We start from the raw sequence: 576,716 nt of genomic DNA on the forward strand, positions 1-576,716 counted from the left end.
GGAAAGTTCACATTCCAGTCTTGTGATATCTTTGTTTTAAGTCAATTCTAAGAAACAGGAAGGTACATTCTTCTAATCTTTCCTTCTCCAGCTCCTAACATTGTAATTTACATATGATGGGTTCAGAGTAGATGTATGATGAATGAGTCATGAATAAACAGAATTAAGTTTCTCTTTTTTAAAGGTGTGTCTTTAGTTAGATTCTTCTAGCAACAGACCCTAGGAATGTGTAAATTTATTTGGATGAAGCCCCCAGGAAGTACCTGTAGCAGAGTAGGGAAGTGAGACAGAAAAACGAAGAAGGAATCTGGGTGAGTTAATTAGATTTCCACTATGAGCCACTGGGGTTCAATTCCACTGCAGAGCTCACAGTGTGAAACATACCTTAGAGTGGACCCACCCCAAGGTGTGAGGAAGCTGGTGGGGCATCAAAAGCAACTGCTCTAGGTGGACGGGAGAAATCCTCATTGGAAACATCATTTTGTTTCCCTCCAGGGGTGGATATTGGTTATGACTGAAGACTGCAGAGATAAAATTGGGGTTCAAGAGCTAAAAGTAAAAAATCATAAAAATTTCAGTAGAAACCATCTTTAAGACCCTCTTCCCTGGACACTCTAACGTTTAAATCCTTCCTCACACTATTCACTAGATAAACCCCCATGAAGTGAACTACCTGAGAAGTTTCAAGAAAAATGGTAACTGAACTCCACATGTTCTCTGTTCCTGTTTCCAGCTGCCTGGAGCCCCATACTTGTAAGCAGCCCACTCTGAGAAGGGATGTGGCCTGTTTGGTCCATGTTCTTGTATGATTTAGAACACGAGCTACTCTAGTTTTCTACAATGAGGCATTATACAAATTGTCTCTGTCTCCATTCCAGGATCAATTAGAGGCTGGAAAGAATGCAAGATTAATTTTAAAGTCCCAGAAAAGCCATTCAGATGACTTTTAAGGCTTTAAGATCTATGTTTAGAAGATCTAAGCCTCAGCTGTTTTGGAAGCAAAGAGGCTCCCACCCTGCTCTCACCCAACCCCATTGGTCTCATTAGAATTCTCCCCAACCATGGCTGTTAATACTAATTCTATAGTGACAATGAGGCATTGACATAAAATTTAACAGTTCCTCAGTTAATCATCAAAATTAGCCTATCAAGGTAAAGAGGGGAACTTCTACTGTTTCAGTTCCATGTAATTTCACATAATAAGTGAAATGCTGAAAGGGGATTTTTAATGTATTATAACCCATAGAGGACATTGAGACTACTGCATAGAAGTTTTGAAATGCCAGAGAAGGTCCTGAAAAAGAAAAGAGAAAAAAAAAAAAAAAAACCCAGCTCCAAGCAAGTCCCTTTGGATACAGTCTCCAGAGGGGATGGCATGAAGGGCATGAAGATCTGGCAAGGAAAAGTTATTTAGAGATGCTCTTTAATAACTGCTCCTTGGAGAAGAGTAAACTCCTTGCACTACCTTATGGGTTGTGATATGGTAAAAACTTAAAGTCACCAAAGCTGAAACCAAGTCTCTATTTTCAAAATATTATGACTGACTGTGAATGTAAAGAAAAGTATAGGAAATACCTGCATTTTAAGAATTATTATCATCTTCTTAAGGGACTAACTATACCTTAGTAACAATGTGCTATTGTTTATTTATCTGCAATGATGCCCAGCCCACTAGTGGGTACATAATAAGCACTCAATAAACTATTGATTAGAATAAATATTCTAAGGTGTGTTCCATGGAGCTACATAAAAAAAAAAAAATGAATCTGAAAATAATTTTCAAACTTACAAAATTTGCAAAATGAGCTAAATCTTTTTAAAAATTATTTATTGTTTTAAGTTACCATTGGCATTCAATATTATTTGATATTAGTTTCAGGTGTACAGCATAGTTATTAGACATTTATAGGATTTATGCAGTGATCCCTCCGTTAGTCTAGTACCCACCTGGCACTATACATAGTTGTTGCGACATTATTGACTATATTCTCTATGCTGTACTTTACATTCTTGTGACTATTTTGTAACTACCAATTTGTATTTCTTAATCCCTTCACTTATTTCACCCAGTTGCCCAATGGTTGTTGTTGGGGGGGGGGGGTTGAGGAGCTACATCTTTTTAAAAATTGAAATAGTCTGGAATAACTGGGAAACTGGAGTAAGAGCGACAAAATCCAGAACCATATTTGTACAGCCACTGTTAAGAGCTTCTTTCTTGTCCTGGAGGTAAACAAACAAACAAACAACAACAACAACAAAACACATTAATAAGAATAGCCTTGAATCCAGCTCCCTTGAGGAGGAAGAAAGTTGAGAGGGGCCACCCCAGATCCAACCCACCTTGCACTCATTATCATCTCACATGTTTTTCAAAAATTTTATGTCTATAAATTTCTAGAAACCCTGGGTTTATAGACACTAGAGAAATGTTGCTCAGCTAGTGCAAAAGCTAAATATAAAAGAAAAAAAAATTAAAGGGGATATCACTCATAGTTTAAATGCTCTCATTAGCAGTTTCCCACAAGATGGGGCTGTTCAGTGAACAGCTAAAACCCCTTTGATCTTAGACAATTTTTTTCACCCTGGCTGTCATGTTGGTTTTTTGTGTGTTACATTATTTTGTAAGTGACTTGTTGTAGCTGGACATTGATGGAGGCAGATAGCTGGGGGAAAGGACTCAAATGATAACACTGTCAATTCTATTAATGGACTAAAAAATAGATCTAAGGTCAAGTCAGAGATTTTGCCTTTGGCTATCTGCGGCAGACTGCATTTCTAAAGATAGCCACAATGATATCTCCCCCCAATTGCTCTTCTTGTGATGTGTCTGTGACATTGAGATAGGGGTCTATACTTTCTCCCCTTGAGCTGGAGCTTGTGATTATGGAGGAAGCAATGCTATGTGACTTCTGAGGGTAAGTTATAAAAGGTCTGACAGTGTTCTAGTGGAACTCTGGCTTAGGGTTCTGAGCTGTCATATAAACCATCTAACTGTCCTGAGGCAGCCATACTGTGAGGAAGTCAAAAATAGCCCATGCAGAGACCACATAAGAGGCTCTGAGACCACACAAATGGAGAGAGAGGTCTGACAACTGTGCCAGGCCCTTTTCTTACTGCAGCCACCTTCCACCTACAACCAGTGGAAACCTGGGCCAGAATCACCCAGCCTTGTCCTTCCTGAATTCCTGACTCTCAGAAATCATGAAAGACAATTAAATGATTGTTGTTATTTTAAGTTACTAAGTTTTGGAGTGATCGTTACCCAGCAATAGATATTCAGAATATGGTCCGTATCTGGAAAAGTTTGACAATCCCAAACTGAAGAGAACACAGTAATTAGATGAGACACTGTTTATGTTATATTATTTTCTTAGTGATAATTAGCGTAATATATTTTAGAAAACCTGAATATGTTTCATCAAGCATATGATTTTAGTTATTCTCAATTAATTAATTTCCAAAGCCCTACGTTACAAGACCATTTCAGGGATATAAACCTAATATAGCTAAACCAGGTAGACCCAACAAACCAAGTTATGATTGTGGTATGTAGGGAAGAAATTACTTTTATTCTGTCTGCCAGACATTCATGAACATGGTAACATGTTATATAATGGATTTGCAAGAGGAATTAAACCCAATTTTGATAGTCTGATCTTACAAAAAGTGAACTCAATAGAGTCTTGGTTTATGTGAGTCAGAAGAACTTGAATCACTTTGATCTGTATTATGCAAGGTAAAAGAGCAGAGCTGACATGTGGATTGAATGTTGATTTCACATTGAAAGGGGCCTTAGTGATGTCACTGATAAAAACATAGGCCTTGGGTGGAGAGGAGTTAATTTGCTGAAAGCCAAGTCCTTCAGCCCATGGATTTTCTTGGCATGAAATGCACTCCATTCAGGTAAGCTGCCACACGCTTTGAGTAGAAGGGAGTGTGTCAGTTAGCTTTGGCTACTTAACAAACCATTCCAAAACTCAGTGAATTAAAGTAATAATCATTTTTTTAGTTCATGATTATGTAGGTCAGTGGGCAGTTCTTCAGGTCTGGGTTGACTCAGTTTACATCTGTTAGATTCCCGTGTGTCTATGGTCACTTGGCAGGTTGGCTGGTGACTGGATGATCTAGGATGGCCTCACTAACTGCTTGGCAGCTGGAAGGCTATATGTCAGCTGGGTTACTTTGGTTTTTCTCCCTATGGTCTCTTATCCTGTAGCAGGCTAGCCTAGGCCAGGTAACATAAGGTCTCAAGACTCCAGGTGTAGCAAGAAGACCAAACCCGAAAGTACAAGTACCCTTCAAGCTTCTGCTAATGTCCCATTGGACAAAACCAAAACACATGTCTAATCCTAGATTTAAGGTGTGAAGTACACACTCCACCTCTTGATGAGAAGAGTGGCAAAGTGACATTGCAAAGAAGGGTACATTTAGGGAAGGGAAGAATTTTTCCAATCTGTCATAGGGCATAACATCAACTTATAGCAAAACTCTGAGAACTGCAGCTTTCATTCATTCACCAGGAGCTGCCAAGAGGACAGAAGAAGCAAACAACAATCTCTCCATCTTTTCTAGGTCTCTAATAACCTGTCATCTCCATGAAAGGGCCAGAATATTTAGTTCTGGACAGTTAGTTCTGAGACACAGAACACAATATTTTTTTAAACAAATAATGATACTGATTCAATATAACAGCTCTGAAAAGATTGTAAAAGGAGCAGTTAGGGAAAGACCCATCGGAAATAAAATTAAAAATGATATTTCAGCTATGCCACTTCCCTAGGCCCTGGGAAAAGAAATACAGAAAAAAAAAAAGTTAGTTAACTTTCTCCCATCTACTGAACACTCTAAGGAGAAACATTCTGTTCACATGTACGCTTTCAGCATCCTAGTTAATTTGTTAAGCCCAACTGGACACATAAATAGAGCCCCTTGATCATCATTAAATCTGATGAGTATGAATGGCAAACTGCAGTATCATTAGATTGGCCTGATGGGCTTGGTCAAAGGGCTGGGAAGGCTCTTAAAAAAACAGATGCCTTTAGGGTAGGCCACACTAGGGTCTGTTCATCTCTTGAAACAAACATTAGCTGCACTTACCTCTATCCATAGACTCAGACACACTCTGATCAGCTCCTTAGTGCATGCAGCAGAGAAAGACTTGGGTATACACAAGCACACATGAGCACACACACACGCACACACACACACACACACACACACACAAACACACACACATTGATCAATCAGCATGATAACTGAGGTGGAGATATAAAAGAACCCAGAAAGAGGGAAGAGAGAGTGTGTTCTAGTGTGTTCTCTCTCTGGCCACATTGACTGAAAGTGAGCCCATAAGGCACTGTCAGAGACAGTGAATGGACTTCTGAGCAGCCTGGATTTGAATCGTGATTCTACCACTTTCTAGCTGTGTGATCTGTGCAGATTAATTATCCTCACTGTAACTCAGTAACTTCATCTATTAAAACAAAACACCAGCAAAACTCATGTGGTTATTGTGAAGGTTATGTAAGTTAATATTCTTAAGGTGCTTAGATTCGTGCCTTCCCCAAAGGAAGCACTATGTAAGAGTTATTGAAGAAGTATGGCTGCCAGGGCCAGCAAGAAACTGCTAAGGAGTGGCTTTGTAACATCCTGAGCTGCTTTGGAACCCAGGTGAAAAAGTGTGGCTGTAATTGGGGATGTGATTTTCTTCCTGCTCCAACACTGAGTCTTCACCAGTGTTGGAATGTACTGGAAACTTTGGAATCATTCTTCTTCAACAGGGACCTTGCAATGAGAGTGGGAGTAAGAACAAAGGCAGGGATGGGGTATCCCCAGGCATCATCACAAAGAAGAGAAGAAAGAAAGTGATGATGATGGATCATGTGACAGCAGACAGAGACTGCTTTACGGGTACATGTGAGAGACATTTAGTGAACCACCAGAAATTCTGGGTGTGACTTGATGGTTGGTATATGGATTTATCAGGAATCTGTCTGATAAATTCACCTGTCTAGCAATTGATGCTTTCATCTGGAACCAACTGGAGTACCCATTAATTATCCTCCATTGCCTTGATCTTCCTCAGCATGGAAGCCTCAGGGTGTTCAAACATCCTCCATGGTAGGTCAGTGCTCCAAAAGCAAGCATGCCAGATAGCAAGGTGGAAGCTACATTGCTTTTATAACCTAAACTCAGATATCACTCAACATTTCTTCTGCTGCTTTCTATTCATTACTAATGAGACACAATCTTGCCCAGTTCCAAAGGAAGAGAACATAGACTGCACATTTTGATGGATGAAGTGTCAAGGTCACATTAGTAGGAAAACATATAGAATAGGAGATACTGTTACATCTAAAATGCAATCAGCAACAGGGGTTATCAAGCCAGAAGATATTTGCATTATATAGTATTTTTATTTAAGTTTAACTTTATCTGGATTAGTAAATAATCTACTTAGCCTACACAATCTATATCTTTGTATGTGGAAATATAACAAAGGAGAATCCAATATTATGCAGTCATTACGTGCTTTCTTATGGAATAGAATTAGGAACCTAGGAGTCAATGGTGTCCTTTGAAGCATAGCAATTCTGTATGGTGAAAGGTTGGCAAAACTTGTTATATTAATAAAATTGGGTTAGCAAACACAAAAGGGAATGTATTGTCAGGAAAGATGCTGAATAGCTCACAGAACTGAAAAGAAGATCTATGTGACTCAGAATCTCCAGGACAATAATTGGGCTCTCAGTCCTGCCAGCGACACTCTCTCAGCCATCTCTCATCTCTGTTTGTCACTTTCTTTTTTCTATGTTGTCTGTGTTGTTTTCTAAAATCTAGGGACCTTCTGCATGACCCTGGGGAAATGACCAACCAGTAACCACATGATAAGACAGAGCTTCTTTTTTCCAATGTCAGTGCATCAGTCCTAGGGCAAGACTCTGATTGGCTCTTCTTGGGTCACATGACCCTGCCTTGAAATTACTCTTGCTGGAGGATGAGGGCTCCTCCATCTCCAGTTGAGGTCCCCCGCTGACACCAAGTGAAAGAGAGATAAGCTATCACCCTTACCCCATCAGCCCTGGCCAAATCCCTGACCCACAAAATACTGAACAATAAAATAGTTGTTGTTTAAAGCCACTGAGTTGTGGAGTGGCTATACATCAGCAGAAAACTCATCCATCCTCTTGTTCTACTTGGACGAATTGGTCCCACAAGTTGGGAAGGTCTGCCAAAATTTGGGCAATTGGAAGGATCAGAATATGCTTTGTATCATTATTACTGGGTACAGAGCATTTCACTCAGAAGACTAAAGCCAAAACTAAATGAGTTGCTTTTCTGCAGGGCTGAGCCATGCAGAATTCAGCTGCCTTATTTGGTCCTAAAAACTTTTTCAGCAGCCCTTGTGGGGTCAGTGAGTATCCCAGCTTTCTGAGAGCCACTGGGTGCCATTTTAGCAACCCTGAATCTCTTCGATCTTCTATTAATCTTTTTACTGAGCTTGACAAATGACTGTTGACAGAAAAAATTTTTAAATATGAGATTTGATCTCCCACTGAGTATAACTCTGAAAGAGTCTCTATTGGATATCAATCGGAGCATTCAGGCTGCTAGACTAATTATTTCCTATGTTAACACCTACATTCTGAGAGCGATCAATTCTGCCCACTGGTCTCCATGGCCTGAGGAGAACTTTCCAGCAGCTTAGGCATGTTTCCTCATTATCTGGTGGTCAATAAATCATTTGCCTAGGTGCGTTTTATGGTTGCCCAATACACCAGCATAATAAAAGTTTAAAGTAGGTAATGGTCCTTTTTATTATCAGAAATTAATTACCTCATGGGGCCAAAAGATACACAAATGCAGTGTTCCCTTCCACTAAGTGGAAGGTTTTTTCAGGCAGCTTCCCACAAATACAAAAGGCAAAAACAACCACGTTGTACGATTGCTCAGTATCAATATAAATTTATTTTACTAGATTCATTTAATAACAAATAGTATCGTAATTTCCATAGCAACCATGGCATACCATTAGGACAATATTAAACATAAACTCCAAACTTGAAATGTTTCTTCTGAGCCCAGAATAGGAGGCTCTCTGTAGGGCAGGGGGAAATGTTCATACTGGGGTAAAGTTGTATTTTTGTTCCCAGTAGACCCTATAATGCTGATAAAACAGTACAATATGCTAATAAACATATGTAATAATACCAGTGTCTATGTTCAAGTAAGAGGGAATATCATACTTTGATACTGAGTGGTGGCATATTCAGTGACTTTGAAAGCTAATATTTTACTTTTAACTTTTAAACAAAATTCATCACTTAATGATTAAGTGCTTACTGCATACAAAAGTTGATCTCCTGATTTCCTCACTATTTAAAGTCCCTAACTAAGACCAGGACAGTTGGATATCCAGTCTGTGTGTGCTCCTCTAAGGCAAAGACTGGGTCTCTGTCTCTGCTCTGTTTCTACTATCTGGCATACAGCAGGCACTCAGTAAAGGCTTGCAAGTGAACAAACACTTCTTGCTGACACTGAGGCAATGATAGGATGGGAAGCTTTTCCAGAATAGGAGACCCATAAGTTGAGTCTGAAAGAATTGGTAGAGTTTAGTCAGGTAAAGAAAGATAGGAGAAGGGCATCCCAGGAAGGAGAAGGAGGCATGGACGGCAGAAACAGGAGGCCAAGGGCTTTGATGATCTTGAAGCACTATGTCTGCAATAGGCTGAGGGATGAAATGAAGCCAGGGAGGGAGACATCAGCCAGCTCATGGAGCACCATAGAGCATGGTCTTGAGTCTGTGCACCATGGGGCGTTTTGAAGGATATGAAGCAGAGAAGGGTCTTGGCCGGGATTCTGGTTTAGAGAGATTCTTCAGGCTTCTGCATGAAGATGGATGTCCAGAAGGTACAACTAGGGAGAAGAAGACACCTTAGGAGGCCAGGGGAGTTTGGGCCATCCTGACACAACTCCATTGCCACCACATGTGCATAGCACAGGCTGGCTTTGACAGTGCTTCCATCTCAATGCCCCCTGAGACTCTCTACAAGGTCAAACAAAGTAGCTGAGGACACCAGTTCTTGAGATGTCTCAAGTTCTGGACACTGTGTTTTGAGAGAGCACTTTATTCTGGAGTAGAGTGCAGCCCTCCTCGCCCCTTCCCTCTGCCCCCACTCTTTCCTATCCTCCCATTAGTGGGCACAGCCAGGATGATGGACAGGGTGGAAAAAGCAGTGAAGAGTTGCCATATCTTTCTCAGTTTCAACATTTCTGAGGACAATCGACCCTCAGGGGAAAAAGAGTCCTGGTCTTGAGCCAGCATTGGGAGGACAACTCTTAAATGGCTACATTTGCCAACAAAGAGTTTTCCAACAAAAGGGGGGAGGAGGCCACTTTATTCCCTGATGACTGCCAATAGAAACTGATCCAAAATCACAGGCATTCAGTTTCACAGTCTTTCTAAGACCAAAGCACAGCATGAACCCACTTGAGCACCAAACATTATTTTCAAGGTGCTTTCAAGAAAACTGTGGGTTTTGAAAGAGAAAAGCCCAATCCTTGTACTGTTTTGTAAACATCAGAAAATGCCTACCTAATGTGGGCTCTTTCCAGACTAGTCTGTGAAAATAGTAAAACACTTTGAAGAAATAAGAAATCAAAATTATTTAGAGTAGGTGGAAGAAATGACAGCAAGGGCTCGCCAAATCCTTTGAATCCAGATCATTGTTCTCTATGGCAAAGGGAGCTTAGTGGGTTGACCGGCTCCATCAAAAATCCAGACAAGGAAATATACTTGCTTTGCAGCAGACGGATTTAATTTGAACAGAGAGAAAAACAGGAAGGGTTGTTAGGAACTACAAACAGAAAAACCTCTTCATATTCATTCCTTCTGCAAATACACTTTGAGCACTCGCTATGTGCTAAGCATTGCTCTGTGGTAAGGGAATTTATTCATGAGTAAAACAAAGATTCCTGACCAAATGGACCTGTATTCTAGCATGAAGTCTAAGGGAGGCCAAACGAACGAGGCCCAGGGTGAGTGAGAGTTGCCATGCACCTGAGCCCAGTGTAGGGACAATGGGGCATGGGGACAGTCCAGTGTGGGGACAGTGTAGTGTCGTACAGCCCATTATGGAACAATGCAGAGTGGGTACAGTGCGTATAGTCCAATGTAGCATAATCCAGTTAGGTACAGCCCACCTTGGGGACAGTGCAGTTGGGACAGTCAGTGTGGGTACAGTACATAGAGATTATGGGCACAGCTCAGTGTGGGACATTCCAGTGTGGGTACAACGGGTACAGCCAGGTACGTTGCTGAGGAAGACATGGGTCACCTAAAGGAGAAACCAGAATGTGAATAAAGCATTTGGCTGGGCTAAAGGGCAGAGAGTGGGGGCAAACCTGGAAATGAGGTTGCAAGTCGGCACTGGGGAGGTAACTCAGAAATTCTCTGGCTGGGTCACCTGTAAGTGTGTTGCATGATCCCAGGTCAGATGGCTCAGGTTTGAATACCTGGATGTAGGTAAAAGAGATGACATGGTCTCAGAAGACAGCAATGCAAGCCTTCTACAGGTGGTCTATGGGTGAATCCATGAAACACAAAATTTCTCACTGCCTGTTGCCTAGCTGAGTCCAGCTCAGACCTGGGGTACAGCCTCATTTACTAATCAGAACCCTTTAAAAATGCGATCTCAAACCACTCACCTCTGGTATAACTCAAAATTCCAGCTCTGACTTTCCTTGGATGTTTAATAATGGATTCAACCCAGGTCCTCAGCGAGTTTGGAGGGGGTCCTATCTGAGTAGGAGTAGCTGATACACATCCCTGCTAATACACCTGTACGTAATTGGAGTAAGTCCTCCTGACACCCAAGCTTTTAAACAGATGCCTGGTTGGGGCACAGTGGATAACACAGTGGATATGCCTTGTAGTTTCTCCAGCCCCCAGCCCTCATTCCGGAAGATGGCATGATTCATAGGCTGGGCTCCCTACTTAACAGTCCCTCTGGATCAGAAACAGCAAATGTACTAGAGTGAATTCTTCTCCAACTGGCCCTGGCAGCCTGGCCACTGCTGGACTTCACAGTTGCTTGTACTGCAGGAGGACAGAGAGCTGGGTTGGTCTCTACTGGTGTCTCCACAGATGGTCAAGAAGCATCCATATTCACCCAATACCCTGGCTCAGCTCTGCAACACCCTGGTTTTGAGTCCTTGTTTCTTGATGTCAGAAGTATGTGCACAGTCCCAGATAGGTTAACAATTCTATCATCCATAACCAGCAAATGTCCTTCTACTCTTCATGCATTCCTAATAGGGACCCACGGGGTGTCATTGTTGTCTTTTCAGCTACATCCACCCAACATAAGACAACCCAAGGCATAATCCCCATGAGATGCTTAATGAAGTTTTCACAGTAATCAGGACATGCTCTCATTTGAAACACTAGGTACAATGCTAGTGGTTTTCAAATAATAGCAGGTACCAAAAGATGATATAAAGAAGCAAAAGCAAGGCACATTAGAGACCTTTTTTCCTTTACAAAGGGGTAATCAGGAGTCACAGGTGTGGTTAGAATAGCACAGTTTGTCAAACTCCTTCTATAAAGGGACACGTGGTAAATATTTTAGGCTTTATGGACTAGAAGGTCTCTGTTGAAACTGTTCTCCTGTGCCACTATCGCAGCCATTAACAACACAGAAACTACTAATGTGCTGTGTTTCTGTAAAACTTTATTGACAAAAAAAGGCAGTGGGTCACATTTGGGCTGCAAGCAGTAGTTTGATGTTGTACAAAGAGATAGAACAGGAGGAAAGAAAGGACTAAGTCTTTAGTAACAGCAATATTTAAAGGATGGTGGAGCAGAAGGGGTGAAAGCCAGATCATAGTGTGAGTCAAGATTACATATGTTGTTATGTGTATATATATACACACATACACATTATGTAGAATATATCTATACATATATGTATAGATGTGTATATGTATATGTGTATACACATATATTTCTGTGTCTGTGTGTGTGTGTTTGTATCACACATACGTTGGAGGATTCTTGTTTCTGGCAGTTTAGAAGATTGGATGTACTGAATAAGCTCCCTACTGAAAAAAGCAATTCTGAATAAAACAATGCATCTCTGACCTGAATTGGGAGTAAGGAATCCTCAGAAGAACCCAGAAAGAGAGTGAAAGGAGGAGACCTGTGTGTTTGCAGCAAACCATGAAAAACATTGTGATTTCCCTTTGTCAGCTTCATGGTGCTCTGGGGAAAGGCCCAGAAGCCTCACCCAAGTAAGGTGGGGAACCTGATAGGAGCCTCCTACTGTGTTTATTAGACACTGATCACCTTAGGTGTTCCATTACTGGAAGGATTCACATGACACAGATTATGCTCACAGAACAGCTGACAAAGAATCCAGGGCAACAGCAGGAACAGAAGGATGTACATTGAAAGGGATCTGGAGATGTAAGCCAGGGCTTCTTTGTACTCCCATGGCTGGTTTCATAGGAGAGCCTTGTCGCCAGGTCTCTAACAAGCACTGGTGTGTGCACGTGTGTGTGTATTCATGTGCATGAGCACATGTACAGTTGTGTGTGCTTGTCGGGGGACAGGTGGATGAAGCACATTGGTACATTGGTACCAGGAAACCTTATAGACGTATTCTAGTGAAATGACACATTCTAGTTATATGACCAGTCTTAACCATTGAACCCAATTCCCCTCTCCTGCTGCTACCAAACCCAGAAACTAAGTATAAATCCAAATATTGTTACTAAACAATTCTGACATGGTGCTACCTTCCGCTCTGAAACAATTCACTGATTCATGATTACAGAACACCGTTTACCATTAGTGAACATATGCCAAAGCCTTGGTCAAGGGTCAGTAGCTCAGGAGATGAGCATGTGTCATACAGCCCAGGAGAGGTGACCCCATGCTATGCACCACATACAGCTGGGATTCCTCAGTGTTAGGAATACCTCTGTGGTCCAAGAAACCTCAAGAGATAATCTGACTTACTGTGGTCCCAAGTTGGTAGTGCCTCACGTAATAGGCAAGAACAGATCCTTTACGGAGAAACTCAGTTTCAACCAGGGCCTCAAAGAACTCACATAGGTTAAGTTCCAGGGAAACTGGGCAGTTCACAGACAAGCCACCATGAGCAGGAGCAATACAGGGCAGAAACAGAATCACAAAGTCTTCAGATGCTGGATTCATCAGGCTCACAGTGTAAAATGACTATTTTCCATATGTTTAGAGAAATAAAAGAGAAACTTAGACGTATAAAAGAAGAATTGGATACTCCAAGGGATGGTTAAAATTATTCCCAAAAAAAAAATCAAATAAAACTCAAAATAATAACTATTATAATTTTAAAAAATTTTAATGAATTAAACAAAAGATTTGACATATCTGAAAATAGAGTAAATGAAGACACAATGGAATTTTCCATTATTTAGTCTAAAGGTACAAAGGAATGGACCAAGAAAGAGGTGTGGTGGGCCATCTTCAGGGAACAGCTCAGACTAACTCCAGGGATTTCTACCAGGTTGACCGAGTTTGCTAGATCTGTTCTATTGTTTGGGGTTTTAATGAGAAAACAAAAATATGACTTTTTCTGTGAAATCTCCTTATTTTTAAATGTTGAATACCAATTCAATTAAAACAAAAGGTCTGTAGGCATTGCAGCCAATTTGTAATTTTAGAGTGCTGACAACAGACAGCAAGGAAGGAGTCGAACCCTCAGTGAGGAGAGAGATAACCAATGGAGGGAAGTCATTATAGGCCAGAACAGATGTGGTCTCAAGCATGGGAATTGAGTGTAGCTGCTTTTCCTCCAAGACAGGAGAGACAGAGCTGCACATAGATGTCAGTTAAGCTTAGGATGTCCTGACCAGCTTGAGAAGTTTAACGTAAGACCCTGGTATTCTATGAACAAACTGCTCTGACCTTTAGCCATGGGCATTTGAGTCAGAGAGTTTCTGTGAAACAAAACAGAATCTTTATGTCACTGGGTCAGTAAACATACTAAGTAAATACAATGTTGGGATGCTGGATCTTAACATAGCTATGATAATATCAGAATTATCAGGAAGAATCTTGGAAACATAGCCTGCCTCTCTTGTTACCAGGCAAGCTGACAGAAATTTCCTACTGGCAAATTATCTTTAAATATTCACTAAAGACATGATGGGAATCCTGGAACAACATAAGAAAACAAATTTTCTGGCACTGATCTCTGAAGGAAGACTATCTCTAATTAAATAAGCCAAAGAACAAGAAAGTGACAAACAAGGTAAGAAAAAAGAAGTGAAAAGAATGGATAAAATACCATCCTGTTGTTTTGAAAGTCACTAAAAAGTGGCAAGGTGGATTCTGGGCCCCAGGTAAAAATGTGATGTTATTCACTGAGGTCCTCGAGACTTCTAGATGACCTGACATCACAGAGAAAGCAAACAGATCTGGTTACACATCCACTGCCACTCCACCAGCAAGGAGTGTACCTTTCAAGACACAATCAGCTTGCCACACTCTGTATATGGAGCACCCAGAATGGTGGGCAGCATATGAGAGCTCAATAAAGGCAATTTATTTTTTTAGTCTAAACCTCCCCATATCTGGGTGTTTATTTTTGTGTATGTGCCCATTGTCAGCAGCGACTGACCTCTCTTGTCTGCTATTTCAAAGAGCCAACACTGTGTGTATAAAGGCTGTATGCTGTGCCAAAGTCTTAAACTTAGGATGGGGATGAATATTTGATCAACATCTATGTAAATTTCACCCACCAACAGAATGAATATTTTCCTTTGCTTTGAAAATGCAGTTCACCTCTGTCTGTATTTGTGTTTCTACAAGTGGCAAAGCCTTCATTTAATGTTTTCCATCAACCTTTTATATTCAGCCTTCTGCCTTTTAAATTCTTTCTTGAAATAGTAATATCTCCTCCAACAGATATAGGCCTTTACAACACACACACACACACACACACACACACACACACACACTACAAAATAATTTTTTGTGCCTTTTGTCCTATATGCGAGATGCTTTCAAGAGAATTGTTAAGCTAAACAAGACCAATCTTTGCCATTGAATATTGTCTTGGTTTCAGTTTGAAACACACTTTTCCTACCAAATTATTTGGCAACTTTTTCTAAAATCCAAATACATATACTTTTTATTTTAAGTATTTAAGTAGTATTTTCTTAACACATTAAAGTATATAATAATATGGGGTCATTTTCATTTTAATCTGTCATATTAAAACAAAAAATATAGATTGCTTTTTTCCCGTTCTCTTAGAAGTTGTTACCTGTCTAGAGGGACAATAAGAATTATGTGAGGATCTTCTGAAAATGCAGGTTCTGATACAGTAAGTCTGGGGAAAAGCTAAGATTCTGTACTTCTAACAAGCTCCCACATGAGGCCCGTGCTGCTGATCCACGGACCATATCTGGAGAAGTAAAGCGACCAGAGCAGTGGTTCTCAGCCTTGGATTCACATGTGAATCCCCTGAGGAACTGTGAAAACACAGTTGCATTGTCCCACCCCACAGATTCCAATCTAATTGGCCCAGAGGGTGGTCTGGTCACCAAAAGTGTGGGAAAGCTCCCTGTGTGATTCCGAAGTGCAGTTTAGGTGGTGAATAGTGGTCCAAGGCAGGACCCAGCGGGCAGACATGCCACATCCTCCACTGTGAGCTCCTGCAGGGCAGAGTCTGTGGCTCTGACATCGCCTCTCCATGAAGACTCTGCCTAGATCATTATGGAAGAACAGCATTGTTCACAAGGTCATTGTTGTGCTTAAAATCAAACATGACCCCAGTGGGTGAATGGTCAGGCTCCCTTTACCACATACATGGAGAATTAACACATTTGGGTCAGTGGCTTCCACGGACACAATCTGAGTGGTCCAGGGTGAGAGGTTTTGGAGTCTTCTATTTTAATCCCATTTAAGCATCACATACAAAAACTCTAGGAAAAAGATGCAGTCTTCTGCATTCTCCAGGTAGGTAGACCGAGGCAAAGATAAATTAAATATTTAGATAATTAGGGGCTAGTCTAAAGCTGTGTTTCCCAAATAGAATCCGTATTCTATCTCCACCTTGTAGAAAAACATAAGCACACAAATGTGCTGGCAAAGACTTAAAGTAAGGAAGTTATGTTGTGAGGACTTCATGGACACCTTGTTATTTCTCAAAAAGCCCCAGGCTTTGGCCCAGCTAGCTGATACTGAAGATGAACATTCTGGGTTATGACGCTTCCTGGCCTAATGACCCACTGGGGTGTTCTCCCCTGCAGGGACCCACCTGTGAAGGTAGATACAGTATGATTATAAAGGTCCCAACATAATATTGAAAAAAATACAAATACAATAAAAGCCATACATTGTGAAAAGCAGATTGAATTGAGGACACAGGTAGAGTAAGAAATGCTAGATTCAGAGTGTTCCTTGGGCAAATTTAAAATGCCTCTAGGCTCTACTTCCCTGGTTTGAAACTGGTGATGGTGATACTCCTTCACTGATTAACTTTCAGAAACCTCTCTCAGGTTTACAGTTATAACTCATCATATTACCATCTGTTGGCAGCTGGAGCCTATATTCTGATGACTCTTTTTAATATATTTGATCTTCTACATGAAATGTCATCATTTTCTTCATTTATTTTTATGTCCTCTCTATGACCTCTAGGGAATTATTCATAAATGTTGCTGAAAAATGAGATGACCTTGAGGACATCAAATGAGCACGCTAGTGGCCAGATTCTACTGGGTCAGAAAGGATACAGGAGTTACAGGCATGGCAAGATTCCTACTACACACATCCCTATTCTGACATATTGATGTGTTGGTAAAACAAACACCTGAAAAAAGATTAATTAAATGAAGAGTTCAAATTCAGGGTTCATTGTGAAGGCCAAGTGTAACTAATCATCACCAGCATGTGAGTGCACGTGTGGATCACAACATTGGAGTGACTGTCAACTTGCAATCAGACTTCAGCAAATCTATTCCATGTATTTCTGAGTCTCCCAAGGAGGATCTGATATGTGTTCAAAAGTCCCAAAGGGCACTGCTGTGTCCTGCCAGGTCTCACTCCCCTCTGACATTGAGTCACTAAGTATCTGGTCTGCAATCTCGCCTACAGGGCACTAGGTTAATTGCACATTAGAGGGGTACCCAAGAAAGGCTGCTTGTATCCCAATGTGATCCAGTCTCTCTATCTAGAACCCAGGCATTCATGGGTCTCTCTAAAATTGAATTTGAGTCGCAGCCATCACATCTATTCACAATGTCCACTCTCCTCCCACATCATCTAAGACATTTCCTATAGCCCGTTTTTTATGATGAGTTTTCTTCCAGAAGACTCCAAGTAAATAAATGTCAGTTAGGCTCTCCCATCAGTTTACCAGTCATGTCCAAACCTTCTGGATTCCAGCAGTGGGCACAACTGAGACTAAAACAAAGGTCTGTAAAAGCAGAAAAAGTGTTTGGCCACAGATCCAAAGGAATAAATGAAGGAAATGCCATTTTTACTTAAGACTTTTTTTTCAAAGCCAACAAACACATGTTTAGGCTGACAAATGGTGGGGTATTTACTGCATCTGACATTTGAAATGAAGCCCCAAATTTCCAGAACAACAGGAATCTACCATGTGGTCTTGTTAAAGATGTTACTGGGATCAGAATAAACTTGCCAAATGGGAAAACCCAAATCAAATTATTATTCAGGTAAACAAATTAAAAACAAAGTCATTCCCAGATGCTTTTGACAAGGGGCAAATGGATTACTAAATCAAACATTTCATAAATAAATTAGCAAAATGCATTATGTAACACTAGCATTAATGAAACACACCAGATTGCCAAGGTTCTTAATCAAATATTTTCAATCCAGGTCCTTATATTGTGAAAGGGTTCGTTCTTACAGACAGCTCATAACACAAAGCAAGTCTCTCCAATGACGTTCCTGACATCACCAAATGTTTTTCTTTTGATCTGTCTCCAGGCCTGACATTTTTGCAAATTAAACTGGATTACATTATCCACGATGGCTTAAATTCAATTATCCAAACAACTAACCAGCCAGTCCATGACTAAATTACCCACCTGCTGCCTGAACTTTCTGGATTTGACAACATACTGGTTTCATTTCTATTTTGAAATGTAGAAGTAGACCAGGATTTCTCCCGGGAAAGAACTTAGACATTATCTTTCTTTTTAAAATAACTTTAGGGATCATGGTCAAACCTTCATTGCAAAAGATTCAACAATACTGAAGTGGTCAGAAGTAAGGGCTGAATAGTCTTCATCTCCCACTCCTCCTCTCTCCTCAATGTTCTTACACTCATCTGCTTTCTTAGCCATTTATTTGGGTTTCAATTTAATGTAATCTCAAGCAATGCCAGAATAGACATTTTTACTTTTCTGCACATCTCTGGGTCAAAAAAAAGTCAGGTTTTTATTATAAAAATACTGTCATATTTCCTTTCCATAAAACACTTCATAAGTTTACATTCCTTCTAACAGTTTATAAACACGCATTTCCCTTCACACTCATCAAACTTCATAACATACATCATTTATGTATATGTCTTTGTGAACGTTTAAGAAATGACGTGCATAGAAAATGGCCTGAGAAATGGGCAAACAGTTTCATCCCCCATCTTGAAAACGCTCCATGTCACACATCACTTCTGATGCGGCAATTTCTGTCAAATAAAAACATTACAGCGTGTCCTCATCCACCTTACTCACCAGATCTGGCACCGTGCAACTTCTGGCTCTTCCCCAAAGTCAAAATGACCATGAAAGTAAACATTTTGAATCAATTCAGAACATCGAGGCAGCTATGACAGTGCAACTAAAGACACTCATCAAAGAGCACTTCCAGAACTGCTCCAGAAAGTGGCAAGAATGATGGGATAAGTGTGTTCAAAGTGAAGGGGAGTATTTTGAGGGGGATTAATGGCAATGTGTCTTTTACTGCAATAATTTTTTTTTTAAATTTAAACATTCACTATATTTTTTATCATACCTCATATATAGATAGATATCTATACCTTTCTGTGCATACTTATGCATATATAAATGTGTGTGTGTGTGTGTATATATATATATATATATATATATATATATATATATATATATATATATATATACTGTGTTTCCCTGAAAATAAGACCTAGCCAGACAATCAGCTCTAATGCTTCTTTTGGAGCAAAAATTAATGTAAGACCCGGTCTTATTTTACTATAAGACCCGGTTTTATATAATGTAAGACCAGGTCTTATATTATTTTTTGCTCCAAAAGATGCATTAGAGCTGATTGTCTGTCTAGTTCTTATTTTTTGGGAAACATGGTATATATCTATAGCTATCTATCTAGATATAGACAGATAGATACAGATATATAGATATATAGATATCTGTGTATATACACATATATATACACGCACAGTGAAAGAAATAATCTACTTTTCTCCCAAAAAGTCAAAACTATCCTGATTATATTATCTATTCTAAATAAGTCTTTGTAGGGTACATATAAGGCATGTAAATCATTTAAGAATATAAATAGTCTCATTTGCCAGATTGCAGTACTTAGACCTGAGAATAAGTCTTTCTCTCTCAGTCTCATCAGAACAACTATAGCCATCAACCTCAGCATAGGGCAGTCCTGACCTGAAATGGACAATCATTTTGCTCTACACAAAGAGCTTATGCTCCAAGGCAACAACCTACACTACGCACTGTGCTCTAAAGGAGACTTAGGTCTTGGCTCAGATGCATCCATTTTCATTATTATTATTAATTTCAGGTGTGCAAAACAACATAATGATTGGATATTTACACCCCTCACAAAGTGATAACCCCAACAAGTCTACTTCCCATCTGACGCCATAGATAGCTATTACAATACTATTGCTTATATTCTCTATGCTTTATTTCATGTCCCATCACTATATATATATATATATGTATACACACACACACATACATACATATGTGGTGTGTGTGTGTGTGTGTATATTTGACAGTCAATATTATTTTATATTAATTTCAGGCATATAGCACAGGGTCCAGATAGCCACACAACTCTTATGAAGTGATCCCCCCATCAAGTCCAGCACTCATCCAACACCATACACTGTTTTACAACATTTTTTACTATATCCCTCATACTGCACTTCACATCCCTGTGACTATTTGTAACCACCAATTTGTGGTTTCTAACACCTTCACCTTTCTTACCAATCCTCCCAACTCCCCTCCCATCTGGCAATCATCAGTTTATTCTCTGTGTCTATGAGTCTATTACTGGTGTGTTCGTTCATTTATTCTGTACTTTAGATTCCACATATAGTGGAATCACAGGGTATTTATCTTTGTCAGTCTGACTTATTTCACTTAGCATAATATCTTCTATGTAGGTCCATCCATGTAGTTGCAAATAGTAAGATTTTATTTTTTTTATGACAGAGTAATTCTCCATTGTATAAATGTACCATAAATTATTTATTTATCCAGTCGCCTACTGAAGGGCATTTCAGCTGTTTCCATATCTTGGCTATTGTGAATAGCGCTGCAGTAAACATAGGGGTACAGATATCTTTTTTGAACGAGTGTTTGGATTTCTTTAAATGAATATGCAGGAGTGGAATTGCTGGGTCATAAGGTAGTTCTGTTTTTAATCTTTTGCTGAAACTCCATACTGTTTTCCACAGTGGCTACACCAATTTGCAATCCCACCAGCACTGCATAAGTGTTTCCTTTTCTCCACATTCTCACCAACACTTGTTGTTTGTCGATTTATTTATGATAGCCATTCTGACCTGAGAAAGGTGGTGTCTCATGACCATATAGACATGGATTTATTTCTAGGCTGTCTATTCTGTTCTAGTCATGTGTTTTTATGCCAATACCATGCTGTTTTGATTACTATGGCCCCGTAGTATAATTTGATATCAGGTAGCATAATACCTCTAGCTTTGTTCTTTCTCAGGATTGCGATGGCTATTCAGGGTCTTTTATGGTTCCATATAAATTAGTATTATTTGTTCTAGTTCTGTGAAAAATGCCATTGGTATTTCAACAAGGATTGCATTGAGTCTATATATTGCTTTGGATAGCATGGACATTTTAACTGTATTAATTCTCCTAGCCATGAGCATGGTATATGTTTACATTTATTTGTATCTTCTTTAATTTCTGTCTTCAATTTCTTATAATTTTCTGAATACAGGTCTTTTACCTTTTTAGTTAAATTTATCCCTTAATATTTTTTTTATTTTTGGGATACAATTGTAAATGGGATTGTTTTCTTAATTTCTCTTGCTGATAGTTCATTATTGGTGTATAAAAATGTAACTGATTCCTGCATTTAGTTTTGAATCCTGTTACTTCACTAAATTCATTTATCAGTTCTAATATTTTTGTGGTGGAATCTTTAAGGTTGTCTATATATAGTATCATGTCAACTAAGAATAATGACAATTTTATTTCTTCCTTTCCCATTTGGATGCCTTTTATTTATTTACTTATTTTTTTTCATGTCTGATTGCTGTGACTATAACTTCCATTACTGGATTCAATAAAAATGGTGAAAGTGGGCATCCTTGCCTTGTTCCTGATCTTAAGGAAAATGATTTTAGCCTTTCCCCATTGAATATGATATTAGCTGTGGGTTTGTCATATATGGCCTTTACTATGTTGAGATATGTTCCCTCTATTGCTACTTTCCTGGGTTTTTATCATAAATGAATGCTGGATTTTGTCAAATGCTTTCTTTGCATCTACTGATATAACCATATAATTTTTTTCTATTTTGTTTATGTGGTGTATCACATTAATCTATTTGTGGATATTGAACCAACCTTGCATACCAGGAATGAATCCCACATTGTCATGGTGTATGATCTTTTGAATATATTGCTGAAATCAGTTTGCTAATATTTTGTTGGGAATTTTTGCATATATGTTCATCAGGGATATCGGCCTATAGTTTTCTTTTTTTGTAGTGTCTTTGTCTGGTTTGGGGATCAGGATAATGGTGGCTTCATAAATGATCTTGGGAGCCTTCCTTCCTCCTGGATACTTTGGAACAGTTTGAGGATAATAGGTATTATTTTTCTTAATGTTTCACAAAATTCACCTGTGAAGTCATTTGGCCTAGGACTTTTGTTTGTTGAGAGTTTATTGACTACAGATTTGATTTTGTTGGTAATAATCGGTCTATTCAGATTTTCTGTTTCTTCTTGAATCAGCCTTGGAAGATTATATGCTTCTAGGAATTTATCCATTTGTTCCAGATTGTCCAATTTGTTGGAATATAGTTGCTCTTAGTATTATCTTTATTATTATTACTATTATTTGTATTTCTGTTTATCTGTTGTCACTTCTTCTTTTTCATTTCTGATTTTATTTATTTGGGTCCACTCTTTTTTTTCCTTCCTGATGAGTCTTGTTAAAGGCTTGTCAATTTTGTTTATCTTTAAAAACAAAAGTTCTAGGTTTTATTGATTTTTTTTGTCTCTATTTTATTTATTTCCACTCTGATCTTTATTACTTCCTTCTTGTACTCACTTTGGGCTTTGTTTGCTGTTCCTTTTCCAGTTCCCTTAGGTGTAAAGTTAGACTGTGTATTTTAGATTTTTTTTGTTTCTTGAGGTAGGCCTACATTGCTATGAATTTCCCTATGAGGAGCGCTTGCACTGTGTCCCATAGATTTGGGGTTGTTGTGTTTTCATTTTCACTTGTCTAAAGGTATCTCTTGATTTCTTCTGTGATTTCTTGTTGACTTATTCAATATTTAGTAGCTTGTTATTTAGCCTCCATGCATTTGTGTATTTTTCACTGTTTTTTCTTGTAATTGATTTCTAGTTTCATATTATTGTGTTCATAGAAAACAGTTGATATGATTCTGACCTTCTTAAATCTATTGAGACATGTTTTGCGGCCTTACATGACACATTAAATCCATCTGGTCTAGTGTGTCGTGTAAGGCTGCTGTTTCTGTGTTGACTTTCTGTCTAAAAGATCTGTCCATTGGTGTCAAGGGTGTTTAAATCAATTTCTATGATTGTGTTACTGTTGATCTCTGCCTTTATGTCAGTCAATATTTGCTTTATATATTTAGGTGCTCCTATGTTGGGTGCATAAATGTTTACTAGGGTGATGATTTATGTTGGATTGATCCCTTTATTATTACATAATGTCCTTTTTTGTCTATTTGTATAGTCTTTGTTTTAAAGTCTATTTTGTCCGTATATAAGTATTGCTGCCCCAGCTTTTTTCTCATTTCTATTTGCATGAAATATTTTTTCCATCCCTTTACTTTCAGTCTATGGGTGTCTTTCAATCTAAAGTGGGTCACTTGTAGACAGCATATGCATGGGTCTTGTTTTCTTACCCATTCAGCTACCTTATGTCTTTTTATTGTAGCATTTATTCTATTTACACTTAAAGTGATTATTGATAAGTTCATAGCTAGTGCCATTTTATTACAGTTTTGATCTTCGTTTGTTTGTTTGTTTTCTCCTTTTTTATGGTTAAAGAAATCCTTTTAACATTTCTTGTAATACTGGCTTCTTGGTAATGAACTCCTTTACCTTTTTCTTGTCTGGGAAGCTCTTTATCTCTCCTGCAATTTTCAATGATAGCTTTGTTGGGTAGAGTTGTCTTGTTTGTAGGTACTTGTTTTTTCATCACTTTGAATATTTCTTGCCATTCCCTTCTGGCCTGCAATGTTTCTGTTGAGAAATTAGCTGATAGTCTTATGGGAGCTCCCTTGTAAGTAACTAGTAACTAATAAGTTTCTCTTGCTGTTTTCAGGATTCTCTGTTTGTCTCTAGCTTTTGCCATTTTAATTATGATGTGTCTTAGTGTGGACCTGTTTAGGGAAAGCCCTTCTGTGAGGCTCTCTGTGCTTCCTGGGCTTATATGTATATTTCCTTCATCAGCTTAGGGAAGTTTTCAGTCATTATTTCTTCAAATAGATTCTCAATACCTTGCTCCCCCTGTTCTCCTTCTGGTACTGCTATGATGAGAGTGTCATTGTGCTTGATGTTGTCCCAAAGGTCCCTTAAACTATGTTCATTTTTTTAAAGTCTTTTGTGTATTTGTTGCTCCAATTGGGTGCTTTCTACTACTTTGTCTTCTAAATCATTGATTCAGTCCTCTGCTTCATCTAGACTGCTGTTGATTTCTTCTAGTATAGTCTTCATTTCAGTTATTGTATTCTTTATTTCTGACTGATTCTTTTTTATGGTTTCTAAGTCCTTCTTTATGCTTGCTATCTCTGTTGAAATTCTCACTAAGTTCCTTAAACATTCTTATAATCAGGTACTGAAACTCTTTCTCTAGAGGTTGATTGCCTCCATTTAGTTTAGTTCTATTTCTGGAAGTTTCTCCTTTTCTTTAATTTGGGATATGTTTCTTTGCTTCCTCATTCTGGATGCCTTTCTGTGTTTGCTTCTATGTATTATGTAGATATCCTATGTTTCTCAGTCTTTGCTGGGTGGTCTTATGTAGTATGTGTGGTCCAATGCATAGCCTCCCTGGTCTCCTATGTATTCCAGGGGTGTCCCTTGAGTGTGTTCTGTGTGTTTTTATGTTGTAATTGAGACTTGATTGCTTTTGGCACATCTGTGGGTGGGTTTGACTCCCAGGCTGACTGTGAGGATTTGCTATACCCACAGTGTATAAATGTTGTGTGGGGGCTGACCCCTCATAGGGGGATTTGCCCAATGTGGGCTCTTGTGCCTGTTGAGGCTAGGCTTTGGGTGTGCTGCTTGTGGGGCTTTCAGGTAATGCTCTGGTGTGGTCTGAAGCTGGCCTCTTGGTGTCTCTTAGGAGGGTCCCCTGTGCAGACCAATTGCAGCCTTGCCTGTGATTGGCCCACGGCTACCTGGTGGGAGCCACAAAACTCTATGTGATTGGCTGCTGCTTGTGCTGGACCTGTAGGTATGTGGGGCTGGCCTTTCTGTGATCCAAGGCCAGCTGCCACCAGTATCAGGCTCGTGGCAGTTTAGAAAAACCACCAGAGTCCCCTAGGCCTATTGCTACCTGCCGGCTTCCTGTAAGGCTCAGCCATTAAAAGAGTCTCCTTAGGTGCATAGGCCAAGCTAGTTGACCTGGAGTTAAGAGTACCTTTAGTGATGAAGTCCTAGTTGGGAAGGATCGAATCCCAGGGAGTCATGAGGTATGGCTGGTTGTTTTGAGAAAGCTAATGCAGATTCAGGTCTTCTGCCAGTGCCTATCCTGTGACTACTTTGCAAAGCACCTTGAGAACACCACAGCCAGTCAACACTCACCTCAGACTCACAAATCCCCAAAAGCTGGCCACGAGAGACTTTGGTGCAGGTTTTGGGTCACTATCCACCACCAAAATTCCCCTGGGCAGCTGTGGGCTGTCTGCTGCTATAAAATACTTCCATGGCCTGTGGGGTAGTACCAGCTCCCAGGCTCCAAGACTGGCTCCAGTAATGCAGCTCTTAGGCAGGTAAGGTGGAATTCCAAGAAGCAATGGGGTGAGGGAAATGGTTTTTACAAAGTTAATGTGGTTTCAGTTCTTGCACCAGTGTTGGGCCCATGACCACTTCATAAAAATGTCCTGAGAACACCACAGCCAACCACTGTTTGCCTGAGGCCCATGGGTCCCTGAGAGCTGTCTAAGATAGGCTGTGGTACAAAGTCTGGGTCACTGTCCACCACCAACAGTTCCTGGGCCACTGTGGGATGTCTGCTGCTGTAAAAGGCCTCCATGGCTTGTGAGGGTGGAGCCAGCCACTCAGCAGCCCAAAGTGCCTAGGGCAATGGAGCACCAGCTGTGTGGGGCAGGGACCCAGGGAATCACCAAGGTGGTGCGCATTCATGGATTTCACCAGACCAATGCTGTCTCAGGTTTGGCCCTTTGGAGGAGAGTTCAACATAGAAAAGATGGCTTCCTCCTATAGGTTACATGTGAGTCAGGTTCCACACGAATAATGGTTCCTCTTCCTCCAACCCTCACTCCAAAGCCACACAACTGGTGCCTCTCAAGTTGCTGCCCCTCCACCAGAGACCAGGTGAGTGTTTGCAAGTGAGCAAGTCTGTGTATGGGCTCTTTAAGAGGGCTTCGGTGTTTCCAGCAGCCTTCCATCTCACCCGGAAAGGCAGACAGAGACCTTGCTGATTTTCACTGTTGGATGTGAAAACTCCACTTCCCAGCACAGGACCTCTGGGCTGGGCAACACAGAGTGGGACTGGGATCCTTTCTTCTTCTGGGGGGACCTCCACCACCTGCTGGTGTTCAACCCCTATCTGTGGGTTTGGGTTCAGCCTGTTTCACATCTCCACCCCTCCTACCAGTTTCAATGTGGACTCTTCTTTATATCTTAGTTGCAGGGGTTCTGTTCAGCTAGACTTCAGATGATTCTTGACATTGATTATTTTATAATTTACTTGTAATTTTGGTGTGATCATGGGATGCAGTTAGGCATAGCATTCACCTATCCAGCATCTTGGACGTTTCCTCTGAGTTGCCTCCATTTTAGAATCTCTCCTAATAGCCTTTTCAAAATGGGGCCAGGGAAAAGCTTTTGGAATAGCAAAGCACATAGTGCTGTAGCTAACTGTTCACTTCCTATTAAACATTATTATCCCAAAATATGGCGTACGTTTCAATGTAGCAGAACTGCTTGGTCTTTCTGTCTGGAGATGAACCTGAAGATTTGAGCACTGTTGTCAGAAGCCTGCTGTGACTCCTGTTCTACTGTGCACACTGGGATATAAAGCCAAGTAAGATGGTATTTTTACACCAGAAATTCTTTTATCCAATATGCTAAGAAAATGACTTGTTCTAATCAACTCAGAATTTTAGAAAATTGAAATATTGTGCAGAATCATAGATGGGGCTTTCAAGTTTATCTCATCCAATGCCTTATTTCACAGAAACTAAAACTCAACAAGATGCAATGACTATCTCAACACCATGTAGCTATCAAAGCTGAGTCACCAAACTCCCAGTGGTTTCACGGCCCTCTATACTACACTGCCTTTCTTGTCACTCAGGGTTTCCTGATAGTCAAAGAATGAAATTAACAGGTTTCTGGTTAAAGATGACACGTTAATTATACTTTTTTAGATCCCCTTCCTCCCCAAACTACTCTGAAGCAACAGTAAGGAAATACGAGAAGACAACAGAAGTAAAATATTGGAATCTCAAAAGTATATGGAGCCGTGTTAATTAACTCTAAAAATCTGAATTCTTAGCCAAGGAGAACCTGAAATACATTACAGAACTCCCCCAAATTTTAGGAATTATTTGTACCAAGAACCTTTGGAATGGGGAGGTGTTGGTGTAGCACAGGAAAGGAAAATTGGTTGAGAATCTACCAAGAGGCAGTTAGAATCCAGATCTCTTCTATATGTCCATGCAGCAAAGCCACTGGCCCTCATTCACTGCAATGGAAGAATGGAAGCTGGTAAATGAGAATTATGGTTTGTATATGTTGAATAACAACGTTGACTACAGAACCAAAAGCTGATGAGTCTGACAAGATCAAGTGTCTTGTGACCATCACTAATAGTATTAATAATTGTTTTATTAAATTGTTTGTCAGGTATCAATTTTCAAATTAAATACAAGACATAAACAGTGAGGACCAGAGCTTCTCCTATAAAATCGCCAGGTCATGCCCTTTTCTGCTCATTTTGCATTAATCAAAAGGAGGTTACCTTCAGTGAACCTGATTTAATCAAAGGAGCCTTATGAAATGGTGAGCATCAGAAAGACATTCTCCTGCTGGACTGAGAGAAAGTAGACCTCCATGCTGTGAAGCCATATGGGGCCACATGGTGAAAACCTGCATCTCAACCCCAGAGCAATCTCAGGTGATAGCTAGCAAAAATGAGACCTCAATCCTATAACTATAAGGAATTAAATTCTGCCAACAACCAGTGACCTTGGAAGACAACTCTGAGCCTCAGATAAAAATCACAACCCTGGCCAACATCTTTACTTCAGCCCCCCGACCCCCTAAAAAAACCCCTGAGTAGGGGAGCCAGCCAACCCATACCCAGACTCTTGAAGAATGGAAACAGAGACATTGAATTTGTGTTGTCTTAAGTCACTAAGTTTGTGATAATTGGTTATATAGCAGTAGAAAATCAATACCTCTGGGTAGTATCAGTGGGGAAAAAATGGCCAAGAAAGAAAAGGCAGAAGTAGGCCACAGGCCAAGTACACTGCTAATTTAGCAGGAGTGAATTTTTCATCTTATATTCTCCATATTTATCCCCCCACATCTAATTGGAGAGTAAATTTCATTTCCTTTTTTCTGACTCAAATTAGAAACAGGCTTTGAAACTTACTCCTCTCAATGGAGATGGGGAAAGTCCAGACCAGGCACTCATCTCAGTAACTCCTGGGTGGGGCTGGTCTTGTTCAAAAGTGACCACAGTGAAGGCAGAGTGCTCTAGATAATATGATCCTAAAATGAAAATGGTCAAAATCAATATTTATGAGGGAAAAGCCAAAGATAGAAAGAATAAAATCTGGAGTCCTGATTATAGATACACCAAAGCCAAGACTAGAAAATAGAGACCCAAAGCAAAGGAGGCTTTGTGCCTTTTCTGGGGAAAGCCATGGCACAGTGGACACCTTGGAGGTCAGTAGGTGATTGGTGTGGGGTGTGCCAGGATACTATAAAAGTGTAGAGTTAGGAGATGCACAATTATTCTGGGCCTTCCCCAAGCACTAGCACACAGGTTTGGGAACCCTTCATTAACATCTCTGGAGAGCTTCTACAGGTCTACTTTGGAATCTGGTGTGGGAAAGTGAGCCAATAATAATCCACACACCTTGGCTAGGACTACTTGTTATGTGTAGGTAACTACCCCCCAGAAGTCACCCAACTTAAGGCAGGAAACATGCTGATGGAGGTCTCAGTGGATCTCCAATTGAGGTCTCAAATGGAATCATTGTAAAGATAATTCATGATCTTAGATATGTCTCATGTGGAAAGGCAATCTGTCCTATTATAAGAACAGTAACATAGAAGACCCAGAACAGTTTGGCACAGGCTCACCCTTTCACAGCCTACTCTAGAGTCTAAAGTTAGCAGGTACTTTAGTGAGCATCTGTCTCAATTCTCCTACACAGGTGGGAAATGTTCAAAGAGAGTGTGTGACTCTAGAAGAACCTAATACTTATCTTCAAATATCCAAACACTGCTATAGGACTAAGTGACAAAGAAAGGACTGAGTTGGAATTCCAACTCTGTGTTCATGAGTAGTGTGAGCTCAAGCAAGTCACTTCACTTCTCTGAACTTGAGTTTCCTCATCTGCAAACAATAGACATAATGGATGCACACATAGTATTGCTATGAAAATTGAACAGGGCAATCATGGAGAAACCCACAGCATAGTGCATGGCATATAACTTTCCTGTACATTTTCATGTGGGACTTAGGACTCACTGTTCTTTCCTGTCTACCCTTTGGACCCACTTCCCAGAATCTTTTTGGAAGAAACCAAAAGTGCTGAGTTTCTGAATCTGTAGTCTTAAGTCCTGAATCTTAGAACAAACCCATCACACTCTCAAGACCCAAAATAAAATATCCCTGGTGTTCCCAGTATCCCACAACAGCCTCCTGGCCTGAAATTAAAATATAAGAAAACTTGTAGCCTAGTCTGAAGAGTAGAAGCAGGGACAACCAAAGCCCAAGGCCCAGTCCAGAGCACAGTCAAAGGCAAGCTGTCTTGAAAGGATCTGCTGGCTCGATTGTGGATGCTTTAAGCATGTGAAATAGAACCTGAAAAGCCACAATAGAAACAAGACTCAGGGCAAGAAAAGTGCAACCATTAAATTTTCATGATTTCAGAGCTTGGGACATGTGTGTCCATCAGTATGGCACTTTTTATGTCAGTGAATTTATAATGAACATAGCTATTGAAAAATCAGCTCTATTCACAGCAATAACTTAGTGCCTAATGCTGGCATTTTGGAAATTGTTATCAAAACAATTTCACTATAAAAATTATAGAAACCTTTAATTAAGGAAAGAAATCTAAATGTTCTAATCGCACTACCATTTTTCAACAGGTTAAGAAAGGGTCACAGCTGTCAACTAATGCTTTGCTATCATGACACCTTGGTGAGGTCAGCTGGGTTTTTGTTTTCTGTTTTTCCAGAAAGGAACTCCATGTGAAAGCTTTGTGATTTATTTATTTCCCAGGTAGTGAGGTCTAGCTGGATTCTTGCTCATATCCCCCACTGCAGAATCATTTTCACAACATTTCAACCCCCAGCCCACCATCAAACACACACACACACACACACACACACACACACACACACACACTGAAAAGAGGAACTCCTCAAAGGGCCAACTTGTGTTTTGAAATTTGTGCTGCTTCTTTTATGTCCTCAGGTCATTGGTTCGACTTGCTACCCACTGGCTTTGCTATTTGATGACCTTCTTTTCATGTTGGCTTCTCTTAGACAACAGACTTTGGGACAAAGATTTCAGTGCAAATGGTTTATTGTGGGGTGGGGAAGGGTGATCTCAGGATGTAGTGGTGGAAGTGGGTAAAGAGACAGATAGGAAGACAACAAATTTCGGGTACTCTGATGAGCAGATTGCCACTGTGGGCAACTGTGGCTTAATCCCGCAGCTGACCTCTAGAAGTCTGTCTAAAACACATCTCACAAAAGCTACCCCTCCAATGGATGAAAGTGCTGAGGTATTTATCCACCAACTTCTTTTTATCATTGGTTCAAGTCTGCTCAGGTAAACTCCTCCATATTTTTGGCCTGTCCCACACACAGACCAAGCACACTCCTGCAGCAAGCAAAATCCCTCAGGCTTTTCAGGTGCTAGCAATGGGAAGCCACCAGCACAGTATACACAGGAATGGTGAGTGGCAAGCAATTGTGGGCAGGGCCTTGATAATATTTGCTTCATGCTGTATGTCAACATTCTCAATTCTAGACTCTCCCAGGTGGCCTTTCTACCACTTGTCTTCTCCTTCCTAACAATCAGGCCACTCAGAAATGGACCCTGGAAGCTCTCTGTAGAAGACCCTATTTGTGACCTGCCCTTGTGCACAGTCCTGACCAAGACCAACGCTGGCAAAGAAAAGAGGGGCAGATGCAGACAGGCACCCAAGGAGAGTCAGTATATGCAGTGGTTAAGAGCAGGATGTTGTGCCCCATAGCCTGCAACTGGAGTCCAGATCTCCTATTTCCCATTTCAAAGTTATTTCAACACTGGACTATGATATTTCCCATGAGCCAATTTATCAGCCAGGATTCTAAAAGACCCCCCACCTCGGCCAAAAGCAGCCCCCAAAATGTATCATATTAATAGTAGACTTGTACAAAGACTACCACAAACCCAGCAGCAGAGTCTTGGTGCTCACAGAGCCGAGACATGCAGCAAGAAAAATTGTTTGTTGGAAGAGCCTATAGACCTTGTGGGAGGGGACTGTAAGGGATAAGCTCCATCTTGGCAAACTAAAAGCAATGGCAGAGACTTGTGGATTCATTATGATCCTACAGACCACCCACCAGGGAAGGACAACCACGTGGAATTGATTGGGCATAAGCAAGGCCCAGAAGATTTTTAATTTAAAACAATTTAATTATGAAAAGAAAAGAAACAGACCCTTAAAGGAAAAAAAAATGGTGGAGTGTGCATATGAGAGATAATTGTTATGTGTGTATGTCTGTGAAAAGACACAATGAGAGAAAAGCGCAGAAATAAATAAAAAGAGGACTCAGTGGGGAGGAAAGTGAATGAGAGAAAACATAAAAGAGGGAGGAGAAGGAAGGAAATAATTTGTCAATTGAGATTTTTAGTTCCACACAACAAAAAATAATTCTGGTTGATTCAAATTTAAAATTACCTATTAGAAGAATAATTTATAAAGCAGGAGAAAAAGAAGAATTATCATATTTTGCTGTGTATGATGAATACTTTTTGCCCAAATTTGTGAGGGAAAAATAAGGATGCACATGATACATGGGTAGTACTAATTTCATATCTATGTAAATGTTTTTAAGTCTTTTATTTATACTTATAAGTTAAAAGTGTAAATCTAGAAATCAATAACGATTATCTGTGTGCAAAATAATACTATGAAATACAATAATCGGTTTTGTTGAACTTAATGACGAACTTGCAATGACGAAGAGTCCTTGGCCTTCTATGACGCATAAATATTGTAAATTTATTACTGGTAGATAAAATTTCTTGTATCTTGTAACTATTCTTGTGTTCTGTAATTATTTATTACATAAAATTTCTTGTACCATAATATGCTAAAAAATAAATGCTAAAATTCCTTTATAATACAAAAAATAAGTACTTAAATGTAAACAAATACAATTTTGAAATAAAAAAATAAAACAAAAGATTTTTTTCTCTGAAAGTTTGGTCCAAAAACGTGGGTGCTCATTATACAAGGGAGCTCATTATACATGGCAAAATACAGTCTATAAGAAGGCCTCACCATTACTCTCTCAAGATCCATCCATGTTGTCACAAATGTTCCTATATCATCTTTTCTTACCACCGAATAGTATTCCATTGTGTATATATACCACAACTTCTTTATCCATTCATCTATCGAAGGAAGTCAGACAGAAAAAGCAGAGAACCATGTGATTTCACTGATATGTGGTATATAAACCAAAAACAACAAAAGAACAAGACAAACAAATGAGAAACAGAAACTCATAGACACAGACAATAAATAGTTTAGTGGTTGCCAGAGGGTAAGGGGGGTGGAGGGTGGGGGTTGGGAGATGAGGGTAAGGGGGATCGAATATATGGTGATGGAAGGAGAACTGACTCTGGGTGATGAACACACAATGGGATTTATAGATGATGTAATACAGAATTGTACACCTGAAATCTATGTAATTTTACTAACAATTGTCACCCCAATAAATTTAATTTTATTAAATTTTTTAATTTAATAAAATTAAATTAAAAAAAAAAAAAAAAAAGAAGGCCTCAGTAGAATAGAATGAGGCAGTTCCCCAAATCCAGGCAGCAGGAGGAAATGGGTCATATCTTCAGGTGTCTGCCCTCGGTACTCACCATTTTTTATCAATATCCCCACTGAAACTCAAATTTCCAGGAGACAGAGTCTGTCCTGTTTTTTTATCACATGACCTACTTTTGATTCAGGAGTTAGGGAGGGGTCTTGATTGACAGTCTCACACAGACTACATAGAATGAAGTGGCGTCTCTGTGATGGCACTAAAACAAAGAGCAGGAGATGCCAGGCAAGAAGAAGCATCAGCTGTCCCCTACCAATAATGAATCCAAAAGGGAGGAAGGTGGTAGGGTTCAAAGAGAGTTAGGATGACCAGCTACAAACCTGGGTAAGATTAGGAAACAGAAGGGAAAAAGATGAATGGAGAGAAAAAATTAGATAGAATTCTAAGAAAATGATACAGAGAGAAGCTAGATTAAAAAAAAAAAAAAAAAAAAAAAAAGGAAGAAATTCAGCTTCTATATGAAAAGTAGGAGCCAGTCAAGCAGAAGGAAGACAAGAAAGTGATGTGGGGATGGAGATGATGACAAGGAATCAAATAGGAATCACTCATGACGTCATGGGTCTGTGACGATGTCAATACATGGATACTACTTCCTATTCCTGTGAAAAGGATGGCCAGGAAGAGAGTCCCCAGCCACTCCAAGGCGACATCCAAGAAGTGATTTGGAATCTATGATTTGGTATCCATGGTTGTCCCAGTTTTCTATTGCTATACAACAAACCAACCCAAAACTTAGTAGCTTGAAACCAATTATTATGATCTTTCATAGTTCTTTGGTTTGACTGGACTCCCTTAGTAATCTTCACATGATATGTCCCACATCATTCAGTCAAGTGTCAGATGGGGCTGCCATCATCTGAAGGCTCAACTGGGCTGGAATGTTCATTGATGCAGTCACATTACTGGCAGTTGATACTGCAGCTCAGCTTAAATACATTCCTGTAGCTAGGAGTTCCACAGCATGGCAGCTGGATTCTGAAAGGGAGGGTCTCAAGAACCAACATGCTAAGAAGCAGGAAGAAGAGGCTGTCAATCAAGTTAAGCTAAGCCTAAAATGGCACATCATCACACCTTTCCTGGTCAAAGTAGACACAGTTGAATTGCAGTGATGATCCAGTTCCATACTCTGTAAAGCTCAGACATGCCACGGGTCCCCTGGCCCTGCTTGTTGAACTCTCTCTACTTTCATAGGGCTGGGTTCCTATTTTTCTAATTCCCATATGTATTCTTTCAATAGGTCTATTACTTGAGGCTTATGGAATTCTTTAAATCCTCAAATATCTTACTGGCAAATATAATTATTACAAAATAATAATGGCCACCACTAAAGAGTGCTTATTATATACCAGACAGTCACTATTTCATAAGTCCTACAACAATTTGAAAGAATTTGCAGATGAAGAAACTGAGTGTTTAGAGAGAATTTCCAATACTAGGAAACTGGTTGGATAAATTATTCAAAGTCAAGTAAGAGTGGCTGAACTGGATTTAAAATTCAGCTTATCACATTATAAATCCCAATTCAATCTGATTCTTCAACACTGTTTTTTAGTGGCTGAGGTCGTTCCTGCAGAAGTGTGTACCATCTTCACCACCCATCAGAGCAGGACAGGGAGTTAGGTAGAGAGTCTACACTGTATCTAGTATCACAGTTTTGCTCTTGGTTACAAATTGGAAGCCACTGGCTGATTCTAGGTGGGTTCCCAAAGGCCATCATTCTGGAGAGTTTGCCTCTTAGTGAACTCTTTGAGAGAATAATAAGAGCACTGCTGTGCAGGTCAATCCTGAGGAAGTTCAGCTGTGGATTCTTAAAGAAAACTGGACAAAAGTCTACAAAGAAAGGTCATCCTGTCACTTTCTCTACAAGCCATATGGACACTCAGAAACCATCCCACATCAAAGTTCCTCTCATAGGCAATCCAAACACCTATTTACTTAATCATCCTTCTTTTTATACACACATACATACAGAGGGTGCCAAAAAATGTATACACATTTTAAGAAAGGAAAAACTATTAAAACTGTAATAGTTAATATATACCAATTACGAAAGATGAATACAAATCACATTTGAGTTCTGCAGTTATAAGAGGTGCTAAAGTGGTTACCATCAGCATAATTTTAATACAGTTTTCTTCCTTTTTAAAATGTGTATATATATTTTTGTCACCCTCTGTATATATTTTACAACCATGCCATCTGTGTTACCACAGTTATGATTCTACCAGCATTTCCATAAAAATAATAGTAAATCTTTGTTTTCTGAGATTCAGAAATTGCTTATAAAAACTGGGTGTAGGGTAAAACTCATTCCCAACAATTTCCAGCCAAGACACTAATAGATTTTGTTGGCAAGTTAAACAAATACCAATTTACTTAGAAGACTAAAAAAGTACCAAAGTTTACTATCTCAGATATGCTTCATAAAGGGAAAAAAAGACAAAACAAAAGAACTAAATCCCAGTATAAACAAAATTATAGATTTAACTTTAATTTTAATAAGTCTGTAGGCCATTCCTTTGATTAATTTAAAATGTTAAAAAGTCAGGTCAGTACTGTACAATCTACAGATGTTTCCTGATTGCATTTGCTAGAGATCTTTTGATAACAAGCCACAGAAATTGGTAATAGCTACCTTAAGCAAGAAGAAAATTCATCACAGGGTTTTGCAGGCTCACAGGATTACAGGAGGAATGGGAAGGGCTGCTTACAAAGCTGGGTTAAAATAGATGGAAGCCAGTCCAAACAGTCTTAATAGCATGAACTGCTCGGTAACACCATTTTTAGAATGAAGGCACTCTAACCCTTTCATCCTTCTCTGTATCTTTTTGGTCTATCTTCAAAATCTCAGGGAAAGCTTTGGTTAGCCAAGCCCATTATGTGTCTGCCCCTTGTTTCTACTGCTTCTGCTTCTTGGGTACCACAGTTGTGGGGAGAGCATCCAGCAGCATCATTTATAACTGGGGGGGGGGGAGAGAGAGAGAGAGAGAGAGAGAGAGAGAGAGAGAGAGAGAGAGGAAGGAGGAGGAGGAGGAGGAGGAGGATAAGAAGAAGGAGAAGAAGAGAGAGAAAGAAGCGGAAGAAGGAGGAGGAGGAGGGAGGGAGGGAAAGATAGGGGAGGGGAGAGGGATAGATGGAGGGAAAGGAAGGAAGGAAGGAAGGAAGGAAGGAAGGAAGGAAGGAAGGAAGGAAGGAAGGAAAGGAGGGAGGAGAAAGGAGAGAGGGAGAGACGGAATGAGGGAAGGAATATACCTGGGGTGCCAAAAAAATGTACACATTTTGAGAGATATTCTCTACATATTATTTTTTGAAGTTGAATTGAACTACGGTAGCAATGTGTAATATGCGTTCGCTCAAAAGATGGTATTAATCAAATGAATGCTAATGTCATTCATTGTATTACAATTTTAATACAGTTTTTTCTTTCTTAAAATGTGTGTACTTTTTTTGGCACCCTCTTTACATATAATGGGCTATTGTTTGGCCAGGAGACAAAAATCAACAACAACAAAAAAAAATAATAAAAAAGGAAAACCTACCATTTGTGACAATATGGATGGACCTCAAGGACATTATGTTAAGGGAAATAAGTCAGATAGAGAAAGATACATTCTGTATGATCTCACTTATACCAGGGGTGCCAAAAAAATGTATACAAGTGGACACTTTGGTCATCATTATCCAAGCAGTAGTTCGCTGTAATCAGAAGTCTGGACTCTGATGGTAACCACTTTGAGCGCTTCTCGTAACTGAAGAAGACAACATGACTTGTATTCATCTTTTGTTAAGGTATGTATTGGGTATTACAATTTTAATACTTTTCCCTTCTTCAAATGTGTATACAGTTTTTGGCACCCTCTGTATATAGAATCTGAAAAAAGAAAAGGAAAGAAAAGAAAATCAAGAGAACAGATTAGTGATTCCCAGAGGCTGGGGGTGAGGGGTGGGAGTGGGCGAAATGGGTGAAGGTAGTCAAACGGTGCAAAATTCCAGTAATAAGATAAGTAAATCCTGGAGATGTAATAAAAACAAAACAAACAAACAAAAAAAACCTCCTTCTGAATCTTTAAGCTAAATACAACAAATAGTATGACTGCCTCATTCCATAGATAAGAGAAGTTAAAGCCCAGAGAGGATATTCTTGGGCAGAATCACAAAACAGAGCTAACACAGGAACCTATAGCCTTAGTCTCTGGGTCTTGGCTTTGATTTCCTCTTTTCTAGGAGGCCTGGACACACCTTGGTGTGCCCCTTGACAAAGGGGTTAAAACTGGCAGTCAACACCCTTCTTGTAAATCAGGCCAGCCTCCCTGTTTTTTCAGCTTTGAGAACTGCCTTCACAGAATATTGAGTTTGGGCTTTTTCTCCTATTTTGCAAGAGACAGTCATTAAAATGGTATTGGAAATTCTGTGTTGTATTGGAACAGCTGAACATTATCTTTTCATGCCATTTTGAAATAATCTCTGTGTCTGAAAGGTCATTGGCTAAATGACATTGATTTCCAGACATTTACAGATGTACATGACAATTCCTGAAAGAGGATTTCATGGATTGAGGACCTGAGCCAATGGGATTTGAGTGGTAAATATCTCCTCTGAGCAGAGACGTTATAAGAGAAAATAAACCTAGAGGTGTACAACACTAGCAAATTTGAAATGGTGCCATGCTTCCCTGAGATGACAGCTGTTGCTGCAAATTTCTCACAGCCCATCCTTTCTCACTCTGGCCTCAGCTTAGGGGCTGACCTTTGGCTGACCCAACACCACGATGCTCATGAACTCCTGTTTGTAGTTCCTGTCTCCATGCACCCAAGGTGACTGGTGTTCCATAATAGAAACTCTAGAAACTCAAGCCAGGTTTAGCGGTCTGTGGGGGTGGGGCTGAGGTACAGATGCTGCTTTTCACTGTGAACTCTGAAAGCTCTTAGGAAGAGCAGCTGGGTTTCATTTAAATGCGTTTAACTCGAGATACTTCTGCCAGTGCTGAGGGTTCATGGTAATTTCTGATTTCAGGAAGTCAGTTGAGCCCTGGCTACCATTTCCTAGCATCAAATGCAATGCCATGAAGTCATCAATGAGTTTCTCATTGTTCAGTGCCTTTGTTCAGTGGCCTGCCATCATGGCCCACAATCAAGCACTTGAGAGCTTCAGACTAGGCTGTGTATGAGGACACAGTACACTTTCATCCCAGTGGAGGGACCACATTGAAAACCCAAACAAGGTAGCCTGCTAATCTCCCAGACCAAACGCATATGCCAAATTAGCCCAAAGAAATCTGTAGTCCAGCAGAGAAGACTCTGTGAGAGATGCCTACTGGGTGAGTTTCTATGGCTTGCTCTTTTCCTAGGCATTTAGGTAAAGATTCTAGATTCTTTCTTATGCAGTGTCAAGTTTTTGATAGGGATAAAAAGAACATTGGCTCTAGTGTCAGACCTGGACTGAAATGCCAACCATGTCGCTTCAGAGAAGCTGTCTAATCCAGTAGTTCTAAGGTCTGGTTCAGGATCCCCCGAGGGTCCTTGGGACCCTTTCAGGGCTACATAAAGTCAAAACTATTTTCATAATAATACTAAAATGTTGTCTTTTCACTCTCATTCTCTCACAAACAAGCAGAGAGACTACAAGACATGTTATCACACTGATGGCTAATAGAATGTGTTTGTATATTATTGCATTTTCAAATTTTCTGTTTAATTTAAATTGATAGAAATAACCCACATAAACAAAGGTTCTTTGAGATCCTTGGAAAGTTTTTAAGAGTGTTAGAGATCCTCTGATATAATCTCTTTGTGCCTCTGCCTCCTAATATGCCAATAGGATGTTGTGACCATTAGATTAGAGAAGTACTGGCACTGGGAGCAACACAATAAAATCTACCCCTCGCCACATCATCTGAGCACTCTGCTTTACCCTTTATGGGAGTGAGGTCTACGGCTGCTTAGAAACACTAATTGTTCCCTCTTGCTATGCCAGGACCTTGACAGTCTCAGAATGCTCCAGGGCCTTCCCCTTAGATCCAATGTCCTGCCTCAAACTGTCATGTCTGGCTGCTTTGTGTGTCATCTGTATAGATAGACTCACACAAGTCTATCTGATAGACACCATCAAACCATATCTCTGTGGGATGAAGGCAAGGTCTTCTTAAAATGAGTGGTCAATTTTTCCATTAAATGGAGGGCTCCATGGCAATACCCAGTGCTTAGAAAGGAACCGCTCAGTAGTGTCTCTAGGTCTCACTCCAGCCATGATTGTGAGGAGTGTAGGTGGATTTTGATGGCTCTTGGAAGTAGAGGAAAGATGGCTCCTAGCACCTGGAGAGAGAGACCAGGAGCCTTGCAGTAAGAACCCCAACATTGGCTGGTTTCTTCATATCTGTTAACCCCAAAATCCTCTGTATTAACTTCTCATTTGTTCTTCAAATAAATACTACTCCCTCATTTTGCATTCTGTCTTGTCTCAGATCCTGGCACTCACTTTCTCCATTAGAGGCTGACTTTGGCATCCTGTGTCAGATGAAATAGAGCAAGAAAAGTCTGGTGGCAGAAAAACCTGTCAGAGACAGTGGGGACAGAGAGGAAGTTTAAACTGAATAGATATTTCTCAAGTAAGAATATCAAGATTAATTAGATGTTGGGAGTGAAGGAAAGGGAGGAACTAGGATAACTCCAAGAATTCTGGGTTGTAATACTGACAGAAAAGAGGCCATTCATTGAGACAGAGAATAGTGAAGCTGAATTGGGAGGGCAGAAGGAAAGTACTTAGAAATTCTAGTCTACAGCTCATGCTAAAGGTCAGCCTGAAGGTCACAAAATGGCAGTTGAGTCCCACTGGGACTGGGCTATGCCTCTAAGACATTTCTGAAGCAAGCAGAGCAGGGCTTGCAGCTGAAACAATGAAGTTGGTAGAAAGACGGCAATCTCCAGAGTCCCTGTTGTTGGTTTTTGTCAAGTGTCTCTCCTGCCTGCACTTCTGGTCCCTTACTTGATTTCCCCCTTGGCCTTCATGTCTGCTTTTGTACCCCCAATCCCTGGCTCTCTTTTTCTACTCCCTAAATCATCCCTATTCTCAGACATTTCTCTCCTGAATCCACCTGGAATGCTTTCAACACCCAACTCAAAAACCCCATGGCTACTCCTGCTGTTCAGTTCAACAGACATCCTTATTATCTGCACACTCCCAAGACTAGCCCAGGGAATCCTTTAATCTTCCTGTGTGAACTCCCTTTATTAGAAACTGAGGAAGGGGTGAGATCACACAGAGAACTTTCTAGAGCAAGAAGAAAGAAGGATCCCAGAAGAACGGGAATGATAAAGCAGCTATTAGCAAACTTGAAAAACTCTCTTCTTCCATGATGAGCATTTCCAAATCCTGTTTCAAGGGAATTATCTTAATCCCAATTTGGAAAACTCATGTCATTTTGATGCATTTAGATTAGAGCCAGGTATCTTACGTTCAAAATGTTTCAGTTCATCTTAGCAAATGTTATTTCATTCAAAAGTCATATGTAAAACACAAGCAATAATAACCACAAAAAAATATCTGCAACCTGGGCAGTGGTTTATTGGTTTCTAACAATTGTTTATAAGAATAATCTCTTTGTGTGACCACACAATGGGATTTATAGATGATGTAATACAGAATTGTACACCTGAAATCTATGTAATTTTACTAACAATTGTCACCCCAATAAATTTAATTAAAAAAAAAGAATAATCTCTTATATTTTAAGCACATAGCCCGTCACTTATAGTTCACTATTGACTGAATTCACTATTCTCTAAAATTTGTTGTTTGCTAAATATTTTGCAGGAAGATGAGAAATGATACAAGTTGAGACCAAAAGTTCATTTTGTTTGGATCACTTGGAAGTTTTTGCTCTTACTAAAGATATTTGGTAGCTAAGTTTATTTCCAGGTTGTATTACAGTGTCAAAATTACAGTTTCTCTGTCAATTCTGACCTAACTGACAATTAGTAAATTCTTCAAAATGCTACTAGTTGTGAATAGTCAATTCAACTGGATGAAGAAAGTTGTACTAATCAAGATAGGCTAGACAGTGTTGCAGTGACAATCCCCAGATCTCAGAGGTTTGAAAACCAGAGGTTTATTTATGGTACACGGTCATTGCCTGTAGATAGAGGGGTTTGCTCCACATGATCTTCACTCAGAGTCCCAGGCTAATCACAGTAGAGGGAGGGAAAGGAAGAATGAAGAATCGTCACTCTTGTTCTCCTTTTTAAGTTTTTTTTAAAAAACATAGCTAACATAAAATATTATATTAGTTTCAGGTGTACACCATAGTTATTCAGCACTTATATACCTAAAGAAGTGATCACCATGAAAAGTCCTGCAAACATCTGAAACATCTGTGACAGCACACCATGCTATCACAATATTATTGACTATATTCCCTACATTACATCCCCAAAACTTATTTGTTTTAAACTTCTTATTCCCCTTCACTTTCTTCCCCCTTTTTTTATAGTTGACATTCAATATTATTTTATATCAATTTCAGGTGTACAGAATAATGTTTAGACAGTCATATAATTTACAAAGTTATCCCCCTGATTAGTCTAGTAGCCACCTAGCACTATACGTAGTTATTACCATATTATAAACTATATTTCCTATGCTTTACTTTACATCCCCATGACTATTTTGTAACTACCAATTAGTACTTCTTAATCCCTTCATTTTTTTCACCCTGCCCCCCAATACCTCTCCCATCTATCACCCCAATAAATCTAGTACCCATCTGACACGATACATAGTTACCTCAATATTATTAACTATATTCCTTTATGCTATACCTTACATCCCCATGACTACTATGTAACAACAAACTTGTACTTCTTAATTCCTTCCCTTTTATCACCCACCTCCCAACACCACTCCCAGCTGGCAACCATCAAATGTTCTATGTATCTATGACTTTGTTTATGTTTGTTTGTTTGTTTTTGTTCTTTAGATCCCACATGTAAGCCAAATCATATGGCATCTGTCTTTCTCCATATGACATACTCCACTCAACACAATACCCTCCAAGTCCATCCATGTCACCACAGATGACAAAAACCCATTCCTTTTCATGGCTGAGTAATATTCCATTTTATATAGGCATCACCTATGCTTCATCCATCAATGGACACCCAGGTTGCCTCCACATCTTGGCCATTGTAAACAATGCTGCAATGAACATATGGAAGCACACATTCCCTCAAAGTAGTGTTTTGGGTTTGTTCAGATAAATACCAAGCAGTGGAATTGCTGGGTCCTTCTTTGTCTCTTGTTATAGCCTTTATTTTAAAGTCTATTTTGTCTGGTATAAATATTGTTATGCCATCTTTTTTTTGTTGTTTGTTTGTTTCTGTTTTCATGAAATATCCTTTTCCCCATCGCTTTACTTTCAGTCTGCGTGTGTTTTTTGATCTGAAGTGAGTCATTTATAGGTAATATATGTAAGGGTCTTGATTTCTTATTCATTCAGCCACCCATTGCTTTGATTGGAGCATTTAATCCATTTACATTGAAAGTAATTAATTGTTGATAGATATGTAGTTATTTCCATTTTATTGTTCATATTTTTTATTTTTTTTCATCTTATTAAGGAAGTCACTCTAAGATTCCTTGTAATACTGGTTTGGTGGTGATGAACTCCTTTAGATTTTTCTTGTCTGGGAAGCACTTTATCTCTCCTTTAATTTTAAATGATAGCCTTGCTGGGTAGAGTAATCTTGGTTGTGGGTTCTTGCTTTCCATCACTTTGAATATTGCCAATTCCTTCTGGCCTGCAAAGTTTCTGTTGAGAAATCAGCGATAGTCTCATGGGAGCTCCCTAGTAGGTAACTAATTGCTTTTCTCTTGCTGCTTTTAAGATTCTTTCTTTGTCTTTAACCTTTGCCATTTTAATTACGATGTGTCTTGGTATGGGCCTTTTCAGGTTCATCTTGTTTGCGACTCTCTGAGCTTCCTGGACTTGTATGTCTATTTCCTTCTCCAGGTTAGGGAAGTTTTCCATCATTATTTCTTCATATAGGTTCTCAATACTTTGTTCTATCTCTTCTCCTTCTGGTACCCCTATAATGTGAATGTTGTTACTTTTGATGTTGTCCCAGAGGCCCCTTAAACTATCCTCATTTTTTTGGATTTTTTTTCTTCTGCTGTTATGATTGGGTGTTTTCTGCTCCCTTATTTTCTACATCGCTGGTTTGATTCTCTGCTTTATCTAATTTTATCTTCTGTTGGTTCCCTGTAATGTATTCTTCATTTCTGTTATTGTATTCTTTATTTATTGTATTCTGACTGGCTCTTTTTCATGTTTTCTATCTCTATTTTTATGTTTTCTATCTTTTGTTTAAGTTTTCCATGAGATCACTGAGCATCCTTATAACCAGTGTTTGGAACTCTGTGTTGGGTAGATTGCTCGTCTCCATTTTGTTTAGCTCTTTTTCTCGAACTTTGTTCTGTTCTTTTATTTGGGACATGTTTCTTTTTCTTCCCATTTTTGCTGCCTCCCTGTGTTAGCTTCTATGTATTAGGTAGGGCTGCTATGTCTCCAGGTCTTAATAGAGTGGCCTCATGTAGTAGGTATCCTGTGGGGCTCAGTGGCACAGCCTCCCTAGTCACTTGAGCCAAGTGCTCCAGCTGTTTCCCTTCTGTGGGTTGTGTGTGCCTTCCTGTGGTACTTAAGCCTTGGTTTTTGTTTGCATGTCAATGGAAGGGTTTGACTTTCAGACTAATTGGTTGTGAGGACTGGCTGTTGACTACAGTGGAGGAGGTGTTATGCAGGGGCTAACCCTACAGAGCAGGGTTCACTTTGACAGGGCTCTGGAGCCTGCCCAGTCTCTCCTTTGGGTATGCTGTCCTTGGAGGCAGCTGGGTGATGCTCTGACTCAGCTCAGTCTGAAGGTTGCTACCAAGCATGCCAGCCTTGGGGCCTCCCGAGAAGGGCCCCACCACAAACCAAGTTCAGCTGCAGCCATTGCCTGCCTGGCATCACCTGGCATGAGCCACAAAGCAATTTGCAGATGACTACCACCCGGTCTGGGCTTGGATTTATGTCTAGAGGCCAAGCTATGAATCAAGGTGGCTGTCACTAGTGCCAGGCTTAGGGCTGCTCAGCGAGAGGTGTGGATGATGCTAAAGCCAGATGCTGCTTGTTTGAGTTTTGTAAACCTTTGAGAGATTTTAGGAATGTCTGCAGCATGAAGAAAGACAGGTCATTTGTATGGAGAACCACTGGAACTGGCTTGAGTGTGTGTGAAAGTTTGGTGGGGTGGAGTCTCAAAATCACCAGGTTGGGGTAAATGAACGGTGTTAGTCATATTGATGGAGACTCAGATATGGTGACTGGCTGTGTCTGCGTGCAGTCAGGGGGAAGGGATCAACAAAGAAACAATGGCTTCTGCCAGGTCCTTTGACTAGAAGAAAACTGCCCTTCCAGCCCGCATCCTGAAGCCAGGCAACTCAGTTCCTTTCTGTATGTCCTTGTCACCTTTTAAGCTGCTGTCCCAGCACTAGAGCTCAGAGTGAATGAGTTCATCAGTGAGTAAGCCCATCAATAAGTAAGTCCATGCTTGGGCCTTTTAAGAGGAGCGCCTGGGACTCTAGCTGCCCTCTGTCTCACTGAGCCACAGTCCCTGCTGGTTTTCACAGCCAGAAATTCTGGGGACTTCTCTCCCTGGCACTGGAACTCGGGCTGGGAAGCCTGGTGTGGGGGCTGGGGCTCCTCACCCGTCCAGGGGGAAACTCCACAGCCAAGACATCCCTCCTGGATGTGGGACTAGCCCTTTCTGTGTCTCTGCCCCTCTTACCAGTCTTGAGGGTGCTTCTTCTGTATGTCTTTAGTTGTAGAGCTTCTGCTCAGCTAGAATTCAGGTGATTCTCAATTATGGTTGTTCTGTAGTTTAGTTGTAATTTTGATGTAGTCATGAGAGAAGGCAAGCACAGAGTTTACCTACTCTGCCATCTTGACCAGAACGAAGAATCATTACTCTTAATCCTAGAAGTGATACATTGTGCTCACATTGTTATAACCCACAAGTCATATGAATTGGCTTGCATTCAACAGGGCATTGAAAATAGCAAAGTAAGTATCTATGATCAAGTGTAAAATTTAACAGAACAGGGATTTTTTAACTCTAAGCTCATCAGCAAGATATTTTACATGAAGACAAAATACATAATATAATGATCCCAGAACAGAGATTGAAAGTTGGAATTATGTAATGTTAAAAACAAGATATTTGGAGAGCAAAAGACCATAATATTCATATCTTATTTTATCAATTAGAGTTAAGCACTTTAAGTGACTTGCCCAAGAGCAGTGGCCTTACTTCTAGTCTAGTAATCTTTGAAGTAGAATTCCTGTAAAGGCTGAATTTAAAAGCCACAACAGTAACAAAGGCACCACTTGCATGAGAACTTTTTTATGTTAAAAGTCATTGATTACTTCTTTATTCTATTTGTAAGGAGCTAATTGCCATTTATTCCAATGGGGATGAAATTGAATCACCACTCAGAGAACCCACATACGCTGTTGTAAACCTGGACAGATAAACAACTGCTGATTACTTTCTCCATGAGCTTATCCTTCAGTAAAGCTTCAGGGTAAACCCTGAACATATGCTTAAGCATATAATTTAAAGTCAAGTAAAGGGATTGGCAAACATTAAAGAGACCTGAGAGAGACTGATTCACCCTAAACAGATTTCTCCAATAACCATGTAATCTTTTTTTTTTTTATTTAATTTTACTAAATTTATTGGGGTTACTTGGTAGTCATTGGTCATGAGGAATACATACAAGACAATGCCTGTTCCAAGAGTGGATATTTCCTGAAAATGGGCTCCTTCTTATGGCTGTTCTGTTAAAAGTCCCATTACTATCTACATACCTTGGCCACCAATAAGAGGATTAGTGGTGCCTTTCAAAGTAAATTAGTGTTCCCTATGCATTTAATTAAAGTGGGCTTCATTGCATTATCCTTAAGAGCAAAATTATGCATAGAGAAATCCCTTATGTGCAGGCATTGACTGCAGATATGTCTCCCACTTGGGTCCTTAAAATGATCCAGTTGGCTGCCGAGTTCAGAATTTCTGGAATAACATAAAAATTCAGTGCTTTTCCTCCCGAGGACAGAAGTGTCAGCTAGCTCTTCCATGAGTGAGAAGGAAGTGGGGAGGGTCATGTCCTTGATGTGATGTAGATCTCACACTTTCTAATAAGTTTCTACTTGCAAGTCATTTTGTTAAATGTTAAAAAATATTAATGTCCTCCTTAAGTTGATAAACTTTCAAAGGGAGAAGTCTAATCAGAATGCTTCTCTGGCTCATAGATGGACTTAGGTCATTAAGTATGTTCTCACCAGACAGCAGTACCATCTCAGGATTTATTAGTGACATACATATCAAAAGAAATTATTTCATAGATGCACTGAAAATGCTGTGGTCTGTAGCTCAATTGCCATTTTATGTAGTTTATCTCACAATAGCAAGTATTTTAGCCTTGAGCCATTTTATGCCCCAAAATGCACTTACTGCCTGACTCTTTTCATAAAAACCATAAAAATGATCACAAACTTCTGTCCCAGTGATTTGTAACTGTACCTATTCATTAGAGTCACTTAGAAAACATTTTAAAAATTACATGCCTGAGCCTCAGACTCAGAAATTCTAATTTAACAAGTCTGGAGCAAGACCAGGCATAGTGTTTTTTAAAATCACCATAGGTAATTGTGCAGTCAAGGTGGGGAGTCAGGTGGAGAATCTCTGTTCTCTCCAAGTCTCTCTCTGGGGCCTGAAAAAGTGAGCCTTTCTTTCTTGCTTTTTGGGGTTCATTTCCCTAAAGAATATTTTTATTTAGACTAAAGAGAATATCTATCTCTTACATCTGATTTTACCTCTGTATATTGGCTTTCAATATGGCAATGGACAATGTGTGAAAAAAGGGAGCAGACTGACAGAACATGCAGGAGGGGAGTCCAGGCTCACCTCTTTCCTGCTGTTCATTGAGTTGTACATATACTTCAAAATAAATGACAGTGGAAGGGGAAGGCAATAGTGCAGAATGCTACTGTCCTAATGGGCCATCAGAGGAGACCATAAGTGGTTTGCGGGCTGGTGGGGGGCTAGTAGAAAGGAAAAAAAAAACTGACAATAAAGAATGATCAAGTGAAATATCTACGATTGTGGACATTGGTGACCACACCCATTGTGTGGACCAAGGGACTCTCCCAAGAGTTGTCTTGGACCAAGTGGCCAAGGGACTCTCCCAAGAGCTGTCTCTAACATTTTGCTTCTTTTTTTTTTTTTTTTTTATTAAATTTATTGGGGTGACAATTGTTAGTAAAATTACATAGATTTCAGGTGTACAATTCTGTATTACATCATCTATAAATCCCATTGTGTGTTCACCACCCAGAGTCAGTTCTCCTTCCATCACCATATATTCGATCCCCCTTACCCTCATCTCCCACCCCCACCCCCCTTACCCTCTGGCAACCACTAAACTATTGTCTGTGTCTATGAGTTTCTGTTTCTCATTTGTTTGTCTTGTTCTTTTGTTGTTTTTGGTTTATATACCACATATCAGTGAAATCACATGGTTCTCTGCTTTTTCTGTCTGACTTGTTTCGCTCAGCATTACTCTCTCAAGATCCATCCATGTTGTCACAAATGTTCCTATATCATCTTTTCTTACCGCCAAATAGTATTCCATTGTGTATATATACCACAACTTCTTTATCCATTCATCTATCGAAGGACATTTTGGTTGTTTCCATGTCTTGGCCACCGTAAACAAAGCTGCAATGAACATTGGAGCACACGTGTCTTTATCTCTAAATGTTTTCAGATTTTTTGGGTAGATACCCAGGAGAGGGATTGCTGGGTCATATGGCAATTCTATTCGTAATTCTTTGAGAAACCTCCACACTGCCTTCCATAACGGCTGCACCAGTCTGCATTCCCACCAACAGTGTATGAGGGTTCCTTTTTCTCCACAGCCTCTCCAACATTTGTTACTATTTGTCTTGTTGATGATAGCCATTCTGACTGGGGTGAGGTGATATCTCATTGTGGTTTTGATTTGCATTTCTCTGATGATTAGTGATGTTGAGCATTTTTTCATATGTCTATTTGCCATTTGTATGTCCTCTTTGGAGAAATGTCTCTTCAAGTCCTCTGCCCATTTTTCAATTGGGTTGTTTGTTTTTTTGTTGTTGAGTTGCATGAGTTCCTTGTATATTCTGGATACTAGCCCCTTATCGGAGGCACTGTTTGCAAAAATCTTCTCCCATTCAGTTGGTGGCCTCTTTATTTTGTCAATGGTTTCTTTTGCTGTGCAGAAGCTTTTAAGTTTCATATAGTCCCATTCGTTTATTTTAGCTTTTACTTCCATTGCCTTTGGAGTCAAGTTCATAAAATGCTCTTTGAACCCAAGGTCCATAAGTTTAGTACCTATGTTTTCTTCTATGCAGTTTATTGTGTCAGGTCTTATGCTTAAGTCTTTGATCCATTTTGAATTAACTTTGGTACATGGTGACAAATAGCAGTCCAGTTTCATTCTTTTGCACGTGGCTATCCAATTCTCCCAGCACCATTTATTGAAGAGGCTGTCTTTGCTCCATTGTATGTTTTTAGCTTCTTTGTCAAAAATTATCTGTCCATATTTATGTGGTTTTATTTCTGGGTTCTCAATTCTATTCCATTGGTCTATGTGTCTGTTTTTCTGCCAATACCATGCTGTTTTGATTATTGTAGCCCTGTAGTACAAGCCAAAGTCAGGAAGTGTGATACCTCCATTATTGTTCTTTTTCCTTAAGATTGCTTTGGCTATTCGGGGTCTTTTGTGGTTCCAAACAAATCTGATGATTTTTGTTCTATTTCTTTAAAATATGCCATTGGGATTTTGATGGGGATTGCATTGAATCTGTATATTGCTTTGGGTAATATGGCCATTTTAACTATGTTGATTCTTCCAATCCATGAGCACGGAATGTCTTTCCATTTCTTTGTGTCTTCTTCAATTTCTTTCAAAAATGTCTTATAGTTTTCAGCATATAGGTCTTTCACATCCTTGGTTAAGTTTATTCCTAGGTATTTTAGTGGAGAATGCAGTTCACTGGCCCATGTGGGAATCAAACCGGAAACCTTGTTGTTAAGAGCTCATGCTCTAACCAACTGAGCCATCTGGCCGCCCACCTAATACCATCTTGATGTCACTAGAAACCTCTGGAGCAGGCAAAGGAAGATACTTTCTCCCTGAGAAGAATGGGGGAAATTCAAACTCAGAAAAATTGAGTGTGTCATCCAGAACCTTAAAGTAAGTTGGGAAAGAAACAACCTGAGAAATTCAGCTTTTGCTCCTTGATATTCTGTCTTATACTGTCTCCCTCGTGGGTCATGATTCTCATTCAAGAATAATACATGAGTCACCCCTGAAACTCATTTATATATATATATATATATATATATATATATATATATATATATATATATATGTATATATATATATATATATATATATATATACATACACACATATATATACACATACATATATATACATACATATATATATGAGACAGAAAGGGAGAGAGAATTTTTCAGAAGCACTGTTTTCAACAATGATCACTGGATAATGTACTATGTAACTATTGAGAGCAACAAATCTAGAGCTCTGAGCTGTGTGGATGATGGAGGCACTGACAGATGTGCTTTTACCTACTGATTCCAGGGAGAAGCGAGCAGCCCTCGAGGTGGTAATAATAATGATTTGTTCTCTTATGAACAGGTAATAGCTCATCATTTTGCATACGTAGCATGTTCTTGCTGTATTCAATTTGCATCTCTGGTGCCTGACATAATTAGCCCTACAAATAAAAGATGTACAGTAAATGTTTTTGTTGGACTAGATCATGTATATTTGGAAATTCACAATGAGCTTTTGAAGCAGGCAGTTCAGAAATAATCATTTTTACTTTGCCAAAGTAAGAAATAATGCTTAAGGAAATGTAATGATGTTTTCAAGTCTACAGTTGGTAAGTATCCAAATCAGGGCTTATCCCCAGATCTCAATGAACTCAAAGAAGGTTCTCCTCCCCTCGCCTTGGGTTATGTGAGCATTATGTCAGCGTCTACTTACCTCTTTTCACAGCCAAGGTCAGCATTGCTACTCAATAAGTTCTTCATTTATAAGGTAACATTTGCCCCCAATAATCTGCAGTTCAAAATGCAGACACTGAAAACCTTTTGTACCCTTGTGGTCAATGGTTGCAGTGTAAGGAGTGAAAACTGTGCACCTAGTGCAAAGGTCCTCTGCACTAAATACCCATGAGTCTCGAATAAGTCTAACCTAACAAGCTTCCATTTCCTTAACTATAAAAGAAAAGGGTTAGTTAGAAGGATGTGTCACTATGTCTGCTTTGAGTTCTAACCATGTCTGACAACTTTCCTCTTGCTATTTTGTTCCTGGGTTATGCACCCCTTTAGGTGAGTCTTAAGAAACTAGAATTATATTTTATTTCCTATTCTCGTGATGAAGCAATCTAAATTCACCACCTATAAGAACTCCAGGTGAGATGCACGGCCATTATCTTCAACCACTTGCTGGATTAAACTGGAGGAGAGCAGAGAAACTCATCTGAACTCAGGGTCTGACTAACTCAGTGCTGAATCCCTTTTGGGTCTTTTAGATAAGTTCCCTTCAATACAGAAATTGTGTGGGATCAGAAGACACATTTAATATAACTTTCACTTCAGGATAAGCCAGAAAACTCAGAGTTCCCATTGACTAACAGAAACTTGTTTAAAGTTGACTGAAGAGAAAAAATAAATATCAAAGCATCACAAAAGTAAGAGAAAAAATGATGGAGAGGAATGAGAAATGGCACCAGAGAAAATGGGAAGGAAAAGGGGAAAGGGAAACAAGAAAGAAAAAGAAACTAATTAAGTTGACAAAGTGTTGGGCATGTTATCCACGTTGTTGCATTAGATTTTCACCAAAACCCTGTGAAACAGACCTCATTCACAGTTGGCCATTGAGGAGAATGAGACTCAGGGTGGTTGCAAACTTATATCCCTCCAGGGACAATTAGATAACAGACATTAATCAAGTGGTCAAGGGGAAGTTGAGGTGACAGTGAGGGTAGACGAATGTGGTGAATTAAAGAGGGCCTGCTGCACCGAAAAGGAAAAAATGTTCACACTCTTCCAAGCTAAATCAAATATGTCTGCTGGTCAAATTCAGCCATGAACTGCTAGTTTTTGACCTCTGGTAAATGAAAGCTGGTATAGAGAGGAACTGTACTTCAAACATGTATTTTGGCCACAATGCGCTGCATTTTTCATCAGCAGAGGCCATGATTAATGTTATCAAGGTTTATTTTATTTCTGTCCCTGTTCCTACCTTGTTTCCCCGAAAATAAGACCTAGATGGACAAGTAACTCTAACACGTCTTTTGGAGCAAAAATTAGTATAAGACCCGGTCTGATTTTACTATAATTTAAGACCAGGTCGTTTATAATATAATATAATATAATATAATATAATATAATATAATATAATATAATATAATATAATATAATATAATATAAATAATATAAACAATATAACATCAGGTCTAATATTAATTTTTGCTCCAAAAGATGCATTAGAGCTGTTTGTCCGGCTAGGTCTTATTTTCCGGGAAACACGGTAGTAGCCCAGCCCAGTCAGCATTTCCAAATCTTTCAAGTACTCCATCATGAACTTGCCCAGACACTCAGTAAGTGATGAGGGAGATGGATGCACAAGTATTAGTTTTAGGACCTTTCAACCCTGGGTCAATCACGGGTGGGGTAAGAAGTCCAGCATCCTTATATGGATTATCTCTCTGCCCATTTAGCTCAGTTCTAAGGGGTGCAGGGCGTAGTTGTCCTAAGAACGCCATGGCTTAAAGTGATGTTTGCCTTTCATAGCTACCATGACTCCACACCCTCAGATGACACAGCCTGAGCCCAGACCTTTACCCAGATACATTCCAACTGACTCATGACTTAGTCAAGGGCACCAGAGCCCCATGACATTCCCTCCACTGGTTCAATTTTTCAAAAATGCATATGACTCAAAAATTCATGTGACTCAGCGATATGTATTTACAGGAATGCTTTGCTTAGCTAAAAGGCAAACAAGAGCCACTTTCAGATTGTTCAAGTGACAAAATCCAACTAACAAAAGCCTATATAAGAAATTCTAAAAAGCTGAAGAAATTATGATTTTATCCTAAAATTCTAGTCACACAAGAATCTAGGAGGTCCTCCCAAATTTAGCCACAGTACTGACTATCTAGAGGTATCATTTATGCATCATTAATTTGTGATACATACACATGTGTATTTATTTTTATCTGTTTGCTTTGCTCCTTGGCAAGTCAGGGAAGAGAAGAAAAACCTTTGGGTGTCCTCTGGGGGTGAGCTCAGGGTTCTTTGTCTCAACTGCACAGCTGAGGCTCAGAGCATCCATGTTAACGCTGTGATATCTTTTTGATGATCTCTGTCTTTTGTCCTACCATGTTTCCCCGAAAATAAGACCGGGTCTTATATTAATTTTTGCTCCAAAAGAGGCATTCGGGCTTATGTTCAGGGGGTGTCATCCCGAAAAATCATGCGAGGGCTTATTTTCCAGTTAGCTCTTATTTTCAGGGAAACACAGTAGTTCTGGGTAGAATGTGAAGATTTATTTTCTTTATATGATAAATAGGATTGTTGTTACACTCCTTTGCATCCTTTCCCACATTAAAATGATCCACTCACTTTGTCATGTGACTTTGGAAAATCACGCACTATACTAGACAGAGCAGTTCCTTACCTACGTGGTGTTGGGTTTGACCCAATGATTGCTTTGGCCAATGGAATATTAGCAGATATAAAACAGGCAGAGACTTTAAATGTGCCGGTATGGTTTGGCCTGTGACTGCCATGAGCAGGCACGCCCAGGGAGCTGCCAGACCTTCAGTCTGGTCACCAGAATAAAGACACATGGATAGACCTGAACCCAAACCCGTAGGTGGAAGCAGAGCCATCTATCTGACCTGAAGTCACATAAGCAAAAAAATAAACCTCTGATGTTGTAACTGATTGACGTTTTGATGCTCGTATTATTGAAGTAATAGTGAGTAATGCACACTTCCTGTAGAAACACCATAAATCTAAATATTGTGAGGCCTCTGTTAGAGATTACAGCCAAAAGCAGTCACCACCTAGAAGGCAAGGCCAATTGGACACATGTAGAAAATGAATTTGAGTGGCCCTCAAACCAGCTGCCAAGCAACTCCCGCCTAAATGTTAACTATTTGTCTGTAAGTCTGAAGGTTACAGAGCCCACCCGAATATAAAAATTCACAGTCATGGGCCTCATATTCTGTGCTGTCATCACTGAACAAGTTGTGGAAGGCATAGCTCCTATGAGGAAATGGAGCTTTAACAATATAGCTCTTCCCTCCACCTTCTCCTGATCATGGGTACAAAACAAGAACTGGTTAGTGAACGGGCAGTTTGCTAGGGTTCAAGCGTTCACTGATATACACTGATATGTCAGCTATGTTTAATACAATATCCTGACCATGCTCTCCCCTCTTAACATAAACAAAAACTATTTGTAAATAAACTATTAACGTACAGTTACCATCATTGACTACTTACTATGTACCTAACCTTACATCACGTCCTTTGATACATTATTTCATTCAAAAATCACAGCAATTGTATAAACTAGGGAAAATCAGAATTCCTATTTTGCAAATGAGTTCATGAGGCTTAGATGGGTTAAGTAAATTGTCTGAAGTTGCCCATCTAGTTCATAAGCCAGAATTTAAATCCACATCTTTCTGAGTCCAAAGCAATCTCTGTCTCTAACATCTGCCCATCTTTTTGCCATCATTCTTCTCCCCTCTCCAATCCTAGGTAATTTCTCAGGCACCTAAAGGCAGTGCTTGAGCTCTGTCATGACTCCTAAAGTTTGTCTAACCATAGGTCCAACCACTTCTTTTGCAGGCAGAAAACAATGGCAGGATCAGGGCAGTGGTTGCCTGACCTCTAGCTTTCAAAGGAATGGAACACAAAACAGTGATCTCACTGTGATATATATATCCCACCTGCCAGCACCATGTTGACATGGAAGATAATATGGGTACAGAAGAAGTGACAAATTCACGTACAAAAAATGTGTCTTTCAGGGTAATTCCACTGCAGCAAATTCATTGACCACTGGATTCAAATTTTACCGCCCCCCCAAAAAAAATAAAATAAAACAAAACAAAATAAAATACACCTACTGAGAAATCCTGGTAAGTCAATTGCATTCTTCCCAAGAGTTGCTACTAAAAGTGTCTTGATTTTGACCAACTTTTAGTCTCATAGACAAGAAATACTCCTAAAAGGGAACAAAAGTATGGCAACAGTATGAGCTTTTCTCCAAGTTTTCCATACACTAAAGCTTCCCCTTGGAAATGGGTCTATAGGTTATATAAAGAATAGAGGCACTGGTTGTAAATCCCAGCTCAGCCATTTATTTGTGTGACCTTAGGTAAGTGAGTGACTTCATCTCACTATAAGATTCAGTTTTTCAACTTACAAACCAGAGACAATGTCTTAAGTTAGGTTTCCCAGAAGCAGATCCCAAGATGAGGATTTGTATCAAGGAAGCACTCCCAGGGGAAACTGGGAATTTAGTGGGGGAAGCAGGAGAGAAAAATGGAGGGAGACAGTAGTCTAATCTCAGGCAAAAGCCCTGCAACAGATACCTTCAGCCTCCTCTTGCAGGGCACTCTGGGCTATAAATTATGCCTCAGAGTTGGCTCTAACCAAAGGAGCTGGGGCTTTCATATTTTGCACCCGTTAGTCATTAGTTAGGGGCTGTGGGCAGGAGGATGGATGTAAATTTGGAGGCACTTTCAGCTCTGTAAGCAAGCCCCACTAACTTGAGGGAAATCCTATGAAAAACGGTCACAGGTTCTTACTGTTGGAAGCAAGATCATACCCAAGCCTGGGGGTGCACGAAGTACAGAACAGGTGAAAAGGAACCCAAAGTGACCTGGGTGGGGCATCAACATTTTTTCATCACAAATGATAATATTTCTCTTGCTGTATATATATATATATATATATATATATATATATATATATATATATATATCCTGAGATATAGAAGGCACTTGATAAATAACATGGTAGTGTTATTATTGTTATTATTATTACTATATTAATCTTTCCCATAAAATCTTCCCAAAGATGGTGTCTGGGTTTACAATCAGAGTCCCTGTATATACTACATTGTGATGCTCGTGTGCCCCATTTGCCAGCCAGGATGGTGCCTAAATGCTGATGTCACATCATTGGCTTTCTCCAGTTGGCACCATGTCCATTGCTCAGTCTCACAATCCTTTTTGAGATCTTGTCTACTTGAGTAGGAAAGCCCCACTTTCTGTCAGTGGGATGTTTGTGAGGGAGGCAGGTGGTGCAGGGCTCAGGTTTGAGTGTGGCACTCTCTCTCTCTGTAATGCCATTGGGCCTCTGACAGTACTTACCAACCCCAGATCCTCCTCTCTCATTACATAAACGCTTGGCCATTTTAAGTTTGCCTATTCGTCTTTCCCCCTCCCATACACCCCCCCCACACACACCCCAGGGCTGGGGATTTCTTGGAATGACCTGTAATCTACAAAAGGGCTTCGTTTCCCTTTGTGCCTTAGATGCTATCCTGAGAGAGCTTGTGCAGCCCTCCATCCCTAGGGAGCCTAGGACACCCACAGGAACAATGCAGCCTGTGCTTTATTTAATTAAATCTTCCTTAACAATCAGCCGTTTCCATGTGCCAGCCCTGCGGGCTCATCTATCAAAGAACCTCCCCTCTGTGACTAATCCTCTGTTTGAAAAGACTGTGCTTGGCTCCAAAGCTACCCTTTACATACATCAGCACACAGAGCTGCACCTCCTCACAATGCCAGACATCCCCTTGGCCACACTACTCCGGGCCTCATTTCGGGGCTGCCATCATCCCTGAAATTCACCTAAGAGGGGCCCCTTTTACAAGCATGGCAGCAAATATCCAATTCAATTTGCTTTCACCCAAGATTTCCCAGGAGTCAAACTGAATGAGATAATCAATGATGATTATAAGACTTGGCTTGCCTTGCTGAGCCAAAGTGTTAAAAGGAGGGAGAATTTCTGCTTCAGTGCTCACCCAAGTGAGGTGCTAATTCAGGCAGATCCATTACTTTTCTCAGGGGCTCTAAACATATGTGCTGCAATAATCATGCTGGGTAGGTAAAAGCGATCTGTCCTCCTACCTAAGACAAGAGAATTCATTTTTGCTTCTCCTCCCACCCCAAACAACAATAAAAATGTATAGAGCATCTAGAGCAAAAATAATAAGTAGACTATTTGAACCAATAATGCCGAAAAGATTTAATTTAGACAGGCTAAACTTTCTTTCTCTCAGCTAGAGACTAGTCAATGCCTTTGCTACTAATCCAGTCGAAAAAAAAAAAAGTATTACATTTCTTGTTACTACCATCTTAACCCTGAGAGGACCGTTTAATGTTTGGCTGATGGTTCTTAAAGACCACAGCACCCAGAAAAGGAAAGTGGGGGCAAATGGCTCAAGGGGGACCAAGGAAATCCTCCAGATTCCCCCAACTGCTCTATTTCTTGCCTCTGTTAGTCTTGAACAGGCTGGCTGGGGGTGCAGGATCCTTGGCTCTAAACATTTTTACAAAGACTGTGGCCTAAAGTGGAGATGTGACTATATATTAGTTATCTTAGTTATCCATTGCTGCTGTGTAACAAATTACCCCTCAAACGAGGCAGCTGGAAACAGCAAACATATAATCTAAGAGTTCCTGCAGGTCAGGTATCCAGAAGTATCTCAGCTACGTGGTTCTGCCTCGGGGTCTCTTACAAAGCTGCACTCAGGATGTCAACCGGGGCTGCTGTCCTCTCAAGGGCTGGCGTGGGGACAACCAGCCTCTGAGCTCACATGGCTATTGGTAGGAGGCCTCAGAAGATCAGCGTTCAGGCTCAGTGATGTAGGTCTTTCCACAGGGCTGCCTCACAGCCTGGCAGCTGACTTCTCCCAGAGGAAGTGACCTGAAAGAGAGAGTGAACACCCAAGATGGAAGGCAGTCTCTTTATAATCTCAGTCTCAGAAATGAGATTACATCACTTTACATATGCTCCTTGATAGAAGCACATCAGTATGTCCAGTTCCTACTCAAATGAAGAGGATTACGCAAAGGCATGAATACCAGTAAGTGGAATCATTAGAGACCGTCTTAGAGGTGACCGTGACAGAAGGGAGACATGCTCTCTTGGAGAGATCGCCTGAGCATGGGAATGGGGGTGAGGGGTATGGTCCTGTTGAGCAAACTCCAAAGGGGGTTATTTCTTTGGTTCAGAGTACTATATCTGACTCCAGGGATGGAGCAAGGGATATCTGCAAGTGCACAGAATTAGTCTGGATGCTCAAGGTCAGAATCAGAGATGGAAGCACTAAGGATGAGCATGTTGGCCTAAGTGCTGCCTGGATCCATTGCCTCACACCCACGGCAAGCAGCACACACAGGGCTGCAGGTAGGAACTGCAGAGAAGTACAAAGTTAGAGGAGAGGAGACAGAGGATGTTGACTAAGGAGGTCTGGTTGGTGATCTCCTCTCTCCTTCTATGTAAGATGGTCACAGTTGCGCCCCAATGAATCACATCTCCCTGTATCACAGCCCAGTGTATTGTTCCCCTTCCATACTGACTCTGGGCTTTGCCTATGGAACTTGCTTGGGCCAGCAGGATGTATTAAAAAAAAGAATTGTGATATAGTAAATATATCAGGTGCTCACCAAAGAAACACATTATGTAACAACTAAATTTGATATATTTTTTTTGTAACTGATCAACTCCTTTTCACTTTATAATCAGTGAGAGAGCCTGTCTAGATGTTGGGGCAGCTCTATGATTTGGGTTTGTAACACGTAACAACTGAATTCAGTATCCTAGTTTTATGCTAAGTTATTAGGATTTTCTCGATAAAAGTTATTCCCTCTGTCTCCCGAGCCCACCTATGTATCTCGTAATGACTTCTGGATCCTGAGCTCCCTATGCAGTCTGAATAAGGTGTTGCAGTCAGAACCAATCATGTACTGATGATAAAAGCCTCTGGTAGCAATAAAAGTTGTCCTTAAAAAAAATAAAATAAATTAAATTAAATTAAAAAAAAAAAAAAAAAAAAAGGATGTAAGCACTTGAGAAGAGTTATACACTGGGGCTTGCCCTCTGGGAATGCTGCCCTAAGGCAATCATGCCATGACATCTCCTCCTCTGAAGAAACAGAAATGAAAGACCACATGACATGACAGCCATCCTAGCTGAGCCCAGCCCCAGCCAACCTGCCTCTCTAGCTGATGTAGTCTCATGAGTGGTCCCAGACAAATTTGGTAGACGATTTATCCAGGCAACTCACAGAATTGTGAATGTGATAAATTGTTGTTTTAGGCCACTAAAGTGAAGCGTGATTTGTTACACAGAAATAGTTAACTGCTATACTCTCACTACCACCAGAACTGTCAGACTTACCTGGGCAGGCAATGATGGAATTTGGAACAATCTTGTGGTCTCAGAGGACCCCAAGCCAGAAAGTAGCTCCTGCCCAATGTCTTCTCTCTCTCTCTCTCTCTCTCTCTCTCTCTCTCTCCACCCCCTCTCCCTCTCTCTCTTTCTGTTATGTCACAGAAGTAGTTAATAAACATCAAATATCTGGTGGTCCTTTTATTCGCCAGAGGGCATCTGGACTCAGCTGAAACAGATGAATTTGACCACAGACAATTTTTTACTTAAAAGAGATTATCCTAACAAATCACAAACCAAAGGCCCTCTCCAAGTCAGGGCTTCTTGAGAGTCCAGGGGAAACTAGATATGGGACCACACTTTGTCCTTAAATGGCTTTCTGGGGAAAGCAGGGCATCAGTACATCTCATTGTGTGATTCCCATGGACAGAGGGCAGTGCAATGGCTGTTGTGGCTCAAGGTCACCTGCCCAGATTGCTCTCAAGGGAAATTGTTGTTCATTACTCCAGCAGGTGAACAGACTGGATCATTTGGGTAACTCAAGTGATCCAGGGATGCAGTCCTGGGATGTAGTCAAGCCATCCCTCTGTTGAGAAGTTTGTGCTATCCAAGAAATGTGGCTATCACAAATAATTCCTTATCCATATTTTGGGGGGACCAAGTCTGCCCCTTGAATTGGTATACAGAGTTAAAACTCAGAGATGTGAGGGACAGCTCTGCCACCCTGCTCTACTACCTGCTGAAATTCCCCTTGGTTGTCAAGGCCCAGCCCTGGTGTCTCCTCTGAGGAAAGGTTGTTGCTTTAATCTCACTCCCTAACGTGGTAGCACAAGAACCCCATGGCCTGCACGCTTCCCACTGCTGTACATTGTCACCACATTGCAGTAGGGTTGGCTGTGCCTCCATTTCAAGGACTCAGGTCATTCTTAGGGAAGGATTTTGCTGTGATCATCGTGATACACTTAATGTGCATCTAACACATGTTAGACATTTGGTGAATAGCTGCTGAATTCATTCATTCAGCAAATATTCATTTAATTCCTACTTTGTGCCAGGTACTTGCTCTGAGGTCCCGGCAGGGAACAAGACACAAAAAAAGCTTCAATTCCACTCAGAGGAGACAAACAATAAACAGAAAATAATAAGTAAAATATAGACTACATGAGAAGGTAATAGATGCTATGCAGAAAAAGAAAATAGAAAAAGAAAACAAGGAGTAGCAGTTTTAGTGGAAGCTGACATTTGAGCAAAGACTTGGAGGCAGAGAGGGAGTTAGCCAAGTGGATCTGGGGGCAGAGTGTTCCAGGCATAGGAAACGGCCAGTGCAATGGCCCTGAGGCAGGAGGGTGCCTGCTTCATCTGAGGAATAGCAAGGAGGCCTGAGTGGCTATAACTGTGTGAATGAAGGAACACTTTTTGGAAGATGAGATTGAACTGGTAATGGGAGTGGGTACAGCTTTTGTGGAGCAGAATAAAGATTTCAGCTTTTACTCTGTGTGAGATGGGGAATTTTTATGAGATTTTTGAGTAGAAAAATGACATGGTCTGACCTAACTGATTTAACTATACAATTCAGTGGAAAAGGGCTGTAGGAAGGTATGCGTGGAAGCAGTTAGGAGGTGATAATAATAACCCAGGTGAGAGACAATGGGGGCTGGAACAGGTGGTGAGAAATGGTCAGATTCCAGAGGTATTCAAGTAGTATCCTCTAACAGATTCGGTGTGACGTGTGAGAGAAGGTGAAGACGTGAGGAGTCATGAGGAACTCTAAGACTTGGGATCTGAGCAACTAAGAGGGAGGACTTGCTGTTGGCTGGGATGGGATGGGTCAGGGGACCTGCTTGGACCTGCTGAGTTTCTGTTAGCGGAGATGTTGGAAGCAGTGGGGTGTTCGAGTCTGGAACCCATGGAGGAGGTGTGGGCTAGAGATATGAATTTGATGGAATCAGTAAACTTAAGTGCCTTCTTTTACTCTTTTGATTTTCTCCTCCTCCACAGTCATTGGGGTGAGGGAAAGGATATTAGTGACATATTAGACTAGATGGTTATCTACAATCCTTTCTGGTGCTAACACCAGCCATTTATCTAAAAGACAATTCCACATCCCACAATGTTCACTTCTTTGGCATTCTGCCTTTGCTGGCCTCTCCATTTCTGATTTCATTTGTCAGGATCCCGCAAGACATAACTCTTTCGAACAGAGAGCTCAGGTGCAGGAGGAGAGCCAGCCTAGGGCAGTGGGTAAGCAGCCCAGCTCTTAGGGTCCCCAGTTCTGGCTGAAGAGAGGGCACAGCCAGCAAAGGGAGGTGCAATGGTCCCATTACTGGACAGCAGTGGCTGCAAAGGACAGGCATGTGGCCGTCCACCTTGCAAAAGAAGCCCGTGCTGCCCACCAGGCAGAGGCATAGATTACTTTATTCTTTCCAACACTGAGCAGGAGGTTCTTTGCAGGCTTGCTCTAGAAGCAGGGTGAGTATGTGTACTGCTTTGCCCAGGACAGCCTGGATTGGCATCTTCTTTCCAGCATAATTATTAATTGCATCCCCTTTCATTCTCAAAATCATCCCAGCTTGATTAATAAATTGCATAGTCATCCATCTTATAAACTTGCTTCTGGACATCCTTTACCAAAAAAGTCTTTCCCTGAGGACCTAAAACTTTCTGACTTTTGAGCAGTTATGAATTACTTCAATCTCCATGGGCAAACACTGGAAACACAGCAAAAGCCCTAAATTCTCTTCTCCTTGCTGGCCCCCCTTGGAGGGACAAAGACCCAAGCAACAATCTCTGCATATGATCTCTCACTCAGGAACAACTGGGGTCAGTGTAGTTTCAAGGCCTCTGGACTTACATTCTTTGAGTCCAACCCTCCTAAGAGTTTTGTAGCTGACAGTGTAAATGACTCAGTTCATCTACGCATTGGGGTGCAGAACCCCACTCTCTACATATGTATCCATTTATATAATTATTCTTCGATAACCCTTCTTTCCACTCATGCAACAAATACTTAGCAGATGCTTCCTATGCACAAAGCATATTAGGAGATACAGAAAAGATTCATACATTAATCTTACCCTTAGATTGGGACTAGCACAGAACATAAACATGCAAAATTCACAAAACTTGATTGAGAAAGTGAAATGATGAAAAAGGTCCAGCTGATCAGAAGGCAATCCGATGATAGAAAATACTCCACTTCTTCAACCAACATTTTGTGCATTGATTATTCACTCTACAAACATTTGTTGAAATGCCATTTATCCAATGCCAGCCACTTGATACTTTATCTCATTTAGCTTCATGTCCATACTTTGAGGTTGATGTTATCCTTTCAGCTTTGCAGATGGGAAGCCTGAGGCCAGGGAAATTAGATGAACTGCTGAAGTTCACATGGTTGTGGGACAAGAATTAGAACCAAGGTCTGTATTCATACTCTTTCCAGATGATGCTTCCACACAAGGCACTAATGAATCGTTTCTCTCCAGTTCTGCCAAACGTGACAGTCATTTCCTTGGAACACACAGCTGAGTCCTTGGAAAGGAGGCACACTCACTTCCTCTCTGGCTGAAGGTCAGAGCTGGAAGTAGGGTGGGGAGAGTGAGGCACTGGCCTCAGGCTCAATATTTAACGAGATGCCCAAAACCTCCATAATCAAGATAAATCATATTTTAATGCGATATTTAAAATATATCAAATTGACATACTACAGCACTTGGGCGGGGGGACTTTTTTTGTAAATAAGGTTTTATTATAGTTCATATGTCAAGATTGGCCATATCCACTGGCCCAGCATGCCTGCTTTCATTTGTGAAAAGAGACTTTCTTTGCTGTTTTAGTCTGGAGGATGGAACACTTGTCTGTTAATAAAGACCACAAGGATTGGGTCATGGACAATCACAAAGAGTGATACCAGAAGGCAGATTATTCTTTAAATCCTCCTGAGAGTGACCCTTATGTGATTTTCAGACATGAACAGGAAATAAGTAGCCAGTTCTTGGAGAGCTGGGAGAGAGTAACCAAGAGGCTGGAGGCTGGAGGACACAGATAGCTCAAGTCCCGATTCCCTGAGGGAGTAACTCGGCCATGTGGTATGCACATGCAGGAATTTGGTGCACATCTTCACCGCATTAATGTGATGGGAGCTGCAGTTATTTTTACCATATATACCTGCAACTGCCTAGACTCCACCATACACATGCAGTGACTGCAGCACCAGCACTGAGCAATTATTAATGGGAAAAGAGAGTGCTGGGGCCTCCCACAGCCATTTTTAACTGTGGACATTATTGCTCAATCTTGAGCTGCACCCGGGGACTCGTAAGAGGAAGACATAATGCTTGTTTGTGGAACTTTTATAGCTAATTGACATTTTTTCAGTGCTCCCCTGACAGCTGTAGTTACTCCTGATTGGAAGGGTCGTGGAAAGCATCAAGTTGTGCACTGTCTCCAGATGCGGCTGTATTTGTGATTTAGCACTGGGGGAAAAAAAGAATAAATAAAAAGCCATCAAAATAAACACACTCGAAAGTGATAAAGAGGAGCTGAAGTGATTGGCAAAAGCAATTATTTTGTGCAGAAATAATGCATGTTATTTTCATACTAATTGAGGATGTTTGCCTATCTGGGCTGTCAGATTTCCTCCTTTCTTGGAAACATTTTCCTCCCTTTTATATCTGTTCTTTGCTCTATAGAGAAAGGGGAACACAAAAGCAAATTTCTTCTTTCCCAGTCAATATGCCTCTTTCAATTTACAGGTTTCCAGACTCTGTCCTTGGTGCTGGCAGTAGAAGTCCATGCATTATATTCTGGCTGCTCTGGTCAGGTTCATGAGACAAACAATTAGAATCAAATTAAGAAATAAACTAATGGTAGGAGTTCCACTTTCCTCTCTGGACGAACTCATGTGGAGATTACCCAGCATGATTAGTAGCACAAGATATACCAATAGAAGTGGGGAATCATCTGACATAAATGCCAGTAAGGGTTTATAGAAACTAATGAATATATGAATGGATCCATTTACTCTAGGCTTTATTCTAATTTTCTTGATTTGAAAACAATCACTGCTTCATGTAGAAAGTTCATCTGAGAACAGTATTTTCAGAATAGAACAAGATTCCAGATGGAGGCCCCCTACACCAACCAAGTTTTCTGGATGCATGGATAAGTATCATATTTTACCTATATAGAGGTCTCCTAGCCCATATATTTTCTGATTGTAATTGAATGGCCATACTTAATAAAATGTAATCGAATGGTCATACTTAATATCCAATATCCACATATCAAAAACGTATATACACTTAAGGCATAAGGGAGTCTGTCAGGCATTTGCTCAAAACCTATGTACATTTACTTTACATACAACTCAAGTTAATTCAAAGATCAGTTTTCTAAATCAAAGCAGTAATTAAGGAGGAGGAAAGAGGTTGATAGAAGCAATCATAGTGACAGCAGACAGAAATGGTAGAGAATAACAGCCTGGCAACAATGGGAAAGATTTTTAATACAAAGTAATTAGACATGAGAACTTAGTGAGCCCAATATACCAAGTCTACTTAATACAGATGCAAGGACCCAAGGTGGTCCTGTAAAATGCCAGCCAGGGTGCTAAGGCATGTCTTCGAGACATTCAGGAAAAAGTTGTGGTCTGGAGCTCTGTTTAAGAAGCAGGGATGGATACATTTTAGAAAATATTTAATGCAAAAAGTTCATTATTATTGTTATTATTATTACTAATTGAGGACAATTAAAAGATAAACCCTCCATATCAGGAGAACCCTTTTGGTCTCACATATGAGAAACCTAATTCAAATTAGTTTAAACAACAAGGGAATGCATTAACTCCCCAAGTGAAACTTCATGGTTAATCTAGATTCAGAAACAGTGGGATCCAGATGATCAAATAATGTCATCAAGGATGTCCATTTTTTTATCTTGCTTTCTTCTTTTTCTCAATGGTTGAAGCATAAGTCCTGGGGAGGGTTCTTACTGTCCAGCTTAGGTCATGTGCCATCCCCTAACCAATCACTGTGGCCAGGGCAATGCGCTACTCTGATTGGCCAGGCCTAAGTCACATACCGAGAGAGGTTGGGAATGGGTGGGCTCAGTTCTGTTGCAGAATGTGCTGAGAGAAGAGGTAGTGGAGATACACAAAGGACAATCTGGAGGCTGATACAAGAAGGTAAGGATGTTTTGATGGTAAAAACTGATGCACTATTAGCTATCTTAAAAGCACAGTTCCACAGAATGACTCAATGTCTGAGAGTTTTAGAGTCCTGGCTTCCCTAGGAAAGAGATTCTAAAATAGAGAATTAAGGGTAGGTGTGTTGTTGCAGAGGACTCTAGGGACAGCATCAGGGAGGGAATGAGGGAAGCTGGCTTGGGCAGAGGAAGGAGTTGGGCTGTCATGAAGTTGCAACAGCAGGCTCAACCCATTCCACAAAGATCTCTAGAGCTTAGACAGCCCTTCCAAGTTAATCTGAACTGAGGCAAGGAGCCAGTCCTTTGTACTTTTCACATCAACCAATCATCGGATGGGCCTCTAGGGAAGTGTCCTAGACATGGAGGAGGAGGCTCCCTTCTCAAGTATAACACTTGGGGAAGGGACTCAGCTGAGAGCCGTCACCAGGCAACATTCCCAGCATTGAGGGAAATGGGACTCATGCTGAAGGGGAGAGCTGGAAGGGACACCAGAATGAAAAATGCCCAAGTGGGGGGCAGTGTAGTGAGGGGAATCAGAATACCACTGCTTAATGTGAGGCCAGGGGCTTCAGATTCTCTTTACCCTGGTATCAGCCACAAGTATGGCCTGAGTGCACTGATCTCAGAAAGCGTGAGCAGCAACGCAGACAGACTGAGGCCATGCAGCAGCCTGGAGCACTTTGTGCTGAAATGATGGGGAAAGGAAAGGCACTATCATTTATTGAACATCTTCTATGTGCTCATTTCATGCTAATTTCTTTCTGTCACACGGGATTCTATGAATACTGGATGATGAGAGTGAAATGTCTGTAATTAACACTATATAATTTATAAAAAGGTATGAAGATCTAAATGCTCGTTCTTTGGGCTGTTTAAAAAAAAATCCTTTCCAAATTTGGATTACAGAAACCATATTAATAGCAAACTAAAGAAGGACACACAGCTTGTGCTAAATCAGTTCAAGGACAAGAAAAACAGTTGCTCAAAAGTGAGCCCCAGGGTTAAGCAAAAGTGTCATTCTGAAAGTGTGTCAAGGGGAAATTGATTCCCCAAAAAAGGTAGGAAATTAAGCGAAAGAGTTAAAAGTGTAATTACATAATTAGTCCAATTTTTCAAGGTTTCTTTCTAAAGGAGAATCACAAAGAAATTCAGAAAATTAGGTATAACAAAGGTGGGGTGTTCTCAGACAAAGATCAATGCGATAAACATGGTAAGACACAACTAATTATGTGCAGGTTCTATGAGCGAAAAATGTGAGAAACAAGGTGTTCTCATTTGCCCTCCACTGTTTACCTTTTTATTTTTATAGGAGTTTGTAACTGAGCTGAAGAAATCCATGGATATCCTGAAATTGAATCAGAAACTATCTGTGTATCTTCACATGTGCACATGTTTACGTTTTTCTGAGGAGAAATTCTATAGATTTTGGCAGATCTTTAAAAGCAACAATAATTCCCAAAATGTTTAAGAATAAATGTTCTAGCCAAAATAGCAATTCTAGTGTGTAAATAGTTATCACAGAAAAAGATTTAGGAAATACTTATTTTCCATTTTGAATAGATTTCTCACTTTTATGGTTCAAAATTAGAAATATAGAGTATTCAGTGAAGTTTCTCTCCTTTCCCTGTCCATATCTACCTAATTTTCCTCCACATAGCAAATAATATTACAGTAGTCCCCCCTTATCCGTGGGGAATACTTTATGAGACCTCCAATGGATGCCTGAAACTGTAGATGGTACCAAACCTTATATATATACTATGTTTTCTCCTATTCATACATACCTATGATTAAGTTTAATTTATAAATTAGGCACAGTAAGAGATTAACAATAGTAAGTATAATAAAATAGAGCAATTATAACAATATACAGTAATAAAAGTAATGGGAATGTGGTCTCTCTCTCTCTCTCTCTCTCTCTCTCTCTCTCTCTCTCTCTCTCTTTTCCCCCTACCCCCCATTCTCTCTCTGATGACTGATCTGATATCCAAGGCAGCTACTAAGTGACTAATGGGCCGGGAGTGTATGCAGTGTGGATCTGCTAGACAAAAGGAGGATTCATGTCCCAAGTGGGATGAAACGGGATGGTGCGATATTGCATCACACGACTCAGAATGGTGTTTAATTTAAAACTTAAGAATTGATTATTTCTGGAATTTTTCCATTTAATAGTTTTGGATTTCAGTTGATTGAAGGTAATTAAAACCACAGATAAGGGGCTACTACTATACCAGTTATTGTGCAGTTTCCCAATAGTATTCTCTATATATTTATGTGTGTGTATTATAGGGGCAAATATACACACATATACACAATTATATATATACTATATGGGAATGGATATAAACACATATTATGTTATAATATATATTTATGTATTCATGAATGTATGGATGTGTATATGTTTTTACCCAAAGAGTAGAGTACCATAGACACTATTCTCTACTCACTTTCATTTAATATATCCCTATCTGGGCATAAGCATCTTCCTCATTATTTTCAAGGCTCTTAGCATTCCTATCCAAGGATGAACCATAATTTATTTAATTAGTCCCTTAATTATAAATATCTTGGTTATATAAACATATTTTACTATTATGACAACTGAAGTAAATAAGCTTGACCATGCATAAATTTGTACATGTACAACTATCTGGAAAATAAGTTTCTACAAATTGAATGGCTGGGCAAAATGGTAAGTGCATTTGTAATTTTGATAAGATATTGCCAAATCACCCTCCATGCTTGTATTAATTTAAACTCCCTACAGCAATATATGAGGATGCCTATTTCCTCACGTTCTTGCCAACAAGATTGTCTTAACACACTTTTTCTCTTTTCCAGGAAAATAACTGAGAAAGCTATAGCAATGAAATTTTATTCACATCTCTTATTTTGAAAAAGTAGCACTTTCTCATATAAATACTATTTGCATTTACTTGTCTCTGCACCATCTATTTATATACATTTTCCATTTTTCTATTGATTTGTAGGAAATCTTTGTATATTAAGGTAATCCTCTCTTAGTTTGAGAAGCACATCAGAATGAGGTTTAAGTAACTGTCAGAATGTTTAAAAAGAAAAAGAAGCTTAACTATAAATATGTTACAATAAAAATGGACACATACAAAAACGGGCAGAAAGAACTGGAAAGGATTAAGATAACTAGGTTAAAGGGAGGAAAAGCATGGGATTCCTTGAGTTAAAAATTGCAACTTGGAAGAAAGATAAAGAGATATCCTATAGAACAGGAACCAAGAGATGTGTGTTGTAGTTAACATATGCTAAACAGTTGCAACAAATATACCCCAAAATGCAACTAATCAAATGTAGTAGCAATTCATTTTTGCCCAGTAACTGTCTGGAGCAAGTGGTTCTTGTTAATATGGTGATTCTAGGATTCACATCCACCCCTAGGATCCGGCTCTGGTCTGTACCCACTTACTGAAAAGAAAGAATACTTAAAAACACTGTCCTTGCAATGGTTCGCATCCACTTATATTCCACTGGTAGGAAGGAGTCACAAGCCCACACTCAGCTGGGCTATAAAGAGCCTCCTGAGTGGGTAGCTACAACTTTATTACTATGGAAGTGGTGAACAAATTTTCATGGAAAGCTAGCCAGCTACACTACAACTGGTAAGAGACAAAAAGGGATAGATTTGGTACCCACACAGAACTCGGGACAAAAGGCATTAATACTGGGCAGAAGATCTTACCTGGCTTAGCAGCCAAAAATCTAACTGGTCAGGTGCTCACAACTTGCCTGCTATTTGCTGTGTCACTATTATTGCCTCAGTGTCTAAAATAGTACCTGGCACAAAGCATGTACTAAGTAAAGTCGGTTGGATAAACAATTTTACACTGAAGCAACAGAAGCAGAGGCCAGAAGGTGGGGAGGTTTACTGCCTGACTAAGTGTACCTTGCCGGGGGTGTCATGAGGCAGATCATGGAAGCTCAAAGCCCACTTGTTTTTCCAAGCCTCTCCTTAGTCTTGGCCTTTTGATCTTCTTGTTTGACTTGGGGAATTCTTAGTATTTGAACCTGAGTTCCGTATTTCCAAAGAAGCTCAAAGTAGTTTATTATCAAACCTCAAACTTTAAAGGTTTCTCTCTAAAAGTCTTGAGTTTTAATATGAGTGAGAAATAATTTTGATTATTTCTGATTATCTTGCTTGCTTTTGACTCTTCCTCCCAAATTACTGCTCCTCTTCTTGTCCCTAAGAACACAAGATTAATGAGATTGGGAAATTGTCATTTTTATTCCTTCCCTCCAAATGCTTTGTTCCCATTAAATAGCATTATAAGCTAGGATGATTTTTTAAGCAGCAATCAGGTGAAATTCAATCCATTAATAACTATTTCGGCCTGAGAACAATTGCAGACTCAGATTCCTAACATTTTTAGGACTCCACTAGCTGTAGGAGCAGACCCTAATATGACAGTGTGTTCCAATGCTAGGGCTGCCAAAGACGGCACCATTGTCTCTTGTCAGATCTGTTTCTGAAAATTTATTTTTTTTCAATTTAAAATGGTATATTTTATACAGAGGAAGTCATTTAAAGCTGTATAAAGCAAAACAAAACACGCCCAGGCATAGTTTATTGTGGCTGACTTGACATATATGGTAATTACATTAGGGTTTCTGCAGGGGGAGGAACAAACAGAGATACAATCTTTGCTTCTGTTCGCTGCTCTTCAGTTTTGGAACAGGTAAATCTCAGGGACTGCTAAGTATTGATGCTGACCAAGTGGACCTGGTGGGGACAAGCCACCAGAAAATGAGAAAAGAGAAATGGAGATTTCAAAACACATACTGAATTCCGAAGTTCGTTGGGTTTCTGATATGTATTTTCTTATTTAACTACCAAAACACACCGGGGAGGTCCTCTCCCAATTTCATAGGCAAGGAAATGAATGTACCTGGTATGGACAGCTCTGCAAAGTATAGATGCAAAACAGACATACTAATCCCTTTTCCAAATCCTTTCTACCCAACTGAATTCAGAATGTTTCAGATTTGGAAAAGGTAACATGATGAACTGACTCTAGACTATGACTCCCCATCAGGATCGGACGTGGAACATCATCATCTAACATGAATATTTCTGCAGGAAGACATAGGAATGTTCTTGTTGGGAAGGACCAATGAAGATTACCAATACGCTCATGTTGAAGGAAGCAGCAGTGTACAAATGGATTAAACATTTTCTGAGGAGAGAGAATGCTTCACTAATGAAAAGAGGTCAGAGCGGCCAGTAATGAGCAGAACTGATGAAAACATTGCAAAAATTCATCAAATTGCGAGTCAAAATTGTCGACTGACTGTGAGAAGCACAGTAGATCAAGTAAACATTGATAGAGAAACAGGAAAATCTTAACTGAAATTCTTGGCATGAGAAAGGTGTGTGCAAAAATGGTCCCTAAGGAGCTCACCAATGAATAAAAGCAAAGGAAAGTCAAAGTTTGCCAAGACCTTTTGGAGAGGCAAGACAATGTTTTGGGCTATGTTATTATTGGTGATGAAACATGGGTGTACCAATAGGACCCTGAAACAAAGTGTCAAAGTGCAAAGTCAGCCAATTCTCTAAGACCAAAAAAGTTCCGTCAGTCCAAATCAAGAGTCAAAATGGTGTTGTTAACCTTTTTTGATATCAGAGGGATTATTCATTATGAACTTGTACCAACTGGACAGTGAACCAAGTTTTCTATTTGGAAGTGCTGAAAAAGCTGCATGAAAAAAATTGGACAAAAATGACCTGAACTTTTTGCCAACAACTCATGGCTCTTGCATCACTGCAATGTACCAGCTCACAGTGCACTGTCTGTGAGGGAGTTTTTAGCCAGTAAACAAATAACTGTATTGGAACACCTTCCCTACTCACCTGATCTGGCCCCCAATGACTTCTTTCTTTATCCAAAGATAAAGGAAATATTGAAAGGAAGACATTTGGATGACATTCAGGACATCAAGAGTAATACGACGACCGCTCTGATGGCCATTCCAGTAAAAGAGTTCCAAAATTGCTTTGAAGGGTGGACTAGGCACTGGCATGGGTGCATAGCTTCCCAAAGGGGGTATTTTGAAGGTGACCATAGTGATATTCACCAATGAGGCATGGAGCACTTTTTCTCGGATGAGTTCCTGAACCTAATTGTCAGAATTTGTATATGGCAGGAAAAGAAGAGTTTGGTTCCCTTTTAAAAGGTAACACTTGGGTATTCAAAGATCCTTCAGCCATAAATAATGGCCACAGTAAATGGTCAAACTGGCTCTTGATAAAGATACACTTAAGAATAACCTCGTGTGGTATTGGGAACTCAATTATGAAAGGTCCCATGAGACATGAGACCAAAATAATGTCACTGCTGGAGACTGGGATGCCAAGGGGGATGCCTTTGCTGAGCTCCTGGAGGCGGCCACTTGGGTACCAGAGGTAAGTGGTCCAAGTCATGATGAGACCTCTAAGGCGGAAGGGGTCTATTATGAGGACCAGATAATTGGAGAGGATGTGGAGAAACTGGAACACATACGAGTATGTGCTGTTGTTGTTGGGGATGTGAAATGGTGCAGCTCATGGAAAACAGTATGGAGGTTCCTCAAGAAATTAAAAATAGAATTATCATAAAAAATGCCTTCATATTACTTCTGGTTAGGTTTTGCTACCTAATGAGACTGTATCAAACTTGGGAAAAAAGGCTTTCTGACTTCAGAGCATTCTTGGGTTTGGAATCACAAATTAGAAATTATAGACCTTATTTATTCTTTCCTATGTCATTTCCTTCCTTCCTTCCTTCCTTCCTTCCTTCCTTCCTTCCTTCCTTCCTTCCTTCCTCCCTCTCTTCTTTGCCTCTAGCCGTTAGTCCATCCCTTTCTAAATCACTGGAGTGTTCTATGAGATAATAATGTCTTATTTGTATCACTAATCACCTCATTCCCCATCCCAAACAAATAATCAACAAAAACATTTCATGATCAAATGATTTGGGGAAATTTTGGGGAAAACAAAATATTTCTTTACTGCATCAATTATTGGAACTCTCAACATTATAAAATGCCTTGTAAATTTCCAAAAAAAGGAGATGTGGTGTGTATATGACCACAGACAACCATAGTGGGCTTTTAAAGACAGTGCCCTTGTCCTAAAAGATCCATGGTCTGAGTCCCTTGTACACATGGTCCCACCTAAGACCTCTTCATCTCTAAAACTTCAGGCTAGTCCCATGTATTAGCTTGAGAAAAATTAGCTGAGACTTCTAAGGATTCCTGTTGTAATACTGAAAACTAACCTTTGATTGTGTTCAGAAAGGTCCTATATTTTAGGGATCTTTTAGTATTAATATTATAAATTTATTAATAATACATTATAAAGTAGTTCTTTATTAAAGTAAAAACTGATTTTGTCTACTTATTTTTTACATTTTATGTATCACAAATGACTCAATGATTTTAAAATACAGTAAGCCACATTTCCATAAGCAAATTATCATTAGATTTAGGGGAGATGAGATATTCTAAAATGGATTCTAGTTGAAAACACATTCAATGGTTTGGTAAATCATATGTTTAAATCAACAACACTGGGGCTTATTATCAATTCTGGGGTCCCTATCTTTGGAACAGTAGCATTATATGTGAGGAACACAGACACACACATGTTCACAACAGTCTAAGGAAACTCTTCGTGAGCATAGATAAATAAATAATCAAGAAGTGTGGAAAACAGAATGCTGTCTTGGTTTGCTTTTTAAAATTTACAAATGGCTACAAAAATAAAATATATAGCTCACCATGAAAATTCTGAAAATAGAAAAAAAGAATAAAGAATAAAATGAAATATCTGTTAATTTCACCATTTTGTATGTGTGTGTATATATAATATATACACATTTATATACACATACATATACATACACATATATATGTTTTATATGTATATATTATATATATATTTTGTGTATATAAAATTATATATTTTATAATAATATAGTTTGTTACATGTATATGGTTATTAAGTAATATTAATACAATGCATTATGTAATAGGATAAATATTATTTAATGTAATAAACTAATATTAATAATTATATGTTTTAATAATGGCATAACGATCATAATAGCAGCTACCACTAATTGGGCTCCTGGTATGAGTTCAACTTACACATACTATTAGTAAGCTATTTATTTAATTACTTCATTTAATTCTTATCATTCTCAGACAGGTACTATGATGAATCTTCGTTTTCTAGATGAGAAACCTGAGAGATCAGAAAGGTAAAGTGCCTTTCCCAAGGTACAGCCCTTGGGAAACTCAGTCTAGCCCTAGAGGCTGCATGTTCTACTGCTAGACTAGTCACACTCTCCTGTTACCTGCAGTTTTCACTTAATTTATAATATTATATTTTTATATCAATAAATATATTTTATGTCAATAAATATAAAAATTTTCTTTTTTAAAGGCTTCATTGCATTTCACTGTATGAAAAGCACCATAATTTATTAAGATTTTCCTCTATTTATAGGCATCATTTCAGTTTTGTCAGTGTTTTTATTACAGTACTACAATAAGTGTTCCTGTATATTTTTGTGCATTTGTGTGATTATTTTTATAGAATTCTAAATATATATGTTGGCTGTCTATTGCTATGTAACAAACCATCCTAAAATATAATACCTTATAACAGCAACAATTTATTATTTCTCATAATTTTGTGGGTTGGCTGGGCTCAGCTGGGCAGTTCTGCTCCATGAGGTGTTGACTGGGATACCTCATATGGCTGCAGTCTTCTGGAGGGTTGTTGGAGCTAGAACATCTAAGTTGGTATCCCTCACATATCTCATAGTTGGTATTGTCCATCAGCAGTGCCTCTCTCCAAGTGGTCTCTCCAGTAATATATACATCTCTTTACATGGTGGCTCAGGGTTCCAGGTGACAAAATGGAAACTGCCATGTCTCTTAAGGCCCAACTTCTGAAGTTATACACCTCAGTTTTGTTGAATTCTATTGGTCAAAGCAAGTCTCTAGGTAAGCCCATATATTGGTGTGAGGATGGCTGATCAAATCGCAACAGGGCGTGTGGGATGGGAGGAATTCTGACCATCTTTGCAAACAATCTATGGATTAGTCAAAGCACATGAAAATTAAAAAAGCTTTGGACAAATACTGACCCCCAGAAAGATTAGCCCAGTAACATCCCTATAGCAGAAACTCAGAATCTGTTCCTTCAGGTGTTCACTAATAGGTTAGCAGAAATCTCTTTAAACTTTTATCAATCTGATGTGTCTCAAATGATAGCCCATTACTGGTGATGACTTCATTTTAATTTTTAATTCCTAGTAAAGTTGAACATCTGCTGGTATGTTTGTTGACCACTTCAATTTCTTTTGTTGGTGTTAATTGTATGTTTATATTCTTTGCCATTGTAAAAATCATAGTTTCAAAAAGGCATTTAAAAATGGATTGTGTCACTTTTACTAACTTTTACTAATTTGAAAGAGCTCTTTCCATGTTACTAATTCTTTTTCATATATACTGTAAACATTTTTTCCAGTTTGTATTTTATATTCTTTCTAATGCAAGCACCACCTGCATCCTTTCACACCAACATCCCTGCTGCGTTCAGGCCCAGCTAGTCTAGATCTCTGTGTCCAATCTTCTCAGGAGCATCCTCCGGGCAAGTTCCTGCACTGACTGACCATCCACTCTGTGGAGTATCTAAATACTGGTTTAGGAAGCTCACTGAGGGGAATGTGCTGAGTGACTTAGGCTCACTGTGGGCTGTGTTTCTGGAGTCAAAAATTCCCACCAATAATGTTGGATATTTTTATAGTTCAGATCTTGGAAAAGGAATAGCTAGCTTAGAGCATTTCAGCAGAATTATCACAGCTAACCAAGATTTCTCATCATCCTTTGGGGAACTGAGTTAAGCTTGTTGCTGAGTCCCTGGAATGACAGTGCTCTTGTTTTCCTCCCTGCGTGAAGAGCTGTACCTGGAGACCATCAGCTTTCTCTCTCCAGCATCAGAGCCCAGCCTGAGGCACCTCAGAACAACGATTGATGGCCTTCAGAGAAGGCAGGCCTGTTAGCACTTTCCCAGGGTAGGAGCAGATTGAGCAATGGCTTAACAGGCTGGGAAGCTCTGAATTGCAATTTAAGCCTCTGTGATTGGTTTCTGATGGTGAGGCTACAGTCTCCATTTATGCAATCTAATACTAACCTAGCTGCTGCTTGAAAGTATTTTACTGATTTACTTAAAATCCCTAATCAGTTTACTTTAAGTAAGGGAGTTTCTCTTGGATAATTTGGGTGGGCTTGACTAAATCCATTGGAAAGACTTAAAAGTAGGGGTGATATTTTTGAGAGAGAAAGAGAGAAGAAATTTCACAGAGGGCAACAACTTCTGTGTATGCCTGTAAATTTCCATCCTACTCATGGTCTTCCCTTCATTAATGCTGCCCTATGGATCTTAGACTTGCTTAGCCCACAATCTTATGTATCTTCTTTGGGAGATGATCTTAACTCACTGAAACCACCCCAATGACCAGGATGCCTTAGCTAGTCCTGTACTAGGGGATTCCACGGGCTTGGGTTTCAAATTTTGTCCCTGGGTGAAGCCGTGGAGTAGTGGAGTGAAGACGAGAGAAATACGAGGAAGCAAGCTTCAGGATCTGAGCCAAACTAACATTGCTGAGGACTGAAAGGAAAGTGAAGAAAGACAGATGGACTCACTTCAGTGTTTGACTGATGGTGGGAAACATAAGAAGGAATGATGAGTATCGGGGTTGAACTATGGCTGTGGGCAGACTTGGCACTGAGGCGCTCCAGTGCAGACCTTCTCTCACCCCACATCTGTTTTGTTGTTTGTAAACCTAGACCGTCACTGCCTGAGATCCCACACAAACCTCTGTCTGAAAATCCCCTCTCTGGGCCGCTGCCAAACCATGCCCTCCTCTCCCTTCAAAATCTGATTTCATGCACCACTGTGCCATGACAGTTCCCCAGATTGGCACCATCTGGCTTTAGTTTGCCATTCCCAGACTTCCTAGAAACCCAATTGTCTCCTTTCTTCGATGTCCCACAGACGCACATGCTCATGTGTTGCATCTGGGATGTCTATAAGCTTCTGCTCTGGCCCTTTATTAGAATAAGAAATAATAACAATTTGGGAGACTAGAAGCATCTCTCCACCTTTGGAGTTTGGGGGTAGCACCTCCCATCTGTTCATGCTGGAACAAAGAAAGTCAATCAACCCACACAACTTTGCCTTTCTTCCCAAATACTAAAAAGTCCAGGGATGAGGCCAAGCACCCAATTTTAGAAGGCAGTGACCTTATGCATCACCTTTGTTTTGGTATCACAGGTAACACCCATACATTAAATCTAGTTGATCCAACCTCTGTGGACACCTACACTTTCATCCTATCCCCACAGAGACTGCCTCAGCTAAGGCTCCCATAACATGTGGTCCCCTAAATTTTCTCCCTTCTTCCACTTTTGTCCCTCCAGTCCATTTCCAAGCAGTAGCCTGAGGGATCATTTCAGGACATCAGTCATTACAATCTCCTAACCCCAGCCCAAAACACACACCAATTCAAATTATTAACCATTGACTATGCTGAACACTGAGCTAGGGGAAAACAGTAAACCAAAAATGTGGTACTGTCCTCTCGGAACTCACCACATAAGAGAGGGTCAGACAGGGAAACTGATGTTTACCAGACAGTTGTTGAATGTTCTCCATTTCCTACTGAGTTCGGGATGAAATCTAACCCTTCACTGGATTTCTAACTTGCCCTAGCAGCCTCAGCGCTCACCCCACCCTTCCATGCAGACTCACCATACTGGTCCCCCACTGGCCCCTAATGTACTGAGTCTTCCACTCCTGTACACGTGCTGCTCCACAAGCCTGGACGGCCCCTCTCTCACTTTCCTGGTGAATTACTGGTGTGCCCATGTCAATTCAGGTATGTCACATCTAGGAGTCTCCCTAAAGACTTGTAGGGTTGGGAAGAAAACCCTCTAGATCCCTTTTCCTATAAAACCCATGCTGACTAAATCTGGGCCAATGGTAGAGACACTTCATCAGATACTCATAAGGATGGAGCTAGGAAGGGAGAAGAAGAAGGAGAGGCAGAAGGACAGAAGGAAGGAGGAGAGAGAGAAGGGAGTGTGGTGGAGAGAGGGAAGAGACTCGTAGCTGGTAAGCTGGTGTGGTTGGTGAGCCATCATTCCTATCATTACTTCCACAACTTTTATTGAACACCTGCTATATGGTTAATTAACCATAGAATGGTCCCTGCCATCTGCATGCTGACAGGCTAGTGGGGGGAGACAGACTTGCAAACAAACACAGGTCCCCATCCCAATCAGGCCCTGAGGGGCCTAAGCTCACCAACTGGTTTTCAGAAACTGAAGTTTGTTTTTGTTTTTCTCCCACAAGACTGTTAGCTGCCTCTTTTATAGGCATGGTATGGAATAGCGTCATTCAGCCAACACACTTAACTGAAAAAATGACTGAATATACCAGGGGTGCCAAAAAATATATATACATGACTTGTGTTCATCTTTTGTTATTGGTATATATCGAGTATTACAATTTTAATACAGTTTTTTCCTTTCTTAAAATGTGTATATACAGGCAGAGAGTGTCCAAAAATGTATACACACTTTAAGAAAGGAAAAAACTATTAAAATTGTAATACTCAATATACAAGTTCTGACAATTAAGTTCGCAAACTTGCCACCATATGCTTACATTGGTAGAACTGTACAAACACTTGGCAAGGTTTCATAACCTTGGTATATCAGTGTCTCATGGCTGTGTTCGTGTCGACATGTGGCGGTGTTTCGCTGCGTGGCATTCATTATTGTTGGGTGTTTTTGTGTGCCATCTCCAGAATGTCTGAGGTTGAATTAGAGCAACACGCAAACATTAAATTTCTTGTTAAACTTGGCAAGACTGGAAGTGAAATCAGGGACATATTAGTCCCAGTTTATGGGGATAATGCCATGAATAAAACAGCAGTATACAAATGGATTAAACATTTTTCTGAGGGGGAGAGAATGTGTCACTGATAAAAAGAGGTCAGGGTGGCCAGTAATGAACAGAACTGACAAAAACATTCCAAAAATGTATCAAATTTTGCATGAAAATCGTCAGCTAACTGTGAGAAGCATAGCAGAGCAAGTAAATATTGATATAGAAAGTTAGGAAAATCTTAACTGAAAACCTTGACGTGAGAAAGGTGTGTGCAAAAATGGTTCCAAAAGGAACTCACTGATTAACAAAAGCAAAGGAGAGCTAAAGTTTGCCAAGACCTTTTGGAGAGGCAAGATGATGCTTAGGGCCATGTTACCACTGATGATGAAACATGAGTGTACCAATATGATCCCGAAACAAAGCATCAAAGTGCACAATGGAAATCAGCCAATTCTCCACGACCAAAAAAGGTCTGTCAGTCCAAATCAAGAGTCAAAATGATGTTGCCAACATTTTTTGATATCAGAGGGATTATTCATTATGAATTTGTACCAACTAGATAGACTGTTAACCAAGTTTACTATTTGGAAGTGTTGAAAAGGCTGTGTGAGAAAGTTAGACGACCTGAACTTTTTGCCAACAATTCATGGCTCTTGCATCACGACAATGCACCAGCTCACATGGCACTGTCTGTGAGGGAGTTTTTAGCCAGTAAACAAATAACTGTATTGGAACACCCTCCTGCTCACTTGTTCTGGCCCCCAGTGACTTCTTTCTTTACCTGAAGATAAAGGAAATATTGAAAGGAAGAATTTCGATGACACTCAGGACATCAAGGGTAATATGACAACAGCTCTGATGGCCATTCCAGAAAAAGAGTTCCAAAATGGCTTCGAAGGGTGGACTAGGTGCTGGCATCAGTGCATAGCTTCCCAAGGGGAGTACTTTGAAGGTGACCATAGTGATATTCAGCAATGAAGTACGTAGCACTTTTTCTAGGATGAGTTCGTGAACTTAATTGTCAGAACGTGTGTGTGTGTGTGTGTGTGTGTGTGACTCTTTATATACAGTAAAATTTACCCTTTACAATGTATAGCTCTATGAGTTTTAACAAACACATACAGTTGTGTAACCACCTCCACAATCAACATATGGAACAATCCTCTCACCCCCAAAACATTCCTCCTTCATGGGCTACCCTTCCCCCATCTCACCCCCAGGTACTGAAAACTACTGATATGCTTCCTTTCCCTGTGGTTTTTGCCTTTACAAGATCGTCATATAAATGGAACCATATAGTAGTTATAGTAAATAATCATTATTAAGTTATTGCTTGTCCTAATTATGTACTGTGTTTCCCCGAAAATAAGACCAGGTCTTATATTAATTTTTGCTCCAAAAGATGCATTAGGGCGTATTTTCAAGGGATGTCTTATTTTTTCATGTACAACAATCTACATTTATTCAAACACAGTCATGTCATTTTCTTCTGGAACACTGTCAGAACGTACTAAATGCATCTGTCTGGCTGAAGATCTTAACTGGGGCTTATTTTTGGAAAACACGGTAACACTTGTTTGCCACTTTCTGTTGGTGCATTTTCTTTTATCACCTCTGCATTAGACAATGATGTAACATCATCTTTAGAAAGAACAGAAAGATAGGCTTTCCTTGGACTCACAACTTATTACTGGAAATACCACATCTTGTGTGCAGTGCTTCTTGCCTAAGGGCAGGTCCTGGGAGAGCATTAGCTTTTTTATTTCTTCAGCACCAACCCCTGAGGCCTTGGCCTTGGCAGAGCTGTTCCAGCTCAGCTAGATACTTCCCCTCCCCCACCTCACTACTCTGCAGCTGCTGTGGGTGACAGAGGCAGACTGTGGCCCGCACCAAAGTATTGCCAGGACCACCAGGTTCAGGAAATGTTCCTCAAGCTGGGGCAGAGCTCTCCCTCCCTCACCCACCTCCCATGAATGGCTGAGCTGCTGCTTCCTCCCCAGGTCTGCACAGAAGAACCCAGGGACCTTAGAAGGAGCCTATGCATGTTGAGAGGCTTAAGCTGAAACATCTTCACAGGAAATATGTCTCTGCCTTTGAACTTCCCTTAGGATAGCAGGAGGCTTTAAGGAAACAGCAATTCCCTCAAGCTTTAAAAGATGCATCCCTCTGCTCACAGCTCTTTGACACTGGAGTGCAAAGACGGCTCAGCAGGCCATTCTGTGTGTTCTCTCTCAGTCCTTCTGAAACGCTGCTTCCATCTCATAGGAAAAAAAAAAAAAGGAGGGACACAACTCAGATTAGTAGTCAGTCTGAACTAGAAATTTTTGTTATGAGGGTGGGGGAGGAGGAAGAAAAACCTAAGTACTCGAAGAAATTTTCTGAATTACCTGTATCTTGTCATTCCCTCTTTCCCAAGTGGATGATGGCTAATTATAGAGATTGCTTAAAGTATGTTTTATCTATTCAGACTTCCCCTTCTGTAAAAACCTCATCTTTAAGTGAGTTCCCTTGAATTCGTAGGCATGGTTTTGGCTTGTCTCCACTGATAAGCCCTGTGACACCATATTTTTCAGATAGCAAACTGTTACAACTCATGCTCCTGGCACCTTCACAAGATGAAGCTTTCTTTGTGATCAGATGTACCCTCAACCACTTGTCATCCCCACAGTGACGAGCCGATGGTCTGTCACTGATACCAGGAAATACAATGAAAATAAATGAAGTTCTTTGAGCTTCCTGGATTGCATCCATTCCAAGACGAAGACAGGCAAACACCAGCTCAGCCGTTGTGTGCTGGCTGGAGGGGTGAGGCTTGAAAGCAAGCAAGTATTAAATGTTCATGTCACTTCTTGAAGATTTCGTTATAGTGTTTAGATAAGTTTGAGCCCCAGAGCCATAAGGGTTTTTTATGCCATCAGAGTTATTTGTCTCGATTGTAGAATCTTTGGACAGTTCTCTTCCAGAACCCCTTTCCTACGTGACTCCTCCGCTCTCTAACCCTGTCCACTCCCAGATGATTACCTATACCTCCTGGCACAGGCAATCAGCAAATGCTCGGATGGGAAGATAACCCTTGGGGTCCATGGCTTAGCAGAACTGCATCCACATTAGAAAAGTAGTCACGCAGAAGGGCCAACAAGAGCCTGGGAAAAACATGACCCACATGACACCTGTCCCATCTTTGTTCATGGAATGTGAAATGTCTTCAGGAAATAGTTATTCCCACGTTCTGTAGTTCAGAATAGCCAGGAAAACAGCTGTTTCAGGTGTCTAAAGGTCACTGCCATGGTCCAGTAGCAGGAATGTTATGCCTGAACTTGCCTCACCTGGAGATAAACAGAGAAAAGTAATTTCTCAGGTGAGTAACGGGCAGAAGGGATAAAGCTGCCTACCTTAAATGGAGAGTCCATGGGGAATAGAGGCAATTCCAATACAGATTAGTAAGGGCTCTACTGCCAGCTGCAAAAAGACCAAAAAAACCCCTGCATTTAATTTATGGCATATAAACTCTGGGTTCCCAAGCCCTTGACCATAAAGCTTACTCTCCTGTCAGAACCTCTAAAACCTCATGTATTTCTGAAGGGCCTAGCCAGACTGTAGCTTGGCCGTACATGCCACTGCAAAGTGGATCTTCCTCAATCCGTGCTTCTGCAGCATAATCCGAGTGTCCTTCGAAGAGTGTGTCCTCTCCGTGTCCATCTGTATTGTTGTCTAGCTCTTGAATGGATCCAGACTGTTTCCAAGCCTCCTAACAGCTCTGACAGCATTTGTCTACAGCTGGGTGCAACGTTATCCTGCTCGTGACCTGTGGTTTTGTTGGAAGCTTGAAGAATGTCCCACCAGGAGGTTCAACTAGTGTAATTTCTGCCCTACCACAGGCACAGGAAAGAAATGCAAGAACTGGCCTCTGTTCCAGCCACTACGGACTGTCTGGAAGTATTACTAAGTGTGTTAAAGTTGTGCCCTTTGGAGTTCATGTGGATTGTAATGCATTCCTCATCGACAGTAGACACTGCCTTACTGGTAGGTTTGCCAGAACAGATGGGACTTTCCTTCTATGCTTTGAATGCATTGCCTGGCTCTAGGATGTGACAAGAGGCTTGGCCGCTGGTGGTAGAATGGTTGTGGTTTTCTCGGAGACTAACAGGGCTCCTGCTATCTCAGTGGGTGCCCTGCACAGCTCACTGAGCTCACAGCCACATGTGTAAGGAGGTGGCACAGGGACATGGCATGGCACTTGGCAGAAGCAGCAGGAAGCCGACTTACCTGATGTTGAAAAGAAGAGTCATGTGCAGCTAGCAGGCCCTGGACAGCCCACCTCCTCTTTCCTCTGGCTTTTAACTTCAATAGATTTGTCCCTGGATGAAAGTTATTTAGGGAGACTGCCTTTGAAAGGCAGTCAAACCTCCAACAAAATTAGCTCTTGCTTCAGCACACAGGTACCCATTCTGACTCTGAGAAAGGAGGCCTTTGAGCCAGAACAGCCGAGGGACATCAGCAGTGGCAAAGAGGTTCCTGGGCCTGTCTGTTGAGATCCACAGGGCCCACTACGCAGCCAGGACCCCATCAGATGGAGCCCAGCCCATCTCCCTCTGCCTCTGTTGCACCTTCTCCTCACCTGAGATGTGGCCCAGCCCCGGTGCCTCTTGCTTTTATAAGACATTATCATTGACTGCAGCCATAGCCAATGGCAGTCTGTCCCCTATCGGTGATAGTTTTGGTGGTGGAGACCAAGGATGACCCTTTCTGCTTGTACTCAAAGAAGCTAGTTCACTAAATAGCCTAGAGAATTCATGCATGAAGAGCAATAGACCTTTTGAATGACAGTACTGAATTCCTCCAAACGGGAGCAGGCTAAAGTTTTCTGGAGGCCCTGGATTAGGGTATCAGTCTATGAGTCAGCCACCTGACCCGCTTCCCTGAACCACATTCTCAGGGTGGCTCAGAGGCTTTTGCTGCTTTTTCCAGCAAAGGGGCTTCTCTGTACAACCAAAGGATGGGTTACAGGCTGTTTGTTTAATCTTTAAAAGAAAACAATATTTTCTCTTATGGGGGTGGCTGGATAATGTTCAGGCGCAGAAGATAAAGAGGTGACCTGATGTCCAAGTGAGGCTGCAGGTCTTGGGATCCCCAGGCTTAAGGCGGACATGTGCCCCTGTGCAACTGCTGGTCCAAGTCATAAATGGAGCCCAACAAGCATGTAGCTTCATGACAGCTGTGCCTGTGTGGGGGCTCCCGGTTCGTGTTTCCAAAGCAAGGATTAGGTAGGAGCCCAGAGTGGACATGGGCTTTGGGCCTACTGGCTCCTGCAGTATGGGAGCTTGGACCGCTGAGGGTCTGGAGAGATCATGCTTCTTGATGGCAGGAGCCTCGGAAATCTCAGAACCCCAAACACAGCCCAGTACAAAGTTACAAGAGCAGAACAGTCAGACTCTAGGTGGCGCAGGATAGTACTCTTGGCCCTTATCTCGTCCTCTGGTTAATATTTAGTCAGGAAGTTGGTTTATCCCTATTATAAGGGATTTGAAAGGATGAACCCTAGTTGCCACGTGCTCTTATCTGGTAGCTGATGGGAAACCTGATCCCATTCACAAAATTCTGGCCAGCAACCTTCCAGGTACCTTTCATCTGCCTCTGTCTCCCTTTCTAACCCATCACACTCCTTGATGTTCTCTTTACGTTGTAGCTGCAATGGGCATTTCCCCTCCTGCATGTTCTTTCCTCAATCTGGGCAATCTCTCTGCCACCTCAGCACTCACTTCTCACAGCCAGTTTGCTCTGATCCTCCCTTCACCATCTCCACTGCCGGGGCAGCAGTGATGACACGACAGCAAGTGTCATTCACACCTTATGAACTTTCTGAATCTTACCTCACTATGTTCTTCCCTTTCTCAGCCCAGCCCCCAAGCAGCACAGAGCAAGAGAGGGGTCAGTGGGGTGCTAAAAGCAGGGAGAAAAATGGCTTACCCTGTGCTAGTGAGGTGGGGAGGCCCTGTATGGGGGGGGCAGGCTGGCTGGCACTGAGTTTTTGATCAGACTTGCACACGTGGGCAACACATCCACCACAGTGATCCCAGTGGACTGCAAGCTCTTCAGATGAGGAGTCACCCAGGAGGGGAGCCTGAAGGGAGCCCCATACTCTTTGGCCATAAGTTCTTTGCTAAGAAAAGCTACACGTGGGTGCTCCAAAGCTGCTGCCCTTGTATTAGAAGGCATGGAAATTCCTTTATAAATGTAAACATGACCTCCCCATCTGCTTATAAAAGATAAATAGCCAGTGTTTTAATATTACTTTGCAACCAAAGGCTTGCACTGTGAATCAACTTTTCTTGTTACATTCATTGAAATTCGGTCTTAAGACACTATACAAAAAAGTCACTTAAGAAGGCAAGCCATCCCCCTCCTTTTCCATGGCTTCTAGCTTGTTTTCAGGGGAAAAGCTGAGTTGAGAATCGACCAAAGTGCAAATACTAAAAAAGCTGTTAATCACCACGAACTGGTATTGTTGCTCACGGTGATTCTTTTCTCTGAAGATTATTCCTTGGCAGCTTTAAAAAAGCAGCAGCGGTCTTCCTCCTCCACCCCTTCTTCCCTTCCTTCCGACATGGCTGAGAAGGGAGTGGGGGCCTCAGGAATACCAGGCTGTTCTTCAGCGATAAGCTCTCAGGCACAACTTTAAGTGCTATTGAAAAGACACAAACACTTCTGCAAATATTAACTGTGCATAAGGATTTGTGACATGTTGAGGGAAATAACTGCTCTAAAGCAATGAAGATGTTTAATTATGCAGAAGGTGCCAAAAAAATGTATACACATTTTAAGAAAGGAAAAACTGTAGTAATTGTAATACTTAATATATACCATAACAAAAGATGAATACAAGTCACATTTGACTTCTGCAATTCCAAGAGGTGCTCAAAGTGGTTACCATCAGCGTCCAGACACTTCTGATTATGGAGGACTACTGTTTAAGTAATGTTGACCAAAGTGTTCACCTGTATACATTTCTTGGCACCCCCAGTATTTTTACTTCTCCCCCCACCCCACCACACCCCTTTCAACCTGCCCAGATTTAAATTGTGGAGAAAGGTTTCTCTCTTTCTGGTCACCTGCCTTAATGGTACCAAATAGCTTTGTCATGCTAACCCTATGGGGGTTTTCACATTCTGCTGATGCATTTTTCTTTATGTATTTCCAGTTTTGTACCTAGTACACTTCCCCACCTTCAAATTTTAAAGAGATGGCTTGTGCATCTTTTGCAAATACATCTACTTGTCTATCTGAATGGGGAAGATTTTGCCTTCTGAATGGAGAAGAAGTAAAACCAAATTAATGAATATCAAATTTCCACAGAAAAGTCAGTTTTTGGAGCGATGACTCTTAGGGAAAAAAAAGTCTCATCATTAAAAAGTCTCATTTTCAAGTAAAAGGTGACCAAATGAATACAGTCAAAGAAGAGATGTTTGTATTCATTTTGCAAGATAGTCACAGAAGGGAGAACCTTCTAGAAAGGTATGGGGTAACCTTAGAAGGCATGCCCGAGCTTAATGTCTGTAATTCCATAGTGAGAAGTGTACGTAAATGTTATTTGCAGGGAACAACAATGAATGCATACCCTTGGACCCCTTCAGGTCAGTCAAGTGTCTTTCTGCCCTGTCCCTCCCATCATTTAAAAATCTAACAGGGTTCTACTGGGTTCCTAAATAAAAAAGACTCCTGAAGGAAGCAGCTTGGCCAACAACAACTAACTCCCAGGTACCATTGATTAATGTGAAATATGATGCTTCAGAAATTATAGTGAGAAGTAGGTGGTTTGGCTTCATCTTGGAAATAATTCTGTACATGCAAAATTCAAAATCTAAGTATCACTTAGGCATTTTTCATTTAATGTATTATCACCAGGAAAAGCATTCTAAACAGAAGAAAAAAAAGTCAAATCTGGATCCTCTTGCTGCATGTGGAATAACAAGAGGAATACATGGGCTTAATTTGTCAAGAATGAGTCTTCTTAGATGAACGATCTTCAGTTTTCCAAAAATACAAATCACCTGTCATAATTTAACTAAAATTGAAGGAGTTGCCTTTGCCCTGAAGTTGTTTTACCTAAATTTCCCTACTCCTCTTATTTAAACAAAACAACCACAAAAACCAACCTTTCCAGTAAGAAGTCCAATCAGAACCACTCCTGCAGGAATATGAAAGGACAATAGGTGAAAAAATGTTCAACTGTGGACTAAGGACACCTCAAGGCATCATTTTACACATTTGTAAAAGAGTGTATTTAAAATCCTCTTGCCAACATGACTGGAAAGCAGATGTCACTGAATATTCTGTCATGTCAGGCTGGAATTCTTATCTGGGTTCTCTCAGAGGGACAAGCCTTGACTTGTGGTAGGCTCTGAATGGGTGATAATGAGCCACATCCCAGTACAACACTGCTCTCCATCTCTGAGAGCACACTTGAGGAAATGGTGGGGAATGCACGGGATTGTGTGCCAAGGGAGATGTGTCTGGCGGTGGGGAGGGGGGTGGAATGTTCATCTTTAAAAGTTGAACCCAGAACACCCAGGTGGCCCAGCTCTGAGGCTGGGGACTGCAGATCCACAGCTGCTACACTTTCGAGTTCACAGATGCTCTAGGCTATGAAAGCTTATGGTTGCTTCTGCCCAGATTCTGAAGCATATGCTGTCTAGACCTCTGAGTGGGTAGATTGGGACCAAATTGAGCAGAACTAGCTCTTTCTTCATACAAATGTAAATAGAAGTGACCCTGGGGACTGGTCTCCTGTTCATGAATCTTCAAAGCATCTCCACATTATGAGACAGAGAATCTTCTAGATGTTCATTCTTAGGGAGCCAGCATAACTTGGTCACTCCCTATTCACAGGCTCAAATTAATCACAGAGTTGAATGTGAAACTTTCTAATTCAAGAACCAGCAAGGTCTAGGTGGGAGCCAGGCTGAATGATACTCTAACTACTTGTGATTATAAACAAGTTTGGTGCACATATTTTACTGTGTAAGCAAGACCTTGGAGGACATGCTAAAATTACTTAAGAATTCTGTTTAATTTCCTTAGAATTGTCCAACTGACTACAAAAATATTTATAAGTTGATGGCACCTCAATCTGAATTGTCTAAAGTAGGAAGCCTTACTTTCTAACTTGATGCACTTGAAAGTAATAAAACATACACTTGCTAATTTTCTTTCACTCCTTTGAATTAGTCCAAATTAATGAAGCTTTAATTTTGTCATCCTGACTCTGTAATCTGCCTTATCTGCATTCCAAAAAGGGATTCCATTATTTATTTAGATGAGACTTTTCACTGGCTTTTCTACATTCCCTGATGTTTTATTCAGATTAAGCTATCTTTGAGTCCAATTAGAAATTTGTATTTCACATCCACACACCTGTTACAGTCCCTGTAACTGAAGAACAATCTCAACTGAAGCAGTTACTTCCTCTGCTTGTAACCATGGACTAGAATGGAACCTAGAGATCCTCCTGTGCAAAAGTTTCATTTTCAGATAAGGAGACTGAAGCTCAGAGAGGTGAAATGACTCGCTTATGTTAAAACTGGCTTTACTAAGTGCCAGCTAGCTCTTGAACTCTAAACGCAACACTAATTACTTAAGATGAGGATTGGAATCAAAGGATTTTCTGGTTCCTGCACTTCTCACAAACACATGTCTATTTATTCTTGCCAAGTTATTACTGTACTCTGTGTAATTTTAATGAAATGCTTGCTGTAAGCCAGGTCCAAAAGGGCAGGAGATAGATTATCTGGTCAGTTGAGAAAACCATTTAGTTTACTCAGCAAATGAGGGACAATCTTTAGCGCTTTGACTCCTTTTAAATAAATGACTTCTGGTTAATTATTATCTCCCAGATTTTATCCTTTAATCCTCAGGTTTAAACTCTCTAGTAGTAACTGTCCCTAAACCCATGCCAGGAATCATAACTGCAGACAAAAGCTAGTCTTTCTGTAGCAATTTTTAAAAAGTCCTCATTTTTTTTCCTGCTAAACAATGATATCTAATTAATGCAATAATAGTTTTCCCCCTTATCAGGATAATGCCATCTTTAAATATATTTTTCAGGTTGGAGAGCTCTGTAAAGCAGGTATATTCTAGAAGACTGAATGAAACTTGTTTTGTTAATCACTCGTTTGTGAATTCATCCATTGCTATCACTGCATCTTCTGCAATGCAAATGCTAAATTATACCTTACGTATTTTTCCAAACACATTAGATAAAATTTTAAACAGACCTGTAGAAATTATCATGTCACAAACTTAAAATGAACAGAGCTACAGGGTAGATTCCATAACCTCATTTAATATTGACAGCAGCTCAATTTAAATTTTGGAAAGCAAATACCTTTAATAAATTTGATGTGAATGATTATACATTTTGATAAAACTATTGTACAGGAGTACATACATATATAAATCTATAGGTAGAATTATATACATTTCAATATGTACCACATATATATTTTTTCTACTCACATTTTTCTCTTTAGTAAAACAAAGCAGTTTTACTGTACCTAGATGTGCAAGGCTACATTAAGTCCTGAGTAATTTAAGGAACCATTAATAAACTATGTAAATTCTAGTCTTTCACTTAAAGATCCAATAGCTTATACAACAAAAATGTGAACAGAATTGTTCAAAAATATGCATTCACCTATGTGCCCATTTTGTGCTTAGCATAGAAAACTCAAGAAATGCATAGTAGCCATTTACATTTGGGAAAATTTTCTTGAATATTCAAGATTAAACAAATACCTATTTGTATGGATTTATAGAAGTTTTAAGTGATGTTATCTATATCCAATTTGTCAAGCATGGAAGACTCCAGTTATGATTGGACTAAAAATCCCTTTTGCAGAATATGAAATTCTGTGTAAACATCAGTGGTTAGGTATTATATAAAAAATTTAGACTCAAACAAGAGGAAAGAGAAAAATACAATGAAATAATTTAAAATGCTTTTCTTGAGATATAGGCAGCCACGTGGAAGGAGTATAAAAAATAAGAGTATATTTTGGTGAAAGAGGAAATAAAAGTCATTTAAGGAGGGTCTGGTGAGCCACCCCTGTTGGCTCGATTCAGAGAGCCCAAGATAATCAAGCTACATCCACCTTGCCGTAGGGATCGGACTCCGCTGCACAATGAGAAGGAAGCACTGTGGGGAAAAGGCCACATTCAACCACAACGGGACAGCAACAGTTGCCCATCGGAGTCAGAGTCACCATCAGCAATCAAAGCGTCCCCGCCCCAAACTCAGGCACTCGGTATGAACTGGTGAGGTGGTCAGCAGGCTGCTCCAGCAGCAGCAGGATGAGGGCTGGCCCCTTGCCTGGGAGGCTGCGCTGCCCCGGGAGGCCCGCTTTGACGAGAAGGCACTGCATTGGTGGTTCCTCCATCACCCCCAGCTCTACCCTGTCCCGTGGCTGCTGTAGTCAAAGACTCCTTTCTTGAAGAACGGTGAAAACTCACAAATGGTGTGTTTTGAAAGAGTCAGCCCCACTTTGTTGATGTGTAGGGGAGATGTTGCAGATTGGAGCATCACGCTGAAAAAGTCCCTGAGGTATTTCTGTGGAAGAGACCAAAGTTAAAAACATGGTCAAGATATTGCTGGGTAGAGTCGAGGAGAGGAGAAGAAATCTCCAGAAACAACCTCCCATCCAGCTTGAGAGAGCTGTCACCATCATGAGAAGCAGCACTCAGGAAATCTCCTTGACTGCCTTCTCTATCATCAGACCAACTGAGGACCACAGCCATGATATCCATTATCAGATGACACATCTTGTAACAACGCAGCCTCAGGCCTATCTGCAGACAATGCCCAGGGGTTCCCAGCACAGGGGTCTGCTTTTTAGCAACAGTGTCACTTGTTAATATACTATTTTTTTTAAAGTCATGTTCCCCAACTTACTCATTAAAAAGAAAGATGATTAAAAGAGAGGAAAAAAGCCTAGCCATCTGTACAATGCTAAACATGCTGCTGACTATTTTTAGATGGGACAGTTACTGTCTGCTTTGGATCCTTCTTATAGATAAAAAAAATACTGGGGACAAAAGGGTTAGTTTCAAGTACTAATAATTACAGATCATTTTGCAAATCCTATAATCATCAATGAAAAGAAATTTCTGACTAACATTAACTGTTCTGAACCCTTGCTGTCCTCTCCCTCCCCCCCACAAACATGTTTGTCACAGCATCGTCCACCTTTTCTGGCACTGAACAGCAAAGCATGTCTGAGACTAGGATCCAAGATGCTGGGAATGAAATCAGATGTGGGTGTTGGCAGGATGTATTAAAGGAAAAGACGATACACAAAAGCAGCTAATATATTTCAGGTCAGGCAAATCTTATCCATAACAGAAAATGGGGCGGGTAGGGAGAGAGGTGGTTAAGACTAAACCTTTATTACTGTTTCAGCTTGTTTAAAAATTAATCAGTCCTGTCACAAACTTAGAATTAAACATAATTACAGACATTGAGTAACAAAAATAATTTGTCTAAGAAACTCAGCCTAGGCCTAGAGCAGTGGTTTCTAGCCAGGGGTGATTTGCCCCATAGGAGACATGCAGCAGTGTCTAGAGACATTTTTGATGGCCACTCTTGGTGGGGGGAGGGTGCGTCTAATGGGTGGAGGCCAGGGATGGGGCTAACACCCTACAACGCACAGGATGGCCCCTATGCAAGTAATTACTGGATCCAAATGTCTGTCATACCCCAGTTGAGAAACTTTGGCCAAAGGAAGTAAAATTCAGCTACCTCTATGAAATGCCAACCTGAAATTTACTTCTGAAAGAAGACACATTGCTCAAAGAAAATCTGTTAGTTACTTTCTTAACACGCTGCGTGCGGATCACGAGAATCTTCGTTTTTTTCTGAGCCATGCGTTAAGGACAGATAACGAGAATTCTCGTTTTTACTGTTGACTCTTTTTACTTTGCATATTTTATTGAATTATTTGTAGAATAATTATTTATAGAATAATTTATAGAATAATTTATTTGTAGAATCTATTATTTATAGAAAAATAATAAATGACATAGAAGCATTTACGCTTTAAACAGAAGAGTGCATTTTAAAGTAGTTTCTTTTAAAAACCTGCCGGAACAGAGGGGTATGAGGGATTTAAACCCCGCCGTACGCAACATGTTAAAAATAATAAAAAGGATTACTAACACTTAGTATTTGTATAGTAATTTACAGTTTCCAAAAATCTCCTAACGTAATATTTTATGCTTTATGGAAGTAAGTGGTGCACAAGAACTGCACATTGTTAGTCCTGACACGTGTACACCTGTGAAACCATCACCAAAGCGAGATAACAAGTATTTGCATCAACCCCAAAAGTTTCCCAAGTCACCTGATTTTACGTTACCATCATATTCTACCTAGAGTTACCTCTTTTTATTATTGTAATACCCATTTTGGGGTGAGGAACCTGTTGAGAGGTGGGCAAGGCTAGTAATCAAGAGAGGAGACTTTTGAAAACAAGTATTTTCAACTCAGAGTTTTGAGCTGGTCTCATGATAATCTCATGAAAGGTTTTTGAAATAGCAATAGGTTAAGGTAAGAAGGTGCCAAAACCAACTGCTAAAAAAAATGAAGATCTTATTCCACTAGTTACTTGCATCAGAGAGGCAAAAGGGAACCTGACTGCAGCTTTTTGGGGGAACAGGAAGCTGAGAATACCAACTTCAGAGGGACTCGGATTCCATCAAACATCGTTACTAGCAACTATTGTGACCACAACTGACCAGTTAATGCTTGCAATGAAACGCATGTGCGCAACTGTTTTTGAAAGGCCAAAAGTGAAATGATTTACAACGAGGAAGGTGAGGAGCTTGTCCACAGGTGCATGGAACTGCAACTCCTACGCAGTTTAAACGTGAGCAGAGCTGGACTCCTGCGCAGGCGTCATCTCAATGGCTCCTACGCAGTTCCTGCTTCAGGTCGCCCGCAGGCTGCATCACAGAGGCAAACTTGCCTTCCAGATGAATTCTGACAGAAGGGACGGTATTTAAATCTGGGAACAATGTTGTATCGACATTTGTCATAATTAGTTCACAAAGCAGAGACCACTTAAAGGGCCAATAAAGCCTGAAAGGTATAATGGAAAGTGAAAGTTAAGAATATAAATAAAAGAGAAAACAAAAAAAAAGTACTGGAGACAGTTCCTGCCAGGGCCCCAGCATAAAAAGAGAACAGTAAACTAGCTTCAGATAAACTAGCTTCAGGTAATGCCTTTTTTAAAAATGAACTCATCAGTATGCATCGATGAAAACTTGAAATAGAAGGATCTGATTCAACTAATTCTAAACATTAGTTTTTTCATTGCAAAACAAATCTCTGCTTCGCAGAATCGGGCAGCCTTGGCTCCCTTTACAGAGACTGCTTCCTTGCTCAAAGAAATGCTCTGACTACGAAGTGTTCTTTGCCATGACCTCAAAGTGCTCTAAAGTATATGATGTGAGGCATGAGACTGGTTGAATGTGTCCAGAGCCACATGCTTGTAATGGGCTGGGCAAATTCTTTCTGGTGAATGACAAAACAAAATGACTAGGTCTGGGGCCAGGGACAGAAGACAGAATGAAAATTTCAGAAGGTTCTCGAGGTCACAGACAGCATCTCATTCTTTCCAACCCCCATAATCCCTGGCACACTGCTAAGAGTGGGGAAAGTGTTTAGAAGAAACCCGGTTGATTGATTTTGATTGATTTAAAAATGGAAGTGTATACAGAGAACACAGCGCATGTCGTACGTGTACAGCCTAATGAATTTACAAAAAGTGAACATACCTGTGTGTGGGGACAGAGCCCCAGAAAGCAGTTTCCAGGCTCTCAGCCTCACATAGACAGGTGCTGGCTCAGGTAGTAAATGGCCATCAACTGTGATTGCATGGCCATCAGCTGTGGCTAGTTGGCCGTCAGCTGTAACCAGTGAGCCATTGGCCACTAATATAACTGCTGTGGCTACGCTAGCAGAGAGAAGAGAGAAGAATGGGGGCTAGCAAGAAGATGGTGGCTGGGCTGGCAAGCGTGGATGGCGGTTTGCGGACAGTGTGGATCCAGCCTCCAGTGAGAGTATAGTGCCGCCAGAGTTAGAATATAGTGGTATGACTCCTCTACCTATGTCTCCATGGGTGTTCCTTTTTGGCCTCACCATATCCTGCGTTCTTATGTGGGCAGCGGGACCAGAGACCCCACCGGACTCCCTGCACGACACATGGCGCAGCGAGCAGGGTCTCCCGCACGACACTGTGTGATCAGCATCTAGGTAAAAATAATACATTTCTAGCACCCAGGCAGCCCTCCTCACACTCTCACAATTCCTTCCTCAGGTGTAACTGCTATCCTGACTTCTCACACCATCCGTTAGTTCTGTCAATTTCTGAACTTCATATTAATGGAATTACACAGGATACACTCTTGTGTCTGGCTTTCACTGCTTACCACGATGTTTGTGAAATTCAATGTACACTGATGGGTATAGCTGTAGTTTGTTCGTTATCACTGCTGCATAGTATTCCATGTGCAAATATAACCACTGATTGACTTTAGGGGCATGCAACCATGAGTGATTTGGTTCTTTTGTCTGAGCTCTTCTTCAATGTAATGAAATCTACTTCCATATAATGATGTCTGGTGAGTCAAGTTTATTACTATTCTTCCAATAAAGAAAACCGTTAGGACTTCATGCTTAATCCAAAGTCAGCCAATGTACTAGAACTCTATTATATATATTTAATATATATTGCAATTACATATAAAATACATATGTACATATATACGTATTTACATTAGTAATTTTTGTTGCCTGCGCTCACAGTGTTTTCCATAGCATCTACAGCTGAAGAAAGAAAATCAAAGTTCTTCCTGTCAAAGTTGTCCCTTTATTGTTGAACAAATGACATCCAAGCCCTCCCTGGTATATGGAAAATGAGTCCATGCGCTGTGCTGCATCCCCAGAGCAGTGCACCGTATAAAAGTTAAAAAAATAAATAAATGAAGGACTTTTGGAGTTTATGTGACTTATCAGGGTTATAAGGGCAAAGTAGGAAAAGAATTTGTGAAATCCAGTATCCAACTTGTTTCTTTCACATGGTGTTTTCTCCGTTAAAAAAAAATAAAAATAAACAGCAGGCACATTTAAATGTCTGTAGCCATTAGGGGCCATAGAAAGCCTGCACCTTTGCTCACCTTGGTGGTGGTTGTCCCACCTGAGTCTTTGCTTTGTTAAACACCCTAGATTTGAGCCACAGAGAACAGCATTCACACCCCCTGGGGTTGTGCAGCATTTCAGCTCTGCTTCAGATACTTAGAGGATGAAAGTCAGATTAAAACAAATCCTCTTTCAAATAAGATTGCAAACCTGGAAATGGAGTGGAGAGCAAGAAGGAGTCTGAAAGAGGGTCTATCTGAGTGTGAGAGATAGAGGGAAAGGGAAGGGGCCAAGAGGAGAAGGGGCCACACAGAGGTGGGGGGGCTGTTAGCTGGAGGAGAGCAAGAGGGGAAGGGTTGGGATAGAGGGGAGAACCAAAGGCACCAGGGAGAGAAAGAAATAGCACAACAATGTTGAATATGAATGCCCATGAGTTACTTGTTTATCAAGTTGGCAAAAACGATTTAAGAATAAAATATATTAGACATTTACCAAGGTTATTTACTTTTTGCTACTTAGGCCCACCCTAAAGTATAAGGTGTTTTCTTATCAATACTTTCAGAAAATCAAATTTAGATGGCTATTGTTTAAGGCATATTTCAATACTGATGTCATGTACTTTGATGTCATAAAGTGCCTTTCTTCTACAGGCTGTGGGCATATTTCATTGTTGTTGTTGTTTTGTTTTTGTTTTTTTAAAGTCAAGCTATGCAGGTGTAGTGAGCAGGGGGTAGAAATAACTGGGAGAGATGGGGCCCACTGATCTCTTCCAAAGTGTCAAACTGGCATGTGCCTTTAAAAATCCCCTCAAAACAAAGGCAAAATCCTGTAGGGACCATGCATTGTCAAAGGGGAGGCCAAGAGAGACCAATGGAAGCATGAGGGACATACAGATTGTCAGAGACACCCCACACCAGGCTCTTGACCCCTTCTTTCCTAAGTGGCCCTCTTTTTCCTTTAGCTCGTACCTGCCAAGATTCCTCTGAGCATTTCCTTAGGACTGTGTGCCATGTGCACAACACCAGGCTGACGAGCTACCATCTCATTACTCTTATGGAGAGAACATTTATCAAAGGGCTTGCAATATTCTAGGCACAGTGAGACGTTTTAATGGTGTATGTCATTTAATGACCATAACAACTTTTATGAGGTAGGGACTGTGGTTATCTCCATACTCTAGATGAAGAAACTGAGGTCCAGGAGGCTTACGTAATGTTCCAAAGGTCACAGAGCATAGAAGTGGGAGTTCCAGGCCTGGCATCTGATCTTCCAACTTGAAGCTGCATCTCAATCACCAGGCTGCTGCCCACAGCATTCACCATCCCCCTGTTTCCCACTGGGCCCCCCTCTCCTGAGCACTGTTGTCTCTTACGGGGCAAGGCCATCTACATTGGACATCTCAGAGGCTTCGGCCAGATATGCTGCCTTTCCCAGGCCTGATGGTAGTTTCATGGAGGGAGACCAGGGGCCCTGGGTTCTCTGGAGTTAACATCCATACAAACATGGGGAAAATACCTCTTTCCTGTGAGTCCCAGGCAGATCTGCTCATCCTCTGACATCTCACTCAGTGAGACAGACACTGGCCAATTTTTTACTGCCCTGCCTCTGTTTGCCTTCCCAAATAACACTCAGATTCCCTTCTGAAAAAAATATACTTCCCTTCTTTAGGGATTGGTTATCTGGTTGACTTAGGGCACAGGGCTGGTGAATTTTTCCCTTTCATATTCTGGGATGGGCACTTCACAGCCAAAGACCTAATTGAGATACTGGAACCAAGTCTGCTGGAATCAAGGATCCTCTCGGGTGAGCCTCTTCCAGATTGCGTGACTGCTGCCATTGAGCATTTTCAAGAATGTAAGAAATTCAGTGAGCTCCCATTGGGGGGAAGCTTCAGGAGAGCCTTTGGTCAGCCCATTCCCAAGCCTGGGAGTTTATAAACCCATTTGCTGATGATGGCCACAGGCATTTTCTACTGTTTGCAGTCATGTGAACTGACAACCCCTGGGGCTCTGGCAGGTGGCAGGCACCAGTCAGGAATCAGAGGAAACCTTCCATCTACACCACCCCAGACCTCCTTGGGGGCTAGTCTGTGGTCAGGTCAAGGCATCTGCCCAGGGCACTCTTCTCCTAGGAAGAGCTTTCCTGAATAATGTTTCTGATGGGTCCATCCTCCACCAGCGTTAAGCTGGAAGGCTCCTGCACCAAATCCTGATCTGTACACAGGCCAATCTTTAAAATTCCAGCCCCATTTCAAAACATAACTAAACATTATTAATCTTTTGAACCAAAACACAGGCTAATATGGTCTGTTGGCTGTGTTAATGAGTTCTGAAAGGCGAAACACACTCCCTACAGCAATACAGAGTAATTCAGCCAGAATTTAGTCAATTATTTTAGAGCTTTAGCCTGGTACTTCAATCAACACACTGCATTTTTTTTTTTTTTTTTTTAGGAAAAAAATTGAAATATAATGTGTAGCTACATGCTATTTCATTCTAGACATTCTTGATGAAGGTCGTTATGTTAACGTGATTCATGTGTGACCTATAATCAATTTCAGTTTCTCCTCTGGCTGGGAAAAAAAGGTATGGAAGCTAATGGAACAACCTGGGTAAACACTAGCCTTTAGATAGCCTTTGCTGGGTTGTTCTTTTCAACTCTGGAGCTTCCAGCTGAAATGCTAGTCTGGTCATATGGACTGACCACGTGTTGTATAGTCCATCCAGGCAAAACCCTGTGAGATTAGCAGGGTGTTAAATGGTATAGCCCATCTTGCGGTCATTTCCTTTCAGGTTTGGGATTTGGAAAGAAGAAATGAGTAGTAATATCCAAGCTCAGCAAACAGTGTGGTGTGAACAAGGGAGCACGGCCAACATGTGTAGAGCTAAGCATGGGAAACAGCAGGATTTTAAGGAGCACACAGACGACCTTGAATCTGTATTTGGGTCTGCAGGCACTTTGTACAAAGCAGTTCCCAGTTCATGAACATATGATCCCTAGGACACACGGAGGAGAGGAGGAGGACAAAGGTGTATCCTTTCTTTATAGATGAGGAAACTGATATCTCAAGAAGCAGTGACTTAGCCAAGGTCAACAGACCATAAAAGGCTGACAAAATGACTGGCTCCTCATTCAGGAGGAGGTCAGAATGGCCCTATGTAATTCTCAAAGTGCAATCCTTTAAGCATGTAAATGTAAATGTAAATGTAAATACAGACCCTCTCTTTGGGGCTCAGAATTTACCTTGAATTTTAATCAGCATGCGCGTGTGTGTGTGTGTGTGTGTGTGTGTGTGTGTGTGTGTAGAAGATGTGGAAATGAGAATAGGGCCTCAGGAGCATTTGAAAGATCTTAACTTCTTATCTTTTGGCTCCCTTCCTTCTATTTTAATTAGCAGGGGGATAAAATCATGACCATTGTATGTTATTAAAAAGTAAAAAGTTTCTCTTTTAATAGTGCTCGTGACTATCGTTGCAGCCTACTGCTTACTTCATGAGCAGTATATCACTCTAGCTGTGTCATTCTAATGATTTTCCCAGTCATTTCATTGTTGTGGCACTCTCTTTATTTTTCAAAATTTTAACATAAATTGTTAATTTAAAGTTACTGAAATTATTAAAATTGAGATGTGTTTTAAAAATGTAATATGGCTTCAGCCACCTTTTCATTGTGACATATTAACAGGGAAGACAATTCAAGGCATTCCTCATCTCCAGAAGTCATTAGCCACACTGGCAGCTTAAAGACAACTATCAGTCTAATAAGACTTAGAGGTTTCATTTACCTTGTAACGCTTGAGAAATTCCTCAGCGAATGATGGGCTCTGAAGAGAGATCAGACCCGGACGGGGAAACGCTAGGATATTTCTAGACCTGAGAGAAGTCTAGTCACCAGTGGGGTCACTATTATTCACTCAGTCAAGTCTTCCTCGTTCATGCTCATAAATTATAGTCTGAACACCTCTATCTGACTATTTAGGAATCCCAAAATATGTCTCCACTGGATCAGATATGCTGGGTTCCTTTGCCAACATGCTCCAAATGTCCTCCACACGCTAATGAAATTTTGATATAAGCACCTCTTTCATCCAGCACACAGTTACTACATACCGGCTACACACAAAGCAGTGTGCCAGGTACTGGGTGCCCACTGTTGATAAACACATATGGTGCCTGCCCTGGGCATATTTGTGACCACCTCCTCCTTGTTCAGGATTGTTCTTTTTGGTGCTTTGCTCCCAGAATCTAAATCCTACTTATCTTTTAGGGACTGGGTGAGGGTTTGTTCTTTGTTGACTCCTTTCTCTTCTTACTTCATTCATACACCCCCAAAATATTTATTGAGAGCTTTCTACACGTCAGAACTGCTGGAGATTCAGGAGTGACTAAGACTCAGTTTCTGTCCTGAGCAATATACAGGCCTTTCAGGGAGATGGATAGGCAATGCAGGAATTAAAATATGGCTACAAGAAAACGGAGATGAGATGCTTTTGGAGCACACAGGAAAAAGGCAACCCACCTCGTACTGGGAGTTGGTCACATTAATCCCAAGACCTGACGGGTAAGAATTAAGGAGGTGAAGATATTGGAGGAAGATGCTAGAAAAAGCCTGTTCCAGGCGGTGGGGAAAGCATATAAGGAGCCTCGTTGTGGGGAAGCAGAGCTTGGGGCAACATTGATAGTCCAGCATGACTGGACTGCAGACCATGCACGGCCCATTCAGTGTGGGGTATACACTCCTGGAATGCATGGCTCACTGGATCAGCTCTCTGTTAGTCCTTACACTGGGGGTACTGCACTGTGCGCTGGTGATCTTTCTTCTTTTGGACGAGTAGAATCTTGCCAGGCCTTTTGGGTGGAGCCTGTTACTTGTTTTAACAACAAAAATGCACTGGAAGGTAATGCTGAGAGTGAAGAAATCAACTTGCAGGTTCCAGTACCCCAGGTGAGCCCAGTCCTTAGTGAAGGCACGACCAGAATGCAGCATATAAGTGGCCTGACCTGACACCACTTGGAAAAGATGAACTATCCAGTTGAGCCCTGCCCAATTCCAGAACCACAAAATCCATAAGCAACAAAATGGTAGCTGCTTTAAAGGCAGTAAGTTTTGGGGTAGTTTATTACACAGCGATAGATAACCAAAATACATGTGTTTGGGAATAAGGTAAGAGATGAGGGAATAAACGAAATTAGTCAAAGCAGAATAAAAAAGTTTCTTTGGTTTTTATTTGTAATTTATGACCAGCCATAAGTTGCAGACCTATTCTATTTCATGCCAACCTCTTCCAACCTTTTTAGTATTTTTAATGATTAATTATGTCTTAGCAGGTACGTTTTTTCTATCTATCCTAGGTTTTAAAGTAAATACTTGAAATAAGTAGTCATCATTTGAAATATGGCATTTATTCTTGATGTTATAGAGAATTCTGAGAGCTCCCAGTTAAAATTCATCAGAGTGAAATGTTAGTCTGTGATTACAAAATCAGAACTATTCATTACAGCTATTCAGAGAACCTTCTTTATAAGTTTAATGATATAAGCATATTGTATTGAATTATTATGGTACTGCATCAGCTGGACTCACAAATTTAATATATTCAGTCTGGTTCAAATATTCTAATAAAATTCAGCAAGCTTTACAAATTTTACAAGGGATGTGCAATTTAAAGTCCATGTGATATTTAATTTTCACAGGTTGATGTTCTAGCTCAGGGTATCAAGTAGCTTCAATGATCATGATGATGATTGCACCTGGCCAGCAAGCTTAGGAGAAACCCCACAAACAAGCCACATGACAATCCCAAATCTGCTTGGGCTGGGAAGCTGATTGAGCTTTTCTCCAGAACACAAGTCAATACAAGTCCCATCTTTTCAGCTCATGGAGGGGAAGAGAGAAATGGAGTTTATGCTACACCTGTGAGCCAGAAGAGACAACATACATCAGCAGTAATGGAGAAGACAAACAGCATCCAGACAGACTGACAGGCCCAGGTCGCAACTCCATCTGTTTGAAGCAAAATATGGGAGGACGCTATGGGAGAAGCCTACTTCCCAGGACTCACCTGGGTTCTCTGACTTTTGTTTATTGAATCTGCGTAAGAGATTGGTAACAGGCTAAATACAGGTGCTTAGCAACTCAACTTCCTCAGAATGGAAGATGGGAGTCTGGAAGAGAGCTCAGGATGCACACCTCCACTGTTTGAACCACAAGGTTGTTGTAACTCTGCACTACCATGTTTCCCCGAAAATAAGACCTACCTGGACAGTCAGCTCTAATGCGCCTTTTAGAGCAAAAATTAATGCAAGACTTGGTATATTATATTTTATATTATATTTTATATTATGTTATTATATTATATTACATTACATTGTATTATATTATACTGGGTCTTATATTAATGTTTGCTCCAAAAGATGCATTAGAGCTGATTGTCTGGCTAGGTCTTATTTTCGGGGAAACACGGTATGAGCCAGCTCCCGAGGGTACTTAATCACTCTGTAGCCAGCATGCTGGGGACAAGGGACATTATAGCAGAAGGGCTTAGAGTAAGTCCCTGAACTCCTCTGCAACCTCAGTTTCCTCATCTGATTATATTTATTTTTAAGATTAGAAGATTAAATGAGCTACTATTTGTAAAGTGCTTAGAACAGGTCCCAATTAACAGTATGTATTTATTAAGTAGTCAATATTATTATCTGCATAGCCTTCTCCTTAGGGATTTAATTCACAAATGTTAATTTTCTCCTCTTTTAGTTGTTTAAAAACACATGGGCTTAAAATGTGGACGTATTAACTTGAATGTTTTCTCCTTCAAGTAGAAGACAACAACAACCTGGAATGTTTCTTCCCCCCAAAGTCAACTCATATCAGATATTGCAGATCCTTTATTTTAACAGCTGCTTTAAAGTAAGAAAGACTTAACCTGTTTTTGAAAATGGGGAGTCACATTCAAAATAAGTCTAAAAAAATCTAACCTATACCAGGTAAATTAATTATTATCCCTCAAAAGCTCATTTTAAGATATATTTTGGATACTGAGATTCTGAGAAGTGACATCTGAAAAGAAAAAAATCTTGTTTGTTTCTAAGCTCATGATTCCTTTCTGCACTGTATAAACCTTCAAAGAGTTCCTGACATTTTGAGATAGAATGACTGCTCTCAACGACCGATTTGATTGACAGACTTTCAAATGAGAATCTTGCTGTGTTGTATCTCTTGGCTGTAATGCACTTAAACTCAAATTCAAAGAACAAGTCCTAAAAAACTTGAGAATCAAGAAGTAATTGCACATTAATTACTGGCATCCCTATTAGTAGAACCCAGAAATGGACGTGGTGCGATGCTGCAGGGACACCAAAGGCCCATCTTGCTCCTTTCACCAGCTATGCCTGTGGTTGAGCAGGACAATCCTTCCCTTTACTGAGCGGCCTAAGGTCATTTGTATATCGATGGCAAGTTTTCTTTGGCTGGCCTTGGACTGGGCCGTCAGACTAACATTCTGTCCCTGAATTCTAGGGCAAGAGGGTAAGCTCTTGAGACGCTAGGAGAAAAGACCCAGTGCCCCTTTTTGTTGTCTAGACGAGGGCTCCTCATTATCCCTGTGTGACTGTTTGCCTTGAAGATCATCCTTCTGCCCAGGGAGTCATTCCTCACTGTCCACATTCTGCCCTGTGCCCCAGGGGTCCACGGTCATGCCCTGGTGTTATAAAGACTGTGGCCCCAAGTGGTGGGCCTGTGACCCCACCCCACAGAGAGGATTAGCTGGGGATTTGGATTATCTGCACCGATGAGCCTCTTCACTGGGGACAATGACTAAAATTGACTCTGTCAAGGAAGGTGGAGGCAAGCAGAAAAGCCAGCTCAAACTTCTCTAACGTAACATCTCTAATTCTATACAAAAGGATGAGGTAGGTGTAGATTTCATACAGGAAAAGGTTTCCTTCACCAAACAGATGTTATCTATGGAATTAAGCATCAAAGCTAAAAAATATATACACTGAAAATACGCACTTCCTGCACAGTAGTTTGCTCATAAAGGACACTATCCATCAGATGACTGATGCAATGAATGGCTATTAGGTAATGTTAATAAATCATGATAAACAATGAGAAGCATGAGTTTTCTCTTCTTATGACCTTACCTAAGGTAAGGTAGCAAAATTTTGGTAGCTAAATTTCACAGGTTTATAGTATCTCCGTTCCCCTGAACAATGGAAGTTTACTAAATTACTGGAGAGAAGGCAGTCTATCAAATCTTAATGTATGCTTCAAAGCCACACTTTAGAGACTCTTAAACTGTTCTCGCCATCCCTTAAAATATGAGAAGTTGCTGCAGAAGAGAAGTGAAGAATGGTGTCCATTAGGCAGCTGATTAAACATGTGCTTCCTAGGACACTCGTGTGTGGCTGTGTTAAACACCAAATGAACCCGAAACTGTGTAAGCATCAGTCTTTCAGTTGTCAAAACTTTTAGCAACTGTGAATGTTTTGAGTCAAAAGGCTGTGACAGTAGTGCAGTAAAAGTTAAAAAGAAGTCTTGGCAAAATAATGTGGACAAAAAGACGATCTTACAGATGAAAAGGAAATCTGACTAGCTAGGGGATCTTGCAAAATGTTGTAAGGCATTTAATCTAACAAATAATAGACTAATTTGGGCTAATTTAACATTCACAGTTTCTGCCACAAGGAAACTGCCTTTCAAAGTAAGAAGTGTCAGTTTATATTGGCTGAGTTATTACTTGGATATGCCCAGATTCTTTCAAATAAGAAACTGTAAAATAAATGCAATTTTGTGAAGTGGAAGATACACACTATAAATGGAAAAGAAAAGGTGAAGCAACAGTGACATATCCCAAGAAGCATAAATACCCCAAACTATGGAGACAGTAAGAGCAGACAGAACTCTTGCTGCTCACAGCACTTATCCACAGAGCTCTGAAATAAAAGCCCTATAACCCACCAGACTCTGTTTCCAATGGCTAAGAAAAATCTGTTGAGCAAAGATGATAGCTTCATTTACCACCATTTTCAACTTTGCTTAGCAAATGCGTCTTGATTTCAATATCAGTTTCTTAATTTTACTTATATATAATATGAAACAGGTGATCTCAATTGGAAAACAGATTAGAGAAAGTCCAAATTGTTTTTGGTTGCCTGGAATGAATATCATATATGTAAATATAACTGCATTGCAGTGAATTCCTGGGAATAAAAATAAGTCTACCTGAAAATAGACGGGAGCTTTACACAGGCAAACAAGAAAGATAAAAAGTTGTACCGAATCAGAACAAACTGGTTTCTATTCATTCCCTCTCCCCATATTGTCTCAAAGGGCTGCAATATATGCTATGATTAGTTACCATTATGAAATATAAGTGATAAATACAGAAGAAAAAAGGGTTGTCAAGGGATAAAAATAACTAGCTGAATTCTAAAGTGAAGATGCGCTTACAAAGGCAACAAAGGGCGGGACAGAGGTTCACTGGCAAAGGCCACTGGGAGCACCTTTTATCTAAGAAAAGCACAATTTATTTTGGAAGCAAATCTAAATAAATGGAGTTAAGGGAACTGAAGCATTTCCAAGAAAGCTTAATTCAAATTTATAAAAGAGAAACGATGATTCCCAAATGTTGATATAAACAGCGAGCAGGGAACTTACTGGAGCTAGGACAGAGACCGTGGCTCTTAAAATACACAAATGCTCAAGAAGAATTTTGAATACATCTTTTCGGTTGTTGCAACAAAGAAAGTGTATGAAGAGGGACTATACCAACATCAATGGAAACAAATATAATTGATTATTTCAGGAAGCATGAAGCTAGGGCTTCAGGTTTAAAATAGCACTAGAAGATGCAAAAGTAATAAGTGCAGTGTTAAAATGGGGAAGAAAGAGGGAGGTGGACCACATGGTACAGTGCTTCTCAAACAATCTGTGGGGAAGGACCAATTGAAGAAAGAGAGAAGGGAGTGGGGGTAGATTCTCTCTCTCTCTCTCTCTCTCTCTCTCTCTCTCTCTCTCTCTCTCGAAAATGGAAAATAGAGGAGATAGGAAAATGAGAGGAGGACCAGACTAGGAGGTACAACAACAACAACAAAAATATTATTCCAGAAAGAAACAGCAAAAACAAAAACAAAACAAACAAAAAAAACTTAAGAGAGGAAATTATCATGAAAATCTCCCAGAAATGAAAGCTATCAGAGATAATGTGCATAAGGTAGAACTGACATTGATGGACTGCTCACCAAAGTAGAATTGTGAAAGCTCAAAACAAGGGGAACAGAGGGAAGGCCCTAAAAGCTTTTGGTAGGGGTGGAGAAGTATCATGTCACATACAGAGGATCAAGAATCAAAATGGCTTTGAACTGCTTACCACCACTGGTGTTAGAAGACAAGGGAATAAAACCTTGAAATTCTGAAAGAAAATGGTTCCCAACTATTATATTCCATGTAGCCACTGTGCATGTGAAGACATTTTCAGACATGTCTCTAGAAATTTACCTTACATACTTTCCTCAGAAAGCTACTAGAGATGTGTCCCACCAAAATGAGGAAGTAAATCAAGAAAGAAAACATGGGCCACAAGAAGCAGGGGGAACAATTCAAGAGAAAGCAAAGGATGACAGAGAAGGGAGATCAGAATAGATGTGACTCAGTCTGACCAAAAGAGGCAAGAAGTTTTCAGGAAAGAGTTCTTCAAGGAGGCTGCATTCACAAAATACCTGATGGTCTGAATCTTTTCATAAGCGATTCCTGCAACTGACCAAGCATTTGAAGTTGAATTAGTGATCAGTATGTGACAAACTAGGCAAACAAACAAGCGGCTCTCCCACAGTCCTGACACACTGCATGGGAGGCTGAGCAACTGTTCCTGCACATTTTAGGAGGGCGGTGGGCTTGGGGTGTATGTTGGGGAACCACCGTGCGCTGTGGTATGTTACTAGATAGGACCTCACATTCAAACAAAAATAAAACGGCAATATACGAATGCAGTTTCAGTTTGGAGGAAAGTACCAACAGGTACTGAAAGGGTTCTGCTGGGGAAAGGGAAATGGGGGGTATAAACAGAAAGTAGGGACTGCTTTTCAGAAAAGCCCAATGGAACTATTTGAGCATCGTCATAATGACATTTAAAAAGATGTTTAAAACCACATATACATACACAAAACAGCATTAGGCATATGCTCAATCGCTCGCCCTCCCTCTTTTCCTCCCTCTTTCTCTTCCCCTTTCTTCCCAGCCCCTCAGAAAAATGGTCAGAAAGATATACGTCCAAACCATAAGAGCAGTTACCTCTGGGCAAATGATTCCATCTGAAACCCTCTGAAAGCACAGAATTAGGTAATTGATATGGGGGTGATCCTGGACATAGAAGCAAAAGGGTGGAAGGCAAAAGAGGGAAAGGAAAAACATCAGCAGTGGGTTACCACTGTGGGCGACTGGACTCAGTTCTGCTGGGGATGCTTTGAGAAACATGTAGAATGTGCCTCCATATTGCCCCAGTAAAGTATGGGAGAGGCAGGCACATTTATCCATAGGCGTCCTCTCTCACTGAGAGTTACCTCCAGGACCTCACCTCCCTCCAACCTCTGGACTAGCCTAGTCAGGGCTTGAGGGAGCTGTCTGGGATTCGGAGAAGGCGGATGGAGGAAAGTTGAGAGACCAGGTGGGACACTGCCAGCACACACTGCAAATATCCACCAGGATAGGACCAATATTGTGGTAGGTCAAGGGGATGTGGAATAGCACATGGCATGTGTCAGCTATTGGACAGGACTGGGTTGGTGGTGTTTAAGGGGGATTCTGGCTTTAGCTGTAAAGAGGGAGCCCTGCTTAGTGGTGCCTCCTAAATACCCTTGGGGAGCCAGTCTAATGGGAGGTGTTAGTCTTTGATCTGGTTTCCTCCCAAATGTTCTTACTGTGTCTTTAGCATCCAGTTTTCTGATGAGGACTTTCTGATTCACAACAAGCTTACTCGTTATTTTCCTAAGGATAAATAAGCATTTTTAAAATACTTAAAATGTAAGTTTTATTGCAACCCTAGACGATAAGAACTCAGGTGAATGTGGCTCATGCACTGGATCTAACAGAATCCATCATCAAAAGATTCCAGGGCATTCAGAAGATAAAGAGCCACCCATAAACTCCCAACTTGCCTACAGTCTTAGCTGATATCCAATAGGCAGGACTGTGGCATCTCTACGGGAGAACGAACCAGAAGGGCTGCCAGTCCTGAGGTCACTGGGCTGAGCTACACTGCAATCATTTCAAGGAACTCCTGTGTTTTATGTTTTTACAAGGATTCTTATTTTTTTTATTCTATTATATAATAAATAACTATATATATACATATATATGTATATATAGATATAATTATATCTATATATAATGAATTGTACCTATAATTGACATCTCTATACACATCTATAACCTATACAGCTATAATCTACATCTTTGTATACCTATATAACTATATTTATAACTATACCTATAATTTTATCTATATATTACCCATAGATAATTAAATCTGTTAATATCTTATTATAGCATGCTTTATCTTATTTTATCATTAGTACTATATCACTGTATATCTTCTCCAATGAGTATTTTACAAGACTGTGACTGTATTTAAAACAATGCAATCAGGGTCTCTAAATGACAATCTGGTCACCTGACAGTGCCAGGAAGGGACGAAGGACCTTACTGGTATGCCATGCCTTTATCTTCAACCAGGATGATATGTGCATATCCTGGAGGAAAAGAAAACATAGCATGCTCTGGCAGAAATGAGCAGCTATAACTGAATAAACAGGAATTCTCATAGAAATTAGTGACACAACCATGACACTATTGTATACATGATTCCAAAACAATTTCAATGCTAACTTGGGTGTCACCGGAACTTGGTCAATCATCACATCTCAAGTAAGGATATTCTTTTTCCCTTTTAGCTGTACATTTATCTGATACTTCCCCTGGGGCCCAGGAGCTAATTAAGTGCTTCAGTTTAAAAGACCTTTCCTTCTCTCTCCTGTAATGCCACAGCATGAATGTGAGGTGTAAGGGACAGCAGAACGAGAAAATATTAAAATAATATTTGATTAAGCAGAGTAAACAATGGTCAATGGCAACTTGAAACTAACATCTGTCTCTGAACAAGACAGGCAAGCAGCCTCCAGGTACAGGCAACAGAGAAGTGAGCTCATGCTGCATGCTCCTTTTGTCTACGCCACTTGTGACATCTACTTCTACTGCAGAGACAATGAGACATTTAATAAAACAAAACAAACAGCGGTGCCTTACTAGAAGAGGAGGAACAACTATCCAGCTGTTTAACACTGCAATGTTCAGGTTCCAATTGCATTTTGCTTTTAAAAGTAACCAAAGAAATAAAAAATGTTATCTACCATCTCCATAAACAGGGCATGGAAAGCTCAGAAGTCTCTCATATTGAACTGTGCTGGGTTACCTTCACGTGACACTATTTCCAAAAATAGGAAAGAGTTGGAGAATCTCTGTTATGTATTTGTCAAGCCCCAAACACTCTGTGAATGATTGTGGGAGGTAGGGAGATGACAGATGTTACAGTTTGAATGCTAGGACTGCACATGAGGTGGCACTTGGGATTGATATTAGAATAGCAAAAGCCCAACAAATGGAAAAATTACCCCTGCAACTGTATCTGGGATGAACAGAAGTGGCTTCTGTTATGGTTAATTTTTGCCCAGACATCTGTCAAACATTATTTTGGTGTGTCTGTGAGGGTGTTGTTGAGTGAGATGAACATTTGAGTCAATAAATTGAGTAAAACAGATTGCTCTTCCTAATGTGGATGGGCCTCATCCAATCAGTTGAAGGCCTGAACAAAACAGAAGGCTGACCATCCCTCGAATAAAAGGGAACTCCTCCTGCCTGACTGCTTTGAGCTGGGACATCAGTCTTTTCCTGCCTTGGGACTTGAATGGAAATATTGGTTTCCCTTGGGTCCCAATACTGTTGTTTTCAGACTGGAACTTATACTATCAGCTCTCCTGGTTCTCAGGCTTTTGGACTTGGACTAGAACTACACATCTGCTCTCCTTGGTCCCCAGCTTACAGACATGGGAACTTCCACCATGTGAACCAATTCTTTATAACAAATCTCTTTATACACACACACACACACACACACACACACACCCTATTGGCTGTTTCTCTGGAGAACCTTGACTAACAAAGTTTCCAAATCCAAAATAAGGGTATTAAAAAAAAAAAAAGCAGCACTATTTCAGTACCATGAGTTATATGTAGAAATGCAAAATTCACAAATATATTTAATACCGTATTTCACTATCTCAAGATCATTGTCCAGGGTCTTGGGCATCCATACTAATTTCATCACCACTCCCATCTCTCATTTAATTGAGTGACAAGCCATGCTGATTCTACCTCCTGTGTCTCTCTAATCCAGCCACTTTTCTCCATCCCAACCCCATTATATCCTCCTTCAGGCCAGTCATGTCTTACCTGAAGACAGCAACAGCCTGGTCACTGCCCTTCCTGTCACCTGTCTCCCCTGCTTGCATACATTCTCTCCACAGTAGTAAAATCTCATCCCTCCACTCCTCTGCTTAAAACACTCCACTGGCTCCTGACTGTCCCTGAATCAGGTCCAAAGTCATGGAGATGACTTCAGGATCTGGCTTTTCCTTCTCTGTCTATTGCCTCACCAGTCTCATCTTTCCACAGTAGATTCAAATACATGGGTCCCATACTAGCCCTGCTGATCAGAATATACTGGAAGAGCATTTGAGAATCAGTATTTTTCAGAAAGCTTTTCAAGATAATTTCAAATATCAGCCATACAGTTTTGGGAACTACCGCTTTGGGAATCATGTCCCCTGATCTGTTTCTGCACCAACAGGATTCTGAGCTCTTGGAAGACAGGAACCATATGACTGATACATGTAAGACTGGCTCAATTCAAGCTGGGAAGTAGTCCTGAGCATGGACAATGGCTGTCACAGTCACTGGATTGCTTGAATAAAGACAACAAAGACTATGAGAAAGACCACCAGACAGCACATGCTTCCTCTGAAATGTAACAGGTTGGACAGCACAGCCTACACTTTACACACTATCCTTGCCAAAAAGAAAAAAGAAAAATCAAACCTTAACCTCCTGGAGCATTCAAGCTACTGGTTTTCAGAATATGCGGGATTAGAGGATCATAGTGAGTAACATCATGGGGATGCAATTAGCAAAACGCAAACTGTGAGAATTCAACAGATAAATGACAAACAGATGGTGGGAAAAAAATGTCACCCCAATAGACTTCAATTAAAAAAAAAACAAAAAAAGATAAACCTATAGATTATAAGGCTATTTAGATACATACAACCAGCGCTATGTATAGATATAAATTGGGTCTTGATTTAAGAACATCTACTGACAAAAATGAGAAAATTAGTGTGGTCTGAACACTGATCAAATATTTGTTTCTATTGAGAGATTAGTTAATTTGGGGGATGTGTGTATGTGTATGTGATAATACTGACATTGTGGTTATGTTTTTTAAAAAACATAATCTCTTGCTTTTTAAGAGATACATCCAAAAATATTTATGGATAAATAATATGATGTCTGGTATTTGTTTTAAAATAATTGTGTGTGTGTGTGTGTGTGTGCATGTGTGTGTGTGCGCGCGTGTGTGTGTGTGTGTGTGTGTGTGTGTGTGTGTGTGTGTAGTAGCTAGGGGTATAACTGAAACAAGACTGGTCACATGCTGATTAAATATGACAGCTAGATGATGTGGGATGGTACACTGGGGTTTATTACATTATTCTTTCTGGTTTTGTATGTAGTATCATAAGGAATAAAGTGAAAAATAAGGTATAGGTCATTGATTTTGGTATCACGGTATCTTAAAGTTCCTTTAATGTACTGAAGTATGGAAAGCTGAAGATGGTTGTATAACCCTTTGCATAGAATTCTGCTAATATGAAAAGCTCGCACTCTTTGACTCTAAGAATTCTTTTAACACCACACAGTAACCAATCCAACAGACTGGGGTAAAGGCAATTTCTCTTCTGAGCCAGAATAAGCTGCAAAGGACTGCCAAAGAAAGTCACTCTCTACGAAGGAAAACCAGGGCCATGCCCTTAAATAAAGCTGTTCTTTTTTTTTCCATGGGAAATTCTAACCATATTTTGATCCTAAAATTAATGTGTTAAAGTCCTTCTGGCTCTTCACATTAACTTGACAGAAGATTATTTCAACTTTTCTGTCTGGCAAAGAACTAAAGGGAATTTAGTTTCAGTACAATAGAAAGTTAAGAGGCAGAGGAAAGGGCAAACTATATTGAGATTTCTTAAGTGATCCTTGAAAAAATGTTTACAAATTATATTGACAGTGTAATTAAATGCAGTAATAGGTCACTTAGAACATCTTAGATGATATGTGCATGAAGGTCCTCTGAACTAAACATCACTGTGGAGAAGTCTTTGTAGTAATATATGAAAACAACAGTGGAACAGATCTTTACAACTGTTTGTCAATTATATCAGTATTCCACCTAGCTTCTAACATATTTTATGGTTATATGTGATTACAAGAGATTTCTTTCGGTTTTTCTGTTCAAATATTTTAATTTGTAAAGGTGGTCTACTGGGTGGACACCTCATTAACTTGCTGATTCTGAAAAGCACTGACTCATGTAGACAAATATCTGTCTTGAGTTTGGAATGAACAACAGAGTAAAAATGGTGCTTGGTAAAGATAAATAAAATAGTGATTTTCAAAGTTCAGAGTAACGAGTGAGCCACTCTCAATGAAACATAAATTATCATATGCTTAACAATTGAGAAAAGTTGTCTGAAAAGTGTAATTTGTTTAGAGGATGATTGCCTTCCTTTTAATAAGTTTAACCTCATACTCTCAAGGAAAATGTGTAAGACTGTCAAATCCACTCACCCACCAAATTCATCCATCCACTCTTCTTCCCTTCTTTTGTTTAGCAAAGCAATAAAGGGACAATGGAAAAATAAAGAGAATGTTGGGAGACAGAAATGAAAGAGGAATGGAGATGAGGAAAGGAAGAAGATTATAAATGCAAGATGATTGCATGGTTTAAATTCAAATGATTTTTATAGACTATTTTTAAGAGAAATGATAGGTTCACAGAAATATTGAGAGGACAGTAAAGAGACTTTCCATATATACCTCTACGCCCACATACACAGAGCCACTATTAAAAATCCCACACCAGAGTGTTTTATTTGTTATAATCAATGAACTGACACTGACACATTATCACCCAAAGTCCACAGTTTATATTGGGGATCAATCTTGGTGTTGCACATTCTATGGGCTTTGACAAATGTACAACGACATGTATCTCACAGAGTAGTTTCTAAAACTCCTCTGTGCTCCACCTATTCGTCTTACGCTCCCCCTTAGCCCTGATAACCAATGACCCTTTTACTGTCTCCACAGTTTTACCTGTTCCAGAATGTCATATAGTTGGAATCATACGATATATAGTCTTTTCAGATTGGTCTTTTTCAGCTACCAATATATATTAAGGTTCCTCCGTGTCTTTTCATTGCTTCATAGGTCATTTCTTTTCAGTGCTATCATAATATTTCACTGCCTGGATGTACCACAGTTTATACATTCACCTACTGAAGAATATCTTGGTTGCTTACAAGTTTTGGCAATTATGAATAAGCTGTTATTCATGTGTAGGTTTTTGTGTGGACCTAAGTTTTCAGCTCATTCAGGTAAATAACAAGGAATGCAACTGCTGAATCATATGGTAAAAACATGTTTAGTTTATAAGAAACTTCCAAAGGGGCTGTATCATTTTGCATTCCCATCAGAAATGAACGAGAGTTTCTGTTGTTCCATCCTCACCAGCATTTGATGTGTTGGTATTTTGGATTTTGGCCATTCTACTAGGTGTGGAGAGGTATTTCATTGTTATTTTAATTTGCAGTTCTCTAATGACATATGTTGATGAATATTCTTTTATAAGCTTATTTGTCATCTGTATATCTTCTTTGGTGAGGTATCTGTTTAGGTCTTTTGCCTATTTTTTAATTGTTTTTTTTTTCATTTTCTTGTTGAGTTTTTAAAGTTCATTTTGTATTTTGGATAAGAGTCCTTTATCAGATGTATATTTTGCAAATATATATTTTCCCCCAGACTGTGTTGGTTTTCTGATTCTCTTGGGGTTGTCTTTTGTAGAGTGGAACTTTTCAATTTTAATTAAGTCTAGCTTATCAATTATTTCTTCATGGATCATGTTTTTGATATTATTTCTAAAGGTCATCTAGATTTCCTCCTATGTTACCTTGTAAAAGTTTGATAGTTTTGTATTTTACATTTAGGTCTACGATCCATTTTGAGTTACTTTTTGTGAAGGTGTAAGACCCATGTTTAATTCTTTTTTTTTTTTTTTTTGGCATGTGGATGTCCAGTTATTCCAGCACCATTTGTTGAAAAGATTATCTTTGTTCCATTGCATTGCCTTTATTCCTTTGTTAAAGGTCCGTTGATTATATTTATGTGGGTCTATTTCTGGGTTCCCTATTCTGCTCCATTGAATTGTCCATACTTTGTCCAATAATACACTGTCTAGATTACTGTTATTGTAGTTTATAGTAAGTCTTGAAGTTGGGTAGTGTCAGTCTTCTAACTTTGTTTTTCTCCTTTAATACTGTAGTGGCTATTCTGAGTCTTTTGCCTTTTCATATACACTTTAGAATCAGTCTATCCATATCCACAGAATACGTTGCTGGGATTTTGATTGGGATTGCACTGAATCTATAGATCAAGTTGGGAAGAACCGACATCTTGACAATATTGAGTCTTTCTCTACATGAGCATGGAATAGCGCTCTCTCTCTCTCTCTCTCTCTCTTTAATTAGAGTTTTGTAGCTTTCCTCTTCTAAATCTTATACATATTTTGTTAGATTTTACTCAAGTATTTAATTTTGGGGGATGCTGCTATAAGTGGTAACATGTTTTTAATTTCAAATTCTGTTTGTTCATTACTGATATATAGGAAAGTGATTAACAATTGTATATTAACCTTGTATCTTGCAACCTTGCCATAATTACTTATGAATTCCAGTAAATTGTTTTGCCACTTATTTTGGATTTTCTACATATACAATCATGTCATCTGCAAACAAGTTAGTTTAATTTCTTCCTTCTCAATCAGTATATCTTTTATTTCCTTTTCTTCTCTTAATGCATTAATTTGGATTTTAAATGTTTAATTTCAAAAGTAAACTCTACATCATTATATGGCAACTGCCATATCATTTCTAGTGTTTGCTTATGTACCTGGCACCTATCTAAGTATTTTGTATGAATTATCTCATCAAACCCTCACAACAACTCTATGAAATGGGTACTATTACTATCCCCATTATTTAAATGAGGAAACTGATTCACTGAGAGATTAAGTAACTTGTCCAAGGTCACCCAGTCAGTAAGTAGCAGAGCAAGGATTCACGACTAACCAGGATGGCTGGGCTCTACAGTGTATGTTTTTAGCCATTATCCTGTGTCAATTGAGGATATAGTGCAGGCTCTATCTTCTATTAGGTGTTTTTCCATGCCATTCTCATTTGATCCCTTCAACAACTCTAAAAGTTAGTTCTTTTTATCCCTGTTTCACATTAGAATAATGAAGTTCAGAGGGGGTAACTTGCCCAATGGCATACTGCAAAGTGGTACAGCTAGCATCCAAACCGAAGTTTAAGCACGTGCTCTCATTAATTTTTTTTTTTCCCAGAACAAATCTGTGCTATTTGCTATTCGATACAGCGGTAATTGGTCATTCAACAAACAATTATTAAGGACCCATTAAGGGCAAGATACTGTTCTAGGCACTGAGGAAAGAGAGGTGAACAAGATAGCTGGATTACCTGTCCTTATAGAACTTACCTTTTAGTAAAATATAAAACACTTAAAAAGCAAAACAAACCAACCAACAAAAATTATCCAACCACTAAGTGCTGTAACCTAGAAACAACCTGGGCATCCTGTGGGGAATCTGGGGTAGGGCTGCTTCCACTAGGGGGCAGGCCACTCTGAGGAGAAGACATCTGAGCTGAGAGAGGTGTTGTAAGCTTGGGGGTGTCTCAGCTGACTTATATTACAATCAAGAAAGAAATGAAGATCCTGATTGCCATTTTAGAGTTTAGATTGGAAGCACAATGATGGGAATAGTTGTTTTACTTTTCGTGTATGTTGAGGCCCTGAGTTGTTAGCCATCACCCCATAGAGGATGCCATTTTGGAAAGGAGAGGAAGGAGAAAAATGGCAGAGAGTAAAACTGTTTGAGGACAGGTGCTTCCTTCCCTCCTCCAGACTCCCATCTGGGTTTGGAAGTTGTTACTCCCCTTGGAAACATCTGTTCTAATTTTGCTTTCTTGTTAAACTACTAGTAATTGCTCATGGAAACCAAAGTGGGATTTTCCCTCCAGTTGGACACTCACATTCTTTGATGTGATCATAAAATACCAACTTACATTGCTACTGTAATGACTTCTGTTGTATAAAATGATTTCTGGCAGTTTGCCTGTAGAGTTCATTCTTTCTCATACTTCCTTCTCCCCTTTCATGGCATTCCTTACTTCCAGTATACTATATATGCTTTCTCATATAATTCCAACAATTCTGAGGAGTAGATATTATTTCTGCCATTTAATAAGAAGCTGAAGTTTGGCGCGGGGAGAGGGAAGCAACTTGCTAAGACCACACGACACTGCTCTATCATAGAACTGGGTTTCAAACTGAGGTCTGACTCTAGAACCTTCTATATTGTTCCAGTCAACATCAAATTTCCCATCTCCTTCCCAATTTAGCCCCAGGATCACAGCATTTTCAGATCCTCTGACTCCACAAAGCACCAAGATGGAACAACCGAACTGCAGCTGAATCTTCTCTAATATATACAGTCACTGAACTCTCCTCAAAAATGTTTTGCTACTGACAGTGGTGATAATGGACTAATCCCTGCTACTATAAATAACCAGACAACCAGAAGGAAAAATGCATAAATGAGGAAGAAAAGGATTCTTTCTATGAGGTATTTCTTAAAATCTCTGCGCATGTTTGATAATGGTTCTACCATTACTCATTTTGTAAGATCAGCAGAGAGTAGATAGAAAGAATGTTAAATTAAGCATAGAATTGCTAGATATCTTTTAGACAGCCAAGTGAATGAGAAAAACTCAAGGATTTTTCATCTCCTGAAATTTACTTTGAAACTGAAAGGGCTCAACCTATAAAATGTCTAAATCAAACTATTCTATTGTTGGAAATTTAAGGTTTGAAAGTAACACAAAACTAAAGTAGAATGAGACACTGTTGTTTGTCAGAAAAGCTAGGCTGTCTGTCTTGCAGGCACCATAAGCCAGAAAAATGACTCCTGGCAGTGAGGGTAGTGGTGGCAAAGGCATATCAATACTGACAGCCACTACTGATACCTATATTTGGCAGATAAAGCAGTTGAGTGATTAAGACTTTATTTTGAAAACAAGTCTTCATTTATTTCATTGTTCCCTTATAAAGGATGCTACCCATAAACTCTAGGCATCCCTTTATTGTAAGAAAAAGAAAAGAAAAACAGCTGGGAACTGTCCTGGTACTCACAGCTAAGCTACAGTGTTTTCCTGTCAATCTTAAACAATTTCAAAGAATACCAACACCAGGCAAGCCTGCTCCGTGATGATGAAGAAAACAAAAAGAACAAAAACAAACAAACAAACAAAAAAACTCCATAATCATGTCTGAACATAGACAAAAACATGAACATTGCACACACCACGAATGCGATCAAATATCTTACAATTCTGGCTAATATGGGTGACAGCTACTTTTTTTTCTTAATCACAGTTTTAACCTCACTCTGTTCTTGCCTTCTAGATAAGAATTATTAAAACATACAATCACAGAATTAGCCCAGCATCCAGTCCAGTGCAAAGCCCCTCTTCTGTGCATTCTCCCCAAAATCACCTACAATAAGCTTAAATCCTGTCATAAATTCTTTATAACAACTCCTTGTTGAGATGCCCCCATGCCTCCCATGCTATGTTCTCCCTTAGTGCAGTGAGTCAATAAATCTAACATTGTTTCAAAAAACAGGTGTATTTCTGGGGGCCTTTGCTGAAAGGCATTGACATTTCTATTTTTTCACAGGCAGAAGCTCAAGGGATACATCAGGTGAAATGGGGATGTCATAGCGGGCAGTCTTGCAGTCAGTGACCTGAGAGACATGCAAAAAGAACTAATCAGCTATGAGTACTAGCTATGTACACGTGGAGGAATTGTGCTCACTGCACAATGATCCTAGGACTTTAAACACTTTCACACTGGACAATAGCTTGACCTTGATTAAATCATCAGGATGCATTTCTACTTTTCAGATTATAATTTTACAGGTTGAAAAAAAAGGTTGGTTAGAGCAAGAGATTCCTGGTATTTTCCAGGAATCACCATGAATAAGAATACTCACATAATGCTTGTGCCTTTGCCCTCAGAAATTGATTTGCAATTAGATGTGACCAACTCAGAAACTCGTATTACACTTTATGCCTGCTGGTGGTGGAGCTCTTTGTCCTTCCGTGGCTCTTAAAGCAGATGCACCGAAAGGCTCCATCACTGTCGTCATCACCACCACCATCATCACACCACTTAACACTTTTGAGTGATGTACACGATCTCACTTAATCCTCAAGTCAACTCTAGGAAGGTAGTGGTATTATTTAACCTCATTTCACATATAAGGAAACTGAAGCAGTGACAGTACATAATTGCAAAGGAGCAGTACCAGGATTCGAGACCAGGATGATCTGCTCCAAGGTCCACACTCTTAGCTACCACATTACCTTTTATCCTTCTTAATAATGCTTTCGCTCTGAGATGAAAATTGGGAGAAAGAAGTGGTCTTAGGTTGCTGCATGCTCTACTACTTTCAAGAAAATTTCCTAGAATTTCTCAAGTTCTTACTTCTAAAGATGGTTGTATTATTCTTGAAAGCTTTATAGTTTTCAAGGATTTCATTTGTTTTCATCAGTTACTCATTGAAATGATAGACTATTAAGGTGACTAGCAGAAATATTTCCAAGTAGATGATGATGTTCTCTGAAATTAGTAAACAAAAATGCTCCTCTTATCAATCAACAAAAACTAAACAAAAAACTCATTAATTTGGGGTCAATGTAGGCAGATTTTCTGATAATTCAATGAATAACTCAATGAATGTGAAGCACACGTGCAATATCATGGGAGATTAAGAATTGAATTAGATGTCAATTCTGCTGCCTTCAAGTAGTTAAAAAATATAAGAGGGAAGACTCGAGACACAAACATATCTTTGATACAAGTAAGAAAGTGACAATAGTCTTTTTTTTTTTAAGTTAATTTTCTCTTTTAATAAGAACAAGGAAATTATCAGGGGGAAAAACAAGAATTTTCTTAGAGTATTTGAGAATAAAATTATGTTGTTATTTAGTTTCAGAAAAAATACATTTTTGAGAGGAAAAAGTCTTCATACTTTAAATTACAATCTGAATTAGATTTAATCACTGTGTAAATTAGTTTCTCCATTGAAAGATAAATTTTTGTTATTAACATTTGTACTGTGTATAGCAGAGATATTGACTTTGAGGGGCAGACTGCATGTCCTAATCAGGTCAGAGTGGTCAAACATCGCCAGTGGGAGCAAGGAGACCAGCTCAGTCTCCTCCAAGGTCCTGTTATTCCTCTTTTATACTTCTATGGGTCCCTGTCTATTTTTCAGTGGTCTGAGAAGCAGAAGAAAGTTCCCTGATTCAATTCTAGCTGAGTAAGCTGGTTCTCTAAGAGAGTTGCTGCCTCCTGAGTAGAGCTGCCTTAGTGGGCTGTGTTGGAAACATAGGAGATGGGGCAGTTTTTCCTGTGCAGTAGTCGTCTTGAGTTCTAGAATGGTGTCCTGCCTAGTTTCGGAAAGGTAAACCTCCCCACTTTCTAAGGTACTTCTGATTTTAAAAAAGAATTTCCCCCCAAACTGACTGGTGCCCTCAGGGTCAAAGTTCATCAATTCCTGAGCCAGGACATTGACAATAGTTTTAAAGGAAGTGAATGTGTTGTTTCATGGACATTCTAGAACAGTGCTACTCAAGGTGTGTTTATGGTTTAGATACTTTTGTTGCAATTTCATACAGTACTTTTGTCTGTTGATCCTACATATATTTAAAAAAGAATTGCACTTGTATTTTTTATGACCTTATTTCATTTTCTCATTTCATGTTTCTAGCAGTTAATTCTCATTCATTTTGCAAAAATACTGATAAATGATGAAGTGTAAATAACTGGTCCTTTACCACTGCAGTTTGAGAAGCATATATTCTAGAGATACACAGTTCAACTCGGGATGTTTAAGGCCTATTATTAATAAATACCAATGCACACTTTACTTATTAGAACTCAATTTGAAATCCATTTGGATATACATATAATATACTATATGTATTTTTATATATAATATTTAAAGTCACAAAAATCTCTTTAAAGATATTCTGGTGGAGTCTTTAAGGTTTTTATGGAAATAATCATGTTGTCTGTAAAAAGTGACAATTTGACTTCTTCATTCCCAATTTGGATGCCTTTTATTCCTTTCTCTTGCCTGATTGCTCTGGCTAGGACTTCCAATACTATGTTGAAAAGCAGAGGTGATAGGGGACAGCCCTGTCTTGTTGCTGATCTTAGAGGGAAAGCTTTCAGTTTCTCATCTTTAAATATGGTATTAACTGAGGGTTTGTCATATATAGCCTTTTTATGTTGAGGTACTTTCCTTCTATACACATTTTATTACTGTTTTAATCATAAATGGACACTGTCAAATGCTTTTTCTGCATCTATTGATATGATCAGATGATTTTTATCCTTTAATTTATTTGGTGTATCACATTGGTAGATTTGCATATGTTGAACCATCCTTGTGCCCCTGGAATGAACCCCACTTGATCATGCTGCATAATCTTTTTAATACATTGTTGTATTTGATTTGCTGCTATTTTGTTTCGGATTTTTACATCCACATTCATCAGAGATTCTGGTCTGTAGTTTTCTTTTTTGTGTGCTTTCTTATCAGGTTTTGGTATCACAGTAATATTGGTCTCATAAAACAAGTTTAGATGTATTGGCTCTTCTTCAATTTTTTGGAAGAGTTTCTCCAACTCTTCCAAAGGTCAGGTGTTAAATCATTTTTGGATGTTTGGTAGCATTCACTAGTGAAACCAATTGGTTCTGGGCTTTTGCTTTTTGGGAGGTTTTGATGATTGTTTCAACTTCCTTGCTGTTGATCAGTCTATTGAGATTTTCCAGTTCTACATGATTCAGTCTAGGAAGCTTATATATTTTTAAGAACTTGTCCATTTCTTCTAGGTTATTGAATTTGGTGGCATATAGTCTTTCACAGTATTTTTGTATGATCCTTTGTATTTTGTGGTATATATCATAAGTTCTCCTTTTTTGACAATAAACAAATACAGTAAAGCTGCAGGATACAAAACCAATGTACAAAAATCCATTGCATTCCTATATACTAACCCTGAAAGTTCAGAGAAAGAAATGGAAAAAAAAAAGCAATTTATTTTGCAATTGCAACTAAGAATACTTAGGGATAAACTAAACAAAGGATATGAAGGACCTATACACTGAAAACTACAAGACATTATTAAAAGAAATTAAAGAAGACACAAACAAATGGAAAGATATCCCATGTTCATGGACTAAAAGAACCAACATAGCTAAAGTGACCATATAACCTAAAGCAATATAAAGATTTGATGCAATCGCCATCAAAATCCCAATGGCAGAGACGTCATCAAAATGGTGGCATGAAGTGAGCCTCTGGAACTCTCCCCTAGAATTGACAACAAATTGAACAACTATACCTCCACAAAGGACTCCCTGCACAGCAGACAGGCAAGACAAAGAGGCTCACTACTGAACTCCTAAAGGTGGGCAAATTGTGCATGCTGGGGGGATGGAAGGGAGAAGTGCGGAGACAGGGCCATGTGAGTGCAGGACGCAGACCCAGCTTAGTGTTCCAAGCTCGCTGCATCCCGGAACTACCGCACCTGTGGGAGAGGGAAGCACTCGGACTGCTAGGGCTCTGTTTATGACCCTCAAGGCTGAGGGGACAGCAAATAACACGGCTGAACCCAACACTCACGGCAGAGACCTCTGAGCAAAGACTGAGGGAAGAAGGCTGAAAATGGTGGTTTAAGCCCTCACTGCAAAGCAGAGAACGGAAGTCTCAGGCACTGAGATTAGTCGCTCCCTCCCTACTCTCCCAGAGCTCGCCCCGCCCCCACCTACCCAGTGCTGGAAGCAGAACAGTAGCAGTGTCTGATCAAAAGAACAGAATATTTGCAGTTCTGAGAACTGTGGTCCGCAGACACAGATTCACAGCCCAACTAGTTCCAGCAAAGGGAGGGAGCTGTGGAAGCAACACTGTGTGGCGGTGGTCGCCACCATTGCTCTGGGCCACCTTTCACAATCCACCCCGCCCCTGTCCCCACCTCTCTGGGCGGATCGTTGCAGGACTGAACAGAACTGCTGGAATATACGGGTTCTGAATCTGGTGCAGGAAGAGATTTGGAACTTCAGAAGCTCTCTGCATCCCCACAGGGAGGCGGCGCCCCATGACCCAGGTGAACTGTTAAAAGAGGAGAAGCCCGTCTTCCCGGGATTCCCCCCATTGTGTGAGAAGCTGAAATAGTGTAGAAAACACATAACACTACAGTGTGAGAGATGAAAAAAGGCTGCAGTCGGAGAGAAAATAAAACAATCCACCAACACGTACTGGAAAAAAAAAGAAAGACCTCTTCCTATCAACCTGTTGCAGAAGCCACTCCTGTAGATGTCTAGGAAGAGAAACAATAAATCAGTAACTGCCATGAATAACCAAGGCAACAAGACAGCTCAGAAAGAAAGTGAACAGTCTCCAGAAAACGAACTTAAAAATATGCAAATATGTGAGTTAAATGACAGAGAATTCAAGATTGCAATTCTGAAAAAACTCAACGATATGCAAGAAAACACAGAAAGGCAGTTTAATGAACTCAGAAATACAATCAAAGAACAACATGAACATTTTACCAAAGAGATTGAAATTTTAAAAAACAACCAAATAGAATTTCTGGAGATTAAGAACTCAATAGAAGAAATGAAGAATGAAATAGCCCATTTAGGTAGTAGAGTTGAGCAGATGGAGGAAAGAATCAGTGACATCGAAAATAGAAACCTGGAAATGACACGGATGGAAGAAGGAAGAGACTTGAGACTTAAAATAAATGAAAGAACTCTACAACAACTTTCTGATTCCATTGGAAAGAGCAATATAAGAATGATGGGCATACGAGAAGGAGAAGAAAGAGAGAAGGGAACAGAGACTATATTCAAACAAATAGCTGAATATTCAAAAATATTGCCCTAGGCTGTATTCCTAGATTTTCCTACGAAAATCTAAACAGACCGATAACCAGTAACGAAATTGAATCAGTCATCTAAAACCTTCCCAAAAGCAAAAGTCCAGGACCAGATGGCTTCACTAGTGAATTCTACCAAACCTTCAAAGAGGATCTAATACCAGTCCTGCTCAAACACTTCCAAAAAATTGAAGGAGAGACAGTACTCCCTAACTCATTTTATGAGGCCAACATTACCCTGATACAAAAACCTGGTAAGGACAACACAGAAAAAGAAAACTACAGATCAGTATTTCTGATGAATACAGATGCAAAACTCCTAAACAAAATTCTAGCAAATCGAATGCAACAATGCATTAAAAAGACTATTCATCACAACCAAGTGGGGTTCATCCCCGGGTCACAAGGATGGTTCAACATCTGCAAATCCATCAATGTGATACATCACATAAACAAAAATTGATACGATTATATCAATTGATGCAGAAAAAGCATTTGACAAGATACAGCATCCATTTATACTTAAAACACTTAATAAAATAGGTATAGAAGGAAAATACCTGAACATAATACAGGCCATATATGACAAACCCTCAGCTAATCTCATATTTAACAGTGAAAAACTGAAGGCCTTTGTTCTACATTCAGTAACACGACAGGGCTTTCCCCTATCACCTCTGCTTTTCAACATAGTGTTGGAAGTCCTTGCCAGAGCAATCAGGCAAGAGAAAGAAATAAAAGACATCCAAATTGGGAATGAATAAACTAAATTGTCACTCTTTGCAGATGACATGATGCTATATATACAAAACCCTAAAGACTCCACCAAAAAGCTTTTAGAAACAATCAACGAATACAGTAAAGTTGCCGGTTACAAAACCAACGTACAAAAGTCCATTGCATTCCTATATACAATGAAATCTCAGAAAAAGAAATTAAAAAAAAATTCCTTTTGCAATTGCAACAAAAAGAATAAAATACCTAGGAATAAACTTAACCAAGGATGTGAAAGACCTATATGCTGAAAACTATAAGACATTTTAAAAAGAAATTGAAAAAGACACAAAGAAATGGAAAGACATTCCGTGCTCATGGATTGGAAGAATTAACATAGTTAAAATGGCCATATTATCCAAAGCAATATACAGATTTAATATAATCCTCATGAAAATCCCAATGATATTTTTTAAAGAAATAGAACAAAAAATCATCAGATTCGTTTGGAACCATGAAAGACCCCGAATAGCCAAAGCAACCTTAAGAAAAAAGAACAATGCTGGAGGTATCACACTCCCTGACTTTCGCTTGTATTACAGGACTACAATAATCAAAACAGCATGGTATTGGCAGAAAAACAGACACACAGACCAATTAAATAGAATTGAGAAGCCAGAAATAAAACCACATAAATATGGACACATAATTTTTTACAAAGAAGCTAAAAACATACAATGGAGAAAAGACAGCCTCTTCAATAAATGGTGCTGGGAGAATTGGAAAGCCACGTGCAAAAGAATGAAACTGGACTGCTATCTGTCACCTTGTACCAAAATGAATTCAAAATGGATGTAAGACCTAAGCATAAGACCTGAAACAATAAACTGCATAGAAGAAAACATAGGTACTAAACTTATGGACCTTGGGTTCAAAGAGCATTTTATGAATTTGACTCCAAATGCAAGGGAAGTAAAAACTAAAATAAATGAATGGGACTACATGAAACTTAAAAGCTTCTGCACAGCAAAAGAAACCATCGACAAAATAAAGAGGCAACAAACTGAATGGGAGAAGATCTTTGCAAACAGTGCCTCCGATAAGGGGTTAATATCCAAAGTATACAAGGAACTCATGCAACTTAACAACAAAAAAACAAACAACCCAATCGAAAAATGGACAGAGGACCTGGAGAGATATTTCTTTAAAGAGGACATACAAATGGTAAATAGACATATGAAAAAATGCTCAACATCACTAATCATCAGAGAAATGCAAATAAAAACCACAATGAGATTTCACCACACACCAGCTAGAATGGCTATCACCAACAAGACAAATAGTAACAAGTGTTGGAGAGGCTGTGGAGTAAAAGGAACCCTCATACACTGTTGGTGGGAATGCAAATTGGCGCAGCCACTATGGAAGGCAGTGTGGAGGTTCCTCAAAAAATTAAGAATAGAATTACCACATGGCTCAGCAATCCTAGGTATCTACCAAAAAAATCTGAAAACATTTAGCCATAAAGATACGTGTGCTCCAATTTTCTTTGCAGCTTTATTTACGGTGGCCAAGACATGGAAATAACCGGTGTCCTTTGATAGATGAATGGATAAAGAAGATGTGGTATATATACACAATGGAATACTATTCGGCAGTAAGAAAAGATGAAATAGTACCATTTGAGACAACATGGATAGATCTTGCGATTATAATGGTAAGTGAAATAAGTCAGACAGAAAAAGCAGAGAACCATATGATTTCACTGATATGTGGTATATAAACCGAAAACAACAAAAGAACAAGACAAACAAATGAGAAACAAAAACTCATAGACACAAACAATAATTTAGTGGTCACCAGAGGGTAAAGGGGGTGGGGGGTGGGAGATGAGGGTAAGGGGGTCAAATATATGGTGACGGAAGGAGAACTGACTCTGGGTGGTGAACACACAATGGGATTTATAGATGATGTAATACAGAATTGTACACCTGAAATCTATGTAACTTTACTAACAATCGTCACCCCAATAAATTAAAAAAAAAAAAAAAAAATCCCAGTGGCATGATAGGGCGGATCCATATGATGTCACTCATAGGTAGGATATAAAACTGAAAGCAACAAATGATCGAGACAAATAAAAACAGTTGTCTCACTGACAACTGTTTAGAGGTTACCAGAGGGTAAGGGGGGAAGGACGGTGGTAGAAGAGGGTAAAGGGGTCAAATATGGTGATGGAAGGAGAACTGACTCTGGGTAGTGAACACACAATGCAATATGTAGATGATGTATTATAGAAATGTACACTTGAAACCTATGTATTATTAACCAATGTCACCAATAAATTTAATAAAAAATAAGATATTCTGAGTTTATATTCTTCAATAATTCAGATAGGAAATAAATTTACATAGGAATAATGAGACAGCAAGCATACATATATGCTTCAAACATAAACAAAGCCATAAGCAATTTAGACTCAAACCTCTGGTGAGCCATGAAGTAAATATTTAAGAATCAACAATTACAATAAATATCTTTCTTTAAAAAAACATAAGGTTATAATGAAAGGCCATCTCTATAGTCATGGTCAGTTAAGAGGTGAGGAAAAGGGATGCTGTGTCGCTCTACAGTTTCTTCAGTTCTAGGATACTGCTTGGCACAGACTAGGTGCTCAATGAATGCCAAAGGAATAGTTATTTAAGAATAAATAATCAGGCATTGGATCCTGGTTAACACTGTAGTGATAATGGTGGAAGATGATGTTTCTTCAAAAGAAATGACATTTCTTTACAGAAGACCCAAGTCCATTTCAAACTTAGAGTGTACTGATTATTAAGAGAAGGGGCTTGCTCTGAAAGAAACCCTACTATGAACTGAGGCTTTGCCACTTACTAGCTATGTGACTTCTTTTATCCTCCCCAAGACTTAATTTCCTCACCTGCAAAATGGAGATTAAATAGAGCTCAAGCTAGTGAGGAGAAGCAAATGACATGATACACGAAGCGTTCTGCTCATGCCTGGCACTTAGGAAACAAGCAGTAGTATTAAGCAGATGAATATGAATTGCCAACGTGCCATCATTTTTGACCTACAGCAATGGCAGTTTCTTATGATGCAGCCTAATTGATAGTAATGATATCTGGGTAGTAATAGTAAAAACCACCTTTCTGCTCAAAATAACTGTCAGAAAGAGATTAATAGATTCTTTTCCTGTTACCCCCATAGCCTCATCTACCAACTTTTGTTTCCTAGGTAAAATCTGGGTTACAAGAAAGGATGTATGTTTCTATTTTCTTGCAAGTCACACATGGGGAGTGCTGCTGTCGTAATCCTCTGACTTACTGGTGGCAGGGTCTGCCTACAACATGCACAGTTACACTGAACTGGCTCCAGCCAGCAATCGGAGGATCTACCCATGTTAGAAATCTTCAAAGATTCCATGGCATGAATCTTTGATTTGAGCATGAGAGGCAAATCACTAACAGGCCAGATTCCAGAAAACTGGCTCCAGGTATAAACTGAAGTTGGCCCAATAACTGTGTGGGTGCACCTGATACACGTTTGTCAATAAGAGCTCTGACAGCCACGTTTGTACTCCTCCATTGATGATCAGCATATTCTTACTCCTGCCTTTCATGGTGCAGCGTGTCCAAAGCTACAGTCCCTGGGCCCCCACACCGCTACCACCAATACTGCCACACATACAGCTAATATTCCTCCCTCTAATGGAAGAACATTAATCTCCGAGACAGCCCATGACAGTTGGAAATTTCTGCTCCTAAAAATAATCATTTTTACAAACAATTGTTTTAAAAGATTTAACTTATATAACTTGGAAAGTGCCAACATGGTGTCTGTATCTTTAATGTGAAAACATTTTATACTTTTTGGTGATAAACTCAAATACAAGGTCTAAATCTTGGAAATATTTAATAGCAAGGAGGGTCAAAACACAACTGAATGCTTGCTTAAAACACTGCTTTATACAGCTGATTCAAGGTTAGGAGGTTTATAACACTGCATTCCTGGATTTTAAAATTTGTGACACAGTTCTGAGCACACACTATGCATACTAGTGTGTACCAGTGCAAATGTGTTCTAATGAAACTGTCTGTCTGTGTTTCTGTGTATCTGTGTTTATGTATTAAATTTTACCTCCAGGTAGTTTCACATAGAAATTTAAACATATGTTCTTAGAGGGAAAGGAATGTCTCATTTGTATTCCATATAATGCCTAGCACCATCTCCAGCATGTATTAAGAATTCAATAAACGTACATTGAATTCAATCGAATAGGAAGTTCAAGAAAAATAATTTTGTTAATTTTCACATGCAAATGCTCTAAATGAAACAATGATTTCTGACGTTAGTTTTTAAAAAAAAGAAAGTCATAATAGTTGCAGGAAATTAACTCAATAATTTTGGATTAATTTTCCATTAAAGTGAAACTGAGTTATGCTTGCTCCCTGAAAAGAACATTCTAAGATTTAATAGTCAACATTAGATGAAATACATTTACTTTGAAATGTAAGTGCCTATTTCCATGAGGTGTGAAATCCATTTTATATAGATAGGCTAATACCACAGGTAAATAAGAGACAGGCAACAGAAGAGGTCCTCGTATGGGTAGAGACATTAACACAGAATTCTGTTCATCAACAGTTGATGGCTTAGTGGGGCTAAGTGATTAAGTAGGAGATACTGAAAGAACAAACGTGGGTCCATCTGAAGGTACCAAGAATGAAAGAGTGCCCTGAACTTTGCTCTGACTCTGGAAGCTGGAATGGAAAGACAAGAGTCACCGAGAGCTGTGCTCACAGATGCACAGCACACAGAATGCCCATCTGTTGTAGCACAGCTGGGCACCACGTGAATTTCATTAGAGCCCTGAGCAGCTAGGAATGACAATAGTCTATTGTTTGGGTTGTTTATAGACTTGGTTTTGTATACTATCATTTTCCGTGTTTCCATTAACGACAAGTCTAGATCACTAAGGTAGGTAAGGATTAGATAAAGAAAACCATCACTAGTTCTATTGTTATTTTTTAATTTCTTGTATGATACAATCAAACCTTTAAGATAACTTGATCAAGCAGACTCCCCATGATAATCTTTCCCTTGAAGACAAATTCTTCAGTTGGATAATAGGGTCATGCTATCTCATAGAATGATTTTTAGAAGCCTGCAATGACCCATCTGAGGTTCAGTCTTAATAGTTCCAGGGCCTCTTAAAATGTGTTCTCTACGGTTTAACTCAAATACATGTTAAGCATGGCCACACCCTAAAACTTGTGTTTCCTCGGAGCAGTTCTGTATTGAGGATCTCAAAACTCTAAAATGCCCTTCATGGACCAGTCTCCTGGTCTTCAATTTCTCCATGTCCCTCACTTCACCCCCTTTGCTTTCTTTCACTGGAATCTCAAGCCTCTGGCACATTTCCTAATTTTTGGTTCACTGGCATTAAGTGGACACCTTGGGCAACCATTTCAAACTGGCTGTCACAGGGACTGAGAATAATACCTAACTTTTATGTAGCACTTCACAATTAAGAAAGGACCATCTTATTTTATTTAATCTACAATAGTTCTTATTATGTCTCTTGAAGTAGCAAAGGGGACTTTAAGAAGCCCACTGAAAGCTTGCTGACTCAAGATTGTAGTGAGTCATCTGTAACCTTATACTGCTGTCTGCTTCCATGACTCATAATGTCAAGAGTGCAACAACCTAGGACGGCTGTAAACGTGCCTCAGCACTCAGACCTGCCACATTAGCATCAGAACCCAACCAAGTAAGCAACTCTATCCTGAAAAGGAATACAAACAATATAAAGCAGTCTGTAATGTGCACTGGCAGTGAGGCCGTCAGAAAAACAAGTTGTCCTGAAGCAAAGTTCTACATGTAGCTGGCCCAGACGACTAAGTTAAAATAAACCAAACAAAACCTAACCATGACTAAAATAGATGTGTGTATATTTTCTTCCAACTACTCTGAAAAAGTAACAATGATGCAATACTATAAATCTTCAGTTAATTAATTCAAGTTTTTTTTTGCAGCAAGCTCCATACGCTCCTCCTGTGTTACACACCATCTGTCTATGGTGAATATTTAGTTCTCACCCACAACCTGCTTCCTAACCCTTAGAATAAAAGTATCTCCTTAAAAATCAGAAAAACATTCTGTTAGACCATAGGGGGATAAGAGCTTATATTTCAAATAAACTGGTATCATTACTTTATAATCTACTGCTGCCATCTTCTGTGTTAATAAAGCAGCACCTTCACATTCATGAACAAGAGTAATAGTGATTAATAGGAATAATTCTCACTGGTCAATCAGATGGCAAATTATCTATACACAGAGAAAGAAAAGTTTCATTCTGTTACCTCTAAGTGGCTCCGCCTCTCAGCAATCACACGTTCATCCTTATTTCCAAATAGTTTCTTTGGAGGGAATTCAAGGGTAGCAAGCTGAAATACACATTTTATAGGAGATGTGTTAATATGTGATCACTGAGCTATTATTAACCTATTATTTGGACTCTCTATCATGGGGTAAAAAGAGAAAGGGGTTGAAATTTTAAAGATAGTAGAGGTCCTGCCTTCCTTTGTCACCAACCTTGGACAGATTAGGCAAGATTCCATAATGGTCAAATGAGAAGGTAATACAATGGGAACTCAAAGGAAGGACAGACAAAAATCTCAATACTTTGTCTCAGACACCATTAGACTCTTGACCAGATAGCATTTCACAATTTTTTATTTTTAAAACACAAGTTTGTTTTTCGTTTACCATTACTTTTACTAGAATTCAATTATTTTTGTGTCAGGAACTGGGAAACTCAACTTGCACACTACCTGAATATTGTAAAATAGTTCTCAGACCATTGCTAAGGTTCTTTAAACATTCCATATTGCCTTTTTTTTCCAACTGCTACGGCAAATAAAAACGGCCCATGTGAAAAGAGGACTTCTCTTTGAATCTTATTGAATCTTTTCACCTCGTTTCCTAGAGAATAAAGGTTCAGAATTTGTTTTAGCTAGGTCTTGTAATTTCAGTTATTTTCCTTATGATTTTTTTTGGAGGTATAAAAATCATAATAAAAAGATGTTTTATTATAGACTCCGAGGCAAGAAAGACTCTATAATCTGATAAAAATTAAGAAACAAACAAAAGAACCTGACCAGCTAGTGTTGCTTTGGTGGAATGAATGCTACGCAGCATTAATTGCTTGTGTTCGCGGAATTCACTATTTCCTTCCTTCCTCACCTTGTGGGGTTCAGACAAATTGAGAGGCCAATAAAGCATTATCAAAATTAACAACATTTCTCCCACAATATAGGTCACAATATTCCACAAAATTCCTATTTTATACATATGCAAATTCCCTAGTTGATTTAAATTTATATTGCCACAGTAGGAGTCAAAAAATAAGCATCTGTACATATAGTACTTTAAAAACTTAGTATCAAAGTAGAATATATGTACAGAAAAATGCACATATCGTAAGTGAACAACTTGGTGAATTTTCAACATCTCAACACACTGTAACCATCACCCAGATGGAGAAACAACATACTCAGCACCCAAGGAACCCCCAGATCCTCCCTTCCAATTGTTCCCTCCCACCTCATACAAAGGTTGACTGATTTCTAAGAGCTTAGCATTTTCTATTTTTGAATTTCATGTAAATGGTATTATACAGCATTAACTCTCAGGTGTCTACCTTATGTTTGTAAGATCTATGTTGTCATGTGTAACAACAGTTTGCTCATACTATGCCTGTATAGTATTCCATCGCGTGAGCATTCCACAGTATTTATTTGGTTATTTTATTCATTTATTTATTTGTTTATTTATTTACTGGGCTTTGGGTTAGTTTCCAGTTTTCAGCCATTAGGAATTGTGCTGCTATAAACATTTTCCTAGAGTCTTCTGATGAACATATGTAGGATTTCTGTTGGTCATACTCTTAGCAATAAAAATGCTGGGTCATATGGTATACAGGTGTTCGGTTGTACTTCAAATTATCAAGTTTTCCACAGTGGTTTTACTAACTGATACTCCTACCAGCAGTGACTGAGGTCCAGTTGCTCCAGATCCTCACCAGTACTTAGCACTGTGGTCTTTCTGACCTTAGTGGGCATGCAGTGATTGCTACTGTGGTTCGAATTTGCTTTACTCTAATGACTAATGATGTTGAGCATCTTTATCCATGCTCACTGACCATCTGGTTAGTCATTTTGGGAAAGTGTCTTTTCAAGTCTTGACCATTTTTTATTAGGTATCTGACTTTTTCTTATTAAGAGTAATTTTCCCTTTGATCTCTGTTCAAGGTATTTTTGATGACTTTGTAGTCCTTTTTCTAAAGGTAACTGAAGTCGGGCCGATTTTGCTTCTTTCATACTTGAGTGCTCTTTCTACCAAAGCAGAGAAACCTTGGGTAATGCTGTGTAGCTCCTCTTCTCTTCCTTTTCTCACCAGCGTTCCAATTTTGTTGCTGATATTCAACTTTAAAATCAGTTCAAGGTAAAGTAAAAGACCATGGACAGTGAGGTTAAGACAGACCCAGTATGAATCTGGAATTGACTGCTAACTACCTAACTAGCTGTGTTTCTCTGAACCTGAGTAATCTCTGCTGGAAAAACAAAACAAACAAACAAACAAACAAAAAAAACAACAAACCAGACAATAAACTTTACCAGGCTTCTGTGAAGATTTAATGAAGTAATGCCAAATGGACCTTAGCTACTATTATTATTTGTTAGAGATCTATTAATTACTAAGAAAGCAGCATGCCTCATTCCGTTGTACCCTCTCCCCATCCCTGGACTGGTGATGTGGCTTCAAGGAGCAGCGTTGCTGGAACCCTGGCCTCACTGGCAGAAACACACCTCCCGTATGTTGCAGCTTAGAGAAGACAGGCACACCAGAGCTTGACTTTTGGGCTTCATCCAGCTTCAGTTTCATCTTGTACAAATGTTTTCTCCCCCTCAATTCAGTGATGCTGAAAGCTTGGCAAGTATGCTTTGGCAGTTGGTTGTTTTGTCATTTTCTTATGTGGCTGATGAGGTGCTGTGGTTTCTGTCAGGGGAAATTGATAGTCACACTTGTACGCTCAATCAGAAATGGTACACTAAAAGGGCTTCAGGTTGCTGAACCAGGTGGGAACCAAGCATTTAAATGTCCTTGTAGTCAACAGCAGTGCTGATGGAGGCTAATATTTTATGCTATTAATATCCTCCCTGTGAAATAACTATGTATAAATTATGTGTAATACTGTTGTTCAGATTTTAGGAAGAAAAGGGCAACTTTAAATGACGTTTAGGCACATAATCATAGGACTCCAATATTCATCCATCTAACTTTAGAGACAAAGAAACACAGACCCAGAGTTAAGTGACTTAGAAAGGTTCAGAGTCCTGGGTGGGATGGCAGAGTCAGGATGAGGAATCAGGACTGACTCTAGGTTTTTCGTAATAATGCTGGAAAGGATGTCTGCAGTGTACCAAAGAACCCCTTCTGAAGACCTTGAAATCTAGGATTCAGATGAAAGGAAAGTGTATTAAACCACAAAAATGATGTGTAGTTGCTAGGCAGTGATCAACAGTTCCAACAAGAGCTGTTAACAGAACCTCACCTGAACCCGACAAGAAACAGAAAAGTGACAGGGGTCAGCAACAGCAGTGGGAATACCAGGAAAGGAAGTGGGTCTGGAGGCAGGCTCCCCAGAAGTCTGCCCTTGAACATATAGAATTAATTCCTATGATCATATACCTCTCATAATAAAACAAGTATATATCTTTAAACATAGTTGGAGGGTTGGAGGGAGGGAGAAAAAAATGGAAGCAGAAGTTCCAATGTGATTCATGATAGAAATGCATGCTACTGGGTTCATGTCCTATTGGTGGGGCTGGGGACATGAACGAATGGAAGTAGAAAGGGAAGATCATGAGGCAAAGTATAAATATATATATATATATATATATATATATATATATATATATATATATATATATGGCCTCCATTAATTATATTTACATCAGAAACAGCTTTCCAACTCTATTCTTTCTGACAAAATGAAAACTACCTAAATTTCTCCTTTTTAGAGACTCCTAACAGTGCTATCTATAAGCTCTTAGGTTGAACAAGATGAAATTGATAATTTTGTAAGTTAAAAATGGTTGACTATCAGTAATTTCATCTGGTTAAGCCTTGTGAAAAACTGACATTTTTAAGTGGCCACTAGGGAAAAGGTACATTTCTACCTGCTCTACATGTCAAATGTAAATATTCTCATTTAATGGATTATTAGTTGGCTATATCTAAACCAATGTTCCTTCATAAAAATATTTCCTAGAATGCACTCAAAAATATAAAACTAGCAATATATTAAAAATACACATGACACTGAAATAGCTGAGGAATTGGGAATTCAGGAGAGGTACCACACGACGCCAGTTAGGGACCAACTGTTGCTGACATAGAACAGAGAGTCACACTCAGCCATCTGAATCAGCCCATCTTCCACAAAGAAAAAAACACCATCATTATCTTTACTTGAATTAGGAGAAAGAAGGCAGGAACTGCTGCTTCATTCTTAAAATAGTAATACTATAAAAAACCTTACAAGAGCTTAGAAACCTGGGGTAGAAAACAGACCTGAACTTTTCCTCTCCACAAGTGCAAAGAAACAGCTTCACTTATTTTAAAACAGACAGTAAAAGAAATCCTCTAAAGGTTTCATTTCTGGATTGTGAATTAAACTGTCCAAATATTTTTAAAAATGGACAATTTACCAAAATCGGCAAAACCACCGGTCAGGACAAATAATGGGCCTAGAGAGTAAAAAACAAACAAACAAACAACAACAACAAAACTCTCCCATTTTGCTGAAAGTGTTCCTGTCTGAAAAGTAATATTTCCAACAAATTAAGAATAAATACAAGAAAGATGCTCAGAGAGAGGGTGATTCAGAATTGTCCCTGACTTCCCCACTCATGTCCTACATATATCAACATCTTTCGTTTATTTGCTTGGTTGGTTTTTCATGTTAAACAGAAAATCTGGAACAAAACCAATTATATTATCTGGACATTTTCATTTCTTCTCGGGTTCTTTATATTTACAAATTTTCATTTTCACAGCCTCATTTTTTAATCTAGCAGATGGTCTAGATTTGATTTCCATGGGAAATATTGTCAGGAACAGTAAACGGCAATCTGTAGGTAGAAGAAAGACTCCTCTTTGATTTCCTTTGTGGCTTCTGACAAAGGAAATACAGTGGTCTACATTTCTAAAAATTAAAGTTCCTGAGGTTCTATATTCCTTGCAATAACTAAATTCTAAAGTGGCTCAGATAAATGTTCCTGATTCATATAAAAATTATCAAGAAACTTGCGATTCAGTAATGAGGGGAAAATCATTTTCTTTCTTTGTGTAAGATTTTATTTTCATAAAGAGTAAGCACCACACTTCCCTTTATAACTTTCATAGAGTCAAATGTTCAAAAGTGTGATTTAATAAAAATAATCTTTTCACAAACTATAAAGTTTGATGGAACCGTTCTTTTCACAAACTATAAAGTTTGATGGAACCGTTCTGGTTACGATAGTAGAGCTTTCATTGCTCCACCCACCTCCTTCAAAAGCACCAAAAACAAAAAAGAGATAAAAGCTAAAGCAAACACTCTATCTCCATACCAGGAAACCACCACAGCCCCCATCATAGGCTAGGCAGCACCCAGGAAAGCACTGTGGGGAGGGGATGAGATGGGGGGCTTCTGAGAGCCTCCCTTACCTCATCTCCAGACCGTGGCACCATGAGCGATCCACCAAAGTCAGTATGCAAACTCGCAGACATTCCATTGTGATGCAATGTGCGGACAAGGAAAAGGTAGGGGGCACCTGCAGCCAAGAGGAAGGCTTGAGGAGGCTCTGGGAGGAAGAACCGGAGAAGCTCACAGTGTTAGAGGGAGAAAAGGTCAGAGGGCAAATATTAGGTTTTATGGCCATAGCCAGTTCAGCCCTTCTGAACACCAAAAAGTGAGAGAGTGTGTCTGTCTCAAAATGAAGGGAAAACATTGGGGAGAAAAAAATTCAGAAAAATTCCAGGCAAAAGTTTAGGCATGTAGCAACTTGCTGACTTTCTCCTCCACAGTATCTTTCCCTCCGTGGCCCCATGCCACGCTGGTATTTTCCCTTCAACAATTAGTCCACTTCACTTTAAGATGAGAAATAATTGGAAGAAACCAAAACTGGAACTTGAATAAAAGGGTTGGGTAAGAAGATGCTGAATCAAACAGAAGCAAAGGCAGATAAAAAACATATACCACAAGAAGGACTGGCCAAAGACAGCCAAGCAGAATTCAGACAAGAAATTATTCACAGGAACCACAAAAATCATCTCTAAAAGAGAGGTGAAAGAAATAAGTGATACACAGGTTGGAAAAAGAGATTACAAGTGGAAAGCGGGTAGAAAAGAGAGCCAGGTCTTAGAGAAATGGCTGATTCTAGTACTGTGACCTGTATATCGAAAATAAGCCTAACGCATCTTGTGGTGCCAGGACATCAGGAAGTACTCAAAAACAAAAGCACAGGGATAGGAGTGTTGTGAAGGAACACAGGTGCCAACTGAAGGAGCTCTTAATGGCCAACCTGTAAAAAATTTGAAAAACAAAATTGGGCCAGCCCGGTGGCTCACGTGGTTAGAGTGCCCTGCTCCTAAGGCCACAAAGGTCGCTGCTTCAATTTCCACAGGGGCCAGTGAGCTGCGCCCTCTACAGCTAAGATTGTGAACAACAGCTCTCCCTGGAGCTGGGCTCCTGGAGCTGGGCTCCTGTTAGCAGCCAGAGGTTGGCGAAAGCGGCAGCGTGCTGCCATGAGTGGCAGTGGCCGGCAGCCATCGTGAGTGGCTGGCAACCGGTGAGAGCTGCCATGAGCTGCTGTGAGCGGCTGACAGACAACCAGTGACCGACTGCCTCAGTGGGGGGGGGGGAGTGCAAGGTTCCTAATACCAGCATGGGCCAGGGAGCTATGTGCTACACAACTAGACTGAGAAACGTTGGCTTGAACAAGAGTGCGGGGGGTGGGGGGGGGGTGGAAGAAGGGGGAAAAATTTAAAAAATAATATTGGCTTACAACACAAAACATAATGAAGGATAAACAGTAAAGTAAATAAATAAATGAGGAAGAAAAGACAAGCCTCCCATGCCGAAAAATCCCAAATAATTGATGTCGATACTTTATCCTCAAGGAAGTCAAACATGTATCTCCCCATTACTAAAATGTGTGCTGTGCACAGTGACTTCCTTCCAAAGAGCACAGGGGAAACTGAATAAATATCCAGTGGAGAAACCTGAGCCAGGTGATCAAGGCCAGTATCAACAGTGATAAGTCATACTGATACTCCATGTATCCTTTATATGATGTGATAAGAATAGCACTTTATTTACTTCTGTGGTTTTCCTCCTTGAAACCCATGACTCTAATCTTATCACAAGAAAAACATCACATAAATCGCTACTGGGGACATTTTATAAAATACCTGACCATCATTTCTCAAAACTGTCAAGGTCATCAAAAACAAGGAAAGCATGAGAAACTGTCACAGCCAAGAGGAACCTAAGGAGACATAACAACTAAATGTAATGCGGTATCCTGGATGGGATCCTGGAACAAAGGACATTAGGGAAAAACTAAGGAAATCTCAAAAATATACTTTACTTACTAATATATCAATATTGGTTCACAATAATGCTGCAAACGCTGTGACAAATATACTATAGAATATAAATTATTAAAAATAGAGGAAACTGGGTATGGGGTATATGAAAACTCTCTGAGCTAACTTCACATTTTTTTTCTGTAAATGTAAAACTATACAAATAGAACTCCTGGTTTCTGATCCGATACTTAAGGAGCTCAGAAGCCATCATTCCTGTCTTCATGACAAAAAAAAAAAATGCTGAACAAACTGAAATTCAACAACTCTTCTTAGATCCATCAAAGAGTTGAGGTCACAGGGCAAACTACTGTCCCAAAATCAGAGAGACAGACAGAGAGAGAGAGAATCACAGCTTCGCCAGCATGGAAGCCCGAAGCTGGAATCAGTATCGGTTGGAAGACTAGGAAGACTTTAAATTGCACTTGATGAACTACTGGAGGCTTAGTGTAGACGAGCACGACAGTTAAAAGCTTGGGGTTTGGGGGTAATGTGGGGGTGGTCTCCACACTTTCCTGAGTTTTACCTCCAGGAGTTCCGTCTGTTTCTCACTGTGAAGATGGGAGAAAAATCCCCTCAGTTCTGGCAGGAGGAGAAAGGAACCGTTCTGAAATATACCCAGAGCTCTCTGTTCCCCTTAACAAGGTCTGCCCTCAAGGGAAACTCTTGTACCAAAACCTAACCACCTTGGGTTTTACCAAAGTCTGATCTACCTGAGGGAAGGGAAATGTCCCACTCAGGCTCACTAAAAGACTGAGACTCAATTGTTTGTCTACAGAGCACTTCACCTCCCCCCACACCCCACCACCACCTCACTAGGGTTCCTGTATAACAGCTAAAAGAACAGCAAGCCTCAGGCTCTATTTAAGAAGTATCTAGGAAAACCCCAAAACAAAGGAGACCAAAACAAAAGCACTAGAGGAAATTTTAGCCTCTGACACCATACCTACAGCAAACAGCAAACACAGCTTGTATTCTAGCCAGGTAAACATAACAACTCATACTAAAGACCTATATACCTCAATTCCTTTCACCCAATACATCATGTCCAGCTTTCAACAATAAATTATAAGGCATGCTGAAAGGCAAAAAAATACAATCTAAAACTATTCTAAAATGAACAAACTTGATTGAAAAAAGGAAAATCAATACCACCACACGGTCCACCCCATCACTCCCCTCGATCTACTAAAAAAAATTAAGCCAAAAGAACACAAGGATAAAAAAGGAAGAAACAAAAACAGTATTGGAATGAAAATCCCAGAAGGAACACAAGCAGAATGAACACAATGAAAACACAGATTAGCATAAAGTATACAATGTACAGAAAATAACAATGCAAAATGAAATGTGCTAAGAAAAAGAAAATGTGACCCAAGATGTTTATAACTAGCCAACGTGTTTTTCAAGTGTGTAGGCAACAGACAGAAATTCTCACACAGGTAAGAACACAAATAAAACACATCAAGATGCAACTTTCAAAAGCATCGTGGATGACCAAAAAACCCAACAAAGAGACAGCATAACATAGTGATCTCAAGAATGAAGAAGCCATGGCAAAGTAAATACTGCCTCTATTTAAATTTACAACTAAGATGGAATTATGTATAATTTATGCATATAAGAATGTGAATGTTATGTATCTTGACAATGTAAATATAAAATAGTATCATTTAATAATTTGGGAGATGGGAGTAAACAAAGTGTGCTAATATTACGTTGTGAGAATAGTCAATTTATCATTTATAAAACGGAAATATAATTGATAATTTATAAAACCATATTCGAAAACAAGCAACTAAAATTTTAAGGTTTTTTATAATCTTTTTTCTTAAAGTCATGTATTTTAGAAAACATAGCTTGTGGTGAAGAAACACTTAATTTGAAGTTCAACAATTTCTTCAGTTTTACTGTTTTATTTCACTTCTGTTACATTCAAGTAAAATTAAATTTACTTTTTTTGTAATTAAAAATAGCATATCTAGAATGAACACAATGTTATAGTTATTTCATTCTTTCTTCCTATTATTTTTCTCATTTAATTTTTTTTATCAATCTACATATCCATCCTTCTACATGTGCCTATTCACTTAAGAACTTAAAATAATGTCCATTAAATGGTAACCTTAATTACATTTAGAGAATGATTTTGGGTAATCTGTTGCTTTCTTGTATTATGTGTAATTTTTATAAATGAGTATGCATCACTTTTGAAACAATAAAAAAGTGATTCTTCTTTTTACAAATTTAATGGAACAGTTAAATTAACACCATATGTCTTTTTTATTTTAATAACCTGGGATATGGAGCAATCAGATTTCAAGTCGCAGCTCAGCAAAGAGCTGGTTGTATAATCTTGAACAATAAATACAACCTCTCTAATATCTAGTTTTGTCATCTGTTAAAATGAAGTTGAACTAAGGTGTTTAAGTTTTCTTTCAGCTCTGAAATTCTATAACTTGGGTACTGATGATTAAAATCTCGCTATGCTGAATTAGAAGTAGCACTTCAGATATCATGGAGATATTTTACCTATTATCTTGGCTATATTGCTTTTGAGGAGTGTAACTTACTTCCTGTAAAATCTTTGTAGCATGCTTATTCGAAGTAAGGCAAAAATGTATAGAGGGAAAACAGAGCCCAATATAACAATGAAACATTAACTTTCAAGAGGCTGTAGAATAGAAAAAGGACAAACACAAATGGGAATGCAGTATACATGAGAAAACCCTTCAAATGATATCTTTTCCTGCTATAGCCATTATCTTTACAGCAGGAGTGGGAAATGATGCAAAGATATTTGAGCTCTTATGGGAAAACTACATTAAAATTAAAAAATATGACTGAGGTCAAATAAATTGGATATTTGTGGGAGACAAGATAGGCCCAGAGAACACTGGAAGAAAATTTAACAAAAGCCCATGGTCTACTTTCTATAATTATGAAATTTGATTTTGCAGACTAAAACATAGAAAACAAACGAATGAGGATTAAAATAGCACATTTTTGGCCTAAGAAAAACATAATGACAAGCTTGTTCTGCAAATCAGTAAATAAAACACATTCTGAAAACAAAAGAACAGAAATAATAGCCATTAGAAAAATGAAATCAATAATTTTGAGGCTACTGATTTCCAATGAAATATATTTTTCATTGCCTGAGAAATCTAAAAACCCAAATTATTAACTTAATTTTGAGTATTCAATCAATAAGCCTCTAATTTTTAGGTTGAACAATAGATCTATATGAAGAATTATCAACAGATGAGAGAATTAGTAGTTGCTCCTAACTAGCACAGTCATTTTACAGAATAATTTGTGAATCTCAGTTATGGGAAAATGAAAGCAATGAGTATCCATCCATTCATTCACCAAATTAGCTAGCTATATGTGTATTAGAAATATAGTCAGCATTCTCTGTTGCTTTGCAATATTTCTTAATTATCTTAATGATCTCAGAGTGAAATTGTCATCTACAAGTTGGTTTTTCCCTTCCTGATTCTCAGTGAATGACACAGCCCAATTATCTTCTGAGAACCATCATGCTCAAATACCGATTTCAATGTTTATTACATTATAATAAGATAGGTCAGCCAGTCTGCTGCCATCAAAAAATATAAATTAATTGCAGTGGAAATGTTTGCTTTTATTAGAAGCCTTTCTCTCTTGGCCAAGTCCACTTTTTAGGTTAGACAGGCCCCATATTAAGTCCAGGTGGTCATAGAGGCAACACGACTGCATAGGTTTTGATAAATAGCATCATTATTCCTTTGGATATAAATAATGACAGACCTCATATAGAAAAGAAATAAAAATAGCAATAAAAAGTCTTGCCTGTCTTTTATGATTTTATAACAATTAAGCAGTTAAAACTGGATTACAAATCACTGAAAGAAAACTGAGAACAACTAATAAAGTATAGAATCTTTACTAATGAAAACATTTGACTTCTGTTACCATCTAACAAAAGTGTACTTTATTATCATTCCTCATTTACAAGGCATTTTCTTTACTTATGTAATACTTGGCTACCTAACTAGTACCCAATTTTTAAAGAGTAGAGGGAAAAATTCTCCACGGAACTCCAACTGGTCAAATCTGCTATAACCTATCTTTTGCAAGTAGAAGTACCTACATGATAACTGGCAGCATTTTAAACATCCACACCCCACAAGTTTGTGGCTGTAAATTTCAGCCACTCTAGCTTCTGAGAAATGCAAATAATAAAAACTCATTAAAGGACAGCCATAATTCTCACAGCTGACTAGATGGAAGCACTTCTGACTACTCAAAATTAATAGCAGCTCCCAAAGCCTTAGAAGAACAGCTGTCACTGAGAAATACACTGACAAATAAGCGACTCTCCAAATTTGATTTGTTAGAGGCATGAAGCAGCAAGTCTTCAGGACAAATTAGGTGGATTATACCTTAGGAGGTATACCTTTATACCTCCGGTATGATAACTTGAGCATACCACACAATACTTATGAACACCTACTGGAGGCCTAGTCCAGAGCTTGGCACATACTAGACTCTTATTAAATATCTGCTGAATGAATAAGCAAGGCTGAATTCTTTGCTAGTGGTCCATGTGGAGCAGCCAGCAACTACAACTAGGTCAGACCATTAACAGAAGCTGCTATCCTTTTGTTACTGAAATGCTACTGTTTTCCCCCGAAAACAAGACCTAGCCGGACCATCAGCTCTAATGAATCTTTTGGAGCAAAAATTAATATAAGACCGAGTATTATATTATATTATATTATACTCGGTCTTATATCAGACCCGGTATTATTATATTAATATTATATTTATATTATATTATATTATACTATATTATTATGTTATATTATAATTGTACCAGGTCTTATATTAAAATAAGACTGGGTCTTATATTAATTTTTGCTCCAAAAGACACATTAGAGCTGATGGTCCGGCTAGGTCTTATTTTCAGGGAAACACAGTAGAACTTGGAGTTATGACAGGTATAAAACCGCAGTTGGAAATATAGTTAAGATCGCACTGACCTAATTTCATTTGGTATAAAGATTGTAACTTCTCCACATAAAATCTCACTCCTCCCAAAACCAGGGTCAATTTTATTTAGGCATGAGCCAGTGAAGAGATTGGAAGACATTCATATATGTCGTCACAATTTTTAAAAGTGAGAAAATTTCAGATCTGTGAGAATTTAATATCACATTTTTAAGAATAATTATGAAAATGAACTAATTCAAATGTCTGTATGTCCCATCTTATACTATGATGTTAATTGTCTCTTTTAGCTACTGAGACATGACAGGAACCTGTCATTGTCATGACACTCAATAGAAAGAACCCAATACCTAGTTATCATCCATGGAGTTTTGCTATTCAGCAGATTTTTACAGGAAACAGATTTTCTTCTCTTTGGTCTAACTCGGAGCACTCTGAATAGTCCCCCTTCTTGAGTGAAGTCATGGACATGGAATGGACAGGGAGACTTAGGACACAGAAGGAGGACCAGGGCTTAGGAGACATGAACCTTGCATTTGGCCTAAGTCTTGATGTGACTTTGAACAGAACTCTCTAGGTATTCGATTCCTCATCTCCTAAACAAATAAATGGACTACACAATCTTTAAGCACTTATGTTTAGGGTTTCCAGGCAGAAATTCCTTCCCACCCATTCTCGGGAATTTTTTTCACTTTCCTGTTCCCGAATCCCGAGAAAAGTTGGTTGGAAAAATTGGGAAAATCGGCTCCTTGAACCCAGTAAACCCACAACGGGAAATAAATGTACTACTCACAATGTATCTCTTAGACATTTTTCCTATTTATCTGTACCTAAAGTTACATTGTGTTACTATGTTACATGCCACCAGACATGCATGTGCGACACCAGAATCAGATATCAAATGACCAGCTAATTTTAGCTCTTGTAAATTAAGCATATTTGATCATGGAGAACAGAAAACAGTTTGTATTTACACAGAGAAATATTTATTTTCACAGCCCAGGATTTGACTGCAAAATCATCTTCAGGTGAATAACTAAGGAAATCTAAGGTAGTCAAATCCTGGGTTATGAAAATAAATATTTCTCTGTGTAAATACAAACTGTTTTCTGTTCTCCATAATCAATCGTTTCCACAAGTGACGGCCGATACTACCAACCACATTCGATCAGTTTGTTTACGGCTGACGATTGTGATGTATGTGAGTGTTCTTGGCTCTCTCAGCTACTGTGGGTAAGTCAGTCTATTTAAAAACAACTTGCACTGCTAATATTTTATTCCAATATTACAATAATTTCCAATCTCATATCATAATGTTTTGTGGCACTTTTTAGCTATAAATATTTGCTGAACAATATAGGTCTTTCTTAATTTTTTCTTAATGCCTTTAAAGGCAATAAAATTTAATTTGGTTAAATGTAGAAATAGAGATCTTGTGTCTCTCACAAAGTACTTGAGTAACGTTAGTGGTCTATGTGAAATGGAAGAGGATGAATATTTTGCCTTGTCAAATAAGAATGAAATTGCACGATTGGCAAAGCCATTAATGGAAAGACTTTTTAAAGGAACATTTACAGCAGAAGTTCCAAGAGAAGAAATAAAGGATGTCCTTACAGAGAGTTCTGCCATTAAATCAGAATCTGATCTGAAGTGTGAATTGACTAAAGCAATATCAACTTTGACATCAGAGTCTAGCCTTATGCATGCAGACAAAATATTTGCTTCTCTAAGGAAGGAAATGAGCTTACATGAAGCAACGCATTCTCTCACTCCCAACTTGAATATGCTTTTAGATGCACTCATAACAATTCGACCGACATCTACAGAAAATGAAAGAAATTTTTCCATATCAAGCATATTTGTTACAAAGCGAAGATCATGACTGTATGATCAGGCAATTGATGCTCTATGTTTCTAAGGTTTCATTTTAAAAAGGACAAATAAAAACTAGTTTTAGTATTTTTTAAATTTTCAAACGAGTAATATTTGCTTTCGTCTTCTGTTAATGTTTAATTAAATAAATAAAATATTTAAACGAGACTGGGAATGTTAACACAGTGTGTGATAATGTAAAAACTCACTGTATACTATAAGGTTTGGTTAAATAAAGTTTGTATTAATTACATTGCTTATATTTTGAGAAAACCTGAAATAAATAGAAACCTATCCTAAATGATACTGTAGTGACTACTGTTTAGCGCTCAGGGCAAGAGATGCACTAGTCATGAAATTCCGGTCGACCTCCATTTAGGAAATTTTACTTATTCAAGTTTCACGTCGACCTTTTACATATAGGAGTGTCCTGAAACCTCTGAAAGACTGCGCCCGGGGCCTCGAACCCCAGTTGCCTCACCTTCTCTACAGCTTTTCTGTTTATTAACATTTACTGTTACAGCCATTACTACAGATGATCAATGACAATTTAATTAAAAAGATTATTTCAGGAATTCTGGAGAATTCTCGGGAAATACAATTTCCTGTTCTTGATTCCCAAAGGTTCCAATGTGTCAGGAATTTGGAAATCCTACTTATGTTTCATCATGTGCATATGGTTCTAACTCACTGCTATTGAAGTTCCCTTGCTGGTTGCAGAGGCAGCTTCATACAAATCTATGTTCCAGTCTTGGTGATCAAAGAGACAATCAACATGTTTTCATTGTGTAGGTTTAAAATAGCCTGTCATTAATTTTGACAAGGCTACTTGTCACTTGAAATCACCTTTTATGTTTGGTGATATACAGTAATGAAAAATCAGTGAATGCTCCCAAAATGGGTACAAAAGAAACAACAGGCAGTATCTTAACCAGTGATCCACAGAACATCATTTAGGGGATACTTTTCCCCCAACTACACACTCTCAGGCCCCATTTTAGAGGTACTAAATTAGAATTTCATAGTTAGGGGCCTGAGTCCTGATATCTTGGAAAAGCTCCCCAGCTAATTCCTATGCCTTCTGCACCCTCTCACCCTCCCACCCCGCCACGCTTGAAAGCAGAGATTTAAATACTGTTTATCTATCAGGTGGAAAGAATGGTCTGACACAAATCCAACAGTGAGATACCTAGGTATCTGATAACGTACCAGGTCAGGAAGACAGCAGCATTCCATTTTTGCCTACATAGCTGTTTGCTATTTAAAAATTCAAGAAGGCTGAGGGCTTAAAGCAGCTGAATTTATCTAAGGCTTACTGATGTTCCCCGTGGCTATGGTTGGTAGCATCATACTTTGGGTGGTGAGTAGATTTGAAATTTTTATATTAAATTTGGAATGCAGGTTACAAACTTGTTTTAAATGCATTTCAGTGATGAATGGTAAACAGCTGTCCAAGACAAATATAAGGCCAATAGCCACTTTCTTTTCTTTTCTTTTTTTTTTTTTTTTTTTTTTTTGGTGCTGCTTTGGGGAAATTACTTGGAAAATACAGAAGATGAGAAACGGTTCTATCAGCACACACTGCAAGTCCATATAAAATTAAACAACTTCTTGCCTAATCGCGTTTCTTCCATCCCGTTGGTATTTACTGGGCATTGAAAGACAACAGTTGCTCAAACATCGCAATCTTTCATGATTTACTGGAAGGCTCCCCTTCAGCTCTGCAGAGAGAAGGGAGCCCCTTTGGGGATGCGGCTGATGGAGCCTGATCCTGTTTGCAACTCGGGGATTCTAATGACTCACTGTAATAACTCAGTTATGATCAGAGAGGCAGCATGGCCTGCTCCACATAACTTATGCGGTCACCATGCAAAGGAATTAAGAGTTACCTTAGCACTTATTTTGATTGCACATTTTAATACACAAAATATCCTATTTTCATGGTTCATCCTCTTGCCTCCAGGCAGGACAACACAAACCTGCTTCAGAATAACTCTTAGCCAAAATGATAAAAGGACCCTCAATGATGGATTCCAATGCTTAACTGCTTTCACTGTGAGATGATTCTCCAAAGAGATAAGGTGCCTATTAGACTCTAGCAACTGGAAAGGGGGACTCCTTGTTAAACGTACTAAAATAAAGTCCTCTAAAAATCAGACAAACGTCGACATCTCGGAAGCTCCCGGAGGGGGCGGCTCACTCAGTGACCCTCTGATTTTGCAGCCCCATGTCCTCCTACTTAATTAAATACATTCAGAGCCCACTAGACAATTATCCAAAAGGAGGGGAGAGGAAGAGGGAACACAAGATCTTCACTATTCATTCTGGTGGTTGAAGAAGATGTGGTTTTAGAAAAGTGTTTTTTTTCCAGCGTTTTGATGAGCTATGTTTTTGTCTTGATGGATTCTCAGACTGTGATCTGGATCCATAGGTAAACTTTATGGACACTAGACATAAACAGTAACTGCCTCTTCCATAGAGGAAAAAAGGAGGACACTGAAGCTTTGTTCCTGAGCAATAGCTTGACTGATATTTAAAAGGATTAAACTGATTTTAATAGAGTCAAAATAATACATAGTTTTCATATAGATAAAGACCGTGCAAATCGTTTGCATGATAAAATTTCAAAGACATGCGCTCTAGCAGATACTGCATAATAGTTCATAGTTGCTTTTAATAACATATTTTATCCAAGGCTCTCAAATTTTACAACTAGCTGTGGCATTATCATTTTACAGATGTGAAATTTGAAAACACAGGGTTTAGTATGATTAAGATGCCATACAAGGTCAATGAAGGGGAACAGAGAAGGAAAGCCAGAAGGACCTACTATTCTGCACAGTACATGTCAGTATATCAAGAGGACAAATTAAAAACAAAAGGGAAACCTATTTAGAATCCAGAAGGAAATGCTAAGGTTAAAGAAAATGAATAAATAAAAACAACAATTTTAGAAATTTTGAATAATGCAGCACCTCCAGTGAGAGCTCAGTCCACTCATATAATGACTCTGAAAACAGAATGAGCGTAACGCTTACATATGATCTAAGAGCACAAGCAGCCAATTGTTCCTTTTTAGTATTATACAGGGTATTTAGGGTTCTTTTTCTATTCTGAAATTTGTCACCATACAAAAATAATGAACTAATTTTTTCTTTGGTTTCTGCTTTTTCCCTTGCCCTCAATCTGCACTCCTCAGAGTTTCATGGGACCCAGTAACTTCTTGTCCTTTCAATTAAAAAAAAAAAACCAAAAAAAAAAAACCCACTTTATTTCTCTTATAATAACCCTAAACTAAGTTCCTTCTATTTTCCTTCAGACACATGTGTTATATCTAATGATCAATGAGTCCTTCCTGTTTTAATTGGTTCACCACCCAAGTGTATATAAAGGATCCCTTAGGGGTCTCCAGTTGATATCATTCTCCTTAAGGAGACATTACAGTAAATAATTAAGCAAATAATTGTGAGTAAACAGGGGTATTAGAAGATATAGCTGAATGACGGTTACGGAACTCTTAAAACCTTTTCACTAATGGAGGTGAAGGCCCTTAGAGCTCTCAGCTTACCCAGTTTGTGTGTTCTTCCCTAATCTTGTTGTTGTTGTTGTGTTGTTGTTGTTTTTTTTGTTGTTGTTTTGTAAATTAAGTCTTTAAGAACAGTTGAGCAATTACCAAATTTCTTCACAGAGAAAGTCTGCACAAGTGGATCAGAAAACATATAGATATCTTGAAGAATGTCCATAGGGAAGTAGTCACAGCAGCAAAAATCTAGAAACTACCCATACGTCCATCAAGAGGATTCTGGAAACCTGATAAGGTGATATGCCAACTTTGTTAACTAGGTACCATTGCTCACAGTAGAATGATAAATTGCTTGAAAAATTGATCAACTGTTTGTAGACTACTGTCGGAAGACATAGCTTTAGGCTTCTCCAAGTGAGGTGACTTATAACCCAGCATGTTCCTTGTAGAGACTCTGGAAGTTCTGCCTGTGAAGTTGCTCCCAGAGATACTGGCTTCCTCAGTGCACAGCATGAGATGCCAGAGTGGTTCTTGCATCTGTCCCACGTGGATCTCATCTCCTTGCACCTAAGCTATTACTGGGAGAACAGCACCGGACAGCTGTGTGAATGGCTGTAGGCACTGCTAAGAAGCAGTGGTCACTGTCATATCCTTCCCCAGTCACCCAACCTAAGTATGGCCTATGAAAGCCCTATGAAGCTGAATGTCTATTGGACCCAAGAAGAGCTACGGATGGCATTGCAAATGGCTACTTCTGAGGGTTAGATTCAGAGACACTTTCACATTCTATGTACGTATCTTTGAAAATTTTCAATCTTTTACCATAAACATGTAACTTATCATCTTAAAGAAAAAAGATTATTCAAAGAAAAGACTCTTTGGCTCTTGTCCACTACAGTATTACTAGAAACTAAAAAATATGCCTATATAGAATGGCACTGAACTGATGGCATTGAAAGATCAGATATGAAATAAATCATGGAATGAATATGTACATAATTCATATTTATGCATATATATGTATGTACATATGCATATAAAATCCTTGTAGTTTGTGTGATTTGTTTCAAGTACATACTTTTTTTCCATCTATTAATGTGGGAATTTTGCATGTTAATATGAATATCTGTATACTATTAAAGTACTGATATAGTAACTGAACCAGTTAATGAGCCGCATAGCTCATTTTAAAAATAAGTTGCTCAGTACATTTAATGTGTACACAATACTCCCACTTTTCATTTTCAATATTAATTTGGGAGATAAAGAATAAACTGTAGAAACAAACTTAACTTGACTTTGAAGCAGTTAGTTCTGGAACGAAAGTTTCTTGGGAACATTGAGCTATATAATTCATACCATTATTGAAGCTTCTTCAATTTTAAATAGAACACTATTTAATACTAGTCTTTTTATAGAGAAAGAAAGGGCAAATCTATACTGAGGAACTTATTGCTACTTCATTTTAATAGGTGTCACTCACAGTTGAGAAGTTGTAAGTTGATTAAAATATTTATTTAAAATTTATAAAATTTATGAAAAATATTTCATTCACTGTCACTTTATTATCACTTTCAAAATTTTATGTTCAGAAATTGTGTAGAATTAAATTGTCTAGAATAAAAATGAAACAAAGGACACAAATTAAAAAGATACCTTCAACAGATGAGTAATTCAAATAAAACTTGGTGACACAAGCTAATAACCTAAAGGGGGGACACCAATAATGCAATCAATGCATTTACTTAATAAAAGAAATGTTCTTAATTGGAAATAATCATTTTATAACTTACCTCTGCATACTTTAACTTCAATGTTTTATGCATTTCTCGAAAACGACTGTAACGCCTGAATACAGTCCATGTTTCGTCTAGGACAGTAATCTATTAACCAGGAAAATCAAAATAAATCAGCATTAATTAGAGGAAAAAGTTACAAAAAATATTTTAAATAATTTACAAATTAACAAAAAGTGATTAGTATGCAAATTTTCTCCAGAATTGAAAACATTAATCTTGCTGCATAAATAAGACTTATAAATAATAATTGCTCTGTACTTAAGCATGCAGCTCCAGTTTCCAAACCTGGTTATAAGCAGCATGTGCCTATGTAAAGTCAGGGACAGACAGTTACCTCTTAATGGCTTATGAAAAGTATCCCTTAACCCCTCCACTTGGGTTGTAGAAAGAAAATCCAAAAGGATGACCATTCTGCCACAGCGATGTGCCCATACAAAATGTTGGTGCAGGTCACCAGATGCCACCACAATGGACAGGAGGGAAAAATAAATAAGAGAGAGAAAGGCAGAGAAAAGACAGTAAGAGGAGGAGGAAGGATAAGGACAGGAAAGAGGGGAAGGGGAAGGGAAAGAGGAAGAGGAAAAGGAAGAAGGAGGAGGAGGAGAAATGAGGGCAGAGTAGAAAAAGGAGAAAAAAATCTTTCTACATCAAAATGACTGTTAATATTAAAACACAATGTATTTTGCTTTATTTCAGAGAAAGAATTCTCAATCCAGCCGTTAACCTGCAGTTGCTATTAAATGAGCTGACTGGATGGAAAGTCTGGCATACATCAGCTCACATACTGACAAGCAGAAGATGGCAGACAATGGCAGCCTTTAGAATTACACCTAAAGTGTGGACTAATGAGTCTCAAATTCCTGTCTCAGTTCCCGTCTTTCTTCTGAGCTGCAGATCCAAGTACTGAACCTGTAGACATCTTTCTTTAGATGTCACATAGGAATCTCAAATTCAATGTGAACTAGACATACAGAGGTTGTCAAAAAAATGTATAGAAGTAGATACTTCGGTCAACATTGCTCAAGCAGTAGTTTGCCGTAATCAGAAGTGTCTGGACGCTGATGGTAACCACTCTGAACAGCTCTTGTAATTGCAGAAGTCAAACGTGACTTATATTCATCTTTTGTTATTGATATATATTGAGTATTACAATTTTAATAGTTTTTTTCCTTAAAATGTGTATACATTTCTTATATTCTTGCTAGAGAATATCTAGAGCTAGCGAAGAACTTAGTTCTCTGCTGGTGTTCCATCTCAGTGCATTCACCATCCTCCACCAAGCTATGCCTGAGAGAAGCTGAAGCCAACCTCATCCGCTCCTGCCCACTAACATGCCCACAGAAGAACAAGCAGTAGCTCCTGTTCTCCTTTTACTTCCGTAACATTTCGTAGAGCTCTATCCATCCATTCTTCATCGTCACTGCCATCTCACTCTAGGCTATCAGGTCTCACTCTGCCAGGGCCTCTCCCCATTATCTATATCGCATTAACCCACTACATCCCTTCTCTGCACAATTGACAGGGAGCTTTTAAACACTTAAATTGGATATTCCACCTCCCCCAAAAGATCTTCCCTAGTAGCTTCATGCTGCTCCTAGGAAAAGACCCACCTTATCAACCTTAAAGACAGCAATTTTTAATTTTTAACCACTGCCTACAGGAACCTCACCTCAAGTCTCTCTCTCCCGAGGTGACTTCACTCGTGCTGCACTCCCTGAAGGCACATACTCCTTCCCACCTCAGAGCCTCTGCATGAGCCACGTGTCGGTATGGGAAATCTTATCCTGCACTTTAGAGAAATGCCCTTCTGGAGCACAATAATTCAAACTGATTTTTCTGCATGCAAACCATAGGGGATGAGCAGAAAAGGAGAAGCAACAGTGGGGGGCAATACACATGTAGGTCATTTTGGGGGGAGGAGCGAGTCTTGAGTCTTAGCCATTCTCTGGTTCATTCATTTCCCAAAGTGGCGAATGAGATGATTTGGGGAATATAAGGATGGACATTTGTATTTTCATCATTCTGGCTCTGTATTCATTAGTCACAATAACTGTTTAAATTGATAAGTTTCTTCTTATAAGTTAACTTTAAAAATATATTTCTATAGGAAAAAAAGGTAAGTATATTTATAAAAAATCATTAAGTAAAAATAGTACAGTGCTCTGCAGCTGTTAAAGCTGGTTATGCAAGTCTCTCAAGCTTTGGAAACACTGCTACTCAGCACCTAAGCTGGGGGAGCCTTTCTCTCTGGTACTCTCCTCAGCAGACCACTCTGAGGTACCCTGAGTAAGGCCAGCACAATCAGCAGGGGTGTGATGGCTTCCTCAGGGCAAGAGCAGAGCAATACGCTGCCTTGGCTGGACACAAACCAGGTGTCAAAGAGAACTGGAGCAGAAAAGGGCATGATGCTGCCTACTTGCCAGGAAAGCTCAGAAAATGAATGGAATCACACCCACAATCTGGGGGTAATAAGATGTAGGATGTCCATAGGTGAGACCATCCTATACTGGGACTTTGGATTCCAGAGAAAGTCACCCAAGAACCATAGGTTACCCTCATCCCCCAGATTCTAATGCCCATGGCTCCTCTTTCTCCTCCTGAAATCCTTCCACTGTACCTCTTGAACTCATGGTCAATCATGAGCAAAATCCCCTAGGTCCTCATCCTCTTCTGGGAACATGCCCTTCATCTCTGTTCTGAGAGCTGGCTCAGGAACCACTTCCCCTGCAGCCTTCTCATGTAGGGACTTTCTCCCCACTTTCTTCATGCCATTGTGCTGGGAGGTAAGTAGACATTCTTTTTCTTCAATCCAACTTCCAAACCTTTGTTCTTTTATCCTTTCTAAAATCCCTTCTCTGTGAAGCGCATGCCTTCAGGTCCTGCCACTCTACCCCTCTTTCCTGCAGGCATCAATTCACCTTAGTCATTTCCCCAATTCTTCAAAGGCTTTAGGTTCTGTTCACTGTCATCTGCTCCAACAGACTGTGGAACTATGGAACTCCTGCCATGAGTTTTGGTAATTTCATTAGCAACAGACAATCCCTCCAACACCCTGACCTCTTGTTCCTTGACCTCTGCCCTTGTTCCTTCCTCACTCTATTTGAAAACCATAGCAATCATCATAACCAGTGCATTCAACCTCAACTCTCTGTCCCACTCTTGAAATTCCCCGGACGAAGCTAAACCACAACCCTGGTTAAATCCAATTGTCTGCTTACTCCCAGCCTGCACCTTCCCAAGACAATGTGGCTGAAGAGAAACACACCACCAGATGGATTGGTCTCATTTTAAAGTCACTATCACCACCTTCAGGTCAGCCTCCTACCAGTCATATCACATTTCCCAAATCCATCCTCTTAGATAATAGTTACCTAAATAGTTTACTTCATCTTTCTCCTCCTCAAGCCTTCATCACCTCTTTCCCTGTCCTCACTCTCAGCTGATAACCTTAATTCCCATTTCACTGAGAAAACAGAAGCAATTAAAAACAAAAAATTCTACCAGCACCCTCAACCAAGTCTACTCATCTGACACCATCTGCTCTGTACCTACCTCATCTTTTCCTTGTGTTACGAGGCACGGGATATGCATCAGTGCTCCTAGTTAAGGCAACCCCTGTTCTGAAATACTGGATCCCATCTCTCTTGACTTCTGAAGGATACTGTAATACACACATTTCTCTTCTCCTGTACCAACACATTCCCATTTTCTACTAGACTATTCCCAATAGCATTTAAACAGACTATTATTTCTCTCATTAAACTCCCATCAATACCTGTAACTCCCTTTCCCTTCCAACTACCACTCCATTTCTATCCATCCCATAATTCAAAACTCCTTGAAAGAGTTTATTCTTGATGTCATCAATTTCTCTCCTCCCATTACTTCTTGAATCCACTCCAACCTACTCACCATTCCACGCAAACTTCTTTTACCCACTCTAGCAAGGTCATCAATAACCACCATATTGCTAAATCCACTGGGTAACCGTGGTCTTGATCTTACTCTACTGGCAGCAGCTGACCACTCTTCCTTTTAACACTTTTTTTTCCCATTTGACTTACAGGTTGCTATATTGTCTTACATGAACTTTCTTTGCTGGGATTTCTCCTCATTTCTCTGACCTCTCAACATCAAAGTGCCCCAGGGCTTAGTCCTTGAATGTGTTTTATTTTCTACCTACACTCACTCCTTTGGTGATCTCATCCCATCTGATAGCTTAAATTTATATGCTGATGACTCCCTGGATGCTCACCTCTCTTCTGAACCCAGACTCATATATCCTACTGCCTACTTAACATGTCTGCTTACTTGGAAGTCTAATATGTATCTCAAAGTTAACATGGCTAAATTTACCAAAATTATTATCACCCAAACTTGCTCCCTCCCCACTTCTACATCTCAATAAATGACAATGCCATTCTTCTATGTGTTCAATCCAATGACTTTGGCATCATTTTGGATGTTCCTCTTTTGCTCGTACCACATCAAATCAGTCAGCAAATTTTTTCTGCCAAAGTCCAAAATATGAAAACCTGACCACTTCTCATTATCTCCACTGTTAACATCTTGCTCTAAGTGACCATCATCTGTTGCTCAGATTATTTTTAATGGCCTCCTAGTTGGTCTCCTTGCTTCTGTTTTGGTTCTCACTCCCCAATTTTCCCTTCATTTTTTTCTCAACATGGCTGTCAAAATGGTCTTGTTAAAAATTAAGTCAGATGAGGCCATTCTTTTGCTCAAATAGGACAAATTTCCAAGGTGGCCTTTTTTTATCCAGGGTACAAGTTCAAGTTAATTTATTGACCTACAAGGATCTCTATGATCTCTCTCCTTCCTGGCCTCATATCCAACCACTCTCTCCCTTGTTCACTCTCTCTTCCTTTCTTTGTCTAGAATACCTCAAACATGCTACACAGTAAGTATGGCCTCAAGGATTTTGTATGTGCTTTTCCTCTGTCTGTGTATGTGTGTATATCATTTTCACATGACTAGCTTCCTCACTTCTTTCAAGTCTTTGCTCAAATCATTTTCTCAGTGAAGCCTTTTTCTGGATATACCATCTAAAACTGTACCCCGGCGACCCCCATTCTCCATCTCCATATTACTTACTCCTCTATTTTTCTACTAAACAAAATAATTTTATTACCTAACATTATTTTTATATATATATATATATATATATATATATATATATATATATATATATATATATACATATATACATATATACATATATACATATATACATATATACATATATATATATATATATATATATATATATATATATATATATTTTTTTTTTTTTGTCTCTCTTCCCTATTAGAATATAAACTCCAGAAGAGTGGGGATTTTCAGCTGGTTTTCATTGTACCTGAGAAGAGTACTTAACACATCACAGGCATCCTGAATGAAGAGTTTGGAAGATGGAGCCCCAAGATGGACTTGTCTTAAATGCACTCAGGCTGTTAGTGACAATGAATGAATAATGTCTTTTTTCATCTCTCAAGAAGGCCTCGGGGAAGCTGGTTAGCTCAGTTGGTTAGAACGTGGTGCTCTTAATAACAAAGTTACCAGTTCAATCCCCATATGGGCCACTGTGAGCTGCGCCCTCCACACCTACATTGAAACAACTGTGTGACATGGAGCTGATGGATCCTGGAAAAACACACTTAAAATAAATAAAAGTTAAAAAAAAACAAAAGAAGAAGATCTCAAGCAAAACTAGGATAAGGTAAACTGGAAACCTAGCTTGTGGGGCTTTGGCATACATTTGCCGCTGCTACAGCTCATTAATGTTGAACCACTTTTTGAAATCTCTGATTAATGAAATGGCTACTCCAAACTTACCTCATGAATTTGTGTTTCATTCCTCTTTTTCAGAATAGTGTCTTTATAAGGAATGCCAATTTTTCTAACAACATGCACATACCTAACACTGGGGAGGACATGATATGACTAAGTGATTTCCTGGGCAGTAAATATCAAAGGCATTTGGGCACAAGGTGATAAGACAACAAAAAAGAAGATAAAATCCCTGAGAGAGCCCCAAAAGCATTCACTAACTTGCGTCTGCTTTCCTGACATCACCCTCATGGCTTATATTGGGACGTGGGATGCTACCATGGTGAGTGCATAAGTGGAAAGAGACAGAGAAAGATGGTCCAATGTGGAGAAGGCCATTCAAAGCTTCATACGAATATTACTTTGAATTGGGTTGAATGAGATCAAGAGGGATCTTTGCCCTTACTGTGTTACCCTGGTGTCTCCAGGAGCCTCACCATTAATGAAGAGACAGCAGACTCTGTAACCATTAACACTGTGTAACAGAAGTTCCCCAAAGTGTTTAACAATGGATATCATTATTAGTATATTCTGGGTAATGACTTATTTTATTGCCTCATACCTACCTTGATATTTTAATAAATTCATGTTAATAAACTCACAAACAGATCTCAGTGACTTCTGCCCTCAATGTTTCAGTCTACACTGTAAGCCAGTAGTTCTCTAAGTGTAATGTCTGACAGCAGCATCAGCTCCACTTGGGATCTTGTGCAAATTTTCAACATCTTACCTGCACTTACTTAATCAGAAACTCTGGAATGGGGCCCAGCAACCTGTGTCTTAACAAACCCTCCAGGGGATACTGACGCAGCTTAAAGTCTGTGCATCCTTGCTGTAAATCAGATATGGTCACCTCCCAAAACCTACTCACCCACCTCATCCCAAGGCCAAAGCTCTTAGCATGGCAGTCAGGGCCTTTTCCAGGTTGATCAAACAATAAACCTTTCTAACCCCAGGTCCCAGTGGATTAAAAATCTGATGCTTCAATTTGTCAACAAATAAATACGGCATATCTGTCGATCTTCTGAAGGGTCTTTTGAATGGCCTCAGTCATACACCCTGTTGTGTGCTGAGAGCACATGCTCAGGCCCCCAGGAAGCATCCAAGCCACACTTCCTCCCTTGGCAGTGTTCCCACTCCTACCCCTTTCTCCCTGGAAGAATCAGTCCTTCCTCAATGATTTACCATGTAGGTCACACTTTGGTCACCCTACAAGATATTAAGCCTTTTAAGGAAATGAGCCTTTGGCAGTAAGTGAGGTAGAGGTGAAAGGACTCTTGTAGAGATAAACATTTATTGGGCTATCACTTAGGTGCCAGGTACTATACTAGATGCTGGTAGTTTTCTGAGAGACACAGTTAAGATGATCTTGATTTTTAAATCAGGTAAGGTTCCAAGCTTGACCCAAATCAATGAAAATGGAGAACAAGACCTGCTGTAATCTTGGCTCCAGTTCCTCTGTTCTGGTGGTTTGAGATTCATCTGAATCAGATTATTCGAATTAGTCACACAATAGTATGATCTTTTTTTTAACTGCACTAAGATTATGGTGCATTCTCGATATTATTTGTAACACAAGTCTATAGTGAGGTACAAACAGATGTTTAAATTCTTCACCCTTGAGATTTTTACCTGAGTTCAGGTTAAACACAAGGATAACAAAATCTCAAGCTTCCTACTTTATATATAGAACATTTAAATCTCCCCCTTGTCTATCAAAATGTAAACAAGAGGAAGAAATGATGATTAAGGATGAAGATCATCAATGGTCATGACAGAAATGGCTGGCAAGTCAACCACAGGTGTCATCTCTCCATAGGAAATGGTCAAACCCCTTCTCTGTAATGGAGACAGCTTCACACCTAGAGCTGGAGAAATGGTGCATATGAAGTTTGGAAAAAACTATACAGAAAAGGGATATATGTATTAAAGTCCTATTTTGCCCCAAATTAAAATTGGGCATGGGATGAGGGGTTGATGCGGAGAGCAGAGACAGAAGACCACTATGACAATAAATCAGATCAAACCACTAAATTATATTTTTTGATGTTGAGAATGTAGGGCATCATTACTGTGTAACTTTGACAAGCAGATTTCATTACTTCTCTCTCCTGAATGGTTCCGCTGATACAAATCCATCTTTTCTAGGCCATAAAATTATCAAGCACAACTTAAACACCATAAATATATCCAGAAGAAGTGCATTTACTTATAAACTATTCTCATTTGAATGTTTTCCACAAATTTATGTTATATATAATACATATTTTGTTGGCTTAAGGATTGTAGACTTTAAGATCCATCCTCAGTATATATTTGCTATGTGTAACGAAAATCAACAGTTTTTATCCAAAGAAAAATACTCTGGTTCCCATTTAAACAGTTACTTATAGAGTTCTCTTCAACATTTATTTTTTAACAATATTTGGAGAACCTATGTCAAGTATGTAAAAATAAATTTCCTTTTATTTAGTAACAGTTTGGAGGAAATGGTCTAATATCAACCTAGTATATACTAAAAGAGTCAGATTTTGCAAAATGTAATCTTATGAAGCAGCATAACTATGAACATGTTTGGGGAAACATGAAACATTTTCCAAATGTTTAAATCTGTTTAATAACATGCATTAACGCAGTAGGTTTAATTAAAACCTCTTCAGACAACTGTTGCAAAAGGAACTAAATGAGAAGTGGTGAAAAAAGCCAACACTCCATTAATCACAGTGACATCCCATAGATATCACAGTGCCATTCACTGACTCCTGGCTCTGGTCAACCTCGAAGATCGCCAAATATTTCTGAGGGTAGACAACACCGGTGCTTTTGGATTTCCAATAGCCGACATGTGCCGAATGTGCTGTCTTCACTGTGACTGCCCACAACCTCTCCTAGTCTTCTAGCTCAGCTCTTCCCTTCTAATCACACACCTACCGTGTTTCCCCAAAAATAAGACCTAGCCGGACAATCAGCTCTAATGCGTCTTTTGGAGCAAAAATTAATACAAGACCAGGTATATATTATATTATATTATATTATATTATATTATATTATATTATATTACATTACATTACATTATATTATATTATATATTATAAAGACCCGGTCTTATTTTACTATAAGTAAAATAAGACTATAAGTAAAATAAGACCGGGTCTTATATTAATTTTTGCTCCAAAAGACGCATTAGAGTTGGCTAGGTCTCATTTTCGGGGAAACACGGTATATGCCCAGGCGGGACACCTGGTCAGTCTTCCTATGACTGGGAGACAAGCATCTTAAAATCCCTTGCTGCCTAGACCTTCTGATGAGTCATCATCAGAAGAATCACGCAAATCCTGCAGCCTATACTGTCACCACCACCACCATCCCTCCCTGGAAAGACATGCATTTGCATGAAATTTATGCAATTTTAACTCAGCAGGGTCACTCTCACTTGGAAATCCTTATAAATTACATTCTCTGCGATAAGTATTTCAAAATGTTCATGATTTTCAATTTTAACAGACAATGATCTTGTTTTACTGAGATTAGGGTTGCCCAAGACCAACTCCCTCAACACCTTCTCAGCCTATCTCAAAATGATGCTGTTGCGACATTCCTTTTCCTCCCTTCTTCAAAACCTCCTCATCTTCCACCTGAAAGGAGAGTCCCTACCCAAGGTTGGCCTCCGACTGTACTATTTCCTATGACCAATATATCATCTGTACCTGTCTGCGCTCAGGCCTCTATTCTGGTGTTCCCATTACCTAGAATGCGCTCTCTCTCACCTCCACTCATGGAATGCGACCTGTCTTTCTCAGGCAAACAAAAATGTTAAGTCTTGATTCTCCCTTCATGATCCTCTTTCCTCTGCACTGTCCTATTTTTCTGCATATGTCTCTTCCCCACCGTAGCAGACCCTTGAATACATGAACTACTTATTAATCTTTTCTGTCCCTCTGTATCTTCATATCTCTAGTACGTTTTATTTTTTTTTAAATATATTATAGGCACCAAATAAATATTTGTTAAATAATAAATGAATAATGGAGACAGTGGAGCCCAGAGTCTCATTTCAATAAATATTTTTCTACTTTATTTTCCAATTCCCTTTCTATTGTGAAATGTGGGCAACAGAGTGACCTGCATTTTAGTCCTTTCCTGACTTACCAGTGACTATTTAAAGTTTTTAGAGCTTAAGCATTAAGGGGAAGAGTAAACAATTATAAAATACAGAAAGAAAAAATGTCATTTTCCAAATTCCTTTTGGAGAGTGGAGTCTATTGATTTAGAAGAAATACTATAATAAACAATTTGGGGCAAGAATGAGGGCAGGTTGTGAGGCTCTTAAAAAACACAGCAAGAAACAAAAGGTGGTCTCTAATTGCCGGTGGGGTGGGTCCTATTGACTTAAGAGGCTTTTGTTTCTGAGTGTCATCATCCTTAGCTGTTTTTTATAATTAATTTTAAATTATAGTTCATATACAACATTATATTAGTTTCAAGTGTACAACATAGCGATTTGACATTTATATACCTTACGAAGTGATCATGAAAAGTCTAGTAACTATCAGTTATTATGATATTATTGAGCATATTGCCTATGCTATACACTACATCCCTGTGACTTATTTTAGAACTACAAGTTTGTACTTCTTAATCGCCTTCACTTTTTTTGCCTATCCCCATTCTCCTCCTCTCTGGGAACCATCAGTTTGTTTTCTGTATCTATAAGTCTATTTCTGTTTTGTTTGTTCATTTGTTTTGTGTTTTAGATTCCACATAAAATAAAATAAAATAAAATAAAATAAAATAAAATAAAATAAAATAAAATAAAATAAAATAAAATAAAATATCAAATCAAATCATACAGCATTTGTCTTTCTCTGTCCAACGTATTTTACTCAGCATGATACCCTCTAGGTCCATCCATGCTGTCACAAATGGCAAGATTCCATTCTTGTTTATGGCTGAATAATATTCCATTATATATATGTGGTACCACCTCTTCTTTATCCATTCGTCTATCAATGGACACCGATTGCTGATTGTTTCCATATCTTGGCCACTTTAAATAATACCATAATAAACAAAGGGTACATTTATGCATATCTTTTTGAATTGGTGTTTTCACTTTCTCTGGATGAATACTGAAGAAATGTGCTGGTCCTTCAGGTAAGCAAGCTGGAGGATAAAAACCAAGGATGTGAGCTGGAGTTCAATCCCTCCACTTAGCAATTGGAGCTCCCAAAGGATATCTAAGAAGGAGGAGAGGAAGGCCAGTGATTTGGGGAGAACCTAATTGTCTAATAGGGTTTTTTCAGTTATTTGCTATGAGTTGTGAAATGTACCTCCTTCTCTGGTTCTCCTAGGGAAAATTCAGGAAAGATTATATACCTTTCTTTCTGGGGATTCCAAAAAGTGGTCTGTAGCCAAATGGTCACAAAGGAAAAGAGACTGTGTCAGTGACCATCCAGGAGTCTTGGAGGCAAGGAAGTAGCTGCCACTTGAATCATGTCCACAAAATGCATAAGGAGATCCTGAACCAAGCAGGCACCCCCTCCACTGTAGTGGACTCCATGAAACAACAGCTCTAACTCACTCCACAAATTCCATCTCGATGGTACCTGAGGTAAGAAACTGGGCTCAACAGGAGGAGCCTGGTATTGAAGCCAGTGCAGTGCGCAAGGAGAAAGGAGTCAAAGTTCCAATGCCAGATCTGCCCCGGTCAGGGATGGGAGGCGTATGGAGTTTGGAGAATAAACATTCCTGAAAGTAGGAGACCCAAGCAGATATAAGATCATTCAGCCTTATTATTCAGGAAACTCCCCAGACATCCCTCTGTGTAACTCATCACCAACAAGTACAGAGTTCCTTAGAGTCTTTGGCTCCTGAATCTGGTGTGCCATGAAGAAAGGAGTCTAGCGGTTGACTACCAAGTTACACCATACTCTACAAAACTATTAGGTTGGTGCAAAAGTAATTGCAGGTTTTGCAATTATTTTTAACCTTTTAAACCACAATTACTTTTGAACCAACCTAATATATGAAGTGATACAAAATCAAATAGGGCTTTCTAGCTGACCCAAATGTCAGCCTTCTACAGTTAACTACAATAATGACTTATTGATGCTTCAATCTTAGCACTTTTGTAGTAGGGATAATGAGACAGGTTAGTATGTTGCTAGGTAGACAGCGGGGTCCCTGGTGGAATAAACAAAAAGCAGCCATATCCTGAAACTCCAGGTCCTGGAATGTCTCATTCACTCCAGGACAAAGACAGGAGAATACGCCTTGAGGTTAATAAATAATCTCAAGTCCCTTCCTGACGGACAAAGGAACAGATCTGATAGATAGGAATGGGTTGGTTCGTTAATCCCTTCAGGATGAGCAAACAGGACAAACCTGATAGGTGAATTCCATTAGAAGTCTCCAGTCCCCTTCTCCAAGCAGGCAAGGGAAGGTATAAAAGTAAGAGTTTCTGCCTCAGTCACTGGGCTTCCTACCCCTGCCCACTTGGGAGCTGCAAACCTCTTCTCCTGCTTCTAATAAACTATCTTCCTTTACAACTCCTTGCCTCTCCCTGGCCCATGTGTCCATTCTTCCGCTTCACAAGATATGATCCTGGCCTAAACCCAGAAACTACTGGCAGATCCAACATCATTTACATCAGTAATACTGTTTATTTTACCATACTTATTTCATATAGCAATTTGAAGACTGTACAAAGACCCTAAGGTTCTGAAAAAAATGGATGCCTTTCAAATCCAAGATCATTACTGTGAAGTATTTCTCTTTTCCCCTAACACCTCTGTGAATCACGTGAAGAATGGGGGGAATTATTCTACTTTAAAATTGTGGGAAATTGCAAGAATAATAGCCTAAGCAATTTTCTTCAAATTATCCTAATATTCAGAGGCAAAGCACGGAAAGCAAACTCTCTACAAGTCATCACTGGAGAATGGCATAATAAAAAGCTCTGGATTAAGACAGACCTAGATCCTGACTTCAGCAGTCACTAATTAGCTCTGTGACTTTGGCTAAATTATGCAACTCCTCCAGGCCTCAGTTTTTTTCATCTGTAAAATGGACTCATGATACATAACCTGTAAATGAACCAAAAAATGTGAAGCAACTAGCAGAGTGTTTAAGTACTCAATAAATGGTAACTCTTGGCAGTGGTCACGTTCCAAAAGAAAGGCCTTTTATTATGTTCTAGTGAGACTCAAGGGTATCCACAGGCAGCAACTGCAAAAAGGGAAGTTTGAACCATTTGTGCTTTATTTTAAAATTAGTATGTTATAGGAAGAGATGAAAAACTCCCCGAATTCTGAAATTAAGAGAAAACAGTAATATATTTTTATAGAGAACAAAACTTTGAAATGGAAATTCAAGGTATGACCACAAGGTAATGACTGCTTTTCTTCTGTGCCTGGTGACTTAATCTCATTTCTTCTCCATCATTTCTCACATGTGCAGCAATTGCGTTGTGAAGATAAACACAACTGCCCAAGTAAAAGCAATATAAAAGATTAGTTGCTTTGTGTGAAAACAGGGCAAGGAAAAATGTTTGTTCCTATTTTTTTCAGTGAAAGATAAAATTCTCAAAGAGATGGGAGGGGTGCTTAAAAACAAAACTTAGGATAAAATATGATTCTTCAAGTCCCAGTGCTATTTCTTTCACTTGTTATTTATGTTTAAGAATAATACACAAACTGAATATTTGAATCTAGATGGACCATGGCATAAGCAATACTCCATTTGTCTCAGCTACGCTAATGCACATGCAGGGAGACAATCTATCAAGTTACTAATAAGCAGAGATTCAGATGCCAGCACACAAATCCTTCTGAACATTTATATTCTATCAAGTTGGGAGTATTTCTAAAAGACGAATATGTGCATAGTTTATCTAATAGACTGGAATGGCTCTTATTTCTGTTCTGCCAAATAAAGAGAAATTTCTCTGACTGTAAATGTGATTGTTTCTACTCCCAAAGTGCAAATTTTCTTCGTGCTTCCTGGCAGGTCTATCCACCATCAAATTCTCCAGGTTTGTCAAAGCCTTAGCAATAGCTCCAGTTTATAAAATGCCTGCAACTTGGCCAGAATTCAAGATAAGAAGTTAAAACACACACAAAAATAACAGCAAATTTTGAGAACAGGCAAGGATTTGGAAATGGCCACCCTGTTTAGGACAATACTAAAATACAGCCTCATTTCTAACATGTGCAGAAATCAGCAACATTTACAAGGTACACTAAAATGAGCAAGTGAGAGAACCAGCATGGCTCAGAAGACTTAGATTTGACACAGATATTTAGTGCCTGGATCTATTTACTAACTGTGTGGCCTTGGGCAAGTCACTCATAATTTCCTAATTCATTAAATGCAAGTAAAACCCCCATTTTGCTACATTTGTGGAAATGTCTGGCAAAGTGCCCAGGAGGATGGAAAAGGTGCTTGATAGATGTTTGTGTCCTCCCTTAAAAAGAGATTGCAAACTCAGTTGCCTACAGGGATCAGTCAGGAATGAAAATGTAAGAGGCTCCGTGACTGTAAGACAACAGGGAGCATAGCAGGAGTCTGCGCACTATTTGAGCACATTCAATCCTGCTACAGAAGACGGATGAAACACAGAAGAAGGACTGAGCACAGCCAGTAAGTAAGCTGGAAGCTTATGCAATACAGGCAAATCTCACAGAATGTGTCAAAACAGATAACAAGTAAGCAAGTAGCTTGTGAGACTCAACAGAATTCATAAGATGTGCTAAATATAGACCTATAATTTATAAGACACGCCAAACATACAGTGAATAAATATGACAGAACAGACAAGAATGCTACTTAGATATAGAAAGCGTTAAGTCATGATCACGCCCTCTCTGGGCCAATAGCGATGTCAGTCCTGAATTGACCACCCTTGGTGACAAATGGCCTGGTTCTGTGCTGGCTCCATGTGTGCTCTACCCAAGAAATGCACATGAAACCCAGGGCTATTAGCAGGCCACAGGCCAGCCAGGCTCCCACGGTGCAAGCATGTGTTACTCTGGGCACCCTGCTTCTGCCAAGGCCCCTTGCTCAAAACTCCGGTCCCGGTAAACACGAATGGAAAGGCTGAGGCAGCAGAGGTGAACATGGTGTGACCCTGGGGTCAGGTAGTGCAGTGTCCACCTGCTCCTCCATCCCCAGGCTTCTCTGTGCGTGTTTAAACTGATTTAATAATCTGTGATCAGAGCCTTTATGTACAGTGTAGTCAGACCGTGTGAACCTAGAGGTGTCCCTCTATCAGGTGACCTTCTCCAGGACAGGCAGCTCTGAGGTCTGTGGAAAAGCAGAGGCACGGGCATCACCCCAAGAGATGCTGGCTGCTCTGGGGGGACATCAGCCCAGGATTCCCAAGTTTTCTGACATTTTTCAGAAACTAGGAAAATCTTGATTTCCATGTCAGATCTCCCAAGTTTTAAATGTTGACAACTTACTCAAATTTTTAAACATCTGTTCAGGCCACATAAAAATATACATGACTCACCACCAGTTCGCTCCTGCTGTCTTAAGTGAGTATGTGCCACCAGTCCTAGAACCACAGTCTGTCATGTGGTCCGTTAGTGGTAAAAGGAAGATACCATAATTTGAAGTTTTGCAATTGACCACATCTCACCTGCATGTCTCCTCTGTCTAGGAAGGACCAAGCAGACCTGAGAGTGCTCGGCATTCCCCCCAGCCCTAGGGCTACACTCAAATTAAAAGGGAGGGCTCAAATGACTGAAGAGAAAACGACCACCACTGCCTCAGAGACTCAGGAATTATTTGCAGGTGGTCTGCAAGCTTGTGGTTATACTTCTTGAGATTATACTTTCTTGCTATCATTCTTTATCGTTGTTTTCTCTGCTTCTCTCCTTGTTTTCAGGGCACTGACTGGGAGTTAGAGCAAAACAAGGTGGCATTTAGGAGCAAAAGAAGGAGACTGTTACCATGGTACCTTCAACAAAAAATCAGACAGTTAAAATTAGGACAGGTTGCATTTTAGATGTTGTGTATGTGAGGTAAAGTGTGTATCCCTGGACCAAAATGATTCTGGACAAGAGGGCTGACTTCCTACAACCACATGAGGTAAGGCAGGGACCTTTTCTTTTCCTAAACAGTGTGAGGGGAGTGTAACTAGGGTACTAGAAAGCTCCTTAAAGGAGACAACACTGTAACATGTGCTCCCATGCGCAAGGGGCTGGAGCATGCCCAGGAGCTCAGGAAAATGCCTAGGGGTAGACAGTGGGCAGATGTTTATCCCTCTCTGCAGATAAGCCAGAACAAAATTAAACTATTCTGTAGGTGCTGGAGGCTGCCAGAGCCGGGATGTGTGCGTGGGTGCGTGCGTGCGTGCGTACACCGGTATACTAGGGTTGGGCAGGGTTGAGGAGGTGGGAGAGTGGCAGGGAGGTAGGAGACATCAGCTTTCTTGGACTCAGACACAGTCAAGAAGCTTGGTTTGCCCACACTGTCACTGGACAACTAGAGAACCAGACAAGGGGCGAGAGGGCTAATCAATGACTGAATCCATCAGCACAGACAGAGCACGGGGAGCCCAGGGCAGGGGTCTGGGGGAACTGCTTAAAAGAACACACGGTCACATAATTCCTGGAATCATGTCCAGTGAGAACACCTTGTGGCAGGGCTCGTGTGGGTCACAATACTGAGTAATCTACCGGGTGTCCATTACCAGTCATGCCTGGGTGAAGGCTGGGGACTCCGTGCTCCAGAGACTGATGGGGCGGGGCCCATCATACATCTACAGGAGAAGACCAGCAATAAACAGGGCAGTGACTGAAAAAAGAAAACAGTGTGACTGCCTGCGGGCTGTGACATCTGCTGTGAAGGGAATAACCAGGTGATGGGATGGAGGGTGGGGGAGGGGCACTATGGCAGATGTCACCACTGTAGGAAGGAGCCAGGAAGACAATCTTGCAACATTACTTTCACTTTTAACAGGAAAAAAAACTCTCAAGGAAAAAAAATATTAAAAATATATACCAGTGTTGGCTTGTTTCTTTATATGACCATGTTAATATGTAAATTAAAACGCAGGAAATTTAAAACAATGCTGGAAACATCAGCTTATTTCTACAACAAGAATATGACAGCCTCTATTATTAGTCTTAATTATTAGATTTCCTAGACCGGTGTTTTGTATCATGCTGAAATGTAATTTAAAAATTAAATTCCATCCACTCTGGTTCTAGCTAACTGAAAATCGCAAGTATAATGCAATGTAATTGATTTCACATATCAATCACTGAAAAGCATTTGAAGCAGGAGTTTTAAAATGACTGTTGCAATTCAGTTACTCGTATTACCTGCCGTTTCATGCAAGCACATGTTGTACAGGTACGTTCTGCTGACCAGCAGGTTATATTCAACAATATTCAGCACAGAGTGGGCTCTTCTCAGAGAGTAGCCAGAACACCCTCAGTTTCTCTGCCCGCCTCTGACATCAATTGGCAGGATATACAACTCTTTTTTTTTTAAATAACATTTTTAATTAGTTTCAGGTGAACAAAACAATGCAATACTTAGACATTTATCATTTATATCCCTCACACAGTGACGACCCCTTCCCCCATCCACTACCTCTCTGACATCGCACACAGCCATTACATTTCCACTGTCTCTATTCCTAATGCTGTACTCCGCTTCTTGTAAAAAAAAAATATATATATATATTTTTTTATATATTTATTTATATATATAATTTATATATATATAAAATTTATATATATATATAATTTATATATATAAAATTGTAGTTGGCATTCATTATTATTCAGCTTCAGCTTCAGGTGTACAGTGCAGTGATCAGGCATCTACATCATCCCTGAGGTGCCCATCGTTAGACGACTAGATTAAGAAACTGTGGTACATTTATACAATGGAGTACCATGCAGCCGTAAAGAAGAAAGATACATTAGGATATACATCTCTTGAAGTAAATGTGGACACAGTCCCAGAAGGAGGTGCTATTGGGACCCGCTGGATGGTGTAACTGCAAGGACAATGGGAACTGATGCATTAACCCAGGGGTTCCCAGGAATATACCCTTCAAGGACCAGTAAAATAAAGAGGGGAGGGGTGCAACATGGAGATGACAACTTTCTGTGTTGTAAATAAAGACATTAAAACAAACACAAATCCACAAATTGTGATATATCCATACAATGGAATTCTATTTAGCAATAAAAAAAAAAAAAATACTGTTATACTCAACTACATGGATGAATTTCCAAAACATTATGTTAAATAGAAGTGACCAGGCACAAAAGAGAAAACGCTGCCTGATCCCATTTACATGGCACGTGGAACAGACATAACCAATCTGTCCTTATAAAAAGCACATCAGTGCTCACCTAAAGGCTGGGCATGGGCACTGACTATAAAGGGGCAACAGAAACTTCTGGAAAGACTTAAAAGCTCTAAGTCTTCACTGGTTACATGGGCGTATACGTATGTCAAAACTCACCAAACTACGCTTAAAAATATGTGCATTTCATTGTATGTAAACTATGCCTCAATAGAGTTGATTAAATAAATTAAATGTGACCAAAAAACAAAAACAGATTTTCATAAAAGAAAGTTGTTTTTAATTCCCAAAGTGATAGTAATATAAAAGACAATCCACTTGAATTAAATATATTTTAGTTTAATAAAAAGCTCTATTTTTCTCATTTTTAAAGCCCAGTGATGGAAACCTCCTCAGGACCCATCAAAGATCAGAAGATGAATATGTGAGAACCACTGTTGTCTCCCTTCCTCCCTACATATTCACTCTCTGAACCCTATCTTGAACATTCCTTTAACAAGGCTCACCACTACTTCATTCTGCACTGAACAGACCACTGGAGCTACCAGATTGGGGATTAAAATGAAAATGGCCATGAAGAAGGAACGATTTCAATAACTGAGGATTTCTGTCTAACAAAGGGTAGGCAGAAAAGGGCAGGGGGCAGAGGAACCAGGAAGGGTGAGGGAGAAGCTAAAAGGAAGGGAACTCAGGGCAGCCATGGCTCCATGTGCTATCTCTTCCCAGGCTCACTGTGGCCTGCCAAGTCAGCTACTGGAGACGTATACCCAGTGGGCCCTGTGTGTTTGTGAGTCAGCACAGCCCCTGAACAAACTGGCAGTGACCACCAGCAAGTTACACAGTCAACAGTGGTCTATTCCAGGGGTCTATTCTAGGTCTATGACCCTGCCCTACTGGTCAGAGGACACAAGGCCTTGCTAAGTTCATTCAGGGCCCTAGAAGACCATTAAGGCGATCATGAGAAAAGGATAGAAAACAAAGATTGATTTTTTTAAGGAGAAGCAGCAGAGATTTTTCTGAAGTAGAAAGTGCAATAATATAAAATATATACATTAAGATCAGATTTTCCCTCAAATAAGATCTAAAATAAAACAACAGACCGTTTTGAAATTAATACTTTTTTATCTTAGCCTTCTTAAAGCACTGGCTCACCAGGAGAATTTAGTAGTAGCCAAACTATTTCCTAAGTGTGACTATTTGTTCTAGAAAACACTGCCTCTGCGTGAAATACTCAAATGATGGATGGGAAAGTTTGACATACTTAATTTTAAAATTCAGAATGTTCAGGGAGAATGAATCATAAAAAAAAAAAAAAAAAAAGAAAAAGGAAGGAAAGAAAGAAAGAAAAAGACACAATTGAACGTTGAAAGTCACGAAGGGGATTCCAAAGGTAAAATCTCACAACTCTCCCCACAACTTTTTAAAATTCATTCATTTATTTTTAATAACAAACACTTACCCAGCACTTAGTACGTGGAAGTCACTGTTCTAAGCACTTTACATACCTAAGCTCATGCACTCCTCATAATCAACCCAACTGGGCCAGTTTCATTGTCCCCATTTTACAGATGAGGTACAGTGAGGTTGCCTCACTTGTTCAGGTTACCTGGAGGAGACCGGACAGGACAACACTACTCCAACAGCTAGGCCTTTGCTGGAGCTTGGCTATTTTTGTTAATTTTATTCAGGGGAGGGAGAGTATATTCATGTCATGTTTGTTTCTAGTTCCTGGCCCTGATGCTTCTGTGACTGGGTATCCCCACAAGAATGGAGGCCCTCAGCACACTTACCTGTGAATGCATCAGGGGACCTTTCTACAAGGTGAACTAGGAATTCTCCAGACAAATGCTAATGGGCCATTTCTGGTGCTAATGATTACAGCACCTGGGATAAGCACAAAAAGGAAGCAGAACAATGATGTGCTTTGAGAACTTCATTCTGATAAGTTCAAAGAAAGCAAACTCTTTGGATTTTACATATTTTGAAGTGAAAGCCTAAATTCTGAAAGGCCTCATAATGATTTTCTTGCATTTGGTTTTTCTAACTTGCCTTTACAGTAGCATCTTCACTATTTTGGCCAGATTTGCATATAACCTGGACTATTTATTATTTGCTTGCAATTTTTATTTAAATCAACTCAATTTTTCTTTTTTTTCCTTTTTGAGGTATAATCGACATACAACATTATATTATTTTCATTTTAATCAACCTAATGATTAAATATCTGTATATATTGCAAAATCATAATCACCGTAAGTTTAGTAAACATACAAAAATATTTTTCTGGTGATGAGAAGTTTTAATATTAACTTTCTTACCAACTTTCAAATATGAAATACAATATTATTAACTATAGTCACCATGCTGTAGTCACCACATTACATCCCCAGGACATATTTATTTTATAACTGGAAGCTTCTAACTTTTTATTCTCTTTACCTATCTCACTCTTTCTTCTGCCCCCCAACCCTTCAGCCCCTCAGACAGCCACCAATCTGTTCTTTGTATCTATGAGCTAGGGTTTTTTTGGTTTTTGGTTTTTTTTTTAGATTTGACATGCAAATGAAATCATACTCAACTTCAAAAAATTACATATTTTTGTTATCCATGTCTTAGTTTTATGCATGAAATTGATTTAAACTTATGTTTTATTAACACATTTATCTATTAAAATAAAATAAATCTATGCACACACTAAAATCACTGCATGTCCTCCAGTGCTGTGAGGTCTATGTTTTGGAGGATTCATATTCTGAGCTGGTGAAAGTCAGTATTTACCCGCCAATTAAAAATAAGGAAATAATACAAACACACCTTCAGAAATTATTTTTATGTATGTATGTGCCATTACATGTATTTACAAAGGGAATGACACACACACACACACTTTCCAGTGGCTGAGAAACGGAATTGAGCAGGCATAAGGCATTACGTTACAGGCAGTGCAAAGTACTGAATCAAGGACAGAGTATAACGTTAGTTATTTGCACTTTTCTCCAGGGAGACAGAACATGCATGCCTGGAGAGAGCAATGGGGGGGCCGGGGTGGACAGGGAGTGAGGAGGACTGGCGTCAGGCTCCCTCCCCTCTGCCTCCCAAAATAGCAGCTCCTTGTTTATCTGTTTTCTACAGTGCCCTTGCTCACAGGATATTTTTTTAAACAAAAGGCTCTCAGCTAAGAAGAAATGTGGAAACCAAAGGTACTATCCAATTTCCTAATTTTATCTATGAGGCAACTGAGGCTCAGTTGCCTCATGGATAAAAGTGACTCAGCAAACTGCAGCAGAATCAGAGCCTAAATATCTCAACATCCAGATTCCTAGTCTGGTGTTTATGTGACCAAGACCACCTCTGAGAGCACCCTCACGCAGCTATATACTGGTGACTTTGGTGGACATCATTACATCAATAACCTCGTCTATCCTCAAAAATGAAGAAGTATAATTAATCATTAATTCCTTGAGGAGAGAACAGTGGTCAACAATATTTAATGAAGTGTTATGAGTCAATGGAAATAAATTAAATAGAAGATGAAGTCATTATTTCAGAAAGTATGATGTAAGGAAACAGGCATCACTCTTCCTGAAAGCTGTATAAATCAAATAACGCCTAAAACAGATTAGGAACACTTCCTAATTAGTAATAATAGAAACAACAATAAAAACAGCAATAACTATAATTAATTATCACATACCAGACACTAGACTCAGCACTTTATATGCACTGATATCCCTGTGACATAAATATTATTATCCCCATTTTCATAGGTAAGCAAATTGAACCTAAGCCCATGGGTAGGGTGACCAGCTGTCCTGGTTTACCTGGCACTACTGGGTTTCCCAGTATATGGAACTTTCAATGCTGAATTCAGGAAAATCCTGGGCCACCTGGGATGGCTGGTCACGATTTGTGGGGCTGGTGAGTGATAACTTCCACGTGTGCCTACCTCCACAACCACCACTACTTTCTACGGGATAACTTCCCTCCACATGCTCCAGTCAAGATTTGTACATACTGGTTTAAAGAAGGGAGTGACCAATACCTTACAAAACAAGATACTCACATGTAGCTTCTTCTCCTTTTACAAAAAAGACAAAGTACTGCATAGAATCAAGCATCTATTCCTCAAGAAGAGTAAAGAAGGGACACTTACCTTGACCTCAAACTCGAAGTGCTCGTCCTTTCCTTGCCCACAGAGAACATAGCGTGGAATACTAATTTTAATCGGGTCCTTCAGGTCATCTGGATTTGCTCCCAAAGAACGAGAAACCATCCTCTATCAAAGGCACATCAGAAGGGGAGAACAAAGAGAACCAAGATCACTCAATTGCAAATACCTTGCTTGGGCAGGCAGGAGAAAATGTGTTTCAGGTAGAGAAAAGAGCATCAAACCAGTAGAGTTTATTTAGAAAAATGATGGTTTCCTTTGAAAGAGAAATGCTAAATCTCTCTCATAACAAAAGACCATTTCTTTAGGTATACCATTCCCAGAAGTTAGGGCAAAAGCACTTCAAAATGTTGTTTCGCTTTGAAGTTCCTTCCAATTTATAAGAACAAGTGAAGAAAGGGACAGATTACACATTCTGACTTTCAAAGAAATCGGTCTAAACCAGATTCCTTTCTGAAAAGTCTTGATCATCTGACTTATTTTTTCTCCATAGACTATCAGATTGCCGTACATAAAGCTCCAAAAGCTGGAGATTTTATTCAAGCTTACTTCATTTTAAATTCTAGGCATTTTTATAAGCCAGTGTAGTGTGCAAAGCTCTTTAAACCACAATTAAAACAAATCCCAGGTATTTTCTTTAGGCTCCATTTGATTAATAATGAACTTGGCTCTGACAAATATTTATGGTCTGGATGGTGGGAAACCAGAGGGGTTTGAGGAAGAGGCATTATGAAAAAAATAAATCTTCAAAATGAGTTCTCTTGAGTGTGAATGCAAAGAAATCTAGGAATAACCTTATCATTTGCACTAACCTGGGGCTTTAGAAAATATAAGAAAGTATATTTTTGAAGCAGTAGCAATAATAAAATAATTACAATTACAATTGCATTTATTGAATACTTATTATATACCAAATACTTCACTTAATAGTTTATATGCATTGTTGCATTTACTCCTCACAATCCCCTATGAGGTATTAACCTTTGCTAACCCTGTTTTATCAAATGAGAGGCCCAAGACAGACTTTCGGTAACTTGACAGATGTAAGTGGTAGAGTCAGGATTCGAATTCAGGCTAACACAGGGCCCAACTACGGCATCACTATGCCATACTGCTACAGTGAAATTTTAAAATAATTTTATCCATCAGAGATAAACTGAGTTAATGAACACTTCAACATCAACAGAATTTAAGATGGGAACTCCATGATTATGCAGTGAAACCTACTATTTGACAAAGAAGAAAACAGTGGGCAATAATGCTCCATTTCTCTCAGGCAGAAAGGGGTCCTAGATCCTTGGCTCTTCAGCCAGGTTGGACATAGAGGGTCCAACTCAGCTGCTGTGTGTGTGTGTGTATGACAGAGAGAGAGAGAGAGAGACAGAGAGACAGAGAGACAGACAGAGACAGAGAGACAGACAGAGACAGAGAGAGACAGAGACAGACAGAGAGACAGACAGAGAGAGACAGAGAGAGACAGGAGAGAACTGAGCTCAGATTTCTGGATGATCCAGAGGCGTATGGTTTGTCTCAGATTACTGCTTTTATCTAGCTGACAGTACAAACATTTTGGCATGACGTGACATTTCCAAAAGCTTTTATACAACCTTAATCTTTCCCTGTGTGGCTGGCCACCCAAAACAAGAACCACTAATTTTATCGCAATGGTGCCCCTAATAGCTTTGCCTGATGTCAAAAATCATAGTGGAAATTCTTAAAAAGCAAGTTTCTCAACATGCCCATGGACAAAGACCTTTCAATTCACTGACAGTATATTTCTAAATTACTTTAAATGTAGACATTTTCTGAAACATGGAATATGTTTTTCTATTTAAAAGTGAAAAGGCAGAGAAATAATTTAGTGGTTTTATTTTTCAAAGAACACATTTAATGTTAGGAAATGTCTTTAACCTACAAATGTCATGGTTTACCTGCTCTGCTGCCTAAGCTCTGAAACCTTATATATCATGCTTAATAACTATAGTTTTCAAGTAGGAACCTAGTCTCTTTTCAAAATCTGACACAATCACTTGGGAAAACAACTTGTGGCATGTGTGTGGGCTGGGATTTGGGAGCACACTGTAACTTGGAACAACTTCAGCAGAAGGGAATGCTGCTGAAGACATTTTAAGCAACAACTAGCAATTAAAAATATGATCTGAGAAGTAAAGACCCATTTGTTCACATTCGGAAGAACCTGGATCCTCCCTACCGATTACGCCAAAGGCTAACACCACAGCTGATTTGGTAAGGCTCTTTCCTAAGATGTGAGAATGAGGAAAAGGAAGAAAGAAAACAAATCTTTCTCCTTCAATCAACAAGGAACAATGTATTACTATGTGTATTACGGTTTCTCAAAAAGGTGTGGATGACAATGTCAATAAGGGTAACACACTTGGTATTGAAACTCTACCGTTCTCAGCTTCCCTGAAGCAATCACAGAAAATGGACTCGGTATTCCATGTGGTGTTCACTTCAAAGACTCAGAGACAGAGAAGACTCAGAATCAAATCCCAGCTGGAGGACTTGTAACACTCTCAGTAACAGTCACCCATCCCCTGTGCACCCAAGTTTTCTTGTGTCTATGGAAATGGGCATATTTACCAAATCCCAACTACATGGCAGGCACCTGACTGCGAATGAGGGAGTTTATCACCTTGTGGGACTTACAGTTTGAGTAAACTGGTAATTACAGGGGGACTGGAAAGTTGTGATGGAGGCATTGAGTGAGAAGAACTACAAATACATACGAGGTGTTATCAAACAACACGGTGACTGTTTAAATGAAAAAACTGATTACAGTAAAAGACATTCCCATTAATCCTCCTCAAAATACTTCCCCTTGCTTCAAACACATTTATCCTATTGTTCTTGCCACTTTCTGAAGCAGCTCTGGAAGTCCTCTTTTGTGAGTGTCTTTAGCTGTGCTGTCACGGATGCTTTGATGTCCTAAATCATTTTGACTTTGGGGAAGAGCCAGAAGTCGCAAGGTGCCAGATCCTGTGAATAAGGTGAACGAGGACACACCATAATTTTTCATTTGACAGAAATTGCCGTATACCAGAAGTGATAGGTGACACGGAGCATTGTCATGATAGAAGATGATTTACGGCACATTTTTAAACACACCGTCTCTCAACCATAGCTCACACCCGACTGACTGCACCGAACAAGCTGAAACTTGTCACACACTGTTTCTAAGGTTCAACACACTACTTCCTGTATTGATGATTCCTACCTTTCTGTTGGATAGCACTCGGCAGCAGCCTTCACCATATTTTGTGATCACAACGGAAAAGCTCCGTGTCATACGTCACTTCCGGTACGGCAATTTCTGTCAAATAAAAGGATTATGGTGTGTCCTCATCCATCTTATTCACCAGATCTGACACTGTGTGACTTATGGCTCTTCCCCAAAGTCAAAATGACCATGAAAAGTAAACATTTGGAATCGATTCAGGACATCAAAGCAGCCATGACAGCAGAACAAAAGACACTCACGAAAGAGGACTTCCAGAACTGCTTCAGCAAGTGGCAAGAATGATGGGATAAGTGTGTTCGAAGCAAAGGGAATATTTTGAGGGGCATTAATGGCAATGTGTCTTCTACTATAGTCAATTTTTTTTAAACATTCACTGTATTTTTTTTTTTATCATGCCTTGTACACTAGTGTCTAAATGTCCTGAATTTTACTGAGGGAGAACTACAGTCAAAACCGCCCAGGTAATAAGTAGTTAGCAAAAAAATGGAGACTTAACTTTAACTTTCTAAATGCCTTTCTTATAGGCACCCCTAGAATATACAAACAAACTGGTGTCTTTTATTGAGCACCAACTATGTGCCATGCAGAGGACCAGGTCCTGGAAAAACAAAGTAACTTTTACAAAATATCTGGAATTTCTAAAACCTTTAGGTTTTTTCAATTGCATTAAGTTTTGAATAAAGATTTTGTTTTTCCACTGGAGATGGAATACATTCTAAAGTTAGCAAATGCTACCTTAACTTTCTGTTTTTATAAGTCAACTTTCAAGTTGAGATAAGACTGTAACTGATGGTCTGGTTACTATATAGGCCCTTTAAAACTGGAAAGTTCTCTATTTCTAAGAACGTATAATTGTGAAACCAATTCCTAATAAAAAGAAAGTTGTTTGAAGCTCAGGCCTATAGACCACTTAAAGATTTTCAAAAAATCCTTGCCTTTGATAACTTGACTAGGTATATGAATTAAGCCAGGACCAGTTATCTGGGAGGAACTGGATCTTATAATATTTATACAGCTCATCTAAACCCAGGACAGCCCTTTATATGCCAGCACCTGCCTGTGTAGCTCAAGAAATGGTTCTAGATGGGATACGAGAGCCCTGCCTCAATCAGGATTGGACAGTGAAGTGTAACAGAATCCTTTGCTGAGAAAAAGGATATTTCTCTTTGTTATCTTACATGTTGGGGACTAGAAATAGTGTTAGAGTCTGCTGTTATCATTGGTGGCCACAGTTCACTTCAATTTCATAGATTTCGAAGTAAATATTAAGGGTAAAGAAATTAAAAACTGCATAAATAACTTAAAAATAAATTTGAGCATAAGTATAAACAGATAGAAGAAAAATCAAAAGAGTCTGTGTTTCCATCAAAGCACTGCTGCAATGTCAATTTTAGAAATTACTTTTGAAGTCAATTTCATGAGAAACATAGACGTCTCAGGATACAGTGTGAAAGGTTCCTGACATTTTCCTAAACTATGTTGGGCAGGAAGGAAAACTAATATAACCGTATCCTAAATTTATTTTTTTTTAATTTAAAAATAGCTATATTTTGAATTTTATACCAGGCAAGTATGTGTTATATCATATTATATCCCATTATTTATGAGAGCTTTTAAACTTCTATGTAATAATTTTACAATCAGTCACAGTTTCTCTACATGTAGCAAAGATTCTTAGACTTGGAAGGGAAGCTTATGACATCATCAGGAGGTAAAGAAACATGAAAGGCCGTATATTCAGAAGCATGTCTTACAGCCGACCTGGCATGAGTAAATACGTAGGACATTCCAAGGTACTTTAAATGCACCGTGGAGTGGCTCTATTTAGAAGTAAAAGGTCAAGGAAAAGCACATAATTAGTAACTTGCATTGCATTTCTGTACATACAAATATCACCTTTTAAAATACGATAAAAAATGTTTTACTGATAGCTTTAATGAAATAATGTCCTATGTCAACAAATACTCTATTTTTCAATGGTGTTGGGGAAACATCATAGTTGAGTCCTCAGCCAAAAGCAGCAGGTAGAACACAGACTACATTTTAAATTCTCAGATTAATTAATCTTCTCTCCTTACGCAGGCTATCTCAGTCAAAAAGGGCAGATAAAAGACATTAATAGGACATGGCTTTAACATCCCCTCAGATAACTGTCGGCAGTGCAGAGGGCACGGAACAGGGGGTCATCAATGTTTCCCCTGAATGCTCTAATTACATACCAGATGGCTGAATTCAGTGTACGCTTTCATCGTGACAAGGTCAGACCTAAGGACAATTGTCTGATCTCCTAGAGTCAAATATCCAAGCTTTGCTTGTGAAACACGGGCAAACCTCAGTTTTTATCAGATTTAACAAAATTATGAATTTTCCTGTCTCTGTTCCCGGCAGAGCTCATATTTCGAATCCCTCCTGTTTTCAACCACACGCACTACAGTGATAGCTCTAATTAGAGCTATTATGTATCGAGCATCTACTATGCCCCAGCAGTTTGAAAACCTGGGTGTGGGGCAGAGATGGTAAGGATCTGTTACATTCTCAAATATGAGCCATGTTATAAGAAACAGGGAATAAAGGTAACTTGTGTGAGCAGGTGTAAATTATGACTATGGTAAACAGCCATGTTTATATTCATCTCCAGCAGGTGAAGTCTGCCTGTGCCCAGAAGGGAACTTATGCTAATGCTGAGCTCTCCTAGAGGCTTAGTGCATACAACTGAATTGGATTCTGCTAAGACATGTGGCCACACATGCTATATGCACACCCTGACCATCCTTATCAAGGTGAGGACTTAACAGCAGCTTGACACGAAGAAATAATACTAACCTTATCTCATTTCAGAGTGAGTTTAGAACAGTCATATCAGGAAACAGAAATAGGGTTTTCAAATGAGTATATCTTTAATTTTGATATATAACTTTATGTATAAATTACCCAGAAAACGACACCATCTTGGACATAGGTACCTGTGGAATATCTTATTTACCCTAGTGCCTTTGGGTAAATCCACGAAGTTTGGCTAACATTTGCAATCCATGATTCTTACCAGAATAAAGTATTTCATCCATATAGATCTGAGTTGATCAACATTGTTTCAAGGTTTGGAAATACTGGATATCTGATGAATGTTTCAACTTGGAACTATTAAAAACGTTGCCATTTGTCTCTAGATCACCAAAGACTGGTCCCTTTAATGATCATCATTTTCAGGTAACTCGTCACTAAGTGGGTACATTTAAAAAGACGAATGGGTCTAAAGTGACTCATTGAGAACATGGCAAGTTGCTAAGTGGCTCTCCTTGCCAAACATGACTATAGACAGTTTGGGACCACCAGGAGGGGAAACCATGTGTTCTCCCTTCTAGTTCTACAGAGTCTTTAACCATGAAAAGTACCACTTATCTTCAGTGACCGATTTTTGCTGAGCCCTAGTTTTAGTTCCAAACGTGTTGAATTCTAAGGCCTAGAAGAAACGAAAGTGTGCCTCTGTGTGGAGGCATGGTGGTGGTGGGTGAGGGTGGTGTTCTTTATCAGGTTTCTGTAGAGCATATTATTTAACCTTCCAGCTAAAAGAACAACACTGAGCATACTAGATCATTGTACTATATTCATGCTATGACTGTACCCAGGCTTTTTGTCCATAGGAATTAAAAATGCAGAGAAGAGGGGGAAAAAAAAGAAAAAAAAAAAGGCTGAGATTCGTATAAGGAAACAATGGATTGCAAAGATTTTTTTTTTCTATTTCCCTTCCCCCTTCCATCACCAGCTCAAGCCGTTGTTCTCAGTCTAGTTGTGGAGGACACGGCTCCCTGGCCCATGTTGGTATTATGAGCATTGTGCTCTACCCAGCTGAGCCAGTCGGTCGCCGGCCACCACCCGGCCGCTCACGGCAACTCACAGCATCTCTCGCTGGCTGCCGGATGCTCACTTGCTCATGGCAGCCCATGGCAGCCCATCTCCCAGTCGAGCCATTGTTCTCAATCTAGCTATAGAGGGCACAGCTCCCTGGTCCATGTGGGAATCAAACTGGTGACCTCGGTATTAGGAGCACAGTGCTCTAACCACCTGAGCCACCCGGCTGCCCCACAAAGAAACTTCCTGTAAGACAATTCTATGGGGAGGAAAAACTTATAAAGAGAGAAATAATTTTTAATGTCTAGAAATTTCAAGATAAAAATTGCAAGTCAGAAAATAATCAATTTAATAGTTCCTCCAAATATTAATTCCTAGCATAGTCATTCCTATTTTAAAAACTTAATTAAAAAAATACGCTAATCTCAAAAATAACTTGTGACTAGGAGATGACCTTGACAATGAGGAAAGAATGTATGCTCTGGAATATGAAGTTCTGGGTTTGAGTTCCAATTGTCAATCAAATGATCCTTTCTGAGTTAAATTTCCAAATATGAAATGGAGATTGATGATAACAATTCCACAATCCCGGGAGGATCACTGTGGGTCCCCAAGGAACAATGCATAGGAAAGAACATTGTACACTGAAAAACACAATACAGACAGTAGTTGGGATTGTTATTACTATAATCCACTACATCTTCAGCAACAAAACATTTTAACCAGATATTTAAAAGAAAAGGCAGAAGGACTGATTTGCAATGAATCTCTTTACTTCACGCCAAGTGGATTATTCAGTCCCATTCTTTATTAAGGCGGCTTTACAAAATTATATGAGTTCCTCCTTAACAAGAAATTAGATGGTGGTGGTTTGGAAACTGTTGTGTAAGAAACAACATAGAGACCGAAGGGTGCTGGAGGTAAAGAAGAAAAATCAGAAGAGGTAAGAGAGATAACTGTCCTCTTTGAAGGGTTGTGCTATAATACAGATTGTGGAACATACGTGTTCCAGTCTGTTATAGAAGGATACTCTGCAGATGGGGATCACAATAAGGAAAGTTATGGAAAGAATGGTCTAACAATGGGAACAGTTCCCAATGAATAAACTGCTTCAGAGGCAGACAGTGATCAGTCCATCCATGGGCATATCAAACAAAGACTGAACTAAAAAGGAAAGTGAACTAAGTAAGTTTAAATGACCTATGACATATGTCCTTTCTATGACTGAATATTTCTGTTAGGGAGAAGTCCTACAAGTTTTATCTGAATTTTACCTTCAACAGCCTTAGGAACCCTGACATAATACATCTGTGGTAGATTGAATTATTGGTCCCAATTCTTCTCTCCCTTGTAGTAGTAGTAGTATACAGTCTTAGTCATGCCATGACTTCATGGTGGATGGAGTAGACTTTATAGCTCCTTGACTTTGGACTTAGTTGTGCAACGTGTGTTGGCCAATGTGATGTTAGCAGACATGATGCATTGATTGCAGATGACCTGTAGCCTACAGCAGAGCCACCTCAACCTATATGTCAACCATCAGTGAGAAAAAAGTTTTGTTTCTTTTTTGTGTATCATTGAAATTTTGGGGGTTAGTTGTTATTTGGCAACAGCTGACTGATATAACATCTGTTACAAAAGATATATTAAGGAATGAAGCAGAATTGTGTAAGATGCATACTGGAGGCTATGTAAGTAAATTAACAAAATGACCTCATTAGAAACTGGTCTATCCAGTAAGACCACTACAGAAGCATTAATAAAAGTGCTGTAATCTATTTACCATTCAAAACTTTAAATCATCTAGAAAACAGAATGTAAATAAAAATGACCTAATTACTACTGTTGGAAGGTGTAAGTATTCTCTCCGAAGGGTGCACATGCAATTTTTAAGTAATGAGAACAGGGAGACCAACTATTTTGACATGGTCTTCAACAAAGCCTAAATAAATTCACCCTACCAACCACAAGTCTGCAAAACAGGCATCTGTGAGCAAAATGGATTTTAATTAAATTCAGATCAAATCACTGTTTCAAAAGAATGCAAAGAAGTTTTGTGTAGAATACATTAACAAGCCCTATGATGGATGAATCTTTTTTTTTTTTTTTTCTTTTTATGTAGAAACTCATTATAACTGAGAGGTTCCATTACGCTGGTTGTTGAGACTCTCATACCCGCTCCTGTATAGTAGCACTGAGGATTCAGAACTCCTGAAGAATGAGCCAGTGGAGCCAGAGGGAGGCCGCTAGAATGGAAGCCACAGTGGGTAATGGCACCAACACTACTCCACTGACTTCTACAGACATTACCACAATCTTAATTCTCACTTCATGGATGATAAATCGAATTATCGTATCGGGAACCATATTTGATCTCCAGGTAAAAAGTGTGCTTAGGTAAGAGAAGTGACATGTAAAATTTGACTGCTGGAGGCTGCTTCTTTTATGTGGTGAGCTCCGAATGTAATCCTCACTGCGGCCTACTTGCATCATAAAACAGAACTGAGAAGTTATAACGGATAATTTGGTTTTTATGCAATGCTCATATGTGCTGCATGCTCCACGTATGAACAATACTAAAGACCATAATTTATCACACAGTAGACTTACAGCTTTTTACCTGTAAGAACAAGCAAGTCTGTTTAATATTTATCACTCTTTGTTAAAATTTTGTACTAGTTATGTATTGTATGCTTTCCAAAAGCAGCATCCCTGTGCTGGCACCTTAAATTCCACTCCCTCTGTTCGTCATGATCATTAATTCTGTTCTTATCAAGGACATATGAGAAAATACTCAATGGGGCAATTTTTTCAAAAAGGTAATGTGAAATATATTAGCTAAAAAAAGTGAAAAATATGAAAATAAATTAGGTGAAATATTCTGATATTAGAAGACTTTCAGGGTTCACTTTTGAAATTTTTCCCTGGTCGAAGATCTAGTAGCCAAGAATATGACAAACTAAACAATGTCAATGATGTCCTCATCAGAGACTCAAAAGCCTTCACGTATAAGGCAATAGGTGTGTACATGTGTGCATGTGCATGGAGGGGGGGCGAAAGTGGAAGTGGCAAAAGCAGGCTCCACCTAAAAACATTTGAATTCTATTACCTCAAAAAGACAAAAAGCCTCCACTTAAGCCACTGCAAACAAGGCCGCAACCACTAATGTGTGGATTCTCACACACTCTCCAATTTCTTACCTTTTCCTATTCACTTCCCCAGAACGTGGGTAGAGGAAAATATAGAACAAGTAGCTTGTTGTTCGCTCTGACAAGGGAAAGAAAAGAGCTGCACTTCTTGACCAAAGGGAGATGGTAAGTTTCCGTGTGGGTTAAGCTTTGACACTGCCCCTATCTTCGATTAGGAGTAGAAATGAAGAGGAAGCTATGACATCTATGTTGCCCACTGTCTGAAGATCTGACCAGAACAGAAAATGAGCCCCCCATGCCAGGGGGAAAATGAATGGCTTAATGGAATCTCTGACTTGCTCAACTGAAAACATAATTTGGTGAATAGCTACCCTGAGCTCGGCATGATCCTGGCTGGAAGGGGAGGGAGAGTAGATGGAGTGATAAAGATGTGTGCCTCCTTCCTGCTAAGACTCTGGAATTTAGTAGAACACACATACCCAAGAAACAGGAGCACATTGGCAGAGCAACCCAGGGTCAGGCAAAATAAAACATAAACACAACAGATGAAACTTGATTCCTTATTAGAATGCTGAACAGACGTGGATCCAAAGGAAAGAGTCAATCAGAGGAGAGAGACAGTCTGAAGAAGCCAGTTTTAAGCCTCTGACAGAGACAGAGGGCAACTAACAACTGGATGGTACATCATGACAAGAAAAGACCTACCTGAGGCGGACATGGGCATGAACTCATCTCAGAAGGGAGGCTAGCACACTGACTGGCTCAGGCCAGCAGAAGACCTTGGTCAGAGGTTATGAGTGACGGGTAGGGTGAGAGGCAAGAGTGAGGACCGACAGGGAAAGGTGCTGAGAGCCTTCGGAGGCGACACTATATCTGATAAGACAGCATAAAGAAGTTGTTAGAAAAAGTAAGATGAGATGAAGAACCTTTCTAGGATAGAAATACAAGAGCTCAGAAAAAGAATTGGTATGCAGGGGCATGTGGCATAGGGGGAAGGTAGTCAAAGATAAACAAGTAAGGAGCTGAAATCACAGGGTTGGAAAGGAATAGTCAAGAAGTCTGAAAGGAGGAAGGGAAGGGCAATTAACTGAGAAGAAGCCATTGCAGGGCATGTGGCATCTTCATTCCACCCATTATAGTGAGGGGAGGGCATTTGAAACCCCCTTAGGAAAGCCTGATGTATCACTGCCTCGCACTGCTACAGAGCTCTCCTCATCATGGGTAAGAGAGGACGTCGAGGAAGCTCACTGCCAGACCAGGCACTTTTGTAGGCAGCACAAATTAAAGTCCGCCAGCATACGGCAGGCACAGACAGCCTGCAAGCCATCATACTGTAAGTCGGCATGAAGCTAAACACAACAAAACATTCTTTAATGACTCACAAGTAATGAGGAGGACCCAAATTTACAAGGCTGGGGTTCAAGAAAATGAAGCATTTTTCTTTTCAGTACTCATCACCTATTTTCATTTTATTATAGATATTTAAAATATTTGCATCTTCAGTTTTAGAGGTCTGCATTTTTCCAGTTTCAAATCAATTAGCTACAATGAGATATTCATAGTCCTTGATTGCATTCATAATGTTCATTTTATTAAAGCTCTCAAAAAATATGCAGAGTATTTTCACAAGTCTCCTCCCTAGAGCCTCGTCAAATGTGAGATTAGCCACAGAGCCTCGTCCTGAGAGTTGAGAGTCAGTTTCCAGACCTCAGGCGCCACATTCTGACTGCCCTGCAGACACAACGGGCTGGTGAACACCTGGACATTCTGGGCTTCGTGAGAGTACTCAGACAGACTGTTTCTTAAATTTGATGGAAGTCTGAGTTTTTGTGAGAAGACAAGCTCGACTGTTGCTAATGTTTTCTTCTCTGGAACAACGATGCACCTGAATTCACTTAAAGCACGGCATTTGATCACATCGAATCGTGTTCGTGGAGGAGGCGTGTTTAGATACCGAGAGTGTGGATAGAAAACTCGATCTTCACTCACAAGGGCAATGTGGGTGTTCAGAAGGACCAGTGACTGGCAGGGGCCTTGGCCAGAGTCACCTTCAACTCTGACCGTCGTGTAGAGCAATAACTGAACCTCCGACAGGGAAGGGATATTGACTTCCAAATTGCCATGAACAAAGTAAATCATGTCAACCAAGGTATTCTGGAATTTGGATGACAACCGAACTCCATTCGGCAAAACCAAATCAGGGACTTCTGCTTTCCAATCAAGAGAAAGCTGAACCAGATCACACTGGAGCAAAGGATGACCAGTGCAGGCAGCAGCATCAGAGTCGGGCATCAGGACACCCAGGAGGTCACGGCATATCTGTTGACAGAGGTCTTTGTTGTAACAAAATACAGTGAGGAGGAGGCTCTCTGCAGAGCTCAGGAATCGAATGTGCTGCCCGCCAAAGCCAATTTGAATCTCCCGTAGTGCAGAGAGAGACAGAGCATGAAAAACACCCACGGAGCCCAGGTGGTCATCTGACAGAACCAAGGCATATAAAGTGGAAGGAAGCAGGAGCAAACACGCTGGCTGGGGGTCAGGTTCTGCGCAGTTAGCAACAGCAAGCCAGTAAACGCCTCTGACTTTGTGCATGCCACCCAAAAGTTCTGGTACAGAACAAGCCACATGCTCAAGGAAGTCTTTTAGAGGGCACCCCTGGAGTTTCAGCATTTGATCCGGGAATTGCAAAAGGGTCTGCTTAAATGCAGAGCTGCTTCTGGCATCTTCATACTCCAGGCAGACAACTGAGCTTGGCGATGAACGCGGTCCCTCTCCAGCCACAGGGCCTAGTGCTCTGTAAGGCAATGTGCTCTCTGCTGGCCGAATGGCTGCTGCCTCCTCGCTGCTGCTGCTGCCAACCTGATGTTCTGCAGGACAGGAATGCGATTCTGATGACACCCAGTATGACTTCAAGCGCACGTCCGGGGATAAGTGTTTCACAATCGGCAGTCTTCTGATGAACGTTGTTATGTGGGAAGTGAGCCCACTGGGGTCCCACAGGCTCCCCACGTGCCTGGCTTGGCTGAGCACCTTTGTGCCAGCCTGTAGCAGGTGACTGCTGGTATCTGTATAAAGGTCTGAAAACCTGTGGTAAAAGTATCCCAATCTACTGTTTCCTTCTGTCCTAGTAATCAGTGACTCTGGAGAGCTCATGTTTTTAGCAGCTAACTCTTTCTCAGTGTGCTGCTCACTATAAAACTTGGAGGAGAGCATACTCTCCTCACTACACACAGTTTCAGAGAGAACACAGCAGAGTAACTCACTTTGTCTGGTCTGTTTGTTTCCCCTGCTGACAGACACTCCTTGGGACATATGTTGAAGCAAAGTCCAGCTGGACTGGATTCCAAAGCTGTGTTCATCTTTATGAGTCATCAGCTCACTGTAATTTTCTGACTTACCCTGAAAATATTCTGCATTGCCAGTGTTGCTTTCATTAAGAAAAAAGGTTTCAGACAGATTGAAACATCTTGGCTGAAAACCACCCATATACTCAGGACGACTATATTTGCAATCACTGTTCTGTAGCACCTCGTGTGCTGAGGGCTGACCCCTGTGCTGCTGGGTTCTCTCTCGTGATGCTGAGGAGAAAGTTGTAGGGCCTGAGATGCTCCGTGTCATGGAATCATTCTGATCCACCTCCTGTCTGCTGGAAGTGTCGGTGACATCTCTGGGCAGCAGTGGGACAAGACACCCTTTCTGTTCAAGATGTCAAAAACAGTTGAAATGGGGATGTGGTAACAGCTTTTGCGATTCTTTTGCACATGAAGATTCTTGCAGTCATTGGTTTCATTGTGTGGATTGATTCGGAGGTTAAATCAAAAGCCTAAGCTATTCTTATTGATTGATACATGATTTAAAAATATATGATAGAATTCACACATAGAACATCAATTTCCATATTAGATATATTACAAATTGCCGAGTATTGTTACAGAAATACTTTGTATGGAATTGATCCACAGTATCCATTTCTTGGTCTAATATTTAATTTACTCTAAAATAAACCCTAAGACCTTGGGGTCAGTTTTCAAAAGGTCAAATTTAGTTGTGAAAGAGTCCATGACCATATAAGAATCCATGTCCACAATATAAAAGAAATCAGGGGATACTTAACTAAAATCAGACAGAAAGCAAGGCCAAAAGAAACTGACAAATACTGCAACCAACATCATGTTTCTCTCATCTCTTGGTTTGTTTTAGGGAAATTCTTAATTGTATCTGCCCGGTGAGATTGCTGTTACCATATCTACAAACCAGCACCATGAAAGGCCAGGCACTGTGGATAAAAAGAAATGAAAGGCAATGTGTCCTGCTCTTCACGAGGTTTTGGCTAAAGAGATGGATGTCCAGAGCACATAATGTCATTACTGAATGACTGGAAGGAGGGCATGGTAGTGGCCAAAGTCAGGGAAGCCTATTGTGGAACCCCTACCCTTTCAACCTCTCGCTCTCTGGTCAGGGACTTACGAACACCATCTGTAAAATTTATACCACCTAGTAGTTTTGGGTTTTTTTGTTTTTTTTAATTTAAGAATATATGGGAAGGACAAGTCTCTCAGTGGAGAAAAATACAAGCAAACCCTTACAAATTGTATGCCCAAATAAACCTTGGTTTGACAATCCACCAGAGAAATAACCAAGAACCATTTCCTTTGTACTACTGCCAACTCAGTCTGTAAAATGAGCAGGGTTTTTAAAACATTGAGAAGTACTCTGTTTCATTTCCAAACCACATATCTGATTCTGATTATATAATTCTGCCTTTTAAATGCAGACCAAGGAAAAGGATACTGTTACGAATGAAAAACCGGGCAAAGCCCCTCCACCACAGCTACATGCCATTCAAATAAAGTCAAAGCAGTTTCCAACCTGCAGGATTCCGTTTTTAAGTCCATATAAGAGCTTGCCTTCCTTATTAGCCATTAATCTCACTGGAACGTTAAAATCCCAATTATGCAACTAAACATTAAGAAAATTTAATTATATGAGCATGCCATAATTTAAGGCGACCCTATCAATCTGAAAAATCATTACCTACCTCATATTTTAGCTTACGTTGAATGGTGCCATTGTGAAGTTTCTCATTATTCTGAAAAGAAAATTTTAGAAAAACCTCTATATTAAATTATAGTGTGTTCATAAAGCAAGAAAATCGACTTGGTTAGAAATATTTATGGGAAAAAATTCTAAAGAAACGTACTTATTTCAATGACAAGCCCCCTACAGAAATTATATTCCAAGGTAAACATGACTCTATCGACCCATCTGCCTGTAGGAGAACTGAACCATTTATTCTGAATCTTAAAATTCTAAGAAAAATATTAAAAGCAAGATTTCCTTAGGATACTTCTTACATTGGCTGGACAGAAATGAAATATTTTTATTTTGATAAAAATCAACTCGTGACAAGTACTATCTTCTCAAAGGTAAAACTGTATTTCTACTTGGGAAAATTTATGAAGCAAATTAAATACTTAATGGAAATTGGTTGTGTTTTGGGATAAAATAGGAAAATGTTACATGTAGATTTTTATAAATCAAACAAAGTAAATGAAGCATTTTAGGAAACTTTATATTCATTTAAGAATTTTCCCCATAAGTTTAAAACTTGAAAACAAAGTTACTCTTGAACTGATACTATTCGTGAACAGTTAGGCTCCACCCAAGCAATATTTAATTTTTTTAGGACATTTGCATCTCAACTTTCTCACTGACGAACAGTAATAAAAGAGCCTATCATCACCACTAATAACTTATTGAAAGGCTATCTGAAAATGAATGACAGCATTACTTGGCTTCTCCCGCTCACCTTCATTGTATCTGTAGATGTACTGCTATCCTTGCCAATCACACGATGCAAATCCTGAAGACGTCTTTGGACTTCTTCTTCAATGTAAGCACTGACCCTGGAAACAATGGAGATTGGTGTACTTCAACACTTCTAACCACACGAGACATTTGAGATCATTTTTTTATTATGCCCTTCATAACAGGGAACTTTCTCATTTTAAATGCCAAACATAATAACAACACAAGACCTTAAAGCATTTTTCTACTTTCTAAGAAATCTAGTACCATGTGTTCACTATCTGTGTTTTCCCCAAGTGAGAGAGAACTGGATGGATAACAGAATCTTGAGAATGGAAGGGAGACTAAGTGAACCCATCCAACTCTCTCCTGGATTTCCTTAGCGGAATCCCTGCTACAAGGCAGGGCAGAATCATAGACACTGGTTTTTGAACGCTCTATGACCTTCAGTTTATTCACACACAAAAAAACTGATAGTTATTGTTCAAAACACAAAGTCATTTAAGAGGATTCAAAGTAAAAAAGAAGTGAACATAATCTTGACGAATCTTCACTATTCAAAGGGAACAATGTCGAGCATTGTTCCTGTTCTGTCTTGTCTCTCCAACTGGGTTACCTGTACCTGGCCAGGAGAGACTACATTTTAAAGGTCTCTACCTTCCAAAATGCCTGGCACAGCACCAAAACAGTGGAAACCAGAAACAGTGGACTTTTCAGGCAGTTATCAACTGAATATTTCAAGCCCCCTAGAATGTAGGTGAAATTATATGAAATACAACCAGCCACCAGAGGAACCAAGGAGACTACAGAATTTTATTTCCATCTAAAATCTTTCTAGTAGCTCAGACTGCCAAGATGGAAGTCTTACTCAGCTCCCAACTCTCCCTCCCATAGGTCTACAGGCATTGATTAGATTAATTAATTAAAATGAACTGTTTTGCATATTTACATCTTACCACACTAAAATAAAACCTGGTTTCACCTTTCTAAACATATGCATAGTCCTATAAATATTTTTGTACTACTGACCACAGCAAAACGATTGTCTGAAATGTTAAAGAGATTAATATTTTAGGTAAAATAGCCCAGAAGAATGGAGTTAGGGTAACAAAGTGCACTATTTACCTTTCAGTATTGAAAATAAAATCATGTGGAACTGAATTTGAGCAAAGTCCACTTACAAATGAATTACCTCACCAGGCTTTTAAATTTTAAATTTTAAATTTTAAATTAGCCTTGTGGAACATGCAGAACTAGATTTAAAGGGCTACAGAGGCTCATGTTATTCCAACTACATTTTGATATCCAAATATATATCTCCTAATACCCAGGGCTCAGGAATACCCAATTTGAAATGTCCCCATGACATAGATGGGATTGAGAAAAATAATTAAGTTTCTTATAGACAAAAAATGACTGAATCAATTTATCTGGGAGCTCTAAGCCACAGAGCAAATGACAATGCCACCCAAATTGAAAATCATTTTACTATAGTAACATCAGATATATAGTTATGTTATTTGTGATCATTTTGAATAACTGGTACAATTTTGTAATAGACAGCATCTATTTGTAATCAGTGACTTCTATAAATTATAGTAACTGTCAGCACAAGGTCCTTCTTTCCTGGTACAATTCAACTAACTCTACTTCTTTGTTCCTCTCAACTTGGCCACGCATCACTCCTTTCTGCATGAGCTGGTTTCTCTGGATCTTTCAAGTTTACCTTCCTATCAAACTCCTTGTACCAGCATTCCTTGGATTTAGCTGGCCAGTTCTGAGGTCTCTTGTTCCCTTGAAATGATACTTCAACCCACCACTGGCCACAGAGGTAGATGGAGACAAAGCACATCTCAAGGACACAGATTACTTGTTGCCTTTGAAAGATCCCTCCACATGCAAAATGGCCAATACGAGGTAGTGACTCATTAAATCACAACAGAAATGTAGGCATGGCATCAGTTTAATGTCCAGTACCTGGCATCCATGAGAGGAACCAGGTGAGATTTTTCATCACTGGATGACAAGCTGGAAGAAGCAGCCTTCCCCTCCAAGGTCCCACGATACCCTTTTTGAACACCATCAACCTCACAGATCTTTTGCTTCAACTGCTGGATTTCATGTTCCAACCTACAGAGATGGGAATTACATGAGTTCATCCATTAACAGTATTTCCTGAGTATCGTCACTGGTTGGGACATTGTTTTAGAAATCACTGGGGATTCAGACACAAACTCTGCAAACAGCTTTACCTTATAACAAAAAAAGGTATCACAAAACTACACGGCAACATATAAGGTGATAATAGGCCACAAAAGGGGTTCAGAACAAGTGCTATAGGCATCCAAAAGTTGACGAATTTTATAATCAATGTCAAAGATATTCCCACTGTGTTCCAAGCAAATTCTCAGAGGCAGATGTGCAGGACACTGAGCCCCCTACCCCGGCTTCAATAAAGCAGTTGTTTACTATATATCAGGATCCCACTAAATATTTCTGTTTGACAAAAGAGATCTATGCTTTAAAGAGTTTTTTTTAAAAACCACCAATCCTGGAGAACCTTCATGGTCAAGGTAGTTCCAAATTGAATCTTCAGAAGCCAGTGAAAATTTGGACATTTGGGAATGATGGTGGAGGATTCTTCCAGGTACAGAAAGGAATATGAATAAAGAGGCTAAGCCAGGAAAACCAGGAATCCACTTTGGTTAAAGCAGAGGGTGTGAAAAAGCAAACCAGTGAGAGACCTAGGAAAGCAGGCTGAGTAGCTCAAGAAACTCAGATAAACCATAAACTGTGGAACCAAACATTTCCAATAATAAATGATACATCTAATATGAGGTCAAGTGTCTGTAAGGCTGTTTTCCCACTGGCCCAGGTACACATGAATCCACGGCCATCAGGCTAGAGGGGCAAGCTTGCTAGTAAATTTGGCACCAGAGAACGCAAGACCCAGCTAGGGGTTACAGCCCACATGCTGTGTGAACTGGGGCAAGTTAATGAAATCTGGGTCTCAGTTTCTTCATGTATCAAATAAGAGAGTCAACTCGTCTCTCTAATTTCCTTCAGATCCAAACATCAGGGATTCTATCTTCAGATGCTAACACACTGTGGTACTGCCAGCTCTCTGATAACACCAGCAGCAACTGACTGCTCTATCTTGAACATGAAAGCCACATTCTTAACTGTCAAAATGGGATTATGGAGTCACCAAGGTCAGCACTCATGGGTTCCATGGGAGGCAATGCCCTGCTTAACTCAGCCCTTCATCTATCTACTGATTAGCGAGCACTTACTGAGCTTCAACTTGCAGAGCATATAACATTTTCAAAGGAGGAGGGAATAAGTTTAAAAGAGTGATGTTAGGGGCCAGGTAGTCAGCCAAGAACCAAGGAACAATATTAACAGAGTCTCAGAGATCAGAAGGAAAATGAGCCGGATGTAAGTAGGTAACCGCCAATGTTTATAATTAAGATGACGCCCACTGGAGTTGTTCAAAGACATCCTTGAGGGCTGGCACAGTGGAAGAGACTCCACAGAGCAACAGGATTTGCGAGGAGCCCTGAAAGCTGGGCAGGATTTATAGAAAGGGTCACAGCACACAGGAAGAACCGGCGTGCCCAGGCAGCAGCTCTGTGATCAGCAGACAAGAGGACAAGTGGCGAACAGTTGGGTGGTAAGTAGACCTAGATTCAAGTTGCAGCTCTGCCACTTTCTAACTGCCTGACATTTGTCCCTGATGGTTATACAATCATTGGGCAGAAAAGAAAACAGCAAATGGATTAAATTTTGTTCATAAAGCAAGCCGGCAGGGAAAGTCAAATTCTGTTCTGTTGTCTAATCTGGTTTCATGTGAATTTAGTATTTCACACTTGTGGAACTTCACAAGTGGACAGGTCAGGCTGTATGGCATGGCCTGGCTTAGCCATGAAAACCCAGAGGAATAATAAAACACGAAACACTCACAGAAAACCACAGACGCATCACAGGTAGAGAAAAGACCTCAGATTTGTTGGCCTAAATTAGGTCTTAGAAAGTCTACTCTATCAAAACACATGAAGCTAAAAGCCTCCCTTGTTTAGCTGGAGGAATGCTGACATTGGGAAATCACCTCCATGGAAGTCACACTGTATCCACTATAATAGAGTATTAATACTAAATGGCCAGGGAGCAAAGCTGGTTGACCAAAGCCAGGGACATCAAGCTAATCGCTCACGCTGCATTCTTACTGTACACTGCAGGATACAAATTGAGAGCGTGCCCTCCACTACTTTAAATTTCCTGGGGCTGGAGCTTTGACCAGCAATTTCATTTACATAACATACCTGCAATCATTTTCTTAAACCTCCGACCTATTTCTCTGAAGTAATAGCATTATGGTTTTTTATTGTTATTTGTTGCCGTTTTGCCTGAGGGAATTACCAGAGAGCAACTGTAAATAAAATCCACAGTATAAACAGATCATTTGAAAGGAGGTTGTCATGACCTTTTCAGGCATGATGGATGGGCTCCAGCTACACCTCAGAGTAGACCCTGCCTTATCATCAGCATGGATCCCGGGTCTCTACCAATGTCAAGCTGGGCTCCTAGAAGCCAGCAGACTGGGCTTCTATTGCAGCCCCTCAAGAGGGGCTGTGGGTGGGAGAAATGCTGAGGAAAGAGCAGCGTTCTAGGCCCTCCCACCTGGGCTACAGTTAGGATCTCAACTGACCAAAGGTCTGGAGCTAAGAAAATACACAGACCCCCTGACCTTGTCCACCCCATCCTGTAAGGGTGAGGATACCACAGCTCAATGATAAAACATCTGCCCAAGGTCACTGTAATGCAGGGACTCTGGTTCGGCTCCCAGTGGGTGGACACAGAATATGGTGAGGCCAAAAAGGAACAACGGAGCCATGGATAGGGGAGTCATACCACTATATCTTCGATGGCGGCTGGTCAAGACACAAAAGCAAACATCCACCAGTACCCCAACAAGGGGTCTTCCTGCACCCCAGTCTTACTAGCGGCCGGGAGAGACACAGGAAGTAGGATCCACATGATCCGCAATCCGCCATCCGCACTTGCTAGCCGCAATCCCCAGTCTGCTTCTCTGCCAACCAACCAACCCCTTGCTAGCCACAATCCACCATCTGCTTCTCTACCAACCAACCAACCCCCTAGCATAGCCACAGCAGTTATATCAGTGGCTAGTGGCTAACCGGTAACAGCTGATGGCCACCCAGCCACAGCCACATCTAATAACCGAGCCAGCACCTTTCCACCTGAGATTGAGAGCCTGGAAACTGCTCTCTGCGACTCTGTCCCCACAGTCAGCAAGGCAGAAAGTGCTGGGCTGGGCCATGAAGACCCCTTGCAGGACAACAAATTGGGTGATGTTTGCACTCTAGGCGGCCCTCAGCCCTCCTGAGAGTCTTGACATCATGTCTGCAGGGCTACCAGAAAAAGCATTCTCGAATTCCTGTATTTATTCATTTGGAGAACCTACTGTGTGGGAAGCAGGTGACAGGGGATAGGTGAAGGAAGACAACTATTCTTTCTTTACCATGAAAATAGTGCTAGTTCCTAGTTTTATTTTTCACACCACCAATAGTAATATCAGGAAAGCATCACCAAACATGCTCAGAATCATCTGGAGAGTTTTGTTTGGTTGTTTACTTTTTAATACAGTATCCTGGTGATACGAGCCAAGCAAGTAGCCCAACCACAACCACACTGACAAACTTTAAGTTTTCTTTCCTATAGAGATTTTAAGTTTCCTTTTCCTTAAAGTTTCCTTTCTCCCAGTTTTTTAGCTCCTATCCCCCTGCTCCTTAATTATTTCATAAAACAGTTTCTTAATTATAAACAATAGATTGTTTTTAACCTGAATCATGGAAATCTCCTACCCCCTGCTTTAGATAATTACCCTAACACTTGTGATTTATATTTGTTGATTGTAATCATTGAAGCCTAATGTTCTTTCTAATCCATTCTGGGCCCAGCTCCTGGATAACTGACGCCACCTCAGTGACTAGTTGAATGGCCGCAGGCTCCATAAGAGCTGACGGATTTTCCATCACGTAGCCACCCTGCATCAATAGCTTTGAGCTCTGCTCTTTAAGCACTTTTAAATTTATCAATTAAAATCTATTTCTCCTCATTCAGGGGCCTTGGGATACAGATGCCCCAGCAAGGTTACCAGTCCCAACCAAAGAAGCCAGCACGGTCTTCCAGGCCGATCTCAGAACCCCTTCCTCTCATCTGAGATCAGATAGGGCAAGAGTTCCGTGAATCCCCAATAGGTAGGGACAGCTCTACGCCTCTGCCACGCAGGAAGCAGATACAGAAGAAAAGACCTCCTGTCCCTCAATTTCCCATAGAGATTTTATGGGGATCACGTCTCTCAAGGGGAAAACAAGGCAGGCAGGCAGTTAGACAGACATTGGGTCTCTGCATTCTTGCATGTCAAACACAACCCACAGAATGCAACCACTCAACAGACCTCCCCTCTCTGCCCAAAACTTCCCCTTTTTATTGTAATTATTTACCCCTATGAGGAAACAAATGGGTACAAAATACTCAACTAGATTGGACCAGTCACTGACACCTGCGCAGTAACAGCATTACGACCTTCTTTTCACCTGGGCCTCATTATACCATAATATCATACATATGCCTGGAATTTCATTAATATCATTATAACAGACTGAATTCTGGGAAGGAACATGCGTAGTCTAAAAAGATGAGGTAATAGCCGTTTGTCAATCACAGGTGTCAATCAAGTGGTCCCATGCCCAGAGAGGAACAGCCTATTCTAGAGGAAAAAAAAGGAATAAAAACTCCAAGTCCTGGTCAGTTAGGGCCTTTGAGCCACAACCCCCTCCTAACCCTTTAGAGTGTACTTTCTCTTCTAATAATGGCCCCTGAGCCACTGCTTTCTACTCGGGCCGCTTCTACCGCATTTCCCCGAAAATAAGACCTAGGTGGACAATGAGCTCTAATGCGTCTTTTACAGCAAAAATTAATATAAGACCCAGTCTTGTTTTACTATAAGACCGGGTATAATATAATATAATATAATATAATATAATATAATATAATATAATATAATATAATATAATACTGGGTCTTATATTAATTTTTCCTCCAAAAGATGCATTAGAGCTGATGGTCCGGCTAGGTCTTATTTTCAGGGAAACACAGTACTTCTTTGAAGTGTACTTTTTCTTCTAATAAACTGTTCTTTCACCATTTCATTTCTGTGTCTCGTTCAATTCTTTGCTCGAGACGCCAAGAACCTGGACACCACGCCGAAGGGCCCATCCTCTGGCAAGGTAGCAGCTAGGATTCCCAGTTTTCCTCAAAGTCTGGGTGTGACCTCTGGTGTGGGAACCTAGCTCGGACTCCTCCGGATTTGACCCCCGGTGTAGAAACCAAGCCCGGACACCGCGCCGAGAAGGGCCCACTCTCCGGTAATACTGGAGCCTCCTCTCAAATCCTGTAAATCCTCAGGGTGTGAGAAGTATTGTTCCCTTCCCTACCAGGTCTGGAAATCAGTACACTCTGCAATCTGTGAACACAGTGGGGGGGAGGGGCTTTACTGTAACTGGCTAGTCAGGGAAAAGATGTAAAGCCAATGAGGAAGGGAGGAGGGAAATAGAGAATGGAGCAGAGTGAGGAAGAGGAAAAAAAGCACAGAAGGAAGGAAGAAGGGAGAGAAGGAAAGAACAAAAGGTGGGAAAGAAGGAACGAGGGAGAGAGGGAGGGAAGAAAGAAAAAGGAAGGGAGGAAGGAAATGGAAGGAAGGGGACAGACCAGAGGGAAAAAGGGAAAGGAAGAAGGAATCAAAGGTGGAAGCTTTCAGTCTTTGACATTTATCAAATATTAAAACATACACATTCCATAAGTCAGTGGGCTAATGGACAAGGGTTGTGCTTTTGTTTGTGTGTTTGCTTTCAACTTTAAACCAATGATTCTAAAACAAGGATCCTAAAGGGAAAGTGAATGTTTAGGGGTATTTTTCTCAGGTTGGTAGAATAAGCATTTGCCTGTGTACTACAGAATATAAAAGCTAAAAAAAAAAAAAAAATTACTTTTTAAAAAGACAGTGAGAGACTCATTAGGCGGGTAAAAAGCACGCAATCATGACGGTTTGCCGTACTTTTCTTTCCCAGTCTCACCTCTCCCCGTCCTTCTCCAGGGCTTCCTGCTCAGCTTCCAGGCCGGCCTGGAGCCCTGACTGCTGGCTGCTGCTGCTGCTGCTGCTGCTGCTCAGAGTGGCCAGCTTTTGCCTCTGCTCGTCCATCTCCAGGCCCAGGGTGGAGCGCCTCTGCAGGGCCGAATGCCTCCTCTCCAGCCGGGCCACAGCGAGCTCCAGCGCCTCCCTCTGCTGCTTCTCCCGTGATTCCAGAATCTCCTTTTCCTTTTTCCTCACTTTTTCTTCCTGACGTGCAATGTTGGCAGTGAATTCAAAGGTGGCTTGGAGCTTCTGCAACTGGCTCGCGTTGGCTTGGTACTGTGCAAGCTGTTCTTCTTTTTCCTCCATTTCTTTTTCTACTTGATAAAGTGTGTTGTCTAAGCCGAGAGGGCCTCTGTCAAGGACTTCCAGCGCTCTCTGCTTTTCTTCTAACAGAGTTGGCAAGTGATTCTGCAGGAGGTACTGGAGCTGGCGCTCTTTATGTTGCAGCCTATATTCTGCTGGCCTTATCTTCTCTAAATCTTGAGCCACCTGGGTGACATCTGTGACACTATCATTGTTTTTTTCCAACAACCTAACTTCCTCTTCATTTTCAGATCTTAAACACTCCAGGATTTCCTGTTCTTCCTCGACTTCCTTTCTCAGAAGGTCCCTCTGCTGAACCAGGTCCTTCTCCAAGTTGGCGAGCTTGATCAGCTGCCTTCGCTTGAACTCTAAGAAATGCAGCTGAGCCCTTTCTAACTCCTCGCGGTCTTCCTCGCCCTCGGCCCGGGCGTCCTTCACCCGCAGCAGGGACTCGCGGATGCATTCCAGGTCTCTCCTCTCCTCCTCCAGCCTCTGCACCTCCCCGCGCCGCAGGAGCGCAATCATCTCCTGCTTCTCTCGGAGCTGCCCTTCGAGATGGGCCACGAGCACAACCTGCTCCTTTTCTTGCTCCTCCAGCCTCTTTTTTTCCAGTTCAAGCTTGGCATATTGTTCGTCTTTTTCCCTTTTGAGCCGGTCCAGTTCTTGAAATATCTGGATCTTCTCGGCCTTCTCGTTGTTATTGAGTTCCTGGAGCCGCTGGAGTTCTTCTCTGACCAGGAAGAAGCTCTCTTCTTCTTGTTTCTTCTTCTGCAGCTCGATTTCCTGCTGCTCCCTCAGTCTCTCCTCTTCAAACTTCTCTTTTTCAGCAAGCAGGTCCTTCAGCCTGCTCTCGATGTGGAAGCTGCGGCGTTTGAGGCTCTCCTCTTGCTTGCGGATCTGGAGCTGGACGATTTCCGTCTCCTTGCGCTGACTCTCCACCTCCTGCTGCATCCGCTCTAGTTCTGCCTTGTCTGATTTTTGCTTTTCCTCCATTTCTTCTATGAGTTTCCTGAAATGCAAAATGTTGACAGATCATTTTTTGATCACTGCTCAAGTGTTGCCACAACTTTCCCCTAACTGAAATGTTCTAAAAATAAATATAAAACCAAACCCTTCACTGTAATAAAAATGCGGGAGAACTGCTTTTCTTTTCATTTTCAGCAGCAGGCTGTTTAATTTATTTTTATTTTTTTTTTCTTTACTCTGTAACTGTCCAACATATCATTTGCCTAATCTCTTTCAGTTGCCTCTGATATCATTTCTTTGTAGACACTATAAGTATAATGTGTTATGCATGATATAATTTTAAAAGCCCCCTGAGCTCAAAGAGAAAGAACCATGCTCAATTTAAATTTAAATGTGAATAATTTTATTCAGTCCAATGGCTACAAAGTAACAGAAATTCAGTTAAGAGATGACATTAAATAAAAATGCTTATGCTGCCCTCAACTCATTGGGGTCAAATATCAAAGTCAGGATAATCAACAGTTCATTGTTCCAGCTCAAATAACTACATGCTATTTAGCATTTAAACACGAGTTTAGAAAAAATTGTAATAACCAAATGGCCCAAAATATTAGTTTATTAATATATAACATTGAAATGAACAGTCTCCATTAAAATACTTAAATGCATGGTTCCAGGGGTTACAAGTCATGTTTTGTCTAGGACAATAAACGACTCCCGCTGGGTGCTAAATCAGTGTTTGGAGGTTGGAATGGCCTCCAAAGCAAGAACACAGAATATGTAAGAATACTGATATATGGCCTCCATCTACTGATCCACCAAGGATCTATCATTTATGGTGCTAAAGACTAAACTAATTTATCTGTAACATCTAAACTCCAGATTCCAGAACATACCAAATTTATAGATTTTCTATCACCTTAGTTTCTACTCCAATATCTACCCTTGATTCAGTTCTTGGATTGTTAAATAGGTCAGGAAAAAGAGAAGAAGAAAATACAATTTTATCAAATAATTATACTCAGAACATATAAAAAACTCTCCAAAACACACACACACACACACACACACACACACACACACACCAAAAGAAAAGGGAGCAAAGAATACAAAGAGGTGAATTACACAGGGAAATACAAACAGCCAATCAGCATAAGGAAAGGAGAGATGTTTAAAAGGGGGGAGGCATAAGACAGGAGAATTGTCATTCTTTCGGCTTTTTAAGAACTCGGCAGATATTTTTAAAGAAGATATACCTTTGAGTTAAATGTAAACAAGTATATATTTGGTGTATTTAATGAGTATATTAAATTTGCCTACTGATTATTTCTCCTTTCTCACAAGTATTTGAAGATGAACTATTTAAAAAAATTCAAATATGAAGTTTGAAAAACTAACAAGCTGAAGAGAAATGACCTACAGTCATTAGCCATGTAAACAACAGACACAGAGCCAGAAGGAGATATTAAAACACAGATAAATCAGTTTAGGACATTATCATATTAATCTGCAACTGTAGTAGTATTAAAACTCGTACCCCACATGGCTTACCTTTTACTTTCTAATTTTTCAAGTTCTTCACGCTGTTGCCGCTCAAATTCAAGTCTGATAAAATCAAATGAAAATGAGTCACTTTCCTAAAAGAGCTTTCCTCTCTTTTTCACCCTCTCAATAGTTATGTATTACAAAGCATCAGTTATTCGAGTACTATTTTTCATTACTATGGATTAGCAAGTTTAAATGTATACTTTGCTCTATGACCATGATTAGAAATTAGACATACTTTTGGGTGCTTGAATTCAGACTGAAAAAGAACATACTTTACTTAAAGGAAAACAAACAAAACATGACTGTACTGAAAAAAACAGAGTTAAAGGAGACTTGTACATGATAATAAGTACATCTATTCTATGCAGCTTAGTCACTGATGAGTATATAAAAATGTAGAATCTCTACCTTAGACAGATGGGTCCTTTTATAGGGTAAAGACTGCCAGGAAGGAGAAAGAGAGAGAGAGAGAGAGAGAGAACAGACATCAATTAAAAGAATTAACCAGGAGAAACATCAGGAGAGAAGCAGTTAGGTACTTAAAAGCCAATAGCCATACAGAAATTGAAATGTCTTTTTATACATATCACATTTCAATTTCTTGAAGCAAACACTTGAGTTAGCTCCGTTGTTTTGCACACTTCCCATAATAATTATGGCACTAATAACTGAGTACCAATAATTGCGAACAGTAATCACATTCATATTTTTACTACTTCATAGTTATACTGCACATAAGTTCGTCAAGATGCCCTCGTAATTAGTAGTTATATGATATAGGGATTACTGGGCGCTATATAGATCACGAACAGATTTACCACAGTGGTAGCAAAATAAAGGGAGCTGGGCCCTTGGGAATTTTAAGACAACTTGTTAAACTGTTGGTAACAAAACTTGGTTTCTCCTCAAACACTAAATTCAATTACTGCAAGATTTCACTATTCCTATTAAACAGCATGAACTATAATTCTTAAACTTACACTTAAATGTTCCTGTTGTGGCAGATGGCAGATACATCTAAAAAGTTGAACGATGGAAAAATTCACCATAAATTGTTTTCCTTGGATAATGCGCAAATCCAGATTGGCAACAGTTACCTTTCTAAATAAGCTAACACATATTTCAAATAGCTCTGTTACCAACTTAAATTGGGCTAATACTGAGAGTAGGATGTCTGATGGCTTTTGTAAGCAGAACTGAGTGCTATGTTGAGTGATTTATACATGTTTGCTTACTTTGTCTTCCTAGCAAATCCTTAAGATAGCAAATAGTATCTCCATTTAACAGATGAGGAACCAAAGCTTGGATATGTGAAAGAACCTATCCAAAGTCATAATGGTACGTAAGATGTGGTGGAGCCAGGATTTGAACCCATGGCAGCCTGCTTCCAAAATATCCTCAATTAATTCATTTTATGAGCAATGCTCCAATTTGTGATATATGATAAAAAGTATTAAATCCTTCATTTAAACTTGTCACTTAGGGTTATATTTATCCTCCTATCAAATGAAAATAATCTGTAGATTATAGGCATTGCCACCCATGAGAAATCAATCACATAAATACATATAAGAGGTTTTTGCCAATTCCTGAGTCCAGCACATATATCATTATACTAAGTAGGTACAGGGCTTCATTAGAGTTAATATATGATCATTCTCTTTTATATAACGATAAACAGAACCTTGGGAATGTTTCCTAGGAGAGATTTTTAGACGTTGGTACAGTTTAGTCTTTCTAGAGATATTTATATAGTCAAACAGAATCCCTGGATAAAACACTTTAAAAACTAGAGAATTTCCATAATGGAATTGTCTTTATTTTCTATTTTTATTTTCTGCGAACAATAGCTTAGTGTGACCATCGGCAGACACTACCACAACAATGACACAAGCATGTGGTCATAAGCCAAAAGCTCCTCTGAACATTGGGAGACCTGTGTGCGAATGAAAGTCTATCTATCACCTGAGGACTGTTTATAATGTGTGGGGGCTGGTCTCAGTGTACGACACCCTCACTTTGTTCTCTCAGCCCTAGCGGGTTGACACGTTTCTCATCCCATTTTATAGAACAGAAAATTGAGTTTTAGAGCAGGTAAGCAGCAGAGGGAGGCTATGAATTGAAATTTGGTACTAAAAATCTGTACTGACAACTATAATTGTTGCTAACAAGCTGCATAGTTTCAGGAGGTCATAAAATGTGAGTTTTAATATCTTCATCTCTAATGTGACACTCTGAGTACCTACTTTTTTTAAATGAGCACAGTGTAAGGCACTATGCTACACATAAGGGATACAACAGTCTGTACAAGAGATGTGGTCCCTGCCCCCATGGGGCTCCCATTTTGTAAGTGACAATCACATAAGTACGGGGGGTTCACCCAGTGTGTCACGAACCAAGACTGAGCAGGAACACAGTGTTATAACACACAGAGCAGGGTACTAACCTCAGAATTTGGAAGTGCCTAGAATCAAGGCAAGCTACGCAAGGGAAGCTATATCTAAGTTCCACCATTCTTCCACGAGCATGACACAGAAATTCAAGAAAAGCTCAATGTAGCCAGATCCTGACTTGCTATGTGGGAAGTGGCAAGACATGAAGTTCAATAGGACAATAGAAGCCAGACAGGGAAGGGCCTTGACATTATATTTAGGACTTTGAATTTGACCTTAAAGATGATGGAAAAAAAGTGCCTTGGAATAGGGTTTTTGAAAAATAGATGGTGTGGTGTTCTGTGGAGAAAAGGTGGGAGGGGAACATTATGAGAAGCCAAGAAACAAATTAGGAGGCTGTTGTAGTCATATAAACAAGAGATAAGGGAGGCAGGTCCTAAGATAACTGGGATAAAGAAATGAAGATATCGTCTGATATTCAGGAGGTTGACTTGACAGAACTTGGTAACTGGTTAATTTTGTTGGGGGTTGTGATGAGAAAGGAAGAGTCGAAGTTGACCCTTAGGTCTCTGGCCATGTTCCACAGGTGGTAGGAAGGCAGAAGTGCAAAACGGCTGAGCTAAGAGGTCAGCACGTCTGACCGCTTACAAATTCTTGTTGTTATGAGACTATGTGATGAGTTATGTAACCTTGGCTGCTGAATTTTACTAGAAATTGAAGAAAATAACAAGGCTGACCTCAAAGGGTGATAGTCAGGCTCAAATGAGATAAGACATGAAAATACCTGTAGAGCACCTGCACATATTGGGTGCTCAAGTGTTGCCTCTTATTGTTATGATACACTGAAATGAGGAGCAGTGCTGGGGATGGGGCCAGAGGAGGGAGGGCGAGCAGTAGCACTGGGAGCTGTACGAGTGCTAGCACTCATGGTGGCGAGGGCGAGGGCAGCTGCCATCCACCGAAGAGGCACAATGTACCTGTTTCTGAGTACTTTGCATTTAACTCACAATGGCCTGTGTGCTAGGGCCCATCATTGCCCCATTTTACATATGAGAAATGGCCATATTGCTAGTAAATGGCAGAATCCATCTTGACTCTAAAGCCTATAATTCTAATCTCCTCTCTAGCCTGCCTTCAAGAAGGTGAACTCAATTTTACATGTTACATCTAATGATTCAAAAGTCATCCAAATTGAGATGTCCCGTAGTCAGGGGATACAAACAAAAGTACTTAGGTCTTTTATCAAAAACAAAAGAGTGGATGAAGCTACCCAAAATGTATGTGTGGACGGAGAATAAAGGAGCTTTAGTGCAAAGTCTGAAAGTACACAGCACTGCAGTGACTGGCAGAGGACAGGCCTTCACATGGGCTAGGGGTGAGGAGCAGTTAAAGACATAGAGAGATCAGGACAGGTAGGCAGAGGAAAGGAGTGTTTCAGGAAAGTAGGGATTAGTAATACCGTATTTCCCTGAATATAAAACCTAGCCAGACCATCAGCTCTAATGCGTCTTTTGGAGCAAAAATTAATATAAGGCCCAGTCTTATATTATCTAAGATCCGGTGTTATATGATATATTATATTATATTATACCTGGTCTTATAGTATATTACATAAGACCAGATCTTATATTATATTAAAATAAGACTTATAATTAATATGTCTTATATTAATTTTTGCTCCAAAAGACACATTAGAGCTAGGTCTTATTTTCGGGGTAACACGGTATGATGTGCTTCAGAAATGCCATTTAAGATAGACCCCAAGGAGAACTCATTGAACTTAGCAACATGGAGGTCACCAATGACTTTGGAGTGACCTTTGTGGATTGGGGCCAGACTACAGTGGGTTGAGGAGTGAGAGGAAAGTGGAGACCGTGACTGTAGATATGGTAGAGAGTTTTCTTGGTAATTTTCGTTATAAAGGGGAGGTGGTAGTTTTAGGATGATGGGTGCTGATTTTGGTAACTGGAAGAGACTCATGTATATTTAAATTCTGGTATAAACAAGCCGTGAGAGAGAGGGGATACAAAACTGGGGCAAGGTTGGGATATCTCAGGGGACCCTGAGTGAGCATAAGAAGAAAGAATGGACAAATGGCTAAAAGCAAGGGCTCTGGAATTGCCTACACCAGATCAAATCCTGGCACCTATGTAACTATGGAACAAGCTCTCAACCTCTCTTAGCCCGTTTTCTCATCTGAAAATATACTAAAAATAATCCTAGTCCTTAATGGGTGGAGGATCTAATGTTGAGAAATCAGCAGTTAATAAATTTTAGCTATGAATCCTATAGAGTCCACAGTACAGTTCGGCCATTGGGACGGGAAAGAAGGAGGAAAGGATAAATGTAGACGGGATTTGACGGTGTTGTTCTCTTAGAATTTCTATATTCTCTGTGAGGTCAGAAGACAGGTTCTCTGCTAAGAGTGAGGAGGAAGAGTAGTGGGCTTAGAGGCATAGAGAATATGGAGATTATTTGTAACAGGTGAAGGGGCCATGGGCATGAGAACTGATAAGGATAATAAGCAAAAAGGGGTGGCTAGGTATCACTCAAGCTTAGAAGCCATCAATTTACAAAGGCACCAATCTCTTGTTGCACTGAGGGGAGATGTCTAGGTACATGAGTATAGGTTCAGGGCAGGAATACAGTTCAGTGGTTCCAGCTGTGACTCTGGCAAGCGAGAGAGCCAAAGGACGATCTCAGGTTTAGGAAGAGGATGGTTCAAGTGATAGGGGTGAGGACTTGACTGGACAGGGAAGTAACTGTGTGTGTGTGGGGGGGGGAACAAGACAGGGCACACAGGTGAAAGAAAGAAATCAAATTAGTTTCCACAATGAGTTATCCATGTGGAGTCACACAAGATAACGTCAGGATTTAGAAAGATGGTCAAACTTAAAAGGAAATGCCTGGAAGGCAAGTAGCTGACAACAGTTAGGAAAGGCAAAGCATGCAGAAGCAGATGCCAGAGTGAATGGATCAGGAGTGGCCTACGGATCAGAGAAAGGGTGGCCTGAGAGCAGCTTGGGGGAGGGACCCAGTCTCTGGGCTGATGAGCTCACTGGTTCCTCCTGGGGAGAAGATTTCATTTTACAATATGTGACTGGGATGGAAAAGCGAAAAGTATCTGGATCAGTGGCAGCTGTCAAACTCAGATGTAGGTCACAGCTCTGATCCCTCCTGAAGAGTAGTATCTATTGAAAAGTTCTGAGTCAAGAAATCAGATCAATGCTGTACACATGAAACTAATATAATATTGTATGTCAACTATAATTGAAAAAAATTAAATTAAAAAAAGAAATCAAAAAGATATATCCATTCTAATTCTGAATGAAGAAATATAATTTAATTATGCAAATAGGAAACTTAAGTATAACAAATAGGAAAAAAGTTTAATTGCTTTCTAAAACAGTATGTCCTTGATAAATAATGACTCCCATTTCCTCAAAAATAAGAGTAAAACAAGAAAAAAACAAAATATGAAGATGCTCAGTCTTAACTTAAAACAAAGTCCCAAAGAGTCTGAGGAGTGTGTCATAATTACAAAGTTAGGAACTATATTTTAAATATGTGTTGATATGAGCTATTGCCGGTACTATGTAACTTTTGTTAAATATTACATATTTAATAATCATACTTTAAAATGCACCTTTTTCCATAATCAATGATCATCATGCCAAATAGCAAATTTCAATAGATTGTAAAATATAAATGTGAGGGTGTTAATATCAAGGACAAAATATCAACTGTAATTGTATTTTAATGTGGCTTCATTTTAAATAAGTGCCATTCACTATCTTACTTCACTGCAATTATCTTGGCCCCAAATGCTAATTTCCTAAATGTTACAGTTAAAAGGAAAACCAAAAAAGATGTAATTTTTGCAGCTGTTTTTAGCATTTTAAAATGACAATTGGAAGTACATATACTGTGTTAGGTCCAACAAAATGCTTGGCATACAACTGATTTTTATGAGAAACAGCTTTTCTTTTTTTTGCATTAAAAGACATCTAGCATCTTTAGGTGTAACTGTGCATCTTATAATTTATATTTCTGTTATCATTGGAAATGAAAAAGCAAGGGGATGGGAATTTCTCACTTTGTACCATTACACTGAAAATAAATCGTAATTATCAAAAAAAGAAATTAAAAATTTATGAACTGAAAGCATAAATATTTGAGATCTTGTGTTGTTCCAGTGGTGATTAATTTGGTACCCCTGATGTTATTTCACTTTCTAAAAGGAGGAAAATGGCTCCTCAAGTCCAGCCAACACTTGAGCCACCTCAAAGGAGGTGGAGGCAGGGAGGGTAATGGAAGCTGAGCTCCAGACTGCAATAGAACTAACTGGAAGGGAGCTCTCACCCAACAACGGAGATGAGCTGAAGGTGAGGCAGTCCCCCACGTGGATATTTTCAGCAGGTGTGAACGGGTAAAGAAAAAAAATTATTGGTCAGTGCTAGGCCTAGATTTCTCCTACGTGACTCATAGGTTATAATCAAATACAGGGATGACTTCATGGTGTGCAACCCCTGAAGCTGCACAGTGCCATGCATTCAGTCGATGCTCTACTGTCATCATCTTTCTGAAATATATGAATAGGAGGTCCCCATTTCTTTATGCTCTGAGCCCTGCAAATGATGTCGCTGGTTTTGAGCAAGTATATGTCATCTAAAAAAAAAAACAAAAAAAAAACCTGGCCTCTTTCCTGGAATGTTTGGTGGCATTCCTCAGTCCAGATTCTGGTAAGGGACAGATGGAAAGGAGGTGGAAAGGCTAGACTCAGTGTAAGATGGTTCGCTTCTCCCAGATCCTTTGAAGGGATTTGGTTTTGACCACAGTGGGTTCTGTAATAGTTTAGACCAGAATGGCTGACCTTCTCACAATGCTACCACCCTCAGGAACTTGCAATCAGTCTCAAGTCATCTTATGAATGAGCACATTCCAAGAAGACAGGGAGAATCCATCTTAAAAACTAAAGAGAAAATTTGAATGTGGATGCTGGAGTTTGTGCAGGTTCTGCCTAATCAACTCACGGACCCTGAGAACCTTGACATTCTCGATGTTATTTAAAGGCTGAGCAGAAACCAGTTACTGGGCCAAGGTAGACACAGGGAAACTCATAAAGGGGAAAACTGGCCATTCATCCAGATTCCCACTCTTCACAGAAAGGCTTTGTGATCTTTCCCAGGTGCATCAACTCTCATGTAAACTTTCATTAGAAAGCTCAGAATAGCTGCCGTGTAGAGGCAGCTGGAAGTGTTACAGCACTCACTCCCTGTCTCCTTTCACCCCCAAATCATGGTGTAACATGCCAGGTTACCTTACAGAAAGTGGCTTATATATAACTGCAATTCAAGATGTATGTATCAAGATGGGGTCTCACAACACAATTTAATCTAAGAGGTTGTGAAATTAAACCGCTTTTGGGTAAAAGTCAGAGTTTATAACATAAATATCCCTAGCACTCTGGGACTAGTTTTCTACTAAATTTCCAAATCCCTGGTCTAGAAAGTATTCACTAAAGACTTTCCATAGACATAGAGAATATTTTGATGGTTGCCAGATGGGAGGGGGGTTGAGGGGATGGGCCAAAAAGGTGAAGAGATTAAGAAGTACAAACTGGTAGTTGCAAAATAGTCATGGGGATGTAAAGTACAGCATAGGGAATATAGTGAATAACATTGTGATAACTATGTATGGTGTTAGATGGGTGCTACTGGGGTGATCACTTCGTAAGTTATATAAATGTTTAATCACTATGTTGTACACCTGAAATTAATATAATATTCTATGTCAACTGTAATTGAAAAATAAAAATTATTAAAAACAAAACTTTCCAGGATCCCATGTTAGCCTTTGGTATTACAAACGAAAGTGCTCAAAGAAACAAGGTTCACTGTAAAAAAACAAAAACACAAAAAGCAAAACAAAAAACAGTAAAATTCGATACCATAAGCATTTTAAGTGAGTTTCTCTGTAGGCTAGTTCTCATAACAGTATAACTTACTCTAATAAAGACAGTCAGGGCCAAATGTTAAACCCAGGAGACCTATCTGATCAAGCTATAGGATCACAGCGGTTAGAACTATATGGAGACTCAAAGAGGTCATGCACTGGACTCAGCACACACCCCTACATCCTGCTCCCTCCACCCCCACTTTAAAGGTTAAGAGACTGAGGCCCAGAGAGTTTTAGAGAGAGGTCCAAGGTGACCTCCTCTTTAAAGGAGCCAAGAGTAATGCCCACCTCTTCCTACTCCTCCTCCATTCTTACTTCACCTCTGGAATTCCATCTCACCTCCTCAAGCAAACCATGCTAACTTTTACCCCAGAAATAGCTTCCCAAAAGTTAAAAATAATTCACCATACCACCAGCAATTTTGCTGCCACTTCATTCAGGCATGTATGCCACACATCCAGAAACCTTTATCAAGCACCTGCTACGTACAAGGCAGTGTATTAGACTCTGAGGGGAATACAGAATGCAAAAAGTGCCTTTCAGTCTTAAGAATGATTTGTAAGTGAAATAAAATACACATATATATCAATCACACAGAATGTGATGAGCATGACAAGAAAATTCCATTTTAAACAGGAAATAGGATGGAGGGAGAACACTTATGGCTGCAGGGAGGAGAGGAGGCCTCCCAGAGGAGCTATTCCTTCTGAGCTGGGCCTTGACAGATGGACAGAATAACCAAAGGACACAGTGTGATAAATGGAGGAAAATCTACTGGGAAAAAAACAAACAAACAAAAAAAAACAGGAGAAGCAAGACAAAAGATACAAGCAAAGGAAGCAGTAAAGAGCCTTGTTTGGCTATTGCTTAGAGAAATAAAGGGCAGTGATAAGAAAGAAAACCTGGAAGTTAGACTGTGGGCAGCATATCAAAGGTTAAGCTGACAGTCTCAGAGACACCTTCCTGGGTGACCTCTCCTTCCACTGCCCTGTGTAGTCCTCTACACAAGGCACAGGATGAGATACAGGAACCAATGGTTCATGCATCCATTAACTCTTTTGTTCAACAGACCACCCATGTGTCAGGCACTGTCCTAGGCACTGCGGGTGCAGCAAGAGGAACCGAGTCCTTGCTGGCATAAACCTCCCATTCTAGTGAAGGGGACAATCAACACAATGAGTGTGTTATGTGCTAAGTACTATAAAAAGAATGAAGCCAGGGTATAAAGAAAAGGGGACACTCAGGAGAGATCTGAATGAAGGGAGTGACCATCAAGATGCATCTAGTGTAAACAGGAGGGAGAAGCCAGGCCAACGACCAGAAGACAATGCGTGAGGCACACTGGGAACACAGCAAGACCAGCATGGCGAGAGCAGATGGAACCAGGGGACAGTGATGGCATGAGAACAACTGTGGCCCAAGAGGGAGCCAGGGCAAGACCACCCAGGGCCTATAGGTCATAGAAGGCGGACAGAGCCCGGTCCACCAGGGCTACTTAAGGACAGAGACCTGCCTTAGTTGACTATACATCCTGAGGGCCTTCTGCCAGGCATCTAATAGGTGTTTACCCAATGACAGCGATTGACAGAGCTTTGAAGTCAGTGACACATGAGGCTCACAGCCAGAGTCAAACTACAGAGTCACAGAATACCTGCATGAGGAAGAGGTGGTGTCAGCCAATGCAAAACTCTCTTTGCCTTTAGAAACAACAACTTTTGTTGCATCCCACACTCTCAAGATGAAAATAATTAACTGTAGCAAACGTAGAAAAACAGGTAAGTCCCGTACCACGAATGCCCCATCTTGGTATACACAACCTTTGGTGTTCACAGCCATACACATACACATGAGTGAGAGCCTAAAACAGAGTCTATTTTGTAAACTTTTCCTCTTAATATATACCATAGACAAATCCCCAAGTCATTAACTATTATCCTATCACAGTTTAATATCATGCAGTTCTGTACTAGACATACACCATGACTTATGCAAGCAATCTCATATTGTTGGGCATGTACATGGTAGATGATTCTGACAAAACGGTTTGGTGGGATCTACACTGGGTAGCCCATGGGAAGGCTGGTTTAAGAAAAGCTACATAAATTCTTGGGCAGCGGGAAGACAGAGAGCAGAGAAGGGAAGTTTGAAGATATGAAAAAGACTTAAAATGCACTACAGTTCCTCTGCCTTGACAGTACATCGTTGAAGTGAAGAGCTTTGCAAATCTGCTTCATAAATTTGCACTCCTCTGATATTGTACAGTGAAAGACAAAATGCAAACACACCTAACCAGGCAATGCTTGGTATGTGCACCTCTATATTAGACGGGCTGAACAGAGGTCTGGGAGCGCCTTTTGTGTCTCCACAGGCCCATCCGCCCACACCCAGCTCTCCACTGCCATGCCTTTTCTTTTTCAGGTCTTCAAATCTTCCTTCCCTTTATTTCTCTCTCTGACGTCTCTCTCTTCATTCCTCCCCTATTACTTGAACGTAAGCAGCAGTTGCCATCAAATAAAGAATTCAGGTGGGTGTAGACTTAGCTGAGAAAATAGCCAAGTGGGAAAGATTTACATAAGTGGATTAATTGCAACATAATTAACAATTTATGTGAAAAAAATATGCCCCAAAGTATTTAATGATTAAGCAAGAATTGCATTATGATATAAACACAGAATTAAGACTTATGCTCAATTACATGGGAAAAAGTTCACAATAAAATGTTTTAAAAAATCAGAATATAGAACTATATATCTAGAATGATCTCAATTTTATTTTTTAAATATTCTTTATACTGCATAACTATAATATATGTACAATTAAAAATATATATGTATATATATATGTATTATAAAATATGAGTAAATATTACAAATGTAAATCAATCATTATTTTTTGGTAGAAGGATTGTGAATGCTTGTGATTACTTTATTCACTCCTGAATGTTTTACTTTTTTGTAATAAGCATTTCAATTTATGAGACAGACTACCTGTTTCAAAAATTCTTCTTAATCTACTCTGATTATGGCAACCATTTCATTTCCTTTTTGCTTTCACAAATCTCTGGTTTATTTCCATTTATTTCCAACAATCATGATGATTAACCTTAGAAAATCATAAAATGTAGGGGTTGATGGTGACTAAACATCAGATGTCACTGACGTGGGACACAGCTATTCGAGGTTAGAATTATGGTCTGTGATAAAAGAAGGGAATGCAAGTGCCTCATCAGGGCACAATTCTCTCTTACTCTCACACACGTACGCACACACACATTCAATCAACAATGACTCTCAAACCACCTACTTATAAATGGGAAGACAATAGTAAGAAAATCAGACCCTTTTACTTTACCACTAAATATACAGACCTAGAGTAGACAAATAGTTGCACCAACAGACATAATTACCAACTATTTAAAGTTCTACAAAGAAAAGATAGAGGATGCTGTGAATGAATAACCAAGGAGATGAAATTTGGATTGGGGTTGGTAGGGCCTCCATGAGGAAGTGACATTTAAACTGAGATTTTAGGGACTATGTAGGTTTAGCCATGTGAAGAGCTGGTACACACATGGACGAGTGTCCAGGAGGAAACAGCATGTGCAAAGACCTGAAAGCAAGAATGGATAGGTACAACTGGAACCTTCTACTGAATCAAAAACAAGCTCTAATCAAATGCGTTAAAAGTACAGAGAGCTTATGGTATGCAATCGAGTTAATGTGTTACTTGAAAAGAAAATCATGATGTCAAGTAGGACTAAAAGGAAATCTACTCACTTCCACCCTTGCCCATAACTACCATTCTTCATTTCACTAGGAAGTCTCATTTCCTCAGTTGACCTTTACAATTCAGCTTGCGATCCTGCACAAAGTGTGTGAAGCACAATGCAAATCTAAAGTAACTGAATAAAGACGAATTGTTCTTTAAATTGTACTGCTCATCTTTCTGCCTACTTTGAAAACAGGAAAAAAAGGGAGCCCATCATTTAAAGTGGCTCACAGTAAAATAATATTCAAGGACAAAAAAGGAACAAAGCAAAGGCCGTAATTAACACTAATCTCTGCTAATGAAAGGAAGAAACACACTTCTTTCAGTAGCTTTCATCACAAGTTCCCGATGACTGTGTATCTTAACAAGTTATTTGAAGCACTCTCCAGCAACTGTAAAGTTAGTAAATGATCCATAAAAAAAGCAAGACAACTGAGACAAAAAGCTGGAGAGGAAATCAGGCTTGCAGTGAAGCAAACTTCGGAAAAATGAAGGTCCAATAAAATAAAGCAGCAGAGATAAACACAGTAAATAACCATCAACTAAAACACAGGCTAACTACAAAATCACCAGCTACATAAATATTGCCAACTACATGTATAAAACTTTCATGCTCAAGGTCAGCAAGAAAAAGTAAAAAAGATAAAACAATTTATAAAGCACTAGAAAGTGAGAGAACAGGGTACCATATGTATAGGTAACATAACCATTTCTAGCAGGACATGCAGTCTAGACCAGGGCCTCACCCAAAGCTATAAATCTTACCAAGCATATCTCCAGCTATGACCAGATTCTATTTCTGAAGCCCCTTCTACATTGGCATGAATTAAATAAGGGGGGAAAATGAATTCACTTAGTTCATATTTATTAGATGTCTACTACGTTTCAGGTACTATGCTGGGTGCTGAGTGAACAACAAATTAGATTCTGTGCCTGTTTTCGGGAAGCTTGGAGTCGAGCACATTGAGCTAAGGCTCAACAAAGGGCATAACCCTGTTAGTGATGTCTTATTACTTTCTCCCTAATGTGATGTATTTATACTTTCAGTTGAAGGGAGGGAGGAAGGAAATAGGGAGGAAGAACATAAGGAAGAAATAGGGAAGAGGTGGGGGATAGAAAGGAAAATGAAACTGTTTACTTTTTATATAATTGTTGACAGCTGGTGCTTTGGAAGCTAGTTCCTTCCAGCTTTACATTCCAAAATTCCATTCCTACTCTTAATCTGAAAGGACCAGGAAGGCTGGCGCTAACTACACGCAACATTCTAGTACAGCATGTAGCTCAGCACAGGGTAAATTAGGCGTTTTGTGGAATCCTTGGTGATGATCAGGGTACCCAGGACACACTTCTAGACAGAGCCACTGTTAGCAGGATTCCCTAGTCTAGTTCCTGTGAATACAGCATAGAGCTGTATCGAGTAAGGTGTACATATATTGACAAAGTCCACACTTCAAGAGAATGCCTTTCCAGTTTGCAAGCAGATGGAAACTCTGGTGGTGATATGTACAACCATTCTATAGAACAATTTGTGAACATGTATCAAGAACCTTAAAACTATATACATCCTCTGGTGTAGTATTTCGTTTCCACTTTTTTTCTCCCCTGAGGAAGTAATCATGGATAAGCACAAAGACACAGCTACAGATATGTTCACCCCAATTCCTTGTGATAGCTGAAAACTAGAGAACGCAATGCCTAACAATAGAAGACAAGTGAAATGATTTGTGGAATATTTATACAATGGAATATGACATGAATACTAAAATGATGTAGGAAAATACACGTGAATGAAAGAAAAAGATCTGTAAGTGTGAAAAACTCTTACCAATCCACTTTAAACCCACTTTGGTAAAAGGACATATAAATATACATATATATGTATAAATGTATATCTACATAAATGTGTGTACATATATACGCCCACTCACATACAGAGAGGAAAAGACATAGGTGGCTAGATTCAAACAGGCAGAGGTATAGACTAGAACGTAGAGCAACATGTTTAACTCTGCAGTAATTTCTTCTTTTTTGCTTATGATTTCTAAATTTTCCAGAATGAGGACATTTAAATAAAAAGTTAGGCTAAAAATAATTATCACTCATCTGTCTTCATCCCCTGATTGTTGATGACTTCAGACCATCTTCAGAGTTAGGGGCCTTCTACAACTACTGAGGTCTGTGTTGGCCCTTTTGCCAGTCAAACCGCATCTCAGACCGCGACACTCCATGAAGCTGCTTGGATGGCTCACTAAAAACAGGTCTGATTTTTCACTTCTGATACTGTTTGGTCCAAGCATGGGTGTTTCTCCTCTTCAGAATTTAATTATTCAGATATATCCATTTAAATGAGCTCACCACTGGTTAGTACTTAAAGGGAAATAGAACACAAATGAAAATGCCTTCCTTTATTTTCAAGACTGAAATGAACTTGGATTGTATGTAATTCTGCTTCAAGCACTTTCAAGAAGCTGTGAAAGCTTCGGTATCCTGCCAAATTAGCTGCCTGTTTGCAGTCTCAGAGCAGGACAGCGGAGCCCAAGCAGTGGGCCCGATTTCCCCTTTAAGACTCCATCCCGGCTGAGGAGGAACATTTCCCCTGCAGCAAAGTTATTTCCGGGCAAAGTCCTTGGCTGGGCGCTTCTCCAAAGTGGAGCTAACACCTAAACGAAGTCACCAGGCTGCTTTGCCTCATCCCAAAATTTTCTGGCACCAAATACCACGCATGTGTGTATACAAATCTCAGTTTCCAGGGAGCTTGAGATGTGGGCCAGCAGCAAGTTCCAAAACTAAACTACGTTAGAAATGAGACACCCAACTTTATGTGCATATCAGTTGGACTGATAAGCATAAAACGTCCTTGGTTAACAAGTACTTTACTTTGAAAAACTCCAACTCTTACTACTATTCAAAGCACAGCTTTTTTAGCCGTGGTTATGTGGAGAATTAATATGTTGCCTGTTGAACAGACAAAAAACTGGGTGCTTTGAAGATAAGTTGGACCTTACTGGATACATTAATTTGTAAACTAGACTTAATTCTTTCAGAGAGCTTTGGTCTAAGAGGAACTAAGAACTAAGCGGTAATTTTTTTAGTCTATTGCAAAAACAAACAAAGAAACAAACAAACAAACAAAAAACCCACATAATTGGGTGTATATGATACCAAAGAAAAAAAAAGATATGCTGATTTGTAATAGTTAATAAAGCCACAAAACATGTATAAAGTACATGTGTGTGAGGGAGAAATAAAAAAGATAGGGCGCAGCTAACCTGGAGTTACTAAAAAGTACACAGGATCCATTTGCAGCACAAGGCACATGGAGACCCGTAAGCAGATACATCCTATGGACTGAGAGCATGTCTGCTGTCCACAACCCACAGCTCAACGTGCCCGCTGTGTGCGAGCTTCTGGAGATTCAAAGATGAGGAAGAAATGGTTCCTGCCCACAAAAAGCCTAACAGAAAAGCAGCCATAAGGATCCAGTTAAATGAATCTGGAAAACACTACGATAAAGGTATGCACGACATGCCTGCCAGAGAATAGAAAGAAAGCATTTGGTTCAAACTGGAGAGGCACAGATGCTTCCTGAGGAGACAATTCCTATACTCACTTGAAAAGTGAAGAGGCCTGGCTCACGGAAGAAGAGTGGGAAGATTCTATAGATGATTTTACAAGATAGATTTTATAGATAGGTTTTAGACAGGCTTAATAACCTCAAGAGAGGTGTGAAAGATCTGTTTTGTCCACTTAAACCAAAGCATAAAGTTCAAGGTGGAAAGTGACAGAAGACAATGTTGGAGAACAAAGTCATGGACGATTGTTGGAGCTTGGCAATCATCCCATAGGCACTGAGGGGCCGGGCTAGAGGAAGGAAGAGTGACCAGGAAGGGCTAAGGAGGAATGCTAAGCTCCACCCTCTGGTTCAAGGTTGAGACAGGATTCCAGAGGTAGGTCCATAAGTCTTTCGTCTGTCATGTCATGGAGGAAGTCAGGAATCACTGTCAGGGCCAGTGATATCACATCTTCTTTACTCATTCATCCATCAATTGAGACTCAGTTTGCTTACTTATCTGAGCTATTATAAGTAGTGTTTCAATGAACATGGGGGTGCATGTATCTTTTCAAATTAGTGTTTTCGTTTTCTTCAGATAAATACCCAGAAGTAGAATTCCTGGGTCATGTGATAGCTTTTTTTAAATTTTTTGAGGAACCTCCATGCTGTTTTCCATAATGGCCTTACCAGTTTACATTCCCACCAACAGTGTACATCCTCTCCAGCATTTGCTGTTTGTTGTCTTTTTGATAATAGCCACTCCAGCAAGTGGGATGTGATATCTCATTGTGGTTTTGATTTCCATTTCCCTGATAATTAGTGATGTTGAGCATCTTTACATGAGCTTGTTGGCCATCTGTTTGTCTTCTTTAGAAAAATGTCTCTCTTCAGGTCCTCTGTCCATTTTTTAATCGGATTGTTTTGGGTGTTTTTACTATTGAGTTTATGAGTTATTTACATATGTTAGATATTAACCCCTTATCAGGTATGATTTACAAACATTTTCTCCCATTCAGTAGGATGCCTTTTCATTTTGTTGATGATTTTTCCTTTACTGTGCAGCACATTGGCCATTTAAAGAAAAAAAAAATATCTTGCATATTTTCCCACATTGACAGACAGCAAAGTTCTCAGAGTGAAAAGGCCCCATGGATTTGCTCAGGGTGGGGATGGAGACTGCGAGAGGGAGTGAGCTGGTAAGAGAAGAGTCTCTGTGGAGAGGAAATTTGAGGAGAAAACAATTCCCAAGGCAGAGTGGGAAGTGATTTCCATTAAAAGACAGGAAAGCAGGCTGGTGCTCAGGAACCTGGGGCAAGAGAGGGAAGGAGCTGAAATTCGAGAAGGGTTCCAACATCTTTAGGTAGAAGTGGTAACGAGAGTTTAATAAAAGAAAAAGAGAGGAGGAGGAGGGGGCTGTTATCATTTATTAAGCAAATACTGTGCATTATGCAGTCATTAAGAAGGTTAAAAGCGACTTTGCCTACGGGAGTACAGTATTAAAAGCTGAAGGAGAAAAGTTTTGAAACAAGTCTGAGAGGGAGGTGCCTCATCAATTATTTTCTAATTCCGGTTTGCTAAAACTGGTCCTACAGAAGTGACAAGGCAACTATGGAGTAGGGACACCGAACTCTGCAGTTTTCACCAGGGCTTGGCCACCTGCTGATCACAGGCTTCATGAATAGTGGGGGCCTATGAGAGGACTCACTACACTGAGATGCAGAGCACCGGGGTGGGAGGGGGGTCTAGACTGAACTGCACAGCTGTCCCTAATGAAAGACACCCCAGAGTAATCTAAGAGTCCCATGTGCAAATGTTACCGGTGTCCTGATTTGTGGCAGGATTCACAAACGTCTTCCCTGTGCACTAAATCCTGCTCTGAGGTGACTCAACCCGTCTGTCTTACTCACCAGAGCCCCAGCACAGGACTGGAGAAATGATGGCCCCTCAAACAGCAGCTGAATGGATGAGGAAAAAGTGATAGAACTTGTGAACATCTATTTTATTCAACAGGAGAACCAATTGAATCCTGTACTTTTGACAGGCTGCACAGACCCTAGCATGTAGCGGCTGACAGAATATTCAAATGCACAGTCACTTACAGGAGAAAGTTCGCCTGGAGCCCAGTTTTTCAAGGTTGTACTCATTATCCTTTACACTTCTTGACAACCTGCTCTTCCTTCTCCTGTATTTGTATTTTGTCTGGGTAGCATGCAACCCTTAACCAATTATTTAAACCAGAAAATGGAAATCAGTATCTTCATTTCCCACATCTAATTAATTATCCGGACCTCATTACTTCCTGCCCTGAAAACCTCTATAGCTCAGTTTTCTTCTAGGTTCCTTCCACTGCTGCCTCAGTTCAAGCCTTTATCTCACATGTCCTTCCCATCACTTCTTCAGTGCCCTTGTTACTCAGCCACCAGAGTGATCCCTTCAATGCAAAGATGATCACTTCTCTCCTTACCTAGAAACACTTTTTGGGTTCCAACCATCAATTGGATTCTGAGATGCATGTGAATGAGCTGGTTGAACTGAACTTGGCAGAACTTGCGAGAAGTCATCAGGAAATTGATCCTTGTTAGACTCATGTTCACCATTTGATTACTACACTTATTGGGGGAACTAAGGTTTGAGATTTTCTTTCTATATTTCCAAATACTATTTTCTAGATTGGACATTTGAAACAATGGGAGGGGGAAATAAAGAGCACAGGAAAAGCACAACAAACACTACTGCACATCCATTAGGTTGGCTACTATCATTTTTAAAAAAAGGTGCAAAAAACAACAAGTGTTGGCTAGGATGTAGAGAAACAGGAACCCTTGTTCACTGTTGGTGGGAATGTGAAATGGTAAAGCTGCTATGTAAAACAGTATGGCAGTTTCTCTAAAAATTCAAAACACCATTACTAAATGATCTACCAATTTCACCTCTAGGTATATACCCAAAAGAATTGAAATAGGGACTCACACCGTATTTGCACACCCATATTCATAACAGCATTATTCACAATAGCCAAAATGTAGAAGCAACCTAAGTGTCCATCAACAGATGAATAGATAAACAAGATGTGGTATATACATCCAATTGAATATCACTTCCTTAAAAAAGAAAGGAAACAGTTTTGATATGTGTTACAACATGGATGGACCTTGAAGACATTATGCTAAGTGAAATAAGCCAGTCACAAAAAGACAAATACTGTATGATTACATATGAGATACCTAAAATAGCCAAATTCCTACCACAAAAAGTACAATGGTGATTGCCAGGGAAAAGGGGAAGGAAGGAATGGGGAGTCACTGTTCGATGGGTACAGAGTTTCAGTTTTATAAGATAAAAAGAGTTCTGGAGATTGGCTGCACAACAATGTGAATGCACTTAAAACTACTTAAGTGTATACTTAAAAATGGTTAGGATGGTAAATTTTATGTTGAGTGTATTTTACCACAATTTAAAAAACAAAGAGTGAAGAAGTGAGTTACCAAATGCTTCTGAGTATATAGAAAATAGTTCTCTTTTATTTGAGGTCATGCATTTAAATCATAGTCATAAATTCTGAACATGCTAACCATGAACCTGACCTGCAATCTCTCTCCTACTTATAACCCATCCTGCCCAAACCCCAAAGTGCATCTCCCCAAAGAGCAGCTCTGTTTATCAAAAGCAAACTAAAAATCACGATGCTTGGCTATCAGCGTGCCGCTCAGCCAGGCCTCAATCTGCAGGTTCCTCTTATTTCTTTCTAACCCTCAGCATGACTTTCTCCTTCCAGACTCCATCTGTTTTACTCATAAAAGATTCATCTCCCAGAATATCTTCTCTCCAGTCTGCCACTCCTACTTGCAAATATCTCAGGGCCCAGCACAGAATCCAGTTCATTTGTGAATCTTGGAAAGAATTCTCAAGCAGAGCTGAGGCAAGTGACTTGGGATTCCTCAGGGGTGGGTGTCCAGGACCGAGTCTTTGGTTAATATTCTTCCCTGCTTTGTTCTCCAAGGTAAGGCATGTTTATAGACTTCTAACATCTTTAAGTCCTCAACTCTGGAGAAGAAAGCACTAGACCAGAAGCTTCTGAGAGGAAGGCTCCTGATAAGCCCTGCTATCCCCTCCATACCACCCTTCCCCTGGCTACTTACTATAAGCGACGTGTGGCTATGAGAGAGAGCAGAACAGAGTGAAAACTGGGGAAGATGTTATAATAGGGGGAAAATGCCTGGCCTCCATAAGGTTTGAGGATAAGTGGGTTTCTGTTCGTTAGGCGTATGACAGATTCCATGACGCTGGCTGAGGTGATCTCAGTGTCAAGAAAGATTCCTTCTGGACGTCTCCAGTTTTCTGTTGCCCAGCACATTACAAGGTGTGGCTACATGAAAAGAATTCCTTCCTAGGAACTTCCCACCATTCCTTTCCCACCGGACCTCCAAGAGGACATGCTACTTAACCACTGCTCTTTGTCCTAAGTCACAGATGGCCTTGCATTCACTCTAAATGGGTTCAATTGCATGTGTCAGTTTTCCTAGCAGAGACAACACTGCAACTGACACTGACAGGTTCCACACACACAGCAGACTCTCCCGAAATTCATGCTGAACCGTTGAAGCATCTCATCCCTACTTGTCCATCTTGAGAAACTAACATGCTCAAGTGTCTAAGCACCTTATTATCCAGATTTAAATAACAACCTATTTAGCCAGGATCCAAGCAGTAAACATATATCTTTCAATGTCCTTCCAGTTTTTCATATGGTGCTTAATTTAGGCTGAGGGTATTTATACTGTAACATAAAAAAAGATATAAAGAACATGGCTACAGCTTTAATTTTGCTTCATTTTACAGAGTTGCTGGAGCAGTCAACTTCACAAGGTGTCATCTTATAAATCAGAGCAGGAAATTTGTCTCCAATTATGTTTTAATTCATGGGCAATTATTCTCTATAGCAGGTGACAAGTTTAGGGGAGCATGAAGTCAGGGCGATGAAGTATTAAGTAATTTTAATCTGAATTTTTACAAATGAGTATTGCAGGAGGGGCAGAGACAAAATGTGTCTGTTAACTGAAGCCAGGTGAACAGAAGGCACATTGGTGGCATCAAGAGACTCTCTTCCCACATTTTGCTTAAGGATCCTGAACATGATCTTGAGATTATTCAAAAACCGCAGTGTCATTTGGGAGTTGACCCATTCCACAAAAACACATTCGTTTGCATCATATGCTGTTTTCTGCTACTTCGAACACCCGATACCCAGAGAAAGTTCCTTCTTAATCTGTTTGCTAAACATATACTAAGCATGTTTTGTGACTGACACTTTAACATACAGAAGTTAATAAAACAAGCCTTTGACCCTGAGAAACTTCTAATCTAATGCGGAAAACATTCACATAAGCCGAACTCTTACCCAAACGCCAGCCCACACCGGTCCTCCCTGTCTCCCACACCTCAGGAATGGACACATAATCTTCCCAGTTATTCACATCCAAAACCTGGGACTCACTCTTTTGATTCCTTGATACTCCATCTCTATGGCTACCACCCAGATCCAAGCCATTGTTGCCTTTCACTTGGACGAAGGATACAGCTTTCTAAGTGGTTTCTTGTTCCTATGCTACTTTCTCCCAAGGACACACATACACCCTATTTGTGGTATGCACTTCTTCGGGTCACTCCCTTCTTAAAGCCCGCTAGTGGTTCCCTCGCACTTAGAAAAGAGTCAACGCCTTCCACGGCCTACCAGACCCTGCACTAGACAGCCCTTGACTCACCTTCTACCACTCTTCCTTTTTCTTACCACAGTCTTTCTACTTGCGCCCTCTTGCAGCTTCTCATTTTTAAGCCATTGTGCTTGTTTTGTCCTCTGCCTGAAATACTCTCCTCTCTCCCCCTTTGAGTGTCACCTTCTCTCCACTCAAGTTTTAGATTAAATATCCCCTCCTCAGGAAGCCTTCCCTGATCACTCCATGAAATACTGCTCCAAGACTGTCTTATTTTATGTTGATTTCATTTTTGCTTTCTGCATTTGTTTGTAAATTACCTGTGATTGCTTTTCTCCCACAGCTAGCTGTAAACTGACTTCACTGATGGTGCTGGCAACTGTGCCACTGCTAGAAGCTGCCTGCTTCACAGGAGGGGCTCAGAAAGGACTTGCTGAGAGATGAGTGTCCATTACAAAGAAGAACAAAATAAAGATGACATAAATGTGTCAATGTACCATAAGGAAGGGACACTTACTTTTCATTGGGAGGAGAAAAGCTGGAAACAGCTTGCAGAAGAGAGATCTTACATGCTAAACTTTATAGGACAAGAGAACACATCTTAAATAGCATTGCAGGCTCTGAAACCAGCAAAGGAAGAATCCCAAAGGCACAGCTAGTCCAGGGGGGTCTGAGCAATGAACATGGTACCCGAAATGGCTGGTGCCCAGAAGCATGAAGGGATGTGCTGAGAAGAGCATAGTGAAGAGTCTGAATGACAGTTTTATTTGTTAGACCATGGGAAGTAACTGAAAAGATTTTGAGGATTAAAATTAGTACACTCAGACCTACATTTTATAAACACTGAGAAAAAATGTTTTAACTTAAAAACAAGCAACCAACAAAAAATGGTATCGTGTTTCCCCGAAAATAAGTCTGAGTCTTATATTAAGTTTTGTTCCAAATGACGCATTTAGGGCTTATATTCAGGGGATGTCATGCTGAAAAATCACACTAGGGCTTATTTTCCGGTTAGGTCTTATTTTCGGGGAAACACTGTACCACTTTTAAGAGGACCACATATTCTCCTGCATTGGAAGGAAAAAGGACTTAGATCCCATCTATCATGCAAAAGAAAGAGGGTCCACAGTTGGTGACCCTGTGTCTCAGGGAATAGGCAGACTGCAGAACAAATTTTGGTTTTCAAAGGCACCAAACAGCTATATAACATTTCCAAATTGTTTCAAAGTAAAAGGTACCACCATCAAGGATAATAAAGCTGGTGCCTGGGTTCCAGGATCAGAGCTCAGTTTCAGGCCAGGAGACAACTCCAAGCAAGCATTCTTCATATCCCAGAACAACTGAATTAGTCAAACAGTACTGAACAGATGACTCATACTATGTAAACTGAAATTAACCCTAAAGACCTGCATATTATATTAAAGTTAAACAAAGTGAGCATATGAATTATTCAACCTAGCCATGATAAAAAGAGGTTGCTACAATTACTGTAAGGAATTAAAGACCTACAACAAAACACACCTTTCGAAGTAACGGTAATCCATTGCTGAGGGACTTTTATCAATATGGCTTATTTCAAGACAAATTTATTTAATAAGCACAACTCTCCTCAATAACCACATAATTGGATGGAAGAGCTGACTGGTACAGACAAAGGTTGACACAAGGGAGTCAACCGCTTGCTTATACTTCCAGAAGTTCTGGAAGGAGGGAGAGACCCAGGAGCCTTCAGCAGCCCTGGTGTTGCACTATCTGGCTTTTATTTATTTATTTATTTTTTAATTCAAGCAAGGTGTCACATCTGTGCTTCCGGTAACCTAGAAAATGAAAAAATCCAGAAAGGTGATCAAAGGTCCCTGCCAATTTTAAACTCCTATGATATGACTAGAAAGAAACTCCTTTTAGGCATGTCTGCTTTCCATGAACCAGAGTACTGACTTGCACTGAAGGAGGGAGTGTCTGTGAGACATCGGGCCCAGTGTCTGTGAGAAATGCTGAGCCAGGAGCCACAGGCAATGGAACTGGCTCCAGATCTGAATTAGCTCTCAACTGGAGAAAGGCAGGTCATAACATAGAACATAGGTTGGAAATCAGAGAGACCTGGACTTACACCACAGTTCTAACTACAAAACCATGGGTGAGCAAACCATATAAATTCTATGTGAACCGGGGACAGAGTCATCGTGAGAATTAAGAGAGATAATGGATGTGTGGTGCTTAGCACAGAGCTGGCATACAGTCACTACTAAATAATGACACTTCTAGAAGATGTTGTCAGTTTTAGCTCACTTATTTAGCTAGTAGATTTACCTGCACTGTTTTACATGAGATTCTCCTTATAGGAAGAATAACCTTATGAAACTTCACACACCTGGAAAGGACCCCCAGAGGCCTTTCATCTAGTTCCCTATTTTTAGACATTTTCACCATTACCAACATTTCACTGATGAAACACCGAAGGACTTGAGTAGTTAAGCTGATTATCTGAGGTCACTCGCCATGAAGTCCATTTAAAACACTGTATGTTAACACGTTGCGTACGGATCACGAGAATCTTCACGAGGGATTTAAACCCCGCCGTACACAACGTGTTAAGTGAAATAAGTCAGACAGAGAAAGAAAAATACCATATGATCTCACTTATATGCAGAATCTAAAGAAAAGATTAAGTGAATGAACTAATCAGAAACAGTTTTGGAGACATAGAGGAAAAACTGAGGGTTGCTAGATGGGAGGGGGGGTAGGGTAAAGGGGGAAGGTGAGGGGATTAGAAAATAGTCGGTAACCACAAGATGGCCACGGGGTTTTGAAAATTAATTTGGGGAATGTAATCAATAATGTCGTAAAGCTTTTGTAGGGTATCCAATGGACACGTGTCACATCTGGGAGACCACCTCAGGGAAGATGTAGATGCCTGATCACTGCACTGTACACCTGAAACTGAAGCTGAACAATAATGAATGTCAACTGTAATTTTATATGAATATATATATATATATATATTTGTATATATTTGTATATATTTGTATGTATATGGTTACAGGACACGGAGTACAGCATTAGGAATAGAGACAGTGGGAATGTAATGGCTGTGTGCAATGTCAGAGGGGTAGTGGATGGGGGGAGAAGGGTTCACACAGTGTGAGGGATATAAATGATAAACGTCTAAGTTTTGCTTTGTCTTGTGCACCTGAAACTAATAAAATTATATTTTTAAAAAACAAAACAAAACACTATTGTTTGTGTCCTCAGGGGACCCCCCAGAGCTTGGAAGTTGTAAACATAATTTTCTGGGCTATATTGTGCTCTAAGACTCAAAGCTGTCTCTGTTATTACAATAAATTTATAAAATGAGATGAAAGTGCCTCAGCCAAAGAGAGATCGTGCACTGAGTAATCAAAGTGCCAGCTCTAAAATATTAGACAGTTATGAAAATGATAATGAAGCTTGTAGCAACCCTCACTAATGATTATGCTGTTCAGCAAAATTTTAAAAAATCAGAATATGTAATCTCATTTATGTTGTGATTATAACTAAGTAAAATTATGTACATATATAGCAAGGGCTGGAAAGGAACCTGGAAAATGACTATGGCTGATTTGATAAGGAGGCGCGATTGCATAAGTGTTATTTTTATCTAGTGACTTTAATGGAGTTGACACAATAGACATCATCACAGTAATAATCACAGGAAGAAGACACTGCTGTTCACTCACCCTGGGTTGTATAACATGACTGTGGAGAGGTTCTCACAGGACTTCGAGAGGTCAGTCATGGACAAGCTGAAGGAGGATAGAAGGCCACTCTAAGAGCAGACACAGGGCAGATCAGTTACCTTAGCAGATAGAGGCCAGTGCTCTGGACTTAATGCTTTCAACTTGTGAGAAGCAATGAAGGGCATACACTCCTCATGAGCATGCATACCAGCTGGTCTGTCTGAGTGTGGCACATCAGGGACAGCCTCAAACCCAAACCTTCAACTAAGCAGAGCAGGGCCCTAGCATACTCGGACTGGGCAAACCAACCAGGAACTCCGCACCCTGATGGTCTCCCTGACCACGCTGCATTAAAGTTGAGGGAAGGGCATGACATCGTTATCATCCTCATTCCCTGGCAGGAGCACTGTCCTGTAATCAGCAACACTCAAGTACATTTACTGAGTGATACAGATGGACAGGGGACAGGGGACGAGAGACCAAAAAATAAAGACCTTGACCTGTTTTGCTTCCATGGAAAGCTATTGGCAAATTTTCTGCAACTGTGGACTAAGAAGGATCCTCCAGGGAGATCCTGGGTTGGAACAGATAAGAGGCTTCACTGGCTAGAACGAGCAGCCCGGACAAGGCTGAGGTTTGTAGCTTTCTCGTTATTTCCCATCTATAGCACTGGCAACCTTGGGCAGTCCTTACAAAACTAGGCTGAGATGTGGGGCTGTGTAACTCTGGCAAAAGGCAAACACTTCCTGGTTGGGAGGTCAAAGCTGCAGCTCAGGGCTGCACCACTTGTTGTCCCAGGAACAAGTTTGTCTTAGTTTCTCACCATTATCATCTGTGACATGAGAGTAGTAGCAGCTGCTGCACAGATAAAGCAGTAGAATGTATGTGGAAGTTTTGCCCAGTGCTTGGCTCATAGAAATGTTAGCTACAGTCTTCATTATCTCCCTCAGTCTAAGGACACCATGATGTCCCTAGGTAGATCTCTCTCCATCTCATTTTTTCCCTCTCTCTCTGGTCCCCTAACCACCTCCCCCATCCAGCATTTAAAGTGCCCTTGGATATCCCCATCCAACCAAGATAAAGTGTCTCCCAGTTGTCCTAAACTCACTCTCTGCTTCACACCCCAATCAAAAGTCCTATTTAATATGGCTCAAAATAAAAAGTGAGCAAACTTTTGGATGAAAGTGATTCTGACATTGGATTAACTACTAAATAGATGCTCATAAATGGAAGCCACTCTCTACTTAATGCACAATGATGTCCAATACCTTTGTGGGGGTGTAGGGTTGAAGAGAAGGGTCTAGAAGGAGCCATTTCTCCTGCTCTGGACTTTATTGCTAGCCCTCCTACTTCATCAGCCAATCATCTGCTGGGAAACTAACTCCCTAGAATCAATCCAGGCTCCAGAATGACTTTTCTGGTTCTGTACTCCAGAAAATCAAACTTCTAGAACCAGAGTGGAGATACCCCCAACCCCAGGCCCAGGCCCAGGCCCAGGCCCAGGCCCACGCCCAGCCCCAGCCCCAGCCCCACCTGGATCAGAGTTAGCTCCTGGAGATTTCATGCAACTCACCTTCCTCTTCTCCCTGAGCTTGGCAGCCTCCTTTGGATGGTTAAAGCGAAACATATTGGTTCTGCCCAAGAGTATCACGGCACCTGAGAACACACAAAGACAATAATGAGTTTACAGTTAGCAACCTGGTCAACTGGCAACATCAGAACATGGAATTTTACAGTTCAAATGCAATTTCCAGTGCACTATAAAACAATAATAATAAGGGGAAGAGTTAGTCTCAAAAGTCTGCTTTCATAAGCCACTTTTAAATCTGCAAATACTTTTATTTTTACAGCCAAACGTTGCAAGACAAATGTTACCCAAGGCAAAAGTAATAGATCCAAGTATTAGAATATATTATAATATTTAAAACTTAATATTCAGGTAATTATACTTTTTATTATTGAGAGAGAAAAAGGAAATCAGTTCTTCAAAGAGATGCTGTATTACCAAGCAAAACATATGGTCACAAATTTAGGAAATGTGTTTTAATGCCGGTAAATTAAAAACTTCAAAGGAAAGTGTTTTTAAAAGAAAACATGGGGAAATTGGCAAAGTACAGGTAACTATTACTAAAATCTCCCTCAGAATTTGACAGGAAAGAAATTGTGTACATGTAGTTTTACATTTCCATGTAAAAACACTGATTCTTGTTAAAACCTATTAAAAGAAAAACTCCATCTGATTGACCAGGGTCCTGCTTATTCAGAAAACAACTACACAAGGGATAAAATAATTCAATGTAAATTCCCAAGGGTAACAAAATCTTTGGGGAAGCAGGTGGCAAATTTCAGCTTGATTAAGCAAATTATCAAGCAAACACTTTCTAAGGTCAGAGCTGTCGAAAGCTTGCAGAGATGCCACGAAAGGCAGTGAGCTCTTTGTCACTGGAAGCATTTAAGGGAAGCAATGTTCCAGAAGAGATTCAGGTGTCAATGGGACTATCTTATCTGGTCCCATCGACACCTGTGAGTCTACCACATCTCGGAATGGACCTCCAGGTTCAATTTTTGCCCTGAAAAAGAATACAATTGATTTGTGAAGACAAAACACAGATACTAGAAGTCAGCCAAGAAGGATGACATATAATGAAGTGTCGGGCATCTAAGTGATGAGTGCAGTCTGCAGTAGGTGGGGACAGACTTTTGCACTGAGGAAATAAGCTGGGACAGGTAGGGGACAAAAGAGGTGCTCCAAATTGGGGTAACCACAGGCAAGGGCTAAGCCTTAGACAGAATAGGCCTGCTATGTCTGCAGAGGGGAGGGAGTCAAGACCACCCAAAATGCAGGACATCTGAAATAGGAGCAAGAATCGATACTGGATAGATGACGCAGAAACAGATTCTGAGGACCTGGAGAACCAGGATAAAGAATTTGCACCAAAGGTCACAAACGGGTCGCCAGAGAAAAATTCAGCTCAGAGATGTGTTTTGTGTGTCCTGTGCAATGTTTAAAAACCAAAATTATTACTTGCCAACAGTTAAAAATCTGCAATTTTCACATAAAAGTCTGAGTTTCTTTCTGGATTCCCTCAAAAATCAGAAGATATGGTACGAGTAGATCCATGTTGCCACTTGGCAAAAATCCCTGGGCCCTGATGGCTGCCCCCTTTTGACAGAGCACGTGACTTCTGGTTGACAACAGTCACCAACCCCCCACTTGGGTATTATGTCCACCTGGACCCTGCAAGTTTACATCATAACCCCAGACAGCTATTCTGGAGCTTCACACCAGTTTATCTACCTGCCAATTCAACAAGTTGTCTCGGATTCTCAAGAAGTTTCAGACTCAGTAGGGTTAAAACCTAATAGGTTTAGATCATAACCAAGGGACAACCGAAGGGTTGATTCTGGTGGTGGTTATTATGTAGTGGAAATAGAGTCAGTACAAAAAGGAGAACACAGTTTTAGGAGACTCAGAGGGGCAGCAGGGGATATTATCCACTCTACAATCTGCTTATCCCCCTCATATAAAATTACACTCATATGTTTTCCAATTATGGAAAAGCACCATTACCATAATTAAGAATGGTGTTTCCCATGCCTTTTATGACTAGGACTCAGAACTATGTGCCACATAGAGACTCAAAAGTTAAGCAGCCATGTCTAAGATATATGTATATTTAATGCTCTTAAAGTGACATTAGAGATTAATAAGGCAATCACATTTGAGGAGTTAATTACATCTAATCCAATTCTTCTTTTTCTTTCTGTTAATCAAATGCCCAGCCATGCAAGTTGAAAATTGCTAAAATATGTTAATGGAAAAATAGAATAGCATTTCAAAGACATATTTCATATCATATTAAATCACTGAAAATAATCTTGCCACCCATGTATTTGCATGAAATACATATAAAAATCCCTTTAAAGAGTTATAAAAGGAAACAAAACTACCCATGAACATTCCTGTTGCCATCTAAATAATGTGTGTAAATTATTGGCACACAAAGAGGGCTCTGGTAAAGCTAGTTTCCTTACATTTCCTCTATTGTATTACTCTACTCAACAAACCTACTGACTAAAAATTTGCTTCATTTTTACATGATACTGCTGTTCACTCAACAAATACTTAATGAACAGTTACCATATGCTAGTCACTGGTAAGCACTGGGGATACAGAGTTGAACAAGCCAGATATATGCCTTGCCCTTATAAACAAGTACGAGAAAGAAGTAAATAATCAAGTAATTCCACAAATAAATGCAAAGCTGCAACTGAAGAAGAGATATCCTTCCCAGTGTTGAAAGAACAAAGAAGAAGGGAGCTGATTGCAGGAGAGGTTAAGAAAGGATACCTTTGGGGAGGTGGTGCTTAAGACAAGCTCTGAGGATTGGGGGTAGGGGGGGTAGCATACGTAAAGGTCCTTTAGCAAGAAAAGATGATGATGATGATGATGATGACTGATTGAAGACAGCTGCACGTCTATAGCAGAGGGAACAAGGGAGAGCACTGTACAGATCAGGCTTGACAGAGAGGGAGCAGACCACAAACAATCTTGCAGGGTGTAGTAAAGCATCTTGTATTTCATAGAAGCGCAATAGGAAGACACTGAAGGGCTCTGTGCAGCAGCATTACATGGTTAGATGTGGGTTTCAGAAAGGCCATTCTTTCCACTATTTGAAGAATGAACCAAAGAGGACACGAATAGATGTAGATAAAAAAGGTAGGAGGCCACTATAATGGTCCAGGTCAAAGATGATGGTGGCTCAGAATTGGGGAGGAAGGGTAGAAAAGGAGAGAAATAAACAAGTCTGGAAGATATTTAGGAGATAAGATCAATAGTACTGAGTGATGGTCTAGATATACGAACAAGAGCGGTGAGGAAGATGTCTCCCCAGGTTTGGCCTGCAATAATTAGTTGGTTGGGGAGTGTTCACACAGACTAAGAACACTAGAAAAAGACTAAGATTGGGTTAGAGGGGAAATCATGAGTTTGATTTTAGACATAATTAATTTGAGTGTCTTTGGCAGGCAGAAACATGAGTCTGAAGCTCCAAAAGAAAAAAGCCTATCAAGCTGTCTATCTACCATCTTACCTACTACCTACTTACTCTCAAATATATATATATAAATATTTAAGTATATAAAACACGCCCATACACCACACATATATGTGTACATATTTACCTAATACCTGTATATACATATATACATATATCTGCAGATATTAGGTATATATGCATACGTGTGTGTGTACATCTCTCTCTCTCTCTCTCTCTATATATATATATATATATATATATATATATTTGAGAGTCATCTCTAATGAATGAAGCCATGGGTGTGGGGAAGTCACCTGAAGAGAGAATGGAGAGGTAGAAGAGATTGGGCACCTTGGAAAACGCCATTGGGGGTGGTGGCATGGAGGTCGGAACTGGCCCTGGTGATCAGTGAAACTGTTATGATAGTGGTGAGAAGCCAAACTAGACGGGCTGAGGAGTGACTAAGAGCTAAAGATCTCCTGAGTCCAGACAACTCATTCAAGAAGTCTGTGTATGAAGAGAAAGACAGAATTGGTAGTAGCTGGAGGGTGGTGATAGATCCCATGGGTAGTTTGTTTTTGCTAAAAGGAGACTCATGGGTATATATTAAAAAGCAATACATGAGCTGAAGGAAAAAAAGAATAAATGACTGAGAATGACTGATGGTGTAAGGTTTCTGGGTGAGACCCGGAACCTGTGGGCTGCCCAGAACCCTTGGGGTGGCCAAAAACGAGTCACTGCTTAAACTCTCCAGAATTCAGTCTCCTCATCTAGTCACAAAACTGGATACTTTCTAAGGTTCTTTCCAGATCTTAAATTCCATTTAACTATGAACTACTCCTTGATCTGAGGTTAATGTAATTAATCACAGCAGATGAACTTTTTGTGATGCACTTAATCTTTAGCTTTTAGAGTATGTCTAAATCTTGAAATATATGATGGCTTATTTGCAATTACTTCAGGGCCTGTTAAATACTTAAAGATAGACAAATTCCAGATGGTCTTTAAAAGGGATGGAGGGGAAATGACATTGTAAAAGGGTAGACTAAAACACTCGTTAACAACAATAAAACCTTCATTTAAATCTCTGAATGAAACCACTGAAATTGGTTTCACATGACATTTTCTATTTTAATATTTCAGGTACACTGAAAAATGTTAAACATGTAACCATTTCTAGTGATTTTTAAGGAATATAATGATAACAATTAATATCACTATAATTACTTTTTTCAAATTTTATGTGAGATTTCCTAATTCTGCTAACTACACAAATAAAGCAACTCTTTTTTTTTTTCTACTAAATGTCATATGAATGTTTTTGAGGTGATGATGTATGAATTATTTCATTCTGGGTTACAATTAATAGAAGCATAAAAGACAACTATATCCTTAAAAGTGCTTAGTCCAATGTAATATGAGCTTAGAGGACAAAAAATAGTGGGCGCTTTGAAATTCTGCTTCAGGGCTTAATACTGTAGAATCCGACCATCCCCCATACACACAGACAGGTTATAACGCACTGCTAAAGTATGCTCAGGAAAATAGAGGTTTTCATTTTAGATACAACAATCAAAGGCAAAGCTCTGTCTAAGAACATATAATTCTCTGCAATGGTACTGAATGAGGGGTTGGGGTGAGGTAGGATGGATGGAGTTCTTATTTCATTTCCTGAATCAAGCAAAAACAAACCAGCTTGTGTGACAATTTCCCTTCTGATTTAAAATGTCTTTAAAATATTTATATTAAAACAGGTTACGATGATGGTACTATTTGGGGGACCTGATAAAGAGAAAGTCTAATTTCCACTAATATATGCCAGTACTTAAGAACATATTAAAGAATATGTCCTAGGGCCTTGAACTCTTGTGACAGTGACTTTTTTATTTATGATACCTGTATTATAGTATTTTTTCTCCAACTCAAAAAATGGCTTTGGGCAGCAATATGGTGAAGATTAAGATCCGCCATGGTGACTGTGGTGGGTGAAACAATTTCATGTGAATATTAATGAATTCAAACAGGCCACATGGCTTGGGGTTGAGGCTGGCTCGGATGATGATAGGCACTTGGCATCAAGGATAGCGGGTGTCAGTCTCACAGCATGCCATCAGATCATCAGTTAGTATTTCTGAAGGACAAGAAGGCACAGGACGCCTTACCAAAAAGCCACATAGGCTGTCCTTTCCTTTTCAACATTTATAATTCACATATGGAGTTACAATTTCCAGGTTTAGATAAATCATTTAAAACCCTTGTTTACTCCTGGTAAAGTAAAAATGGCAAACTTAGATTATTGGACTTAGGAGAAGAAAATAGATTTTCAATCTTTGTTACTAAGGTTTCCAAACAAGTAATCCATCAAGAATGATTTGCCCAATTGTGTGCACAGGCTGAATGTGGAGCTTTGTAAAATTTTCAAGATGCTCCAGTGTCACCGCCAAAGAAATTTTTAGAAGTGTGAGGTAGGGGGAGATGTGGGATGAGTGGGAGCTGAATTTTTTTCCTTCTTAAAGCCTCGGAGGAGATACAAAAAGAGTGTGTGGAACAGTTTTCTTCCTTCTGAAAGAAAATGTAGAAAGTATATGAAATAATTAGAGGGCGATACCAGACAGCAGACAATGAAATGATAAAATCTAAGGGACAGAATGGAAAGCATTACACTAACTGGTCAAGCTATTTGTAACTTTCTTTACTTCATATTTTTCACCAGTAACACTACTTATTCTGTTAGTAACAATCTCAATTATTTAGTTCTAGCCTCCCACACACTCCAAGCTGTCTATATCCCATTGTTCCTTCTAAAACAGTTCTTCCAAAACTGTGTCCCTTCTCCCTAAGCTCCAACAGTCTCGTACCGTCATCAACCCCGTTTTGTTACTGCGCATCTCCAAGCCTCCATTGGGGCTACACAAACACTATACTGTCCTTCGCCTCTGCAAGCACTTTCCACAGAAAATTCATGCCAACAGTCTGGGATTCATGAGCCCTACAAAGCAGCCGTGACTCAGCAGCCTTGGTCTCCCACTACTCCGGCTCCCACCTCAGCTGCTTTCTTTCTAGTACAGTAGTACCTCGGTTTTCGAACATCTCCATTGACGAACATTTCGGTTTACGAACGCCGTAAACCCAGAAGTACATGCTTCGGTTTTCAAACACACCTCGGAAGTCGATTATGTCATGCGGCCTCTACTGAGTGCAAGATCCTGAGGCCTAGCTATTGGCTGTTTTCAAACATTTCAGAACTCGTCTTCCAGAATGGATTACATTAGAAAACCGAGGTACCACTGTATTTCAACGTTTCTTCACTACACACTTTTGTCAAAGCATATCTAAGTCACTTTTGCAACATGTACCATTATGGCAAATACATTCACTCACTTTAAAATTTGGCTTTGGGTAAATTTCTTCTTGTTTAACAGTCTAAAACCACCCTATGGGAGGAATTTTGGTTCTGTATAAGATGGAATAAGCACATTCAAACCCGTCTCTCCCACTGAATGCCACTGACCATAGAGGCAGCAGTTTTCTGAGAGCCCTGAAAAATGAACAATAGCAGGTAGGTTGAAGAAGACCAGGATCTGAAGTACCACTCAACTGATGGTGAATTTACCATTTCTTTCCTCCAGTGTTCCCTGGCTTGGTCTAGGAGTAAATCCAAAAGTTGACATCAGTGCAAATGAGAGAAGTTCAGAGAGCCCTCCAGTTCATGTTTGAGGAGGAAGGAGAGGGTCCCCTGGCAGCAACAGCGGCAGAAGCAGGGGGCCCACAGATGTTTCAACCTATGAGGGAGGAGGAAATCTCCCTCTAGTCACAGGAGCTATGGTCCCCAGGAGGGTGGGGAACACCCCTGTTGTTTTTTCCGTTCTCTGTCCTCTCACTGCTTGGCCATGGACATGGGGACAAGTGCAAGAAGAACATGAAAAGTAGTATGAAGCTCCATACTTGTAGCTAGATGACAGAAAAAGAAAAACCCTTGGGAGATGGTATAGAGCGAAAAGTTCAGAAAGGCATCCTTGTAGAAATTGTTTATGAATTCCTGGGCCATCCCCAACTGTGCATGCATGGATCTGATTTTTAACAGCACATGAAGACTATGAGAACTGAATTAAGATGTAAACCACTGCTCAGATCCCAAACTGGCCACTGGGTAGCACCCTGATGGGACAGACTAGAATAGTAGCACAAATGCTTTGAAAACTGAACTGGCATTGGAACTCAAATCACAACCCACAGAGGCTGTGATTCTAACTTATGTCTGAATCCAACCAGGTCAACTGCCTGCTAAAAATAAAACCTAACAAACAAAAATTAACATTTCCCATAGAATTTAAACAAGACCCAGAATCTCATAACATGGTACCAAAATATCCAGGATGTGATCTAATATCACTCAGCATATGAAGCACTGGGAAAAATCTCCATTTATGTGAGGAAAAAAAAAATCAACAGATATTAATGCTGAGATCACAAAGATGCTGGAGTTATTTGATAAAGACTTTAAATTAGCTATTATAAAAGTGTTCAAACTTAAGGGAATATTCTTGAAAGGTAAAAAGGTTTCAACAAAGAAATAAAAGATGCAAAGAATAATCAAATATTACAACCAAAAATACATTAACCAAAATTGAAAAAAAAAAAAGCCTACTGGATGAGCTTAACAGCAAAATGGAAATGACAGAGAAAGTGGGTCAGTAAACTTTGAGACAGATCAATTGAAATTATCTAATCTGAAAAGCAAAGAAAAAAGTTTACCAAAATCAAAAATAAGTAAACAGAACTTCAGAGACCTGTGGGACAATACTAAAAAAATTAACAGTCATGTAATTGGAGCCCCAAAACAAAAGGAGAAAGAATATAATGAAGAAAGAAAAAAAAAAAAAAACTAACCAAATAATGGCTGAAAGTTTCCTAAATCTGGAGAAAGATATAAACCTATAAATTCAAGAAACTTGGCAAACCCCAAAAAGGTAAATGCCAAGACACAGTGTAAAACCACCCTATGGGATGTGAAGTTGAAAATAAAATTTAAAAAGGAGCAGACAGAATATGGCAAATAGATGTGATGAACCAAACAAGAAACTGACAAATGGTTGTCTCATGCCCAAAGTCTGGGGCACCAAGGAACTGACTTCAGTGTGACTAGCTTTGGTCAGCTGCTCTCATATTAGAGTGGGCATCAGAATCACTTGCAAGTGTTGGAAAACAAAAAATAGATTGTTGGACCCCATCCTAGATTTTCAAATTCAGTAGGTCTAGGATGGGGCATTTCAAAAAGTTTCCAGGTAATGCTGATAGTCCTGGCTGGGGACACACTTTAAGAATCACTGGCTTTGGGGACACACTTTGATATTCAAAAGTATCTGCTGAATCATCCACACGCAACCCAGATTTGCAGGTCTCAAATTTGAAGAAGAAATCTACTGAGTGCTTATGGGCAAGTGCAGGTGAGTCAAATGGGCGAGAGGGTAGACACTGATATCTGCTGGCTTTTTGTAGTGTGTAAAAGGTCTCTTCTGTTCACTAGGTATCTTGGCTAAACTCCTAGAAGATCTATTTCCTTTTCTAGATCCACAAAAAATTATTTTTTAATTTGCTTCTGAACAACTCACAGGAGCCTGTCAGCAAATGAAAATTTTATCCAAGACTCCTGAGCTTCACTCCCCAGACAATCACCTGTTCCCTCTTTCTGAGTGCTTGAATAGACGCAAATATATTTTGACACTCAAGCATAACACATTCAAAGGCACCTAAGTGTAAATTCCCCAAATGCAGCTTCTGCAGCACTTTAAAAGGACAGTTGTATGTTCAATGTCTCTGACGAACCAGCAAGAAGACCAAAGGAGTTCACTGATATGAACAAAAAAGTAATTACATTTAACAAATTTCAGCTTTAAAATAACATTACTACAAAAAAGAAAAATATAATAGTCAAAATAAGAGATATTTCCTGGCAATTGGAGGACAGTTTTTAAATTATAACTCAATTGATTTTTATAGCATTTCATATTAAGTATATGAAAAAAAAGAAAGAAAAAAGAAAAACCTAAGCTAAGGTCTGAGAACAACTCAAGGCCTATGAACTAGACTCCAAGGTCAAATTCACACTTTTTTCTCTAGCAATTGCCTCCTCTTTCTATGGAATCACAGGAGTGAGGAAAACTAAGTGTCAGAGAGCATGCCAATTGAAGAGCATAGTTACATGCAACGCTACATATCCATGCACTGTTTCTGGAAGAACTCAAACAAAAGGAGAAAAGCTTCATACACAGGCTTAAGGCAACATGTGTTATATATGTGATCATATTTAACTCCCACGGTATTAGCAAATGCTTTTCATTTTAGTGACATTACCAGATGAAAGTATTCCTGCAATTTAAGGCAGGGGATGTACTGTTTATGCAATCTGAAAGAAGGAAGGCTGTTCACTGACACAGGTAAAAATTTCCCCGCAATGGTGACAATTTGCTAAATATAGATAAATCTCCTATTAGTTGATAGTCACAAGTGCCTTAAGTGATTTAGATAAAGAAGTGGTAATTACTACATGTGCTTTTTAATGTGACAGCCAAACTAACACATTTCCAAATGAACAGTAATTTACTAATGAAAAGAGACATTTGAATACCAAATATCAGCAATAAACTGAAAACTGATAGTAAAAAGATAGGGAGCTGCTGGTAGTGCAGGGTGAACAAGGAATCCAGTCAATGTGGAGTTAACATGGTTGGATCACTGTAACTTGGATAAACATTTATCTGTAATTTCTGTTCTTGACAGCTTTACTTAAATCGTTTCATGAATAAAAGCCAAGGAGTACGAATATACTGCTATGTTATCTTATTTCCCCATTGTTATATTTTAATGAAGTCTATATACTTTTTTCATTTTTTTTTTTTTTTGCTTTAGTCTTTGTTTTTCTTTAAAATCTAAAACATTATAGATACAGTTGAATCTTTTGTAACCCTGCCTAATCAGAAACTCCCCTTTTTCTCCAGAGGTTAACACTATACTGTAGTGTCAACAAAGGTTACTGTGGCCAATTCAATGCCAAGAGGAGTCCCCAGTTTCAGGTGTAGGGTAGGGAGAGGAACTATTCCATAAAAACCGCTCAATCATGAAACAACATAGCTGTGGAGCAACTCTATGAGGCGGCCCAGAGGAGGAGGCTCCAGTGTTACAACTCCAGTGTTATAGCGCTGGTGTCACAGCTCAGTTGGGAGAAACAGCTCAGCTCCAGGGAAACAGTCCTCAGTAAAAACTGAAAGTGGCCTTCACTAAGGCAGAGGTGAAGCTGGCTTATGTAGAGAAGAGTTCCTTACCCCAGTCCCTGATTGGTCCATTCTCATGGGAATGAGGATTCCTCACAATTTGACTGGAGCAGTTGATTGACCAAAGACACAAATGAGGATATAGCTTGTGCAGCCCCAATTGACCAGAGCAGGTCTTTAGCCCATTGTTTGATTCACCAGCCTAGAAGCTCCTTTATAAGACTCAACTCTGACAGCAGAAGCACAATGCTGGAGGCTGGTAGCTCAGTGCAGCTTCTCCCTGAAGCGCAGAGAATATGAGAGGCCCTGTTTAGCAATGACTACTAGAGTGTGTTTACAAATTTGAACCCAATTTGCCACAAGGAGTCCTTTTTAACAGGCACATTCATTCTCGTAGTCAACAGAAGTAGTCATGTGTCAGTCTCATTCACATCTTTGTATTTTTACTACATATTTTTGTAACCACAAACAATAGTATATCATATATTTTGTGTTTTAAAAGTGTGTTCCAGTTCTCATTTTAATAAGGCTCAATAATCAAGCAAGGTTAAGTAGACAATTCCTACCCTAATTTCTGAAGGACAGTATATGCTTTCCCCTTGATGGAATCTTTCAGTCTTAAAGCATGCGCATTAAAAAAAAGAGTCCTAGCTTGCTTCTCTCGTGTAATGCCTTGAAACACAAAGTCATCTTGCATTTCACTGCCCTAAGACTTACTAATGACATTTATACTCAGTGCACGGTATTTTAACACCTTGAAACATAGCATTTTTATGTCAATTTTATTAACAGTAATACTGAGAAAGCTGTTCTGTAGCAGAGCAGAATGCCAGAGGAACTCAAGCCCATCAGATCTGAAAATCATAGCACCGTGGTAATAAAACAATTAAGAGCATCCCTCAGGGAGAGAAAATTCTGATGGTTAACCTTGAATGTCAATTAGTACCACTACTTTCTTAGGACAAGTCCTATCTTCAACATGAAAATGAAAAATTTAGTTCCCACTCATCACTAACTTAAACAGGCATATTTTTTTAAATGGACTTTCAATTTAGGTAAAAATTTAAGACAAAACACCATTTAATAAAAATACTGCACAGGAGATGTATTTATTATTTATCTACCATACCTCAGTCCACAAAGAATTTGAGACATAATTATAGTTACATAAGTAGGGGGCAATAGAATGATACACAATTTCTTTGAACTAAATAAATAAATTAATCTTTTTTTTTCGGGGTGGATTACTCTAATATTAAATATTAACTTCTAGGCAATTCCCATATTAAACAGTATGTGCTCTAAAAGTTTCATTTTCAAAAGTATGTTGTTTGGAACTCAGGACTGATTTTCTCACAGAAACATCACTACACATAACTGCTTCCAGGCAATCCACAAAAGACCTAGCTAACCTATAATATAGTAGGAGCAGTGATCACTGCAATACACTGTAATCCACTCAGTCTTCTCAGCACTCAGTGGCCAGGATGTGGACAGTGAAAGCTCCAGAAGCTCCAGAGAAACAAGGCTGGAGCAGGGAGAGTACAGTCTCATGGCCGGAAAACAAAGCCAGGTGGATCCAGCAGCTAATGTTGAAGTTTGTGGGCTATTTGTTTTTTAAGCACTGCTTATACTAAAGAACGCCCCCACATTAATCCCAACCATACATGACTCCTTCTTTAATTTCCACAGACAAGCAATACTGCATTCTGGGTATCTGGAAGAACCACGCACAAGACTCAGAAGTCCTAGAGTCCAGTCACTAAATTCTTTGGGCTCCATTTTCCTTGTATGGTTTTAAATTGATATTCTTAAAAGCCCTTTGTGCTGGAAAAACCTGTAACACTATCATGAAAATAGATTATTATAGAATGAAGGATTTTTTTCTCCCCAGTTTTGGGCAGTGATGTTTTATTTGATAGAAATTTGGGCAGTGATGTTTTATTTGTCAGAAATGGCCGTATACCAGAAGCGATGTGTGACACGGAGCATTGTCATGATGGAGGATGATTTATGGCACACTTTAAAACACACCTTCTCTCAACCATACCTCACACCCAACTGACTGCACGAACAAGTTGAAATTTGCCACACACTGTTACTAAGGTTTGATATACCACTTCTTGTATTGAAGATCCCTGCCTTTCCATTGGATGGCACTTGGCAGCAGCATTCACTGTATTTCGTGATCACAATGGAAAGATTCCATGTCACACATCACTTCTGGCATGGCAATTTCTGTCAAATAAAACCATTACGGTGTGTTCTCATCCACCTTATTTACCGGATCTGGCACCGTACGACTTCTGGTTCTTCCCCAAAGTCAAAATGACCATGAAAGGTAAATGTTTTGAATCGATTCAGGACATCAAGGCAGCCACGTCAGTGCAACGAAAGGAACTCATGAAAGAGGAGTTCCAGAACTGCTTCAGAAAGTGGTAAGAATGATGGCATAAGTGTGTTTGAAGCAAGGGGGAGTATTCTGAGGAGAATTAATGGCAATGTGTCTTTTACTGTAATAAATTCTTTTTTATTTAAACATTCACCATATTTTGTGATCATACCTCATATATTAAAAACCTTCCAAGCTTTATTGTAAGAAATAGATGATAATTCAAGTAGAAGAAGACATATACAGAGTAAACAGAACTCCCAACATGGAACTATATTTTTCAAAATGAGAAAAAAAATCTAACTTCTCAAAGGATATTTTAGAACAAAATGATTCTAAATTTTCTTTGAAAAAATTAATAGGCATGAATAGCAAAAATCACTCACATGAGAAAAGAAAGCATATTATAACATAACAGGCATTAAAACAATGTGATACTGGTACAAAAGTAGAGAAATACAGAGTACTGGAACAAAGTGGGAAGCAAAGAAGTAGACAGATATGCTATATGTGTTTTCATTTTTGGTAAACAAAGTTTCTTCAAAAGGGACATGGGGGTAGTGTGGAGGAAGGTTATAATAAATGGTATACCAATGTCAGGGAAATTAAGTCAGATCTATACAGAGCAGTGCACCTCAGATGTGTTAAACAATTAAATATTTCAAAATGAAATAATTTTGATGGGTGGCTGAGTAGATGCTGTGGAGGTGGGAATATGGGTAACTGTCCCATCAATTGCTTTTTAGGATATCTTTGATAGACTCTAGGTACCTCCTATAAAAGCATGACTGTCCTGGTCCATGCTATATGTCCTTCATTTCTGAGATACTCCTTATAACTAACTCCCACTTATGATATGGCTAAGCCAATGACACATGCTTTTTGGTCCCCATCTTTCCAATTCTTATGTTATAACAGGTATGTAACCACACAAAAAAACTGTAAGTATAAGGACTATATATAATACACAAAAATGGGGATAAAATATAATACAACTTATTTCTTTCTTGCATAACTCAGTCCAAAATCCACTAGGCAGGACTAACCAAAGTAGGCATCAGCATGGGAATGGGAGACATGTGACACGTTTCTGCACTAAGAGAAGGGTGAGGGCGCCCAGCATGGAGTGTCGCAGCCTAAGCAGGAAGGGGAGGGTCCCTCAATGAGGAGGAAGCAGTAGTGACAAAATATTGGTTACATAGTGGGAGTAAGGTTTGCAACTGTCAGGAAAGGGAGCTACAAATATGAAAAAGGAGAAAACTAGAATGAACTCTATGGTATTGGGTTGGAATTACAGGTGTTGGTGTAAATTCCTGGTTAGCAATGTAGATAGTTAAATATATTTCAATATAGCAATATAAACAGAAACATAGTTGTAAAAGTCTCTCTCTCTCTCTCACACACACACACACATAGACACACAGACACACAGACACACACACACACACACACACACACACACACAGTTAATTTCCTTAACACTACTGACTGACAGGACCTGGAGCAGCGACACTTCAGCAATGAGCTTACCGAGCTGCCCAGATCTTGGTTTCTAAATCTCATTCTCCACTAAAAGGAACCAGGCTCCCTGTAGAACTAACTGGCTGATTGCAGCAAAGTATAAGATGGGCCTGGAACATCTTGTATCAGAAAGTAAAAAGTATTCACAAACAACGGGGACAAGCCAAAAGGACAGAGAAGCCAGCATGAAGGAACTCCCATTGGCCAAGTCTGGGACGATTTGAGTATCAAAATAAATATTGATAAAAATAAACCAAGACCTCCCAAATAAAATAGCAAGCAATGTGACGCTGATGATTTAAACAAATAAATGAATAAATAAATGGCAAGAAGAAAAAAGTTTTCTTACAATAAAAAGCCAACTTTCTGTAAAACACGGTTTCTTAAAAAACACTGTTGTACAGTAAAAAGAAAATGAATGAAGAAAGAAGAAAATCACCATTCGGCAACCATCAGAACAAAAATTAAATCAGATAAAAAAGAAAAAGATCAATGGATTCTGAAACCAGAGTAATTTTAAAGTGAAGAAGCCTAGCAAGCTCCACCTTAATCAAATGATCACAGTGAACATCATTAGTAATGGCAATAGGAACCGTGTAATGGAACACAAGAAAAATACAGCATTTCTCCTATATGCTTGTCAAAAACACGTAATATTAGTGTAATCATGAGGAAGCATCAGAGAAGTCCTACATTTACATAGAGGAACATATCTGACCTGCAGTTTTCCAAATTGTCAAAATTATAAAAGTCAAGGAAAGACCAAGGAACATTTCCAGACAGAAAGGGACTAGAAAGACATGGTAACCAAATGCAACATAGGACGCTGACTAATCACTGGACCCATAACGGACACTGTTGGGACCAATATTGAAAACTGAACAGTGGTCTGAGAATCAGATGGTAGGAATGTATTAGTGTTAGTTTCCTAATTTGGATGGTTGTATTGTAGTTACATAGGAGAATGCCATTGTTTAAAGGAAATATGCACTGAAGTATTCAGAGGTGGTGGGGCATCATATTAGCAATTTATTTTCAAACGCTTCTGAAGTTAAAAAGTTCTTTGTACTATTCTTGCAACTTTGCTATTCTAATGAAATTATTTCAAAAGAAAAAAGATACCAGATCATGTATGTTATAATTGTAACTTTTCATTAAATAATACACATAAGGTAATTAAATTATTAAACAAAGCTTTGTGTTAAGATTTTGTATCGGAAGCAAACTTTTTTAACTTAAAAAAATCTGATAAAGTCGTATTTCCATTACAGCAATAACTTCTAAGATAACTACATACATGTTCCTGTTTAATTCAACAAGACAATGGGTATTATAAAGAAGTCCTTCAGCAAAACGAAAGAGAAAACAACATAATGAAGCAGCCTTTAATCTTTAAATACTTAATTGGTAACTAATTCTAAGATGCACATGTTCCCCCATTACCTAGCCAACTTGTTTTCTAGCAACAGAATATATAAACATTTCTGAAAACCAGAACCCAGATACCTTGATTTAGGTGTGTGGCCTCCATGATCTGAACACCATTCACAGAGCACTGAGACCCACTCAGGGGTATCAGAGTCACCGTCCCCCCGACATTTTCAAAGACACAGTGTTCACTCTCCAAGTCGAGGCCATGAAGAACTACATTGGAAAAAAAAAGGAAAAAGAAAAATTTTTCTCTGGTATCTAATGCAATGATTCCGAACCCTTATTTATTTTCCCATATTGAATACTTTTCCTTTTCTATATAAATATTGTGAAGTGAACATTTATGCTTGGTGAGGAAATTGAATTTCAGGAGTTTGTGGCATTAACTGATAGAAATGAGGGTATCCCTTAAAAGGGTTTGGATATCACCTGTATAAGGAAATAAGTTCTCGAATGTTCATTTATTTCATCTTCAGGGAAAAAATAGTTGAGTAATTTGTCTTAACTGAACACCACTGAGTCACTCTGATGCTGAATAGATTTCTTTTACCAGCCATCCAAAGGTCACAGTAAAATGGAGGGAACAAAAGCGCTCCATGGGTCAAGGACTTACTGTGACTTTACAGGCACTGTGTTCCAGGAGAAAAAAAAAGGGTGAACATAACATGGCATGGATCTTGGGAAGCCCAAGGAACTCTCTAGAAGCTGTACTGGGATGCACACTGCTATAGCCTGTGCCAATTCAGAGCATGTGGCTGCTAAGGTTTACCTAATCACATAGGACGACCTGAGTTATTTTGTTTAATGAAAAGCTAGACATAGATATAAACTCCTGCCAAACAAACCTACATGGTTTTAGGTACAGATCTTAGCCAGATTCTCACAAGTACAGATGAAGTAGCTCCCACTATTCTCCACAGAACTGCACTACTGAACTGCTCTGTTCACAGAAAACATGTGTTCTTACCACTCAGCATCATTTATAACAACCGCAAAGGTCAAACACATAATTTAAGGATTACAAGAAGAGGCCTGATGCTTAGTTCTACTCAAAAACAGTTGAACCTAAGAACTTCTGGGAATTGGTTTTCAGCTCTCCCATTTTCACAGGAAATAGTAAATATCTGTAGGAATATGCTAAGGTTGGCTTGATTAATAGCTTATACTTGGCAAGAAAGCAAATTAATCACGAGCAATTCTAAAGACAGCTGAGAAGATATAATTCTTCCCCTACCAATCCCCACCTTGCCACACACATATACAGACCACCGCCACTGCCACAAATTCCCTAAGTTATGCTTTTAAAACCTGGCAAGCCCTCACCCTGCTCAGGCTGAATCCCTGGTTATCTATTTGCCTCATGAAGACTTTCAAGAAACCTAGGAAGTAGTGCCTCCATAGGTGTGTATGCTGTATCTGTGTATCCTTTCCATCGTCATCTTTGTGCAGGTAAGTGTCTATGTCCTTCCTATGAAGGGGTCTTGTATCCTTTACCCATGTTTGTTGGCATATTTTCATCAACCATTGTCTCACTGTGACAAGAGCATAGTGATTTACACAACTGCTCCTGGAAGACATGATGGAGCATAGAATGCATGTAGGGTGGGGGGAAATAATTCATAGTTCCATTTTATTAGCTAAATTAATTGTTTTGTTATTCATTTGAGTTGAGTTAGATATTACAGAAATACATATATTGATCAATACTATATTTGAAAAATTGTTTTTTATAATTAATTCATGTTCATCATCCAAAAGAAAGTTTTTCATTAAATGATTTTTTAAATCATTGGGAAGGGGAAATTGATAAAGATTCTCACCTATATCTTGTTCTGTTGAAGCATCTTCTCTACCAACATATGTCTGACCTTCCTGGAAAGAAAAGTCAAGTAAAATTTATTAGTAAGAGTATGAGGAATGGTCTGTGTCTCCATTTGTCATTTAAGTCCAAGAAACCTAATGACTGATGGGCTGAGCAAGGTCCCAGGGAAGGCCACAGCAATGTCCCATGTCCCAGGGAAGGCCATGGCAATGTACCAGGGAAGACCACTGCCTCAGTGCAATTAGAGTTCACTGAGACTCTGAAACAGTACCCAATGTTGCCTAGAAAATGAGAGCAGAACTCCTGGGGCTTACGGCTCAACAATGAGTAGGTTCCTATCTTGGCATGCATCAATGACTTTCCCAGGACAGTAATCTCACTTATCTTCCTGATCCTTTCTGGTGAGATTTTCCTCCAGTGGCGAGAAGTTTCTTTGTGTCTAAAGATAGTTTATGGGAGCCCACAAAGCACAGCACAATACGATTCTCATTTTAATCCATGGATGAGAAAGAGGACACTAAAGTCAAGGTTACAGAAGCAACACTGAGGCTGATGGGCAGATTCTGCTCTCTTGACATGAATAGCCTGTTCAGGACCAGGTCCAATAATGCGAGAGACACAACTTTATAATTAACACAACCGACCAGGAAACTACATACAACCAATCCCAGCTCCAACTGCATGTGACTTTTCTTCCTCAGTGCGTCTGCTTTTTTGGTCGTTACCTCCCTCTTATCAATTCTACAAATTAGAAGGCAAAGTAAATGAATCTTCATTTACTTTAGAACTCCATAAAAATGTGAACTTCTAATACCACAGAATCCCAATGAACTGCTGAAAATCTCCAGAGGGTTCAAAGATTTGTTGCATATTCTTTAATGCAATAGCTGTGTCCATGGACACAGAGTATTATAACAAACCTTGCTAGTGTCTAAAGGAAAAACTGAAAACAAAATTAGAATGTTCCACTTAAGCAGTTTTTACCTTCAAGTGATATAAGATGATTCCAGTACTCAGAAGGTCATCATCAATGCCAATCAAATGGGGCAGTTCAGAATCCAAAACAACTCCAATCCCTTCTTTCCTAAGGGCTAGAGTTTGTTCCTGAAATTAGGAGGAAAAGAAACAGAAAAGATTACCTTAAGGAAAGAGAACTTTTTGCTAGGTATTCTTTAGAGTGTTAGAAAATGTTATTTCGCATCCAAAAAAAAAAAAAAAAAAATCCAAGAAAAATGAACCTTAAACTTCATGTTGAAATCCTGGCATATGGTAGGCAAAGTGAACTTGAAACATATAAAAGCTCAATATAAAATGAATTAAACTTATTGCCTGATACATATAACCTCTTTGAACCATGTTCAAACTTTGCCTTCCTTAGGAAAGGTTCTATAACCACCCAAATACAAAATAATCTTTCTCTTCTAAAATCTTTATTTCACTTAGTATCTAGATGTCTCTTGATTTGTTGGCTCTTCTCTCCAGTTACTACAGTCAAACTGTGCACGTCCCTAAGAGCAATGATGTCCTGTGCATTAGCTACCCCCGCACCACAGCTGCCTGACCTTCTGTCTCCTGCATCATCTTCTCCTCTTACTTATCATTCCCCTCCACACACAAATCTGCTACAGATCTCCCACCACCACCAGCACCACTGCCCTTGGCTCTGGATCTCCCTCCAGCTCCCACCAATTTCTCTCTGCCACTTTAGAGAAAATAACTTCCAAAGAGTTCCCTACTCTTGTGGTTCTCCAATTCCTCCCGTCCTGCTCTCTTTTGAGTCCACTCTATGGAGTCTTTCATCCTTGGAAGTCTAGTAAGTACAGTCACTCCGTTGATGATTTCCTGCCTCTTGACTTTACCCGCAACCTATATGCTGATGACTCTCAAATCTAAATTCCCAGGCAGACCTCTCCGTTAACTCCATACCCGTGTGTGTGTGTGTGTGTGTGTGTGTGTGTGTGTGTGTGTGCATGTTATATATGCCTGCCTGCCTCAGTATATCTGTAGGGATGCCAAACAGGCAGCTGAAACTTAATACACTGAAAAACCAATCCTTGATTCCTCCTGCCTCCCAAACCTGCACGCTATCCCTTCTCAGTAAATGCCAACCTTCCTTACTCGTATAGTTACTCAGACCAAAAACCATGGCTCTACTTTGCTCCTTACTTTCTCTAAACCCTACACATTTAGTGTTGACTCTGCATTCAAAATATGCCCCCACCTGATAGCATCAAGCTACCTGTACCACATTCTTCCCTTGCCCCCCCCATCACCTCAATGATCCAGGCTACCACTACTCAAGCCCCAACTATGGCACATGCTCTGCTCAACAGCCAGAGGGATGCCAGGACAGGCCATGCCTCTGATCAGATCCTTTATGTGGCCTTCCATACTCTGAAATAAGAGCCCAAGTCTTTGTAAGGTTCTACAAAGCACTGCACAATTGCATCCCTTGCTAACCTCTTGCTCTCATCTCCTGCCACTCTCCGCTTTGCTCATTCCTCTCTAGGAATCCACGGCTCTGCTGTCCTCAGACTTGCCAGTCTGCCTCTACCTCGGGGTTTAGACATTGCTTTTCCTTCTGCTTTTGTGGTTGCTGTTTCTTCTGATATTGTCTATTCCTTCAATTCTCTTAAAGCAGGGTTACTTGCCCTTGGTTGACACTACTGACCTTTTAAACCAAATGATTCTTTATTATGGGAGGAATATCTTGTGTATTGTAGGATGTTTACCAGCATCCCTGAACTCTACCCACTAGATAACAGTAACACACTACATCTCCCCTGAGGTTGTTAAGAACCAGGTGTCTCTAGACACTGTCAAATGAGCCTTGGGGGACAAGATCAGTCCCAGTTGAGAAGAACTGCCCTATATACATATATAACTTGGTTCTCACTGCCTCAGGTCTCTGCTCAAAAGCTACTTTCCTCATCACCCGATACAAGATAGTAATCACCAACCTCCCTTATCCTGATTTCTTCCTCTCCTTAGCAATTATCACTATATGATATGTTATATATACAAGTATATTAGTTGTCCCGACTAGAATGTAACCAAGTGACTAATTACATGTCTGACACATAGTAGCTCCTCAATTAATATTTACCAAATGAATGAATGAGTGGGTAGATACATGTGAATTCAGAGAAATACAGGAATGAGGGTTAATGGCAGCCCTTTAGGGAAGACACTGGTAGGCCTATGTCTTAATATCAGGTCCAAGACAAAAGACCTCTAAAATCAGGCTTCTAGGCAAGTCCAAGGGAAAGCAGACAAATTCCAGAGCACTGAAGGTGAGAATTCCAGCCTTGAAATTGAGCTGTGCTAAGTTCACAGTGAGTCATCCCAAGAGCATGACATTGTGCTCTGTGATTTCAGGTGCGATGGGAGCAACAGGAGAGCAATTCCAAGCTACAAACCTGGGCTCCTGGGGAGAGACACTCCCAGTGAATGTCTTCTCCACCCCCCACCCCCCAACAATCAGACAGCTCTGGAACTCCAATGCCCAGTACTATCTAAAACATAACAGGTATTCCCTAGATTCCTGGAATGGAAAAAGTATTTGTGTCATTTAAATATTAAAACAGTGTACAAATTCTGCCATTCTCTAGGTGAAAGATTCAGAACCTCACAACCTTGCAGACAAGGGAACTCCTCTAAGTTTCTGGGGAAGAGTGGGGGAAGCAGAGCAGTCCCTCAGGCCTTCATCTCTGCAGATATGTGTGTGAGTCTCAAACATGCACATGCAGAGCTGGAGTCATGCAGAGGGCAATGGAATGAAGTGGCAGAAAAGATGGCTAATAAATAAATAAATAAATAAATAAATAAATACCACAACTTGAAAGAAAGAAATTTAATTTAACAACCATTAAATAGATACATAGAGAAAATGACCAATGCGTAACAGATTCATGAAAAGGAAATGAAGCTCATCAGTTACTCCTCTTATCAGCCTGGTTCTCATCCCAGGGCTCAGAACCTCAGGCTTTGAGGTCAGAGACTTGAGTCATTTGATGTGTTACACCAAGGCCCTTGCAAAGCTTAGCTGAAATGAGCTCTCTAAACAAACCAACCCCTGCTACTACCTCTGGGATATTGGTAGAATTTGTGCTTCTCCTTCTGCCCACAGAATTCAAGTAGAAGTTAAAAGTATTTAACTTTTTTAAAGATATAAATCACAATGGAGAAGTTAATCATACAGCCCCATTGCATAAAACAATGCCCTCACTTGTTGCCTGACAGCTGCCAAACCGTTTGTTCCCCGTGCTCTTCCCAGGATTTCACGAGGCAGTGCTTCAGCACAAGGCAGTGCTTCAGCAAACTGAGGCTCGATGGAAAGATATCGATAAAACTCCCTTGAGGAGATGTTTCAGCAAACTGAGACCCGAAGAAATAATATCCCCGCTGCCCCTTAATGGATCCCCTAGAGTTATGTGTGTGCGTGAAGGCCCAGTACGTGTTGGAGCACAATGGGGACTTTCGGAAAGACAGCCAACAAGCACATAATTCACAGATCTTAAGATTACTTCCTCGTTTGTTAACCAATAAAAGCTTTGTGTTGCCCTGATTCGGGGCTCAGTCCTTGAGGCTTGAGTCCCTTGGCCCCACTTGCACTCTGTTCTTGGCTACTGTCTTTCTTAACCCTGTGCCCTTCTCGCTTCCCACAGCTCTTGTCGTGCAGGATGCGACACTCACTGGAAGGTCTGGTAGCTCAGAACTGTGACAGTGCTGCACATAAGGCAGGTAACCTCCTGGCAATGAATTGTTCCAGGCTTCCAGGTCCATGTGACAAGTACAGTAACTGGTCTCATAACTCCAGACACATATGTATTTTCTTTCTGCATAAAAGTGGACAATAACCCCACCAAAAGGCAGTATTTTAAACTCTAATAGTTCCCACTCAAACTAGAGAAATTGTTTTGGAATACATCCCAGTTTGGTTTAATTTTCTTTTTCTTTTTTAGACAATGAAAAATAGTTTGTTTCTTTTCCTTCCTTGAAATAAGTCTCAGAGACTTCGAAAATCATTTGAAATTCATAACTTTGGAGCCATTAGGTCAAAAGCATTATTTGTCTCTACCTATCTCCTCCCACTCTTCCACACACACATCAGCATGCACTCACACACACTTCAATACATAGAATGGGTGAAACCGGAATTAAGACAAAGTTTTCCAGGATTGGGAGTGGGGGCAGATGAATTTATGATTAATGTTGCCCTAAAGCTCTATGACATTCGAGCTGCATTCACTACATGATATTATAAAAGTGTCACCTCATAAAACTAAAAATGATGGTTTAAATCATTGCTCAAGTGAGAAAGTGATTTCAGACAAAAATATCTATCACCTATAAAATATTTATTGAGTGGCATCTACTGTTATACATAATTTATGAAACACCTCCTTGATAAGATGGAATATTTAAATAGTAGGCTATCCCTCCAACTCCAGGTACACTGGGTCCCAAAGAAAGTGATAAAATATGTCTAACCACACATATATTGTATTGAAACAAATCTTTTGGCAACCAATATTTGCATTAAAAGGAAACTATGGACTGACTAAAAGTGTCAAAACATAGAATCAGCGTATTTTAAACATTATATTCATTACATTTGCAAATAATATGTTCAATATGTTTTTCTTCAACCTGCGAATTTAAAACATATGTCCAGTGCTGGGACAACTGCAGCATCACTTCTGGCAGATGCCAGGTGGGAAGAAAGGCCACACATGGGTTTGGCTCACTGGGAGCATCCTGTGTACCCACTATACTCGTTTTATGAGATTGAGCAGGAATTCAATCTCTTAATCACAGCTACATCCTTCCCATCTATCTCTGTGTCTGACAAAATTCAACAACTTTCCTGAATAAATTAGTGAAAACCAATACAAAAACTTATCAACAACAAAAATCTATATTTCTGTCTTGAGAAGTCTACCTGAGAGTTAGATCTTGCTTGGGAAATATTAAGAAAACTTTGGCAATGTGTCTGTGCTACCTAAAGTAAAAGCTCTGTAAGATTAGAAATTGTGTTTGGCCGTGGAAGGGAATGGGTTCTTGCCATCTGCAGTGGCATGGATGGACCTGGAGGATGTTATGCTGAGTGGAGTAACTCAGACAGAGAAAGACAGATGCAATGTGATTTTGCTTATCTGTGGAATCTAAAGAACAAAATACACAAAACAGAAACAAACTCATAGATACAGAGAACATTTTGATGGTTGCCAGCTAGGAAGGGAGTTGGGAAACGTGTGAAAAAAGGGAAGGGATTAAGAAGTACAAATTTGTTGTTACACAATAGTCATAGGGATGTAGGGTACAGCATAAGGAATATAGTTACTATTGTAAAAACTATATATGGTGTCAGATGGGTACTAGATCTATCGGGGTGACAGATGGGAGGGGATTTGGGGCAGGATGAAAAAGGGATTAAAAAGTACAAATTGGTAGTTACAAAATAGTCATGAGGATGTAAAGTAAAGCATAGGGAATACAGTCCATGATATGGTAATAACTATGTATAGTGCTAGGTGGGTATTACTTCTATTAGACTAGTCAGGGTGATCACTTTTTAGTTATATAAATGTCTAACAACTATACTGTACACTTGAAATTAACATAAAATAACACTGAATGTCAACATAAACAAATAAATAAAGTGAAAAAAAGAGTAGAAATTGTGTTTCCTCATATTAGTATATTAGGTAACTACAGCTGCACAGGTACACAGTAGTTACTCAATAAATGCTATTATTTGGCACTGAAGGGAGTAAATGATTTTAAGTGGACACACACACACACACACACACACAAATACACACACCAAAGGTGCCAACAAACTGTATACAAGTGGACACTTTGGTCAACGTTGCTCAGCAGTAGTTCCCCGTAATCAGAAGTATGTGGACACTGACGGTAACCACTTTGGAGCACCTCTTGTAATTGCAGAAGTCAAACGTGACTTGTATTCATCTTTTGTTAATGGAATATATTATTACAATTTTAATAGCTTTTTCTTTTCTTAAAATGGGTATACATTTTTTCGGCACCCTCTGTGTGTGTGTGTGTGTGTGTGTGTGTGTGTGTGTGTGTGTGATAACCAAGAATTAAATGTCAGAATCTTTGGACAACTATGTGTTTCACTAACTGGAGGAATTTTGTAGAGATCCCTCACAGTATAAAGTGTATTTAATTTCTGCAAACTTGACCACAACACTTAGCAAAACGGGAGGAAGAGAGCCACAGTCAAGGCTTAGCGCACAAACCCAGTGTGGGTGTGAGGAGGGAGGGAGGAAATCAGACAGGCAGGAAGACTTTTCCAAAAAGTAAAATTACCCTTAGCAAAGCTGCTTTCTATTTTTATTATTTTTTTAATGCATGTGATTTTATTTTAATTTAGCATTAGGAAAAGTATTTGTTGAATTTCAACCAAATGTTTCTTCACTACAAGAGATATTTCCTAAAATATCCTTCTAAGTTAAGACATTATGAAACATATTTAGAGGTTGACAGCACTGCATATACATATTTTTCATACAAGTTTTGGTTATAAGAACCATTACTCAAGTTTGTACATGTTTGAAAATATCTGCCTCCTGCCCTTCTACCTGAATGACATTGGAGCCGCATCAATTTGGGCCACATGCTGAGTCATACTAACTGTCCCTCAAAACAACTAAAGATGTGGCTTCACTGTCTTCAGAAATTGAATGCTGCTCTAAGGAAATACGAAGCTAATTTGACTTTCAGTCCATGGAAGGTAATTTGGTTTTCTGTCTGGATCTTTGAAAATTTTTTCCTTTATACTTGAAATACAACAGGTTAATTAGGATAGACTGCAGTATTAAACATTCTGTACTCTAAATTTTCCTGGAACACAATACATTCTAATCTGCAGACTCAATTCTTTTATTTGTTTTCCATTTCATGAAAATTGTCTTGTTTTTATATTACATTTTCTGTTTCACTTGATGACTGTCTACTTTGGGGACACCAATTATCCTTATATTACATTGTCTTTGTCTTCTTTATCTTTCAGCTTCTGATTGCTTTACTGTCTTCATCATTTCACTTGTGTCCACTGAGATTATCAAGCTTTTTAGTAATTTGATCTCAATGGCATCTATTGTTTTCCTTGATAGTTCTAACATTATTTATTAGTCCTGCAAAGCATGTTGTTCAAGACCTCAAAGTCTACCTTTAGGTTTGCAACCTCTCTTTTTTCATCTCAGTCTGCTTTTTATTATCATCTTATTTACTGAATTTCTGTTTCTCATTAACTTGATCTATAGAATAAAACAATTGTAAGGAATTCCCTTTATGCCTTGAGGTATGTTGTCATCTAAATCTGGATCTTTTTGTCTTTTGCATGCTTTATTCCTTTTCTTGTATTCTGTTTATCTGTCTGTCCATCTGGCTATTTAGCTATCCATCCACCACTACAGCTATGTTTATATAATTGCCCTACTTTTTCCTTCATCTTGCGTATGCTTAGGTTGCCTGTCTATAAATTCCATATGCTCTAACACAGGATGGGCATCTCCTTGACTCTTGTCATATGTAGGGTCTTTCTAGTTTAAAGACTGAGCAGCCTGTGTTCTATCCATTCTCTCTCCAGATGGGATGACAGAGGGCCAAGAAATCTCATCTGAAGCACTGTAAAGACTTTGAGTTCCTGGGTTCTGCCCTTGTTTAACAAAGGTGGTTAAATAGCCTCTACTGAGCTCCTTACTTCTGCTTGAGAAGAAATCTCATTCCTATGGGGAGGGTTGCTCTCAGGTTTCTCATTGTTTCACCAGGCCTTCACTTAAACAGAGAGTCAGCATCACCCCAGTTACCACCATCAGCCATTTCTATGATTCCTCAATAAGAAAAGGAAAATCAATTTGTTTCTCCCTGATTTGAGGGTACTGAGGAGGGTTTATAGAATCTTCTCTCATTGAGCTTCTGAGGTACACGCTTAAGAACACCACCTCCCTTACAACCGTCCCTATTCCTCAACGGCCAGCTCATGACTTTTTCATCCGCTTCCTATTAGTGATTTTTTACAGTGGTTCTGCTGCCAACAACATGTTTGTCTTGCTTTTTATTATCAACTATTCATTTCTTTGAAATCTGTGATGTCATCTCCAATTGCCTCTTTAACATCAAAGTCAAGAATAGGATTTCAGCAAGCTACAAACGGGAAGGAAGAAAACAAGGGGTACTTCTTTGGGTTTGGGGGATTCCTTAAATAAAGATACGGAAGTGGAAAACATTGGCATATACATAAGGAACCACTGGGCATCCAGTTTAACTGATAAACCTGGGGAAAATGGTCTGAAAAGTCAGACAAACATTATTTGATTCAGAAACTGGGAAGCCACTCAGAATTTTGAAAACAGGAATTGGTTGATACTTCATAAGATGAATCTGGCAAGGATGTGCAGGATAAATAGAAACAGCGGACAAAGGGAGGCAGAATTAGAAGGGAAGGGAGAGCGTGAGAGACACTATAGAGGGAGATGGCCTCTAAGTGACAATTAATTTAGACTGATTGACCTTAAGTAAAGACATTCTTCTCAACTGTTTTACATATTCTTCTTAATAAGAAATAAGGAAACCAGAGAGCTTGCAAGAGTTGCAAAAATATGATAAATATCCGGAAGATTTTTATTGCTAGGTAAAAAAAAAAAAAAACCCTGACATTTCCTAGTTGTACTTTCCAGACAGCTCAGCAAGTGGGTATTGCTGACTTATTAAAACTCACTCACCAATTTGACTAGCAAGTGTCGACAAGTAATTTACATGTTTCTTTTACAATATACAAATGATAAACAATCATTTTCATCACAAACCAATTAGCTCTGAAATCCTGAAAGTATACCACAAACTCGCATTCACCCAGAAGTGAAGCACGTTTATTTTGCACATAGAAAGACACTTGACTGTCCAACAGAGAAAGGAAATAGTTGCCCAGATTACCTGGCAGTCAATGAAGCTGCACCTGTGAACTGCCCTGACTACCATCCTGTCTTCCTCCACCCTTTGTCCATGCAACCTGAGCAAACTATGATGAAAAGATACAAGAATCTCCTTCACATCCCTTCAGGAAATAACTGCTACTTTTGCTATGTTCCCAAAGAGAACGATGAAGTAAGAGAAACAGTACTTGCTGGCTAGCAGCATGTTCTGTCCCTGCAGAGCTGATAGGTAACATGTAATCCCTCATGTGGGAGCGCTACTAATTACACTCTTTCAATCAGAATCAGGTTTAAAAACACAGACATAAAGAAGGGAAAGAACAGTCTGTGGAAGTTAAGGACTGGAAATCTACCTAAACTGAAAAGAGCTGGCAGATACCACAGACCTAGGGAGGCAAGAGAGGACCAGTCATCAAAATGAAGCCCCAGCAAGAAAGAGGTTCAGGTAGGAAGACAGAATTAGCCATCAGGTTGGAAAACAAAAACAAAAACAGAATCAAGTGAGTTAACCTAGAAGCCACCATCAAACCGTCTCTTTGCCTCAAACCCCATAGCTACACCATCAGTGGGTCCATCAGCTCTACGCGCAGAACAGTCGGAATCATCCACAACTTTCTGTCTCCACTGTTACTGACCTGGGTCTGGCTATCACCATCTTCTGCCTGGAGTCTCTAACATGCCCCAGTTGGTCTCTCTGCTTCCTCTCTTAGTACCCTACAACCTATTCTCCGCATGACAGCCAGAGCCATTGTTTCAAAACTTGAAGAGGTCGTGCATAAAACCCTGCAATGCTTTCCCATGCATTTAGATTGAAATGGCCCCACATCTCACTTAATCCGGCCCTTACCTGCATCTCCAACCTTACGCCCCTCCACTTCCCCCTTGGCTCACAACGTTCTAGCCACAGTGGCTTCCTCATGCCGAGTACATGCTGTTCTCCCTGCCTAGGAAATTCTCCCCCTAAATATCTGTGGCTTGCCCCTTGTCCATCAGCTCTTATACATGCTGCCTGCTCTCTAAAGATCAAAGATACCAGTGAGTAATATGGACAAGGTCCTTGCTCAGGTAAAGCTTATGTGCCCCACCCCTATTCTCCTACTCCCAAGCATGTTCTGTTACTCCACGGGGCTTACTGCCTTCACAGCACACAAGACTATCAAAATCATACATCAGTTTATTGCCTGTTGCTTCTCCAGAAAGCAAGCAGAGGGTCCAGGACAACAAGTCAAGCCCAGGGAAAGAGAGATCAGGAGGGAATCATCGAGAGCCAAAGTAATGAGCAGTGTCATGACCTCTGACCTGAGGGTTGAGACTGTCTCTTACCACTACTGTTTTTACACCCCTTGCTAGGCAAAAACAGCTCTTGAACCACAAATGAACACCTGAAATTACCAGGATAAGTCAAGCTTATAAAGGAAATCTTGTTTAAATATGAAGGTTTGATTCTAAAAGACTATCATCATAAATAATTTAACAAGTATCCAAAACATCTGTACTTAGCATCATGACGTTGATATCAGATTGTAACCTATTATATGATAAAAACCAGAGTAGGAATGCAAAAGCCTTTGCATTTTTCAATGCCTGTCAAACATTCCACATTAAAGTACCTGTGGTCAAAAGAAACACATTTAGACAGATGGTGAACAGTCCCAGACTCACCAGGGCAGAAACAGGAAGAGAAGAACCTGGCTACCGCCTACTCCGTGGTATTAATAAACCTAAATTTCCTCGCATATTGGCAGTAGGCTCATAAACAGTAAATAGAATTAATATTGTCATTTTAATGAACAGAAACTCTTGGGGCAGTTCAATTTCTACTACACTTCCCACTGCAGAAACATCCTTCTTTTTTTAAATGCCACACAGTTAACTGTTGGCAGGCAGCTCAGAGAAGATGCTGTATAGATCTTTCTGATGAAACAGTCCTCTCTGCAGGCTGAGCAAATCACCCAGATGTCTGTATTTAAATTATGCAAAATGCATATACCAATTAAAGAAATTACGTGTGAAAATATGCAAGAGCAAATTTCCTCACATTAATATTTAACTAGACTTTTTAAGTAGAGCAGATTCTTGTGATCACAAGTACTTTAGTATATTTGACCTAAATGGAAGCCCCAAATACTCAGAGTTCACCAGAAGGTTCTACAAGGGCATTTCTATACAGTACGAACTGTAACACTAGGTAAGAAAGCTAAGTGAAAGGATCACTTTAAGTGGCACTTTGTAACCCAGAAAGCTTCGCTCTGACATTGGCTTTAAACTTTGGTCTGTAAAGCTGGCTTACTCTTGTTTCTTAGCCATAGAAATGTCACGCTTATTTCTATGTCCCAGGCTTTACTCAAGTGGTCACATATGCTTGGGACAGCCTTCCGGTTCCTCCCTCTACCTGAATCTTACCCACGCGTTCCCTTCCCCTGGGAAGCACTCCAAGCCTACTTGGATCCATGGTGCACCCTCCCTTTGCAGTGACCACCGTTACCCGGCCTACTCACTTGCATCTCAGTCATTAATGGACTGATGTCTTTACATTCATGCATTGCTTCTTTCTCCTGCTAGACCAGTGGATCACCCAAGCAGTTTTTAAAAATAACATGTCTGAACCCTGCACTAGTCCTTTAAATGGGCATTCAGGGGCAGGGCCTGGGCATTGGTAGATTTTTAAGCTACCAGGTTTTTCACATCCAGGGTTGTGCCGTAATTTTCTGTATTCTCCAAATGACCAACATCTCTGTTTTGTTCGGTGCATCTGGAGAGTGCTCAAAGGAGTAAGTGCTGCAGTTTATCAACTCAAATCCCCTCGTCCTCCAGTTAGCTTCTCCTGCAACTCACTGAACTAATACATAACAAGCATCTCCTACTTGCCAGGTGATAGTCTATGCTGGGAATGCATCAGTGAATAAAACAGACACTCCCTTATATGTTATCTACATCTATCTCTGTATTGCTATCGTTAGATCTGGATCTATAGCTGTGTTACATGTAAAGATATTCCTATATTATGTAAGCATAACTATAGATATATCTATGTATTGCTCTGTTAATCATTAGATAATTTATCTATATTGGCTTATAAATATTAGACAGCAGCTGTTGTCACTAAAATAGTGACAAAAATAATTCAAACAAAAAAACCTGAAATTCACAGCACTTCTGTTTAACCAAAAAGTTTCAAGGTCCTGGTATGTGACAGAGTTATTACAAATAATATTTAATCCAACAAAATTCTTGCACACAGACTGGCAGAGTTTTTGCAAATTTCAACTCCACTGGGCCAGGCTGGGCACTAATGAACTATAGTGTCTAGTCACAGATTGCACGTCCTCCCTCCTTAGTTCCATTTAATCAGTCAGAATACCATGCCACTGGTAAATAACAGACAGTGCCACAGGAAAAAATGACATGCCTCTATATCAGGGCCATGAGTAAGAATGGTTGTCTTCTTCCTTTGGGCAATGTAAGGAATTAGCTTGATACCAATTCTTCAAGTGGATCATGAGATCCACTTTACAAAGGCAGTAGCCTGAGTCAGAGGGTAACTTCTCCCCCACCCAGCACAGTTACCCCAGACTCAGCAGTCTGGAATAGTCCAAACCCAAGAAGAAAAAGGGGGCTATGCGCAGTCCCCACTGATGTCACAAGTACCCCTGTTACTATCAAGCCCTACACAGCTTTAGAGATAAGAAAACTGAGCCTTGTAACACTAGCTGAAAGCACACAGCTATACTCAGAAGTTTCCAGAACACAGGCTGACACACGTCTTCATGCTATCCCCTGGAGCCTGCACATAAAAGATCACGTCGTCCCGTGTTTTATCCTTGCATTTATTTGAGACGGTGATTTCATTTCCTTCAGTTATAACTTAGCAGAAGTGGAATTGCTGGATTGTAGGGTAGTTCAATTTTATATATTCAGCCACAAAAAGAAGGAAATCCTGCCATTTGCAACAACATGGATGGACCTTGAGGACATTATGCTAAGTGAAACAAGTCAGAGAGAGTAAAATACATACTGAATGATCTCACTTTGAAGTCTGAAAAAAACAAACTAGTAAATACAGAGAATAGATTGGTGGTTGCCAGAGGGGACTACGGGAAGAGAGGGCGTAAAATGGGTGAAGGTTGTCAAAAGGTATGAACTTCCACTTATGAGATAAATATGTTATGGGGATGTACAGCCTGGTGACTAAAGTTAACAATACTGTAATGTATAATTTAAAGTTGGTAAGAATAAATCTTAAAAGTTCCCATCACAAGAAAAAGAAATGTGTAACTATGTGAGGTAATGAATGCTAAATAAATTTATTGTGATCTTTTTGCAATATATAAATATATATCAAATCATCATGTTGTATACCTAATATAATACAATATTCTTAAGTCAATTACATCTCAGTAAAACTAGGGTAGAAAACAAACAAAACGGGAAAATCCACAGGTGTCTGGAAGACAAAGGAATTTTGGCCACTTATTTATTTATTTTTTAATCAGCAGAAATCACACTTGAAAGACTTACTAATGCTTTCAGTAAAAATTTACCATTCTCCACAGGCATCAGGAACACACTCATGAAAATAAAATTTAAAACTATGTGGAAACCTGTAAGTGTGGCTTTGCATGATGCTGTGATGTCACAAGGCATCTGGATTCGTAGCTCTTAATTAAGCAGGAAATAAACAAATATAAAAGCAAAGATCCTCTAACTTTTAATGCAAGATGTTTTTACCTTTTTTTTTTAAATAAAATACGCGTGCACACACAGAGGTTTTCTCAAACAGGTGAAAGAAGGGTGAAGGTTAATTCCTGGACTTGGGGGTAGAGATTTCATTTATTTCTCAGCCACTTGAGCCACCAGCATCATGGCCAGAAGGGAATTTAGGAAAAAAAGAAGAGGAGAAGGAAGGAGAGATGTAAGAAGATAAAAAGGTAAAGAACAAAATTCTAGTTTCTCACAATTTTCTTCTGGAAGGTGCATAACCCCCAGCGAATGGGCTCATTGCTTCTCTTACTAATAAAATCTTCTTTTCATGGAGAAGAGAGAGTATACGCCTCTTTCCTTCTATTAACTTAATATCCACCATACTCACTAAAACCAAACCAGTCTAATGAATCCGTGTTCAGACAGCTGCTTATACCACAAGTAGTGATGGTTCGTCAAGAGCATACAGCAATACAGAAATGAGTTTCTGCCCTGGCCATGCAGTACACTTGGGGAGAAGGAATGAAAGCCCAACACAGAGGGACGTGACCTGGGTACTCAGTGAGTAACTAAATAAAACCATCCTCTAGGAATCTCAGTAGTTAATCCTTTCCAAATGGTCTGCCACTCAAACCCAGACCCTTAGGAGTCCATGTCCTTTCCATCACAACACAACACTTAGATGAACACCAATCCCAAAAGAGCAGCTCCTCCTCCCCCAATTAATTTAGCAGGAATATCAATGTATTGCTTGGTTGTATAAATGCTCTTATGATCAACAATATTTTACACAAGTATTCCTGTAAGTGATACATTACACTGTGAAACATTCTTAATATTTCTTTGGCAAGATAAATTGCAAAGTAAATCAAAAGGGCACATTCTTTCAGATCATACCAGAGGAGAGCTTGCAAAAGCCCACATATAATTTTGAACACTAACTGGACATGGCCTCAATAGTTTATTCAAATAGGAAACATAACCCATTTTAAAAAGAGAAATTACATTTGAAAGCTGTTTTGCAAGTAAAGCATGTATGGCTAAGATTACAAAACTGTTCAAGGAAACATGAAATTCAAAATAAAAAATGAATTGTGTTTCCTCATCTGGTCCATTAGTAGTAAAAGAGTAAACAAAATAAAAGGTACATGTGCAACATTTTCCAATCACACACTTCAATTATTTTTGCTAATAAGTGCAGTGCCAGCCAGTTCTCTAAACAAATAACTTCCCACAACCAGTTAAGAGTCAACAGTAAGCCAACAACTCTTTCCTAAGCCATCACAAAATCCAAACTCTAAAATCTACAACCTTCGTTCATTAAAAAACAATTTTACATGTTGTAAACTGGATACAATCACTTTGGAAAACTGACAGTATCTTCTTTAGTTAAATAATAATTACACCATGTGACCCAGCACTGCACCCAAAGGCACAAGCACCCCTATGGAAGGGATGGTTGGCTCCAGTTTAAGGCCAAATAACGGTATTTTTTTTTTTTTGTATATCCTGTGTGCTACATTTTCAGATAGTTAAAAAAAAGAAATCAAAAGAAGAATCCTACTTCATGACATGTGAAAAGTATATGAAATTAAAATTTCAATGTTCATAAGAAACGTTTTGTTGAAATACACATTGCATATTCATTCATTTACATGTTATTATCTGTGGCTGCTTTTGTGCTGCAGCAGCTGAGGTTAGGAGCTGGGAACAAAGGAGGAGGGAGTTGTTTACTACCCACCCTTTACCCAGCTCGCTGACCTATGCACTATGGAAATGCATGCATGCGTTCACCAGAAATGTCCGAATATGTTCATGGCAGCAGTATTCAAAATACACCCACAAAAAACTGCAAACTACTCAAATGTCCATTAAGAGTAGAATGAGTTAATGGCCATTTATTCATACAATGGAATAACATATAGTAATGAGAATGAACAAACAACAGTTACAGAAAATACCATTTTCTGAATACTACATATCTGATATTTGTGAATCTCACAAACCTTATGTGGAGTAAAGAAACCAGACAGATGGGGGGGGGGGAAATGTGAGCTTTCATGAGTCTAGGGTTCAAAAACAGGCAAAATAGTCTGTGCATATAGAAAACAGGATAATGGTTAGCTTTCAAGGGGAGACTAGTGACCAGGAAGGAACTGCTGGAGCTAGAACGTTCTGTTTCTTCATCAGGATGTATTCACTTTGTAAATATGATTCAAACTGGACACTTAGGATTTCTGCACATGATAGTTCTATGCTAATACTTCAATGAAAAGTTCACTAAAATTTAAAAAAAAATTGCATAGAGTTTACGCAGGTGTGATAATGTGACTTCCTGACCCGACAGAGTAGAAACGACCAATAAGAAATGAGGAAGGACATGACTGGGAGAAGTAGGTGCAGGCGTGACAATAGGTAAGGCTGTCCAGAAGGGAAAGTGAAATGACTTGGCACTTTTAGCATTCAGTCTATGTTCACTGCTGCTTCTGCTATCATGCAAAACAGACTCAAGAACACAAAATCACGTGAATTATAGGGTAGCAATTGGTAATTTAGCTGTACTATGTGTGGGCTCAAGAGATCCCCGTAGATGGGCATAACATTCACCTGAGTTTCATAACAACTATGTCTGGGTCATTAAGGAACACTTAGGGTGCCCTTACAACACAGTAAAGTCTTGCTCTTTACCTGTCAGCTGCTTGTTTTGTTTTTTGTTTGTTTGTTTGTTTCTTTGTTTTTAAATCATCCCACCTCCCCAAACAGGACAGATCATTCCCCAAAGGCACCAGGCCTAAGGCTGGACAATCTCCCCTCCCAGTGATTCTTTCGTTGTTCTTATTAACACTAAGAAGAAATGTGGCCATTTCAAGTATTATGGTGCTGTTCTACTGCTATGCTATATTTAACATGATGGGAAAGTGTGTTGTCTATTTTCTGAAACATTCCGCCCCAAATGGGTAACATGTGTCTGTTTGCTCTGAGGGGTAAACTTTTGTAACCTAGAAAACAGAAGCTTATAGCAAATGCCTAACTCACAATAGTATCAAATAATGAGAGCCCTGCAGAGTCAGGAAGGCAATTCCTTTCACTGATATTAAACTATATCGATAATTCCCTCACCCTGGGCAATTTTGTACAAAGGAGAAAAGCCAAAGTACATATAAATTTTAAAACTGCATTAGTCTTCTGTTGCTGCATAACAAATTATCACCAACTTAGTGGCTTACAAGAATACAAATGTATTACCTTACGGTTTCCCTGAGTCAGGAGTTGGGACGTGGGTTAGCTGTTCTCTGCTCAGGGTCTCATAGGTTATAGCAAGGTGTGAGCCAGGACTGTGGTCTCATCTGAAGCTCAGAGTCCTCTCCCAGGCCCGTCAACTTGTTGACAGAATTTAGTTCCTTAAGTCCCCCCCCACACACACCTTTTCTTCACTGGCTATTGACTAGGGATCACTTTCTGCTTCTAGGGCTCACCCTCAGGTCCCAGCCAGGTGGCCCTCACAACATGACAGCTTACTTATTCAAAGCCAGAAGGAAAATCTCCAGTCTGTTATGACAGAGACTTATATAATGTAACATAACCATGGGAATGACATCCCATCATATTCACAAGTCTTACCTTCGCTTACATTGTGTCCACAGCAGAGGACAAGAATCTTGGGCTATGTTAGAACTATGTCTCCCACAAAAATGAATAAAAGTTAATTTACTTCTTGAAGGTATTTTCAACATTAAAAACTGACTATTTCTTTACTTTTGACACACTTAAAATCTGAAATTTCATAGATAATATTAGCTAAAACTAAGCTTTTTTTCTAATAAAAAAATTAAATTTTTTCTACTAAGTCTGTTTTCTACCAAGAAAGAAAAAATGTACATATCTCTTGTTACAGTTAAGCAAAATGTTTAAAGGAATACTCAGTTGCAGGAATAGATTAAAGTACTGTATCTCTGTCCTAAAAAATATTCCCCTTCTTTCTTTCCGTCCTTCTTTCTTTCATTTAGTGGTGTGCCCTGTAATGTGTTAAGGAGGCAGTAGTATCAGATTAAAGAGCTTGGTCGTTCTTCTCTAATCTTTTGTTTCAACATTGGACTAACAAAGGATGTTAGCTTGACACAGAGCATATGAAAAGATACACATATATTCTTTTCATCTATTTTATGCATAAAGTTATATACAGATGATTATGCAGAACAGAAGCTACAACAACAACCCATAGTATCCATCAAGTGAGAAAGGAGGGCGTCTCCAATGTCATGATTCCTCCTACCAGAACCCTGCACTGTTTGGCTTTATAATTAACATGCTTCTAATATGCCCAGCAAAAAACACCCAGATATTTATCAAGTTGTAGTCATTTCCCCTGGAGTTAACTTAGGTCAAGATGATGCCTACACCTCTGTGCACCTCCAGTCATTTCTGACACACAAAGTAGGCATTTCATCAGTATATGATGATTAATGTGGGTGCTTATCAGATGTGACAAATAACATTAGTAGGACAAGAGATATTAGCTCAGCCTAAACTTATTGCCCTTTTGAAAAATAGCTATTTTGTTCTAATTCTGATATTTTTGTTGTTATTTATTTTGAGCAAGGACAATATGGCAATGAGCCTTTTCAACCTGGGACAGCACTTATAATAGACATAATGACTGAAGAAATATTGCTGTGCTGTGTTCTGTTTTTGACAATACTTAGGTACTCTCCCCAGAACTAAGTTACCTAAGTTGAGAATACCTGGGTGTCCGGACTTTACCCAGTCTCTATTTACAAGCATGCATCTGCTGGGCTGGCCAAGAGAGGCGGGCCTCTGTCATCCTACTTCCTGGACTCAACCCAGGGCTCTCACCCATGACTTGTGACCTTAGGTGAGTTCTTCACCTTGCTCTCTGGTTTTGAAAGTAGGAACAATAGTACTTACCTCAGAATGTGTATGAGTTTAAGTAAGACGGTATGCTCAAAGCATTTAGTGCCCATTACAACAATGGCTAGAACGAAGCAAGAACTCAGTAAATGTTATGTTTATATCTTCATCATTATAACACATAATTGTTTCTCAACAGGGCTAAACTTCTCTTAAAAACAGTTATCTCCCCTGAAATGGAGTGATACTCTTGGAGACATTCTTGTCCAACCGGAGATACAACCCATGACCAGTTTCATACTGATGACTTCAGATCTGCTTTTTTACAATTATCAACAGATTGGGTCATTTCAACGATTTTTTTTTTTTAAATCAGTGATACAATCACATGGAATAACATTCAAACTGTATAAAGAGCATACAGGGAAAACACTCCTTCCCACTCCTATAACCCAGCCAACCAGGACCCTTCCCCAGAGGCTCCTGTGAATCCTAGCAGAGATGCGGCACAAATGAGTATATGATTACTGTGTTACCTCTCTTCTCTTTTTGTACACACATGATAGTACATCATGACTACCATTCTGAGCCCAATTTCTCTCTCCCTCTCCTTCTCTCTCTCTCCTCCTCCCTCCTTGTCTCTACTTAGTATTTCTGGAGTTCATTCCATATCAGGATATAAAGAGCTTCTTCAGGTTTTATACAGTTACATAAAATTCCATTGTGTGAATATACCCTAATTTATTTAACCTCTATTCATGGGCATTTAAGTGATTCTCAGAATCTTTCAATCCCTGGCTATTGCTAACAATGCTGAGATGAATAATACTGTACTTACAATAAACCTTTCAGCCCCAGTTTAGGTAAATGATAGATAGTCACAATTTATTCTCATTTATGCGTTGGAAACAATGCAAAATCTCCCTCAGGGCTTGGGTTCTAAATGAGCTAAGTTCTATACTAAACTTAAATGTGGCCAAAAACCTCCTCTCTTTCTAGGGGGCCAAGTACATAGGGCATTAGTTATCATATGTGCGTTTATTAGTTTTTTTAAAAAAAAGAAAAAAGAAAATAAGAATGAATATATATGCACATATACTTATGTATTCATTTGTGTGTGTGTGTGTGTGTATGTATTTTCCCCCTATATCTGAGATCATTGTATTCCAACCAGAGACTTTACAAGAACTAATTTAAATATACTTTTAAGTCAACAATTTGAATAACAAACAAAAGTCACATGTAGTTTAGAATTCCAAGTGTTCTCAAATGTCACACCCAAGGAGCACTTTTCATGGCCTTTTTTCTGAAAATAAGGACTTTAAGGGCATGTCATGTTTTTGCCCCTGTCAGCACTTGGGGGGGGGGGGGGTAAATGAGGGTGTAAGGTCCTTTTTCACAGAATCACAGGGTGTTTCTCAGTGAAATGCAAGTCCAGAGCAGTGATTCAGAGTATGGTCTACAAATTGCTACTATTCCTCAGTAAGTACAGAAATTAATTGCAAGTATTTAGAAACTTAAAGAGAATTGGACAGAATAATTGAATGAGCATTGATTCTAATAATAAAACACTGGGACTTATGTTTTCGTATATCTCTTATTTCCTATTTTGTTATTCTAGTAATTCATTTTTACTGTATTTTACAGACATAACACTGCACAATGGATTAAGATTAAAAAAACAAAAAAAAAACCTGCATTTGATCATTGATAGTGTACACAACCTCCTCTTCCTGTGGGATTCTGCCAGAATGGACAGCCTATGGGAGAGGAGAAGCTGTCGTTGCCTTGATGTCAACAATGCCCCGTAAAGAGTGGGGAAATCAGGGTAAAAGAGGTTGTCACCTTTAACAAAAACAAAATTTTTATTTTGCATCAGTTAAACACTGAGAAAACAATCAAGGATGCTAAAAATCCTCTTCTTTCTTAAAAGGCAAATTCAAAAGTTTATGAGAAACCATAAAGGGAATTACATTATGGTTTTAAGGAGAACAATGTCAAATATTCGCTGATTCCAACTTCAACAGCCCTGTGGTCGTTAGTAAAGCACCAGAGCAGGCTCTGTTTGTACTTTAATTAATCTAATGAACCGGGTGTCTGGCTTCAGTAGACATTTTTTAAATGTCACTGCATATCTGGGGCCTGCAACTGAACCGGTGGTGAGCTCTCTTGCACCATCCTGATTCCATTAACACTTCCCTACAGGAATATTTTACATCTACATCTCATATGCCGTGATAAGGTCGTAAATTTATGCTTTATTAACCTGATTAAAATACAGAAATGTTAAATAACGGAAATGTACAAAATTAGAATAATTCCTTAAACTAGACTACATAGCCTCAATTCAAAAAATATATATTTATAATATAGCTGCCAGACCTCAGTTATCTAAAGGATCCATGGATTCTACCTGCTAAACAGGGGAAATGTTGATCTAATTACTAGAGACAAAACTATTTAAATCCACTAGATGCACTAGGTACCGTGTTTCTCTGAAAATAAGACGTACCCTGAAAATAAGCCCCAGTTAAGATCCTCAGCCAGACGGGTGCATTTAGTACGTTATGACGATGTTCCAGAAGATGACATGACTGTATTTCAATAAATGAAGACTGTTGTACTTGAGGAAATAAGACATCCCCTGAAAATACACCCTAATGAGTCTTTTGGAGCAAAAATTAATATAAGACCCTGTCTCATTTTCGGGGAAATATGGTATAAGACCCAGTCTTCTTTTCAGGGAAACACGGTAGAACAGTGGATTTCTGAAGGCTTTACAGACTCGGCAGTAAGTGTTTCTAAATAAAACTTTCAGACAAACTTGAGAAAATATTAGGACTCAAAAAGTCATCCTATACTGGATTGCATTCACCCATATTCACCAACTCTATTCCCACATTACCTCTTTAGAACAAGAACCTTGGTTTTTTTTAACTACTCCCAGCACAGGGAAGATACTCAAACACAAAATGAGTGTTCCCTTGCAAACTAAGTAAGCACTTTAAATCCTTCAAATCATGGACTGTACTTAAAAACAGGGAAAAAGGAAAGAGTTTAATACATTTCTTTAGGGGCTTATCTGATTTACATTAGATGTGAGCCACTTAGAACATCTTTTCATTTTTTCTTCCCCTTGTTCAAAAAGACTTCCTATGACCTAAAAACTATCCTAAAATTAGACAAAGGAAAGTACAGATAAGTAACAAATCACAGAGACTCATTCTGATGTGAAAAATACCCCAATGTTTTTGATCACCTTCTTGAACTGAGATCAAAGACCTGCCTCCAACTTCACTAATCACGGGAAGAGAGATGAAGGGGTTCTAGAGGGTGACCTGTAATTTCATTAGAGAAAGAAAAGATACGCTAGAAACATACACAGGAAAATTGCATTTAAAAGGTCCACCCCAAGCTAAAAGTTCTAATGAAAAGTTCTGGCTTACAATGGTGAGGGGGAGCAGAGTTTGCCACTGCAAAATATGCCTTTTTGGGGATACTGATTATGTTGAGCAGGTTATTTTTAAGAAACAAAACACTCATAAAGAACCTCTGACTTCCTCCTCGCTGCCTAAAAGAATTGAAGATAGAAGATCTGCTCCAGGAAGGGAGATAACATCACAAATAACTATGGTTTAATATGAACTAAGTGTGACAGACAAGGAGAAACCTGGCAAGGCACCCCCTCTGTGTCCCATTATTAACGATGGCCCAACAAACATTTGTTTATCAAATATTTGCTTTTCCATCTCTATGTGAACTGCCTTCCTGCCCTATGAAGTCTCAAATCACATTCCCTGTCCCACCTCCTTAGCTCAAGAAGGCACATAAGCCTCAACTTCCTCTGGTTCCATATTCTTATGGAACCCCTGTATGTACATACATAATAAATTTGGTTATTTTCTCCTGTTAATCTGTCTCACATCAATTTGATTATTAGACCAGCCAGAAGAATTTAAAAGGGTAGAAAAAAAGATTATTTTCCTCCCCTACAATAATAGCAACTGCTAATAATACCAGTGGCAGCTGTTACACTCTCATCTGTTTCCACATTAAAATACTAATGAAAACACAGAAAGAATTGCAAACTAACAAACACGTTGAGATTTGGAAATATGAGTGATGCTGAGAGATGTTTCTATCAACAAAACACAGGTAAGTGTCTGTGAAAAAAATAGCAAGGTTACACAGAAAGACATATGAGATCTGACAATTAAGTTCACGAACTCATCCTAGAAAAAGTGTTCCATATCTCATTGCTGATAACAAACAACAAGTACTAGCAAACAATTTAAACAAAAATAGTCCACAAGGAGAGCCAACAATAAGGACTCTGGGGCAAAAACATTTTGCAATGCAAAATAAGGGGAGCGGCATATTCCAGATACCAGAAATAAACTATTTGCTCTATTCTGTTTACAATGAAAAACAGACGCTAATCCAAGAAAATCTGACCTTGAAAATAAAGGAGAGAGAGAGAGAGAGAGAAAATAGCGAAGATGTGACTAGAGGATGCAAACTCAGAATTAAATTCTGTATCAGAAGAGGAAACAAAATGTGTCTCTACATAACCAAATGAGAGAAACAGAGAACAAACAGGAGCTACAATCCTCAAGTGCAAAGTGTAAGAATGAAGAGATGAAAACAACGTAGGAAAAGATGACCAATGCAGAGCAAGGAAATGGAAAATCTGAATTAAAGGAAAAGGGTACTCTAGATGAAAAGAGGAGAGTAAATGAGACAGAAGCTGCAGAGATAATGGAAAGAAGCTGAAAAGAGACCAACATCTGACAGGCAAAAGGTCTCTCTGAATCCTACAGGTGAGAATATTTACAAAGGAAAAGATATTAGGCCAGTATATGAATTTCTCTTGGTGATACTGACCCAGAAATAAGAAAGTAACATTCACAGCTGTTTGAAGGGCTGTTTGAAAGATCAAGAGCAAAAATTTCTACACCCACATTTTCCATTTGCAAAAGTAGCAAAAGCGCCAAAAGATGGTCTGCAAATAAGAGATGATCTAAAAAAGGAACTTAAGAAGGTAGGTGGGCATGGTCGTACAGTCTAAAATGAGTGGCAGAAAGCAATGAGTCATTTCAAAGACTGTTCTTATTAATTGTTGGAAATAAGGTTATAAAACTGAATATAAATGTCAAAATAGAGATGAAAATTAAATAAAATTATTACTAATATCATATAAAACCTCTCATTACATCAACAACAGTGAAATGGATGGCAGATGGGTGAGATAATTACGAGAAAATAGCTGCTAGAACTGAACTGAGTTCATTTAATTTGGTTCATTGAGTACCTCCACGAGCAAGGCACCATAGGACATACAGGTGAACCAGAAACATAGGTTTTAATGAGGATGAGAACAAACGGCAGAAATACTAGAAAAAAGTTTAAATAATTAAGGCGGGAAAGAAAAAGTTACAGGAAGGGCAAACGTAGATTCTTTTAAAATTCTAAATGCAATCCAGCCTACTTCAGCATTAATCTCTGACAAAGTTTACTTGAGTTTGAGTTTTAACCTCTTAACTATTTTATAGATTTTTGCTAATTTAGATCATAAAGGAAATAGATATGAAGCTAAAAGGAACACAGTTCAGTACTGGTGTTCATACAACTTGGGACTGGCAAACAGAAAAATACTTTACAAATAAGCTCCAACTCTACCATTAAACATTTGCACACAGAGCTCAAAGATCCATCAGATGTCTTCCAGTTTAAAATACCAAAATGCTAGGTCACTGGCTTCAAGTTGGCAAAATTCTACTGTAGAAGCGTTTCCAGCAGGAGGCAAAGAACAGGAGAGCCACAGAGGATCTGAGACCTCTGTGACTGCACTTGCAAACACACACACACATACACATACATACACCTGCCCAATAGGCTCTTCTGCTCAAGTTCCCCACGTTACACTGTTGTTCCTGACTGTCTGTACTATAATCATATGCTGTCTCACTGGACTGTGAGTTCTTTGAAAACAAGGACAGCATCTCATTCAGGTTTGCAACCCCAGCACCTAACAGTGCCTGGTATATGGTATATGCTCAACAAATGATGTGGGGCTGAACTGAGCTTTAAAGTAAGAAGAAACACGTGACATTTGGAAACAAACATACCATATTTAAGATCCACATTTTAATTGACAAGAGCTCAATTCTGAAGAGATTTGAATGTACCACTCTTTGGAGAAGGATAAATAGTAAAATGATGTAAGCATCATTTTTCCACCGAAGAATGCTGCAATTTGTTTTAAGTGACAAATAATGTGGGAGTATGAACAGAGCGCAGGACAGTACGAATGATGACAGCATCATCTTCTATATTCTTGCATATTCTCATACAGGTTTGGGTCAAAAATTTCTATTCTTCCACATTACACAGAAAATAAACTTGTCAGCATATATTTTGCAAGCCACCTTCCAAGCTCACATAAAAAAAAAAAAAATACAAATGAGAAAGACTGAAATAGAGCAAGTCATTTAGCGTCTCATGTGGCTAATGTCTTTAGGGAAAACGTTTCTATAATTGTAACTTCCTTATTTGGCCTTCTGATGGGAGACATTTATAGAAGCAAATGCAAGATGCTGCTAGACTTGGGAGATATAAAAACACATTTCATAGAATAATGAGGAACAGAAAAAAAAAATGAATCTCCTCTAGCCACTAGGAAAGTTTATGATGCATACACAACTGCACTTCTCTTAGTATTTAAAATTTCACTGATAGTGACTCTGGATCAATCATAAATGACTCAAAATAATGTCCTAGGGCACTTGAAGGCTTCCTTCTTTGGATCACTATGCCATTTGCATTAAAGTGAAATAAATCCCACTGTGTCAAAAAATCATTAATTCTCAAGATATTTTAGTCAAGTTTATTTAAGTCTCTCCCTTGTGAACTTGGCAAACAGAAATCAGGGGAGAAAGCAATTATTAAACAAACCTTGTCTCATGTTCACACTATCCAGTATCCAGTACCCAATGCACATGAAACATTCCCATAGATATCTGTAGAAAGGGTTGAGAACCAAACTATTTTAATTCAGATCTTGGTTTCATTAATTTTATAATTCAGTATTTTTTAAATAAGCTCATGTTTACCTATTTTTAAAAGGAATACAGGGCACCTCTCCAGTTTCTGGAAGGAATATGAGAAGTGCCCACACTTGAATCTTGCCACTTCTAAAAACCATGAAAAGCAACTAGAAGAATAAACAAAACCTTTTATGATGCATATTTCAAATAGTGTGAGAATGTGGGGGGCACCCACACCAGTAGAACTGATGGCACATGAAAAGCGACAACTGTGTGCGGGGCAGTGGATGCAACCGGGCAGAGCAGGGGTAGGTGGATAGGGAGGGACATTATTAGTAGTATACCCAGAAAACACCAGCAAAAAACTATTCACCAGCAGAAGGAGAGGGGCTCACACTTTGAGGGAACTGCTCTGAGCAGGTCTGAGAATGAAGAGGGTAGAGCAGGAAGCACTGGGGAGGAAGAGAGAAAAGGCATGGAAAGCAAAGAAACCATCCATTTCATTTGATCAGTAACAGAAGATATCGTACGCTGAGAAACCAGGAGAGTTAAGTCCTCTACCATCACAGGACCCTGCTACTAGCAGATAATTCAGGAAAACACAAATAATTCGAACAGAAACAAAAAAGCAAGTAAGATCACCATATCCACCAAAAGAAACAAAAAAATTATTATTTCTCAGCAGAAGAAACTTCACCAGAAAATATAGCCACAGCTAGAAAGTTGCAATAAAACATTCCAAGAATTCAAAGCTATGACTAGGCATATTGAAAGAGGGGAGAAGAAAATATACAGAACTCAAGAAGGATGAAATAGGAAAACAATAATTAAGAGATGAAGACTGAAGTACAAAGAACACATTGGAAAACAGAGATCCTAGAAAGCAAGTAAAGGACATCAAGAAGATAAAAACTATGAAAATGAAATCCAGAGAGAGAGAGAGAGAGAAACACAGAGAGAGATAGGACAAAAGGGGATAGCTATAAAAACGTAGTCAACGGAAAAAGAAATACACATATTTCTCCATCCAAACAAGAAAATCAAAACAAATTTTTGAAACCTAACACAAGCAAACATCCCTAAAATAAAGTAGTTCTCTAAACCAGGGGCTGGCAAACTGGAACCCAGGGCCCAATCTGACCACGTGCTTTGGTCAAATTATATGCATCACCTATGGCTACCTTCACACTACAACAGCACAACTGAGTAGCACAACACAGGGCCTACAAAGCTGAAGCGATTTACGCTCTGGTCCTTTACATAAAAAGTTTACTGATCCCTGCTCTAAACTATGAATTGGAAGGCACACCATATGCCTGGAAACACCAAGACGTGAGCTAGGAAAACCAACAGACTATTTAAAGAGGAAGACTCTTTTGGGCAGCCAGTCAAAAGGACCAAGTTACTTACATGGAAAAATAACTCAGATTGGCAATGGACTTTAACACCAACATTCAGTGTCAGAAAATAATGGAGCAGTACTACACAGAAAGGATCAATGACTTACGTATACATGCTTTCAGGGAGTATTTTTCCTGAGAGCTGTTCCACAGAAAACTACCAGAGGACAAGCTTTAGCTAACCAAGAGATAAGAGAAACTTCAGCAGGGTCTCATGGAGACCCATAAGAATCATTTCACTGTAGAACTGAAACTTCACCAAAAATGGGGAGAAAGATAACTGAATAGCTTGTCCATGTTAATGCACTGACACGGCAGCAACGGCACAACTCCCAGGCCACCCATCGGTAACGGCCGAGGCAGAAAGGACGGCAGTTTAAGCTGGTAAGTCTTATTTAAGGGTTAAAGTTAAATATTAAGAAATGTCACACAAGCGACCAAAAGTGGAGGCGAAAGAGAAGGGGAGGAAACTGAAAAAAGAAATTACAAGTTAATTTCATTGTTGCTCATTGCAGGGGACCAATAAACATGGTGTCAACTAAAGGTAAAGGGGAACGAGAGTCTTTTGTGATTCTACTGTCAAAAAAAAAAAAAAACTACTAAGGAAAAAAGTATAAAGAATACATTTCTAGGTGGTTTTTTTGTTTTGTTTTTCTTAGTTTCAGGTTGAAGGAACACATTTCTAAGCAAACAGAACATATAGGGAAGAACCTTTAAAAATGCACACACTCAGGCATACATAAAAATGCATAAATTAATATCGCAGAACTAAACTCATCATATTGGTTATATCTAGATCTACAACGTTCTGACAATTAAGTTCACGAACTCAACCTAGAAAAAGTGCTACATACCTCATTGCTGAATATCACTATGATCACCTTGGAAGTACTCCCTTCGGGAAGCTATGCACCAACACCAGCACCTAGTCCACCCTTCAAAACAATTTTGCAACTCTTTCTGGAATGGCCATCAGAGCTGTCATCGTATTACCCTTGATGTCCTGAATGTCATCAAAAGTTTCAATATTTCTTTTAATCTTCAGGTAAAGAAAGAAGTAATTGGGAGCCAGATGAGGTGAGTAGGGAGGGTGTTCCAATACACTTATTTGTTTACTGGCTAAAAACTCCCTCACAGACAGTGCCCTGTGAGCTGGTGCATTGTCGTGATGCAAGAGCCATGAATTGTTGGCGAAAAGTTCAGGTCATTTTCATCTAACTTTTTCACACAACCTATTCAGCACTTACAAAAAGTGAACTTGGTTAACTGTTTGTCCAGTTGGTACAAATTCATAATGAATAATCCCTCTGATATCAAACAAGGTTAGCAACATCAGTGCATCAAGTTTGCGTACTTAATTGTCAGATCTCATATATCTATCTACACATAAAGGGCTTAATTCAATGATTTTAAAATTGAGTAACAAAACAAAACTCCTTTCTATGTCAAGTACAAGAGACACTTAACATAAAATCCATCAGAAAGATTCAAAATGAAGTTAGGAACAACGGTATACAAGACAAATGTAAACCAAAGAAGTGCATGGGTCATGATCTTGACATTAAACGATACAGAATTAAATCATGTAAACAGCGGGCACAGTGATTGAATAGACAAACAAAAGAGAAAGTATAAAAGTTCAGAAATAGATCTAAATACATTTGGGAAGTTAACAAATGACAGCATATCAAAACAGTCAGGAAAAGATCAATTTGTAACTACAGAGGGTGCCAAAAATATATATACACATTTTAAGAAAGTAAAACTATTAAAATTGTAATACTCAATGTATACCGATAACAAAAGATGAATACAAGTCACGTTTGCTTCTGCAATTCCAAGAGGTGCTCAAAGTAGTTACCGTCAGTGTTCACATACTTCTGATTACTGCCAAATACTGCTTGAGCAAGGTTGACTAAAGTGTCCACTTGTATACATTTTTTTGGCACCCCTGGTATATGTGGTGTGACAACTGAATGGCCATTTTAAAAAAAGATAAAGTTGACCTCATACTTTACACAGGATATGTGGACCAAAGAGTTAAATGTAAAATATAAAACTATATAGATACTATGAAAACTATATAGATACTATAGATACTATATAGATACTCCTTTATAGTCTCAAAGTACAGAAAGCCTTTCTAATTATGATTCAAAATCCAGAAGTCAGAAAAGGTTAACAAATTTGATATAAAAGCTATGTGGCTATATCATATGCTTTAAATATAAATACATTTATAAACACTAACATACATAATTCACATATAAGCATACATACACTGACACACACACACACACAAACACTACAATGAAAACATATTTAAAATTGGGGACAGAATATTTGCAATGTATACTACTGAAAAGGGGTTAGTATATGAAGAGCCCTAGACATTCAGGGAAGGGGAATGACAATAAAGCCAATAGAAAAATAAGGAAGTTATATAAACACATAATTTACAGAAAAGGAAATACAATTAATTGGCCCTTAAATAAGGCATTTTGTTAATTTCACTAATAAGAGAAGTATAAATCAAAACTACCATGATTCAGTTCTGATCTATCACACTGGCAAAATTTCAGTTTAACAATATATTCTGCTGAGAGGCTGTGAAGAAAGCAGAATGCTACAAACCCTACAGAAAATAATTTGTCAATATCTTCCTGTATTACAGATTAGTTTATCCTTGACTCAGCAACTTTACTTCTAGAATCCTGTCTTATGAATTTGAAGGAAAAAGTACAAAATGACTCTCTATCTCTCTCTCTCTCTCTCACTCACCCACACACCCACACCCCCCACACACACACAGGTTATTCAGTTATTCCTTACGAGACTGTTTATACTTCAAACACTGAAGGGAAAAAAATGCCCAGCAATAGAGAAATCTACCCCAGATACAGTTCTATTCACACAATGCTGTACTATGCAATTGCAAAAAAATAAACAAATGAAGAAAATCTCTAAGGGGAGCTAGGATATATTGCTATGTGAATAGAAACAAGATGTAGAACAATGTACATATATTCTTGTCTTATTTTTTATAGTAACTGTGAAGAATAAAAATATATATTCATGTTTGCTTTCCAAAAGGATATTCATATTATTCATATTTTCCAGAAGAAAAACTTGAAAGATAAAGAAGTAACTAATAAAAATGGTTACCTATGGAGGCAAGAATAAAAGTAAGATTTATCTGTATATATCTTTTATATTGATTTAGACTGTAGAACTGCACTGACGTAATATATATGTCACAACTATATATAAACACATATACAAATATCCATTTGTATTTACGTGTAACATATATATAAATGTAGACATATACATTTTTAAAATTAAATTATATATGCAGATATACATATATGTATACATATATGTTAATTACATGTTACACGTGCATATTTATTATATATGTATATATGTATACATATACACATATAATTAATTTTTCAACTTTAGCATTTAATGCTAAAGTTGAAAACAAATTAATCCAAGGATTCATCAAACTAAAAATATAACCACATAATCATTATTTCAAGTGAATTTATAACAGTATTTGGACAACATATCCTCCTTTTTCTTTTTCAATTCTTTTTATCAGGGAACAGTGTGTTTCTCCAGGGCCCACCAGCTCCAAGTCGTTGTCCTTCAATCTAGTTGTGGAGGGCGCCGCTCAGCTCCAAGTCCAGTTGTCAGTTTAAATCTTTAGTTGCAGGGGGCGCAGCCCACCATCCCATGAGGGAATTGAACCAGCATCCTTGTTGTTGAGAGCTCGCGCTCTAACCAACTGAGCCATCCGGCCACCCCATATCCTCCTTAATAAAAAGCATTGTGAGGACAAAAGACTCAAAAATTTATCTTAAACTTCATTCATTACTTTTATTATTAGTTATTAGTAATGATTTTTTTTGGGGGGGTGTTGTTGTTGTTGCTGCTAAATAAAACTTCTATTGAGAGAGAAAAATACCAGTAATGTTTTTCTGAGGTTCTTGAGTCTCAGACCTCAGGAAGTGGGGCCCCCAGGCCAATGATCTGTTATGCTATGCTGAGTTGTAGGTCCTGGGCACACATTTCCAGGTTGAGGCCTGGCCTGTAGACTCACAGGTCTGCAGTCCCCACAGCCTGATCTTCAGAGGTGGCCCCGTGGGGTATAGTAAAGCTTTTAAATAAATCAAAAATTAATAAATATAATAAATCAAATAATTTGTTAATGGTCTTAGAAATCGATATTTTCAGTTAAGGAAAAGACATATAATTATGTCAGAGATGAGGACAGGCTGTCTCAAGATATCCAAAAATGGCATATTGATTATTTAATTAAAGTTAGTTAAGAAACTGCACGCTGAAGAAGAAAACCCGGACCTCTCTGCCACCCTAAAAGCAGGAGATGAATCTCCCATGTGATAGGTGTCCTCCCTGCTCCTGATGGCTGAGCAAAAATGTTATCACAGAGTTAAAAGAATCCCGAGTCCAAAACTTGTATAAACAAATGTTGTAACGCCTTTACTAATTCACAAACCCTGCTTAGATTCTTTTCTAATGAGCACTTTCTTTGTCCTGTCAAATTCTCACATATGTATTGCTTCTCTGTCTACAAAGTATAAAAAGGTGTCTAGTTCGATCATTTGTTTGAGACTCATTTTATAACCTAATCATCGTATTAGCATTCTCCCATGCTCACATATTAAACTGGCTTTTCTCCTGTTAATTTAGTCTTGTACTAATTGTATTACATTATTATTAGTCTAGCCATAGGAACTACAGAAGGATAGAAGGGGAGGTGAATTTTTCCCTGCCTTGACAGTTATGAAATCAAATAAGTTAAATACAAAGATTGCATTCATGACATGATTTAGAAGCCATAGCAGCCCAGCAGCAATGAGCACCCCAGTATTCAGAGGTTGGTCTCTAATGCTGTTCCGTCACTAATAGGAACCAGTGCTTCCTAAAGAAATGGCTGGTTTCAACTTTCAGACAAAAAAAGGTTCAGTATGTGCCTGGGACATCTTATTCTGGCAGAAAGCAAGAAAGCTTTCAAAGACTGATACGGTTGTGTAGGGACAGGTTGAAAAACAGCCACTGAACAAAGTTGTAAGAGTTCGTACATAAGAAGAATATAATTGTTGTTGACTGAAACACACTGAACCCAGGAAATTCTATGGTTCTATAATAATAACCAAAAAAGAAAAATTCAGAAAGAAATAAACCTCATTTGTCATTGTTTGAAGTATCTATGAAACTAACTCCTTACCTTAAATAATGTGATAAAGAAAAGACAGTAAGCACCTGTCCTGCCTTTTCAGAGGAACTAAATGGGCCCTGGTGATAAAGTGAAGTGCAATTTTACAGAAGAATGCCAGCCAATAAAGGAGAATGATAAAACTAGAAAATCGTTATTCTGCAACTTCTAATAAAATCACTGATTCAGGCAAGAATTGTGTGTGTCACACACACACACACACACACACACACAATTGTCAAATATTGTCAAAACCAACAGGTAAATGGCTCATGGAAACTAAAGTTACTACATATATTTGTTATTACTTCCACTCCAATGCCCAACAAGAGTCTACATATAATAAAGACAAAACACGAAAAAATAAAAATGAAGGGGGGATAAAAAACAGACCAAACGGCAGTAGGCTACATAAAGGAGTGAGGAAAGGTTACAAACCTCCTACCAGGAAGTCCTATACAGAGGACAACCTCTGACCCTAAATGTATCTCCAACACAAAGAGGGAGCATCTGCATGATTCACAATGTTGGTGAGTTTAAAAACAAAACCTTTCCTCAACACAGTTGGGATCATCTCTGATCCCAAAAGAACTGCCCACATGGGTTCTCACAGAGAAGCAAGCACTAGTCCTAAAAACTCCTCAGATTAAACATTGCATCCTGCTTTCTAGGACATGTCCTTCAATATAGGTTAATGGAATGTTGACAAAAGTTAGGTCAATCAAAGCAATTCTATTGGGAGCTATTATGGCCCAGTCCAAGCATGTAATTCTGATGGTCTTATCTAATCCAGGGAAAGATTTCTGGGTAGCTAGAATCCAGCTCACCACATTTTACTCATATAAACACATGGCAGATTCATATTTCCTATGGGAGGCCCAATTTGGAAAGCACAGCTCTCGAATGCTTAAATTCTCAAATTCAAAGTGACATTAATGTCTTTGCAGTAGACTGTTTTTCTTTCTATGAAACAAAAAAATGCAAGCCAAAAAGGGACAGGAAAGCCCTTCCATGATCTTGCAAAAAATAGTCTCACTTTTTTTGTATTTGAATTAAAGCGTGCGCGCACCCTCCCACCCCCCACACACATACACACACAAATCCTTTATTTCAAAACACGCACACCTTATGCGCTTTTTGACCAATATGGTGCTGGTGGAAGGTGAGACGCTCAGAGCTCCATAGTAATTCCAAAAAAAGAAAGAGAGGCGCTAAAGAAATAGCTAATATCCTAACAGCTAAAATATAAGTAACTTGCCCAAATTATACAACTAGTAAACGCATCTAGGACTGGACCTTAAGTAACCTGACTTTGGGACTATTACATTAAACACTATACTCTACTACCTCTCCATAGCACGTCCTCCTCCATGCATCCTTTCCCCGTGTTTTGTTCTGTGTCTCCCCCCACACAGCTGGCTTGAGGAAGAGTACAAACATGGTACCAAATCTGCTTACCATTTTTAGAGACTTATGAAAGCTGCAGAGTAGACAAGTCTCATCCAGCCATGATAGGATCTGCCTGACCACGCAGCTTTAAGCTTAGGGACAGAAAGAACTGTGTTTCTCAGGGTAGGAACAGATCTGCAACGCCTGAACATTCCATCCATGAATCAACTCAAGACACAGAAACATAAATGAGGGTAATGCCCCTCCCTATACACTAATTTACAAGCTAATCCAAACAAGACAAATACAGTGCATCCTGGGTTAGAATCCCAGCAACTTCTCACTCTTGCTGACTACACTAATAAACAACCTTTTATTTTGGTATCTGTTCTGGGAGACCTTTGGTCAAATCCTGTTTGAGAGAAATGCTACGCAAGTGTTTCCATTTTTTTGGAAACCACAAAAAACAGCAAATAATATTTCTAAATCTGTGTGCATTGTTGCCAAACAATAAATTATACATATTCTGAAAAGGAGAGAAAGCATATAATACTGCAAAATTTCTGTGAGCAATGTTTATCTGATAATGAAAATGAAAACTCGATGGCTGACTATTCAAATGAAGTTACAGACTTATGATTTAATGTCACCACAGCCCTTCATTCTGTTTCAGATATTAAAAGGGGTGGGCAGGGGAGGGGGGAATGAGTCCTGAACAACCCCTGCTTCTGAAGCCTTTATTGCCTCATCCATGAAAAGCTCGACTGTGGTTTGTAACGCAATATTCAACAGCTGAGCAAGTCCTATGTGAATGCTGCCGAGCATTGTCCTGGACAGAAAACAAAGGACCAGAAAATAATACCTTGAAAGATCTTCACCTCATGCAACCTTGAAGCTTCCGGCTCAAGGTCACAGTAAGGCTTCATAGTCACAGTAAGGCTTCCCCAGATAAGGAACTGACCCTTGAAATGGACAAGGACCTGGAACAGGCATAATGATAATAGAGGGAAGCTTCAAGGCTTAGCCACTCCTGCATCACTGGTTCAAAATCACAATAAAAAAAAAGGTGGATGCAAAATCCTTTTATTCTTCTGGAAAGAAAAAGATGTAACCTGCACTATCCAAGTAAAGCACAACAAAGAGGAAACTTCAGAATTAGTGTTTCGGGGGGGAGGGGGGGGGCAGGGATATAGTTTCCTTTTGGCTTCATGAGGTCCTACTACTTGAATCAATCAAGAAATCCATTACAGAGTCTGCCACAACCCAGATCAAAACAGTGCAGTTTTGCTGTGAGCCACTTCACTGCCAACATGCAGCTCTAGGAGAGCAATGCACAAAGGCATTGAGAGCTGCCACAGATGAATATCAATTAAAGAAAATGACAGGTGCGGTGTAAACAACTGTCCATATCAAATGGCAAGTCTGGCAAAGAAATGAGGGTGATAGAAAATTAATATGGTTGTTCTCTATAAAATGTTGAATTAGGAATATCCTCACCTTCTCACAATTCTCACTTTTCCTATCAATTACTTGCTTTAGTCACCGAGGCAATTGTTCACCCAAGGGTGGGCATGAAAATAAAAGCAATTATTAAGAAAACAAGTTCTATTATGAGTCAAACCAGGAAGCTGCGGCTGAAATTCATGTTTTAACAGCAATTCTGGTATCATCTTTTGATTAATGGTCTGATGTGTATGGGTGGCATATGCTGTGTGTTTTTTTTTCCTAGAAAACTCCATCTTTATGAATAAATGTGGCTTAGGATTCTAAAAATGGTATGCAATTGTTTGAAACATGAGACTTAACAAAATGCCAAGTTCTACCCAAGATAAGATTCAGAAAATAGCTTACATTAGACGGAATTAGAAGTGAAGGAAGAAAGGGAAGGAGAGAGGGAGGATGGAAGAAAAGGAGGGAAGGAGGAAATCCACATGCAGACGTGCGTACACAGACACACACCCGAATAGCCACTCTGCAGGAAAGCAGAGATTAATTAGATGATTTCTGGAAAGTGCTTTGACTCTTTGCAAGAAAGATGCTATATACATGGAAGGTATTAGAGTTTTCTTATTATTCTGAAAGGCATTTTCATTCACCTCCAGATAAAACATCATACAACTAATAACCAGTCTGCTTTAACAATGATAATTAATTAAATCACAAGTCTTTTTAGAATTTTTATTAAGCAAATACCAATTCCCCATTCACCAACCCTAATGCTTATATGAGTACCATTTTTTAACAAGGGCCTGGAATCATGATTTCTTGCCAAACTATTTTAATATAAATTTAATTAGCGAGATATAGATATTTCTCACTTTTGAGAATTATGCTTTCATCAGCAAGATTATCAGCACAAGTATTATATTGACTACCTACCCTGAGTAATAAGAGAAGCACAAAATGACCTCAAGAAGCTTGCAATTGTAGGACAATTTACAGATATACATAAAATATAAAAAATATCCACTAATATATTTACCCAACACTGTGGCTGGGGGGTAGGTGTCAAGTGTTCTCCACAAAAGAATTTTCCCAAAAGCCTAGGCCTTCTTTTTATAAAGTTCTAAGCCATTTTCTAAAAGGAAATTATATTCAAGGGGTTGGCTCATGAGCTGACTACACTATCATCTACCTCTGGGACTCTGAGTCATCATGATGGCCTCAGATGACTCAAGTGTGACAGAACTCAGTCCCTGCCAAGGCTGGGGCCTCTGAAAGTGGTGTGGGAGCTGCTTTCCCCCTAAACCAAGGAGCCATCAAAGTGCTTGGATTTGTTTAAATTATTCTGCTTCCTTTCAAATCAGCAAGCTGTCATTTACCCCGCATCTGGACCTGCTCCTCACAGCGCCTACCCCACTTCTACATTGGTTTTTGCTCATCTCCTCTGGGCTGGGAAATTCAGAAATCAGAAAGACGTGTGCGTGCACAGAAGGGTCGCTCATGTAAGTTCCTGAAATACTCCAAATACTTGCCAGCCTTTCTTTGACTTTTCACATGTGCTCAAAGGGCTGCCCTGTGTTAGTGCTCAGCGATATTCTAGGTAACTGAAACTGTCAAATTCACGTGTCTAACTTACCCACTCACAAATGCCTACTTTAAAAGAATAATAGGTATAAAAATGAGGAAAATAAGGAGTAGTGCTAGGAGATTAAAGGCAACATCTATTCAACAGAAATTTCAAGTTGTTTTTCCTAGGTATCCAGACAGAACAAGACAGAAGTGGCCAGTACCTGCATACCTGTTCGTAATATGCTTTTATAAATAGAAAATGCCACAAAGAAGTACAAATAAAAAGTAAATGCAGGTTGGCTTCAAGTAGCAAAATGATCTAAGATTTCTCCTCAACTTAGCATTTGGAAGAAAATAGAACATGTTTAAGCTTTAACCAAAACATCATGACCCAACAGCAATCTAGCCGTCAGTTACATACAAAAGCCGCAAACATCCCAGGAATGATACCTCCATTCATCCAAGAGATAAAATAAAAAACAGGGTTGTGTATTAGTTTAATATGATTTCAAATCAACTTGTTCATAATTTAAGTGAAGTGGTTTTAATCCCCGTGCTTATAACAAAGATAAAAAAAAAACAACAGTTGTTTTTAGAAGTTGTTTTGATATAAGAATAAAGTAAGTTGGATCAGGATGTCATCATCTCTTCTGTTGTCTTTGATAAGCAGTCAGCAGCCCCAGTGCTGAGGGGCCCTTCTCGGGGTTTTTGGATAAGAACTTGTGCAGAAGTAACTACAGCAAGGGGACATTCAGACCATAAACACTGGGAGTGTGTGAATTTCCCTTTGGGGAAGGTGACTCTTTGCTGATCTAAAAACTCTCCAAAGACTTCAAGATTACAGACCTCTGAGGCATTCTTAGCCCTCACCCAGGCCAAGGTAATGCTGGTTGGCAATGGTGAGAAACCCCATTAACAACCCCATGAAAGAGATTAGTCCACCCACCAATACTGGGGGCGTCTTCATTCCCCAGCAACGAGCTCCCTTCCCCGGAACAATAGTGTGATTAATCTGTCATTTGCCTAAAGTACGTTATTTCTTTATTTGGTTTATTAAGAGATATTATCCTGTGTGCTACTGGCTTATGAAATTCCTATAATTCCCACAGTGAACCTATGTTAAACTAATGGCTGGTAGAGACTAAATCAGTCCCTGAGTAAAGCTTTGCCACCTCTCCCAAAACAAAACAAACAGAAAGAAACAAAATTATGTCACCTCTGCTTAAATAGGCCCACTTTACCCATCACTATATATGAGAAGATTAAACGTACATAACAAAGTATATTAAGCACAGTGATTTCAAACTAAAGGTAATTTATCATTGATTTATATATTAAAAAACAATATCAGTGATTGAAAACTACCATTAACTCAAGCCCACATTGAGTACACATTGACAACAGCAGAGCTCTTCCTGAAAAGTACAAATCTTAATGGACTACTGACCAGTAATTCCCAATTTACCCTTATAAATACCAAATTTTAGTGACCTAAGAAGTTGCTAACAAGTAACTGTTAGCTATAAAAACAAAATCCAACAGAATGTTCATGATGTGCTCAGAAGAATCACATAAAAGACATTAATTTTTAATAAGTTTCTGGCCTACTAGAACAAAAATGGATATTTGAGAATCACTGCCCAAAAGCTGAAGTCTCAAACTGAAAGTTTTCTAAAGATGGAAACTTCCAGAGGATATTAAGCATGGATGGATTTAAGAGAATCAATTTCCAGATCTCCAATTTGACGTGTATGGATCTGCCTATGAAGGAGTCTGCAATTTGCAAACCCCCACGTCCATTTTCACAATTGCTCTTCATTTTACAACAGAAAGACATACTTGTTACCCATCTTAATTTTTCTACAGAGCACTCAAGGTACCGAACAAAGGTAAAATCTGAATATTTGCTTTAAACCTAACCTCCCTAGTCAAGGCATATTATAGAACTCATCTTTCCCTATCTGACACATGTTTCTGTTAAGGGCAAACCTGGTGATGGAATCTGGATATTCTGGGCTATGTCGGGATGCTCTAAACTGAGATACATGAGAGAGCCTGACAACAGGCAAACAGAAAGAATGATAAGACATGTTGAAGATAGTTTCCTTATTTCAAGTTGGTAAAGTCACACCAAGGCACTGTACCTACCTCTCATCATCTAACTATCTTAGAATTGGAAAACTGAAATGACAGAGATGACAGAGAAATAGATAACATCTTATTTGAAATGAAAAATGTAGTCAGATGTTTTTAAACAAGAGATCTGACTTTTCTAACTGGAATAACAATAATTCCACAGCTCCCGTTTTCACCACAAATACAGTATAGAGACAAAAATACATTTAAAGCCGATAATATAAAAATGCATTCTCAAACTATCCAGAGTACATGGAACTTTAAAAGGTGCCTTAAGGTGAAAAAGCAACAGGTATGATTGATAGTCTTCTGATAAGTCAAGGTAAAGGCTTTCTGGTAAACTTCCAGATACGGAGAAAGTGAAAAATTCTAATGACTGGGTAACAAAGTCTTTTTGGAAGTCACGTGGTTTCCAATTCTTGACTTTCAATAAAATTGAAGAAGAACCAAATCTCGAGTAGTCAGTACACAGAGTATTAACAATAATGTTTGATGACAGAGCACCATGAGACTTTTTGCTTATTACCTAAAACGATTTGGAAGAATTGAAGGACACGGCTAAAGCAACTCTCCTTCCATTCCCCTCAACTCATCTACATGGAAAAGAAAAAGGTTTATCAAGGGCAAATCTTTGACCCTCTATCAATGTCTCTGTGAACAATTACCTAATTGAGTGGAAAATCCCATACACTTTGTTAAATGATACATTTCTAACAGCACTTTTAATGTTTAATAATTAGTTATCAAAATGTGTATTACTGATGTTGCTTTGATAAAGTGTGTACCACTAATAATTATAATGGTAACTCACTCTGGAAGAAATTTTCTTAATAACTACATCCTCATGATTGTAGGAAATATTTTAATTACATTTAAATTTCTTTGCATGGTTTTTGTATAAGGAATTATAAGATGATCAAACAAAACCTTCCAAGCACATAACTATATTAAACCAGAAAAAAAATTACAGGGAAAATTGGATATACATGTTCAAGCAAGAAAGAATGACGTAAGAGTCCCAACAATTAAAAAAAGAGAACTTTAATTTATTTTTACGTGGATGGTAGTGGGTATTGAATCCCTGTGGTTTTAGATTCCATTGCACTCATTTAAAAAAGTGATGTAAATTTTCTTTTATATATCAATATTTAAAATCCACCAAAAATTCCATCTTGTGCAGATGTTAAATGTGTGATAAAACATAGTCAGAGTCAGATCCAACTTACAAATGTGCAGGGAATGCAGTTTTGTGAAATTCCTTTTGCAAATATACAAGTAAAGAAGTCTGAAGGCCTTGTCCCCTGGTTTCCAGAATGGTTACAGCTTATGACAGGCACGCACTCCAAAATCCAGACTCAACCATTTCTTTGACACCCTAACACCCACTACTAACTTCTTCAAATGGACTGTACTCTGATTTCCTTCACTTACTCTTTCACAGTATTTGTATCCCAACTGCCTACCACAATAGCACACGACAGTCATGCAAAAAGTATTGGTTTTCAAAATTAAATAAAATGTCACTTGCCAAAGGTTACAGAGAGTAATTCCTTGCTCTTTGAGAACCTGTTCAAGCTGAACATTTATCAAACATAAGAGATCAGATGGGTTGAACTTTGGACTACGGGAAAAGAGGCTGGGAGTTGAGTTCCTAACCACCATGAATCCTAGGAGTGACCTTTGATAAATCATTTAACTGTTGGATGCATCAAGCAGGTTTCCATCTATTTAAATATAAATGTAGAAGAGATAAGGATTCATGCCCTATTGTAAAAGTGGCCTCAAGTGCATTAATACATGCCTGAAAAAGTATTTCCAGCACCTAGTAGAAAGAAATGCGTGAGACTGGGACAAGAAAGGATTTCAGGTACTCATTTATTCTAGTGTATTATTGTCCTCTGAATAAAACCAGAGCAAACCAATTCCACACAGAGCTGATGGTAACATTGGTATTTAACGATATGGTAGTTAAGCATAATGAATTGGAAATCAAGAGGTTCTTTAATAAAAAAATAAATAAATAAATAAAAATTAAAAAAAATAAAAAGATGCTTTGCTAATTCAGTTTAGATCCACAGCCTCTGACATCGCTGGAGGTGGTCAGACAACCTCAGTCCATCATGCAGCCTCTGTCCTCCCCAGTGAAGTATTTCACAGGCCTCCAAAGTACTGTGCGCAGCTATTTCAATGGGCCCCTGCATTATTTTTTTTTAAATCATTTAAACACATGTTATTGTAAAACACGTGGCTGCATCTATACACATTCCTATACATAAACACACATGCAATGCAGAGTCTCTACATGAATTATTTTACATAGTTCAAAAACTAAAGGTGAAAGAAAAAAATCACTTTGAAGCCTTCCAACAAAAAGCAAACACATACACACACACACACACACACACACACACACACACACACACGCATAACATTTATTTAATCACATCACATATTATGTTCTACATAGCCAAGGCTGAACAAAGCAGATCCATCTTTCCTCTCACTTAAAAAAAACAAAATCTCAGTGTAATTCTTAGTGAACAGATGAACAAATCATTCCTCCTGCACTTCTCTTTCTTTTTTCTCTTAAACTTAAGGAATCTGTAAAAGAATCAGAATGATGAAATCTCCATGAGAGCAGAGCCCTGGTCTGTCTTGTTCCATATCCCCAGTGTCTAGGACCCTGCCTGGATGGATACACTAGGCACACAGTAGTTACTGTTGAACAGACAATACAAAGATCCAAATGTAGAGGGTGAGGTCTCACCACCACACTCTTCAGACCTGCAGTAATAGTATCACAGTGCAGCAGATTTAAGTGAAGTTTGTTCGGCTTATTTATATTGGAATAGCAATTTTCTCCAGGTTTACTGAGGTATTGTTGACATATATGTAAGTTTTTTGTGGTTTGATACCCATATATACTGCAATGGCTTGATACCCATATATACTGCAAAATGATTACCACAATAAGATTAGTTAACACCTCTATGCCCTCACATAATTACCTTTTCTTATATGTGGTGATGACATTCAAGATCCACTCTCTTAACAACTTATAAGTATATAATACAGTATTAATTATATTCACCATGCTGTATATTAGATCCCCGAAACTTACTCATCTTATACCTGATAGTTTGTACCCTCTGACAAACATCTCCTAGTTCCTCCATTCCCAGCCCTCGGCAATCAGCATTCTACTCTCTACTAATCTGAGTTCAGGTTTTTTTGGTTCTACATATAAGTGAGAACATACAGTATTTGTCTTTCTCTGTCTGACTTATTGCACTTAGAATACTGCCCTCAAGGTCTACCCACACTTTCATAGAAAGCAGGATTTCCTTCTTTTTAATGGCTAAATAACATTCTACTGTATACATATATACCACATTTTCTTTATCCATTCATCCATACATAGATACTTAGGTTGTTTCCATGTCTTGGCTATTGTAAATAATGCTGCAATGAACACAGGAGTGTTGACAGATCCTCAAAACAGTGATTTCATTTATTTCAGATATATACCCAGAAGTGGAATTGCTAAATTATATGGTAGTTCTATTTTTAATTTTTAAAGGAAACGTCATACTTTTTCCATATTTGCTGCACAAATTTGTACTCCCATCAACAGTGCATTAGGTTTCCCTTTTCTCCATATTTTTGCCAACACTTATCTTTTGTCATTTGGATAGTAGCTATTCTAACAGGTGTGAGGTAATAGCTCTTTGTGGTCTTGATTTGTATTTCCCTGATGATTAGTGATGTTGAACACCTTTTCATGTATCTATTGACAACTTGGTATATCTCCCTTGGAAAAATGTCTATTAAGTCTTGCCTTGTTTTGTTTTCGCTGTAGAGTGGTATGAGTTCCTTGCATATTTTGGATATTAAACCTTCATCAGACAGATGGTTGGCAAATACTTTCTCCCATTCTATAAGTTGCCTTTTCATTCTGTTCATTATTTCTTTTGCTATGCTTTTCTTTTTTTAATTTCTTTCTTTTGTTTTTTTTTTTTTTTTTTTTTTGCTTTTACTGCTTGCAGTTTTGGCGTCATCTCCAAAAACTCATTGCCAAGACCAATGTCACGAAGATTTCTCCTTGTATTTTCTTATAGTATAATAGCTTTACAGTTTCAGATCTTACATTTAAGTCTTTATTCCATTTTAAATTAATTTTTGTAAGTGGAGTAAAATAGGAATAATAGTTCATTATTTTGCATGTGAATGTCCAGTTTTTCCAGAACCATTTTTATTGAAGTAACTGTCCTTTCCCCATTGAGTACCTTTGGCTCCCTTGTCAAACATTAGTTGATCATATATGTGTGGGCTATTTTCTGGGCTCTCAGTTCCATTCCATTGGTCTATGTGTCTGTTTATATGTCAGTACTATACTGTTTTGATTACTATAGGTTTGTAGTAAAAATAAAATTATTATAATGAGTGAAACACAGCTAAACGCAGATTAGGGCTTGAATGAGGACCCATTCTGGGATGAATTTCAAAGAAAAAAAGAACTGAGACCTAACTTCTGGTTTCTAGTCCACCAGGTAAGGAAATTAGAAGCCATAACACCATCCTAACAACAAGTTAAAGACTGAAAAAATTGAAAAACCAACCACCCTTCTAAGATCTGCAGAGAGGTAAAGTCACAGGGCAAACTGCTGCCCCCAAAATTGAAGAGACAATAGATACAGAAGAACACAACTTACCAGAGCAGAACCCATGAGAAAGTGCCAGGGTAGGAAAACCTAAATAATAATGTGACAAATTGGTGGAGGCTTGAGAGGTTGAGGGGTGGAATTAAGCTTTTATGAGATTTCCAGGAGGTCTACCAGATCCTCATAGTGAATATCAGAGAAAAATTTCCTTGTGCTTCTAGCAGGACATGGAGAAAAGTAGCCATTTTGAAATACAACAGAGCATTTTGTTCCTCTTAACAAGGCCATCCTTCAGGAGAAATTATTTTACAAGAGCTTAACCTGCTGGGGTCTTATCAGAGCCTAAACTACCTGGGGGAAGGGAAATACCCAATTCCAACTCACGCTAACAGTCACGTCCCACCTAAAGGGGCATGGAGGGAATGATTGAGATGTATTGTGACATTCATAATCCAGGGGCACAGGCTCACCAACAGACTGAGAGCTGATTATAAGACTACTTCCCCTCCTCCCAAACCTTACAACTACATTACAAAAGGCCTATTTACCACGGTTCCTTTCACACAATGCAACACGTCCACATTTCAAGCAAAAATTGCAAAGCATACCTAAAGAAAAAAAACAGTTTTAAGAAACTGAAAAAGCATCAGAACCAGAGTCACATATGGCAGGAAAGTTGGAATTACCAGACTAGGACTTTTTAAAAACTATGATTAATATGCTAAGAGCTTTAATTTAAAGGAAAAAAAAGTAGCTAACATGCAAGAACCCGTCACAAAAAATAACTCAAAATGGATCACAGACCTAAAAGTAAAATGCAAAAATATAAAACTCCTAGAAGATAACACAAAAGAAAACCTAGATGACTTTTGGTATGGTGATGACATTTTACATGCAATAGACTCATTAATACCATGTTTCCCCAAAAATAAGACCTAGCAGGACCATCAGCTCTAATGTGTCTTTTGGACCAAAAATTAATATAAGACCCGGTTTTATTTTAATATAATATCGGGTCTTTAATATAATATAATATAATATAATATAATATAATACCGGGTATAATATAATTAATATAATATAATATAATATAATATAATATAATATAATATAATACCGAATATAATATAATATATAATACCGGGTCTTATATTAATTTTTGCTCCAAAAGACGCATTAGAGCTGATGGTCTGGCTAGGTCTTACTTTCGGGGAAACACGGTATGCATATGGTTCCTAAAATAGTTACTATCCGGTCCTTCACAGAAAGTTTGCCAACCCCTCTTTGTGAGCACTGTGTAAAGCAGTTATGTACATTACCTCTTTCCATATGTTATTCCTTTGAGGCAGAAATGATTGCGATCCCTATTTAAAGAGGAAGGAGCTGAGGCTTATCAAGATTAAGTAATTCGGCCAAAACCATAGGTGGTCGAGCAAGGCTTCGACCCCACTCACTCGCTTAGAGTAGACACTGAACCACCGAGCTCTACTGGGTGAGATCTAGGGGATAACTTAAACCTAATGTTACAAAAGCAAAGAAATCTTAACTTCACTGGTACAAAGGTGAAAGGCCTAAGCCAACCTCTGGGATACAGAGACTCCCACACACTCTGGAGAAACATTTCCCGAATCCCACCATATGTCTGATATCACAGCACTACCAGCTTTCCCATGATAATGCCATACTGTTTGCTTCTGCCACTCTGTGGATCAAGTCAGAACCTCCCAGCAGACTGACTACAGCCTACTAACTTTGCAGTCTGCCCTCGCTAACCTACTCTGTGTCGTGACCACGCAGATCCCTTCTAAGGGATGTGTAAATCAATACCTCAGGGCACCTCATTTCCTGAGCTAAACCAACTTTGGTGGCCCAACCTTAGAACCTATCCACAATTGAATATCAATATTCAATGGACAAAAACAGGTTCCAGATTCTGAGAAATTAAGCACATAATTCATTTTCAGAATACAATTACCTTCCAAGACAATGGGTTTTTTAGCAGAAAACTTTTCACTATTTTAACAGCAAAAGACCAAAAGGCAACCTAAAAAGAATAAAATTCACTTTTGTTCTAAGGAATCCATTCAGGCTACAAGTTTTCTTAAATCTGGACACCAACATTGAAAAAGGACATTTAGCTTAGAGCCAAACAGGAATCCTCAGAACTCAGTAGGTTTGAAGCGATCAGCTCCCTCCTTATACCCACTTAGAGCCACAGAGCACAAGAGAATAAGTCCATTTAATTTTATTTAACCCAGCATTTCCTAGACTTATTTAAACAAAGATTTTTTTCTCTCTCTCAAGAAACTGCATTAACACTGGAATAGCCTGTCAACACAACATTCCTGAGTGTCCACTATGTGTCAAGCATTCAATTAAGGACTGGAACTAGAATCCAGGAAGGATACATGTCAAACACATAACCATAAATTATTAGCTAAATATCGGTGCTCTGGGAAGGAACTACACCGGGACTAGAGAACACATTCTGGGCAATACTGGTAAGGTGGACACTGGACTGGGAATCAGAAAATGATGTGACCTGAACTCAGACACTGACTCCCTGTGAAATCCCGAAGATCACTCAGCAAGGGAACCCCCCACGTGCCAGCTGAAAAGCTCCCAGCTAAGAAATGAAAGGTTGAAAAAGATCAGCTCTAAGATTCCATCCATTTTGAATATTCTATGCCATTAATTCAATGTGAAATGAGAGAATGAATAAGAAATTTCAATGTACTACTTAGACACTTCAAAAGACAAACTGATGGCATAGATAATGAAACTAAACTGGAAAAATGTCTTCAGAATATACATTCAGAATTTAAATGAGCTCTGAGTATTTTTCCTGAAGGAACAATAAAGCAATAAGAGCTTTAAAGGGGAAATTAAGCCCTCCATGATCTGACCCATGTTCTTTCTCAAGCCTTGGCACCTCCATCCTCCCTCCCCCTTGCTCCAAGCTCACTCAGTTTCCCCAAAAGCCCCAATTTACCAGGATAAGGGATTCTTCTGAGCTTAGGATCTCAGAACGCCTTTAGAGACTCCCAACATCAACTCAGTTCTAAGACTAGCTTCGAAGTCATATCTTCTCTGAACCACTCCTGACCTCTTCACTACCATCTTCCAGAAGGCTTCACCTATTGACCAAGCCCTTCTATGTGTCTCCACCAATCCTCAGACTGACAACTAGGCAGTCTGGTCACTTACTGGGTGTGTGACAAGTGTCTTACATACTCCAGCCTCCATTTCCTTTAATAATTAATGAGTATCCACATGGCAGGATTGTTATGAGGTTCTAATGAATTACAAGTAAAGTGCTTAGAACAGTGCCTGGCACTTAGCAAGTGGTTGTGGTCAAGACAGCCTTCTGCTTTCCCTTTCTTCCTCATAAACAAAAACCCAGTTTGTTGGGGATGACAATGTGCCCAGCTGAAGAAACCATTTCTTTGCAGCCAGAAGAGGCCACGCGGCACAGCTCGGCAATGAGATAGAAGCAAAAGTTGTTGAGCAGAGCTTAAAAGAGGGGTAAACTCAGCTAACATATGCCCCTCTTTCCTTCCCGATTTCTCTTGACTGAATGCCAGATGGGATCATACGGTTGCAGAAACTGTCTCGAAACCATCAGGGAAAGACCAAGAAAATTACACAGAGCTCAGTTCTGGCAACCGTGATCCAGTAAATTCATGCCACCACCAGTCTAGCTCTGTAGTTGTCAACCAATGAGGGGGAAAAAGACAACCCTTAACTGACTTAAGGGATCTTTTCTGAGGTTGCTGTTATCCGCAGCCAGATGTATCCCTGAAGCAGTTAGTTAGCTCTTACGATTATTAACCTAGCACCTACAATTTATTTCATTATATGTTTAAAATTCGGTTTCCCCAGCAGATGAAAGGTGTCTCATTCATGTTCATACAATGTCTCTTACCAAGCAGGTACTGAAAAATGTTAAACGAATGAATGAAGTGACAGTAATGGTCATCATAGTTTGTTTCCAGTTCTTTGCAAGAGAAAACAGATTTTTCTTCTTCTCTCCCTAACTGAATATACTCTAGATTACTTAGCATTTATAAAAAGCCCATAGAGTACCTAAAACTAAAGTTCTTTGTTTAATAAGCCCTTAAATAAGAACATTATTTGCCAAGCAGTACTTTCAATGCTTTCACAAGCAACTCATTTAATCTTCATAACAACCCAATGAGACAGGCAGGTACTATGATCTCCATTTCACAAATGAGGAAGCTAAAGCACAGAGAGGTTAAAGAACCCACCCAAGGTCACACAGCTAGTAACCAGCAGAGCGGGATGGAATTCCATGTTGTTGGGTTCCAGAGTTCATGTCCTTAACTGTTATTCCCAGTGCCTCTCAGTCACTAACTGGGGCAGTACTTCTTGTTTCTACATAAACAAGAAAAAAGCTGGGAGAACATTCAATCTGAGTATCTATAAAGGTTCTTGGCTCCACAAACCACCACACACCAAGGGAGAGAACTCTGCATACACTATACCAAGAGTCGAGGTTACTTTACTGGAGTAGATGTCAAATGTAGGACTGGTGATAGAAGGAGAAGACAAGGAATTGTATGTTTTAATTCTCTTCAGAACTTCTAGAATTGAAAATGAGGAAAATGCAAAAAAGAAATGACATACTAAGAAAAGCCTTTTAATTGGCAAATATAAGTAAATGACAAAGAAAGCTTACTAGTGGCAAGCCAATCAAAATGACTACCTAAATCCAGATTAAGAAAACTCTTAGAAGAAAGGTATTATCCAGGTATTCTGCTCTTGAAGAACTATTTTTAAAACTAAGAAAATTACCTCCAGAAACGAGGAATTTACATCTGTTAGCAGCAATTCTCAAGTTGGCTGCAAGAAGACATTACTTATACTAAATTCTTCACAATTTATCTCTCGCAGATTCAGCATCCAGAATCTGTAACCAGGCCCAAACCCACTTAGCAATACCTGTCAAATCTCTTCAGACAATTTCACTGCCAAGGACCTGGAATTAAACATAGGTAGAGAATTTGTTTTACCTATCTTCAGCGACATCTAGTGCTAAGAAACTAAAACGCACCCTACAGCAGAACATTTATTCCTATTATCACATTAACTGCATATTATAAAATAGGAATATGTATAACTCTAAAACGCACGGCTTTTTCCATAATTGGAATTGCCAGTTGTCAACTGTCTTCTAATACAAAATTTAAAATATCTCATAAGATTAACCCATTGAGAAGATATACTTGTTTGTTTGGTTGAGGTAAAGAAATTATTTTATTCTCCAATTTTTGTTTGTTTTGTTTTAAATGCAAACACATCTTTATTTAGTAACATTAGTGATGTTAGAAGATTCTACAGACATTAAAAGACTTCCTCTTAAATTTAACCAGAAAGCACGCTGGCTTAATAAAATCATAAATACAAGCCATTTTAGAAAACCAACTTTCAAAATCTCAGAAGGAGAATAATTTAAATGTAAATGAAGCTCATTATATAGAACGGTTTGGTGATTTTAGTATGCCATGGGCTAAATTCTGTCTCCAAATTTTACACATTAAAATCATATTCTAAAAGATGTAGTGTGGCCATACTCTCTTCATCAAAGTAAAGTACCATTTTGGTACTATGAATCTAGGTATTTGGAAACCATTTTAAAAGAGAAGTAAGATATTAAAAGCACTGGATTAAGAGTGAGAAAACAGAATCTAGCCCTGGTTCTACCTCTAGAACATTGAGACCACATCGTTTAATTTCTTTTGGCATCAATTACCTAAAAAAAAAAAAAAAACAAGGTAGGGCGGGCCAAGGGAACAGTTTAACCTAGATTCTTTCTTGGGCCCTTTGTTCTAACAGCCTATATTCTATGAACAAGATGATTTGTAAGATCTCACTGAGCACTGTTTTGAAATCAGTATGGAGTACACAAAGATCTCTTTAAGATGTTTAGATGATGACTCTTGACCTGGATCAGACACACTAAACTGCAACCACCATGACCTTGTACTTTCTAAATCATAAATATTGTCTAAAGCATTTTTTTAACTTAATTTAAATTTATTGGGGTGACAATTGTTAGTAAAATTACATAGATTTCAGGTGTACATTCTGTATTACATCATCTATAAATCCCATTGTGTGTTCACCACCCAGTCAGTTCTCCTTCCATCACCATATATTTGATATCCCTTACCCTCATCTCCCACCCCCCCAGCCCCCTTTCTAAAGCATTTTAATAAAGGTCTTCAGAAATCATGTAATTTAAGTGGGCTTTGCTGCTAAACCAGGATATTCATTAACATTCTGGTTAAGTGAGGTTTTGCCACCACAGTAAGCTTAGATCGTGTTTAGTTTGCAGGGAATGCTCACCATAAAGATTTTCTAAGATAAGCAAAGACATCTAAGTAATTGTATAATATGCCTGGAGTTTTCTACTATGGCTATTACTCTTATCACTTTGCAGAAAGCACTTCGACATAGCTAAAAGAAAGAGATATAGAACAGCTAAAAAGAGACGGGGTGGAGCGGGGGGTTGAGCCAGCAGAATGAGTAGTCAAATTCAACAAAGAAGAAAGTAAATAATAAGGTAAGCTGAACCCAAAAAGCCCACCAGATGTGGGTTGGCTCCAGATCACTGCACTTTTTATGTCCCAAGTATCTTAGAAAGTCCCCGTGGACATTTGTGAAGAGCTGGTGACTGAGTGAGTGACAACTCTCCCAAATGGGGGTGGCAAGTTCATGCATAAACAAAGTAAAGTGAGATGGAGAAACCTGGAGGAGCGCCCAGTGACCGAGGACATTTAAACGCTGGGACAACTCATGTGTTGACAAGGTCTGAGGTGAAGTCAGTCAGGAAATGAGGCTAATTAAAAATAATGGGGAGTTTTCTTTTATACTATCAGAAAATTCAAAACAGAACCATAAGAGGACACCACTACACACCCAATGAAAATGCCTAACATGAAAAAAAAAGACAGAAAGCAGCAAATGTTGGTGAAGAGGAGCAGCAAGCAGGCCTCTCATCCGTGGCAGGTGGGAGTGTAAATGGTTCACTGTGGAAAACTGTTTTCAGTATCTACTACAGCTGAATGTCCACTTGCTCTGTGACCCAGCAATTCTACTCCTGGGTACACACCCAACAGAAACATGTACATACTTTCACCAAAAGACATATAAGAAGGTTCACAGCAGAACTATTTCTAACAGTCAACACAAGTAAACAACCTAAATTCAAAGACTAGAATGAATAAACAAACTGTGAGATAGCCACATTATGTAATACCATTCAATAATGTAAATAAATACAGTTATGTGCAAAAACATAGATGGATCTCACAAATATAATGCTGAACATATAAAGCCAGTCACACACAAAAAAAAAACACACACAAAAAAAAACATTCTGTAAGATTCCATATGTATTGAGTTTAAAAGCAGAATAAACAAAGCTATGCCTTTAGCAGTCAGGCTAGACATCCCCCTTGGAGGAGGGAGCTGAAGCCTGTATAGCAGGGACACTGAGGGGCTGAGAACGTTCTATTTCTTCACCTGATCACAGGATATGCGGGCGTGTTCAGTTTGTAAAAATCCATCAAGCAGTAAACTCATAATGTGTGCAATGTTCTGTATGTATGTAAAACATAAAAACATAAATGCCCAGACTGAGAACAGGCTCCGCAAGACACATTCAAAAATGAAGTGTGGTCACACACACAAAAAAGTCCATCAGTAAGGGACAAAAAGGACGTAGTCACTGAAGATCCCTGAATGCACAGAAACAGGGAGGGTCCCCACACCCAAGACATGGAGCCCACAGGTTAATCTCATGCAGCGTCCTGAGGAAAAACCCAAGTCCTTCTCAAATAGAGGGAACCCTCAGAGCTCACCTAGACCAGCCCACCCCGTATATGATTGAAAAAACTGAGACTGAGAGAGAGAGGGTGTAACTTTGTCAGTCACACAACTAGTTAGGGATAAATCCAAGTGTAAAAGCCAGGTCATCTCAGTTAATAAGTCTTAAATAACTATTACAAAAAGGAAAGATATTTCAAAAGAATGACTTATGTGACCACCCAGAACGGGTACGAACTCAAGAAAAAAACAGGCTTCTGTCTACTTCATTCAAATGACATAAGGAGTGAAAAGGTGAAGTGAAGCACACACAGCATCCACAGAGAGAAGGGCACCTCAGAAGGAGGGAAAGAGAACGCAATCTTGGAGAAATCTGGGAACACAGCACATTGCAGATGAAATATAGCAAACTATCACTTTATCTCTACATTTTCTTTCTTCATATGCAGCACTCAAAATAATACTTTGCACGTCTGAACCACTTTTCCCTGCCAAAGAGCACATTTTAGATCTCTGTTTTATAAACTATCATTATAATAAAGGGCAAGAGAACAATTACATAAAACCAAGTCTCATATGAAGTAAAATATTACCTATAAAGATAGACAAACACACACAGCTGGCTGGATACATTTCAAAAATAAAATCTGAAAGATGCCCAGAGAAAAATCAAATGCTAATAACACATGAGGAGAAAAATAAATAACTGGGGAAATAACCATGACTCTCTGCTTAAGTAAAAGACTAGAAATGAGCCAAGGTAAAAAGAGATGACTAAGCCCAACCTTGGTGGGGAAAAAAAAAAAAAAAAATCAGACTCATTATTAAAGAAAGAGCATTACAAAATACAAAAGGAAACCTGAGCCATTATTTCAGAGAAAGTAAATCCTGTCTTGACATTTATAGAGATAACAGGGCAGATGGTGCTTAAACAGTGGCCATTATCTATTTTGGTTTTTAAAACACTGATGAACAACCAAATTCACTGCAAATATAGGATCACTTTATAAGATTACTTTTTTTCACCAATTTTTATAACATGTAAAAGCAAAAACGACAAAGGTCAGAGAAAGAAAACAAAAGCCAATGCATTTGAACATGAAAAAAATTGAGGTCAGTTTCAAACAATGAAGAACTAGAGAGGGTCACGAGCCCAGACCTCGAGACAGGGTTCAAATTCTGACTTCACCTCTTCCTTCCTTAACTGTGTGCCCTCAGTTTCCTTGTCTGTAAAATGAAAAAAATAATATACCCACCAAGGCTGCTAAATGGGACAAATTAATACATGTAACACCTAAATCTGCATCTTGTACGTGGCTATTGAACATCTGACATGTGGCTAATGCAGTGGGAAAACTGAGCTTTTAACTTTATTGGCTTAAATTTTTAATCTACACTGAATTAAGTGACTGGAAACTCTTAAATATGTTTGGAACAAGCATAGCTACTACGAGAACCTGCTTTTCAACAATAAATTTTATAAAATCCAAATACAGATCAAATATACCTGATAGAAAATTGAGCATCTGAGTTGAAATACATTGTAAATGTAAAATTCATGCCATGTCAAAGACTTATTAAGGAAAAAAGATCACAAAATATCTCATTAATAATTTTATAGTGATTGTATCTTAAAATGGCAATATTTTTGCATAATGGATTAAATTAAATGTACTGTTAAATTAAATGTATTTCAGCTAGAAATAGCTGAAATTAATTTGGCTGCTAGAAAATTTTAATGTGGCTACTAGAAAATTTTAAATACCATATGTGGCTTGCATTACACTTCTATTAAACAGTGCTGACTTAGAACAATGCCAGCACATAGTTAAGAGCACAACAAATAGTATCCATTATTATCCCTATTCATACTATCATGATTGCTGGATGTAAGGCAATTAGTGGGGAGGGGGGGGATCCAAAAGCAATTAAAACATGTCTCCAGACCTCAGAGTCTAGCAGAGGAAAACCAGACAGACCATAAAAGCTTTATAGAGAACAAAGTAATAAATATCTAGCTGTGAATAAAGGACACTTACAGAAAAAAAAAAAATGTCCACAAAGATTGTATTAAACGTATTGAAAACCTTTGAAATTGCCATTCTAAAATCTAAGAAATCAGAATTTGTGTTAATCGCCCAATTAGACTAGATGAAAATAGGGAGAAGAATTACCTGAGGTATTCACACAGCCCGAAGGCCAACATCTGCAGTCTGTGGACAGGCGGTTTGGGTCCTGCTGGGTCCAGACCTGACACTCTGGGACAGGGAGTCTTACCTTGCTCCCTTGGCCCAGCTCACGCTGAGAGCCAGCTGGGTGGGGAGTAGAGGTTGTTTGGATCAGGGATACATAAAGACTGGGCCGATGTATGCAGGAGAAAAGCAAGTCAAACTATAATCCAGATGAGAACCAGAAGAGGGGCCCAGTGAATGTATACACACCCAACAAAAAAGGTTCAACAATGTTGGTAGAAGCACTATTGATAATAATCCAAATGTAGATAATCAACAATAGAATGGATAAAAAGAGTAGAATATTCACATAATAAAGATTAAACTACTGCTAAACACAGCACAGGTGAATCTTAGAGACAACGTGCCGCACCAAAGAAGCCAGAAACGAAAACAGAATGCACTGCATGATTCCATTTGAATGAAGCTCAAGAAAAGGCAAAACTTATCTATGTAATAAAGGTCAGAGCAGTTGTTACCTCTGGGAGAGGAAGACAGAAAGTAATGGTCTGGGAAGGGACAAAGGGAACCTCTGAGGAGTAGGAAGTGTTCCGTATCTTGATCTGGGCATGGGTAACGTGGTATATACACAGGTTAAAATTCATGAGCGGTATACTTCAGATTTGAACTATACATTTTTTCACTGAGCTGCACTCTTAAGACTTGCACACTTTGTGTATACTGAACTTCAATTAAACAATAAATCATTTTTTAAAAAGTTCTATGAACAAATCACCCTATTTAACAAAAAGTATCCTATTCAGCTGAAATTTATTTTCAAATGGTATTAACCACTGCATTCAAATGCTTGCATGAATGTACAATTTGGGGACTTCAAACATTGCAAGAAGTGGGGCCGGCCCGGTGGCTCAGGTGGTTGGAGCTCTGTGCTCCTAGTGTCGAAGGTACTGGTTCTATTCCCACACGGGCCAGTGAGCTCTCAACCACATGGTTGCCGGTTCGACTTCTTGACTCCCACAAGGAATGGTGGGCTCCGCTCCCTGCAGCTAAGATTGAACACAGCACCTTGAGCTGAGCTGCCGCTGAGCTGTAACTGAGCTCCTGGATGGCTCAGTTGGTTGGAGCGAATCCTCTCAACCACAAGGTTGCCGATTGACTCCTGCAAGCGATTGCGGGCTGCGCCCCTGCAACTAGAAAAAGGCAACTGAACCTGAAGCTGAACTGCACCCTCCACAACTAGGATGGAAAGGACAACTTGACTTGGAAAAAATCCTGGAAGTACACACTGTTCCCCAATAAAGAAAGTCCTGTTCCCCTTCCCCAATAAAATCTTAAAAAAAAAAAAAAAAAAAAAAAAATGCAAGAAGTACTGCGCACTGTTTTTTTTTTGTTTTTTTTCCTGAGAGCATACACTCATGCAAGAAACAATTGGAGGTATGTTTTAAAGAATGATATTCCACATGCCCTAGGGCTGTGAGTCCCGACTTTTGTGAGGTTCAGGGTACTTGTGTAAAAATAGAGATTTGGGGATACCATCCCACTAATTCTCCTTGGATGAGTCTTCAGAGCCCAGAATTTGGTCTTTTTATAAGGTTCCCAAGTGATTCTGAGTGGAACCACTTCTGCATGGAAAACCAACTTCTATGCCATGTAAAATAACTCATATTTAAGTTGTTTTGGGTGAGACACTGGACACAGCATCTTAGAGAAGTGTCACAGCAAGTTCTGTTGCTTGATTTCATTCCAATCTGCAGGAATGCCAATATAACTTTTATTTTAGTGGCAAGGACAAGAAAGGCTTAAATATAAAATGCGTACATTAATATTGGATCTAGAAAAAAATGACTATCTTCGATGATATCTGCCTTGTTAGATTCTTTCAAAGAGAAACCACAGCTATTTGAAACTAATTCCTCTCATCTATGGGAAACAGACAACTTGCTCAGGAAAGCTGTTTTTAGCGGGCAAAGCTGGTACTGTGTAAAGTGTTACATAAGATGTTAAAAATGTATAGCAGCCACCTCCCCCCTTACAAGTATCAGAATATCCTGGTAATAAATATCCACATGCAACCTAGGTCCATCTTTTTTTTTTTTTTCAGTAGATGCCCACTGCTAATTATATTGTCTTACAGATACATACTTCTTAAAACTATCACTTTTGCTAGGAGACTTGGAGCTCTGGTCCCTGCTGTTAAGAGAAACTACTGTCATCCTTAAATAATGCAAAGGCAAAATCAACCAGAATGCTAAGGAAAAGTAATTTAAAACCTGCTGTTGTGTTACAGATGGAGGGCAATGCCAACTCACTGTTCATAGTAACTGTTGCTAGGTAGACTGGGCTGGGAAACACCAAGCTAAAGGGGTCAACTGGAAATTAAGCCAAATTCAAAACCACATGTGAAAAGCGGGAGAAGACAACACCACCCACATTTAGAGTGCATTTTGAATCACACAATCAATCTAATGGAGAAAAGGAAAATGCATTTACATATATGGCATTTGCTGTGTGCCATCTTTCAATTCTAACACCAGAAAAGAGCAATTCTTCCTGTATGGAATGTGCACATCACAATACAGACATTCAGTTGGCCCTTTCACATAATTTTCCAGATGAATATAGATAGGACTTCTGAGTCATAAAGGAAATATTCAGAAATATTTTCTCTTAAATAAAAGAATGTTTCAACTAATTTGCATCTCCTGTTTGCCTTGACTGTATCCTACACTACAGTAAGTGACCAGGTTCTATGTCTGCAGTGGAAAATGTGGATGATATCATCAAGATTCAGCTCCCCCCCCACCCCTCACCTCTACCCCCTCACTCCCCGCCCAACCTCACAGTGCATAGCAGCTGTGGCAAAGGGGCCTGACCTCACCCCAGCTCAAAAGGTGGGACTTGCTTCATATCTCAACCAATTAGGGTAATCCATTTCCTTATCAAAGTGATTGGCTTAGATAACCTAGGCCTAAGTTACTCAGCACAGGGCCCCAGGGATTGATTCAGAAATGCACAAATCTGTACAAACATGAGAATTTTGCTGGGGACTCTGAAACACACATACTCTTTGAATTTAGATGGTGAAGGGAAGCAGAGTTTGCCAACTTAAAATATGCCTTTTGGGACACTGATTTTAAGGAACAAAAGACTCAGGAAAACTCTTTGACCCCCTTCCTTTACCTGCTTAAAGGAATTTAGATAAAGGACCCTCTCTGTGAAAGGAGATATCATCACAGATAACTATAGTTTAATATAAACTAGTGTGTGATAGGGAGGAACCTAACAGGCCCTTTTGATGAAAGTCCTCTTTGTGCCACACTGTTAAAGATGGCCCAGCAAACATTTTTTTTACCCAACATTTGCTTTTTATCCCCATGTGAATTGCCTTCCTGCCCTTTGAAGTCCCAAACCACAATCCCACCCCGTCCCCTTAGCTCAACTGCTCAATGCTTCCTTGGGTCTCACATCTTATAGCACCCCCAAAAGTACATCCGTAAAATAAACTTTGGACTTTTTCTCCTGTTAATCTGTCTACTTACTAGCCCAGCTAGAAGAACTTAGAAGGTGGGAGTAAAGTGATTTTTTTTCTGTTCTCTTACTTCCATTCTGAGAGCAGAATGCCTGAACATGAAGTCAATATACTAAAAAGGCAAAACCAAGAACAATCCCAGAGAACCAAAGCCAGTGTCCTGATCAAACCATGCCTAAATCCCACCCTGCCTCCACACCATTCCTCTTCTGTGAGCTAATAAACCCCTTTACCATTTATTAAGCTAGTCTGGACTTGGGTTTTCTGTAATTTGAAATTAACAAACATAAAATGCCACATGATAAAATTTCTTACAAGTAATGCCATATTGTAGATGCAAAAACTATACATTTAAGAGTTTCCATATATGTAACTTCTGGTTTTTTCCTGCCCAACACGCAACCCAGTTTTACATGTAACAGGATGGAGGCAGAGAAAACAAAACAAGTAAGAAAAAACGGTCACTTATATGTGGAATCTAAAAATAATTAATTAATTATTAATTAAAAAAAAAAAAAAACTGAACTCCTATAGAAAATAGGTGTTTGCCAGAAACAGAGCTGGGAGAGTGAAATGGATGAAGGTGGTCAACAGCACAAAATTCTAGTTATAAAATAAGTCACTGAGATATAAAATATAGCATGGCGACTAAAGTTAATACTGCATTGGATATTTGAAAATTGCTGAGAGCAGATAGTAAAAGTTCTCATTACAAGAAAAAAAAATTTATAACTACGTGTGGTGAAGGATATTAGTGACACTTATTGTGATGATTATTTCCCAATATATACAAATATTTCATCGTTAGTTTGGATACCTGAAATTAATGTTACATGTCAATTATACCTCAATAAAAAAAGAAAAAATTAATAACATCACTGTAATGTTTACAACCCTGACTGTGTACTAGACACAGTTCTAAATACATGTGCTCGTTTCTCACCTTGTACGGTAGGTACTATTATTGTCTCCATCTCACTGAGGTTCTAAAAAACAGAAAGGTCAATGTGACAAAGGTCAAAATAACGCATAGATAAAAATCATAGGCTAGACGGGCCGAGGACCATGTCCTCACTCCCAGGCTCACTCTACCACCACCCACTCCTTTCCAAACTCACAACTCTTACAACTCCTCCAAGGTGATTTCAATGTGTTTCCCTGAGTGACATGAACAATAAACTGCTTGTACTATGAAATGGTCGTTTTCGAAGCTTCCCTGCCAACAAAACCAAGTTCCTAGAGTTTAGCCAACCCAGTGATTCAGGAGTACATAAAGCACACTTCCACACGACCAGGCAATCTTTTTCTCCCTGATCGTGGCAATAAATATGCAGTAAGAGCCCGTCAGCAAACATATCTCACTGCAAAAGATCAGAAGGAAAATCCCATATGTATTCAAAATAATTTACTGCATGGTACCAACATTTAACAAGATGCATTTGACTTATTTCTGAGCCTTTTGCTCCAGAAACGTTATACAAAAGAAAGAACCAACATACACTTGCAATACTTTCATCTATGAGAAGTTCCTTCAAGAAGAAAACTGCCATGGAAAACATGGTAGGCTTGACATTATTAACAACGTTAGAGCTGGTTCTGTGAATCGTTCGCTTAGCCTGTGACTCTGCCAAGTTCTTCAGTCAACCTCCAGTGCTGGAGCGCAGACAATCATCTCCCCTATTAATTATCAAGTCCCAGTTTCAGAGAACAATTAACTTTATTTCTTTGTGTTTCATCTTAAAAACAGTTGCACAAGCAGAACTTTAGAAAAGGGAGAACACACAGTTTGATGGAAATTAACAGCCAGAATCTAACTTTAAGGAAATGTTGACAAATTATCAACTGCATATAAATAAAGTGCAATAACATTTTTTTTTTCTTGCTTCAAGAAAGAGGCAATAGATAGTATGCATGAATGCACTGAAAAAAGATAAAGGGTTTTGCACATGGGGGGCACTGACTTTTGTTCAAACAGACACAAAGTCATCCACATTAGTCTGCAGATGAAAGCAGGAACACAAATAATGTCTCACGATGCTCTCTCAATTCATCCTTATTTGAAACCCTCATCCCAAATCCTCACTCCTTGCAATACTCTCTTCTATGGAAAGACGGGAACACATGCTCAACTGTACACACACAGTTGGAAATCACTGGGGCTGGTTGGGAAGACAAAGGAGAACAGAGAAAGATTCTTGTGCTTTATTTTGCTTTTCCCTGCAAAAATGGAAAGAATCATTGCTTTCCCTGTACCCATGCCTTTCGGTAATTCCCTCACTCCTAACCCCTAAGCTATATGGCTAGCTTTGGCCAATGGGACATTAGCAAGTGAGGTGCAAGAGAAAGCTGGAAAAATGCTTGGACATTGCAGCTTATCTCTTGCTCTTCCTACGACTCTGAGACCACCATATAAAGGATGAGAAACAAGGCCAAATCATCCCCAACTGACACCATGTCAACCACTGGCCATGTGAGTGAGGACATCCTGGACCATCCAACCCCAGGGCATGAGTGAGGGCAGCAGAAATCCACTGAGCCAGCGTGGTCCACAGAATCATGGGAAATATCAGTTTGTTTAAGCCACTGGGTTTTAGGGCAGATTGTTACACAGCAATAGTCTTCAAACTTGTCCTGAAACTTCTCAGAAATGGGAAAACTCAGTTGAGTTCAACAGGTATTCATTGAATACTTCCCATTTATAAAAACCTAGTATACAAGACAATAGAATTTATGAGAGATACAAAGATGAGTGAAACATGTTCCCTGACCTCAGGATGTTTATAATCTAACAGAAAGAATAATGAGCATACCCATAGTTACAATGCAACATGAAGGATCAAACATCGTTCCCTCCCATCTCCAGGAATGGCGCCTGTCATTCAGCTTACATTCATGAACTCATCCCCCAAACACGTTCTCCTGTGACATACAGCTAAGTGGGGCCTTTCTAACCATCCACTCGTTCATCCGGTATTTAGACCTACTGAGCAGTGAAGAAAACAGACAGAAGCTGTATCATATGGAGTCTATATCCTAACGGATATAAATTTGTAAAATTTTGTGTTTCGGGGCCTTTTTTTCAAAGTGCTATCAGTATAAACGGGTATATTAATTCGTTTAGCATAAAATACCTTTGTAAGTAAAATTAATAAAATACTAAAACTGAAAAAGCCTTTTTAAAAAAGGTAAGACTTATTTATTTTACATAATCTTATGCCTCAAACATAAAACAGTCTGAGAGATGCACTGTATTTTTTTATTAACAAATATATTTTTTAAAGGAAAAGAGATAAGAAAAGGATTAGATTATGGGAGTTTTACAAAAAAATGCCCAATGTTGGGAAAAAGTCTTCTAGCATTAGGATGTGGTCTCCACGAGGACAGGAATTTTTGCTTTGTTCACTGGATATACCCAGTGCCTAGAGCAGGGGTGTCCAAACTGCGGCCCACGGGCCAACTGCGGCCCGCAATCCATTTTTTATTGGCCCGCAGCAAATTCCAAAACTATATTTAGTTTACTTAAATAAACCAGGTGAGGCAATACGTACTTCACCTCGAGTGAGTGGCCCGGCTGTTTGTGTATTTTACCACATCTGGCCCTTGGTAAAAAATGTTGAAAAAAGTTTGGACACCCCTGGCCTAGAGCTATGTCTAATACATAAGATGTTCTCAATCTCTCAATAAATAAGTGCTTAATGAATGAGGGAAGGAGGGAGGGATGGAGGGAGGGAGAGAGGGAGGGAGGGAGGGAGGGGTGAGTGGGTGGGTGAGTGGGTGGGTAAGTGGGTGAGTAAGTGGGTGAGTGGGTGGCAGGGTTGGTGGATGGGTGGGTGGATGCAGAGGTGTATGATTGGTGTTATGACAGAGATAAAATGAGGCAAGATGGGCAAGCAAGTACAGAGAGGGTATTTTCAAACTCACAGTAATGCTAGGAATATCTTTATCAACATAAGCGTCAACCCTAGTTTATCAGAATATCAGCATGCCAAAAAGATGCTCACCACCTTTTATCCATTCTTTGCCAAAAAGCTTCCTAAAGTTTGAACATAAAGTTTTTAAAAATTATGAGATTGAAACTCACAAGGCAGTTACTGTGACCCTAAAGGTATGACCTACACATAGGCTGCAGGTGCTGAGTTGGACTGACTCTTTTTATAATAAAAACCAAAGAAGAAAGAGCAATGACTTCCAAAATTCCCACTACAGCCAATCTCTGCTTGGATGAACACTTGGAAATTCAATGTATTATCTTCATGCAGCCAAATGAGCTCTAAAGACTATTTTTAAGATGGCTGTAATTAAACAATTAAACAGTATTGTGACTGTCTGAGGTCAGAATTTTGAACTATCAAATGTCCAAATAGTTGCTAATAAGGAAGGTGACTCATGGTTGAAAGAGATGTCTCCTCCCTAATCCAAAATCTGGGCAAAATTGATGTCCAAAAATAAAATTCTATCCTAGAGGTACCCTCAGGTTCAATTTTTGTACCAAGAAGAGGTCAAGATTAACTGATTGTAAAGGAGACACAGGCCACAAAAAATGTCTCTCCGATGTTTTTTTCGTAGATTATCTGGAAACCAGAGGATTCAGCACCCTGGGCAGTAGGAATCCAGAGGGCCACAAACTTGGTCTGTCACAAGCCCACTGAGCAACAGCCCATTATTAGTGCTGCTTCCAAATCAATTATGCTGCCCAATACACATCTTCTACACAAAATGGAAAAATGCAGACAGTGGGGGAAAAATCTTTTACAGGTTGCCAAAATCCTTGAGAGACACTAGTTCAGCTGACTGATTCTATAATAAAACAAAAATAAGTTCGTTTAACGTATGCCTCTCCATGAAACTTCAAATGCAAAAAATCTTAAGCCAGTAAAGGATCCCAATTTTGTTTTACTATATTTCTTATTAGTCAAAGCATTCTGAAAGAGTGAAAAATTTTCTTCCATCAGTGTGTTATCTACTCCTGCCACAAGCTTGAAGTAGCCTGCCTCTTCTTTTCCTCAGAGATGGTATATCAAGACACTAGCACAATTTAAACTTAAGTCGTTTGCATTAGTAGGATCTCATCATCACATAGATTCCAATACACTCCATTCTCCAAATTCAATTCAACAAACATTGTTTACTGTGTGTGAGAAAAACAATCCATATAATTAATGTCTGAAAAAAAACAACTTTAATTCAACTTACACTTATACAAATAACTCACTGATTTTCAAGGACAAGCCTCTCCAGTTTCAGCCTCTGTATATGAGCAGCCTGCTTCCTCCCTCTCACCCCCATGCCAAGTCCCTGTCAGATGTCTTGTACACGGGAAAGAAAACACAACATCAAGTTAGGTACTGGCTATGTCTTTTAGTAAGGAAGAGGCCCTATGTATTAAAAAATGAGAAGAATAACCAATGCTGGGGGGATTCAAACAGGGCTGCAAGCACCACTGTGCAGTTCAGCTCCGCACTGATACTGCACGGTTAGTTCTCCCTTCTGTTGCACCATCTGTCAGACACTTGGGAGCGTGGTGCTGCAGTCCAAACTGTCTGTGATTTATTCTGGAGCACAGTGCTTAAGGAGTTATTTGGAAGTCAGATAACATATCTTTGAGCATTTTTTTTTTCATTGTTTATAAAACACTGGAACAGAAAAACCAAAATGCATACAAACCAAAAAGGTGTATAAAAGGTGGGGTGGGGAGAAAGAAAGTGGAAGTGGACAAAGAATTGGGGGAGTCTTCATTACTTGAAAAAATTAATCAGTAACAAAACATATGGGATTTATAAAAAGCCAAGCCAAGAGGTACACAAGTGGGGTAACAAGTAGTCACTTTATAAACCACTTGAAACACAAAGGAGTCAGTGCAATATCAAAGCTATACAAAAGGGAAACCAATAGTAAGGCCTCAGAAATGCAGATTCCGGGGCTTGAAGAAGCAGGATTTATCACTAAATTCCAATTCCCAAGTGAAGGCATTTGAAGGCATATTCAGCCAGGATAAAAAACACACTGGGGCAGCATTTTAAGAGACCAGAAAGACAAACCAAAAAAACAGAAGAAGAGATGGTAACAGACTCTGAGGAGCTGGCAGCAAACACCAAGAGACCGGGATGTGACCAGTTCTAACCACGAAACAGAAACAACTTCAGTATTTAAATCCCAGAGGCTTTACTACAGAGAACTGGTCACTCAGCAGAAGGAGGGGCTGAGAAGCCATCACGGATGGTGAGGCCACCCACAAACTGACAACAGCAGGAGATCAAGGTCACCCCTAGTAGGGGGGACAAAGGACAAGGAAGCGTTTTTGGAGGCCAGGGCTATGTCACTTGGGCTGCATCTGGGATGGGCCTTGTGGATGCCGTGTGAGGCAGGAGGGGGCAAAGTCTGGTTTCTCCCCAACCTTCTAAAATGAGTCTCACAGAAGTACGGAAAAGGGCAGCCCACGGCGCTCAGCCCCGACAATACACGGCAGAGCAGGAGAAGGGGGAGAGGGGACCTGAGCCCGAGACTGCTCCACGTTGCCTCAGATTTTCTAACTGAGCACTCAAACTTTAAGGTGCAGACACATCACCTAGAATACTTATGAAAGTACAGCTTGTGACATAGGAAGGCTACAGTGGGACCTGACATTCTGCGTATCTAACCAGCTCCCAGATGATGCTGATGCTTCTGGTCCGAGAACCACACTTTGAACAGCAAAGATCTAACTGGCCCAAATGAACATCTAAACTACAATCAAAAGGAATTCAGCCACATTCCTTCCAAGAATAGAAATACACAGTCATATATAAGTCTTTCAAATAGGAAAGAGAAAAGTAAGATGGATCATGTAGGTAGAACATTGCGAGGGCAAGACTACTGCCCACACGCCACTCCATGCTACTTTTCTCACTGGGTCATCAGATTTGTATGGTTCAGAGTTGTTATGGGCTGAAATGTGTCCCCCTAAAATTCATATGTTAAAGCCCAACTCCCAGTATCTCAGAATGTGACTGTCTTTGGAGATCGGGCCTGTAAAAAGGGAATAAGTTATAATGAAGCCATCAGGATGACCCCTAATCCAATCTAACTGGTGTCCTCATAAGAAGAGGAGATTAGGACACACAGAGGGTGGCCAGAGGTGCAGGCACACAGAGAAAAGGTCATGTGAGAACAGAAAGAAGGTGGCCACCCATGAGCCAAGGAGACAGGCCCTCAGGAGAAATCAACCCTGAAGACACCTTGATCTTGATTTCTAGCCTCCAGATCGGTGGGCAAATAAATTTCTACTATATAAACCAAACTGTCAGTAGTATTTTGTTATTGTATTAACAAATTAACATAAAGCTGTTTGTTTTTGTTTCTTAATACTACTTGAATCCAGTACATTTTCACTGCATGCCTCTTGGTGAGAAGCAGAGTGCTAAGAGTTGGTACACAGAGTGACAGAGCCAGTCCTTGCCCAGATCCTGCTCCAGTTTAGAGGGCGATGCCAAGACCACCAAACTCAGACGATGAATACAGTGACAGAAGTAAAACCAAATGTTATAAAAGCCAGAAAAAAACAACATCATTCTACCTGGGAAGTGGGAAAGAAGAATGATCAGAGAGCGTTTTAAAGTGGATTCTAACAGTCAGAGAAAAGGGAAGTACCTTGAATGATAGAGCAACACAGGCAAAGCCCACAGAGACAATACAAAACCCAATGCCCAGCTTTGTGCAGGGACCAGCAAGACATCCTGCAGGGTTGGGTGGCGTTCTGGGACAGAGGACTATGACAGGACATGTGAAACTGAGAAGATCAGTGCCTTTCAGGGCCAGGCAGGGGAGCTTGGACTTTAATTTCTAGAAAATGAAGATTAATGAAAATGAGGACTGTAGATTAAGGGGCAAGAGAGCGGATACACAGAGTACATTGTAGAGGATAATGAAACTCTCATTACCTAACTGCCTAAAAAATGCCTCTTTAAGATAAACACACTTTCCACTGTCATTAGCTACTTTCAAAATAACTGAGCACTTTATTATCTCTTACCCTGTTAACTTGGATGTTATGGACGGGGTTGCCATCAATCCTGATTTTCAAGCTGGGAGCTAGGGTATATAACAGTTGTAGATAAATGGCACTACCCAGTGAGTCAGAAAGAGAACTCAAGCCTAAGATCTGAGTTCCAAAGATCATAAAAGCCCTAGGCTCCATCCTTATCACCATGATGCCACCAACTTGGCTGAGAACAGTAGTGCCTTTTGTCAGAGCATCCGTTTACCCAGAAGCCTTTCGTTCTCTCCCTACCCCCATTCAACATGACCTTGGGTTTCACTCATCCAGAGCAAGGAAAGCCATAGACTAGATTTAAAAGAAGGGAACAAAGTTACTCCTTGGCTTTTGAGAATCCAAGAGCTCAGGATCTGGTGAATTAAAGGATTTTTCAAGAGTGATTTTGACACTATGAGATCTTGGCCTTACACACCGACTTGAGTCTTCTACCCCTGCATGAGAGGGACTCCAATATATTCCTGAAGCAACTGCTCATGATATACTCTGACCAACTACTCTCAGGTCTCATAACTGAAGCAGCACAGACAGAGTAATAGAAAGAACATCACTCTGATAACCGAGAAGATGGGTTATACTCTTTCTTTAATCGTCTCCGCAAACAACACCTATGAGTCTTCTCTGAAACTACCTGTCAATAAAGTTGGGCAAGAAAAAGCAACAGGGCAGGTTCTCACTGTGCCAATAAAAACCAAACTGGTCCTTGTATGTCCCTTCAATCCCCTGGATGTTTCAATTCTCTCAGTCTTCTCCCCAAAGGTCTCTCCTTGGATGTTTAGAATTTGGGGCTTGGAAGGGATGATGAGTAAACAGCCAGGTCCTAATGAAGAAGATAATCCTGGAAACGCACTACTTTATGGGGCCTAGCCGTACAAAATGGGCAAATTCGGTAGAAGGGCAAATTCCCAGAATTTAAAGATTCATATTTTAACACAGGCATGTGTAGGGTAAAACCACTGATCTCAAAGTAGGATTACCTATTTACACCCTTGACATGGCCTTATTACAGGTAAAATATACTTCTTCCCCCCTTGACTTTCAGTTCAGCCAAGTGACTTGCTTTGCTCAATGGGATGCTAGCAAACATGATATAAGCAAAAGCTTGAAACGTGCTCATATGATGAGGCCTGCCTGCTTGTACCTTGGCCAAGACTATGAGAGGAGCATGCCCCGGACAACCAACTGGTCAGAGGATGAGAGACACGTGAACCCACCCACAGCCTGAATCCAAGCCCAGCCAAACCTACTTGACCAGCAAACCCCCAGCCAATCTACACAAGTATGACAGAATAAATGTTGTTTTGAGCCACTGGGTTGGAGTGGGTGCTATGAAGCATTATTGGAACAATAGCTGACTGACGGAACAGTCAGATAGCAGAAATATGGGAAAGGATTACACAAACCACACAGATGCAAACTCATCGAGTAACAACCTCTCCCCCCATCAATTTCCAAAGAATGTTTTCAAAAACATTTGAGTAGCCTTTCTTCACCTCAGTCCTCAGGCACTGTCTTCCAGTAAGACGTGAAGACAGCCCTTATCAAACATGAGCAGAAAACGCCTACAGATTTAAAGCACAAACACCAGCAGAGAAATCTAAAGTGGGCTTGAAAGGTCAAAGGAAGAGAATAATTTGAAATACGATTAGCCTTTCTCATAACCTTTAACACCTAGCACATATCACATTTCTATTCTTTTCATCTGAAACGTTATAAAAGTGGTAAGATTTATGAAAAATAGACCTGGAACTGGAAAAGGATTTTAGCTTCAGCGCCCCAAATCACCTTATGAGAAAAAGCAAAAGACAAAGTTCAGGGGTTCAGCAAGGTGGCTCTCCGTGTGGATATCTTTGCAGGGATGTTACAAAACCCCCACTACAGTGACAAGGAGAGGCACAGCAGCAGAAGAGATGAGGCTGAAGCCTTTCAATTCACTGCTGCATTGCTCCCTCTGCTAACAGGCATTACGTACACTAATCTTTTCAAATAGCTAACTATTTGATTTCACTTTTCCTTAAATAAAGCAGATGTAAGCCCTCCCTCTCTTTGACAAATGTACTGAGGAAAGTGTACATCGCACCATGAAAGGTCAAACAACTTAGCTGCGTAAGCCTGGGGATGCGGCACTACATCTTAGAGTTGGTGCAACTTAAACAATGAAAAATATTCTCATCTTTGGTGGTGCTTATTCCACACCTGACTATTCTGAAACGCGAGTCAAGTCTTTGTTCAGTTTCCTACACAAAAACCTCTCAACAAAAGAAACGCTGAGGAAGTACCTCGAAATAATATATTATCATCGTAGTCAGGAGGAGAGAAAAGAAAGTCTGAATGCAGAAGCCCTCATTTATTGTAGTAATTTCTGTAACTGGAATAAATGTGTCTAGGACCATCAGAACCCACCACCGTTGAGAACTGCAGCACAAACTCTGACTTCGTGAGAAACAGTCTTTTTAACCCCCAGAGCAGACTGAGCTGCCTAAATGGTGCAAGGAGAACTTTACATAATATGATGATGACCCCACTCTCTAGGAGAGCTGTTAGATGCTGAACTAAATGGCTAATCCAGGCCTTCAGTTTAGCCCCATGAAACAGTAACCATGAAAACGGGTGTCCCATTTTCATGTGAAGTGGATCCAAGTTAGGGTTCTGCCAAGACATGAAGCTAAACCTCATCTACCCAGCCTTGTCAAAATTAGAGGGGCATTTTAATCCTTTAGAAAAGTTTTACCTCAACAGACCTCAAAAACAAACATAGGATTCAAAGCCTCTGGATCGCAGTCTCTCACACATAAAGTCTGACAGATTCTATCAAAGCCAAAAATTCCATTCTGAACCTCAAACCTGGCATTGCTAACCCTCAATAAACACAGGTTTTCTACCAACTCAGCAAAAAATGGGAACATAAAGAAACATGTATTCTGAAGCAGAGAGTATGAAAAACAGAAGTCATTACTGATGTCCTTTCACAATGAGTGCTGCAAAAATGGCAGACCATCACTGTCTAGTCCTTGAGACATACAGAAAAAGTTTCTGATAAGAAATTACTGGTTTAGAAATTTCTGAAATCTAGCCATGTTGTGCACACATATTCCACAATATTACCATGGAAGCATTTTTTTTTCATTTAATGTATTGTTTTTATACAGGATTTAACAAAAGCAGAAAGGCAAAGTGCATGCCCTTGATATTAAATGAAGTTTAATATATGCCGAGTCAAAAATGGAAAAACTCCAATAAGTGAAAGCAAACACCTAAGGTATCAACATCACCTCTACGTTACAACACACAGCTTTAATGTCTACTAGCTCCCTTTCCCATTTCTTCAAAATCAAACCAGAACCCCAACCCTGCAAGTCACTAATCAATTCTACTGATCTTACCTTAAGCAAAGCACACAATAGCCTTATTTGAAGGAGAAAAAGTTTTACCTATTTAAAAGCCAACACTGCAAAATTAAGACACCTTTTCATAGTCCTTACTTTCAAAATATTTTGGGTTTCATTCCACTTATTTGTCCACTCCTTGGTCAATTCTTGAACCTAAAAGGAAAAATATACATATGTAATTTCTGCATAAAAAAATTGTGATTTTTCTTCTAGAAAGTTTCCAAACCCTTATAGCTTTATGAAAGCCTGTAAAATACATACACACACACACATACACACACACACACACACACACACACACACATCTTTTAATTATATAGCAATTCCTATCCCTGAAAGAACCATCACCAAATATAAATCAAACAAACTGATCTCATCCTACAACCTACGTTATGGCAAAGGAAAGAACATAAAAAAAACTGTCAAGTTGCCTAGAGTTTTACAACAGTCTTTTCCATAGTGCATTTAAATAAAAGCTGCTTCCTTGGATATTAACCAAAATTACGAGTTCAAGGATGACAACGTCTTATTAAATTAGTTAATTTTTTCCTGATCTTACATTTCAGAAATAGTGATTCATTCTTCTCTCTCATTAGATGTGGTGATTAAATCACCTGGGATGCTGCAGTTTTCTTTTAGGAGATAATCTGCTTTTGTAGCTAATTAATAGTTTATAAACCTCATTCTATCTTTAAAAAAAAAAAAGAGGGCTCTTAAATTGACTTTTAGTGAACGCAAAATCTTTTGATAAAGAATCAGCTTTTCTCCAGTCTGCTATAACTTAGGGGAAAAAACGTCCCCAACTGTTGAACACAGCACAGTTGTAAACTGCTTCTCAAAGTAAATGAAAATATTCTGCAAGTTCCCATAAAACTTTTTGTATGAGCCTAGTGAGTAATTCATTAAGAAGCAAAAAGTGATAACTGATTAAGAGGTAGAAACAAAAAGAATGAAAAATGTGTTCTATGAAAAGGAATATACCTACAGCTAAAAAAGAGTGACTTCTGAGAGACAGAAGAGGGGGAACTCATGCTTTCAAAGTATGTTCCCTTCTTTACTTTAGTACTCCTGCCACCTCCCCACTCCCAACAGCAGATACCATCCCACTTACACCTACCAGTCTTCCCTCTGATAAGTTATCTTATTTAACCAGCTCAAATGAGTGCACGGAATACATGTGCCTGTACTCTCACTGCTACGAGGAAGATACTTTCCACAGACTTAGTATTAAATAGAGTAACTGGAAAGAGCATTCGTGTTTTCAACCTTCATGAAAGAAAGCGTTTGTTGCAAGAAATGGAGGAACTGGGCTGATGGTTTATGCAAGAAGAAAACCAAAATCTATCTCACCCACCTATGTTGAATTGGTCATTCACTTTACTCCTCAGTTTACCTTTAATAGGGCTGTAGAACACAGAAATTAAAATCTTTTTTTTATTTTACTAATAATGTCAAAATCTATCATTTTCTTGGTAAAAAAACAAAAGACACAGAACTAAGCCTCTCTAACTTTGTGTTTTGCTTGTTTTTAATGGTTTGATACGGTTGTCCTGATTTATCTGGAACCCGTCGTACATTCCAGTCCTTCATCACTTAAGTGATGCCAACGCCATAAACTCTAATAACAGCAATAAAAGTCATAGCGCTCTCAGTGCTTTCATTTTAGAAAAGATTTCAGAAAAGGAATATTCTTATACCTTCTCTCCCTACCGAAAGATAAAGATTGGTGTATTGAATTTACTAATTTATAATAATCAGTTAACAGATTCTCACTGGCAATTTATCCAAGAAACACAAAGCACTCAGTAATAAATGCTTCTGCATTTCACCAACAGATATTTTTTCCCTGAAGAAACATAAGCCAATCAATCCTTTCCCACTTCAAATAATCCTAGCTTTAAACAAATTTTAAGTATGCCTTGAGTTTATTTTACTATTGAATTTGAAGCAAATAATCTTCATTTATAAAATTAAGAAAAAATGCAAACGTGATATTAATACCACCTCTAACAATGTGACCAGGTAATAAGATTTATACACAAGCAGATGGCAAACAATTTTAAAAGGTCATCCAAAAAATAGACGAAAATTTAGAAAATATTATGAACAAGACAGGCAGTCATTTCTGTCACAGCATGTATAATGCATTCAAATTCAAATGTTTATTGGTTTCTATTAGCTTGCTAGGTATTCCTGAAAACTATTATTAGGAAACAATTTAAGACTATATCCAGACATTTCAAAGCACTCAAAATTAGAATTTGAAGTACTAAATACAAAATTTCATGAGAAAAACAGGGATTAAGAAACTAATGACTTTATTAATGCTATCATCAGCAAATTAACCAGCATAATTAACCAGGGAAATGTCACCAAGTTCCTAACTACAACCCAATTTGTATCTTCAGTACTGTGCATTCTTTAAAGAGCTTCACCAATAGAAGCCAATTTTCTTTCTCAGTCTATTTTAACAATTCACTGCAGTGAACAAAATTCACTCCAAAAATGTTCTTAATGACAGTTTCTCTTCTCACAGAGGGTTTTATTTTTAAACAAAAATAGTATAGAACCAGGTCAGTCATGAAACTGGTTTGCAAAAAGCACCAGCCACAAACACTGGCTTCAGCCACAGTATCTCTAGAGCTACTCTCTCTCCTGCTCACTTACTGCCATTCTCTCTCCCTGCCTCAAATCCCACCTTGCTTAAGAGAAACCACCTGAGCATCTACCTAGGGCACTTTGAGATTTCCCAACCGCTGCACCTCCCCCTGGAACTGAAGCAAAAGATTGACGAAACACTAAACAGTGGTCACAGTTTACCTACGCTTCAGATATGGGGATCAACGCTGTTTCATGAATGTTGAACACGGCCTCCCCTCAACCTGGGACTACTCTGAAGCCCCCAGCGGCCTGTTTCATCAGTAAGGACCACATGTGAATTTCAGTTACCCTTAATCATCACATGCCAGACAAACCCCATTTATTAGGTCAGATAACATAATGAGATACATAAGAAGTCAACTATTATGCTTCTTTAAAAATAATCACGGGGTAGGGACGGGGAAAGTTAAGTGTAACAAAGGAAGAAAATGAGTCTCAAACAGCCACAACTCAAAAGCATGCACTTAAAATAACAGAGAAAGTTGTGATTTTACAATAACAAGAAATAAGGTACCACTTACTCTTGCTTCATTCTGCTGAAGTTTTTCCTCCATACTTAAGGCTGTGGGGGAGTCTAGGAGGGCAATCTAAGATTTAAACCATAAGAAAGCAGCAATTAGTAAACAGCAATAATCTAGAAGAAGGATTTCTCCATGATATAGTAAATTACCAAAAACTGCCAAATAAACTATTAAATGGCGCTAAAAAGTATTGTCCCACACCCTCCAAAAAGTGTCACTCATACCACTAAGTCTTTATTCCATGGGCTACTTATCTCATACTTTTCGAAACCATGGCAACCTGGTAAACTTGTATTTGCAATACAAATCAGCAAAGTGAAAAACGACAAAAAGACAAATGTAACATAACTGACATTTTACCAAAGTCAAGTATGATCTAAATCTCTAGATCCTAAAGGATTCGTCTGTGTGAATAAGCACAAAGTTCAAAATTCAAAATCTAAGAAGCGTAAGTAAGTCTTACTCTACCACAGGCTTCTGAAATCCATCCATGCTGATACTGCATGCAAAGGAAAATCATTTATTTTCATTGCTGGATATTCCATATATGGTATAGCTACACCACCATCTATTTATCCATTTCCTTATCCATGTTGCAAAGGTATAAAGATTGACATAAGAATAACTAAACACCAAAATCAGGTTAGAACTGGGTGGGACAAGTCAGAGAGAGAGAGAAGAAGCAAATGGAGCCAGGAGGGACATACAGGGGGTTTGATGACACTCATAACTCATAATCTGAGAGGCAGAGACACAGTGTCCCCTCAGGCTTCATCAGAAAGAAAAAAAGAAAGGGGAGTCTTGCTCCCTCCCCATCCCACAGGCAACCACTCTTATCCAGTGTGCTGTGTAAACCTGCAATTATTCTGGTCATATGCAAGCATGTTTTTGTTGTCTTTTTAAACATAACATGAACACTATTTTGAATGCTGCCTTTTTCATTCAACAATATATTTTGGGGGATATTCAGTGTAATTAAAACTACTTGATGCTTTTTAACAATTCTAATTCCACCACAGAGTGGAATTGTATAGATATTCTATAATTTATGTCAGTGCTTCCCTATTAACGGAAATGCAGTTTTTCCTCATCTCTGGCTTTACCAGCAGTGCTACAATGACTATTCCTGTATTAGTTACCTACAATATACATGGCTGTAGCAACAGAATGAATTCCTAGAAGGGAATCTGTGAATCATCTATATATATGATTCTTTTTAAATAGCCAAGTTGTACTCCCCAGAGGCTGAGCATTTTTTTCATTACTACTATCCACTTTTCAATTTCTATTCAAACAAATATAATACCAATGAGGCGGTCTTATTAGGCTCAGTTAGACATTCAGACTAACAAGACTACCATGGGCCACACTTGGCATCTGTCCACTCAGCAGAAAGCAGGGCTGCCAGCAGGGGAAGGCAAGGTCATCATGTGGTCTCTACAGTCATCATCACAGCTGTCCAGGAGCTATTGCCTGGCCCTCGTGAGGTGACCCCACAAAGGGGCCCACCGTGGCTTAGAAGCCCACGCGAGCCCACATCTCTTGTAACAATGTCATAGGCACATCCTCTATGGGCCCTAAAAGGGACACATCTGTTATAAGAGTCACTGCACTCAAGGAAACCCAAAGCTATGGCTTCTCAACAGGGATTTATAGTTTTTATATAGTTCATCCTAATCTAGATGCAATTCACCAATTGGGGACAATTTTATCATTAGAGACGCTGCCTGGTTATATAGCTGGCCTCCCACTTTTATCCATTTACAGAGAAAGAAGCCAGCGAGTTAACCCAAGGTCAAATTCATCCTTAGTGAAGGAAAAGGAGCTTGGCTAACACATTACTTCAATGCATCACTGCACCTAGCATGTCATCTGGCACACAGATGGTATTCAATCAATATTTTAAATGAAGAAATGCAAGTCACAGACATTATAATGACTGCATCGCTATATATGGTTGATAATTTTCAAAACAATTAGTAAACCCTTTATAACAGGGGTGTCCAAACTGCAGCCCGTGGGCAAACTGCGGCCCATGATCCATTGTTTATTGGCCCGCAGCAAATTCCAAAAATATATTTGGTTTACTTAAATAAACCAGGTGAGACAATACGTACTTCACCTCGACTGAGTGGCCCAGCTGTTTGTGTATTTTACCACATATGGCCCTTGGTGAAAAACGTTGAAAAAGATTTGACCACCCCTGCTTTATAACATGGTTAATTTTACATCATCCACTATTGGAATTTTTTCATCTATAATCAAAGCTGACACATTCCTACCACATCATCAACTGAGTAGGTAATAAGTGACTGATATACACATGCAAGCTATCATGACCACCAGGACTTTTGAAAAATTATGTTATAGCACATGCACAGAAAGGCCTACCTAAGTCCTTTTTAAAATAAATCTTTGGTAAAACTAAACCACTTCCAATTAAATTACTCATTATAAGGTGTCTGTTTAGAAGAAAAATGTTCAGGATTAAATAATACCCAGACTAAGTTTACATGTTAAACCAAGAGTAACACTACATCAGAACTGCAGCAATATCAACTCCACTGACAACACACATGAGCACCTCTTGCTTCCATCCTTGCCAATATACCGTGCAATCAAGTATTTTGATTTTCACCCATCTGTTAGGTGTAAAGGACATCTCATTGTTTTTTAAGAACTTTGAGGTACAATTTACATACAGTAAAATACCCAGCTTGATAACTATGTATGTATCCGTACACATGTATATACACATTTCTCTATTCTTAATATTTGAATTTACCATATTTCAAATGACATTGAGCACACTTCCATATGTTTAGAAGCCATTTGAAACTCTCCTATGAATTGTATTCACATTATTTGTTCACTTTTCTGTCAGGTCGCAATCTTTTTCTTATTTTTTTAGTAGCTCTTCTCATAATAAAGAAAGTAGTCATTTGTTGCATGAGTTGGCAATCTTTTTCCTGGTTTGTTTTGATCCAAGAAAATTTTCATTTTGTCATGTAAATAAGCTATGTCCTCACTTATTTGAAATGAAAGAGGAGTTCAAGTTGCCTATGACAAATGTGCGTATGGCTCTGCTCCTACTATTTTCTACAGATTTGTTGTTCTTTTTTTTTCCTTTATGAAAGCTGATGTCATGTTTGATTTTAATTATAAATTGCACTCTTTGTCATGATAAAGTGCTTTTCTTCAGGCTCAAATAATGCTGTTTTTGCAATGCTTTCTTTCCCCTTGAATTAGCTGGCAGAGCTTTGCCCCGCCTTACAAACATCATATAACTGAGCTTTCCTGTGTGACCCTCTCTGAGAAGTGTCTATCTTAAAGGTTTACACATTATGATATTTCTGTTATCTATTATTTAAAGTGTATCTGTACTCCAGCTACAAAAATGAAGAATTTATCCTACTTCCATCTTCTCTCATTGTCTTCTTTGCTTTCTGACTTTTGTTGCATATCTAATATCTATATTGTTTAATTTTCTTGTTAGCTCCAGATACATTCAAGAGAGAAGAGTTGAAATATTTTCTCTCTGCCAAATTCAAAGCAGAAGTCTGAAAAGATGTTTTAAATATAATAAAAGAGAACACTTGAAAAGACAAGATATCCAAGTGCTCAACTTCATTAATCAACTGAGAAGTACAAACTAAAATCTTTCTGTGATACCACTATGCAGCCATCAGAATGGTTACAAAGAAAAATGGACAATACCAAGTGTTGGCAAGGACCTGTAGCAACTACAGCTGGTGCTTGCATATACTGACAGTGGAGTATAAATTGGTCTAACCACTTTTAAAAAAATGTTTGGCAGCATCTACTAAAACTGAACATATGTATATGTACACTTCTGATCCATCAATTCCACTCTTAGGTATAAATCTAACAGAAATACATCTGTACGTTCAGTAAAAGACATGTACAGGAAAGTCCATAGTAGCATTAATAGCACCAGAAGGAACTCCCCAAATGCTCATCAAAAATGGAATAAATGAGTTGGGATACATTTGTATGATGGAATACAACATAGAAATGAAAATAAATGGATCTGCAACTACATGAACTAACATGGACGAATATCACAAATACAATGTTGAATGAAGAAAGGGAGATCAAAGAGTATATACTGCATGATTCTATTTGTATAAAGAACAAAAATAGGCAAAACTAAAAACCAATCTATGCCTTCAGAAGTCAGGATAGTGGTTACCCTTGGTGGTACCTGGAAAGGAACTTTAAAGGGGACTTCTAGAGTGTAGTTCCTGTTCTGTTTTTTGATGTGGGTGCAGGTTCGATGGGTGAATCCAGTTTGTGAAAATTCATTGATCTGTATACTTACACTGTGTAATTTTTTATGTATATACAATACTTCAATAAAGCTATATATATATATATAGATAGATAGATAGATAGATAGATAGATCATATATATATAAAGTTTATATATATATATAAAGTTACATATATATATTTAAACTACTATATATATGTATATATAATTAGTAGAAGCAAATCCAATGCATGTCAAAATGTTTGCTTTATTTAAATTGTGCTTTTGAAACTCTAATGTACATGACATTTTGCTTGGCAAACACATAAAATTATTAAAAGTAGGAGTTTATTTTTACTTATCTGTACTAAAATAATCCTAGAAATGGAACTTTGATTTGAATAACATTCTCAATGAACCATGGCAGCATTTGGAATAAAATATTGTGGGACTATAACAATGTCATCAGAAAAATTTAAACAGAGATCGTTAATGGGCACTTAAGAACACCTGCTTATTTTATTGAGCATCACAAATTTCATTAATCTAGGATGAGCCTGTATTGTTTCACAACAATTTATAGCTTCATATTGTGATAAGTTATTTTAAATTGGGCTCCTGTTTTTTATTGTAATGTATTAAGTTTATCAATGAATTTTATCTTCAGCATGTTCTAAAATAGACTTAACCATCTTTTCTATCCTCACTACCAAAACTACAGCAACAAAAGTACTCCTTTAATTACAGCAGTAGTCTTTGGTCACAAAAGAAACAAGATAAAAGACCACAAAGTATAAGGCAACTGGCATGCACAGTATCTCTGAAAACATTCCTCAGACAGAATTTGAAAAATTTCAGTAAATTAGAGTTTTCCTGTCCATGTAATAAGGCTCCTTTCAAGGATTTCCTCAGTTTGATTTAAAGTGGCTGATTTTCCTTTTCCTTCATTCTTATAACTTAGTAAAACATTAAGTACAAGAAGTTGCACAAGAATTTTCCAAATACTTTCCTTCATACATAGTTTGGGTGATCCTATACAATCAGCCTTAAAAGTTTACTTCAGATAAATAATGTTTTAAAAACACTGAAAAAGATTCCAATAACAGGGTATATAAATAAAAATGGCTATTGTGGTTCACGTCGTAAGTTACATGAGCCTGGTAACATCACATGCAGCTGGACTACTTGTTCTGACAACTTCCCTTCACACACGGGAAAGCTCCACATCAAAAAGTAAAATGGATGTGGACATATTTTTAAGTGCAATGAGCAATTCCCATACAACTGTTGTTCACCACCTATAGCAAAGAGCTGTCAGGTGTATTTCAGGACACAGGAAACTCAGCAAGGTTTTTAACCTATCAATCTTTTCATAGGTCAAACCACTTACCAGATGTCAAGGGCTTCAAGGGCCATATGCTCCTAGATGGAAAGCTGCTCTGGAGCAAGTACTTTACATTTAAAGAAAAGTATTTTTTTAATGATACATTTTAGATATATCATTTAATATATCATTTAATTGTATCATTTAATGATGTATCATTTAATGATATATCTGTTCATAGGTTAAGAAAACAGGAAGAAATGTATCTTTATTTCTAACTCCAATCTAACTTGAACATTTTTAAAAGCTGTCCCTGATTTTCTTTCAGAGTGGACTTTCCTCACAACAGTCTAAACCTGTAAGAACCTAACTCACACTATTCATCAAGAATGTAACTCTGTATGTACACTATGCAGATGATAAAGAAGTCTACTGTGAAAAACACAAAAGGACGAGGCTCCTTCACTAGAATCCAAAAGATCCTGAAGTGAGGCTGTTTCAACAATCAGCCAGGCCCCAGGGACATCGTCTCAACCAGGCCACATGCATTTCACTGCATCACGATAACCACCTCTGTAATGGGCAAAAGACTCAGAAAGATGTGCAAACTAGTCTTTCTTTCTCTTAAAACACATTTTCAAGTCATAAAATGCATGAGTAGAATTTTAAATATTACTCCAAGCACTTCAGTTTCCTTCTACTAATGGAGATTATGCTGTTAATCCTATCGCATGTTAAATTTCCATCCATAATTGATAACTATTAGATGGTTAATCATTTTGAGTTTAGTGGATAAAATCTTACTTACACACAGAGCACATAACGCATATAAAGGCCAGTGAGAGGGTGATGTAAAGGAGAAACCAGCTAACTCATTCAAGCTTTACTTAAAACTTATTTACTCAAATCAATACAATGAGTGAGATAATTGTCTCATTAAGATCTAGAAATAGATGCCATTATTCAAAGAAAATTATCCATAAATCTCAGAAAAACCCAACCTGATTCCCTTGAGCAAGCAGCGTTTTCAGTCTGACTATTTCAGCTCGCAGCTCACGGATGAGTTTGACGTTAGCGTCCTCATTAATGGTAGGCTTGTTGATGATATTTTTGGCTCTATTTGCATAGCGAAGAGTACTTAGGGTTTCTCCATAATTGACATCAGCAGGTGAAATGGCTGTGAAGAATGAATTCAAAAAATAATTTATCTAGCTCTCTATGTTTCATTTAACACAAAGTTGGTTTGTAATTTAAAAGTCAGATTAACCCCAGGTCATTGCATAGACTAAATATTCATTGCCACAGTAATGAATATTAAAAATTATCTAGGATTTATAGTAAAGGTGTTCACTATACTAAATTAAATATCATTTTGCTCTTCTTAAGTATAAAATCAGCCATCTAACTAACTCTAAAATGAGATATGAGATACTCCACTGTAATTTAGGGAGTTTTCTCTATTAAAAATACTGGAAGAAAAGGATTTCAAGACTACAGTAGTCCCTGCCTCACCCATGGGGGTACGTCCCAAGACCCCCAGTGGATGCTGGAAACCACAGATAGTATCGAACCCTAATCAACTTCTTCAACTCAGCTGGAAATGTGGCAGCAGCTTCTTCACCAGCAGATGCAGCCTCGCCAGTAATTTGTCCATTTTTCAGTCCAAACTTATTCCTGAATCTGTGCACCCCTCCCTTATTTGCAGCAAATGGTTTGGTGTCACTTGTTTCAATGGACACTTTGCCGAAGTCTGTATATGTAGGCTCAAAGCTTTTTGGTGCAACATGTTGCCATCAATTGAAACATTTTCTGTTCATGGCTTCCACCCACAACTGTAATGCTTTTTCCATCTTAACTAAGTACTTATCACACTCTGTGACTGTAACTCTTACAGTTCGAGGTGTGACGGCAAAACTAGCACAAATTTCTTTTTCCTTCTTCAGAATTTCTATTAAATAGAAGATTTGCTTACTGTAGATCTTAGCAACTTCAGCATATATATTTTTTTCTTTCTTTATTAAGTCAAGAACTTTCAACTTTTCATTTGAAAGAAGCACTTTACAGCTTTTCTTTGGCATGTCTGAATTGCCAGTATCACTACTTTTGCATTTTGAGGCCATTATGTAAAATAAGGGTCACCTGAACACAAGCACTGCAATACCAGGACAGTGGATCTGATAACGAAGATGGCTACGAAGCGACTAATGGACAGGGAGCGTATAGAGCATGGATGTGCTGGACAGAAGGATGAGTCACACTGTGGGTGGGACTGAGCAGGATGGCGCAAGATTTCATCATGTTACTCGGAACAGTGCACAGTTTAAAACTTATGAATTGTTTATTTCTGAAATTTTCCATTTATTAATAATACTTTTGGACCAAAATTGACCACAGGTAACTAAATACACAGAAAGTAAAACTGCTGACTGGGGGGACTACTTTATTTGTATTTCTCAATATTAAGTCGAAATTCACCTATACAATCCCAGAGCACGAAAATTTTTGAAGAGTCAATAGATCAGTTGATTATTTACCCTTTAAAGCTTTGGTTAATCACACACCCGCACCACCACCACCACAAACTTTAGGGCTTAGGTGACTATACAACTGCATGTGGTGTGCACACCCCAGGGTAGATCCCTTGCCTAAGGAATGCATGGCATGGAGAGTAGACATGGAGACAGGGCAAGGGAAAAGAGAAAGGGGGAGGAAAAGTGAGGTTCGTAGGGGAAGAGCTTTTGGGTTCTCCTTAACAATTATGTTCTCTTTGTACATTTTTTCCTCTCTTCTGCTTCTTTCAGTTAATTAGTGAAAATATAGAAGTACATTACTGTTACCATTATTTGTTATATGCATTGGGGCTCTTCCCTCCCCTCCCAGTTCTTAATTTTAAATTCTGCATTTACTGCTTTCAAATATAAAACAAAGTTGGGAAATCTTTTCTTTACGTCCTTATGATGATTTTCTCCTATCAGTTAAAAGTTTCTATCATATACTTTGAGCAGAGAAAAGCTGAGAGTCATTCTGCATGTATCACAGCTGGCATAACCAAGAACATGGCAAATTTATAGAACTAGAAAGAGGGAAAAAGTTAGTAATATGATACTGCAGACCAGATCACAGGAAGTGGTTTTCTTCAAGACAGAAAGACTATTATTTTTTTAACATAAAATAGTGTTATTTCCCAATGAGACTCTTTAAAATTAAATATTTACAGTTAATTCACATGAAACACTATATGTTGAGGAAAAGAACTTAAAATTCTTACTGGCAATCATGATAGTTTTAGAGTTTCCTCCAAGGCTATCTTTTAACAACCAAGTCAAAACAGAATCTCTGTAAGGCACAAAAGCTTGCTTCTTCTTTACATGAGGATTTGCTGCATCCTGAGATAAATCAGCTGTAGAGAAAAGAAGAAACACAGGACCGAAAAAAAAAAAAATTACTAAAGTTGTTTTTTTATCCCCCCTCTAATTTGGCTTCGGAAAACCTTGAGGATATAACCTCAGTTTGTAAACATAAACATTTGTAAACATTAAACATAATTGCTGAGGGCACCACAAAGAATAAGAGGAGGCAGGAGACAAGTATAAACCTACCTAAGGCAGAAATGACATTTCCCAGAGTCACGAGGGATTTGTTAATATTCCCCCCTTCCTTCAGTCTAACCCCAGTGGCACCAGTGGCATCGGCTCGCTCACTTCCAGCAAGATCAACTAAGTGGATCTTACTCACAGTTTCACATGGCATTTCAGAATCAAATTTTGCCTGTAGTAAAACATAAAAGCAAAACTGAAGAAGTGTAAACAGTCCTGATGTTGTTTATGATACAAATTCTAATTATTTTCCACTCCTCACTGTGATCTCTCAGAGTAGGATTTTTGTTTTTGTTTTTTAATTGTGTTGTTTCATTGGCATTCTTAGTGATTATAAAAACTCCCAAAATTAAATTGAATATAATAGAACTACAGCATATGTGATTCTTAAACTTTCTGAAGAACTATTCCATTACTCAAATCACTCCGTCTTTTTCAACAAAGGCTTACAGAGTCTGACTGGGACGGAATAGGAACCTAGGCACAGAGAGGCAATCAGCAAAGGAAAATATAAATAAATAAATAATTAGTTTTGTTCTAATCTAGAAACTTCAGCATTCCAAGCACAATAGCTCTCCAAAGTATGATAAATATAGACAATTATGTAAAAGATCATTTGACCGTTATCCAATGCTAAAACATTTGTTCACAAATTATAAAAGACTGAAGAATCTTAAATACTATATCCCTTGATTCTGAATTCTACCAAAATCTTACTTTCCCAAAGACTTTTAACTACATTTACAGTCTGAACCAAAATGCCAAAAAGAAATTACCGTATTTCGATAGAAATGTAAGCCTATTAGGAACTGGGGAGGACCATAGTCATACTCTGCACTAACCAGAAAGCAGGAGAAAAACCAGTAGAGTAAATCAAAAGCAAAGGACTAACAAAAGGTAAAGATGTACAGAATTTATTGGGAGAGTTGTTCAATTGACCTCAGAGAACTTTTTTCATTTTCTTTGCTCTCTGATCGCCCTAGTTAATAAAATGCTATATCTTTGTATCTGAAGTGTTCAATGGTTAATATAGGCCAGGACACCCCCCCAAACTCCTAACACACTCTTAAGTTCTGGGAGGACCCCATATTTTTTGCGTTCCTGTGTTCTAGTAGCCTAGGTATTAAAATATTTAAACTCAACAATTTCCAGGCATATCCAAATGCCCTCCAACCCTTGATCAGAATGAATCCTTATATTTACTACTACTTTAAAATGTTCGTTTTCCTTTAATATGATTCCAATAATCACAATCAACGTTGTGGGTTGAGCTCCATGGAGTGATAATGTACAGCAGTGAGTTCCTCACCTTGGCCTCCAGCTGGCCTGACTTGAAATCCATTATCTCCCACAGAGCTTGCAACAATGAAAATTTTTGCTTAATTAAGCACAAAGCAAATTTTTTTATGTTCTGAACAAGGTGGAAGCCTGCTAAATATTTCTTAAGAGTACACATCAGGACATTTCAAATTACTGTGATTGTAACCACAGAGAAACTCAGCACACAGCACATGTTCAACTCTAATTAACAAGAAAATGACAGTCAGTCACCTTGGCCGGCTGCCGCTCCTGGTTCAACAATGATGGGTCCTCAGCTGGTGTTAATCAGCAAGTAAAGACCTCAGAGACACAGCCAAGCAGTCCCCACAGCTGCCCTTACCTGAGTGAACTTGATGGTGAAAATGGCATGAGACCTGCTACTGACGTCATTCATCCCAGTTGCTGCAGTGGTGCGATTGATATTTCCTGCATCCATAAGTTCTTCTACATCACCATAATTCTGTACTAAATGTTTGGATAAATCTGAGGGGGAAAAAAAAAGACGGAGTGAAGAAATCTTCACACATAGTAAATGGAATAGAAATTCACCTCTCTGAAATAAATACACAACTGAACAAATCTGTTGTTTGAAGATCTTAACTTATTCCTACAGTGGGGTAGTTTATAATACACTCGGGAGCTGGGCTGCCTGGGATCTAATCCCAACTCTGCTGCTTACTAGTGGACTTACATAGTTATAGCCAAGTCACATAGCCCACCACAATGCCTCAGTCACCTCATCTGATAATGCATGTCTGACACACAGGGATAAATGTTAGCCATTATCATCAACCTTAATAGCATTAGTCATAGCACACAGAAGGGAAATATAAACACTAACTTCATGCAAAACCCAAAAGCATTTTTAAAAATCCTCTTTAAAAACGTTTTATTTATTTTCTTGGGAACATTCATATGGTTCCAAAGGCAAATACTACAAAAGGTATACTGTGTAAAGGGTATACCACACCCCCTGTCCTATACCCATCCCCAAGTTCCCTTTCTGACAGGCAACCCAATGTAATCAATTCCTCCATACCCTTCTAGAAATAAACCATACATAGACAGACAATTACATATATAACAAAGACATCTTTTTTTCCTCTCTTACACAAACCATAGTTTTGCATCTTGCTTTTTTTCTATGTAGTAATACATTGAAGAATATTCTGCATCAGTTAAGGTGGGTCCTCATTCATTTTTATGGCTACAAAGCATTGAATTGTGCCATAACCAATTTAACCAGTCTCCTATTGAGATTATAGAGGTTGTTTACATTTTGTTTCCAATTACAAATAATGCTGCTATAAATAATCTTGTACACATAGGTCTTTTGAAATGTGTGTGAATATTTCTGCAGAATAAATTCTTAAGAGGTGGAATTGCCTGATCAAAGTACATTTGAAATTTTGATAGATACTGCAAAATTGTTCTCCATAAAAGGCAATTTACACCCAGCAGTAGTAACACATAAGACTGCCTGTCTCCCAACACTGTCATATCCGGCTTACTTGTATCTGCCAGAGACAGGTAATAAATGTTATCTTGAAGAATTTTTATTTTGCTTTTCTCTGACTATGAGTGAGGCTGAGCATTCTTTCCTTTATTTAAAAATCATCTGTGTTTCGATTTCTGCAAACAATTTATTCACATCCTTTGTTCATTTTTCTACTTGGTTGTTGAATCTGTCCTTATTGATTTATAGGAACTCTTTATACATTAGGGAAATTAGTCCTTTGTCTGAAACTTGAAATGAAAATATTTTCCCCATTTGTAAGTTGTCTCTTTACTTTGCTTATGGTATTTCTGCCAAATATAAAGTTTTATTTTCCTTAACTTCAAATTTAACACTTTTATTTCATGGTTTCTGAGTTGCCAATCAAAAAATTTTAAAGCCTTCTCCAAATTTACGGAAAAAATTAGTAACCCATATTCCCCCAATCTTTGAATAGCAGATTTATTAGAAACTAAATCCCTATATGTATCTACATCAGATTCTGGACGTTTTACCCTGTTTGATTATTCTGTCTCTTCATATAGCCACTTTTTAATATGTTTTAAAATCTGATGAAACAATTAAAGAGAAAACATGAGGGTACAGTTAGTATAAAAACTATTAACAATAAGAGCTATTCCATACACCACAAAACAAATACATTGCCACACACCTTACTTTGGGCATAAAAGGCAAAAGTTCAATCGAAAATTTAATAAAATGCAAATGAAGTCTTATTGGTGTACCTGATATCTGCAAGTAAAAAAGGATAAGGAAACAGGAACATCTTTAAACCCATGACCAGTTCTCAGCATTGCCTCCAATGAGACACACATGAAGGACCACAGACACAGGAAAGAAGGTTCCTGTGTGTGATTCCTACAGGCCAGCCATTACTCACCCATCTTATGCAAAATAAGTGAGAGTAGCTTCATTATAAGAAAATGCTTAAATCCAGCCTATTTTTAAAATAATTAGCAAGGCCCAGCCCTTTACCTTACCCATCATTACTTGTGACATTCCTCACAACTGACTGTGACACAACTATCACAACACAAATGCTGAGAACCATAGCAACAGGAAATTCTGTAAACGCTCTTCTCAAAAGGTAAGATTCTTAGAATTTCCTTATGGTCGTATTTTACCATTAGGGTTAGTAAAAATGTTCTGCTAAAATGCAATGCCATTTAAAAGAGACCGATTGTGGAGTTGCTTATCTTGCATTATAATATTGGAAAACGAACTGCCAAAGAGTTCTTACAGCCAGAGGAAATCCATGAGCAAACCCCTCAAAACAATTGAATGCGCAGTGAAGTATGAATTCATTAAATGAACATTATGTAAGTGATGGCACATGTCATTTTTTTACTATAATAAACTGGCAAAGTAAATTAAAATTTTTAAAGCTCACCATTATCCTATGGTTTTCATTGAAACCATTATTTTTGCACAAATTCCCAAGAAGAATAGGGCTATGAAATATTCACTCTTACCTTCAACATAAGGTCCTTCTTTTGGATGCTCACGGACTCTTAAATTGAAGGTTTTAGATGACTTCCGCCTAAGTAGATCTCTCACACGTTCATTATAAATCTCTAAGTAGCTAAAAATGTTAAATAGAACTGAATTCAGAAAAATGATTTCAGATATCAATAACAACAATACTAGCAGCAACATGCATTTGTGGGTGGCAACTATACATCAGGTACTATGCTAAGCACTCCATGTGGATTATTTCATTTAATCCCTACAGTAACCCATAGGTAGGTACTACTATTATCCCCACTTTACAGGTTAGACAGTGAAGATTTAGGGTGATTGAAAGAACCTGTCCAACGCCACACAGCCACTGAGAGGTCAAGCAGCCATGAGAACCCTTGATTGCTATGTCTGCCCTCAACACCACTGACGAGTGGTTCCCAGAAAGGTTTAATTTCAAGAAGGGAAAAACACCTCAACCCTGCAGACTTATTTAAAGATTAGATTTATAGTGATCCTACCAACATAAATAACACAAGCCTTATTTAGCTAAAAGAATAAGGCAAGTGAATTGGGTATACATTTAAAAGTCAAAAAGCTTACTACATTAAAGCAAAGCGTCCAACATTAGTGTTTCTGACCAAACTGGGTTATTTCCACCAGCCTCCCAAATCCGAATCCAAAGTGTACCCAAGAAAGTCATTGAAAATAAAAGCGTTGTGAGCTTTATTTCCAATTATCATAGTACAGGAGGGGAAAAGGCAAACTCTCCCTTTAGGAACCCAAAGGCTTTATCCATTCCTTGTGCCTACATACAAAATTTAATTTAATGGATAATTTAATCCAATAGATTCCTTGTATCCATTCCAGCCACGCTCACACTCACTCAGGCCACGGGCCCTACCTGACTTCAGTTCGAAAAGATGCTTCATCCCATCTGGTGGTTTCATTTATCCGACTGAAAAGCCCTTCACAGATCCGAGGTATTAAGCCAGAATCGCCCTGAGATGGGAAGAAGGAATGGCAACAGGTATCACTTGAAATAAAAGCTTCTGGTGATTCAGTTTACAATTTGTTGGAGTGGACTTAAGACTCATGGGGTCTGCATGCCAACCCCAGGTCTACCATCCAGGGCCCCAGACACACCACTTACCCTTCCAGAATTGCATCCTAGTCTCTGAAATGAGAGAATTGAGTTTTCTAATTTCTACATGCTGAGAAATATATATGTTTATTATATTACGGTGATATACAGTCATCAGCTGTTAATCAGTTAAATAATAGTTTGCAAACATTAGAAAACTCACTCTCTTTCACACAAGACGGTCTACAGCTATAGAATAAATGTTAAAAATCTGATCTGGTCAAATGACCAGAGAAGGTGAAATATACACTAAGCACAAAAGAAACACTAATGAAACCTCAGTAAGTCCTCAAAATAGCTCATCATTGTCTTAAAACTTAGGTGATAGGACCACATTAAAGCATGTAGGATATCACTCCTTTGATGCACTAATATCTACACAGGACTTCCTAGACAGGAAGATTTTAATATATTATATTACTTATATAATGTGGGCATAACCAATAATTTTCATGTTTCCGCCAGCATGAACAAGTTGATGAACCTCAGAATGATACTAAAGATGAGGCAAAATGTTCTTGTTAAGAAACCAAAACTTCAGAGCTTCAGTGTTTTCTTGTGAAGCACATCCCTACCTTCACTTAACCGGAAAAAAAAAAAAAATCAACACAGCTTTAAGAGATTTTTTTTTTACTTATACCATTAAATCAGCACCAATTCTTATCAAGGATAAATGGGCCTTTCATCATATTTGTTGTTCTTATTTTTTTTAATATTTTTTAAGTACCCAAACAGTACTCAATTGTAAGGTCAGAGTAATCAGTTGTAATTTAGGAGTGCTTTATAAATGTTTAACTTACATAAAATAGCTACTAGGGAATCAGCATGTAAATTTTATTTTTACAGAAGGCTTTTTTTTTCAAAGGCACAGTAAGAGAGTAGGAAGAGAGAAGTAGTGATAAAAGGAAATGCATCTATTTATTCTTCCCTATTTACTCCTCCGTACTTTTCAGCACTGAGGACTCTCCGCACAGCATCTATTTACTGATGTTAAGGAAAAGCCTGGATTTAGAAGCCAGGAAGCATGCACAGAAATACTTCCATCTGGAACGACCAATCCTCCTGTGCTGCACTCTTTCCACGCACCACCAAACCTTTGTGCTCCACCACCACTGTGCTCACCAGCAAGAAGCTCTCAAATCCTCCACTATCTCCACATCTAGAACATGCTACAGGTCAAAGAGTCAGTGAAGAGTTTTCACGACTGCACAAGAAAAGTAAAACACACAAGCACCTTCTAGATCTGGAGAAAACACAGATGAGATAAAGTTCCTGCAATAATGTCTAGTTTTCACTCTTCCACATTTTGGGACAAGTATAAGTTTGTTAATTTATATAGCATAACTACTAAACTTTACATACATACTATGTTTATAACTGCATAGATTTTATATAAACTTTAATTCTAACCCTTTTAATGTATTTGTTGGATTTATTTGGTACCTTTCTACCAAAGATTTTGATTTTTTTTTTACATTTTTCTTGGGGAAAAATGTTTTGAATAATTTAAAAAAGAACAGAGTTCAGTAATTTTATTCAAACTGTTGTGTTGGCAGGAAAGAAGAATAAATTACTTGTGGGCCCAGCATACTTTTTTGATAAGATTATAAAGCCTTCAAAAATGGAAAATGAACTGAGACTTGCATCCATTATTCATGGTTATAAACTTAAAACTGTTTCTAATTTAAAATCTCTCAAAGGAAATTTAGTCCAACTTATTACTGAGTTTTATCTTATTGCTAAAGAATGATCACAACATGAAAAGCAAGTTAGCACAGACCAAGGAGATAAAAGAGACAATTCTATCAGTCCAAAGAGAGATAATGAAAAATTTTCTTCCCACACAGTGTAAACAACGTACAGAATTTCCCATCATAGTGTATGACTTTCCCGATCCAGTTTGCCCATATGCAAAGACACAAGCATTATAACCTTCAAATGCAGATTTCACGACATCTGTGCCAAGGGTTTTGAAAACCTGAAAGCCAAAAAAAAAACACAAAAGATACAATTACCATGGATTTTAATAAAAGCCCCTTCATTATTGACAATATTCTTGAATGTCATTTTCATCTCATAAGGATTACACGATATAAATAAATCACAGCGGAACTATTAACAACAGAATATATGTGTGTACCTCAGTTTTTAATCCAAAGGAAACTTTCTAAGGAAAAAGCAACCCCGTTCTTTTTCCGACTTACATTAACAAAAAAGTTCCTGAAATATAAAAATGTAAACAAGGCAAAGTGACAATCATATCTACAAGCAGAGATGATTTTTAAATATGATGATTTACCATTTCAAAGTTAAATCAACTTACAAAGGTATTCATTCTATCAGAGCTTCCAAAAACTAAATATTCAATACCTGAAAGTCACAGCAGCCAAAAGTTATTGCCCAAACCATGCCACATCAATGCCATCATTTTAAGGGTCCAGTTATCCATGAAAACAAGGCTCTGGAGGTTTGGACAGAGCTGACTGATGGTGGGTATGGATGAGGGGGAATGGCTGTGCTCCCCTTGAGTCAGAGTTCAGATACTTTTTCCCCATTGGGTATTTGCCCAGGATGGAGAGGGCTGGAAGATGAGCTGTGTGGAGACTGGGGTTACATCTACAAGGGCCTCAGCCCATGCCTGCGGTCCCACATAGGTGCAAAGGGTCGCTCTAGGGAATGAAAGGGGGTGAAGGACAAATACTTCACCTAGACAATACAGATGAGGCAAATCAAGATGCCTGGTCATCCTAGTTACACCCCGTTGGGAAGGAGACCAACCAAAGCTTTCCAAACCCCCACAACCCTTCATGCTGCCCCTGTCCTCTCGGACTGGCACACTAAAAGCACATAAAACATCGCCTTGCTTTAAAAACAAGGCACATCAGCAGCTAAAGAGATATCGAAGCGAGGGAGTGTGATCAGGCTTTCAGTCAGAGCCAGGAAAAGTGAGGCACTGCTCTGTAGAATCACCAGAGTCCAAGATGGGAGCTTCATCAACGCCTCAGGAGTGTCTGAGTGACGCCAGGTCAGCAGGGGCCTAGGCCTTCTGGCCAGAACATCCAGCCCTTAGACAGGGCTGTTAAACACCGGCCATATTGATCTCTGCTCCACATAAACCATCCCTGCTAATAACACAGCCTGTCATCCAAGGATAAGATAAAAATACAGTCAACTGGACTTCAGCTTTCTTCAGGCACCATCTTCCCACCACCTTGTTTGGAATTTGTTTCCTTAGTCTTGTTAGTCAAAGATTTACAAACTGTCATTTCAATGGAGTCACCTCCACAAATGACCAGTCGCATTTATTTTGAGTTAAGTTTTATCCATTTCAGCTTTTGGGAGCTGATATTTTCTAATCTTATTATCAAATTCTGATGGCTTACTCAATTCTCAACTGCAATAGCAGCTCACATAGTGTTCATGCATTAGTCCTCATAAAAATGATACAGGGTGAGCAGTGTCGCTAGGTCCATTTTCCAGGGGGAGAGGTTAGGTCACCGGGCATGCACAGTGAGTGGCAGATTTGGGATTTGCACCCAGGACCTTCTGACCCAAAAGCCTGTGTTTCTAAAGGACTCACAGCCATGAGTCCCCCAGCACTCGGCCGTGTGTTCCTCATAGCCATGTGTCCCCCAAGAGGCCCCCACCCGATCTAGAAGGACCTCCCCCAAAAACACTTCTGTGAAGAAGCAGAAGCCAGGAATCTCAGGGAGACTCAGGGCTCCAGACCACTCATTTGAGTTCGTTTTCACCACTGTATATGGAATATGAGGAAAAATTCAAACTATTTCTTCAATTCTCTCTCATTGAATAAAAGGCATTAAACAAAAGGCATCGTTTTTACCATTTCATAGGGTGTCACCCTATAGGAAGAACAGCCTTCCACAAACTTCCCAAAGAGTAAAGATCGCTCATACTTTTGTCTGGGGCTAAAACAAAGTCATGGAAAATACCATATTTAAATCAAACCCAAAAGTTTTCAAAATGAAATTCTTCCCTCGGGTTAAAATCCATACCCACTATTTCACTACTACTCTATTTTCCAGCAAACTAACTCAGCTGGCATCTCTGACAGACTCAGGGGGCCCAGGGCGAGGCTGAGGCTGGTTTACATGACTGCAAAACAGGGCTAGAAAATGTAGGTGCAGAGGTGCTGAGACCCAGGTCTGGCTCAGTCTCAGTTTCAAGTAACCCACCCGAAGTCGGCTGGGACTCAAAGAAGCAGAGGACACTGTCCATATCTCAGGGGTTCTTGGCAAGGAAAATAGGCTATCCCACCGCAGCTCCCACAAAGCCGTTATCTATCAAACAGGGTAAGGAAGGAAGGGCTGCTTTATGAAACTAATGACCTGCTCTCCCCACTGGCACCAAACCCACTGAGATCCTCACCTGTCCAGGTCACCTTGCTGCGCAGACTTTAAAGCTGATTTCCAGAGTAATCCAAGGTATCATTTGGTCTCACTTGAGGGGAACTGCCCACAAGAGGGCACTGTTAAAACAAGACTCCTCTCCAGCTGGTCTACTGGGAGGTTTTCGGTTTCAAGTTTCTCCAGGGTTGAATCAAGAAACAGGTTGTGTGAGATCAAAGTCTCCCTTTCAAGTTTTCAAGAACCACTAAGAAAATTAGACCTTATTTAATAATGGTCTTTAATTTACATGAATATAGATTTAAAATGCTCACTGGTCTTTTTTTCTAAATCTAAAATTCATTTGGAAGGCAGAAATAATGGTCATCTTACTTGGTATTTGTTAAACATTTAGGGAAATTTGACTTGAACTACAGTATTAGGCATGACATATTTTCTCAAGATGCTTTTATATTCAAACGAAAGAAGAAGAGGAGGAGGAGGAAGGGGAAGGAGAAGAAGACGTCATGCTAAGTTTGCATCTTTCCTGTTTATAGTAGGGATACAACCTGTCAGCTTAATTCCTGTGCTGAATACGACAGCATGAAACATTAGTCAATATTCGAAATTGAAGCCCCTTTTAGTAACAACAGCTATTAAAATTAGAGATGAGAGAAAATTAGGTTTTCTTTAATAGAGTGTTTAAAAAATAGGTATTTTCCTGTATCTATGCTGGTTTGATTAGCACATAGTTGTACTAGGAAATGGTGTTTACTACCATATCTCAAGGCTTTTTTAATCTTGTAATTTATGGAACAATCTCAGGTTATTTATAGAGTCAAAGAACCCAAAGCATCTGAGAAATGCTGCTTATACCTGAAGCATGGAAATTATCCTTAACAATTGAAAGATTTCACAATCTAAAACTATTTTTAAGATCTGGGCATTTATTTTTAACTTCCAAAAGAGCTAAACTCGTTAGTGCTTCCCTGATCTTTATTCCTGCAGAACCCAGGAAATGTCACCTGTTCCCATAAGTTAACCACCATCCATAAACAAGTTCTTCCAATCAGCAAACATTAACTGAGTGCTGCCTGTGTGCTGTCACACGCCTCTACTCTGTCCCTGGGCTTTCCCTCAACACAGCCTTCTATTCCCAAAAGGCCTCAAATTCAGGTTAAATAAGGGGGCAATCCAGCCACTCGTTAGTTAAGTTAGAAGGGGAGAACTTCATGGCTCTTCATTCATCCTCTGTTGAAGACATTCTAAAGACTGTATAATGAACTGGCTTTTCCCTTAACAAAATCCCTTATACCAGCCACTTCATTCCCATTCCTATATTAAAGCCAAAATTTGGATTCCAATATCTATCTATAACATTCCTCACCAGACTCCTAGCTACCAACATTGATTAATCCAGTTAGTCAACACCAAAGTCATCTTCACTCACTCACTCGTTCATTTATTCATTCATTCAACAGGGCTGCCCTATCTGTCATTCAGAACACACCAATCCTTTTCTCATAGCCCTAAGACCTTCCAGTAGCATCTCCACTACCCTACCCATCAGTCCCAGGACCTCAGCTCTACAACTATTACGTCGATTGTGTCTATGGACTTGAGCAAGTTACCTGAGCTCACTGAGTCTCTTCAATAAAGAAAAATGGAGCTAATGTTGACCTTCTCTTGGTCCTTGTGAGGATTAACAGAGAGAGCGTACACGAGCACCAAGCAGGGTTTCTGACACCAATGCAAACTCCAGCAACACTGGTTCATCTTTCTTCACACAGCCCCTTCTTCATACCAGGCACTTCATCTCTCTTTACAGCTCTGATTCTGATTGCTCTTGTCTTTTCTGTTTCTCCCTGATGTTGAATCAACATCTTCTGGATACAATCACCCCAGTCCTCTCCTTTGAACAACTTCTCTATGTTCACAACCTACCTTAACTCCAACATTGCCTCAGAAAGTCAATCTCCATCACAATCCATTTCTAAACCAACTAAATTTGTCAAGTGTTGGGGTATATGCAAATAACCTGGGGATCATGCGAAAACATGCAGTTTCTGATTTAGCAGGCCTGGGACAGGTCCTGAGATTTTGCATTTCTAACATGTTCCCAGGTAACGCCAGTGATTCTGGTGCATGGACACATCAAATTTCAAGAAACCAGACAAGAACGCCATTTCAAGTGGCCACTGCACAGGCTGGACAGGAATTCTTAGCCTTGTTTTAACACATGGAGACCTGAAGTAATGTAGCTAAAGAAGCAGTTAACTAGCCAGGAAGAGGCCCAGCCATGAAATCCATGTTCTTCCCACACACACACTGGTGCTTCCCATAACCCAGCTCTGCTCAAACACCCTCCTTGACCCACCCAGGGAAACACCCTTGTCGTTCTGCTCACATGAAATGTCAACATGCAATGGTCTCCCGGGGGATCTTGGAGTCTTTTTTTATCTGCCTGTGTCATGTCTACATTTTAGACCATAAAAGCCTACAGCACAGGTTTCTTGGACAAATTCCATATTCACTCTAATTTTTAGAAAGATTCTGGATAAACAGTCCTTTCTTGCTAGAATCTTTCTTTCTAGAATCATAATGATCCATCCAGCAGGGGACATGTGACTTGGGATTAAAATCTACCTTCCAGAGCTCTGCATTGTAGCAAGAACCAAGACTAAGTGGTTTATTTGCCAAGATTAGCAGCAAACAGCCCCCCAAAAATGTTTTATTTGCAGATCTCCTGCAAAACAGTAGTTTTGAAATAAAAGTTAAGAAATAAAAAAGGTTCTGAAATAAAAGTTAATGGTCATCAGGCTTATGGGTTAAAGACAATCATTTTGGGGGGGATTTGATTCTTCTCAGGCTTAAGACAAATGGTGCTAATTTACCAAAGATTAATTTTATATAAATTATACTCAGAAAAAAAACAACAGTAAGCTGTTTTAAGAGTTTTAGGGTAGGCATGTTTTTCTCAATATGAAAATAAACCAAAGTAAAGATTTTGAAAATGTCTTACTGTTTCTTGTGAAACATAATCTGGACTTTTTGTATCAGCAGAATAAAAAGAAAAGTCGTAAGTGAAGGTCTTGGTCCGTTCTCTTCCTGAGTCCCCCGTCCCTCCTTCTGGTATCTGGATAGAGATGATTATGATAAAAAGAAAATAATAATAAAGTAAGAGTACTCTCAGTTAACAAGTGAACCAATTAAAAAAATTATCTTCATAAAAAATATGCAATGATCACCATTTTTCATATTTATATCCTAAGAAGCAATTAATTCTTCCTGAACCCCCCACCCCCAGCAAAATAAATAAATAAATAAACCTCAAGTCCTCCCAGCAATCCACGGCCACTCTATGATACAACCCAATACTCTTTCTTGGACTTTTTATCATGATTACCTTATATGAACCCAGCACTTCAGCCAGACTTGATTTTTGCCCACCTTCAATGCTTTTTACTGTTCTCTCCACCCGAAACCACCAGAGCTGGGTCTGCACAAGGCCAGGGGGTGCTATTCATATAGTTTATGATGTGACTGGAACTCCCTAGACTTGTGTGATTTTGTGGCCCCACTGAAAACTATAGGTCAGATGCTTCCTCTTAGATGAAGCTTCCCTTGGGCACTCCATCCAGAAGTAACTCCTCCCACCTCTGAGAGACTAGACTCTCCCAACACATAGCACCTTATTGCAGATGTTTGCAAATATATTGTCCACCTGGCTCTGTTACCTAAACTGAACCAAAAAACATGTTTAAAAATCTTCAAATTCCACCAAAGCCTCACACAGCTCCCTGGACATATGCTGAACAAATCCAATGAGCATCATGTTTTCCCAACACAATTCAGATACTATAAAGAAAAAATATTAAGGTTCTTATTATTAAAATGTTAAAAATCTGGGCGTCTTTTGTGGTTACATCAGTTGAGGAAACGTTTGTAAAACTCAAAAAGCAACAAAATAATCAAGGAAAACAGATTCCATTATGCATAAAGAAAGGAGACTCATCCAAGGCCAGGGTCTCTCACTGTTTCAGTAAATGCAATTTTTTAATGATTAAACTTTTACCACAGCACTGTGCACATACAAAGATACATGAAGCAAAGGAAAGGCAATTAACAGCAGGGAAGGGACAAGTGGTGACTGGTAGACATGTGAGAAGATATTGGAGGTCAAAGGAGGGAAAGCTAAGTGTGGGCCAGAGAGAAGATACAAGGATTGTGGTCAGTGGAGAAAGAAAGACATTCCACTGGAGAATGCCTCAGGCAAAGGACACCAGAGCCTCAAGGGAGGACTATCAAATTATCCAGTGCACAGCCCAACTGCAGGATAGGGGCATTCCCCAGCTTCTACCACTGGAGATCAAGTTGTACTACTTTGAAATTAGATTTCAAAGTGTCCAGTCCCTTGAGCCACAAATTAAGAGAAATCCAACTTGAGGATGACCTGCTGCTGGCCACGAAGCAGCAGGCCTCAGAAATGCAGATCTCTAAGTTTATGACATATGTCAGGAGAAAGGGGTTGAGTCTATAAAGCACACGATTTCTTTATTATTAATTTTACACCCTCATTTCCTCCCTAAGTGAAAAGTATTCAGGGTCCTTAACAAATTCACTGACAAAGAAACAATTAGGATATTTTAAGTGCAAATGGAAGAACTTGCTAACTTAGAAAATTTTTCATTTTGTTTTTTCAGAAAAAAAAAAAAGTGTTTTTTCATCTTTTACCCCTGAGCTCCTCTTACAAAGTTTATAAAACATGATTGTTTTCATTAAAAATGAAAACAAATCTAGGGCCAAAGCTTATTTAATGATTCACAAAATGCAGTCAACTGCCAGGCTAAGAGTCCACCACAGGATACAGGATAAAAATGCTTAGGTCTGGACTAAGCGATGAGCTCACACACCAGGGTTACAGCTCTGATCTGGTTTTCAGATCAGATGCAACCAGGGATGGGAGAGGAAGCAGAGGGTCAACCCTCTTGCTTCATGACTGAGCCCAAGCCAAGAGCAAGTCGATATGGCTAATGGAACTGAGGAGTGGCTCATTTCAAGTAGCAGTGCTGCAAGGGCAGAAGCATTTTTATTTATCCAAGCAATTCTGATAATAAAACAAACATGGGGGCTCATGGACCAGGAGCAAGGCCAGGTTGCTACTTACCTTTAAGTTTGTGATTGTTGTTTTGCTTTTCTCCATTTGAATAATGAATTTGGCTTCCAGGTCCTTTTCCCTGAAACACAAATAATTCTGTTTGGTTAGAAAAGAAAAGATTGTTTAAAACATTTTGTATTTACTGTTTACATATGGGAGTTTGTTTTTAAATGGCATCTGAAGCACAATCCCTGATATGACTCCCCCTAAATCCTTACTAACATAAACATGCAGACACACAAAATAGAAGTCACCATTAAAAACTAAGACTGACAAATAACGTGTTGTCAAAACCTAGAAGAATTTCTAACTGTAAGCCAAAAGAAGTATAAATGAAATGACAGAAAACATGGAGATGTTGAAACATGGAGAGAATCATGATAAAAGCAGCCCCACCCAACAAGTTACAAAAAGAAAGACTGCATCCCTTCACCCAGGATGAGCTAAAAGATAAACTGGAACGAGTGGTCACAACCCGGTGCTGCTTCTAGAATCAGCCAGGGCACTGCTCCCTCATCCCCCCCTTCTTTCTATTTCCAGTCAGAACAGGAAGTCAAGAGAACTCCTGAAAAGTATAGTTCTCTAGGATAAATGACCATATATCTACACAATTGAGTGTGACATAACTGAAAAAGAAACGAAGATCTCTACATGCTGCTATGGAAGCCAGGATCTACTGTTAAGTGGAGAACGCAGGTGGGGAAAAATATACACAGAATGCTACCATTTATATTTAAAGATAAGAAGGGATAACCTGAGTATTTTTCAAAAAGATACCTATAGAGAAAGAAGAAAATGGAGTGGAAGGAACAAGGATAGAAAATTAGATTTCTTAAAAAAAAAAAAAATACCATCATCTGTGATGAGGCAGGAAAAGAGTTAATAAAAGTGAGCCTGAAAGGGGACTGCCCAGGCCTGCATCCCCTCCCCAGGGACCACCCAGGCTCATCCCCTAGAGAAAGAGGAGATAAGACCCTAACCAGAGTGGTTTAGTTTTAATGCCAGCGCAATCTGCTGGAGTCTGCCTATTGTTTGAACTCCAGCCTCATTATAATTCAATTAAAATAAAATGAACATTATGGCTTGCCCCCCGGGGCCCCCAGGGGATTTTCTGTGTGCATTCTAAGAATATGTGCAGAAAAAAACTAGTTATATAACTACCATATGTCAATCAAATGGCCTCAGTCTATGGATCGAATGTCCTGAGTTTGGATGTCACATCTTCCGCTGTAAGAACATTTACGTACCCTTCCTTTCTTATATAAGAAAAACCTAACCTGAAGTTAGGTACAGTTGTCTGCTCAAGGCTTTGCCCCGAACATCTTCTCTGCCAGCGCCTTTCTTCTTCAATAAACTTTCTACCTTCTATTCCTTTTGAGTCTTGTGAATGCTTTCACATTCTGTAAACGGCCAGCAGTATCCAAAGACAAAACATTTGGTGCAGACTCTACCTCCTCCTCCCTCCCTCAGGAGCCTCTCACAGAAGGGTGTTAGACCGTCCCACTCCCTTCGCTCCCTGTCTCCTTTACTTTCGATTTCTGATTTCTACGAGGCAACTCCAGTGTTCTAGCTGGGGCATCAGTCGGTAAGTGGATATGCCTGGGGACATCCGTGGGGCATCAGAAATTCCACAGATTGGGTCCATGACGCCTGAACTTAGTAGTGCTGGGGACGCCCTCATAGGTCAGTCTCACACTCTCTCAAGCTCTGACATACCAGGTAATGAGTACACTAATTCTGTAACTCCCGAGTTAGAGACTCCTCAAGAAATGGCGGAGAATTAGGGGGACACCAGCTATCATGAACCACCACTCCTGCAGCCACAGGAAGTAGCCCCTCTATTGACAAGCCGGGAACTTGTCAAACCAGGAAGCACAGTGGAGCTCCCTTGTCTCTGCCATCGGAGCCTCTCTTAGGCTAATGTTTGGCACCAGTTCTGGGCTTATATGCTGTCTGGGCTTCGTGCCAATCTGGGGCCTCTCTGAGGCCAATCTGCAGTGTCAGGTTGGTTAGAGACCGGGTTTTAACCCCAAGCTCCTCATTTCAGGAAGATTTAGTTCTGTAAGTACCCATCTAGTTTTTATTTTGTTTACCTCTAGTCTGTCCTTTCCCTTTTTTCCCTCATACTCCATTTCCCTTTTCTATTTGTATCTTAAACTACAAATAGGAGGCTCTATATCTATACCATTTGAGAGCCCCCTAGGTCATATATTAGCAAACTGGTCAACTTACAATTATAAGCCAATGATGTTTTATTGTAACACTGCTTGGCCCATATATGTTCTAAATTCTAAAGAAAGGGTAGGTAAATTTTCTTACAGCAGGACACGTGATGTCCAAATGTATGACATTTGACATATAGACTGAGGTCATTTGATTGACATATGTTGGTTATGTAACTAGTTTATTTCTGCACATGTTCTTACCCATAATGCATACAGAAAAACCCATGGTGGAGGTGGGGGCAAGCCATAATATCCATTTTAATTTAATTGTATTATAATGAGGATGGAGTTCAAACAACAGGCAGGTTCCAGCAGTCTGGCAAGCCTTAAAACTAGATCATTCGGTTAGGGTCTTATCTCTTTTTCAGGGTGTTGGGACAGCTTACTTTATCTCTAGGGGATGAGCCAGGGCAGTGCCTGGGGAAGGGATGCAGGTCTGGGCAGTCCCCCTTTGGGCTCACTTTTATTAACGCTTTTTCTGCCTCATCAATCTGTAAATCAATTTTAGAATAATGAAAATAATTTACACAAAAATGAAACAATGTATTTTAAATTAACCTAAAACACAAAAGTTGAAGCAAATAAACCTAACTGTGCACTGCACAGTGCAAAACAATGTCAATTATGACTATATGGAGAAATTTGACTGTATAATGTAGTAGGACGTAGCCCAAGGAGAGAGAACTATAAAGAAATCTTAAAACATTTTTGGTAATCATATTTTTGGTGATAAAGTATCATAATTCTGAGATGTTTGTGTATTGTAGAATAATACATGAATAATTATGTCGGTGCCACTGAGAACCAAGGTTTTTGGTTGAAAGGAGATACACACATAAAATTCATGAGGTTAAGTAAAAACTCCATAAAGTGCTGAATCTGAATAGGAAAAACTAGCATGAACTTTACCTAAAATTGACAGTGTCCAGGCAATAATGAAAGCCAGCTGCCATGTAGTTGAGAAGCCCTCTGGAGAGACCTAGGTCTGGAGGAACTGACGCCTGCCCGCAGCCACGTGGGAGAGCACCCTACCCAGGTCACACCAGGAGATGACTGTGGAGCATGCTGACACCTAGAGTGCAGCCTTGGGAGAGACCCTGAGTGGGAGGACCCAGCTAAAGTGCCCCCCAGATTTCTGTCCCACAGAAACTGTGAGATAATAAATTCTGTTTTAAGCCCCTAAATTTGGGGATAATTTGTCACATAGTAAGAATTAAATGATACAAGGGTCATGTCAAAAGTACCGAGGAATCAACCTAAGTTCCTACTGACCAAATCGAGTATCAAAAAGAGTAATAACCACGGACTAAAAACACATAGACTATGCATGTTTATGAACTCATAATTTAAAAATAAAACCTGGATGGTCCCCTTTGAAGGATCAAAAGAATTTCCTCATTATATCTTGAAAGATATTAGATAAAGGGAAAGAATCAAGCATTTCCCCTACATTTCCTAAACAATCTGCACTCCAGGGTAACCAAATAATTGTCACAGTTGTCCAGAGGAAGTCTCTCTTATCAAGGTTTTCCAGCTAATAAATGAAGATGGAATGAAAGAATTAGAATATCATCATTTTGCAATCCCTGGTGAATTAATGGCTAACTACAGCCACTAAGAGACAATCCAACATGTTGCACCTTCAAACTGAAGGACCAACCCACTGCTACAGGAGTCTTGACCCTCACTTAATGACCAGGAAATACAGGGGGAACACAACCAACAGTGCCAGAGAGGCGACCAGCACAATCCAGCCTCTGGGAAAGCTGACAGATAAATTATCCAGTTTCTTCAATAACAATGATAACAAACTGCAAGGAATATAAGGATAGAAGGGTAACTTACTGATTAAAAAAGGCTTAAAAGATATAACCAAATGGATCTCAACTCAAAAAGAAAAAGCATGTTTTTTAATTATAAGATATGTAGGGAAATGGTAACTAGATATTTGATGATATTAAGGAATTATTATTACTATTTTAGGTGTGACAATGGTATCATGATAATTAGAAAAGGTCTTAACCTTTTAGAGATACATACTGAAATATTTACAAATGAAATGATATAACATCTGGGATTTACTTTAAGATAATCCAGGGGTGGGGGAACCAGGTGGGGATAGCATCTGGCCACCTCAGGATGAACATACAGAACACCTAAACCCAATGAACATGTAGTAGACATTAGTCAAGAACTACAATAGATTCACACAGAATCCATTTATTGTATTTTGCCGTGTATAATGTGCTCCAGTGCAAAATGTGCATCCACATTTTTAGCCCAAACTTTCAGGGGGAAAAATACTCCGTTTTAATTTTTAATTCAAAATTGTAGGTACTTGTTTTTTGTATCATAAAGGAATTTTAGGGGGGCGGCCAGATGGCTCAGTTGGTTAGAGCGCGAGCTCTTAACAACAGGGTGGCCGGTTCAATTCCCACATGGGCCAATGAGCTGCGCCCCCTGTAACTAACACTGAAAACGGTGACTGGACTTAGAGCTGAGCTGTGTCCTCCACAACTAGATTAAAGGACAACAACATGACTTGGAGCTTATAGATCCTGGAAAAAACACACTGTTACCCAATATAATGAGAAAAAAAAAAAAAAAAAGGAATGTTAGCATTTATTTTTTAACACATTATGGTACAAGAAATTTTATGTAACAAATAATTACAAAACACAAGAACTGACACAAGGTATAAGAAATTTTATGTACTGATAACAAATTTATGATATTTATGCATCAAAGAAGGCCAAGAACTCTTCCTCATTGCAAGTTCATCCTAAATTCAACAAAACCCATCACTGTATTCCAGGGTATTATTTTGCATATGGATATCATTATTGATTTCTAGAGTTACACTTTTAACTCATAAGAATAAATAAAATAATTAAAAACATATATAGATACGGAATTAGTACTATCCATGTATAATGTGCATCCTTATTTTTCTTCAACAAATTTGGGCAAAAAAAGTGCACATTATGGTATACACAGCAAAATACGGTAACTTTTCCAAGCCAGTTTGATGAAGGGTGTGGCTGGATAAACTGAACAATGGCTTAAAAGTCAGGTAAACAAATGAAATCCCTCTTGTGTACAAAGAGCTTCCATTCCTGCCCTCCAGGTCTTGGACTGCTCCACTATGGGCCCCAAAGTGAGAATTGCATGAGGGACACCCTGGGTTCATGTGGCTCTAAAACAAATGCTTCACAAACTGGCTCCTTTGCTCCTACAGCACTCAACTACCAAAAGTATATATCCTACCCAGCAAGAGAACTGGGCAGGGATGAGTTTTAACACCACAGACTGCCACATCTGGGTTCCTCCCATTCCCACGTGGGTTGGGGGGGGAAGAAGGAGGTAGGGGAGGGGGGGAAGGGGGGGGAAGGTGAGGGAAGGTGGGGAGGGGAAAGCGGGGGGGAAGGATGTGGGGGGGAAGGAGGTGGGGAGGTGGAAAAAAACAAACGTGAAGCAATGCAGCTCATACCATGCCTCCTTCCTATTGGTTGCCAAAGATTAAGTAATGCCACAGCTCAGAGCCTTATATCTTTGGAGCAGCTGGATTTAAAAGGCCCTACACATGATCCTTTATTCTAACCTACAGGTAACCACAAAGTATTTTCCCAGTTTTAAATTAACATCCACTCTATGCAAACAACTAGGAAAGATACTGACTGAAAGACTATTATGTAATATATGCATCTTTCTATCAGCACTTCTGAAATCAAAACTGAAATCAAAGGGTTCACTACCTCCGTGACATCGTATGACTGGGATTTGGTAGTGGGGAAGGGTGTGGTAACAGGTTCACTGTTCTGAGGTCCATACCTTTCCCCAGTTTCTCAAAAAGCTCTGTGCCCCAAAAGATAGGAACCCCAGCTAAGACCCTTGTTACTCAAAACGTAGCCCAGGACCTAGCAGCGTCAGAATTTTCAGGGAACTTGTGAGCGATGAGGGATCTCAGGCCCCACCTCAGACATACTGAATGGGAACTTTCATTTTAACAAGAGCCCTAGGTATTTCCAATGAACACTAAAGTTTGAAAAACACTACTCTGACATTATGTTAATATGACAGTGATAACTGGTCTTACATTTACTCTCATGAAACAAATGCTACAATGTTCATACTTTGTACACTGGGGAACTAACTTTGTACTTTCACCTTTAAGCTTTATTTTAAAATTGCATGAAAGAATATGGATATAACCTACGTCAGCTGACATTGTCTCTACCCTTTGCTCTTAAAGTGTACATTAGCTTCTGACCAAGAGCAATAAATGTCTGACATAATCAGATCTAAGAAGTCATCTGAGTGCCATCACATCCAGCTTCCGTCATCCTCAGCACTCTGCCCCACTATCAGCTTCTAGCCCTTTCTATCCTCAGACTGTTTCCCAATATCAGTGTTAAGGTTGCTTGAAGTCATTTTAAAAGTAATCACAGGTCATCAAAATTAAGATGGAGGCCATCTGTTCCAGAAAGGAAATTTCACAAATAATTCCCTAGATTGTTTTCTTCTTAAGCATAAAAACTAAAACTATAAGCAAAAAGGAGTATCTTTACTCCGAAAATAATCTCTAAGTATAATATTTATAACAAAGATGCTAGCTAGAGATTTAGCCATAGAGAGCAAATCTCACTGCAGTTCTTGAAAATACTTATGGAAAAGCCAAAGTAACCTCTATAAAGTGGTTATGATGGTTGGAGTTATTAACTGTTGAAACTAACCCTTGGGTACCTTGATCCCTTATAGATTCCAGGAGGGTTGTGAAACTTCCAAATATTTCACAGATGCAGGAAAGAAGGAAGGCTCATTCCCTGCACACCCTACTGACCAATCCTGCCCAGCCCCCACATCTACTGGAGAATGGAGACTGACGGCTCACGGCCTCCTCTGCACCCCAGGGCCTTGAACTATCATAGGTGACTTCAGGGTCCTCGTGATACTCCATCCAACAGCCTTACCTCCCACTTCTTCATCCCCCACCCAACATTCAGTTACCTAGTCCTGTCCAATCTACCCCCTATTTACCAACCTCAGCCACATGTCTCCAGTCCACAGCCATTGTCCCATGTCGGGCCACCACCACCTCTCCCTAGTCTCTTTACCATCAACCCTGTCCTCTCCCATCCACACTCCACTCTGCTATCAGAGAGATTCTTTCAAAGTATACATCTTACCATGAGGCTTCCTGCTTTAAACTCTTTTGGTGACTTTTCAAAGGCTATAGGATAAAATCCAACTCTCTGTGGTACACCAAGCTCTTCGTGATCTGACCCTAACTAATACTGCCATTCAACACGACATCTATTCCATCTGCTCACCTGTGCAACTCCCAGCCATCCCTGCAGATTCAGCTTAGGCTCCACACACCCTGGAGAGAGCCTTCACAAGCCCTCTGTATCGCCTGGTTAGATGGCCCACCTGCTTGTCTCACCCACCAGACTCTGAACTCCTTAAGAGTAAGGACTTGCCTGTCTGGGTTTGCATCCCCAGGTCCTGGCACAGGACCTGCAACTTTGAGGTGCTCGTAAAATGGCTGTTGAATGTGATGGGTTGACTGAGATGTTACATAAATGGTTCTTACCCCAGCCTACTTTTTGCCACGTGCATCCTCTACTTAATGCGATCTCCCTACTAGCCCCCCAGCACCCTTTGTTCTTACTTTCCCACATACTAAGGTATCTTCCCATCCACATTTTGAAGCAAAGTTTGTCTCAGGTCTGGTTTGACTTACCTAGCCTGATAAACCTTCAGAAACAATTTCCCTTCGTACACTTACCTAGCTTATCCCACTCATGAGGGTTTCATCCCTGCTAATGTCACTCTCCAGTTACTCTAGAGAATCCCAGGGAAGTGAGGACTCAGATTCCTTCACACTCCACAACCTGAGCTCACCAAGCATAAGGGGGCAAAGCTCACAATCCACACTCTGTGCTTTGTCTTGATCCTTCAGCTGAAAACCGGAAAACACCCAGCACTGATTATTCCCCCAGCACAGGTCAATTTCCTCTAACATTTAAGAAACATGGGACATAAATCTTGCCGTTTTTCTCATATTGAGGAAAATAAATAATCCTAAAATATTATTTGAACATTGATTTGATAATAGAGCAAAATGAACTACATCTCTCCCTGGCCACTTTGGTGAATTGGGTTTCTCAACCAAAAAGTCAATTATGGTCTCTTCGTATAAATAAGTAATTTATTTGAAAGGTCTGGAAGCTAGATCATAAGATGCCACAAATGAACCAGCTACAGTAAGTATACTGAGTTATAGATCAATACTGGGGGAGAAGGGAGAAAGGAAAAGAAAAGGTGTAAAATATCCCATCAGAAAAAGAGATAAATTATGTCAGCTCTGAGATATATGAATAGGAGAAAGCTTATAAGAAAAAAACAACTCTATGTTAATTCAAACATTCTAAAAATGTTTTTAAATTATTCAGCAATTCAAATTGATTCCATTTGTTCATTGCTATTTTTGGCCACTCCATGATAAGCTGCCTGAGTAGATGGTGCTAAGATCTCCAAACTGAGCCATTAGCTTGGAAGATTCTAAACAGTGACTTAGTCACCTGGATTTCTGAAGTATATCAGTATCCCCCAAATTTACTTTAAAACTTACAAACTATGAACCAATATTTAATTGCCCTCATTTTGGTGGCAGGGCACTGAACAACAAAGATAAAAATGAAAAACTCTGCTTTAAAAAAGAATGTGTGACCTCCATGGGTACTATGGAAAGAAGCCCGAGGAACACTGGTAAGTAGGAGAAGGAACAAGTAGCAAAAAACTGTGCCGACCACGATCCAGTCTGCAGTTAGATAAATAAGGCAGAATATGCACCTGTATGCTTCTAGGTGCACAAAACATCTCTGAATATTTCTGCAAGAACAAACAGGAAGCTGTTAACAGTGGTACCTCTGGACAGTAAGTGACAGCAGGACCTCAGGGGATGAGAAAATGAATTGAACACTTTACTGCTGGAGTTTGTTTTAGCGTGATTTAATATGACTTGTATAATTAACACAAATTTGGTTAATTAAAAGACACAAATCCCCTGACTTAAAACTTCGGGTGGCTTCTCAGTGCTCTAGGGCAAGTCCAAGTCCTTCCTTACAAGGCATGAAAACGAGGGCTGGTATACTGACCCTCCGCCCCTGACGACCTGACCGTACAGCAGCCACCTCACCTCCACTTCGCAGTTTCTCACGTCCCCCAGCATTGGTCATCACCACGCACTGCCTACGTTTGCCACTCCCCTTTCCTACCTAGTGCTCAACATTCAAAACCAGGCCCAGATTCCCCTCTTTAGGAAAGCATTCCTGATCCCCTGTGCTCAATGAATTGCTCAGTCTCTCCGCTCAACCCAATGGCACTATTCTTTTTCTCTTCTAATTACGGTTCCAGATAAAATACAGGACACCCAATGAAATCTGAATTTCAGATAAATGCCTTTGTAGTATACCTACATCCCAAACATTGCATGAGACCCACTCATACTTGATTTTGCTTGCTAACACTGATGCCACTGTCTCCTACCCAAACGTGTGCACCGAGCGGGCTCCTCCAGTGAGATGCATGTGTATCAGCCTCCCTTCCTCAAGCCCAGAATGTGACGGAGCAGAGTCTTTGATTACACCTGAACCCTCAGCACCTAACTGGTATAGCAAAGGATTCATAATAGGTGTCCCCTCGCTTATGTCCAAGTATGGAAACAAACTCAGGGAGGGCTATTCTCCTGAAGCCTCTTTGCCTTTGCCTTCTGGTTGGTTCTGAGCACTCGGAGATCCTGGGACTGCCAACCACTTTTAGCTGTTCCTATGGAATACATTCAATTCAGTTTTTGAGAAAAACCCAGGAGAGACAAATACTGAAAAAAACTCTGGAGTGGGTTTTCCAGGCACTCACCCTGACTTCATTTCAGCTCCACAGATGCCTCACCACACAGCAGGCAGCTAGAGGTCAGTAGCACCGTGACCTACATCTAACTGCCAACCTTGAGTGGCAGCCAGGAAGAGTCTGCACAGCCTCCACTCCATTCCCTATGGGCTGTCACTATGAACAAGCCAAGGACAACATGCTGTCGTCTCAGATGTTATGAGCGTCCCATGTTAAGTGAAATCCTCCAATGACCCCTGCTATAGCAGGAGGGAGCTATTACACAGAGCCTTTTATTATCTTCCCTGGTCTAGAGAGGGTGTAATAAACCTAAAAGGTGAGGCAAAGAGCCAGCTGTTACAGGTTGGGATCCCCCAGAGGGAGGCAATCTGAGGGAGTTTAGCATGCAGGGTGCTCATTATGGCGTGCCCTTGGGATCAACATCTGGAGAAAGAAGGAGATAGAAGCAGGACTGGGCAGAGGGAGCAATGAAGCTACGACAGACCCAAGGACAGCTTTGACGCACCCCACAGGCAATTCTGGAGCTACGGTGGCCCCTCAGAGTTGCCAAGGTTGGGTCAAGATGGCCAGGTCTTTATACCCCTGAACAGGTCAGTCACATCATGTGGGCTGCCTGGGGATTGGGGTGTAACCTTGGGACACTAAGGGACTGACACTGAAGGCCATGCCAACAGCACTCCATCAGTTGGGCAACAAGCTTCAGCAAAGGAAGATTTGGGCAGTAAGCACAGGGTCCACCACACCAACTCCCCTTAAATCAATACATGTAGGGCATACTGACAAGCGGCAGCCACCACCCCAACTCCCCAACCGAGAGTGATGAGCAAGAAAAAAGCAGATCCTTTTTTTGTTTCCAGTTTAAGATGGCCTAACACTCAGAATCATCTCAGTACAAATGAGCTGCTTTGAGATGTGCAGAATCGTCACTGAGGAGGTTTAGTAGGAGACTGACAAGTCCTTACTTGGTGAGAACCTCTGACCTGCCAGATAATACTCTCAGTGTAGGGAAAATGTAGTAAACAATACAGACAGTCTTCCTAGAGTCTACATTTCAGTGAGGGGGGTCAGAAAAAAAAAAACACAACAATATTTTAGATACTGGTAAGTGCTGTAAAGAAATAAACGGGTGTCAGGGACAGGACCAGGGCAGAGGCGGGGGAGGCGAGTAGTCAGAAAAGACCACACCAAGGGAAACACGGGGGCAAAGACCTGCCCAGGTGGGCTGACGGCAAAGATCTGAGAAGAGATTCCAGGTAAAGAGAATATCAGGTGCACAGGTCCTGGGGCAAGAACCAGCCAGAGGTCTGGGGGAAGAGCAATAAGGCCAGTGCAACTGTAAAAGAGAGAGGGGAAGCAAAATAGAAGGTGAGGCCAGAAAAGGAGGCAGGGGCCACGTTTCATCAGGCCTTACAGGCCTTGGTTCAATGGCTAAGGCTTTGGAACTAAAATATGATAGGAAGTCATGGACACAGGCAGGTTCCGGGTATGGGGGAGTGGCAAAATTGCATTTACATTTTCAAATGATCCCTCTAGCTGCTTCAGAGGGGCAAGAGTGGAGCAAGGAGCCCAGTGAGGAGGCCACACAGGAGATGCCGGGCCAGGAGTGCAAGTAGAGATGTACCCAAAAAACAATGAAGCCAGATCCAGACTCCCAAACCCTGTTTGATCAACAGAATCGTCTGAAGAGCCAGCCCAGACCTACCACATGAGAATCACAGGATAGGGAGCAGGAATCTGTCTATTTAACCTCCTAGGAGATGCTGATAACCAACCAAGCTTGGAGACACGGCCCTAGTTGGTCTGTGATACCTCTTTAGCTCTGAGGAGCTAGAATTCTGCAAGAGTGCAGAAGCTTAGAAGGCTTTCAGCTCTCTCTGAGATGGCACTTCACTAGGTGGTCTTATCCCATCCTCCGCATGGGGCCCAACCCACCTATCCCCAATTCCAGAACAAAAACCCTGAATGGGACTATGCCTTTTGGGTTATCATTGTTGGCTTCTAACTGGGGCTTCTCATCTGAACTCTAGAACACCAAAGTCATTGAGAAACACTGTAAAGTGGGGACAAAGAGCAAGCAGCAAAACAGCATGAAAATTACAATCCAGTTTGAGGTAAAATAAAAGGAGGCATGGGGAGTGGGGATAATATACACATTACCAAGTAACTCTTTCCCCAATTCTCCTTAAGAAGGTCCATAACGCCTACCATTCTAGAAGCACAGGAGTAAAGTTAATTCACTCAGGGCATCAGGCTTAATTCTATCATGGCAGCCTGGTCCCAGATGAGAAAAGCTGATAGAAAGCTGAAGAATTTCAAACATTACATAAATCAAGCCCAAAACCATAAAGAACCAAATTCTGCTCAAGACAAAAGATGTAATGACACTTTCACAGGGAATTTTGGATACTCTGCAGGGAGGACAACTGAGGCCAAGATGGTGAAGGGCTTGAGAGCCAAGATGTGGCTCAGGGAAATGGAGCACTTGACAAGAAGAGGATGAACTCAGAAGAAACCAAGAGACCTAGCCCATGAACTTGTCTGACACAGATGGAAACTGAGGCACCAGGATATTAAGTGACTTACTTGGAGTTGCTACTACAGAGTAATCATTGTGAAAGGTTAGAGGAATTAAGCAAGCAATCAATATTTCAAAGCCACAGAAAACTGCTGAGAGCAAAGCCAGCACCCCTAACTTGATTTCAGCTGCATCCTCCTAAAGGTGGGAGTCTAGTAAGCTTGGGCTCCCATGGAAACACAATGGGCCAGTCAGCACATTTAAGGAATCCATAGGTACATTACTCTCTAAACAGGATGCATCGCCACCCAAGCTCTCCCATCCCATTCCAAACTACCCCTTCTTCCAGGACTCACAAAGACCCTCATGCTGGTCCCTCTGCCTGGAATGTACTTTTCTCCTCTATCTCACTTTGCTTCCAAAGCCCTTGAAGATGTCTCCTCCTCCAGGAGGCCTTCCCAGACCTCGCCTAGCCATACCTTCTGTGTCATATTCCATAACACACCACAGCAGTTTCCACATTCTATCTGTTTATTGTTGGGCAACTACATGTTTGTCTTCCCCACCAGTCTAGACACTTCCTGAGAACAACGACAATACCCTACTTTTGTATATATCCCATAGTACCTGGCACTGTCCTTCCACACAGCCAAGCACTTAGATGAATGAATGAATAAGCAATGAAAGAATGAATGAAACAGTTGAACTAAAACCAAGATACTATTCTTGAACTCAAGTACTAAAATAAAGTTAATGCTTCAGAGTTTACTTTACATTTTTAATTTTTAAATGCTAATGTATTTTCCCCATAAACAGCAGTTAACCTGGCAGATGTTAACGCCAAAGGTAGAAACAAAGCTCAGCTCCTCGCGCAGACCCACAGCTACGACTCTGACTCCAGGACAAAGGCATAGAGAAAGTCTGCCTCTTGTGCGACACAGGAAAGAGGAAATAAAGGATGTGTACACGGCTGAACTTCTTTGTTACGCTTCTCCAACACACACAAGCAACATATTCATAAACAGAAAGTGGAAGTTTAAAAGGGGTGGTGTAAGTACAAACATTGAGAACATAAGAACACTTATTAACACATCCTTTTATTTCCCTGTGTGCAGACATTAAACCAACTATTGAATGCCCCAAGATATTCTAGCTTAGTGCTGTAGCATCATGAAACACAAAGAAACAAGCGTTCTCTGCTCTCTACCCACACCATTACTACAACCCTCTTTCCAGATTTATCTGTTTTAGAAAAATGTTCTCAGTGGCAGCTTTTGAAAAAAACTATACATAGCTGACCTATAAAAAAGAAGATTGGTTCCTTTTACAATATTGGCAGCTAATATACCAGATAGGAGAAAGGTATGCTTCAAAATACTAAACCGCAGGACTTTTTCTTCAAAAGACTTCATTTCGAGTCAGAGTGGAATAAGATGCTACCTTAGTCTTGTGTAGCTTTTTCAACTGATGTTGCCGAGCACAGTGGTATAATAATTGTGGGATGAAGTACTGGGCTTCGGGGTTCAAACTCACGGTAGCTCTGTGACTTTTGCACCTTATTTAACTTTGCTGAGTTTTGGTTTCCTCCCCTGCGTAATAGGTGAATAAAACCTATCATAACCAGTTGCTAAAAAGTACTGATTGCTCTGGGTACTGAGCTACCCAGAAGTAAAACTTTTTGCTGAAAGATGTGATAGAAGAAAGCAGGTGACACCAGGCCAAGCACACAACAGACAATAAATGTACTCATTTCCATCACAAATCCAAGATCCATCCATTTATTCAACAAATGCTAATCATGCCTCTACTGTTTGAGGCACCAGCCAACAAAATTGACAAGTCCTGCTGTCCGGGAGCTTACATTCTGATAAGAAGATTCACTTAACAAAACCTTTCCAGTGCTTTCCCAAAATGGGTAGAAATGGAGGGAATCCAGAAAATACATTTTGCCAAAATTTCCAGCCACATCTCAAAAAACGTAATGAACCATCATATAGTTAATCTTCATAAGTTTTGTCTATGAAATGCTTTACCTTCATCAACACAATCCAGAGGCCACAGTTCATTAAAAAGATAAGAATATCAGAAACACCAAAATTCTTTCACTTATTTTCAAATACTTGCGAATTCTGTTCGGTTATTCTGACTATGTACTGAACGCTCAATCCAAAGACATGTAATGCATGCTGTCCTGCACTGTGCCTGGCCTCTCGTTTCCTTCCCTCCCCTAGGGTAGGCTTGCAATGCTCACTCCTAGTTTCTCTATTTCCCCATGTTAAAAAGAGAAACAACAGGCACAAAACAGAGTCACTTGTGCTAAGTCCCAGGTCAGCAAACCAAGGCTTTTAATACCTAACCTAAGTGCAATGTCAACCTCTCCCAGAAATGGGGTCTTAAACCAGTCAATCTGGAGTTTCCTAGTCAACACTAGTAAGGTACCTAACGGCAAAACCCTCTGCCTTCTAAGGAAAGGTGACAGGTGCCTGAAACAACTGCTACCCTGTTTCCCCGAAAATAAGACCTAGCTGGATAATCAGCTCTAATGCGTCTTTTGGAGCAAAAATTAATATAAGACCTGATATTATATTACATACCATATCATATCATATCATATTATATGAGACCCGGTCTTATACTATAGTAAAATAAAACTTGGTCTGATATTAATTTTTGACCCAAAGGGCAAATTAGTGCTGACTGTCCGGCTAGATCGTATTTTCGGGGAAACACGGTAGTAGCTTCCTTGTCCCACCCCTTTCTATCTATAAAAGCCTTCCATTTGGTACAGCTCTTTGGAGATCCTTTCTATTTCTGAGATGGGATGCTGTCCAATTCATGAATTGGTAAACAAAGCCCAAGATCTTTAAATTTATACAGTTGAATTTTGTTTTTTAACAACCGCTAAATGTCTCAGAGGGACAACGTGGGACTCCTGCATAATCACCTGTCACTACCATAGCCCAGAGGAGAAAAGAAAACATGGAGCTGGGCGAAGCAGGATGCGAGAGAGGCGAAAAGAACAGGCAGACCACCCAAACCATCCGCAAAGAAGAAAAGGCTGCCACGCACAGGCAGGCAGTGTGCACAGAACCAGAGCATCGTGGCCAAGCATGTCAGAGCCTGAAGAGCCAGGCTGAGACCCTGGATCTCTAACTGACCAGCGCTTTGATGACCACTGAGCCTGTCTACCCATCCGTAAAATCAGGACGAGCCCTGCCCGCTCTCCCTACCTCACAGGGGGCTAGAAGATTCGGAGGAGCGATGTGAAGTGCACAGTGAAAACAAAGCTTACACAGGTGCCCCAAGGGCTGTCCTTACTTCGAATTACCAGCACAGTTCGCAGAAGCCCCTTTAGAGCTATATCATATCTTGTAGGAGACCCCATCTCCCATGACCCTCCTTTCCTCATCTTTGTGGCTACCAGGACAGGACCAGTCTCTGTAAGCACTCAGTGAAATTCAAAGATACTGGGGCACAACTGTGTAATGAGCAAAGAGCACTCAAAGATGATACCTCCCCAAAATATTGAAAGCACTGATATTGTAGGAAAGTGATAAGGGGAAATGGTCTACAGAAAATAAAGAGTTGTAAACAAGCAAATAAAGGAGAGTTTTAAACATTCATTCTAATCCAGAAGTTTTACGATGGCATCCAGGTCTAGGACTGGTACACTCTGTGTTCTAAAACATCTGTAATTATTTGCCAGTACTTTAACAATCAGAAGATTTTACATAAAAATCTGGGTTTCTGACTTCTCTGGAAATATGGGACGACATGGCACTCTGTGTCTGCATTCCACAGGACAGCACGGCAGCTTCAAGCCACAGTCCCACCCGGCTCATGCAGGTCAGCTGCTCCGCCCCACTCCTCAGACATGGAGCTGAGACCCCAGCCCCACTCCCTCCTAGGAAATAGAGAGACTTCAGAGAAGGGATTATGCATTTAACAGCAAAAATCTTTTTTAAATGACTAATTGGCAGCAAAGGATCTTAGATTTCATGCACTTTCTGCTAGATTTTATCTTCTTCTGCCACCCCTAGTGCCTCCAAGGGAGAATGAGCAATGAAAAAACTGTCTGAGGTGATGAAACTAATCAAGCTGTCTTTTAACAAACTTGAAATGATTTAACCCTGCTAGGAGCAAATAAGGTTTTATTTGTTCAGGTTTTCTAATTTCTTATTTAGGATGTATTAAAGAAACCACCAGTGAGGGGCTTTCTCACACCCTTCTGTCTTTTCAGCATGGGCTAGATGGCCCTAATGTACAATCCCTCTGACTCCGAGACAGTATTTTCACCTCCTGATGCCCTCCAAGTGTGCAACTTTGAAGACTGAAGCAGCCATTCCCCAGAGCTATAATACAGGGGCACTATTACCAGGTGCTTAACACCTAAGAATTCAGCCATCCCAGATTCATTGAAATTGAATGTATACCACAATTTATAGGCAGAAATAAAAGAAATAACCTTATAATCAAGCCAGAAGGGCCTGAGGTAAGAAAGCCCTCTGATATCACCATGTTCTTTGCAATAAAACAGACAAAGAGAAAAACAGGTCTGGCCTCATTTCTGTGGCTCAACTGACCAAATAGTCTATGCACAATAACGCAGGCTCCCTCCTACGACAGCCATATGAGGGCAAAGGAAGGCTCAAGGTGCACCTGCCATAATACTTACACCTCTAATTTGGACCTCATTTCAAAGAGGAAAGGAGGAGGGGGAGAGCCAGCACATAATGTAAAGGGACTCACTGTCTGAGGCCAGAGGCCTGATCTTGCGATAACAATATGACATCAAATAAGCAGTTCTACTTAGTTTCACTCAAGTCCTCAACTCTCAAGTGTCACCTTTCCGTTCTTTAATGATTAGTCATGCGTTTAATTCAGTCTCTACTTGCCTGCACACTGCCACTTCCTCTAAGCCCCTTCGTGCATTTCCAAAACTTGACAAACCCAGTTCAGCACCTGAAACAGGAAGCTCTCCAACAGGAGTGGCAAAGAAACAAGACCCTAAGCTTTCTACAAGTCACCCAGGGAAGGGACTTCAGAACAGCTCTGTAAGCAAAAAAGCAGATAAAATCACATCACACGGAAGCCACACAGAGAAAGCAAACTGTTGGTATCATTCTAGCAGAGACAATATTAACACATAGCCTGTTGAACTCCTTTTAGTTCATCTCATGAGGCCTCTGGGCCTCACACATGCTGTTCCCTCTACCTGCTACACTTCTCTACCCTGGCTAATGGCCTGGGTGACGTGTCTCTCCCTCCAAACACCTTCCTTGATGCCCCAAGTCTGAGTTACACTCCAGTTCTTACCACAGGCGTCCATGGTACGAGACCTGGTCCAACAGAGCCAACGGCTGTGCCTGACTTGTGTACCACTGTATCCCCAACATGCAGCCCAGTGGCTTTTAAAGGTTTGGGGGGACTCTGCAAGGTCAAAACTATTTTCACAACAATACCAGGATGTTATCTACCTTTTTCACTCTCATTCTCTCATGAGTGCACAGTGGAATTTTCCAGACACTACAAGAGTGTAATGACAAATCATCCTGACGGCTAACGGAATGTGTGCTTACGTATTCCCACATACTAATTTTTTTCTGTTTTAACTTCTAATGTGGTAAATATATATTGATATAACCCACAAAAGCAAGAGCTTTTTGGGGTCAATTATTTTTAAGAGTGTACGGGTCCCCAAAACCAAACAGTTTGAGAACTGCTGGTCTAGCACAGGCCTGGCACATCCCCAGCAACATTTAAACACTCTGCAAATGATCAATCAATGCTGGGTCGATGGAACTCTTTCTATTAACAGACTGATGTCTAGCTCATGGTCTATGATAAATAAAAGATGTAAAGAAGCGGTGCCCAGGGGTCACTCTCTCTCTCGGCTAACAAGAAAAAGAAACAGATTTGGGGGAAGCATCAAATGAGAGAGCCAGGACCATCACAACAAGTCCGTGACTCCACACCAGTTCCTCCCACAGGTCTGTACAGTGTGTTTGGTATAATGAATAATACTATTATACATTCTGATTGTTTAAAAATTGGCCAAAGACAATGTTACCCAGCCCATCCCCCAGCCACCCAGGAGTTGTCACCCATTTCTTCCCCCCCACCTCCATCTTGTGAGTCACTATTAACTCTATTAAGCATCTCTTGAATCCTTCAGAATTCAGCTTGGCTGTCCTTCCTCCAGGCAGATTTCCTGGGCCCTTCTCCCTAGCTACGTCTATTATAGATTCTTGTAGAAGTTTTCTTCTTGTTTTCCAGAATACTTACCTCTACTTTTAAACAAACACCCATTTGTATTAATTTCATGCTTGCCTCCTAACTAGATCACAAGCTCCAGAAGAGCTGGAATGTGCTGGCCTTGCTTACCACACTATCCCAAGCAACTGCCACAGAGCCTGAAACACAGCAGGAGCCTAATAAATGATGAGTAGATTGCTGGTTGGTTCGTTGGTTGGTTGGTTTGGTGGGTGGGTGAGTGATGGGGTGTGGTGATTGGACAAGCACTGGTTGGCTGGGTGGGTCAGCAGTTGGGTAGATGAGTAGATAGTCGAGTGGGTAGACAATAAGGATGGGTAGGTGGATGGATAAATCACTGATTTGCTGGCTGGATGGTACCTGAGTAGGTGAGTGGGAGAGTGGATCCACTCCAACTGCAGTGCACTAACTAGTTCAGGCCCTTCTTTGACCAGTCATATCTGATGGCCTCTCAAATAGTTCTGACAGTTGTCTCACTCCACAGCTTTCTAATACACAAATCTTGTCACACTACACCCATTTGTAAAATGGCTTCTATTACCTATAGAATCAGCTTAAAGTTAAATCACTTTTAGAATAATAGATAGGAAGAAACAATAATAAAGTTCAAACTGCACAACTGGTCAAACCAGACAACCCCATAACCTGAACCTCCCACTTCTCCAGTCCCCACTCTCACCAGCCATCTGAAGTTTCAGCCATGCTGTAATATTTTGCAGATCCCTAATAATGCTGCACAGTTTAGATGCTCTGTACCCTTCCTGCTTAAAATGGTATTGCTCACCTTGCCTGTGGCTGACTCACCCTTCAGAGTCCTGCCCTCAGTCATGACATCCTCTAGGATTTCCTCTTAGTCCTCAGAAGGAGATCCTCTCAACAGTTCCCCATCCCCAAGCTGCCATGCCTGGAGTGCACCATTATTGCCCACAGAACTTGTGAGGGTATCTTTGATTCTGTTGCTCCCCCTACATCACGGTACTAGAGAATAGGGATCATGCCCTCAGTCATCTCTGCCCCAAAAAGGGTTCAATAAAAGTTAGATGTGTGGACAAATGTCAAGGTCACCAGGAAAATGTCTGCTCTTCACCAAGCTAAGCCAACTCAGACTTCAAGCCTAACTTCCACCATTACACGTTGACTGTAGACTTGAGCTCACCTTGATCTTCCTATCTCCAAACACCTCTGGACTTTAGTATCTACACAGCAGAACCTAACATTTGGTAACTAGTGGACTCTGTCCACTCATTACTGAGTTATGCAAGATTCTGCTCCATCATCATAATATTCATGTAATATCCTAAGAGGTACAAAACAAAATCATAATACTTACCATCTATTGCACCTACTCTGTGCAAGCACTTTACAGCCATTAATTCTTTAAAACATCAAAATAACCTTATGAATAAGGTATTATTATCCCTGTTGTACAGATGAGGAATGAAGAGATCAGAAAACTAAAACATCCTTTCCAAAACCATGCAGGTAGTGGCAATGCCACGATGCAATCCTAAGACTATCTGATTCACTTACACTCCCACATCTTTGCCTCTATCACACACACACACACTTTCACTCTAATGAGCACTGTATGCAAGTTCGGGCTTATGGGGCAGCAAAATCTCTGCCTCATTAATTTCATCAAACCACAATCCAAAGGCATCCTTCCAAGGAAAAGCTTTCATTAGAAAAAGGGGGGCGGGGGGGCAATTTCTCATATGCAGAAAGCACTTAATGTCTGCTGAATGGATGAATGAATGAATGAATGAATGAATAAGAAATGACAAATCAATAACTACAAACATGCCCCAAAGGCTAAGGAAGATGGTACAGAAAATAAATCAGATTTATCCAGGGCTGATTAGCAATAGCTACCTTTCAAAAGTCAGAGGAGAATAAAAGGAAAGATGGCAAAAGCAAAAATAACCACAAAATCCTCTGACTCTTCAAAATTGAAAAAGAGAGAAATTCCAGCGAAGATCAAATTAGAGACAATCAAATCAGTTCATAAGCATTTATATTTCACGGAAGGAGGAATGAATTCCTTCTGTTGATTCTTTAATTAATTTCTTAGTCATCAGAAAGAACAGAAAATCTGAAAACTACTTGTTAATAAAAAGTGCAAGCTAAGTTACCACTGAAAATAAGGTTCCCTTGAGGAAAAGCCTGCCTTTGGAGAGTTATGACCTCTCCTTCTCACCATCCTCCTTCTTCCAACACTGGTCCACTGACTATCACACTGAATATCAGCCTCCATCTCCCCAACGTACCTTCAGTAGCTGTCCACTGCCAACAGAATAAAAGCTGTTGATCTCAGTGATACCGTGTTTCCCCGAAAATAAGACCAGGTCTTATATTAATTTTTGCTCCAAAAGATGCATTAGGGCTTATTTTCTGGGTATACCATCCTGAAAAATCATGAGGGCTTATTTTCTGGTTAGGTCTTATTTTCGGGGAAACACGGTACAAGGATCCCACAGGTCACTTAAGCACAAGCTCTTTAACCTGATACACTAGCCTGGTGATTAGCCCAGCAAGGGAAAAAAGCAGAGCCAGGTGGCAGCACACCTGCCTCCACAACAGAATAGCTCCCTGCCTTCTCTACTGCTCCTCTACTCAACCTTTCAGCTGTGAACCAGCTGGTTACTCACTTACTAGCCTGCGCTTCCTAAGGACAAAGACCATGTCCATTGGTGCCCGTGATGCCTAAAAGGATGGTTGGCACTTCATGGGCTGTCAATCAATGCTTGCGGGGTGAATGATCATGTGGATAATCATGATCATATATATTCAGGCCTCTGGTCAAATCACCTGCCTCTATCCGTGCCTCCTCAGAGTCCGTGCTCCAACAGCAGCCCAACGTAAGTCAGATCAGCCCACTCCCATTCCCTTCCATTCCCAATGGCCCGAGCCACACTTAGTATAAAGACTGCACCCTTACCATGGCTTACTGGGCCCTACATGACCCACCACACTTCCCCTCCCTCACTGCACCCAGGACACCCTGGCTTCCTGTATCCACTGTACAGTGCAGGCTCACTTGTGCCCTAGGGCCTTTGTACCTCTGTTCCTTCTGCCTAAAACATTCTTCCCAGATATTCCCATAGCTCATCACCTACTTTCAGCTGCACAGACAGTCCTCCCCTAACCACTGTTTTCTATAGTTATCTATCCCTTCACTCTGCTGTACTTTCTTTATTGAACTTTCAACTATTTCCCTTTACAGATGATCTATTGTTTCCTCACCAGACCTGTGCGGTCCAATCAGCAGCTACTAGCCACACGTGGCTACTGAGCACTTGAAATGTAACTAGTCCAAACTGAGTTGTGCTGTAAGTGTAAAATATATGCCAGATTTCAAAGACTTACTACAAAAAAAAAAAAAGAAAGAAAGAAAGAAAAAGAATGTAAAATATTCTATTGATTGCATGTCGAAATAACATTTTGAATAAACTGGGTTAAATGACGTAGATTATTAAACTTAATTTCATCTATTTCTTTTTACTTTTTAATGTGGCTCTCAGAAAATTCTAAGTTACATATATATGTGGCTCATATTACATGTCTATTAGACAGCAGTATACTAGAATATAAGCTCCCTGAGGGTAGCCACTGTATCTGGCCTGTTCACCAATGAATCTCAAAACCTTGAACAGAAACCTCTACATAAAAGTACTCAACAAATACTTAATGATTGGAAGAACTTTCCCCTACTATGATTCCTTCCCATCTTGCAAAGTACAAATCAAGCCTCCCCTCTTCCCAGAAGCTTTTTAAGATTGTGCCACGTGGCACTTGTTCCCCCAGCACCTAGCACAGGGTCCAGACAGGTAGACACTCAGTAAGTCCAATAATTCAGCAACCATTCACCGAGCATCAATGGTACATCAGGTGTTTTTAATGTATGATCTACCTTATTTAATCATCGTAGTAATACAGGAAGAGAAGGAAGATGAGGGGGAACTATTAGTCTCTTGTTAGAGAAGGATCTGAGGCCCAGAGAAGTGAAATGACACACCCAACCAACACAACGAGCAGCTGGCAGACCTACAAAGCAAACCCCTGTCTTCCCTCCACCCAAAGCCCAGAATGGCAGCCAGCACCACAGAAACAGACATGGTCTGCCTGACTTGCACAGTATCTGTTTGCTTATATGTCTTAGCTATAATCCTTGTCAACATTTGAAACTGTAGGGATTATAACAGTCTAGGTTCCCATTCTTATTTAACACCTGAACACTTGTGACATTCCAAGCACAAGGAACGTATCCAAGAACAAAATAGAAATGGCCCCTGTCCTCATGGAGGGATTCAGACAGTAAGTCAATAAAATAAGGCAAATACATAGTAGGCCGAGTTGTGGTAAGTGCTATAAAGAGAGAAAATACAGAAGGAAGACAGGAAATATCAGGGCTGGGGGATGCTAGTTTCAATGGGATAACTGAGGGGTAACATTTGAGCAAAAGCTCTAAGGAAAGAAGAAGTGAGATGTATGGACATCTGGGTTTCCACACCTCCAGCAGATGGAACGGCGAGTGCAAAGGCCCTGCATGGCGTCACTGGTGGAATGGAGAAACGTCATCTCTCCAGACATAGGGTGCAGTAGAAAGAACTTCCTTTTAAGGTATGCAATTGTCACTGGAAAGTGGTTTCCCAGCCAGTTAAGTACAGTTCCCAGAATTCCTTGCATCCAGGTTTAGGCATGCGACCAATGGAAGGTAAGCACTAGTGATGTGTCTCTTTCACACCACGGCAGCCCAGAAGCAGTGCACCTTCCCCACCCCCCGGCTCCCTTCCACTGGCTGGAGAGATGACACTGAGGCCCCAGAAAGTGGAGGCTCCAGGATACAGGGGAAAAGCCACCTGCTGACTGGAAACTGCATCAGTGACTTCTTACTGAGCAAAAGATAAGCTTCTTTGGTGACTCTAGCGCTACGCCATTAAAATGTAGGGGCAAATTTGTTACAGAAGTTAGCAAGTGCCTCTCCACACACGATTTCCTCCCTGACTCAGAAACTGAGCATCTGTGGCTACTCATCCTCTCCTCTGTGCTGTTTCTAATGTGGATTCCTGCAGGCCTGCCTGGTCCCTGCAGGCGTTACGCTGGTGGCCCCTGTCCAATGCTTGACACACCACTGAGACCTGCCTTCCTCCAACCCTTTGTGCCTCATCAAGGATTAAAGGTCCCCACCATGTCCTTTTTATTTGACATGTGGAACTAAACTATTAATCCAACCAAGGTTTTAACAGCTCAGTGTACCTGTCTATATTCCGATAAAGGAAACCAGAAGGAATAATTCCTCAATCTTTTGAATGAATTCAGATAATGTGGAGGAAATGTTATCTATTCTTACTCTTACTGTCATATCAGTATAGGCAAGGATCCCTAAGAGAAAGAAAAGCTTAATTAAGAAGATGTTTTACAAGACAACTAAATACATTGTGTGATCTTGGAGGGGATCTTGGACCAGAAGAAAAGACATTATTAGGGCAATTTAAGAAATCTGAAAAAAAATACTGCTGTATCAATGTTACCTTCCTGGTTTTTAATTATACTCTAGTTATATAAGATTGTAACATTTGGAGCAGTTGGTGAAAGATGCATGAGAACTCTGCACTATTTTTGCAACTTTTTGTGACTATTTCAAAATGAAATTTAAAAAAATTTTTTTTTTTAAAGAAAAAGTGCCTTAATTGGATAATCACATGTGAGCACCAGCCCAATACTGACATTTTTCTCACAATTGCCTTTCTATCTGATCAAGCAGAGACAGCTCACATGAAAACACTAACTTTAGCAAAAAGAAGAATACAGACTAAAATCTTTTTAAAAGCTTCATCTCTGCAATTTTTTTTTCACTTTGAACTAATCTCCATCAGCTTGAGTCATAGTATCTTGAAAACTCCCTGGGGAATTTTAAGTCTCTCTCAAAGGGAGTTTACAAAGTGATTTACCTCTGCTCCAAGCAGAATTTCCAAGTAGAACCACTAGGATGGCACAGACTCTGTTAACAAAACTCTGAAAACAAGAATCAGCAGGTACAACCAGGTGAGAGACTATGAGGGAGGTCACCAGGGCTCAAAAAAGAAAGCCTATGAGAGTGCACATCCCATGGGGGGTTCAGAATCCTAGACTCTTAAAGGTTTCAATTTCTCATTCAAAGCTTTATTTAGCCTCTTGGGATCCTGCGTTTTCCCCTCTGCCCACCTACAACACCCCACCCCCTTCCAAGAGAAAATAGAATTCACTTTCACTCTTGTCCTGCGGGAGACCATGCTGGCTGCGCCATTTGTCGTGCAGGGCAGCCTGCGGGGTCTCTAGTCCTGCTCCCCACATAAGAACGCAGGATATGGCTAGGCCAAAAAGGAACACCCACGGAGCCATAGGTAGGGGAGTCTCACCACTATAGTCTCACTGGTGGCACTATAGTGTCACTAGAGGCAGAAGCCACACGACCTGCAACCTGTCGTCCACTTCTCTGCCTGCCAACTGGCCGACTCACTCGACTGGACTCTCCAACCAGTGCAGCCCCAGCAGTTATATCAGTGGCTAATTGGCTAACTGGTAACAGCTGAGGGTCAATTAGCCACAGTTAATGGCCATCTACTACCTGAGCCAGCACCTTCCACGTGAGGCCGAGAGCCTGGAAAGTGCTCTCTGGGACTCTGTCCCCACAACTCTAATGGCATCCTAATTTCAATGTCCTCTCATGTAACAAAAACAGATTTTACCAACTTCTGCTCTGAATAATAAACTCACTACACTAGTGTTTTTCAAACTACAGATCATAACATCAATTTAGTGCATAACAACCACCTTTTCTTTTTTAGTGACATAGTGGAGGGTAGAAAATATCAGCATGCACTGAGCTGATAATTGTCTTACTGTGGATACACAGTGCTGTACAAACATCTTCAGCAGTCTAAAACACAAATGTCCTTCATTTTAAATGATATTAAAATCCTTTTTCACTATAAGTCAGAGGGAAAAAAGTTTTAAATTAATCTTACATGCACAATAACTTTTATTAGAAAATCTGAAATGTGTTCCCATGAGGGAAAATTCTCTTGCAAACTGAGGCCAAAAACTTCCTGCAATGTGTCTCCTGAAGATATTTAATAATTACAAAGAGAAAAAAATATAGCATTACAGGAGAAATCCTGCAGACACCACCTTAACCAATTGATCACGGTCAATATCACCAATAATAAAACATAATAACATCATGTACCCCTTGATATGTCTGTGAAGCACACAATATTCTTGCCAAAATGTGGTATTCTTGCCAAAATTGCATAACTTAAATTTAATCATGATACAACATCAGAAAACCCAAATTGAGGGCCATTTTACAAAACAACTGGCACTCCTCTGGGACTGAGAACTGTCACAGAGCAGAAGACATTAAGGGGACATGACAGCTACCAGCAATGGGAATACTGGACTGAATCCTAGGACAGGAAAAGGACACTAGAGAAAAAAATTATAGTTAATGGTAATGTACCAATGTTAATTTACTGGTTTTGGTAACTACCATGGTTATTATGTAAGATGTTAATATTAGGGGCAGTAGAGTGAAGTATGTATGGAAACTTTACTACAGGTCTAACATTATTTCAAGACAGAAAATTTTTATAAACAGCTTTTCTAAAGAAAGGAACAAGAGTCCCATAAACTACGCATGATTTAAATACAGTAAGTGTGGTGTACCTCTAATTCTCTAACCCTAAGAATTACATATAATGAGGATTGGATGTGTAATTCATGTATCATTAACTTAATACACAGGGAAAGCAGTGAAGTTGTCACTCTTTACCCAGGCTCTTCCTCAGCCCTCTTCCATCTCTCCCTTCCTCCTAACATCCAACAGGAAGAGCATCAAAATTCTCTTTTCCTCCTCATAGGGAACAACGCAAGACATCCTACAACTGCTGGGCTATGGATTCCTAATTCCTTACAAGCACCCACCAACTGAAGGACTGGGAGTGGGGGCGTGGCAGTTATTAAGGCAACAAATATTTTCTGAGTACCCATCCCTGCTGGGCATGGTTCTAGGTCCTGAGAAAGAGCCACGAACAAGACCAACAAAGTAACTGGTTCTCATGGAGTTTACATGCAAAGAGAGAGACAATAAACAAGTGAACAAACAAAACTACATTCATATGGAGCTCGCCACGCCAGTCCCTGCTCACAGCCTCCATGCCTCACTCCGCTCCGATGCAACAAAAATGGCCAGCCCTACAGAGATGGAGCAGTCTCTGACTGCTGTTTTCCAGAATTGTGCTGGAAAGGACTGTAACAAGTGCAGTCTCTCCAAGACTGAGTTCCTAAGCTCCATGAATACAGAACTGGCTGCCTTCACAAAGAACCAGAAGGACACATGATAAAGAAACTGGACGTCAACTAGGTGGGCAACTAGGTGGGCAGCTAGATTTCCAAAAATTTCTTAATCTTATTGGCAGCATAGCGGTAGTAGCTTGCCATGACTCCTTTACCAGTTCCCAGAAGTGTGACTGAGCAGTCCCTGGAGCTGGCCTCCAGACCACCCTTTTTCTTCCAGCCTCTCAATCACCATAATTTCCTCACAGACCACACATACCCTGAGCCCAGCACACCCACTGCCCCATGCAGGCCACTCCTGCTGGCAGCAATAAAACATTATCATTTTTTAAAACATACACTGGAGAGTCAATAAACTTGTGCAAGGGAGAGTGGAAGGAATGTAAATTGGACTAATGAAAGTAGTTACCAGAAGCTTCTATTTACTGTGTTACTGGTAACACAGTAAATAGTAAAAACGCATCTTGGGTGTATACATAATCATGACTAATGATACCAACAGAATCATCTCTAAATTACTGACTGATAGAGAAATGTCACTTGTTGTCATTATTCATTCATTAAATATCTACTCATCCCTACTACAGGCACTGACATAAGCTCTGGGAATACAGTCAGCAAGGTAGACAAGGTCCCACCTTCACTGAACTTATTTTCTAATGGGGAAAAAACAATGAATGAATAAAAAAAACCAACACACACAAAACAATACGTTCATATGCACACACACAGGCATGTTCACACACATATAAACTCAGTCACGGTAAATGCTATGATGCCAGAAAACCAGAGTAGTGTGATGAAGTCTTCTCTGAAGAAGAGATATTTGAGCCAGGACCTTATTCTTCCTGCTTTAATGCCTAGTTTTCTCATCTATAAAATGGAGCTAACAATGGTCGCCTCTATAGCATTATTAAGAACTAAATTAGATAATGATGGCATAAGATTTACCAGTTTCTAGTAAGTAAATAAGTGGTTACAAATAGTAATTGGTGACAAAAGTTACTTATTAACACCATCACAGTGAAAGCCCTATCTTTCTCAATTTACTTTAAATTCTACAGATCCCATTGAAATTTGCTCAAAGTGTCTATGCATGTATTGTTAACCACAGAAACAGCTATTTCCCGTCCACTGGACAGCAGCGAGGAATAACGAGGTATGTGGAAATGGACAGAGCAGGCACAACTGCTCAGCCCAGAGCCCATGAGAGTGCAGGAAAGCTCCCAGGCCTGGCTGGCGGTTATCTCCGCTGTGCTTGATGAAAATTGATGGGCTGAAGCTAAGGGAACGATAACCACCTTCCCACGAGGGATTTCTCTCTTGACTGTCTCTGTAACTGGGGCTGGAGAGAAGGCAGTCCAAGGCACTGACATAAACTAGAGGCTTTCAGTCTTGGGGAAGGGCCTGGGGTTGTAAGGCATTATATCACATTTCCCCAAGGCTGGAGGTGTAACTATAGCATTTTCTTTCACAAAACAAGCTTCAGCAAGATTGCATCCCAATTCCAGAACTCACAAAAATAGCAAAAGCTACTAAAATAATTTAGAAAAGTAATTGTGAAATGAGGATGTGTAAAATAAATCAACTGTAAACCAAAGTGCTATATGTACCACACAACTGGACATTTCTAAATAATCTCTCTGATGGGTAGACAGACAGACACACACTCGCAGCGTCTCTCTCTCACACAGTCTCCATGAATAAAATAAAGTTGCAGAAGTTTAATGCCAACCTATGTTGACTAAATATTCTGAGTCACTAAAGAGCATTTTTTAAACAACCAGTACTTACGTCATGTGTAAGTGCATTATCCACATTAAGATATTTTTTTAAGTTCTGCATAAAAACATATCATCGGTCACTTTTTTCACATCATTTGTCAAGTCCACCTAAAAGAAATGGAAGAAACCTCCATGTGCTCCAAACTCCAGTCAGCAACAGCACAACCCTTCCTAGAAATCGCACCTGAAGCACCACAGCTGTTCCAAAAAACCTGCCTCTCTCCTTCTAACCATTGATACTTTCCTCCCTGGGCCCAGTAGCCTCCTTTCTCCAACCTCCAGCTCCCCATTTTCTTTTCCTCTTCTTTAAAACAAAAACTGACCAAACACACACTTCTCTATTGCTGAGCCCAGGTTTGCGATGCCAGGTGAGGGATGCCCTGTGTGTCACACAAGCAGTAAAGGTGTTTGAAAAGATTTTATTACAAGAGCCAAACTCTGCACATGTGAGCAGGGATCAGCTGTCTTCTTCCTGTAATCCCTCCATTACCAGAAGGGCAGTCAACAGGTACTACCTACCTGCCCTCAGCCCCAGTCTCCTGTCCCCATAGCCCCACCTCCCAGCCCTCAACTAAAACAGCTTCAAGAGACAGGAGCCAATTGGGTTCTCAACCTGTGAGCCTCCTGAGGCTGGAAGCTCCCCCCCACCCCCGTTGTTAGTCATGACCTTCCACTCTCCTGCTTTTCTCCCTCCTTCTCTCACTCTGCCTCCACTCCTGCCTCCTTAAGTGTAGCTATCAGTAACAACAGTGATTATAAAAAACAATAGCAGCTATGATTTCTTGAAAGGTTATTACCCACCAGGAAGGAAGTACATTGAACATTCTATATACTCTCTCATCTAATCCTCTCCACAACTTCTGCAACATTATTTCACGGCAGCATTCCCAAATGTAGCTTGAGGACTTTTTCACATCATTAAAAAATGACTGAGGAGCCCAAAGAGCTTTTATCAATGTAGATATATCTATTTATAGTTACCATATTAGAAATTAAAACTGAGACATTTTTAAAACATAGACTGCACAGCACACAGAGCCCTACATCATCGTACATCATGTAGCTTCTGGAAAATCCACTGAACCCTCATGAGCGATGAGGGTAAAAAAGGCAAAAACATCTTTGTGGCATTACTGTGGAAACAGTTTTGACTGCAAACCCCCTAAAAGAGTCTCAATGATCGCCAGTCATCCCTGGACGCTGCTTTGAGAATCACTGTTCTACAGAAAAAAAACAAAAACAAACAAAAAACTGAGCCTTAAAGAGTAAAATCAACTTGCCCAGGTCACTCAGCCAGCCCCCTGAACAGCTGTCTCAACGCAGGTTATACAGGTCTGCTGTCCCTCTGTCCCCTTTGTCCCCCTCCCCCATCCTTCTTTTTTTACTATGGTCTTCCTCAGAAACAAACTTACTTTAGTCACCACATTCACTATCACCTTCAAGTGACTCACCTCCAAATGTGCATTCACAGAGCTGGTAACTCACCTGAATTCTTACCTCCTGGATCCCCCACCAGCACCCTGAGCCATCTCAACTTACCACCATGCCCCTCCACCCCAAGCAGCTCATCCCTGACATCCTGACTTTGGGAAACATCATTCTTCCATTTAATACGGCCCTAAACCACTCAATCATCTTGGATTTTTTGCCTATGTCCTGCTGGTTCGTCTTCAGAATGTCTCTTGCAAATGCAAAAACACAGTACATAAAAAAGTATACATTATATTCCTACACAAACTATTCAAATGCACCAAAACTTTACAAGGAGTTATCTCTGGATAATGGAATTATGAGAGATTTGTGAGCTGATTTCTTTAATACACTTTTCTGCATAGCACACATTTTTTTATAAGCATAAATACTTTTCACAATCAGGAAATACTGTGTAGTGATAGCTTCTTCAGGGTTTAGTTTTGTGTTTCACCTCTTGACTAAGCCGTTTCCTATTACAACTCCAACCTAGTCCAGAATCACATCATCACGGGTCATATTTCAGTTCTCTTTATAGTCTTCCTCCACTGGCCTCTTGGGACTTGGGGTTTTGCACCACAGAGTATGGCAGGGAAGTCCATGGAATACTAGTGTATAAAAGGCACTTAGCACAGCACTTGGCAAACAGTAAGTAAACGTTCATTGCTGCTGTTCCCTACACTGCTATTAAATAAAACTTCTAAAAACACTAATTGGCAAATGGCAACCCTGTTTTAAAACCATCAGGAGCTCCCAGTGCCTAATAATAACCAACATTTATAAAGCCCTTACTTTGGGGCCTGACATCATTAGCAAGTGTTACCTCATTCAGTCACCATCTCAGCCCGATGAGATCTCCATCTCTCAGATGAAGCAATTGAAGCACCGAGCAGGTAAGTCCCAAGGCATGTAGCCAGGACGTGGTAGAGCTGAGATGCAAACCTAGTTCAGCCTTACTGCCCAGAAGAACTCTGCACAATGATAGCCATGTTCGATATCTGCATTGTTAAATATGTGGCTATTGAGCATTTGAAATGCGACTAGTGCAACTGAGTTACTAAATTTGTACTTCATTTCATGTTAATGTAAATAGATGCACGCAGCCAACAGCTACCACAGTGGCTAGCACAGGACTGGAGTACAAAGGCCTGAAGTCCCAAGCTTAACAAATAGAAGCCCTTACAACATCCCACCTACTACCTCTCCACTAATTCTTACAAAAAGCTGCCATAAACCTGAAAGCCCTGCAACTGTATTCATCCCTACCTCCAGCCATTCCTTGCCCTCTTCTCATCCAAGTCCTCTGTATATGGAGGAACTTTAGAAGTTAGAGTAAGAGAGACTTGCATTCAAATCCAGGCTCCACAGAGACCTGGGTGTGTGACCACCAGAAGGTCAGTTCAGTTCATGATTCTTTGTCTTCATCTGTAGAATGGGGTTACTATGCCACCTTCCAAAGAGCATCTTGCCACACTCTCTAAATCGTCGCTAATAATACACCTTCAGAGCTCGATTCAAACTCTATCCTCTTTTCTAAGAGGCCAGTGGAAGCCCTGGAGATCTCCCCTCCTTCTCCCACCCAGGCTACTTCTCAACTGCACAGATTCTAATGTTATTTTTGTGTGTTGTGTGTTTGCTCCTTTTCTGCCATTAGACCAGCAGTCCCGTGAGGCCAAGGGCTTCTATCATCAGTGAGCTCGAGGCAACAAGTCACCATACAAAGGGCTCTAGAGGGAAGTAGAGCCATCTCAGCCCTGCAGGGGTCTCAGATTCTCTCTGTAAAGTGGGGATAAAAAGTCCTCAGTGAGTTAGTGGTAGGAGGAAATGAAGTTGCCCAGGTAAAGAAATGAGCATGGTGCCAGGTGCAGGCAGCATCTCAACAGCTGTCTCCCATTCTTAATACAAGAGGCTTCTGCTGTCATCGTCACAGAACTAAGAGACTAACCATGAACTAACTATTCACTGACACTACCTTGCTCTTAAAATGGGAAGACTTCAGTACACTCTAAGGATGTCAATCCTAGTCAAAATATCACTGGCATTTTTTTCTTCTCTTTTTAACTTGATAGATACGACACTAAATTCCACCTGAGAGACTAATCAGGAAGAGAGGCTAAGAACAATCAGAAAATGGAAGGAATGGGATGAACTTGGTTATCAGATAAGAAAGCACATTATAAAGCTACCACCTGGCCCTTTGCCAGCATTTGGTAAATTATTTTTCCCCTTCTTGCGCCTCCTCCCCGCCCACTATGGTTGAAGCCGTTGTTTCTCAGTCTAGTTGTGTAAGACACAGCTCCCTGGCCCATGCAGGTATTATGAGCCTTGCGATCCCCCTGGCTGAGGCAGTTGGTCGCCGGTGGTTGGTCGGCCGCTCACAGCAGCTCACGGCAGATCTCACTGGCTGCCGGCTGCTCACACTGGCCATCAGCCGTTCCTGGCAGCACACAGCAGCCTGCAGCAACACACAGCAGCTCACAGTGACCTCCGGCTGCTCACAGCAGCCCAGCTCCAGGGAGAGCCATTGTTCACAATCTTAGCTGTACAGGGCACAGCTCACTGGCCCATGTGGGAATCGAACCGGCTACTTCGGTGACCTCAGCGTTAGGAGAACGGCGTTCCAACCACCTGAGCCACCAGGCTGACCCAATATTTTTTCCTTTGGTAAAACATTTTAAAATACTTGTTATTGAATGAAGTTAATTAAATTTAAGTTTATTTATTAAATTGTAGAAATAGCAGTAATAACAAGAACCAATCTTTACAGAGTCCTTGCTAAATGTCAGGCAGTGTGGTGAGAATTTTATCTGCTCATATTATCTCATTTGAACCTCACAACAGTGTTTTCCACACTGCTGATTACAACTCTTTATTGGATCTTGAAGTCAATTTAGTGGATCTAGAAACAGCATTTTTTAAAAATGAAACAGAATAGGGAAAAATAAAAAATATGAGTAAATTTCATGAAACACCCCATGAATCTTTTTACATTATCCACAGTTTCAATTTAAACTTTTTGTTATTGTAAGTCACAATAAAAAATATTTGAAAAAAACACCTTATCTCACAACTTATAAGGTATGTACAACTATTATCACCATTCTACAGATGCAAAAACTGAGGCTTAGAACAATTAAGTCACTGGCTCAAATTTACCCCACCATGTAAACGATAGCCAAAACTGGAACCCAGGCAGGCTGCCCTCAGATCCTGATCCTGTGAACATTAGCATATCAGTGGGACAGGATAGGTGGCCCTAAAGAATCACTTAGTGTGTCTATGAAAAAAATGAGCAACTGAAACGAACAGGAAATGGACTAGTTACCAAATTATTACTTTGGTGTCCTTCAGAAGGGGAAAAAATAATTCTACCATAAAACTGTAAAAAATGAAACCATTAGAAAAACTAAGCATAAGAACAATGGAACAAATCACAAACAAAAAGGTATACAGACAATACATAAATGTTAAACTTCTGCCCATAAAAGTTATGAGTAGTTGTGGGGACAGAGCCCCAGAAAGTAGTTTACAGGCTCTCGGCCTCACGTGGAGGGGTGCTGGCTCGGGTAGTGGATGGCCGTCAGCTGTAGCCAGTTAGCCAATTAGCCACTAGTATAACTTCTGCGGCTGCCGAGGAGAGCCGAGGATTGCCAAGGAGAGCCGAGGAGAGCCGAGGAGAGCCGAGGAGAGTGGAGGAGAGTCGTCAGTCGGTTCGCAGAAAAACGGACAGCAGGTCGCACGTCCAGTGAACCCAGCCTCCAGTGAGACCGTAGTGGTATGACTCCCCTACCGATGGCTCTGTGGGTGTTCCTCTTTGGCCTCACCATATCCTGCGTTCTTATGTGGGGAGCGGGAGCAGAGACCCCGCAGGCCACCCCTCCTGAAAAATGGCGCAGCAAGCAGGGTCTCCCGCACAACAACTGGCGCAGCGAGCAGGGTCCCCCGCACGACAAATGGCGCAGCGAGCAGGGTATGGTGTCGGCTGAAACTCTCCGGAATATACTGGAGCAGTTTACACGTATAAAATCGCAGCTTCGTAAGCAGAGTACGGGGCCGGCCAACACCTACCGAAGCATGGTGGAGCGGTTTGTGCGTGTGAGAGCCCAGCTTCGGATGCCCATGAGGAGCGACATCAAAACGGGAGGCACGGTCTGCCTGGGAGACTCAAGCCTCCAGCTGGAACATCACCCTCTTGGCCATGGACGGCGTTGCCTTCATTTTGGTGATCTGCTGCAGCCTTAAGCTCCGAGAGTTGTGGACATCTTATACCGAGGCCTCCACCCACTCAGACACCTGGCACGGCGAGCAAGATTCCGACCAGGTAGGAATGGAGTCTGACTCTGGGCAGGAGGACGTGTGGCCCCCACACAGTATATGGTGTTCGGTGGCCACTGTTCTCAGGAGTTGGACCCCCAAGGAGGGGTGGGAGGACATGGACGGCTCTCCGGCCAGTGTGGAGAGGGCCCTACAGGCTCTGGCTGAGCGGTTGCCGGAGGAGGAGAAGGCTACAGCCGGCCGCGTGGGCTGGATGTTCCTCAAGGCCTTGAGTTTCAACACGGAAAATGGGCTTAATGAAATGGCCCAGGTGCCAAACCAGGTGTCCCGGTTGGAAGCGCTGGAAGCCCGGGTCCGCCTGTTAGAACAGGGGCCCCAAGGTGGAGACTCGGAGGCAGAGGCGGAGGAAGCGAGTGGAGACAATGTAGCTCCCAACCCACAAGCCTGGCCAATCTTGAAGCAAAGGGTAAAACATGAGCAACCTTTGGGCCCCGGGGGCGTTGCTGCCAGCAACCCAGCTGTGACTGAGTTCACAACCTACACCCCATACACTCCCACTGAGTTGCAGGAGCTGGGGAGGCAGTACAGACAGTGCCCTGGAGAGCCGGTCTTGGCTTGGCTATTACGTTTATGGAATGAGGGAGCAGACAACATTCTCTGCTCCCCAGGCGAGATGGAAAAGCTAGCCTTCGTGACAGTGCATCCGTCCCTGCGACAAAGGTTACAAAACTGCCATAAGTTGGCCAACAACCAGGGCAACCATTCTCTAATGCAGTGGCTCACTGCTGCGGTATGCACAGTATGGGGACAGGCTGGCGAGCTGCCAGACACTGTGAGTCAATGGCAGTCATATATAGAACTTACGCAAATAATCCGTGAAATGGGTATGAGACATGCTATTTTTAACCTCAACATGCAGGGCCCAGATGACGAGCTTTTTACTGCCAGCATGAGAGATCTGGTTTTAGATACTGCACCTGCGAGTGCTTTTGGATCCTTGGTTGCTATTCTTACAACGTATGTAGGGTGACGGATCCATGAAGTTACAACTGCCATGGCCACCCTAGGGAATGTAGAAAGCCGGAGGCGAAGGAAGTTAAGACAGGAGGTCCGCGCAGTTGAGACCTAGAAGCCCAAACCAAAGGTAAAGGGGCGAGATCGCGGGCCTCAGAGAGTAACATGCGCACAGATGTGGCGTGATCTCGTGGCAGCAGGGGTTGATAGGAAGAAAATAGACTGACAACCCAATGCACTCCTGCTGGAACTTTGGAAACAGTTGCGTCCGGAACAACAATTCCGGAGAAGCATAAAGGAGGAGTCTGGGAAAGGGCGACCCGTGTCCCTCCAGGACTTCATGCAGCCACTTGAGGCCGACTCCTTTCAGCTTGATTAGGGGTGGGGCCAAGGTATCCAGTCAGAGGGGACGAGCAGGGACCGGAGGCCCAACGTGGAACTGTCCATACATTGGTCCCCTTCGAATGTACAGAGGGTTTTGGCTCTAGTTGACACTGGCGCCGACTGCAGTCTCGTTTATGGGGACCCAGAACTATTCCCTGGACCAGCAATCTGCATTGATGGCTACAGGGGAAAAACTGTGACTGTGAAAGCCGTTTCCTTACCACTAGGTATAGGAAGGCTTCCTCCTCGTACCTACAAGGTTTATGTCTCCCCCGTTCCAGAGTATATTCTAGGGGTGGACGTGCTACATGGCCTCAGCTTACAGACGTCGGTAGGAGAGTTCCGTCTCCGGATCCGGGTGGTGAAAGGGGTGACACGCGGGCATGCTCACCACCCTCCTCAAGTGTTGCCACAGCCCTGGCGCGTGGTTACAGTGCGACAGTACCGCCTGCCAGGAGGACAGGAGGAGATTGGTCGTACAATATTGGAATCGGAGAAGGCACATATTGTGAGGCAACGCACAGTCCCTTTAACTCCCCAGTATGGCCTATCAAGAAGCCAGATGGGACCTGGCGAATGACTGTGGACTGTAGGGAGTTAAATAAGGTGACGCCACCCTTGCACGCTGCAGTGCCTTCAATTCATGATTTAATGGATCGTCTGACTGTCCGCCTGGGGACATATCACTATGTAGTGGACTTGGCCAATGCTTTTTTCTCCATTGACATTGCACCCGAGTGTCAAGAGCAGTTTGCTTTTACTTGGGATGGGAGGCAGTGGACTTTTCAAGTCCTTCCGCAAAGATACTTGCACATCCCCACTATCTGCCATGGGTTCGTGGCCCAGGATTTGGCACGGTGGGATCGCCCATCCTCTGTGACCTTGTTTCATTATGTAGATGACATTCTGTTAACCTCAGATTCTCTTTCGGATTTAGAGCAAGCAGCTCCCTCTCTTCTCCGCCACCTGAAGTCAAACGGCTGGGCCGTGAATGAGGAAAAGGTCCAAGGCTCTGGCTTATCCGTCAAGATTTTGGGTGTTGTGTGGTCAGGTAAGACAAAGGTTATACCTGAGGCAATCATTGATAAGATACAAGCCTTTCCCCGGCCGACCAAGGTCTCTCAACTGCAGACATATTTGGGTCTGCTAGGATATTGGCGGGCGTTTGTACCCCATTTAGCACAAATGGCGCAGCGAGCAGGGTCCCCCGCACGACAGTAGTTACGTTTCTGCTGACATTTTACTCATTTTAAAAAGCATAGCTGTGGGCCGGCCCGGTGGCTCAGGCAGTTAGAGCTCCATGCTCCTAACTCTGAAGGCTGCCGGTTCGATTCCCACATGGGCCAGTGGTTTCTCAACCACAAGGCTGCCAGTTCAATTCATCGAGTCCCGCAAGGAATGGTGGGCAGCACCCCCTGCAACTACGATTGAACATGGCACCTTGAGCTGAGCTGTCGCTGAGCTCCCGGATGGCTCAGTTGGTTGGAGCACGTCCTCTCAACCACAAAGTTGCCGGTTCCACTCCTGCAGGGGATGGTGGGCTGTGACCCTGCAACTAGCAACAGCAACTGGACCTGGAGCTGAGTTGCGCCCTCCACAACTAAGACTGAAAGGACAACAACTTGACTTGGAAAAAAGTCCTGGAAGTACACACTGTTCCCCAATAAAGTCCTATTCCTCTTCCCCAATAAAATCTTTAAAAAAAAAAAAAAAAAGCATGGCTGTGAATGTCCTAAGAAACTGACGTTAGGCAATTAGTTTCCCAATCTTTAAAATGGCATGACAATAAAAGCCTTCACCTGCTAAACCTGTTGCAAATATTAAACTAGATTTCTGTACCATTGGCACAGAGCAAATTATCAACAATTTGCTATTGCGTGATGCAACATAATGGCTCTTTCAGAATTAAAACTACTACTCTGCCACATAATGAAAAGCCACAAGATAGTAAAAACAAATCCATCAATCACATCTTGACCTGAATCAAGCATCGGGGGTTCCCTGCAAGGAGGACTGGTAACAGGAAGTCTCCCAGCTCAGAATCTCAGTATCTTACCACCTTGCCCCCATTCTTTGAGAGTCTGGCAGCTACAGCTGTACTCACTTTCCAATCATTCCAGGTGTTTCCTTACTGTTGGTTGTTTCCCCTTTGCCTGAAGCTCCTCTACTCTAAAACCTAACATTAAAAAACCAAACAATTTTATATATGCACCCTTATATTCACAGCAATCATTTATAATAGCCAAGACATGGAAACAACCTAACTGTCCATTGACAGATGAATGGTTAAAGAAGTTGTGACTGATACACACATATACCACACACACACACACACACACACTGAAATAATCAGTTATAAAAAAAAATCCTGTCCATTGACAGATGAATGGTTCAAGAAGTTGTGATTGATACACACACATACACACAAAATGAAATATTCAGGTATAAAAAAAGAAAATCCTGCCATTTGCAACAATATGGATGGACTTTGAGCACATATGCTAAGTGAAATGAGTCAGACAAAAAAGACAAATACTATATGATCTCACTTACGTGTGGAATCTAAAAAAAAAAGCAAACGAAGCAAACAAACAACAACAACAACAAAGAACTCACAAAGAGATCACATTTATGGCTACCAGAGGCAGAGGGTAGAAAAATTCAATGAAGGTGGTCAAAAGGTACAAACTTCCAGTTAAGACAATTAAGAACTGGGGCTATAATTGTTCAACATAATAACTATAGTTAACATTGCTGCATGGTGTAACTAAAGTTGATAAGAGAGTAAGTCCTAAGAGTTCTCATCACATGGAAAAAAACATTTTCTTCTTTTTTTTTTTTTGGTATTATATGAGATAATGGATGCAAACTAAAATTATTGTAGTAATCATTTCACAATAATATGTAAGTCAAGTCATTATGCTGTACACCTTAAATTTACACAGTACTATATGTCAATTACACTTCAATAAAACTGGGGAAAAAACATTTTTAACAACTTCCTTCAATCCTCCTAAACAACCAGCTAAAAATTCTTTCTCCGGTGCCAGTGACTTTTTAGGTAACTTTTAAAAATTACATAAACAGGGGGAGGCCAGTTAGCTCAGTTGGTTAGAGTGCAGTGCTCTTAACACGGTTGCTAGTTCAATCCCCACATGGGCCACTGTGAGCTGCACCCGCCACAACTAGATTGAAACAACTACTTGACTTGGAGCTGATGGGTCCTGAAAAAACACACTTAGAATAAATAAAAGTTTACAAAAGAAAAACATGTCACATTCCTTCTTTTAAAAAAATAACATAAAAATGTTTGTAATTATTAATTATAAAACTATGCCTGAGGAAAGTAAAAATTCAAACAGTAAAAAGAGAAAAAGAAAAGCCTTCCATCTTCATGTAACAGATTCATTAGTCCTCCTCCTCAGTTACCACTGTTAGACTTCTTATGAATAATTCTATACAGATATAACCATGCACACGTGTGTGTGTGTGTGTGTGTGTATATATATATATATATATATATATATATATATACACACGTACATTTTTTTAACACACACATTCATACAATTCTGTAGTATGTGTGGATATCTTGCTTTTCTCAATTCCCTACCTTGGAACTCTTTTAAGATCAATACATTCTTTTGTAAGTACTGCATAGCATTCTACAAAATGAATAGGCCATCACTTAACTGGGGAAATCCCCCATCTTTGTATATTTAGGTCATTTATGATTTTTTGTTGTTACACATAATGATGCAACAAACAACCTTATACATACACTTCGGTAGGTAAGAATATAATCCATAAAATAAATTTTTAGAAATGAAATTGCCCAATCAAAGGGTTTATAAATGTCTAATCTTGACAACTACTGTCATATTTCCCAATACGAAAGTTTCAGAGATTTTGACCCTTTATGCTTCCATCACCACTCCTTCACCAGCACTTGATGTTCAGTTTATAGTCACCAATCTCACCAGTAAAATATGGTTTCTTATTGCTATTACAATTTATATGTCTTTCCTTATAAGTTAGGTCTAGTGTTTTTGGTTGGCCATTTGTATATCGCTTTCCATTTTACCACCAACTTCTGGGTCATTATCTCTCTTGCTCTTTGAAAGGTTATCAATGCCCTTGTCTCCAAGACCAAGGACCTCACTTTCTCGAATCATCAAGAGCACCATCTTGGCAACATCTGACACTAACAACCCCCTCCTTCAGGAAACACTTCTCCTTTCCCTGCCATGACTTGTGCTGTGCTGGTTATCCATGAGGTACAAGCAATCTTCTCCCTAGAATCCTAAAGAGGAGCATATCCCAGTGTCCAATCCCTGGCTCCCTTTTCTTCTCACTTTAACAGCCTTAAACTGTCTTCTATGTGCAAAAGAGTTCCAAATGTCATCCCCAGATCACCTAAGACCTAAACCCAGGTGTCTATCTACTGAAGACCAGCAAAGAGATGGATGTATGTCCTTCCCACACTTCAAATAACAAATAGGATCACACCCGGGCAGCACTCACTCTGTGCCAGACACCGTACTTGTACTTGACATTTACTGTATCGCATGTAACTTTACATATCCAAGAGAGAACACACCAATCTCACTGTTCAAGTTCCCAAACTCTTCCACCTCCTTGATCATCAAACCTCAGTTAATGACTCTGTGTTCCTTCCCTTCCCCCTCCTTCCCACCCAACGAGCTACTAAATCCTGTCAATTCTGCCAATAAACTGTCTTGGTCTATATATCTAGGATTCCCCTTTCCACCTCTGGCCCAGACCGCTGCTTCCTTACCTTTTGCCACAATCCTGATGCCACCACCAGAGTTCTCTGCTAAGAGCACAAATATCATCACTTCAATCTACCTCCTCAAAGCACAGGGCTTTTGGACATGGTTCCCGCCATCCCTCCATAAGCATGAGTCCCAGGCCTGTACAAGCAAGGCACAGTGCTTGCAGCACCCCTTCCAGCTAGCCCAATATTTTGCGAGAGTTCTGCCAGCATGTAGGCCCTTCGTCACCAGACAGTGGGCTCCTAGAAGACACTCATCAGACCTCATTCACCTTGTCCGCCAGAGAGCACTCAGCACAATGCTGTGCATTTGGTAGGCACTCAATAAATGTTTTCTCATGTTACCTGATACAGTCTTCTAGCATGTGCTCATATTATTCCAAAGAAGAAAAAGAATGTCTAAATATGTATGTAAATCCAGAACAAAGAAAAATCTTTTTAAATCACCTAAACGACTTCAGAGTCTGTCTTCTATGACTGAATATATAGGGAAACATACATATTCTCTCAGAACTTACAGAAAGGTCAAACTTCTTCCCGAAAAAGCTTAAAAATAACTTGAAAATCACAAAAGTACTGATTTCCAATAGTTCAAAACCAAAATAAAATTCCCTGTCTGCAAACAAAAAAACAGCTTTAGATGAGTCAAAGAATGATCTGGCAATCTTTTGATTTTATGATCTTCTGATGCCCGGATCAGCTGTCAGAACCACCAAACAATGACCTCTACAAGTTAGTATGATGAAAGGGGAAAGACCGATGGTTAAGTCAAATGTCCAACAAGTTGACAGAAAGCCAACAGAAACAAAATGGCATTGTGTGAACTGTGCCTATCAATGTGGAGGACACATCCATTTAGGTCTACTTTATTCTTTAAAGTTAACCCAATTTTAAAAGTAACTTCTAAAGCATCTTTCTAAATTGATTATGAAGAGGTCATTGAAAAGCCCAGATTATTTTTCAGTGAATTAAGAGTCAAATCATTCTGAAAAGCATTAATTTGTAGAAATATAGAGGATGAAATTCTAAATGTTTTTATAACTCTCCCCCTCTATTAACGTCATCATATTTCAAACATGTGTACTTAAGTGTCCTTGTTTTCCTTCCCCCCAGAAGTCAAAACTCTGTTAAAGTTTTCCCACCTACTCTTTAACCTGAAGTTAAGAACTGCTAAATTAATCATTACAAACTAGGGTTCACATTCAGGGAATCGAAATCATCTCTTATTAAGAGATTTTTTAAAAAGGAACATTGTTAATACTTAAAGAACTTCTGAGTTATCATAACTGAGGGTAGTTTGCCTGACAGCTCTAGGGCCCCATGACCACTCTCAGGCCCCACCTGAAGGATTTTACACATTTATGAAAGTGATCCCTTGACATTTTTAAAAAGGGGTAGAAGCAAACCTCCTCAAGTTGATGGAATGGGGAAGAGTTTATAGGAATCTTCTCCGTGGCCTCTTGAACTCTTTAGCCCCATGGTCCCCACCAGGGAAGCGTGAAAGGGACAGCAAAGCATAAAGTGCTCTAGGCCCCCAGAGACCACAGTCAGGGCCCAGTGGGCCAGAGACCGACCCGTGACACATACGTCCAGGCTGGCCTTGGAGGAAAGTTGGAGACCAACTTCCTCCGGGTGGGGGTGCGTCGGGAGATGGCCTGCACCGCCCCCCCACTCACCTGCGATTCATAGGCCGGACCCTCACGGCCACCTTGACCGATGCCATTGCTCATCCCGGCCGGGCCCGCGCGGGGCCCCACCTGCTCAGGTCCCAGCGACCGCCAGCGACTCCCGAGACTCAGCCCGCGGCTCCCTCCCACTTCCCTCCTCGCCCCCACCCCTCCGCTCCTCGCTGGACCTGACGTCCCGCGGCGGCCCCACCTGCCAGGCCACTGAGCATGCCCAGAGCGGCTCAGACCCGCGTGATCCGCGCGCCGGGCTTGGCAGCTGCCGAGAAGCAACGAGAGGCGGGGCCGGCTGCCTGGGCGCCGCCGCCTGAAGTCGCGAAGTTGGGAAGGTCCCGCTGCGGGCAGTGACCTGGAAGTCACCGAAGGCGTTTGGAGCTGAGTGACTTCAGGGAAGCTGGAACCCACCTCATGCCCTGAAAAACTGAAGAGGAGTGGAGGGCGGGGGAGGGGGGGCCGGCAAGGTCCCAGTAATTTAGGGCCAGAGCAAAGACCACAGTCCTGTGGGACAAATTACTAAAAACACAGTGTTTCAGGCCTTTAACAAGTACCTGGCTTTACCCCACAATGCAGGAGTTAGCTCATCCAATTTAGAGAGCAAGAAACTGAGGCACAGATGATCACGGTTTGTTAGTGGGGAACTCCTCTAGGGCCTTCTCCACTACTCTAAGGCTGTCCGACTGTGTTTTGGACCCTTCAATTCAGGGATACCAAGAAATGAAAATAAAGAGAATACCAAATGTTTTAAATGTGGGCAAAAACATGTATGGGCTGAAATCAGACCTTAATTGGACTTTTTTGGACTTACAGTTTAGTTTTAATCATAAATGATTAGGGGTGGGGACCACCCTCTCTTTAAGGATTAGATTAGGGCCTCTAGGATAAGTGAGGTCCTACTCAGCCTCTTAGAGGGAGCCCCCTCTCCTCTCCCAGAGGATGTAAATTCAGTCATGCATGCAATCGCGGGTTTGTTCACACACACCCAAGAGCCCACCTGTGAGCCAGAGGATTACCTACAGCCCATACTAACCAACGTATCAGCTCTGCCTTCCTCCTGCTGCCCCATTCGAGGCGCAAACAGCCCACTCCACCCCCGCCACAAGAACCCACATTTACTGCCCCGCAGCTGAAGTCCCACTGAATACATTGCTCCCCGCCCCACCGTTGAGATCCACTTGGGCCCCGCCCCCACGTCCCTAATAGGGCCACAAAGGGACGCTCTGCGCTCACTCCCTCCCGCTCACCGTGGCATACTACACCCGCAAGGGCACGCAGGAGCTGGCTGGAAGCGGCCCTAGTTCAAATGTAGGGGCAAGAACGGGTAAGGGGGGTGGGGGGGCTGCTACTCCAGGAAGCCAAGCTATAATGGAGGCTTCAAGGAGTAGAGGCTGAGCTCCTGGAGCCCTAGCTCCAACACTAGTTTTGGGAGTCCTCCACTCAGTTAGTAGGCGTCCCTGAGGCTTTTGCCTTACTGCAAATCAGGAACAACTCCATTGAGTTAATGCATTGAGATGATGCCTGCAAACGTGTAACCTACTCAGACAAGAAATCACTCTCTCATCAGCTTCCCTAGGGCCTCGCGGTTAGCCCAGAATCAGTGTCCTTGCTGGTGCAGTGCAGGGTGTGGATTTGACTACCCAGCTGCAGGAAAAGCCACAGCGCCAGATTAAAGTGCGGGCTGGGCACGCGCAGTAGCCGGCTGGGTGGAGACGCTGGGAACGAGCCGGCCTGGCGCCCACGTCGCCCAAATCAGGGGCGGGGCCCGCCTTATATGGGAGCTGCTTGGGGACAAACTGCGCGGGTCGCCCTCCCTACACACCCGTGAGCTCCCACCACCTTCCTGTGTCGGGCGCCTCAGCTCTCGGAACAACCGAGCGCCCTACGCCGTGCAGATCCAGCCCTATTCTTAAAGACAACAAATCAAACTTTGTAGTTCTAGTTTACCGATTAAAGGGATTTTTCTGTGTGTGGGCTTTTAGTGGTTGGTTATTGGGGAAGTTTAATTCATCCATTCGTTAATATATTTTCAGCAGTTTACACGTGCCTATAACCCCCCCCCCCCCCCAACAGCGCACCTGGAGATTTTGAATGGGAAGGAGGCAGTAGGGCCTCAACTCACCCCAGGTGGGATGGAACATACTGTGTACACTTAGCCAGAGAATATTTCTAATGGAGAGTGAAAGAAGTTTTTGAAAGGGAAGATTTAATTCTGGCTCATCTTTAATGTGCATACTTTCAAGCACTTTGCAAACTTTAATGCTTACAGGAATCACCTGGGGATTCTGGTTTGGCAGATCTGGGATGAAGTCTGAGATGCTGCATTTCAAAGAGGTTCCTGGGCTTGTGGATGCTGCAGGTCTGCGACCCACACTTGGGACAGGCACGGGGTTAGTGATCTCTAAACAGTGTGGGAGCTTTGAAATACTGGCAGTGAAAAATACTCATGGGTCTCAATCCAGAGTCCGAGGGTCAGTGAATAGTATTCAGGGGTTCGTATCAATTATGTATCCTGGCCTAAAAGCCCAAAATTTAGCGACTTAAAACACCCACCATTTATTACTTCTCACGGTTCTGTGGGTTGCTGGTCTAACCTGAGCTAACAACTTTTGAGGCTAGAGGCTGGAGACTGGACCCAATTAGCCTGTGCCGCTTTTTTTCATCCTCAGAAAGCTTAGAGCAGTTTTCTTTGTTTGGCAAGGTAGCCTTCTGGGACGGCAAACACAATGACTGTTGGAGTCCAGTTTGCTCATGTCCCATTAGCCAAAGGCAGCAAGTTTAGCATCAGGGTGAGAGATGTCGCCCACTTGGAGGGGGTACTCTTGGGAGCCACTAAAGTTAAAAATCTACCACAAGGTCCATGAACTTAGATGAGGAAAAAAAAAATACATCTATAATAGGCTCTAAGTAAAATATATTAATTTTAGTAATATCAGAGGTCTTGACACCTTTAGAAATCACAGATATTTTTGTGTTAAATTAGTATTGCTTCAGCTTCCTCGGATTGAATTTTTCATTAATTATTACTTTGAAATTGGGGTAGTCATTAGACTGACACTAAATGTTATTTTGTTATTTAATATAGTCATATGTTACTGTATCACAAATTTATTTTTCTTATATCTTGATAACTGTATTTCATTATAACTGATTTTCTTTTTAAGCCTACCTATTTTATTTTATGCATTTTAAAATGTTATTCTGGAAATGTTGCTTTCACCAAACAACCAAAAGTGTCCGTGGCACAAAAAAGTTTAAGAACCCATATTTTAGAAATTTTTTTGGATAAGTAAATAGCATATCTATTTTTCAACAAAAATGTTGATTAGTGATGGAAAGAAAAAAAGATTCTGAGGCCTGGGTTAAAACCTTAATGGTATTAAATGAGACTGGAGTATTAATCCAGTCACCAATAAGGTGTGTGTGTATTATTTTTATTTTGTTTGCTTGTTTTGATGTAGTTTATTTGGGCCTTCATTTATTTTAGAATTCTTCTTTTTCTAATGTTTAGTCATCCCATTACTTCCAAATAGTTGTGATTTAAACTCCCTCAGTCTTAGCTTCTTCATTTCAAAGTAACATAGCACTGAAATAAAATGTTCACATCACCTCTAGATTTTTTTTTTTTTTTAATATTGGAGAATATTAGGGAATATTGGAGAACAGCGTGTTTTTCCAGGACCCATCAGCTCCATGTCAAGTCATTGTTTTCAATCTAGTTATGGAGGGCGCAGCTCAGCTCCAGGTCAAATCGTTGTTTTCAATCTAGTTGTGGAGGGCACAGCTCACGGGCCCATGTGGGGAACAAACTGGCAACTTGGTGTTATGAGCACCGTGCTCCATGCACTGATCCAACTGGCCGCCCACCTCAAGATATTTGAATCAGATTCACCAAGAGCCAATGATTTAATCAATGGTGCCTAAGTAATGGAGCCTCCATAAAGAACCCTAACTGAAGGGGTTTGGAGAGCTTCTGAGCTGGATGAACATGTGGAGGTACAGAGAGGGTGGTTGGTGTGCCTGGAGAGGGCACGGAAGCTCCGAGCCCCTTCCCACATGGGCATACCTTGCCCTAGCATCTCTCCCATCTGGCCATTCCTGAGTTGTATCTTTTGTAGTAAGCAAACTGTTTCCTTGAGTTCTATGAACCATGCTAACAAATTATTGAACCCAAGGAAGGGTTCTGGGAACCTCCAATTTATAGACTGTCAGTCAGAAGCACAGGTGACAACTTGAACTTGCTATTGGCATCTGAAGAGGGGGCAAATTGCGTAGGACTGAACCCTTAACCTGTGGTATTTAACACTATTTCTAGGTAGGTAGTGTCAGAATTCAGTTAAATTGTAGGACAACCAGCTGATGTTGGAGAATTGATGGATGTGGGGAAAAACACCCACACATTTGGTGACCAGAAGTGAAGTATTCTGTGCATAACTTTCAAGGCTACCGGGAAAAATTGAACTTCCACCTCCACGTCAAGTACTCCAAGCCACCCTTACACTATAACAACAGCATCATCAGGAGAGAGTGGCACAGCCTGATCTCGGAAAAGAAAACAGGAAAAAGAAGATCCAAAGTGTATGTGAGGAATATTCTTGATCATGCACTCAAAGCCAAGATTGACTCTCCTCGTCCAGGAGGAAGACAACCCAGAGGCTACTTGTGGGGCTGATGGTGTCTGAACTAAAAGACCATCTTTTGAGAAACCTACAGGGCGTAGAAAAGAAGAAAATTGAACATGGATTATGTTTCTGGATTGTTTCAAAATTGCTGGATCTCATTTGCCAAGTACTGGAAACCAGTTGGAGGAAACATAACCTTCATCCCTGGGTTCTCCACTTTGATAGGCAGGCCACTGTTGCTGAATATGCAGTCTTCCACATCAGGACCAGGATTTTGGAAGCTACTAACAGTTTGTTTTTATCTCTGTCTCCTGTTCCAGAGAACTCAAGAAGACCACCTTGCTGCTGCCATTCCTCTAGACTCCATTCTTTGATTCAGATGAGCTAGTGGTAGAATCTAGTGCTTGACAAGGATTGTGCTGAATGGAGTGTTAAACCATTGGGTTTATTCCCGCTCCGTGCTCCAACACACTTCAGGGAAACGTTCCGTTCTCACCAATAATGGTGACCCAATCATGCTCTGACCTCTAAGAAGAATGGGATGTGGGGCTGTTGGCAGCTCATGTCATTTTAAAGATATACAATTTAGACAGTGCTGGAATCATGGGGAAGAGATGCTCTATTTCTGTTGGGACGCTGCTGGGATATGACGTCATCCTGTGGCTGTTGGTGGCCACCTTGCTTTCATAAAGGGAAAGACCACCTGACAATGACGCCAGCACAGAGGGAAGGAGGCAAAGCCAACAGGTCAGGGATGATGATTCCTGTTGACATCATCGAGCGCCCAGGAAGGAGAATCTCTCACAGAAGCCTCCGTGGACTTCCTGTAATATCTCATTGGCCAAAACTGGGTCATGAGTCCTTGCCTCATCCAATCACTAGCATGGGGTTGGGAGAGGGGACTGGTTGCCATAACCAGTTTGGACCAACTGTGATTCCTTCAAATTGAGCATCCACAGGAAGAAGGCAGCATGTGTGCTATGTGAGCAAGCAACATCATCCTGCCACAAAGGAGAAATGGACAAGGGAGCTGAGGGTTCAAAGCCAAACAAACAGAAGACCAAGAGGGTACAACATGCAAAGGTGCAGAGTTGTGCCAATTAAATCCAAGTATTACATCACTACACGCTCCTAAAACTGGAGGATACAAAACAAGAGTACCCAATACATCTTTCTGAAGCAGGACATTTATTGAAAGGCTTGGAAAACCAAGTACTTTAATAAGAACCATCCCCTCACCACAGAGCAGGGGAGGGAAGAAGGGCCCCAGGAAAAAACAGTCCAGTCTCTGAAGTTTCACCCAACTGGGGGCTGAAGTGGTGGACCTGCAGTGACAGTGGTCCCTCCTCTTGTCTGACAGGGAGCTCCAGGCCATCCTCCAAGGAGGTGCTTCTGAAGGCCACAATGATGCCAGATGCCACGGCGATGCCAGATACCCTGGATGTGAATCCCATGCAGAGAACGCCACGGCACTTTGCACACCTCTATTGTCCACTGGACCAAGTCCTCTCGCCCACAGCTCCTTGCATACACCTTGTATATTTCTTGTACTGCTGCCACCTGCAGTTTGCATCCAGCCTCTGGCCGATCTCCCCCACCCCGTGGCTCCCTGGACCTCAGTTTCATCCAGTTCAGCCTTTAAAATGCAGGGAGCCTGGCTTGACCTCCCTGGAGTCTTGTTCTAGCCCTGCTTTTGCCACCCAAAATCTAAAGGGGCTTTACCTGACTGTGTTTGCACTACCCCTTCTTGGGAGGCAGACAGAAGAGCTTTCTTAAAAAGTTCAAGCACCTCTTAGCCACCTGCTGCCAGCCCTGCTTGATTTCTTCTGGGTTTCCACTGCTGCTGGTGGTGCTGTGGCTGGAGAGAGAGTCCTCAGGGTGACATTGGGGGACTGGGCTAAGGATGGCTGTGCTGGAACCAGGGCTGAGCTTGGGAGTGATGGTCTTGGATCCTGGTCTGTGCTCAGGAATGGCGGTCCTGAAGCCTGATCTGTGCTCAGTAGTGGCGGACCTGGAGCCTTGTCTGTGCACAAGAGTGGCGGTCCTGGAACTCTGGCTGGGCCCAGGAGTGGTGGTCCTGGAGCCACAGCTGGGCTCAGGAGTGGCGGTCTTGGATCCCATGCTAGATGGGGGTGGGGGGTGGTCCTGGACTCAGAAATGGAGGTGCTCTACTCTAGGATGGCTGTAGGACCGGCAGACTCTTGGGCCTTCTGCCCTGGCTCATTGTACATAGGCTGCTGCTCCGCCTGCTAGGAACCGGACCACTCGGATTGAACCTCCTAGACTGGGGAGGGACTGTGGCTCTGGAACTCAGGAGGATGGAAGGGCTTTGCCTTGATGGTGCGATACTGGAATGTTGTTTTTTTGTGCATGAGATACGGTACGTGGCCATGATGTCATTGTATGTTTTGTTTGACAATGTGTCCTTGATGTCTTCCCAGTGAAAGCCCAGATTAACCATCTATTCTATTACCGAGGGGTCTATGACATCACTGGGTGGCTCAACATAAGGCTTCAGTTCTTCCTCTTGGCCCACGTTTAGCCAAGGATCTGGGATGATATCCTTCAGATTTTCTCTCTGCTCAGGGCTGAGGGTTAGCAGTTTTTTTAGGAAGTTTTCCACTTCATTGGATAGATAGGATGGCACCACATACTGCCCGCTGACTACCTTCTGCCGCAGCTCTCCCCAGTCCATTGCCTTGAAAGAGACGGTGTTGGTGAGCATCTCGTACAGCAGCACTCCTAGGCTCCAGATGTCCGCAGCGCAACCTTCATATGTTTGGCCCAGGAACAGTTCTGGGACTGCATACATGGGACTGCCACAAAATGTGCTGAGTTGATGGACATCGAAAGATGTGCCAAGTCCAAAGTCTGCAAGTTTAGCATTTATCTGAGTGTCTAACAGCACATTTTGTGTCTTCAGGTCCCGGTGAGCAACGCCCTTCTCGTGGCAGTAGTGCACTGCTGACACCAGCTGCCGGAAGACACCTCTGGCCGTGTCCTCCGACTTGCGGCCGTGGTCATGAAGGTAGTGCAGCATGTCCCCTCCAGGCATGAGCTCTATGACTAGGAAGAGGGATTCCATGGTGCTGATCACATGGAATAGTTGGACGATGTTAGGATGGTGCAAGTTTGCCATTCAGTGGACTTCTGGCAGGAGTGATCTGCGCATTCCATAGAAGACCCGTTGGTCAATGATTTTCACAACCACCTTTGACTCTGTGAGTATGTGCTTGCCCAACACTACCTTAGCAAAGGTGCCCTTACCAATGGTTCCCTGGAGCTCATAATGGGCACTGGGGGGCTCCTGGTCAACAGGGATGTCTGTCAAGTCACGTGACATGGTGACCCGCTAACTACGCTCACTGACGATACTAACGATGCTCTCCAACTGTGTTCACAAACAATAACTGTACTAACTACGCTGACTATCAATATTACTAACTGTGCCAATAAACAGTAACTATGCTAACTACACTGACTAAATATACTAACTGTACTAACTGCTAACTAAAAAATTTAAAGAAAAACAGAAAAAATACTGAAAAAGAAAAAATAAGAAAACACAAAATTGAGAAAATTAAAATAAAAGAATGAGGATAAAAAGAACAAAAGCAAAATGAGAAAAGAGAGCAAAGAAAAATAAGAAAAGGGAAAAGAAAAAATGAGACAAAGAAAACAAGAGTGAAGGGAAAAAAATAAAACTGGGGATGAAGAAGGAGAAAACAAGCTAAAAGGCCCAAGTCCAACAGGTCACCACAAATCAGCTTCCTGGACTATAACGGACAGAAAACTCAGCCCAGCCAGAACTTTATATAGCAGCTTTGGGTAATTCCCTCACACTGGTGCTTTATGAGCTCAGAGCCAGAAACTGATCATGTATGGCTAAGGATAAACTACAGTGATTTTCTCAGTTTTGGGTTTCAAGACCCCTGTACTCTGAATAAAAGGGGGGATCCCAAAGAAATTTTTGTTTATATGGGATATTAAAGACTGATAGTTACTTTATTAGAATTTAAAGTCTGTAGGATGCTTTAAAAAAAAAAAAAAAAGACGTGTATTAGAATGTTTTTCCAGGGGTGGATAGTGTTGCATTTTGAAAAGCCCCTAAGATGATTTGTTTCCACTCCCTTAGCCAAAAAATGGTGCTGCTCTTTGAGAAGCACTACTTGGGTGTATAATAAAGTCACTTTTTATGTAAAATGTTCATTTAAAAGGTGTTTACAAGCAATTGTTCTTTAAAACCACCTTGTGCTTATTAATACCATAGCTTAGCTAAGGTGTGTATTCATTTTGGATACCTTCAGTTTTTTTATTTGTTTGTTTTGTTTTTAAATAAATGTAACCGTGTTAAATGTGAAAAAAAAAGATATTTGAATCATCTTGAAATACAATTATCAGGGGGAAAAAAAGACTATATCCCTATCAGCTATACACACAGCTACATATTTTTTCCCTTGCCTCTGAGGAATAAAATTGATTGACTTTCCTACAAGCATGATTTTAAAAAACATTAATAAACAGCAGACTGGCACACTTAAATTGGAACAAAGGCTACAACCGACATCTCAGAAACCCATCTATTTTCCTATGTGCTAGAAGTACTGACATCAAGCATTGTATCATACAGTATACTTAATATCTCCTTGTTGGGGTACCTTACACCACAGGACTTAAGATGAATTCAGAAGCTATAAAGCCAATAAACAAAAACAAGTGTTCTCCTGTTTTTCAAACAAATGTATAATAGTATCAGAGACGGAAATCATAGATATCAAATCGAAACCCAGAATCATTTTCATTTTCCAAGTGATAAAATGTAAAGGTAAATTCTAAAATACTAAACATTAAAAGCAAAGATAATTTGAAAAAGTGTACTTTGGGGCCTGAGAGTGAAATCTGAGCTCCAAAGTAACAGTAAAGATAATCAGAAAAGTCATACATTACTATTTTTGCGGCAAAGCCATAGGTAGGTATCTGAATGCCAGCTTTCTTTCACATCAGAAGTGAATAAAGAAATCACAGCAGATTCAAATGAATAGAAACTAACACCCTATATCTTAGTCATTTTATACAAAGATTTTAAAAAAAAAAAAGATTGTTTTCAATTGCATGTAACTATACCTATGGTCACAAATAGTTCAGAATTGATGGACTTTGTAGTCTCTGTGGCAGTATTTCAACTTGAGAAACAACAGTTAGCTGAAGCAGTGGGGAAAAGATTTGTGGATGAGTTGGTTTTGGATATGGGCCTTGCAGGAGGGATGGAATTCGAACCCCAAGATGGGTAACAGGGACAGCCAGTTAGCTCAGTTGATTAGAGTGCAGTGCTCTTACAACAAGGTTGCTAGTTCGATCCCCACATGGGCCACTGTGAGCTGTGCTCTCCACAACTAGATTGAAACAACTACTTGAGTTGGAGCTGATGGGACCTGGAAAAACACAATTAAAAAAAAAAAAGGGCGGGTAGATGGCTCAGTTGGTTAGAATGTGAGCTCTTGACAACTAGTTTTCCAATTGGATTCCCACATGGGCCAGTGAAATGCGCCCTCCACAACTAGATTGAAAATAATGGCTTGAGCTTGGAGCTGAGCCACCAGTGGGTGGATGGTTGGCTCAGTGGTTCAAGCACGGTGTTCATAACACCAAGGTCGCTGGTTCAATTCCCACATGGGCCAGTGAGCTGCACCCTCCACAACTAGATTGAAAAACAATGACTAGACATCCTGGAAAAACATACTGTTCCCTAATATTCCCCAATAAAAAAGCAAAAAACAAACCAAAAAATCTTTAAAAAAAAAAAAAAAAGCTATAAATTCTTCCCCTCTCTGTTCTTATACCTCGCAACGTCACTTTGATATAGGATTCTGGTGTCTGGTGCCCAGACATCTCGTGCCCGGAGATTGTGGTCTCACGTATCCGAAGAATAAGAAGGCTTATTCAGGAGAGGTAGAGGAGCAAAGATTTTTATTAAACCGAAAGTACAGCTCTCTTACAAGAGGAGGTACCCAAAACTGGGATGCCCTCTGGCTAAGGCAAAACGCTCTTACTTTTATACTTTTTCTTGCATGCTTGGGGAAAGGAGTTGGCACCCTCTGATGGATTTTGTCTATCAGATTTTCTCTGTTTGTCCAGCCTGAAGGGATTTACGAAATAACCCCTTTATCCCCAGAGCGCAATTACATTGTTGCCCCAGAGCAAATGAGTCATTTCAGGACCTGGAGTTCCAAGATATGGCTGCCTTTGTTTATTCTACCAGGGACTTCCCTGTTTACCTCACAACATGCTAACTAATCAACTTTGCAATGACCCTCAGTCAGGAGTGGGAGTCTGTTTCTCCTCCTCTTTAATATGGTTGGCCTTGTAACTTGCCCATAGAATGCAGCAGAATTAACTTGGTTATTTCCAAACCTAGGCCTCAGCAGGCCTTGCATGCTCCAGAACTCCTGCTGCTGTCATGTGAGCAAGCCCAGGCTAGCCTGCTGAATGATGGTGTGATCCAGGCAAACCCAGTGCCACAGCTAATAGCCAGCCAACCACCAGACCTGGGAGTGGGGCCACATAACACAAGCCAGCCCCAGGCAACTTGCTAGCTGATCACAAATGTATGAGTCAGGGCAGCCCAGGATGATAGAACCCATCCAGACCAGCCGAACCACCAAGCCGACTTGTAGACTGAATGAAATCAGAATATGCTACCCCAAAGTATGCCTCTATGGGGTAAGAATTGTTTTGAACTGAAGGCAATTAAGAAGAAGCAAACACCAAAAGAGCTCTTTGCCCCACCCACCTGCCTAAAAGCAGGACACAAATTTGCCTTTGTAAAGGTGTTCTTCCCTTCTTCTCCCATACCAGAAGAACAACTACTACTAGAAACAGAAAGTCAGCAAAGCTTACTAAAATAACCCTTATCTTCCATTCGTTTCCCCCATATAGTTACCACAATTTACTGTCCCTAGAAGCCAAAACCTTTTTCTTTTCCTTTTTTCCTTTTTTTTTTTTTTAATGTATCGGGGTGACAATTATTAGTAAAATTACATAGATTTCAGGTGTACAATTCTGTATTACATCATCTATAAATCCCATTGTGTGTTCACCACCCAGAGTCAGTTCTCCTTCCATCACCATATACTTGATCCCCCTTGCCCTCATCTCCCACCCCCCACCCCCCTTACCCTCTGGTAACCACTAAACTATTTCCTTTGTCCAATCACTTCTCTACATTTGTTGCCCTTAGTTAAAATGGTGTACAAGCACTCAGGTCTAATCCTTCTAGGTGTTTGCATTTCTTTCCTCTGATGCCCCTCATGTGCATATGAAATAAACCCTCTCTCCTGTTAATCTTTCTTTTGTTGGTTTAATTTGCATGTTCCAGGTAGTAAACTTAAGAGCCTAGAGGAAAAGATTTTTTTTCCTCTTTAATAAGACTCATGAGCAATAAACCAATGGTTGTTGTTTAAGCCATTTGGTTTTGGCTATGTGTGTGTGTTGTTGCTTGCATTAAAATGCATTCCATTTTATATAATGAGAAAGGTTTTAGACTGATATGGCAATTCAAGAGCCTTCTTAATCATATAGAAATATGAGTAACATTAAAGGACCTATGAACTGGGCCCTAAACAAGGGCCTTTGGAGTTGTAGTTTGGAGCTGAAAGAGCCTTCATGGTCATTTCTTATGTTACATATGAGGAAACCAAGGCTTAGACACACTACATGACTGTGCACATCACTGAGACAGGTTAGTTAGTATGTTGCTAGGTAGACAGCGGGGTCCCTGGTGGAATAAACAAAAAAAGTAGCCATGTCCTGAAACTCCAGGTCCTGGAATGTCTCCTTCACTCCAGGAAAGAGACATGAGAATACACCTTGAGGTTAATAAATAATCTCAAATCCCTTCCGGACAGACAAAGGAGCAGATCTGATAGATAGGAATGGGTTATTTCATTAATCCCTTCAGGATGGACAAACAGGACAAACCTGATAGATGAATTCAATTAGAAGGCTCCAGTCCCCTTCCCCAAGCAGTCAGGGGAAAGTATAAAAGAACTTTTGCCTCAGTCACCGGGCACCCCCATTCAGGACCCCCTCCCGCTCGTGAGCTATGACGCTTTGCTTTCAATAAATTATCCTCTTTTTAAAACTCTTTGCCTCTCCTGGGTCCGTGTTTCTGTTCTTCGGTCTCATGAGACACAATCCTGGCACTCACTCTAAAGTCCCTTACATCATTTGGGGACTCACAGAGAAATATTCCTACATCACTGCTTTCCTTACCACGCACCCCCTTCAGTAGAACTTAAATCAATAAAGCAGATTCATAGAAGAATGAATGCTCTGAACACATTATCTGTATTCCCACTGCCACACCTTTGCTTTAGTTGTGCATCCAGCAGGAATGTCATCTCCAATTGTGTTCTGCATGCAGTTCTTCCTTTGAGTTCTACTGTCCCTGTCCCCAGTGTCCCTGTAGTGCCAGATTGGTAAATGCTAAAGTTGAAAATTAGCAAAACCAATAAACTCATTACATTATTCAGTTTCTGTAGATGGCCAGTATATAAATATGAACTTCTATGTAATGATTGGCCCCTTTTATCCTTTTTTGTTCCTCTAACCAGGTCATAACTTTAAGGTTATGCCATTTGTTACTGTCAAGCTTAATTAAGCCCATTATAATTTGTTAACCCCTGTGCTTGCTTTGTAATTAACATCGATTAACACAAACAAGTGTAATGTAGGCCATCAGCACTTTCCAGAAGTGCTGATTACAATTATATTGGTAATTCAATACAGTATACAATGACAATTAAGTTCGCAAACTTGTTGCAACTATGTTTCTAACCTTTTTTTGATATCAAAGGGATTATTCGTTATGAATTTGTAACAACTGGACAAACAGTTAACCAAGTTTACTATTTGGAAGTGCTGAAAAGGCTGTGTGAAAAAGTTAGACCCCCTGACCTTATTGCCAACAACTTATGGCTCTTGCCTCACAACAATGCCCCAGCTCACACGGCACTGTCTGTGAGGGAGTTTTTAGCCAGTAAACAAATACCTGCACTGGAACACCCTCCCTACTCACCTGATCTGGCCCCCAATGACTTCTGCTTTACCTGAAGATAAAGGAAATATTGAAAGGAAGACATTTTAATGACATTCAGGACATCGATGGTAATATGACAACAGCTCTGTGGCCATTCCAGAAAAAGAGTTCCAAAATTATTTTGAAAGGTGGACTTGGTGCTGGTGTCAGTGCATAGCTTCCCAAGGTGAGTACTTCGAAGGTGACCACAGTGATATCCAGCAATGAGGTATGTGGCACTTTTTCTAGGATGAGTTCACGAACTTAATTGTCAGTCCTCATAGACGATGACAGGATAGTCATTTACATTTTCTTTACACAGAGACAAATGGAACCAGGCAAAACTAAGCTTAGAAACAAAATATTTTATTCATCACATTCACCTGATTAAACCTTCACCGTGTTAACCCACCTTACAACTATTGGAACCTCAGGTAGGATTACGGAAGGCACAGCTCCAAGTAACTTGCTTCATTGTATCATTGGACTGAAAGAGGGAAGAGATTCAACTCAAACAGATAGATGGTGGAGTGTCCAGGCACAGAAAAACAGCCCCCAAGGCTTATGGCAGACAATTATGTAGATCTGCCCAGATCGCATTCTGTAGTTCTGGGAGAAGTCCAGGGTTCCATGGCAGCAGGTTGAAGGTGAACAACAATGAACATCCATTGGATCCAAAAAGCTCAAAATGACTAATCACCTGAAAATAAATTCTATCTGCTACTCAAAACACAAAAAGCAACAACAACAAAAGCACTATATTTTATATATTCAAGATTATATTGAAGTTCCCTTTCTCTCTAACGTCAGGGGTCAGGCACGTGATCTTGACATTCATGTTAAGAGGAGTCCACCGTGCTCACAAATGACTATTGTAGATTCCTCGTGCGGATGGACACACATTTGAACTTTTGCTTATTTCTAGAAATAAAGCTGGAATGTGTAGGAGCTGTAGTAGTATTTGTTCTGTACAAAATAAATGAGACTGACTCACTGTAATCCAGGGAAGGGTTAACAGAATTGATATCATCCAAATCAACTGGCCCTGGGCAGATGGTTTGATAATGAGGCCATGAAGTTCTTTGATAATGAGGCCAATACAGTTCTGTATTACTGCTCCAGAAAGTATGCTATGGAAATCGTTCAAATCCTCTAAAAGGAGTGTTATTACAAAATGGGGTGTTTCAAAGTCATTGCTGAAACATTTGTAATGTTCATGAAGATCCCTGAGATACCAAGACTTCTGTGTAAATGTGTGTCATAGAGAAAAAAATATTTCAGATGGAAAAATATGGAGAAATTTGCTGAAAGTCCTATAACTTCTAAGTATTGAACCTGGCATCTGAACCCAAATGTCTGTGTCCACAGAGCTAGGCCTTCTCTTTTTGCCCCCTTCTCCTCAGCAGATTTGTTAGACAAAGTTCTGGAAATGGAAAAGCAGCTGTCAAAGGCAGAATTGACTTGACAGAAACAAAAACAAACAAAAAAAGAAAAAGAAACTCACAACACACTTTGATACAAAAGGTCAGCCTTAAGCCAGATTGTGACATTGGTGACATTGTCTCTGGTTCCACAATCTTCCTTCCTGCCATCATCAAACATCATACTTAGGGTCTTATATCAATCCCAACACAGTTGTATGAGTCATTTAATCCTCTCTCTTCCAGTATTCTCTCTCTCTCTCTCTCTCTCTCTCTCTCTCTCTCTCTCTCTCTCTCTCTCAGTATAAGGTGTGCCCAGACATGTTTTCTTCTTTATTTTTTAAAATAATATATAAAATACATACAGTGGAGTGCATAAAGTATACAAATGTTAAATGTACAGCTCAATGAATTGTTTAATATATACATACACTGGTGTAACTGCCACCCAGATGAGATTCAGAACATGTCCACTATCCCAGAAAACTTTCTTGAGCTACAGCCTTTTTATTTGAGAGTAAGGTTAATTGAGGTATCATTTTCATACAATAATATTCACACTATGCGGTTCTATGAGGTTTGACAAATGCATATTGCCATCAGTAAAATCAAGATAAAGAACGGTACCATTGGGGTGACGAGTTAACTCGGTTAGAGTATGGTGCTCTTAACAACAAGGTTGCCAGTTCGATCCCCACATGGGCCACTGTGAGCTCCGCCCCCCCACAACTAGACTGAAACAACTACTTGACTTGGAGCTAATGGGTCCTGGCAAAACACACTTAAATAAAAGATTTGAAAAAAAAAAAAAAAAAGATTACAGGCCTATCCCAAGAAACGAGAAAAATCCCAAATAAATAACCTCACGTTACACCTTAAAGAACTAGAAAAAGAAGAACAAATGAAACCCAAGTTCAGCAGAAGAAAGGAAATAATAAAAATCAAAGCAGAACCAAAGACAATAGAAAAAATTAATGTAACAAAGAGCTGGTTCTTTGAAAAGATTAACAAAATTGACAAATTCTTGGCTAGACTCACTAATATAAAAAGAGAGAGGACACGAATAAACAAAATCAGAAATGAAAAAGGGGAAATTATCATGGATGCCACAGAAATACAAAGGATCGTCCAAGAATACTATGAAGGACTATATGCCACCAAATTCAATAACCTAGAAGAAATGGACAAGTTCTTAGAAACATAGCCTTCCTAGGCTGAACCATGAAGAACTGGAAAATCTAAACGGACCAATCACCAGTAACAAAATTGAATCAGTCATCCAAAACCTTCCCAAAAGGAAAAGTCCGGGACCAAATGGCTTCACTAGTGAATTCTATCAAACCTTCAAAGATGATCTAATAGCAAACCTGCTCAAAATCTTCCAAAAAATTGAAGAGACAGTACTCCCTAACTCATTTAATGAGGCCAACATTACCCTGATACCAAAACCTGGTAAGGACAACACAAAAAAAGAAAACTACAGACCAATAACTCTGATGAATACAGATGCAAAAATCCTAAACAAAATTCTAGCAAATCGAATGCAAGAATGCATTAAAAAGATTATTCATCACGACCAAGTGGGATTCATCCCCGGGGCACAAGTTCAACATCCGCAAATCCATCAATGTGATACACCACATAAACAAAATTGAGGACAAAAATCATATGATTATATCAATTGATGGAGAAATAGCATTTGACAAGATACAACATCCATTTATGATTAAAACACTTCATAAAATAGGTATAGAAGGAAAATATCTTAACATGATAAAGGCCATATATGACAAACCCTCAGCTAATCTCATAATTAATGGTGAAAAACTGAAGCCCTTTGCTCTATGTTCAGGAACACGACAGGGCTGTCCCCTACCATCTCTGCTTTTCAGCATAGTGTTGGAAGTCCTTGCCAGAGCAATCAGGCAAGGGAAAGAAATAAAAGGCATCCAAATTGGGAATGAAGAAGTTAAATTGGCACTCTTTGCAGATGACGTGATGCTATATATAGAAAACCCTAAAGACTCCACCAAAAAGCTATTGGAAACAATCAACGAATACAGTAAAGTTGCCGGCTACAAAATCAACATACAAAAATCCATTGCATTCCTATATACTAAGACTGAAATCTCAGAAAAAGAAACAAACAAACAAACAAACAAAAAAAACAATTCCTTTTGCAATTGCAGCAAAAAGAATACAATACTTAGGAATAAACTTAACCAAGGATGTGAGAGACCTATATGATGAAAACTATAAGACATTTTTTAAAGAAATTGAAGAAGACACAAAGAAATGGAAAGACATTCCGTGCTCATGGATTGGAAGAATCAACATAGTTAAAATGGCTATATTACCCAAAGCAATATACAGATTTAATGCAATCCCCATCAAAATCCCAATAACATTCTTTAAAGAAATAGAACAAAAAATCATCAGATTTGTATGGAATAACAAAAGGCCCCGAATAGCCAAAGCAATATTAAGAAAAAAGAACAATGCTGGAGGTAGCACACTCCCTGACTTTGGCTTGTACTACAGGGCTACAATAATCAAAACATCATGGTATTGGCAGAAAAACAGACACATAGACCAATGGAATAGAATTGAGAACCCAGAAATAAAACCACATAAATATCGACAGATAATTTTTGACAAAGAAGCTAAAAACATACAATGGAGGAAAGACAGCCTCTTCAATAAGTGGTGCTGGGAGAATTGGGTAGCCATGTGCAAAATAATGAAACTGGCATGCTGTTACCATGTACCAAAATTAAATCAAAATGGATCAAAGACCTAAGCATAAGACCTGAGAAAATAAACTGCATGGAAGAAAACATAGGTACTAAACTTATGGACCTTGGGATCAAAGAATATTTTATGAATTTGACTCCAAAGGCAATGGAAGTAAAAGCTAAAATAAACGTATGGGACTATATGAAACTTAAAAGCTTCTGCACAGCAAAAGAAACAACCGACAAAATAAAGAGGCAACCAACTGAATGGGAGAAGATTTTTGCAAACAGTGCCTCCGATAAGGGGCTAATATCCAAAATATACAAGGAACTCATGAAACTCAACAACAAAAAACGAACAACCCAATTGAAAAATGGGCAGAGGACTTGAAGAGACATTTCTCCAAAGAGGACAGACAAATGGCAAATAGACATATGAAAAAATGCTCAACATCACTAATCATCAGAGAAATGCAAATAAAAACCACAATGAGATATCACCTCACCCCAGTTAGAATGGCTATTATCAACAAGACAAATAGTAACAAGTGTTGGAGAGGCTGTGGAGCAAAAGGAACCCTCATACACTGTTGGTGGGAATGCAGACTGGTGCAGCCGCTATGGAAGGCAGTGTGGAGGTTCCTCAAAGAATTACGAATGGAATTACCATATGATCCAGCAATCCCTCTCCTGGGTATCTACCCAAAAAATCTGCAAACATTTAGAGATAAAGACACGTGTGCTCCAATGTTCATTGCAGTTTTATTTACGGTGGCCAAGACATGGAAACAACCAAAATGTCCTTCGATAGATGAATGGATAAAGAAGTTGTGGTATAGATACACAATGGAATACTATTCGGTGGTAAGAAAAGATGAGATAGGACCATTTGTGACAACATGGATGGATCTTGAGAATATAATGCTAAGCGTAATAAGTCAGACAGAAAAAGCAGAGAACCATATGATTTCACTGATATGTAGTATGTGAACCAACAACAACAAAAGAACAAGACTAACAAATGAGAAACAGAAACTGATAGACGCAGACAATAGTTTAGTGGTTACCAGAGGGTAAAGGGGATCAAATATATGGTGATGGAAGAAGAACTGACTCTGGGTGGTGAACACACAATGGGATTTATAGATTATGTAATACAGAATTGTACACCTAAAATCTATGTAATTTTACTAACAATTGTCACCCCAATAAACTTTAATTCAAAAAAAAAGAGAAAAAGAAAAAAGAAAGAAATAACTCTACCATCAACCTCCCCTGGCAACCACTGATCTCTTTTCTGTCCTTATTCGTATTTTTTTCTAGAATGTCAAGTAAATTAAACCATACAATACATTGTCTTTCGAGTCTAATTTCTTTCATTCAGCATAATACATTTGAGTTTCTTCCATGTGGTTGTGTGTTCAACAGTTCCTTCCTTTTTATTCCTGAGTAATACCTAATTATGCCACAGTCTACCATCCATCAGTTAAAGGACATTGGATTATTTCCAGATTTTTACAATTATGAATAAAGCCACTATAAACATTCACATGCAGGGTTTAATGTAAATCTAAGTTTTCATGGGGGTGGGAGGTACGGGGCATAAATCCCTCCTTGATTTTTTGACCTATGCTAAGGGGTGTCAAACTTTATTTAAAAAACAAACAAACAAACAAACAAAAAAACACTTTCCAGAGTGCTTGTACCATTTTATAGTCCCATTAGCATTATGTGAGATTTTTATTTGCTCCACATTCTCACTAGCACCTAGCATTACCAAATTTTAAAAAAGTCATTTCACTAGGTGTGTGGCACAGATTTTTGAAGCTGAGCAAACATGTCCATAGGGTTTATTGTTGTCTTCAGAGGAGACTTAAAAATCAATCTTAAACATCTAAACACACACACACACACACACACACACACACACACACACGAACTACTTGGCTGCATACTAATTAGGCAGTTCATATTAATGATCCTGACTGGAGTTACTCCTCATTCAGTCTGATTTTGATTAGCAGTCTATATTTCAAGCAGCATGTGACACCAATTTATTTAGCACACTTGTTAAAAGCAAGGGTCTTTCTTGCAGTTGACCCATGGGTTATACCTGAAGGTTGTGACTCCTCAGTGCCTTTTGGCATCTTTAAAATAATCAACAACCTACTTCTGATTACCTTGTTTAAGTGTGTTTTCTGTACCCAGAAAATGAAACACTTCTCCAGCTTCTACTTTTAAGAATATATCTATCAAAAATACTGTACGCTGGAGGAAGGGGAAAAAAACGCTTCATTGCAGTAAACAAATTGTCACACTCAGGGGATTGCTACAGAATTCAATCACTTTTCTTCTTTGCCCTCAATATGCACAGGGCCGCACATTGCTATTCTCTAGAAGTAACCACTTCTGATTTTTCTGACTTGGGCAGAAAGCACTTATAGTCAGAACCTAGGCCTCTCAGATTTATCACACAAATTCCTCCATGGCCTGCTTTCAGGTTGTCCCTGGATCTCTGCTAATGCCTTATTCATTTGCATCGTCTCCCCATCTGCTGATTCTAATGGTGTGTGGTCAGCAATTAGACTGTGATGCATGTGCCACCCCCTATACATGACTTACCCCTCCTCCCTCCTCACCCAGCCCCAGCTGTTTCCATCTTTCTGCCTCATCCCCAAGTAGAGGAATACACCAGATCACCTCAGCTGCATCTTTTCATTTTCTTATTTTAAATAGATAAATGTGCACAAAGAATAAGTTCAAAAGATACAAAAGACATAGAGCTAGAAGTCTCTTTCATTCTCTTATCCAGTTCCCCAAGTCCCTTGCTCAGAGGGAACTACTGTCACCGGTGTCTCGTGCCCTTTCAGAAAGAGATATTCTATGCATCAACAAACACACAATTTATTTGTATTCTTTGCAGAAATGGTAACAAGCTACAACACCTTTTTCAATCTAGCTTTTTCCATATAAAACATATACCTGCTATTGAGCATACTTCAGTGGATTTCCCTCATTCTTTTTAAGTTGTTTAATGTTAAAGTTGTGTATATATTATGATTTATTTTAACGAAGTCTTTTCTAAAGTATCCAAAATAATGACTTAGTAGCCTAAACAAGATAGTTTATATCATGAAAAGGATGAGCAAAGTTATGTGGTTCAGGGCTAGTATTGGTAGCTACAGTCTCAGAGATGGAAGGTCCTTCTATCTTGTTGTTCGCTGTTCTTAGTACATGAATTTCTCCTTGTGTTTGAAGATGGCCGCTTAAGCTCTAACCTTTACTTCTGCATTCCTGCCTAAAGAAAGATCAGTGGAGGAACACATCAGACCACCTCTCATGCCCTTTCAGAAGAACACTTCCCAGCATACAAAGTTCTTTCAGTTATATCCTGTTTTTCAAAACTTAGTCACAAAGCCATACCTAGCTGCAAGGGAGGATGTGAAATGTAGTCACAATTCAGGGAGCCTGTTAAAAATTTGGGGTCCTATTAAGAAGGAAGGGCGGTAGAATGGATACTGGGGTATAACAACAATCAGTTTCTGTCCCAGGCCTTTTGCTCTTAGATACAACGCTGAAATAAAGATCTTTGTGAAAGTTTCATTTCACACTATGTGGGAAGATTTCTAGAATTTCTGGATCAGAGGGTTATACATTTTTATTTTTATGAATATTACCAATTGCCCTCCATTGACAAGGTAACAATACACACCTGTACTGATGTTACATGAGAGTGCCTGTTTTCCCCACACCCTCAACAATCCTGTATGCTCACATTTTTTTATTTTTTTATTCTTTACCATTATGATAGCTAAAATACAGTATCCCAATTTATCTTCATTGAACTTAATGGAAGTTTCTCTTATTTTTAGTGAAGTTAAGTACTTTAAAAAAGGTCTAGAAATCATTCCTATATCCTTATCTCTGAACTGTTTCCATCATTTGCCCATTTGTTCATTGGATTATTTCCTTGTTAATCTGTAGAAATTCTAAATTGGGGAAGTTAGCATTTTCAGTAGTATTTTTTATAAACAGTTTTCCACAATTTTGGCTTTGTTTATTGTGTCTTTGTTTCTATGCAGATTTTAAAAAGAGAAGTAAGCCTTTATCTCTTTGTCTCACAAATAAAGCTGGATGAGTTGGTTGCTTTTTGGTGATTAGTCAGAGGGAACAAATCCCATATCCTCTTCTGGTGGCTGCGGGAGCAACGGGAACAGCAGTGGGGGCAGCAGCCATCGGGCAGCAGCCACAAATGGAGATGAACTAGCCACGAAAGGCCTTGACCTTTACAGCAAGTGGAAAGGTGTAATCAGTCTCCACAGACAAAGCCAGGACCCGCTGTACTCACTGATGATAGATGGGGTGCTGACGTAACAGGTGGGTAAGCATCTGCAGACACAAGCTGTAACATGGCGGACGCCTTCCAGGAAGTGAGAGTGGCGTTCTTCTCTGTGATGTCAAGCACGTCCGTGTTGTAGATGCTGCCATTGCCAAACCCCTGCCGGACGATCAGCGTGGGGAGAAAGGGAAGGTGTTCAGCCGTGTGGCTTTGTCTGAAGTCTTATTCAGCTGCACGTCACTCAGGATTTAAGTGGTGATTCCTTTGTGAAGTTGAATTTATCCCTTTTAAGAAATTGCTCCTGGGTTTTGTGATATTCTTAGGAAGGTGCTTCCCGTATGTCATGCAGGGACTCTGCTCCCACTCCCCGCACCAGAAGGCAGGACATGGCGAGGCCAAAAAGGAACACCCACGGAGCCATAGATAGGGGAGTCATACCACTATATTCTCGCTGGCAGTTGGTGGAGACACAAAAGCAAACATCTGCCAGTAACCCAATGAGGGGTCTTCCTGCACCCCAGTCTCACTGGCGGCTGGGTGAGACAAAGGAAGTGGGATCCACACGATCCACAATCCACCATCCACGCTTCTCTGCCAAGCAACCAACCAACTAATCCCCTAGCATAACCAGTTATATTAGTTATATTAGTGGCTAATGTCTAACCAGTAACAGCTGATGGCCACCCAGCCACAGCGGATGGCCATCTGATTACAGCTGATGGCCATCTAATAACCGAGCCAGCACCTTTCCATGTGAGAATGAAAGCCTGAAAACTACTCTCTGGGACTCTGTCCCCACACCATACCAAAATTACAAAATAAATTCTCATGGTTTTCTTTTTCACACTAATAACAATTACAAAGAAGCTCCAACTTCATTTATTTTAGCATGACTTTTTGTTATCCTGGCCCCACTGACCCATCTATCTTCCCCCATTGACTTGATATCTTAGCTGCATCAAAAGGGAGGAAGCAGTCTTTTTTCACTCAAAATGAGTACATCTTAATTCCACTTTCTATTTTATATATCCTGTACTGACACTGATATTATTCATTATGCTTTAGAGTAACATATTGCAGTTGTATCCAATTTGCCAATGAGTGAAGTTAAGTACTTAGAGATTCAAGCATTCAAACTCATCTGCTCTCAGCCTAGATACTGGACCATATAAAGCTAAAACACAGGGAGTTGTGGGGGAAGGAATTCAGGTTTTGGAGGTGGTTATGGTGTTTAAGTCCTAACTCCCAGTACCTCAGAAAGTTACTGAATTTAGAGATGGGGTCTTTAAAAAGGCATTTAGGTTAAAATGAGGTCATATAGGTATTCATATAAGAAAAAGGAAATTAGGACAGAGATACAGAGGGAAGACCATGTGAAGACATGGAAAGAAGATGGCCATCTACAAGCCAAAGAGAGAGGCCTCAAAAGAAACCAACCATGATGATTGTCATGCAGAGTGTCATGTGGGGTCTCTGGTCCCGCTCCCCATATTAGACTGCAGGACATGGTGAGGACTAAAAGGATCACCCACGGAGCCATAGATAGGGGAGTCATACCACTACATTCTCGCTGGAGGCTAGGCCAGAGACACAGGAAGCAGGAGTCACACTATCTGCAACCCGCCATCCCCTTCTCTGTGCCAACTGACTTCACTTGCTAACTGCAATCCGCACTTGCTAGCTCAGCCACCATCTCCTTACAAGCCCCCATTTGCTGCTAGCATAGTCACGACAGTTATATTAGTGGCCAATGGCTCACTGGTTACAGCTGACGGCCAACTAGCCACAGCTGATGGCCATCCAATCACAGTTGATGGCCATTTACTACCTGAGTGAGCACCTTTCTACATGAGGCCAACAGCCGGAAACTGTACTCCTGGCTCTGTCCCCACACTCCACCCCTACAGGGTCTCGCCTCACAATCTACATGACAAGAATCTTCTGCGAAGTTCCCTGTGTGAGGAGCCTGGAAGTGAATGCAATATCCTGGACACAGCCAGGCTGTGGGGGCAGAGCCCCACAAAGTAGTTTCCAGGCTCTCGGCCTCACATAGATAGGTGCTGGCTCAGGTAGTAAATGGTCATTAACTGTGATTGGATGGCCATCAGCTGTGGCTAGTTGGCCGTCAGCTATAACCAGTGAGCCATTGGCCATTAATATAACTGTTGTGGCTACGCTAGCAGAAAATGAGGGCTAGCAAGGGCGAAGTATGGATTGCGGATAGTGTGGCTCCTGCTTCCTGTGTCTCCAACACAGTTGCCAGCGAGACTATAGTGGTATGACTCCCCTATCTGTGGCTCCGTGGGTGTTCCTTTTAGGTTTCACCATGTCCTGTGTTATGTGTGGGGCAGGATCAGAGAACCCGCCTGCCACCCTCCATGACATATGGCACAGCAAGCAGGGTACAGTGCCGGCCAAAGCTCTCCAAAGGATGGTAGAGCAGTTTGTGTGTATGAACACTCAGTCCCAGGAAGACCAGGAGGAGCAGCTGCCGGAGAGCTGGACCCCCGTGGAGGGGCGGGAAGACGTGGACGGTTGGCCCTCACCCCCAGGTTGGGGAGGAATTGGAGCCCTGCGGAGAGGGCACACATTGTGAGGCTAATGCACAGCCCTGGCAAATGACTGTGGACTATGAGGAACGGGCTCCATCCCTAATTTAATGGACCCCTTGACTGTTTGCTTGGGAGCGTACCACCATGTAGTGGAACTGGCGGATGTTTGCTTCCTGTGTCTCACCCAGCCACCGTGGAGAATATGTGAGAACCCTGGCTGTGCCCAGAGAGAGTGGTGGTGTCCTGAGAGGCCCTGGCTGTGTCCAGGGAGACTGGTGGTACCCTGAGAAGCCCAGGAAGTCTGGCTGTGCCCAGGACTGGTGGTGCCCTGAGAAACCCTGGATGTGCCTAGAGAGCCTGGCTGTGTCCAGGAAATTTGTGGGGACAAAGTCCCAGAGAGTAGTTTCCAGGCTCTCGGCCTCACATGGAAAGGTGCTGGCTCAGATAGTAGATGGCTGTCAACTGTGGCTAATTGACCGTAAGCTGTAACCAGTTAGCCAATTAGCCACTGATATAATTGCGAAGGGTGCTCTGGTGAGTGAGTCCAGTCAGTCCTGTTGGTTGGGTGGCAGGCAGAGAAGCAGACAGCAGGTTGCGGGTCGTCTAACTCCAGCCTCCAGTGAGCCTATAGTGGTATGACTCCCTGTGGGGACAGAGCCCCAGAGAGTAGTTTACAGGCTCTCGGCCTCACGTGGAAGGGTGCTGGCTCGGGTGGTGGATGGCCGTGGCTGTGGCTGATTGGCCATTGGATGTGGCTGGTTAGCCGATTGGCCGCTGGTATAACTGCTGCGGCTACGAAGGAGAGCCGAGGACTGCGGAGGAGCCGAGCAGAGCCGAGGAGAGCGGAAGAGGAGAGCCGAGGAGAGCGGAAGAGAGGAGACGAACAGAGTCGAGAGAGTGGAGGAGAGTCGTCGGTCGGTCAGTTGGCGGAAAGGTGGACGGCAGGTCGCGTGTCCAGTGGGCCCAGCCTCCAGTGAGACCATAGTGGTATGACTCCCCAATCTATGGCTCTGTGGGTGTTCCTTTTTGGCCTCACCATGTCCTGCGTTCTTATGTGGGGAGCGGGACCAGAGACCCCACATGACACGCTGCGTGACAGCTTCTTAGGTACAACCAGTCTCTCCGGGCACAGCCAGGCTCTCTCAGGGCACTGCCACTCTCTCTGGGCACAGCCCGACTTCCTGGGCACAGCCAGGGTTCTCACATATTCTTGACGGTGGATGATCAAGACACAAAAGCAAACATCCGCCAGTTCCACTACGTGGTGGTACATTCCCAAGAAAACAGTCAAGCGGTCCATTAAATTAGGGATGGAAGGCAATTCCCCATAGTCCACAGTCATTCGCTAGGGCTGTGCATTAGCCTCGCAATGTGTGCCGTCTCCGCAATGCAAGGGCTCCAATTCCTCCCAAACTTGGGTGTGAGGGCCTCAGCAAGCACTTCCCAGCCCACAGGGCCACAACGACTTTCACTTTCTCCGGCCTATGCTGGTTGGAGGACTGTCCACATCTGTCGTGTGGAAGACCCTGCTCACTGCACCATTTGTCATGTGGGGCGGCCTGCGGGGTCTCTGGTCCCGCTCCTCACATAAGAACGTAGGACATGGTGAGGCCTAAAAGGAACACCCACGGAGCCATAGATAAGGGAGTCATACCAGTATATTCTCGCTGGCTACTGGGTTGGAGACACAGGAAGCAGGAGCCACACGATCCGCAACCTGCCGTCTATTTGTATCTGCCAACCAACCTCACTTGCTAACTGAAATCCGCGCTTGCTGGCTCAGCCACCATCTTCTTGCTAGCTCCCATTTTTCTGCTAGCATAGCCACGGCAGTTATATTAGTGGCCAATGGCTCACTGGTTACAGCTGACGGCCAACTAGCCACAGCTGATGGTCATCCAATCACAGCTGATGGCCATTTACTACCTGAGCCAGCACCTTTCCATGTGAGGCTGAGAGCCTGGAAACTGCACTCCTGGTTCTGTCCCCACAATGATGTTACCAGAGAGTGAGTCCTCCTTGGAGCAGTGTCCAGGTTCTTGGCGTCTCGAGCAAAGAATTGAATGAGACACAGAAATAAAGTGGTGAAAGAGTAGTTTATTAGAGGAGATAGTACACTCCAAAGAGTTTGGAGCGGGCCTGAGCAGTTGAGACTGGTTCAAGGGCCCCGACTAAGGAGGCCTTGGTAATTTTTATTCCTTTTTCTCTCAAATGGGTCATTTCTTTACAGGCATGGGACCATTTGATTGACACCTGTGACTGACAAAAGATTATTATCTCATCTTTTGAAACTGTGCATGTTCCTTCCCAGAATTCAGTCTGTTCTAATATTAATGAACTTCCAGGCATATGTATGATATTATAATGAGGGTATAATGAGGCCCAGGCGAAATGAAGGTCATTGTGGCCTTCACTGTGCAGGTGTGAGTGACCGGTTCAATCTAGTTGGATATTTTGTGCCCATTTGTTCCTCATAGGGGTAGATAATTACAGTGAGAAGGGGAACTTTTGGGTGGAGAGTGGAGGTCCTCTGGGTGGTGAGTTCTAGGAGTTGTGTTGGACATGCAAGAATGCAGAGACGTGATGCCTGTCTCTAACTCCCTGCCTGCCTTGTTTTCCCCTTGAGAGAAGTGATCCCCATTAAATCTCTATGGGAAGTTGAGGGACAGGAGGTCTTTTCTTCTGTATCTGCTTCCTGCTGGGCAGGGGCATAGAGCTGTCCCTACCTATTGGGAGATTAGCGGAACTCTCACCCTGTCTGATCTCAGATGAGAGGAAGGGGTCTCAAGATCCACCTGGAAGACCGAGGTCTGCTTGGAAGGCTGTGTTGGCTTCTTTGATTGGGACTGGTAATCTTTCTGGGGTATCATCTGTACCCCCAAGGGCCCTAAATGAGGAAAAATAGATTTTAATTAATACATTTAAAAGTGTTAACTTTAAAAAGCAGAGCTCAAAGCTATAAATGTAAGGTGGTTACATGATGGAAAATCCGTCAGCTCTGTAGAGCTTGTGGATGTTTAATCAGTTATTCAGATGACAATAATTCCAGGAGCTAGGTCCGGAATGGGTTGGAAAGAATATTAGGCTTTAGAGATTATAATCAACAAATATGAATCACAAGTTTTAGGGCAATTATCTGAAGCAAGGAGTAGGAGATTTCTATGATTCAGGTTAAAAACAATCTATTGTCTATGATTAAGGCATAAAAAACTATTATAATCAGGGGTTATAAAGTTAAAACACTGGAAAAAAGGAAAGTTAGAGTTTCTATAATAAAAGATCTCTTCATTTGGCCCATAGCAATGATGCTTTGATCTCAGATTTCTAGCCTCCAGGACTTGAGGAAACATATTTATGCTCTTTAAGCCACCCGGTCTGTGGTACTTTGCTATGGCAGCCTGAGCAGACGAAAGCAGTGGTACACAGACCTGGCTGAATCAATAAGGGGATTTGGTTGGAAGTCTTAGAAGTTACTCAGATTTGCTGTCTTAAGTTGTGTTCTCTGGACTATGCAATGAGGGTCTGCATACCAGGTGTAAAGGGAGCATTTACAGGAGCCACATCTATGAAGGAGTAAAAGAAATGAGAGAAGTTGAACAGTAATGTAACTGCACAGAGGCTTCAGTTGATCCTAAGGGGAGCTCTGGATGCCCCTGAAAGGTTGTCCAGATTGAGGCAAGGAGGCTGGGCCTTTGTACCCTCCTGTGGGCTATCCCCTGGCAGAGGTCTGAACTTAGGTGAGGAAGCTCTGTGTGGCTGAGGCCAATTACTGAGAGGGCCTCAGCTGTGAGCCATCAGGGGCCAATGCTGCTGGCAGCAGGAAAACAAGTGTCCAGTGTTAGAGGGGGGATCTGAGTGGTGCACTATTGTTATACACCACGTCTACCTACACAGAAGGGAAACTCACAGCATGGAGGGACACCCTAAAGAAGGAGCACTCAGGATAGACATTGCCCAATGTGGCCTTGAGGGTTTGGAATGCAGGAACACTGAAACAGTTTCTCTAGGCAACTAGGCAACAGCCATTGGGATGAATCAGCCCAGCTATCATTATGTCTGTGAGGACAGAACCCCAGAAAGTAGTTTACAGGCTCTCGGCCTCACGTGGAGGGGTGCTGGCTCAGGTAGTAGATGGCCGTCAGCTGGGGCTGGTTGGCCGTCGGCTGTGGCCGGTTAGTCAGTTGGCCACTAATATAACTGCTGCGGCTATGGAGGAGAGCCGAGGATTGCCGAGGAGAGCCGAGGAGAGCCGAGGAGAGTTGAGGAGAGTGGAGGAGAGTCGTCGGTCGGTTGGTAGAAAAACAGACAGCAGGTCGCACATCCGGTGAACCCAACCTCCAGTGAGACTATAGTGATATAGTGACTCCCCTATCTATGGCTCCGTGGGTGTTCCTTTTTGGCCTCACCATATCCTGCGTTCTTATGTGGGGAGCGGGACCAGAGACCCCGCAGGCCGCCCTGCTCGACAATGTCATGCCTTCTAGGATTCAGATTCATAGGAGAGAGGGTCTACTTAACCGGACTGTGAGTTCTCAGAAGGCTGCATAATGTGGGGGAAGAGTGGTCCCCCCAAAAGGCCAATTGTAATGTCATCACCAGAAGAAAAGAGATGGATAGTGGGCAGGTGAAAACAATATGCATCCATTGGGCCCAGATTCTGAGTTGGAGTCTCAGTTTTGTGTATCCCTTGACAAGCAGTTTGAACTCATAAAATTTTAACTGTTTCATCTGTAAAGTAGAAATAATATTACCTAACTTATAGGATTTTTCAGGATAAAATTATGTCTATACAGATATACAAGTATATCTATATAGATAGATATCTATCTACTTATGTAAATATATGTGTATATGCATAAACAAATTATGCATATATATGCACAATTACATAATGTATATATGATGCCGATGTAATGACAGCCATCATATATTTGAGTGTCTATAGTTCCTAGGACCTCAACCACTATTTTCTATCATTTTATCTATGTGCATTTTGTTTCCCCAACTCTTTGAGAGAAAGAGGAACATTTGATTTGTCTTTTTAAATGTGCTCATCCTCAAACTCTAAATCTGGAAAACCCCTTAGAGATGCTGCATCTTTTTACAGAGAGAACTGTGGAGTTGGAAAGCTTTACAACTTTGTATTTCTCATATTGGCTGTGTGGCTATGCATAATTTTTCATTTAAAAAGTAAATTTAAAATAGTCAGCAGTGGAATAAAAAAACCAAAAGGGGAGTTTACTTGGTAGGTCATCTGCTCACTGGGGTCCGTATAAGCAAAGCCTTCTCAGGGGATTCTCAGTACCAGATGGTCCAAGGCAGGGGGAAGATAAGGGCAGGGTCGCCAGACAACGACCCACTGGAGGGTATGATGGAGTTCCAGAGTAGGGCACCCAGTCCCATTTCTTTCTCTGCTTATTATAGAAAGTGACACCAGGCAGAATTTGAATGGAGAAGAGAATGGTAAAGAGAAGTGGGAAGGGGCTGGCATTTTCTCCCATTTATTTATTTTCAAAAAGAGATTTAATTCCAGCAACAGCATGTCAACTTCACTCCCACACACAGCCACCAAAAGGGACGCTTCCGTGGACAATTCTCAGCTTGCAAAAGTTTCCTGTCCAAGGTCACACAAAAAACTGATATATCAATTTCCCTGAAATAAATGCCATCATGGAGGTCTTCTTGTCTCTGTCAGAGGTTATAAGCAGCCTTTGATGGAGTGGGGTAATGACATCGCAGAGTGATTGAAAGTGTTTGGGATGTGATTTCCTATTTGGTTCAGACAAAATAAAACAATTATCTGTGCTTCATCTTTTTTAAAGAGATTGTTTTCTGAACTCTTTCGTGCTTGAAGCCTGTTGCAGTACCAAGGAACAATATTAGCCTGTCACAATTATAAATCAGCTCATCATCCATAGTCAGTCTCCTATCTCCTTGAATTCTTTCCTAAGAAAATGATTTTTCTAGGTCTACCTTATCCCTGGGTGTTTTGCCTTTTGAAAAAGATGGTGCTGTAATGATCCATTAGCTTCAGAGAACTGTTGGATAGCACGTATCCAGGCACCCTGGGGAATATGCAGGTTGTCATCTTTGAGAGACCAAGACCCCCATTCTCTCAGGGACCAGCAGAAATAAGACACTCAGACACATGCATGCTGTGAGGGCAAGTGTTTACTTAAACAAGTTAAGGATATACTTGATATTGACATACATTAGGTACCCTGGTACATTTCTTATACATCACTAACGCATGCCTGAGGCAGTGGGATATCAGGAGAGGTCTCAGCATCCTCACTCTTACACTTTTACCCCCTGCTAACCATGTCATTAATGTCCTGACCCCTGGCCCTGCTTTACTCAACAATAACCTGTCACCACACCTACTAACTAATTTTTAGGTATCAGATTGCCGGCTCTATGCTGCAAAGAGTTTTTCTATCCCAGGGCCTTACCAAACAGAAGCCTTCAGCCCAGCCCTGCACATCTCTACACAGACGGTAGGAAAAGGTCCGGTGACCTGTTGCTTCTCCTAGAATCAACATATCTTTAATTCACTTCCATAGGTAGGTGCAGCAAATGGATACAGCCACCAACTTTTCTTTTTAATTGTGATAAAATATACATAACCTAAAATGTAGCATTATAACAATTTTTATGTGTACAGCTCAGTGCATTAAGTACATTCACATTATTATACAACCATCATCACCACTATCCATTTCCAGAACTTTTCCGTCTTCCCAAACTGAAACTTTGTACCCATTAAACACTAACTACCCATTCTTCCCTCCCCCAGCCCTGGCAACTACTATTTCTTTTCTGTCTCTGTGAATTTGACTATTATAAATTTGACTACTGTAAGTAATTTATACAAGTGGAATCATGCAGTATTTTCTTGTAACTGGCTTATTTTACTTAATATAATGTCTTCAAAGATCATCTATATTGTAGCATATGTCAGAAGTTCATTCCTTTTTAAGGCTAAATAATATTCCATTATATGTATATATGACATTTATTTATTCATGTTGGTGGACTTTTTTTCAGTTGTTTCCATCTTTGGCTATTGTGGATAATGTTGCTGTGTAGATAGGTGTATAAAAAATATCTACTCAAGTCTTGGCTTTTAATTCTTTTGATATATACATTTAATGGGATTGCTGAATCATATGGTAATTGCATGTTTAATTTTTTGAAGAACCATAATACTCTTTTCCACAAAGATGCATAATTTTACATTCTCTCCAGCAATGCACAGGGGTTCCAATTTCTCCACATCCTTTCCAACATTTCTTCTCTCTCTCTCTCTCTCTTTCTTTCTATCCCTTTTTTTTCGGTAACAGTCACTGTAATGCATGTCCTGTTGGTTATTTTTAAATGTAGTGATCACTATTCATTTGCAAAGTTGCTTCAAAATAAAGGGGAGAGAAAGAATATGGAAAGAAAACCAATGAGAAGAGGTCAATGAGAACTGAACAAAGAAATTAGTCAGTTAAAAAGGGAAGTAATATGTGTGTGTGTGTGTGTGTGTGTGTGTGTGTGTGTGTATTGTGTGTATACATTTTACAATATAACAGCCACCATCATTGGAATCTTGTTGCTGGTGACTGGGCCTCTTTTGCATCTGAGGGGATGGACACTCTAATTTTTCATGCTTCTGAAATATTTCATATATTCTCAAGCAACAAGCTTAGACCATTGTGATCTTTTTCATCTATTAGCTCCACAGTACTAAAACATATTTGTCAATAATGGTGTCAATAAAAAACAGACTGATGATCACCTGAGAGGAGATACTTGCAATTATCTAAAGTTGATGGGGGTTAGTATTTAAAATATATAAATAACTCCTGCAAATCAAGAGGGAAAATAAAGAAATCAAATAGAAAATGGGCGAAGAACTGAAGAATATGGATAAGCAGTTTACAGACAGGGAAGTTTGAAAAATGATAATACGTGGGGTGGCCGCTTAGCTCAGTTGATAAGAGCGTGGTGCTCTTACAACAAGGTTGCTGGTTCGATCCCCACATGGGCCACTGTGAGCTGCGCCCTCCACAACTAGATTGAAACAACTACTTGACTTGGAGCTGATGGGTCCTGGAAAAACATACTTAAAGTAAAATTTTTTTAAAAAAAAGTTTAAAAAGAAAAATGAAAACACATGAAAGAATTCTCTACTTCACTAGAAATCAGAGAACTGACAATTAAAACAGGAATCCACATTGCATCCCAAAGCATAGCAAAACTTTAAAAGCTTAAAAAAATAATAAAGGCAAATGTTTGTGGGTAAGCCAAGACAAGAGCTTCCAGGCACTGCTGTTGAAAATGCAAACTCAATTATTCTGGAAAATAAACTGATGTTTCATGACATTAAATACGTGTACGACAAAAGAAGAAGAAATCCCTTTCTTGAATATCCCAAAGCAATTCTTGGACAGGTCTGTGAGAAAATAACTAATGAGGATCTTTATCACAGCATTGTTTGTGGTGCCAGGGGGTGGAGAAAAGCAATTTGGAGTCCATCACAATGGGATAAGATAAACAAAATTAGTGGATTCCCCATGAAATATGATGAAGCAGTTAGAAGCAATTGAATGAAAGTACATTCAACACCATGGAGATATAATAAAACAAAATGTTAAGGTAAAAAAAATCAGCAATCAATAAACAGAAAAAGATATACAGCATATCACCTTTAATACCATTTATGTACATTAAAACTCATGCAGATACAAAACAACAGTGTTTTTAAAGGGTACATGCATATTAGAGATGTATATCAGCACATTAGAATGGGTGCCTAAAAGAGAGACAGGAGAATGGATATGAGAATTAGAAATAAAAAGGAAAAACACAAAAATAAAACAAGAGAGGGGACTTTCAGTAGACTGTTGATGATAGCATGATGATGACAATAGAAGTGATGAATACGGATGGCTAGCTCATAATTCCTTAGCTGAGGGCCAAACATAAAATAAAACAAAGGAAAAAAAAAGCAAAAGAAGAGCCAGTGAATAACATCTGATTGTTCTCTCTTGTATCATTAGGTCTCTATCTGTATATCTATATCCCACAACCCAGAACATTCCAACATAGACAGTGAGCAGCTCTACATAATAAACATGAAATCTTTCCTCTTACACTGAATGTTCTAGTGAAGGCAGTAAGCAAAAAAATAAAAATAATAATGAAAAAATACAGGCAGTCAGTTTAGAAGGAATTATTAAACTATCTCTATTTGCAGAAGACATAATCTTACATATAGAAAACCAAATTCAGCAGGATCACAGGATACAAGATTAATGACAAAATAAATTGTATTGCTGAACACTAGAAAGGAAGAATCCAAAAACGAATTTAAGAAAATTCCACTTACCCTAGCATCAATAAGAATAAAATACTTAGGAATAACTGCAACTAAATACAAAACTTAAACTCTGGACACTACAAAACATAACAATGAAATTAAAGAAGAAAAGAAATTAAACAACAAAAGAAATTAAAGAAGATGTAAATAAATGAAATTAACAAAAGAAATTAAAGAAGATGTAAATAAATGAAAAGCCATCCTATTCATGGATAGAAAGACATATTATTAGTGTTAAGAGGGCAATACTCCCCAAATTGATCTACAGTTCCTATTAATATCCCAGCTGTCTTTCTTGCTGAAATGACCAAGCTAACACTAGAATTCACATGAAAATTCAAAGGACCCAAAATAGTCACAAAACAATCTTGCAAAAGAAAAACAAAAGATAGAGGACTCACACTTCCCAATTTTAAAACTTACTACAAAGCTACCATGATGATGTCAGGGTGGTACCAGATAAAGATAGACATATAGATCAATAGAATATAATTGAGAATCCAGAAATAAACTCTTTTATTTATGGTCAATTGATTTTTTGACAAGGGTGTCATGACAACTTAGTGGTAGAATAGTCTTTTCAACCAATGGTGCCAGGACAACTGGATATCCACATGCAAAAGAATGAGTTAGACTCCTTTATATCACATGCAGAAATTAACTCAAAATTAATCTTAGACTTAAATATTAGAGCTACAGGTGATAATTTTTTTAGAAGAAAACATAGGAGTAAATCTTTGTGACCTAGGGTTAGGCAATAGTTTTTCAGATAGGACCACACAAACACAAGTGAGAAAATAAAAAATAGATAAGTTAAACTTTATCAAAATTAAAAATCTTGTGCTTCAAAGAAGACCATCAGGAAAGTGAAAAGACAACGCACAGAAGGGAAGAAAATATTTGCAATTCAAGGGAAATCAGACAATGGATTCATCAATCAACAAAACAGAGAGGCAACCAAACAAATAGGAGAAGATATTTGCAAACAACACCTCCAGTAAGGGGCTAATATCCAAAATACATAAAGAACTCATACAACTCAACAAAAAAAAAACACAAATAATCCAATTAAAAACTGGGCAGAGGACCTCAACAGATATTTCCCCCAAGAAGACGTACAAACAACTAACAGATACATGAAAAGATTCTCAACCTCACTAGTTATTAGGGAAATGCAAATCAAAACTACAATGAGATACCACTTCACACCTGTTAGGATGGCTAACAAGACAAGTAAAAACAGGTGTTGGAGAGGTTGTGGAGAAAAAGGACCCCTCAATACACACTGTTGCTGGTAATGTAAATTGGTACAGCCATATGGAAAACAGTATGGAGGTTCCTCAAAAAATTAAGACTAGAAGTACCACATGACCCAGCAATCCCTCTTCTGAGTATCTACCACAAAATAATTGGAAAAATTTGTCTGTAAAGATATACTTGTATGTACCCCTATGTTCGTTGTAGTATTATTCACAGTGGTCAAGACATGGAAACAACTGAATGTGCTTCAATAGATGATTGGATAAAGAAAATGTGGTACATACATACAGTGGAATATTATTCTGCCGTAAGAAAACATGAAATACTGCCATTTGTGACAACATGGATGGATCTTGAGAATATCACGCTAATGAAATAAGTAAGATAGAAAAGGTCTAGAACCATATGATTTCACTCATAAGTAGGATATAAAACTGAAACCTACAAACAAACTAAAATTCATAAACACAGACAATAGTTTAGTGTTACCAGAAGGAAAGGGGCTGCTGGGGTAAAGTAGAAAAAAGTAAAGGGGGTCAAACTTATGGTGGCGGAAGGAGATTAGACTTTGGGTGGTGAACACACAATACAATACACAGATGAGATACTATAAAATTGTACATTTGGAAAAAAAAAATTGCTTTCCCTGAAAAAAAAACAAACCTTAAAAATGTGCAAAGTATCTGAATAGTCATTTCTCTAAAAAATATATAGACAAATATTCAATAAATACATGAAAATATACTTAACATTATTAGTCATTAAGAAAATACAAATCCAAAGACCGAAACATAAGACTTGAAACAATAAACTGCATAGAAGAAAACATAGGTACTAAACTTATGGACCTTGGGTTAAAGAGGATTTTATGAATTTGACCTCAAAGACAAGGGAAGTTAAAACTAAAATAAATAAATGGGACTATATCAAACTAAAAAGCTCTGCTCAGCAAAAGAAACCAATGACAAAATAAAGAGGCAACCAACCGAATGGGAGATTTTTGCAAACAATGCCTCTGATAAGGGGCTAATGTCCAACATACATAAGGAACTCATGCAACTCAACAAAGAAACAACAACAAAGAATCAAATTTAAAAATGTGCAGAAGACCTGAATAGACATTTCTCCAAAGAGGACACACAAATAGCCTATAGACATATGAAAAAATGCTCAACATCACTAATCATCAGAGAAATGTAAATAAAAACCACAATGAGATATCACCTCGCACCAGTCAGAATGGCCATCATCAACAAGACAAATAACAAGTGTTGGAGAGACTGTGGAGAAAAATAAACCCTCATACACTGTTGGTGGGAATGCAGATTGGTGCAACCACTATGAAAGGCAATGTGGAGGTTCCTCAAAAAATTAAAAATAGAATTACCATATGACCCAGCAATCTCTCTCTTTGGAATCTACCCCAAAACTCTGAAAACATTTATCCGTAAAGATATATGTGCTCCAATGTTCATTGCAGCTTTATTTACGCTGGCCAAAACATGGAAACAACCAAAGTGTCCTTTGATAGATGATTGGATAAAGAAGTTGTGGTATATATACACATGGAATACTATTTTGTCATAAGAAAAGATGAAATAGTGCCATTTGCAACATGCATGGATCTTGAGATTATAATGCAAAGTGAAATAAATCAGACAGAAAAAGTCGAGAACCATATGATTTCACTGATATGTGGTATATAAAACTGAAAACAACAAAGGAACAAGACAAACAAATGAGAAACAAAAACTCAATGACACAGACAATAGTTTAGACAGAGGGTGGGGGGAGGGAGTGGGGTGGTAGATGGTGGTAAAAGGGATCAAATATATGGAGATGGAAGGAGAACTGATTCTGGGTGGTGAACACAAAATGTGACATATGGATGATTTATCACAGAATTGTACACCTGAAACCTATGTAACTTTACTAACAATTGTCACCTCAATAAACTTTAATTTAAAAAAAAAAGAAAATGCAAATTAAAAAAATGAAGACCATGTCACACTTACTAGGATAGATATAATTAAAAAGACTCACAATAATAACTGTTGGCAAAGATACGGAAAGATTGAAACCTTTTGCTCTGAGAATTGTAAATTGTCTGCTATTTTGGAAAACAGTTTGGCAGTTTCACAAAATGTTATACGTAGAGTTATGGGAGGAGTTACCAACAATACTACTGCTAAGGATAAATCCAAGAGCTATAAATATATATGTCCATGAAAACACTTATACTCAAATACACATAGCAGCATTATTCATAATAGCCAAAAAATGGAAACAATCCAAATGTCTATAACTGTGAAAGGATAAATAAAATGTGATATATTCTGACAATGGAATAAAAAAGAAATGAGATACTAATACATGCTAGAACATGGATAAACTTTTAAAATATTACGTTAAGAAAAAGAAACCAGTCATAAAAGATCATACAAGTATATATATGAATCCATTTATGTGAAATATGCTGAATAGCCAAACATATACAGACAGAAAGTAAATTAGTGGTTTCCAAAGTCTTAGGGATGGGGAGAATGGGGAGTGACTTCTAATGGGTACAGTGTTTCTTTGGGGGTGATTAAAACATTCTAAAATTAGTAGCGAAAGGTGCACAATTCTGTGAATAGACTAAAAACCATGAACTTGTACATGTTAAATGGTTAAATTGTATTGGTAAAAGCAATAAAGTTGCTTTCAAATAAAGCCAAAATAAAAGTTTTATTTGGTTTGATTTTGTTTTAACATCGCTATATGTGTCTCTATGCTGAAAGTCAGAATTGGAGAGAGAAAGAGAATTAATATAGCACATTTCGAGAAGAATGCCAAATACCTTGCTTTAAATGATCAATCACTTAGGGGAGAAGTGACACACAAAATAAATATGGAAATAAGCATTTTCCTCCTTCTATTTTACAGCATGATCACATTGACTGTTGTGGACAAGAAAAAGGAAATTCCAATAAATGTTTGGCTAAATATATGCAGTTATATTTAACAGTACCAGGAAATATCTTCAGAGCACTAGGACAGGACACATACTGAAAGTCTCTTCAAATTACCCATCTAGATTTGATACTAGTACTATTCACCTCGAAGAGAATGAAGACATTGTGTACCCAAAAAGAAATAAGAAAGAAAGCTTTTTATATGTGACTTTGGGAAGGACTTGTCCCCTGATGGGGCATATCCAGCAGGAGGAACCCATTGTCAGACTACTGCACTACCAACTTCATTTCAGTACACATAGAAAGATAGGATTCATTATGCAAGGTAGGACGGGATCATCTTCACCAAGATAAAAAAATTCTTACTTCCATTTCTTTGTTGTGCATCATATTTCACATGAAATGCTGCAAGTACAAATCTTTATTAGTGTCATTCATTTACGTGACCCATTTTCACTTGTTAATGGCCAAAAATATCTACTTAAAGTGCCGTATTTATCAGGCTAATGTTGAGAGTAACTATACAATATATTCCAGAATCAACATAGTGGTCTTTATAGAACTCCCTTTCTGGTGGTAATAGGTTTGTTCAACTTGGTCTAAATTAAATGAATAAGTACTTCAGGAAACAGAACTGTGTATTTTATTTTTTTCATATTGTCCTAACCCCATGGAACCTAGAATCAGGTCCATCAATCCATATGTACTTAATAAATTGGGGGAAAAATGATACAAAATGGACTGGAGACTACTAAAACCATAGAAATGAAATGATAGAAGACACATCTAAGAGACACAGCAACCATTCTTGTTGAAATGCTACACTCCCAGAAGCCCAAAGGACCTTGGCTTACATTTGTTTATATAAGTCAACTAACTTGAAGGGGTTTTACTCAACCAACTTAACCAGCAGGTATTTACTGAGCACTGATGATGTGTACATTATACTAGCACCACATGAAAATGGCAAGATGCATGCTCACAAAGGAGCTATAATGTTCTAAATGATACAGACATATTTTGAAAATTTGCATTTGCAATACCTGACACTAATTGAATTCTTCTTATGTTTCAAACACTCTTCTAAGCACTTTTCAAAGCTGATCACTTTTAAACTTTATGATGACTCTCTGAAGAAGGTATAAATTATCACCATTTTTCTTATTGCCATTTTCTATTAAAGAAATTGAGGCACAGAGGGACTAAGTTATTAATTCAAGATCACACAGATATTCAGAGCCTACACTTGGGAGCCTGTGCTGTTTACCACACACTCTATTTACTCTCAGAAAAGCAGCGGAAGGTGACAGTGGGATATATGTTCAGAAATTAAATGTACAGTTTGTCTTATCTTTATTATTATTATTATTATTATTATTATTATTTTTTATTTAGTTTTCCTTTGGACAGTATACCCAGGAAATAAAAATAACCTCCTATTTGCTTTAAGAAACTGCACATCCTTCTTGGACCCTCTGAAAGTAAGTTCTTTCAGACAATTTGATCCCTTTCAATGTATATTGCTTCATTTCCTGGCACTTGGGTGACCACATCCCAATGTGCTGTTCTCAGACGAAGTCAAGAATAGCATCACTGACATAGTCATGGAATTGTGATACCTCCTCATTGACTGATGTGTAAACATTTCCAAAAACAGCTAAAATGAGTAAATCTTGACCATTTACATAGTTACTTAGAGTTTCTCTGTGCCTCTTTACTCACTGGGATACAGGATAAGGGGAAGTTAATTACAATTTATTGTGAAATATCCATTTGCTACCTACCTTAGGTATTTATTTATTTATTTATTTAAGTGTGTTTTTCCAGGACCCATCAGCTCCAAGTCAAGTAGTTGTTTCAATCTAGTTGTGGAGGGTGCAGCTCACAGTGGCCCATGTGGGGATCAAACTGGCAACCTGGTTGTTAAGAGCACCACCCTCTGACCAGCTGAGCTAACCGGCTGCCCGTACCCTACATCTTTTAACTTTGTTGAAATTCCATTCTTTCTACTCAGTTTAGCAAATGCTTATAAAATTATGACTTAACAAAAATAAATGACATTTCCTCTTTTCCATAATTCTGATCCTCTCTGTCAGCTAGGGATTGATTTTGGTGACAGAGGTTACCAAAGAAGAGGTTTGGTTTCCTCTCCCATAACATGAAATTTAAATGTGGAAGCCAGGGCTAGCGCCATGGAGGCACAATGTCTCCCAGGGCCCAGTCTTCTTTCATTTTTCTATCCTCTTCTCTCCTAAGATTGCTTCACGATCTCAAGATGGCTACTGGAGATCTAATTGTGTCATTCCAGACAGAAAGAAGAAAGAAAGAGAACAGGGGACAGAGATACTTTTCAGAAAACTATATCTTTAAGGAACTTTCCAAGAGCTCTTATCCAATGGCTTATACTTACCTATATCGGATATTGCCATCTTCAAGGGAGGCTGGAAAACGTAGATTAAAAAAAGAAAATAACTGAGTTAACTATCTAACAACATAGAGGTTCTGTTACTAAGAAGGTAAAAATAGAACCTAATTAGACAAATAGCAAGCTCTGTATCTCCTGTTTTAAAACATGTCTACAAATGCTTGGATAGTCCCCTCATTGAGAGGTGACATCTATGTCCCACCCCCTGAATCTGGGTTGGCATTAGTGACTCACTTATAACCAATAGAACGCACAGGAAGTGACACTGCAAGACTTCTGTGGCTAGGACACAAAAACCTTACTCCTGCTTCTCTTGGAACACTCACTCTCTTGACACCCCTACTGTGAGAAGGTAAAGCCACATTGAAAGGTCACATGAAGGTTGTCAGTCCCAGCTGGGGACAGTCTTTGAGTCAGCCCAGCCCAGGCACCAGACATGTGAGTGAAGGAGCCCCTGATGACTTCAGTCTCCAGCCATGAGGTCACCTACAGCCTTAGTGTCTTTCAGACATTGAGAAGAAGAGATAAACCATTCCCACTGTGCCTTGCCTGGAAGCCCACAGAATCTATGAATTTAATATAATGGCTATTTTAAGCCACTAGGTTTTAGAGTGGCTTGTTATGAAGCAATCGTATCCAGAACACCTCCCTTCCTCCAAAATGAGACACTTGTTCCTAAATATTTCTAACACATTCTAGTCATATATCTACACTTTCTATAACTTCTAATACATAGAGCCTGAGCATTTTCAATAAATGTTTATTGAATGAACATACTATATACAGTACTCATACTTTGTTCTAGTTACTTTTTAATGTGCCATCTTCTCTGCTAGACTGTGACTGCCAAGGCAGAGACCATCTCTAATGGCACATGAATAAAACTTTGTGGAATTAAAAATACAATGGATAACTTTGGGGCCCCATTTAAGAATATACGGGAATGGATTTGGCTTCCTGCTGTAACGATGACCACAAAGATTTGTGTTTTATTTTTAGTAGAAAGAAATATATCGATTTTTCACAGGGATAACAACAAATGAGGACAAAGGAATGCCAACTACAATCCAACAACGTCTATAGCCTGGACCTATAGACCATACTGTAATCATCTCCTGGGCCTTACCAACAAACAGTCTTTACCTGGCCACACACACACTTGCCGGTGTCTGGCCCTGCAGAGGAAGGCAGCAGGCATTTGGTGACCTGGGCTCCACTTTCTGAAACTTCTTCCACCTTTAAGTCAGTCAGTGCCTCCAGTAGGTACAGCTGAGTTGCTGACTATATTCCACCTGCCCAAGACCATGGCTTGGTGCATGGTAGTTACAGAAGGAGTCTTGGGTACAGTGACATCATCCATGTCCTCTAATCATCCAGTGCTATTGGGCATGCAATTTTCAATACCTGAAGTTCCACTGCGTATTTACCAGAATGGGTATGCTAGGTTACGCTGCAAGTAGCAAACATCCCCAAAATACCAGAGGCTTAATCCAACAAAATTTATTTCTCACTCTCTTGTAGATCTAATGTGAGTCAGTAGACCCACCTTGACAAATATTTTCAATTGCTAAGGGAGGACAAAAGAATGTGAAAAATCATACACTGGTTTTTAAAGTTTCCATCAAAAATGACACGTCACTTCTACTTCATTTCATTGGCCGAAGAGCATCATGTGGCCACATCTGATTAAGCAAGGATGGAGAAGTTCAATGTACCGTGTGCTGAGAAGGCAAGAAGTCATAACACTATAAATTGCAGGAATGACTATTTGACATGTGTGCATGCCTCTACCCCCCTTGAAATGTAAATTCTCTTGGGACTGGGATGCCACGTTGCCCAGCAGCAGCCAGTAATAGCCTCATGTGGGTATTATACCGTATTTTTCTTGAGAATAAGTCTTGATGTGATTGGAAAAATATTCATAGGGACTAGAAGACAATAGTGACCTAAATCACAGAAAGATGACATGGGATTATCAGAGAACTCTTACCAAGAGGCTGCTGAGAAGTAAACAGAAAAGACAAACTTCAGTTTGGGAGGAAAGAGATAATGACTTTTGAAACTATCTAGTCCCAATTCTGCCCCTATATAGCTAGAAGTTCTTGGACAGACCCTTCTACTTCTCGGGTTCTTGGCTCCCAATCAATAATTTAAGGCTACTAGAGGATGTTATTTCTAAGCCGCAGGCCACCTTGTCAATATATAAGATAATCAGACTTTCACAGTTGGGTGGAAAGAGAGGTATGAAAAAGCAGTAGATTGGATGCCCACACAGAGAAAGTTAATGTACATTTTAGAGGCAAGGAGTCACTGTCCTTCCAGACTTCCCAGCTGACCACTGCCTACAAGGTGCTCAGACCTACACTAGGTTCCTTTAAAATAATTTCTATTGTCAATTTAAGAAAGAACAAATCGTCATTCTAGGTGGAGAGGGAAAAGAGCCAGCTCTCTTTACATCTAGAGCTTCCCTTCAAAATACAAGCTTATTAACAACCTCTGAAGAAAAGAATGAAGGGCTCCTAGGACCAAACCCAGACAAGAGAGACTCCGAGGGTAGGTTTTATTAATACTATAACCCCTTCCTTCAGGAATTGTATGGGGACCTGTCAGGCAGCGTGGACGTGGGCAGCAGACACTGCCCAACTGCTTGGTATCTGAAAGCCTTGGTTTGAAAGCATATTCTCTGCAGGGTCTTGATGTATTTTTAAGCAGACAGGTGGGAATTACTTATTCCTCCCAGTGCATGAGGTCTCATTTTTCTTCCAACAGAAATGGAGAATGGATTGCTTAGGGATTTGCAAGCTTCCTAAGCATTTGGGAAGGTAGCAGTTAGAACGACAGTAATGACTTAGATTTCCTCTGAGGGTGGTCTCTTCATTACTGGAACAGCCTAAGCTCTGGTTCCTTCATTCATACCCTGCCACTCCATCCACTGCTCCACTTCCCACTCTGACCATCACATTTGTACCCTGCAAGCTGGTCTCTCTCTTTCTGGGACAGTCTGTCAACCTTATCTGCCACCTCCCTCAAATGAGGCACTGGAACAAACACTACAGAGTTCCCTTTCCCTCCCTCCCTGCCAACACACATGCATACACACATGTACACACATATGGACATACAAGAGAATTTGCACTTAACTGAACACTGTAAACAATCTGAGAAACGCACAAGGAGTCTTCAGAAGAGAGGTATGGAAGTGGGGTAAACCAGCCCCATCTGTTTCATTTTGGTGAGGGGTAAGAAGCAAAGGTTATTGGTTAATTAGATGTACCTGACTGTGGAGCAAAGAAAGGAACTGAGTTTCATAACCCACTCATTCACATCTATTTTCCTAAAAGACAATTTGGAGACTGACCATATTCTACTTTATGCAGCAATACAGAGGAATCTCACAGATGTAATGGCAAGCACACAAATGGGTAACTTTTTTATGTGAAAACACCAAAAGGAGTTGGGGCAGACAAGTCATGATAATGCCGGGGTAGTGGCTGAAAGGAGATATGAGGGACTTCTGGGGGCTCTTCATGTCCTGTTTCGTAATCTGAGTGCTGGTTATGTGAGAGCATTGATTTTGTGAAAATTCATCACTTTTATGCATAAAACAACAACAAAAATCTAATCATTTCACTTCCCTGCTTCAAGGGGTTTCTTGGCTGGCCGTTTTCTATATGAGATTCTAAATACCCAACTCAATTGTCACTTCCCTCTGCCTTGACTTCCCTCATCCTTCATTACTCAGTTATAACACAGACTACACCACATGGCAACATCTGATCTGTGTGTTCCCCCAGTTAAATCCTGAGTATCTCTAGAGCAGACACTGGGTCTCATCTTTTGGGTCTGCGTGCCTAGCACAGTACCTGACATGTACTAGACACTCCATAAATGTTTGATAAACAAATGGATGAATGAATGAATTAATGAATAACTTCATAATCAATCCTCCTTAGAGCTCCAGGTCATCTTGGTGCCAGAAGCACAGGGTCACAGGCATGGAGAAGTGTGTCAGGAGTCAGCTTCCTATAGTCACGGCTCCCTCTGCTTAACGTAGGGCTTATCTTTGACTCACCCCAATCTGGCCTCTGGCCATACGAGTTTACTGAAAACTCTCTAGCTTCAGTCAACCTCATTCAGACCTCATAAATGTCAAATCTAATGGACTTTTTTCAAGACTCATTGTGGGGGTCTGTCTGAGGCATCTGGTATTGTTCAGCACTTCACCTTCTTTAAATAACATCCTCTGCGGGCTTCTCAGACAATACTCTCTAGGTTATCTTCCTGCCTCCCTAACAGTTCCTTCTCAGGCTTCTCTCTGGCTTCTCTTCTCTGTTCCTAAACACTTAGGCCTAAGGCCATCCATCTTCATGTCTCACTTCCCACACTCCTCACACCTATCTCCCACAAGCTAATGACTCTCAGCTCTGGGATGCTAAAACTCAATGGCCTACTGGAGAGCTCTTCTTGGGCACCCCACAGACCTCCAAGATCTAATACCTGACACTGAAGTTACCTTTTTCTCTCCCAAACCTATTCCTCTTCTTTGACGAAGATCCTGGTTTTAGAATGGTGTCATGATCTACACTTTACCAAGCCATATCCAGGGGGTTATCCTAGGTGTCTCCCTCTTCCTCACCAAAGGCAGGCCTGTGAGCAGGCCTGGACTGTGATTTTCTCTCTAGTTTTATCTCTCACCACACACAACTTGATCATTAGCTTTCAAGAACTTACTCTACTTCAACAGCCCAGAATGTTTGGTGCCTTTGGACCTTTGCTCCTGCTCTGACTATTCCATGTCTGTTTAGAATGCCACCCAGCAAGCCACTCAACCTAAGTGTCTCTCTCTTCTGAACCACCACTACCTCACCTTTCCAGGGTCAACTCAGGGTCACCTCCTGGAGGATGCTTTTCTCAAGCCTCTATTACCTGGCCATCCCTCCTCTGACTCCCATTCTCCCTGTACGTAGCTCTGCCACAGCACCAGCAATACTGCATTGATCTTGATGAGTTTCACACCCACCTTCCCTTTCTAAACCTTGGTGGGCATCATGATGTTTTATTTGTTCCTTTGTGTGTGCAGTAACCATCAGAGGACTGGATATAGGTACTCAGTAAAATGCTTGTGGAATGTTGTTATTGAATGAATTACTCAGTATATTTATCTCTGCAGTTGTCACTGAGGAAGAGAGAAACAGCACAGAAAGGTAAGCCCAAAGTCTAAATGGGAAAATCACAAATACAGTGTTATAAACTCTGCAATGGAGGATCACTGTTTTTTTTCCTGCCTATTGTTACCAGCCCTTCAGCTTACCTTTGGGGAACCAGCTTCCCTCCATTGCATCTAGTACTAGTGGGCTCTCAGGGGTGGGTCAACAAGGCTCCTGGAAACTTGAAGCTTGAATAAATCTTACAAAGACGGAAAATGGTTCCTTCTTCACCCTCAACAGTCTCAAAACAATTTTAGTTCCTGTCCTTTCTGAGACATGTCTGATCAGATTTTATTCCTATTATATGGGCACCCATATCCCTCTAATAAATTGCATTTCTCCCTCTTCACACTGAAGTTGGTTCCTCTGGCTTTTACTTAAAGAACCTTTTCTGTCCTTAGTATTGCCCCAACTGCTGTTTTCTGAGAAGTCCTACCTCATCTCAGGTGATTTACCTGTTGGCTGCCTTTTCATGTGAATACCTGCTTCTCACTTCTTTTTGTCACTCCTGCTTCTACTACCCACCTGGCAACGATTTTAATGGGGGCAGTGGGGGGTGTAGGGTTGTTAGAAAAGCAGAGGCTCTCATCTCTTAAAGATAAAGGTAAGCCTTACTACTTCTTCCTAGCAGGGGTACTGCCTCATTTGGCAGGAGTGAGTGGGAAGAGAAGCCTGTGGTGTTGGTGTTGGAAGAAGGAACAGTTTAAAGTGAGGTGAGAGTGAAGAGTCACAAAATTGGAAAAAGTGGTTCGAGTATGAAAATATTTAAACTACCAAAGCCAAGGTTGAGTCTCATGGATTTTTCTGGCCAGCTGCTTTTATCTTACCAGAAGTGGGAAGATTGACAATGGGGTATTGGTCCAGACGGAAACAGAGCATCCCTAGCTTCTGAATACTTATCTTCTAAACTCTCATTTATAGAACAGTTGTGTGGAACTCACAATGTATTTTCTCTTTGAACAATGTAGTAGATGTTGGCTATAAACACTCAAGTTAAGCTAAATAGGGGCTGAGCTGTTCCATATGTGGAATCACTTACTCTTTCTGGTCGTTCCTGAAAGATTTCCATGTCCCTTGCTAAATCCTATGAGCTGAGCTTAGGAATCAGAGGGCCAGTGGAAAGGTATGAGGTACATGGCGTCAACCTGCAGCCATCTCCTGTGGTAAAGAGACTGGGGATGTGAAAGAGTCAGGGAGTCAAGGGCACAGAGGTGGATGCTCTGAGGGTCTGTAGCTCTTCCGACCTGCAAAGTACATGCCTGTTGCTTCTGGTACCAACACCCTCATTTCCTCGGGGTCACTAACCTTCGCCCAACCTCAGCCCATGTAGAGTAGGTAGAGTTGGCCCAACCCCCATTCAGTTTCTAGGCTGAGCATGTGACATTGGCCTGGCCAGTAAGATCAGACCCTGGCCAGAGGTACTGGTTCACAAACCAGCAGAGCCCAAAAGGGCTCAATTCCAAGACTTTTGATAGAATTATTAAGAAAGGAAACTCAGCTAGAGTTGCCTGAAGGCTCCATCTAGTCACAATGAGGGGAGTTTACCTGGAGATGGAGCCAATGCTGAGACAAGCTGGGCCCAGGAGCGAAGAGAAGGGGACTGAAGCCTGATGACGTCATTTGAATCCCTGCAGTTGTCACCTACCTCCTCTAAAATGTATGAGTCTGCCATCTTTGGCTGAATGACCTCTCTTCTGCAAAGCCTTTCCAGCACGACTGCCAGAAGCACACAGACATTATTTTCTCCCTCTCCAGTATCCCAGTGACCCATATTGTCTGGAGCTCCCAACTTAAATCTTAAAATGGGCAGTTAGACACCTTAAGTTTATCAAATATATGCCACTGGAGCTCAAAAATGAGCAAACTGCTGTCTCTGGCCTTTGCCCATATCCTGGCTAAGTGGGAGAGAAGAAATATAGCTGGTTGATGAAGAAAATAAAACACAGAGAGTTAAAGTAACTTTCCCAAGGACCCACAACTACCAAATACTGAGTTTGCATTTAAACCCAGTCTCTGATTCCAGAGCCTGGAAAATTTTACCATTCATATTGTCTCTCTTAGAACTGTGAAATATATTGTTATAGGCATTTTCCTCAGTGGATTTCCTCTTAGAGAGAGTTTTTAGTTAGTAAAGCTTTGCCCAATGGCATACAGAGACCTAGGTGAAGGTGGGGGCTAGAAAGGGCTTATCTTTACCCAACTCTGGGTGGTTCCTGGACACAATTGTTTGTTCTACTTGTGGACACATCACAAGCTAAATGGATTTGGAGACTTTCAGCTCCTGCTTTCCCTTTGCCAAGTTCAGCTGACAGTCAAGTGAGGTGAATGACATTTGTGACATGAACTTCAGCCCCTCTCTACCCCAGTCTGGTTCCGTGAGGACCTGGAAAAGTCACAGCTATTGATTCTGGCTTCCTTTGGCTGCCACCTTCGCAGTAGTTACTTATAATTCCATCACTTCTCCAACATTTTCTATAAACTCACTCCACACTTACCCTTGTCCTGCCTTCCCTCCAGTGTATCACATTCACACTTAATGCAGCAGAGACTCTAGATGCTAGGAGAATAGCACAGAAAAGATAACCTCTCTGGAAATCCTAAACTGGCATAGGATTAATCCTAAATTTTTAAGGATAAATCCTAAATTTTATCCTTTGAACAAGCTCCCTCTTATTATTTCATTACCTAGGCCAAGAGGAAAGCAGCCTGTCCTAAATTATACCTGCTTCAAACTTGGCCCATTTATCTATGGTTTGGCCTCATTAAAAATTTTTAAAAAATTAAAACACTGTCTTTTGAAGAACGTCACCAAATTGTCTCTCAGTCTTCTTTAGGCCAAAGCAGTCAATTCCTTGATTTCTCTCTATGGAAATTGTTTCTCCGCTGTTTCAACAACAGATTCCCTCGTCTAGATCCTTGCTACTCAAATGGACCTTTGCTACTGGGCCATGACCAGTAACTGCAGCACCCTTGTGCTATTCATGGGTACTTGCTGGAGAAGTGAAAGGCTTATATTTCAACTATCAAAATTCTGACCTTTCAAAATCCTGGGCTTTCTAATACAGTTTTTTGAAAGTCAGCATTTGCTTTTAAACTGTTAAAATGTCAATTTCAATTTAAAAAATCCTTACAGATAAAGTTATTCTTTTCAGTCTCAATTACTTTTTACTTTCAACTGTATATTTGACACAGAACCAGTTTCTAAATAAACGTCTAATGAAAAACAGTTTCATTGTAAAATAAAACTAGGCAATTTAATACAACTTGTATCATCTGAATGTGATTTATCAATATTCAAAATTAAATTTCTGTAATAGTGAAAAACTTTCAGTCTCTCCTTTATATTCAAAAACAACAACTTCCCATGAGACTAGAAAGTTTGTAGAGAGGGTCACAGATTTAAGTACTGCCTGACTTCTAAAATAATGCACTCTTTTATCCTTGAAGTAGTCGTCTTGAGTAACAACAGAGTTTCTCAGTCTGTTCTCCAGATTATACAGATAAGATACCACCGTCTGTACGCTTCAGTCCACAGATTTGTTTTGTGGCCCATTTCCAGAGGGTGGAACTGAGTATTCACGTGACAAAACTTCAGCTTCTGAATCAATTTTATTACAATGGTACTTAAGAGCTGTATATGCTGGAGGTATAACATAGCTCCTTTGTTCCCCAGCAAGCCACTGTGGTGGCGTCTGATAATTTATCCAGGCAGCTGATATCCAGTGATGACCTGAACTGGTGAACTTGGATAAGGAGGATATGCCTGAATAGACTGAGTTATAGGAGCCATCATGGTTGGAAGCTGCATATAAGTTTCAATGTTTGGATTGCTCCAGACACTCTAAAATTGTGGGGCACACGGGGGATTAAAAACAAAATGACATGGCTGCGCATAAATTTGTTTCCTGATTGCAGGGCTCAGTTTCAGTTTTTTTACCATGGAAATTCATCTGTGATTCTACTGTCTTTTGCACATCATGTCATTATAAGAGGAAACAAATCCATAGCCTTTGGACATACCAGTTCGATCTGTGATTATCTTCACTTCTTTTACTGAGCCAAATATAGGGGGAAAAAACTTCTAATTTTGGTTCTATCCATCCTAATACCAAATTCCACCAACAAAAACTGTGTTTGGCATGATTCTGAGTTCAGGTGAAAAATAGCCTTGGCTGGTCACATCTGTGGAGGACTGGGTGCTGGCCTCTCTGGAGGTGGTTGGATTTGGAGCCTCAGAATTTTCAGGAGATTTATCTTCCAAATCACTCATTCAATCCTCTGCTTCATCTAATCTAGTGTTAATTACCTCTAATATATTGTTCATTTCAGTTATTGTATTCTTCATTTCTGACTGGTTCTTTTTTATGTTTTCTATCTTCATTTTTATGTTTCCTATTTCTTTGTTGAAGTTCTCACTGAGATCATTGAGCATCCTTAGAACCAGTGTTTTGAACTCTGCATCTGATAGATTACTTGTTTCTGTTTTGTTTTGTTCTTTTCCTGGAGCTTTGTTCTGTTCTTTCATTTGGGCCGTGTTTCTTTGCCTCCCCATTTTGACTTCTTCTCTGTGTTTGATTCTATGTATTAGATAGGGCTGCTATGTCTCCCAGTCTTAGTAGAGTGGCCTTATGTAGTAGGTATCCTGTGGGGGCCAGTGGTACAGTCTCTCCAGTCTCCTGAGCTTCAGGTTTGTCCCTTGTGTAGGTTGTGTGTGTCCTCCTATTGTAGTTGATCCTTGATTGCTGTTGGCATATCAGTGAGAGGGATTGACATTTAGGCTGATTGGTTGTGAAAACTGGCTGTGACTATAGTGGAGTAATTGTACAGGGGCTGTCCCTAGGGAGCAGGATTTGCTTTAATGGGGCTCTGGGGCCTGCCCAGTCTGTCCTTTGGGTGTGTTGTTCTTAGAAGTGGTTGGCTGATGATGCTCCAGTGTAGTCTGAAGCTTACTACCAAGTGTGTTGGTTCTAGGGCCTCTTGGGAGGGGCTTTGGTGCAGGCCAGGGTCAGGTGCTGCCTGTATCCTGCCCAGAGCCACTTGGTGTGAGCTACAAAGTGATCTGCAGGTGGTTGCCACTTGTGCTGGCCTTGGAGGTGCCTGGGAGAGGCCAAGCTGCAAATGAGGCTGGTTGTTGCTACTGCCGGGCTTGGGTCTGCTTAGCAAGAGCTGCAGGGCATGCTGAGGACAGATGCTGCTTGTTTGGGGCTTGTGAACCTTTGAGAGATTTTTCAGAAAGTCTGCAGTATGAGACAAGACAGATTGTTTGTATGGGAAAGCCACTGGAAATGGCTTGGGTGGGCTCACAAGTTGGGTGGGGTGGGGTCTCAGGGAATCACCAGGGCAGGGAAAATGATGTTAGCTAGGAGACTCAGTTATGGTAGTCACCTGTGCATGCAGGCTGGTTGTGGGGAGGGCCCATCTGCTACCACTTCTGTCTGGGAATAAGCTGCCCCTCCAGTCCTTACCCTGAAGCCAGACAATTCAGTTCCTCCCCATATGTCCCTGGCAACTTTCAAGCTGTTTCATCAGCACTGAGGCTCAGAGTCAGTGAGTTTGTCAGTAAGTAAGTCTGTGAGCAGGCCCTTTAAGAGAAACACTAGGACTCCAGCAGCCTTCCATCTCACTTTGCCACAATCTCTGCTGGTTTTTACAACCAGGAGTTATGGGGATTTCTCTCCTCAGCACTGGAACCCTGGGCTGGTTCCTTTGTGTGCAGTAACCATCAGAGGACTGGATATAGGTACTCAGTAAAATGCTTGTGGAATGTTGTTATTGAATGAATTACTCAGTATATTTATCTCTGCAGTTGTCACTGAGGAAGAGAGAAACAGCACAGAAAGGTAAGCCCAAAGTCTAAATGGGAAAATCACAAATACAGTGTTATAAACTCTGCAATGGAGGATCACTGTTTTTTTTCCTGCCTATTGTTACCAGCCCTTCAGCTTACCTTTGGGGAACCAGCTTCCCTCCATTGCATCTAGTACTAGTGGGCTCTTAGGGGTGGGTCAACAAGGCTCCTGGAAATTTGAAGCTTGAATAAATCTTACAAAGACGGAAAATGGTTCCTTCTTCACCCTCAACAGTCTCAAAACCATTTTAGTTCCTGTCCTTTCTGAGACATGTCTGATCAGATTTTATTCCTATTATATGGGCACCCATATCCCTCTAATAAATTGCATTTCTCCCTCTTCACACTGAAGTTGGTTCCTCTGGCTTTTACTTAAAGAATCTTTTCTGTCCTTAGTATTGCTCCAACTGCTGCTTTCTGAGAAGTCCTACCTCGTCTCAGGTGATTTACCTGTTGGCTGCCTTTTCATGTGAATACCTGCTTCTCACTTCTTTTTGTCACTCCTGCTTTTACTACCCACCTGGCAACGATTTTAATGGGGGAAGTGTGTGTGTGGGGGGGTAGGGTTGTTAGAAAAGCAGAGGCTCTCATCTCTTAAAGGTAAAGGTAAGCCTTACTATTTCTTCCTAGCAGGGGTACTGCCTCATTTGGCAGGAGTGAGTGGGAAGAGAAGCCTGTGGTGTTGGTGTTGGAAGAAGGAACAGTTTAAAGTGAGATGAGAGTGAAGAGTCACAAAATTGGAAAAAGTGGTCCGAGTATGAAAATATTTAAACTACCAAAGCCAAGGTTGAGTCTCATGGATTTTTCTGGCCAGCTGCTTTTATCTTACCAGAAGTGGGAAGATTGACAATGGGGTATTGGTCCAGACGGAAACAGAGCATCCCTAGCTTCTGAATATTTATCTTCTAAAATCTCATTTATAAAACAGTTGTGTGGAACTCACAATGTATTTTCTCTTTGAACAATGTAGTAGATGTTGGCTATAAAGACTCAAGTTAAGCTAAATAGGGGCTGAGCTGTTCCATATGTGGAATCACTTACTCTTTCTGGTCGTTCCTGAAAGATTTCCATGTCCCTTGCTAAATCCTATGAGCTGAGCTTAGGAATCAGAGGGGCAGTGGAAAGGTATGAGGTACATGGCATCAACCTGCAGCCATCTCCTGTGGTAAAGAGACTGGGGATGTGAAAGAGTCAGGGAGTCAAGGGCACAGAGGTGGATGCTCTGAGGGTCTGTAGCTCTTCCGACCTGCAAAGTACATGCCTGTTGCTTCTGGTACCAACACCCTCATTTCCTCGGGGGCACTAACCTTCGCCCAACCTCAGCCCATGTAGAGTGGGTAGAGTGGGACCAACCCTCTCAGAGTCTGTGCCCCTCCTACCAGCCTTGAGGTGGAATATTCTGTATATCCTTATTTATAAGACTTCTTTTCAGTTAGATTTCAGGTGACTCTCAATATGGTTGCTCTATAGTTTAATTGTAATTTTGTTGTGGTCATGGGAAGAGGTAAGCACAGCATTTACCTACTCCACCATCTTGACTGGAAGCCCACAGCAACAACTTTTAATCATTGATTGAAAGCTTCTGGGGCTTGGTAATTTTTTTTTTTTTCAGTCTGTCATACACATGGGCTAAGCAAACTCCCAAGGCCAGGAACTTCAAAAGAGAGATGCTGGTGCTGGCAGTTTGCAATTACTCAGCTTCACCGTGGCTTCAAGGTCTTCCTGGGTGGCCCTGCTTGCATCCTTAGCCTAGCTACTAGGTCCTACCCCCAGAGCTGCTGCATCAAAGAATCTTACTTCACCAGAGATTTGCCATTTTTAAAAGGGACTGCATTGTGTTACAACTCCCAGCTTTTCATGCTATTACTTCTGTCTGAAATGCCCTTCCACATATTTAATTAAACTTTTGTTAAGACTCACCTCACATATCACATCCTTGATGAGTATTTTCTGGTTCCTCCAGAAAAACTGACCATTCCACACTTTGTTCCATCTATAGATGTCCATCTTAGCTCCTGGAGTAGTTTGTTTCTCATTTCACAAGATTGTCTATGCTTATTAAATTGCAACTCCCTGAGTATGAATAACCTTACCTATCCCTGAATACATAGTGTTAACAAACAAAGACAATAAGATCTATGCTCTCTGCAGATGGAGAAGGCAAATTCTGAGGCAACAGTTTTTTCCAGAGAAAGAGATTTATTCATCAGGCCAGCTAAACAAGGAGATAGGAGACAAGTCTCAGATCAGTCTCCCCCAGACAAAGACTTGGAGTAAATTTAAAGGATAAGATTAGGAAGGGGCTATCCATATTTATTAATTCTAATTTAATGGCTCAGATAGAGTCAACTTGGAACTAAGTCATGGTAGGTAAGGACTGTGAAAGGGCAAAAGAGAACAAATAATTCCAATCTGGCAGTTTGATTAATCAGTCCTATGTGTGTCTAAATTTGGTTCTTGCATTGGATCTTCCTTATTGATGGACTCCTCACTTCTTAATTAACTCTGGGTGGTAAAAGTAGCATCTCTGCTACTTAAGTTCCATGAATCTTGGTTCCACTGTGCTCTTGAGGTCAGCTTAGAGTCATTTATCTGTTACTGTGTTCTCCCAAAAATAAGACCTAACCAGACAATCATTTCTAATGCATTTTTTGGAGGAAAATTAATATAAGACCCAGTATTATATTATATTATATTATATTATATTATATTATATTATATTATATTATGATCTGGTCTTATATTATAGTAAAATAAGACCGGGTCTTACATTAATTCTTGCTCCAAAATATGCATTAGAGCTCATTGTCTGGCTAGGTCTTCCCCTGCTCTATGCTGGTCCCCTCATTCTTTCCTGGGAGTGCTCCTGCAAAAAAGCAAATGCACTAAAATTCTTGTACCAGGCTGAGCTTCTAGGGAATATGTCCCTGGTGAAAATGTGAATTCTCAATCCTAGGATTACAGGGAGAATTAGAGTTTGCTGAAGCAATTAAAGTAGAACTTTTCCACCAAGCTGGGTTATAGTAGCTGCCCAGAAGAAGCATGCTTCAAATAGTCACAGTCAATCTTCAGAGATCAATACAGACTGTCAGATTGATGGGTATTATAACGGACCCAGAATGCATTCCTGCAGTGGCCTGCATGAGTTATTGTTCTGAGCAAGCACATGATTCTTTGTACCATACACAATGGGCTCACTTATCTCCTAATTATTGCTTACCCTGACTTGGATGTCCTTCTTCTGTCATCAGCTTAGGCAAATAGCTCATCCACAGGCAACACTATAAAATCAATATGACTCCCAAATGCTTCCAGGAAGGATCAGCATGTGGGGTGCCTTCCTCAACATTTGCCCCAGTAGAAGAACTTAGTTTCTGTGGATGGGATGTCTAGACCATTATTTTAGATTAATTAGTTAATGTTCCATCTTCACACGGCTAGAAATGACTGAATCACCAAGAGCATGCATATGGTATCCATGAAGCTTCTAAGGGAGCCTATTGAGGAGAATGACATTGGCTGAGAGCCTCCAGCTGATGTAACTTTAAATCCACTGCAGTGTTCACACTGAGTCTATGCTGCTTCCAGCAAATGCTGAAACATGGTGGGGGTATGAAATCCATGTAATTTCTGCCAAGACTCTTCTAATGGGCAAATCTTGCACAGAGACTCCCCACTGGCCTTGCTGTGACTTTCTCAGAGCTGCACTGCAGTCTGAGGCTCATCCTACCCAGTCTCCCTTCCTTCTCCATCCCTCCTTTCACAGGACTCAGGCCTGTATTTGCTATGAAGGCTGTCTCTGCCTACTCCTGTTCCCTCTCCCTTTTATCCTTTAAAGGCATTTCCCTGAAGAAATTGTTTGCACTTCTTATTCCATCCTGGCATCTGCTTCTTACAGGACCCAGCTGACATATTGTATTTCAGTCCTGAGGTCTGATTTGTGGAGCTGTAGCTGGAAAGCAAAGATCAGTACAAACAAGACATTAAAATGGTATCCAAGGTAGCAACACTTAAAATTATGGCAAACATTTAATTGGCATGGAAAGATGTTTGCAACAAAGTAAATGGAGGAATTACAAAACAGTATGTAGTATGTATTCCAAATTTGTTTTTTAAAAAATGTATATAGAGAAAAAAATTAGGTGACTCTACATTAAAATGTTAAGACTCATTTGCAGGAGTTGTTTTGTCTTTTTTGAACATTTTCATTTTCAGATTTTCTTATGATAAGAAATGTTTCAGCTTGGAGGAGAAGTACATTAGAGCCAAGAACACTTTGGGAGGATCATGCTGATGTGCGATTCACAGAGCCCCAGGGCTGCTCCATGAAGGGACAAAATGTGAGCACCAAGGGCCTAGGAAGAAGGGAACCTGGAGACATGAGAGCATAAAGATCTGAAGGGGAGGGTGGGGGGAAGACCTGAAGGAAGGTGCCAGAGAGAGTGCAGGAAGAGGTCATCCTTTCTAGTCAATTACTATCCCCCTCCCCCACCTATCTGATTCCAATGTCTTTCTTCTATGTCCCCATAACTGGCTATGTGTATTTATTATAGCTTATTCTTTCATTCCACCAATATTTATTGAGCCTTACTCTTGGCTATACCTTGAAGGTGTTAAGTTCTGAGGATTCGGGATGTGGCAAACACCAACAGTTGCCTCTCAAATATCCATTCTCACCTTTTTCCTTGTTAAAAACATCCTGATTTTGTTCATACAGCAATGTGTCTGGTTACAAACTGTATTCTCCAGCTCTCCTTGCAGCTAGGAAGGGGGTGGCTAAGTTAGCAGGAACTTTTGTCCTTCACCCTTATCCATCTCTGGGAAGTAGATGAGATGCCGGAGAGAAACAGCCACTTTGGGACCATGAAATGAACATGAGGAGCAAAGACCATATATTAAAGATGTTGGAGCAACAATCTTGAAATATCAGTCATTGGAGGACTTATCAAATCACTGGAATGGCCCTCTTCCAAACTAAAAATATGAGAGAAAAAAAACACCTCTTAATCTATTAAACCACTGGGTGGTTTCTGTAACTTATAGCTCAACAGAATTCTAAGTGGTACAAACAGAGAATAAGTCATAAGCCCCATGCTGTTTATGGGCAGAAAGCAGATAAGTATTAGATTGGTGCAAAAGTAATTTCGGTTTTTGCAATTATTTTTAACCTTTTAAACTGCAATTACTTTTGCACCAACCTAATAAAAGGCAATTATAAAATTGTGCTATTAGCAGTACATAGGAGGATAACCTGGTACTCTGGTTATTATTTCAAGGACAGCCCACAAGAGTCATGGGATCAGAGAGGATTTTTCTTGGAGACATTTGGGTGGAGTCATGAAAAGTAGGGATTAGGGAGAAAAAAGGAGGTAGCGAGGATGAATGGTTCTGGACGGAGTCAGCTTACAATGGTTGGAGCATAAAATGACAGTAGTAAAGAAAGAGTACAGGGATGACTGGAGATGGGGTCTAGAGTGCAAATCTTGATACTAAAACCAAGGTAAGGAGCCATATTTTTATGCTTAGGACAATGGCTTAATTGTTTACATTTCAGTATATATATTTGAACTACTCAAGTGGGGAATGGATGGGCAGGGTCAGGGTAGGTGAAGCAATACCCTCACCCAGGAGAAAGAAGGTGGTAGTGATAGGGGTCAATGAGTAGCCCCCCCCACTGGAAAAACTTTAAGTTTTCTTTCCTGTAGAAATTTAAAGTTTCCTTCTCCTTAAGTTTCCTTTCCCCAAGTTTTTTAGCTCCTATTCCTGCTTTAGATAATTACCGTAAAACTTGTGGTTCATACTTGTTGATTGTAATCATTGAAGCCTAATGTTCTCTCCTACTAGTTCCGGGCCTAACTCCTGGACAATTAACGACACCTGACTGATTGGTTGACATATAGAGCTAACAGATTTATTAATTAAAATCTATTTTTCCTCATTTAGGGGCCTTGGGGATACAGAGGATACCTGTCATGCAGGGAGTCACACAGGACATCATGTGGGGTCTCTGGTCCCGCTCCCTACATAAGAACGCAGGACATGGTGAGGTCAAAAAGGAACACCCATGGAGCCATAGATAGGGGAGTCATACCACTATAGTCTCGCTGGTGGCTGGGTTGGAGGCACAGGAGGCAGGAGCCACGCTATCTGCAACCCACCATCCACTTGTCTCTGCCAAACAATCTCACTTGCTAGCAATCTGCTTCTCTGCAATCTGCAATCCACACTCCGCTGCTTGCTAGCTCAGCCACCATCTTCTTGCTAGCCCCCATTTTTCTGCTAGCATAGCCACAGCAGTTATATTAGTGGCCAATGGCTCACTGGTGACAGATGATGGCCAACTAGCCACAGCTGACAGCCATCTAATCACAGTTGATGGCCATTTACTACCTGAGCCAACACCTTTCCACGTGAGGCTGAGAGCCTGGAAACTGCACTCCTGGCTCTGTCCCCACAATACCCCAGCAAGATTGCCAGTCACAACCAAAGAAGCCAACTGTGGGGACAGAGCCCCAGAGAGTAGTTTACAGGCTCTCGGCCTCATGTGGAAGGGTGCTGGCTCGGGTGGTGGATGGCCGTCGGCTGTGGCTGATTGGCCGTCGGCTGCGGCCGGTTAGCCGATTGGCCGCTGGTATAACTGCTGTGGCTACGGAGGATTGCCGAGGAGCCGAGCAGAGCCGAGCAGAGCCAAAGAGAGCGGAAGAGGAGAGCCGAGAGGAGAGGAACAGAGTCGAGAGAGTGGAGGAGAGTCGTCGGTCGGTCGATTGGCGGAAAGGCGGATGGCAGGTCGCGCGTCCGGTGGGCCCAGCCTCCAGTGAGACCATAGTGGTATGACTCCCCTACCTATGGCTATGTGGGTGTTCCTTTTTGGCCTCACCATATCCTGCGTTCTTATGCGGGGAGCGGGACCAGAGACCCCGCAGGCCACCCCGCCCGACAAATGGCGGAGTGAGCAGGGTCTCCCGCCCGACACCAACACAGTCTTCCAGACCAATCTCAAGACCCCTTCCTCTCATCTGAGATCAGATAGGGCGAGAGTTCCATGAATCCCCCCAATAGGTAGGGACAGCTCTATGCCCCTGTCCAGCAAGAAGCAGATACAGAAGAAAAGATCTTCTGTCCCTCAGCTTCCCATAGAGATTTTATAGGGTTCATGTCTCTCAAGGGGAAAACAAGGCAGGCAGTTGGAGATAGGCATCAGGTCTCTGCATTCTTGCGTAACCCACAGAATGCAACCGCCCAAAGGACCTCCCCTCTTCGCCCGAAACTTCCCCATTGCATTGTAATTATCTACCCCTATGAGGAACAAATGGGTACAAAATACCCAACCAGATTAAACCAGCCACTCACACCTGTGCAGTAAGGGCCACAACGACATTCATTTCACCTGGGCCTCATTATACCTTCATTATAATATTGTACATATGCCTGGAAGTTCATTATTATCATTATAACAGACTGAATTCTGGGAAGGAACATGCACAGTCTGCAAAGGTGATGTAATAGCCTCTTGTCAATCACAGGTGTCAATCAAGTGGTCCCACTCCTGGAAACAAACAGCCCATTCTAGAGATAAAAGAATAAAAACCCCAAGCACTCACCAGTCCAAGCCCTTTGAGCCTTTTGAGAATTGCTTTTGTTCAGGGACTGCTCCAAACCCTTTGGAGTGTACTTTTTCTTTCAACAATGAGCCCTTGAGCCATTCTCTGATTCTCAGGTCCACTCCTATTTCTTTGGAGTGTACTATCTCTTCTAATAAACTACTCTTTCACCACTTTATTTCTGTGTCTTGTTCTATTCTTTGCTCAAGATGCTAAGAACCTGGGCACTGCACCGAGAAGACCCCACTCTCCAGTAACAATAGCCTAACTCAGAGGATGCAAAGGGATCCCAGGAAGGTGGAGGGGTCTGAAAGAGGGTGGGAGGCCATCCCTGCATCCAAGCCCTGAAGTGTAAGGGTTGTACAAGAGGGAGAAGCAATAATATGGGAACAGTTGGGGAATGACCAACCTGGAGCAAAGCCAGGGAGGGATCAGTAAGGCCAGAGGTGACAGAAATATCTGGGGACGATGTTTTGTTTACCAGGTGGTACTTCTGAGGTTTCATGGAAAGGTCTGGTAGGGCAGGGGCAATGGGCATGTGGAGAAAATGCCGGAACAGTGTGGGCAGAGGGAAATTAAAGTGGACAGCCATGTTTGCCACTGATGGTAGGGATGTTAGATACAAGGGGTTTAGCTGGTTTCCAAGAGAATTAATTCCTGCAATCCTAGTCCAGAACCAATCACTACATTAACAGAAGCATGAGGCTCCTACTATTTTCCCATAAATTTGGGTTTTTAGTAAGCCCTCTTAGGACTTCTAATGCCCATTAAAATTTGAGAACCATTGGTCTAGATCTGTGTTTCTCAAATTTAAATGTACGCCCTATGAGGTTCCTGCAAAGTGCAGATTCTCTTTCAGTAGATCAGAAATGAGGGTGGAGAGTCTGCCTTTCTAAGAAGCTTCCAGAGATATTGTGCTTTACACTCATGATTTGTCTAGAAATTCACCGCAAACGCACAGTTCTTAAAACTGCATTTTTAGTCAGTGAAGCCCAATATATGGTTAGCTTTATTGAAGTTTTCTTTATTTAAACCCAGTAAAGCCAATTCTAAGCGGTTCAATCAGTTGATATTGTGTTTATTAGTTGGAAATACTTTATATTTGATCTAAAATCCACACACAGATATTGCATTTGATTGGGATAGTAACTAAGATAACTAATATTCTGGACCTGATTTTTTAAACAATTCAAGACAAACTAAATCTAACTAGGTAAATAAGCTTCTCAGTGAGTTACCATTCTCCTATTTTCCCCTTGAGATGCTACATTTAATGGCTATATTGTATAAAATATCGGTAATGAAAAATACTAAAGCTTAAAAAAAAAGTTGCTGTTGAATAAAATCCTCAGCTTCTTCCCCTGTATTGTGAGAAGACTCTGATACAAGTTCTTCATTGTCTCTTAGAGGAAGTTCCCAGCAGGAATGAGCACCAGCTGCCCAACTTGGTGTGCTACTATGATTTATAATAAGAAATATATATTTGATCTTCATTCCAGTTCCTGTCATGAAGCTCCTAAAACCCTTAGAATTTCCTAAGTGATCAAAGCAGTAAAGGTGTATTTTTTATGTTTATTAGGTGACATTTGGAAAACCCCCAGATAACCTAACCTAGGGGTTGGTTGCCAGGGGAACCAACCCTGTGATTATAAGGTTGGAATTTTCAGTTCCACCCCTGACTTCAAGGTTGAGTTTAATTACCAGTGGTCAACAATTTAATCATGCCTATGTAATAAAGCCTCCACAAAAAATCCAAAGGACAGGGTTCAGAGAGCTTCTGGATTGGTAAACGCTTGGAGGTGGAGATTAAGGAGAGTGGTATCCCAGAGGGCATGGCAGCTTCTCTTCCCCTCCCATATACCTCGGCCTGTGCATCTCGTGCATCTGGCTGTTTCCCAGTTATGTCTTTTTGTGATAAACCAGTAACCTAGTTAGTAAAATGTTTCTCGGAGTTCTGCAGGCTGCTCTAGCAAGTGAATGGAAAAGGAGGTGATGGTGACATAGGATTCTGGTGTCTAGTGCCCGGAGATCTTGGTCACCCGAAGAATGAGAATGCGGACTCAGAAGGAGAGGTAGAAGAGCAAAGATCTTTATTAAAGCAAAAGTACTAAAAGTATTAAAGTATTAAACCTCTCTTATGAGAGGGGGTACCCGAAATTGGGATGCCCACTGGCTAAGGCAAAACGCTCTTACTTTTATACTTTTTCTTTCATGCTTGGGGAAGGGAGTTGGCACCCTCTGATGGATGTTGCTTATTAGATTTGCTCTGTTTGTCCAGACTGAAGGGATTTACGAAATAACCCCTTAATCCCCAGAGCGTAATTACATTGTTGCCCCAGAGCAAATGAGACATTTCAGAACCTGGAGTTCCAAGATATGGCTGCCTTTGTTTATTCTAGGGGAGACTTCCTTGTTTACCTAACAACCTGCTAGCTAACCTGTCTCAATGGGAACTTCTGATTTATAGCCCTTCAGTAAGAAGCACAAGTGAAAACCTAGATCTGTGAATGGCATCTGAAGGGTGTGGGCAATCTTGTGGGACAGAGCCCTTAACTTCTGAGGTCTCCTGCTATCTCTAGAAAGATAGTGTCCGATAACTTAGTTGCTTGGTGTGGAAAACAGACACACATTGGACTTGGTAACTCATCCTTTATTTATTTATATTTCTTCCCTCTTTCATTTTTCTATTTATGAGCATTTTCTGGGATCAACCCCCAAATATATTCCTTTCACTAGAGTTCTGCTTCCCCACCAGCTTTTGGGGGAACCACACAAAACAGTTGTGTGACTTTCACTAAAGGTAGTTTGGTACCAGTGGCATGACTGCATTTACTGACTGCATTAGCAAGTAAGCTCCTTGAAGCAAGGACTTGGTCTCCTGTGGAGTGGGGTGTGGCAGAATGGTGGGAGGGAAGAGTTCATTTTATTTCTTATTTTGCATAAATATTTAATTGTGGGAGAATTATGAATGATTATACTTAACTTTTGTGGGGTTTTCTGTATTCTTAAATATAGAAATCTTAAAGACCCATGATGAACACCTGTTGTGAGGGAGACCCTGCTTGCTCTGCCATTTGTTGTGTAGGGTGGCCTGCGGGGCCTCTAGTCCCGCTCCCCACATAAGAATGCAGGATATGGCTGGTGTCGTGCGGGAGACGCTGCTCGCTGCGCCATTTGTTGTGCGGGGCGGCCTGCGGGGTTTCTGCTCCCACTCCCCACACAAGAACGCAGGATATGGTGAGGCCAAAAAGGAACACCCACGGAGCCATAGGTAGGGGAGTCATACCACTATGGTCTCACTGGAGGCTGGGCCCACCGGACGCGCGACCTGCCGTCCGCCTTTCCGCCAACCGACCGACCGACTCTCCTCCATTCTCCTCGACTCTGTTCCTCTACTCTCTTCCGCTCTCCTCGGCTCTCCTCTGCAATCCTCGGCAGTCCTCGGCTCTCCTCCGTAGCTGCAGCAGTTATACCAGCGGCCAGTCAGCTAACCGGCCACAGCCGACGGACAATCAGCCACAGCCGTCGGCCATCCACCACCTGAGCCAGCACCCTTCCACGTGAGGCCGAGAGCTTGTAAACTACTTTCTGGGGCTCTCTCCCCACAGCTGGCCAAAAAGGAATACCCACGGAGCCGTAGGTAGGGGTGTCTTACCACTATAGTCTCAATGGATGCTGGAGTCACACGACCTGCAACCTGCTGTCCGCTTTTCTGCCTGCCAACTGACCGATGGACTGGACTGGACTCTCTAGACTCAACTCACCAGCGCAGCTGCGGCAGTTTTATCAGGGGCTAATTGGCTAACTGGTAACAGCTGATGGCCAATTAGCCACAGCTGACGGCCATCTACTACCTGAGCCAGCACCTTTTCATGTGAGGCTGAGAGCCTAGAAACTGCTCTCTGGGATTCAGTCCCCACAACACCTCTACTGGAAGTCCTTGCTCACCATACTTAAGCTTCTGCTAATATGAAGGGTTTAGATAAATTGAAAACAATGTGCACCTGTGCTGGAGCTTCGGGCCTTATTTTTGTCTTGAGGAATGTTTGTCACTTAAATTGTATCATTAGTGTTAAGTTTCCTGAAAGAAAAATAAAAATTACCTCTCGGAGCTCTCCAATTTCAACCAAGAATGTTGACTGGAGAAAAATACGTAAGGGAGTAAATGAAGAATAGGTGTTTGTGGTTGACATCTAATTGCTACAGAACTAGGGAGTAGAAAAATGAGCATGTCTCTGAGGAATCTCTTCCATCTTCACCCCGACCTCCTTGCCGTACATGAGCTGAAATGCAGCAATTTGTTGGTTTTCTTTCTTAATTGTACCAGGGAGATGTTCTAACAACTTTGTGTTGGCGAGCTCTTGGTACCCACTCTCCCATATATTTCCCTTATCAGCCAATTTTTGTCTCCATTGTTTAGTGAACTGTTGCTATGTCTTTTGAGAAATGGGAAGAGTGTTATTGTTCAGTAATGAGATAATGCTGGGTGACAAATGTCTGTGGAAGCAAGAGCCAGAAAGATTTAATAATATTCAGTGAGTTATGACTCTAATCGTGTTTTCTGTTTGAAACAAAGAAAACTTGTAGCAGGTATCCTGTAGAAGATTTTCACTACCTCTTATTCTCCAACTCTCATTTCTTTGTGGCTGAGAGCTGCTCCTGTGTATGAAATCTGACAATTATGTTTGAGAAATTGTTGCACCAATTTTGCTAAACTTTTTTGATATCAGAGGGATTATTCATTATGAATTTGTACCAACTGGACAGTTAACCAAGTTTGCTATTTGGCTGCATGAAAAGGCTGCGTGAAAAAGTTAGATGACCTGAACTGTTCACCAACAATTCATGGTTCTTGCATCAGGACAATGCACCAGCTCATACAGCGCTTTCTGTGAGGGAGTTTTTAAGCCAGTAAACAAATAACTGTATTGGAACACACTCCCTACTCACCTGATCTGGCTCCCAATGACTTCTTTCTTCACCCAAAAATTAAAAAAAAATATTGAAAGGAAGACATTTTGATGACATTCAGGACATCAAGTGTATATGACAGTTCTGATGGCCAATTGCTTTAGCTTCCCAAGGGGAGGACTTCGAAATGATATTCAGCAATGAAGTATGTAGCATTTTTTCTAGGATAAGTTTGCAAAATTAATTGTCATAATTTGTATGTCCCTAGCATTTCCAGATAACCTAATGGGTACACTAAGCATGCCAGAGAAAACCTATAGGGTATCCCAGGTGTTTGCAGTACATACATGGAAGAGGTAAATGTCAAGGGGAGTCAAGCATAGACAGCATCTTTCACAGGTTGAATGCATAATGGGCAGATATGAGATGCTTTTACATAATCCCTAAAATTGGATTATCCCATCTTTCTATGAACATTGGGATAGAGCTCAGGGAAAGAGGACTGAAAAGGGGAAGAAGAGAGAATGAGATGAAGAGGAATGGAAAAGGGTGAAGAAAAGTGAAGGGAGAAAGAAGAACAGGGAACATAAGATGAAGGAAGTCCCAAGTAGCATATGATATTATGAAGTGTCTTTGTACTGCAGGCCAGTTGTAGTCGATATTTGCACTCATTTCTATGATAATAAAATAGGCAAAGCTAACAAAAGAGGAGCAAAGACAGTGCTTGCAGTTAAGGTAGTTGTTGTTCTTTAATAAGAGCCTACAATGCTATCACATAAAAGGAACCAGACCTCATATTTGTTGTTTCATACAGATTACTTGTCATTTTCACAAGGAATCTGTGATGTGGGTATTATTGTCCTATTTTACAGATGAGAACATTGAGGCATACAAAAGTTAAGTGATTTGTAAGCCACCGTTTGTAGCAGAACTAGCTCCAAATTTTATGTTCATTCTCCTACCAAGGGTTACACAACTCAGAATCACTAAGAAGACTCTGTTATGCAAAAAGTGAACTTGGACTAAGGTTAAGCACATCAAGTGTATCAAGCTCAAGCATCACTTGATGTTAAGTCATGGTTTTGACACTTGGATGTGACCAGTTTGATTTGGCCTGATGTGTTGGGTTTATACCAATTTCTAGGCCACCAGGGACTGGAGAACTTCAAATAGAATGGGGGCCTGCTTAGCCTACCAGGATGCCCATGCACTCTCTCCTGCTTCATCCCACCCCCCATTTTCCTGCACAGAACCCAGCTCCCTGAGGATTGTAAGCTCTGAGCACATCTGATTATGTCATCCCTGGTGTAGAGAGTGATGTTTTCGTTATGGAAGAGAACCCGTCAGCAGCAGGTGATACCTGCGACTAAATGTTTGGGGGAATCTATAAGGATTTACTTTGAGAACTCATAGGAATAACTGGTGTCTTAGATGAGGTTCTCTAGAAGCAGAGCCTGAGACAGGCTTCAATTGGAAGGCAATTTACTGGGACGGAGAACGAGAAGAGATCTTGCTTGAACGTAAGAGGGGCTAATAAACCAAAGACATTTTGCCTGCAGTTAGGAATAAGCCAGCTAGAGCAATCAAAATAGTCCTGAAGCTGGATAATTGAGTCAAATCAATACATCCATAAAGATTGCTACATGAATATCTATATGCTTTATAGGCAAAAGGCAGCTGGACTTCATCTTTATTCTAAAGGGGGAATTTGCACTTTTTAGACATTCTTTTTTCTTTAGGAACTACACAGAATCCAGGAGAGACCTGATGATTTAGGATCCCAAAGAAATTTAGCCAACAAGGACTTCTTCCAGGCAACTCAAATGATTGAATCCTGCCCATCTCATAGAGTGACCCAGGGATGTCAGAAGAACACACAGAGCCAGTCTCAATGTCATGTGATGTGCTGCCTTTATTGCTCCAAGCATCTGACACCTGAAGGAAATGATTTCCCCATGGAAGGAGACCTATATCTGATTGCAATACCCAATCTAATGTGAGCACCAAGACCCCTACTTGGCTTACTTCATTTTTTTCTTATTTAGTTTCAGCTTCTTAAGGACTTCAGCTCCTAAGCCTTGCTTAGCTGAATACCTGATCCTCAACAGACATTTGGTGAATGAATGTATGGGTGCTGAGTATTTGCCTCTGACAGTTATTAGGTTCTCTGGTCTAAACCCACCATTCTACACTTCTGGCTTTGGAAGCTGAGCCCCGCAAATGCCATGGCTCCTTGTCAGCTGGCTTCCATGGTAGCTTCTGCCGATAAGAGGCTCTATGAGGGATTAGAAGGCTGGAAGTGGCGCTTGGTGGGGCAAGGAGAAGGAGATTTCATAGGTCCTGTTTTGCTGCTATTCCTATCAGCATGGTCCCACTATAACTATAGCTTTCCCACTGGCGTCAATTGGCTCTAGCTTTGAGCTTCATTCTGCTCTCCCAGAACCAGCCTCACATCCTTTAAGAAGAACCAGCCACAGCTGGGTGTAACGTCCTTGGTCTGGGGGTCAAGCTCCATGGGGCTTCTCCTAGTTTCTAGGTCCTATCAGAACTTGATTTCCTCCCTTTGATTTCCTGGCCCTAAGAGTAGTAGCTCTTCCTGCAGCTATTACCTCGGTATTTCCTCTTGCTTTGCTCCAATACTTGTGTGATTACATTCTCTCTGTTAAAATACCTCACGTGGCTTTTGTTTTCTGACTGGACGTGAACTCTCACATGACCTTTGAGCAACTCTATGATGTAGTTTACTATCTCCATTTTGCAGATGAGGAAAGTGGTGCAAAGGAATGTTAAGTAGCTTTCCCAAGTTTACACATCTAGGATATGTTGGAAAAAGCAATATGTTGTAGTCAGACAGCTTGAGTTCGAATCCTGCCCTCACCATTTGTTTTGTTTTTAAACTTTTTAATTTACATACATCAAAATTCACCCTTTCTAGTGTATGGTTCTATGAATTTGGACAAATGCATAGTTGTGTAACCCCCACTGCAATCAAGATATACAATCATTTCATCATACTCACACCCCCCAAATTCCCTTATGCTGTCCCTTTACAGTCCATTTCCAGCTCTTGGCAATCCCTGATCATTTTCTACTCTTATAATTTTGTTATTTCCAAATTGTCTTCTAAATAGACTCATATAGAATATAGCCCTTTGAGTCTGGCTTGTTTCATTTAGTATTATAATTCATATGAGATTCATCAATATTTTTGCAGCAGTCCATTCCTTTTAGTTGCTGAGTAGTATTTCTTTACGTGGATGTATTATATTCCATTCAGCAATTTAGGGACATTTGGATTGTCTCTACTTTTGGTTGAATATGAATAAAGCAGCTATGAACATTCATTTGTAGGTTTTTGTGTGAACATAAGTTTTATTATTTTGGGGGGGCTAAACACCCAGAAGTAGGATTTCTGCATCATGTGGTGATTGTATAAACTTTATAAGAGAAATGACCAAACTGTTTTCCAAGGGGCTGAATCATTGTGCATTCTCACCAAGAGTGTACGAGTGTTCAGTTACTCCACATTCTCATCAGCACTTGGCATTGTACGTTCTTGTTTTATGTTTATTCTTAAATGATTTCGGCCATTCCAATAGATGTATATGATGTGTGGTGCATTGTTACAGCATTTGGTAGTGTGGGCGGTGGGGCTTTGGACCATGTAAGTTCACCTGGAAAGGCTGCATGGCATTGTGGTTAAGAGTCCAGACCCTGGAAGAAACTTTGGTACTTTCTACATTTGTGAACATGGGCCTCAGTCTCCTCATCTGTGAAATGAGGATACTAATAGGATATCTACCTTAAAAAGTTGTTTGGAAAGTTACATGAGTTAATATACGTAAAGCACTGATACAGAATAAGAACTATTTAAGTGTTGATTATTGTTGTTATTATTTTTCTCAGAGCTGGATCATTCTGCTTTGCTACATGATACGCACATTTGGATAAAACAAAGCTGTGAGGTCACCCCTTGGACTCCAAACAACAGATCTTGAAGGCTTTTGACTGCATCTTCCATTTTGTCGTATTGCTGCACCACAGTTCTTTTATATGTATAATGCAATGTCCCTCCTTACTTTGTAAAAGTCCGTTTTTAAAGACAACGTTTGAAGTTCAGTGATTAAAGAAAGCATTTGAATTGTCAAAGATTTCCATCTACCTCCAAACAATGTGCTTTTAATAGAAATACAGCTTGTGATTTGTACTATTTCACTTTGATCTGCAATGCGGTCTGCGTCATCAACATTAAGCTGAAATTACTCTGCAGTTACACACGAAGCTCATACTTGAAGTAATTGCACAAAGAAAACCTCATTATCTTGTAATGAGCATTTCAAAAACAAACACACAACATTTCCTCCCTCTAGTGGCACATTTAAAAAGCCACCTCAAGTATCGCAGCGTCTAGTCTTGCCTATTAAAATCAAGGGAAGCAAACAGTTTACACAAGACGTGGGAGATTCATAATATTTGTTTATTATTGATTGTGGTGAAAGTTTGCATTTTATTTATGCAAAATTATATTGCTGTCACGATAACAGGCTGGCTTATAGCAGTAAGAGTTTTGTGATTTATCCTCACTTGGCACTTTATTTTTTATTAAAAACAATAAACTAGAAGTCTATAAATATTGGCTAGTCAGGTATTCTGATTCCTGGCAGCCTCTGGAGAGAATGAGATACTCCCTCACCCCTCCCTTGCCCTTTAAATGTTTATGAGAATTTGAGCTGAATGATAATGCCTTACTGCAGGGGGTTGAATAGTGTCACCCCCAAATTCAGATCCACCTGGAACCTTAGAGTGTGACCTTATTTGGAAATAGGGCCTTTTCAGATGTAATTAGTCAAAATGAAATCATACTGAATTAGGGAGGGCCTGAAATCCAATAACTGGTGTCCTTATAAAAGGAGCAGAGGACACATAGGAAGACATGCACACAGGGAAGAAATCCTTGTGAAGATGGAAGCAGAGATTAGAGTGATGCATCTTGTTAAAAGATAAACTGAGGCATATTAAAAATATGAAGATTTTGTTTGAGCAAACAATTAATTCCAATAGGGCCACACCAAACCAGAAGTGGTTAGGAACACTGTGTTTAAGAGCCAGGGGAAAGACTTACAGAGAAGGTGCAGAAGCAAAGAACAGAAACTGAAACTGAGGCCTCTTATGACTTTGATTAAATTTAAAATCCTAACTCTAGAAATCCTCTCTCTCTCTCTCTCTCTCTCTCTCTCTCTCTCTCTCTCTCTCTCTCTCCCCTCCCCTCTCCCTCAGAGATCTAGCCTTTCCCCCCATAATCAGCAACCCCCTGAGGCAGCAGAAGACAGTAGCCCAGAGCTGACTAGTGGTCGCACTAATGGTTACACTATCTGGACCTCTGGCAGGATAAAGGGAACATCTTGACCTAAGTTTTTTCAGCTCCTGAGCCCTAAGGTGTAATGACCCCCTGGCTACTTTCCAACTGGATAGAAAGACACAGGAGTAGACCTCAGAGCTGTCCTCAAGACCCTTAGAAATGATTTATTACCTCACCTCTGACCAATCAACTCCCATCATTGAGACAGGCTAGTTAGTATGTTGCTAGGTAGACTGGGGGTCCCTGGTAGAATAAACAAAAAAGCAGCCATATCCTGAAACTCCAGGTTCTGGAATGTCTCCTTCACTCCAGGATGTTGATATGAGAATGCACCTTGAGGTAAATAAATTATCTCAAATCCCTTTTGGCCGGCCAAAGAGCAGATCTAGTAGAGGAGGAATAGGTTACTTCGTTAATCCCTTCAGCATGGGCAAGCAGGACAAACCTAATAGATGAATTCCGTTAGAAGTCTCCAGCCCCCTTCCCCAAGCAGGCAGGGGAAAATATAAAAGTAAAAGCCTTTTGCCTTAGCTAGTGGGCTTCCCAGTTTTGGGTAGCCCCTCCCTCTTGGGAGCTGCAACTTGTTTTCCTGCTTTTAATAAACTATCTTCCTTTACAACTCTTTGCCTCTCCTGGGTCCATGTTTCCATTCTTCAGTCTCACGAGACACGATCCTGGCCTACATCCAGAAATTGCCAGCAGACCCTACATCATTATGACCCTGAATCCCTAACCCAAAGTGCCTTGTGATTTTGCCCTATATGATCTGTAACCTACACGCCATCAGCGAGCCAGGTTTTAAGAGCACTAGCTCATCTGCATCTCCAGTCTTGGTGCCATTTCCTTAAATAAATCTCTACTTTCTTTGCTGCAAACTCTGTTCGTGTCTCATTGGACTTTGATACGCTCAGGCAAACGAACCCTTTGAGTTCAATAACAAAACCATTTAACCAGCTAGAGCTTAAAGCCTAATTGGCTGTTTGTGATTGGTTGTCCCCACCTTTCCATTTCTTAACTTTGAGGCATTTAGCTGCTGGGGTTTTGGTTTGCTTACATAAGTCACCGAAGTATTAAAACCACTTCAGTCTAATAGCCTCATTTAATTAATTTAATAGCCAACAAGCAAAGGAAAGCCAAGATTTTGCCAGCAACCACCAGAAAAGAGAGAGGTCTAGAACAGATTCTCCTTTACGGTCTTCAGAAAGAACCAACCGAGAAAACACCTTGACTTTGGATTTCTGGACTTTTGAATTGTGAAAAAATTAATTTCTGTTCTTTTAAGCCATCCAATTTGTGGTAATTTGTTACAGCAGCACTAGAAAACTAATACACTTACTCTGATGGATAAGCACAATGAATCCCTAATTACTATCATGCACTCATTACACATAGTATTTTATATAAATTAATTAATTTAGTTCTCACTATCACACTGAGATAGCAACTATTATCATACCCAATTATAGATGAGTGAAGCTGAGTTTCAGAGAAGTTACATAACTTGCCTAAGGCCACATAACTTGAAATTATTTAGGTGCGGCTGCCGTGTGTTCTCTCATACCTTGCAAGTGTCTGAGATTGTTATATGTTTTCTCTATTTCACTTAAGTTGTTGGTTAATTTTAAACTCTTTTTTTAAAGAATAAGTGGCATATAGCAACCTATGCAAATCTTACGTGTATAGTGTAATGAATTTTTACGTACGTAGATACCCATGTAAACACCATGGAGATGAGCACCCCAGAAGACCCTGCCATGGTTCTTCCCAGGTGATATGGTTTCAAGACTTTTTAATATTAAAATATTACAAAAAGTCACATAGATTTCTTATAAAACTTTCAAACATTACAAAGCTATAAAATTGAAAACTTCTCTCTCACATTAGCCCTTATTCCTACAGCCAGAGTTAATCATTGTTAATAGGTGGGGTGTATATCCCTCTAGACTTTTCCATTTTTTACTTTTATTTATGTGTGTGGATACATACATATAATACTTATATAAGCATATGTGTTTGTATGTGTATATGTGTATAGATGTGCATACATGCACAAGCACATGTATATACGTACACACATAGCTTTTCTTACATGTGGTATAATTTTATACATATCTTGGACCTTGCTGTTTTTTCACTTAATAAAAAAGTCTTCCCACTTTTTATTTTCAGTTAACACAGATTTACCTGGAAAGAGTAACTCTTTGGCTGCCATCAGTCATTTCTACTGCGGTATGAAAGAAGTTTCTAAATGAAGCTATCCACGAGCAAGAAAGAAAAGTGGAGCAGACATTCCATTTTGGCCCACTCCACTCTGTGCCACCCTGATGGTCTTGTTGCTAGAGGTTGGCAGGAAAAAGCTTACATTCGCCAGACTCCTTTGCATCTTGGGGAACCAGTTTACTCCCAGGAGACATCTGCAGAATTTGGAATGCAGCAGTGAAAGAGATCATTCTGCTCCTTCTTTCCCTCTTATGTTCCTGCAGGGAACTGTGGTCATGGTAGATTTTACTTTTCCTACAGCTGTGGCAGCAGAAGTCCCAGGTTCTCAGAGGTGGGGCACGAGGAACCCATTTATCAGCATGGGTCTTAGTTTAGGTGACCTGCTTCCGGAGTTAATGGTATGATGGTGGCTTCTTAACCCCAGATAGATACAGAGCCTGTGTGGTCTGGGAGCCACAGGTAGGGTCTGTGGCTTCCTGACCATGGCCAAGGGAGCAGCAACTTTGGGAGGCCTGTTCTGGGAGTCATTCCTGCAACTCAGCTGAGAGCCCTCCTACAGTCCTCCCAATGGTTTTATAAGCACCTACTTCCCTGTTTAAACTTATTTCTGTTTAAAATAGAGTGGTTTCTGACAACCACAATTAAACGGCTACTGAATCAGAAAAAAGGAGGAAGAACCGAGAAGGGCAAAGGGAAAGCTGGAAAGTTCTACTTGGGACAAGATCTTAATTATTTGCGTATGTCGAATATGCAGATAATAATAAGTCATTTCAATTCATTAATCGATAATGAAATGAATAACCAACTAAAAGAGGTTGACCTGAAACATTTATATTTGGTTTTTAATATTGTGTTAGAACTTCTAATGTTTCATGCCCTGGAAGTTCATTTTACTGCTGGGAAATAATGGAGCCACACCCAGAATGTGTGACATCCCTGTTTCTCAATGTTTCTCCTCACTGAACATCTTCCTGGATGAACTCAGACTGTAGGTGGATTTCCAACAAATGTGGTATTTCAGTATCCCAGGTATTTTCTCAGCCAGTTCTGTCTTTTTCTTTTCTCCTCTTCTTCTTCTTCTTCTTCCTCTTCCTCTTCCTCTTCCTCTTCTTCCTCTTCTTCCTCTTCTTCCTCTTCTTCCTCTTCTTCCTCTTCTTCCTCTTCTTCCTCTTCTTCCTCTTCTTCTCCTTCTTCTCCTTCTTCTCCTTCTTCTCCTTCTTCTCCTTCTTCTCCTTCTCCTTCTTCTCCTTCTTCTTCCTCTTCTTCTTCTTCTTCTCCTTCTTCTAAGGTAATAATTTCCACACCAGAGTAACTGGCTGCTGGGAATGTACCAGACTCACAATCTCACCCACCTTTATTTCTATTTCTTCCAGCTCTGTTCAGAGCAGAAAAGGGGAAGACAATTTGTTGGACAAAACTTGAAGATATGATGAAGGGGGTTCTCTAGTACTTACGTCAACACATCTGGAATGCTATCTGGAATGGCTTGAAGTGCTTTTGAAAACCTTGAATCCATTTAAAGCTTCTGCAGCTTTCCAAAAGAGTTTTTGCCTTGTCTTGAAGCATGTAAGCAAAGACAATTTTCCAAAAGAGTAGCCGTAGAAGGTTAATGGAGTATAACAACAACGAAACTGCTCTCCATAGGAATTCTACATACTGAACTTTGTTTCATAGTAAATCTTATTAGAATGGAAGCATGCTGACCCACGAGCGTGGTGCTCACCAAACCCTCCCTTTTTCTGTGGACACTCTGCCAGGGCCTCCTCCATGGAGAACCCTTAGGTCTTAACATCCCCAGTCATGGAAAGCAGAAAACATTCCAAGTTGCTCCGTGTGTCCTGCACCAGAAATCCATTATGTTTTACTTAGCTTTTATTAACCAGAGTGTTTAACTTTTATAATTTAGAGCAATGATGGGCACTCTATAGCTCCCAGGCCAAATTTGGCCACAGCCTGTTTCTGTACAGTCTTCAAACTGAGAAAGACATATGCCTGGGAGTGCCTCTGTCTTCCTGGACAGACCCTGTGAAAGGCATGAATTTGGAAGCTTTCTCCCCATACTTTATTCCATGGGACCATTTGCCCAGTGACTTCGTACAAGGGCTGGAGGCTGACAGTCACCTCTCTGTGACTGGAGTCGTGACTCTGAACTCTGCAGGCTTCATTCACCTGGTAGAATACTGGGCTGACCCTGCCAGGATGAGACATTGCAGGATATTCCATCACTGTGATATGCCCATGGCAGATGACATAATGATTGCATATTCTGTTTTCCCTTTCTTAGTATGTATACACAGGGTACTTTCAGTGCTCTGAATGTTTTCAGTGCTCAGTGTTCACCCTTCTGTGCCAGCAGACAGCTTCCCACTTCCTATTACAAGCACTTGGACTCTCTTCCTGAGCACATTCTGTGGCTTTAGGAGCAGGCTTGTCCTACGAGTATGTGCAGGGCAGGGTGTGAAGAGCTGGGGAATTAATTCCTAAGGAATAACTCAGAGCCAATAAATATGCCAGCTTCCTCAGACCTTGGGTGTGACACCTCTGAAGTTTGTTCTATACAATCTCCCAGAGTTTGCCAGTAGTTTCAAACTCTATTTACCCATGTCTATAACCTTCTCAATAACCCCATTCTTCCCACTCTGAATTAACTTCTGTGGTGTTCATGAAAATACCTCCCAGATCTCTGACTACATGGAGTGTGAAAGACCCACATCCAGCTAATGCACTCAAATCCATCACTGTGCTGGCCTAGTATTGGCACTTCCTGTCCATGTCTCAGCACGGAAGGGATCCTGAGGCAAGTCTAAGCTTAGGAGACACCAGGCTCCTCTGACTGCCAATTGTGGCTCAGGGACTGGGCAATTGACTGCCAAAACTTTATTAGAACTGCACTGCAGTCCAAGATTTTTTCTGTTCAACCCCCTTCCTTCTCCCTCCTCCACTGGAATGATACTAGTTCCATTTGCATTTTTACCTCACAAGTGGTTTACTCAATAAATTTCTTGTGTATCTTGTCCTGTTTTTTTGTTTGTTTTTTTACCGTAAAGACCACCCTTTCCACTTTCTCCTCCTCCCCCTCCCCCTCATTCATGGTCCCTCGATCCCCCTTTCCAGGTTCTATTGAGCGGGGCGGAACGGAGGGACCCTGAGGGACCATCTCTGCTCTCCTTGTGTCTGCGGCGTTTCCAGAACACTCTCAGCATCTCCTCACATAACTGTCTTCAGAGACTGCAGGAGCGTGTGTGAGGGCATGGTGACATTTTCTCTGTCATCACCACCGATGAAACAGCTGGGCCTTGGTATCCCTCTTCCACTGACCATGTTGGGCCACAGGCTTTCCTAACTGTTGTCCACATGAGCAGGATTGTTCTCCAGTGCAGGCTTAGCCACCATTCTCAATTTCTGCTCTTGTCTTGTCCAAATTGGTAACAATGTTTGTCCTGTCTTTCTTGGAAGATATGAACTAACAGCTTCCTTTCCTTCCTGGTCTCACCCCTGCCCTTCCTTCCTGATTCTTCCTGTAGTCACCTTCCAAAGAAACTATTTACATCTTGGGGTTGGCTTCTGTGGGACCCCAACCTACATCCCATCCCGTGAGTGTTTTTCTCATATTGTGTTTAAGAGGCAAGCCCAGGCTGACCACCAATGCTGTCTCCCATACTTTAGATGCCCAATCCAGGCTTCCACTGGGAAAATGCAGATGTCGATGGCCTTGATGAGACATAAAACTAACAGCAGTCTGAGTTTTAGTGTTGTGTTGTTTCCTGTGGTCTTAGCTTCAGGGTTTGCACAAACCTATTAAATCAATTGTGGCCTTACTCTCATCTTTGCGTGTGAATTGAGTATCAAAAATCATTATTAATAGTTGACTTGCAAATTACTCTTTTTCATGTTACTCTAAGTAGAGTCAATATTTGCCTCACATTAAACTCATTGACATGGGGCAGAGAAGCCAAAAATATCCCACACAGCACAGACTTATGGATATTAAGATTGTGAGCATAGTCTCAAGAAACTCATGATTATTTCACTCTTTTTAATGATTCATAGAACCCTGGCCTAATTGCAGCCATTATATAAACTAGCTGAAAAGGCTATTATTGTAGCTGCATTATGTTATTTCCTGTTGATTTATTTTAGAGCTTTGTCTCAATGCTATACCTGTTTGATACTCTAAACCCCAAGTGTTCTGAATAAACTGAAACATAGTCAGCAGGAACATAAATCTTGTATAGTATATACATTTCTAAATAAAAAAGGAATTATAATTCATGAGAAAAATGGTGTTTAAGTATCAAAATATTATCTGATGTTAAATCTAGAAATTTTGGACTCATAGTTAATTCTCAAGCATTTAGCTTCCTAATTCAGAGAAATCAATAGAATTATTTTCTTATGTGAGAACCAAACATTCACCCCATGACTGTGGGAGGATACAGGTCTTAACATGGTTGATCTTTCTCTGTGAGTTGGCATGATAGTCAAGCCAACTAGCTTTACCTTGGTGAAGTGGCTATACACTTAAGAACCAAAAATACCCCATTAGAGCTGTTGGCTAGGATTGTGTGTGTGTGTGTGTGTGTGTGTGTGTGTGTGTATGTGCGTTGGGGGATATTGGTCTTTCTCTGACATTTATGAAAATAGCTATGGGCAACAGAATTATAGTACCTTGCCAAAATGCTCTCTCTTCTATTGTCCTTTGGTTTACTATGGGTGGACATACTTATCACTTTTAATGTTCTTCCTACTAGTCCCCATATCCTCTGCTGTGACCTACGTAATTGGAATATTCCATGCCAGTTTCTACTTCCTAAAGAAAACACATTTCTGTGGCTAGAACAAGTTAGTGAAAGGTTAAAGGCTAAGGTGACCTTTTATCCTCCAATGCCACATGTCTGAGTGGGCTGGGACAAGCTGTGAAGTAAGAGTTAGAACTTCATATTTTGTTGGCATGTTTATAAATATAAACAAATGTATTGTTCCATAAGAGCATTGAATAGAGGTTATTACCAAGAATTAGTACTAAAACGATTTTTTAAAATCTATGAGATGTTTGGACTGAAAAGTGTTTTTGAGTCATTAGGCCTTGCTTTTATTCATGAGAAAACTCCATAACTGTTAGGAATTGTTAGAGAGATAAAAACCTTCCTCTATCCTCCTATGTTTAGTCCTGGAACTTGCAAATTAAACTGACAAAAGTCAGGCTAACAGGATGTGGGGACAGAGCCCCAGAAAGTAGTTTACAGGCTCTCAGCCTCACGTGGAAGGGTGCTGGCTCGGGTGGTGAATGGCCGTCGGCTGTGGCCGGTTAGCCGATTGGCTGCTGGTGTAACTGCTGCAGCTACGAGGATTGCCGAGGAGCCGAGCAGAGCCAAGCAGAGCCGAAGAGAGCGGAAGAGGAGAGCCGAGGAGAGCGGAAGAGGAAAGCTGAGAGAGAGGAACAGAGTCGAGAGAGTGGAGGAGAGTCATCGGTCGGTCGGTTGGCAGAAAAGCGGACGGCAGGTCATGCGTCCGGTGGGCCCAGCCTCCAGTGAGACCATAGTGGTATGACTCCCCTACCTATGGCTCCGTGGGTGTTCCTTTTCGGCCTCACCATATCCTGCATTCTTGTGTGGGGAGCGGAAGCAGAGACCCCGCAGGCCGCCCCACCTGAAAGATGACGCGGCGAGAAGGCCTCTGCGCACAACAAATGGCGCAGCGAGCAGGGTCTCCCGCACGACACAGGACAAAAAGGTACAATTTTTATTGATGTTAATATTTCATTTGCATGGAAGATTTACAGAAAAGAAGTAAAAACTCAATGAAGCAGTTAGACTGGGGGGAGGTTTGTCTTATATACAGTTTTAACAGAGAATGATGATGAGGTTATTTTAGTAAGGGCTGTTTATGCAGATTTGTTACCAGGAATGACGTTATACCTCAGCTCTTCATCATCTTGCAGGAAAGAATTCAGTCAAGAGACAGAGTTTGCACAGCACAGAACAGTAAAAGGTTTATCAGTAAAAGTGAGTACACCCTGAGACATGGAACGGGCTGACCCAAGAAAGGGAAGCAGCCTCTCCTTATATTGTGTGGTGGTTTTTATCTCTATAGTTAGATGTCATGCGGGAGACCCTGCTCGCTCCGCCATTTATACTGCAGGGCGGCCTGCGGGGTCTCAGCTCCCGTTCCCCACATAAGAACACAGGATGTGGCTATGCCAAAAAGGAACACCCACGGAGCCATAGGTAGGGGAGTCATACCACTATAGTCTCACTGGTGGCACTATAGTCTCACTGGAGGCTGAAGTCATATGACCTGCAACCTGCTGTCCGCTTCTCTGCCTGCCAACCGACCCACTCACTCTCAACTCTCCACTCCACTCTCCAGCCCAGCCGCAGCAGTTCTATCAGTGGCTAACTGGCCAACTGGTAATAGCTGATGGTCAATTAACCACAGCTGATGGCCATCTACTACCCGAGCCAGCACCTTTCCACGTGAGGCCGAGAGCCTGGAAATTGCTCTCTGGGCCTCTGTCCCCACATTTGAATTGTCTCTTCCTCTCCCTTCTCTTATCTCGCTTTCTCCCCCATTGAGGTGCCTAGTCCTCCCTTCTCTGGCATTTAACAATGCATTTCTTTGATTTAAGTCATGTGCAAACACAGCCCTTGGGAGTATGTGTAAACTTGGAATCCCACTGGACTAGTAAGGTATTGGTGATCCTGACAAGCAGGATGTATACTCTGGTAAGCAGGCTGTCTTCCTCCTTTCTCTGGCTTTTAACAACATACCCCTTTGACCTTGAGGTATGTGTAAGCCTGGAATCCTAAGTGAGGGCAGCTGCAAGACGTCTTGACCCAAGTAGGAGCTACAGCAAGGGGCTTTCTCACTGGGGCTAAGTCTCTCCTTCTCCTGCTCATTTCTATCTATCTACCTACCCTATCAGATTCATCTTAGTGTAAAACCACATCCCCTCACACCTATCTCTGGTGGTAAGAGTCACTCTCCTTGTGAGAACAGAGTCCCAGAGAGCAATGTGGGGATAGAGCCAGGAGTGCAGTTTCCAGGTTCTCGACCTCACATGGAAAGGTGCTGGCTCAGGTAGTAAATGGCCAGCAATTGTGATTGGATGGCCATCAGCTGTGGCTAGTTGGCCGCCAGCTGTAATCAGTGAGCCACTGACCACTAATATTGTTGGAGCAGTCTTCAGCAATATCATGCTAGTGCAGTTTCCGGTGATTACAGCCGCTAGGAACTTTCCCAGCATGTTAGAGCAGTCTCCGGCGATAACAGCCCTTAGAAAATCTCCCGTCACCCCGACCAGCTTTAACCAATCCCCTAGTGCCACAATAGCAATGGCTCGAACCCTCTCAAACCCAGAAGCCCGATGCTATATAACCAAATGCCCGACTCCGGTGAGTGCTCAGTCTTTGGGAACGATCCCACTGAGCCCGCTGGCGAAATAAAGCTGCGTTCTCCCTGATCTCTGTGTGCCACTTGAGTGTCTCGGTCCTTGCTGTTTTCTGCAACAATATAACTGCCATGGCTACGCTAGCAGTAATGGTGGCTGGCAAGGGCGAACTGCAGTTAGCAAGGGTTGGTTTGTTGGTTGGCAGAGAAGCGGATGGTGGATTGTGGATCGTGTGGCTCCTGCTTCCTGTGTCTCCAGCCCAGCCACCAGCGAGAATATAGTGGTATGACTACCCTATCTGTGACTCCCTGGGTGTTCCTTTTTGGCCTCGCCATATCCTGCGTTCTGGTGCTAGGAGCAGGATCAGAGACCCTTCATGACAGCAGTTTCCAGACTCTTGGCCTCATGTGGAAAGGTGCTGGCTCGGTTATTAGATGGCCATCAGCTGTAATCAGATGGCCATCTGCTGTGGCTGGGTGGCCATCAGCTGTTACCAGTTAGTCATTAGCCACTAATATAACTGCTGTGGCTATGCTGGGGGATTGTTGTCAGTTGGCAGAAAAGTGGGTGGCAGGTTGCGGCTGGCAAGTGCAGTTAGCAAGCAGATAGAGGATTTTGGATCATGTGGATCCTACTTCCTGTGTCTTGCCCAGCTGTCAGCAAGACTGGGGTGCAGGAAGACCCCCTGTTGGGGTAGTGGTGGATGTTTGCTTTTGTGTCTCGACCAGCTGCCAGCAAGAATATAATGGTATGAATCCATGGCTCCATTGGTGTTCCTTTTTGGCCTCACCATATCCTGCATTCTTGTGTGGGGAGTGGGACCAAAGACGCTACATTACACTCCTCTTCCTGGTACAGAGGGCCACCTTCTTCAAAGAAAATGTATGCCCTAGTTTTTGGCAGAAAGGAGATGGTGGAGAACATTTGCTGTGGGGGCAGAGCTCCAGAAAGAAGTTTCCAGGCTCTCGGCCTCACATAGACAGGTGCTGGCTCAGGTAGTAAATGGCCATCAATGTGATTGGATGGCCATCAGCTGTGGCTAGTTGGCCGTCAGCTGTAACCAGTGAGCCATTGGCCACTAATATAACTGCTGTGGCTACGCTAGCAGAGAGAGAGAGAAGAGAGAAAGAATGGGGGCTAGCAAGAAGATGGCGGCTGGGCTGGCAAGCGTGGATGGCGGTTTGCGGACAGTGTGGATCCAGCCTCCATTGAGAGTATAGTGCCGCCAGAGAGAATATAGTGGTATGACTCCCCTACCTATGGCTCCGTGGGTGTTCCTTTTTGGCCTCACCATATCCTGCGTTCTTGTGTGGGGAGCGGGAGCAGAGACCCCGCAGGCCTCCCAGCACGACATTTGCCTTCACCTGTTGCCTTCACCTCAAAATAATCTTTATACCGAAGTCCTGTATTTTGGGGTGTTATATTCTGATCCCCTTCAGGTTCCAAAAGTATCTAGGAGGAATGAATTATATAATCGGTAATCTTGACACACAGCACATTTGATTCAAACCTCAGAATGAAGGAGCTAAGGAGAAAACTGACCCACCTTGACCTGAGAGTATAGGAAGATGAGGAAATGGAGTTCTAGAGAAGTTAAACAGTCTGTCCACAGTGGCCTTGCTAGATAAATAGAATAACTGATTGTAGAGCTAGAACTCATTATCCATATGTATCAATTAGGGGCTCCAGCTGCAAGAAACAAACCGCAGATCAAAATTGCTTAAGTAGTGAGGGGGTCATTATCTCAGAAGAATTGCCTGGAGAGTGATTCATTAATTAACCAGGGTTAATTAATGTAAGAGGTCATCAAGGATCAGATTCCACCTTCTTTCTGCCACCCAGACCTCTGTATACCTTCAGGTTAACTCCTTGTGGGGACAGAGCCAGGAGTGCAGTTTCCAGGCTCTCGGCCTCACGTGGAAAGGTGCTGGCTTATGTAGTAAACGGCCATCAACTGTGATTGGATGGCCATCAGCTGTGGCTAGTTGGCCGTCAGCTGTAACCAGTGAGCCATTGGCCACTAATATAACTGCCGTGGCTACGCTAGCAGAAAAATGGGGGCTAGCAAGAAGATAGTGGCTGAGCTAGCAAGAGCAGATTGCAGTTAGCACGGCGGATTGCAGCTAACAAGTAAGTTGGTTGGCAGAGAGAAGTGGACGGCAGATTGCGGATCGTGTGGCTCCTATTTCCTATGTCTCCAACCCAGCCGCCAGCGAGACTATAGTGGTATGTCTCCCCTATCTGTGGCTCCGTGGGTGTTCCTTTTTGGCCTCACCATATCCTGCATTCTTATGTGGGGAGCAGGAGCTGAGACCCTGCATGACACCCTGTGTGACACTCCTTTATGGTTCTCAAATGACTCCCCAGTGCCATGCATTGTTTGTAAGTAGGTAACTGTTTAATGGAAAGAAATTAGGCCACTTACTCTGAGATTGTCTGTGTGCTGTTAGTAGAAAATCTTCCACAAAAACCCTCTCAGACCGCTCACATTTTGTTAGCCAGGATTGCTTAAATCACTCACAAAGAGATTCCCTTTCTTCTTGTCCCTTGAATGTCACCTGCCCTGTGTGCATAGTCTTGTGGAGAAGGATAAATTCAAGAATAGATTCAGGAATCTTGCTTTAAGGAAGAAAGGGAGGAGAAGGAAGTAATTACACAAAGAACCAACACCTGGGTCGGGAATTCTGCGCCCAGGAATGTTCAGGACTCGAACAACGATTACTCCAGATTTTGAGGATAAATTCAATAAATGTCATTGGACATTCAGAACAATGTTTTTGGATGATGAGGTTGTGACGTCTCCTGAATTACTGACAGGACTCAAAGCTGTCATCTCAACTCTCATCAAGAAGGCATCACTTAACCCTTAATTAATTCGAGATAACCTACATTCTTGGAGACAATAGCAAGTCCATTGCTAGGGGTGGTTTGTGGGTGATAGTATTACAATTGAAAGTGACAGAGTAGAGAGTCTTCCAGGTTCCACCCTTATGATGGATAGAAGGGTATCTACCTTACCTGGCTCCAGATTTCTCCCTGAAAAGGGACTTCTGTGGCAGACTAAATTTGCTATTCTCTGCCATGTATAGCATAAATGATTGCAGGCAACTTCTAATGATTGCTTTGATTTTCCAACTACCTTAATACTAGGAAAGAGGTGTCTTGAATGGAGAACTTGAGCACTTTGAATACTCAAAAGGCCTCTCTTCTACTGCAAATCAATAAACTGTCATCATTCTGACATACATACTAGTCTTTGATGAGTTGGGTTTGTGATCAGAAGCGGAAAATGAACAAGTAAAATCCTGGATGTCCGTAGATGAGGACCAGACCACAGGCAGAACCCTTGGGAGGTCCTGCTTTTGCAGGAGGCTAGGCAATGCCTCCAGCCTGAGAGGCCCAGACCAATGGGTTCTTGGCAGCACACAAGAAAGAATTCAATTATGAGCCAAAATGAATGTAAAACACGAATGAGTTTATTCAAACAGAGGAGAGGCAAGAAACATGCTACTCCATACATAGAGTAGCAGCGTTCCTGCCCCGGTTTGCGCCTAATATTAGTGTCTCTTTAATTGGGGACTGTACATTCAAATTTGTTGGAGGAATATTCAATTTTCTGGAAAAAGGCAGAGATTTCCCAGAAGGCCTCCACTGGCAAATTTGTGTCCTTTCCATTTCCGACAGTCTTTTAGCATGCTAATGCATTATGATGAGTATGGAATGAGTGTTAGGGTCACTGCTAGGTGAAATCCATTGCCATGTTGGTTTCAGCTGGTTGCAGCCAGTCTTAGGCCCACTCCCAGACCACCAAACATCCATCCTGCATTTCTTGTTTCACAGCAAGTCCTGCTTTTCCTCTATCTCACTACTGCTCGGGCAAATGGCCTGCCATCCCATGAACTTAGGTTCCCCTATTGCTTGGTCAGCGCTGCTCGTTGGGACAAGACTCTATGAGCTAATATAGATCAAAACTGAATGAGCTGCTGGTGGAGAGGTTTCCTAATCCTCCTGCCATATTCTCCTGTGTCATCCTGCTACCCCAGCTTCAGATTCTCAGTTCTCCAGCATTGCCTGTGGGCTGAACAGACTTGAAGGTTGATTAATTCACTGGGCTGCAGGGAGCTTCACAGAGCTTTGGGCCCCTGAAGGACATCAATTTGGCTTCCCCATTTCTCTTTAGTGTAATTGAATGTCAGAATAACAGATGTAGGGTGGGGAGAATGAATGGTTGTCTCACTTTCAGCAAGTGGGGATAGCCTTTTTGGAAGAAGGAAGGGTTAAAATTTCAAGATTTTTAAAATTTTATGTCAATTTGGTGTCTGCTCTTCTTAACAGTTTGGAGAGAATTTGACAAGTAAAGAAAATGCAAGTACATCCTAGTTTCTTAACTCTGGTTCCTAAAAATTCTCCTTATGGGAATTGACGTAGACCCATCCAAGGAGAGACCTCCAAGACTGACTGTAGGGAACCAGAAAGAATTCTGAGACAGTGATTAAAGCACCTGCTTAGACATTTACTCACCATTATAATTCTAAGTAAGTTATGTTGACTTGTCCACAAATACTAAAATATGTGTTCTACCTACATTACCATAGGGCACTTTGGTTAATTTGATATTCCCATTACCTATGCCCCTCCAAGTAAAGCATCTTTCTTTTAGGAAATTATCCCTCCCCAACTTTTGGCCCCTGGGTTTAGATGAAGATGACCCCCCTTCACCCCTTGCCTTAGCAGTGAGGAGATGATCCGCTACTGACCAATCAGTGTATTCTGTCAATCTCCTAAAAAGTCACAGGGGAGGAAAAAAATTTCCTCAACCCACTTAGCGTCCCTGGCTGTGTCTGAAAATTAAACTGACAAAGCTAGATTAACAAGTGAAAAGTATAAACATTTTATTGTTTTTACATGTACATGGGAGCCTTCACAGGAGAAGGAAGACCAAAAGAAGTGACCAGGAAGCTTTTATATCGTGTATACAGAGAAATAATAAATTTGTGAAGAATTGACAAGGCATGGAGTTTGGGCTAGGGATGATAAATGGTGAAGAAGTAACTAAGAAGATAAGGGTGAGTTTAACAAGGTTTGGATGGATTCCTGCCATGCCATCTTTGTGCTGAGAGGAGTCCATCTCTAATAAAAAGAGAATGTTTTTCCTGCCTTTATGCAGAAAGGGGGAGCTTTTTCTACATTTGCTTCTTAATTGCATTCAGCTCAAAATATTTTTTATGTCAAAGGGGCATATTTTGAGGTGATATATTTTGGTTTCCTTCAATACTGGTCCAGCAATGAGAGCAACACTCACGGAGAGCCTCGTTACTTAATTCTGGGACTCTTCTTGGACCACCTGGAAAAGAGAAATCCTCTTTCTTATGTATTGCTAATTAAAAAGGATGTGAGTTTGAAAATACTGTGGGCAACCTGAGAATATGATTATGGAGGCTGGCAAGTCCAAAATTTGCAGGGTGGGCATGCGGCTGGAGACCCAGAGAAGAGTCAATGCTGCAGATCAAGTCCAAAGGCTGTTGAATAGGAGAATTCCCCCTTGCTCAGGAAAGTCAGACTTTTGTTCTATTCCGAGATGAATTCCTCTCACATCATGGAAGACAATCTACTTTGCTCAAAGTTCAGCAATTTAAATCTCATCCAAAGATACCCTCACAGAAATATTCAGAGTAATGTTTGACTAAATATCTAGGTGCTGTGGCCTAGCCAAGTTGACACACAAAGTTAATCATCACAAGTCTTATCAAAGCCTGTAGGGCCCCCTGTGCTCAGGCCCCAGTTTCCAACCTTCCTTCCCACCACCCTCTGACTAGATAATTGTGCTCAGGCTGAACCAGCGGTTCTCAAACTTTCCTGTGCAGCAGAATCACCTGGAGTGCTTTTAAAAATAGATTTCTGGGCCCCATCCCCAGAGTTTCTGATTCAGTAGTTCTGAGATAGAGCCTAAGAATTTGTAATTCTAAAAATTTCCCAGGTGATGAGAACCATTGTTCTAGATACACTGGTTTTCTTGGTATTTCTCAACAAATAAAATACTCTCCTGACCCAGGGCCTTCGTACTGGATGTTCTTTCTGCCACGAAGACTCTTTGCCTGGGTATTTGCTTGTAATTGAGTGTTGATAAATACTTAATGACTGACTCTAAAAATAAATAAATAAATAATGTACTTACTGATTCATAGCATTTGCTGGTTTCTGGCATGCAAATCCTTTCACCATGTCTGATTTTAAGCTACCAAATGTGACGTCACTAAGCATGGAGTTGGAAAGAGTTGTGCCCTATTCATTCTCAGAAGCCAACATGAGCTGGCTCAGTGCACCAGTGTTTGGGTGATTTCTCCATGTCTCCACTCAACATCACTTCCTCAGAGATGGAGGGCTTCCCCAATCATCAGATAAAATAGTCACCTTAATCGTTTTCTCTTCTATTTTTGTTTATTACATTAATTTCCACCTATAATAGATTTCTGTGTTTATGTTGTCATTGTCCCCTGCTGAGTCATAATCTCCAAGAAGGCAGAATTTCTGTCTTGTTCCATGCTGTATCCTCAGTGTCAAGAAGAATGCCTGGCACAGAACAGGTAATCAATAACCATTTGTTGAATATATAAATGAATGAATGAATTTATGTTTGTATTTGTTCATTGTCTGTCTTTCCCACTACCCCCATTGGAATATAATTCCATGAGGGTGAGGAACTTGTCTAGTTTTATTCACCACTGTGTCCTCACCCCACATAGCAAGGACAAAATAAATAGCTTTTGAATGCTTTAATCCACCAAGTTGTGGCAAGGATAACATGAGGGTATATTTAAAAGTGCTAAGAAAGAGAGAAATTGTGATACAAATGTAAAAGGAGCTTCACACTTACCTGGTCTCTAAACATGTGTGAAGACAAGTTCTGGCCCCCATTAGGGAGGAAGTACAGAAAAGCTCCTGAAACATCTGTCCCATTTAGAATCCCATTAACCATGGGAAGAAGTGAGTACTTCATTCAAGAAGAATCCTTGTCTCAGTCTGCTCCTGGAGAACCTACATGAGACACAGAGTGAAGGGTTATGGTTACGTGTTTTGCTTGCTGATCTTTAGGAGCTTACAGTTGGGGAAGCTAAGACATTCACACAAGTTTTGACAACATAAGACTGACAAGGCTAAATGCCTCCAAAGCAGGGCCTGTAGCAGACATCTGGAGGGAAACCCAGTCTAAGAAGACAAAACTTTTCAAAGTGTTTCCAGGATCAAGAGCAGGTATACACTTCCCTCCATCCTTGTATGAATTGCCTTGTCAGACAATGTCCCTGAAAAGGCAAAGCTGTTCAGGGAACCTGGTGGGTGTCAGCTCAAGAAATATGGACAGCTCATCTGCATATCTTTTAGTGACCTTCTGGAATGACAGCCAAGCCACCAATGCTTCTCTGTTTGCAAATGATAGAGATCTCATTTCTGGGGACAGCAAGATTAATGTGGCAGTCACAGTACCATTAGACCTGGAAGATGCTCTGTTCTCATTACTGTCTCCTGGCAACATACCACCAGATGCAGCCTTGAATATTAATGACCCTCGTACATATAACCTTTAGCGCCTTACTCCAGCTCTTCCAAGCTGCAGCCAGGAACTGCTGCTATCTGCTTTTGTGGTCTCCATCTCAACAAATCTTTCCTTTTTCTCCTCCTATTTGAGAAAATATTATTAAGGAGATTTTTATCTAAGGAGAGGGTTTCTACTTCTCCATGGAGACACTCACTTTCTAAGCCATATCCCATTTTCTAAGAAAGACAGTGGCACTCCCATTCTGCTTGTCTGTGATTGCTTTCATTGACTTTATCTACTGGGTAGAATATGTAATTTGTCCAATATCTTTGCTTGTTCATGAGTGGGGTTTAAAAATAAATATGAAATTGGGCAAAGGGGAACATCAAATATAACTAAACTCTCAATGAGTTTCATGGTTCCTAGCAGCTTCCAACAAGTTCACAGCTGGGGTAATGTGTTTGTATTTGGCTTGCCTGTCTGACTTCTTTTGGCTTCTTGTGCTGAGAGGCATACTCTTGAAAAGGTCAGGCATATCCAATCGCTCCAACCTGGGCTGCTTAGTTTTTTTAAGCTGTCTGCCTTGTTTCTTTAGACCAGATATTGACCAGAGGTTGTTCTTGAGTAGGCTTTCCAGGTAGGAATTCCCGTCCGTTCTCAGGAATTTTTTTTTGCTTTCCCGTTCCCAAATCTCAAATCTTGCCATCCCCAGAAATGAGATCTCTATCATTTGCAAACAGGGAAGCATTGGTGGCTTGGCTGTCAAATCTCTTGGTTGGGAAATCGGGAAAATTGGCTCCTTGAACCCAGGTGGTTGGTAGTATTGGCTGTCACTTTGTGGAAACGATTCATTGTGGAGAACAGGAAACAATTTATATCTCGGGATTTGGGAACCAGGAAGCGAAAAAAAATTCCTGAGAACGAGCAGGAATTCCCTCCTGGAAACCCTACTCTTGAGAGTAATTCAAGGCACTGCAGAAAGTAGAATCTTCCCCTTTCTTTTCCTTCCCTTCCCTTCCCCTAATATTTGGTAAAAGGCATAATTAGTGGTTTCAGAATACAAACTTTAGAGAGAGCCAGGCCAATGAGTGGCTCTATCATTTACTAGTTGTGGAAACCTGGGCATGTTGTTCAATCTTTTTTAGCCTCGGTTTCATATCTGTAAAATGTAGCTGAAGCCATTAACCTCCCCAAGTTGACAATAAGTTAAATGACATTACGTAAGTGAAATACTTAGCCCAGTGTCTGGTACACACTAAGGACTCAATAAACGGTGACGTGGTATGATAGGTTGTTTCATCAATGGCCCCCAGTGAAACATGTCCCTTGGTATCGACACCACTCACAGTGATTCCAGACATGGTCATGTGACTTGCTTTCACCAATGGGATATCAGCAAACGTGACTGAAGCAGAGGCTTGGTAAATATTTGTGCTTTGGGACTTTCTTTCTGAGAACGTGGCTACCACCACAGGAAGTTTTAAATAACAACAATTCAACCAAGTAAATTTGAAAGATGTAATTGGATTTATTGAATGACTCATGAATTGGGCAGCATCCCATCTAGCAAGCAGAAAGGAGCTCCACAGAGCTGCAGGTTTTTGTGAACTGAAAAGGGGCCGTATGTTAAACCTGACAAGCTCAGCAGACTAAGCACAACCACAGAAGATGGTGTGACCATAAAAATTCCTAACTAAAGTGGGAAGCCATGGCGGGAAGTCACATCCTTGGCCTGTAGTTTCCTTGACAAAGGTCAGTCTTTACCTTAAGTGAGCCTGTCCTCTTTTTTGCATCTAAGATAACATACCCTTGGAATGTCAGAGTAATCCCTTTTTCCAGAGTCCCCAGGGGGCATAACCCACCACACCAGAGCAGGAAACTACAAAATCCATCATTGTTATCTTGTTCCCCAAATACCATCGCTATGTGCTATAAAATGCTATTAACTATCCTGTACCCACCAATGTAAAAGAAGTGTGTGTCTCTCCATTTTGTGTTTCATCTAATCCCAGAGGTTTCCCTGCTTTGCTTTCTCCCACTCCCTTAATCTACAACCAGTGGATTTCATGTAACCTTCCGCCTTTGATTCTAATGTATAAAATAAGTTACAAAGCAGCCATTTTCTGGAGCATTTTCTCAATCCATTGAGACTTTGCTTCCTGGCAATTGTTGTCAGTTTGGCTCAAATAAACTCTTATAAGTTTTCTCTTAGGCTGGATTTTTTTTGTTGACATTTTTAAAGGCAGAGAGGGAGCAGAAAAACAGAAATTATTAGCAAAGACTGCATTGTTTTAGGCAAGGTCTCCCATCTAAGGGGAAGGAGTCTATTATCAGGACACCAACTGGTGCTGACCAGGAAATTCCAGGTTTGCTGGTTACAGGTAACATTCCTGGGGAAGATTGAAACTGTAATTAGGTTAGGTATTATGTCTTGGTTTGCTGCCATGAGGCCTGATGCAGTAATTCCGTTTTGGGCCTATTTTCTCCTTTTTAACAGAGGAAGCCCAGTCCAGTCCCCTAGAGAATGAAGGACCACATGGAGAGAGAGGCCAGTCTGAAACTGAATGATGCTACATGAGTGAGTCCAAGAGAGATCAGCCCAGGGCAGAAAAACTACAAGGCTAATCATGAAATTTTGAGAAAAAATAATTTTTATTTAAGTCACTAAGTTTAGACTCATTTGTTATGCAGCAAAGGCTAACTGATATACTTAATGGCTGTTACTTTCATAACTATTGTCTTACTTAAACTGCACCATAATCCCATAGGGTGGGTGATCTTATTTTCCTTTTTGCCCATAATGAAATGAAGGTTCAAGAACCTCAGGGAGATGTCACCTTGATTGTCCAGATCCTTAAAATAGTTGGTGAGGAAGAAATGCAAGGGACAAAGCATATTTAAACACTATTCTTAGGAGTGAAAAAAATCTTTGCATTCAGATAGAATCTTATGTTGCATCTCTAGGCATCTGTTGGCTTGTCTAACTAACATACAGTCAAGAAAGCACGATTGAGCTGAAGAAATGAGCTTAGAAACCAACCTAGCTCTTCTCTCTAACCTCAACAAAGGAGGTTAGCAAGTTTCTCATCTGACATTGCTGGCCCACACTGATGACTTTGCAGGTGTATTGGTATAACATCCCAGGTTGACAGAGGAATGAATGGAAGCTTCTGGCAGCTGCTGTTTCTGAGAGTTTAGATGCAGAATAGCAGCTTAGATGCAGGAAAATTTTTCTTATTCTCTCACCCTCATCCTGGGCTGACTTTGTCTCTCAGTGGAATAAGTTACTACACACCCAAAATAGCCTCTGAATTTCCATCATTAGAAACACGTTCCTTTATGTTTAACTTTGTAGTCTTTAAAAGTCTTCTAGAAAATTCAAATATCCCCCAAATTATGGCCCATCAATTCAGTTAATTGCTCACTGTAAAATGGGACATATAACAGATTTATATTGGTGGGAAACCAACGCTGATGCATTGATCTATAGCAGCATTGCCCAATAGAAATATAAAGTGAGCCACAGATGTAATTTAAAATTTTCTAGTAGTGATATTAAAAAGTATAAAGAAATAGGTGGAATTAATTATTTTTTTTTATCAATCCTATCCCAAACTTCTTTTTTATTTTACCATATGATCAATATTAAAAATCTTAATGAGGTATTTTACATAATTTTTTTCTACCAACTCTTCAAAATCTTATGTGTGTTTTATACTTATAGCACATATGCATTCTGCCTCACAGAATGTTCAATAGTCACAGAGGGCTAGTGACTTCCATGTTGACAGCATTGTACTAGAGACCCAGCTTATTGAATTGTAACGTGGGGACAGTCGTGGTATGCTGACCTCATGCTGGGCTGTGCACGTTGACTATGATCATATGTCCAAGTTGTGTGTCATCCCTGCAGAGCCCACAATGTGTCCCAAAAATCTTTGTGCAGTTTTAAACTTGACTAACTTCAGAAGTACCAATGCTATAAACCTACGAAAAATATTAATCGAAAGTTTGATAGTTTAAATTTGATTTACACTTATTTACTTTCACAAAATTTAAATAACACAGTTTCTAATTTAATTGTTTTTAGGCTGCTGGATCTGTAGTGGGGCCCTCTTGCTTGGCAATGTCATCACCTGATGTAGCTCCATTAGGCTGTTTTGTGTGTGGGTCGCATCAAACTATCATGTACGTAATGAAGCCTCAGTTATTGGATGATCGCTCAACAGCAACTGAAAGTTTACAACATTCAAATACTGACTAGAGAGACATATAGCACAGGTCGGTGTTTATGTTGAATTTAATAAGAATATATTACTATTTTTTAAAATTTAAATTAACCTTTCAAGTGCTATTTTTTGTAAGTTTATAGCATTTATACTTCTGAAATAATTAAAACTTAAATTGGCACTAGCCTTCAGGACCATCAAGTTAGTAAGAATTGCTTGCCCCAGTCAATACTAGCCTGTCTTCACAGAATTATTCCCCAAAAAGCTGTGCTGCAGAGGTTGTTATGCCAGCTCTGAGGGTCAATAAATCTGTGGTGATAGACAGTTCTTTCTTGGCTTGGAAAATTCACCCCAATTCATCCATGAGAATTAAGACCTTCTAACTGCCTCAGAGATCAAGCGGCCATTTTTCCTTCTCTGTGGAACAGCTAAGCTGCTTTGCATTTTTCTACAGATGGAGACATTGCAGGGAAAAAATCCTACAGCAATGTACAGAGAGCGTGGATAGTATTATATATAAATTGCCATGTCTTGGTGAAGCATAGTAGTGTAATTAGTAAAAGTAAAAAACTTACCAGGAATGCCTAAATAACTTGGTTTCAAAACCAGCAGAATCCATGCCTTTGAAGGATATGAGTAAGATTTTCGTTAGTTCATTTGGCCACTTTTGTGTTTATTAAGAAAAAGTGCCCCTTCCTCTGGGAGAAAAGCAGGACTGACAAAGGGCACATGGCTTGGTGAGTGGAGTGTGGCTGGATTTCAGCCCCAATTCATCTTCTTGATGGCCGTCCTTGTACACAACCTGTACAACTGTACGTGGCAGCCTTGACTACTGTCTGTTCACATTGCCTCCCAAGACAGAAATGGAACAAGTCAGGAAGCAATCTAGTTGGCTCATAGACTAGTTTGGATAGACTATTGTTCACTGTTGGACTATGGTCCATTATCCTGCCTTTAAAAATCAATCAAACAGAATACTCATCTTTTAAGGACAGGAGAAAAAAAAAAGACTCCAAATGTCTTCATGATACTTGGAAACAATGAAATTCAACTGCCAACTTCTGCCACACCACAAAAATGCATTTAATTTTATTAATATTTTATGCCTTTTCCCTAGAGCAATTGAATATGTCACATGTCACAAGACCACATTACTTTTATTCCTAATAATTTAAAACTAGAACTTGAGCCAAGAGAATCCAGAAAGGAAAGAATGATTTCTGACCACTGTCTACATGAATTGTAGTGTTTCCAAGTCAGGACATGACCCTTTCGGACCAGGAGAATACATACATTTACCCAATGAATGAAGAAATAACACTGAAATCATGTCCAGTTCATTTTCTCTGTCTTTCATTAGAGATTAAATAATTCCCAAAGAATGGTAAAAACAAGAGAAAATATACATTCCCCATGTTTTCGAGCAGATGGCATATGGAAATTCAATGAACTGATGATAAAACCCACACCCATAGTATTGACATTTATTAGTGTAAAGAGAATTTTGAAAATCTAATCGGCCTTGATGAGGGACAGATAATTGTTTGACTTTATTATTCTAACTGAAAATGGAAAGAGATCTTGTTCCACAGTTTCAGAAAGAATTTTAGAACTACCCAGACACTTTCCATAATTGCACCATTACTTTTGGTAAAAATGACAGATCAGGAAATTTTCATTTTCTTATACTATTTCTGGAACAGTAAACACTGACTTTCTTCTTTCTCTGTCACATACAAACAAACACACACCTTTCAGTCTATCATAATTTGATGTAACAGTTAGTTCCTTTCAGCCAAATTCTCTCCTTCACATCCTATGGTCATAATCTGAACTCGTGCAGAGAAATGAATAAAGACAAATCTGCCTTTTCATCTAACTTTGCTCTCAGGTGTTCAGAAAAGCTCCAATTCCAGTTGCTGTATGTAGCAGACACCACTGGAGCCCTGCCCATATCCTCTTGCACTCACCATTCCAATACCTATTGAGAACATTCTTCTGTAAAATTGCTGCTCTCTCTACGTGATAGTTTTGTCTCAGCCTGTGCCTGGGCCAAGCCAAAAATGTCAAACAGTTAATGCCATCAGGAGTATGACTTAGCAATGGATGAGAGTTAGAAGACCAATACTACCCCGGCTTCCTTATTTCTTGACTGGGACAACTTTGAGCCACACTCTAGGTTGTATTGTCTAGAGGCTTGCAAGAAAGGGTTGCTGGATAAAATATGGGATGTCTAGTTAAATTTGAATGTCAAATACACAATGAATAATTTTTTAGTTAAGTATATCCTAAATATTGCATGGGACATTCTTGAATTACAAAATTATTTGTTGCTTATCAAATATTCAAATTTAATACAGTGTTTTATTTGTTAAATTTGGCAATCAATTCCCAGAGGAATTGAACTGCAGTTTCCCACATGGTGATCTGCTGATATTGCAGGCTGTTTTGGACTCCTTCCCTGTATTATTTCACCTTTCTCTTACTGATGCTTCCTAGAATCTGCCCTCCCCCCCACCAACCTTAGGTCAGCTTTCCTAGAAGTAGAGTTAGAGATGGAGATTCTTACACAGGTGATTTATTGACAGAATGCTCTTAGAAGAAACCTGAAAACACACAGGGAAAGCCGGATATGGCAAGGAAAGGAGCTGAGTAAGGATGTGATTCTGTGACAAAGCATAGCTTCAGGCAGATTCCATAGGGAGCTCTGGAGCGTGGTTGACATTACATGGTTGTCATACCTTGAGTTCAAAGGGTCTGGGCTTTTGCCAACCCCTTCACCAATATTCAGTCATTGGCAGTGATCTACCCAGACGAGTGCAAGGCCAAGGGATGTGAGAAAGATGCCAATATCTTCAACACCTCCCAAGCAACTTGCCCTCACAGCTTTGTTCCAGGGTTTAACTTCAGTAAAATCCTGATGACTCCTAATTCCTTAAGGACTAAATTCTATGGCTCCCATGAAGGCTAGAACTGCAACTTATTTGCAATGCTTCACACATAATAATTTAACCATAAGTATTTGTTGAATGAAATTATACCTGAAGCAAAACTGGTATGTTTATAATATAAACATTAATGAAAAGTCATACTTTTGTTTAGTACCTAATATTTACTATAGACTAAACTAGGTACTCGATTAGGTTACTCATTTTTAAAATAAAGAGAACAAAAAAAGTCTTGCAATTATGTCTCAAAAAATACTCCTGAACTATCCCAACCTTGTTAGATCCTTAGTGAATTAATAAAGTACAGGATCTGAGAGTCCTGCTGAGAGTCATTGAAGTACAGAAGCATCAGCTAAGATATGGAAGTTGAGGGAAGATAAAAGATCTGTCTTTCCAAAATATTGCCCCTGGTGAGCTCTCCTTTTTATGTAGGCAGCTGTCTATGTAAAGGAAGTGTATAGCATTCCTGGAACCCTGGGGAGGGCCATAAGGCTCACTCTTTAAAGTTGCCGTTGTCTGGATCTCAAAATGCTGCCTCTCCCAAAGAAGCCACCTAGTCCACCTGACTTTGCTTCCTGGGCACCAAATAGTCAGGGGATGAGCACCAAAAGTGGAGGGACAATAGATGGAACACAGAGGTATCATGTGTTGTTGCACTCAGTCTGGACAGGGGCAATGAAACCCGGCTCTTGTAGGGGGCATTACAGAAGGCTTGAGACACGGGACACAGTAGATTTGATGAAGCTTGGTCAACACTGAACCAGGTCAGACACAAAAGAAAATAACCAGAACTCCAGGCATGGGAACCACAGCAGGAACAGACATAATGTGCCCTTGAATCTTAATGTGCTCCTCTTTGAAGATAGACTAGACCTTAGAGGCAAATAGCCTGACGTCTTTGGGACTAGAGAAATAGAGGCAGATTTTAAAAAAACATTTCTTTTTTAAAGGAAAAGGTCCAGAATATTTGATGTTGTGCAATGTTAGGGTGGGTATATATTCAATTAAACCCAGAGCAATCAGAGGCTTGAAGTTCAGAAATATGGGAGAAGGGTAAAAGGTGGAGGTGAGGACTGGACAAAAATGTAGAAGCTGAAGCAGGAATAAGGGAGCAATAAAGAGAAAGCTAATAGTCAACCACTTTGGAAAATTCTTTAATAGTATCATGAAAACAAAACATTTGCATATTCTATTATCCAGCAATTCCACTCCTTGGTACATGCCCAACAGAAATGTTACATGTATACAACAAATACAGAAATGGTTATAGCCCCATTATTCATGATAGCCACAAACTGAAACAATCCAAATGTTCATCAACAGTAGAATGGATAATTGTGGTATATTCACATTAACAGACTACTATACATCAGTAGAAATCTATAGTTACAGGCAATAACATAGATGAATCTCACAAGCATAATATTAAGTGAAAGAATCCAGGCACCATAAATTACATACTTTAATATTTAATTCGTATGAAGTACGAAAGAAAGCAAAAGGCCTGATTGGTGACTGCAAGTGGGCACAAGAGAGTGGCTGGATAGCTGGTGATGTTCTATTTCTTCGTCTAAGTTCTGGTTACATTTGTTACATTGGTGAGTTCAGTTTGTGAAAATTCATGGAGATGTACACCTAAGATTTATTCTGTATATGTATTGTTCTTCAATAAAATATTAAATATAATGTGAAAAAGGAAAACTATTGAACAGAGAAGACAAAATTCACCTATGTCCTAATTTTGCCAAGTGGCAAACTCCGTCTCACTCTGTCAGTGTTTTCTGTAGGATATGAAAACAGCAAATGTGATACCGAATTTAGGTAGTTGAATAGTTGTTGACTTTCAGAGTGGGGTAGCAGTTAAATTCTTGTTTCTCCCAAATCAGACATCCCTACTACATCCTTCCTGACAAGACATCCTAGAGATGCATTTAAATATTCTGTTATTTTAATGATAATCACTGTATGTAACTCTGCACAAGCAAAAATGCAGATTCATAAGACAGCTCCAGAGACATCAGTAGCAGGATTCCTAGATCTTTACACTGCCACTAATATGACTCAGTTACCTTCTAACAAGTCTACTTTCCATACCATAATTTTCTTTTTTTTTTGTAATTAAAGTTTACTTGGGTGACAATTCTTAGTAAAATTACATAGATTTCAGGTGTACAATTCTGTATTACATCATCTATAAATCCCATTGTGTGTTCACCCAGAGAGTTCTCCTTCCATCACCATATATTTGATCCCCCTTACCCTCATCTCTCAACCCCTACCCCACTTACACTCTGGTGACCACTAAACGATTGTCTGTGTCTATGAGTTTTTGTTTCTCATTTGTTTGTCTTGTTCTTTTGTTGCTTTTGGTTTATATACCACATATCAGTAAAATCATATGGTTCTCTGCTTTTTCTGTCTGACTTATTTTGCTTAGTATTATAATCTCAAGATCCATCCATGTTGTCACAAATGTTCCTATAACATCTTTTCTTACCGCTGAATAGTATTCCATTGTGTATATGTACCACAACTTCTTTATCTATTCGTCTATCGGAGGACATTTTGGTTGTTTCCATGTCTTGGCCACCGTAAACAAAGCTGCAACGAACATTGGAGCACACGTGTCTTTATGGATAAAAGTTTTCAGAATTTTTGGGTAGATACCCAGGAGAAGGATTGCTGGGTCATATGATAACTCTATTCATAATTTTTTGAGGAACCTCCACACTGCCTTCCATAGTGGCTGCAAGAATCTGCATTCCCACCAACAGTGTTTGAGGGTTCCTTTTTCTCCACAGACTCTCCAACATTTGTTACTATTTGTCTTGTCAATGACAACCATTCAAACAAGGGGTGACATGACATTATTTGCATTTCTCTGATGATTAGTGATGTTGAGCATTTTTTCATATGTCTATTTGCCATTTGTATGTCCTCTTTGGAGAAATGTCTCTCCAGGTCCTCTGCCCATTTTTCAATTGGGTTGTTTGTTTTTTGTTGTTGAGTTGCATGAGTTCCTTGTGTATTTTGGATATTAGCCCCTTATCGGAGGCACTGTTGGCAAAAATCTTCTCCTATTAGTTGCCTCTTTATTTTGTCGATGGTTTCTTTTGCTGTGTAGAAGTTTTTAAGTTTCATATAGTCCCATTCATTTACATTAGCTTTTACTTCCATTGCCTTTGGGGTCAAATTCATAAAATGCTCTTTGAACCCAAGGTCCATAAGTTTAGTACCTATATTTTCTTCTATGCAGTTTATTGTGTCAGGTCTTATGCTTAAGTCTTTGATCCATTTTGAATTAATTTTGGTACATGGTGACAAATAGCAGTCCAGTTTCATTCTTTTACACGTGGCTATCCAATTCTCCCAGCACCATTTATTGAAGAGGCTGTCTTTCCTCCATTGTATGGTTTTAGCTTCTTTGTCAAAAATTATCTGTCAATATTTATGTGGTTTTATTTCTGGGTTCTCAATTCTATTCCATTGGTCTATGTGTCTGTTTTCTGCCAATACCATGCTGTTTTGATTCTTGTAGCCCTGTAGTACAAGCTAAAGTCAGGGAGAGTGATACCTCCAGTATTGTTCTTTTTTCTAAGATTGCTTTGGCCTTTCAGGGTCCTTTGTGGTTCCAAACAAATATGATGATGTTTTGTTCTATTTCTTTAAAAAATGCCACTGGGATTTTAATGGGGATTGCATTAAATCTGTATATTGCTTTGGGTAATATGGCCATTTTGACTATATTGATTCTTCCAATCCATGAGCATGCAATGTTTTTCCATTTCTTTGTGTCTTCTTCAATTTCTTTTAAAAATGTCTTGTACTTTTCAGGTCTTTCACATACTTGGTTAAGTTTATTCCTAGGTATTTTATTCTTTGTGCTTCAATTGCAAAATGAATTCTTTTTTGTTTGTTTCTTTTTCTGAGATTTCATTGTTAGGAAGTCCTCGCCAGAGCAGTTAGGCCAGAGAAAGAAATAAAAGGCATCCAAATTGGGAATGAAGAAGTTAAATTGTCACTCTTTGCAGATGACATGATGCTATATATTGAAAACCCTAAAGACTCCACCAAAAAGCTATTGGAAACAATCAATGAGTACAGTAATGTGGCCGGCTACAAAATCAATGTACAAGTCCATTCTATCCCATAATTTCCTTTAGATTTTCTACTTCTTTGTAATTTCTGCTGAAACATGGCACAGTATGGCTTCTTGCCCTTAGTTCTAGTTTCTAAAATAAGTGTTTCTCCAGGGTGCTTTCTTCAAATTCCTCAAAATTTCCAAACTCAACTTTTCATAGTTTGATAACAAGCCCATGAACTGACGACCCTTGAATCATGTGGCTTCCTCTGGTTTCATCAGCTGGGGTGCTGATGAATCCTGGTCATGTGATATAAATCATCTGGCTACTTTAGTACACTACGCTAGTTTTTTTTCTAGAAGAAGGTGGACTGCTGCAGACCCACTACTTCTCCATCCTCTGTTACTCATTTAGTCCCCAAAGTCAAATTCTCAAAGCAATCATTTAGTACAAACTTACTTTTTGCCTGTCTGATCTGAGTCTTGCTTGACTTCTGACCTTTGTATAGTCAACTGTCAAATTTCCATGCGACAATGATAGGATGAGCCCTTAAAAGTTTCAGAATATCCAGAAACTTCATCTGGGGCATGAGTTTCCACCTCCCTTTCAGCCCAATCATTTATCAGTCAACTCGGCAGTGGCAACAATGGTGGATTCATGGTTTAACTCCTTTAATTTCCCCTGTTGCCTACCTTCTGGCAGCAATGCCAGTGAGCTGTGAAATGGTCAAAAGTGGCAGAGTGGAGGCAGAAGCCAGGGTGCTGCATAATAAGCCTTTGAATAGCGAGACCTGACTGAGCCAGGGGCTTCCTGAGCAGACTGAAGGGGAGGATGGGCCCCTTTTGGCTGGGAGCACAGATGCCAATCCCTAGGGAAACACCACGGGATTCATCGGCCTTGGCAGGGTTATAAAAGCTCTGGTTTCACTTGAATAAATGCTTCTTGAACACCATCTCCAGTGTATTTCCACAAATCTGTTTTCTCAGAGTGTTCAAAATTCATTCTTTTTTGGTTCTACTGCTGCTCAAAGCAAGTATGCAGGAGCCCAAGGGATCCAGCTCCTCAATGTAAAATAAACACAATTCTTCCTGGACCAGCTGAGCCAGAAGAAAACTAGACAGAAAAAAAAAAAAACAGAATAAGACACAAGGTTAAAGCAAATCAAATTGTTATGAGTCCTCTCTCATAGTCCTCTCTCTGCCTGGTTGAGTGAATAAATGGACATAGCATATATTCTTTCCTCAGCTACCAAGAGTTGGTCTATATGTTCTTACTTCTAATGCATTTTCATATAGTTTCAGTTTCAAAAGCTTGCCTACCTGTTCAAAATCATTGTCCCTTCTCTTCACCTATGTATCTCTAGGCTTTCTTCATCTGCCTCACATCTGTTCTAATCTTAGTGATGACCTAATACACATTTGCATGCAAAGGTGCCCATGACTGATGATGTAATAAATGGTTAGTGCTTCAGGGTCACCTCCAGTATCCCCGGCCACTGCCAGTTGCTATTAATATTGGGCCTTAACCCTCTAGCTCTATTACAGACCACTCTAATGACTCAGATGTTTTGCACAGAAAACATTAGAAATGCATTTCCAGCAAAAACTGGTATTCAGACCTCAGCGAAACTCTGAGCACCCATGTTCCCCTAAATCAGAGTATCCCCCCCTCTACCACAGACAATGCCTGAGGACTGACCTCACCTTCATCTCATGTGCTTCATCAGTCAGTTGGAAGCTGATGTCTGGAATCTTCAGGTGCAGCACACCCAGTCCCTGAGACATTTCTGACTGAGGGCAAATAGGCTGTGTGCATGTCCCACTAAGAGCAGGCGATTGGTTTTGTTGTCTGGCCATGTATAGGGGGAGATAGTCCAGCACCCAAATGTATAGTGTAGTGGTGACCCAACAGTGAGTCAAGAAGACATGTTTCTGCCTTCCCAGAGCTCTCAGATATAAAATCTATCGAAAACTTGGGCTGTGAAGGGAGATATGTGATACTAAAGGGGTTTGGAACAGAGGAATTTGACCTGCTCAGGGAAGTCAGAGGTGGCTTTCCTGAAAAAGTGGAAATTGAGCTGAAATCTGAAGGAAAAGTTTAAAAGGGAACATGGAGGGACAAAGATCATTAAGTGAAAGGAAGAGCCGGCCCTGTGGAAGGACGGGTACATGGAACTGAAAGAAACACCAGTTGGCACACTCAGAGAGAAGGGTGGGGTCACACCATAGACGGTCTTTCTTTGAGGCATCAGGAGGTCTGGTCCTTATCATAAATAGCTTGGGATTTCACCAGATGGAAAGAGAGAGTCAGGGGAGCTTCCAGCATGGCCAAGAGCATTGTTTCAATGGTGGTTCGTGAGATCTAAACTGGATAAGGAGGGAAGTGAAGCAAAGAGAAGGCTGATGGGAGAGAATGGAGGAGACATGGACTTGATGCCTCCATAAAATAGAAATATGGTTGTAGTGAAACAACTGAAAAAATGAGTCATAAAGGAAGGGTTTTCCCTACATCTGCCTTGGCCTCCTGAGATGGTCTATTATGAACCTCCTGCTGGAGACCTAGAGCTGGAAAGGGAGGTGCATTGGGAGGTATGCAGGGGGGAAACCTGAGGAGCTAGCACCTAGAAGGAGGGGGTTTGGAAGTGTGGGACACAGAAGGAGATTTTAGCAGGAATCCATTTTCTTGGCTATTTGGAGCTAAGGAAAATTTTTGTATGTTGTAAATTTTTTTCTTAATATTATAAAAAGTATGTATAAATACACCTCCTTCCAGTCATATATTATTCTTGACTATCATTTTTTTCCCTGAAGGGGAATCTAAAAACAAAACAAAACAAACTTTGGAGATAATAACAAACGTAAAAATTGTTGAAAAAGTAAAAATATTACAAGGAGCATCCACATACCCCTTAACCAAATTAATCTGTTGTTAACATTTTACTTCATTAGCTTTATCTTTTGTTCACTCTCTCTAGGTATGTGGGTAAGTAGATAGATAAATATAAGTATACCCCACTTTTCGGAAGTTTGATTTTTGTCACTTTGCTTTTATGAAAAACCTGCATTAGTACCTGGTTTCACTAACTGGAAGAAATCCCAAGAGGATTTTCTCTTTTATAAAAAGGCAAAAATAAAAAATAGTGTCCAGTGTTTGTTTTGCATGAGATGTCATTGAGGCAGCGAGAGCAGTGAGAATAGCATCAAGTTTCTTCCCCAGGGACCACACTCAGCATCTCAACATCAAGCCACCATAGCTTTGAACTCTGTCTATGAGCATCTGTGTTCTAGCTCCTTTATTCTACTCATTACCAAGAGGTGTCCTAAGGTAATCACTTCTTTGCTTTATGTCTTCTTGGCTTCATAGGCTTCAAAGGTTTCATAGGAACACTCTATGAAAATGAAAATCTTTGTCTCAAGTTTCCACCAAGGGATAATGGGGGAAACCTGTACATAGATAGATGATAGATAGATAGATAGATAGATAGATAGATAGATAGATAGATAGATAGAGTCTCTAAACTATTTGAGGTAAATCGCTACATCATTGTTCTTTGCTCCTCAATACTTCAGGATGCATTTCCTATGAATAGGTGTATTCTCTCCTATAACCATGGTAGGGTGATCAACCTATGAATGTACGTTTCTATTGTAGCATTAGTCTTTCCCTCTAGTACATGATCCAGTCTAAAGTATAATATTACATGCAGTTGTCATATTTATTTAGCCTCCTCTAATCGGGATAAGTGCCACATATTTTGGGCTATCATTTTTAATACCCCAGTGTTTGCTTAGTCATCTCCCTATTGTGTAGAATTATTGGAGCAAAGGCTATGAACGTTTAAGCATCTTTTAAAACACAGCCTGCCATGTTTTCCCTCAAACAGCTACCAGTTTATGTTATGTGTACTATTTGACTGCATCTGTCTTAGCACACATCTTATAGGAATGGGTATTACCACATACCCACATGGTGATGTCCACTTAGCAGATGTAAAATGAAATGGTACGTCACCCCTATTCTGCTTTGCATTTCTTTCCATATAGGCATGTTGTCCCCTCAGCCTTTGTTACTGAATTTCCTCATGTCCATGCATTTTGCTAGGGTTTGTCATTGAAAGCAGAAACTGTATTTGTTTGTTTTTTCACTCACCCAAAACTCTAGCAGAGTATTACAGAATTAGTGTTCTTGAGAGATGAAAATATTCTTAGAAACATTTTTTAGTAAAAAATGACTCGCAGGGATGTTTTAAAACAATGTCAGTAGGTTTATTAATAATAGCATGAGTTGGGTTTCCAAGTCATCAAGATAAGTACGTTCTTTATAATTTTAAAATATACATATTGCTCATTCACATTTGGTATATTGGATTAATTGATTTTGCAAATGCTTCATGAATATATATTCTTTACAAATTTTAATGTCTTTTTATTTAAATGGAATAGTATTATTTAATAGGATATTAAAATGAAAATCTTTTTTTTTAAATTAAAGTTTATTGGGGTGACAATTGTTAGTAAAGTTACATAGATTTCAGGTGTACAATTCTGTATTACATCATCTATAAATCCCATAAAATGAAAATCTTTGTTTCAAGTTTCCACCAAGGCCCCCACAGGCTTAAAACAAAACAAAAGATGCCAAATTGTCCCACATTTCATAGTGAGTTTCTAGGTCATCTATGCAAAAGAACTGGTTGGTGATCCAGCCAACAGCCACCTCTTGGGAATAAAAGGCTATGGCATTTTCTCCTCCCCATCTCTCACCTTGGAGTGTGTGAGGGTTGCTTGCCCTCATCTCCAGCCTAGTGAGAAGGGTACTAAGGGGGGTCCTCTGAGAACTTGACATTTTGTGGAGATTGAGGGTAATAAACATATGAACTACGACTTTAAAGTTCCAGGTCTGACCTTATCTGTCTGTCAACACCCACACCCAAGGGCTACCTATTTTCTAATGAGGGGCCACCACATATTATCATCCTTTCCTGTTTTATGGGTGCTAGTTTACAAATTCACAAAACATACGGTCAGTGGGAAGTTGAGTAGCAGAGCCAGCACATATACTAATCATATCTAGGGTCACTATATCTTAGGGTTGGCTTATTTGCATATAGTCAATCACAGCAAGAGTCTGAGGAGCAAGACCCTTGGGGGAGCCAATCATGAAGAAGAAGTTCCTAATGCAGAGAATAAGAACCATGGTTATTAACAGCTCAATGGCACTTGTGCTCACTGCAGGGGTATGTGCTGTTTGTCAAGTTGCTAGAACCCTGGACTTCATTCACACAGCCCTTGTACAAGACCCAATGTGCAGTGATGTGGGTGGCAAACACCATGGAGGGAGGGAGCATCCATACCTACAAAGTGACTGCCAAAACTCATCAAATTGAACAGTTGTGATTTAAGCATTGTTTGGTATGGAAACTACCTTAAAATATAAACAAATATTGATCTCTAGCTAATAATAATACTGAAGTGTTTAAGGTTGAAATGTACTGATAGCTTCAATCTACTCATAAATGCATTAAAAATGAGATTGATAAATAGACAGGTTTTTAATAGGGGAAATAAAGAAAAGTGTCAACAATTGTAGAATATCGATGGTAGGTGTCTGGGTGCTCATTGTACAATGCTTTCAATTTTTTGTATGTTTGAGTATTTTCATAATAAAATGGTAGAAAAATGTAAGCAAAGTAATTATTGTGACAAATAAAGGACATTGGATATACTACAGAGGAAATAAAAACAATTAGTGATGAATAACACATTTGGTTATGCATAAATATTCAGAAAAACAGATTACTAAAATTGACTCTAGAGACATAGAAAACTCATCTAAATGGGAAATTTAAAAAAAGGATTTTTAAACAATGCCAAGTATGAGTTAAGTGGTTATCCCAGAATGTGGAAGTATGAACTGGGGGAGGTTTGGAGAATATAGAGTAGATAAGGTGCATTGAAGACAGAAAAGGAAGTGGGTACAAGGAACCTGACCATTCTTACTAGCTCAGCTTGCTGGTCTGTAAGAAAGGTGACAATCCTAGCCTTATTTGATTACACTAAAGATTAGAGCTGTAGTTCTCCAATTTGTGTGGACATCACAGTCCACCGGAGGGCTTGTTAACACACCAGTTAGTGGGTCCAACCTCCAGAGTTTTTAATTTAGGTCTGGGGAGGGGCCAAAGAATTTGCATTTCTAAAAAATCCCCAGGTGTTGTTGCTACCACTGGGCCAGGTTCACATTTTGAGAACAACAGGCCCTGCATAAGTGATTTCTACTATTTTAGTCACCCCACATACATCTTCTCTTTTCATTCTCAGCAACTCAGCAAATAAACAGATCATTTGTTCAGGTAAATAATTGTAAGTATAGACTCAGAGGTGAGGACACCCACACAGGGTTAATCTCCCAAGAGCATATATATAATAATTTTGGTCATCTTATCTGTTTTATATCCTTGCATTTCTATTAAAAATATTATAATTTTCCTTTTTTTTGAGAAGTACATGTAATATCACTTAGGTGGGAAGGTACTTGTTTTGTTCTTACATGATGTATACATCTGTAGGAGATTACATTTTATATTAAAGCATTAATCGCTTGTGTTAATTATATTAGAAAGCATTTTGAGAGGTTGTGATCAGTTTTGAAGAGGGTATCTTTATAAAACTGGTAAAAGGGGAAGATGCACACTTATCTATTCTTTCATAAATGCCACATGTAAATCCTTGCAAGAATGTTACACACACACCAATACGTTATAGGCAGAGGGCCTTCCTGTTTGAATACATATTTTCTTTTTCATATCTTAATTTGGAGATTAAAAAAGTGTTAAATGTGGTGCCTGCACCACCCCCACTCCTGACCAACAGATAGACAAGTAGAAAGACGACAGTGGTCACTGCTGACAATTGAATTAGTGTCTGGGAAGATAAAGTACAAAGTGAACAAAACCTCTCAAAACAGAAAGAATAATAAAGAAATAGAAATCATAAGGGGGAAAAAAAGATTTGGAGGCCAGATCTAGGAGACCTGAGTGAGACTAATAGCCATTCCAGATGGAATAGATGGAACAGATGGAAAGGAGTTAATCATACACATAATTGGAAAATTTGCTCGTTTGTCAAAAGACTTGGTTTGCAGACAAAAGTACTCACAGAGTTTCAAACATGATTAATGAAAAAAGACACACACTTCAGCACATCCTGGCAAAATTATGATTTAAAGATAAATGATAAAATGTTACTTTTCCAAGCAGAGGAAAAAGGATAACATCAGCGTCAAACTGTGGCTTCAGCCCTGATGTAGGCCAATTCCACATTCCCTCTGTTTCTGGAACTTTCAGAATGTAGAAGAGAATGTAGTTTCTCTTCCACTTGGCTTCACTTACTGTGGTTGATTAAATAAGACTGCAGATTTTTTGTCACCCTTTTAAGAGGTGGAATTTGTTCTCCTTCCCTAGACTCTGGGCTGGCCCAGTGGCTACTTAATCAGTGGAATGTTACAGACTGATGCTGTGCCAGTTCCAGGACTCATCTGTAAGAGCACCAGCTGCTCTGCTTCTTGCTTCTTTGAAGGATTGCACTTGGGATCATCATTCTCTGAACACAGCTGCCATGCTGTGAGGATGCCCAAACCACCTGGAGAAGCCACTAGTTGGCTTTCCTGCTGACAGTCCAAGTGAGTTTAGATCCTGGGCAAGATAATGAGTAGCCAGAATCAAGATTCTCTTTAATGGACTGGAAGGGAAAATTCCAAAACTGATAGACTTTAATAATCCCATCACATTTCATCACTGTCATTACCTAAGTGGGATCGCTTAAGGGAGGTATCCAATAGATTCTGTATGCTCAGACAAATGCCTCCTCTTCCTAGATAATCCTTCATAATGGAATTATGTATAGTTATTTTGATGTACCTCTGCAGCCCTTGTGATAACATTTAATCTTCTTCCTTTCCAAGACCTAAACCTTCTCTCTAGGTATTACAAAATGTAGTTTTGGGGCAAGCAGCCGAGAGATGCCCCTGATTGTCTAAGACAAAGAAGAGTGTTGACCTATTTGGCCATGAAATGGCAGGGGTTATTAGCTGAATTATTGCATGAGTGTTGTTGCCATAATGAGATCTAAACAAACAAACAAACAAACAACCCAGGGAGGGCATCAATCCTAGTGGAGTCTTGTATTAGCCATGTCTCTTATTTTCTGTATTCTGATGTTTTGACATCTGGGGTCTTGCTGACCCTTCCAGTGCTAGGTCAATTCCTAGAAAGAGTAAACAACTCACCAGTGAGCACGCTTTTCAAATACAAACCAACCAATCCCAAGCCCACACCCCCACCACCTCATAATTGGGGCCACGATCCATCTTCTTAATCAGCCCAAGACCAGGTACCAGATGACCAGGAACAGCCTCTATGTCCCAGAGCCCACTGAAATCATTCAAACCAACTAATCCTAAATTTGCTTACCTTGCCTCTCTCATTTCTTCTTGTGGAAGCCACAATAAAATTTCTTGCCCACATTTCTCCTCTCTCTCTCTCTCTCTCTCTCTCTCTCTCTCTCTCTCTGTCTCGGTCTTTCTCTCTCTCTCTCACTCTGCCATTGACTAACCTCATATTTCCTCCTGTGGTTCCCCCATGATGTGGCATGCCACCTCCTCTTGGGAACTGTGAGTAGCAAACTATCCTTTCAATGACAATTATCTCCTGATATGTTGGCATTTCTATATCTCAAAATTTCTATTATTACACTATATTTTAAAGCAAGCCTGTAGATATTGGAGCTAGGCTTTACTTTCTTCTGGATATTGGAAGATTTTTATCTTAATGATCACACTGATGGGACAGCTCTGTCATGGATAATTTTATCACTACACAAACATGTTCTAGGTGGTCTGTGGAGGATTATATTTTTCAAAGATGAGTGCAGCCCTGCCTTCCATCTAATATGCTCTTCTTTATAATGTGACTTTCACACTCTTCTCACTTATTTCCTCCCCTTGAATCTTGAGATTATGGCAGAACTGATGCAATATGTCTTCTGAGGCTAGATAATAAAAGGCAATAATAGCTTCTGCCTGGTTCTTTTGTGGAATACTCACTCTAACAACCCTTCTACTGTGAGGAAGCTCAAGCAGCCTGTGAAGAGGACCACAGGGAGAGTAACCAAAGCTTACCGCCCACTACCCTGGCTGAGCTCCCAACCCACAGAGAGAACCACCTTGCCAGCCCCGTGAATATGCCATCTTGGAAGTGAATCCTCTGGTCCCCAAGTGAGCTGTCCCAGCTGCTGGTAAGTGGAGCAGAGATGTGCAGTCCTTCCTGAGCCCTGCCAAAATTGTAGATCCATGAGCTCAATAATATTTGTTGTTTTAAGCCACTGAACTTTGGGGGTAGTTTATAATGCAACATTATGTAATTGGAAAGCAGCTCCATCAAAAATGCTCTTTTCAGGCCACACTAAAATACACAGGAGACTTCTGGAACTTGCCAACATGTCTGAGCCTGGGGCTGAGGCATATTTACTAAACCAAAAAAATCCACTTCTAGAGATTCAGATTTAATTGGTTTGTGGTGGGGCTCCAGTGGTCCTAGTGAGCAGCCCAGTGATGCTAATGTGCCTGCACCTAGAATTATTCAATTAGAAACTGCAAGGTTGGGACTTAGGCATCTGTACATTTTAAAGGTCCTCAGGTGACTCAAATGTATAGTCAAAGATGAGAACCTTGTAGCTAAATTGTCTACAAGAAAATGTCAGAGCAGTTCTTATCAAACTTTAATATGCAAACCAATCACCAGGGGTTCTTGTTAACACTGCAGATTCTGATCTAATAATTCTGATGTGGGGTCCCAGGTCTTCATTTTATCAAGTTTTCAGAAGGTGCTGATGCTGCTAGTCCCAGGACCACACTTGGAGCAGTTGATAGTTAAAGCACCTATGAAAGAATGAAACAGAAATATCTGGGTAAAGTGTCTACCATGGTTTATTAGCATCTGCCTGAGGGTTTCAAATTTGTCCTAGGGTCTCACATTGGGCAAGAAGACACTAGTGCTGATGACGGCTTTGGGATTTCAGTGGTTGCCAACTTAGAGCCTGCAGTGAATGGAGAAGTGTCCTCCTGGCTTCTGGGTTTAGAATCAAATAACATCACTATCATGAAGTAGCACTAGGCTGGAATTTATGTCTATCTGATATGAGCCATCTCCCTGTTGATAGCAGAATATGCAGGATATGGTTTGCTGCAGCGGGGCTTTAGGGAATTATACCTTGTGGGTTCTGTTGTCCATACATACCTACTATGAGGCAAGAGCTGGCCACAGCCACAGAGCTAGGCCTATAGCTATTGATGCCTCTTCACCAGTAACTTCCCTGAGAATTGTTGGACTGAGAAGCTGGAAGACAGATGCTTTCAAGGCTCCAACAGCATCCAAAGAATGCTTGAGTAAATGGACCTGGTTAATTTTACTCCAGGTTATGGATTAGAAGGCAAGAGTATTTCCCCCCACAATGTCTCCAACTCCAGAGGATCAAGGATCCAGCTGAAAGTGAGTAATGTTCTAGACCAGGGTCCAGATTATGACTCATAGCCCAAACCAGCTTTCAACTTGTTCTTTTTATGGTCCTTGAGCAAAGACTACTTTTACATTTATGACACTTGTAAAATAAACAAACAAGCAAAAACCAAAGATGAATATATGGCAGAGACTGTATGTGACCCTCAAAGCATAAAATACAGAGGGTGACAAAAAATGTATACATATTTTAAGAAAGGAAAACTGTATTAAAATTGTAATTCTCAATATATACCAATAATAAAGGATGAATACAAATCGCGTTTGACTTCTGCAATTACAAGAGGTGCTCAAAGTGGTTACCATCAGCGTCCAGACACTTCTGGTTACTGCAAACTACTGCTTGAGCAACATTGACCAAAGTGTCCATTTGTATACATATTTTTGGCATCCCTAGTATTTATTATCTGTCCCTTTACTAAAAACATTTGCTAACCTCTGTTCTAGATTAAAAAGTCAAATACGCTTCTCAACTGTCTTCCCTACCATGAAAAGAACAGGGATCTTCAAGACATATTTTTTTTCAGGAGTAAATAGGAGAGCCTCTCATGAGAATTCTGGAATCATCCCTGAACACATCATACCCAACTGATCTAGACATAGAGATCTAGGAGAGAAGAATTTCTGTTCTTAAATGCACAGAAACAAGAAGTGAATGCCTTTCATCATAATACAATCTTGGTGTTTTGTTTTGTTTTAATTTCTTTTGTATATTCACTTTTCTTACTCCTCTATTTTATTATGCCTGTTTTCACCTCCTATTCTTCTGGCAAGGGTCTTCAAAGAAGGGGTAGGAGGAGAGTACTTCTCCAGTCACACAATGCCCACCTAGGCCTGGTAGAGACACATACCACTTCTCCTCACATTCTATTGGCCAAATGAGTCACATTGCCTCACCCACTGCAAGTGAGCTTGGGAAATGTAGTTTCTGGCTGGATCAATCTCATAATAGAATGTTGTGTGAAAGAAACCAGACACAAAATAGTAAATTTGGCATGAATTCATTTATGTAAAGTTAATAAATAGATAAAACCAAATTCCATTCCATTAGAAGTTTGGATAGTGGTTACTGTTATGTGGTAGTAATTGGAAGGGACATGAGAAGGCTTCTGGATATTTAATACACATAGATTTTTTTTCCTTAGCTGGCTTCTGAGAACATAGGTGTCTTCATTTTGTGAAAATCCACTGGGCTACGTATTTATGATTTTTGCACTTGTCTGTTATATTTCATTTAACATTTTATACTAAAAAAGTGACACTAGACAGGATGTTTGGGAGCTAAAAGGAAAAATTAACTCTTTGACTCACTTTTAATTATTTAACTCTGTGTAAGGTACTTTATTTCTCTTAACCTCAGTTTTCTCGTGTTTTAAAAAAGATAATAGTAGTTACTTTGCTGAATTTTTGAAGCACATGGGGTCATAGAAACAGTGCTTAGAGTATACGAGATTGGATATTTCAGTTCACAAACTCATCCTAGAAAAAGTGCTCCATACCTCATTGCTGAGTGTCACTATGGTCACCTTTGAAGTACTCCCCTTGGGAAGCTATGCACTAATGCCAGCACCTAATCCACCCTTCTAAGAAATTTGGGAACTCTTTTTCTGGAATGGCCATCAGAGCTGTGGTTATATTATCCTTGATGTCCTGAATGTCATCAAAATGTCTTCCTTGTAATATTTGTTTTATATTCGGGTAAAGAAAGAAGTCATTGGGGACCAGATCAGGTGAGCAGAGAGGGTATTCCATACAGTTATTTGTTTACTGGCTAAAAACTCCCTCACAGACAGTGTCGTGTGAGCTGGTGCATTGTTGTGATGCAAGAGCCATGAGTTGTTGGCAAAAAGTTCAGGTCGTCTAACTTTTTCATGCAGCCTTTTCAGCACTTCCAAACATTAAAGTTGGTTAACTTTTATCCAGTTGGTACAAATTCATAATGAATAATCCCTCTGATATAAAAAAAGGTTAGGAACTTCGTTGCAACAAGTTTGTGAAGTTAATTGTCAGACCTCATATTATAGAAGAGATTATCAGCTGCTAGATCCAGGGCATCTTCGTACAGAAGATGGTTGGGAGAACAATGCAAAGGGCTGATCAGACAGAAAGAGAGATAAGAATAAGGGAGATTCAAAGCAAATTTATTTTGCAAGAATATTGACTTTGAGGACTTCAAGGCTGATTCACGTTATGTAAACATGCTTATAATCTAAGGGGAGAGAAATATAAAGTATATAGAAATAACAACTATAACATAAGAAAGTTTATAATATTGTACATCATATGTCATTTCACTTATGTGAGTTCAACTATGCACATTTGGCAAATATACACACACAGAGAGCTTTGGAAGGGAGCATGAATTAGGAGATAAGCATGATCTGTTTCCAACTCCCACTTAGCCCTCTATGTGAAACCTCTCACTGACAAGTATAATTCCAATGCTTAAAGAAACAATTATTTTCATACCACACAGCCCGTAGGTGCACACTGACAACCCTATTTTAATCACTCATGGCCAGGTGGTAGTGGTGAAATGGGCATCACTGTCTGGTGTGTGTATAAAAACTTGCAGAATTGGTAGATGAGAGGAAGTTTCTTTTTATGGAAACTTTCAACCGTTAAGTTATAGAATTGGAATAGCACCTTTTTGGAACTGCTAATGAACTAATGGATCTTGGCATTGAACATCAATGGCTGCTAACATCACAAGAAGAGACAACCAATATATGTGCCTACAGATGGAAGAATTCATCCCGACCTAGGAAGCATTCTTGCCAAAAAAAAAAAAAAAATCAAAACTATCTGTGATCAAGCGTTCAGATTTAAAAATAAATTGTAGGAAATACAGGGGACAAAGCAGCATTTTAAATTACACCACAGGGGTGAAATCAACAAAATTCTGATGATGACAAACTGTAAGAGCAAACAATCCAATTTCTTCAACAAATAAATGATAAGGAAAAAGAGAGAGAATGAAGGGGAACGTATAGGTTTAAAAAAATCAAAAGGCATATTAATAAGCTACCATGTGTGAACCTTATTTGGATCCCAATTAAAAAACAAAATTTTAAGTTATGACATTTATGAGATAATTGGAAATTTGAACATTGCCTGGATATGTGATGATGCTAAGGAAGTATTTTCTTTGTGTTTCAAAAGGTATTGTCTTTTAAAAATAATCCTATGTTTTAAAGAGAGATACTGAAAGATATACAGATGAATGATATGTCTGGCATGTGTGAGGATGACATGCCATATGAAACGATATGTCAGATGTGTGCTTGAAAATTATACAGGAGAGGGGAAGTAGATGATGGTGTGGGTGAGAATGGTGGTGGTTGATGGCTGTTAAGTGATGGATACACAGGAGTATGGTTCATTATTCTATTGTGTCACTTTTGTATTTGTTTAAAATTCTTTATAATGAAAAGTAAAAAACAAAACACAAAAAACACCAAGAACCTTATAATATGGTGTCAGTGCCTTGGAAGAAAACTCTGTAGACAATAATGATTCACATGCTTTAAGAAATACTTCATCACCAATGCTCTTGGCACAAAAGATAATATCGATACCATCACTGGTAAAAATGGAGTCGAAAGTTATTCAGAATTGAACTCTAAATGTGAAGACATCTTAAGAATATTTTAAACAGTTTTTCCTGTATACATTCCTTTTAGAATCCATTAGGGTGATAGATGATAAAAAATATACTTAAATGAATATAATTCATTTAATAGGGATAAAAAATTCAATAGGGATAAAAATTCTCTTTCATTAGGATAAAAACTCTAACTGATAGAATGCAGCATGTCTGAGATGGAATTTTTTTTTCTTGAGTGGTACATAAAATAATAGTGTGTTATTAATAACTTTCTAGTTTTGATGAAATACAAAACTTCCTCTAGTGGTTTAAGTGATTTATTCAAATGCCAGATGGGGAAAGAAACTGGTTTAATGGATTAATTGATAAATGTTCCTGTACTGTTCTCACTTGGCAATTTTATAGTTTTTAAGGGATTCTTTTGCTGGTTACTGATTTGAGTACATGTAGTTCTCCTACTTAAAGTCTGGTCAAGATGGGAAGGCTGTGGGGGACTCTGTGGTAGCAACCTTGGTGGCAGCTTTTACATGGATGCTTATCATCTCTCTTGCTTAACCACTTAGACTAGGAGAAGAAAATATAAGAAAAGATGCTTAGGTGTCATCTAAGAATTCCCATTCTATAGAGGTAAGTTTTGCAGTGTATGCATTAGTTACAACAGAAATATGGGGGTGAGGGGTGGGGGTGGTACTAGCCTGGCTAGTAGGAGATAATATAGCTATAGGAATTGGCAAGAATTTTAGAGGTCATCAAATCCCCCAACGTCATTTTACAGGTGAGGAAAACGTGCTCAGCTTTCTCAAGGTTAAACAGCAAGCTGGATCATGGCCAGAAATTGGGTCTCCTGGATTCTAAGATTCTGATCTGTGCTAAAAGAACATATTTCTCAGCTTTCCTAGAAGCAGAGACTGAGACGAGTATTTTTGTGGAAGTGATTAGTTGGGGAAGAACTCTCAGGAGAAAGGAAGTGAGGGGAGCTGGACAGGACAGGAAATAAAAAATAAGCTAAGCTGTGATTTCTGGTGCAGATGAGCTGTAGCCTCATTCCATGGGAAGTGGTGGAGCACAGATTCACCATAGAGTTGGTCTGACATTGAGGCAAGAGGGCCAGCCTTTATTATTTTCCTTTTTTTAAAAAATTAAATTTACTGGGGTGACATTGGTTAATAAAAATATATGTTTCAAGTGAACAATCCTATAATATGTCATCTGTATATTGTATTGTGTGTTTACTACCCAAAGTCAAATCTCCTTCCATCACCATATATTTGATCCCCTTCACCCTTTTCTGAACTCTGTGTCAGCTGTTGGATGTGGGCAGCTGGGGATTGGGCAGCCATTGTGCCGTTTTGTTATGGGCTATGTTATGTACCCCTCCAAATACGTATGTTGAAGTCCTAACCCTCAGTACCTCAGAAAGTGACTGTATTTGCAGATAGGATCTTTAAAGATGTATCTAAGCTAAAATGAGGTCATTAGGGTAGGGTGTAACCCAATATGACTAGTGTTGTTATTAAAAGAGGGAATTTGGACACACACACACACACACACACACTCACAAACACACTCACATAGAAGAAAGACGGTGGAAGAAGATGATCATCTATAGCCAAGGAGAGAGGCCTCAGAATGAAACCAACGCTACCAGCACCTTGATCTCAGACTTCTGGCCTCCAGACTGTGAGGAGATAAATTTCTATTGTTTAAGCCACCTAATCTGTGATATTTTGTTATGTCAGCCCTAGCAAACGAATGCACCTTTGACCAAGGGCAATTCTCTGGAGAAGGGAGCAGCTGTGCACGATATTATCCAACAACACTATCAGCAGCTGGGGGATGGATGCCCTCGTTGGCAAAGAGATCCTCTATTGAAGTCTTTGGAATAGTACCAAGGGATCTCTTAAGAGGATGCTCTGTAATATTAGGGTAGGGTGTCACTTTAGAAACCATCATTTATTTAGCTTCTACTATGAGTCATTCTCAGAGGATACAGGAGGAGAAAGGGAGATAGGGATGGTTTATTTGATTGCCATGATCTAGCAGCATGATGCTTTTAGGTTTTTTTTTTTTTTCCCAAAGCAGAAATAAACAGAAGATGGAGCCTGGCATGAAGCAGAGGAGGGGAAAAAAGGGTATGACTTTTTTTCTTAATTAGTGTTGTGTCTGTGTCCGAGTGGACAGTGGTCCGAGCGTAAAGTGTCTGACTCAGGGAGCTGGAAGAAGGTGCATGGAACCGAAGGCAAAGTAGGCATGCTTTATTTACAGGCTTCCTGGGACACAGCCAGGGGTTTCTAACTGCTGCACACAGCTGGACATTCTCAGGTTACAACCTGTATCCAGCAGCAGCCTCATAACTCACAGCAGCCTGTTTCTCAGCAGCCCACAGCAGCCCCACTCAGCAGTCGCCCTTGGACATGGGCCCCACAGCCCTATTTCTCAATAGCCCCTTACAATACAGCCCACGGTCTCTGCCGTGTCCACTCCCTCTCCAGTCCCCTAAAATGGCTGGACCCCTTCATACAGTACAGAGACAAAGGCGGCATACAGCCAAGGTGCTTACATAAGCGTATGCACAAACAACATCTTCAGGATGAACGGTGCCTGCAAGACTTTCTATCTTATCGGACCGGCAGGCCCCACCAGTCAAAGTCACCATCTGGCCGGGGAGAAGCCTGATTAACTCTATTTCCCCCACAATTAGGAAGTAGCAGAACCTGCTGGATATAGAGGGGCTTCTAGAAAAATCTGGTCTTCAGATCACCAAATGAAGTATGAATCATATTAATGCCATGAGATGGGCATTATGGGACAGACTGCCTTTCCTCATTACCATAATCCACTCTTTTGCCTAATGTTTTTACAACATTTTTTGCTCTTACCTGCTGGGTGAGAAATTTTAAAGAAGGCAAATTAAATTATTGCTGAGGTTTATCAAGTTGATTTTTTCCGCTCACTCACTTTCTATACTTAATAAAGTGAAGGAAATGTTATTGATTAGAAAACTTCTGCAGGACACTTTATGAGCAGGGTAATGAAACATGATTCTTTTTAATAGTCAGAAAGTTGGCTCCTTCAAACCTGCAGTATGATTATCATCAGGAAACAGAACTCACCTTTTCAAGAACTTACCCCGTTTAACTTTCTACCAGCTGTATTAAATTGCTACTAAGCAAGAAAAGTTCCTGCCATAATTTGGATAGCGTATTTTCACACACTATCACGTAAACCTTGGTGCAAAAAGGAAGCTTTCATCACTTGATATAGCAAGGCTGTCATAAAAGAGAAAATGGTTATGCTGCCTGAGTGGGGAGGAATGCTAAATGGCTACACTAACAGAGTCAAGTCTTCCTATGTGTGAATAAAACAGGCAGAATTCTATGACTTTTCCTATGTGTACAGAGATGGATATGCTGTGAATCAAATGAAACTTAAGCTCAGGGGCCCCTCACTTGCATGATCATTTTCAAGGCTTTGTATCTAATTTTGTGTTTGTTAAAGTTTTTTGTTTCTTTTTTTCTAAAATAGGCCCCCAAACTGAAAAATCTCCAGGCTACCCAAATCTGGAACTGCCCCGTATTGGATATAATTTTGCCAGAAGAAATTATTATGGGTGAGACACTTGGACCAACGCCTATTGTGTACTGCAATGAGGGCCTGCAAGGGGAAATATTCAGTAATACTGCTTTTACACAAGACAAACTTCTTTGAGCAATGATTCCCCAAAATGACTATGATATGGAGCCCTCTATCAGCTATTTAGCTGGTATACAAGGTGTGATAAAAAAAATACAGTGAATGCTTAAATTTAAAAAATTGTTACAGTAAAAGACACATTGTCATTAACCCCCCTCAAACTACTTCCCCTCACTTCGAGCACACTTATCCCATCATTCTTGCCACTTTCTGGAGCTGTCCTGGAAGTCCTCTTTTGTGAGTCTTTAGCTGTACTGTTATGGCTGCCTTGATGTCCTGAATCAATTCAAAACATTTCCTTTCATAGTCATTTTTTACTTTGGGGAAGAGCCAGAAGTCCCATGGTTCCAGATCTGGTGAATAAGATGGATAAGGACACACCATAATGTTTTTGTTTGACAGAAATTGCCTTACCAGAAGCGATGTGTAACACGGAGACTTTCCCATTGTGATCACGAAATACGGTGAATGCTGTTGCCGAGCGCCATCCACTGGAAAGACAGGGATTTGCAATATAGGAAACGGCTCTTCGAACCTTAGTAACAGTGTGTGACAAGTTTCAACTTGTTTGGTGTATTCAGTCACTTGTTCGGTGCAGTAAGTTGCGTGTGACCTCTGATTGAGAGAAAGTGTGTTTTACAGTGTGCCGTAAATCATCCTCCATCATGACAACGCTCCACGTCATACATTGCTTCTGGTATACACCAATTTCTGTCAAATAAAAACATTATAAAAACTCATCTACCTTATTCACCAGATTTGGCACCGTACGACTTCTGGCTCTTTCCCAAAGTCAAAATGACCATGAAAGAAAACGTTTTGAATTGATTCAGAATGTTGAGGCAGCCATGACAGCACATCTGAAGACGAACTCACGAAAGAGGACTTCCAGAACTGCTCCAGAAAGTATCAAGAATGATGGGATAAGTGTGTTCAAAGTGAAGGGGAGCATTTTGAGGGGGGTTAATGGCAATATGTCTTTTACTGTAATTTTTTTTATTTAAATATTCACCATATTTTTTTTATCACACATCGTATGTTATCGATCCATTTGGACAGCCATGTAAAGATAACATTCCCTAAAATAATTTTATGAGTATTTAGTTTATCTATTGACCAGTGTTTCACAACTAGGGGTGATTTTGCTTTCTAAGGAATATTTGGTAAAATCCAGAGACATTTTTGATCACTATGACCAAAGGGATTCTCCTGTCATATAGTAGGTACAAAGAGACCGGGAAGGCTGCTAAGCACCCTGCAATGCACAGGACAGCTCTCTGAACCAAAGAATTATCTGCTTACAAAAGTCAGTGGTGCCACAGCTGAGAAACCCTGCTATAAACAGTGGAGGTTAAGATTCTGGCATCAGCATTCATAGATTTGAACTCAAGCTCTTCTACTTGCTGGATCTTGAAGCCTCAGTTTCCTTATCTGAAAAAGGGGATAATATTAGTATCTATATCACAGGTTTGTTAAGGAGGCTACATGAGATGATAGAGGTAAAATGCTTAACATAATGCCTACCTTATGGTGCTGGCCATTCTTGCTATTATTATATTTATACTCTAATATACTTTGAACAATAATAAATCTTTATTTCTTTCCAAGCATTAACTTCTTAAGGAATCAATTTATTTAAAATAAAAAGAAGGAACTTGATAGTGGTACTTAAACTTGGCTCAAAGGAGTCAAGGAATTTAGTAACAACACCACCTCTCCCCTCATCCCAGAAGTTTCCATGGGGGTATGGGGCAGGGGGCACCAGTGAGTGGAGATAGAAATCCTCAGCTCTAATTCAGATAGATCATTCAACTTTTATCTGTTTTGTTTTTGCTTTGAGTAGGGTTTCAAAAAAACTTTGAAGGGGGTCTTAAGGCAGAAGAAGTTGTTCCCAGTAGAGAGTCTTTAGAACATTGTACACTGAGAGGATACAGCTACAGAAAAGAATAGTTCTCTCTTCAAAGAGAAAGCAGACACAGGGTTGCGTCAGCATCTGCACAGTTACTCTTTCTTAGAGCCACAGACACATCTCCAACATGGACAATAAGCAGCACAAAGCAGATGTTCCAGAGCAGATCATGTATGTGAGACTGGGAAATGCAAGAAAGTTCAGCTCAGCCCCAGAACATGTCCCTTACCCCCTGGTTAAAGACTGGAGGTGTCTGTCAGAATCCACTGTAGGATCTTTCTATTTAGTGACATGCATTTTTTACATGGGGATATAGGGTAGAGCAAACAGAATACAGTCAATAATATTTTAATAATTATGTATGGTGTCAGATGGATACTACATTTATCAGGGTGATAGATGGGAAAAGTTTGGGGTCAGGGTGGAAAAGGTGAAGGGATTAAGAAGTACAAATTGGTAGTTACAAAACAATCATGGGGATGTAAAGTAAAGCATAGGGAACATAGTTAATAATAAAGTAATAACCGTGTATAGTGCCAGGTGGGGACTAGACTAGTCAGGTGGATCAGTTTTTAAATTATATAAATGTCTAACCACTATGCTATACACCTGAAATTAATAGAAAATGACATAGAATGGCAACTGTCATTGAAAAATTAAAAAGAGGGAGAAAGGTGAAGGGGAATAAGAGGTTCAAATTTCCAGGTATAAAACAAATAAGTCATGGGGATGTAATGTGAAGCATATGACATATAGTCAATAATATTGTGATATGTGTGGTACCATGTCAGATGGTTGCTGGACTTATTATGGTGATCACTTCTTTAGGTATATAAATGCTGATTAACTGTGGTGTACATCTGAAACCAATATAATATTATACATTAGCTACATTTTAATAAAAATCTTTAAAACATACAAAAGACGATATAAACTCTAATGGATGCTGCCAAATGGTCAACAGACATACGAAGAGATGCAAATTCACCAGTTATCTGGGAGATGAAAATTAATCCAACAACGAAACATCATATCCTTCAGATTGGTAAACTGTAAAAAAGACTTATAACATCAATATAACTCTGGGGAGAAGCATAATCTCATACATTGCTGATGGAAATATGAAGTACACCAGTCTTCCTAGCAGGCAGCTTAAAGATTATTAATGCGATCACAAAATAAAACAGACGTCCCTCATCTTTTCATGTTTCTTTCCACTTCTGTGAACTAATACATACACGATGACACCTTGAATGTGCTCCCTCATAGATTATCCCCTCCACTCACAGGGAGTGAACTATCTGAAGAATCACAGACCTTGTGTACGTGCAGCAGACCTCACGTGGGCTCTTAGAACCTCATCTCCTGGCTGTGGCTGATATTGTCCTTGTTGGACACAGGGGGATGAAATGAAAGTGAGGGGTAATAGAGGAATGGGGACTTGACAGTTAAGCTCTGGAGAAAACCCTCGTTTCCTTGGTTTGGCAAGATTTTCTGAGCAAAGGCCCCCAAATTAGGTAATCTCCAAAGTCCCTCTCCGGGCATGCAGAAACCCATGATCCTTTCCTGAAGGACTTTCTACATCTGACTGAGAAACTTCTAGCCATAATTTAACAGTGTCCTGTGTTTTCTTCTGGGTCAAACAGGCTGTGAGCCTTTGAACAGTCCCACCCCCCACCTTTTCTAGAAATGCTATTGATTTTCAATACGGTTGATAAAACACAGAGATAAAAGGCCCAATTTTCTTTTTATGATAGATATGACTAATTAACTATAAATGTCAAGTAGCCACAACTTAATTAATTCCAGTTTATTTAACTGCTATAATTAGATTTTTTTTTTCCCAAAACAAAGCCACAGTCTGTTTTCGAAGGTCATAGATTAATACTACAATGAACAAGGCCGAAAAGACCTGCTCTTTGGATGAAAAGTAACTGATAGTTGGTGCCTGTGGGGGAAATTACCACACAAAATAAAAAAATAATTGACAGGCTGATTAATAGAGTTTAGTTGAAATGTGTACATAATACATCTCTGATTAATAGCACTGCTGAGCACTTGAAATTAAACCTTTAAAAATTTTAGAGACTTTTAATTATAATCAGAAGATTTTAAAAAATCCAACTGCAGTTTGAGTCAGATGGACCAACAAGAAACTAGAATTCCAATTAGTGAGAAATGTTTATTTTGCTTCAGAAAAAGCAGCTTAAATAGGCATGTTCTATTATTAAGTCACATAATCTGGATAGAGAGATTTTTAATCAAGAAAGGGTTCACTTATTTCCCTTAAAAAGTAAAAAGCTTTAGAAAATTTGAAGAGGCTGGTAGAGGCATCTGGTAGCTGGAAGAGGGTATTCAGGGGCATATGAAAAAAGGGAAAAGAACAAGAGACCCAAGCTACATGGATGGCAGCAGCGAGAATCTGCAAAAACCAGGAGAAATTCCCCAAGGGATGAGTATAGTCAAAGAACTTGAAAACAGACATCTATTATTCAATTTTAATTAATTTGTTTCCTGGACTTCCTTCTACCACCGTTTCCCCCAAATTCAATTAAAGTCTCCAAGTTGAACTGGCTTGTGCAGTGGTGTGTTTGGGGGAAAGAAGGAAGCAGTCTGTATCCAGCATGGGCTAAAGACATGTGGAAGGAAGACGGCAGCTGTGGGAGGAGCTGGAAACAGTAGGCAACAGTGGAGAAGGAAAAGCATATGGCAGAGAGGACCACTTCAGTAGAAAGAATGCCTCCCCAACACCTTCAGAGGTAATAAGCCAGGATCTGGACCTCGGCTAATGTGTGGCCTGGGGCACAGGATTTTTGCCATACCTCTTTATTGACACATTCCTTTTATTTACCAGTTTTCAAAGCAATGAGTTGGTTCACTTCCATCCTCCAGTGGTTTCCAATTAATTTTTAAATAATTATGAACTCATGTATTTAAATATATTGTTAAGTTTCAATCATTTACAGCTATTATCTTATTAATAGACTGTCCTGTCTCTGGCCCTAGGGAGCCTCTTGAAATTGCCCAAGCCATTTTTTCATATAAAGAAAAAGGGTAACTGTATAAAGCTAGAATCTCAAGGATATCAAGGCAGCAGACACTTGGGTTACCTTATTTTTCTGCTAACTGAAATTCTTCCAGCTATTTCTCATCAGTTCTTTTCTTTTCTTTTTTTTTTTTTAAGAAAAAAAAAAAATCTAGATCACTTGACCTTAGCTCAAGCGTCTTATTAGACTTAAAGGAAAACCATCACTCAATTTTCTTTATTCGTATTTATTAAGTGCTCACTATAGTCCCAAACTGTGCCAGGCAATTCTCCCTTCTCTGTTGGCCAGACTTTTGACTCTTATTTTCTGAGTGTTACATCATTTGGGAAGGCAGTCACAACGATGACATTCTCAACTTGGTGTAGACTGTAACATCCAAATGTGAGTTGACATGCCAGGTTAAATTGGGCAAGGCATCAACAATAAAAGCTACTGTGAAGGGAATCAGTCTTCAATAGTTTGGGTAATGCTTTCTTCCTGAAATGGCTTGATGTGATTGATATATAAGGGGACTTCATCCCTACAGGGAGTCGCCAGCATAGGTAATTGGGTTCATGGCCCATGACTAGGGTGGGCAAATGAGATGCCACTGTTAATGGCATTGCTGACCATCTAGTAACTAAGATGAGTGGTAATAGCAGAGTAGAATTTCTCCCTAACTACTCTATCTGTTTGTAAATGTAGCCATTAAAGCTGCATTCCAAGATATCAAAGATGAGTCATGTTTCAAGTTTCCAGAAACCTTTCCTCCAAACTCTTCTTGGATTCTCAGGAAGTGTATCTGTCTGTCATGCTCACTTTCCCAGATGCTCAAGGGCCAAGAAGGATGTCCAAGAGGATGCTTCAATATATTTGCATAGAAATAGAAGATTTCCTGTGGGCTCTGCCTTTGAAAGGATCAGGTCAAGACCCTGAAGTTCACAAGGGTCATTAGTAAAGACAGTGACCTCCTGCTGTAATCTTTTTTCTTTGTGGCCTATTCAATGTCCACCACAACGGCTTGGAGCGAAGACAAGAGACCATTTGAAAAATTCTCTCCTTCTTGATGTAGAAAGTATAGAATCAGACAAATTGAATCTTGGTTTTAGCCAACATTTTTGTTTATTATATGGACTTGAATATTGTCTGATATTGGGTTCTTTCTGAAGCAGACTCTGTGAAAAAGTTTACTTGGAAGGTGATTATTGGATTCTTGGATTCCCAGAACTGGTATTGGAGTGGGGAAGTGAAGTAGGGAAGGGAAGGAAATCTCTCCAAGACATATTAATGAGCAATTTACTACTGTGGGCAACTGGATCTTATTTCCACTGGAGAACTCTGGGAGGCTGTGTAGAGCATGCTTCCGTGTTATCCCATACAACAGGAGAGGAAGCAGACAGACATCTATGAATTGATTCAGGATATCGAGGCAGCCATCACAAAGCAACTAAAGACACTCATGAAAGAGGACTTCCAGAACTGCTTCAGAAAGTGGCAAGAATGATAGGATAAGTGTGTTCAAAGTGAGCGGGAGTATTTTGAGGGGAATTAATGGCAATGTGTCTTTTACTGTAATACGTTTCTAAAAAAAAACCACATTTAAACATTCACTGTATTTTTTTTATCACACCTCAAATGCAACATCTCTAAACCTCGGTTTCCTCAAGTGAAAAAAATGGAGATAAATACTAGCTATTTCTCAGAATTCTTATGAAGGTTAAAAAGCTAGTGTGAAGGGTAAATGCATGGCATATAGCACTTAACGTAGACACCTGATGCATATTTCTTTCCTTCCTTTTTTTGTAGACACTCTATAGTATGACAGCAAGCATATAATCTGGCAAACACGTTCCATGCTTTACAGAATTGGGTAGTAGGAGGAAGTGGGGTGGGAGCAGTGGGTAGACACTGGTCCCAGCAATGTTGATAAATAGGAATAAAAGCATCAAGTACAATATTGTATACTTGTCCAAGGGGCTGCTTCAATATATTTGCATAGAAATAGAAGATTTCTGCAGTTTCTTCACAAATTTTCCCAATGGCATCTCTTTAGTGTAATATGAAACGTGTTTCAAAAGCTAAATTGCTGTCTGGCATTTTAAATGGAGTATTTTCTTTGGGATCAGGCAGCAGAATGTGAATAATTTGTTCCAATATATCTTCCATTCTTCAAAAAACTAAGTATTGTCTGTCATTAACACATCCTACACTTCGTTTGGGAGGGGAAATCATCTCATCACCATTTGAGATTCCTATCATTGTTCTTGCTTCCTCTGTTTTACAGTTAGAGAGACCAAAAGGCCTACAGGTACATTCTGTTAAGTGGTGTATGAAGCCCCACCTCCCCACCCCAGAAAAATCAGGTTCCAGTTACACCAACTCTAGTCCTCATGAAATTGTAATATCCAGAGCTTCATAAAAGGAAATGAGAACATTATACTCTGTTTCTAAAATTAGGCTATGGTAAAGGAGTTAGACATGGCTTTGCATCTTCTCTTGGCAAGGAAGTAAAACAGAGCAGCTTTCACGTGTTTGTGGGTAGGTGGGGCTGTGTATCTTTTTTATTTTGTTCTGTTTTTATCACATGTGCATGTGGGTTTCTGTGTGTGTGTGCGTGTGTGTGTGTTTGGTGAATGGACAGGGATAGACAATAATGAGGCTCAGCGAGCTAGCCCATCATGTCTCTTTTTACTCTTACCTCAAGATTAATGTATCAGTCAGGATAGGATAGGCTATGCCAAAATAACAGACAGCCTCTAAATTTCAGCGGCTTACACAAACAAAGGTTGATTTTTTTGCTCCTTCTACGTGTCCATTAGGGTCAGCTGGGAACTGCTCCCAGGGGCCTGTGTGACTATGTAGTTATTCTCCCCTCCAGGACCTAGGCTGATCAACAGCAATTATCTGAATGTTTCCAGTAACTGCAGAAGAAGGAAGAGAAAACCCTGGATGGTTTCCCATCACTAATTAAATGTTCAACCTGGAAGTGACATGCATCATTTGTACTAGTAGCTTATTGAGCAGAATTGGTCATGGTCCCAAATCAACCACAAGGGTTCTTGGAAGTGTGATGCTAACATGTGCCCAGAAGAGAGAGAGTACTGGAATATATGGTGAACAGCAGTAATGACCATCACAACTTGAATTTTGGCCAGACAACTTAGGGTCATTATTACTTTTCTGATTTTATGTAGAAATACCCTTACCTAAGAGACATATTATCACTATCTTCAAGATATAAAATTTCAGTCATTTATTTCTAGATCATCTCTGTCCAATATAACTTTTGGCAGTAATGGAAATGTTTTCTGCATTGTTCAATATGGTAGCCACTGGCCATGAATAATTATTGAGCACTTGAAATGTGGTTAATGTGACTGAAGAACTGAATTTTTACATTTTTACACTTGATCGTAGCCAAAAGGCCGAGAAGCGATGAATTTTTACATTTTCATTTAACTTTAATTAATTTAAGTTTAGGTTTATATAGCCACTGGTGGCTACCATATTAGCCAACACAGTTCTAGACTACTGAAGTCACAATGTGGATTTGTGCTTTTCATCAGCAATAATAACAGCATTAACTACTCCATATATTTGTATTGTATTCTGTAGTTTTATATACACCACTCATCTCATATGATTCTACTAGTGTCCCTAAGAGATACATAAGGAAGGTAATATTATAATACCCATTTTATAGATATGAAAACCAAGATTCAGAAATTTTAAGTGATTTGCTCACAATAATGGCATAATTAGTGGTATAGAAACTAGAAACCAAGTCTCCAGGCAGAGGTATGTCTTGTTTGACATTATACACCCTACTCAGCACTATGGTTGTCCCTCAATAAATAATTGACCCAACCCTTCAAACTTCCAAGAATGTCTAAGAAAAACCATCTCCCCTTCCTTTGATGCACTTATTTTCATAAGCACTTCCATAGCACTTCTTTTTAAATATTATACCATATTAATCATAGACTAACCTTATATTAATCATATTCTATCTTGAATTGGTATCTCTAGGTTTCATGTGAGAGTTTTATTTATTTATTTTTTAATCTTTATTAAATTTATTGGGATGACATTTGTTAATAAAATTATATAGGTATCAAGTGTACCTTTCTATAATACGTCATCTACATATTGCACTGTGGGTTTACCAGAGTCAGTTCTTCCATCACCATATATTTGACCTCTTTTACCCTCTTCTACCACCCCCTTCCTCCTTACTCTCTGGTAACCATTAAACTGTTGTCTGTGTTTGTGAGTTTTTGTTTGTTTGTCTTGTTCATTTGTTGCTTTCAGTTTTACATACCACATATGAGTGAAGTCATATGGTTCTTGACTTTTTCTGTCTGACTTATTGCACTTAGCATGATAATCTCAAGATCCATCCATGTTGTAACAAATCGCATTATTTCATATTTTCTTTTCTGGCTGAGTAATATTCCATTATATGTATGTACCACTTCTTTATCCAATCATCTATTGAAGGACACTTCAGTCTTTCCATGTCTTGGTCACCATGAATAATGCTGCAATGAACATAGGGGTACATATATCTTTACGGATAAATGTTTTCAGATTTTTTTGGGTAGTTACCCAGAAGAGGGATTGCTGGGTCATATGGTAATTCTATTCTTAATTTTTTGATGAACCTCCATGCTCTTTTCCATAGTGGCTGTACTGATTTACCTTCCCACCAGCAGTGTGTGAGTGTTCCTTTTTCTCCACAACCTCTCCGATACTTGTTACTATTTGTCTTGTTGGTAACAGCCATTCTAACAGGTGTGAGGTGCTATCTCATTGTGGTTTTTATTTTCATTTCCCTAATAACTAGTGAATTTGAGGATTTTTTGATATATCTGTTGGATATTTGTATGTCTTCTTGGGAAAAGTGTCTGTTGAGGTCCCCTGCCTATTTTTTAATTGGATTGTTTGTTTTTTTGTCATTGAGTTGTACGTGTTCTTTATAAAGTTTGGATATTAGCCCCTTATTGGAAATGTTGTTTGCATATATCTTTTCCCATTTTGTTGGTTGCCTCATTTTTTTTTAACCCAATTAAGTTGTGAGTTCCTTAAGTTTAGGAACTTTTCTTTCTTTGGCAGCTTCCTAAGTGCTCAGTAGAGTGATTATTGTCCAGTTTGCCTGAGAGTAAGGGATTTCTCAGGATGCAGAGTTTAATGCCTAAACCAGGACAGTCTCAAACACACTGGGTTAGCAGGTCACCCAAGTGCCCCATACAAGGTTGAGTTCACAGGTTGAGCTGAATTTAATATTAAAATACCAAAGATGTGTTTGATCATAACTTTTACCATAGTCACTGCGCATTGTAGGTACTCCATAAAATAATTTATTTTAATTTTAAGACAAAAATGAAAGGGCAATAAATTTTTCATATGCTTCTTCCTTATGTCCAAGTAGCAAAGTAAGCAAATGGATAGTTTTAGAATCTATATGATGCCACATATCAGTGAAATCACATGACAGCAAAAGAACAAGACAAATAAATGAGAAACAGAAACTCATAGACACAGATAATAGTTTAGTGGTTGCCAGAGAGTAAGGGGGATGGGGGGTGGGGGGTGGGAGATGAGTGTAAGGGGGATCGAATATATGGTGATGGAAGGAGAACTGACTCTGGGTGATGAACACACAATGGGATTTATAGATGATGTAATACAGAATTGTACACCTGAAATCTATGTAATTTTACTAACAATTGTCACCCCAATAAATTTAATAAAATAAAATTTAAAAAAAGAATCTATATGATGCCAGTACACTTCTCTTTTAATATTTCTACATTGGTTTGAATGTTATTTCAAAGTCAAGAGTAAAGAGAAATTATGTATTGCTGATCTTGGATGTAGTGGGCATTGCTAATAGCATGTACATGCACAGATACACAGACAGAGAGACACACTATCAAATGATGGGACATTTTCAAAAGCTTTCATTGACTTTAGATAAGTATTCTGAAGTTCAAATGTTTATTTTCAAGCTTTGATGCTTTTTATCACTCTTTGAAATAATCATAACCTTCTGTCTCTCTGGGAAACAAAGCCAAGCTCTTGCCTTGTAGATTTTCTAAGCTTCTACTCTTACAAGCAGGACCAGAGCTTTGATTTTGATCTGTGGATTTATTTTGGGGTGTGTATGGGGGTCATTCTCTATTGTGCCTTGAGCCTTTGAATGCCTCAGTCACTACAGCATATTGATTTACCCAATTTCTTCAAATGAGAAAGTGCCTTTTGAATAGCAATAAGGTACCTCTTTGCACACTTCCTGAATAGCAATCTCCTTCTGCATTTGTGTGCAGAATAGTAATGTCTCATGTGTTTCTCATTACAACAGGCAGCTTCATTATATTCCACATCACTACCACCTAGTGAACTTCATGAGGACATCAGATGGCCAGCACTTCACCCAGCTTGTTTTTGGTTTTTTTAATTGGGTTTTTGAAAAACTTAAGGTTAAATTTATTCACATAAATCAAACACTTCGGTCACACATCTGCAAGGATATTGCAGAAGAGAGTTTATGCAAGGTGAAGAGGGATTGGTCCCAGTGACTCACCCCCTCTCCCCAACTTCTGAGATCCTGTAAGTCTAGGTCTCCTTTAATTCTCTATTTTGCTGATAGTAATTTTAGAGATTTGTCACTTTCATTCTTGAGTGAGCTTAAATTAACAATGGCCCCTAATAATTAGCGTTAGTTTATACTTGTTCCCACTGCAATGCCCAGAATAGGTTCACAATTAGCAGGTGTATCATCCATATGTACGGATGGACAGCTGTCATAAAGAAAAAAATAGTTTTGCCTGGATTGCCTTCCACGAAGCTGGTAGAGGCAGAAATTGCTTTCTTAGGTCCTCTTGAACAATTCCTAGTGTTTATGGACATAAATGCAGAGATGTGAAAGGGACTGGGAAGGATGTCAGGGCACCTTTAGCTAAGGCCACATCGAAGATGCAACCAGAGTGGAATTTTCAAGCAAAATAAATCCAAGGAATGTAGAGAGTTAAACTGAGGTATAAAATTAAGACCCACTGAAGAGGCTGCACTGAAGAGTTTGGCATTGAAACATTCGTAATCATGACTCAAACTCACCTTTGAGATCAGCTTATGCCCAGGCTGAATGCCAAACCGACTGAGACCAAATCACTGGAGTGGAACCCAAACATAACCATTTTTATTATTTTTTAATTCTTCAACTGATTCCAACATGCACCCAAGTCTCAAACCCGTTTGAGTAAGAGACTTTCACTTTCTGAATTCCTTGAGAAGGATCTTTAAGAGAAGCATCTATGGTATGGTGAAAAAAACACCAGAGAAGATGTATATAGCCAGTTACATTTCATATTCTGATTATGGAATTTGTTTCTAAGCTCAGTGCTTAATTTCTTCCCCCCCTTTTTTATTTGTTTGAGGGGTACAAAACAATGTAATAGTTAGACATTTAAACCCCTCATAAAGTGATAAATCACCCCCTAAGCTACTACCCCTCTGACATCTTATATAGCTGTTACAATACCATCGACTATCTTCCCTATGTTGTACTCCACATCCCATGACTATATATACCTATATATTTAGTTATAGTTGATATTCAATATTATTCTACTTCAGCTTCAGGTGTATAGCTCATTGGACAGTCTATGAAGTGATCCCCCTGATAAGTTCCATGCCCATTTGGCACCTTACACAATCTTTACAACATTGTTAATTATATTCCCCATACTGTATTAACTACCAATTTGTATTTCTTAATACCTTCACTTTTTTTGCCCTGACCCCAACCCCATTCCCATCTATCACCCTGATAGATCTAACACCTATCTGGCACCACACCTAGTTATTACAATATTATTGACTATATTCCTTATGCTATACCCTACATCCCCGTGACTACTGTATAACACTCAATTTGTACTTCTTAATCCCTTCCCCTTTCATCCATCCTTAACACCCTTTCCATCTTAAAGAAGTCCTGGTAAGACTCCTTGTAATACTGGTTTGGTGGTGATGAACTCCTTCGTTTTTTTCTTGTCTGGGAAGTTCCTTATCTGTCCTGCAATTCTAAATGAATGATAGCTTTGCTGGGTAGATTAATCTTGGGTTGTTGCTTTTCATCACTTGGAATATTTCCTGCCACTCCCTTCTTGCCTGCAAAGTTTCTATTGAGAAATCAGCTGACAGTCTTATGGGGGCTGCCTTGTAGGTAACTAACTGCTTTTCTCTTGCTGCTTTTAAGATTCTCTCTTTGTCTTTAAACTTTGGCATTTTAATTATGATGTGTCTTGGTGTTGGCCTCTTTGGGCTCATCTTGTTTGGGACTCTGTGTTTCCTAGGTTTGTGTGTCTATTTCCTTCACCAGTTAGCAAAGTTTTCAGTCATTATTTCTTCAAACAGGTTGTCAATTCCTGCTGTCTCTCTTCTCCTTCTGGTAACCCTATAATGAGAATGTTGGTATGCTTGATGTTGTCCTGGAGGCCCGTTAAACTCTCCTGAATTTTTTGGATTCTTTTTTCTTTTTGCTGTTTTGGTTAGGTGTTTTCTGCTACCTTATCTTTTACATAGCTGGTTCAATCCTCTTCTTCATCTAATCTACTGTTGATTCCCTGTAATATAGTCTTCCTTTCCGTTATTGTATGCTTTATTTCTAATTGATTCTTTTGTATGTTTTCCATTTTTATGCGTCCTAGCTCTCTGTTGAAGTTCTCCTTGAGATCATTGAGCATTCTTATAACCAGTGTTTGGAACTCTGTGTCTGATACTGTGTTTCCCTGAAAATAAGACCTACCCAGACCATCAGCTCTAATGCGTCTTTTGGAGCAAAAATTTATATTATATTATGTATATTATATTATGTATATTATATTATATTATATTATATTATATTATATTATATTATATTATATTATATTATATTATAGACCCAGTCTTATATTATATTAAAATAAGACTAGGTCTTATATTAATTTTTGCTCCAAAAGACACATTAGAGCTGATAGTCCGGCTAGGTCTTATTTTCGGAGAAACACAGTAGATTGCTTATCTCCATTTCACTTAGTTCTTTTTCTGGAGTTTTGTTCTGTTCTTTTATTTGGGACATGTTTCTTTGTCTCCCCATTTTGGCTGCCTCCCTGTGTTTGCTTCTATGTATTAGGTAGGGCTGCTATGTCTTCCAGTCTTAGTAGAGGGGCCCTTATGTAGTAGATGTGCTGTGGGGTTCAGTGGCACAGTCTTTCTGGTCACCTGAGCTGTGTACTCCAGGTGTGTCCCTTGTGTGGGTTGTGTGTGCCCTTCTCTTGTAGTTGAGCTTTCTTTGATAATTGCACATCAATAGGATAGATTGACCATTGGGCTCACTGGTTGTGAGGACTGGCCTTGACTACAGTGGAAGAGTTGTTATGGAGGGGCCAATACTACAGAGCAGGATCTGCCTCAACAGGACTCTGGTGTCTGCCCAATCTATGCCTTTGGTGTGTTGTTCTTGGAGGCAGCTAGATAATACTCCATTTCATTTGAAAGCTGGCCACTAGTATTACCAGCCCCAGGACCACCTTGGAGGGGATCTGCTGTAGTTCAAGTTCAGCCACAGCCTGTGCCCCACCCAGGGCCACCTGACAGCATTCATAAAACAATCTGCAGATGACTGTTGCCTGTGCTGTGCTTGGAAGTGCCTTGAGAGGCCATGCCATGAACCAAGGCGAGCTGCTGCTAGTGCCGGTTTAGGGCTGCTCAGCTAGAGGTATAGGACACGCTCAAACCAAATACTTCTTGTCTGGGTTCCGTGAACTTTTGCAAGACCCTAAGAAAGTCTGCAGCTTGAGCCAAGGCAGGTGATCTGCACAAAAAAGCCACTGGAAGCCACCTGGTTATGTCTGAAAGTTGGGCAGGACCAAGGCTCAAATTGCCAGGGTGTGGTGAATGAGAACAGCAGAGACTCAGAAATGGCGGCCACCTGCATCCACATGCCAAGAAGAGGGAGGGCTCAACAAATAAACAATGGCCTCCACCAGCTCCTCCATCCAGGAGAAAGCCGCCTGTGGGGACAGAGCCAGGAGTGTAGTTTCCAGGCTCTTGCCCTCACGTGGACAGGTGCTCACTCAGGTAGTAAATGGCCATCAACTGTGATTGGGTGGCCATCAGCTGTGGCTAGCTGACTGTCAGCTGTACTCAGTGAGCCATTGGCCACTAATATAACTGCTGTGGCTACGCTAGAAGCAAATGAGGGTTAACAAGAAGATGGTGGCTGAGATAGCAAGCACGAATTGCAGTTAGCATGGCGGATTGCAGTTAGCAAGGGGTTGGTTGGTTGGCAGAGAAGCGGACAATAGGTTGAAGATCATGTGGCTCCTGCTTCCTGTCTCCAAACCCAGCCACAAGCGAGACTATAGTGGTATGACTCCCCTATCTATGGCTCCGTGGGTGTTCCTTTTTGACCTCACCATGTCTTGCGTTCTTATGTGGGAAGTGGGAGCTGAGACCCCGCATAACACCCTGCATGACACTTCCTCTCCAGCCCCCATCCCAAGCCAGACAACTCAGTTTCCCACCATATGTCTCTGCCACCTTTCCAGCTGCTGCCCCAGTGCTGGAGCTCATAGTGAGTGATTCCGTTGGTGGGTAAGTCCGCGTGCAGACCCTTTAAGAGGAGCACCTGGGAATGCAGCTGCATTCAATCTCACTCAGTTACAATCTCTGCTGGTTTTCCAACCAGACATTATGGGGACTTCTCTCCCTGGCCCTGGAACCCTGGGCTGGAACCTCTTGTTCCTCTGAGGGATGGGGGGCCCCCTCACAGCTGAAATATACCTCCCAATCTTTAATGGTCACATGCAGGCGTGGGACCAGCCCATTCCACGTCTCTGTCTTTCCTACCAGTCTGGAGGTGGCTTCTGGTGCACATCCCTAGTTGAAAGGCTTCAGTTCAGCTTGATTTTCGGCAGTTCTTGACAATGGTTGTAGATTAGTTGTACTTTTCATGTGATTGTGAGAAGCATAGTGTTTGCCTACTGCGCCATCTTGGTTCAACAAACCTCAGTGCTTAATTTCTAATCCTCTCAACAATGGCATGAGATATTCATGTTAGGTCTAATTAATGCATCTTTCCAAATTACCTCAGATTCAAATGTCTCTCAATGAAGGATCCTTATTCCCTCATCATTAACTTATCTCTTGCTAATCCATGAATGTGCCAAACATGTCAATTGTCCCTTAACCTGGGAGCGTCAAGACTATACTTTCCAGGCCATCTACTTAGAACTTGCTGCCCCTTCAACTAGTCTTCACTCTTGCTGTGACTTTGATACTTTGCTGCTGTTGGGCATCCATCCCAAGACTGAAGAGCTGGCTTTATTTTCTTGTGGTAAACTGAGTAATCCACCAACTTGTATTTGCTTTCCTTCCATTTCTTCTCACTTTCCTTTTCTCTTCACTCTTGCTGCTCTAGGATTGGAATCCTCAGTAAAATGTTAAGAGGAAATTCTGCCACATGTTTTATTTTTGAGGACATCCAGGCTAAGAGAGTATTATTATCCCAACAAATGCTGATCAGTCAGTTTCCAAAGTCCATGCCCTTTTTACTCTTTTCCTTCTCTTTTATTGCCTTCTAGGAGGGAGGAGAACTGGGTCTTGATCCCTGCTTTGCCACTGATTTGTAGTATAATCTTAGGAACATCTTTGTCTTTTTTAAGCCTCAGTTTTCAAATCCATAGAATGAGGGGGTTGAGCTATCAGATGTTCTTAAACTTCTGGATTTCGTGGACCTCACCAGCAGCTGGGGAAAGGCTATAGATTTTTTCTCAAAATAAAGGTTTTAAATTCATAAAACAAAATATACAGGATTACCAAAAAGAAACTCCACAATTATATCAAAATACACTTGTCAAGATAATATACCTGTGTATATTTCACAAAATATTTGTGATGTAGTAATATATGTGTTTCTTTACTAATGTCTTAAATAGCAGCCTGTTTAATAACTATTATAATATTTAAATAGAAATAAGAATAAATATTTTTTGAAACATCTATGAGAGAACAGCTCTGAAAGCAACTAGGCTATAATGACTCTAATTGAAATAAACAATGCTTATAAAATATAAATAATCATCACAGATAAGTTCACTGTATGACAATATTTAATTATTTTTATTTTTTGTTTTTTGTCAAATTTTTATTAGAGAATATTGAGGAACAGTGTGTTTTTCCAGGATCTATCAGCTCCAATTAAAGTCATTGTTTTCACTCTAGTTGTGGAAGGTGCAGCTCACTGGCCCATGTGGGAATTGAACCCGTGACTTTGGTGTTATGAGCACTGAATTCTAACCAATGGAGCCAACCGGCCACCAGGACAATATTTTAATAAAATAGAGACAGAGGGACCCTCTAGAGCAGGGTGAGAAAACTGCGGCCCACGGGCCAACTGCAGTCCGCAATCCATTGTTAATTGGCCCACAGGAAATTCCAAAAATATATTTAGTTTACTTAAATAAACCAGGTGAGGCAATACATACTTCACCTCGAGTGAGTGGCCCGGCTGTTTGTGTATTTTACCGCATATGGCCCTTGGTAAAAAACGTTGAAAAAAGTTTTGACACCCCTGCTCTAGAGCCACAGAAACCACTCAACACTTCCCTCTTACAAATAACACAAGTGACTACAGCTTCTTTACTACTTATAGCTTTAGACTTCCTTTAGTATTGTTACCTCTAGTTAAAAATGATCTAATACCCAATCACTGAATGACTCCTTTGTATTGACAGCACCTGATTCAAAACAGCAGCTCCCCGCCCCCCGCGCCGCACACTTTCTTAAAACTTCCTAGAAACACACACAACAAGCATGATCCTGTGATAATCCCATCCTAATTCCTTCTTACTCCCATGTCCCATGGCTTCTCTGGGGTGTGCTTTCATTCGCTTCAGGGAGCTAAATAAACCTAAACATTTGGACAATGGTTGTATTCCTGGTGATCTCTGGATGGTGGGCTGTAACTTCTGCAACAACCTTACTGTGATATGAAAATAAATGTGGTTTCTACCATTGACAATAGAGCTATGAAGCTGAGATTCAAATCTCATTCTCATTTTGGAGATTAAACTTTTAACCATTATGCTCCATAGCCTCTAGGCATAAAGAATTAAAAAGTATAAAGCATAAGTAGTTACATGCCAGTGTTGGACTGTTACATACACAACATCTCAGAGGGCAAACATGAATAGAAAGAAATTTTAGCTGGTACTAAAATAACCACAACTACCAGTCATGGTAGAAAAGAAAATAAGTAATCACAACGATAATCTCCCATTTGTATACCCCTTTATATTTTACTGGTCCACCTGCATACAAGACTCAGAACAGGGAGGGCAGGCCCCAGTCATAATCCAAGTCTTTTCTTTACCTACAGAATCTAACAAAAGATATAATTTCCATAAGTGAAGAAGACAGGTTATTCTCAGGTCATTGCTGAAGCTTTACTATTTAGGTTATATTCACCTAATATTTATTAGATGTTGTTGTTGACTGAATTGTGTCTCCCCCACCCCACCCCCCACCCCAATTTATGTTGAAGCTCTAACTCTCAAAGTGACAGTATTTGGAGACAGGGATTTAAAGAGATAATTAAGGTTAAAGCAAGTCATAAGGGTAAGCTCCTAATCCAATAGGACTAATGTCACTATAATAGTAAGAAGAGGCATGAGGGATAAACATTCATAGAGTAAAGGCCATATGAGGACACAGAAGAAAGGCAGCCATCTGCAAGCCAAGGAGAAAGGCCTCAGGAAAACCCAATCCTGCTGGTAACTTAAACTTGAACTTCTAGGCTCCAGAACTATGAGGAAATAAATTTCTGTTGTTTATGTCATGCCAGTCTGTGGCATTGGGTTATGGCAGCCCTAGCAAACTAATATAAATGATTAATGAATGTGCTAATTTTATTTCATTAAATGATCATAAGTAGAAGTGTGCTGGAACCACCTTCTACTGGCTTGTGAGAGCCAATTTAAAAATCTTTAGGAATTTTATGAGCTGGTTTTTGAAACATCCATTATTAAAAATTAAGTTATATAAACAAAATTAAATAAATTATATTTTTAAAAAGTGATACATATAAAAATACTATCACTTTCTAATTATTTCACTACCTTTTACTATTACCTATGTCCTTGAAGTTATGTCTACTATCTGAATAGTAGAAATACTACATAATGGCATACAACTGTGGGTTCAATAAGTCAGGTTCATAGTTTGAAATAAACCATGGTTGAGGTATTTAAACCATGAAAATGGGCAAACAAATCAAGGGTTTTTGTTTTTGTTTTCCCCCTTCAGGAACCTAGTTGTTAAACGTTTACCAGTATATCCCTTATCACAACAATCTAATCTGGAGGCAGTCTAATACCAGATTTACAAATGAGGAAACTACAGCTACTAAAACACAGGACTCAAACAAAAACTGGGTCTCCTGGCTCCTAAAATAGGACTCTTGCACAATCCCATACTGCCTCTCTATGCACACATGAGGAAATGCTATAGCTCTATTTCTATCTCAGCAAGTCTGCCCAGCAGAAATCAAATTGAAAGGGGCCCATAAGTTTGGTGTGGGTCTGCGTCCCGCCTCGTAAATTTCTCTGTCCAGTGAGGGCATTGTGTAATTCTAATACCCAGTAGAATGAGAGCCACTGGCTATAAACCCCAGGATCTGGTAAAAAGCAGTGGGAGGAGTGCTCTTTTATAACCACAATTTGAAGTCTGCTGTAAAGTACTTTGGTTGCTACTCAGTGTGGGATTTACCTGTGTGTTTTTCCAGCATGGTCAAGATTGACGAGGGGCAGAGGGCTGAGTCCAGGCACTTGCTGGAGTTGGGAGCGTAAGTCCTGACCATTCAGAAATGGATTTATAGAAATGTGGACTTAAGACACAGCAGGAAGTCTTCAAAATAACTCTCAGAGAAGCTTCTTTGATGAGCTGAGACAATTCAGCAGCTTTTGCACTGTGCATTCATGCTCATAAATCACTGGGATTTGCAGGCATTGCAAGATGTGTCCTACTCTATGCAGTGAAAAAAAAGGACTCGCTGCAGTAGCATTAAAGATCTACTGCCAATTATTTTGTTCAGGTGCCTTCCATCTTTAGGGACAATTTGATTTTGTTGTTGTTGATTATTGGGTATACACAAGTTTTAAAAGGCTAACTATTGAACTACTCCCAAAAGAATCTTGAGGAAGTCATTTTCCCAAGAAAATATACCCAGGCAACTCTTGAAGATTTAAATGTGTTTTTTTCACCTGTGAAATTGAGAGGACCTAAAGTTGAATTTAGGATGTGAATGGGAACCAACTGGAGAGCTTTAGAAATCCTGATGCCTGTATCCTGCCATATCAGAGATTCTGGCTGAAGTGGTCTGGCCTGGGTATTTGAATTTTTAAAAGTTCTCCAGGAGACTCTCAGGCACAGTCAAGTTGCAAACCACTATTCTGGAACTTTGCTTCTCCAAATGCAGTGAATCCCTGGACCAGCAGCATCTGCTTCACCAGGGGGCTTGTTAGAAATGCAGAATTCCACCCTTGGTATGCTGAATCAATGTGCATTTTAACAAGATCTCTAGATGATTCAATTGTACAGCCAAAGTTGAGACTGTCTACAACTTAGAAAAGGAATGCTAGAAGCTGATCTTGTAAAAGACACTAGCCATCTTCCTTAATTCAGGCTGAAAATGGTTTTTCTGTCTCGTTCCCCAAATCCAATCAGTACCTAGTCCTGTTAATCATCCTGTCAAGTAAATCTCTCCTGCGTTTCACAAAGCTGTCCCTCCCAGCCCCTTCCATCTTCCTTGAGGGCTACTACTGAAATAAATCCTTTCAATACCACTGCTCAAAAATTTCCAATGGTTCCCTACTTCCCATCATTTCAAATGTGCGTTTCTCTGCCTGACTCCAAGGCTGCCCCACGTCTGGCTCCAGGTGACTTGTCTAACTTGATTTCCCCCAATGTGTTTCTGTTTATAGCTGGTCTTTTCAGTAAGTCACAAGATGCCAGCCAATTCCTCTTTGTTTTGGCTCCTGGAAAGCCACTCACTTTCAATCTTGCCTCTGCCTCTCCAAACCTCATTCATCTTTCAAGGCCACTTCTTTTGCTCTGAATGCTTCTAGCACATAGAAGTATAATCTGAACCACTTCATTAGCTCCACATCGTCTCATATTGGTTACTGATTTTCATGCACTAAGAACCAACTAAGTATGTAGCTTTAAAACAGGACTAAATGTACCCTGGAGATGAATCCAGAATCTCCCTGTTCAGAACAGGTTGGCACTTCCCTCACCCTGCCCCGGAAGGCACGCCAATTGATGCTGCCCTATCACCTATGATTATCCTTTGCTCTCAGCACTTAGTTCAGGCCTGTTGGTTTTGTCTTCTCCATCAGACTAGCAGCCCTCAGGTTCAGTCCTGCAGCCTCTGTGGGTCCAGCATTGTCATCACTCATTCAGCAAGTGGGTCATGGTGCCACCTATGGGCAGACCATCATGCTAAGTGGCGGTAATGATGGATGGAGAGAACAGGGACAAGGATTGTTCATAGACTAGTGGTACCAATAGCCCCCACTTGTTGAGGGCTGTCTAAGCTGGGCCTGATTCTGTTTTATATATTTCTTTATTTTTAAAAACTGTTATTGTAATATAAAACATAGATACAGAGAATCGAACAAAACAAAAAAGGCAAGTACACTTGTAAACACCACCCAGATCAAGAAACAGAATGTCACTGGTGACCCTAGAACCTCCCACGTGTCCATCCTGATCATAATCCTGATCTTGTTTCCTTTCCCCACAAAACAAACCCATTATTTTATCAATTTTTTATTGTGGCAAAACATATAATGTAAAGTTTACCATTTAAACCCTTTTTAAGTGTACAATTCAGTGGCATTAAGTACATTCACATGTTGTGCAACCATCACCACTATCTGTCTCCAGAGCTTTTTCATCTGCCCCAATTGAAATTCTATACTCATTAAACAATACCCTATTCCCCTCTCTCCCCAGCCCCTGGCCACCACCATTCTACTTTCTGTTTCTATGACTCTGTCTACGCTAAGTACCTCATATAAATGGAATCATACAGTATTTTCCTTTTGTGACTGGCTTATTTCACTTAGCATAATGTCTTTAAGGTTCTTCCATGTTGTAACATGTGTCAGAATTCCCTGCCTTTATAGACTGAATAATATGCCATTCTCTGTATATAGCGCATTCTGTTTATCCATTCATTCATCAATGTGCACTTGGGTTGCTTCTACATTTTGGCTATTGTGAATAATGCTGCTGTTAATATAAATGTACAAATATGTATCCTGACTTTTACAGGAAACACTTTATTAATAGTTTTTCATCCAATTGTACATTTCTAAGCCTTTTCATGTGGTGTTGACTACTCCTTACAATTTGATGTTTCTTTTAATTTTCTTTTAATCTACACTTTTAAAATACGATTTCTTGTCCTGACAAGCCCGATGTTGTAGGTATTATTACTGTTCTCATTGTGCAGATGCAGACACGGTGGTTTCTCAAAGCCAAACAGCTAGAGGGTGGTGAGCCAGGATTAAGATACAAATATATCAATTCCTACAAGTGCTTTTTAAATGACACTGGCCATTCTTTATAACTTTGGGGTCATTACCTTAGCAAAGCTGTTTGACACCCTGGATGCAAATTAGAGTCACCTGGGCAGCTTTAAAAAACAAAATCATTAAAGGGTCCCACCCTAAACCAATTAAACTTCTTGCTTGCAGGGCTCCAATATGTTTGAAAAGCACTCCAAGGGATTCTAATAAGCATCCAGGGTTGAGATACACTGCATTAGTATCTTTCTCTACCTGAGAAAGCCGTAGTATTATTTAATCAACGTGAAAATTTAAAAAATTCAGGAAGTGCCACCTGCCTATTGTAAGTTAGAAGGAAAACATTCTCTATTAATGCTGTCCTCCTGAACTTCAAATACTCTCCTGTATATTTGATGGACCTAAGAGTTGGCCTTTGGTTGTCATAGCAACATAGCAGCTAGGAAAGGAATGACTCAATGAACTGCCCTGGAAGTCTTCACTCCCCTCTGCCATCCTGCAGTGAGCCAAGCCTTTCTTTTACCCATTCAAGTAAGTTATTGATTAACTGAGCCCTTCTAGGGCAGATCTATGGAGACTGCTGTCACAGGCATTGCTTGCTGTAGCTATCATGACCTCCAACTTACAGGGCACCAATTGGGACCAGGCAGGCACCCACTGGGTTACAGCTGTTCCTGGAGCAGTTGCAATCCTAGCTTCCTTCCTGTGAAGCAATAGACAGAAGTGCATTTAGGGAGAATGAGGTCATGTTTTATGGGGTTTTGTGCAACAACAGAAAAAGACGTTAGGCTTAGTTTCCTAACTAACGTTTTCTGATTATCTTCTCTTTAAGTAGTCACACTTCAAAGAGATGCATTCCACTAACAAACCATTACTTACTATGGTAAACTGTTTGCAAAAATAGCCAGAATAATTTCCGTTGCTATATCTACACTCTTAGGCAATATGACAGCAGTATCTTCTATCAAGAGATAAAGACCTGGAGTCTGGGCAGGTCATGTGACTTGATGGCCATTACAAGGTAGCAGAACTGGCAGTGTGCTAGTTCTAAGCCTGAGCATCAAGGGACCTTACTCTTTTGGGATTCTTTTTAGCATCACCATGAAAACAAGGCTATCCTCCTGGAGAACAAGAGATCACGGGAAGCAGAGATGAGCAGTTAAGTGCCTCTAGAATAGCCAACTCAGCAGGTGACTGCAGATGCATGAGTAAGCCCAGCCAAGACAAGAGGAATGAACCAGCTGAGCCCTAGCCCTGGCAAAACCACAGAATAGTAAGCCAAATAAATGGTTACTGTTTTAAGCCACTAACTTTGGGGTGGTTTATTACACAGAAAAAGCCATGTGTTAGAGACACATCCAGTATTATAGCAAAGGCTTCATTTTCTATTTAGTTTATGTGACTTCAAACATTTCCTGAGTAGATACCCACTCTGTAAGAAAAAAATAAAGTGAGACATAATTCCTTCCTTTCAGAAATTAATAGACTTTTGTGAATAATGGGGCACCCCTTTTCCATCTGGACAAACCAGTTCAGACTTGCTGAGGAGTTCTAAGAAAAATTCAAATTGTCAAAAAATTCCAGCTGTCAATGACCTTAATGCACTAGAGAGATTAACTTGGGATTCACAACAGAGAAGTGAGGAGACAAGCTATGGAAGTGAATGAGAATTCCTGAGACAAAGCATATGTGGGGACAGAGTCCTAGAGAGCAGTTTCCAGGCTCTCGGCCTCGTGTGGGGAGGTGCTGGCTCCAGTAGTGAATGACCATCAACTGTGATTAGCTGTAACCGGTTAGCCAATTGGCTACTGATGTAACTGTGGTGCTGCATTGATTGGTTGGTTGGTTGGCAGGCAGAGAAGTGAATGGCGGACTGCGGGTTGTGTGGCTACTACTGCGTGTGTCTCACCCAGCTGCCACAGAGAATATAGTGGTATGACTCCCCTACCTATGGCTCCGTGGGTGTTCTTTTTTGGCCTAGCCATATCCTGCGTTCTTATGTGGGGAACAGGACTAGAGGCCCTGCAGGCCGCCCTGCACGACAGCATATAAAGAAAAAAGATCATCTACCACATTCATATTGGGGGTGTCTACATTTGAGGGGCAGGAGAAGAAGGAAGACAGAATGTTGGAGACTAAGAAGAGATACACAATAGGATATGAGGACCAGAACAGTGTGGCATCATGGATAGCATATTGTGTACTTTTTAAGGTTCATTGTTTGCACTTTATTTATTTTGTTCCTTAGGTGCTATGGGTTAAATTAACTGTATTCTCAGTTCATGGGACATAAGTTTGAATGAAGCTCTCTTGTTTTATGTCTTTATTCCCTTTTACTTCAGTCTCCATTTCCTCCATTTCCATTCTTTTCCCTGTAATTGCTGGAATTATCTTTGGAAACATCCAAAACAGTTGGAAGTAAATGTGGTGACTAAATTGGCTATCTGGTCAAGGCAATGCATTCATTCCAATACCAGGTAAATTTCTTCTTTCAATGGTGGTTAGTTGTAATCTGTAATCATTTTCTCACTCATTCAACAAATGTTTATTGAGCATCTACTTCATGCCAGAAATCATTCTAGGCACATCAGATTTGGCAGGGTGCTAGATAGATATGGTTCTTATTCCCACAGACCTTGTGTTACAATGGAGCTACATGATGAAATTCTAAACAGATATATCAAGAGGGTAGATTCAGAAAGTAAGTAAAACAGGAGAACATGACTAGTTTGAGGTGGAAGTTACTTTAGGTGGCATAGTCAGAGAAAGCCTTTCTGATGAGGAGACATTTGAGCTGAGACACAAGTGATAAAAAGGAGATATCATGGGTTAAGCCAAAGAAAGAGGGTTCCAAACAGAAAGACCAACAAGTGCAAAGGCCCTCAAGTGAGGAAATAGGCTCAATCAAAAAACAGAAAAGTTAGCCTGACTGGAGTAGGCTGATTGAGGGAGAGAAAAAGAGTAAAGGCTGTCGGAGAAGTAGGCAGGGGTCAGTCCTGTTGGCTGCAGTAGGTGATTTGGACTTTAAGTTAGTGCACTAAAGAAGTCAAGGGACAACATCAGGCAGGAAAGTACCGTATTATGAGTTTCATTTTGGGAAAGCATTTTGTCTTCTGTGTAGAAATGGGATTATGGGGGAACAAGAGTGAGGACTGGGTGCAATGAGGAAACTGTAAGAACAGTGTTAGGGAAGATGATGGGTGGCAGGCATGTAGAGAGAAGAGAATAAGTTTGGGAAATAAAAAACAGTGAACAGAGCAGCCATTTTCAATTTTCAGAACTCAATATTATGAGCTGCTTAAATGAAACATGCCCTTAACACAAATGTGCTATAAGTACACAATGAAGTAGATGTAATAAAGGTGACAGGTTTACCTCATTTTTTAAACTTAAGTGGTGAGAAATGGGCAGTTGATTTAATTATTCCAACTGTTTATATCCTTTGAAGACTATCTTTTTTTCCAAAGAGAAATAATTATATTTGATAGTGAAAGTTTTAATATTTTCATTTATGGGCAGACTAAAATGGGGAGTAATTTTCCAAGTACGCTATTCTTTCCCTTTCTTAGAGAAGTTAATGCTGCTCAGTGACGTTGTTATGGTAGAAACAAATAAAGAGATCAGTGTGATATGATTTGGATTGAGAGTGAGTTGCTCTCTGTACCGAATGTGCAGGCAGGTGAGAATACTGTCCATAAAGTAGCCTCCCTTTTAAATGTGTGCTCTCTCTCCAGGACTTTGCTTTATGGCTAATTTGGTGTCATTTTGCATTATACTCCTTTAACTCAAGAAACAGTGTCTCTGACAGGATTAGTATCATATAAAAATGTTGCAATTAAAACCATTTTATTTGGACACAACCTCACTTTTGTGATGTGCCTGCCATAAATACTGAATACCTCTCATTATGAGAAAGCATCAGACAAACCCAAATCGAAGGACAACCAGCCTGTACTCTTCAAAATGTCAAGGTCATGAAAAACAAAGAAAGGCTGAGAAACTGTTCCAGATTAAAGGAGGCTAAAGAGAAATGTCAACTATATGTAATGTTTTATCTGAAATTGGTTTCTGGATCAGAAAAAAATGCTATAAAGAACATTATTGAGAGAACTTGTGCAATTTGAATATGTATTAGATAATAATATTATACCAATGCAAAATATCCAGGATTTGATAATTGTGTTGTAATTATATAAAAGAATGTCCTTGTTTTTAGGATATGTGGCTGAACTATTTAAAAGTTTGTCATGTCTGAAATTCTGAAGTGGTTTAGCAAGAAAAAAACCCAAGAAGAAATACATCGACACATGGGGCAAAACACATTTGATAAATCTAGACAAAGGATATACAGGAGTTCATTGTTTAATTTTTGAAACTCTTCTGTGACTTCAAAACACACAGTTTAACTAAAAGTTTAAAAAGTTAAAAAATAGAAAATGCCATTTTACTTTACAGGTCACATCATAGACTGTAGCTTATACTTTTAGCGAAGGACAAAATCAGGTAATTGTAATCGTGACTATTCACACACAAGGAACCGTACCAGCACAAGGAGAAACGAGTGCCCTGGAATCACAGCAGAGGTTTCTGGAATTGCTTCATCCAGAGCCTCTGGGTGATGAAACCTGAACCTCTTCTCTCACATGTATGCGTACAGCTCCACTTCTGTCTTCTGCATTTTTTCAGGATCTGTCTGTTTTCCATCTATGACTGCTGTGTGGTTTTCTCCCCTCAGCACCTCTTTTAATGTCTGAGGTTCTGCTTTCTGCTTCTGGAATCTTCTCTGATTTTAGCACACTTGTTTGGAAAAGCTGACAGGGGTGAGTCCTTGCGGCCCACTTCAAGAAACATTATGAGATGATTGACATGCTGGTACATGGAATGGTGTTCCACAAAGAGGGTGCAACTGGAAACTATAATGGGGGAGAAAATGGGGGGAGGGCTTCTTAGAAGCTGCAGAAGCCTCATTCCTGGATGATAAATCCCATAGCACCGCACTGGGATCCAGGAGAGCTGGGTTTCAAACTTAGCTGTTCAGGCTCAAGCTCTGACTTTGGACTACTCCCTTAACCTCTCTGGGCTTCGTTTTCCTCACCTGTAAAATGATTGCTGAGGTCTCCCCAGGTCGAAAATTAATTATGATGCTTCAAATTTTCTAATTCAAATCTCTCCTCATGACAACATAGGGTGCTGCAAACTGAGGATTGTCCATGAGATGTGAAAGCATCGATTAATCATTGAAACATATTTTGAGCAGGTTCTATGAGCCCAGACCTGTTCACAGGGGTAAAATTTAGAATCTTGAGTCAGGTACACTTATTTTCAAATATTGGTTCTTTCTGTTCTTACTTGCTCTGGGAATTTGGACACGTTATTTAACTGACTACAACCTCAACTTACTCATCTGTAAAATGGGAACTATAATGGTACTTATTCTAAATGGTTATTGAGACGATTAAATGGGATAATGCATATAATGAGACACAATAAGCATTGATTAAAATAGTATTTCTAAGTACAATTAATAATATTCTATTATTATTTAGTATAGAGAAAATCCCTTTCATCCAGAATACTGTAATTGAAGTTTTATGTGTGAAGTTCATTTAACAACTGCACAATAGTGCAGAAAGGTAATAAATTTAGTGATAAAAACTGTGTGGCAGAGACAAACACAATTTTAGTAGATGAAAGAGAATGGCGAGTTTGGACTGGAATTGGACTTATTTCTGGTTTAAATGTGTCAAAGTACTATTAAGTATGGACCAACTTAAAATATGTATATTATATGTAATCTTTTTATTTTTAAAATACATTAAATGCAAAATCAATACATCTAACTTGTAAAAATGATTTCATTTAATACATACTTAGGAAAAGTCTTCTTTACTGTACAAGCAAATCCCACTCTTCTCCCCAGATAGAATCACTATTCTCAGCTGGGATGCATTTGTTAAAGTCTTTCTTCTTCTATTCATTTTTGTTTAAATATTCTAAAGCTGCTAAATATTGTGATCAATATGAATAGAAGCCTGGTAAGTAAGGGTACAAGACTTTGGTAATGCCAACTGCATATTTCCTTAAGTCAGTTGTATTTTCAGAATATCAATGTGATGTTTCCTTATTGTCATCATTGTCATCATTGTGACAATAAGGAAATGTCACAAAATAACAGTGTGTGACTGTTTTGCTGGTTAGTTGTTCCTTTTTTTTTTTTTTATTGGGGAAGAGGAACAGGACTTTATTGGGGAACAGTGTGTACTTCCAGGACTTTTTTCCAAGTCAAGTTGTTGTCCTTTCAATCTTAGTTGTGGAGGGCACAGCTCAGCTCCAGGTCCAGTTGCCGTTGCTAGTTGCAGGGGGCACAGCCCACCATTCCTTGCGGGAGTCGAACCGGCAACCTTGTGGTTGAGAGGGCCCGCTCCAACCAACTGAGCCATCCGGGAGTTCAGCGGCAGCTCAGCTCAAGGTGCCGTGTCCAATTTTAGTTGCAGGGGGCGCTGCCCACCATCCCTTGTGGGAGTCGAGGAATTGAACTGGCAACCTTGTTGTTGAGAACCCACTGGCCCATGTGGAAATCAAACTGGCAGCCTTCGGAGTTAGGAGCACGGAGCTCTAACCGCCTGAGCCACCGGGCCGGCCCAGTTGTTCCTTTTATCAATATGAAATACGTCTTATTCCTTTAATGCTTTCTGATTCAAATTTGCCTAGAAATATTGCTCATGAGCTTTCTTTTCGTAGCATTTATCTAGTATAGCTTTTATTTCCACTTACTTTTAACCTTTTGACATGGTTATACTGAGATACATCTCTTGTCTACAGCACAGTGTTGGACCTCTTCAATTTGAGTGCTGTTTTTCTTTAGTTCTGTGATTTCTTTTTGCACAATTGTTTTGAGTGTTCTCACTCTCTCCGTTCACTCTATTCTCTCCTGAAAGTCTTACAGTTTTTTGTCTTGCCCTGTACCTGGCAGAACTCTTCACCTTAGTCTTCCAGTCAGCTCATTTATGGTACATCAATGTCTATTTTGCTACTCATCCTATTACTTAGTTTTTAATTTCAACAATACATTTTAAACAGTTTCCTAGATCTCTAATTGATTATTTTTTGTGGCTACAGTGTCCTCTTAGATTTGTCCGAGACTAGAGATTATAATCATTCTAAACTCTTTTGTTTGCCATATACACTCTGTTCCTTAATTGCTGAGTTTGGTACCCATGTTGTTGGCCCACTCAAATGTTTGCCCTGATTTCGTATTGACCTGACTCTCTGAATAGTGTCTGCTTGCCATGGACCCCCAGTAATGATTTTGCAGAAAGAGTTAGACTGCTTCTAGCTGAGGTAGACTGTAGTCACTGTCAGGTTTAGGAGTAGAAGGTAGACATAGGATGTGTTGTTAAGCAGGGCATGCCATCTTCTGGACATGAGTAATTTCCAGTACTCCTTTTGGTCACCATCTTCCTGAGTATTGTCCTGCCTTTCCCACCCAGATGCCAGATTCAGTTCTTCTGTTTTGTCTAAGATTGTTCTGTTAAGCACTCTCTAGCCCTGCAGAGATGTGGAAGGGGAAGGAGGGTCAACTGTTTGGCTTGTCTGTTGGCCATATGCCAACCAATTGTCCAGAAGCCACTTCACCCAGGTCCTTTCTTTCTTCAAATTTTTCTAGCTCTGCGCTGGAAGCACCATGAAGCCAAACACATTTTATAGAAATCCTCTCCTATATAGATTTTTCACTTTTTATGGTACAATTTCATTTTTCTCCTGGCCTACCAAAAACACCTCTTCTTGATTTCCAACCTGATTATGTATTTATTTTCAACTATATATTTCTCCTATTATTTCTAAACTTATGCAATGGGAAGAAAAGGTTAGTTACAGGATATTGGCAGGAGCCTATCTCTTTCTGAATAGACTTTAAAAACTGTTTTCTTTTAAAGTTTGTTCTCAAAGAGCACAGGAAATAGTGTTGCATTTATTTATTACAAGGAGTTATCTTTATATTCTATCAGGGTTATATTTCAACTTCTTGAAAGCATAATGCATTATAGAGATGCTCTTGTTAAAAGAGAAATCTTTGAAGAATGCCAAGGGTTATCTTGGCGGAAATCCACAGTAAACAGACCTTTGGCTCAAAGAGATCATAATATTCAGTCTCCCAGATGAATGACCCTGTAAGAGAAGGGAAAATTCTGCATCTGCCAGCATTGTGTGTGTGTGTGTGTGTGTGTGTGTATGTGCACACACGTGCACGTCCATACATGCATATGTGTGTTTTTAATAGAAAAGTTTAATTTGCAATTTCATGTTAATTAGTGACCAGTTATCAGACAAAATTTTAAATTCAATTAGAAAATAACTGTACTGGTGCAGCCGTTATGGAAGGCAGTGTGGAGGTTCCTCAAAAAATTACGAATAGAATTGCCATATGACCCAGCAATCCCTCTCCTGGGTATCTACCCAAAAAATCTGAAAACATTTAGCGATAAAGACATGTGTGCTCCAATGTTCATTGCAGCTTTGTTTACGGTGGCCAAGACATGGAAACAACCAAAATGTTCTTCGATAGATGAATGGATAAAGAAGTTGTGGTATATATACACAATGGAATACTATTCGGCGGTAAGAAAAGATGATATAGGAACATTTGTGACAACATGGATGGATCTTGAGATTATAATGCTCAGCGAAATGAGTCAGACAGAAAAAGCAGAGAACCATGTGATTTCACTGATATGTGGTATATAACCAAAAACAACAAAAGAACAAGACAAACAAATGAGAAACAGAAACTCATAGACACAGACAATAGTTTAGTGGTTACCAGAGGGTAAGGGGGGTGGGGGTTGGGGGGTGGGAGATGAAGGTAAGGGGGATCAAATATATGGTGATGGAAGGAGAACTGACTCTGGGTGATGAACACACAATGGGATTTATAGATGATGTAATACAGAATTGTACGCCTGAAATCTACGTAATTTTACTAACAATTGTCACCCCAATAAATTTAATTAAAAAAAGAATATTTAATTAAGATGTTTTAGTGTCTGAGGAATAGAAAAGTTAAATATTAAAAATGAAACACGTATGCACGGTGACAGAGGTTAACTAGATTTATTATGGTGATCATTTTGCAATATATATACAAATACTGATCATTATGTTGTATATCGGAAACTAATGTAATGTTATGTGTCAATTATACCTCAATTTAAAAAAAATGAGGTGATGTGTGTCAACTAAACTTATTGTCATAGTCACTTCACAATATACACATATGTAAAATCATTATGTCGTACACTTTAAACTAATACAATGTTATATGTCAATTTTATCTCAATAAAACTTGAAAAACATAAAAAAAAAAAAAGAAAAGAAAATAACTGTGATGAGTAATTGTATATATCCCATGAAGAAGAGTCTCCTGGGGAGAAAAGATAAAATATAACTTTTGCTTTTTCCTTCATAAAGTAGCAAATTCAACATTATGGTTCTGCTGTCTTGTATATAAATTGGATTTCAAAAGAAAGCTCTAACAATTTACTCTGACTAGTAACAGTGTACTCTCCCCTCTTGAACTCACTTCTATGCTTATCATTCATCCTTATACTTATTGTATTCGTGCATTTTTGTTTTGCAATGAACCACTCCAATGATTAGGGAGTAAAAACAACAGTCATTTATTTAATTCAAGACTTAACTGGTGTCCCTCTGTCTGGTCTGGCCTTGGCTGAGCTCAGCTGGACTCATTCACACATCTGTTATCAATTAGTGATTTTGCTGAGGGATGCCTAGACTATTGGCTTAGGTGACATGAGCAACTGGTCTGACTGGCCACATGTCTCTCATCATCACCAAGGATATCTTCTGATCATTCACTTGGAGGCTGGGTTCCAACAGCAGGCAAACCCCAAAGCATGAGACCCCTTGAAGCCTCAGGTAGCCTCACTCTTGTTAATGTCCTATTGGTCAAAGCCAGTCACATATAAAGAATATATCCAAGGGTGAAGGAATGAAAGAATCTGTGGCCATTTTGCAATTTAAGAAGTCATTTTTTTTTTTTAATTCATGTTATTTTATTTATTTATTTATTTATTTATTTATTTATTTATTCATTCATTCATTCATTCATTCATTTATTTTTAAAACACTTTTTTTATTAGTTTCAGGTGCACAAAACAATGTAATAGTTAGACATTTATCATTTATGTCCCTCACACAGTGACAACCGCCCTCCCCCATCCACTGACCTAGAGAACATTATGTTAATGAAATAAGTCAGACAGAGAAAGACAAATACCATATGATCTCACTTATATGTGGAACAAGTCATATTTTGATTAATTCTATTAATCTAGTTTATCTATAGACATTAAAGATTTCTCTACAAACTTGAAAGTATTAAGAAAAAATATGGAAAAGTTATAGCAATTACATTGCAATTTCTTATTCTGAAATAACATGAGATTGGGTAGGAAAAATAAGTTCCAGACCTAGTCCACCATTTTTTTTTTTTAAATTAAAGTTTACTGGGCGACAACTGTTAGTAAAGTTACATAGATTTCAGGTGTTCAATTCTGTAATACATCATCTGTATCTCACACTGTGTGTTCACCACCCAGAGTCAGTTCCTTTCCATCACCATATACTAGACCCTGTTTACCCTCTTCTAGAGCCCCCTGCCTCCCTTACAGCTCTGGTAACCCCTAAACTATTGTCTATGACTGAGTTTTTGTTTCTTCATTTGTTTGTCTTGTTCTTTTGTTGTTTTCAGTTTTATATACCACATATCAGTAAAATCAAATGGTTCTCTACTTTTTCTGTCTGACTTATTTCGCTTAGCATTATAATCTCAATATCCAACCATGTTGTCACAAATGGTACTGTTTCATCTTTTCTCACAACCAAATAGTATTCCATTGTATATATATACCACAACTTCTTTATCTGTTGAAGGACATTTTGGTTGTTTCCATGTCTTGGCCACCGTAAATAAAGCTGCAATGAACATTAAAGCACACATGTCTTTATGGATAAAGTTTTCAGAACTTTTGGGTACATACCCAGGAGAGGGATTACTGGGTCATATGGTAATTCTATTTGTAATTTTTTGAGGAACCTCCACACTGCCTTCCACAGTGGCTGCACCAGTCTGTATTCCCACCAACAGTGTATGAAGGTTCCTTTTTCTCCACAGTCTCTCCAACATTTGTTCCTATTTTGTCTTGTTGATGATAGCCTTCTAACTGGGGTGAGGTGATATCTCATTGTGGTTTTTATTTGCATTTCTCTGATGATTAGTGATGTTGAGCATTTTTTCATATGTCTATTTGCCATTGGTATGTCCTCTGTGGAGAAATGTCTCTTCAGATCCTCTGCCCATTTTTCAGTTGGGTTGTTTGTTTTTTTTGTTGTTGAGTTGTATGACTTCCTTGTATATTTTATATATTAGCCCCTTAACAGAGGCATTATTTGCAAAAATCTTCTCCCATTCATTTGGTTGCCTCCTTATTTTGTCGATGGTTTCTTTTGCTATGCAGAAGCTTTTAAGTTTCATATAGTCCCATTCATTTATTTTAGCTTTTACTTCCCTTGCCTTTGGAGTCAAATTCATAAAATGCTCTTTGAACCCAAGGTCCATAAGTTTAGTACCTATGTTTTCTTCTATGCAGTTTATTGTTTCAGGTCTTATGCTTAGGTCTTACATCCATTTTGAATTCATTTTGGTACATGGTGACAGATAGCAGTCTAGTTTCATTCTTTTCAACGTGGCTTTCCAATTCTCCCATCACCATTTATTGAAGAGGCTGTCTTTTCTCCATTGTATGTTTTTAGCTTCTTTGTCAAAAATTACCTGTCCATGTTTATGTGGTTTTACTTCTGGGTTCTCAATTCTATTCCATTGATCTATGTGTCCGTTTTTCTGCCAATACCATGCTGTTTTGATTATTGTTGCCCTGTAGTACAAGCTAAAGTCAGGGAGTGTGATAATGGACTTTTGTACGTTGATATTGTAGTGGGTAACTTTACTGTATTCGTTCCTTATTTCTAATAGCTTTTTGGTGGAATATTTAGGGTTTTCTACATATAACATCATGTCATCAGCAAAGAGTGACAATTTAACTTCTTTATTCCCAATTTGGATGCCTTTTATTTCTTTCTCTTGCCCGATTGCTCTGGCAAGGACTTCCAATACTGTGTTGAAAAGCAGAGGTGATAGGAGACAACTCTGTCGTGTTCCTGAACGTAGAGCAAAGGGCTTCAGGTTTTCACCGTTTATTATGATATTAGCTGAGGGTTTGTCATATATGGCCTTTATTATGTTAAGGTATTTTCCTTCTATACCTATTTTATTAAGTGTTTTAATCATAAATGGATGTTGTGTCTTGTCACATGCTTTTTGTGCATCAATTGATATAATCATATGATTTTTGTCCTTTATTTTGTTTATGTGGTGTATCACATTGATGGATTTGCATGTGTTGACCCATCTTTGTGTCCCTGGCATGAACCCCACTAGCTCATGATGAATAATCTTTTAAATGCATTGTTACATTCGATTTGGTAGAATTCTCTTTAGTATTTTCGCATCTGTGTTCATCAGAGATATTGGTCTGTAATTTTTTTATGTGTGTGTTATCCTTACCAGGTTTTGGTATCAGGGTAATGTTGGCATCATAAAATGGGTTAGGGAGTATTGTGTCTTCTTCAATTTTTTGGAAGAGTTTGAGTAGGACAGGTACTAGATCCTCTTTGAAGGTTTCGTAGAATTCACTAGTGAAGCCATCTGGTCTTGGACTTTTGCTTTTGGGAAAGTTTTGGATGACTGATTCAATTTCCTTACTGGTGATCCATCTATTTAGATTTTCCAACACTTTGTGATCCACCCTAGGAAGGCTACATGTTTCTAAGAACTTGTCCATTTCTTCTAGGTTATTGAATTTGGTGGCATATAGTCCTTTATAGTATTCTTGGATGATCCTTTGTATTTCTGTGGCACCCGTGATGACTTCCCCTCTTTCATTTCTGATTTTGTTTATTAGTATATTTTTTCTTTTTATTTTAGTGAGTCTAGCCAAGGGTTCATCAATTTTATTAATCTTTTCAAGGAACCAGCACTTTGTCACTTTAAATTTTTCTATTGTCTTTTTGTTCTCTATCTCATTTAGTTCTGCTCTGATTTTTATTATTTCCTTTCATCTGCTGACTTTGGGTTTCACTTGTTCTTCTTTTTCTAGTTCTTTAAAGTGTAACATGAAGTTATTTATCTGAAATTTTTCTTGTTTCTTGAGCTAGGCCTGTAATGACACAAATTTCCCTCTTAAAACTGCTTTTGCTGCATCCAAAAAATTCTGGTAGGGTGTATTTTCATTCTCATTTGTTTTTATGTATCTTTTGATCTCTCCTCTTATTTCTTCTTTGACTTGGTCGTTCTTTAAAAGTGTGTTGTTTAATCTCCACATATTTGTATTTTTTCTGCTTTCTTTTTGCAGTTGATATCCAATTTCAAAGCCATATGATCAGAGAATATGCTTGGTACTATTTCGATCTTCTTAAATTTGCTGAGGCTAGTTTTATGTCCCAATATATGGTCTATCCATGAGAATGCTCCATATACACTAGAAAAAAATGTGTAGTCTGATGTTCTAGGATGAAGTGCTCTATAAATGTCAATTATGTCCATTTCATCTAATGTGTCATTTAGGACTGCTATTTATTTATTTTCTGTTTGGATGATCTGTCCATAGCTGTCAATGATGTATTTAAGTCCCCTAGCATAATTGTGTTTTGGTCATTTTCTCCCTTTAGTTCTGTTAGTAGTTGCTTGGTATATTTCAGTGCTCCCTGATTGGGGGCATAAATATTGATGACTGTTATGTCTTCTTGTATAGTCCTCTTTATCATTATGAAAAGTTCATCTTTGTCTCTTGTTACCTTTTTTATCCTGAAGTCTGTTTCATCTGACATCAGTATGGATACACCTGATTTTCTCTGGATACCATTTGCTTAAAGTGTCAATTTCCATCCTTTCACTTTGAGTCTATGTTTGTCTTTGTAGCTGAGATGTGTCTCTTGGAGACAGCACATGGTTGGGTTTACTTTTTTTATTCAATCTGCTACTCACATAAAATGTGCCTTTTTATTGGTGAGTTCAGTACATTTACATTTAGGGTGATTATTGATATGTGAGGATTTCCTATCATTCTATCTTTAGTTTTCTGGTAAAACTGTGTCTTCATGGTTTCTTTGCCTTTTTGTTATTGTCTATTATTTCTGTGTGGTGGTATTCTATGATTTTCCCCTCTGTTTCTCCTTTTATTATGTTATATATTTCAGTTCTGGATTTTTTTTTTTTTTTTTTTTGAGTGGTTACCATTAAGTTTATGTAAAAAAAGTTTGATATTTAGAGTATTCCATTTTCTTCACTATGCTTATTTTCTCCATTCCCATGCCATTTCAGGCCTTTACTCCCCCACCCCCCTTTGTGTTTTGGTTGCCACAAATTATCCTTATTTATTCTGGTTGAATAGACTCCTTCAGTATTTGTTGTAGTGCAGGTCGTGTGTTATAAAAATTCCCTCAGCTTCTGTATGTCTGGAAAGGTCTTTATTCCTCCTTCACATCTAAAGGATATCTTTGGCTGGATGTATTATTCTTGGCTCATGATTTCTCTCTTTCAATAGTTTGAATATTTGGTTCCACTCCCTCCTGGCTTGTAGAGAGTCTATTGAAAAATCTCATGATAATCTAATAGGCTTTCCTTTGTAGGTTACTGTCTTCTTTTCCCTGGATGCCTTGAGGATTTTTTTTTTTTGTCTTTAATTTTTGACAGCTTCAATGTAATGTGCCTTGGAGGAGGCCTGCTGGGGTTGAGGTAATTAGGTGTTCTATTTGTTTCTTGGATTTGAGGATCCAGTTCTTTCCACAAGTTTGAGGAGGTCTCAAACTATTTGTTCGAATATTTGTTTGAATATACTCTCTGTTCCCTTCTCTTTTTCTTCTCCTTCTGGTATGCCCATTATTCTTATATTGATCTTTCTGATGGAGTCAGATGGAAAGTTCTTGTAGAGTTTTTTCATTTCTTTTAAGTCTCTTTGTCTTCCATGTGTGTCATTTTCAGATTGCTATCTTTGATGTCGCTGATTCTTTCCTCCATCTGGTCAACTCTACCACCTAAGCTGGCTTTTTCGTTCTTAATTTCTTCTATTGAGTTCTTAATCTCCAGAAATTCTATCTGGTTCTTTTCTAAAATTTCAATCTCTTTGGTAAAATGTTCATTTTGTTCTTTGATTTTGTCTTTGAGTTCATTAAATTGCTTTTCTGTGTTTTCTTGCATCTTGTTGAATTTTATAAGAACTGCAATCTTGAATTCTCTGTCATTTAAGTCATATATTTCCATATCTTTAAGTTCATTTTCTGGAGATTTTTCACTTTCTTTCTGAGCTTTCTTGTTGCCTTGGTTATTCATGGCTATTAATGATTTATTATTTCTCTTCCTAGATATTTACAGGAGTGGGTTCTGCAACAGATTGATAGAAAGAAGTCTTTCTTTTGTTTTCCAGTACGTGTAGGTAGAATGTTTTATTTTCTCTCTAACTGCAGCCTTTTATTCTCTCTCACACTGTAGTGTTATATTTTCTCTGGACTATTTCGGCTTCTCACACAATGGGGGAATTCCCTGGAAGGCAGGCTTCTCCTCTGTGTACAGGTCGCTTGGGTCATACGGTGCTGCCTCCGTGGGGAGATGTGGAGAGCTTCTTAAGTTCCAAAGGTCTTCATGCACCAGATTCAGATCCTGTGTGTTTTAGCGGCTGTTTACTCCTGCAGGGATCTGTCCAGATAGTTGGGGACAGGGATAGGCTGGCTTGTGAGAGGTGGCCTGGAGCAATGGCGGTGACCACCACCACAGCCAGTCCTGCTTCCACAGCTCCCTCCCCTTTGCCAGACCTAGTTGGGCTGCGAGTACATGTCTGTGGACCACAGTTCTCAGAACTGCAAATATTCTGTTCTTTTGATCTGACACTGCTGCTGTTCCACTTCTAGCACTGGGCAGGTGGGGGTGGGGCAAAGTCTGGGAGCATAGGGAGGGGGCAGCTAGGCTCAGCACCTAAGGCTTCCATTCTCTGCTCAGCAGTGAGGGCTTAAACCACCATTTACATCCTTCTTCCCTCAGTCTTTGCTCTGAGGTCTCTGCCACGAACATTGGGTTTAGCTGTGTTATGTGCTGTCCCCTCAGCCCTGTGGGCCATAAGAGGAGCCCTAGCAGTCTGAGTTCTTCCGTCTCCCACAGTTGTGGTAATTGCAGAATGCAGTGAGGTCAGAGCACCGAGCTAGTTCTGCATCCTGCTCCCATTCAGCCCCGTCTCTGCACTGTTCCCTTCCCTCCTCCCCCACTTGTACAATTTGCCCACCTTTAGGTGATTTCAGTAGTGCACCTCTTAGTCTTGCCTGTCTGCTGCGTAGGGAGTCCTTTGTGGAGTTGTAGTTGTTCAATGTGTTTTAAATTCCAAGGGAGGTTTCAAGAGGCTCACCTCACGCTGCCATTTTTATGACGTCATCCAAAAAGTCCACCTTTTTTTTTTTAACAATGTGAATTTTGCCTAATCATTTAGGTTTGGAATTAGAATTTTTATCATTTAAAATGAAGAGATTGGATTGGATTATCGCTGAGTCCCTTTTTGTCATTCCATTAGTGGTAAAAGGAAATTTGATTTAAGATAGTAAAAGCAAACAGCTTTATCTGGAAGAATTTACAAAAAACACAAATGCTTCTGCATCCAGGATAAGTATGAGAATTTGTATTCCAAGAATATGAGGACTTAAATATTCCCATATTTGGACTTTGGATACTTAATCCCAAAGAAAACCTTTCATTTTTTTCTCTAACTTGCTCCTACAGGTCCATTCAGTCTTTGACCAGATTTATTATGAAGAGCTCAAATCACTGGACTTGGGCTTTACCTTCTTGTCTTGCTATACTGGTCTCCCACCATAGATTAACTTTGACCTCATTGAAGCAGACTGTGTCTTACACCTTCTTTTGTTCCTAGTAGCTAGTAGAGTATCACATGTTGATCATCAATAAACATCGGTTGAATGAATAGAATAAAACTGAGTTGATTTTCCACACTGAGTAAAAGAATGATGTATTTCTCTGAGGAATATAACAGCGTATTTTTAGGGAGACAGTGGAGGCTGCATTTCTAGCACAAGTTAGAGGTTTTCTACCTTCAACATAACACAAATCAGAGATCCCACTGTGTTGGGAATAAAGAAGGCAGTAGAGAAATGAAAATTAAACCACCACCTGGGCATCACTGATCTAGAACATTAATGTCACTTAAACCCCAGCTCTCTAAGGTTGAGCTTAGAGCTGGGGCCATTCCTGCCAGCCTCAGGGAGACAAGTCCATTCATGCAGCCCTGTTGACCTACATATTCATACGTCTGTTGCAGCCCACCTCTCATCAACAGAGTGAGAACCAGAAGGAAGGCAGGGAGGAAAAGAGCTCCATCAGGTTCACCTTAGAAAACCAGCACTTGGATAATCACATGATCAGAATTTTTTTTTTAAAGTCATTGACTTTCCATCCAAAGTCTGTCATTATTCTATGTTGGGTTTTGGCCAAGATTATCTCTGATGATAAAAGATGGAAATAAGCTAACTCATATTGGACTGTGAGGTTTCTGCCATTTATCTTAAATAAGCAACAACAACAACAAAACATTAAAGAGCAAAGAAAAAGTCCTTGTCATTTTTATTGACTCAAAATAGAGCTATTAAGCTTAATGCAAGATAACTTATTGATTAACCCAGTGAGGCAGGTAGTAGAAATCAGTCTTACAGGGGGAAAAATATCTGATTTGGGAAAAATCATATTCAAGAGAGTCATGTTCATTTTAAAACTCACGTGTGACTAGTAATGAAAAGTTGAGACCCTAAGTTCCTGACTAAAATTGATTTAGGGATGGCCTCACTTAAAACCAAGGAAATGCAATAGAAATCCTTATTATCTCTCTTGTGTGGTTGTTCTCCAATTAATTAATTAACCCTTAATTGCTCATTGTAATACTCCTGTGAGCGAGAAACCTGGCAAGATACAGCCATCTTAATGAGAAGGGACACCAGGCAACGGGATGTAAAATGATCTAAGTCATAGAAGGAATCCACATGAGAACTCAGCACAGAATGCACGTCCTCCCAGATGCTTCTTTGCAAAGAGGGGCTTCTCCTGAATAAGCAGATAGTCATTCTTTGTTCTCCACCAAAGGCAGCCTTTTTAACTTAAAGCAGGAGGGAGTTAGACTCTGCACTAAAGAACCTGCAACCTTTCAAGACATGTGCGTGCCATGTAGTACAACACCTGGATTAACAAATCTTGAATATTTACAAAGGTTTTGAAAAGAAGAGAGAAAAATGGTTGTATAGAAGCACACAATGATCTTTTATCTTCTTGTAACCAACTGTATCTGAATTGTTTATTTTCCTGCCTTCTAAAGGGATCTAGAAATTCAAAGTTGGGAACACATTTTCAGAGCATTGTGCAGGCAATGCATTGTCATTGTTCAGTCACATTCACATTCTTTTTAAACATTTTAAAATGGTTCTTCCAAACCATCTTGAGGGATTGAAGTAAATGAATGTTTGGGAGTATATAATACACTCCTGGGTCCAAAAGTTCTTTATTTCAAGATAAAGAATACTAAGAGAAATTATAATCAGAATAAACCCAGAAAACTGGAAGGAGTAGGTGCTCTTAATAAATTGGCAGATAGACTGTGAAATCCCATCTGGAGAGCAGGAACAGCTTGGCTTCACAGAATTACCTCCATTCAAATTCATGGCAGAATAAATCACCAGTGTCTGAAGTACCACAGAGCGAGTATGACAGGCACAGAAGGAATTACTGAAGGCATGAATCCAGCTTTGTGTGGCAAGGTTACTGAAATGTACTTTATTTACTTTTGAACCATTCATAGGAAAAAAAGCAAGAAAAACACAGTATAAACAGATATTTCCTTTTCAATGTTTTTAGCAAACACTCTGGGCCTTTGGACACGGTTGCTTCCCTGGGTCCACACAAGCTGTCATTGTATTGCCGTTGGATGGGTGGATAACAAACAACGTGGGGAGAGGGCTTCAGTGCAGTTCCTTCACTGCACTCCAAGGGCATTCAGGGTTGAGACAGTTTTTGTGAATCCTGATATTTTCTGGGAGAAGGAACCTTCCAGCCCCAGCTTAAGGGGGATCAAGTTAAGATCCCATGATCTTGGTCAAGGAATCGAATTGTCTTCTAAGCAATTATGGGATGAATTGTGTCCACACACACCCTCTACTCATATGTTGAAGTCCTAACCCCCAGCACCTCAGAATGTGAGTATATTTGGAGATAGGGACTTTAAAGAAGTAAGCAAGTTAAAGTAAGGTCCCTAGAGTGGGCCCTAATCCAGTGTCACGCAGGGTGTCAGGCGGGGTCTCAGCTCCTGCTCCCCACATAAGAATGCAGGACATGATGAGGCCAAAAAGAAACACCCACGGAGACAGAGATAGGGGAGTCATACCACTATAGCCTCGCTGGCGGCTGGGCCGGAGACACAGGAAGCAGGATCCAGATGATGTGCAACCCGCCATGCACTTCTCTCTGCCAACAAACCTCACTTGCTAGCTGCATTCTGCCTTGCCAGCCACCATCTTCTTGCTAGCCACCATTTTCTGCTAGCATAGCCACAGCAGTTATATTAATGGCCAATGGCTCACTGGTTACACCTCACGGCCAACTACCCACAGCTGATGGCCATCCAATCAGTTGATGGCCATTTACTACCTGAGCCAGCACCTTTCCACGTGAGGCCGAGAGCCTGGAAACTGCACTCCTGGCTTTGTCCCCACATCCAGTCTGACTGGAGTCCTTACAAGAAGAGGCTATTAGGACACAGAGACATCATGAATGAGCCCTCACAGGGCAAAGGCCATGTGAGGACATGACCATCTGCAAACCAAGAAGACATTCTTGGGAGAAACCACATCTCCAAGGACTGCCAGCCTCCAGAACTGTGAGAAAATAAAATTCTGCTGTTTAAGTCACCCAGCTGTGGACTTTGTTATGGCAGCCCGGGAAGACTATGGCACTGGCTCTTGACCCTGCCTGCTATTCAGCTCTCACAAGCAGCTGAGCAGACTGCCTGGTCCAGGTATGCAATGTGAGCTCAAAAATATTTCTTAAATGAATGAATGGAAGAAATGGACTTTCCTTCAGTTTCTTTATTTCTCTAAAATAGGCATATTTATACTAACTCCATCACAGGGTTGTGGTCGGAAGTACCTGTCAAGTGCTTAGAACATTGTGGTTGGCATATGGTAAACCCCATAAAAATGTCTGCATGCATGACGTTTACTATTAAGCTTGGTATCAGTTTTCATTTTCCACTGGCTTTATAAACAATGATTCTTAAAGCAGGCAGTGAGATACATTCTTGAGCACTATAAGAATTTTATTTTGTGCATTTCCGATAGAATGCAGGCTGTTTTTCTCTACTATACCCAATTGCTTTGTGGACCAGAAAATCACTGAAATTAGAAATGGATGAGCCAGGACCCATTACACCTGGTTCATCCTTTAATGACTGGATTCGGTTGATTTATGACTGGTGTTTTACATCAGTAGTGGGAATAGAATGTGTAAGGAACAAATAGATATTCTTTACTTTTTCCCATTCTTGCATAAATTGATATTCCTTACTTCTTTGGTTCCCAGCAAATACCTTGGACCCAAAACAGGCAGAACTTGGGTCTGGATTATGCATTATGGAGTGAATGGGAAACCAAGTTCATACAACAATGCTTGAAGTATAATAAGTGATAGAACTTTCATGATTTTTGTCTTAACTCTTCTGCTATGAACCAGATTTTTCTTCTCCTTGCTCAGAAATTTCCTTAGCTTCGTGTGATTACCCTTAGTTATTCCACCTCCCTCAGAAGTAATCTCCCACAGTAAAAAGTCCCCAAGTAGAGCTAACAGAGCCAACTTTTGTGCTTTCTCTATTTCATGATTATGGAGTAATCATAATCATAATTACTACATGCTCCATTAATCTTTCAAACCAGCCTCAGACTTGGGCTGCATTGAAAGTGTTTCCAATTTCAACCTGTCTGCCTTCCATGAGGCTTTGTTTATGCAACTGACACTGTCTCAGAGGACCCACGGCCCATGGTCCCTGTGTCATTTCCATTTTATCACGGCATTATTATTAATTTGTGATTTATCATTGTTGAGCATCTATACATTTGTCCACATCCTGCAACCCCTTTAGGTCAGGAGTTTGTGGAGAGCATGCCTGGCATAATTTGCATTTTCTGTACCCTCTTCACCAAGTGTGAGCAGAGAGTACTTAATAACTAAGTAATGGGATGAGAGGTCCTGGCCACACATCCATTTCTACCTCCCACCTTACTGCCCAGCCGTAGCACCTGTATTCTTTATTTTCTCCTTTTCCTTTTTTTTTTCCTGAACAGTCAGTGTATTGGTGCACGTCAAAATCGACAAGTATGCTATTGAGAGGTAAGGCAGAGAGGGAGAGTGTTTTAATTTTTTTAATTTTAAAATGCTTTGTGCTGCCAGAAAAAGTAACAGGACAAGTTCAGCTGTTAGGTGGTGGGGAACACACCACGCATAGGATGGGTGAGCTCACAGCAGCAACCAAAATAAGGAGAATTAAGACAGACACCAATAAGGAAAGAGAAAAAAGGGCACTTCTCTCAGCTGACTGTGACCCCTAAAAGCACAAGGTACAGGGGTGGGGTGGGGAAGCTGCTGACAAGGTAAGCGAGAAGAGGATGGTAGAAGAGAAGGTAAGGCAGAAATCTAGAAAGTGCAGCTGCAGTGTAGCCTCCTGGCCTCTCACTTCTTCAGGAAAGGATGCTCTGCCTTGTCACACACAAAATGTCCCCGTCCCCTGGGGTTGGGATATACAGATAGTCAGCTCAGACACAGGGACCTGATTGGCCCCAGGGCTTCCTCCCTGGCAATTAGAATTTCCTACTGTGGCCTAAAGTCAAATAATTTTTCTTCTAGTCTTTTCCAATGGGCTCTTAATAGAATCATAAATCTATAGGATATTAGAGATAATTTTGAGATTTTATTATAAATCTTTAATTTTACAGTGGCCACTAGTACGTAGGGATGTTGGGATGGGTGATTACATACTATATACCAACCAGAGCTTGCTATTTCTGTTTGTTTTCTAGTAAGCTTTGTATTGAAGTATAATATACTCAGATAAATATGCATAAATTGTAAGTGTACAACTCAGTTTGTGTTTCACAAAATGAATATATCATACTCATATAACCAGCACTCGAATGAAGAAATACAACATTCCTGTCATCTCAGAAGCCCTCATTGTCTCTTTCCAAGGGTAAACCATTCCAACCTCAGGTAACCTCTATCTTGATTTTAATAGGATAGATTAGTTTACCTATTTTAAAAATTATATAACTGAAACGAAACAGTAAGGCCTATTTTATGCTTAGCTTATTTCACTCAACATTAGGTTTGTGAGATTTATCCATGTTGTTGTATGTAGCAATAGTTTGTCCATTTTTGTTTTCATGTAATATTCCATTGTGTGAATATATACCTTATTCAATCTCTTTATCCATTATGCTATAGAAGGACTTATGGGTAGTTTCCAATTTGGGGCTATTATGAATAGTGTTTGGAGCATTCTAGTACGAGCTTGTGGTTTTGTTATTGTTGATTTTACATATGCATTTCTATTGAGTATATAGCTCGGGGTGGAGTTACTGGGTCATAAAATATGCTTTGTTCAGCTTTAGTAATCAGTTTTCCAAAATGGTTGTACAAATTTATACTCCTACTAACAATGTCTGAGTGGGCCAATTACTCCACACTTGGTACTGTCTGTCTTTGTCATTTTAGCTATTCTGGAATATGTGTTACTGTTTGCTTTTGAGACTCAAAGATTTGGAGTAAGTTTTTTTCCCTTAGTGGAAACATTCACTGAGCTGGTCAATATACACTCTTCTGGTTTCGGATGCCTGGTGCCCGAGCAATCTACAGGGCTCTACCAACATGGAACAATGTAATCCCTAAAATGAAATGAAACAAATGTTGGGTATGAATTGTTAAAGGCGAGCCATAGAATCAGTCCCTTAGTATAGAGAGGGGACAGATGACAGGGCCCTGGTGCTGGGAAAAGGAATGAAATGGGACTTCAGCTGGGCCTTTAAGTATAAGATGTTTGTATGTGAAAACAATTAGAAAAATATTTCATGGTATTTTCTGTGGGGGTGGGGGTGCACATTTGTGTGTATGCAATACTGAGCAAATATTTTATTATCAGCAGTTAACCTAAATTGCCAACACCTTGAGGAGAGTCATGATTATGACAGAAACATAAAGCACAAGGGTCAGCTCACTGAATGATGCACAGAGTTAGTGCCATCCTTTAAGTTTCAAATTGTCCTCTGATATCTTTCATTAGCTCTGACTTCAGTCATTTAGAACAAGAGCAAAATGTGCTTTGAAATTAGAGGGAAGTCTAAAACATGATTTGTATGCTGTTGTCAACTATTTAGAGTAAGGAAATGGATTCTACAAAATCTATTTCTCACCTCAAATTTCAAAATGTTGACGTAAATCTCTCAGTTTTTGCAGGCACTTAAAAAGAAGAAATGTTACCACAATTATATATCACTAGCAAGGTCTTTATGATGCATTTAAGTTGGTGGGTATCTTTTTTTATTATTAATCTTATAAATAGAACATTTGACAGAGAGGGTTTCTTGACTCCAAATATTAATTTTCACTTTTTGTCTTTAGCAAACAAAACCTTAGGCAACATCTCTTGACAAGAAACTACAGTTCACAGGCTTGTTTGTAACTTGATGAGTCCATATAACTAAGTTCTGGCCAAATTGATATAAATATTAGTATAGTTTGAGACTTCTGACACGCCTACCTAAAAGACAGTGGGATAAACGTTCCTCCTTGTTCTTCACCACTGACTGGAATGTGGACATAATGGCTGGAACTCCAGCAGCCACTTTGGACCATGAGGTGATCTTTGGAATGGAAGCAGAAAATAAAGCAAGAAAATAGAGCAGAAACATAGAGGGAAACTTGATTCATAAATACTTTGTATTCATGAACTGCCCTAGCCTGTTGATTTTCAGTTGTCTTTTATAAAACAAACCTTTGTGAGATGAAGCCACCGCACATGAGTCTTTATTGTTAGCAGTTAACATGATTCTCTATGAAGCAGATGGATAGACATGTATAATCCATGCTTTCCCAACCTACAGATTAAGGCCTATCAGTGGATCCTGATGGTGTTTTCCTCCCGTGGAGTGAGATATGCACCTATCTGCTTGTTTGACTCCCTAAACAATTCATGAATGTCACTATCAGGTCAGTCCTGTATATTCTCCCTTCCCTCAGTTCTGGATGGATCTCAAGACTGTGGGGGGGAAAAAGAAGTGTCTCTCCTCACATAAAGACAACAGACCTCTTTTATAACTTTTATATCAGAGTCACCCATGGCCCAGAAGGCTTGAGGCACCAGAGAGGCATGATTGTGTTGCTTTGACATCCTACCCAGAAATGTGAGAAAACATTCCTTTAGAAAGCCATGTGTCAGTTACTAATTTTCAAAATTGAACATAAGAATATTTCTGTGTCCCATATGAACTTCAAAAAATTTTCTACTTCTCTCATCAAGATTCACCACTATGTCCCTTTACTTTGAAGTCAGACAGGTCTTTGTAACTATCTTAGTTAATAGAGGACAGCAAAAGAGATACTATGTGACTTCTAAGTCTGAATCATAAGGGCAACACAACTTCTGCCTCTCTTTCTCTCTCTGTCTCTCTCTCCATGTATGTTTCTAGTTCTGAGCCACCAAGTAAGCAGTCCTCTACCCTGAAGTCACCATGTTGGAAAGACCACACAGAAGTAGAGAGAGATGCCCAGGAAACCCAGATGCTCCAGTCTTACAGCTGTTCAAGTCTTGCCAGCCCAGGGTCCAGACAGAGGAAAGGGTGGAGGTCTTCAAGATCATCCCTACCCCAGCCATTGTCTGACATCAGATACCCTGAGCAAGAACTGTGTAGCTGAACCTAGTCAATCCCCAGACTGGGAGAGAACATGCTCAAATGATTGTTGTAGTTTTAAGCCACTAATTTTAAAAACAAATTGTTCAAAACAATAGAATGCCTGAACAGCCCAACAGACAGAATATCAGGGCTCTGAGATGCCTTTCATTCCTGCCCCACATTCCTTACTTACATACTTTCAGCAGTGTTCCTGGTAAGTGGTCCTTCCCATTTCACCTGAGCTCCTCCAGGGATGGGGACTTATTACCCCGAGACAGCTTGCATAGTTTTCAATCTGCTCTGACTAAAATTCTGTCTCCCTATGACTTCCACCTTTTGGTCTTAACTCAGAGCCCTAGACCATTCAGAGCAAGCCAGACTCCTCCTCCATAAGCAACTTTTAAACTATTTAAAGATGTTTTTCATGATTCTCGTGAATTTTTGTTTCTCTAAATATTGTTTTCTTTTTTTCTTTTGTATGTCTTTAATCCCTTCTTGAGCATCACTAAGGAGCTAGGAGTGAGAATGGTGTGAGGCCAAACCTCTACAGTTGAGAAATCTTCAGAGGGCTATAGAAGGTAATAGAAGTGTAATGGAAGGCAAAAAAAAAAAAAAAAAAAAAAAAGACACAAAAAAAGAAAACCAACAAAACAAAACAAACAAACACATAAAATTATATAGTCATTGGAATTATAATTATGTGTATGAGATAGGCCATAAGAAAATACTGCTTGGTGGAAAAATTATATTTAAAGGGTGATTTTCTGCCAAATTTTCAAAACTTTTTATACTATCATTTAATTACTCATATATAATGCACTTGATAACCTCTAAAGAAGGTAATTGTGTTTTATGGCCTAAGGAAGGGGTAGATACTAATGATGGAGACATTCCAAAGAAGTGGCCAGCCACATGTGTGTCCTACATGTGTGTCACTTAAACTCTTAATGGCTTTTACCACATCCATAAAGAAATCAAATGATTACATTTTTGCCCAGTTGGTCTTCTCAAGGTCAGAGGGTCTATCTGAACTTGTATCCAGCTGCCAGAAAATCAGTTTACCCAAAATAAGTAAACCAAGGTTCACTGTTCCCAGACCATGCATAGTTTTTCTCTCCCCTTTGTCCTTTCTCTCACATATCCTGTATTCGTCTTGGTTCATTGACAGTCTATGAATCCTCTTCCTTGTAAAGCTCAATTTGCATGCAAAAGCTAAAAAACTCTGAATAATTCTTTGACTTATTTTTATTCCTAAGTAAAAGCAAACTTTCAATGGTTCCCCATGTTCTAGCATCGAAGATATAAAAGGAAGCTGATCACCACTATTCATTCCAGTTTATTTTACATTTCTCCCCAAATGTAACATTCTGGTATAGTCTACTCAGTGTCACTGAATGAAACCTATAAATGCCTTAATTTGTCTCTGTCCATTCTGAGAGCTTCTTCTCTGTGGTTTTCTTTGAGCATCGAAGCTCAAAGTCTCCCACTTTTTTGCACTCCCCAGAACCAGGGCACGTACCATTTTGTATATTTCATAAAGGGCCTTTGGATCAGTTATACTTTTTAAATGTCTTTCCTCAATAAACTTGCAATGCTTATGAGAGGAGAGATGGCATACTATACATGCCTTATGTCTCCCACAGTATATAGAATATGATGTATCTATATCTATCTATCTATCTATCTATCTATCTATCTATCTATCTATCTATCTATCTGACTATCTACCATCTATCTATATCTATCTTATAGAAAGAACCCCTTTTAGTCAAATACAACCATGGGAAGAAATGTGAGCCACATTTTTAGCACCTACTGTGTGTCAAATATATAGTAGCTTCTTTCCTATTACTTTATTTCATGTAATCCATACAATAACCATGTATTTTGACAGCATCACTCTTAGACAAGAATGGCAAGAGAAGCCCCTCCCGGTCCATGGGGTTAAGTGGTTATAACCACTAGAACCTGCATCTCTTCCCTTAATAGATATTTTCTGGGTACAGGGATGTCAGAATCCTCTGTCTAAATGGTCCCAAGTCCTCTTTCATAGCCTCCAAGAGCCTATTCACTCTTAAGCACAGACTTTGTCCAAGGGATAGCCCATAGGCGACTTCCTGGAGCTGAGCGTTGAAAGGAGGGTGAATAGAGCTGGGACTTGCCAACTGGGTTTTTTGTGTACCTTTTTGTGACGTTCCTGGGGGTTTGGAATAGAGCACAAGGGACGAGGGTAGCGTTGGTAGAGAGGGACCAATAGTCTCCCTTTGTACTCTGTCCCTGAGGCTTCAGATGTTAGGAGTGGCCCTCAGTTTGGTTTTTATGACCACATTTTAAAGAGGAGGAAACTGAGTCTTAGAGGGGTTAAGTATCTTGTATAAATTCTCATATCTAGTAAGTGGCAAAGACAAGATTTGGCTAGTCTCAGTCCCAGATCTGGCAAGAGACAAAATAATTAATGATGACAGGAAATGTACAATGTACAAAACTATCAGTGAAACTTGACTTTTAGAATGACCAACCTATCGCTGCTTGGCTAAAGAATGTGATGAATACCAGCAGTGTCTTTGAAAAAGGGTGAGATGATGCCCCAGAGAAAGGACTCCAGAGAGTGAGAGAGTCTTTTCCGTCTTCCCCCTTTGTGTGTGTGTATATAAATCCGTAAGCCAGAAGCTGATGGCCAATGTACAGGAATGTCACTGCCTATACTTTACCCATTTAACAGTTTAATTGTAAAATACCACATACTCTGGTCAGAGGGCCTCATTATTATTAGGACAGAACCAAAGTTTTGCTATTGGGGTTTATGCTATGTAAGAGCAGGAAGGGACCTTGAAGAGACCATTAGGAACAACCATTCGTTCTATAGATAAAGACACCAAGGCCCAGCAAGGATAAGTTAATTATTCAGCTTATACAACTATGAGCATAAAGCAGGGCCTTGACTTCAGGGGTGTGATAGAGCCAGCTTGTACCAGCTTGGAAAAATCAATTTTTAAATTTTCAGAAGTGTTTTCAAGTCTATAATCTTGGTGAGAGTATTTGCACTCTGGGAATTGGTAAACTACATATCAGGGCTTTCCTCTTCTCTCCTCCCCTTGGAGAGTTAGTTGTTAAACATTTACCAGCACACCATTGGCCTTGATTTTTCTCTCCATGTCTTGAGGGATTGAATGAAGGTTCCCTGGGCTCTAGGTTTTTCTGTCTGTTCTCACCAGTCAGTTAGACTTCCTTTCTTGTTTGTCACTCTGCAGGGTATAGTTCCTACACATAGGGCTTCCCCATCCAGATTTCCCCTCGGAAATCTCCAGACTTGTCTATCCAACAGCCTGTTGGATCTCCACCTGGATGTCTCACAGTCAACTGAAGTTTAACCTTTTCAAAATAAAACAGTTGATTTCCCAGCTTCCTGCTTCCACCTGCTCTTGCTTCCTCATTATTCACCATTATTCCCCCAAGTATTTGTGCTGGAAACCTGGGAGGCTTCCTTGGTATTCTTTTCTTTCCCTCATATTGTAGATTGAATTGTGCCCCCAGAATATTTGTTGAAGTCCTAATCCCTGGTACCTGTGAATGTGACCTTATTGGAAACACAATCTTTGCAGATATAATCAATATTAAGATGAGATCACACTGGAGTAAGGTGGGCCCTTAGTCCAATATGACTGATGTCCTTATAAGAAGAAGAGAGAGACAGAAAGACAGGTACTGAAGGCAAATGTCATGTGGTGTCTGGGGCAGTGGGATGCTTCTTCAAGCAAAGGAATACCAATGATTGCCGGCAACACCAGAAGTCAAAAGAAAGGCCTGGGACAAATCCTACTCCAGAGCTTCAGAGAGAGCGTGGCACTAATGACACCTTGATTTCAGATATCTAGCCTCCAAAACTGTGAAAAAATAAATTTCTTTTGTTTTAAGTCACCTAATTTGGGGTGTCATAGCAGCCATAGGCAACTAATGCATTGCACAATCCCTACACTCTCCATGTTCAGTCCACTAACAATACTTGTCAACTATGTCTCTAAATAGAACTTAATTCTGTCTACTTCTCTGCTGCCACATTAATTCAGGCCACCCTCATCATCAGCTTGGACACTGCAACCATTTCCTAATTGGCCTAGATTTGACCCCTCCAATTCATTCAGAAAAACTCATGCAAAGCCTCAGATTATGCTAATCCCTTGCTTAAATGTCTGATTTCCATTGCTCTTAACATAGCATTCAAATGTCTTAACATAGCTTACAAGCTATTGATACCAGCTAACTTTTTGTTTGTTTGTTTGTTTTGTTTTTTTTGTTTAATGTTTGAAATTTGGCAAATTCCTTTTTATCTCAGAGCCTTTGCAAGAAGTTATTTGCCTGGGGAACTCACCATTGCCTTCCTACTACTTACTACCTTTATAACTGCCCAACTCTTCTTACTCTTAGGTCTATAAAGTTTTTCTCTCCACCTCTTTTTTTCGTCCTAAAGAAGATCCACGTATCACCCACCTTCTGATGACCCAAGATACTGTGGTTCCAAAAGCAGCCCTAATAACCTCAGAAGAGCTCTTCCTGGAGAAACAAGCTTGACCACTATGCCATCAAGTTCCTCCTACCACCAAGTCAGCCATGAAGAAGATATTATAGAAAATGACAGCACACTTGTGTTCATTGTGGATGTCAAGGCCAACAAACATAAGATCAGACAGGCTGTGAAGAAGCTCTATGACATAGATGTGGTCAACGTCAATATCATGATCAGGCCTGATGGAGAAAAGAAGGCGTATGTTTTACTGGCTCCTGACTATGTATGATGTTTTGGATGTTGCCAACAAAACTGAGATCATCTAAACTGAGTCCAGCTGGCTAATTCTAAATACAGTATTTTTCACCATGAAAAAAAAATAAGTAAAAAGATGGCCATAATAGTATCTCCCTTCCGACAAACTCTGTACAGTCTTAATTTGCTATTCCCATATCAAGAAATGGAATCCAATTTCCTTCCCCTTGAATATAGGATAGCTTTGTGACTCACTTTTAATGAGAAATTTTTAAAAGTTTTATTGTGTGACTTTCAGGTTAGGTCCAGAAAGGTCATAAAACTTCCACATAATTTTCTTGAGACACTTGGTCTGGGGGTACCTGAATCTTATGTGAGGAATCTATGCAGAGACCATCATTCTGGAAACACCATGCATGGATATTTCAGTTAATAGTCCCATGTAATGTCAGTCTGTTAGCCACTTCTAACTACCAAACTTGTGAGTGCAGGTATTAGGATCCACTAGACCAAACCACCTACCAGCTGAGTCCCACTGAGTAACTTTTGTCACTCCAAGAGGAGCAAAATAATTATCCAGCTACACTCTGACTGAACTCATTACCCACAAAGTCCATTAGACATAATCAAACAGTTGTTATTTTAAACCAGTACATTGTGGGGTCATTTGTTATGCTGCAATAGTAATGGGAACACCCCCACAGCTGTTATTTACAGACATTTACTTACCAGTCTAATCCTCCAAGAGACTGAAAGCTCCATGAGAGCAGGTAGCATGTCTGTTGCTCTCTATTGTGTCTTGAGTACAGGATTCGCTATGTTGCAGGTGTTTAATAAAGAGTGTCCCAAAGTCTTAGTATAGTTTCAAGCTATTTAATGCTTAGCACTACACAAAGACTTCTGGGATACCCTATACTGAATGAATGAGGGATGAACTTTTCCAGTCTTAGCCACTTATAATGGAATCTGACATTTGCAATTTCAGTCATGAGGAAATAACTCAGAACTAATTTCTTTCAGGCTTCTAAACTGACCAGTTTTATTCAGAATCTTCTACTGAAACGACAAAATGTATTATAAGTTTTATTAATATCTTTCAGGATCTGAAGTAATTTTGTAACATTAAATGTCAGAAAGTAGCTGCATATTAAAACGGAAAAAAAAGACTGTGATTAAAGGGAGACTATTCAGTATCAATAAGACACAAGCACTATTTCTTATTTTTACCGTCCTTTTTAATAAGCTCATTAACCCATGTGATGATGTTTCTGCCACTGGATATTAGAAAAATTTACAATAGTTGAACTGACCCACATTCATCTTAAACAAAATAGAATAGGAAGTACCAGCCTCATTTACATAATTGTTTTGGATTCCCTAGACAGAAATAATTTTCAGGGTTGTCTTGTTCGAACAAATCTGCAATTCAAACTAGAGGTTTCATTTTTTCCTTTCAATTTCTTTGTAGTAAGAATCCAAATTATCTCATAATGTTAAATCTTACCTGAAATGCTTTATACATATCCTGGTCTTTTGTTGCAAGGTGATTCTGACCACCCTAAAATTGCAGTGTGAACATGATACCTCTTTATTTCTTCAGAACCCTTCTCTAAAGGTATGTGAAAATGCTACCAACCACATTCTCTCAGCTAGGCCTCAAGATATTTTCTCATATTGTCATCTTACAAAAGTGCTCAATAAATCTGAGATTAATTTACTCAATAAAGGTCACTCAAAAGATGGATTATATAGTTATAAATTGATTACTTTGATTTTCCCTTCCAAATGCATCAGTCCCCTCAGATATATGACCTCTCATGCACTCAAAAATGATCTGTAATGGGAAACTGCTTGCGTAAAACTCTTTTGAACTTTTGAAGAATTATTTTTCAGAGGTGGTTTCAATTAGTGTATAAAGTCAGGATGGCCATGCCACATGAACAAATACCCCCTAAATCTCAGTTAATGATTTCTTGCTTATGTTGCATGACCAGTTTGGACTGGTGTATGTGTGTTGTGTATAGGGGAGGTGTCCACTAATCATTGTAGTCACTCAGGGACCTAAGCTTGACAGAGGTTCCATCTAGGGATATGTTTCCAAGATAACAAAGACAGGAAAAAAGGTCCTTGGCAAATTGTGCACTAGCTCTTGATGTTTCTATCTGGAAGTGATGCCTATCTCATGTCCTCACACTTCATTAGCCAAAGCACGTTACATGACCAAGCCAATTTTCAGAGCATGTGGAGAAGTGTAAGCCCTCCCTGAGTGGATCAGGAGACAAGAATCAGAACAGTTGTGCACAGATGGAATGACTACCACTAATTAGAAGGTGACCCATGGCCTCACAAACAATCATGCTATCTCTTGTCAGAGGGAATAACAATTCCAGATTTTCTCACTCTCACTTAAGATCGATTTCCAAATACCCAGTAAAAAGCAGTTAAAATAAATGAAAGTTTCAGATAGCTCATACCTCCTTTGAAAGAAATTGTCGATTGTGTTTGTGTTAGAAGATAGTATTTGGTATCTGGTAGGAGCTAACTGTTGTGCGATACTGGATAATCTACCAGGCATTCCTAAAGAGGAAATGCTTAGGGTCTTGCTACCCGAAATGTTGTGGGGAAACTGCAGCATCAGCAGCACATGGGAACTTACCATAAATGCAGATTCCCATGCCCTATCCCAGCTCTATCAAATCAAAATTTGATTTTAACAAAATCCCTAGTTGATCCATGTGTACATTAACATTTGAGAAGCACTGGATTAGGCTAGCTGGGGTATGCCCATGAAGTCAATGACATATCATGTTTGAAAGTACATACTTGAGGTCCAACATTGAAAAAAAATTTCCTTTTTAATATTTGGATTTTCAAATTGTCACAGGGCTTACGATTCAAAAAAATTTACAGCATTGAATCATAGAAGTGAAACCTATACTTAAGAATTTTATCTGCATAATATTTTGCTTGTTAGGTGAGACTCATGGGACTGGCATTTTATTTTTCCAATCTTAAAGGGAATGGCAGTCATGTGATGTTACTTAGTGGACTTCAGGGGAAGTCACATGACAGTGCTGAGCACAACTTACACATATAATATTGAGTGAGTTCAGGTTTTACCACACTCCTTTGGATTAGTTATCAGGTCTTCAAAGGCAAACTACTGCTTCCAAAATGTATAGAATGCATACATTATAATAACCTAGCTCAGGTCTGCCTATTTGGGGAAGGGATAGTATTCTTGTGTATGTGGAAGGCACTCCATTATTAACAGTAATGTAGTACATATCAGAAGTGATAGTTGCTTTCGGTTTTTATTCCCACTAAAAACAGAACATTTCCAAAAAGAATAAAACAGAAGGACTGAAATAAAATGAAAGGAAATAATTGCACAAAATAATTCCCTTTCTGAATTGCAGGAAGTGCTTTTTTTTCTTTCTTTCTTTTTTTCTTTCTTTCTTTCTTTCTTTCTTTTTTTTTTTATTTTTATTGGGAAAGGGGAACAGGACTTTATTGGGGAACAGTGTGCACTTTCAGGACTTTTTCTCCAAGTCAAGTTGTTGTCCTTTCAATCTTAATTGTGGAGGGTTTTGTTCAGCTTCAAGTTGTTGTTCTTTCAGTCTTAGTTGTGGAGGGTGCAGCTCAGCTCCAGGTCCAGTTGCCGTTGCTAGTTGCAGGGGGCACAGCCCACCATCCCTTGCGGGACTCGAGGAATTGAACCGGCAACCTTGTGGTTGAGAGCCCACTGGCCCATGTAGGAATTGAACCGGCAGCCTTCGGAGTTAGGAGCATGGAGCTCTAACCGCCTGAGCCACCAGGCCAGCCCCATGCTTTTTTTTTTTCAATTAAAGTTTATTGGGGTGACAATTGTTAGTAAAGTTACATTGATTTCAGGTGTACAATTCTGTATTACATCATCTATAAATCCCATTGTGTGTTCACTACCCAGAGTCAGTTCTCCTTCCATCACCATATATTTGATCCCCCTTACCCTCATCTCCCAACCCCCACCCCCCTTACCCTCTGGTAACCACTAAACTATTGTCTGTGTCTATGAGTTTTTGTTTCTCATTTGTTTGTCTTGTTCTTTTGTAGTTTTTGATTTATATACCACATTTCAGTGAAATGATATTGTTCTCTACTTTTTCTGTCTGACTTATTTCGTTTAGCATTATAATCTCAAGATCCATCCATGTTGTCACAAATGGTCCTATTTCATCTTTTCTTACTGCTGAATAGTATTCCATTGTGTATATATACCACAACTTCTTTATTCATGCATCTATTGAAGGACATTTTGGTTATTTCCATATCTTGGCCACCGTAAATAAAGCTGCAATGAACATTGGAGCACACATATCTTTATGTATAAATGTTTTCAGGTTTTTTGGGTAGATACCCAGGAGAGGGATTGCTGGGTCATATGGTAATTCTGTTTGTAATTTTTTGAGGAACCTCCACACCGCCTTCCATAGCGGATGCACCAGTCTGCATTCCCACCAACAATGTATGAAGGTTCGTTTTTCTCCACAGCCTCTCCAACACTTGTTACTATTTGTCTTTTTGATCATAGCCATTCTAACTGGGGTGAGGTGATATCTCATTGTGGTTTTTATTTGCATTTCTTTGATGATTAGTGATGTTGAGCATTTTTTCATATGTCTATTTGCCATTTGTCTGTCCTCTTTGGAGAAATGTCTCTTCAGGTCCTCTGCCCATTTTTCAATTGGGTTGTTTGTTTTTTGTTGTTGAGTTGCATGAGTTCCTTGTATATTTTGGATATTAACCTCTTATCGGAGGCACTGTTTGCAAAATTCTTCTCCCATTCAGTTGGTTTCCTCTTTATTTTGTCGATGGTTTCTTTTGCTGTGCAGAAGCTTTTAAGTTTCATATAGTCCCATTCATTTATTTTAGCCTTTACTTCTCTTGCCTTTGGAGTCAAATTCGTAAAATGCTCTTTGAACCCATGATCCATAAGTTTAGTACCTATGTTTTCTTCTATGCAGTTTATTGTTTCAGGTCTTATGCTTAGGTTTTACATCCATTTTGAAATAATTTTGGTACATGGTGACAGATAGCAGTCCAGTTTCATTCTTTTACATGTGGCTTTCCAATTCTCCCAGCACCATTTGTTGAAGGAGGATGCTTTTTAGGAAGTTTCAGCCAATATAATCCAAACCAGCTAGGAAAAGGTAAACCTGATTTGGTGCTCAACAATAGTGCCCAGAATTGTTTAATGTTTGTTGCAAAAATAGTTTCACTCTACATAAATTTCTTAATGGAATCACCACCTGGAAAGAGAAAGAACATACAAATTGTACATTCTGTTGTTCTATCTAACATAAATAAGCCAAAATTTATCCACCACAGTTTTATGATGCGTTTTCCTTTAAACATGGCCCCCTCTCAACACTACTACAGCAAGATACTGAAAATATTTTAATGAGAAACATAAAACGTGTAGATAAGGTAGGAAAATAAGTGTGCATTCGGAGTCAGTAAGAACCACCTTAGTTATCATCCTTATACAGTAATTTAGGTGTCTTGACACAGTTTTATTCTCAACTGTTTGTAGTAATTTTTCTGCAACCCCTAAAATAAGCAAGTTTCATCATCAGTAGATACATGAAACTTGGCTAGAGTATTATATAGTGCTGCTTCTGGGTTTGGTTCAATAAAAATAAAAGAAGAAAAAGAGAGAGAGAGAGAGAGAGAGAGAGAGAGAGAGAGAGAGAGAGAGAGGGAGAGGAAGAAGAAAGAAAGGAAGAAAGAAGGAAAGAAACTGTTTCACAGGCAAGTGAATCAGAGACTGGACAGAACTTCAAGTAAACTCATTTGTTGTTTTCTTCTTTTTAAAAACATATGAGTTGGGAAACATTTAATTTCTAATTTGACCCTCGAGAGGTGAATTTGATTATAAAGGAATGATGGTTGTTTTAACATCAATCTGATGGAAGTTTAGATGTTATAAAGCTCTTAATATAGTTATATAACCAGGCCATCCAAAGCTTCTCACAGGGCCAGAAGAGCTCCTCTCTCCCCTTTATTCCATCCCCAGTCATGCTATCAATTACTGGTTTCTCAAAATCATTCAGGAAATCATTGGGGACCATTAACAGGTCATTGGGAAACCCAGAGCAACTGCCCAAGGACGGGAAGATGCACTGGCTGTTTAGAAGAACCTGGGGAAGAGCATACAGAAGTTGCCACTGAGTTGGCATTACATGATTTTCTTCTCATAGTGTAATTTATAGTAGCCATTTTTCAGTGGTTAATAGATCACAGTGTGTAGTCTGTTTTTAAATCTCTGTTTCCTGTGATTTTTTTTCTTTCCAGGTAGAGTATCTTTGCAAAGTCCCACCTTATCTTCTCTTAATAGTTATGATACACTCTTGGCCAGAATGACTTGCATAATCAGTTAGGTTATAGCTTATTTTTCAGAAAAATAGTTTAGCCATCTTCATTATCATTAAATAGAATTCATTGTTCAGATGCCCATATTAATGATCAGAGTAGCTTGTCCTTTGTTATTCAGAAATTGTATTTTATTTAGTTTATGTTTCCTTTAATGTACTAAGCATATTCTTTTCATATTTTTCATAATTCCTTAACTGAGACAGAAGTATTGACATGTCTCCTAATTTTCATATCTGTATAATAAAATAATACTTTTCTGTGGTTGTTTAACATTATTTCCTACACTTGTGTGCATCTTGATAGGTTTAGTATTGTCTAATTTTTCCATGAAGCTTCATTCATTCGTTCAATACATATTTATTATCAGCCACTTTTCTAGTTACTGAGGGTACTTGAGTGAACAAAACTGGCAAAAATCCCCACCCTCAAGAAGCTTACATTATTTTCAAGATGTTGAAACTTTAGGTGATCTTTTAAAATAAAAATTCCCATGTTATAAGACCAACCTATTTGGCCCTTTCATTCATATGTCCAAGTCATAGCCAGCACTTAGAAATAACATTTATAAACCATTTATTTTGTGTTTAATCGCTTTACACTTAGCTCACTTAATCCTCACAGTAACACTAAAAGGAGGTACAACCGCATTTCCCCAAAAATAAGACCTACCCAGACAATCAGCTCTAATGCGTCTTTTGGAGCAAAAATTAATATAAAACCCGGCCTTATTTTACTATAAGACCTAGTCTATAATATAATATAATATAATATAATATAATATAATACAATACAATACAATATAATACCAGGTCTATTAGTAATTTTTGCTCCAAAAGACGCATTAGAGCGGATTGTCCGGCTAGGTCTTATTTTCTGGGAAATACGGTGTTATGATCCTGGTTTACAGAAGAGGAAATTGAGGCTCAAAAAGATTACTTAAGGGAAAGAAGCAAGATTGGATTCCCCTTGGCTCATAACAACCATTTTAGATGCTGCTTTACATACATTTGATGAATGGATGAATGAATACATGTATTTTTTGGAATTCCCATTCAGCTTGGCCTAAACACCAACAATTTATATTACCCTAGAACAATCTAGGCATTTTGTGAGGAGGTGAGAGGGTGGGAAGAATGACAGGAAATTAATGGGGTGTTTTTTTTTGAGTGAGTTTAGGCCGATGATCTTATAGGTGTTTGATTATTGGTCAAATGTAGTTGCCTTATGAGGTGAGAGAGCCTTACAGAGATATCAAAGTAATTTATAAATGTTATTTCTAAATGCTGACTATGACTTGGACATATGGATGAAGGGGCCAAACAGGTGGTCTTATAAGATGGGGATTTTTATTTTAAAAGATCACGTAAAGTTGCAACATCTTGAAAATAATGTAAGCTTCTTGAGGGTGGGGATTTTTGTCAGTTTTGTTCACTCAAGTACCCTCCCTCCGCTTTGGGGCCTCAAACTGAGCTGCCTCTTGGATTCAAGCTCATCAGTAGTGTTAGAGAGTTTCCCTGGAGTCCCAGGAATCAAAGGAGACTTGTATGGGTACGGGCTGCCCTGAATGTGATGTTAAACTGGGGCCAGCCAGAGCCCAGAGAAGGGCGAAACTGGGGCACCTGCACAAGTAGTGAGTATAGAGGGGCTGAGCCTGTAAAACTATGTAAGAATTGGAAAGATGGAAGGTACTTTTGTGTGGGGTAAAACCGCTCAAAGTCGTGGTGGTGTAAATAAATCAATGCCCTCCCCTATCTCTTCACGCCACAGTCCCAGCATTCGTTCCATTCCACACAGTTCCCACGAGACCGCTCCCCTTCCCCCATTCCATCTTTCCACCTTTTCTCCCCGCCCACCAGATATGCGCATGCGCAGAGATTCCCGGTCGTGGCCGCGGGGCATCGATTAATTCTGCTTCTCGATTTATCGGCGCTCGATTGAGGCGCATGGTAGCGTTACTTCCGGCTTCTGGCTCCGTTTCCGGCTTTGTGTGCTTACTGGCGCGCGCTGTGTGAGTGCGCTCTCCTTTGCTGTGTCGGTTCTCGGTGCTGCAGGTTGCGGCGGGCCCAGCAGGGAGTGGACGAGGCGGCCTGGTGGGAACCGTACGCGTCCGGCCCAGGGTTCGCGGAAGGCTTAGCTGGTGTGCGAGGGGGGAATAGAGCCTGCCGCGTTGGTCCGGCGAGGCCCCCTCACGTGAGAGCCTCTTTACTGGGGCGGGTTGGTGCTGGGAGCCGTGGCTGCTTTCTTGGGCTTCGGGCTGGGGCTTTGGGCGAATGTGCCTATGGCTGGAGAGATGGGAGGCTCCCGCGTACGGAGTGAAAGATCATTTTAATTGTCCCTTCGCTTATGCTAATTTACAGCTTGGTTTGGGCTTTCGGTTGCCTTTCGCATTGGGAAGCGACTTCCGTTGCCCCCTCACTAGCCCAGGCCACCATCAAACTTCGCACGAGATATAGTGCAAGAGTCTGCCTTCTGTTCTGTCTGCCTTCAGTTTGATCTCTATCACTTCCTTTTCGTGGTGGGCTCGGCCGTTCTAGCCCTCCAGGTTTAAGTTTAGGGGGTCGCAAGTTTCTGGGAAGCCATACATTTCACCTATTACCTATACAAGTACAGACTTTCCCCTTGTCAGTCGTCCTTTGCAGTTCACATACAATGGGTGTAGTTGTGAAGTTAAGGAATTTGTGGGGCGTCCAAGGAAGTCAAGGTCATAATTTGCAACCAAAAACAATGTAAAAATGAAATCGTGAGGTGAATGTGAAAGAAAAGTGCAAGAGACCAGAAGACAAGAGCTGAGTTCTCAGGTCTGCTGCTTATTAGCTATGTGACCTTAGACAAGGCCCTTAACCTTTAATAACATCACTTTAAGTTCTTGCTGTCCATGCAAGAACTGTGCTAGATCTTTGTCTCATTTAGTCTTCTGAGTTCTACTGGGTAAAGGCTGTTACCATCCACATTTTACAGCTGTGAACCTGAGAGATTAAGGAACTTGCCCTCAGTTGAGCAGCTAGTTAGACGCATAGATAGGATTTGAATTCAGATCTGGCTGGTAGTAGAATCTGAGCTCTTAACCATGCCGTGCTGCTCTCTCTGTGCTCTATTCTCTCAGGCTGGTTAGAGGTAACTTTGGAGTTGGGACAGTTAGTGATGGTGTGTATTAATGAAGTAATAGATATGAAAGTGCTTTATAAGTGTACCCATGAGGTAGTTCTTGGCAAACTTCATTAATGTTCTAACTTAGTGATTTTTACTGGATATACATTTGCTAAGTTTCTTTTTCATTTTTCTTCAGATCTACTTAATTTTTAATAATTTGCTTAGAAAAGTTATAAGTAGTTAAACAAACACTGTCAGTTGTAAGTGAAAGATAAGTATAAAAATGAATGTATTAAATAAAATAATGTTATTGAAATCTGGCTAGGTAGTAGTGCTCTACCAGGTTTTGAGCTTGAGAACTGTTCTCCTTTGGTTTAAAAAGGAGGGCTAGCAAAGTGTTGGTGAGGTTTTAAAGACCCTTCCAAAGTGGTATTCTCTGACATTTGGGATTGAAAGAGAACCAAAGTTAATAAACCCCCTTGTATTGTATCCTAATGCCACACTAGAGTTTAGGTTAATAATCTTCCCTATTCATAACAGAATATTTACTGTCTCTTTAGGCTGTTTGAACAGTTTAACCCAAAACATGGATATCCGACCAAATCATACAATTTATATCAACAATATGAATGACAAAATTAAAAAAGAAGGTAAGTGCTTTTTAGATATATTGGTTAACAACCGAAGTGTGTTTAATTACTACTGTCTTAAAAATTGTACTACTTCGAAACTTCTCATCTAGTCAGTCATCTTTCTCAGTGCCTGAAACAATGGTTTCTCTTTTGGGGTGAGAATTTTAAGGCTTTTTAAAAATAAAATAGATGTGGGCTGAAAATGTATTGAATATGATTTTAGTCATAGATACAACGGTTACAAATAACTTTTTAAAATTGGATAGCCAATGGGAATAGTATGATGTTATTAAACTTTGTAACTTTATATAAATAAAAGAGTGAATAGTGGAGGCAGGGGGCACTCAAGGTGTCATTTTATGAAGGATTTTGTCTTTGTTTCATTCACAAATAACTTGTTTCCTTTCTACTTTTGCACAGAATTGAAGCGATCCCTGTATGCCCTGTTTTCTCAATTTGGCCACGTGGTAGATATTGTGGCTTTAAAGACCATGAAGATGAGGGGACAAGCCTTTGTTATATTTAAAGAACTGGGCTCATCCACGAATGCCCTGAGACAGTTGCAGGGATTTCCATTTTATGGTAAACCAATGGTAGGTTGATCTTATTATTTTGGCTTTACTCTCTATTAGTGGTATAATAGTTTCAAGTATATGTTTAGAAATCTATGGCTATTGCTTTCTGCTGTTAAGAGTTAGAGAGAATTTGGGTTTAATTATCTGTTTTTATAGGAACAGTAGTAGAGTTTATAATTCACTTATTAATTTATGACAGTTCAAATGGGCAAAAACATTGAGATACCGAATATTTAAAAAAGAGTGGCAGTATAGGCAATATTCTTATCTCAAAATAATTAGGAATTAACAATAAGTCAGAAGATTAAAAAGAAACTTCTGTTCGTAAACTTACAAAACAGCACCACAAAAGCCATGGGTTAGAGAGGAAATCTGAAGTTTCAGAAAATTCCACTGTGTAATATACATATCAGAAGCTATGCAGTCTAGATAAAGCAATGTTATAAGGAATATTCATAGATTTAAATTGAGAGGCTTTATTAATGAATAACAATGAAAGGAAATAAAATAGTTACACATGGAAAGTTTTAAACTCAGGAAGACATCGTGAGATTCACGTTTAGCTGCTGGAAAAAGATTTTATTGTGGGAGGGCCAGAAGGAAGTAGGGAACTCAATTAGGAGGCTCCTAGTCTAAGTCAGAGATGGTAGAAGATTGGATCAGGGTGGAGACGAGTGTAAAGCAAGGCGTTCTGCATGTGTGAGTGAGTAACAGGACCTTCAGTGTGGATTCCAAAGCTGTTCTCTTCTGGACCTGGAATGTAAGGGAAGGAGTGTTGGGGAAAGATCCAAGGCCCAGAGTTTCAAGGACCCGGCTCCTCATTCTGGTTCTGCCATTAATTGGCTTCGTTCCCGTGTTCAGTTTTACCACCTATAAAATGTAAGCAGCCTGACTGTTTTTGGTATAATTGAGGTCAGCAAAAACTATAAAAGACCAGATAATAAATATTTTAGGCTTTGTGGGCCACATACGGTTTCTGTTGCATATTTTGTGTATAAAAAAAGTTATTCACTCATAGCCTATACAGAAACAGGCCATGTGCTGGATTTAGCCCATAGTCTGTAGTACACTGCTCTAATCCCTTTATTTTACAAATGAAGAATCAGGCCCAGAAAGGCTAATTGCTTATCTAGATTACAGTAATATAACAAATGGCAGCATCAGGATTTAAAAGCTAATCTAACACTGAGCATTATGATTTTTTCCCTAAACCAGGAGTCAGCACACTATAAAGGACCAGACAGTAAATATTTTAGGCTTTCTGAGCCAGCTGATTTATGTTGCAACTACTTAATTCCTTCTTTTTGGCAGGAAAATCAGCCATAGGTGCTCTGCAAATGAATGGATGTGACTTTGTTCCCTAAAGATCTAATTTACAAAAACAGATAGTGCTGGTTGTGGTCAGTAGTTTGAGGATCTATACTGCATGTTTAATTCAGGACTGTGCACTTTTTGTCTGTTAGTACAGCAGGTTTTTGTCTCATCCTGTATCCAACTCTCCTTTTCCCATCATTTCCCACCTGACTGGGCACCATCTGTGTGGAAAGGGGAAAGGCCCATCCCAGAAAACTATGGAATTGTGCCTACATACCCTGTTTTCAATAAGTTGGTATTTCCTGAAATCAGCTTGTCTTTCTTAGTAGTATGAAGGAGCAATTTTTTCGTTCAGGGCTGTTTTACTGAGTTGAGATGACAAGTTTGCATGTGCCTGTTACTCAGATGCAGGAAAGCTGGAAATTATTTGCTGTGGCCGGCAATGGCTTCACCTTGCCAGCTAATTATTTTAAATCAATGGAGAAATTCCATTAGACTGATCTTATATTAAAGGTATTTTAGAAGGTCCATGCTCGGCCTTCAGGAAGGTAGCAGATATCTGCCAGATCGCAGCATCCTGGAAGAGGGAGAAGAACCTCCTTTGAGCTGTCTTGTTTGTGTTTGTTCAGGCGCTTACAGTTGCTCTTCTGTTTTCATTCCAACATACCAAATCAGAAGTGAACAAAATTTGCTGTAACTTAGATCAAAATTCTCTATGATTCAAGGACACTTGGTTATTTAATGCCAAGAGTACCTCAGTGAAATAGAACCATCTTCCTAAGGGCTTGTGTCATGAAATATTTGGCTTAAATGTAAATCTTGCCCCTTCTCTAACCTGTGGGCAGACTTTTATCCCTTACCAGTATTTAGTCTAGGTCAGAGTTTTGCAACACTGGCACTTTTGACATTTTGAATTGAATAACTTTTTGTTGTGGGCGTCTGTCTTTTTATATAGAGTATTTAACAGCCTTCCTGGCCGCTGCCCACTACGAGCCAGTAGCATGCCACCCAACGATGTCTCCAGTCAACAGTGCTAAGTGTCCCCTGGTGGGCAAAATCACCTCTGGTTGAGAATTACTGGTCTAGACCAGCCAGCTAAAAGCGACGGCTGAGATTAGAGATTTTCACAGGTGATTGTCCTAAGGACAGACACACGGTTACCCAAGATCTATTTGAGTCAGGGAGAAAGTTGAAGACCCAGAGGAGTTGGGAGGGAATCCTTGGGACCAAGTCAGAGTTAGTCTAAGTTGTCAGCCTACATCTTTGGTTAGATGATGAAGCCTAAGACTAACTGAGTTGCTTGCAGGGATAATAAATACACTCAGAGCTGTTCTAATACAGCAGCCCAGACCAGCGAGAGGACAGGACACCTGGGGTACTCAAGTGTGCTTCTGGGCCTACTCCCTTCCTGTTTTCCCAGTACATTCATCTCGAGCTGAAATAAAAGGGAAGAAAAAATCCCCTGCTTTGGAACCACACTACTTTAAAATGTTACTTGTTTCCTTCAGATCAAATTCTTGCTATACAAGGCAATGTTAAATAGTAATTTATAGGATTGTTGTGTTTTGATGTGATCAGAGATGGAGTTTCAGCTCTTTGGGATCCAGGGTAAAGAACATTCTCTTGAAATGGAAGTTGTGGTTTGCACACCACAGATAACAGTTTAACTCATACAAAACAGTTTGAGATAGTTGTGTTGACTTAAGCTCTGTGCAATACTTCAGGCCAGGACCGTACTACTCAAAGTGGCACCCATACTGGTAGTTCTCACTATAATCCCCTTGTACTTACTAGAAGTGCAGAATCTCAGACCTCACCCAGACCAGTGCATTGGAATCTGCCCTTTTACAGACTCTCCAGGGATTTGGAATGCACGTTCTAGTTTATGAAACACTGTCCTAAACCAATGTTTTTCAACGCTTGCTTGTTGTCTCATTCGTGCATACTGTTCTGCTGGTTGTGGCCTAGTAAGAATGAGAAAGTGGCCTGGTTGCGCAAGTTGTGATGCCATCTTTTTGTTTCCTTTCAAAGCATTTTAAGTTTAAGTTGATGCCACTATTCGTCATTTCATTTAAGAATAGTAGATTAGATTTCAAAAGAAAGTCATTCCCAATCTTTGGTACTTTAACTTTGGAAGTAAAAAATTCCAGATGACACATTTCACAGCTGATTGACACATCTTGGCTCTTCTAGTGAGCGTCCCTGCTGAGGGATAGGTAACTTTCCAATTCAGTTTTCTCCATTCTTTTATTAAATGAAGAGAAGCAGTGGTGGAGCTATTTCACAGTCCTCTTTTACTCATATGAAAATCTATGGTTTTTCTCTAATAAAGAGTTGATTCTAACTTTGTCTAAGTTGTGAATCATAGACCACAATTTATTTTCACTTGGCACTCAGTATATTTGACAGTTTTCTTAGGGATGGGTTTTAAATTGTCTTGTACTGTATTTGGCTAATGAAATTTGGAATATTAATAACTAGCGTAAACAACCTTCACCGTAATGAAAAGTAACTTGTTTTCAAATAATTAAAATAGCGAATCCAGTATGCAAAAACAGATTCTGACATAATATCCAAAATGCGTGGCACTTTTGCTGACAAAGAAAAGAAGAAAGAAAAGAAAAAAGCCAAAACGGTGGAACAAACAGCAATGACTGCAAATAAAAAGCCTGGTCAGGTAAGATGGACAAAAGTTCATATTTTTTTGGTGTTAAAAATTTGATAGGATGTCTGTGTTCCACCTGAGGGATGTTTGAGGTGCACATATGTGTTTAAATCGTGGATTTTTAAGAAGCTGGACTGATGGAATTCTAAAATTCCAATGTTTATATTTAAGCAACAAATTAAAAGATACATCTTTACATATGCAGATTTATATTTAACAGTTTTATTTGAATTTGTATGACATTTAGTTCATTCACAGAATATGTTAATATATGTTGGCTTATTTCTCAATTTCTGCTGCCTATAAATAGTGCTGTGATATCTTTAATCATTAGTACTCCACTCAGAACTGCTTTTTAAAAACAATTTAGAAATTCAAAATTTAATTTAAAATACCAGATAAAAGTGGAATTATCCATAAACTAATTACTTTTGGATTAAAAGTGATTAGAAATCAGTTTCACTAAGTATAATGCTTGAAAAACTGCTCCTTGATTTTTTTCTTGTGTTATTTCTCCATAATTTTATAGCTTACAGGTTAAATTTTATGATACAGTCTTTAAAATTAAGGGGTAGACCTTTCAAAAATATTTGACGAGTTAAATATATGAATGTTTGAGTCAGAGCTAAGCTGTAAATTATTAAAATTAAATGGAATAAGCAATCTGTTTAAATCAATGTTATTTTTATGCAATAATTATTAATACAAACACATGCTTTTTTTTTAGAAGGTTTGGAAATCTCACCTGTTTCTCTGTTTCTTTTGTGTAGGGAACACCAAATTCAGCTAATACCCAAGGAAATGCTACACCAAATCCTCAGGTAGTATTTTTTTCCATGTGGTACTTTAACATGAAATAATATACAACAACAATAACAATAATATACAACAACCTGCATGTCTCCAAAAACTGAAAATAATTCCATCTGTAAAATACAACATTAAATTATGTAACACTTTAATGTAGAAGCTTACTCAAAAATGTTTTAATTTCTTTTAGGAAGGAGAAAAACCAAACCTGACTTTGTTCTTTACTTTTCATAATGAATCAATGAGGGGATCATAATGACAGATTTTAAACTGTGAGGCCTGAGAGCAAGCATTTTTGTTTTTCTCACAGTACACAGTACGTAGCTTAGGGCTTTGCAGACACATGGCTTAGGGAAACTGGCCAGATGACAGGCTCTCTTCCATTCTAGTTAGCTGAAGCACTAAACCGTCTTTTCTAACAGACTCACAGAGTTGTTTTTGAGTTACCTTGCTCTTCCTTCCTCAGCACAGATACATTTAAGGCTTCTTATATAGATGTATTAGAAACTCCTCAGATCTCCTTACGAAAGGCCTCAAAAAGAAAGCCTCACTTGTGTACTCATGGTTTCCTGCTTGCTTCCTTGAATGCTAAGGTCTGACAGGATTTTTTTTTAATAATTAATTTCAGGTGTACAAAACAATGTAATAGACATTTACACCCCTCACAAAGTGATAACCCCTCTCCCCTAATCTATTTAGAGAATTCCTTGCATTATGAGTGTTTGCTCCTCTGATTTCAAGTTATTTGCATTTTCTTATCTACTTCCCTTTGAGCAGTTCCAGTTCAGTGTACAAATGTCAACACTTAATTCTATAAGCCTTAAATTGTTCACTTAAGTTGTTCTTTACACTTCATCTTTATGTTCCATGAAATTAGCCAAAAGACAGGGAGGCTTTTCCTTATATAGGACAATCTTCCTATAGCTCCTTCCTGATAATCTCAGGGTAGGGTATCAAATAATTTAATATCTAGTAACTGCTTATTTCTACTTACTCGTGTAACTGGATGCTATGCATAGCTCATTTACTTGCAGAAAACATTAGAAGTCACCATAGTGGTTCTAAACTTTCTTAAATGCTAGGAGGTAATAAGTAGTAATGCAGAGAATAAAATATCGGTGTTATTACTTGGGTAAGCAGCTGAAGGGAAGTGACTCTCTAGTTTTGTTAGGGATCTTTCAGTTATTTAATCCGGATGACAAAATCCTCCAATTACGACTGACCTCCACGTGCTTAAAACTTAAATATTGTTTTTAATTCTGTTAAATACTTAAAAACTGGTATGATTTATGATCTTCCAAATTTATATTATGTGATTTGAATGTCTGCTTTGCTTAGTTACTGTTAGGTTTATGTTTATTTTTCTGGTGTCATTTTCAGCTTTAATGTTTAATGCAATAAGAGTTCATAAGCCTTAGTAAACTGGAATGTAGCTCTCTCAAGTTTAGATTTTAATGTAAGAGCCAAATGGTTTACAGTACTTTTTATACTTACAAGCTAACTTTGCCTTTTTTCTTTTTAATAGGTCCCTGATTACCCTCCAAACTATATTTTATTCCTCAATAATTTACCGGAAGAGACTAATGAGATGATGTTATCCATGTTGTTTAATCAGTAAGTTTTTTTTTTTTTTGTAAACAGGTCTGTTCCAAGAGCCACCTGATAGGACAAATAGCACTTCCAAATGGATTGAATCCATTTGTGTGTCACACAGCAGTAATTCCTTTCAGGTTCATTAAATTACCTCGAATGTTTGAATTATTAATTGTAATCGATGAGTAAGACAGGAAACAAAGATTTGATGTAATGACAAAAATATAATTAGCTTATATTATCCCTGTAATTCTGTAATTTTTTAAATTATATTTTTTATATATTTTTATTATAATGGTATTAATTACATTTTAGGCTCTTCATCCCACTCAAGTTTCTTGGTAGGATATGACACTTTTCCTGGACCAATATCAGGAAGTTGCTTAACAAATTTAAACAGAATAGACGTTTATGTATTTAATGTCATTTATATATTTACATATATATAAATTGTTTACATATATAAATCATTTTCTTCTTTATAGATTCCCTGGTTTTAAGGAAGTACGTTTGGTACCTGGGAGGCATGACATTGCATTTGTTGAATTTGAAAATGATGGACAGGCTGGAGCTGCCAGGGATGCTTTACAAGGATTTAAGATCACACCATCCCATGCCATGAAGATCACCTATGCCAAGAAATAGCATTTGGGATAGTTGTCTTTAAAGGACTTGGTGTTATTTATACTGTTTGTTTTGGTAACATTTGGTCAGGCCATTTTAATAGTTGGGGGTGGGGGAAGTAAAAGTGAAATTTTTGTTCAGGTTTTTAAAAAATTACCTATTCTTCCTTTAGCCTTAGTGAACTATGAAATGTGAAGGCCTTAATTTTGTACAATAAACTTTTATTTGTATTCTATACATAATACTTCATTTATTGGCCCACTGTCTTATCATCAAATACTTACATTAGTCTGGAACACATCTTAAGGTATATAAAACTGTAATAGGATGCTTTTCTAGTATTTTGGAGCAGCTAATGGTAGAAAAACACTGAACCGTTTTAATAAAAGCAAAGGAGAATTAGATCAAGCCCTTGATGAGATTTTCTATAATGTTATTTATGCATGTGGACTGCCATCCTGTAGTTCATTTTGTTTTTTAGTGAGTCTTATATTAATGGTAAAAATGATTGCTCTGAATGTTAGAAGAAAATGAGACCTGGGAAGTGTCTAAATTTGATCTTCACATTCTTCAAATAAATGAGCATAGTATTTTGCTGGTCATAGGCATCTCACAAATCATTCCATTCAGTGTTTAGTTGAATAAAGGCCATTTGGGAGTAACTTACTTACTGTTTTTTGGGAAAACAGGTGTGCTGTCTTCAAACTTCACATTTTATGTTCTTACTCTCTTATGGCAGGATTGTTCCTAAGGAATACCTGCATGGTTATCTAACCTCTTTATTAAAAGATCTCCAAGGAAAAGATTTTATAATCCACAATCTTTTTTAAGACTAATAGGCTGAATTACAAAGGGTTGCCAATCCTGATTTTGCTACCTTTTTGTAATTATTAAACATCAGTGTACAAATATTTTAAAGCTCATTTTCTTGAGCACTTGATTTATACCTAAGGCTATTGATTCAGTCCTCTCCAGAGAAGTAAAACCATGGGTATCTTCATAAGTGGACAATTTTTTCATAGATAGTACATATTAAAGTGACATTGATCATTTTTCATATTCCTGTTTCAATATTTCCTTGAGCAAAACTTTTCCTTATCACTTAGAAGTTTTACTATATACTATGGACAGACTGTTAGACTTATGTAGATTATTATCACATCACTCTTGTGTATACATATGGAGGGAAAAGTAAAATTTTATTCCTAAAACTGCCACATTCAGAGTCTGACTCTTAAGTATAACATTTTTAACCTAGTTGTCAAGTTCATTTACTTTTTAAAATTTAACAGTCAATTACTAGAAAAAGGACCATGCTCTTGCATGTTACAGCAATGCCAGTTGCTATAAAATTTTCCAACTGCTTACTCTCAGTGGCTGTCCTTAGCTTGTCTGACAACAGAAAATGTTTCACAGACCAGCCCACCTTGAGTGGCTGGATGAGAGAAGTAGGTCATGTGGTATGGCTGGAGTGAGGTGAAGGGGATGAGGAGGATAGGAGGAGATTGCATAGGCCTTTTTAAGGATTTGCCTATAGTCTGAAATGGGGAACTATTAGATGATTTCTTAAATTGAGTTATTTACATACAATAAAATTGACCCATTTTAGTGTTCAAGTTGATGTGCTTTAGCAATTGTATACAGTCATATAATAATCATAAGATGTAGAGCATTCCATCACCCCTCAAAGCTCCCTTTGTGCTCCTTTGTAGTCAGTCTCCACCACCCCCCACCACACCCCATCTCCAACCTTAGTCACCCACTGGTCGGCCTTCTATCACTCTAGTTGTCCCTTGTTTAGAATGCTTTTGAGGTTCATCTCTATTGCATGTACCAGCAGTTTGTTCTGTCAGTGGATGGGCATTTGGGTTCTCTCCAATTTGGGACTTATGAATAAAGTAGCTATGAACATTCATATACAAAACTGGACGTGTGTTCTGTTAGAAGATTTTGAGCAGTGGAGTGACATCTGATTACTTTGGGAAGCTTTTTATTTTAGGAAAATCGCCAATTGATATAAAAATTGCCGAAATAGTACTCAGAGCTCCCATAAACATTTCTGAACCGTTTGAGAGTGCGTTGACCTGATTCCTCATTGACTCATACTACAGTGTGTGTTGCCCACGTAACTACAATTCGACTATCAAAATCAGGATGTAACAATCCTATATTATCCAATTCAAATTTTGTTGATGTCCCAGAAAGGGCCCAAGAAACAAATCCAGGCTCATGTGTTGCATGTAGTTGTCATTTCTTTTTAGTCTGTCAGTTCCTCAGCCTGTCCTTACCTTTCATGATCTTAATATAGAGATAGCTATACCTACATATCTGGGCATATCTATACAAAATGATGAATTTACGACAGTACTTCTAACAAATTCAACAGCACGTTTATTCTAGGCTTCCTCCTTATTTGTAACTTCTCTACCAGTTCTATTCAATGCATTTACTTATTTGCTCAGATCTCCCTGTATGTAACCAAACTTTAGAAAGCAAGGCTTCAAGAGGGAGGAAAGGGAAGGAAAAAGTTACTGACTACACTTTGAAGATTTGATCAAATTAGGATCTTCTGACCTTTATCTTAGCCATCTGGATGAGTGGGAGTTGAGTGTTGGGAGGGAGCAGATGTTGCTATCCATTTAATATAGTGGTTAAACTTTGAATTTAAGTTTCAACTTTGGCTGCATGTTATTAATAACATCATCTGGGAAACATTTTCAAACACCCATACCTAATCTGCACCCCATATTAAATTTCAATCTCTAGGGGCGAAATCCAGTCATCAGTATTTTTTAAGCTCCCTGAGTGATTCCAATGTAAGCCTAGAAAAAAAAGAACTCACAAAGCACATTTCTACCTTTAATAAGGAGGTGACAATGATTAGATCATTATCTCAAATTATGTTTTTCAAAGACCGTATATTGATAAATAGAGGGTAGTGTAAAGATGGAAACTGGTGAGAGGCTTTCTTCTCCAGTTTAAACTTTAAGGCTTAAAGTATTTTCTGTTTGGGTATTTAATAAGCATTTTGTCCTTTGAGAATGTATCCTTCAAAGACCTACTACAGAATGTGGAACCATGGCTACAATTGTTTTATTTGCCTTCAAGCAACACCCTCAGACTTGACTGTTCATATGAATCACTTGCGTGTCTTGATAAAATGTAGACAGATTTAGCTGGTATGGCTTGTCGTCTGAGAGGCCATTTCTATTCAGTGATGCCTAAGTTGCTAGTCTGGGGATCATGCTTTGGTGGCAGGACCCCTGAGTCTGTCCTAACAATTTAGTCATTGAGTCTTAATTTGGGGGTTAAGAGCTTCTTTTTAAATCTGATAAAATCTAGGGACTTTTCCACAGGGGGAAAAATGCCCATGTCCATGTATATACTTAAGCATAAAATTTCAGGAGAATCACGCACTTGTTCAATGAATACCTATTTATGAGTACAGAGTATTTTTCTGGGTGTTAGTTATAGTGATGGACAACATAGACAAGATCCCCACCTCGTGGAGCTTTGATCATAGTGTTGGGGGTCGAAACACTACCAAGTAAACAAGACATGTCACCATAGTGATACATGTGCCAGGACAGCATACCATGGTCATGTGATGGATGGATTGGGTTGACGGAGTGCAGGGAGTGGTCTGGTAAACTGGTCTGTCTGTGGACCAGATGCAAATCTTGGCCAGAGATGTGAATGCCAGTATCTAGAGGGAAAGTATCCCAGGCAATCAGCTTAGAGTTGCCCGAAGTAGAAATGAGCTCAGCAATTTCAAAAGACAGCAGCCAGTATGGCTGGAACAGAGTGAGTGAAGGAGAGAGTGACAGGAGGTGACTTCAGAGGGACAGAGGGTCCAGATCATGCAAGGCCTTGTAGGTAATGGCAAGGAGGCTGCTTCACCCCTCCCACTTGCTCGACCTCTTTTTAGACCCTAAGGAAGTTACAGCCTCCATTTCAACACCTCCAGACAAAGAAGCTAATTTAGGAATGGAAGGAAAATAAATGTCTTTTGGGGATAAAAGACTCAGAGAATACATCTGAAAATCCAAAGGAAGAAGGTAAGCAAGCCCAGGACAGAGCCCTTCTCTGCAGATTAGCAGTGTCTTGAGCAAAGCTGCCAAGCACAACTGCTTGCTGAACTATTGCAAGTTTAAGTTCCTATTTGCAAACAAAGTTTGTTACAAAGAGGTTTCTAGAGTCCATCTGCTTTTGCCCACTGCAAAATGCTAGGATATCCTGGACCTGCCCAGGATGTGCTTTTGCGAGCACTTGGAAGGGCAGTCGCTAACATTTCAATGTCTTTCTGAAAGCCAAGGGGACATTAACCCCTCGGCAGGGCCCTACATCCCTGTGTGGTACTCATGACACAAGTGGGGAACAAAGTCCTGGCATACAGGTTCAGACAGAGTGACCAACATAGCTTTAATTGGGAACCAATGTCCCTCCAGAGGCCAATGCTCTGGTAAGCACAGAAGGTTATACAGAATAGAATTTAATAACGAACCAAGTCTCAGAGTCAATCGAGATGAAGAAGGTCCCTGGTCCGGGAGAGAAGACTGGGCCCATGACGGGTCTGAGGAGAGCGGGTCTTGCAGGGGAGAACTTCAGAGAGTCCCAGAGTATGGTGGCTTGCACCTTGCAGAGGGTCTGAGCAGGAGTGCCCACTTAGACCACTCATGGCATTGCTCTGGATTTCTGCTTTTATCCTCTTTTCCTTCGACTTGTTTACCTCTTAGGTGATAACCAGAAGTTGCTTGGGTGAATATGTTTATCACTCAATTTTGTTACTCTCAGTTTCACACAAAAACATATTTTTCACTTCACTCTTATCAGTCTCACACATGTGTGGCCATATTCCTAGCTCACGTCCCTACTAGTAAACAACTTGTTTTGCAAACCTCAATCCAACATATATAATATATTTTATATGCTCTACACATGTGCTCAGAAGGCTTGACATCTCTTATCTTCTCCACCTTCAAACAGCCAATAATGGCTTCATGTTAGCATCAGCCTTACTTTGCTGAGTTGTAGTGGGAGCTTGGGTGCGGTTTCATTCAACATTTCACTTTGCTTTGGGGAGCCTGTATATGCTGTGGCAATCTGAGTCTGTGCAGTCTCCATTTCTGAAAGTGCCTCTGAAATGGCAATTGTCTTTTAACTCTCCTGTGTTGAGGGCTGGCTTGAGACTATAACAGCAAAACAACTGCCCCATCAGGATTAAAAAGATTAAATTAATGCTTTTCTTTTTCCAGAGATCCTCTTAGGCCCCTAGATTACAGGAAGGAAAATGCACTGGCATTCTTTCAAAATTATTTCCAATTCATCCTCTCCTTGAAGTGAAGCAGAAAATAAAGGATTTAAAATCACAATTCTAATTTGACAGCAGATGAATGAAAACAGCACTGAACCACAATCCCCCAGGGCAACCTTTAGATTGGGCAGGTAAGAACCGTGGCTCTGGCCTTTGCTAGGCCTCAGTTTCCTCATCTATGATGAAAATAATGAATTAAGCAAGCTCCCACGTCAGGGCGAGCTGTATAAAAGATCCTCCCTGAAAATAATACCCCCTGCCCACACATGAACAAAACAATAAAACTTCATTTTACACACACACACACACACACACACACACATTTTTTTAAAAAATTATGCTTTAAGTATATTTTGCTTTACCAGTCTATCCCTTAGAAACTGTTTTACGAAAAATTATTTTGTAAGTTGAATGTTTAGCCCTAATTTTGTGAGGTGATTTCATTTGAGGGGAGGAAGGAAGAGTTAATGCTCTGAAACCTCATCATCCACCAAGTTGGACAGGGCATCCTGACAGGGAACTCTATGCCAGGAACAGTGGGGGTGACCTTATAAGAGAGACACCAGCCCCAAACACTCTACAAAAAGTAGCAACTTTTTGTCTTTCTTTCCTAATAGAAAGTAAGTCCTTGGGATCTGGGTCTTTTTTTTATTTCACTGCTATATTTCTAGTGCATTGAACAGTGTCTGGCACATAGTAGATAAATATTTGGTGAATTCATGGAGCCAGGTATTAGTGCTTCAACTTTGGTGGATTCTAGCAGTGCCGCACTTTCCATGGGAAAGACCCCAAAAGCGGGCAAGGGGTGGGGGTGGGGGTGGTCACACAAACCTCTCACTTTACTCCTATCATCCACGATCCTGAGCATTTTGAGCTTGAATTTCAAAAGTCTCAGATAAAGGAAGTGGAGTAAAGATTGTTCCATTTTTTTCTAACCCACCTCTCCCTTCCTTTACCCATTAATACTAGGATCTGAATGTGACAACTAGTGTGTTACAATCCATATCTGCTCCAAGATAGACACGATTACTGAGAATCCTATCATGAATGATTTGTAAACTTTAGCATCTTTTATTTATCTATTATATAAATCCAGATGTTTAACTGGATTTGTTTAAATTCAAATCATTTGTATTAAAGATATAGATCTCACATTTTCAACAGATTCCTACAGTTAGCACATCTTTGCTCATAAGCTGAAAGAATACGAGAGTTGAACTAAAATTTTTTCTTAAAGATTTAAAATTCTCATAGTTCTTTCAATAATACCCTTTATTGCTGATGTAATAAGCCACAGCTAAAGTGGCTACAACAATGGTGAACCATTTGGAAATCATTTGTGTATAAAAAAGACATAGAGTTTGAGTCTCTTTGGAAAATCAAATGATAAATCCAGATACAATTTCTCTGTGCTGGAGCCCAGTAACTGTTATGAAAGCAGAGGAACTAGAGGCACCTTCCCATTGGCCAAGGGGATTTACCCAGATGTCTGGCTTTCACATAAAAGACAAGAACCGCTGAAGTCAGTTTCCACTTCCACTCAAAGAGTGATAGTATAAACAGCAAAAAGGAAGATGGCAAGACTCTTGTTACTTTTCCTTCCAGGTCTTGTGGCTATAGGTACCGTGCATGGAATATTTATGGACAGACTTGCTTCCAAGAAGCTGTGTGCAGATGACGAGTGTGTCTGTAAGGACTTTACTATGCCTTTTATTATCTTTCTATTAAATAATTGAAAAGCTATCCACTAACAGCATGAAATCTAATTGTTCTTTGAAATGTATCTTCTCTAATGCGTATGTGATTGGCATTGTTTCTCCTGGTCTATACCTTTGGAATCTTACCATGAAGAATTCACTTGGCTAAAATTTCTGTTGGATGCAGCTTTAATGCTTTGGATTTCTCATTCTTCTTGAACTGAACACAAGTTGTGAATGGGGAGGTATTAGTCACTCTGATTTCCTAGTTTTCTGATCTGCTTTGCCTTTTTACTGTTTTGAAATCCAAGCGCCTAAAAGGTAGTCATTCAAAGTTGTTTGTTTGTGTGTTTTTTTTTCCCTTTTTCTTCCAGATACTATTTCTCTGGCCAGAGCTCAAGAAGATTATAATGCCCCAGACTGTAGATTCATTAACGTTAAAAAGGGGCAGCAGATCTATGTTTACTCAAAGCTGGTAAAAGAAAATGACGCTGGAGAATTTTGGGCTGGCAGTGTAAGATGAGACTATCAAAAATATACACACATTTTGACATATGTTGCTCTTAATTTTTTCTCTATTACTTATCTTCAACTCATTTTAATGTTTAAAGCTAGCTGTAGAGATTGTAGATGCAAGTGCAAAAATTCATGTATATTTACTTTTACTGCATTTTGAAGAAACAATGAAAATTTCATATCAAAACCAAATGTAGGTTTTGTGATGCTTTGGCAAGAAAAAGTAGTCAAATACTTGGGAGCTTGAACATCCCAAAGTGTTTGAAACTTACTCAAAAATGTTTGAATGGACTTGCCAAGTAGAAACGTTTATGTTGGCAGTCAGTGTACATTTCAATACTTTTAAGAAAATTTCAGCACCTTCTTTAAAGACTCTGTTTTCTTTAGTTAAAACGTGCAGGGGTGGGCCCTGAGGAGGGCTGAGGCAGGACTGATTGATTAACTGTCTTCACCTGCAGCCTCACAGCTAGATTCTCAAGTAATGAAGAATTAAATCTTAAATTCCCTCAAGTATTTGTTCATTTAAATTTAAAAAAACTGAGAAATATGAATCCTTTAAAATACATGGGTCTATTTACTTTTTAAAAAATGTACTGACTTTATTTATGGTTCCAAAAAGATTTCAGCAGTTCACAAAATTGCATAAAATAATGCAATGCTATGTAATGAGGCCAGTAAGACTGGGCCACAAAAGAACAGGTACAAAATTTCTCTGAGTTGATTTAGTTGCTGGAAGTGAACTTCAAATTTAGGTCTGACCTCCCCGAATTCAGAGTGGAAAGTGAGCCACTGGCAGTAATGTGACTTTCACTAACAGCAAAGGGGACGCCTGAGGGTTTCTGAAGCAGACTCAAATCAGCTCTCCCTTGACTGTTGCGCTTCTGGGCCCTCAGGTGTATGGCAATCGCCCTGACGACGAGATGGGAACAGTGGGTTATTTCCCCAGCTACTTGGTGGAGGAGCAACATGTGTACCAGGAAGCCACCAAGGAGGTCCCTACCACAGTAAGTGTCTCAGACATGGCCAGAGAAAGACCCAGATCTTGGGGTAAAGTAAAGCTGGAGTTTAAAATGCATCATGTGACTTATCAGATGAATCAAGCAAAGACCCCAATTTCCAACGGTGACTTTTCTGAGACAGTGAGGTTTGGGAGAGCATGTATACCTACTATCAATGTTGGAAGTATATTGAACTTTCTTCACTGGCCCCCGTTTTGTTTTAGATGAAAATGATCGATGTCGCAAAGAAAAAAAACAAAATAGTATTAACTGACACTTAATGGTGGTTACACACTTATTTGCTAAAGATTTGGACTGGAAGAAAAATTACTACTTCTATTTAATAAAATCAAAACTTTCTGAAAAAAAATCTTTGAATGCCTTACTTTTAGGGTGGATAAACTCCACTTACGTATGGGGAAAAAAAATTACACTCTTTTCAATGTCCTGGGGGCTTGTAAACCCAGGACAGAAATAAAATATCCCCTTTGAGCTACTTTATAAGGCAGTTGTTTTGAAGCTATTCTCCTGGAGATAATT

General features: G+C 39.9%; 3 protein-coding genes and 1 pseudogene across 13 annotated transcripts in view; 2 read left to right on the top strand and 2 right to left on the bottom strand.

Annotated features, from left to right (window-relative positions):
* Window positions 1-88,153: 88,153 nt before the first annotated feature.
* Window positions 88,154-381,742, bottom strand: KIF16B (kinesin family member 16B). Of its 8 annotated transcripts, none has more exons than XM_019714650.2 (27): window positions 381,536-381,742; window positions 338,886-338,955; window positions 336,741-336,854; window positions 331,234-331,350; window positions 329,133-329,230; window positions 328,243-328,352; window positions 325,595-325,737; window positions 323,938-324,106; window positions 323,607-323,738; window positions 321,340-321,515; window positions 314,742-314,807; window positions 311,653-311,712; window positions 243,127-243,246; window positions 242,141-242,192; window positions 240,396-240,533; window positions 224,240-224,322; window positions 222,667-222,755; window positions 197,976-198,008; window positions 197,571-197,624; window positions 194,692-196,062; window positions 188,510-188,662; window positions 186,534-186,630; window positions 185,763-185,813; window positions 170,450-170,572; window positions 148,113-148,202; window positions 128,594-128,677; window positions 88,154-89,436 (listed from the first exon to the last, which is right to left on the bottom strand). In XM_019714650.2, exons 1-27 carry the CDS (start codon window positions 381,580-381,582, stop codon window positions 89,278-89,280), a joined length of 3,999 nt encoding a protein of 1,332 aa, XP_019570209.2. In that variant the 5' UTR covers window positions 381,583-381,742; the 3' UTR covers window positions 88,154-89,277. The 8 variants fall into 8 exon arrangements, 7 of the variants coding, with proteins under 7 accessions (XP_019570209.2, XP_019570213.2, XP_019570211.2 ...); XR_002136070.2 differs by lacking the exon at window positions 88,154-89,436 and adding an exon at window positions 131,102-131,291; XM_019714654.2 differs by lacking the exon at window positions 128,594-128,677.
* A 21,807-nt stretch (window positions 381,743-403,549) lies between these two features.
* On the bottom strand, window positions 403,550-431,766 carry LOC109436220 (deleted in azoospermia-like; annotated as a pseudogene).
* A 126,539-nt stretch (window positions 431,767-558,305) lies between these two features.
* SNRPB2 (small nuclear ribonucleoprotein polypeptide B2) lies at window positions 558,306-567,886 on the top strand. Of its 4 annotated transcripts, none has more exons than XM_019714657.2 (7): window positions 558,306-558,438; window positions 559,999-560,088; window positions 560,491-560,663; window positions 564,496-564,636; window positions 565,395-565,445; window positions 566,960-567,048; window positions 567,513-567,886. In XM_019714657.2, exons 2-7 carry the CDS (start codon window positions 560,025-560,027, stop codon window positions 567,670-567,672), a joined length of 678 nt encoding a protein of 225 aa, XP_019570216.1. In that variant the 5' UTR covers window positions 558,306-558,438; window positions 559,999-560,024; the 3' UTR covers window positions 567,673-567,886. The 4 variants fall into 4 exon arrangements, with proteins under 4 accessions (XP_019570216.1, XP_074173604.1, XP_074173603.1 ...); XM_074317503.1 differs by having other exon boundaries at window positions 558,332-558,356; XM_074317502.1 differs by having other exon boundaries at window positions 558,399-558,447.
* A 6,623-nt stretch (window positions 567,887-574,509) lies between these two features.
* OTOR (otoraplin) overlaps window positions 574,510-576,716 on the top strand; it is a 2,613-nt gene continuing 406 nt past the window's right edge. The window contains exons 1-3 of the mRNA XM_019714647.2: window positions 574,510-574,654; window positions 575,037-575,176; window positions 576,072-576,182. Coding sequence (XP_019570206.2) covers window positions 574,540-574,654; window positions 575,037-575,176; window positions 576,072-576,182 — 366 coding nt within the window. The 5' untranslated portion in view covers window positions 574,510-574,539. The remainder of the gene's footprint in view (window positions 574,655-575,036; window positions 575,177-576,071; window positions 576,183-576,716) is intronic.

This window comes from Rhinolophus sinicus, linkage group LG13 (assembly GCF_036562045.2).
Source record: "Rhinolophus sinicus isolate RSC01 linkage group LG13, ASM3656204v1, whole genome shotgun sequence".
NCBI classification, from domain to species: domain Eukaryota; kingdom Metazoa; phylum Chordata; class Mammalia; order Chiroptera; family Rhinolophidae; genus Rhinolophus; species Rhinolophus sinicus.

Coding starts and splice junctions, on each gene's coding strand:
- SNRPB2 (XM_019714657.2), top strand. CDS start 560,025: ATGGATATCCGACCAAATCATACAATTTATATCAACAATATGAATGAC. Junction 560,664..564,495: donor CATTTTATGGTAAACCAATG/GTAGGTTGATCT, acceptor TAATTAAAATAG/CGAATCCAGTATGCAAAAAC. Junction 567,049..567,512: donor TTATCCATGTTGTTTAATCA/GTAAGTTTTTTT, acceptor TCTTCTTTATAG/ATTCCCTGGTTTTAAGGAAG.
- KIF16B (XM_019714648.2), bottom strand. CDS start 381,582: ATGGCATCGGTCAAGGTGGCCGTGAGGGTCCGGCCTATGAATCGCAG. Junction 325,738..328,242: donor AGAAGGACCTTATGTTGAAG/GTAAGAGTGAAT, acceptor TTTCCCCCTCAG/ATTTATCCAAACATTTAGTA. Junction 186,631..188,509: donor GTTCCTCTCATGGATGCCAG/GTACTGGACATT, acceptor CATTGTTTCCAG/GGTCAGTGCTTACATTGAAG.